The sequence below is a fragment of the Pelophylax lessonae genome (assembly GCF_965119305.1).
Source record: "Pelophylax lessonae genome assembly, chromosome: 3".
Lineage (NCBI taxonomy): Eukaryota > Metazoa > Chordata > Amphibia > Anura > Ranidae > Pelophylax > Pelophylax lessonae.
The window spans coordinates 675,481,997-676,034,643 of record NC_138770.1 but is presented as its reverse complement, the minus strand read 5'-3'; the positions used below and the strand labels follow the sequence as shown (position 1 = coordinate 676,034,643).

General features: G+C 45.2%; 3 protein-coding genes and 1 long non-coding RNA gene across 5 annotated transcripts in view; 2 read left to right on the top strand and 2 right to left on the bottom strand.

Moving 5' to 3' along the window:
* The first annotated feature begins 65,735 nt into the window (after nt 1-65,735).
* On the top strand, nt 65,736-407,787 carry DAAM2 (dishevelled associated activator of morphogenesis 2). 2 transcript variants are annotated; one of them, XM_082249298.1, is made up of 26 exons: nt 65,738-66,264; nt 103,314-103,516; nt 142,881-142,970; nt 175,137-175,211; nt 205,109-205,203; nt 227,812-228,145; nt 253,110-253,220; nt 259,394-259,497; nt 263,048-263,114; nt 274,608-274,722; nt 276,984-277,122; nt 277,900-277,958; nt 280,301-280,485; nt 285,227-285,538; nt 300,378-300,485; nt 307,940-307,969; nt 314,508-314,614; nt 345,506-345,590; nt 356,964-357,070; nt 362,412-362,500; nt 370,378-370,546; nt 375,515-375,622; nt 379,163-379,223; nt 394,009-394,140; nt 401,709-401,879; nt 407,214-407,787. In XM_082249298.1, the coding sequence occupies exons 2-26, from the start codon at nt 103,343-103,345 to the stop codon at nt 407,427-407,429; spliced, it is 3,243 nt and encodes a 1,080-aa protein (XP_082105424.1). In that variant the 5' UTR covers nt 65,738-66,264; nt 103,314-103,342; the 3' UTR covers nt 407,430-407,787. The 2 variants fall into 2 exon arrangements, with proteins under 2 accessions (XP_082105425.1, XP_082105424.1); XM_082249299.1 differs by lacking the exon at nt 307,940-307,969 and having other exon boundaries at nt 65,736-66,264.
* A 6,228-nt stretch (nt 407,788-414,015) lies between these two features.
* Nucleotides 414,016-415,491, bottom strand: LOC309551286. The gene is made up of 3 exons (XR_014225071.1): nt 415,090-415,491; nt 414,334-414,692; nt 414,016-414,151 (listed from the first exon to the last, which is right to left on the bottom strand). It is a non-coding gene; the product is annotated as an uncharacterized lncRNA (long non-coding RNA).
* A 97,007-nt stretch (nt 415,492-512,498) lies between these two features.
* The window catches only part of BTBD9 (BTB domain containing 9), a gene marked incomplete at its 3' end in the record, with an annotated part of 275,828 nt that continues 235,679 nt past the window's right edge, over nt 512,499-552,647 (top strand). The window contains exons 1-6 of the mRNA XM_082249306.1: nt 512,499-512,594; nt 512,978-513,172; nt 527,053-527,416; nt 538,464-538,728; nt 539,784-540,003; nt 543,436-543,555. Coding sequence (XP_082105432.1) covers nt 512,988-513,172; nt 527,053-527,416; nt 538,464-538,728; nt 539,784-540,003; nt 543,436-543,555 — 1,154 coding nt within the window. The 5' untranslated portion in view covers nt 512,499-512,594; nt 512,978-512,987. The remainder of the gene's footprint in view (nt 512,595-512,977; nt 513,173-527,052; nt 527,417-538,463; nt 538,729-539,783; nt 540,004-543,435; nt 543,556-552,647) is intronic.
* LOC309550204 (uncharacterized protein) lies at nt 536,042-537,378 on the bottom strand (the record flags this gene model as incomplete). The annotated part of the gene is made up of 3 exons (XM_082250620.1): nt 536,042-536,316; nt 536,395-536,529; nt 537,132-537,378. The coding sequence occupies 3 exons, from the start codon at nt 537,376-537,378 to the stop codon at nt 536,042-536,044; spliced, it is 657 nt and encodes a 218-aa protein (XP_082106746.1).

The following is a 552,647-nucleotide window of genomic DNA, read 5'->3' as shown; positions in this document are numbered from 1 at the left end:
ACAGAAACTTCTGTTCCTGTCTGACTTGAACTGGACTTTCCCTGAACCAGAGCACATGTCAGGGGGGACTAGAGGAGGGTGCCCTGGGACTGGTAAGAGATTAATACCATACAAGTTAATCTATTCTCTGCCAGGAACTGTGTGCTTTCTTCAAGGGCCCCAACTTTGCCAGCCAACTTTATCTTTTTCCATCACTAACTGTCCAGCGGGATACAACTGGAGCTGTTATGAAAAGTTTGAATGGTGGTTAGTTAAATGCAGTTGAGTTCTATTAATTTCTATTATTCAGAATACTGCAGGTATTTAACCAGTTGTGGACCGCAAGGATTTACCCCCTTAATGACCAGGCCATTTTTTGCTATTCTGCACTGCATTTTTTAATGGACAATTGCACGGTTGTGCGACGCTGTACCTAAATACATTTGATGTCCTTTTTTCCCCACAAACAGAGCTTTCTTTTGGTGGTATTTGTTCACCTGTGCGATTTTTATTTTTTTGCGCTATAATCAAAAAAAAGCGACAATTCTGAAAAAAAAAAAAAAAAAAAATATTTTTCACTTTCTGCTATATAACAATCCCTATAAAAAAAAAATAAAAATTCATTTTTTTTAACATTTTAGGCCAATTTGTATTCTGCTACATATTTTTGGTAAAAAAAATCGCAATAAGCGTATTTTGATTGGTTTGCGCAAAAATTATCGCGTCTACAAACTAGGGGAAAGATTTATGTCATTTTTATTTATTTTATTTTTTTACTAGTAATGGCGACGATCTGTGGATTCTATTCGGGATTGCGGCGGACAGATCGGACCCCTAACTGACATTATTGACACTTTTGGGGGGCCCAGTGACATTACTACAATAATCAGTACTATAAATATGCACTGTCACTGTAATAATGATGCTGGCAGGGAAGGGGTTAGTGGGTGATCAAGGAGTTAAGTGTGAGCCTAGGGGAGTGATTCTAACTGTATGGGGGGAGGGCCTTGTGAAATGATCACAGAGACATGTGATCCTATATAGAAGGGGGAGGATCTCACGCTTATAGTGCCTTAGAAGGCCAAACCAGCTGCTTGTAATTAGACACGTGCAATTCGTTTCATTACCAATAGAAATTTGGACAAAATTTTCCTTATTCGGATGTATCAGAATATCCGAATCACAACACTAACGGCTTTCAACCGATCCAAAATAAATTATAGCAAAACTAAATAACTAATTCAAAAAAATTCAAAAATAAATTCAAATAAAAAAAATGTGAAAATAAATAATAAAAAAAAAAAATAATAAAAAAATTTGAAATAAATACAGTAAGGTATAAAAGTGAAGTAAGATGATAAGAAAAGAAAATAATAGAATAGGAAAAAAAAGAAAATAGAATAGAAAAAATAAAGCCGTCTTCCGGAATTCAAATCGATTAAAAAAATAATGGATATACTTAACAAATCTGAATACACAAAACAAATTCTTCTTTATGCTCTATTCTTTTCTATTTTATTCAAATTTATTCTATTGAAAATTTGAATTTATTCTAATCGAAATTTTAATTTTGGAAACCAGTTATGTTGTTATATTAATTATACTTTTTTTGTATTACTTTATATCGTTTATTCTATTCTACTATTTTATTTTCTATTCTTTTCTATTCAAATTTAAATTTATTCTATTCGAAATTCGAATTTTAGAAGATGGTTATATTCTTCCTATTTCATTCTGTTCTATTCCAGTTTTTATTCTATTCTATTCTATTGCTTTATTTTCTATTCTATTTTATTTTGTTCTGTTTCTTTATTTTCTATTCCATTTTGTTCTATTTTACTCTATTCTGTTATTTTCTATTCTGTCCCTTTTTTTTTTCTATTCTTTTTTATTTCTATTCTATCATATTGTATTCTGTTCTGTTTTGCTCTATTATATTCAGTTCTTTTGTTTTCTATTGCTTTATTTTCAACTCTATTTTATTACTCTTGGGAAATTCAAATTTGATTTGAAAACTATTCGAATTTAAAATTTCGTCTGAAATTTTGATTCGTTATTTCTGATTCGTTTAAATTAGTTACTATTATAATTCGGAAACTCCAGTACATCCGAATTTCTGAATAATGAAAAATTTGTCTGAACTTAAATTCGGAAGGAAATGAACCGCACATGCCTAGAGGTCATTCCCCAGCTGTTACAGCCAAGGAAGCAGCTAATCAAGTTCAATCTGTGCTTGGATATCTGCTTCCCTGGCTGCAACAGCTGGGGAATGACGGATCTGAAACTGTAAGTGGCAAAATCATTGTTGCTTCCGGGTTCATTTGCTGCAGAGGAGATCGAGGAAACGATGGACCCCGAAATGCGTTAGTTACTCTTTGGATTGTCCCCCTGACTTTTATTGGTCCTTTTAGCAGTTCTTTCATTTTGCATTCTGTTCTGTTTTACTCAATTATATTCTATTCTTTTATCTTCTATTCCTTTATTTTTAACTCTATTTTATTCTCTTGGGAAATTCAAAATTGATTGCAAAACCATTCGAATTTGATTGGAAAACTATTCGAATTTTGAATTTCGGCAGAAATTTTGATTAAGTATTGAAATTTTGACTTTTATTGGTCCTTTTAGCAGTTCTTTCATTTTGCATTCTGTTCTGTTTTCTATTCTGTTCTTTTATTTTCTATTCCTTTATTTTTAACTCTATTTTATTCTCTTGGGAAATTCAAATTTGATTCCAAAGCTATTCGAATTTGATTGGAAAACTATTCGAATTTGAATTTCGGCAGAAATTTTGATTAAGTATTGAAATTTTGACCTTTATTGGTCCTTTTAGCAGTTCTTTCATTTTGCATTCTGTTCCGTTTTACTCTATTATATTCTATTCTTTTATTTTCTATTCCTTTTTTTTAACTCTATTTTATTCTCTTGGGAAATTCAAATTTGATTCCAAAACCATTCGAATTTGATTGGAAAACTATTCAAATTTGAATTTCGGCAGAAATTTTGACTTTTATTGGTCCTTTTAGCAGTTCTTTCATTTTGCATTCTGTTCCGTTTTACTCTATTATATTCTATTCTTTTATTTTCTATTCCTTTTTTTTAACTCTATTTTATTCTCTTGGGAAATTCAAATTTGATTCCAAAGCTATTCGAATTTGATTGGAAAACTATTCGAATTTGAATTTTGACTTTTATTGGTCCTTTTAGCAGTGGCATGGCTCTGCTGTTTCCATTTTTTTTGTTCCTGGTCTCGGCAGTCCAGTCAGAGCGCCCCCCGGAGGACAAGGCTTTCCCTCTATCATTTTTAATTATACAATTTTTTTTTTCCCATCATCAGTACAAATAATCATCTGATATGATGTTATGTTCACATTATCACAATATTCTAATAACGAGTAACGTCCCTTTCACACTTGTGCGACTTAAAATTCGCACGATTTAACCTTAACCTGTTTTTTTTACGCGATTTTGATGCGATTTTGACTGGGCTTGAAACAATGCCTATGTCTTTGGACCTCAAAACACATCAAAATCCTGCCAAAGTAGTGCAGGGACTACTTTAAAGTCGGTGGGACTTCAAGTTGCACAGAAATGAACGATACTCATTGGAAATAATGGAGAAGGACTTGCCATGCGATTTTGCAGTCCCAAATCGCAGGACAAGTCGCACAAGTGTGAAAGGGGCCTAAATGTGAAAAACCTGCCGCTGGCAAAAGACAGCTAGTTAGGGTGCCAATAATTGTGAGCGCCACGACATGCTCCAGACCCGAGGGCCATGTGGCTTCAGTCGCCCATCTCAGTAATCTGAGGCTGCTGAATGAGTGTCAGCTCTGTGGGCGGCGGTGACACCATGGTGGGGGTTGGGATCTGTGTGTTTTGGCTGGCAAGCGTTAGGAAGCGGCTGGGTGAGGTGTGTGCAGGTGAGTCACTGTTATTCTATCAAACAAACCCCAACACGGAGCGCAGCGAGAGAAAAGAGGCAGCAGGAGAGCGGCGCAGGCTGAATAGGGGAGAGGGACATGGGGGGCTCCATTCAATAAGCTATAAAATATATGTTTTCAGATGTGGCCATGTGCTATTTTTAGCCACGTGACTTATTCAATTCTAAATTGAAATTCGGAAGAATTCTTCGTTATTTGGAAATTTGGATGAGTCCCAAATTACAATAGTAAGAAATTTAAAGGAATCTGAAAAAACAAAAACAAAATTTTGGTCGAAATCCAAATTCGAATTGTTTTCGAATGAAATTCGAAAAGTTTTCAAGTTCGAATAGTTTTCGAATGGATTTCAAACTTCTGAAGAGAATAAAATAGAAAAAAAAAATAAAGGAATAGAAAAGAATAGAATAAAACTGCACAAAATAGAATGGAAAAAAAAAGAACAGAATAAAATAGAATAGAAAATAAAGTAATAGAACCCAATATAATAGAATAGAATAGAATGGAATAAAAAAATAGAATAGAATAAAATAAAACAGAAATAATATAACCATCTTCTGAAATTCGGATTTCAAATAGAATAAATTTGAATTCAAATAGAATAGAATAGAATAGAAAAAATAACATAGAAAAATTAGAATAGAATAGAAATGAAAAGAATAGAATAAAAAAAATAACAAAATAGAATAGAAAAAAAAGAACAGAATAAAATATAAAATAAAATAAATTAATAGAATAGAAAAAAAATGGAATAGAATAAAATAGAATGTAACCATCTTCTGAAATTTGGATTTCAAATAGAAAAGAAAATCGAATTTAAATAGAATAGAATAGAAAAAAAATATAATAGAATAGAAATGAAAAGAATACAGTAAAAAAGAACAAAATAGAATAGAAAATAAAAGAACAGAATAAAATAGAAAATAAAATAAATGGAGTAGACTAGAATAGAATAAAAAATAGAATAGAATACAATAGAATATAACCATCCTCTGAAATTCAGATTTCAAATAGAATAAATGCAAATTCAAATAGAAAAAAATAGAATAGAAAAAAATAGAATAGAAATGAAAAGAATATAGTAAAAAAAGAACAAAATAGAATAGAAAATAAAAGAACAAAATAAAATAGAAAATAAAATAAATGGAGTAGAATAGAATAGAATAGAATAGAAAATAGAATAAAATAGAATATAATATAACCATCCTCTGAAATTCAGATTTCAAATAGAATAAATTAAAATTCAAATAGAATAGAATAGAAAAGAATAGAAAAAAAATAGAATAGAAAAAAAATAAAATAGAATAGAAATGAAAAGAATATAGTAAAAAAAAGAACAACTTAGAATAGAAAATAAAAGAACAGAATAAAATAGAAAATAAAATAAACAAATAAAGTAGAATAGAATAGATTATAAATAGAATAGAGAAAAATAGAATAGAATAGAATAGAAATAAAAAATAGAGTAAAAAAAGAACAGAATAAAATAGAAAAGAAAATAAATTAATAAAATAGAATAAAATATAGAATAGAATAAAATAGAAAGAATGTATCCATACTCTGAAATTTGGATTTCAAATAGAATAAATTATAATTCAAATAGAATAGAACTGAATAAAATAGAATAGAATAGAATAGAAAAAAACCCTGAAAATAATAGAATAGACTAGAATAGAAAAACAAGAATACAATAGAACAGAAAGAAAATAGAAAGAATATAACCTTCCAAAATTCGAACTTTCAAATAGAATACATTTGAATAAAATAGAAAAGAAAGCAATAGAAAATAAAAGTATACAATAGAATAAAAAAAAATAGAATAGAACAGAATAGAAATTCGAATTTCAAATAATTTTGATTCAAATGGGATTTAAATGAAATTTGATTCGAATTTGAATGAAATTTGAAAAACATTTTGTTCAATCGAGTTTTAATTTGACCGAGTTCGGAAAATTTGAATTGTTTTGAATTAGAATAAACTAAACGAAAACAAATTCTAAAAACGGATTAAACGAATTTAACTAAATTAATTTATGTAAATAACTAAATTAAAACGAAAATTAAAAACCCCAAAAAATTTGTTCTGCACATGTCTATTGTTTTTTAGCTGGCAAAAATAGTTATCGCTATAGCTGAACTCCGGGAACGAAAATGTTCATCTGAATATATTCCTCAGCAGACATAAAGGATAAAAAATCCGCTTTGTGTACACCAAATGCCTTTGCAAACCCAGATATTATCTTATAAAAAGCAGTGACTTCATCACTGGGCTGTACATAGACTGTGCAAAGAGAAGAGCTGTGGGAGGGACCAAGCAGGCCCCACCCACTACAGAAACTACAGGAAGAGGGCGGAGACGACCAGTCACCCTGCACAAGTAGTGAGAGCAGAGCTGTGCGAGGGGACCAGCAAGCTCCACCCACTACAGAAAACTATAAGAGGGGGCGGAGACAAGACCAGGCACCCTGCACAAGTAGAGAGAGCAGAGCTGTGGGAGGGGCCCAGTGGGCTACACCCACTACAGAAAACTACAGGAGGGGCGGAGACAAGACCAGTCACCCTGCACAAGGAGAGAGAGCAGCAGTGACCAGTTCTTTTTTCCTTTATGAACCATATTAATAAAAGGTGAATGTTGCAAGCACCCCCAGTAGTGTTATATGGTATGTCCCACTTTAAGTGCCTCTTCCCCTGCTTTGTAAACCCCCCTTCCTTTGCTCCCCAACTGTTCTGTTTGGCTGCATGGAGGAATGAGAATTACCCAGTACTGCTGGGTATGGGGGACCATGTGACTCACCATCCTCCCTCCTACTTATCAGAGCTGGTGGTTGGTTATTGGTCACTGGGGCACCATGCACTGTCACATGGGGGTCAGGGAGAGAATCCTAAGGCCTGTTTAAGCTCTAAGTCACAACTTTGAGATTATACATATAAATTGATCATCGTTCCCATTGGCTGAGCTGGTGGGTGGGGATTGGTCACTGGGGTACCATGCACACATGGGGACAGGGAGAGAATCCTCAGCCTAGTGTAAGCTCCAAGTCACAATTTAGAGATTATACATAGAAATGGATCTTCTTTCTATTGGCAGAACTGGTGGTTGATGATTGGTCACTGGGGTACCACATACATGGGGGTCAGGGAGAGAAACCTAAGCCTTGAGTAAGCTCTAAGTCACAACTTTAGAATATTACATAGAAATCACTCTTTGCTGTCATTGGCTGAGCTGGTGGTTGGTGATTGGTCACTGGGGTACCAAGCATTGTCACATGGGGTCAGGGAAAGAATCCTCAGGCCTGTGTAAGCTCCAAGTCACAATTTAGAAGTCGCTCTTCGCTCTCATTGGCTGAGCTGGTGGTTGTTGATTGGTCACTGAGGTACCATCACATGCGGTCAGGGAAATAATCCTCAGGCCTGTGTAAGCTCTAAGTCACAACTTTAAGAATATATATAGAAATGCCTCTTCGCTCTCATTGGCAGAGCTGGTGGTTGGTGAATGGTCACTGGGGTACCACATACATGGGGTCAGGGAGAGAATCCTCAGCCTAGTGTAAGCTCTAAGTCCTAATTTAGAGATTACACATAGAAATCGCTCTTCGCTCTCATTGGCTGAGCTGGTGGTTGGTGATTGGTCACTGGGGTACCAAGCATTGTTACATGTGGTCAGGGAGAGAATCCTCAGCCTAGTGTAAGCTCTAAGTCACAACTTTAAGAATATATATAGAAATGCCTCTTCGCTCTCATTGGCTGAGCTGGTGGTTGGTGATTGGTCACTGGGGTACCATCACATGGGGTCAGAAAGAGAATCCCAAGCCTGTAAGCTCTAAGTTACAATTTTGATATTATACATAGCGATCACTCTTCGCTCCTATTGGCTGAATGGATAGGCGGGGGAGGGAAGGGTACTACATGCCGCAGAGAAGGGTGGCAGTTAAAGTGAGCCGATCATCAGATATATTTTTTCATGGTAAGTGCAGCATGCTCAGACAATGCCTTCATCTGCTTTCCTCTCCAGAAGGACAGCACCATCTTTGTTCAGGCCTCATCCAGGGGTCTACTACTTTCCACCAATACACCCGGTGTAAGCTCCGTGATTGTATTGCTGTCTGCAGTGGGAGTGGCTTCTATTAAGGGTTCTCATAGACGGGAAGAAGTCCCTTTAATCAGCGCAGTCAGTTTGTAACACGTTTGCTGGAAAGCTGCAACTTTGTATCATTGGTAAACGTCTTATAAAAGTATTGTTTGATTTGACTCATGATTCCATTTATTATTTAATTTGTGAAACCGGCTTTCCTTGTTGTGACCTTAGAGGAGATAAAACGTTACACCCAGACTCCTGTGACTGGTCTAAGGATTGCTCTGTCCCAGGAGAATGGCTACAGACTGCATTCATATTCTGTATCAGGGGCGTAACTACAGGGGTTGCAATTGCAACCGGGCCCCATGCTCCAGGGGGGCTGGCTGTGCGGGGGGGGGGGGGGGGTAGCATGTAGAGAAATCACTGTCCTCCTTTTTGCCCACTGCAGAACTTGTGAAAGGGTCCTGCAGCAGGACCGTAATAAAGGGCCCCACAACGCGAGTAAAGGGCCCCAGCACCAGTGGGAAGAGCCCCAGGCTTGAATAGAAGGGTCCCGACCAGGGGTCCGGGGGGCCCTTCATGGTTTCTTGCACCGGGGCCCTGAAGGTTCTAGTTACGCCTCTGTTCTGTATGTAGTTCACCTATCACCGCCCACCCTGGGTCATATTGTACCACCTTGATAGGTTGCTAGGAAACCTCATTCCTTTTGGCTCCACACTAATCAGTAGAGCAGCTTATGATTGCTTTGGGCTGTTCTGGGCCCCACTGGCAGGGCCATCTTTAACGCAGGACAAAAGGGGCAGCTGCCCTGGGCCCAGTCATTGCTGTAGGGCCCAAAGCAGCTGCTTCTTGAGTCCGCGCTGCCTGAAAGCAGTTGATAAGTAGATTCGGGGGGGGGGGCCCAAGAAAATATTTTCAGTGTTTTTGAGCGTTTTTTTTGGCGTTAGCGATTTTTGCAGTTTTGTAGCTAAAAATCTCCTCTCTGCAATTTTAGTAAATCCCACTTTCCCACAGTGCAATGCTTGCCAGAGTTGCATCACATGGGTGTTCACACCCATACGATAAGATTTAGGTGCGGGGGAAAAAAGGGTCCTACAACATTTTGGTGCAAATGTGGACCCTTTTTTCCCCTGCATCAAAATCTCATTGCAACTGTGAACATGCTTCAGGAGATGGCTGGAGACTGGGGACATGCTTCAGGAGATGTTTGGAGACTGGGAACATACTTCAGCTGATGGTTGGAGACTGGGGACATGCTTCAGGAGATGGTTGGAGACTGGGGACATGCTTCAGCTGATAGTTGGAGACTGGGGACATGCTTCAGGAGATGGTTGGAGACTGGGAACATACTTCAGCTGATGGTTGGAGACTGGGGACATGCTTCAGGAGATGGTTGGAGACTGGGGACATGCTTCAGGAGATGGTTGGAGACTGGGAACATACTTCAGCTGATGGTTGGAGACTGGGGACATGCTTCAGGAGATGGTTGGAGACTGGGGACATGCTTCAGCAGAGGGTTGGAGACTGGGGACATGCTTCAGAAGATGGTTGGATACTGGGGACATGCTTCAGGGAATGGTTGGAGACTGGGGACATGCTTCAGGAGATGGTTGGAGACTGGGGACATGCTTCAGGAGATGGTTGGAGACTGGGGACATGCTTCAGGAGATGGTTGGAGACTGGGGACATGCTTCAGGAGATGGTTGGATACTGGGGACATGCTTCAGGAGATGATTGGAGACTGGGGACATGCTTCAGGAGATGGTTGGAGACTGGGGACATGCTTCAGGAGATGGTTGGAGACTGGGGACATGCTTCAGCAGAGGGTTGGAGACTGGGGACATGCTTCAGAAGATGGTTGGATACTGGGGACATGCTTCAGGAGATGGTTGGAGACTGGGGACATGCTTCAGGAGATGGTTGGAGACTGGGGACATGCTTCAGGAGATGGTTGGAGACTGGGGACATGCTTCAGGAGATGGTTGGAGACTGGGGACATGCTTCAGGAGATGGTTGGATACTGGGGACATGCTTCAGGAGATGATTGGCTACTGGGAACATGCTTCAGGAGATGGCTAGAGACTGGGAACATACTTCAGCTGATGGTTGGAGACTGGGGACATGCTTCAGGAGATGGTTGGAGACTGGGGACATGCTTCAGGAGATGGTTGTAGACTGAGGACATGCTTCAGGAGATGGTTGGAGACTGGGGACATGCTTCAGGAGATGGTTGGAGACTGGGGACATGCTTCAGGAGATGGTTGGACACTGGGGACAAACTTCAGGGGATGGATGGAGACTGGCGACATGCTTCAGGAGATGGTTGTAGACTGAGGACATGCTTCAGGGGATGGTTGGAGACTTGGGACATGCATCAGGAGATGGTTGGAGACTGGGGACATGCTTCAGGAGATGGTTGGAGACTTGGGACATGCTTCAGGAGATGGTTGGAGACTGGGGACATGCTTCAGGAGATGGTTGGAGACTGGGGACATGCTTCAGGAGATGGTTGGAGACTGGGGACATGCTTTAGGAAATGGTTGGAGACTGGGAACAATGAGAGACAGGAGTTGAATTCCAGATCATGTGACCACTGTGATTGGCTGTTACAGAGGAGCCCCTCCCACTGGCTCTCGATTGTAAATGGTCACCGGGACCTTGGCCAGTGTGCTGAGAGCTTGCAGTGAGCATGCATTCTTAGCAGAGAACAGCGCCACACCCTAGACACATATGTGTTGAACATGGGCATTAGGGCCCCCCTGCCATACTGCCGTTTATATGTGTTAAGTGGTTGGTGGGGCATTAATTGCACCCCAATTGTTTTTTGTTTTGGATGGAGTTGGGAAAGATTAAAGCCCCAGTCACATTTTCATTCCTGCACAATAGACATCGCGATACAAACAACTCTCCAACTTTATATTTCTGTAAATCGTGAACTGTACTGGAACCCCCTACGAAACAGACTGTACGAGAGATAGGATTAAATCATTTATAAAAGCAAATTATCTTTATTGCTATCTAGAGGTCATTTTGCATATAGACATTCAGAATATACTGTATAAATAATAGTAAAATGTAGACTCCTGGTACCCGGCCAAATGAGATAAAGTTCATACTAATATAACCAAATAGCTATTATATGGGACCCTTCTGTACTTCAAAGTACAGAGAGTTCTACCAGTGCCGGTTGCAAAGAGTGGGGTTAACCCATTCATGTACAGGTTCTTCGATTCATTCGTGTACAGCAGTGGTTGGCAACTTTCTTGACATTGGAGGCTTCAAGTGTGGCCCCTGACATCACCGAATGGCACACATAATATTTAGTAAGCACAACAGAAATCTGTTGAAGACTACAGACATACAGCAAGAGATGGTTGGAGTCTATGAACTAAAGGCCCGTACACACGTAGCGATTGTCGGCCGTAAATATTCGGCCACCGTCCGATCGGCCGATTGTCGGCTTGTTAGTATGATGCTTCTGACAACCGACTGCGACTTTTCGGCCGAACAGAATCTGATGTGCAGGCTTTAAAATTTTTGTTGGCCAACACCAGAACGGCCGATTGTTCCGCAGTCAGTACAGAATTCGGCCGACAAACAGCAGATGAGCAAGACTGGGCATGCTCAGAGAAGAAAAAACACACGGAAAGTTAACCATCACATGACATCACTTCTGCAGTCGGTTGTTGTTGGCCGACAAATTTCGTTTTTTAGTCTTTAGCACTTTTCAACCGACACAAAAGCACCGGACAAAAGACGGCCGATCGTTCGGCCGACAATCGGTGCGTGTGTATGGGCCTATACACCATGAGAGATGGTCAAAGACTGCCAACACTCTATAGAAGACGGTTGGAGATTGAGGACCTGCTTCAGGAGATCGAAGGAGACTAGGGACAGTCATAGACTGGAAACACATTGCATGAGACTGCTAGAGATCACTGCTATTACATCCTCTTTATAAATCAGTGATCCCGCCTTTATATTCTATGTAGTCTCTCTTAACCACTTAAGCCCTGGAAGATTTTGCCCCCTTCCTGACCAGGGCCTATTTTGCGATTCGGCACTGCGTGAATTTAACGGACAATTGCGCAGTCGTGCAACGCTGTACCCAAATGAATTTGGAGTCCTTTTTTTCCCCACAAACAGAGCTTTCTTTTGGTGGTATTTGATCACCTGTGCGATTTTTTGATCATGCACTATAAACAAAAAAAGAGCGACAATTTTGCAAAAAGAACAATATTTTTCACATTTTTTTATATGAAATCATCCCAAAAAAAATGTAAAAATCAAAATTTTTTAACATTTTAGGCCAATTTGTTTTCTGCTACCTATGTTTGGTAAAAATAAAATCGCAAAAAGCGTATTTTGATTGGTTTGCGCAAAAGTTATTGCTTTTACTAACTAAGGGAAAGATTTTTGTCATTTTTATTGTTTTTTTTTTTAACGAGTAATGGCGGCGATCTGCGATTTTTTTTGCGGGACTGCGACATTGCGGCGGACAGATCGGACCCTTGACTGACATTTTTGACACTTTTGGAGTTACCAGTGACATTACTACAGTAATCAGTGCTATACATATGCACTGTTACTGTAAAAATGACACTGGCAGGGAAGGGGTTAACTGTATTGGAGAGGGAGGGGTTAAGTGTGTCCCTAGGGGCGTGATCCTTACTGTGATTGGATGTGGCTGTGTGTAACAGCACAGATCAACGGTCCTACATAGCAGGACCGAGTGATCAGTGCTTTTTGCTTCAGGAGATGGTTGGAGACTGGGGACATGCTTCAGGAGATGGTTGGAGACTGGGGACATGCTTCAGAAGATGGTTGGAGACTGGGGACATGATTCAGGAGATGGTTGGAGACTGGGGACATGCTTCAGGAGATGGTTGGAGACTGGGGACATGCTTCAGGGTATGGTTGGAGACTGGGAACATGCTTCAGGGTATGGTTGGAGACTGGGAACATGCTTTAGGAGATGGTTGGAGACTGGGGACATGCTTCAGGAGATGGTTGGAGACTGGGGACATGCTTCAGGAGATGGTTGGAGACTGGGGACATGCTTCAGGAGATGGTTGGAGACTGAGGACATGCTTCAGGAGATGGTTGGAGACTGGGGACATGCTTCAGGGTATGGTTGGAGACTGGGAACATGCTTTAGGAGATGGTTGGAGACTGGGGACATGCTTCAGGAGATGGTTGGAGACTGGGGACATGCTTTAGGAGATGGTTGGAGACTGGGGACATGCTTCAGGAGATGGTTGGAGACTGGGGACATGATTCAGGAGATGGTTGGAGACTGGGGACATGCTTCAGAAGATGGTTGGAGACTGGGGACATGCTTCAGGAGATGGTTGGAGACTGGGGACATGCTTCAGGGTATGGTTGGAGACTGGGGACATGCTTTAGGAGATGGTTGGAGACTGGGGACGTGATTCAGGAGATGGTTGGAGGCTGGGGCCATACGTCAGGAAATGGTCAGAGACTGGGGACATGTTTCAGGAGATGGCTGGAGACTGGGAACATTGGAAATGTTGGAGATCAGGAACATTCTTCCGTAGATGGTTGGAGACTGGGGACATGCTTCAGTTGATGGTTGCCTACTGGAAACATGCTTCAGGATATAGTTGGAGACGACTAGGGACATGCTTTAAGAGATGGTTGGATCTTGGGAAAATGTTTCAAAAGATGTTTGGGGATTGGGGACATGTTTTAGAAGATAGCTGGAGACTAACATACTTCAGAAGATGGTTGGAGACTGGGAACATACTTCAAGAGATAAATGGAGATTAGGTGCACATTTCAGAAGATTGTTGTAGACCGCAGACATGCTTCAGCAGATGGTTGGAGACTGGGCGCATTCTTCAGGAATGGATGAAGACTGGGGACATACTTCAGGAGATGGTTGGCAACTGGAATAATGCTTCTGGAGATGGTTGGAGACTGGGGACATACTTCAGGATAAAGCTGGAGACTGGGAAAATACTTCAGGAGATAGTGGGACACCGAGTATGTTTCAGGAAATTGTTGGAGACTACAGATATTCTTCAGGAGATGGTTGGCTACTGGAAAAATGCTTCGGGGATTGTTGAAGACTGAGAACATACTTCAAAAGATATTTAGAGACTGGGGACATGCCTCAGGAGATAGTTAGAGACTGGGGACATGCTGCAGGAGATAATTGAGACTTGAGGCATACTTCAGGACATGGTTGTAGATTGGGGACATGCTTCAGGAGATGGATGGAGACTAGGAACATGATTCAGGAGATGGTTAGAGATTTGCCGATAAGAACGACTTCATTTTATCTCAGTTTGATATATAGCAAGTTTACTTTAGCCTGAATCTCCCTGCTATTTATACCACCATGCCAATAAATTCTATATGATTGCAGCACAAACTGGTGATACTAACCATGAAAATACTATAACAAAGTCATGTGATTACCGTCCTTGAATTAAATTATCGCAATTATGTCTCAGCGGATGTTGATCAGGCCGGCTGAGTGATTGCAGTGACCTGCAGATGGCCACTAGAGGGAGACTCTGCTAATCTGTGCATGTAAAAAGAGAAAACAGCAACCGCGTGACATTGTAAAGGGGTCACTTTAAAAGATGGTTATAGGGGAAAATTTTAGATGTATGTATGTTACTGAAAATGTATTTTTTTTAATACTGTATATAAAATATATCAGCTTAAATAAATCATGTTATTAGTGTGTGCTAATGATTAAAAAACCTTGCTCCATGTTTATGGGGGAAAACAGAATATCTACCCTACAACCTGTTTTGCGGTGCTTCACAACAGTTGTGCTTTACCGCTGCTTCTCGCAATGGAAGTCTATGAGTTGACCAATTCATCAAAACAATGCTCCCCCTGTGTGGCGGATATCGTATTGCAGTAGCTAGTAAAAATGAATAGATGGTTGGAGGCTAGGGACATGCTTCAGGCAGAGGCGTAACTAGAGCCTTCAGGGCCCCGATGCAAGAAACCATGAAGGGCCCCCCCAGATCCCTGGCCGGGGCCCTTCCCTTCAAGCCCGGGGCTCTTCCCACTAATCCTGGGGCTCTTTATTCTCGTTGCATGGCCTTTTATTATGGTTATTATGGTCCCGCAGCAGGATCCTTTCACAAGTTCTGCAGTGGGCTCCCTTCCTGCAATCTTGGGGCCTCCCCACAGTGGTGCAATGGCAGGGCCAAGTGTGACTTTTGCAATCCTGGAAGTTCACCCACTGGTTTGCTACTGGGCCCCCTGGAGCATGGGGCCCGGTAGCAATCGCAACCCCTGCAACCCCTGTAGTTACGCCCCTGGCTTCAGGAGATGGTTGGCAACTGGATTAATGCTTCAGGAGATAGTTGGAGACTAATAATAGCTCATTGGGAGAATAAACAAAAACAGAGTGCAGTACTTTTTTCCACCACTAGAAGTCCTTAGTCTGATGGCTAGCATCCTTCAACCCATTTCCTCTGAGCCCAGGGTGTCCTTAAGCCACTGCCCAAGCCTGTGATTGGATAGTGGAAGGAGAAGCAGCACAGTGATGAGCCCACCTTTCTGTCACTCCGCTCTCTCATCCTATCAACATGCTGCTTGTCTAGCGCATAAACTGATTGGCTGATTGTGCTGCTTCTCCTTCTGATGCTCTGAGCTCTGCTGTACAAGAGGCAGATGCAGATACCAGGTCACATTTAGGTACTTTTGTTAACCACTTATATATATATATATTTTTTTTTTTTATATGTAATTATAATATATATATATATATATATATATATATATATATATATATATATATATGTATATATATTTTATTTTTTAGCAGAGACCCTAGAGAATTAAATGGAGGTGATTGCAATACTTTATGTCACACTATATTTGCGTTGCGGTCTTACAAACGCAATTTGTTTGTAAAAAATACACTTTTTTTAAATTAAAAAACAAAAAAAAACAGTAAAGTTAGCCCAATTTTATTCTATAATGTGAAAGATAATGTTACGCCGAGTAAATAGATAACCAACATGTCATGCTTCAAAATTGCGCACGCTCGTGGAATGGCGACAAACATTGATACTTAAAAATCCCCATAGGCGACATTTTAAAAATGACTACAAGTTACCAGCTTAGAGTTACAGAGGAGGACTAGGGATGGAATTATTGCTCTCGCTATAACGATCGCGGCGATACCTCACATGTGTGGTTTGAACACCGTTTACATATGTGGGCGGACTTGCGTATGCGTTCGCTTCTGTGCGCGAGCTCAGAGGGACGGGGCGCTTTACTTTTTTTTTTTTTTATTAATTTTCCGCTTTATTTTTTATTTTTACACTGTCCCTTTAAAAAAAAAAAAAAATTAACACATTTAACCACTTTACTACCAGTCACGTAACCTCTACGTCAGCAGACTTTGCGGGGTTATACCGGGATGATGCCTCTAGCTAGAGGCATCATCCCGGTACCGTTGTTTGAAGCCGACGGTCGGCTTTCCGTCGGTAACGATCGATGCGGCTCGGGAGCCGCTCGATCGTTACCCGGGGGGGCGGGAGGGGACGTCCCCCCCCTCCCGCCGCCTTCCGCGGCTTTGCTCGGGGCTACCGTCCCACCGGGAGCCCCGAGCACCCAGCCGGCACGTCCGCCGGCTGGATGGAGTCCCGATGAATGCCGGAAACGGCATCGATCGGGTCTCCGATGACGTAACCCGGAGGCGGCGTCCATGACGTCACTTCCGGGTTACTGTGCTGCAAAAGGCGGCAGATTTGAAAAACGGCTGTATGCAAAAATGCCGTTTTCGGCGTTTTGCATACAGGGAAGTGTAGTGGAGGGGTCTGGGGTCTTTTAGACCCTCGATCCCTCCATAAAGTGTACCTGTCACTACATATTGGTGTCACAAGGGATGTTTACATTGCTTGTGACAGCAATAAAAGTGATCAGATTTTTTTTTTTTTTTAAAAACCTGTAATAAAGTTTAAAAAAAAAGAAAAAATAAATAGGAAAAAAAAAAAAAAAAATTTAGCCGTCACCGTTAGCTCGCGCACAAAAAAAAACGTATACGCAAGTCGAGCCGCAAATGAAATCGCTGTTCAAACCACACATGTGAGGTATCGCCGCGATCCCCAGAGCGTGGGCAATAATTAAAAAAAAAGAGCTACACACTAACTCTAAACTGGTAACCGTTAAATAAATTTAAAGCGTCGCAGATTGAGATCTCTATTGACCGTAGTTTGTCGCCATCCCACGGGGGGGCGCAATTTTAAACCGTAACATGTTTGGTATCTATTTACTCGGCGTGACATCATCTTTCACAATATACAAAAAAAATGGGCTAACTTTACTGTTTAGTATTTTTTAAATGCAGTGAAATGTGATTTTTCAAATTTTTTCCAAAAAAATGGCGTTTTAAAGACCGCTGCGCAAATACCGCGTGACAAAAAATTTTGCAATGACCGAAATTTTATTCTCCAGAGTCTTTGCTAAAAAAATATATATAATGTTTGGGGGTTCTAAGTAGTTTTCTAGGAAAAAATACTAGTTTTAACTTGTGAACAAAAAGTGTCCGAAATAGGGCTGGGGGTAAAGTGGTTAATCCTATTACAAGGAATTTAAACATCCCTTGTAATAGAAATAAGCAGGACAGGACCTCTTTAATGTGAGATCTGGGGGTCAGAAAGACCTCACACCTCACACCTCACACCTCACATCTACTCTTTAAAACAAAAAACAAAAAAAAAAAGTCATTCTTTTTCTGCAAGAGAAAAAAATGGGCCCTTTAGGTCCGTTGGGAGGAAGTGACGTATGACGTCGCTCTGGTCCTCCAAGGCCATAGAGTGGAGTGGGAGCCAGCTAGAAACAAAAGTGAGTACACCCCAAAGCCTAAGTCCCTTCCCCCATTCCCCATTAGATTCCACTATCATACCTGGATAACATTTTCTTCCTGACTACTATTTAGGGGTCAGTGCCATTTATTTGTGGTACGGCCCATCCCTCTCCATACAATTTCTATGTCTCTTTGCTGAAAATATGAGGCCATCTCTTTGTTGGATTGGGATGTCTCTTTGCTGAATATATGAGTCCATCTCTTTGTTGGATTGGGATGTCTCTTTGCTGAATATATGAGGCCGTCTCTTTGTTGGATTGGGATGTCTCTTTGCTGAATATATGAGGCCATCTCTTTGTTGGATTGGGATGTCTCTTTGCTGAAAATATGAGGCCATCTCTTTGTTGGATTGGGATGTCTCTTTGCTGAATATATGAGGCCGTCTCTTTACTGGATTGGGATGTCTCTTTGCTGAATATATGAGGCCGTCTCTTTGTTGGATTGGGATGTCTCTTTGCTGAATATATGAGGCTGTCTCTTTATTGGATTGGGATATCTCTTTGCTGAATATATGAGGCCGTCTCTTTGTTGGATTGGGATGTCTCTTTGCTGAATATATGAGTCCATCTCTTTGTTGGATTGGGATGTCTCTTTGCTGAATATATGAGGCCATCTCTTTACTGGATTGGGATGTCTCTTTGCTGAATATATGAAGCCGTCTCTTTGTTGGATTAGGATGTCTCTTTGCTGACTATATGAGCCATCTCTTTGTTGGATTGGGATGACTCTTTGCTGATGTAGCACCACCCCCGCAGGAGCTGCTGATTATATTATTGGGTCTACACCCTGCCTAACAACCCAATCAAATTGGCTCGATCCCTCCTCAGGCACAACTGACCCAGAATAGGACTGGACTATCAAATAGATACACAGGTTGGAATACAATACTTCACTATGCAACAATACCTTGTTACCTTCTTGAATAGTAGTCCTTCTGGGTGACACAATGGAACAACGCACAAGATTGTAATTAACCAAACTTAGTTTACTATATATCAAATTGGATAGGGGAGATACAATACAATACAATACAAGTCCATAAAAGGTTATTTAAAACAGCTTTAAAAAGGTAAAAGAATACCCCCACACTCCTCCTGCATTAAGGCTAGACACAGTACCAGGTAGGTGGGCCTATCTGAGTCCCTCCCCCAGAGTTCTCTTCTTTCTTGTTGATCTTCGCTAGCAAGGTTATTGAATAGAGCTCATTTGTAATCCAGATTAGGAATAAAGATCAAGAGAGAGAAAACAACGAGCTGTTAGTTGTCACCGCAGGGTGTCTGCGTAACTGAGCAATAACTTCTGCGAGAGAGATAAGCCTCTGGCGACTCCTTTACAGACCTTATTGTTTGTCTATGAGTCTCCTGAGAGAGTATGGTGATAAACCCCGGGGTTTTATCACCTCCTGCTGCGCTACCGCTATCTGTAGATAAAACTGTCTCTTCAGCAGATAAAGTCAGTTATTGGGCATGTGCCCTCTCACCAACAGAAGTTTCTCCTTCGCGCGCTTCCACTGCGGTCTCAGTCCTTTGGCTATATGCCAGCCGCGCGGGGTCCTTCTGGCGGATGACTTCCGGTCTCGGCAAACAGCAGTATGACCTCCAGGAATGTGCCTCGTGCCTGGGATGAGACGGTTCCACGTCGTCCCTCCAGGCTAAAAGGCTCTGGCCCAATATCCAGTGTCAGTCCTTCACTCTCGCTCGCTGGTTCCTCAGAGTCCAGCGCAGAAAGGCCCCCCCCCTTTCGCGCGCTTCTCTCTTCCTTTAAATAACCTCCCCCATAGTGCCGTGCGGTGCAGCCGTGCACCCTGGATCTTGCAAAGCAGCCTGGGAAATGTAGTTTCTTCATCTTGTGAAAAGGAAGTCACAGCCTGGGAGATGTAGTTTCTTCATCTTGTGAAAAGGAAGTCACAGCCCAGGAAATTCCATGCAGCTACCACTAGAGGGAGCCTAGTTCCTTCCCACATATCAAACAGTGTCTTTAGGCATGTTTAACCCCGCTACACACTCCCCCCACTTGAGAAACTTTGGTCCCCAAAGAGGTCAACAGTATGTACCCTAGTGCATAGGTTGGCATTATACAACAAAAACATTAACATTTTGCTGAAATAAGTCAATCTGAATACATCCAATTTTGTATTCTAATAGCAGTGCAACAGTAAAACGATAAAGTGCAATTAATAAACAAATAAGTGATTTCTACAGTGTTAATATAGTGCTGATTTCTAGTGCTTTTATATAGTGCTCCTTTAAAAAGCACATGTGCCTTTGCAATTTCTTAAACACTTACATCTTAAAGTTTGTGTTGAAAAAAAAACATCAAAAGGTGAGAAAGAGAAAAAAACATATAGTGAGGTCAGAGCAACAAAATGTGCGCAGACATTAACTCACAAAGTAAACCAAATTGTGAACATCAAAAACTGTGCTTATTATAATGGCCAAACCCAATATCCTTATGTACAAACTTAAATGCAAACGTTTTCTACTTCAATACTTTGTTCTCATGATCTCTCACAGACCCCCCAAAACTTGGGTGGCTTGTACAGTTGTGCCTGGGGGTGAGCTAGGGTTGTCCCCCACCAAATCTACAGTGGAGGAACTAGGCTGGTCAGGAGATCTTTTGGAGGTAAAAACAGCTTCTTCCGAACATTCACCCAATTGATCATAGGTCAGTCTCTTAGGTGGGTGAATGACTCTCCTTTCCCTCTGTTCCCGTGGAGGCATGCTCTCAGAGGTGCTAGGATCAGGCACTTCTGAGGATTCTTCAATGTCCCCCTCCTCATGTTCCAACACAGAGGAACCTGATGGTTCAAGAGAGGTCAGTTCTTCTTCAGAGAAGGGTGCAACCTCCTCCTCAGGATCTTCATCCTCAGCTGCTTCTTCTGGAAGCATATGAAAGGGTATGAATTCAGGGGCTTCTGCCCGAAGGGCTCCTCTATCAGCCAAGTCAGATGAAGACAGGGAGGCAGGTGTGGGTTCTGGCAACTGAGATGACCACAACCAGTCGGATACCTCCTCTTCATCTTCCAAATCTTCAGATGGAGAACTTCCCTCTCCCTCATCTGGGAGCGTCGTCTGAGATCTGGTAACTGGTCTGGACCGGCGAGAAGTCGAAGGGGCCTCTGACAAGTCTTCCACAGGGGGCATACGAACCGCTTCAGAGAGAGGCAGCAAATGGTTCCGATGCCAAGCCTTCAATGGACCCACACTTCCTTCAGGCCGAATTTGGTACACAGGAAGGTTTGGCAGTTGCTTGCAGATAACATAAGGTTGGGACTTCCAGCGGTCTGCCAACTTGTGTTTTCCCGGGACACCCAAGTTTCTCAACAAAACCCTGTCCCCTGGTTGCAGGTCATGGATCCGAACTTTTAGGTCGAAATTTTTTTTATTCCGCAGTCCACGTTGATCAGATGTGGCCTGAGCCTTGTCATAGGCCGCTTTCAGACTCTTCCGCAGTCGGTCCACATATCCTCTATGCGATGCTGAAGAGGTATGATCAGGCGAAATGCCAAAGGCCAAATCCACTGGCAACCGAGCCTCCCTTCCAAACATCAGCCGATAAGGGGAATAACCAGTAGCATCACTGACAGTGCTGTTGTAGGCATGCACAATGGCAGCTACGTGCTTGCCCCAATGCTGTTTCTTCTCTGAGCTCAAAGTCCCCAACATATCCAAAAGAGTCCTGTTAAATCGTTCAGGCTGGGCATCCCCCTGTGGATGGTAGGGAGTGGTTCTAGTCTTTTGAATGCCTAACATATCTAACAGTCTCTTGATCAGTCTGCTTTCAAAGTCCCTTCCCTGATCAGAATGGAGGCGTTGTGGTAACCCATAATGTACAAAGAACTTCTCTACAAGAACTTTGGCTACCGTTGAGGCCTTCTGATCCCTTGTTGGGAATGCTTGAGCATATCTGGTAAAATGGTCTGTTACCACAAGGACATTCCCCTGGCCACTCAGATCAGGCTCTAAGCAAAGGAAATCAATGCACACCAGCTCCATGGGTCCCTGACTTTGTAGATAGCCCATTGGGGCTGCTTGACGTGGCAGAGTCTTCCTCTGTATACACCGGACACAAGAATGACAGTATCCTTCAACTTCGGCCCTCATACAAGGCCAGTAGAACCTGTCCCTGACAAGCTGAAAGGTTCTTTCGGGCCCCAGATGGCCATGATTATCATGAAGAGCGGCCAGAACTCCCTCTCTGTATTTAGCTGGTAAGAACAGTTGCCACTTCTCCTCCAGATCTTCAGATGGACCTCTCCGGTAGACCACTCCTTCTCTGATCTGTAACCGGGTCCACTCTCTATGTAACAGACGGGCCCCCTGAGGGGAGTCAGTTAGAAGCAACTCAGGGCTCTGGATCTCCAGGGCTTCCAAGAGAAGTTTTCCCAAAGGGTCTTCCAACTGCTCCTTCCGCAAGTCCCCTTTGGACAGCCGGGGCAAACCCTCCCCTTCAACCTGGGTCACCTGGCAGTAGCATTTGGGTACTCCGATAGCCGAAACCCCAATCTCTTCTGCTCTTGACCCTCCTCGGGATCGAAATTCAGTTCCCTGATATAGGGCACGCACCCCTTCTGGAGCCAAATGAGTCCATTCTTCCGCAGGTTCCTGTGGAACATGCAACCTTCTGGATAGGGCATCTGCATCCCTATTTCCGATTCCTGGCCGATACTTCAGGCTAAAATTGAAGCTAGAGAGGGCAGCCAACCATCGATGTCCTGTTGCATCCAGCTTGGCCGTAGTCAACAGATAGGTGAGGGGATTATTATCTGTCTTGACAATGAATTCAGCCCCGTACAGGTAGTCTTTCAATTTGTCAACCACTGCCCACTTCAAGGCCAAGAATTCAAGTTTGTGAGTAGGATAATTCCGTTCAGCAGGCAGTAGGCTTCTGCTCACATAGGCAACAGGTCGCAGATGACCCTCATGCTCCTGATAAAGTACCCCCCCCAGCCCATCTCGGCTGGCATCAACATGCAGTTCATATGGTTTTGTGGGGTCCGCATAGGCCAACACAGGGGCAGTGGTTAGGGTTTCCTTCAGCTGGACAAAGGCCCCTTCGCATTCCGGGGTCCACTGATCCTGGATGGATTCCTTAGCCTTCCGGGGGCCCATGGTGGACTTCGCCGGCTTTACCAACTCAGGGACATCATCTTCTTCATTCTTCAGGAGCTCATTTAGGGGTCGGGCAATCTGGGCGAACCCCTCCACAAACCTCCTGTAATAGGAGCAAAAGCCCAAGAATGACCGGAGTTCGGTCACATTTGTGGGTCTCGGCCAGGAAGCAACAGCATCCAGCTTGTCCGGGTCAGTGGCCACCCCTTCTTCAGACACGATATGGCCCAGGTAATGGACCGAGGACTGATAGAATTGGCACTTCTCAGGAGAAAGTTTCAGACCTTCTTCATGTAGCCTCTTCAAGACCTTTTCCAACCTCTCCTCATGTTCTTCTAAAGTTCTGCCAAACACGATAACATCATCCAAGTATACCAGTACCTCTATCAAATTCATATCTCCAACGGTCCTCTCCATCAGCCTTTGGAAGGTAGCAGGGGCCCCGGACAACCCCTGAGGCATGCGATTGAACTCAAAGAACCCCACAGGGGTGATGAAGGCTGTTTTCTCCCGATCTTCAGGGTGCATGGGGATCTGATAATACCCACTCTTTAAGTCCATCACACTGAACCACTTCGCCCCTGACAGATTCTGTAGGGCATCTTCGATTCGAGGAGTGGTATACTGGTCTGGGATGGTTCTTCTGTTCAGCGTTCGGTAGTCGATACAAAGCCTCAAAGATCCATTTTTCTTTCGGACTACCACTATCGGGGAAGCATACGGGCTCCTGGATTCTCGGATAATCCCGATCTTTTTGAGCTCTGCCAGCTGTTGACGTAGATCTTCCAAGTCACCTAAGGGGACTCGCCGGACTCTCTCCCTGAAAGGCTTGTCCTCACTCAGGCGGATCTTATGAGTGGCGCTCCTGGCACATCCCACGTCAAACTCGTCCTTAGAGAATATTTCCCTCCATCGAGCAAGTTGTGCCTTGGCCCTCTTCACCCATTCCGGCGGGAGGGCAGCGTTTCCAGAGCAAAGCTCCTCTATAACCGCTTCACCCTGTTCCTTTTCTTTGAAATCAATGGGGGCAACTGGGGTAGCCGGGTTGACTTGGCCCAGGAGCACTCTGGCCGGTACCTTCACTGGTGTAATAGAGGTGTTTCTGACACTCACTAAAACCCTTCCACGGTTTTCCTGTAACACCTTCAAAGGGATCACCTCAGGGATCACTTCTATCCCTCTCTGTCTCTCCTTTTGACCTGATTCAAAGATAATGAAGGGACCCCGGCTGTTGCCATGTGAGTTTAACAGAAGCCTTAAAACAGGCCACCTCTCCTGGCTGTAAGACCTTTTCTGCTCTATCCAGCTTCCAGAGTCGTCCAACTCCTTCTGCGGGGGTCTCTTGCTCCAACACTAATCGTTGGTAGGCCTGCCGTAGCATGGGATGGATCCTTGGCGCCTGAGCATCTTGTCCCTGGACCAGTTGTATCAGAAGGCGCCTTACCAGGTCAGTGTTTGTTCCTACGATGAGAGAGCTTTTGTTGGCCCCTGGTGGACGAGGACAGACCACCGCTAAGGTGTCGAAGGTTTCCGCTTCACCAGCCACTGATGGATCAAAGGTCAACTTGATTGGCAGATACCCGTCATAGGGAAAACTTTGGGTCCCAATACCCCATATCTCCAGATCTTCCAACTTCTGCAAAGGTAGATGGGTAAGATATTTATCATAGAAGTCTCTATACAAAAGAGTCACCTGGGCCCCTGTGTCAAGGAGGGCTCTTGTGTAAATTCCTTCCACCTGAACCGAGACCACTGGGGAGGGCCCGACCAAGTTAGTTGGGAATTCTCTTGATGTAGCCTTGTTATCTGATTCAGTTCTCTGTACCCTGGCCCTCTTCTCCTTTTTCTTCCTTGATCTAGGCCCCCGCCGAATCCGGTGTGCATTGACTTTCCTTCCCTCAGTAACCCGGAGTCTAGAACTGGGGGTGTTATATTTGGGTCTGACCCCCTGACTCAGTTTCCCTGATCCTGCACCACTTCTGGAGTCCCTTAAGACTGGCGGACACCCGGTTGACTCCTTCACCGGTGTCCTCTGAAGTTTCCCGCTGGCTCGCGAGGTTTCGCGGCAGCATTTCCTGAGCTGGGACATACCCTTCTAACATGCCCAACTCCCCCGCAGTTGAAACAAGTTAACAATCTTGCAGGCCGTGGCTCTGGATCTGTGCTGAGACTAACAGGTTCATCTGGCCTCTCCGATATACTCCCCTTGGGTAGAGTGGATACCTGACCAGTCAGGATGGACACCATTTCTATCAACTGAGACACTTGGGTCTTTAGGAGTTCAACTTGAGAGTCACCCTCTTCCACACTTATCACTCCAACCCGGGCAGTTGAGTCAAACTGCCGACTTTTCTTCTTGTTGTCCAACATGACCTCTTCCTCTCTGACCATTCGAATCAGATCGGGGTATTCTAGAATGCCGCCATCTCGACGAGTTCGTAACAGTATGGCAATGGGATCTAAAGGTTGAGCCCCTTTCAGAACCTGTCGTGCACGAGTCTCATCTATTTTCCGGGGGTCTATTCCTTTCTTTAACAGAATCTGGTGGATAATCCTATCCAGACGTTTAATGAATTCGGACAACTTCTCCCCCTCTTCTTGATAACAGTGGTCCAACTGGTAGAGAAGTTCAGCCGCGTTCTCCGTCCGACCAAACACATCTTGCAGAATGTCCAAATAATCCTGTGCAGTGCAGTTCTTCTTGCTAAACTTTAGATTACGTACAGCCTCTAATGCAGGTCCCCTTAAACTCTCTGTGATCCTCTGCTTCTTGTGCTGTTCTGGTACCTCCCATTCCTCCAAAGCCTGAGTGGCGGTATCTAGCCACTCTTCGAACCCATCTTCTGCTGAAGGCACAGGCTGTTTCCCAGAGAATGTCCGGAGCTTCCTACATCCAGTCATCAGATAGCTCGAGGAGTCCCTGCTACATTTTGCCACAATCTCCCCAAGAACAGCACACAGTTCTGAGCTAAAAGTCGACAAAGGTGATGACTCAGGATGCCCTTCTTGGACACCTTTTTCTTGGCTGGATACCCCATGGGTGGTGGATGAGGGACCCGCAGTAGGAACTCCTGGATGTATCAGGAAAAGTTCTGTTTGGTCAATAGTTTTTACACTGTTTCCATTGAAATAATCAGGGACCCCTTTCCTCCACTCACACAGTGCATACGTGTGTGTGGCAGTGGTGTCAGTTTTTATGTCAATCACCCAGAATTTCCTGTCTGTGGATAGTGCCCTTAAAACAGGGAGGAGCTTTTCTTCAGTCCAGGCTTCTCCCTTGATTTCAACCACCAGGCCATTTTCCACTATGACATTCTCTTCCTTGCACCACTCAGCAGCAGCGACAGGATCCATTTCTGCGTGGGAGGGGATTCTGGGACTGAGAGGGTTGTGTTGCAGGACTGTAGAAATCCCGGACGAGCCCCCACGTGTAGCACCACCCCCGTAGGAGCTGCTGATTATATTATTGGGTCTACACCCTGCCTAACAACCCAATCAAATTGGCTCGATCCCTCCTCAGGCACAACTGACCCAGAATAGGACTGGACTATCAAATAGATACACAGGTTGGAATACAATACTTCACTATGCAACAATACCTTGTTACCTTCTTGAATAGTAGTCCTTCTGGGTGACACAATGGAACAACGCACAAGATTGTAATTAACCAAACTTAGTTTACTATATATCAAATTGGATAGGGGAGATACAATACAATACAATACAAGTCCATAAAAGGTTATTTAAAACAGCTTTAAAAAGGTAAAAGAATACCCCCACACTCCTCCTGCATTAAGGCTAGACACAGTACCAGGTAGGTGGGCCTATCTGAGTCCCTCCCCCAGAGTTCTCTTCTTTCTTGTTGATCTTCGCTAGCAAGGTTATTGAATAGAGCTCATTTGTAATCCAGATTAGGAATAAAGATCAAGAGAGAGAAAACAACGAGCTGTTAGTTGTCACCGCAGGGTGTCTGCGTAACTGAGCAATAACTTCTGCGAGAGAGATAAGCCTCTGGCGACTCCTTTACAGACCTTATTGTTTGTCTATGAGTCTCCTGAGAGAGTATGGTGATAAACCCCGGGGTTTTATCACCTCCTGCTGCGCTACCGCTATCTGTAGATAAAACTGTCTCTTCAGCAGATAAAGTCAGTTATTGGGCATGTGCCCTCTCACCAACAGAAGTTTCTCCTTCGCGCGCTTCCACTGCGGTCTCAGTCCTTTGGCTATATGCCAGCCGCGCGGGGTCCTTCTGGCGGATGACTTCCGGTCTCGGCAAACAGCAGTATGACCTCCAGGAATGTGCCTCGTGCCTGGGATGAGACGGTTCCACGTCGTCCCTCCAGGCTAAAAGGCTCTGGCCCAATATCCAGTGTCAGTCCTTCACTCTCGCTCGCTGGTTCCTCAGAGTCCAGCGCAGAAAGGCCCCCCCCCTTTCGCGCGCTTCTCTCTTCCTTTAAATAACCTCCCCCATAGTGCCGTGCGGTGCAGCCGTGCACCCTGGATCTTGCAAAGCAGCCTGGGAAATGTAGTTTCTTCATCTTGTGAAAAGGAAGTCACAGCCTGGGAGATGTAGTTTCTTCATCTTGTGAAAAGGAAGTCACAGCCCAGGAAATTCCATGCAGCTACCACTAGAGGGAGCCTAGTTCCTTCCCACATATCAAACAGTGTCTTTAGGCATGTTTAACCCCGCTACACTGAATATATGAGCCTGTCTCTTTGTTGGATTAGGATATCTCTTTGCTGAATATACGAGGTTGTCTCTTTACTGGATTGGAATATCTCTTTGCTGAATATATGAGGCCGTCTCTTTACTGCATTGAGATGTCTCATTCTGAATATATGAGGCCATCTCTTTGTTGGATTGGGATGTCTCTTTGCTGAATATACAAGGTTGTCTCTTTACTGGGTTGAGAAGTCTCTTTGCTGAATATATGCTGCAGCACATTTGGGGGGGAGCACACAGGGGCCCAGAAACAGCAGAACACAAGTGAACTGAATACAAGGAATGGTGGGGGCAGCATACAGAGGAACCAATCTCCTCCATTTTCCTCCTGTAGCTACAGGAGGAGGACAGTGATTTCTCTACATGCTGCCCCCGCCGCCCCTCCTATCCAGGTGTACAGGGGAGCCACACAGGACCCCTTGAGCATGGGGCCCGGTTGCAATTGCAACCCCTGCGACCCCTGTAGTTACGCCCCTGCCCCCTGTACACGCCCATGCTGACAACGCTGCTGCTAATTGCAATGCAGAGGCTCACCGTTGTCAGCCTAGAACAGCAAGTGCTGAAACTTTGTAACAGATTCACGAAATAAAAGATTTGCTTCGGAAAACTGTATACAGTGAGGCAGGAGGCCAAACATAATGAAATATAGATTTTTTTTTTTGGTTTCCAAGTGTAGGAATGTTAACGCTCGACTTATCCTGTACGCTCGCTTTTCTTTTTCTGTGCCTTTAAGGTTGTGCAGCACAGTAGCTGGAGAGAGAGTCCTGCCTCCTCTGTGAGCTCTGGAATGGCAAGCAGTTCCTGATGTGTTCAGAGCAGAAAGACTCACACACCCTGTATGCTGCTGTGCGTCTACCACCAGCCTCAGCAACACTCCAACCTGAGACCATGGGACCCTGAGACCAAACTGCACCCCCTCCCAGCAACCCTGCACCACTGGTAAGGCACCACCAACCGCCCTTCTCTTATCTCTGTCCTCCTTTTTTTTCCTGTCTCCTTGCTGCATTCTCTGACAACACAACAGCTGCATAAGCAGGACAGATTTCTACTACAGCTCCAGAAAATGCAAGGGAGATGGCTGCTTCCATTTCCCACGCCGTTAACCCTTTAGACGCCGTGATGTCACGCAAGCGTCAGTAACATCACTACCATCTTGCGAAAGAACCATCTTTGCCAAGGAACCACAAATCCCAGTAGAACACGCTTGGAGTTGTAGTTCCCGCGCTTGCAATAGCCAATAGCTGGCTCAGACGGCTACAAGATCCACGCGTTGCGCCGATACCCTATGGCGATCGCTGATGGGGCTCATACGTTTCATCTCCTATGGAGTTAAAATTGGGGGCACGTGCCACAATGTTGAGCGACCGGTAGCTGGGGCACGCTAATAGATCTGTGCCACGGGCCCTGTTCGCCAATTCCGATACCCTATGGCGATCGCTGACAGGGCTCATACGTTCCGTTTCCTATGGGGTTAAAATTGGGGGCACGTGCCACCATGTTGAGCAAATGGTAGCTGGGGCACGCTAATAGATCTGCGCCGCGGGCCCTGTTCGCCAATTCCGATACCCTATGGCGATCGCTGATGGGGCTCAACCGTCCATCTCCTATGGGGTTAAAATTGGGGGCACGTGCCACAATGTTGAGCGAACGGCAGCTGTGGCATGCTGATAGATCTGCGCCGTGGGCCCTGTTCACCAATTCCGATACCCTATGGCGATCGCTGACAGGGCTCATACGTTCCATTTCCTATGGGGTTAAAATTGGGGGCACGTGCCACCATGTTGAGCAAATGGTAGCTGGGGCACGCTAATAGATCTGTGCCGCGGGCCCTGTTCGCCAATTCCGATACCCTATGGCGATCGCTGACAGGGCTCATACGTTCCATTTCCTATGGGGTTAAAATTGGGGGCACATGCCACCATGTTGAGCAAATGGTAGCTGGGGCACGCTAATAGATCTGCGCCGCGGGCCCTGTTCGCCAATTCCGATACCCTATGGCGATCGCTGATGGGGCTCAACCGTCCATCTCCTATGGGGTTAAAATTGGGGGCACGTGCCACAATGTTGAGCGAACGGTAGCTGGGGCACGCTAATAGATCTGTGCCACGGGGCCCTGTTTACCAATTATGATACCCCTACGGCGACAAACGACGAGAAAATTGAATCGCGTAAGCCCAACCTTGGCAAGAAATGCTTTTTTTTTTTGGCTTTCAATGGTATTTGCAATGCTGCGAAGTCCCATCATGTCATTAGCTGTGCAAGGTGGATCGCCAAAAAAAAAGAAAAAAACGACTGTGTGTAACGATCGCCCAAAATCTGCATGATCCAGGCTGTAATGTAAGCCCCGTGTTTTCGCAAAAGCGCTGTAAGGTCAGCAGGCGGATGAAGTAGCTGGGTTTATAGAGAGCCTGGCGTTCACAATGTTACTGCGCTCATGTTGTGTTTTGGAACTCTGCGAATCAGGGAATTGATACTTTGTTACCTGTGCTGCACGCCGGTAACCCCTCCGCCATTGGGGAACCGGTACGTAGGCATCAGATGTTGTCATCTTACTGGATAGAGCGGTGACATGATGGAGGTTGTCATCAATCCAAAAATCACCCAAGATTTGGTAAAAAATATATTATTGTTGATATTGTGTTATTATACAGTATTGTATTCTGTTGAGATTATGTAACATTTATTATATACATTGTTTCTTCTACTTATTATTATTATAAATATTATTATTATTATTAATAATAATAATATGTATTGTTTGTTAATATGTTGTTTCTTCTTCTTCTTCTTCTTCTTCTTCTTAGTATTATTATTATTATTATTATTATTATTAATAATAATAATAATAATAATACTTATAATAATAATAATATTAATAATACTCATAATAATAATAATAATAATAATAATAAAAATATTAATTACTATTATTATTATGAGTATTATTATTATGTAATATTTGTTAATATGTTGTTTATATTATTATGATTTATTGATTATATTTGTTCTTTATGTTATATTATTATGATTTATTGATTATATTTGCTCTTTATGTTATAGTATTATGTTATTAGGTATCACGGATTATATTTGTTCTTTATGTTATATTATTATATTGATTTAATGTTATTATTAGGTGGGGAGTAGCTCTGGACTGGGCTGAGTATTGTATCTATATTTAAATGGAAGGTGGATATAAGGTCACATCAGTCTTAAAGTGACGGAAGGAATCCCCACTGCATTTTATCAATTTGGGGTGATGAAAGATGAACTCAAACAACACCCCAGCCAGCATGTCTTCAGCTGGTACCCCCCCCCCCCCTCTGTCTTGGTGGGCTTTAGGAAAATAGCCTTATATCAATAATTACGTCTTTTTGTATGTGGGCGGAGGGTTTTGCTCATTTTGAATCCTTCATCGGTTTAAGTTCTAATTAAACAAAGTTCTGATTTGTTGCCTGGCCAGACTTCTCAGCGGCTCTCAGACACACTGACTTACTGTTCTACAGCTTGTTTGCTTGTAACACTGGGATTCTGGGTTCAGAAATCTACCAGAGCCTTGTCTGCATGGAGTTTGTACGCTCTCCCCCATGTTTGCATGCTTGTTTCCTCTTGCAATCAGAAAATGACATTGTTCATTGGTTCTGCCTTATATTGTTTGTAATGAGGGTGTAGGCTGTAGGTGGGGGGCATTAGAGTGTAAGCTCCTCTGGTACAGAGACTGATGTGACTGGCTCAGTGTTCTCTGTACAGCACTGCGGTATATGTCAGAGCTATATAACTATGTAATAATAGTGTGTGACTGTGGGGGACATTAGAGTGTAAGCTCCTCTGGTACAGAGACTGATATGACTGGTCCAGTGTTCTCTGTACAGCACTGCAGTATATGTCAGGGGTATATAAATGTATAATAATAATAGTGTGTGACTGTGTGGGGATATTAGAGTGTAAGCTCCTCTGGTTCTGTGATGACTGTGGGGGGACATTAGAGTGTAAGCTCCTCTGGTACAGAGACTGATATGACTGGCCCAGTGTTCTCTGTACAGCACTGCAGTATATGTCAGGGGTATATAAATGTATAATAATAGTGTGTGACTATGGGGGGGGGGGGCATTAGAGTGTAAGCTCCTCTGGTACAGAGACTGATGTGACTGGCCCAGTGTTCTCTGTACAGCACTGCTGTATATGTCAGAGCTATATAAATGTATAATAATAATAGTGTGTGTCTGTGTGGGGATATTAGAGTGTAAGCTCCTCTGGTTCTGTGATGACTGTGGGGGGACATTAGAGTGTAAGCTCCTCTGGTACAGAGACTGATGTGACTGGCTCAGTGTTTTCTGCACAGCACTGCGGTATATGTCAGAGCTATATAACTATATAATAATAAAGTGTGACCGTGGTGGGGAAATTAGAGTGTAAGCTCTCTGCTTCAAGGACTGATGGGACTGGCTCCGTGTTCTCTTTACAGCACTGCAGTATATGTCAGAGCTATATAAATGTTTAATGTAGTGTGTGACTGTGTACCAGAGTGTAAGCTCCTCTGGTACAGAGACCGATGTGACTCAGTATACTCTGTACAGCACTGGGGTATATGTCAGAGCTATATAAATGTATAATAAAAATAGCATGTGACTGTGGGGGGGGGGGTATTAGAGTGTAAGCTCTTCTGGTACAGAGACTGATGTGACTGGCTCAGTGTTCTCTGTACAGCACTGCGGTATATGTCAGAGCTATATATATGTATAAAAATAATTGTGTGACTAGGTTGGGACATTGAAGTGTAAGCTCCTCTGGTACAGAGACTGATGTGACTGGCTCAGTGTTCTCTGTACAGCACTGCGGTATATGTCAGAGCTATATATATGTATAAAAATAATTGTGTGACTAGGTTGGGACATTGAAGTGTAAGCTCCTCTGGTACAGAGACTGATGTGAACTTGTATCGTTATGATATCAGTATAGGAAGTTATTTCTTTCTCAGTGTCCAGCAGTAAAACAATGTCAGTGATATTGCAGATCTCTCCATATAAGAGTTACTATTATTAAAGCTGAAATATGAAATCGCATTGTCGATCGTTGCGGTTTTGGTGTGTGTAGTGGGAAGGCAATCATACTTTTCTTTCATTGGTGATGTTGGCATAAACTGTGTCAATACTGCCTAAATCTCAGTATCACCCAGGCAGGGCTATTCAGCATGCTGGAACATGTAGTTCTCCAGCTGGTTGATGGATCTGCAGAAATGTCACCTTTTATTTTGGAAGACTTTCAGCTCTGTGAACAGAGAAGGGGGGTGAATTTTTACAGGGCAGTACTGAGTTGGGCAGGCAGGGGGCGCTGCGGTCACATCTTTGCTGGGGTGCAGATCACTGACTCAATACTTCAACAGGCACAAGAAAGAAAACTTCTGTATGTTGGGGCTGGGAGGCCAGCAGGACACAGAGTGGGATTTGTGACAGTGGAGGAATCTTTCAGTAGACAGAGAACAATGACAGGGGTTTTCCGATGGGCCAGATTGGAAACTTGTGGAGCTCCTGCAGTATTTCTTGATGCTCCTTCTGTGCTCCAGATGCAATTAGAACCAAATATGTTCTTCTGAAACATCTGTAGACCAGGAATGGGAGGACGCGGCTTCTGGGGAAAAACATTCTATATTGGGCAATATTCAGTGTATACCAAGAGATCTCTCTAGGAGAGGGGTGTGCAGTGAATGTAGATGTAGAGAAGAGTGTACAGTGAATGTAGATGTAGAGAGGAGAGTGCAGTGAATGTAGATGTAGAGAGTGGTGTACAGTGAATATAGATGTAGAGGGGTGTACAGTGAATGTAGATGTAGAGAGGAGAGTACTGTGAATGTAGATGTAGAGAGGAGAGTACAGTGAATGTAGATGTAGAGGGGCGTACAGTGAATGTAGATGTAGAGAGGAGAGTACAGTGAATGTAGATGTAGAGGGGTGTACTGTGAATGTAGATGTAGAGAGGAGAGTACAGTGAATGTAGATGTAGAGGGGTGTATGGTGAATGCAGATGTAATGAGATGTACATCTACAGTGAATGTAGATGTAGAAAGAGGACTGTGCAGTGAATGAAGATATAGAGAGAGGACTGTACACTGAATGTAGATGTAGAGAGCAGTGTACAGTGAATGTAGATGTAGAGAGAGGACTGTACAGTGAATGTAGATGTAGAGGGGAGTGTACAGTGAATGTAGATGTAGAGGGGAGTGTACAGTGAATGTAGATGTAGAGGGGAGTGTACAGTGAATGTAGATGTAGAGAGAAGTGTACAATGAATGTAGATGTAGAGGGGAGTGTACAGTGAATGTAGATGTAGAGAGAAGTGTACAATGAATGTAGATGTAGAGAGGAGTGTACAGTGAATGTAGATGTAGAGGGGTGTACTGTGAATGCAGATTTAGTGAGATGTACATCTACAGTGAATGTAGATGTAGAAAGAGGACTGCACAGTGAATGTGGATGTAGAGGGGTGTACAGTGAATGTAGATGTAGAGGGGTGTATGCTGAATGCAGATGTAGTGAGATGTACATCTACAGTGAATGTAGATGTAGAAAGAGGACTATGCAGTGAATGTAGATGTAAAGGGGTGTGCAGTGAATGTAGATATATAGAGAGGACTGTACACTGAATGTAGATGTAGAGAGGAGTGTACAGTGAATGTAGATGTAGAGAGAGGACTGTACAGTGAATGTAGATGTAGAGGTGAGTGTACAGTGAATGTAGATGTAAAGAGGTGTGCAGTGAATGTAGATGTAGAGAGAGGACTGTACAGTGAATGTAGATGTAGAGAGGAGTGTACAGTGAATGTATATGTAGAGAGAGGACTGTACAGTGAATTTAGATGTAGAGAGGGGTGTACAGTGAATGTATATGTAGAGGGGAGTGTACAGTGAATGTAGATGTAGAGAGGGGATTGTACAGTGAATGTAGAGGGGTGTACAGTGAATGTAGACATAAAGAGATGTGTACAGTGAAGGTATGTGTAGAGGGGAGTGTACAGTGAATGTAGCTTTAGAGGGGTGTACTGTGAATGTAGACATAAGGAGATGTGTACAGTGAATGTATATGTAGAGAGGAGTGTACAGTGAATTTAGATGTAGAGGGGAGTGTACAGGGAATGTAGATGTAGAGAGGGACTGTACAGTGAATGTAGAAGTAGAAATTAATGTACAGTGAATGTAGATGTAGAGGGGTGTACAATGAATGTAGACATAGAGAAATGTGTGCAGTGAATGTAGATGTAGAGTGAGGACTTTACAGTGAATGTAGATGTAGAGGGGAGTGTACAGTGAATGTAGATGTAGAGAGGGGATTGTACAGTGAATGTAGATTTAGTGGGGAGTGTACAGTGAATGTAGAAGTAGAAATGAATGTACAGTGAATGTAGATGTAGAGGGATGTACAGTGAATGTAGACATAGAGAGATGTGTACAGTGAATGTAGAAGTAGAAATGAATGTACAGTGAATGTATATGTAGAGAGGAGTGTACAGTGAATGTAGAGAGGAGTGTACAGTGAAATGTCGGTGACACCATGAATAGTGGGGTTGCAGAGCGGTGTCACTCCATGCAGTGCTGGTCACACTCTTGTAGCTGTTTATTATATACAATGTGTCTCTTCCGGTGTTTTCCTGATTTTACACCTAATTTGTGTGTTTGTCTCCTGAGCGGGGCGTGCGGCGGCGTTTCTCCTGCGTTTCTCCTGCGTTTCTCCTGCGTGTTGTGTGTGGTTCCGGGATCTGATCTTCTCTCTGGGAGAATCATTTGCACCGTCTGGCCCTCTGCCCTCCTCTCCTCACCAGTGCCAGGTTTATTGAGGACCCTTGGCTCTGGCTGCGCGGTGTGGTAGGGGTCACGGTGAATCCTGGGGTGACACCATGTTGCCTTTTATTGTCAGATTCCTGGATGGCTGAAAGAAATCGGAATGGACGACCTTAAAGCGGTATTCCGGGTCACCTAGACGCCTTGCATGGATTTTAGGAATTGTATCGGAGATCTTTCCACTCACTCCAGCTGTTTGGAGGACATTTCTGGGCACTTGCTGAAATGTTGGACAATGCGGGCAAAGTGGGCGGGTCACTCTGTTATTTGGAATCTGTAATCCCGCCCATCCCTCTGCATTCATTTTTTTTTTTTTAGGGTGTGTGAAAATTTGGGAGATATCTGGGAGCCAGGAGTTGGCTTTGCTTCCTCCAGCATCACACATAGTGAGGAGGGGGAGGGGTAGGGGACAGGGTGTCCGATATTATCTACCAAATCATCTGTAAATTAATTTAGCCAATGCTATGATTCCGGTACCTCTGCCACATAGCACAGCCAGGCTCGTCATCTCAATTTTTTTGTTTCTGCTGAAGTAACCAATCTTGGTGACCAATCTGCCCCCAGCCTGTGATTGGATAATGAAGGGGAAGCAGCAAACACAGATCATCACTCTCCTTCTATAATCATATACAGACTGCAGCAGATATTCTTCTGTTCTTCACTCTGTGACCTAACTCCCTCTACTGGTGCGACCTAACCCCCTCTACTGGTGTGACCTAGTTACCTCTACTGGTGTGACCTAACTCCCTCTACTGGTGTGACCTAACTCCCTCTACTGGTGTGACCTAACTCCCTCTACTGGTGTGACCTAACTCCCTCTACTGGTGTGACCTAACCCCCTCTACTGGTGTGACCTAACTCCCTCTACTGGTGTGACCTAACTCCCTCTACTGGTGTGACCTAACTCCCTCTACTGGTGTGACCTAGTTACCTCTACTGGTGTGACCTAACTCCCTCTACTGGTGTGACCTAACTCCCTCTACTGGTGTGACCTAGTTACCTCTACTGGTGTGACCTAACTCCCTCTACTGGTGTGACCTAACTCCCTCTACTGGTGTGACCTAACTCCCTCTACTGGTGTGACCTAACTCCCTCTACTGGTGCGACCTAACTCCCTCTACTGATGTGACCTAACTCTCTCTACTGGTGTGACCTAACTCCCAATACTGGTGTGACCTAACTCCCTCTACTGGTGTGACCTAACTCCCTCTACTGGTGTGACCTAACTCCCTCTACTGGTGTGACCTAACTCCCTCTACTGGTGTGACCTAACTCCCTCTACTGGTGTGACCTAACTCCCTCTACTGGTGTGATCTAGTTACCTCTACTGGTGTGACCTAACTCCCAATACTGGTGTGACCTAACTCCCTCTACTGGTGTGACCTAACTCCCTCTACCGGTGTGACCTAACTCCCTCTGCTGGTGTGACCTAACTCCCTCTACTGGTGTGACCTAACTCCCTCTACTAGTGTGACCTAACTCCCTCTACTGGTGTGACCTAACTCCCTCTACTGGTGTGACCTAACTCCCTCTACTGGTGTGATCTAGTTACCTCTACTGGTGTGACCTAACTCCCAATACTGGTGTGACCTAACTCTCTCTACTGGTGTGACCTAACTCTCTCTACTGGTGCGACCTAACTCCCTCTACTGGTGTGACCTAACTCCCTCTACTGGTGTGACCTAACTCCCTCTACTGGTGTGATCTAGTTACCTCTACTGGTGTGACCTAACTCCCAATACTGGTGTGACCTAACTCCCTCTACTGGTGTGACCTAACTCCCTCTACTGGTGTGACCTAACTCCCAATACTGGTGTGACCTAACTCCCTCTACTGGTGTGACCTAGTTACCTCTACTGGTGTGACCTAACTCCCAATACTGGTGTGACCTAGTTACCTCTACTGGTGTTGCTAATCTCCCCTCAAAACTTAATCTGCACCAATTTGCTCAGCAAGTTTCAAACTCCTTGGTAAATGTTCATTTAATATTTCTTACCCCCCCCCCCCCCCCATTCCTTATGTTTTGCTAAATAAATAAAAAAAAGACCGAACATTTTGAAAAAAATAAAATTTTTCATGGTTTGTTATAAAATTTTGCAAACAGGTAATTTTTCTCCTTCATTGATGGGCACTGATGAAGCTGCACTGATGGGCATTGATAGGTGGCACTGATAAGGAGGCACTGATGAGGCTGCACTGATAGGCGGCACTGATAGGTGGCACTGATGGGCAATGATAGACAGCACTGATGAGACAGTGATGAGGCTGCACTTAGAGGTGGCACTGATGGGCACTAATAGGCGGCACTGAAGGGCACTGATATGCACTGATGGACACTGATAGGCGACACTGAAGGGCACTGATAGGCAGCACTGATAATCAACACTGATGAGGCGGCACTGATGGGACCTGATAGGTGGCACTGATGAGGCACTAATAAGGGTGCATTGATAGGCAGCACTGATAGGTGGCACTGATGGGCAATGATAGGCAGTACTGGTGGGCACTGATGAGGAGGCACTGATGAGGCTTCACTAGGAGGTTGCACTGTTAGGCAGCACTGATAGGCACTGATAAGTGGCACTGATGGGCACTGATAGGTGGCACTGAAAGGCAGAACTGATGGGCACTGATAGGCATCACTGAAAGTCACTGATAGGCGGCACTGAAAGGCAGCACTGATGGGCACTGATAGGCACTGATAATCTGATAAGGCACTGGTAGGTGGCACTGATGGGCACTGATAGGCAGCACTGAAGGGCACTGATAAGCACTGATAGGCACTGATAGGCAGCACTGATAGGCGACACTGATGAGGAGGCACTGATGGGCACTGATTGGCAGCACTGGTGGGCACTGTTGGGACTACACTGATAATCAGAACACTGATAATCAATGCCCCTGATTATCAGTGAAGATGTCCCTTTACACAAGCCGGTAATCGGCTCTCCGCTTCTCATGCTGTCAGCGTGAGGAAAGGAAAGGTGATAGCCGGCTTGTGGTATTGGACACTGCTGAGTAGGTGGTAAAGGAGCACTGTGATTGGTAATCACAGATTGCGCCGCAGGGCGCTGGGGGGGGCAGCACAATCTCGGAAGGACGTCATATGATGGCCTCCCAGCAAGGTAAGCCCGTACTGCAGCCATCTTTGAGCTATAGCGTGGGCAGGACGTGGTTAAACTAGCGATCGCTGACATCAAGGTTTTACATTTTCTACTTCGATCCAAGATGTGATATTCCAAAAATCCTCCTCTGTACAGCGTGATCCGTTTGCTCCTTCCCTACGTGTTTCGTCACCAATGTCATCAGCAGCACTTCCATAAAAGCTTGCTTGTAGATCCCCAGATCCGCCCCTTCCCTGATCTTCCTCCTCAGCATCCTCTGCTCGCTCAGGTGCGGAATGAGATGCAATGGAAACATCCGGTGTGACCTCTCGGTGACCTCTGGGGAGATCGGAGGCTGCTGCTGCTGCGACCTCTGCAAACCGCTGACCAGCAGATCAGCAAATTCTCTCTCCTTCCTTCATCACATCTAAGAAAACAAAGGGCAACATATTTATTTATTTTCACTAAGACTCCAAATCGACCAAAAAAAAAGAACCAAAATGATTTCTCAAAAGGGGAAGCAAAGAATGTTTCGTGGTTTCCTGTTTCCCTGCGTTGAACTATGCACTGAAAGTGAACCTGTCACCCGTCATGCATGCTCAGCAATGTGTCACTGTGACCCTTCCAGGTATATATAACCTCCCACAGAGATCACAGAACTCTCCCTACCGATACCTTCATCTGCTTTTCTCTCCAGAAGGACGGCACCATCTTTGTTTAGGCATCATCCAGGGTCACCATCTACTTCCTGGACTCGGATGCCGGCTCTGAGATGACACAATCATTTAGATCCTGGTGCCTGTTCAGTTCTTGGCTGTGTTCATGTCTGACACAGATCGGAAAAAAATAATATGTAGAGGAGAAAAAATGAAATGGCATCCTACGCCCAAAAAGGCCACCAATCGGGTCCCTCAAACCTGCCCCAGTTACCTCCTGTAAGGGCATGGATACCCCTCCTGTGTTCTCTTCAAAGTATAGCTGATGCCATTTTTGAAATGCCAGTCGTTTTGGTGGTTATGACTAAATGCTTGACACAGATCAGCCCCTGCTGCAGCCTCTCATCTTGTGACTTGATACAAAGTTACAGTGTTGCAGTCAGATCTCTGTGGGAGGGGGAGACTAAAGAAATGCTTCCTCCTGCCTGCAGCAGACAGATGACCTCATCTCAGCCTAGGCAAAGTTACAATTTTGCAGTCTGATCTCTGGGGGAGGGGAGACTGAGGAAATGCTTTCTCCTGCCTGTAGCAGACTGGTGACATTATCTCAGCCTAGGCAAAGTTACAATGTTGCAGTCTGATCTCTGGGGGAGGGGAGACTGAGGAAATGCTTTCTCCTGCCTGTAGCAGACTGGTGACATCATCTCAGCCTAGGCAAAGTTACAATTTTGCAGTCTGATCTCTGGGGAAGATGGGACTGAGGAAACGTTTCCTCTTGCCTGCAGCAGACTGATGACATCATCTCAGCCTAGGCAAAGTCACTGACTGAAGTTGTGTTACTCGTCTATCTATATTAATCACCTAAATCCTAATAGAAGACTTAGTGATGACCAGGATGTAGCGGCCAGGGTTCCCTCTTCCTGCAGGACCGTCCGCAGTCCCTATTCCCCCCGGACAGTCCTGCTAGGCAGGCGGCAGCAGCACAAGGCGGTAAGCATGGCAGAGCGCCATTGTTTCCCGTGGCGGGACCGTCCCTCCATCTTTTCCCGCAGACGGCGTTGGCCAGGTGCAGCTCGCTCTTTGGATTTCCAGCAGCCGGGGTCAGAGGTCAGCACACGCCGGCCTTTCATGTCCCTCCATAATCCCATTAAACCCCCTTCTAAGGTGACACTTTATTGGGCTGCAGCACCTTGTACGCCGTTATCGGCGGTCGTAAATCCCCCATCGAGCTTTCTTCTCACTGTAAAGTGTCCACACCTGGGCTTCCAGCTTTTTACTGGCGTGATGAAAGAAGATCCGCATACGACACGCTGACAGAAGGATTGCAGGAGCGAATTCCTGGCGCTCGGATTACGAGGACCGTCACCGGCAATGCAGCCAAACACGGGCAGATCAGCAGCTGGATTATAGCAGGGAAGGGGGCACCGATCCTGGGACCCAGGGTTGAGACAAGAGGTGGGCAAGAGGGTCGGTTGCCCTGGGCGCAATGGTTTATTGCAGGGAAAGGGGGCGCCTTGACTCTAACCCTAAGGGGAGGGGGGGGGGTTTGGCATCCTTACCCTGGGAGCTGGATGATTTTGTCCCGGGACCCCTAAATCATTTCATCTTGGCAGAGCCAGAGGGCAGATGTGCCAAGGAGTCCCCCTTCCTTCTGGACCCTCTCATTGGCTCTTCTCCTCCTTATCTATGCACCGTGGCACAGCACTATACAATAGTAGTAAATGGAAATATTTAACCAGTTCTGGGCTGGAAGGATTTTCCCTCTTAATGACCAGGCCATTTTTTGCAATACAGCACTGCATTATTTTAACGGGCAATTGCGCGGTAATGCGACGCTGTACACAAATAAAATTGATGACCTCCCTCCCCACAAATAGAGCTTTCTTTTGGTGGTATTTGATCACCTGTGCGATTTTTATTTTTTGCGCTATAAACAAAAAAAGAGCGACAATTCTGAAAAGAAAAAACAATATTTTTCACATTCTGCTATAAAACATTCCCAATAAAACGGATGTAAAAATTAAATTTTTTCATCATTTTAGGCCAATTTGTTTTCTGCTACATATTTTTGGTAAAAAAAAAAAAATCGCAATAAGCGTATTTTAATTGGTTTGCGCAAAAGTTATCGCGTCTACAAACTACGGGAAAGATTTATGTAATTGTATTTATTTTTTTTTCCTAGTAATGGCGGTGATCAGCAGTTTTAAGCGGGACTGCAACATTGTGGCGGACAGATCGGACCCCTGACTGACATTTTTGACACTTTTGGGGGGACCAGTGACGTTACTACAGTAATCAGTGCTAAAAAAATGCATCGTTACTGTAATAATGACACTGGCAGGGAAGGGGTTAACCCAGGGGCAATCAAAGGATTAAGTGTGAGCCTAGGGGGTGTTTTCTAATGGGCTTGTGGAATCAACACAGAGACCTGTGATCCCAAATAGGAGGATCACAGGAGCTCTGTGATCATTCCAGAGAGAAGAACGGTCAGATGTGTTTACAACAGCAGACCGTTCTTCTCTCTCAGCGGGGAGCGATCGTGGCTACCGGCCCCATGGTTTGGCTTCCCCGCTGCCTAATGGGGGCGGGTGTGTGCCTCCAGGAATGCAATTAAGTGCACAAAGCAAGGTCCATAAAGACATGGATGAGCGAGTTTGGGGTGGAGGAACTTGACTGGCCTGCACAGAGTCCTGACCTCAACCCTATAGAACACCTTTGGGATGAATTAGAGCGGAGACTGCAAGCCAGGCCTTCTCATCCAACATCAGTGCCTGACCTCACAAATGCACTTCTGGAAGAATGGTCAAACATTCCCATAGACACTCTCCTAAACCTTGTGGACAGCCTTCCCAGAAGAGTTGAAGCTGTTATAGCTTCAAAGGGTGGGCCAACCCAATATTGAACCCTACGGACTAAGACTGGGATGCCATTAATGTTCATGTGCGTGTAAAGGCAGGCGTCCCAATACTTTTGACAATATAGTGTATCTATCTATCTATCTATCTATCTATCTATCTATCTATCTATCTATCTATCTATCTATCTATCTATCTATCTATCGTGCATTGCGAAAGTATTTGGCCCCCTTGAACTTTTCGACCTTTTGCCACATTTCAGGCTTCAAACATAAAGATATAAAACTGTAATTTTTTGTGAAAAATCAACAACAAGTGGGACACAATCATGAAGTGGAACGAAATTTATTGGATATTTCAAACTTTGTTAACAAATAAAAAACTGAAAAATTGGGCGTGCAAAATTATTCAGCCCCCTTAAGTTAATACTTTGTAGCGCCACCTTTTGCTGCGATTACAGCTGTAAGTCGCTTGGGGTATGTCTCTATCAGTTTTGCACATCGAGAGACTGAAATTTTTGCCCATTCCTCCTTGCAAAACAACTCGAGCTCAGTGAGGTTGGATGGAGAGCGTTTGTGAACAGCAGTTTTCAGTTCTTTCCACAGATTCTCGGTTGGATTCAGGTCTGGACTTTGACTTGGCCATTCTAACACCTGGATATGTTTATTTGTGAACCATTCCATTGTAGATTTTGCTTTATGTTTTGGATCATTGTCTTGTTGGAAGACAAATCTCCGTCCCAGTCTCAGGTCTTTTGCAGACTCCATCAGGTTTTCTTCCAGAATGGTCCTGTATTTGGCTCCATCCATCTTCCCATCAATTTTAACCATCTTCCCTGTCCCTGCTGAAGAAAAGCCGGCCCAAACCATGATGCTGCCACCACCATGTTTGACAGTGGGGATGGTGTGTTCAGGGTGATGAGCTGTGTTGCTTTTACGCCAAACATAACGTTTTGCATTGTTGCCAAAAAGTTTGATTTTGGTTTCATCTGACCAGAGCACCTTCTTCCACATGTTTGGTGTCTCCCAGGTGGCTTGTGGCAAACTTTAAACAACACTTTTTATGGATATCTTTAAGAAATGGCTTTCTTCTTGCCACTCTTCCATAAAGGGCAGATTTGTGCAGTATACGACTGATTGTTGTCCTATGGACAGAGTCTCCCACCTCAGCTGTAGATCTCTGCAGTTCATCCAGAGTGATCATGGGCCTCTTGGCTGCATCTCTGATCAGTCTTCTCCTTGTATGAGCTGAAAGTTTAAAGGGACGGCCAGGTCTTCGTAGATTTGCAGTGGTCTGATACTCCTTCCATTTCAATATTATCGCTTGCACAGTGCTCCTTGGGATGTTTAAAGCTTGGGAAATCTTTTTGTATCCAAATCCGGCTTTAAACTTCTCCACAACAGTATCTCGGACCTGCCTGGTGTGTTCCTTGTTCTTCATGATGCTCTCTGCGCTTTAAACGGACCTCTGAGACTATCACAGTGCAGGTGCATTTATACAGAGACTTGATTACACACAGGTGGATTCTATTTATCATCATTAGTCATTTAGGTCAACATTGGATCATTCAGAGATCCTCACTGAACTTCTGGAGAGAGTTTGCTGCACTGAAAGTAAAGGGGTGAATAATTTTGCACGCCCAATGTTTCAGTTTTTTATTTGTTAACAAAGTTTGAAATATCCAATAAATTTCGTTCCACTTCATGATTGTGTCCCACTTGTTGTTGATTCTTCACAAAAAATTACAGTTTTATATCTTTATGTTTGAAGCCTGAAATGTGGCAAAAGGTCGCAAAGTTCAAGGGGGCCGAATACTTCCGCAAGGCACTGTATCTATCTACAGTATATATCCAGAAATTGCATACAATGGTGACAATTCCTAATGTTCTGCTTTCCTGTGAAATCAGAATTCTTCCTGCACCCCCCAGTAATGGGCCCCTGAGAGGTCAGCAGTGGCCCCTCCAGCAGTAGAGCTGTGTCATGGGTTTGGACCGGGTCTGTGGCCTGGACGCAGTGCAGAGTAAGCTGCTGCGTCATGTCCTCTGCGTCCCGCGTCTCTCCCCGGATCTGAGGGCGCCGCAAACCACGAGTCGCTCAGAAGGCAGCTGAATAAAAATAGCCAAGGTATTTGTGTCGGATCCGGGTCTGCTCAGGACACATTCACCCGAGTTCACCGAAACTTCCACACATCGGAAACAGCTGATAAAGCGTCTGCAATGACCCCACATCTAGGGGCCCATTCACACCCTATGCAGCGGGAGGCGATTCTGAATGCATTCCGGCAGCATAAACAGTCCAAATCCAGGTTATCCTTTGGGCATAGCGCACACCATTACAGTGCAATGTGGAGAGAAAAGTACAGCAAGTCGCATTGTTGTGCACCACAAATGCCCGAAAGCATCCACAAACGCCTATAACTGCGGGGAAACGCAGCGCAACACAACGCAGAACACAATAGAAGCCCTTGGAGGAAAGAAGGAAGTGACATAGAATGAAATGCAAGAAAACACTTAGGAAAAACGCATTGCAAATGCATATAAAAGAGTGTAAAACGCACGCCAATGCTCATACAAAAGCACATGGTTTCTAAGGGCCCATCTACTTCTTTGTAGTATGGTAATGCACATGTGTTCAGGGCTCATTCACACCACAACGCATCTGTTCATAGAAGCCATGCATTGCAGTGTGCTGCATTTTTGTAATGTGTTGCTCTGCATTTTATATCCTCTCTCTTCTCTTCTCTTCTCTTCTCTTCTCTTCTCTTCTCTTCTCTTCTCTTCTCTTCTCTTCTCTTCTCTTCTCTTCTCTTCTCTTCTCTTCTCTTCTCTTCTCTCTCTCTCTGTCTCCTCTCACTCCTCTCTCTTTTCTCTCTCTGTCTCCTCTCTCTCTCTTCTCTCTCCTCTCTTCTCTTCTCTTCTCTTCTCTTCTCTTCTCTTCTCTTCTCTTCTCTTCTCTTCTCTTCTCTTCTCTTCTCTTCTCTTCTCTTCTCTTCTCTTCTCTTCTCTTCTCTCTCTCTGTCTCCTTTTGCCTCTCTCTCTCCTCTCTCTGTCTCCTCTCCTTGTCTTCTCTCTCCTCTCTCTGTCTCCTCTCTCTGTCTTCTCTCTACTCTCTCTGTCTCCTCTCTCTCCTCTCCTTGTCTTCTCTCTCCTCTCTCTGTCTTCTCTATTCTCTCTCCTCTCTCTGTCTCCTCTGTCTCCTCTCTCTCTTCTCTCTCTGTCTCCTTGCACCCCCTCTCTCTCTTCTCTCTGTCTCTTCTCTGTCTCCCCTTTCTTCTCTCTCCCCTCTCTCTCTCCTCTCTCTGTCCTCTCTCTCCTCTCTCTCTCTTCTCTCTCTGTCTCCTTGCTTCCCCCCCTCTCTCTCTCCTCTCTCTCTCTCTCTCCTCTCTCTACCCTCTCTGTCTGCTCTCTCTCTATCTCCTTGCTCGCCTCTCTCTCTCCTCTCTCTGTCTCCCCTTTCTTCTCTCTCTCTCTGCTTTCTCTCTCCTCTCTCTGTCTCCCCTTTCTTCTCTCTCTCTCTCTCTCTGCTTTCTCTCTCCTCTCTCTGTCTCCCCTTTCTTCTCTCTCTCTCTCTCTGCTTTCTCTCTCCTCTCTCTTTGTCTCCTCTCTCCTTTCTCTCCCCCCCCCACCCAAACCGTAAAAGTAGCAGGGACATCATCATCACTTTACTGTACAGAGTCTGTAAAGAGAGCAGAGCTGTAGGAGGGGCCCAGGAGGCTCCACCCACTATAGGTTGCCTGCAGAAATCTACAGGAGGGGGCGGAGACAAGACCAGTCCCCCTGCACAAGGAGAGAGAGCAGCAGTGAGCGGTCTTTATTACAGGAAGTCTCACACTGGATTTCTGCATAGACAACATCTGCTTATCCCGGAGATCATCTTAGAAGAACAGAATTGCGTTCATGACAGTGAGCGCCGGGGAATGCTGTCTGGCGTCGGTTACTGGTGAGAATAAATTGTTGGGGTGCATTAGGACTCCTTTATGACTTTGTGACGGATTCAGATGGGTTGCAGTAAGCTTGGTGGGGTGACGCTTTAAGGTGCCCAGCATAAAGCTCTGATTGGATGCAGTATATTGGCCGCACGCTGTACATGAAGATTAGTGATATTCCTCACCGCGTCCTGGATAGGCACCACCGCGCCGCACAGGACCGGCGGCAGAACTCTTCCCCATGGTGCTCCTGACCCCGGGTCCTGGGAGCTTCTCCACTCCAGAGACAAATGTCATCCAGATGGCTGCACTGAGCGTCCTCCAGTGTCCCTCCAGTGGCGGCCCAGAGCATGCTGGGATCCTGACATCATGGAAACTGTTCAGCCGGCACTGCTGTCCATGCTGGAATTCCACTAATGCAGCTCCATGTCCTCCTCTTCCATGTATGGCAGTGCTGTGTCAGCGGGATCCTGACTTAACCCTTTATTGCTGTCTGCAGAAACATACAGTATTTCACAAAAGTGAGTACACCCCTCACATTCTTGTAAATATTTTATTCTATCTTTTCATGTGACAACACTGAAGAAATGACACTTTGCTACAATGTAAAGTAGTGAGTGTACAGCTTGTATAACAGTGTAAATTTGCTGTCCCCTCAAAATAACTCAACACAGCCATTAATGTCTAAACCGCTGGCAACAAAAGTGAGTACACCCCTAAGTGAAAATGTCAAAATTGGGCCCAATTAGCCATTTTCCCTCCCGGGTGTCATGTGACTCGTTAGTGTTACAAGGTCTCAGGTGTGAATGGGGATCAGGTGTGTTAAATTTGGTGTTATCGCTCTCACTCTCTCATACTGGTCACTGGAAGTTCAACATGGCACCTCATGGCAAAGAACTCTCTGAGGATCTGTTGCTCTACATAAAGATGGCTTAGGCTATAAGTAGATTGTCAAGAGCCTGAAACTGAGCTGCAGCACGGTGGCCAAGACCATATAGCAGTTTAACAGGACAGGTTCCACTCAGAACAGGCCTCGCCATGGTCGACCAAAGAAGTTGAGTGCACGTGCTCAGCGTCATATCCAGAGGTTGTCTTTGGGAAATAGACGTATGAGTGCTGCCAGCATTGCTGCAGAGGTTGAAGGGGTGGGAGGGGTCAGCCTGTCAGTGCTCAGACCATACGCCGCACACTGCATCAAATTGGTCTGCATAGCTGTTGTCCCAGAAGGAAGCCTCTTCTAAAAATGATGCACAAGAAAGGCCAGAAAACAGTTTGCTGAAGACAAGCAGACTAAAGACATGGATTACTGGAACCATGTCCTGTGGTCTGATGAGACCAGGATAAAATTATTTGGTTCAGATGGTGTCAGGCGTGTGTGGCGGCAACCCGGTGAGGAGTACAAAGACAAGTGTGTCTTGCCTACAGTCAAGCATGGTGGTGGGAGTGTCATGGTCTGGGGCTGTATGAGTGCTGCCGGCACTGGGGAGCTACAGTTCATTGAGGGAACCATGAATGCCAACATGTACTGTGACATACTGCAGCAGAGCATGATCCCCTCCCTTCAGAGACTGGGCCACAGGGCAGTATTCCAACATAACGACCCCAAACACAACTCCAAGACGACAACTGGGTGCTAAAGAAGCTGAGGGTAAAGGTGATAGACTGGCCAAGCATGTCTCCAGACCTAGGTTAGATTGAGAATAAGAGTGCAGGGGTTAAGGTTGATGATAAGGTAGGGTTGGCAGGCAGGGTGCGTTTATTATTAGGAGTACAGTTTGAATTGACATTTTGGAGTAAACTTTGGGGGCAGGGGTAATGGATCCGCAGATAGGGTTTTTTGGTTTAGGTTCATTATGAGGGGTGGTTAAGTAAGAGAGTAGGCTGCAGGGGCTGGAGGGAGGGTTAATTATTGGGAGTAAAGTTTGGGTTGACATTTAGGATTTGGGGTTCAGTTGAAGATTGGAAGCAAATTGATGTGTTGGGTGTGATGGGTGATTAGGTTGAGGGTTAGGGTGCAGGGATTAGGTTAATGGTTGGGGGGGCAGGGGTAATGGATTGGCAGGTTGGGTTTTTGGGTTTAGGTTGAGTGTAAGTGGTAGTTAGGTTGAGGATTAGGGTTCAGGGATAAGGTTACTGATTGGGGGGGAGGCAGTGGTAATGGGTTGGCAGGTACGGGTTTCGGGTTTAGGTTGAGGATTAAGGTGCAGGAGTTAGAGGGAGAGGAGTAAAGTTTGGATTGACATTTAAGATTTGGGGGTTCAGTTGAAGATTGGAAGCAGATTGATGTGTTGGGTGTGAGGGGTGGTTAGGTTGAGGGTTAGGGTGCAGGGCTTAGGTTAATCATTTGGGGGCAGGGGTAATGGATTGGCAGGTTGGGTTTTTGGGTTTAGGTTGAGTGTAAATGGTAGTTAGGTTGCGGGTTAGGGGGCAGGGGTTAGGTTAATGATTGGGGGTCAGGGGTAATGGATTGTCAGGTTGGGTTTTTGGGTTTAAGTTGAATGTAAGTGGTAGTTAGGTTGAGGGTTAGGGGGCAGGGGTTAGGTTAATGATTGGGGGGCAGGGGTAATGGATTGGCAGGTTGGGTTTTTGGGTTTAGGTTGAGTGTAAATGGTAGTTAGGTTGCGGGTTAGGGGGCAGGGGTTAGGTTAATGATTGGGGGGCAGGGGTAATGGATTGGCAGGTTGGGTTTTTGGGTTTAGGTTGAGTGTAAGTGGTAGTTAGGTTGAGGGTTAGGGTGCAGGGGTAAAGTTAATGATTGGGGGGCATGGATAATGGATTGGCAGGTTGGGTTTTTGGGTTTAGGTTGAGTGTAAGTGGTAGTTAGGTTGAAGATTAGGGTTCAGGGGTAAGTTTAATGATTGGGGGGCAGAGGTAATGAATTGGCAGGTTGGGTTTTTGGGTTTAGGTTGAGTGTAAGTGGTAGTTAGGTTGAGGATTAGGGTGCAGGGATAAAGTTAATGATTGGGGGGCAGGGGTAATGGATTGGCAGGTTGGGTTTTTGGGTTTAGGTTGAGTGTAAGTGGTAGTTAGGTTGAGGATTAGGGTGCAGGGATAAAGTTAATGATTGGAGGGAAGGGGTAAAGGATTGGCAGGTACGGGTTTCGGGTTTAGGTTGAGGATTAAGGTGCAGGAGTTGGAAGGAGAGGAGTAAAGTTTGGATTGCCATTTAGGATTTGGGGTTCAGTTGAAGATTGGGACGTGGATTGAAGGTTCTGGTTAGGAGTTAATGTAAGTTTTGGTTTCTCGGTTTTAGGGTCTCAGGTATAACTCTTTCCATAATGAACTATCATTTGCCAATTTGGCAAGACAACTACACCAGTACCTAGATTCCTAAAATGAACACACCAGATTTACGCGACCCAAAGATCTAGAGAAATGTGGGAAGATATTGCAGAGAACCTCTTTCGCCACTTTTTGAACAAGCAGGCATTGACCTCAGAATGTGCAGCTCAGGTTCTCTAATGTCTTTGTTTACCCTACAGCTAACTGAGCATGTGCAGCTGCTTGTGCATATGGGGAGTCTATTGGTTTTTCAATGACCACTTCAAGTTCACAAAGAGATTATTCCATATGGAATATCATACAACACGGAACCATCACCCTCTAGGTGAAATATTGTAGACAGGTCACGCATGCCATGTTGTGTCTGGTCACCAGCTGGTCCAGTAACATCTCCTGTCCATCCAGACTCTCCCATAGGACAACGCAGACCTGTCACTCATATGTTCTCCTTTCTAACCCTAAGTGAGGTAAGACACCTGGAAGCCATTGACTCCCTTCCAAACAGCCGTGACCGGTGATTCATTTTCCATCTTGGTGGAGCCGGACTTTCTTACAAAATTTGCATGTAATATATCATTTCAGGAATCAGAAAAGAACTCCAACAGGCACCTCCGTTCTTGATGGTGGGAGGGCGCCAATCTCAGGAATGCCATATGCTTGGCAATTAAAACTGGAGTTTTAGTCTAGCTAATCTGCTCAAAATTCAGTTTGTGGTTCTCCTTGAAAGAAACTCAGATTAGGTTTAGCAGGGTTCCCCTGTAAAGGCACAGTCCACTTTTTAGACTTTTTCAATTCACCTTGAGTGTGAGGAGTAGGGGGGCAGAGGGAGGCAGAGATAATGGAATCGGCAGGTAGGGTTTTGAGCTTGGGTTGAGTGTGAGAGGTGCTAAGGTTGAGGATTAGGATGCAGGTGTTCGGTTAATGATGGGGGAAGAGATAATGGATCTGCAGGTAGGGTTTTGAGTTTGGGTTGAGTGCGAGGGGTACTTAGGTTGAGGATTAGGATGCAGGTGTTCGGTTAATGATTAGGGGGCAGAGATAATGGATCTGCAGGTAGGGTTTTGAGTTTGGGTTGAGTGCGAGGGGTACTTAGGTTGAGGATTAGGATGCAGGTGTTCCGTTAATGATGGGGGCAGAGATAATGGATCGGCAGGTAGAGTTTTGAGTTTAGGTTGAGTGTAAGGGGTGCTTAGGTTGAGGATTAGGATGCAGGTGTTCCGTTAATGATGGGGGCAGAGATAACGGATCAGCAGGTAGGGTTTTGGGTTTTGGTTGAGTGTGAGGTGCTAAGGTTGAGGATTAGGGTGCAGGGGTTAGGTTAATAATTGGGGGCAGAGATAATGGATCAACAGGTAGGGTTTTGAGTTTCGGGTTGAGTGTGAGGGGTGCTTAGGTTGAGGATTAGGATGCAGGTGTTGGGGTAATGATGGGGGCAGAGATAATGGATCGGCAGGTAGGGTTTTGAGTTTCGGGTTGAGTGTGAGGGGTGCTTAGGTTGAGGATTAGGATGCAGGTGTTTGGTTAATGATGGGGGCAGAGATAATAACTCGGCAAGTAGGGTTTTGAGTTTGGGTTGAGTGTGAGGGGTGCTTAGGTTGAGGATTAGGATGCAGGTGTTCGGTTAATGATGGGGGCAGAGATAATAACTCGGCAAGTAGGGTTTTGAGTTTGGGTTGAGTGTGAGAGGTGCTTAGGTTGAGGATTAGGATGCAGGTGTTCGGTTAATGATGGGGGCAGAGATAATAACTCGGAAAGTAGGGTTTTGAGTTTGGGTTGAGTGTGAGGGGTGCTTAGGTTGAGGATTAGGATGCAGGTGTTAGGCTAATGATGGGGGCAGAGATAATGGATCGGCAGGTAGGGTTTTGGGTTTAGGTTGAGTGTGAGGGGTGCTTAGGTTGAGGATTAGGACGCAGGTGTTAGGCTAATGATGGGGGCAGAGATAATGGTACGGCAGGTAGGGTTTTGAGGTTATTTGATCACCGATTTTTACTTTTTGCGCTATAAACAAAAAAAGAGCGCCATTTCTGATAAAAAAAAAATAAATTACTTTCTGCTATATAACATTCCCAAAAAAAAAAAAAAAAATTAAAAATTAAATTTTTTCATTATTTTAGGCCAATTTGTATTCTGTTACATATTTTTGTTTAAAAAAATCCCAATAAGCGTATTTTGATTGGTCTGCGCGAAAATGATTGTGTCTACAAACTAGGGGGAAAGATTTATGTCATTCTTATTTATTTTTTTACTAGTAATGGCGGCGATCTGTGATTTTTAGCGGGACTGCGACATTGCGGCGGACAGATCGGACCCCTAACTGACATTTTTGACACTGATGGAAAAAGTAATCATCCAGTTGTTGGGTGGAGGTGGAATTACTGCCGGGAGGGGGGATTTGGAGGGGGGAAAGCATGCGTGCTTGGAGTGGAAATTTGAGGGGTGGAGGATTTGTGATTTTTTTGTGGGGTCAATTTGTGTGTGGGGGGATTTGCGGAGAAAGATGACTGGAGCTGGGGGGGGGGGGGCAAATATTTGTGCTTGGAGGGGGAATGTAAATTGGGATTTGGGGGGATTTGTTTTGGGAGGGGGGGGGGTGAGGGAGGAAGATTTGTGTTAGAAGGGGGGATTTGGAAGGTTTGTGCTGGAAGAGGCGATACGGTGAAAGGGATTTGTGCTAGGAGGGTGGATAGGGGGTATTTGTGCTAGAAGGGGAAATGTAGGAGGGGGGGGGTGTGTGCTAGGGGGGTGGATGGGGGGAATTAATGCTGGGAGGGGGGATTTGGAGTGGGGGGCGAGGATGTCTGCTTGGAGTGGAAATTTGAGGGGTGGAGGATTTGTGCTAAGAGGACTGATTTTTTTGTGGGGTCGATTTGTGCTGAGAGGGGGTATTTCAGCAGGGGGGTGGATTTGTCCTGGAGGAGGGGGAATTAAAGCTTAGGGTGGTAAGCATGACAATTAGTGCTATTTTTTTTTTGGGGGGGGTGGGTTTGCTGTCATAAAATGCTCATACATCTGGGGGGGGGGGATTGCAGTTTGGCATGTCCACCCTGGGCTCTAGATGACATTGTCCTGACACTGCAGTTTAATTTTAGTTCTCCTTTAATAAATTAGAATTTTCTGAATAGTGAGGCAGAGTCGGCCATGTCTGGTGCTGGCGCCTCCTCCTGACCTCTCGTTGCTCCGGGGCCAATAGAACAAGCATGCTCTGTGTATCCCCAGGGAGAAGGCTGCTGGGAGGGGCAAGGGGGGGGGGGGGTCATCAGGATGACCTTCTCTTCTTTCACCCCCGGGGGGTCCCTATCACTGCCCCTCTAAGTTTATTGAAGGGTGACTACAGATGGGGCAGAGGGAATAAGGCCGGGGATCAGACGGAGGATGAGGATTGCTCAGGAAGGACTATCTGCGGTTCCAGCAGTCACAGGACACAAGACTTGATGGATAAAGTTGCCCCCTGGGGGGGTTTAGAGCACACGCTCCCCCAATAATGGCAGACGGGTCAGAGGAGAAGGTGACACAGAGGTGTCAGGACAAGGTCACGTATGGGAAAGGTCAGAGTATGCAGCTGGGACTGATTTCCAGGGACAGTCAGACGCTTTTCCAGTTTCTGCTTCAAGTTTAGTCCTGGAAGAGTCCCTGTTGTAGAATTACCAGTACAGTATTGGCAGCCCTGGAGTTTCATGCCTTAGACCGGCCCACTTTAGTTCACGACTGACTATATTAAAATAATGTAATTAAAACCTCAGAATATAAATTTGCAATGGCTGCGGACATGGTACAGGAGAATGCAGGGCTGCGGACATGGTACAGGAGAATGCGGGGCTGTGGGGGCATGGTAGAGAAGAATGCGGGGCTGTGCGGGCATGGTACAGGAGAATGCGGGGCTGTGCGGACATAGTACAGGAGAATGCAGTGCTGCAGGCATGGTACAGGAGAATGCAGGGCTGCCGACATGGTACAGGAGAATGCAGGGCTGCTGACATGGTACAGGAGAATACAGTGCTGCGGGCATGGTACAGGAGAATGCAGGGCTGCGGACATGGTACAGGAGAATGCAGGGCTGCTGACATGGTACAGGAGAATACAGTGCTGCGGGCATGGTACAGGAGAATGCAGGGCTGCGGACATGGTACAGGAGAATGCAGGGCTGCGGGCATGGTACAGGAGAATGCGGGGCTGTGCGGGCATGGTAGAGAAGAATGCGGGGCTGTGCGGGCATGGTACAGGAGAATGCGGGGCTGTGCGGGCATGGTACAGGAGAATGCAGGGCTGCGGGCATGGTACAGGAGAATGCAGGGCTGCGGGCATGGTACAGGAGAATGCGGTGCTGTGGGCATGGTACAGGAGAATGCGGGGCTGTGCGGACATGGTACAGGAGAATGCAGGGCTGCGGACATGGTACAGGAGAACGCGGGGCTGTGCGGACATGGTACAGGAGAATGCGGTGCTGCGGGCATGGTACAGGAGAATGCGGGGCTGTGCGGACATGGTACAGGAGAATGCAGGGCTGCTGACATGGTACAGGAGAATACAGTGCTGCGGGCATGGTACAGGAGAATGCAGGGCTGCGGACATGGTACAGGAGAATGCAGGGCTGCGGGCATGGTACAGGAGAATGCGGGGCTGTGCGGGCATGGTAGAGAAGAATGCGGGGCTGTGCGGGCATGGTACAGGAGAATGCGGGGCTGTGCGGGCATGGTACAGGAGAATGCAGGGCTGCGGGCATGGTACAGGAGAATGCAGGGCTGCGGGCATGGTACAGGAGAATGCAGGGCTGTGCGGACATGGTACAGGAGAATGCGGTGCTGCGGGCATGGTACAGGAGAATGCGGGGCTGTGCGGACATGGTACAGGAGAATGCAGGGCTGCGGAAATGGTACAGGTGAACGCGGGGCTGTGCGGACATGGTACAGGAGAATGCGGGGCTGTGCGGACATGGTACAGGAGAATGCAGGGCTGTGCGGACATGGTACAGGAGAATGCAGGGCTGTGCGGACATGGTACAGGAGAATGCGGTGCTGCGGGCATGGTACAGGAGAATGCGGGGCTGTGCGGACATGGTACAGGAGAATGCAGGGCTGCGGACATGGTACAGGAGAACGCGGGGCTGTGCGGACATGGTACAGGAGAATGCGGTGCTGCGGGCATGGTACAGGAGAATGCGGGGCTGTGCGGACATGGTACAGGAGAATGCGGGGCTGTGCGGACATGGTACAGGAGAATGCGGGGCTGTGCGGACATGGTACAGGAGAATGCGGGGCTGTGTGGACATGGTACAGGAGAATGCGGGGCTGTGCGGACATGGTACAGGAGAATGCGGGGCTGTGCGGACATGGTACAGGAGAATGCGGGGCTGTGCGGACATGGTACAAGAGAATGCGGGATTGTGCGGACATGGTACAGGAGAATGCAGGGCTGTGCGGACATGGTACAGGAGAATGCGGGGCTGTGCGGACATGGTACAGGAGAATGCGGGGCTGTGCGGACATGGTACAGGAGAATGCCTGGCTGTGCGGACATGGTACAGGAGAATGCGGGGCTGTGCGGACATGGTACAGGAGAATGTGGGGCTGTGCGCACATGGTACAGGAGAATGCGAGGCTGTGCGGACATGGTACAGGAGATGCAGTTCTGCAGGCATGGTACAGGTGTACCATGCCCGCAGCATTATATCTCTTGTAGTATGCCTGCAGCCCTGCATAATGGCAGGCAGTGGAGGAGTCTCAGCTGTTCCTGAGGCCACATCAATTTAAAATTGGCGCCGCCCGGCGCCAACACGTCATTGCGCGTGCGCCACCACCGCCGCCACTCGGAATAGCTTGCATACGTTCAGCTATTCTCGGGAATAGCTGAACGTGTATGGCCTTTTCTGAGCGGCGGCGGCACATGCGCCGTGACATGTTGGCGCCGTGCAGCGCCAATTTTAAATCAGGCAACCCAGTGGAACGGCACCCGGGAGAAGTGCCGGTGCTCCCGATTGGCCAATCCGGGCCTGAGTATTAAGAAAAGATCGCTGTTTTTCTGGGCAACGCATGCTGGGAGCGCGCAGATCCTTTATGTGTCCTTTTATATCTTCATCACCCAGTGTTGGGGTGATAGTGGAGTGCAGAGGACAATGCACAACACAGGACTTCCATTCTACCAATGTGCTGTGATAGGGATGGGGGAGCGTCACCCCCCAATATATATATCCAGATAGAAGTTTATTCCAATATTGGATAAAGCCAAAACGTTTCGGCTGAACTTCTCCCTTTATCAGGGCAGGGAAATTATTTCGTGTATGGGGACTCTGTCTGTGAACTGGGTTTGGGTATCTATCTATCTATCTATCTATCTATCTATCTATCTATCTATCTATCTATCTATCTATCTATCTATCTATCTATCTATCTATCTATCTATCTATCTATCTATCTATCTATCTATCTATCTATCTATCTATCTATCTATCTATCTATCTATCTATCTATCTATCTTTTTTACACAGACTGCTATGCAATCCCAGCTCTATAACATCTGATCCTGAACTGATTCCTGTGTCCACAATACTCTGTGTTGTTTCTATGGCCTCTGAGCCCCAATAATCATTCCGAAATGTCAGAAAAAGGAAAAATCTTTTATCGCCGAGCCCCCTCCATTCTAATGAAAATGTAGATTCTGTCATAAACTCATCCTTGTAATTTGGCAGAATCCTGCAATCTCTGATGTATGGTCAGAGGAGGACTGCAGCCTCGTGTCACATGATTCCAGCTGCACTTTAATAATGCGACTTTTAAGTAGGATCTGGAAGGAAATAAAAAATGTATCCTGCTGCAGATTTCACATGAAAAAATGTTACAATGATACAATTTTCATTTCCTGTGGTTGATTTTATTGATGCTATGTTTATTCCTTCGTTTCTCCACATCATGGATAACGCTTTCCAAGGAAATTCAAAGTCTTTCTGACTACAATTTTCTGAACTATTTACAACGTATAACTGGGCGCTCTATGACTCATCTTGTACAGCACCACAGACTATGTTCCCGCTATGATCATTATTAGGCCTCATGCACACGGGACGTGTCTCCCATGTCTCCCCGGCATGTTCTCCTATGTCTCCCCAGCATGTTCTCCTATGTCTCCCCAGCATGTTCTCCTATGTCTCCCCAGCATGTTCTTCTATGTCTCCCCGGCATGTTCTCCTATGTCTCCCCAGCATGTTCTCCTATGTCTCCCCAGCATGTTCTCCTATGTCTCCCCAGCATGTTCTTCTATGTCTCCCCGGCATGTTCTCCTATGTCTCCCCAGTATGTTCTCCTATGTCTCCCCAGCATGTTCTCCTATGTCTCCCCAGCATCTTCTCCTATGTCTCCCCCAGCATGTTCTCCTATGTCTCCCCAGTATGTTCTCCTATGTCTCCCCAGCATCTTCTCCTATGTCTCCCCAGCATGTTCTCCTATGTCTCCCCAGTATGTTCTCCTATGTCTCCCCAGCATCTTCTCCTATGTCTCCCCAGCATGTTCTCCTATGTCCCCCCAGCATGTTCTCCTATGTCTCCCCGGCATGTTCTCCTATGTCTCCCCAGCATGTTCTCCTATGTCTCCCCGGCATGTTCTCCTATGTCTCCCCAGCATGTTCTTCTATGTCTCCCCGGCATGTTCTCCTATGTCTCCCCAGCATGTTCTCCTATGTCTCCCCAGCATGTTCTCCTATGTCTCCCCAGCATGTTCTCCTATGTCTCCCCGGCATGTTCTCCTATGTCTCCCCAGCATGTTCTCCTATGTCTCCCCAGCATGTTCTCCTATGTCTCCCCAGCATGTTCTCCTATGTCTCCCCGGCATGTTCTCCTATGTCTCCCCAGCATGTTCTCCTATGTCTCCCCAGCATGTTCTCCTATGTCTCCCCAGCATGTTCTCCTATGTCTCCCCAGCATGTTCTCCTATGTCTCCCCGGCATGTTCTCCTATGTCTCCCCAGAATGTTCTCCTATGTCTCCATGCACACAGGCTGCTACCAGCAGTTTTTGTCAGGGGCATTTTCTGGTTGGAAAACCCCAGAAATTGTGGTTTTTAGGAGGAGTTTTTCATCTGTAAAAACACTGTAACTCTGATAAAAGCTGAAAAACGCTGCAAAATGTTGTTATTCGGCATTTATCAGCATTTTTAAGCTATAAAGCTTCTATAGGAGTATAGTTTTGCTAAAAATCGCTGAAAAACGCTACAACTAAAACATTGAAAAACTCACTCTACATCCTTCTACCGATAACACTCCTGGCTTTTACTGTTTATAACGTCCCGTGTGTATGGGACCTCGATGTATTGATGTGATTGGCTGCTCGGAGGCTTCCATCCAGCAATACGGACGGAGAGAAGTGGAAGGACAAGTGTCGGGTGTATGGGGCGCACATATGTTCATGTTTATTAATAGAAGCGTCCTCCATGGAGCTCACAGTGCAGGGGGGGGGGGGGAGATGGAGGAATGTGCAGCATGCTGGGGGGCTGAGAGCAGAGGGGGGGGGGGGGGGCGGTGACATCGCCCGACAATTGTCTCTCCGCTCACACTCATCGCTGCCACCGATGGGGACAAAACGCTTCTATAGAAAGATCCGGGGAGGGTGAGGGGTCACTGGGGGATCGGAGGATGGACTGACCGCCTGAGCCCCACGAGATCATCCATGGAGGTGAGAATCTTCCCTGCGATCCATCTGTATCTATATCTATATCAGTATTTATATCTATATCTGTATCTATATCTATATCTGTATCTATATCTATATCTGTATCTATATCTATATCTGTATCTAAATTTATCTCTATATCTGTATCTATATGATGTATTTATTGCTGCTTGCTCTATCGGTCATTCTATCTATCTATCTATCTATCTATCTATCTATCTATCTATCTATCTATCTATCTATCTATCTATCTATCTATCTATCTATCTATCTATCTATCTATCTATCTATCTATCTATCTATCTATCTATCTATCTATCTATCTATCACTTTAATATATATTGACCATTCTATCTATCTGGCTATCTGCTGTATCTATATATCTCATATCTATCTATCTATCTATCTATCTATCTATCTATCTATCTATCTATCTATCTATCTATCTATCTATCTATCTATCTATCTATCTATCTATCTATCTATCTATCTATCTATCTATCTATCTATCTATCTATCTATCTATCTATCTATCTATCTATCTATCTCTGTCACTATTGGGAGTAGGAAAATAGAATGGAAAGTGGATCCTTCGCTCGATGTCCTGCTGTGATCGTTGTTACTTTGTGTCGGATCCATCTTTTGGTCTCTATGGTTTTCTCCGCACGATGACAGATCCTCTTAGTGACATTTACCTGCACAGCCGCCGTCCAATCAGATCTCTCGGTTGCATAGTTTGGTGTGAATGGTGTCATACATGTTTCTGGAAATGATTTGTATTTGAGGTTCAGTAACGCGGTTCCTGAAGATCCGGGGTCAGATATTCCCTCTGTGTATCTTCTTCCATTGGGGGCTGAAGAAGTGTCTGCACTGAAGGATACAAATCGGGGCCCAGCAATCACAGTATGTGTGAACGGCGGAGGGCCCATGGTCGGGTTATGGTGCATTGTGTGCAATGGCCGGTTTGTGTCTACAATAGACTGGCCAGAGGGAGTCACAGGAAAACTTTACAGAACTTTCTTTTTTTTTGCAAAACACAAACAAAGCATGCGCTGGGGTATTCATGTTTCACCTGAGTTGTATTTATCAAGCAGTGAGCTTGGCATTCACCAAACTTTCACTGCAGGTGACTCATTCTCTATCATTTAAAACTCATGCACAGGGAGGATTCACCTGCAGTGAATGTTTGGGGAATGTTGCCTACATTAGGACCATACTTCCTGTAATACAGACCGCTCACTGCTGCTCTCTCTCCCTGTGCGGGGTGGCTGGTCTGGTCTCCGCCCCCTCCTGTAGCCTTCTGGACCCCTCCCATAGCTCTGCTCACTACAGAGGCTATGTACACCACAGCGAGGGTGTCACTGCTCCTCCCACAGCTCTGCTGTCTCCACAGGCTATGTACACCACAGTGAGGGTGTCACTGCTCCTCCCACAGCTCTGCTCACTACAGAGGCTATGTACACCACAGTGAGGGTGTCACTGCTCCTCCCACAGCTCTGCTGTCTCCACAGGCTATGTACACCACAGTGAGGGTGTCACTGCTCCTCCCACAGCTCTGCTGTCGCCACAGGCTATGTACACCACAGCTAGGGTGTCACTGTTCCTCCCATTGCTCTTCTCTCTCAACAGACTATGTACAGCACAGTGATGGTGTCACTGCTCCTCCCACAGCTCTGCTCTCTCAACAGGCAATGTACAGCACAGTGGGGGTGTCACTGCTCCTCCCACAGCTCTGCTCTCTGCACAGTAATGGTCATTTGGTGCACACAATGTAGATTTATACATTTTGTGTGTATTGAGGAATATATTTAAATACATTTTTTTGTGACTGTAGCTCACCTTTAATCTGTGCTGGGGGGGTTGGGGGGAGTATAAATACACATCATGTATTATTCCATATATTAGCAGCTCCTGTATGGAAAAGTTAGAAGAGTCATTTGTATTTTTTTTTTATTTCAGTTTGTTAAAAACTCCCTGTGCCTTTTTCATTATTGGCGGAGTGGCCCTTTAATTTCAGGCTCTCCGTAGGCCGCCAGGGCCGGCTCTGCCCACGCTGTCTCAGTAATCTGGCCGGGGACAATTTGCTGCGGCTGCAGAAAGCTGATGGCGGACTGAGCTGGCCTCAGACCAGAGAAGAAGGGCCTTTTGTTATCTGTGAATCTGTATCTAACGGCCGCTCGGGGTCCTAGTACTGACAGAACTCGCCCCGGAGCCCCAGCCGATAAATAGGAACAGCGGCTTGTGTGAGCGATGGCCCGCTCATAGGTGGTGGCTGAGTCCAGGGGAACGAGGATGTGGACCTGTCGGTAACTAGAATCAGTTCCCACCATGTCACAATATACAGCAACTGTATCATTTTCTAGAAAAGCTCCACCTTTTATTATTAAGAAGCCATCCACAGATCACCTTGTGATCCACAATACCCAGGGGCCCAAACAGTGGCCCTGTCTTCTGGGGGCACAATGAAGCTCTTCTATGAAGGTTGATAAGCCAATTCCCATGATGCATTGACAACTTACAGCCAGGGGGATTTGAAACCTTCCATGAGCTTTGGCTCATGCTCTCTGGCCAAAAAAGCCTTCAGAACCCAAACCTTGGGACCCTTAGGTGGTGTCTGAGTCCAGGGGAACGAGGATGTGGACCTGTTGGTAACTGGAATCAGTTCCCGCCAAGTCACAATATACAGCAACTCTATCATTTTCTAGAAAAGCTCCACCTTTTATTATTAAGAAGCCGTCCACAGATCACCTTGTGATCCAAAATACCCAGGGACCCAAACAGTGGCCCTGTCTTCTGGGGGCAAAATGAAGATCATCTATGAAGGTTGATCAGCCAATTCCCATGATGCATTGACAACTTACAGCCAGGGGGATTTGAAACCTTCCATGAGCTTTGGCTCATGCTCTCTGGCCAAAAAAGTCTTCAGAACCCAAACCTTGGGACCCAAATAATGGCCCTGTTTTCCAGGGGCACAAAGAAGTTCATCTAAGGAAGTTTGCCTGTAGCACCCCCTGGTGTCCATTGATAAGTTCCCGTGATGCATGGAGAAACCTACCATGAGCTCTGGCTCACGCTTTCTGGCCAAAAGGTCATTGGAATGGGGACTACATGACTCTTCTGCAACAAAGTTGCCTGGGGACTCCTTCACAGTGGATCAGTGATGGGTCCATCAGAGTCTGTCTACCAAACCGACTCAAAGACAGCGGGGTCATAGGTTTTCCGGGTACCTGGTCCTGATAGGAGAAAAATCACCACTCCTTCACTCAACCACAACTCCTGGCCAATCTTACATCCACAGACCACCTTGTGATCCACAAAACCCCTGGGGCACAATAAAGGTTATCTAAGGAAGTGAGGCTGTAGCACTCTGTTACAGTCAGCGTGATTGGAAACCTTTCATAAGCTTTGAATAACGCTCTCTGGCCAAAAAGCCCGTGGAATGGGGACTACATGACTCCTATGCAACAGAGTTGTCTGGGGCTCCCAAAACAGTGGTTCCAGGGCGAGTCCATCAGAGGCTAGCTACCAACATGACCCAAAGACAACAGGGTCATGGGCTTTCCCATGTGGCGTGGTCCTGATAGAAGACCAATCACCACTCCTTCTCCCAACCACCATCAGTCTTCTGCCCAAGCTAGCATCCACAGATCGTCTTGTGATCCACAATACTTCCGGGGGCACAATGAAGGTCATCTAAAGTTGTAGGCCTGTAGTACCCGTTGATAAGTCAGTTCTCACGATGAGTAGGCAACCTACAGCCAGGGGGATTGGAAACCTTACATGAACTTTGTCTAACGCTCTCTGGCCAAAAAGCCTTTGCATGAGAACTACATGACTACTATGAAACAGAGTTGTCTGGGGCCCACAATACAGTGGTTTCATCAGAGACTGGCTACGAACCTGACCCAAAGACAATGGGGTCATGGGTTTTCTTTGCACGTGGTCCTGACAAGAGACCGGTCACTAGTCCTTCTTCCAACCAGCACCAGTCTCCTGCCCAAGCTAGCATCCACAGAACACCTTGTGATCGACAAACCCAGGCCTGAATATTGGCCCTATCCCCTGGGGGCACAATAAAGTTCATCTAAGAAAGTGATCCTGTAGCACTTCCTGGTGGCGGCTGATAAGCCAGTTCCCATGATGCATGAATGACTTACATCCAGGGGGATTGGAGACCTTTCCTGAGCTGTGACTCACACGCTATGGCCAAAAGGCGTGTGGAAAGGGGACTACATGACTACCACGCAACAGAGTTGTCTGGGGCCCCCAATCCAGTGATATATGATGTATAATGATGTATGAGTACCACTCAGTTCTGGAGTACTGTCAGCCTGATGCGCCCCCTAGGGGTATGTGTGGGCTGGGCCTAAAGGAAATGGGCAGGAGGAAGACATCAGGAAGACCAGTGGTGATGGACTGAGGAGGAAGCCGGGGGTTGGCATTGGAGCACGGAGAGGAAAACTAGAACTTTGAACTTTTTTTTTAACACAAAGGGGTTGATTTACTAAAACTGGAGAGTGCAAAATCTGGTGCTGCTGTGCTTGATAGCTTCAGCTTGTTCAAATAAGCTTTGCCAAAAAAAAAAAACTGGAAGCTGATTGGTTTCTATACAGAGCTGCACCAGATTTTGCACTCTCCAGTTTTAGTGAAATCAACTCCCAATGGGTGGAACTACAAATGAAACAAACTGAAACTGGAGTTCCACTTTAAGGTTACCAATAGGTCCACTGTAAAGGCGGTTTTAGGAGAATTGGAGTTCCTCCAGCCGGTTTGGTGACGAGATGTATTTACAGATAGCAGATAGGTCAGCGGCAGAGAATTTCATAGCTCAGGAAATGTTCGCTCTTACATTCGTCATCCTTAATGTAAACACGAGGTCAGAGTCACAGGAGGAAGTCAGAGCGGGGACAGTGCGGCACAGCCCGGGGGGGGGGGGGGGTAGTTTATGTTTCCAAATCCCTTTAAGTAAAACAGTATATAAGTCCGGTGGCCGATATGTAAACTCCGGGTTCCATACAAGGAATTTCCAAACTATGCGGATTTGCATATTCACCGCTTCTACATCCATGACACCAGAATAGTCAGAGTCTGTGCTGAATGCACTTCTGTAAATTCTGGAGTCACCTTTTTCCTCCACTAGGTGAGACAAAGTAATCCCAGCACAGCAATACAATGTCCTCTATTCTCCAGGTGTGTCACTATGACTAAAGAACAACTAAACTTCCAATTATAAGCGGAATAAAACCAAACATTTCTTATTTCTTTTTCTCTCTCTCTCCATTTTTCTTTCTTCCTCTCTCTCTCTCTTCCTTCCTTTCTTTCTTTCTTTCTTTCTTTCTTTCTTTCTTTCTTTCTTTCTTTCTTTCTTTCTTTCTTTCTTTCTTTCTTTCTTTCTTCTTTCTCTCTCTCTCTTTCTTTTTCTCTCTCTCTCTCCATCTTTCTTTCTTCCTCTCTCTCTCTTCCTTTCATTCGTTCTTTCTTTATTTCTCTCTCTTTCTCTCTCTCTCCTTCTTTCTTTCTTTCTTTCTTTCTTTCTTTCTTTCTTTCTTTCTTTCTTTCTTTCTTTCTTTCTTTCTTTCTTTCTTTCTTTCTTTCTTTCTTTCTTTCTTTCTTTCTTTCTTTCTTCCTCTCTCTTTTTCTCTCTCTCTCCATCTTTCTTTCTTCCTCTCTCTCTCTTCTCTTTCTCTCTCTTCCTTTCTTCCCCCCCCCCTCTCTCTCTCTCTCTCTCTCTCTCTTTCTTTCTTTCTCTCTCTCTCTCTCTCTTCCTTTCGTTCTTTCTTTCATTCTCTCTCTCTTTCTTTCTTTCTTTCTTCCTCTCTCTCTCTCTCTCTTTCTTTTTCTCTCTCTCTCCATCTTTCTTTCTTCCTCTCTCTCTCTCTCTCTCTTTCTTTCTTTCTTTCTTTCTTTCTTTCTTTCTTTCTTTCTTTCTTTCTTTCTCTCTTTCTTTCTTTCTTTCTTTCTTTCTTTCTTTCTTTCTTTCTTTCTTTCTCTCTCTCTCTCTCCTTCTTTCTTTCTTTCTTTCTTTCTTTCTTTCTTTCTTTCTTTCTTTCTTTCTTTCTTTCTTTCTTTCTTTCTTTCTTTCTTTCTTTCTTTCTTTCTTTCTTTCTCTCTCTCTCTCTCTCCTTCTTCCTTTCTTTCTTTCTTTCTTTCTTTCTTTCTTTCTTTCTTTCTTTCTTTCTTTCTTTCTTTCTTTCTTTCTTTCTTTCTTTCTTTCTTTCTCTCTCTCTCCTTCTTTCTTTCTTTCTTTCTTTCTTTCTTTCTTTCTTTCTTTCTTTCTTTCTTTCTTTCTTTCTTTCTTTCTTTCTTTCTTTCTTTCTTTCTTTCTTTCTTTCTTTCTTTCTTCCTTTCTCTCATTGGTGTCAGTGGGAGGAATAGTGCCCCATCATTGGTATCAGTGGGAGGAATAGTGCCCCATCATTGGTGTCAGTGGGAGGAATAGTGCCCCATCATTGGTGTCAGTGGGAGGAATAGTGCCCCATCATTGGTGTCAGTGGGAGGAATAGTGCCCCATCATTGGTATCAGTGGGAGGAATAGTGCCCCATCATTGGTGTCAGTGGGAGGAATAGTGCCCCATCATTGGTGTCAGTGGGAGGAATAGCGCCCCATCATTGGTATCAGTGGGAGGAATAGCGCCCCATCATTGGTATCAGTGGGAGGAATAGCGCCCCATCATTGGTGTCAGTGGGAGGAATAGTGCCCCATCATTGGTGTCAGTGGGAAGAATAGTGTCCCATTATTGGTGTCAGTGGGAAGAATAGTGCCCCGTCATTGGTGTCAGTGGGAGGAATAGTACCCCATCATTGGTGTCAGTGGGAGGACTAGTGCCCCGTCATTGGTGTCAGTGGGAGGAATAGTGCCCCGTCATTGGTGTCAGTGGGAGTGTAAGCTCCTCTGGTGCAGAGACTGATGTGACTGGCTCAGTGTTCTCTGAACAGCACTGCGGTATATGTCAGAGTTATATAAATGTATATTAATAATAGTGTCTTTGACTGTGGGGGTGGGGAGACTTTCGAGTGTAAGCTCCTCTGGTGCAGAGACTGATGTGACTGGCTCTGTACAGCGCTATGGTATATGTCAGAGCTATATAATTGTATAATAATAGAAGTGTGTGACTGTGGGGGGGACATTAGAGTGTAAGCTCCTCTGGTGCAGATATTGATGTGACTGGCTCAGTGGTCTTTGTACAGCGCTATGGTATATGTCATAGCTATATAAATCTGTGACTGTGGGGGAATATTAGAGTGTAAGCTCCTCCAGTACAGAGACTGATGTAACTGCTTCAATGTTCTCTGTACAGCACTGCGGTATATGTCAGAGATATATAAATGTATAATAATAGTGTGTGACTGTCAGGGGGCATTAGAGTGTAAACTCCTCTGGTACAGAGACTGATGTGATTGGCTCAGTGATCTCTGTATAACACTGCGGTATATGTCAGAGATATATAAATGTATAATAATAGTGTGTGACTGTGGGGGGATATTAGAGTGTAAGCTCCTCTGGTGCAGACTTGGGGCCTTCTGATTATATTTGTCTTTTTTGGAGACAAGGTTTCGCTCTCACATATTCATTCCCATCCAGCGGCCCAGAGAACAGCTGCGGCAGCCGCCCCTGGAAAGCGCCAGCCGGGCCGTAGCTGCCCCTGAATGGCAGCCTAATTCTCCACGTCCATAGCAAACAGTAACACCCAGTGTCCCCGGCGCTCGGGCTTGGATCTGTTTTCGGCTGACGCACGGCCTCATTGATGCTTGCCAGCGTATTTTTTTCCAGCCAGGCTCTTTGTTGACATAGGCGGGTAGAGTTGCACAGCTCGCTTTTCATAATGAAGAGGCTTTGGCTGGAAAGCTGGCACGCCGGTGGCAGAGCTGTGCCTGGCCAGGTTTCTGCGGAGATTCTCCGCCGTAGACAAAACCCCCCCTTCCGACGTCTCAGGATCTTCAGGCCTCAGGAAATCATTTGCGTTCCTTATCTTCCAGCTAACCGGCGCTGTTGGAAGCGCTGCCAGCAACGCAACCCGGCCCCCGGGGGCCGCTGTCCTGGCTTATGACGGGCCCCGCCACCTGGGGCCCGGCCCTTCCCGAGGATTTCCCACATCACGCTCAAATTCCATTCTAAATTCTCATGGATTTTCAGAGTACGGATGTTATGCGGCCTTCCTCTTATCTTCGGGCAGACGGATCAAGGAAAGCCGCACGGATCCTTTTATATTAAATATATAGAGTGCAGATGTGTCCGGCCAAATGTCAGACGCTTTATTACAGATAGCCAGGTAGGAGAATGAATTAGAAGATCTTACGGCATCTCACCCAGCTCTGAGCATTTCACATAATATTATTATTTATTCATTATTTTATTTATTTATTTTTTATTTATATTACTTAGTACTATTTCATTTATTTATACATTTTTTTTTTTATTACAGGTAACCAGGTAGTAGAATTGATTATACGTAGTTACATCTCACCCAGCTCTGAGCATTTCACATAGTAAATTATTTATTTATCTATTAATTAATTGATTTAATAATTATTTATTTATATTATTTAGTAATATTTTATTTATTAATGAATTGTTTTATTACAGGTAATCAGGTAGAAGAACTGAATATACATAGTTACATCTCACCCAACTCTGAACATTTCACATAATAATTAATTAATTAATTGATTATGGCTTCTTTCACACGGTCCGCCTCCGCAGGCGGATCCGTATTGCTCAGCGGGGATCGATCCGCGATCCCCGCTGAGCCGGGCGGATGATAGCTCCGTCTTGCAGAGCAGAGAGGGAGGTGTCTCAGCACCCGCTGCCCTCTATGGGGGGATCGGAGGAGAGCGGACCGCTTGTCCGCTCTCTTCAGATCCGCTCCGCTCCGATTACTGAACGTATGGAAAAATAGGGTTTCCATCCGTCCAGATTTCAGCACTGGATCGGATGCGGATGGCAGCGGGTGTCAGCGGAGGTGACCTCCGCTGACACCCGCTGCCCCATAGAGCTGCATGGAGGATCCGATCAGATCCGCCTAAAAAACTGACAGGCGGATCTGATCGGACCGCCCGTGTGAAAGAGCCCTATCTTTTATTTATTTATTTTATTTTATTTATTTCACATAATAATCAAGTAATTAATTTTTTCATTCATTTTACTTTTATTTTATTTATTACTTGATTTGTTGTTTTTTTTTTTTTTTATTCCTTATTTATTTATTTTTAATATATTGTTTTGTTTTTTTTTTGTTTTTTAACGGATAATTAGGTAAGAAAATTGACAATACCTAGTTACATCTCACCCAACTCTGAGCATTTCACATAATAATGAATTAATTAATTGATTTTCATTTATTTATGTATTTTTTATTTATTTCACATAATAAGCAAGTAATTAATTTATTCATTTATTTTACTTTTATTTTATTTATTTCTTGTTTATTTTTTTATTATTCCTTATTTATGAATTTATTGCTTTTTTTTAGATAACAGATAACTAGGTAAGAGAATGGACAATACCTAGTTACAACTCACCCAACTCTGAGCATTTCACAAAATAATTAATTTATTAATTAACTAATTGTATTTATTTATTAATACTTTATTTATATTTTAGTTTGTGTTTTTTTTTTCCATTTATTTCTTATTTAATTTATTTGTTAATTTATTTCTTTATCACCCCCCCCCCCCCTTTTTTTTGTTAACAGATAACTAGGTAGGAGAATGGACTATACGTAGATACATCTCCCCGAAATTTGAGCATTTCACATAATAATTCATTAATTCATTTTAATTTTATTTTCATTATTTTTAAATGTAATTCAATTTAGATTTATTTAATTTATATCTTAGTTGGGGGGGGGGGTTATTTTTTTTTTTTTAACAAATAACCATGTAGGAGAATGGACTATACCTAGTTACATTTCATCCAGCTGTGAGCAAAAAAAAGCTGCGCTGCTTTTTCAAAAGTCCTGCATGCTGCATCTTTGGTGCACTTTTTTTAAAAAAACCTTCAATTTTAAGTTAGTGGAAATGCACCAAAAAATGCACCAAAAATGCACCCCCCTAAGAAAAAAAACAATGAAAAAAATTAATTGAAAAACAATAACGAAATAACAATAATAAATAAATTAAAATTATAATGATATAAATATATAAATAAATAATAATAAAAATAAAAAAATAGTGAAAAATAAAAACAAAACAAATAAATTAACCATAGCCCCAAACCCTTAACCAAAGCCATAACTCTTAAACCCTAACCCTAATATTAACTTCTAATCCTAATCCCTAACCCTAGTATTAACCACAAACCCTTAACCAAACCCCTAACCCTAATAATAACTTTTAACCCTAATCCTAACCTCTAATTATAACTCCTAACCGAACAAAAAAAATAATCAAATAGGTAAATAAATTAATAAACAATAATAATAATAAATACATAAAATAGAAAAAATGAACCCCTAACTCTAACCCCCTAACAAAAAAAATGTAAAACGTTAATTGAAAAACAATAAAAAAATAATAAATAAATAAATAAATACAATAAAAAAATAATAGTTAAAAAAAATAAAAAAAATAACCATAACCCTAAAATTAACCCCAACCCTTAACCTTACCGCTAACCCTAATATTAACTTCTAACCCTAATCCTAACTCTAATCCTAACCTCTAATTATAACTCCTAACCAAATAATAAAATAAATAAATAAATAAATGAATAAATAATAATAATAATAAATACATAAAATAGAAAAAATGTGATTGCATATTGTACCTTGTATGGTTTTTCTTCTGTTTGTTTTTGCCTTTTTCTTTTGAAAATCTCAATAAAAACGATTGCAAGTAAAAACAGAAAAAATGAACTTCTAGCTCTAAGCCCCTAACTAAAAAAAAAAAAAAAATATTAAAAAATAAATAAATAATAATAATAAATAAAAGCGGATGAAAAAGCTGAAAAACATATGATGAAACAGATGATATTTCTCTCTATCGGCTAATGAAAAAACCCACCAAAGCTCAAAAAGGCCTTAAAAGTGCTTTACAGAAACGCTAAAAAATCTGCGCCCAAAACGCCAGAAAAAATTCTCAAAAACGCAACGCTCAGGTGTGAATGCAGCCTTTTGTTAAATTTTATTACATTGCATTTAAAATTGTGATATGCGTTTTCGAAAACACATATCTCGTTTTTAATGCACTCCGGTGTGAAAGTGGCCTTAGTATTTGATGAGTGGATCGTGCACACATGGAATGGGGGGGGGGTTGGCGCACGGTTGGTTGGTGGGTGACTTATCCCGGGACAACACTTTAAAGCATTTGAGGAACGGTTGGCATTTCCACAACCGGGATCCTGAGCCGCCAGCATAGTTGTCTTCCAACGCGGCTCAAAGCTTTTCTTTTAAATATAAATCAGCGTCTTATTGATCCCCCCGACACCTCCCAGAAAGAGCGTGAATATGGAAATGTATGGGTAGATTGATTCTCCTCTTCCTCTATGGATAGGGCCCCATTCATAGACAGGGACATGCTGGGATGGCTCCAGGCTGCAGGCCTCCCGCCATTGTGCGGCCCATTGGCTCTGTGCACTACGTAGACCGCAAATCATTTTTATTTCCTTTATACTCCGTGTGAGAGCCCTGCGCATTAAATCATTCGCCTCATTGTGACATGAAGAGTGTCGCTGGGGTGACACAAATGGCTATCGTTCCACCGCCGACTTTCCCAGGATGCCCCGGGGGTGAACCTTTTGTTCACATGGGATGGAAGATACCTGAGCGATGATTTGTTGCTGAGCTGGGGGAGGGTTCAGGAACTGCCTTTATTCTTTGTGGCATAGATTCTACAAGGTGTTGGAAACATTCCTCAGAGGTTTTGCTCCATAGTGACATGAAAGGTGACCCAAAGGTGCTCTATTGGATGAGATGTGGTGAGTGTGGAGGCCATTGGAGGACAGTGGCCTCATTGTCATGGTGAAGAAACCAGTGGTGAGATGTTTGGAACTTTGTGACATGGTGCATTATCCTGGTGGAAAGAGGCATCAGAAGATGGGGACACTGTAGTCATAAAGGGATGGACATCCATGATGCCAATCTCCCATTCCACCACATTCCAAAGGTGCTCTATTGGATGAGATGTGGTGAGTGTGGAGGCCATTGGAGGACAGTGACCTCATTGTCATGGTGAAGAAACCAATGGTGAGATGATTGGAGCTTTGTGACATGGTGCATTATCCTGCTGGAAGGAGCCATCAGAAGATGGGGACACTGGAGTCATAAAGGGATGGACATGGTCAGCAACAATACTCAGGTAGGCCGTGGTGATTAAACGATGCTCAATTGGTACTAAGGGGTCCAAAGTGTGCCAAGAAAATATCCCCCACACCATTACACCACCACCACCAACCCGAATTGCTACCCCCCCTCCTCCCCCACACCATTACACCACCACCAGCCTGACCGGTGATACAAGGCAGGGTGGATCCATGCCTCCAAATTCTGACCCCACCATCTGAATGTCCCAGCTGAAATCGAGACTCATCAGACCAGGCAACGTTTTTCCAATCGTCTTTTGTCCAGTTTTGGTGATCCTGTGACAATTGTAGCCTCAGTTTCCTGTTCTTAGCTGACAGGAGTGGTACCCAATGTGGTCTTCTGCTGCTGTAGCCGTTCTGCTTCAAGGTTTGATGTGTTGTGTGTTCAGAGATGGTATTCTGCATACCTTGGGTGTAACGAGTGGTTATTTGAGTTACTGTTGCCTTTCTATCATCTGAAACCAGTCAACCCATTCTCCTCTGACATCAACAAGGCATTTTCCTCCACACAACTGCCGCTCACTGGATATTTTCTCTTTTTTTCCCACCATTCTCTGTAAACCCGAGAGATGGCTGTGTGTGAAAATCCCAGAAACACCACCGTCATATCCAGAGGTTGTTCTTCTAGAAGGTTCTCCTCTCTATACAGAGAAATGCTGGAGCTTTGTCAGAGGGACCATTGGGTTATTGGTCACCTCCCTGACTACGGCCCTTCTCCTCCAATCGCTCAGTTTGGCCGGGCAGCTCACTCTAGGAAGAGTCCTGGTGGTTCCAAACTTCTCCCATTTACAGATGATGGAGGCCACTGTGCTCATTGAGACCTTCAATGCTGCAGAAATGTTTCTGTACTCTTCACCAGATCAGACCAGCCCGTCTGCCACCAGCAACCATGCCAAGTTCAGTCACTTAAATCCCAGTTCTTCCCCATTCTGATGCTTGGTTTGAACTTAAGCAAGTCGTCTTCACCAGGTCTAGATGCCTAAATGCATTGAGTTGCTGCCATGTGATTGGCTGATTAGCAATTTGCGTTACCAAGCAATTGAACAGGTGTACCTAATAAAGTGACTGGTGAGTGTAAATTGCAATGCATTCTTTGACCGCCCCGTGCAATCATTTTGGATGAGAAGCTGCAGGTCATGTGACCTGAAGCTGCAGCATGCTGGATATTTTCTGCAGTGGGAATGGACCCCAGTGACATTAATTGATTCATAAAGCACCATGTGGGGGGTCAGAGGCAAAAAAACAGCAACATGTAGGAAACAGCATCTGGTGTGATTGAGCCAAAGGCAGTGCATGGTAGCTGATGTCATGGCATTATTTCCCATAGTGCTTTGCAGCCAGAAAGATGGTGCTGATGTTATATAATCACATGTCCATCATTCAGGGAGATTACACTGCAGAACTATAATTGGTGCCACTTCTACCTTCCCTCCCATGATACAGGAGCCTCTACCATTAAAAAAGCTGTAATTCAATAAATAAAAAGTGTAGACCAGCCACAGTCAGGCTGGGAAAGGAAAGAGCTAGATGATGCTGGTAGTCCACCCTCCCCCGCTGCTAATGCATGCCGAAGAATAGGTGTACCCCCCTTCTTTCATTTTCTGCCTCATTGTTCTGGCTGCTCATGGTTGGCATGGAGTGTGCACTGCACATGCATGGCCAATTGTTTCCTTCTAACAGTTAGAAAGTAGTTGTGCATGCATGGTGTGTTTTTCATGTCAGATGTGGGGTGGAGAGTGCGCATGTTGGAGCACCATGTGACAGCAGAGCTGGCAAATAGACGCAAACCCCTCATTGCCAGCCACTAATCTGGAGCATGTATGTGGTGATGGGGTCTCCCCCCCACTGCTGAATCTGGAGCAGATGCCCCTCCTGCCCATCCCTTGTCGCATCCCTGGCCAATACTTATTACTTTTTCCATTTAGAATTCATATTAGGGTTGGTGGTCAGGTTGAAGGTTAGGGGTCAAGTTGAGGTCAAGTTGGGGGTTGGGGGTCAGGTTGAGGGTTGGGGTCATGTGGAAGGTTTGGGGTCAAGTTGAGGGTCTGGCGGTCAGGTTGGGGATCAGGTTGAGGGTCAGATTGAGGGTCAGGTTGGGGGTCAGGTTGAGGGTCAGGTTGGGGTTAGGGACAAGGTTGAAGGTTTGGAGTCAGGTTGAAGGTTGGGGTCAGGTTGAGGGTCAGGTTGGGAGTTGGGGTCACATGGAAGGTTGGGGATCAGGTTGGGGATGAGGTTGGGGGTCAGGTTGAGGGGTCAGATTGAGGGTCAGGGGCAGGTTGAAGGTTAGGGGTCAAGTTGAGGGTCTGGCGGTCAGGTTGGGGATCAGGTTGAGGGTCAGATTGAGGGTCAGGTTGGGGGTCAGGTTGAGGGTCAGGTTGAGGGTCAGGTTTGGGTTGGGGACAAGGTTGAAGTTTTGGAGTCAGGTTGAATATTGGGGTCAGGTTGAGGGTCAGGTTGGGGAGTTGGGGTCACATGGAAGGTTGGGGATCAGGTTGGGGATGAGGTTGGGGGTCAGTTTGAGGGGTCAGATTGAGGGTCAGGGGCAGGTTGAAGGTTAGGGGGTCAAGTTGAGGGTCTGGCGGTCAGGATGGGGATCAGGTTGAGGGTCAGAATGAGGGTCAGGTTGGGGGTCAGGTTGAGGGTCAGGTTGGGGTTGGGGACAAGGTTGAACGTTTGGAGTCAGGTTGAAGGTTGGGGTCAGGTTGAGGGTCAGGTTGGGAGTTGGAGGTCACATGGATCAGGGTGGGATGAGGTTGGGGATGAGGTTGGGGGTCAGGTTGAGGGGTCAGATTGAGGGTCAGGGGCAGTTTGAAGGTTAGGAGTCAATTTGAGGGTCTGGCGGTCAGGTTGGGGATCAGGTTGAGGGTCAGATTGAGGGTCAGGTTTGGGGTCAGGTTGAGGGTCAGGTTGGGGTTGGGGACAAGGTTGAAGGTTTGGAGTCAGGTTGAAGGTTGGGGTCAGGTTGAAGGTCAGGTTGGGAGTTGGGGTCACATGGAAGGTTGGGGATCAGGTTGGGGATGAGGTTGGGGGTCAGGTTGAGGGGTCAGATTAAGGGTCAGGGGCAGGTTGAAGGTTAGGGGTCAAGTTGAGGGTCTGGCGGTCAGGTTGGGAATCAGGTTGAAGGTCATATTGAGGGTCAGGTTGGGGGTCAGGTTGAGGGTCAGGTTGGGGTTGGGGACAAGGTTGAAGGTTTGGAGTCAGGTTGAAGGTTGGGGTCAGGTTGAGGATCAGGTTGGGAGTTGGGTTCACATGGAAGGTTGGGGATCAGGTTTGGGATGAGGTTGGGGGTCAGGTTGAGGGGTCAGATTGAGGGTCAGGGGCAGGTTGAAGGTTAGGGGTCAAGTTGAGGGTCTGGTGGTCAGGTTGGGGATCAGGTTGAAGGTCAGATTGAGGGTCAGGTTGGGGTTGGGGACAAGGTTGAAGGTTTGGAGTCAGGTTGAAGGTTGGGGTCAGGTTGAGGGTCAGGTTGGGAGTTGGGTTCACATGGAAGGTTGGGGATCAGGTTGGGGATGAGGTTGGGGGTCAGGTTGAGGGGTCAGATTGAGGGTCAGGGGCAGGTTGAAGGTTAGGGGTCAAGTTGAGGGTCTGGCGGTCAGGTTGGGGATCAGGTTGAGGGTCAGATTGAGGGTCAGGTTGGGGGTCAGGTTGAGGGTCAGGTTTGGGTTGGGGACAAGGTTGAAGTTTTGGAGTCAGGTTGAATATTGGGGTCAGGTTGAGGGTCAGGTTGGGGAGTTGGGGTCACATGGAAGGTTGGGGATCAGGTTGGGGATGAGGTTGGGGGTCAGTTTGAGGGGTCAGATTGAGGGTCAGGGGCAGGTTGAAGGTTAGGGGGTCAAGTTGAGGGTCTGGCGGTCAGGATGGGGATCAGGTTGAGGGTCAGGTTGGGGGTCAGGTTGAGGGTCAGGTTGGGGTTGGGGACAAGGTTGAACGTTTGGAGTCAGGTTGAAGGTTGGGGTCAGGTTGAGGGTCAGGTTGGGAGTTGGAGGTCACATGGATCAGGGTGGGATGAGGTTGGGGATGAGGTTGGGGGTCAGGTTGAGGGGTCAGATTGAGGGTCAGGGGCAGTTTGAAGGTTAGGAGTCAATTTGAGGGTCTGGCGGTCAGGTTGGGGATCAGGTTGAGGGTCAGATTGAGGGTCAGGTTTGGGGTCAGGTTGAGGGTCAGGTTGGGGTTGGGGACAAGGTTGAAGGTTTGGAGTCAGGTTGAAGGTTGGGGTCAGGTTGAAGGTCAGGTTGGGAGTTGGGGTCACATGGAAGGTTGGGGATGAGGTTGGGGATGAGGTTGGGGGTCAGGTTGAGGGGTCAGATTGAGGGTCAGGGGCAGGTTGAAGGTTAGGGGTCAAGTTGAGGGTCTGGCGGTCAGGTTGGGAATCAGGTTGAAGGTCAGATTGAGGGTCATGTTGGGGGTCAGGTTGAGGGTCAGGTTGGGGTTGGGGACAAGGTTGAAGGTTTGGAGTCAGGTTGAAGGTTGGGGTCAGGTTGAGGATCAGGTTGGGAGTTGGGTTCACATGGAAGGTTGGGGATCAGGTTTGGGATTAGGTTGGGGGTCAGGTTGAGGGGTCAGATTGAGGGTCAGGGGCAGGTTGAAGGTTAGGGGTCAAGTTATGGGTCTGGCGGTCAGGTTGGGGATCAGGTTGAAGGTCAGATTGAGGGTCAGGTTGGGGTTGGGGACAAGGTTGAAGGTTTGGAGTCAGGTTGAAGGTTGGGGTCAGGTTGAGGGTCAGGTTGGGAGTTGGGGTCACATGGAAGGTTGGACATCAGGTTGGGGATGAGGTTGGGGGTCAGGTTGAGGGGTCAGTTTGAGGGTCAGGTTGAAGGTTAGGGGTCAGTTTAAGGCTTGGGTTTAGGTTGAGGTTTGGGGGTCAGGTTGAGGGATGGGGTCAGGTTGCAGGTTGGGGTCAAGTTGAAAGTTTAGGGTCAGGTTGAGGGTTGGGGTCAGGTTAAAAGTCAGGGGTCCTCACCATAGAGTGTTCTGTAATGTGCTTTGCCATGCAAGTTCACATGCAATGCACTATGGCTTTGAAAAATCCTGAACAAATTTATAGACCGTGGAGGACAATTCATCAAGAAATGCAGCTTGCACAGATTTTGTATTGCAATAGTGGGAACAGGTCATATGGGAAACAATTTATTCTTGTTTGTCAGCTCATTTCTTAGAATCCCTTAGAATTTTAGGAGAAATTTAGGATTCGTGATTAGGTTGATGGTTACTGTTTAGGTTAAGGTGGACCCACCCCCTCCCCCCAAGAAGAAAATCACAGGTGCATGCAAACAATATGCTGCTAGCATTAGCAAATAGGTAGGAAGGTATAATATATTACTTGTTAGACGTTGTTACTAGAAATGCTCGGGGGTGTTTTTCTAAATGATTTCTCAACTAAATAAAGCATAGAGACATGGATGGATGGATGGATGGATGGATGGATGGATGGATGGATGGGGGAGTTTGCGTTCAACACAAAAAATGAATTAAATGGCGTTTTCAGTTTGAGGTGCTCTGATACAGTTTTAATTATGAGGCAACAACCTGTCCAATACATATAGTTCCCTCTGCAGATCTTATAGTAGCAGGCAACCTTCTCTATGGTTTATGCTAAATTATGAGGCTCTTCTGGGTGGAGAGTTGGGTTTAGGAATTGGTCAACTGGGGTATGAACTAGGTTGAGGGTTAGAGATAGGCTGATGGTTAAGCTGGGTACACACTATGAGAAAATCTGAAGAAAAATTCCTGTAAGAGGCACGATGGTTTGATTTTCCTAAAGTGAGTACACAACTTTCGACATCTGATTCAGACTTTCCAAATAAAAATCTCCAAGTGGTCAAACTCCAAACAGAATGCACTATTTTAGTTTAATGTGTACTGTATTTGTTTCATACGAGAAAAATAAGAAAAACTACTCATGATCAGAAACAAGAAACAACAACAAAAAAAAGCCTTTGTCGTACGAGAATTTCTGTACATTATTTCAATCCTCCGTTTCGACTTGCTGTGAAAAATTTGGAAAATCGGGTGAAAGAGTTAGAGATTAGGTTGTGATTTGGGGTTAGGAAATAGGTTGAGAGTTCAGGTTAGGTTAAAGGTTAGAGTTGAGGATTAGGTTAAGGGTTAGAGTTGAGGATTAGGTTGAGGGTCAGAGTTAGGGGTAAGGTTAAGGGTTAGAGTTAGGGTTGGGTTGAGTGTTAGAGTCAGGGATAAAGATTGAGGTTTAGAGTTTTAGGGGTTAGGTTTGATGGTTAGAGGATTAGTTAAGGATTAAGCTGAGAGCTGGGGATTATTTTAAAGTTTAGGTTAGAAAATAGGCTCAGGTTAGGTTAAGGGTTAGAGTTAAGGATTAGGTTGATGGTCAAAGTTCAGGAATAGGTTGGAGTTGGAATTAAGAATTTGGATGAGGGTTAGAATTTTAGGAACTAGGTTTCATGGTTAGAGTTACTGATTAGGTAGAGGGTTGGAGTTAGAAATTAGGTTGAGGGTTGGGGTTAGGAATTAGTTTGAAGTTGAGGGATAGGAAATAGATTGAGAGTTCAGGTTAAGTTATGGATTAGATTTCAGGATTAGGTTGAGGTTTGGAATTAGGGATTTAGTTAAGGGTCCAAGGTTTAGGAATTAGGTATGATGGTTAAAATTAGTGACTAGGTTGGAGGATTATTTTAAAGTTTCTGGTTATGAAATAGTTTGAAAGTTTGGGTGAGGTTAGGGGTTAGATTTAAGGATAAGGTTGAGGATCAAAGTTAGGGGTAAGGTTGCGGATCAAAGTTCAGGATTAGGTTGAGGGTTGGAGTTTGGGATTATTTTGGATGTCTCACCACTTCCTCAAACTCAATCCATCCAAAACCGAATTTATAATTTTTCCTCCACCGCGTGCCCCTTCCCCTGATTTCTCCATCAATATCGATGGCATTACTATCAGCCCATCCCCGCATGCCAAGGTCTTAGGTGTTGTCCTGGACTCTGAACTCTCCTTCAAATCCCACATCCAATCACTGTCCAAATCTTGCCACAGCTTAGCCCCCAGCTACATCACCAGCCTCGTCTCAAAATACCAACCTAATCGCTCTCTTCGTTCCTCTCAAAACCTCCTGCTCTCTAGCCCCCTCGTCACCTCCTCCCATGCTCGCCTCCAGGACTTTTCCAGAGCCTCTCCAATCCTATGGAACTCCTTACCCTTATCTGTCCGATTATCTCCCACTCTATTAGCTTTTAGGCAATCTCTGAAAACCCTCCTTTTCAGAGAAGCCTATCCTACCCACACCTAACAACTCTACCTCCATTTCCTCCATCAACCCATCCCCCATGAGTATTGCCATTTGTTTCACTTGACCCTCCCTTCTAGATTGTAAGCTCTAATGAGCAGGGCCCTCTAGTTCCTCCTGTTTTGAACTGTATTGTAACTGTATTGTCTTCCCTCACATTGTAAAGCGATGCGCAAACTGTTGGCGCTATATAAATCCTGTATAATAATAATAGTAATAATTTTGAAGTTTAGGGATATGAAATAGATTGAGAGCTTCTAGATAGGTTATGGGCTAGGGATTTGGTAAGCGGCCGAGTTTTAGGAATTGGGTATCATGGTTACAGTAAGGTTGAGGATCAAAATTAGGGGTAAGGTTGAGGGTCAGAGTTTGGGATTAGGTTGAGGGTTAGCAATTAGTTTGAGGGTTGGAGTTTGGGATTATTTACAAGTTTAGAGATATGAAATAGGTTGAGAGCTTGGGTTAGGTTATGGGTTAGAGTTAAGGATGAGGGTCAAAATTAGGGGCAAAGTTGGGGGTCAGAGTTAGAGATTAGGTTGAGGGTTAGCATTAGCAATTTGGTTGAGGGTTGGAGTAAGGAAATATTTTGAAGTTTAGAGTTATGAAATAAGTTGAGCGTTTGGGTTAGGTTAAGGGTTAGAGTTGAGGATAAGGTTGAGGATCAAAATATGGGTAGGGTTGAGGGTCAGAGTTAGGGATTAGGTTGAGGGTTAGGATTAGCAAACAGGTTGAAGGTTGGAGTTAGGGATTATTTTGAAGTTTAGGGTTTTTAAATAGGTTGAGAACTTGGGTTAGGCTATGGTTTAGAGTTAAGGATATAAAGTTGAGGGTCAAAATTAGGGGTAAGATTGGGGGTCAGAGATTAGGTTGATGGTTACATTTAGGAACTAGGTTGAAGATTAGTTTTAGGGATTAGGTTTGATGGTTAGAGGTAGCGATTAGGTTGAGGGTTAGAGTTAAGGATTAGGTTGAGGGTTGGGGTTATAAATTATTTTACCATTTTAGGGATTAGATTGGAGGATAGTTTTAGAGTTTAGTTTGAGATTTTGTGATGGGGATTAGGTTTAACTTAGTTAAGGTTGGGGGTTAGGTTGAAGGTTGAATGCTATGCAGAGGGTTAGGTCCTTCAGGGTACGATTAGTGATGAGTCAAAATGTTATACATATGTGCTAAAAACATTAGTGTCTTATAAATATAGGATGCATGGATCTGATGCTACAGGAGGACAAAGCTGGGGAACTGGTTGTTTATTTAGCATAGTTCCCGACTATGGAAACATAGAGTTTGTGCTGTGTGGGTAGACCATTCTTTTTCAGTAGAAGTTCTAAACAGATCATATTGAGCACTAAATTTTAAGCTTTGGATGGACTTAGCCTTTAATCACCTGAGCTGACAGCGAGTGTAGCGATGTGAGGATGATTGCTTCCAAGTAGCGGCATGAAAGTTGAAACCATGGTGTATCATGCTTCACGCAGGTGTCTGCACACATGTACCAGTAAATCACCATGTCCTACAAGCCGTTAGCAATCACTGTACCGTACAGGAACCTGTCTGACTGTATGAATTCATTTCCTGATGTCAGGTTGACCACAGTGACCCCAGGTCTCTTTGCCATTGTCCAAGGGGGGGTTTCTGAGAGGCTGAGGCCAATGTAGTGCATCTTGCAGGAGAAAGTTGATCTCCCCCCTGAGGCCTCTGCTTCTGGGCCCGGGCTGATAAATGGTTTTCCTTGTTCAAATATTTGGAAACCTGATCAAGGAGAAAATGTCTCAGGCACTTGTTCTCCTTCTTAAGACGCAGATAAAAAGGTTCACTGAAAAATAAACATTGCGTGACATAGGCGTGTGCCCCAGCTCCCTCCGTGAACACCATGTTTGTTTCCATGCTCTGGAGCGTATAGACCTCCTCTCCTCTCAGACATGTGTAGAACTCATGTGAAGCAAATTAATTTCCCAAATGTACAGATTCCAAGGCCAGACAACAATCCGTGTCTTCAACCGAATTCCTTCCAGGCCTGGAGACACAGAAGACTCGGGACAGGCCCGGGCTTTAGTGATATTCCCAAATCAGCTTTAGTACATTCCTGCATGAAAAATAACATATGCAACTGAACGTTGGTGGGTCCCTGGATAATGACTTAAAGAACACCTGTCACAAAGCTTCATGTAACTGCATAAGAATTGTAAAATAATACTATATACCATTATTCATTTATATGTGGGGACATGACCAAACAGGGCATGTGAGAAGACATGCTTCTGATCCTACATAGATGCTCAACCCACTATTAGGGATGATCGAACTTTTCAAAAGTTCGGTTCGACCAGAACACCAGAACTTCCAGAAAGTTCGGCCCGGATTTCAGAACCCCATTGAAATCAATGGGACCCGAACTTCGGTAATCAAAAAACCCAATTTTGAAGCCCTAAAACCCAATAAATGCCCCTAAAAAGTGCCTAGGGTTCTGGGTCATGCCCCAGAGACTATTAATCACACAAAGAAAAGTTCTTAAAAATTGTCATCTTTGATAGAGAGACAATTATTGAAAAAATTATTGAAAAAAAAAAAAGAGATTTTTTGATTTTGACTTTGGATTTAGTGTCTGGGGGGGGGGGGGGTCTAAAAAGTGTACCTGTGAAGTTTCAGCTCTGTAGCATGTCCAGAACCAGAAAAAAAAAAGATTGTTTCTATTAGGTCACTTATAGAACAGGGATATGGCTCCGCTATTTTCACACCTTGCCGGTTTTGTAGCAAGCGTTTTTTGGGGGGGTTATTGGAGGCAGGCATAACATCAGAACTTCTGTGTAGGGGTATATATACACACACACTTATATGTATATATACACATACACATATATAGGTGTAAAAGTAACAGAACACTATACTTGCGCTAATGAAATAATTAACACCCATATGGCTTCTCTCCTTTCACACCTATATGTGTGTATGTGTATATATACATATAAGTGTGTGTGTATATATACCCCTATACAGAAGTTCAGATGTTTTGCCTGCCTCCAAAGACCCCAAAAAAATGCCCAAAAAAAACGCCTGCAATAACACACCTGGGCGTTTTTTTTTGGCGCAGGCGTTTTTTTGGGCATTTTTTTGGGGTCTTTGGAGTCAGGCATGACATCTGAACTTGTGTATAGGGGTATATATACACACACACTTATATGTATTATACACATACACATATATAGGTGTGATAGGAGCGGAGCCATATGCCTGTTAATTATTTCATTAGCGCAAGCATAGTGTTCTGCTCTTTTCACACCTATATATGTGTATGTGTATATATACATACATGTGTGTGTATATATACCCCTATACACAAGTTCAGATGTCATGCCTGACTCCAAAGACCCCAAAAAAATGCCCAAAAAAATGCCTGCGCCAAAAATAACGCCCAGGTGTGTTATTGCAGGCGTTTTTTTTTTTTGGCCATTTTTTTGGGGTCTTTGGAGCCCAATAAACGCCTGCAGCAAAAAGCAGGCTGACCGGCGAGAAGCCATATCGCTGTTCTGTAAGTAACCTAAGAGAAACGATCTTTTCTCTATAGCGGTCACCCTGAAATGGAAGGGTTTGGTCACCCTGCCCTAGCAGTCAGTGTCAGTTCACCCTACACTACACTACGGTCACCCTGGCACTTAACACTTTCCCTACAGAAACTAGATTTTTGAAGCTAACTATAGTGGAAAATAGCACCCTAACTACACTAGATATCCCTTTCCTCACACTAATAATTGCTAAATGACACTTTTGAAGCAGAAGTAACAGAACTGCTTCCACTCTCTTCCACGTCCCTGTATTAAAATGCTAGGAATTTGGCAGGGCTATCTTATATACTGGGGGGCGTATTCACTAATGATTGGACTCTGGACCCCCTAGTCACTCCAATCACATTCCTAGCATTCTCCTGCCCCCTCAATTGGCTTTTACTAATGGTTCTGGTCCAATCATGGGCTTTTAAAGCCCATTTCCTGTCCCATTGCATTTTGGTCGGTTCTGGTTGCCGAATTCCGAACTTTTTCAGCAAAAAGTTCTAAATTCGGCCGAACCTCGAACAGTCAATGTTCGGGTCGAACCGATGGTCGACCCGAACCGTTCGATCATCCCTACCCACTATATATCCTTCCTATGAATCCAATCTGACTCTTTGTCTACCCTGCTGCCAGCACATATATTTTCTTGGCTCTCCATGACCCCCTGCAGCCAGGAGGAGGCCGTGGCCGCAATGCACAACATTACAGGTTCCAGTGGTGCCCCACCAATCAACAAGTCCACCAACAAGACCAGAGATGTGAAAGTCTGGCTGAAACGATTTACTAGGACTCTAGGCAAGGCTAGGGGACATTCTGAGATGCCTTCCTCCCAGTGTGGACAAGACCCTCTCAGCCAGTCAAGTTTGAAAAGATGGCGGAGAACTCCCAGGTGACACCATCTTGGATTATTAGTGTATATAGCACATTTCTCCATGGGGAGTCAGATCTGCTGTTGGGTCAGATGGTGAGGCAGGCATCTTGGGTGCACTCAGGAGAATATTGTACTAGGGCCGATGAACCAACTAGTATGTATTTGGTGTGTTGGGAGAAATCCCACAAAAGCACAGGAAGGACATGCAGACTCCTTGCAGGCAGTGTCCAGACCAGGACTCAAACCAGGGATCCCATTGTTCCATTGTTCCAAAACAGAAGTCCAAGTGTGGGTGGGTGCAGTGTGGTGCAGCGACAATAACACACACTCAGTCCAGATGCAATTGAAAGAACTTGTATTGGCGTCAAAGTAAAATAGTTCACAACAAGGAAAGAAGCCCAAAAGTGAACACTTACAAATGACAGCAGCGCATAGTGAAGCAGGTCTTAGCCGAGTTGATAGCACCCATCTTGAGTAGTGGAATGCAGCCTGGCTGGTCTGAGCCAAGTGGGGAGGTTTCCAAGAACAGTGGTGGATCTCTAGCTTTCCCTACTCATCTGGAACCTTTCCCTGATGCTAATACTGTCCCTGACAGACGGCTGACCTGTCCCTAAACTACCCACGTGCTAAATGCGTGCCAAACACAGTACCCAGAGTCCTAAAAAAGACTCTGCCTGACCCAAGATGGCACCTAAAGTCACATGGGCTGTCAACATCCAACTGGATCGCTGCCCCAGTGACCCAGGAAACCATAAAGGAACCAGGTTCCTCCTGACTTTCTCTCCCTCTGCACTGACACTGAGGTTGAGCGCCAACTGCAGTGGAGAAAATAGACTACACATGCCTGCACAAGGAGTCGAAAAGTCCAAGTGCTCCAAAGTTATAAGTGTAAATGCAACAGTCACCAGCCAGAATCCATCTTGTCTTTGTTGGATTCCACCAAACACAGGAAAAGAAGGGGCAGCTGCTGCAGGCTGATCAGACCTTGGGCCCTTTCTAGCCTTCAGCAAGACTCTATTAGCCTGAGGCACCCCATATTCAGAAGGTGAGGAAATATTTGATATATCGGTGGTCCAGTGTAAAGGTGTAACAACCTTCCCATTTAATAGACCTCGGGAACATGCAACCATTCTGGTGACTCCTTTTTTTTTTTTTTTTAATGAGGGGGTGATGTAATTTCCTCCCCCAGAAAGAAGGTACCATAACTCTTTCATTAAAGTTATTATACTGGGTTGCAGAGATCTGAGGTCTCCTAAAGCAAGGCATTGTTACACATAAATCACTGGATCAGCGATGTATGAAATACATTCAAGCTAGACGCTGAGAAGAAAATGGACAGAAGGGGCTGCATGACTAATGGGAGGAATTGGCCAGGAAAGAGTTCAATCACAGAAAAATTAAGAAGAAAAAAAAAAAACATTCAGTACATCTCTGCCGTACTTTCATTTTCCCCATGTTTTGGCTCTTTAACATGCTACAAACATATTTGTTGGTCTGACATCAATCCAGAGAGATCCTGAATTCCTGTTTGGCCTGACAATACAAAGACTCTGCTGCATTTAAATCCCAAGTAGTGTTGTCAATCCTGCTTGCTGGACTACAGAACTCTGCCTATCCCCGCCCCCTCCATATGCACACATTGATTTTTTTTTTCTCCCAGCAAACCAATGCTGCTGCAAAGTGTGTACAGAAAGAGCTCTTGGGAGGTGTAGTTTTTGGGGCATGCCAGGGTCAGTTGGAACTGAGCTCCCAGCAGCTGCCCTTGAAAAATGTTTTGATTTTGGAATATTGGTGATGTCACATGGAGTTATTAATAAAAGCTTGGGATCAAAGGAAAAGAAATTGGCTGCCCACCATCGCCGATCCAACAGATTTATTGAACATGTAATGAACTGCCACCAGGACAAGGACACAGATAAGGATGGGGGTGATATGTTTCACACTGACATTGTGCTTCTTTAGGTTTTAAAAAAGATCTCGGTGTGAAAGGTGTCACCTCCATCCTCATCTGTGTCCTTGTCCTGGTTGCAGTTCATTACATGTTCAATAAATCTGTTGGATCAGCGATGGTGTGCGGCCAATTTATTTTCCTTTGATCCCATGCTTACAGAGAGGAGCCCGGGTTAACAACCAGTCCATCAAGCCTTTTGGATTACAATACTCACCCAGAGCAGCAGCTTGTTTTTTGTTTCTGTGACGAACGCCCATTTGCTGGGACGTTAGCCAGGGGCTACTGGAGGTGTGTGGAGGCCAGACTCCTGCCCACGTACTATGGGCCCTGGCTTGTAGGGGAGTGCACCTCTGTGTGGGGGTATATGCTGGGGGACAATGGAAGTAGTGTTGCCTTGGACTCAAATCCATGTCACCCCAAGATACAGACTCAGACTGGGATCAATGTTAAAGGCCTAAAGCTGCCTGTTGCAGCAGAGGACTTCTCCACACATTGAGAGACTAAAGTGATGCCAATGACGTCTACTGTGGGGATGTGTATTGACACTTAAGTTATAATAAGGTGTGTTGAAAATGGAGACGGGCAGTCTGAGAGCCGATGTCTTCTGCTTTCATCTGTTTAGAGGTGAAGTGTGTTCACACTTCTAGGAGTGCGTATTCAGCTATGTTTTGGACTTGTTGTTTTTTAAGTTAATTATGATAATGTTGCCATCTCATTCACCTATTGTCTCTTTCCAGATGGCCAAGGTATGTTAACTATGTTCTGTATACAAATACATTTGCATATGATAATTAAATCAAACACATGAGACTGTATATATTGGAAGTGAGTTGGTGAATAAAGTGTCTTTTATTTTACCCTTCATCAAACTTAGGCTGATGTTTGGGGGGGGGGGGGGGATTGAGGGGCCAGGTCACTTCATCACGTGAGATTCTGGAGACCTAAGACAGAAATACTTGGTCCAAGTATTGGGGATCTGTTACACTTTCCAATTAATAAAAGCTGTTTCTCCCTACAGGTAAAGGAACAATTAAATGCAGGGTTATACTCTGGAGGGCGAGGTTAATTTGCTTTATGCCATTACAAATGTAACATGGTAGTGGTGTATTATGAGGCCATACCTAAATAGTGGTCATCAGTCAGATAGGTGGTATCACGTACCTGGTAGCAGAGCCTGATATGATGAGGAAGGCCCCTCTTACACCTCTGACTCGGGGGCCCCTGATAGTGTAGACAGGAGAGCAGAGTGGCAGGAGTGCCTGTAAGTCCTGCTAGCATCAAAGCAGGTGTCCTCGCTGGGCCAGAGAAGTCGTCAGATGGCTTCAGCAAGCAGGCAGGCAGGGGGTGTTGGCGACAGCAGGCAGAGTAGCAAGGTCAGGCAGGCTGGGTCACACACAGACGGGATGGATCGGGTACAGGGCACAGACAGGAATGTGGTCAGGAGACAAGCCGGGTCTGGAACCAATCAGTGGAACAGGAGCCAAAGGAGCATACAGAAGCGGAGGTCAGGGGACAAGCTGAGGTTGATGCAGGTGGCATAGGCGTGCGCACAGGGTGTGCCGGGTGTGCCTGGGCACACCCTAATCACCTAGGGCACATTAGCATTATCGCTCTGTTTGCCAGTGAGGAGATGGGAAAGATCTCCCTCGGACCTGCTCTGCCATAAGAGAAGTGCCACACACTTCTATTTCACTTTGCCAGCAGGGAGAGTAATGTACCGGGGCCATATACATGTAGGCAAACACATGCATGTGTATTTAAACTTTGGAGTGCACACCGTAATGCAATAGGCTGCGTACACCTATGGCAGGTGGAGATCAGAGAATGGTCAAGACAAGCCGGGTCAGCAACTGGAAGGCAGGATACTGGTTCACAGGTTACACAGGAGGCTAAAGACACAGCAGCACTGATCTTGAGCACTGCCTGAGTCTAAATAGTCTGTTTGGCGACAGCATCTGTCACAGGTTCACTCAAGCGCCAACGCGCACGACGGCTCATGTGCATTCGCATATGTATTAGCCATTGTCCAATTCTTGTGAGCACGAAAGGGAATATGTATTAGCCTATGCACAGAAGTTTGTCCAGAGGAGCTGTCTTGTTTGCTGGCATGTGCATCCTGACAGGTGGGTGGCAGCTGCAGGAGTAGGAACTGGGGTGTTGGTTGGCAAGGTCATTCCAAGCTTCACTGAAGATTGGAGTGAGTTATAGTATAATTGTCACAGGAGCTCGATGAGTTAGAGCAGAAGTCTCCAAACTTTCTTAGCAAAGGGCCAGTTTACTGTCATTGAGGCTTTACAGGGGCCAGACTGTGTCCAGAGGGAGTAAACAATGCCCCATCACTGATGTTAGTAGGAGCAATAGCGCCCCATCATTGGTGTCTGTAGGAAGAATAGTGCCCCATCATTGGTATCAATGGGGGAATAGTCCCCCATCATTGGTGGTTTTGGGAGAAATGGTTCTGCATCATTGGTGTCAATGGAAGAAATGGTGCCCTATCACTTGTGTCTCTGAGAAGAATAGTACCCTTTATTGGTGTCAGTGGATTGAAAAGTGCCCAAGGACTGGATAAAGGCAAGCAAAGGGCCACATTCGGCCTACGAGCTGTAATTTGGAGACCACTGATTTAGAGCATCTATGGAATAGTTGGGATTGCTACAAAATTCAGGCTCGTCTGGTGGTAAGGTGCTGCCCCTTGACTGGTGGCTAATGGTTTTATTTGGTCTAGGCTTGGTTCCTTGTAGGAAATCAAAAGCACACAATTTGGAACTGTCTTCGAATCAGTGGGGTTCATCTGGGGACAGGGGGTTAACCTTTTATGTAGTGGACAACAAAGGACCCTCTCCTGGCCACATTTGAAGATAATTACGTTTTTTCACATTGGTGTGGTGGTTATTTATGAAATTGATACATGTTGGTAAACTGAAGGATTGCTGTGGCTGAATAAGGCCCCTTTCACACTTGTGCAACTTGTCCTGCGACATGGGACTGCAAAGTCGCATGACAAGTCGTACTCCATGATTTCCTATGAGTACCATTCATATCTGTGCGACTTCAAGTTGCAACGACTTCAAAGAAGTCCTTGCACTACTGTGGTCCGACTTTGATGTGTTTTGAGGTCCGAGGACATAGGCATTGCTTCAAGTCCAGTTAAAATCGTGGCAACAAAATTGAGGAAAATCCAGGCAAAAATCACACACCTTTTAGGTCGCACAAGTGTGAAAGGCGCCTATAACCCCATCCTTCAGTCGTGTTTTTGCTAACCTCTTTCCTACTCTATGGCACTGTGCAGACAGAAAGTGAGAAGTAGACAACCTAATGTGTAGCTAGCAATCAAACTACTGTAGGACCTGTAGTTTCAGTCGATAAGTGTTGGACCCCTATAGCTTTACTGTTGGTGCAATAACTTAATGTTGCCCAACAGCATTTACTAACCCATCATCAGTGACCAGATGAGTGAAGTTCACTATGAAGACCTTTGTTTGCAGGTGTATTTGCCTAAAGTCCAAGGTAGAGAGGGGTAGGGTTAAGGATACCCAAAAAGTGACAAAAATCCCTCCACTTATATAGAGAATCAACGTTATCCCCTTTCACATGTGGGGAGGTGCAGCGTGGTGCGGCTGCAGTTTTGTTACAGTAACAGAACTGTATTGAAGGTAAGTTTAATAAAGCACAACTACCCAGCGGGAAGGCAACCCAACTGGGCGCACTCACAGAATGTTGCAGGGAAGAGTAGAACAGTAGTTCTCGGGTGCACCGGCAGAATCTGTCTCGACAGGCGGAATGCGGCCTGGCTGGCCCATACTCAAAACGAAAAGGCTTCCAAGAAGGATACGGCCTCCCTGCACTTTCCCTACTTTTCTGGAACCTCTCCCTGCCACTAATTATTGTCCCTGACAAATGAGTGACCTGTCTCAGCACTACCTACACATGAAAAGCCCGGGTCTTAAATTGACTCTGCCTGACCCAAGATGGCCACCAGGGTCACATGGGGCACCAGCATCCGATCAGATAGCTCCCCCAGTGACCCAGGAAACCATAGAGGAACCATGTTGCTCTTGACTTCCTCTCCCTCTGCTATGCTGCTGCAGTTATGCGGCACCTGCAGTGGAGAAAGTAGACTGCACCTGCCTACACACAGGCCAAGGGTGTGCCTTTAGGCTCATACCAGCAATGGACTGAGCAAGCTTTATGAAGGTTCTCCCCCTTTCAACCCATATTCCTATTTTCTAAGCTATAGCATTGGCCCATGGCCCATTTCCGTGGACTGGATTCTGAATCTAATGAGGTCTCCCTAGTTAAAGGCTTCTCACAGCGAACCTCTGGGTGTCAATAACCAGATCCTTGGACTCACATTTTCTCCAGGCAAAGCCAGGGAAGTGAAAGAATCTTCTAGAAGGGTTCTCTGAATGTTTATGTCCTTCCAAAACATTCATAGCCCACATCCATAAACATTCATAACCCACATCATTACTTATTCTTGCTCTGTCTACTGGAGAACCATCCCCAACAAAGGCAGAAGCAAATCAATCCCTAGGCTTAGGAAAAACCCATCAAAGGTACAAAACACCATCAGAGCCCAGGCTGACTACTGCCCTCCTGCCCACTGAGCCAGTCCTATCCTCCTCCTCCACCCCTAGTGTTGCTTCAACCTTGGCAGGGCGGCTACATTAGTAGTTATGTTCCTATTTGTGTTGGGGGCCCTCTAATGTCTTTAAGGTGCACCTAAATAATTCAGAATGGCATTATGGGTTATGGTACAGACAGAAAAGAGGACCCGCATAACACACTCGTCATTTCCCTACCACTCCAAGCATGACCCAATAGTACATGAGGGTGAATATAGTCCTGTAGTTGGCATATTTCACCTATTGCCACCACCCTTGCGCCTTTAAAATTTTTCAAATCTACTTTATTGCCAATTCTTCCACATGTACAATACATACATACAGAGAATCAAAATTTTGTTACTCTTGCGCCCTGTGTGTCCTCTTACATCTGCCCATTCTTCTCTGTCACCACATGTAGAGCTCGTTACCGGAAATAAAGACTTTGCTCTAAGTTTGGAGATTCTCAGCTTGTTATGTCGCCTCCGGCTGTTGGTCCCTGAAGCAAACATGTAAGAGGGTATTGAGTTCTTGCTTGTTGAAATGTTGTTGGCCCCCGATGGAGGGTGCAGACCGCGATATTTACAAGTTAACGGTACGCATAAAGGAAACATTGAAGGGAATCGGTTGAGGTGCATTGGCAGATCATTCAAAATCAAAAAGCTTAATTTGATTTCCACATTATCTCATGGGGTTTGAAACCTGGACTGTACCAGGTCTGCCATCTCTGACTATCTCTTGTTCCATGTCTATAGTCTCTGACCATCTCCTGTAGTATATCTGCAGTCTCTGACCATCTCTTCTATCATGTCTGCAGTCTCTGACCATCTCCTGTATTATGTCTGCAAGCTCTGACCATCTCCTGTAGTACATCTGTAGTCTCTGACCATCTCCTGTACCATGTCTACATTCTCTGACCATCTCCTGTAGTACGTCTGCAGTCTCTGACCATCTCTTCTATCATGTCTGCAGTCTCTGACCATCTCCTGTAGTACATCTGTAGTCTCTGACCATCTCCTGTATTATGTTTGCAAGCTCTGACCGTCTCCTGTAGTACATCTGTAGTCTCTGACCATCCCCTGTAGTACGTCTGCAGTCTTTGACCATCTCTTCTATCATCTCTGCAGTCTCTGACCATCTCCTGTAGTACATCTGTAGTCTTTGACCATCTCCTGTATTATGTCTGCAAACTCTGACCATCTCCTGTAGTACATCTGTACTCTCTGACCATCTCCTGTACCATGTCTACATTCTCTGACCATCTCCTGTACTATTTCTAGTTTCTCTGACCATCTCCTGTACCATGCCTGCTGTCTCTGACCATCTCCTGTACCATGCCTGCTGTCTCTGACCATCTCCTGTACCATGTCTAGATTCTCTGACCATCTCCTGTAGTACACCTGTAGTCTCTTGACAGACACAGAAGGCCCCCTATGTCTGTAAAGTTGACATATTACTGGCTAATCATCTGTAATCCATTTTGAATATTCCCTCTTTACACATTGCACACAATCTGCAATTTCAAATCAGGCTGACAGAAGCCAGCACTGACTGTAGAGAAATGTTTGACGGAAGATCCTTGCCTGCAATCTGAAACAGCGCCATGTTTTCTTGCACTGGAAGAAAATAAACAGGCAGCACACAGAGTTCAGGCATGTGTCAGAAATAATTATGCCTCAGAAAAATGTGGTCTTGGTTATAGAGCACAGGGGGCACTGATAGGAGCAAGAACCGACAACACAGACATGTAATATTCTGCAGCCGGCCAAGCCGTGATTATATCTCGAAAAAAGATTTTTCTTCCCCGTTTTTGTCTTCAGATTTCTGGTCAGGCTCCCAGTGAAGTCAGTTACACTCCATGACGGTATTCGGTGGGTGAGATTTCTCCACATCACATAAAAATATATGCATAAAATGCAACATAAATCCTTCAAGGTCCCACCGAAGGCGTAAAAATACAGCGAGCGCCGCAGTTGGCGTATCCAATGACCGCAAACGCAGATGGGCACCCCGCCGTGCGGTGATAAAACGCTACATAAACTCCTTTATGATAAATTCCTTTTGGCCCTGTAAATGCCATCCTCCCAGCATATGTCTCTCTGCGGAGCTGCACAGAACGCCATTATATCCCAATTATGGGGAATTCTGCGGCGCGCACGCGAGGGACGTCCCCCTGCGCAATCCCGGAGATCTCTTCAAATTCCACTTTTTTTTCTTGGAGTCCGGGGACCACACAGGAACTCAATAACCTCCGGCGGGCCGCTGTCAGTAAATCTTTTATACGGCGGGATAGAGGGGCGGCGGATCCCGAGTCTTGATATGTTATATTTACTGCAAGGATTCCGAGGACAATTTCCTTTTCCTCCGATATAACCTCCTTCGTGTCGCTTGATGCCAAAAAGCAAACGGCGCCAAAAGCCGAGACTGACATTTACTGAGCCTGAAGTTTGCAGTGTAACTCCGGGCAAAATTAAAAACAAGTCATATATCGTCTTCTTGAATCTCGGTGAGCTTTGTGTATTTCTGCCAGATCTGTGCAGTAATCCAGTGTGAGACTTTCTGTAATAAAGACCGCTCACTGCTGCGCTCTCTTCTTGTGCAGGGGGACTGGTCTTGTCTCCGCCCCTTATGTTGTTTTCTGCAGGCAATCTGTAGTGGGTGTGGTCTGCTGGGCCCCTCCCACAGCCCTGCTCTCTCTCTCCTTGTTCAGGGTGACTGGCCTTGTCTTCACCCCCTCCTGTAGTTTTCTGTAGTAGGTGGAGCTAGCTGGGCCCCTCCCACAGCTCTGTTCTCTCTCTCTCTATGTGCAGGGGGACTGGTCTTGTCTCCACCCCCTCCTGTAGTTTCCTGCAGACAGCCTGTAGTGGGTGGAGCTTGCTGTGTCCCTCCTACAGCTCTGCTCTCTCTCCTAGTGCAGGGTGACTGGCCTTGTCTCCACCCCCTCCTGTAGTGGGTGGAGCTAGCTGGATCCCTCCCACAGCTCTGTTCTCTCTCTCTATGTGCAGGGGGACTGGTCTTGTCTCCACCCCCTCCTGTAGTTTCCTGCAGACAGCCTGTAGTGGGTGGAGCTTGCTGTGTCCCTCCTGCAGCTCTGCTCTCTCCCCTTGTGCAGGGAGACTGGTCTTGTCTCCGCCCAGTCTAATTTTTTGCAGGTAGCCTGTAGTGGGGTGGGGCTTGCAGGGCCCGTTCCACAACTCTGCTGTCTCCTTGTGCAGGGTGATTGGTCTTGCCTCCGCCCGTTATGTTGTTTTCTGCAGGCAGTCTGTAGTGGGTGTGGTCTGCTGGGCCCCTCCCACAGCTCTGCTCTCTCCCCTTGTGCAGGGAGACTGGTCTTGTCTCCGCCCAGTCTAATTTTTTGCAGGTAGCCTGTAGTGGGGTGGAGCCTGCTGTGTCCCTCCTGCAGCTTTGCTCTCTTTCCTTGTGCAGGGTGATTGGTTTTGTCTCCACCCCGTCCTGTGGGTTTCTGTAGTGGGTGAAGCTAGCTGGGCCCCTCCCACAGCTCTGCTCTCTCTCTCTCTATGTGCAGGGGGACTGGTCTTGTCTCCGCCCTCCTGTAGTTTCCTGCAGGCAGCCTGTAGTGGATGTGGCTTGCAGGGCCCCTCCCACAGCTCTTCTCTCTCTCCTTGTGTAGGGAGACTGGTCTTGTCTCTGCCCCCTCTAATTTTCTGCAGGCAGCCTGTACTGGGTGGGGCTTGCAGGACCCCTCCCACAGCTCTGCTCTTTCCTTGTGCAGGGTGATTGGTCTTGTCTCCGCCCCTCCTGTTGATTTCTGCAAGCAGCCTGTAGTGGGAGGAGCCTGATGTGCCCCTCCCACAGCTCTGCTCTCTCTCCTTGTGCAGGATGACTGGACTTGTCTCCATCCCCTCCTGTAGATTTTTGTGATGGGTGGAGCTAGCTGGGCCCCTCCCACAGCTCTGCTCTCGCTCTCTATGTGTAGGGGGACCATTACCCCCCCTCCTCCCCAACACCATTACACCACCACCACCACCACCCTTAACCATTACCCCCTCCCCTCCTCCCGCACACCATTACACCACCACCAGCCTGAACCGTTGATAGAAGGCAGGATGGATCAATGCGCCAAATTCTGACCCCACCATCTGAATGTCGCAGTTGAAATACAGATTCTGTGCGACTTGTAGCCTCAGTTTCCTGTTCTTAGCTGACAGGAGTGGCACCCGGTGTGGTCTTCTGCTGCTGTAGCCCATCTGCTTCAAGGTGGGATGTGTTGTGCTTTCATAGATGGTATTCTGCATACCTTGGGTGTAATGAGTGGTTATTTGAGTTACTGTTGCCTTTCTATCATCTGGAACCAGTCTGCCCATTCTCCTCTGACCTCTGACATCAACAAGGCATTTTCTTCCACACAACTGCCGCTCACTGGATATTTTCTCTTTTTCCCACCGTTCTCTGTTAACCCGAGAGGTGGTTGTGTGTGAAAATCCCAGAAATACTCAGACCAGCCCGTCTGCCACCAACAACCATGCCACGTTCAGAGTCACTTAAATCCCCTTTCTTCCCCATTCTGATGCTCGTTTTGAACTTCAGCAAGTTGTCCTCACCACATCTAGATGCCTAAATGCATTGAGCTGCTGCCATGTGATTGGCTTATTAGCAATTTGTGTTACCAAGCAATTGAACCGGTGTACCTAATAAAGTGGCCGGTGAGTGTTTATATATTTACACACTGATCAGCCATATCTTTATGACCACTGACAGGTAACATGAATAACATAGGTTATGTCATTACAATGGCAGTGGGTGGGGTATATTAAGCAGCAAGTGAACATGTTGTCTCTGAAGTTTATGTGTTGAAAGCAGAAAAAAATGTTCATTGCAGTTTGTTGTGTATGGGGCTGTGCAGTCGCAGAGCGGTCATGCTGACCTGTGTCCATGGCCCAATACTTATAGTGTATGTATATATATATAGTAAGCCACAACTTGACTTGTCTAAAAGAGGGTGGTTAGCATTTCTGCCTTACAGAACTGGGGTCCTCGGTGTAAGAAATCCCAATGAGGACGCTACCTGTATGGTCCCTTTAATTTTCACAAGAGTACCTGTCAAGAAAAAAAAAAGAAAACATTTTTTTTTTTTTAATGTACGAAAATATCAGCGCATATCGGCCAATACCGATATTCAATGGCCAAAATATCGGTAGCAATGAAAAAAGGATATCGGTTCGATCACTAATAGTGACCCATCATTGGTGTCAGTGGGAGGAATAGTGTCCCATCATTGGTGTCAGTGGGAGGAATAGTGTCCCATCGTTGGTGTCAGTGGGAGGAATAATGACCCATCATTGGTGTCAGTGGGAGGAATAATGACCCATCATTGGTGTCAGTGGGAGGAATAGTGTCCCATCGTTGGTGTCAGTGGGAGGAATAATGACCCATCATTGGTGTCAGTGGGAGGAATAATGACCCATCATTGGTATCAGTGGGAGGAATAGTGCCCCATCATTGGTGTCAGTGGGAGGAATAGTGCCCCATCGTTGGTGTCAGTGGGAGGAATAGTGTCCCATCGTTGGTGTCAGTGGGAGGAATAATGACCCATCATTGGTATCAGTGGGAGGAATAGTGCTCCATCATTGGTATCAGTGGGAGGAATAGTGCTCCATCATTGGTGTCAGTGGGAGGAATAATGACCCATCATTGGTGTCAGTGGGAGGAATAGTGTCCCATCGTTGGTGTCAGTGGGAGGAATAATGACCCATCATTGGTGTCAGTGGGAGGAATAATGACCCATCATTGGTGTCAGTGGGAGGAATCCCAGATCCCTCCACAAGAGTACCTGTCAAGTGCTAAAAAAAAAAAAATTTTTAAATGTACGAAAATATCAGCCGATATCGATATGCAATGGCCAAAATATCGGTATTAGCAACAAAAAAAACGATATCAGTCGATTACTAGTAAATACGTCATTTACCTGCCCCTTCTTTTCTAAATGAACACACTCACTGTGTTCATTCATAACTGAAGCATAGTAAACTGTGTTTACTATGCTTCAGTTTGTGAATGAACAGGAAGCCGCTCAGCACAGAGTACTCCCCATTCATTCACAGTCCAGTGCAGCTGAGGCTGCAGAGGAAGGCGTGTGTGTTTGAGCTTCGGGGTGCACTCCCTAATGCAGCGATGGTGAATCTTGGCACCCCAGATGTTTTGGAACTACGTTTCCCATGATGCTCAACTACACTGCAGAGTGCATGAGCATCATGGGAAATGTAGTTCCAAAACATCTGGGGTGCCAAGGTTCACCATCGCTGCCCTAATGTAATAGGCTGCGCACACCCATGTGTCTGGCGTACATCCGATCACCATAACCCCTAATTGTAACAATGGTCGGAAGTCAGGCAGGCCAGGAGGTAAGGATCAGAGAGACTCATACAAAAAAAAAAAAAAGTGTCATAGTCAGAAAATGGGAGTCTCGGTTTGCTGAGTGGAGCAGAGGAGGACTTAGAGCAGGCAGAGATTTTCCCGTCATTTGATTGCCATCTTGGAAGGAGATGTTGCCTTTGGGTTGGAATTGAATTTGGCCCCCCCTTGGCCCGGTTAGCGTCTGACCGTCTCCCCTCTGGACGTTATTTCCCATGAACGGTATTGGCGGAGGGCTGCACATTATTGAAATAGATTCTGTGGGACGTTATGAGAAGCGGGATGGATGACTGTTCTTGGAGGAGATACGCGGCCTTACCTCATGTAAACGCGGCCGCCGTTTCCCCGGGGAGTGTGACGTAGTGTGGGAGAGCGCGGCTTCTCCTATTCTGCGCACTCAGGACTTCATTCTCATTCTTCTCTCTTACAGTTCTGGACGGCTGATTCCAATTATATCCCAACGCTGACTTCCCTCCATTCTCTTCTTTTTATAGATTTTACATTTTTCACCTTTTTTTTTATTGAGGAGAGATATTGGTGCTTTGTGGGGTGATTACAAAGGTCAGAGCCAGGGGTCACCAAACTACGGCCCGGGGGCCACGTGTGGCCCGCTGCAAGATTTTATTCGGCCCCCAGCTGTTGTGCATTGTCTTGTTCTGATGTTGACCCCAATGTAAGGGAGATAGAATGGGGTCCCCGATGTAAGGGGGGACTCTGATGGGGAACCTGATGTAAGAGGGGACTCTGATGGAGAACCTGATGTAAGGGGGGACTCTGATGGAGAACCTGATGTAAGGGGGGACTCTGATGGAGAGCCTTATGTAAGGGGGGACTCTGATGGGGAGCCTTATGTAAGAGGAGACTCTGATGGGGAACCTGATGTAAGGGGGGACTCTGATGGGGAACCTGATGTAAGGGGGGACTCTGATGGGGAACCTGATGTAAGGGGGGACTCTGATGGGGAGCCTTATGTAAGAGGGGACTCTGATGGAGAACCTGATGTAAGGGGGGACTCTGATGGAGAACCTGATGTAAGGGGGGACTCTGATGGAGAGCCTTATGTAAGGGGGACTCTGATGGGGAACCTGATGTAAGGGGTGACTCTGATGGGGAACCTGATGTAAGGGGTGACTCTGATGGGGAACCTGATGTAAGGGGGGACTCTAATGGAGAACCTGATGTAAGGGGGGACTCTGATGGAGAGCCTTATGTAAGGGGGGACTCTGATGGGGAACCTGATGTAAGGGGGGACTCTGATGGGGAACCTGATGTAAGGGGGGACTCTGATGGAGAACCTGATGTAAGGGGGGACTCTGATGGAGAGCCTTATGTAAGGGGGGACTCTGATGGGGAACCTGATGTAAGGGGGGACTCTGATGGGGAACCTGATGTAAGGGGGGACTCTGATGGGGAACCTGATGTAAGGGGGGACTCTGAGGAATAGTGTCCCATCATTGGTGTCAGTGAGAGGAATAGTACTCCATCATTGGTGTCAGTGGGAGGAATAGTGCCCCATCATTGGTGTGAGTGGGAGGAATAGTGCCCCATCATTGGTGTCAGTGGGAGGAATAGTGCCCCATCATTGGTGTCAGTGGGAGGAATAGTGCCCCATCATTGGTGTCAGTCGGAGGAATAGTGCCCCATCATTGGTGTCAGTGGGAGGAATAGTGCCCCATCATTGGTGTCAGTGGGAGGAATAGTGCCCCATGATTGGTATCAGTGGGAGGAATAGTGCCCCATGATTGGTATCAGTGGGAGGAATAGTGCCCCATGATTGGTATCAGTGGGAGGAATAGTGCCCCATGATTGGTATCAGTGGGAGGAACAGCGCCTCATCATTGGTGTCAGAGGGAGGAATAGTGCCCCATCATTGGTGTCAGAGGGAGGAATAGTGCCCCATCATTGGTGTCAGAGGGAGGAATAGTGCCCCAAAGGGCTAAATAAAGGCAGTCAGAGGGCCTGTTTGGAGACCGCTGCACAAGTATAAATGTTGCTCTCTGTACGGTAGTGATGTCACGCCATTTATTGGGTCCAGAATGTTAACTTTTTTTTGTGTGAAGTTTCTTCTGGTCTTACCAAAAAATGAACGAGTGTACGCGGGGCCCCTGAGAAAAGATCGCTGACTGAGAAGACGCTTCTTGGGGTTGGTGTTTGGCCGGCTGCATAATAAAATTGGTTTTATTTAAATCCTATTTGTTCAGTAAACAGTGCGAGGAGTAATGAGCGTCAGCCCCTAGCAACCTGTCTGTGTCCTCCGAGGACGATCGTTTTCTACTCAGCGCTCGGCTGTTTGCACAGTCTCCTCATTATATATTATACACTTGGTGACATTTTTGTTCTTTTTTTATTTAAACCATTAAATACACATTAACCACTTCAATACTGGCCACTCCCCCCCCCCCCCTTCTGCCCAGGCCAATTTTCAGCTTTCAGCGCTGTCACACTTTGAATGACAAATGCGCGGTCATGCTACACTGTACCCATATGACATTTTTTTCACACAAATAGAGTTTTCTTTTGGTGGTATTTAATCACCGCTGGGTTTTTTATTTTTTACTAAAAAAAAAAGAAAAAAGAACATTTTGAAAAAAAAAAGTTTTTCCTATTAAATTAACCACTTGCCGACTGCCTAACGCCGATCTACAGTCAGCCCCTCACAGGCAAAGTGACGTAGGGCTACGTCACTAGCTTGTGAGGGTCTAGGGAGCGAGCGTGCGCCCCCGGAGGCGCGCTCCCGCGTGGTCACGGACCCCCCCGCGCGTGTGACCAGCGGACCCGATGTCCGCCGGTCACTCGGCGATCGGCAGGGGAGAGGGAGAATGTCAGGCAGCTTGTGTAAACAAGCCACCTGTCATTCTCCTTGCTGTAAAGACACTGATCACACGGATCTAGTATGTAGATCCGTTGATCAGTGTCCTTACAGCTCAAGCCACAGCCAATCACAGTAGAAAGCACGCCCCTAGGGATACACACAGCCCCTCCCTCCCAAATAAAGTTAACCCCTTCACAACCAGTGTATTTTTACAGTAACAGTGCATATATATAGCACTGATTACTGTAGTAATGTCACTGGTAACCCCAAAAGTATCAAAAATGTCAGTCAAGGGTCCGATCTGTCCGCCGCAATGTCGCAGTACCGCAAAAAAAATCGCAGATCGCCGCCATTACACGTTAAAAAAAAAAACAACAAAAATGACAAAAATCTTTCCCTTTGTTAGTAAACGCGATAACTTTTGCGCAAACCAATCAAAATACGCTTTTTGCAATTTTTTTTACCAAACATATGTAGCATAAAACAAATTGGCCGAAAATTTAAAAAAATTTTGATTTTTACATTTTTTTGGGGAATTTCATATAAAAAATGTGAAAAATATTGTTATTTTTGCAAAATTGACGCTCTTTTTTTGTTTATAGCGCGTGATCAAAAAATCGCACAGGTGATCAAATACCACCAAAAGAAAGCTCTGTTTGTGGGAAAGAAAGGACGTCAAATTCATTTAGGTACAGCGTCGCACGACCGCGCAATTGTCCGTTAAAGTCACGCAGTGCCGAATCGCAAAAAACCCCTGGTCAGGAAGGGGGTAAAATCTTCCGGGGCTTAAGTGGTTAAGTAAATTTTATAAATAGGTAATTTTTCTCCTTCACTGATGTGCGCTGATAAGGCGGCACTGATGGGCACTTTTGAGGTGGCAATTATGGCCACTGATGAGGTGGCACTAATATGCCGCACTGATGGGCACTGATAGGTTGCACTGATGCGCACTGATAGGCGGCACTGATGGGCACTGAGAGGTGGCACTGATGAGCACTGATAGGCTGCACTGATTGGCACTGAGAGGTGGCACTGATGTGCACTGATAGGCTGCACTGATGGGCACTGGTAGGTGGCACTGATGAGCACTGAAAGGCGGCACTGATGGGCACTGAGAGGTGGCACTGATGTGCACTGATAGGCGGCACTGATGGGCACTGAGAGGTGGCACTGATGCGCACTAATTGGTGGCACTGATGGACACTGATAGGTGGCACTGATGAGCACTGATAGGCAGCACTGATGGACACTGATAGGTGGCACTGATGAGCACTGATAGGTGGCACTGATGGACACTGATAGGTGGCACTGATAGGCGGCACTGATGGACACTGATAGGTGGCACTGATGAGCACTGATAGGCGGCACTGATGGACACTGATAGGTGGCACTGATGAGCACTGATAGGCGGCACTGATGGACACTGATAGGTGGCACTGATGAGCACTGATAGGCGGCACTGATGGACACTGATAGGTGGCACTCATGAGCACTGATAGGCAGCACTAATGGACACTGATAGGTGGCACTGATGAGCACTGATAGGCGGCACTGAGAGGTGGCACTGATGGGCACTGATAGGCGGCACTGATGGATGCCACTGATGGGTATCGCCATTCCACAAGTGTGTGCAATTTTGAAGCATGACATGTTGGGTATCTATTTACTCGGCATAACATTATCTTTAACTATTTGTGCTTAAAAGACCGCTGCACAAATACCACGTGAAAAAAAATATTTCAACAACCACCATTTTATTCTCTAGAGTCTCTGCAAAAAAATAATATATTACTCATATATGTATATATAATGTTTGGGATTTCTAAGTCATTTTCTATCAAAAAATACTGATTTTAACTTGTAAACAACAAGTGTCAGAAATAGGCCCGGTCCTTATGTGTTTAAGATCGGTGAACGATTGATAAGTCAGTTCCTTGGTGTGAGTCGCATAGCTTGATGATCAGTTATTGAATTGAATAATCGCATCCAGCCACAGCCCTGCATAATTGCATGGTTTGAATTCTACTCTCATCAGGGGCGTAACTACAGGGGTTGCAGGGGTTGCGGTCGCAACCGGGCCCCATGCTCCAGGGGGTCTGTGCGGCTCCCCTGTACACCTGGATAGGAGGGGTGGCAGGGGCCACATGTAGAGAAATCACTGCCCTCCTTTTTCCTCCTGTAGTTGCAGGGGGAAAATGGAGGAAATTGGTTCCTCGGTATGCTGCCCCCGCCACTCCTCCTATCCAGTTCACTTGTGTTCTGCTGTCTCTGGGCCCCTGTGTGCTCCCCTGGTCCCCCCCTACTGTGCTGCCCCCCCCCCTACTGAGCTCCCCCCCCCCACTGTGCTGCCCCCCCCCTACTGTGCTCCCTACCCTCTCCTGCCGGCTGCTGCAGGGGATGTGTCACAATAGAGAACCAGGAAGGGGTCGGTAAATAGGTAATTTACCAGCTCCTTCCTTTTCTCAATGGACAGAGTCATAGTCAGTGACATTGTAAAAAAATAAAATAAAATGATAAAAAAATAATACAATTAAAATACCAAAAAAATAAAAACAACTGACACCAGTGGGTGAACTTCCAGGATCGTAAAGGTCACACTTGCAACCGGGCCCTGGCATTCCGCCACTGTGGGGAGGCCCCAACATGGCAGGAAGGTGGCCCACTGCAGAACTTGTGAAAGGGTCCCGCAACGAGAGTAAAGGGCCCCGGGATAAGTGGGAAGAGTCCCAGGCTTGAAGGGAAGGGCCCCGGCCAGGGGTCCAGGGGGCCCTTCATGGTTTCCTGCACCAGGGCCCTGAAGGTTCTAGTTACGCCTCTGACTCTCATATTCCTGTGTCTATGATTCTATCACAGAGGGATGAATCGTGGCTCTGCGATGATTATTGATAATTATTGATAAGTATTGATAGATTATTTTTTTTGCATTAGGATCAAAATATTGGAAATTGTACTCTCTCTGTACATTTTGTTAATAGAAAGTATAGCTGGGCTCTGATTGGTAAAGAGATTTGTCTGGATACAAAATAACAGAATTGGATACAAAGTAGCAGTCGCTGAGCTGTGCAGTCATTGGATACAAAGTAGCAGTCGCTGAGCTGTGCAGTCATCGCTCTGATGTAGATCACATGAAGACTGATCATCTGATCAGACAGTGAAGCGGAGTGAAGGCAATTCTGAGCGTTCGCTGAGCCATCATCGCCTGTCATCGTCTTCCACAGCGACTCCCCGCTGAGCGCAGTGTCACGCAATGCAACGCTTCACCTCCCTTCTACTATGGCTGACGCGTCCCAGATCCCTGACGGCCCTTAGTTGATGCTGATCAAAGCCCTAAACAAATACATATAAAAAAATGTATAAAATACATACCGAATACTATGAATTGAGGAATAAATATATAAATCTCTATAAAGAGTACCTGTCACCTGTGCATGTTATCACATAGAAGGATTTTAAGCCTCCTTGTAATAGCAATACAATAAAAAAAAGTATAAAGTGTAAAACAAAGATTATAAAAAAATACAAATAATTAAAAAACAATTTTTAAAGCCCCCCTCCCCCCCCCCCGTAAAAAAAAAGTATAAAGTGTAAAACAGAGATTATAAAAAAAACAAGTAATTAAAAGCATTTTTTTCAAGCCCCCCTCCCCCCGTAAAAACAATATAAGGTGTAAAACAAAGATGATAAAAATTACAAATAATTAAAAAACGTTTTTTTTCAAGCTCCCCCCCCCCCCCCCCCATATACACCCAATATGTAATATAGGACGCAGTGCCGGGACAAGGTCATCTAGAGCCCAGGGCGAACATGTAAAACTGCACCCCCCCCCCCACCAAAGATGTATGAGCATTATGTGTCAGCAAATATCCCCCCACAAAAAGACTGCATGCTCACCCCTAAGCATAAATCCCCCCTCCTCCCTGTAAAAATCCACCCCCTAACTGCAATCCCCCCTCCCAGCACAAATCTTTGCCCCACCATCCCCCAAATCCCCCCAGCTCAAATGCCCCCCCTTAAAAAAAAAACATTTGCCCCTCCTAGCACAAATCCTGTAACCCTAAAATGTCCCCTCTTAGTACACAGCTTCTCCCCACACACACTTTAAATACCATCTCCCAGCACAAATTCCCCCCAAATCATCCCCTCCTAGTACAAATCTTCTTTCCCCTTCTCAGCACAAATCTCCCTGAATCGCCACTCTTAGCAACCCCCCTCCCAAATTTCCTCTCCTACTACACATCTTCCCCCCCCCCCTCCCCACACACACTTTAAATCCCATATCACAGCACCAATTCCTCCCAAATCATCCCCTCGTAGCACAAATCTTCTTCCCCCCTCCAAACACAAATCTCCCTGAATCACCACTCTTAGCAAGGAGTGATGGGACTGGCTTCCATAATCTTAGTTTGCTTAGAATCACCACTCTAAGCAAATCCCCCCCCCCCCCTTCCCAAATCATTCCCTCCTAGCACAAATCTTCTTCCCCCTCCCCAACACAAATCTCCCTGAATCACCACTCTTAGCAAAACCCCCTCCCAAATTTCCCCTCCTAGTACACATCTCCCCCCCCCCCCCCACACACACACTTTAAATTCCATCTCACAGCACAAATTCCACCCAAATCATCCCCTCCTAGCACTTCTTCCCCCCTCAAAATAAATCTCCCTGAATTACCAGTCTTAGCAACCCCCCCCCCTTCCCAAATTTCCCCTCCTAGAACAATACTTGCCCCAGCCACCCTCAAAATTCCCTCTTCCAACACAAATGCCCTCCCCCCAATCTCCTTGTGGTGCCCCCCCCCCCACTTCCCATGTTACCACAGTGCCCAGGGGAGCTGCCTCTCCTGCCCACTCCTTGTCCTGGACCTGATAGGGTGAGCACGTGTGCCACAAATGTGAGGTATGGTTGTGAACGTCAAAGTGAGAGCAATAATTCTTCGGCCATAATTCTCAGTTATCTCCTCTGACCTGATAACCTGTAAAGGCTATTAAAGTGTCACCTATGGAGCTACTAAAGTGTCACCTATGGAGCTACTAAAGTGTCACCTATGGAGCTATAAAAGTGTCGCCTATGGAGAATTCTGGGTACCAACGTTTTCTGCAATTTCACAGACGTGCTCAGTTTTAAGGCTTAACATGTTTGCTATTATTTACATGTTTTATATTTCACCAAAAAGTTGGGTATAATATTGTTTTTGTTTGCATTAAAATCCATTTATTGATTTTTTTGCTGAAAATGTGAATTTGTTAAAAACTGTGCAATGTGACATAAAAAAGTTGCAACTATCACCATTTTATTCTCCAGGGTCTCTGCATTCAGAAAATATTTGCTTTTTTTTCTGTAAAGAAATGCAAATTTTAAAGTGTGCAAAAAATTAAGAAATTGCCCCAGTAGACAAAAGGGTTACACTCACATTACAGACTGTCTGTTGTGTGGGAAATGGAGTCCCTGGCTTTCTCTTTATGTTTATTGCACTGGAAGCTCCATCTCTGATGACGGCATGTCACTTCTAATGGAATGCCGGGTTATACTGTTTCCTATGACAATGTTGTGACTCATAAAGCTCTGATTTTTACTCTTGGATGAACTAACGTTGTGTCACTTTTCATCTTCCTGTAGATGATGATCAGCAGATAGCAGTGTACAGGATGACCATGGCTCCCCGGAAAAGGAATCGTCATGCTCTGGGATTCCTCTGCTGTTTCGGGGGCAGCGAACACCCTGAAATCAACCTCAAGGACAACAACCCGCTTCAGTTTGTGGAGTTTGCGGGGCCCATGCCATCTGCCGATGAGCTCAACGCCCGCTTCTCCGAGCTGGTGGTAAGTGAACTGCATTCATCTTACTTGGATCATGTAGAGTCTATAGAACTGTCCAGGTTATAAGTGACGGCTGCCTGCCCTCCATCGGTGACAGTGACTCCTTATATTGTTCTTTATAAGCGACTGCTGCCTGCCCTCCATCGGTGACAGTGACTCCTCCTTATAATGTTCTTTATAAGGGACTGCCGCCTGCCTTCCATCGGTGACAGTGACTCCTCCTTATAATCTTTATAAGTGACCACCGCCTGCCCTCCATCAGTGACTCCTCCTTATAATGTTCTTTATAAATGACTGCTGCCTGCCCTCCATCGGTGACAGAGACTCCTCCTTATAATGTTCTTTATAAGCGACTGCTGCCTGCCCTCTATAGGTGACAGTGACTCCTCCTTATAATGCTCTTTATAAGTGACTGCTGCCTGCCCTCCATCAGTGACAGTGACTCCTCCTTAAAATGTTCTCTATAAGGGACTGCTGCCTACCCTCTATAGGTGACAGTGGCGCCTCCTTATAATGTTCTCTATAGGTGACTGCTGCCTGCCCTGTATCGGTGACAGTGACTCCTACTCATAATGTTCTCTATAAGTGACTGCTGCCTGTCCTCTATTGGTGACAGTGACTCCTACTCATAATGTTCTCTATAAGTGACTGCTGCCTGTCCTCTATTGGTGACAGTGACTTCTCCTTATAATGTTCTTTATAGGTGACTGCTGCCTGCCCCATATAGGTGACAGTGACTCCTCCTTATAATGTTCTTTATAAGTGACTGCTGCCTGCCCCATATAGGTGACAGTGACTCCTCATTATAATGTTCTTTATAAGTGACTGCTGCCTGCCCCATATAGGTGACAGTGACTCCTCATTATAATGTTCTTTATAAGTAACTGCTGCCTGCCCCCTAAAGGGGATGGTGACTCATTATTAAAATTTTCTCTATAAGTGACTGCTGTCTGCCCTCTATAGGTGACAGTGACTCCTCCTTATAATGCTCTTTATAAGTTACTGCTGCCTGTCCTCCATCGGTGACAGTGACTCCTCATTATAATGTTCTCTATAGGTGACTGCTGCCTGACCTCCATCTGTCAATGTGACTTCTCATTATAATGGCCACAGAGAGTATTCTTTGACCAGCAGGAACAGTAGGAGGGCTACCATTTTCATACAAGGGGCATTTGCAAGGAGCCAACTAGTGGTGGGCCATTTCCAGCCCTGGGTGAGCCACCATTACCCCGAGGGCCCCAGTTTCAGAAGGTCAGGGAATGCACTTATTTGCTTATATATGGTAACATCAGTGGACCTTGATGCATAATGTATGTCGAAATAGTCAGTGGTAGTCTCCTTTGGAAGCCTGTGTGACAATGCAGGGAAACAACTGAGAAATGCCATACAGCCATTGCAGGGGTACATGCTTACATGAAGTGGCTGCAAACAGGATGCAGGGGGAGCAGTAGTGAGAGCTCTATGTGAGCTGATTTGTGGTGCCTTTCATTGTGAATGGCACCCCATTGCATTGTACAGTGTAGCACACATGCAATGCACTAAAGCGCACCACAATACAAAGCACCATGTGTTGTGGTGTGCTGCATTTTGAAGAAAGGGTCATGCACAATTGTTTCATCTGCTGTGCTGCATTGGCAGCCCAATAATAAGGAATAGACTGCCCTTAGGCAGGTCACATTAACGCATGTGCATTAACTACTTCTGGACCGGAACGATTTGCCCCCTTAATGACCAGGCTAATTTTGCAATATGGCACTGCGTTACTTTAACGGACAATTGCACCGTCGTGCGACGCTGTACCCAAATAAAACCAATGTCCTTTTTTCCCCACAAATAGAGTTTTCTTTTGGTCACCTGTGCGAATTTTTTATTTTTTACGCTATAAACAAAAAAAAGAGCGACAATTCTGGAAAAAAAAAAAAAACATATTTTTCACATTCTGCTATATAACATTCCCAATAAAAAATAAAAAAATCTAAATATTTTTTAAAATCAAAAAATTTTAAAATAAAAAAAAATAAAAACATTTAAAATCAAAATGGAGTGAAGGCAATTCTGAGCGTTTTAGGCAACATTTTAGGCCAATTTGTTTTCTTCTACATATTTTTGGTAAACAAAAAATCGAAATAAGCGTATTTTGATTGGTTTGCGCAAAAGTTATCGCGTCTACTAACTACGGGAAAGATTTATGTCATTTTTATTTATTTTTACTAGTATTGGCGGCGATCTGCAATTTTTTTTTGCGGGACTGTGAAATTGCGGCGGACAGATCGGACCCCTAACTGACATTTTTTACACTTTTGCGGGGGGACCAGTGACATTACTACAGTAATCAGTGCTAAAAATATGCACTGTTACTGTAATAATGACACTGGCAGGGAAGGGGCTAATACAGTAAGTGATCAAGGGGTTAAATATGTACCTAGAGGCGTGCTTCTAACTGTATGGGGGAGGGACTTGTGAAATGATCATAGAGACCTGTGTTCCTATATAGAAGGATCACAGGAGCTCTGTGATCATTCCAGGGAGAAGAACGGTCAGCTGTGTTTACAACAGCTGACCGTTCTTCTCTATCAGTTGGGAGCGATTGCGGGTTTCAGGTGGTAATCTGAGCCGACGGCCCCATGCATCCAATTCCCCCGCTGCCGAGTGGGGGCGGGAGCGCGCTGCAGACAGAGCACGCTCGCCCCCTAGCTGCAGGCGCGCGACCGACGCATACCTACGTCGGATCGCGCAGGAGGGCGGCCCTGCCGCAGTATAACTTCGGCGGGCGGTCTGGCACCATGCACCACAATGGAACGCTTTAGTGTGAATGGGCCTTAAATGGTTGCTATACTGAGAGAAACGTAGGCTGAAATAATTGGGCTCCTTCTAAAAATGTTGTTCGCCTGGCTGTCTCTCTCTGAAGTTTCTATGCTAGGACATCTTCAAATAGGAATAAACCCTACATACCCTCAAGCGATGGCTGTACGCCATTGCTCAGGGCAGGATGATGGTGGTCACAGTGGACGATGTCTGTGTAATCCGTAAAGAAACAATCTTCGGGAAGCCCCTGTGACAGGGTGACAACGCAGGAGCACAATTGGGAGACAGAGACAAAACAATGTCACCAGGATCAGGACAAGAGGTGGGCAGGAGGGGTGGCTGCCTTCTAGGTGGGGGGGGGGGGGCACCACGAGGAGATAGGGGGGTGATTTGTGTTGGCTGGGGGAATATAGGGGGCTGCAGGGGGTAAGAATTGTTCCAAGTGTGGAAATTTGGGGAGGGGGTGCTAAGAAATGTTATATGGGGGGATTTGTGTTGGGAGGGGGAAAGAGGATTTGTACTAGAAGAAGTGATATGGTAGATGGTAGAGGGGATTTGTGCTAGAAGGGGAAATTTTATGAGGGGGGTTATTGCTACAAGGCAAGGGGGCATATGTGCTGGGAGGGGGATATGTGCTGAGAGGGAATTTGTGCTAGGAGGGAACACTTTCATGGGCGGGGGGGGGGGGGGATTTGGGCTGGAAGGGGGGATTCGTATTCATATTTGGATGTGTATTCAGAAGGGAAATTTGAGGATTAGAGGATTTGAGTGACTTTTTTTTTCGGAGGGGTGATTTGTGCTGGTGGGATTAGAAGAGAGGGAGGATTTGAGCTGGAAGGAGTGATGGAGTGGGGGGGCAGAGATTTGTGCTCAGAGAGGCAATTTCAGCAGAGGGTGGATTTCTCCTGGGAGGATGTTTTTTTTGCTTAGAAGGTAAGCATTTAGATTTCTTTTGGGGGGGGAGGGGATATTTTGGCTAGGAGGGGGAGGATTCAGAGTAGGGGCCAGAGGATGTGTACTTGGAGTGGAAATTTGAGGGGTAGAGAATTTGTGCTAGGAGGAGTGATGCTTTTTTTTTTGGGGAGGGGTGATGGGGGGAGGGGAGAGCAAAGATTTGTGTAGGGAAGGGCAATTTCAGCAGGGGGGCCGATTTGCCCTGGGAGGAGAGGGGATTTATTCTTAAGGGGTAAGCGTGCAGAATAGTGTTCATTTTTTTATTTTTGGGGGTGGGGGGAGTGATTTTTGCTAACACGTAAAGCTCATACATCCTGGGGGGGGGGGGGGGGACATGTTCGCCCTAGGCTCTAGGTGGCCTTGTCCCGCCACTAGTTACCCTATGGCAGGATCACCAAGGAATCATTTTAATAAAGCTGCAGATTTAAAAATATAAAAATGATGTTTGATATTAACCACTTGCCGACCAGCCGCTGCAGTTATACGTTGGCAGGTTCCTGCGAATTGCCGTACCTGTACTTTTTTTTTTTTATTAAAAATATGTAGCAGAATACATATTGGCCTAAAAGGATGAAAAATTTAGATTTTTACATTTTTTTTTTTTTGGGAATGTTCTATAGCAGAAAGTGAAATCTATTGTTTTTAATTTAAATTTTATTTGATTTAATTTTTAATTTAAATTTAATTTTATTTAATTTTTTATTAAATTAAAAAAATATATATTTTTTTTCAGAATTGTCGCTATTTTATTGTTTATAGTTTAAAAAATAAAAATCGCAGAGGTGATCAAATACCACCAAAAGAAAGCTCTATTTATGGGGAAAATAAGAATGTCAATTTTATTTGGGTACAGCATTGTACGACCATGCAATTGTCCATTAAAGTAACGCAGTGCCGAATTGCAAAAAATGGCCTGGTCATTAGGGGGGAAAATCTTCTGGGCCAGAAGTGGTTAAATTAAGTGAAAAAATAAATGAAGAATAAATAAGATTTTAGCCACTGAGTTTATGTTTTATTATATATATATATATATATATATATTTATTTATTTATATCTATATTTATTTTTATTTATTTATTTATTTATATATATATATATATATATATATATATATATATATATTTATTTATATCTATATCTATATTTATTTTTATTTATTTATATATATATATATATATATATATATATATATATATATATATATATATATATATATTAATTTTATATATATATATATATATATTTATTTATTATATATATATATATATATATATATATATATATATATATATATATATATATATATATATTTACTTATATTATATTTTTATATTTATATTTTTTGGTATGTCCTCTGCTGTGTGTTGGGGAACGGTTGTACATCGGGAACTGTAAACAACACGCTGTGGTTGGTGCGGAGGATCGGTGCCTGCCACCAGCATATAATGCCATCCTTGTGTGTCTGCCCGGACGGCGGTGCCAGTATAGAGACGAGCTTTCATACTCATCAGTCAGGGGGAGGCGCTGTTCCCGGCCGCAGACTTCATACTGCAGCAGCGGATAATTAACCCGGCCGTGACCTGAACTAAAACATTGCAACATGATGGTCCCCTTATGGGACTCCCCATTAAAATGAACCTGTCAAACTAGGGGGGAGCTTACATAAGTACACAGCAGCAGAATTCTATTGGCCTTCTAGAATAAAGGTGACCTAGGGGGGTCAGCATACAGTATCTCACAAAAGTGAGTACACCCCTCACACTTTTGTAAATATTTGATTCTATCTTTTCATGTGACAACACTGAAGAAATGACACTTTGCTACAATGTAAAGTAGTGATTATACAGCTTGTATAACAGTGTAAATTTGCTGTCCCCTCAAAATAACTCAACACACAGCCATTAATGTCTAAACCGCTGGCAACAAAAGTGAGTACACCCCTAAGTGACAATGTCCAAATTGGGCCCAATTAGCCATTTTCCCTCCCCGGTGTCATGTGACTCGTTAGTGTTACAAGGTCTCAGGTGTAAATGGGGAACAGGTGTGTTAAATTTGGTGTTATCGCTCTCACTCTCTCCTGCTGGTCACTGGAAGCTCAACATGGCACCTCATAGCAAAGAACTCTCTGAGGATCTGAAAAAAAGAATTGTTGCTCTACATAAAGATGGCCTAGGCTATAAGAAGTTTGCCAAGACCCTGAAACTGAGCTGCAGCACGGTGGCCAAGACCACGATTCAGCTGGGGGGAGGGCTCTGTGACAGGCACACAGAGATCGGTGATTCAGCTGGGGGGGCTCTGTGACAGGCACACAGAGATCGGTGATTCAGCTGGGGGGGGGGGGCTCTGTGACAGGCACACAGAGATCGGTGATTCAGCTGGGGGGGGGGCTCTGTGACAGGCACATAGAGATCGGTGATTCAGCTGGGGGGGGGGGGGCTCTGTGACAGGCACACAGAGATCGGCGATTCAGCTGGGGGGGGGGGGGCTCTGTGACAGGCACACAGAGATCGGTGATTCAGCTGGGGGGGGGCTCTGTGACAGGCACACAGAGATCGGTGATTCAGCTGGGGGGGGGGCTCTGTGACAGGCACACAGAGATCGGCGATTCAGCTGGGGGGGGGCTCTGTGACAGGCACACAGAGATCGGTGATTCAGCTGGGGGGGGGCTCTGTGACAGGCACACAGAGATCGGTGATTCAGCTGGGGGGGGCTCTGTGACAGGCACACAGAGGTCGGTGATTCAGCTGGGGGGGGCTCTGTGACAGGCACACAGAGATCGGTGATTCAGCTGGAGGGGGCTCTGTGACAGGCACACAGAGATCGGCGATTCAGCTGGGGGGGGGCTCTGTGACAGGCACACAGAGATCGGTGATTCAGCTGGGGGGGGGGGGCTCTGTGACAGGCACACAGAGATCGGTGATTCAGCTGGGGGGGGCTCTGTGACAGGCACACAGAGATCGGCGATTCAGCTGGGGGGGGCTCTGTGACAGGCACACAGAGATCGGTGATTCAGCTGGGGGGGGGGGGGCTCTGTGACAGGCACACAGAGATCGGTGATTCAGCTGGGGGGGGGCTCTGTGACAGGCACACAGAGATCGGCGATTCAGCTGGGGGGGCTCTGTGACAGGCACACAGAGATCGGTGATTCAGCGGGGGGGGGGGACTCTGTGACAGGCACACAGAGATTGGTGATTTAGCGGGAGCGGCTCTGTGACAGGCACACAGAGATCGATTATTCAGTGGGGGGAGGGCTCTGTGACAGGCACACAGAGATCGGGGTTTCAGCTTAGCTCAGACACAGGATCTCACTGTGCCTGTCTGACAGGAGAGACCCCTGCTTTGTTAACATAGGCAGGCGGCTCTCCTATCAGTTTCTCTGAAGATCGCGGGAGGGCGGTAGCGATCGAGCCCGCTCCTCCCGCAGTCTGGCTCCCCCTGTGCCCAATCACAGCGGGTGCGCGGCCCCGGCGGCGCGTGCGCGCTGCCGAGACCGCATGCACATAATCACGTAGATCTACGTGTGAATATGCGCATCCGAGCCGCCCTGCCGTGGTAAATCTGCGTGGGGCGGTTGGCAAGTGGTTAAAGTTCATGTGCGTGTAAAGGCTGTTGTCCCAATACTTTTGACAATATAGTGTGTATCTATATGTATACATTTTGACTTCCTCTCTGGGGCAGGGTGCTGACGCTTCACCTCCAGCCTCTCATATGCATGCACCTGAGAAAAAAAATTATAGAAAAAATTATAGTAAAAAAAAAAAATCCAATGGCAAAACCTTGACTGGTTTCTCTAGACTGGGAGAGCTGGCAGACCGGCCAATCACATCCGACATGCGGTAGATTCACGTTGCTCTTTGGCCAATGACCAGCGTTAATTCTTCCCGGAGAATGTCAGCGTGGGATTTATTTCTCGCTTTCCCTCCCCGCGGTTAGGAGAATGGAAGAAATTTGGAGGCGCAGAGCCCAGGCGTGCGCCAAACCCGAAAGAATCCTTCCGCGGAATACTTGTCGAAGCTCCCTGACATCAGAACAATCGATGTTGTGTCTGCTCAGCCCACCCGGTCCGCCGAAGAAGACTCCGGCTGGGAAGACCGAGCCAAAATGCTGCGTGCGGCGTGCCGGCGTAACGCTGTTCTTCGTTAATATAATCCGCGATTGTGGCCAGGAATAAATTGACAGCAGAAGAAGGCGGAGGGGAAATCAGGAAACTTCCAACTATTTCACCTTCGTCTACAGCCGGGATTTTTTTGAAGCCGGTTTTTTTACTTTGTTTATATGGGAATATTAGGCATTAATTAACCACTTGCCGACCAGCCGCCACCTATATACGGCGGCAGGTCGGCAGGTTCCCGTGAACCACCATACCTGTACGGCGGTTTGCGGGAGCGATCCTGGGGGGCGCACTCGCCAGCGGGGAAGCTGAGGCATGGGGACGGAGGCCACAATTGCCGCCAGGCGCCCGCGATCACTCCCCGTGGAGACAAAAACGGCGGTCTGCTGGGGACGCTGTACCCAAATAAACATGATGTCCTTTTTTCCCCATAAATAGAGCTTTCTTTTGGTGATATTTGATCACCCGTGCGATTTTTATTTTTTTTATTTTTTGCGCTATAAAAAAAAAACAATTCGGAAAAAAAAAAACAATATTTTCTATTTTCTGCTATACAACATTCCCAATTAAAAAAAAATGTAAAAATCAGATTTTTTTCATTTCATTTCTTTCATCGTTTCATTTTAGGCTAATTTGTATTCTGCTACATATTTTTGGTAAAAAAATCCCAAAAAATGTATTTTGATTGGATTGCACAAAAGTTATCGCATCTAAAAACGAGGGGAAAGATTTATGTCATTTTTTTTTTCTACTAGTAATGGCGGCGATCTGTAATTTTTAGCGGGACTGCGACATTGCGGCGGACAGATCGGACCCTTAAATGACATTTTTGACACTTTTATTTTAACACGTTAATTTTGACATGTTATTTTAACGGACAATTGCGCGGTCGTGCGACACTGTACCCAAACAAAATTTACGTCCTTTTTTTCCCACAAATAGAGCTTTTTTTTAGTGGTATTTGTTTACCTGTGCGATTTTTTTTTTTTTTTTTTTTGCGCTATAAACAAAAAAAGAGCGACAATTTTGAAAAACAAACAATATTTTTTACATTCTGCTATAACATTCTCAAAAAATAAAAATTTAAAATCACATTTTTTTAACATTTTAGGCCAATTTGTTTTCTGCTACATATTTTTGTTAAAAAAAAAATCGCAATAAGCGTATTTTGATTGGTTTGCACAAAAGTTATCGCGTCTACAAACTATGGGAAAGATTTATGTCATTTTTTTTTTTTTTTTACTAGTAATGGCGGCAATCTGCGACATTTTGCCGGATTGTGACATTGTGGCGGACAGATCGGACCCCTAACTGACATTTTTGACGCTTTTGGGGGGACCAGTGACATTACTGCAGTAATCAGTGCTAAAAAATATGCACTGTTACTGTCCTAATGACACTGGCAGGAAAGGGGTTAACCCAGGGGTGATCAAAGGGTTAAATGTGAGCCTAGGGGGTGTTTTCTAACTGTATGGGGGAGGGGATTGTGAAATGATCACAGAGACCTGTGTTCCTATATAGAAGGATCACAGGCGCTCTGTGATCATTCCAGCCGACCGTCCTTCACTCTCAGCGGGGAGCGGTTGTGGTTACCCGGTGGCAATAGCGGCTGCCAGTCCTGTGAATTGGCTTCCCCGCTGACTAATGGGGGTGGACGCGCACCCCCAGGATCGCTCCTACAAGTACCAGTACGGCGGTTTCACAAGCCAACAATGAGGCCAGGTGAAACCTGTGCAGGTGAGCAGTGGTTTGAAATCTGTCCGTCCCCCTTATTTCCTGTGCCAGCCAAAGGGGCTCAGCAGGATAGGAAGTGATGGGAAATCTCTCTAATGTTCACAGGGTGTCACCGGGACCCACAGTGAGAGGAATTCCCCTTAGAGGAGTAACAGCAAAACAAACCTGCCAGACGTTCTAACCCTCGCAAACAAAGATTGAAATGGTTGGAGTTAGATTCCATTCGCACCTGAGCCTATCGTTTTCAGGTGTTTTTTGGGCTTTTTTTGTGCTTTTTTTTAGGTGTTTTTTTGCAGGTGTTTGGAGCAGAGGCGTAACTAGAACCTTCAGGGCCCCAGTGCAAGAAACCATGAAGGGCCCCCCCAGACCCCTGACCGGGGCCCTTCCCTTCAAGCCTGGGGCTCTTCCCACTGACCCTGGGGCCCTTTACTCTCGTTGTGGGGCCCTTTATTACGGTCCCGCAGCCGGACCCTTTCACAAGTTCTGCAGTGGGCCCCCTTCCTGCCATCTTGGGGCCTCCCCACGGTGGTGGAATGCCAGGGCCCGGTCCCAAGTGTGACCTTTGTTACATAGTAGGTGAGGTTGAATAAAGACAATAGTCCATCCAGTTCAACCTGTGTAGGTGTGTGTGGCTGTAATCATCTCCCATACCCCTGAATGTTCTGATCCTTGAGATGTAAGTCTTTGTGATCCTGGAAGTTTACCCACTGGTGTCAGTAGTTTTTATTTTTTGGTATTTTAGTTGTATTATTTTTTATGATTTTATTTTATTTTTTTACAATGTGACTGACTATGACTCTGTCCATTCAGAAAAGGAAGGAGCTGGTAAATTACAGATTTACCGACCCCTTCCTGGTTCTCTATTGTGACACATCCCCTGCAGCAGCCGGCAGGAGAGGGGAGGGAGCGTAGTGGGGGGGGGGGTGACCAGGGGAGCACAGTGGGGGGGGGGACCAGGGAAGCACAGTGGGGGGGGAACCAGGGGAGCACAGTGGGGGGGGGCAGGGGAGCACAGTGGGGGGGGGCAGGGGGAGCACAGTGGGGGGGGGACCAGGGAAGCACAGTGGGGGGGGGGACCAGAGGAGCACAGTGGGGGGGGACCAGGGGAGAAAAGTGGGGGGGACCAGGGGAGAACAGTGGGGGGGGGCAGGGGGAGCACAGTGGGGGGGGGACCAGGGGAGCACAGTGGGGGCGGGAACCAGGGGAGCACAGTGGGGGGGGCAGGGGAGCACAGTGGGGGGGGGGGACCAGGGGAGCACAGGGGGGGGACCAGGGAAGCACAGTGGGGGGGGGACCAGAGGAGCACAGTGGGGGGGGACCAGGGGAGAACAGTGGGGGGGGGGGACCAGGGGAGCACAGTGGGTGGGGGGGGACCAGGGGAGCACACAGGGGCCCAGAGACAGCAGAACACAAGTGAACTGGATAGGAGGAGAGGCGGGGGCAGCATACAGAGGAACCAATCTCCTCCATTTTCCTCCTGCAGCTACAGAAGGAAAAAGGAGGACAGTGATTTCTCTACATGCTGCCCCCACCTCCCCTCCTATCCAGGTGTACAGGGGAGCCGCACAGACCCGGAGCATGGGGCCCAGTTGCAATTGCAACCCCTGTAGGTACGCCCCTGGTTTGGAGGCAGGCATTACAGTACCAAAATGCTTGTAATCTGCCAAAAGAAATGAAGCTCATGTAATTTTTTTGAGCTTCAGGCGTTTTGCTTCAGGCGACAAAACGCTCAGATGTGAACAGGCGCCATTGAAATGAATGGGATTTTGCTTGTTGGGTGTTTTGAGACTTCAGAGATGAGCGTTTTACGAGCTGAAAAACACTCAGGTGTGAACAGGGCCTTAGACTTTGATTGCAATCTTGTTTTTTTTTATACTGTTATGTATACTCAAGAGCTGGAAGACAGCTTATTTTTTTTTTCTCAGTATGACCGATTTTCTTTACATTTTACCTGACCGCAAATGGAGAATGCAGCCTGAGGAATGAGACTCCTGGTCAGTACAGCTAGACGAAGTACAATGCTTCTATCTGCCATTAGAATTCTGTGATTTCTCACTCCGTACAATAGCGCATTCACACAGCCGTACGCCGCGTTTTGTGTCTCCTTCCTACAGCAGCTGGGAATTATTAGCAGAGAAGAGCTTCCATCCAGCAGCTGGGCCAACCCGGCTTTATATACCGGGAATGACATTTATTAATATTTGACACCCCCTTCAGCCCCCACTCTGTGTCTAGACATAAGCGCCATTTGTATATTATAGCGCCTTTAAATCTTTTTACGTGCCCGGCGCGAGAGCGCGGATTGTTAATTGGGGTAAAGACGGCCACATTGTTCCAGGGCATCGAATAGTTTAATTAAGCAGAGCTTATTCTGAAGCCAAATGTAACATTTTTCTTTATTAGCGCTCTTTACAAGAGGCGAGCGACGGCTTCAGTGCGGAAAACTGCCAACCGTAATGCGCTCATACCTATAGCAGCTCTAAAGTGGACCTGTCATTACCTCTGACTACATTCCTGACATGTCCCTATGAACAGCAACACAATCGCTTTTCAGAAAAGATCCACCTTTTATCATTAACCGAAAATCCTTCAGCTCCAGTCAATTAAATCAGTCTGCTTCAATCTCATTCCCTACCATCTCATTCCCCACCATCCCATTCCCCACCATCTCATTCCCCACCATCCCATTCCCCACCATCTCATTCCCTACCATCTCCTTCTCCACCATCTCATTCTGCACCATCTCATTCTGCACCATCTCATTCCCCACCATCTCATTCCCCACCATCTCATTCTCCACCATCTCATTCTCCACCATCTCAGCATCCCCCACCATCTCATTCCCCACCATCTCATTCCGCACCATCTCATTCCCCACCATCTCATTCCCCACCATCTCATTCTCCACCATCTCATTCTCCACCATCTCATTCCCCACCATCTCATTCTCCACCATCTCAGCATCCCCCACCATCTCATTCCCCACCATCTCATTCCCCACCATCTCATTCTCCACCATCTCATTCCCCACCATCTCATTCTCCACCATCTCAGCATCCCCCACCATCTCATTCCCCGCCATCTCATTCCCCACCGTCTCATTCCCCACCATCTCAGCAGTCCCCACCATCTCATTCTGCACCATCTCATTCCTCACCGTCTCATTCCTCACCGTCTCATTCCCCACCGTCTCATTCCCCACCGTCTCATTCCTCACCGTCTCATTCCCCACCGTCTCATTCCCCACCGTCTCATTCCCCACCGTCTCATTCCCCACCGTCTCATTCTCCTCCATCTCATTCCCCACCATCTCATTCTCCTCCATCTCATTCCCCACCATCTCATTCTCCACCATCTCAGCATCCCCCACCATCTCATTCCCCGCCATCTCATTACCCACCATCTCATTCCCCACCATCTCAGCATTCCCCACCATCTCATTCTGCACCATCTCATTCCCCACCCTCTCATTCCTCACCGTCTCATTCCCCACCGTCTCATTCCCCACCGTCTCATTCCCCACCGTCTCATTCCTCACCGTCTCATTCCCCACCGTCTCATTCCCCACTGTCTCATTCCCCACCGTCTCATTCCCCACCATCTCATTCTCCTCCATCTCATTCCCCACCATCTCATTCTCCTCCATCTCATTCCCCGCCGTCTCATTCCCCGCCGTCTCATTCCCCGCCGTCTCATTCCCCACCATCTCATTCCTCACCATCTCATTCCCCGCCATCTCATTCCCCACCGTCTCATTCCCCACCGTCTCATTCCTCACCATCTCATTCCCCGCCATCTCATTCCCCACCGTCTCATTCCTCACCGTCTCATTCCCCACCGTCTCATTCCCCACCATCTCATTCCTCACCATCTCTTTCTCCACCATCTCATTCCCCACCGGTACACAGGCATTACATTTTGTATCACTTGACCCCCCCTTTAGATTGTAAGCTCTAACGAGCAGGGTCCTCTGATTGCTCCTGTAGTGAATTGTATTGTGATTGTGTAACCTGCCCTTATATTGTAAAGTGCTGCCCAAATTTTTGGTGCTATATAACTGCTGAATAATAATAATAATTAATATTATTTCCACAGTCTCCTCCCCACTACTGATTATTCAGACTGTACATTGATAGAGAGATACGGAAGTAACATTGTTTATAAACGTTGATCAGCCAGGGGAACATCGCCTGTATCATGTCTGCAGTCTCTGACCATCTCTTGCATCATGTCTGCAGTCTCCGACCATCTCTTGTATCATGTCTGTAGTCTCTGAACATCTCTTCTATCATGTCTGCAGTCTCTGATCATCTCTTGTATCATGTCTGCAGTCTCTGACCATCTCTTGCATCATGTCTGCAGTCTCTGACCATCTCTTGCATCATGTCTGTAGTCTCTGAACATCTCTTCTATCATGTCTGCAGTCTCTGACCATCTCTTGTATCATGTCTGCAGTCTCTGACCATCTCTTGTATCATGTCTGCAGTCTCTGACCATCTCTTGTATCATGTCTGCAGTCTCCGACCATCTCTTGTATCGTGTCTGCAGTCTCTGAACATCTCTTGCATCATATCTGCAGTCTCTGACCATCTCTTCTATCATATCTGCAGTCTCTGACCATCTCTTCTATCATGTCTGCCGTCTCTGACCATCTCTTCTATCATGTCTGCCGTCTCTGACCATCTCTTCTATCATGTCTGCCGTCTCTGACCATCTCTTCTATCATGTCTGCCGTCTCTGACCATCTCTTCTATCATGTCTGTAGTCTCTGACCATCTCTTGTATCATATCTTTAGTCTCTGACCATCTCTTGTATCATGTCTGCAGTCTCTGACCAGCTATTGTATCATATCTGCAGTCTCTGGCCATCTCTTTTATCATGTCTGCAGTCTCTGACCATCTCTTGTATTGTGTCTCCAGTCTCTGACCATCTCTTGTATGATGTCTGCAGTCTCTGACCATCTCTTGTATCATGCCCATAGTCATTCACTATATCCTGTTGTGTTTCTGCTGTCTCTGACACTGAATCTTCACTGAATTTTATGTGCGGCCCTCTGGTGATATTGAGGACCACACTTGAGGACCCCTAAATCCAGAAAGTTGACCACCATTGCCTTAAAGGAGAAGTCCAGACAAAACCTAACTAATGCTAAACCTGCTCTGCGCCACATTCTAACCCTAATCTATATAACCCTGTAAAGCAAAAATCACTGTACTTACCTTTTTTGCACCCGATCCAGTCCGGTCCCATCATCAGCTGGCAGCGGCGGCTTCAGCCTGAAGGCGGGTGCAGGAGAGGCATCCGACAACAGAAGCCCCATAGTAAGTCTATGAGTGACGTCACTTCCCTGTAATTTTTACAGCCGTTGTCGGTCCTCTCCTGCACACAGTTTCTGCCGCTGGAGACCGGACAAGATCGGGTGCAGAAAAGGTAAGTACAGTGATTTTCCCTTTACCAGGTTTGATAGATTAGGTTTAGAATGTGGCACAGAGCAGGTTTAGCGTTAGTTAGGTTTTGCCTGGACTTACCCTTTAAGACAGTGGTGTTCAACTTTCTGGATTTAGGGGTCCTCAAGTGTGGCCCTCCACGTCACCAGAGGTTTAGTGTTAGGTTTTGCCTGGACTTAGGTGTCCTCAAGTGTGGCCCTCCACATCACCAGAGGTTTAGTGTTAGGTTTTGCCTGGACTTACCCTTTTAGACAGCGGTGGTAGACTTTCCTGGATTCAGGGGATCCTCAACGTCACCAGAGGTTTAGCGTTAGTTAGGTTTTGCCTGGACTTACCCTTTAAGGCAGTGGTGGTCAACTTTCTGGATTTAGGGGTCCTCAAGTGTGGCCCTCCACATCACCAGAGGTTTAGTGTTAGGTTTTGCCTGGACTTACCCTTTAAGACAGTGGTGGTCAACTTTCCTGGATTCAGGGCTCCTCAAGTGTGGCCCTCAACGTCACCAGAGGTTTAGCGTTAGTTAGGTTTTGCCTGGACTTACCCTTTAAGACAGTGGTGGTCAACTTTCCGGATGTAGGGGTCCTCAAGTGTGGCCCTCAACGTCACCAGAGGTTTAGCGTTAGTTAGGTTTTGCCTGGACTTACTCTTTAAGGCAGTGGTGGTCAACTTTCTGGATTTATGGGTCTTCAAGTGTGGCCCTCACTCAACATCACCAGAGGTTTAGTGTTAGGTTTTGCCTGGACTTACCCTTTAAGTAATGGAAATGTTTTTGCTGAATAGACAAGCACATGGTGGAAATGAAGAACCGTTCAGCCCCATAGGGGGCGTACAGGTATGAGAGCTCCAGCAATGGCTCAGGGCGTGCACCTCCTGAAATAGACCCGGCATTGCCGTTAGCTGAGTCGTACAGGAAGGGTTGATTACCGTTAGCGGGAGTTCAGGCCACACGGCTCCTCTATTTTCTTTTAATGTTCTTCTTCGCTTACTTGGCCCGCCGTCCGAGTCTGACACCCAGAAACACGCGGGACTAATCGCTAAAATAACACGAGGCTGAGCTCAGCGCCGAGCGCTCTCGGTATTAAAAATTCATCAATCTGGAGTTCAGAGGCCTCAGAGCGTATCGGGCCCAGGCGCTGGCAAATATTTTCCTTGGGTGCCGGTCAAGACAGGGCCTTTGTAGTGATCTCTCTCCGGTGGGAAGGAGGCCTCTCGGCCTGCTTGAAAAAAGACGTGAAAGATGCGTGGTAATATCCTTCGCTGTTTTCTTACCCTCCTCGCCGGTCGGGCACAGCCAAAGCTGGGGCTCCACGAAGAATTAAAACAGAACTGTAAATAAGGAAAATGCAGGTGTCTTTCTTGGGGACATTGGCAACAGGGTCAACCAACAGGTGGCACTGCCGAAAATGATGTGACAGTTGACTCCTAGAGGCACTATGGTAATCATGCTCAATTTGCCCACAATGAGCTACATACAACATAGTTGAGAGTCAATAAAATGAAATGTTAAAGTATTCTGTGCCCATGATCAGGGGTTTCCACCATCCCTGTGCTGAGTTCCTGGGTCTGTACACCTGCTGTGCCCATTATGAGGGGTTTCCACCATCCCTGTGCTGAGTTCCTGGGTCTGTACACCTGCTGTGCCCATTATGAGGGGTTTCCACCATCCCTGTGCTGAGTTCCTGGGTCTGTACACCTGCTGTGCCCATTATGAGGAGTTCCCACCATCCATGTGCTGAGTTCCCGGGTCTGTACACCTGCTGTGCCCATTATGAGGGGTTTCCACCATCCCTGTGCTGAGTTCCTGGGTCTGTACACCTGCTGTGCCCATTATGAGGGGTTTCCACCATCCCTGTGCTGAGTTCCTGGGTCTGTACACCTGCTGTGCCCATTATGAGGGGTTACCACCATCCCCGTGCTGAGTTACAGGGTCTTTACACCTTCTGTGCCCATTATGAGGGGTTCCCACCATCCCTTGGCTGAGTTCCCAGGTCTGTACACCTGCTGGGCCCATTATGAGGGGCCCCACCTGTGCTGAGTTCCTGGGTCTGTACACCTGCTATGCCCATAATGAGGGGTTCCCACCATCCCTGTGCTGGGTTTCTGGGTCTGTACACCTGCTATGCCCATAATGAGGGGTTCCCACCATCCCTGTGCTGAGTTCCTGGGTCTGTACACCTGCTATGCCCATAATGAGGGGTTCCCACCATCCCTGTGCTGAGTTCCCGGGTCTGTACACCTGCTGTGCCCTTTATGAGGGTTTCCACCATCCCTGTGCTGAGTTCCCAGGTCTGTACACCTGCTGTGCCCATTATGAGGGTTTCCACCATCCCTGTGCTGAGTTCCCGGGTCTGTACACCTGCTGTGCCCATTATGAGAGGTGCCCACCATCCCTGTGCTGAGTTCCTGGGTCCGTACACCCGCTGTGCCCATTATGAGAGGTGCCCACCATCCCTGTGCTGAGTTCCCAGGTCTGTACACCTGCTGTGCCCATTATGAGGGTTTCCACCATCCCTGTGCTGAGTTCCCGGTCTGTACACCTGCTGTGCCCTTTATGAGGGTTTCCACCATCCCTGTGCTGAGTTCCTGGGTCTGTACACCTGCTGTGCCCTTTATGAGGGTTTCCACCATCCCTGTGCTGAGTTCCCGGGTCTGTACACCTGCTGTGCCCATTATGAGAGGATCCCACCATCCCTGTGCTGAGTTCCTGGGTCCGTACACCTGCTGTGCCCATTATGAGAGGATCCCACCATCCCTGTGCTGAGTTCCTGGGTCCGTACACCCGCTGTGCCCATTATGAGGGGTTTCCACCATTCCTTTGCTGAGTTCGGGTGTCAGGCGATCGCTCCCTGCTGAGAGAGAAGAACGGCCAGCTGTTGTAAACGCAGCCGACCGTTCTTCTCCCTGGAATGATCACAGAGCGCCTGTTAACCTTCTATATAGGAACACATGACTCTATGATCATTTCACAAGCCACGCCACGCCACGCCCCCCCCCCCCCCACAGTTAGAATCACTCCCCTAGGCTCACATTTAACCCCTTGATCACCCACACTGTTAACCCCTTACCTGCCAATGTCATTCTTACAGTAACAGTGCATATATATAGCACTGATTACTGTAGTAATGTCACTGGTACCCCCAAAAGTGTAAAAAATGTCAGTTAGGGGTCCGATCTGTCCTCCGCAATGTCGCAGTCCCGCAAAAAAAATCGCAGATCGCCGCCAGATCGACCGCGCAATTGTCCCTTAAAGTAACGCAGTGCCTAATCGCAAAATAGGGCCTGGTCATTAAGGGGGCAAATCCTTCCGGTCTTAAAGTGGTTAAGTCTCATTTGTGGAGTCTGCAGCTTGAGAAGTGAGACTCCATGTCCAGGCAGACCCTCACAGTTATGTTTTATGATGGCTGGGTGAAGGTGTGTGTGCCAGGCGGTGGGGTGCGGCGTGGAGGTGTTTAGGATTTGCGCGGTGTTTGCACGGGAAGTCATCGGAGGGTGGGAGTGGCACACGATTGTCTACTTTGGTAGCTCCCGCTCTGAAAATTGCTTTACAGGAGGAAAAAAAAAAGAAAAGAAAATCTCTCCCCCCCTTGGCGTGCGAGAATCCGGGCCGGGAATGGAGCGTGCAAGCTTAGCAGTTTCCTCTCCGCCTTTCCCGCGTCTTCCTTCCCGTTCAGCTCCATAGACGGTCATACCGGATCTTTCCCAGGGACGCTGCGGGGGAAGGGAGGGGCCGAGGCAGCGACCACCGATATAAACACAGCTGTGATGTACGGGGCCAACGTCCGGGGGAGGGGGGGGGGGTCCAAACTTTATATAATAAATTGTAATCAGAATGATATTATGGCTCCGATCAATGAAGAAAGAACTTCAGTAAAACAAAGCAAAGAAATTCCAAATAAACCATTATAAAGATCGGACAAAAATAAATCCTTTCTCATCAAAGTTCCCCTTTACTTCAGTGTCCCCATCAGAGTCCCCCTTTACATCAGAGTCCCCACTTATTTTAGGGTCCCCATCAGAGTATCCCCTTATATCAGGGTCTCCATCAGTCTTCCCTTACATCTGGGTTCCCATCTTTATATCAGTGGATCTCTTGGTCATGTCGCCAAAGGTCACCCCTGTGGTTGGTGTTGTTGCAATTTATGACGGGTTCCCTTTAATAAATGAAATCTCTCAGAAGATGGAAGTGACACATGTACAGGTGTGGGGAGATTTCCGATGAATTCGGGGAGCGTGCGCTGGGATTAGTTCACACGTAGCACAGTGAATTCCTTCCTGGATGGGCCGCGGCCGTGCCTGGAATTTTGGGACAGGATGTAGCACTCTCCACCCGGCTTTGTTGCCGGGTAACGCTGTATCCCAAATAAACAAACCAGGAGATTCATTTGGAGCGCTGAGCCTGGAAAATATGTGCCGATTCCAGTCTTCGGATTGCTGATGTGAACTCTTGTGGTTTGAGTTTTGGCCGGAGGACATCGCTCTCCTGCATATTTTCTTCCTGATTCTGGAGGTTTTCAGTCCTCCGCTCCGAGGCTTGCTCAGTTCCAGCAAAGACCATGAATACACGGCTGGGATACAGAGAGTTAAATGTTTGTCCTTCTGTGCAGGTGATCCTGTGATTTTCACACTGCATGCATCACCACCTAGCCAGAGGGTGACCCCGTTACTGGGAGTCTGCAGCTCTACAGCTTCCTGTGTCACCTCCCCACCTCCAGTTTGATAACCGGACAGCATATGAGTATCAGAACAAAATTTCCTTTCCTTCCCATTCCCTTTCCTGTCTTATTCTTTCCTTTGCTGTCCTCTCATTTCCATTTCCTTTCCTTCCCTTTTCCTTCCCTGTCTTATTCTTTCCTTTCCATTTCCTGTCTTTTCCTTTCCTTTCCTTTCCTTTCCGGTCTTGTCCTTTCCTTTCCTTTTCTTCCTTTTTCCTTTCCTGTCTTATTCTTTCCTTTCCTTTCCATTTCCTGTCCTTTCCTTTCCTTTCCTTTCCTTTCCTTTCCGGTCGTGTCCTTTCCTTTCCTTTTCTTCCTTTTTCCTTTCCTGCCTTATTCTTTCCTTTCCCTTTCCATTTCCTGTCTTTTCCTTTCCTTTCCTTTCCATTTCCTTTCCTTTCCGGTCTTGTCCTTTCCTTTTCTTCCTTTTTCCTTTCCTGTCTTATTCTTTCCTTTCCATTTCCTGACTTTTCTTTTCCTTTCCTTTACCTGTATTTTCCTTTCCTTTCTATTTCCTTTCCTGTCTTGACCTTTCCTATCTGTTCCATTCCTTCCCCTTTCCTTTCCTCTCCATTCTCTTATTTTACTTTCTCTTCCTTTCTTATTCTTCACCTTTCCTTTCTATCTGTTCTTCCTTTACTTTCCTTACCTTTCCTTTCCTCATTCATTTCCTTTCCTTCCTCTATTTCTGTGCTGTACCTTTTCCTTTCCCTGTCATTTCCTTTCCTTTACTTCCTTTTTCATTTCCTTTCCTTTATTTCCCCTTTCTTTTCCCTTCCTCTCCATCCCCTTTGACTTTCTCTTCCTTTCTGATTCTTCACATTTCCTTCCTATATGTTCTTCCTTTCCTTTCCATCTGTTCTTCCTTTCCTTACCTTTCCTTTCCTCATTGGTTTCCTTTCCTTCCTCTATTCATGTCCTGTACCTTTTCATTTCACTATAATTTCCTTTACTTCCTTTTTAATTTCCATTCTTTTCCTTCTATTTCATTTCTTTCCCTTCTCCTCTTCTCTATCCCCTTATTTTACTTTATCTTCCTTTCTGGTTCTTCCTTTCCTTTGCTTTCCTTCCCTCATTCGTTTCCTTTCCTTCCTCTATTCCTGTCCTGTACCATTTTCTTTCCTTTCCTTTCCTTTTCCTGTTCTGTCATCGCCTTTCCTTGACTTCCTTTTTCATTGCTGTAACGGAACCGGCAACCCACACTGTGTTTGTGGGCTTCTGTCAGTATACAGCTTCCTCCAGTCTTGAACATAGATATCAGATATTACAGCCATCCCCAAACAAAACTAGCCTGAACTTAGCTTGTATAGATCTGGAATAACAACCTTTATTGAACAAGAAACAGACTTTTTATACATTTGAGAAGTATGTCAGTCACTACATGAACAATGACCTAAATATTTACCCAAAACAATACACAATGGTTAGATAACGAGGTACAGCTGACTCATGGCTAATCCAATCTAGACAAGGTGATCATTAACATACTAATTAACTCAGCGCACTTAAACCTGCCTGGAAGACCAGACTGCCGGAAACAAGGCTAAAACAAAATACAATACACAATATTATAAGTGTAAACACAGAACCCACAATAACAATAGGTGAATAAATCAGCATCATTAACAATGTGTGGAAGATAGGTGGTTGAGCTGATGATGGTAGCATCTGCTATGAGTCTGACCGTGTGAAGCAGTTTCTTATTGCCAATAGGCAGCTAGGCCTAGAGTCCCGGAGTCTTCATATATTCCTTGAGATATATTGTTGACAAAAATTACTGTCCCATTTGAGTAATCCAAACCATATTCTGTGTCCATTAGGTCCATCATTTTCTTGGTCCCCCTGTTCCCCTAATAGACACAGGGAGACTTACACAGAATAGGAGCCTAGGGAGCATAGAGAGGGATTTCTCAACCTCTCAAAGTTAAGCTGTGTTCCTTGGGCCCCCTAATCAAAGCGACTCCCGTCACAACTTCCCATCCTATCTTTCCTCTTTCCTTTCCTTTTTTTTTCCTTTCCTTTCCTTTCTTTCCTTTTTCCTTTCCTTTCTTTCCTCTTTCCTTTCCTCTTTTTTTCCCCTTTACTTTACTTCCTTTACTCTTTCCTTTCTTTCCTTTCCTTTCTTTTCTTTTCCTTTCCTTTCCTTTCTTTTCCTTTCCTTCCTCTTTCCTTTCCTTTCCTTTCCTTTCCTTCCTCTTTCCTTTCCTTTTCTTTCTTTCCTCTTTCCTTTCCTTTTCTTTCTTTCCTCTTTCCTTTCCTTTTTCTTTTCCTTTATTTCCTCTCCTTTTCTTTCTTTCCTCTTTCCTTCCCTTTCTTTCCTCTCTATTCCCTTCTTTTACTTTCCCTTCCTTTCTCTTGCTTTCTATTTCTTCACCTTTTTTTCCTGTCTGTTCCCTTCCCTTTTCTTCCTTTCCCGGTTATTCCATTTTCTTCCCAAGCTTAATTTCTTTCTTTCCTTTATTTATTTTTTTCTTTTCTTCATCCTTTCCTTTATTTTGCTTCCCTTTTCTTCATTCTCCCCCTCTTCTTCCTGCAAGTTGCTTAAACTCCTCCCCTCCAGCACCCGGGGTCTGAATCATGTGAGGGAAAAGAGCAGTGTACAATAAATATAGGAGAGCTCAGCCTAATGTCTGCTTTGCAGGCAATGATTGATGGAGGTGATTGGAGGTGACAATCAGAAGTTACATTGAGAATCATCAATACTTCCAATGTAACTGTTTCTGTAAAAATAACTTTTTGTTTCATGTTCAGTCCTTTAACCAGTTCTGGACCGGAAGGATTTTGTTACAGCTTTTTGTGTGTCTTCAATAGCAGAGGTGTAACTAGAACATTCAGGGCCCCGGTGCAAGAAACCATGAAAAGCCCCCCCGGACACCTGGCCGGGGGCCCTTCCCTTCAAGCCTGGGGCTCTTCCCACTGATCCTGGGGCCCTTTACTCTCGTTTCGGGGCCCTCTATTATGGTCCTGCAGCGGAATCCTTTCACAAGTTCTGCAGTGGGCCCCATTCCTGCCATCTTGGGGACTCCCCACAGCGGTGGAATGCCAGGGCCCGGTCACAAGTGTGACCTTTGCGATCCTGGAAGTTCACCCACTGTTGTCAGTAGTTTTTATTTTTTGGTATTTAATTGTATTATTTTTTATCATTTTATTTTTATTTTTTTACAGTGTGACTGACTATGACTCTGTCCATTCAGAAAAGGAAGGAGCTGGTAAATTACATATTTACCGACCCCTTCCTGGTTCCCTATTGTGACACATCCCCTGCAGCAGCCGGCAGGAGAGGGGAGGGAGCACAGTGAAGGGGGGGGGCAGCACAGTGGGGGGGGGAGCACACAGGAGCCCAGAGGCAGCAGAACACAAGTGAACTGGATAGGAGGAGTGGCAGGGGCAGTATACAGAGGAACCAATCTCCTCCATTTTCCTCCTGCAGCTACAGGAGGAGGACAGTGATTTCTCTACATTCTGCCCCCCCTCCTATCCAGGTGTACAGGGGAGCCGCACAGGCCCTCTGGAGCAATTGCAACCCCTGCAACCCTTGTAGTTACGCCCCTGTTCAGTAGCCCATAATCACGATGCAAGGCATGTTCGCTTCCATCCGAGGCTTCTCACATGGGAATTTCACTTTCTAACAGGTTCCCTTTTATTGCTGGGCCTTGAATGTTCTGTATGACGTGGACATTATATAACACAGCAGGAGGTGCCGCCTGGTGTTTGGCATGTTACCATGGACTGCCCACGCCGTATGGCCTTACAACCGCAGCGGCGTCTTCTTATGTCATTACCTGTCTGCTGCGCCCAGCTGCAGACGTCCAACTTATCCCACCCAGTTACCCAGCCAATGGAAGAGTTAAGTGGTGCTGCGGTTGGTGTAAATCCGGGGGATGGAGAGGACGGGAGGTGTCGCTGGCGGAGTAACATTGCATCCGGCTGCTGCCAAGTCTGCACTCTGTTTGATTAGCACAGCTGCTGATGTGTGCGGTCAGGGAAGTGCACGATTCAGTTCAGCCCAATCAGCAAGCAGCAAAGGGCACTTTCCATTATCAATGTCATCCCTGTAAGATTGTAACATTGTATAAAGCTTAAAGTGTTCCTGTCATCAGATAGAAAATTTTCATGTTCAGTCCATAAATGAGTAATGTGCTAGTGTAGCACTTCCTGGTATTTATTACCTCCCCCAGAGATGACAGGACTCCCCCCTGACAACCTAAATCCGCTTTTCTCTCCAGAATGACGGCACCATCTTTGTTCAGGCATCACCCAGGGACACCGTCTACTTCCTAGACTGAGATTAAAGTGTTCCATTTACATATTGCTAACCATGCACCCAATATAAACAAAGTATATCAGATGCTAGAGTCAGGAGCTAGGAGCATTCTTCCCACTGACCACCAATGTAAGGAGCATTCTTCCCACTGACCACCAATGTAAGGAACATTCTTCCCACTGACCACCAATGTAAGGAACATTCTTCCCACTGACCACCAATGTAAGGAACATTCTTCCCACTGACCACCAATGTAAGGGACATTCTTCCCACTGACCACCAATGTAAGGGACATTCTTCTCACTGATCACCAATGTAAGGAACATTCTTCTCACTGACCACCAATGTAAGGAGCATTCTTCCCACTGACCTCCAATGTAAGGGACATTCTTCCCACTGACCACCAATGTAAGGGACATTCTTTCCACTGACCACCAATGTAAGGAGCATTCTTCCCACTGACCACCAATGTAAGGAGCATTCTTCTCACTGACCACCAATGTAAGGAGCATTCTTCCCACTGATTACCAATGTAAGGGGCATTCTTCTCACTGACCACCAATGTAAGGGACATTCTTCCCAATTTTGTTTATTAAAAGTCTTGCAATCAATAAGCATAAAATCAATATACATAAATAAATATATACATATTTACATGAAAAGGGGGAAAAAAAATACATAGCAAATTCTGCTCTCAAATAAAGACTGCCTTTACAGCAAAAACAAAACTCACATCATGAAACACATCATTACCGGGAAAAATAATCTTAATAAGACTCACACCACCACACCAGACATCAAACCTGCGAGGTCAAGAAACAAAAACCACTCCCATTATGCATGCAGCCCTTCTTCAAAAATGAAGATATTAACTAACAAAAGCTAAGGGCGTGAAAGAAATAGCATAGGAAAAAAGCTTTTCACCCAGAGATGGACAGTTCACCAAAAGCAGGTCTGATATTCCTCCACGCCCTTATCCAGACCGCTCGAGGCTCCCTGCCCTTCTCAAGACCCCGAATCTTCCCAACCTCACCCAGAATATCGTACACCACCACCTCGACAGGGAGGACTTTCTTCCGCAGGGTAATCTGGCACCGTGCATTCCACGTGAAGTAACGGACAACTATACTAACTAGAAAAAGTGTATCCAAATCAAAATCCCAGCGAGTCGGGAATGCCCCGTACACCCACTCCGCATAACTCATGCGATAGAGAAAGGGGATGCCTAGAGCCCTCCCCACCCTTTTATACAACTCTATGTTAAAGGGACACTGGAGCAAAAAGTGGTCCATAGACTCCACTTTACCAACACACTCCGCTCTAGGACAATCCCGATCATCCACAGGGCGATGCTTCAGGTTCCCTCTCACATAGAGCCTTCCATGGAAAGCGAGCCAGGCTTGATCCCTAAACTTCAAAGGGATTCTTCCTAAGTTAATTAAACGCAACCCCTCCCTCATTACGGGGCCTGGGCAATCCCTTAAGGTCAGCGACACACTGAAAGCAGAGCCCAAAATCCTCTTCTCCAGAAGCTTTCTGGGGAGGGACTTGATATCCCCCACTGTCACCTGCCACTGCCTAAGTATTTTCAGACACGGGGCAACATAAGCCGGAAGCTTGCCATGTCGGACTCTCAGACTTTTCACTGGCCCGCCATCTTCCCAGCATCGCAGAAAAGGCCTAAACCAAGATTGAAAAATACCCACCCATCCCGGCGGGGTCTCTGCTAACATATTACCAAGATTATACTTTAAAAAAAGCAGAGAAAAGAAAACTATAGGGTTGACCATTCCTAGACCACCCTCCCGCCTGGACAGGTAAGTTACATTGCGTTTGATCAGGTTCAGCATTCTTCCCACTGACCACCAATGTAAGGAGCATTCTTCCCACTGACCACCAATGTAAAGGGCATTCTTCTTACTGACCACCAATGTAAGGAACATTCTTCCCACTGACTACCAATGTAAGGAACATTCTTCCCACTGACCACCAATGTAAGGAGCATTCTTCCCACTGACCACCAATGTAAGGAGCATTCTTCCCACTGATCACCTATGAATTGGTTTAAGTAAGGGTTCCCTAAGACCTGAACATTAGGGGTTCCTCAGGGGTAAAAACTGCTATAGAGCATCACTTGAGTGACACCTCTTAGTTAGCTGGTGCTGCTTATAATAAATCCAAGATGTTGGAACCCAGCAACAGTCTCAGGTCTTTGTCTGTCTATACAAGGTAGATAACATGGATAAAATAACTTAGATGCACATACAGTATCTCACAAAAGTAAGTACACCCCTCACATTATTTTATTCTATCTTTTCATGTGACAACACTGAAGAAATGACACTTTGCTACAATGTAAAGTAGTGAGTGTAAGGCTTGTATAACTGTAAATTTGCTGTCCACTCAAAATAACTCAACACAGCCATTAATGTCTAAACCGCTGGCAACAAAAGTGAGTACACCCCTAAGTGAAAATGTCCAAATTGGGCACAAAGTATCAATATTTTGTGTGGCCACCATTATTTTCCAGCACTGCCTTTACCCTCTTGGGCATGGAGTTCACCAGAGCTTCACAGGTTACCACTGGAGTCCTCTTCCCCTCCTCCATGATGACATCACAGAGCTGGTGGATGTTAGAGACCTTGCGCTCCTCCACCTTCTGTTTGAGGATGCCCCACAGATGCTCAATAGGGTTTAGGTCTGGAGACATGCTTGGCCAGTCCATCACCTTTACCCTCAGCTTCTTTAACAAGGCAGTGGTCATCTTGGAGGTGTGTTTGGGGTCGTTATGTTGGAATACTGCCCTGCGGCCCAGTCTCTGAAGGGAGGGGATCATGCTCTGCTTCAGTATGTCACAGTACATGTTGGCATTCATGGTTCCCTCAATGAACTCTAACTCCCCAGTGTCGGCAGCACTCATGCAGCCCCAGACCATGACACTCCCACCACCATGCCTGACTGTAGGAAAGACACACTTGTCTTTGTACTCCTCATCTGGTTGCCGCCACACACGCCTGACACCATTCTTACCCAAATAAGTTTATCCTGGTCTCATCAGACCACAGGAGATGGTTCCAGTAATCCATGTCCTTAGTCTGCTTGTCTTCAGCAAACTGTTTTCTGGCCTTTCTTGTCCATCATCTTTAGAAGAGGCTTCCTTCTGGGATGACAGCCATGCAGACCAATTTGATGCAGTGTGCGGCGTATGGTCTGAGCACTGACAGGCTGACCCCCCACCCCTTCAACCTCTGCAGCAACGCTGGCAGCACTCATACGTCTATTTCCCAAAGACAACCTCTGGATATGACGCTGAGCACGTGCACTCAACTTCTTTGGTCGACCATGGTGAGGCCTGTTCTGAGTGGAACCTGTCCTGTTAAACCGCTGTATGGTCTTGGCCACTGTGCTGCAGCTCAGTTTCAGGGTCTTGGTAATGTTCTTATAGCCTAGGCCTTCTTTATGTAGAGCAACAATTCTTTTTTTCAGATCCTCACAGAGTTCTTTGCCATGAGGTGCCGTGTTGAACTTCCAGTGACCAGTATGAGAGAGTGAGAGCGATAACACCAAATTTAACACACCTGCTCCCCATTCACACCTGAGACCTTGTAACACTAACGAGTCACATGACACCGGGGAGGGAAAATGGCTAATTTTCACTTAGGGATGTACTCACTTTTGTTGCCAGCAGTTTATTCATTAATGGCTGTGGATATTTTAAAGGGGACAGCAAATTTACACTGTTATACAAGCTGTACACTCACTACTTTACATTGTAGCAAAGTGTCATTTCTTCAGTGTTGTCACATGAAAAGATATAATAAAATATTTACAAAAATGCGAGGGGTGCACTTACTTTTGTGAGATACTGTATAACCTTATGGGAAGATTGTTGCTGAAGTGAATTGTCTGGTGCCGGGGTCTCTTTAGACTGTTCTTGTTTATATAGAACTGTAGTTCACTGTAATGTTTGGACAGGAGTTATCTCAGTGTTCTCAGACAATAATAAAATCCCTGAAGGACTCATTTCAGCAACATGTAATAAACAAAGACACAAAGACAAGTCATTGGCTGGCAGTGCAGCCGTTTATTACTGGTTAACCGACTATAAATAAAGGTAACTTTATTAACTGAAGTCCTCCGAAATTAAATCCTAACAAATCGTCCAACATTTAATGTGTGCAACAAGGCCAAGCCAGGGAAATGTGAGTGAGCGGAACTACACCAATCTGATATATCAGTGAAATCACATGCCGGCCTCCTATTGCTTTGAGGGAGGGGCAGAGACACAAACTACTGCAGGGAAATCTCACCATTGTGGGAGGGGCAGAGACCCAAACTACCACGGGGAACGCTCACCATTGTGGGAGGGGCAGAGACACAAACTACTGCAGGGAAATCTCAGTATTGTGGGAGGGGCAGAGACACAAACTACTGTGAAAAATCATTTTATTGTGGGAGGGGCAGAGACACAAATTATTGCAGGGAAATCTCACTATTGTGGGAGGGGCAGAGACACAAACTATTGCAGCGAAATCTCACTATTGTGGGAGGGGCAGAGACACAAACTACTGTGAGAAATAATTTTATTGTGGGAGGGGCAGAGACACAAACTATTGCAGGGAAATCTCACTATTGTGGGAGGGGCAGAGACACAAGCTACTGCAGGGAAAGCTCACCATTGTGGGAGGGGCAGAGACACAAACTACCACGGGGAACGCTCACCATTGTGGGAGGGGCAGAGACACAATTATTGCAGGGAAATCTCACTATTGTGGGAGGGGCAGAGACACAAACTACTGTGAGAAATAATTTTATTGTGGGAGGGGCAGAGACACAAACTGCTGTGAGAAATCCTTTTATTGTGGGAGGGGCAGAGACACAAACTACTGTGAGAAATCCTTTTATTGTGGGAGGAGCAGAGACACAAACTACTGTGAGAAATCCTTTTATTGTGGGAGGGGCAGAGACACAAACTACTATGAGAAATCCTTTTATTGTGGGAGGGGCAGAGACACAAACTGCTGCAGGGAAATCTCACCATTGTGGGAGGGGCAGAGACACAAACTGCTGTGAGAAATCCTTTTATTGTGGGAGGGGCAGAGACACAAACTACTGTGAGAAATCCTTTTATTGTGGGAGGGGCAGAGACACAAACTACTGTGAGAAATCCTTTTATTGTGGGAGGGGCAGAGACACAAACTACTGTGAGAAATCCTTTTATTGTGGGAGGGGCAGAGACACAAACTACTGTGAGAAATCCTTTTATTGTGGGAGGGGCAGATACAGAAACTGCTGCAGGGAAATCTCACCATTGTGGGAGGGGCAGAGACACAAACTGCTGTGAGAAATCCTTTTATTGTGGGAGGGGCAGAGACACAAACTACTGTGAGAAATCATTTTATTGTGGGAGGAGCAGAGACACAAACTACTGTGAGAAATCCTTTTATTGTGGGAGGGGCAGAGACACAAACTACTGTGAGAAATCCTTTTATTGTGGGAGGGGCAGAGACACAAACTACTGTGAGAAATCCTTTTATTGTGGGAGGGGCAGAGACACAAACTACTGTGAGAAATCATTTTATTGTGGGAGGAGCAGAGACACAAACTACTGTGAGAAATCCTTTTATTGTGGGAGGGGCAGAGACACAAACTACTGTGAGAAATCCTTTTATTGTGGGAGGGGCAGAGACACAAACTACTGTGAGAAATCCTTTTATTGTGGGAGGGGCAGAGACACAAACTACTGTGAGAAATCCTTTTATTGTGGGAGGGGCAGAGACACAAACTACTGTGAGAAATCATTTTATTGTGGGAGGGGCAGAGACACAAACTGCTGTGAGAAATCCTTTTATTGTGGGAGGGGCAGAGACACAAATCACTGCAGAGAAATCTCACGGATCTACAAATGCTCTTGCTCCTAAACTCTTCATTCCTCACTTCTCTACATCTGCCAACTGCTGCAGATTGGCAGTTGATAATGAGGTCACACAGGAGAAGAATGCAGTCTGTGGGTGATAAAGTGTGCTTTTCCCTTTCCGTAAAACACAAGTAAAACCTGCTGACACATCAGTCCGTCTATTTTCTCTTCTCCCCTCGCCCCGTTGTCATTTCTCTCTCTCTTTTTTTGGCCGGGAGTTCTCTGGAACGGCCCAGGTTTGTCTAGCCAGTGCCAGAGTCGCGGGACCTTGGAATAAAAGCCGCGCTAATGTTGTTGTAAGATTGTGCCACACAGTAAGTTGAAGGTTTTCCAAGGCCGCGTTCCTCCGCTGTCCCCAATCTGCGAAGCGGATTACCGCTTTATGAACTTCTTTTTTTTCTTTTTAATAAAGCGATGACAAATTTATGCTTTAACAATGTTGGAATGGTGTCCCGGCAATCTCCGATCCATTGCCAGCTCGCTGCGCGCCCCCCCGAGGGCTCCGTCACCGGCCCGGGGGGCTTCCCATGCCCCTTTCATGGTGACATTTTGGGAACAAAGGCAATAAGAAGCTTTGATATCACACAAAGCGCTTCCTCTGGAAACAGTGCGAGTTTTATAACTCCCAGCGATGGGGAAGAGAAGAGACTGCGGCAGGATCTGGAGAACATTTGTAGCAAATTTCTCACAGGAAATCGAATTAAAGGAGAACCCCATTTTTATTTTTTTGTATAGCCCTCCCCTAATCATGTATTGTTACCCATTTCTGCTCTCACACCTGTACAACCCTACGGAAATTGCCATTACTTAAAGGGAGGGGCAGAGACACAAACTGCTGCAGGGAGATCTCACCATTGTGGGAGGGCACCATAGGGAATGCTCACCATTGTGGGAGGGGCAGAGACACAAACTACTGAAGGGAGATCTTACAATTGTGGGAGGGGCAGAGACACAAACTGCTGGAGGGAGATCTTACCATTGTGGGAGTACACCATGGGGAATGCTCACCATTGTGGGAGGGGCAGAGACACAAACTACTGCAGGGAAAGCTCACCATTGTGGGAGGGGCAGAGACACAAACTACTGCAGGGAGATCTTACCATTGTGGGAGGGGCAGAGACACAAACTACTGCAGGGAGATCTTACCATTGTGGGAGGGGCAGAGACACAAACTACTGCAGGGAGATCTCACCATTGTGGGAGGGGCAGAGACACAAACTACTGCAGGGAGATCTTACCATTGTGGGAGGGCACCATAGGGAATGCTCACCATTGTGGGAGGGGCAGAGACACAAACTACTGCAGGGAGATCTTACCATTGTGGGAGGGGCAGAGACACAAACTACTGCAGGGAGATCTCACCATTGTGGGAGGGGCAGAGACACAAACTACTGCAGGGAGATCTCACCATTGTGGGAGGGGCAGAGACACAAACTACTGCAGGGAGATCTTACCATTGTGGGAGGGGCAGAGACACAAACTACTGCAGGGAGATCTCACCATTGTGGGAGGGGCAGAGACACAAACTACTGCAGGGAGATCTTACCATTGTGGGAGGGCACCATAGGGAATGCTCACCATTGTGGGAGGGGCAGAGACACAAACTACTGCAGGGAGATCTTACCATTGTGGGAGGGGCAGAGACACAAACTACTGCAGGGAGATCTCACCATTGTGGGAGGGGCAGAGACACAAACTACTGCAGGGAGATCTTACCATTGTGGGAGGGCACCATAGGGAATGCTCACCATTGTGGGAGGGGCAGAGACACAAACTACTGCAGGGAGATCTTACCATTGTGGGAGGGGCAGAGACACAAACTACTGCAGGGAGATCTTACCATTGTGGGAGGGGCAGAGACACAAACTACTGCAGGGAGATCTCACCATTGTGGGAGGGGCAGAGACACAAACTACTGCAGGGAGATCTTACCATTGTGGGAGGGCACCATAGGGAATGCTCACCATTGTGGGAGGGGCAGAGACACAAACTACTGTGAGAAATCCTTTTATTGCGGGAGGATCAGAGGCACAAACTACCACGGGGAATGCTCACCATTGTGGGAGGGGCATAGACACAAACTACTGCAGGGAGATCTCACCATTGTGGGAGGGGCAGAGACACAAACTACTGTGAGAAATCCACACCTGTACAACCCTATGCAAATTGCCATTACCTAAAACTGAAAAAAAAAAAAAAAAAAAAAAAAACAATATATTCTTAACCATATATAACCATAGAGGAGATAAATATATTTACATGCCATTGCAAATCCAGATATTACCTTGTAAAAGTTGAACTGCCATCATCAGTGTTTTAAACATAGCCTGTGCACAGAGCAAAGCTCTTGGAGGGTCCCAGCAGGCTCCACCCACTACAAAAAAATTGACATGATGGGCGGAGACAAGACCTGTCACCCTGCACAAGGAGAGAGAGCAGAGCTATGGGAGGGGAATAGCAGGCTCCACCCACTACAGAAAAGTACAGGAGGGGGTGTAGACAAGCTCAGTCACCCTGCACAAGGAGAGAAAGCACAGCTATGGGAGGGGCCCAGCAGGATCCACCCACTACAGAAAACTGAAGGAGGGGTGGAGATATGACCAGTCTCCCTGCATATGGAGAGAGAGCAGAGCTGTGGGAGGGGCCAGCAGGCTCCACCCACTACATGCTGTCTGCAGAAAACTACAGGAGGGGGTGGAGACAAGACCGGTCACCCTGCACAAGGAGAGAGAGCAGAGCTGGGAGAGCGGCCAGCAGGCTCCACCCACTACAGGCTGTCTGCAGAAAACTACAGGAGGGGGCGGAGACAAGACCAGTCCCCCTGCACAAGGAGAGAGAGCAGCAGTGAGCGGTCTTTATTAAAGGAAGTCTCACACTGGATTACTGCACAGATCTGGAAGAAATACACAAAGTTTACAGAGATTCAAGAAGAAGCCACATGACCAATAGATTTAGCCAATGATTGCTTATCCTGGAATTCAGCTTGAGCATAACTTTTTATTTTTTTAACTTTATTCTTTATTTGGTGATATTGCCCTACAAATTATTTTTTTTTTTTTTAATGCAAACTATAGTCAAAGTCGAAACAAAAGTAAAAATAAAAAAACACTTTATGACATGGTCATTGATATGTGTGTATATATATATATTAATGTATTGTTACTCTAGATAAAAGTATAAATGATATTCCATTATTTGTCCAGTTTTAAATTGAAACTAAAATTGAAAGATAATCACTTTAAATAAAAGTTTTAAAATAGAAAGTCCCATTACAATAAAAAAAAAACAATGCATAGTAATTTAAAAATGAAATAAAAGGATTTTTGTTTTTCAATTAATGTGACATGAAAAAAAATTAACAAAAAAAGTTTAAATATTAATGGAAAAAAAAGATTAGGAAATTAATAGTTAAGGGGAGAAGCAAGTTGGTAAAGGCTGATAAGAGGAAACTTGTTATTGAAGAGAAAGTTCAGTAGCCTCAATTCTGACCCCACCCCCTTCTCCAGCACCGCTGTCTTGGAAAATCCAGTGCATGATGTGCTGAAGGTCTCTGCCCAACCTTCAGGACCCAGCAGAGACATCTGCTCATGAAGGATTTGCTGCGCATACACAGATAACCTGAGATCCAGATAACTTTGTATCTCTCTATCCCCTGGCTGAACAATGTTTATAAACAATGTTACTTTGTATCTCTCTATTTCCCATCTGTACAATGTTTATAAACAATGTTACTTTGTATCTCTCTATCTCCCATCTGATCAATGTTTATAAACAACGTTACTTTGTATCTCTCTATCTCCCGTCTGTACAATGTTTATAAACAATTTTGCTTTGTATCTATCTGAAATATTTATATACACTGTTTCAGTTTGAACAGCTTTTGTATTTACACAGCAACTCCCAGCTGTCATTTTGGCAGCCAGGAATTGCAAGAGGGGAGCAGCAGCAGTGGGGCAGAAGAAGAGGGCAAACTACACACACCTCTTGTACTTCCATGGAGTTATGGTGGGTGTGTGTGGAGCGTCCACATCTGGTTAGGCAAAAAAATATGTCCATGCACTATTCCCTCCCTCCATGGTCCAGCGCTGGTCCCTGCTTCTTTCTTTAGCCAGAGCCATCCACTTCTTCCAGGATTGGATGAGATTGGCCTTCCTGTGAGCCCACGCTGTCATGGACACACCCCCTGGGAGAGATAATCATGCAGCCTAAATTTTACCTAGGAGTGTTCACATATCTTTACATGATGGCTGCTTAATTCATGAATAAGGACCGCCCACCGCGATTCACCAAGGAAGTGCGCTGTGCAATATGGGGGGCATTAGAGTGTAAGCTCCTCTGGTACAGAGACTGCGGTATATGTCAGAGATATATAAAAGTATAATAATATAGTGTATAATTGTGGGGGGGGGGGGCCTGTCTAGAGTGTAAGCTCCTCTGGTGCAGAGACTGATGTGACTGGCTCAGTGTTCTCTGTACAACACTGCAGTATATGTCAGAGATATATAACTGTATAATAGTTTGTGAATGCGGGTGGTGGGGGGGGGGTACATTAGAGTGTAAGCTCCTCTGGTGCAGAGACTGATATGACTGGCTCAGTGTTCTCTGTACAGCACTATGGCATATGTCAGCACTATACACTGTGTTCCTTGTACAGCACTGCAGTACATGCCAGAGCTATATAAATGTATGATAATGTGTGATTGTGGCGAAGGCATTAGAGTGTAAGCTCCTCTGGTACAGAGACTGATGTGACTGGCTCAGTGTTCTCTGTACAGCACTATGGAGTATGTCAGAGCTATATAAATGTATACTAATAATAGTGTATGATTGTGGGGGGGGGGGGAGGTTGGGGGCATTACAGTGTAAGCTTCTCTGGTACAGGGACCGATCTGACTAGCTCAGTGTTCTCTGCATGGAGTATGTCAGAGCTATATAAATGTATAGTAATAATAGTGTTTGATCATGGGGGATTGATTGTGGTGGTAACATTAGAGTGTAAGCTCCTCTGGTACAGAGACTGATGTGATTGGCTCAGTGTTCTCTGTACAGCACTGCGGTATATGTCAGAGCTATATAAATGTATAATAATATAGTGTATAATTGTTGGGGGGGGGGGCTGTCTAGAGTGCAAACTCCTCTGGTGCAGAGACTGATGGGACTGGCTCGGTGTTCTCTGTACAGCACTGCTGTATATGTCAGAGCTATATAACTGTATACTAATAACAGTGTGTGATGGTGGGGGGACATTAGAGTGTAAGCTCCTCTGGTACAGAGACGGATGTGACTGGCTCAGTGATCTCTGTACAGGACTATGGCATATTTCGGAGCTATATAACTGTATAATAAGGGTGTGTTTGACTGTGGGGGTGTGGGGACATTAGAGTGTAAGCTCCTCTGGTACAAAGACGGATGTGACTGGCTCAGTGATCTCTGTACATCACTATGGAGTATGTCAGAGCTATATAAATTTATAATAAGTGTGTGTTTGACTGTGGGGGTGGGGGGGGGCATTAGAGTGTAAGCTCCTCTGGTACAGAGACTAATGTGACTGGCTCAGCATTCTCTGTACAGCACTATGGCGTATGTCAGAGCTATACCCTGTAATGAAGGCCCCACAACTTTGTCAGAACCCCTTTTCCAGACTTGATATCTCTCTTTTGCCTTCCATGTCTCCCTGCCTGGAAGTTGGGGGTCAGCCCGGCCGTCTCTGCAGCCTCCTGACCTCAGACAGCATAGCTGGCTTATTTTTAGCGGTGGAATGTCGCTCTGGGCCCAGTAATCCTATGTAACATGGGTAAAGCTCTTGTTTCACTTGTCTGCCCCTTAAGTTTGGGAATCCATCTTTTAAACATTTCCATATGTCGGCTCTCTGAGCCGCAGCAACTCCCACAAAAAAACATTTTTCCAAAAAAAAAACTCCTCGGCTGGCTGGGCTGGCAGAGAGCTGCCCGCGGGTTTCTGGAGCGCTCTGGCCATGGGGGTCCTCGGGGGGCTCTTAGTTTGTCAGCGGCTGCGACCCGGCCAAGGAGATTACGACTGATTTTCACCGCTTTTACACGGCCGTGTTTAAAGAGCCGAACCACGCTGCGATGAACTGAGGGCTTGTTCCGCCGCGATGATGTAACCGGCAGACTTACAAAAGGGTTTTCAAGTGTTCTTATTGAACTGCATCCTGTATATTTTACGTTACATTTTATTTCCGTTACAGTGTACCTAAAATAGAACTGCAATGAAAACTTTTTTTTTTTTTTTTTTCTGCCTCATTGGGGGAGCCTTTCTTTCAGTCTTGCACAGTTGTACCCAGTGCCGAAACAAGGTCACCTAGAGCCCAGGGCCAACATGACAAATTGCACCCCCCCCCCCAGGTCTATGAACACTATCGCTGACCTAATTGCACCCAGCACCCCTCCCCAGCTCAAATCCTCTCATTCCGCATATGCTCCCAGCACATCCCCCCCCCTCCCCCCCAAAAAGGCCAATAGACATTTGCAGGCATCCCAACCTGCAAAAACGAATTTCAGGGAGGTGGCACTCTGCTGGTGGGTATTGCTGGCAGGTAGTGTTGGTGGGTAATGCTGGTGGTTACTGCTGGCGGGTATTGCTGGCAGGTAATGCTGGTGGGTAGTGTTGGTGGGTAATGCTGGCGGTTACTGCTGGTGGGTACTGCTGGCGGGTAATGCTGCGGGTACTGCTGGCAGGTAGTGTTGGTGGGTAATGCTGGCAGTTACTGCTGGTGGGTATTGCTGGCAGGTATTGCTGGCGGGTAGTGCTGGTGGGTAATGCTGGAGGTTACTGCTGGCGGGTATTGCTGGCAGGTAATGCTGGTGGGTAGTGTTGGTGGGTAATGCTGGCGATTACTGCTGGTGGGTACTGCTGGTGGGTATTGCTGGCAGGTAGTGTTGGTGGGTAATGCTGGTGGTTACTGCTGGCGGGTATTGCTGGCAGGTAATGCTGGTGGGTAGTGTTGGTGGGTAATGCTGGCGGTTACTGCTGGTGGTTACTGCTGGTGGGTACTGCTGGCGGGTAATGCTGCGGGTACTGCTGGCAGGTAGTGTTGGTGGGTAATGCTGGCAGTTACTGCTGGTGGGTATTGCTGGCAGGTATTGCTGGCGGGTAGTGCTGGTGGGTAATGCTGGAGGTTACTGCTGGCGGGTATTGCTGGCAGGTAATGCTGGTGGGTAGTGTTGGTGGGTAATGCTGGCGATTACTGCTGGTGGTTACTGCTGGTGGGTACTGCTGGCGGGTAATGCTGGTGGGTACTGCTGCCTGGTAATGCTGGCGGGTACTGCTGGCAGGTAGTGTTGGTGGGTAATGCTGGCAGTTACTGCTGGCGGGTACTTGTATAAAATGTAGTATTTAACTTGTGTTATACCTGTCACTCACTACTTTAAAGTAGTACAAAAAAAATCTCCATTAAATATTTTGTTCCTCTTCAGGAGAGCCCCTCGACCTAACACCGCTCAGAACAAAGGTTTTAAGACTAGGTTCACATCTATGCGGTTGCGGTTGATATGGTTTTCAGGTGCGTTTTGCATTTTAAACCCGTGTTTTTAAAGCGTTTTTGCATGCAGTTTTTATGCATTTTGCGTTTTGCATTTTTAAACACACTCTTTAAACACACTGTGTATAGTTGGTTGCTAAGGAGTGGGCCTGGAAGTCGGCCGCGTCCTTAACAACTATCGAGTCATCAGCTGTCAGCTTCCAGATTCCGATAAGCCTCCTGCCCGCAGATCACCACAACCACCACCCAGGGTTGTGGGGTTGTGGGGAGGAGCCCCTTGTCCCCATCAACATGGGGGCAAGGTGCTCTGGGGTGGCACCCACAGCACCCCCCCCCCATGTTGAGGTCGTGTGGCCTGGTATGGTTCAGGAGGGGGGGGGGTGCTTGCTCATCCCCTCCTTTTCCTGACCTGCCGGGTTGCATGCTAGGATAAGGGTCTGGTATAGATTTTGGGGGGAACCCCACGCCATTTTTTACAAACATTTTGACGTGGGGTTCCCCTCCAGATCCATACCGGCCCGAAGCTGATGATTCATCGGTTGTTAAGGTTCCCCTCCAAATCCATAGCAGCCCAAAGCTGATGATTCATTGGTTGTTAATGATGCGGCATCCAGCTTCCCGGGTGCTCCTTAGCAATCAGCTATACACAGTGTGTCAAAGAGGAAAAAAAACACAAAACGCATAAAAAACGCAACACTTGCATTTTTGGTGTGGCTCCCATGTTGAGGTCATGTGTCTTGGTATGGTTCAGGGGAGAGGGGGTGCTCACTCGTCACCTCCCTCTCCTGACCTGCCAGGCTGCATGCTAGGATAAGGGTCTGGTATAGATTTTGGGGTGAACCATTTTTTACAAACATTTCAGCGTGGGGTTCCCCTCCAGATCCATACCGGCCCGAAGCTGATGATTCATCGGTTGTTAAGGTTCCCCTCCAAATCCATAGCAGCCCGAAGCTGATGATTCATTGGTTGTTAATGACGCGGCAGCCGGCTTCCTGGGTGCTCCTTAGCAACCAGCTAAACACAGTGTGTCAAAGAGGAAAAAAAACGCAAAATGCATCAAAAATGCATAAAAAACGCAACACTTGCATTTTGGGTGTGGCTCCCATGTTGAGGTCATGTGGCCTGGTACCGTTCAGGGGAGAGGGGGTGCTTGCTCGTCCCCTCCCTTTCCTGACCTGCCAGGCTGCATGCTAGGATAAGGGTCTGGTATAGATTTTTTGGGGGGGAATCATTTTTTACAAAACTTTTGGCATTGGGTTCCCCTCCAGATCCATACCAGCCCCAAGCTGATGATTCATCGGTTGTTAAGGTTCCCCTCCAAATCCATACCAGCCCGAAGCTGATGATTCATTGGTTGTTAAGGACGCCGCAGCCGGCTCCCCGGGCGCTCCTTAGCAACCAGCTATACACAGTGTGTCAAAGAGGAAAAAAAACGCAAAACTCATAAAAAAAAGCATAAAAAAACGCAACACTTGCGTTTTTGGTGTGGCTCCAATGAAGTCTATTAAAAGCAAAACACAATCTGCTGTGGGGGAAAAAAGTCCCCGACCCTTTACAAAAAACGCAGTGCCGCAAAACACACAGATGTGAACTACATCCATAGGAATCCATGTTACATGGACTGTAGTGCGTTTCTGCAAAAACGCATAGGTGTGAGCGTGGGATAAAGAGAAGCTTTGCTGGCATTGTTACAGGTTATGGAAATTTTTAATTTCTGGCAGCTTTAAAGAATAGCAGTGAATTGAATTTTTTTGGACATTAAATTGCAGAATGGTTTATGTACCAATTCTTTATGTTATATCACTTAAAAAAAAATGAAAGTGAAGTTTTCTTTTCTGTGAAAGGGGCATCCGGTATGTATTTTCCAGCCCCCACCTGCAGAGGGCAGCACTTCCTGACAGGCTTTGTCCTTTGTTTTTACAGGATGAGTTGGATCTTACAGACAAGAACAGGGAAGCCATGTTTGCTCTCCCCGCAGAGAAGAAATGGCAGATTTACTGCAGCAAAAAAAAGGTAAGATGTCTCATCCATTTCTGATGTACTAACATCGCAAAATGCCAGAAAAAAGAGGAGTTCTTTAACCACTTCCATACCGCGCGATTTCTGGCACTCTGCTCCTACATGTAAAAATCATCTTTTTTTTTGCTAGAAAATTACTCGGAACCCCCAAACATTATATATATATATATTTTAGCAGAGACCCTAGGGAATAAAATGACGGTCATTGCAACTTTTTATGTCACGCGGTATTTGCGCAGAAATTTTTCAAAACGCATTTAAAAAAAAAAAAAGTTTTACGAATTAAAAAAAAAAGACAAAATTGTAAAGTAAGCCCAATTTTTTTTTTTTGTATAATGTGAAACATGATGTTACGCTGAGTAGATACCTAAGATGTCATGCTTTAAAATTGCGCACCAAACTTCGGTACTTAAAAATCTCTATAGTCGTGACTTAAACATTTTTTACAGGTTACCAGTTTAGAGTTACAGTGGAGGTCTTGGGCTAGAATTGTTGCTCTCGCTCTAACGTTCACGGCGATACCTCACATGTATGGATTGAACGCTGTTTACATATGTGGCCGTGACGAATGCATGCGTTCACTTCCACGTGCGAGCACGCGGGGACGGGGGCACTTTCAATTTTTTTATTTATTTATTTATTTTTTTACACTTTCCATTTAATTTTTTTTTGATCAATTTTATTCCTATAACAAGGAATGTAAACATCCCTTGTAATAGGAATAGTGCATGACCGGTCCTCTTTATGGGGAGATCTGGGGTCAATAAGACCTCAGATCTCTCCTACAGGCTAGAAAGCCTGAAATTATAAAAAAAAAAAAAAAAAAAAAAAAAACGATCTCGGCTATTTAGCCGAGATAAGTGCAGTATTAAAAACTGACGTCATCACGTCGCGCCCGGGCCTCCGAGAGTGATAGAGACTGCCGGGGACCAATCTTCAACCTAAACTCTCACACAAGCCTTCCAAATAAACCCATTGCCTTCAACATAACCCTCAAATCCTAACACAAGTCATCAACCCAATACCAAAATCCTAACCCTAGCTCTCGACCCAGCCTCCAAACCCTCATTCTAGCCCTCAACCCAGCCTATATACTCTGACTCTAGTTCTCTAAACCCTAACATTCACTCTCAGCCTAAACTCTGACACAATTTCTCAAACTAACCCTACCCCCCACCCCCCCCCCCCCGGCTCTCAACCTCACCCCTAACACAAGCCTTGAACTAAATACCTAAACCTTCAACCTAGCCCCCAACCTCACCCCTAACACAAGCCTTGAACTAAATACCTAAACCTTCAAGCTAGCCCTCAACCTCACCCCTAACACAAGCCTTCGACCAAATACCTAAGCCTTCAACCTAGCCCTCAACCTTACCCCTAATACAAGACTTTAACCAAATACCTAAATCTTCAGACTAGCCCTTAACCTCACAATAAAACAAGCCTTTGACCAAATACCTAAACCTTCACCCTAGCCCTCACCCCTACTCAGGGCCGGTGCTACCACTAGGCAAACTAGGCAGCCGCCTAGGGCGCACTGCCACCTAGGGCGCAGCTATGGCCTGTGCCACATTCTTCTCCTGTCACCTCCTCCTTCCATGTGGATGTCACCTCTAGAGAGGGAGGCAGTGTGTACAGGAAGGGGGTGTAGGGTTAAAGGGGGGCAGTGTGTATAGGAAGGGGGGTGTAGGGTGAAAGGGGGGGGGCAGTGTGTATAGGAAGGGGGGTGTAGGGTGAAAGGGAGACAGTGTGTATAGGAAGGGAGTGTAGGGTTAAAGGGGGTGTAGCATTAAAGGGGGGCAGTGTGTGCAGGAAGGGAAGTGTAGGGTTCAAGGGGGGAATTATGTGCAGGAAAGAGGGGGAATATGTACATTTTTTTTTTGGGGGGGGGGTGCAACAAGTAGCTGGTCTTGCCTAGGGTGCAAAATAGTCTAGCCCCGGCCCTGACCTAACCCCTAATAATATCCCTTAGTTCAGTCCTTAACCACTTTGCCGCTGCTCACTAGAGCTCTACTGCGGCAAAGTGGTTCGTTATCGTCTGACGACGTAGACCTAAGTCGCCAGACACCCCCCCTTCTCGGCGGCGCGTGTGCCGCCGGAGGCTCTCTCCCGCTGTATTCAGTCTTAGCGGGAGTTGGGCCAGGGGAGGAGCGGCGGTGATCACTGCTGCTCTTCCCCGATCGTCGGGGAATCGAGTTTAGAGATCCGTCCGCTTGTGTAAACAAAGCGGGCGGATCTCCTAAGTGACAAACAGTGACAGATTGCAGGGTTCAGCATAGATGAACCTGCGATCTGTGCCTGTGTCACTCAGTCACCTCCCCCCACACACGTCAGTAAGCACCAGGCATACATTAACCCCTCCCTCTCCAATAAAATTAACCCCTTCCCTGCCAGTGTCATTTTTACAGTAACAGTGCATATTTATGGCACTGATTACTGTAGTAATGTCACTGGCACCCCCAAAAGTGTCAAAAATGTCAGTCAAGGGTCCGATCTGTCCGCCGCAATGTCGCGGTCCCGCAAAAAAAAAATCGCAGATCGCCGCCATTACTCGTTAAAAAAGAAAAACACCAAAAACAACAGAAATCTTTCCCGTAGTTAGTAAACACAATAACTTTTACGCAAACCAATCAAAATACGCTTATTGCGATTTTTTTTTTTTTTACCAAAAATATGTAGCAGAAAACAAATTGGCCTAAAATGATAAAACATTTTGATTTTTACATTTTTTTGGGGGGAATTTCATATAAAAAAAATTTTTCAATTTCAAAATTGTCGCTTTTTTTTGTTTATAGCACAAAAAGTAAAAATCGCACAGGTGATCAAATACCACCAAAAGAAAGCTCTATTTGTGGGAAAAAAAGGACGTAAATTTCGTTTATGTACGGCGTTGCATGTCCGCGCAATTGTCAGTTAAAGTCACACAGCGCCGAATCACAAAAAGTGGCCCAGACGTAAGACAGCAAAATCCTCCGGTGGTAAAGTGGTTAAAAACACCATCCCTCAACGTATTTGCAGTCCTTAAAACTACCCTCTGTCAGCCCACCCTCCAATCCTTCTTCTGATCCTTGACCCCACAGTCAACATCTAACCCTCAACCCAACCCATAAACTGTCAGTACTGCAATATATGTATAACTATGGGATTGGAGTTCATCATCAAATGACTAAAAACCGGGAAACTTGGATCAGGTTGGTGAACCATTGTTGGACAATGAATCCAGTCTGGTATAGACGCTGCAGTCGATGGGTAAGGAAGAGTCCCCTGGGCATGCGGGCAATTCAGGCAAAGAATTACATCCTGTCATTGTGAAATGTCACTGATTGTCCGGGAAGAATACTTCCTCTGTTTCCCAGCAATCGCTTTCCAGGGCCGCCATGACAATACCCACAGGCTGGCGGCCAAGCAAGCAGAGCTGGTGAGCCCATGGCGGCAGCGTTGACAGATTATACCCTGTGAACATCACTCTAATGTCTCTCCATCATTCATATTGCTTCCTGCTATCGGCACCTGGATGGCGTCCATGGAGCCCCACATCATATTATTCCAGGTGCCCAAAGACATGAAACGGGCGTCCGTCCATCAGAGAGTGAGCAGAGCCAACACATGCAGCCCATACACGGCTCTTCCTAGTTGGCATCACTGCAAATTCTGAATGGCTGGCAGGCAGCTTGAGATAATTATAGATTATTGTAGCAGGGCATGAGTTTTACAGAAAAAAGATCTGTCTGTGCACAGTATGGTGTTTGTTTATCATCAGACGCTTAGCAGCCATATAGGAAAAAAACAGGCGGTATCAGAAATCGATCCAAGATAAATCTTGGTGCTCTATACAAAGCAACGATGTTGCAACATGTATTGTAGGCACTCAGGAGCTTCACAGATGAACAAGAAGGATGGCATAATCATTTTATTGCACCAACATTTTGGCAAGTCACAGCCCGTCTCTCCCAAGTAGAGTAGAAAATCTGTACTGTGCTGCAAAGAAGGACTCTTACTCTCTGTGGGAAAGCAGCGGTCCCACTGCAAAGGTCTGCATGCCCTCTGCTGAGTCATAGCTAGATTGGCCAATCAGCAAAGCTCTTGCTGTCTGCTCAATGGGGGCTTGTTGAACCAATGCAGAGAGGCAGCTGATTCCTTACAATGAACCTTTGATGCTGTACCGATGTTTCAGTGAGTCACAACTAGGGATACGTTTTTTTCAGGGCCGATACCGATATTTTGGTCACAATGTATTGGTATTGGCCGATATGGGCCGATATTTTGTACATTTAAAGTTTTGAAAAATAAAGACAATTTTTGACACAAATCTGGTACTGAACAGGTTAATTTTTGTTTAATGCTTAATGGCTGGCTTGCTGGCACCCTGTGGTGGGTGGCTGGCTGTCTGGCACCCTGTGGTGGGTGGCTGGCTGTCTGGCACCCTGTGGTGGGTGGCTGGCTTGCTGGCACCCTGTGGTGGGTGGCTGGCTTGCTGGCACCCTTTGGTGGATGCCTGGCTTGCTGGCACCCTGTGGTGGATGGCTGGCTGGCTGGCACCCTGTGGTGGGTGGCTGGCTTGCTGGCACCCTGTGGTGGATGGTGTACAGGGCCTGTGGCTGGCTGGTACAGGGCCTGTGGCTGTCTGTCTGACACCTTGTCTGTGGGTAGCTGTCTGTCTGGCACCCTGTGGTGGGTGACTGGCTGTCTGGCACGCTGTGTTGGGTGGCTGGCTGTCTGGCACCCTGTGGTGGGTGGCTGTCTGGCACAGGGGCTGTGGGTGGCTGGCTGGTACAGGGCCTGTGAGTGGCTGGCTGGCTGGTACAGTGCCTGTGGCTGGCAGGTACAGGGCCTGTGGTGGGTGGCTGTCTGGCACAGGGGCTGTGGGTGGCTGGCTGGTACAGGGCCTGTGGGTGGCTGGCTGGCTGGTACAGGGCCTGTGGCTGGCAGGTACAGGGCCTGTGGGTGGCTGGCTGGTACAGTGCTTGTGCCTGACTGGTTCAGGGCCTTGTCTGGCAGGTACAGGGCCTGTGGGTGGCTGGCTGGCTGGTACAGAGCCTGTGGATGGCTGGCAGGTACAGAGCCTGTGGATGGCTGGCTCACTGGTACAGGGCCTGTGGATGTGGGTGGCTGGCTGGCACCGGGGTGCTGTGGGTGGGTGTATGACTGTGATACACTCCCGTGAGACTAGTCCCGACTCCAGACGAGGCTGTCCAAGGCGAGGGAGGCGGCCTAAGAAAGCAGAATGATGTCACAAAAATATTTGCAATATCGGCCAGTTCCAGGGAAAGTGCATATCGGCCCACCATATATCGACCTTGCCAATACTCGGTCTATCCCCAGTCACAACCCACCTTTCTCGAGTAGAAAATCTTGTTCTGCACTATGCTACAGAGACAGGCTCTTACTCTCTGTGGGAAAGCAGTGGTCTCTCTCTGAGTCATAGCTAGAGCTGGGCAATCAGCAAAGCTCCTGCTCTCTGCACAAAGAGGGCTCGTTGGACCAATGCAGAGAGACAGCTGCTTCCTTACAGAGCGCAATGGACCTTTGCAGCACTAATGTGTCGGTGAGTCACAGCCCACCTTTCTCAAGTAGAGTAGAAAATCTATTATTCTGCACTATGCTGCAGAGAAGGATTCCTGCTCTCTATGGGAAAGCAGTGGTCTCTCTGCAGAGGGCATGCCCTGTTTTAGCTAGAGCTGGGCAATCAGGAAAGCTCCTGCTCTCTGCTCAATGGGGGCTTGTTGGACCAATGCAAAGAGACAGCTGCTTTCACGTGGAGAGCAATGGACCTTTGATGCAGACGTTTTGGTGAGTCACAGCCCATCTTTCTCATGAAGAGTAAAAAAATCTATTATTCTGCACTATGCTGCAGAGAAGGACTGTTCTGACTTCTGAGTCACAGATAGAGCTGATCAATCAGCTAAACTTGTGTTCCCTACTCAGCAGCGGGCTTGTTGGACCAATGCAGAGAGACATCTGTTTCCATGTGAAGAGCAGTGGACCTTTGCTGCAGTCCAGTGCAGGTGAACGGCTTTTCTACTTTACCTCTATCTACATCAGAAACAAAAATAAGAATAAGACACAGAGAATGTGCATTTTCCCAGCACATAAAATGCGTGTCAATTCATTAGGTTATGGTTAGGGGGTATGGTTGGGTGGAAGCAGGGGCAGCGCTATCACTAGGTGAGCTAGGCAGCCGCCTAGGGCACACTGCCTCCTGGGGCACAGCCATGGCCACTGGTTGTAATAGAGAGTCCCAATTCGGTGGTGGCAGGAGCAGGGCAGCAAATAGACTTCCTCAGGGTGACATTTATCTCCACACGGCACAGGGAAGGCAAACAGAGACGGAGGCCGCAGGGAAGGCAAACAGCGAGAGCAACTTGCCCTGAGAGCCCAGGAGGGAGAAGATCACCACTGCCTCCCTGACCCCCAAAGGGTCAGGGAGTAGCAGCAGGCTCAGCATTCCCGGAACAGTGGCGCCTCCCAGAGCCTGGATTCCTTTTCCCACCTCCACTCCAACATTAACAGTGACAGCTCTCACTCTCTCTCTCACACCCCCCTCTCTACCACCCCCCTCTCTACCACCCCCCTTTCTCTCTCTCACCCCTATCTCTCTCTCACAACCCCCCCTCTCACCACCCTCTCTCCCCCTCTCTCCCTCTCTCTCACTCCTCTCTCTCTCTTTCTCTCACAACCACCCCCCCCTCTCTCCCTCTCTCTTACTCCCCCCCTCTCTCTCTCTTACCCCCTCTCTCTCCCTCTCTCTCACTCTTCTCTCTATCTCTCACAATTCCCCTCTCTCTCACTCCCCTCTCTCTCCCCTCTCTCTCTCACTCCCCCTCTCTTTCTCTCATACTCTCCTCTCTCTCTCCCTCTCTCTCACTCCCCTCTCTCTCCCGCTCTCACTCCTCTCTCTCTCTCACAACCCCCCACCCCCTCTCTCTCACCCCCCTCTCTCTCTCTCTCACTCCCCTCTCTCTCCCCCCTCTCACTCCCCCTCTCACCCCTCTCTCTTTCTCTCTCTCACAACCTCCCACCCCCTCTCTCTCACTCCCCCCTCTCTCTCCCTCTCTCTCACTCCCCCCTCTCTCTCCCCTCTCTCTCTCACTCCCCCCTCTCTCTCACTCTCCTCTCTCTCACTCTCCTCTCTCTCTCTCTCTCTCTCTCTCCCTCCCCCCTTTTTCTCTCTCCCCCTCTCTCTCCCCTCTCTCTCACTCCCCTCTCCCTCCCTCTCTCTCTCACAACCCCCCTCTCACCCCTCTCTCTCACCCCCCCCTTTTCCTTTCTCTCCCCTCTCTCCCCCCTCTCTCTCACCCCCCTCTCTCTCTCTCATCCCTCTTTCTCTCTCTCTCTCACACCCCTTTCTCTCTCTCACCCACATATCTCTCTCACAACCCCCCTCTCTCTCACAACCCCCCTCTTTGTCTCACAACCTCCTTCTCTCTCTCACAACCTCCTTCTCTCTCCTTCACCCCCTCTCTCTCTTTCTCAACCCCCTGTCTCTCTCACCCCCCCCCCTCTCTCACTCCCCTCTCCCTCACCCACCTCTCTCTCTCACCCCTCTCTCTCTCACCCCCTTTCTCTCTCTCTCTCACCCCCTCTCTCTCACCCCTGTCTTTCTCTCACAGCCCCCCCCCCTCTCTCTCACTCCCTTCTCTCACCCCCTCCCCCATCTCTCTCCCTCTCTCTCACCCCCCTCTCTTTCTCTCACCCCCCTCTCTCTGATGTTGTTATGTCAATATATTTATTATAATGCCACAAAGTGAACTAATAAAAAAAAAAGTGCCATAATAAAAAAAACCACACTGTGACAGACTAACAGGTTGCCCTCCCCCATTTATGCTTACATTAGATAATTCAGTTTTATTTTTTCTTATGTGGGGGGTGGAGTCTAGCACCGGCCCTGAATGGGAGAACTAATAGCATGCTAATCCAATGCATCAATATTGATCCACAGACGGAGCTTGATCACCTACAAGGCAACCCCGGCAGGAGCCTAGGGCCCATTGGATGCTGGGGGCCCCAGCTTCATGCCTCTGAGCATACAGCAGTTAGCCAAAGCTTTGCATTCTACAAGGGAGATTGGACTTGAAGACTCTTCTTGTCTAATGGGACAATAAAATAAAGACAATGCAAATGGGACGGACCCTCCGATCCAATCATTATCAATGTCAATCAGAGGAATGGGGGTGCAATGCTGCTACCTTATCCTGGGGGCCCCATTCTGCGGCTGTTTTCTTTGTGAACAGCAGTACATTGGATTGAGCTACATTTTGGAATGCTGCAGAGTAACATGACCCTATATTGAATTCTGGTACCTGGGCTGTGCTGGGGCCAGCTTGGGGAATGGTGCTCCAGGGCAGTGTGGTTTATAGCCGGATCAAAGTGGTTAATCAGGGGTGCAATAAAAGGTCTCTGGCTATTGGCAATGCCTCTTGCTGTTAATAACCTTGGCAAGCCATCCAAGCAACGCATGTAGCTGTATGCTCTACAGTGCATTCCGCTCCAAGCTGTCCCCCAGCCAAGCCATGGCTATGGGCCCTCCTGCTTTATTGCAGATGGTGAGCATCTTTCAGAATTCCAGGGACGAGTTCATTAGCCTGCGTTCGACCCCTGTCACTGAGGGAAAGCACGCCCTGGGGGAGCGAATTAGAGACTGTGCAGAGCTTTCCATTATCTCCACTCTGCAAAATATGTCCAACCGGATGCTTGGGGACTAAAGGGAAACTCCAGATAAATGCAGAAAGGTACTCTTCTTCCTGCCCAATGGTTTGTAAAGAACTTCACTGACCACCAGTACAAGGGGGCACTTTACTGACTACTAATGTAAGGGGGCCCTTCACTGACCACCAATACAAGGGGGCCCTTTGCTGACTACTAATGTATGGGGGCCCTTCACTGACCACCAGTACAAGGGGCACTTTACTGACTACTAATGTAAGGGGGCCCTTCACTGACCACCAGTACAAGGGGGCACTTTACTGACTACTAATGTAAGAGGGCCCTTCACTGATTACCAATGTAAGGGGGCACCTCACTGACCATCAATGTAGACAGGCTCTTCACTGACCATCAATGTAGGCGGCCCCTTCACTGACCACCATTGTAAGAGGGCCCTTCACTGACCACTAATACAAGGGAGCCCTTTACTGATCACCAATGTAAAGGGGGCACTTCACTGACCACCAATGTAGGCAGACCCTTCACTGACCACCAATGTAGGCAGACCCTTCACTGACCACCAATGTAGGCAGACCCTTCACTGACCACCGATGTAGACTGGCCCTTCACTGACCACCAATGTAGGTGGGCCCTTCACTGACCAACAATGTAGGTGGGCCCTTCACTGACCACCAATACAAGTGGGCCCTTCACGGATCACCAATGTAGGCGGGCCTTTCTTTAGTCACCAACGTAGGCGGGCCCTTCACTGACCACCAATGTAGACGGGCACTTCACTGACCACAAATGTAGGGGGCGCTTCACTGACCACCAATGTAGGTGAGCCCTTTACTGACCACCAATGTAGGCGGGCCCTTTACTGAACACAAATGTAGTGGGCACTTCACTGACCACCGATGTAGACTGGCCCTTCACTGACCATCAATGTAGGCGGGCCCTTCACTGACCACCAATGTAAGAGGGCCCTTCACTGACCACTAATACAAGGGGGCCCTTCACTGATCACCAATGTAAGGGGGCCCTTCACTGACCACTAATACAAGGGGGCCCTTCACTGATCACCAATGTAAGGGGGCCCTTCACTGACCACCAATGTAAGAGGGCCCTTCACTGACCACTAATACAAGGGGGCCCTTCACTGACCACCAATGTAGGTGGGCCCTTTACTGACCACCAATGTAAGGGGGCCCTTCACTGACCACCAATGTAGGTATGCCCTTCGCTGACCACCAATGAAGGTGGGCCCTTAACTGACCACCAATACAAGGAGGCCCTTTACTGACTACTAATGTAAGGGGGCCCTTCACTTCCACCAAAACAGGAAGACCCTTTACTGACTACTAATGTAAGGGGGGGGCCCTTCATTGACCACCAATACAAGGGGGCCCTTTGCTGACTACTAATGTAAGGGGGCCCTTTGCTGACTACTAATGTAAGGGGGCCCTTCTTTGACCACCAATTTAGGCGGGGCCTTCACTAACCACCAGTGTAAGAGGGCCCTTCACTGACCGCTGATGCAAGGGGGCCCTTCACTGATCACCATTGTAAGGGGGCACTTCACTGACCACCAATGTAGGCGGGCCCTTCACTGACTACAAATGTAAGGGGGCTGCACACTGACCACCAATACAAGGGGGCCCTTCACGGATCATCAATGTAGGCGGGCCCTTCATTGACCACCAATGTAGGCGGGCCCTTCACTGACCACCAATGTAGGAGGGCCCTTTACTGAGTGACCACCAATGTTAGTGTGCTCTTCACTGACCACTAATGTAGGCGGGCCCTTCACTGACCACTAATGTAGGCGGGCCCTTCACTGACCACTAATGTAGGCAGGATCACCACTTCGCTGACCAACAATATGAGAAAGCACTTTTCCACTGACCTTAATTTTTTTTTTTTTCTATTAATTATTTATTTTTTTAAATTTCCTTATTACTGGAAATAATTGTGTTTTATAGTGCAGCCCAGGGTGTCAAACACAGGCAGTATGCAATATATAGCATTTTATGCTTTTATTTATTGTTATATCTCAGCTTACTCTTCCCGCTAACGTACCATGAGCTGTAGATACAGTAGTTATCAGCAGGGGTTTCCTGAGACCAGAACGATATTTTGAGGGTTGCTCCGCATTTGAGGAAGGCTCATATAGACCATTGCTATGAGCTGTTGTTGGTGTCTAGCGCCCTCTTCCTGCCGGCCTGCATTCCGCAGCATCCTCCCAGTAGCCGGACAGACGAGTCTTCTCCTCGCTGTGTTGTCACACCTGGGCAGATGATGAAGGTTGGATCTCAGGATGAGATCACTGTCCATCTGAGCTGTCATGACATCATCTGACATTAATGGAAGACAGGCCATGGGGCCATTACAAACATTTGCGGATGCTGTGATGTCAGACGCCAAACGCACTCAAATACTTTCGGAGATTTTTTTCAGGGTCCGGGGTCGTGAACGCTGCGCCGTTAAATCTTCCCGCTTGTCATATTGTACTTTTGGCTCTTCGAAGAATGAAAAATTGAGATTTTGATGAAAGGCAGAATAACATGGAAGAGCAGCGTGTTCTAATATTCGCAGAAGTCGCCGGGGTCAGATGGGAAGTACAAATTATTCCCGAGAGGAAAGAGCGTGCCGAGAATTCCTGACCGGGATCCATTTCGGGAGTTTGATTTGTGATGTCTCTGCTCATTGTAATTGTCACAACAGACAAGAGATGGACAAGCTGGGATGAAATTCTTTTTTTTTTTCCGAAGCATTTCCTACTCTTTTTAGGAATCGCAGCAGCTGATAGGATGGTGGGGTGAGGGGGGAGAATTAGGGCCCATTTACTTAGCGGTGCAGTAATGCATGTGCATTAAGTAGGGCGGGGAAAAGGGGTGGGCAGGAGGGTCAATCATCTAGGGTCCAACAGTGGGGATGGGGGGGGGGGGGGTAAATCAATCCAGTGCTTAGGTGCAGGGTTTACCCCCCTCACAGGTTCCCCCCACACCCTACGGGAGAATAGCGATGTGGCGCATTGTGTGCGCCACCTCAAAGGGTGGGTGTTGGCAAATTGAAAAGTGGGTGGGTCTTAAACAGTCATTGCTAACCTCTGTACCCCTCTGCCCCCCATCCTAAGCTCACCTGTATACTTCTGTCCAAAACTAATTTCTGCAGCTCACCATCCAAAACGAATCTCATCAACCCCTAATCCACAACTCACCTCTCCACCCCACCATCCACAACTAATCACTACCCCCTCTATCCACAACTCCCCTCTGCACCACCCCCATCCACAACTCACCTCTGCACACCCTGTCCACAACTCACCTCTGTGCCCCCCATCCACAACCCACCTCTGCACCCCCCATCCACCACTTGCGTCTTCACCCCCCCTCCACAGCTCACCTTTCCAGCCCCCCATCCACAACTCACCTCTGCACCCCCAGTCCTCTACTCACCTCTGAACCCCCTATCCACAACCCGTCTCTGCACCCCCCATACAAAACTCACCTCTGCACCCCACCATCCACAACTCACCTCTGCACCCCCCATCCAAAACTCATCTCTGCACCCCACCATCCACAACTAATCTCTGCACCCCCCCCCATCCACAACTCACCTCTGCACCCCACCATCCACAACTAATTACTGCCCCCTCTATCTACAACTCACCTCTGCACCACCTCCATCCACAACTCACCTCTGCACACCTCGTCCACAACTCACCTCTGCGCCCCCCATCCACAACCCACCTCTGCACCCCCCATCCACCACTTGCTTCTCCACCCCCCATGGTCAACTCATCTCAGAACCCCCATACAAAACTCACCTTTGCACCCCCCACTTTCACAACTCACCACTGCACAACCCATCCACATCTCACCTCTATACCCCCCATCCACAACTTACCTCTGCACCCCTCATCCACAACTCACTTCTGAACCCCCCCTCCACAACTCACCTCTTCACCCTCTGTCCACAACTCACTTCTGCACCCCCCCTCCACAACTCACCTCTGCACACCCTGTCCACAACTCACCTCTGTGCCCCTGATCCACAAATCACCTCTGCACCCTTCCCTCCACAACTCATCTCTGCACCCCCCATCCACAACTCATCTCAGCACCCCCATACAAAACTCACCACTCCACCCCCTATTCACAACTCACCTCTGAACCCCCCCTCCTCCACAACTCACCTCTGCAACCCCCATCCACAACTCCCCTCTGTACCCCCCATCCACAACTCACCTCTGCACCCTCCCCTCCACAGCTCACCTCTCCACCCCCCATTCACAACTCACTTCTGCACCCCCCTCCACAACTCACCTCTGCACCCCCCATCCACAACTCACCTCTGCACACCCCTATCCACAACACACCTCTATGCCCCCCATTCACAACACACCTCTGTGCCCCCCAACCCTTAACTCACCTCTGCACCCCGTTCCACAACTCACCTCTGCACCCCCCCATCCACAACTCACCACTGCACACCCCATCCACATCTCACCTTAGCACCCCCCATCCACAACTCACTTCTGCACCCCCCATCCACAACTCACCTCTGCCTCCCCCCATCCACAACTCACATCTGCACCGCCATTATCCACAACTCACCTCTCAAAACTCATTCTCATACAGCTTGTCACAGCCACAAGGATTTGCGTCACAAAGTGCCAAAGAATAGTATGGCATGTCCCATCAGTAGGCAATGCCGCCTGCAAAAGGGCTCCATAGACATGAATGGGACTACTCAACAACTTCATCTACTAGACGTGGTTGCAAACTTGCAATACAGTAAAGAGTGCCCCATAGACTTAAATGGGAATGCTCCACAACCTTATCTACTGGACGTATTTGTGACATGGTGAAGAGCACCCCACAGATGTGAATTAGGCCACTTCACAACCTCATTTACTGGACATTGTTGTGACACGGTGAAGAACCTCCCACAGACATGAATGAGGATACTCCAAAACTTTACCTAATGGAAGTGATTGTGACGTAGTGAAGAGCACCCTGAAGACGGGAACTGGACCACTTCACAACCTCATCTACTGGATGCAGTTGCAATACGGTGACAAGCCCCCCATGTACATGAATTAAACCACTCCACAAACTCACCTAATGGATGTGGTTGTGATGCGGTGAAGAGCGCCCCATAGGCTTGAAATGGGCTGCTCCACAACCTCATCTAATAGATGTAGTTGTGAAACAGTGAAGAGCAGCCCATAGACGTGAATTTGACCGCCTCACAACCTCATCTACTGGATGTAGTTGCAATAGAGTGACAAGCGCCCCTTGAATGCAAATGAGACCACTCCACACTCACCCAATGAACGTAATTGTGATGTCGCGAAGAGCACCCCATAGATGTGAATCAGGCTGCTTCACAACCTCATCTACTCGACGTAGTTGAGAAACAGTAAAGAGCAGCCCATAGATGTGAAATGGACCACCTCACAACCTCATCTAATAGATGTAGTTGCAATACAGTGAAAAGCACCCCATGAACGCAAATGAGACAACTCCACAATCTCACCTAATAGACGTGGTTGTGATGCAGAGAAGAGCACCCCATAAACGTGAATCGGCCCTCTCCACAACCTCATCTACAAGACGTAATTGCCAAACAGTGAAGAGCAACTTATAGACGTGAATTGAACCACCTCACAACCGCATATACTGTACGTAGTTGCAATACGGTAATGAGCACCCCATAAACATAAAGGAGACCATTCCACAAACTCACCCAATGGACGTGATTGTGATGCGGCGAAGATGCCCCATAGACATGAATTGGGCCACTCCACAACCACATCTAGTTGTGACACAGTGAAAAGCGGTCCATAGATGTAAATTGGAATTGGATGTAGTTGAGAAACTGTGAAGAGTGTCACATGGATGTAAATGGGGTCACTCCATGACCTCATCTAATGGACAGGATAGCGACATGGTGAAGAGCGATTTCTTCATAAAATCCCTCTTCAAACAAGTGTGTGGGAGGTGATCACCTCCTGGTCACCTGTTAACCGTAGGCCAGCCACTGCTGATGAAATAGTCCACCATGGATCATGAGTCAACAGCATTGCAAACGTGAAAGGGGCCCTAGATCTAAATGGGCCTTCAATATTTTCTTCTATATAAAAAACTAGAAAAAGAAAAAAATAAAAATCACTTGACCAAACTTGGTAGCCAGGAAAAAAAAATGAAGATTGGAAATCAGTGACATCTGGCAGCTTTGGAAGGGTAACTCCGTCTTCTACAATATCCTGCTTCTTAATTAGACCGACGTTCCTTGGTAATGAGTTTCCTTTTTGACAAAGCTGAGGCGTAGTTGCAATGCTGAGGATAGAGTGTTTGTGTAACATTTCCTCGGTTCCCGTATTGTTGGACGTGATTGTCCTTCGGTGACCCCAGGGGGGGTCTTGGTCACTGGGGCCGAGCACACACCCCCCTCTGATGGGAAGACTAAAGAGCGGGGTACACCCAAGGTTTAGGGTCACATGGGGCTGACACTGAGCGGAGCAGTGGGAATGCAGTCAGGACGGAGGTCAGTCCGAGGACCGCAGACTGGAATCTGGGACTCGCAATGTCCAGCTCATGCCAACACAACCATCATTAACCACATACTAAGGGCTTATTAAAATGCAATCTCCAGGGAGTATCCAGGCAGCCAGATCACAGAAAAGCAATAATGTTGCAAAATTCCTCATTGATTAACCCAATCCAGCCAAGTCAGTGCGCTTCACTGGCATATTAGCGAGGACCGCTACGTAAAAAAAAAAAAAGCATAATCATAATAAATTTCAGTCTGCATGATGTCTTGATTCAGGCCCCATTCACACCTCAGCGTTTTGTAGCTTGAAGCACTAAGCTCCAAAATGCTGGAGGAGAAAAATAATCAATTATTCTCTATGGAGACGATTCATATCTTCGCTCGAAATCGCCTGAAGCCAAAGGCCTGAAGTTTAAAAATGTTCTGGAGTTTTTTTTGTAGCTCCATTTGCAGCGTGTTTTTATTTCCATAGAAATTAAAAGAAACATGCGATTTGCACGTTTTTTTGCATTTTTGCGCAATTTTCTTCTCAAATGCAAAAATAAAAAAAAAATGTAATAATACATGAATAAATAAATGTTAAATAAATACACAAATACCTAAAAGTCATCATAAATAAATAATAAAGTAAATTAATAATATGTAATAATAAATAAATAATAATTAACCCTTAACCTTACAAAATATAATGAATAAATCATTATTGTTTTTATTATTATTATTATTTTTATTATTAATAATAATAATTAAAAACAGCAATAAATAAACACCAAACCCGAACAAAAAAAAACCTTAATGATGATAATAATATTATAATAATAATGAAATGTTAATATTATTATTATTTATATGATGTTAGAGTTAGGGTGTTTAATATTTATTTTATTAATATTTTTATTTATTTTTTTAAGGGCTAGAGGTTATTAATTATTACATAGTATTTATTTATTAACTTATTATTTATTTATGATTATTTTTATTTGTGTATTTTTTTACATTTATTTATTCTACATAATATTCTACATTTTCATCAATCTTATAGAGGTGGCCAGCCCCGCCAGGAGGGTCCTTTAAGGCACCTATGTCACATCCTATGGATGGGTATGGGTGGGGAAAGACCAGGGTGATCTACAGACTACAGGACATCAGGGTACGTAAGAGCATCAGTGCTACCTTGGGTAAAATCTCCAAGTGGAGGTTAACAGGACCAGTGGCCCTACTCAAGGAGATGTAGTATCAAGTACTGATCAGCATTACTGGAAACCAGTGCCTTGAAAGTGGACACTAGATTGTGTTAATGAAATATAGCTTGCCATTTGTATATTTGTACCAACTGAACTTCAGTTTTCAACAATTAACTTAAATAACAAGTTAATTTATGTGTTTCTATTGGCATAACTAATTCAAACCAAAATGATAGAGGGCACCCCAAGATTAACCATCAATGTACTTATCTGTGCCTCCATCTGATCCATACCCCCTACAAGGCACTTTTTTGGGTATTATAACACCACCCCAAGAAGCACCACAAAACAAACAGCACAGGTATTCCCCATAACTCCAAATGGGAATTCCAAGATCGCCTTTCTACGGAGCGGCCTAGACAATTTTATTTCTTTATTCTGCTCCCACCATATTATGAACTAGATCTAAAAATTATAACTTTTTTTCCTTTGGTTTCTTTCCTGCAAAATGTCATCTCATTCTGCCCAAAGACCTCCTTGCTTCATGTCCTAGGCATCTGACTTCACCACTCAGTAAGTAAGCCGATTCTAAAATCATCCTGCCCAAAGACCTTCCCACTGCATGTCTTACCCATCTGACTTCTTTAACCGTTAGGCAAGCCTCTTCTCAGCTCATCCTGCCCAAATACCTCTTTACTACATGTCCTACCCATCTGACTTCACCACCCAGTAAGTAAGCCCTTTCCAAACTCATCATGCACAAAGACCTCCTCGCTACATGACCTAACCATCTGACTTCACAAGCCAGTAGGTAAACCCCTTCTCAACTCATCCTGTTCTATAGACCTCCTCACTAGATGTCCTATCCATCTGACTTCACCACCCAGTAGGTAAGCCCATTGTCAGCTCATACTGCCTAAAGCCCTCCTTTCTGTTTGTCCTACAAATCTGATGTCATCACCCAGTAGGTAAGCCCTTCCACAGCTCATGCTGCCCAAATACCTCCTTGGTGTATGTCCTACCCATCTGACTTCACCACCCAGTAGGTAAGCCCATTCTCAGCTCATCTTGCCCAAAGACCTCCTTGCTGTATGTCCTACCCATCTGACTTCACCACCCAGTAGGTAAGCCCATTGTCAGCTCATACTGCCTAAAGCCCTCCTTTCTGTTTGTCCTACAAATCTGATGTCATCACCCAGTAGGTAAGCCCTTCCACAGCTCATGCTGCCCAAATACCTCCTTGGTGTATGTCCTACCCATCTGACTTCACCACCCAGTAGGTAAGCCCATTCTCAGCTCATCTTGCCCAAAGACCTCCTTGCTGTATGTCCTACCCATCTGACTTCACCACCCAGTAGGTAAGCCATTTCTCAGCTCACCCTTCCCAAAGACCTTCTCATTACATGTCCTACCCATCTGACATAACCATCCCATAATTAAGCCTATTTTAAACTCATCTTGCCCAATGACCTTCTCACTGCATGTCTTCGGTAGTTCTTCTCAAGACTTCTGTAGTTCTTTATCATGGGGCCTACCAGGATTCTAATAATTACTGGTCAGAAACCTACATACATCAACCCCTCAAGGCACCCTGTGAGCAACCCAGACTGGCCTGAATAGAAGAGGGTTTTATGGAAAGTCATAACTATTATAAGAAAGTACTATATTTCCTTATATGGTCAGCACATGATAGGAAGCACAGTACATCTTTATTATACATCTCAAAGGCTGGAAGATCTTCCCCAATTTTCCACCATGCCAATCTGTCACCACCCAGTAGGTAAGCCCCTTCTCAGCTCATCCTGCCCAAACACCTCCTTACTGTATGTCCTACCCATCTGAATTCACCACCCAGTAGGTAAGCCCCTTCTCAGCTCATCCTGCCCAAAGACCTTCTCATTACATGTCCTACCCATCTGACTTAACCATCCCATAATTAGGCCTATTTAAACTCCTCTTGCCCAATGACCTTCTCACCACATGTCTTCTGTAGTTCTACTCAACGCTTCTGTAATTCTTTATCATGGGGCCTACCAGGATTCTCATAATTACTGGTCAGAAACCTACAGACATCAACCCCTCAAGGCACCCAGTGAGCAACCCAGACTGGCCTGAATAGAAGAGGGTTTATGGAAAGTCATAACTATTATAAGAAAGTACTATATTTCCTTATAAAGTCAGCACAGTACATCTTTATTATACATCTCAAAGGTTGGAAAATCTTCCCCAATTTTCCACCATGCCAATCTGTCCAACAATAAAAAAAAAAGGAGACCAAAGGAACTTTTATGCTTGATTAGAACAAGCCAGGTAGGTTGCAGACATCATTAGTAGTGTGAATCTCATCATCAGCAGAGTGGATTTACAAATATAGGTTTAACGTTGACCATGTATGATCTCTTTCCAGGATTCGCTCTTTTCAGAGATAAATTATCTCTGTGGTCATCTTGACTATGAAGCAGAGGCGTAACTAGAACCTTCAGGACCCCCAGGCAAGAAACCACGAAGGGCCCCCCCCAGGCCCCTGGCCGGAGCCCTTCCCTTCAAGCCTGGGGCTCTTCCCACTGATCCTGGGGCCCTTTACTCTTGTTGCAGGGCCTTTTATTATGGTCCCGCAGCGGGACCCTTTCACAAGTTCTGCAGTGGGCCCCCTTCCTGCCATCTTGGGGCCTCCCCACGGTGGTGGAATGCCAGGGCCCGGTCGCAAGTGTGACCTTTGCGATCCTGGAAGTTCACCAACTGGTGTCAGTAGTTTTTATTTTTTTGGTATTTTAATTGTATTGTTTTTTATCATTTTATTTTATATATTTACAATGTGACTGACTATGACTCTGCCCATTCAGAAAAGGAAGGAGCTGGTAAATTACATATTTACCGACCCCTTCCTGGTTCTCTACTGTGACACATACCCTGCAGCAGCCCGCAGGAGAGGGGAGGGAGCACAATAGGGGGGGGGGGGACCAGGGGAGCACACAAGGGCCCAGAGACAGCAGAACACAAGTGAACTGGATAGGAGGGGGGGGGAGGCAGCATACAGAGGAACCAATCTCCTCCATTTTCCTCCTGCAGCTACAGGAGGAGGACAGTGATTTCTCTACATGCTGCTCCCTCCCCCCTCCTATCCAGGTGTACAGGGGAGCCGCACAGGCCCCCTGGAGCATGGGGCCCGGTTGCAATTGCAACCCCTGCAACCCCTGTAGTTACGCCCCTGCTATGAAGGCCTGACATGCATAGTGCGGCTTGCAGCATACGCATGAGAGAAAATCTAAAAACGTTTTTTCTCACATTAAGCCCTTCCAAGGTGACAGCTGAAAAGTTGAAGTACCCAAGAATTTAAAATAAGGAAGAATAAGATATATCAGATATATAAAATATGTCTAAATAAAATCTATAAGGGCGCCAATGATGTTTCAACTTGATGATCTTTTATATTATTGTGCGAAGCTCCCGTTTTCCCATTTCTTAACCAAACATTTAGGAACGGCAATATTTTCACAGTTGCTTTCGCTGTGTTACGGAATAAGTTGTAAGCGGGAAGGTGGAGACGGAGCTTTTCTTCCTTCCAGAATTTTATGATGATTTTTAAAAGCGATATTTTTTTTTTTTTCCACTTTCTGTTTGGACGGTTTATGGGAATAGTCGACATGTGTTTTCGTACTCTGACATTAACAGCTGAACGCGGTTTTTCTGTTCTCCTATTTTAACCTAGGAACAGCTTGTTCACAAGAAAATGTAACCGGGGCAAAGACCGCGAGCGCTCAGTCCAAGAACAGGTTGACGTATCCAGAATAAATGAGGGGTGTCAGATGTCGCTGGGATTCCTCTTGGAAGGACAGAGTGAAACATTTTTGGTGTTTTTGTTTATAAAATCTAATTTTCCTAAGTGTCTCTTCTAAGGAGCTGTGTAAGTATAGGAGTACAGCTGCGTGTTTTCTTCAGCAGTGTCTCTAAAATCAGTGTATGTATGCTGTAGCTCTCCATGGTTATCAAGCACTTCTAAAAGGGTGTTACTGGGGATGGGGGAGGTGCTGACCATTTGGCAGCACCCACCTAAGGGTGGCACTGTGAGATTTTCTTAGCAATGAGAGTGGGGCATAGCTCTTGCCCCCGCAATGGGGTACTATTCTTTCCACTGACACCAAGAATGGGAAACTATTCCTCCTACTGACACCAATGATGGGGCACTATTCCTCCCACTGACACCAACAATGAGGCACTATTCCTCCCATTGATAGCAATGATGGGGCACTATTCCTCCCACTGACACCAGTAAGGGGGCACTGTTCCTCCTAATGACACCAACAATGAGGCACTATTCCTCCCACTGACACCAATAATAAGGCACTATTCCTCGCACTAACACCAATGATGAGGCACTATTCCTCCCACTGACACCAATGATGAGGCACTATTTCTCCCACTGACACCAATAATAAGGCACTATTCCTCCCATTGATACCAATGATGGGGCTCTATTCCTCCCACTAACACCAATGATGGGGCACTATTCCTCCCACTGATACCAATGATGGGGCACTATTCCTCCCACTAACACCAATGATGGGGCACTATTCCTCCCACTGATACCAATGATGGGGCACTATTCCTCCCACTAACACCAATGATGGGGCACTATTCCTCCCAGTGATACCAATGATGGGGCACTATTCCTCCCACTAACACCAATGATGGGGCACTATTCCTCCCAGTGATACCAATGATGGGGCACTATTCCTCCCACTGATACCAATGATGGGGCACTATTCCTCCCACTGATACGAATTATGGGGCACTATTCCTCCCAATGGCACCAATGATGGGGCACTATTCCTCCCAATGGCACCAATGATTGGGGCACTATTCCTCCCACTGATACCAATTATGGGGCACTATTCCTCCCAATGGCACCAATGATGGGGCACTATTCCTCCGAATGGCACCAATGATTGGGGCACTATTCCTCCCACTGACACCAATGATGGGGCACTATTCCTCCCACTAACACCAATGATGGGGCACTATTCCTCCCAGTGATACCAATGATGGGGCACTATTTCTTCCACTGAGATCAACATTGAGACATTATTTCTTCCACAGACACCAATGATGGGGCACTATTCCTCCCACTGACACCAATGATGGGGCACTATTCCTCCCACTGACACCAATGATGGGGCACTATTCCTCCCACTGACACCAATGATGGGGCACTATTCCTCCCATTGATACCAATGATGGGGCACTATTCCTCCCACTGACACCAATGACGGGGCACTATTCCTCCCATTGATACCAATGATGGGGCACTATTCCTACCAATGGCACCAATGATGGGGCACTATTCCTCCCACTGACACCAATAATGGGGCACTATTCACTCCATTGATACCAATGATGGGGCACTACTCCTCCCACTGACACCAATAATGGGGCACTATTCCTTCCATTGATACCAATGATGGGGCACTATTCCTCCCACTGACACCAATGATGGGGCACTATTCCTCCCACTGACACCAATGATGGGGTACTATTTCTTCCACTGACATCAATGATAGAGTACAATTACTGACATCAATGATAGAGTACAATTACTGACATCAATGATAGAGTACAATTACTGACATCAATGATGGGGCACTATTCCTCCCACTGACACTAACTATAGAGCGCAATTCCTTAATCAGGAAAACAATGCATTATGGCCACCAGATGGCGCTAGAGATGCAAATAAACATGTTAGACACCATATGGTGAATAGTCATGATGCCTGTTTTTTTTTAAAAAGACCACCTTGTGCATTTAAATCACACATAAAATTATAACAAAAAAATATATATATTTTCATGTCTTCTTTTACTGGATGCAGAGGAGATGCTATAACAAGCGTGGTTGAATCATACAAAGTCTGTACCACATAGAGCCAAAATAATAATAACGTTACTGACCAGGGCTGCAATCCGGGGGGGGGACAGCTCATACACACTTAAGGGGCCCCGGCATCACTAGGGGCCCAGCCTCCCTGGTGTCCCAAGCTGCCAGAGGGTATTCTCTTTGCTGGATTTGGATGTGTTTTTTCCTGGATTGGGCGGTCTCTTTGATAGAGGGGCTGTCTCTTTGATGGAGGGGTTGCCTCTTTGATAAAGGGGCTGTCTCTTTGCTGGACTGGGCTGTCTCTTTGATGGAGGGGCTGTCTCTTTAATGGAGGGGCTGCCTCTTTGCTGAACTGGGCTGTCTTTTTGCTGGAGGGGCTGTCTCTTTGCTGGAGGGGCTGTCTCTTTGCTGGAGGGGCTGTCTCTTTGGTGAAGGTGCTGTCTTTTTGCTAGAGGGGATGTCTCTTTGCTGAAGGGGCTGTCTCTTTGCTGAAGGGGCTGTCTTTTTGCTAGAGGGGATGTCTCTTTGCTGAATTGAGATGTCTCTTTGCGGGATATGGATGTCTCTTTGCTGAATATATGGGTCTGTCTCTTTGCTGTATTGAAATTAAATGGCTATGTGAAGGAAGGTATAGTGAAAATTTTACCCCCCTGTGAAATGGGCATATAAATGAAGGAGAGGTGAAATGTTGTAGTGGCAGGCTTCATATTTTTTGGCCAAAATATTCATTGCTTACTGTTAAGTCTTGAAAGCACTGATGAATTGGAATACACTCTTCATTTTTATATATTAGGTTGCAGGAGTGTTAAATAAAAGTGGGGCACTGAAAGGCTTGGTGAGATGGCCATTGGGCCCTGGGAAATGTTGGTGGTCAAGCCTGGGGGGGCGACCTAAAGCTCTATTTGGGACCCCAAAATTTCTGATGGCTATCCATTGGGAGCCCCTATTAGAGGAAGTCAATTTAAAAAAATGAATGGGACCCAAAAAAATCAATGGCTTTCATTTATAAAGTAAAGGTGTGTGTGTGTGGGGGGGGGGGGGGGGGGGTTTCATGAGAGAAGAATTTGGCATTTCTTGGAATAGGGGAAACTGGAGGTCTGCCGTTTGCATGGATTTACTGGCTATGGGTGGGTAATAAAAAATAAAAAAAAAAAACGAACAAAAAAACGGATGAAATGATAATAGTGGTCGGGAAAGCAGAGGTTTCCTGACTCATGCTGATGTTTTACTCCGCATGTCCTAATTGCTAGTTTAAGTGGTTTTTGTGTTGCTGAAGGTAATTACGGGTGGAGGAAGTGGTAAAATGTTTATAGGCTGTAATTTGGATGTGTTATGTGTTTGTTCGCTAATTAGCCAGATAATTAATGCGGCATGTGATTGTAATTCAACGCTTTTAGCATCAACACGGGCATTACTATTAATATACATTATATTGTCAAAAGTATTGGGACGCCTGCCTTTACACGCACATGAATTGTAATGGCATCCCAGTCTTAGTCCGTAGGGTTCAATATTGAGTTGGCCCCCCCTTTGCAGCTATAACAGCTTCAACTCTTCTGGGAAGGTTGTCCACAAGGTTTAGGAGTGTGTCTATGGGAATGTTTGACCATTCTTCCAGAAGTGCATTTGTGAGGTCAGGCACTGATGTTGGACTCACCACTGACCCCAGGACTCTGCGTCACTTACTACTGATTCCTAAACTCTGTGTTAGATACCACTGACCCCCTGACGCTGCCTTAGTTAGTACTGCACTCTCCAACAGAGCCCCAGATAATAGTAAAAACCTGAGTCCTGGTGATCACACAGGAAGAGCTTAATTGGGAAGAATGCAGCTCTGTAGCCAATGCTCGCTTTGTATATTTAACCACTTCCCGCGAATCGTCGTACCTGTACGTCGGCTCATAGAAGTGGTTGTAGCGGGATGATATGCAGCTGCAGGCATCAACTCGGTATTGTTCTTTAGAGCCGGCGGTCGGCTTTCAGAAGATAACACCCAATGCGGCTCGGGAACCGCTGAGCCATTATCCCAGCGAGCGGGAAGGGACATCCCACTGCCTTCTGCAGCTCTGCCCATGTCTCCCGTCCCACCCGGAGACCTGAGCAACCAGCCAGCATGTCCGCCAGCTGGTTGGAAGCCCGAACAAAGCCAGATTCGGCTTTGATCGGGTCTCCGATGTTGTAACCCGGAATCGTCATGTCACTTTACTAATATATAAAACTGTCAAGTATTCAAAAATGCCCATTTCGGCAACCCCAAACACACCTCAGAGATGGCCACTGCCTTGCTAAAGAAGCGGAGGGTAAAGGTGATGGACTGGCCAAGCATGTCTCCAGACCTAAACCCTATTGAGCATCTGTGGGGCATCCACAAACGGAAGGTGGAGGAGCGCAAGGTCTCTAACATCCGCCAGCTCTGTGATGTCACCATGGAGGAGTGGAAGAGGACTCCAGTGGCAACCTGTGAAGCTCTGATGAACTCCATGCCCAAGAGGGTAAAGGCAGTGCTGGAAAATAATGGTGGCCACACAAAATATTGACACTTTGGGCCCAGTTTGGACATTGTCACTTAGGGGTGTCCTCACTTTTGTTGCCAGTGGTTTACACATTAATGGCTGCGTGTTGAGTTATTTTGTGGGGACAGCAAATTTACACTGTTATACAAGCTGTACACTCACTGTGACGGTACTCACCGTCACTGGGAGTAAAAGACAGATACTTAATGGTTTGGATTGCTTCAAGTGGGACAGTAAAATTTGTCAGCCATGTATCTCTCAGGAAATATGAAGATTTGATCCCACTTTGCACTGTGAGACCTATAGCCTGTTGCCAAGAAGTCTGACTCCTAAATAATCATAGCAATATGTAGATGTGTATTCCATGTACTTCAATGTAGGAGACGGACAGACTGTCATTGCCAGTCTTGTCCTACTGTCTGTTCTGAGGTGGGATGTGTATTGTGTTAAGTCTGCCTGTCCCATTGTTAAATGTTAAAGTGGAGTTCCGGCCTATTTTGCAACTTTAGTGATTCCTGGAGTGCCCGCTATGCTGATCAACAATTGGGCATTTTAAATTTTTTTTCGGGGGTCCCTTACCTTATTTTCAGGGCATTTTTGATTGTACTTCCTCCTTCTCCCACCTCTGTGGCCACGGCCTTTGCATTGCATCCTGGAAGCTGTTTGTCATCACTCCCAGGAGGCTGGAATCAGGAAGAACTCCCAGAACACTCCCTGGAATCAGGAAGAACTCCCAGAACACTCCCTGGAATCAGGAAGGACACAGCAATTTACACTGCGGCTTCAGATGCCCACAACCAAGATGGCCTCACCCAGACAGTGTTTTTAAAAGTAAGATTTTGACTAAAATCCAATACTGTACACCTTGTAAGTATGAGAATAGCAGTTCTGTAAAGGGCGATGGATTAGTGTTATAGGGGTATTTTTAGTTAAAAAAGGTATTTGAGGCTGGAACTCCGCTTTAATGAGCCCACGTTGTTCTGTTCAGATGTCTAGATAATTAGTTCAGGTTAATTCTATTTCTGTATACAATTTCATCTGCATATGATAATGTAATCAGGCAACCCCTGACCTGTGTGTGGTAATCTGATCAGGAGGGGGAGGTCCATGCTGTATATAAATTCCGTGTGACTGTTCAATAAAGAGTGATTCCTGTACAAGCTAAGTTATTGGCTAGCTTTGTATGAGGGCGGCTGGGAAAATCTAGTATATATGTTTAAGACTGTAGGAAGCCGTATACTGACGGAAGCCCACAAACACAGTGTGGTTCAAGATTCCGTTACACTCACTACTTTACATTGTAGCATTTGTGTCATTTCTTCAGTGTTGTCACATGAAAAGATATAATAAAATATTTACAAAAATGTGAGGGGTGTACTAATTTTTGTGAGATACTGTATATGGTTTAGCTCTGCACATTTTTGCTTTATAATAGTAAAAACCTGCCAGGGGTTCTAACCTTTCCCCCACTCCATCCGAGACTAAATAGAAAATGTTGGCTGGACAAACACTTTAATGCTAACCATTCTCCTAAGGATTTGTTATACTTCCTCTACAACCACTTGGCGTCTCCTGTCTAGCTGAGCGCGCCGCCGCCGCCAAGTCAGGGCCCGCCTCCCCCATCAATGAAGCATCAATGTGTCCATCTACTATGGCAGCAACATGTACATTTCAAACCGCTAAATGACTTCATTACTCTGCAATACATTTCCATTATCTGTAACTGGACGAGGGCTGGCTCCATCGCACGCGGATTCTTGCGGTTTCACGTAAAAACGCGTGCTGCCTTAGAAAAAAAAAAAATCCTTTTTCCGCTTTTAGGGCAGCGTAGGATCTGGGGATAATGCCTAATGACAAAACCACCGGCTGGAAGGGCGATACGGAGGATAAACGCAGAATAGGTGACGAGCGAGAGCAGCTGAAATCTTAGACGTTGCGATCCCGCGGTGTACTTAACAAATACAGTGTGCTAATAGGTAATGATGTAACCAAACTGCTCCGGGCGAGCAAATGTCTTCTCCAGAATCTCTGCAGCTCGATCGTTCTAATCCCCGGCCTCTCCGGTTAACAAGACGCATGAAAGGAGCCTTGACGGTTATACGGCACTGGCGTCTCGTAGCTTTACTCGCAGACAAAGTTCTATTTCCGAGATTTCCTAATATCTCCTGACCAATAAAATGTCCATTTTTTTTCGGGAGTGGGGGGGGGGGGGGGTTGTAACCCTAAAAATCTGATCTCTGTGCTTCCTTTTTAACCACTTCTGGACCGGAAAGATTTTCCCCCTTAATGACCAGGCTATATTTTGCGATTTGGCACTGCGTTACTTTAACAGACAATTGCGCGGTCGTGCGACGCTGTACCCAAATAAAATTGATGTCCTTTTTTTCCCACAAATAGCTTTCTTTTGGCGGTATTTGATCAACTCTGCGATTTTTTTTATTTTTTGCGCCATAAACAAAAAAAGAGCGACAATTCTGAAAAAAAAAAAACATTGTTCACATTCTGCTATATAACATTCCCCCCCAAAAAATTAAAAAATCTAAATTTTTTAACATTTTGTTTTCTGCTACATATTTTCGTAATTTGATTGGTTTGCGCAAAAGTTATCACATCAACTAACTACGGGAAAGATTTATGTCATTTTTATTGTTTTTTTTTTACTAGTAATGGCGGCGATCTGCGATTTTTAGCGGGACTGTGACATTGCGGTGGACAGATTGGACCCCTAACTGACATTTTTGACACATTTGGGGGGACCAGTGACATTACTACAGTAATCAGGGCTAAAAATATGCATTGTTACTGTAATAATGACACTGGCAGGGAAGGGGTTAACGGTATAGGTTATCAAGGGGTTAAATGTGAGCCTAGGGGAGTGTTTCTAACTGTATGGGGCGGGGTTTGTGAAATTATCATAGAGACATGTGATCCTATATAGAAGGATCACAGGTGCTCTGTGATCATTCCAGGGAGGACAGTCGGCTGTGTTTACAACAGCTGACCGTTCTTCTCTCTCAGCAGGGAGCGATCGCGGGTGTCAGGCGGCAATTGGAGCCCCCTGACCCGTGCATCGGAGGGCCGCACTGCCGCAGTAAATAGGCGGCGGGCGGTCGGAAAGAGGTTAATATATTTGCAGGTTAAAACATTTTCGCATGCTAGAGGTAACACTTGCAGGTTTTTATTACCTCCCACATATTGCAGCACCCCCTTCCCCCAGAAGGACAACGCCATCTTTGTTCAGGCATCATCCAGGGTCACCATCTTCTTCCTGAGAGGAGATGTTGGCTTAGGGATGACACAGTCATGTCATTTTTGGTTCCTGTGCTGTTCTTGGCTGTGTTCATAAATGTTTGACACAGATCAGCCCCTACTGCAGCCTTTTTCTAGTAGTTGCAGGGGAGAGGAGGGAGCGATCGACAACGGCTGGGAATTCCGGAAGCAGTGATGTCACCCATAAGCTCCTTTGTCCCAGCTGTTGTCAGGGCTCTCTCCTCTCCCCTGCAGCCACCTCTCAGGGCTGCTTATAGGGGGGGTTCCTCTGGGCTTTCTGTAGGGGGCCCAGGCACACAGCGGTCCCAGGCAGCGGGGGGATCGGTGCGGTGGGATGGGAGGACAATTACAGAACAATGCACTGTGTCAGTGTCTCTCCCTGCAGCAGCTGAAATCCTCTTTCTCTCCTCTCCCTCTCAGCTGCTGGAGGGAGAGACACAGACAGAGTGCTTTGTGTCTGTGTCTCTCCCACAGACCTTATTGGTCGGGGTCGGTAAGGAGAGCTTGGAATCTTTTTGTGTCTTGTTATATGCATTGCCCTTCTAATGCTCCTTGCTGCAGAGACCAGTTACAGGTGTGAACAGTAACCATTTGTTTGTGCTATGGTGGCTGCAGATGCCTGTTTCTGCTGGGTGGCGAGTCTGGTGGGCTCCTCTCCCTCTCTGCTGAGGATCGCTTGGTGCTTTGTGCCTGGCGACCGGGTGGTGCTGCCAGCGCGGTGGGGGTTGTCCCTTTGCAGTATTTTACACATTTTTTGGGGTCCCCCTGGTGACTCATGGAGTCTTTGGAGCACATCTCCCCACCTGATCCCCTCTCTAAGACTCAGGGGCCTTCCGGGTCCCAACCATCCATCTATGCACCGACGGCAGTTCTGGAGTCCTTTGTGTCCCTGGTGGAGGTGGTTTTCGGGTAACGGCTAGCTAAAAGCACCCCCCGATTTCCCCTGCCTCATCTATCTCATCAGATCTTGAATCTGATTCGGCCGCCGCGGATTTGGGTCGCCCTGTTGGGTCTGCGACCACGCGCCCGGAATCCTCAGATAATGAGGACAATTCCTCCACATCTGCAACCGCGCACGAAAAGGCGCTGGTGGAAGCATTGATTGTATCTTTTCGTGAGACCTTAAAGATGGAGGACGCAGCTGCGACGGAGGCGCAGGTCCCCTTTGGCACTCACAAGCCATCCAGAGCGGCAGAATTGTCGCTAAAGAGTGACTCTAATCGTAATCCTCTAACCTTAACCCCCCTAACTCTAACCCAAAGGATCTTAGTTAACCTTTCACAAACCAGAGCAAGTCATGCTAATCCCCTAACCCCAACCCTCTATTTAAACCCTAACTCTGACCCTAATGCCTAGCCATAACCCTCTACCTATAATGCTATCTCTCGTTTATAACTCTTAAGTTAACCTAACCCTCTAACTCCAACCCCCTAAATCCAACCCCAATCCTTCTCCCTCTAATCCTCTGACTGTAACCCTAACCCCAACTTGTGAACCCTAACCCCCAAAGTTCACGTTTCACAAGCTAGAGAAAATCATTCTAATTCCAAACCTTTAACCACTTGCCGACCGCCTCACGACTTTTTACTGCAGCAGTCAGCCGCTTACAGGCAAAGTGACGTAGACCTACGTCGCTCCCGCCCCCGCTCGTTCCCTGCCTAGCCAGCGCATGTGACCAGCGGCTCCAATGTCCGCCGGCCACTCGCGATCTCCCGCAGTAGAGGGAGAATGACAGGCGGCTGATGTAAACACAGCCGTCTGTCATTCTCACTGAAGTAGGCACAGAGGCTATGTGATCCTGCTATATAGGATCGCATTCTCTGTGGTTACTTCACTAGCCACGCCCCCTATCAGCTAGAACCACGCCCCTAGGGACACACTTAACCCCTTGATCACCAATAAAGGTAACCCCCTTCCCTGCCATTTTTACAGTAACCGTGCATATGTATAGCACTGATTACTGTAGTAATGTCACTGGTACCCCCAAAAGTGTCAAAAATGTAAGTCAGGGGTCCGATCTGTCCTCCGCAATGTTGCAGTCCCGCAAAAAAAATCGCAGATCGCCGCCATTACTAGTTAAAAAAAAAAAAACAATAAAAATGACAAAAATCTTTCCCGTAGTTAGTAAACGCGATAACTTTTGCGCAAACCAATCAAAATACGCTTATTGCGATTTTTTTTTTACCAAACATATGTAGCAGAAAACAAATTGGCCTAAAATGTTAAAAAATTTTGATTTTTACAAAGTTTGTAGCGCAAAAAAAAAAAAAAAAAAATCGCACAGGTGATCAAATACTGTTTGTGGGAAAAAAAGGATGTCAATTTCATTTGGGTACAGCGTTGCAGGACTGCGCAATCGTCCATTAAAGTCACGCAGTGCAGAATCGCAAAATAGGGCCTGGTCATTGAGCAGCCAAATCCTCCAGGGCTTAAGTGGTTAACTCTAACCCTAACCATCTAACTCTAACCCTTTCCCTCTAACCCTAACTCTCTAACCCTAACCCTCTTACCCTAAACCTCTAACTCTAACCCAAACACTCTAACTCCAACCTTCTAACTCTAACCTTAACCCTCTAACCCTCTAACTCTAATCCTAACCTTTTAACCATAACCCTAACCCTATCCCTCTAGCCCTAACCCTCTAACTCTAAACTTAACCCTCTATCCCTAACCCTCTAACTATAAGCCTAACTATCTATCTCTAACCTCTATCCCTACCCTCTATCCTTAAACCTCTAACTCTAACCCTATACCCATAACCCTGTATCCCTAGCCTCTATCTCTAACCCTCTAACTCTAAGCTTAACCATCTATCCTTAACTATATCCCTAACCTTCTAACCATCTCACTCTAACTCTAACCCTCTAGCTCTATCCCTAACCCTCTAATTCTAACCCTACCCTTCTAACTCTCTAACCCTAACCCTCTAACTCTAATCCTCCATCCCTAACCCTCTAACTCTAACACTAACCCTCACACTCTAACCCTCTATCCCTAACCATCTAACTCTAAACCTAACCCTCTATCCCTACTCCTCTAACTTTAAACCTAATCGTCTATCCCTAACCCTAACCCTCTATCAGTATCCCTACCCTCTATCCCTAACCCTCTAACTCTAAGCTTAACCCTCTATCCCTAATCCTAGATCCTAAACCCTCTAACTCTATCCCTAATCTTCTAACTCTGCACTAACCCTCTCACTCTAACCCTAACCCTCTAACTCTAACCCTAACCCTCTAACCGTAACCCCCTAACCCTACCCCTCTAACTCTAACCCTCTAGCTCTATCCCTAACACTCTAATGCTAACCCTACCCCTCAAACTCTCTTACTCTATTGCTAAGCCTCTAATTCTAACCCTACCCCTCTAACACTAACTCTAACTCTCTAACCCTAACCCTCTATTTATAACCCTCTAACTCTATCCCTCTAACTCCAACCCTCTAACTCCAACCTTCGAACCCTAATCCTCTATCTGTAACCCTCTAACTCCAACCCTCTAACTCCAACCTTCTAACCCTAACCCTCTAACCCTAACCCTCTAACCCTAACCCTCTAACCCTAATCCTCTATCTGTAACCCTCTAACTCTATCCCTCTAACTCCAACCCTCTAACTCCAACCTTCTAACCCTAATCCTCTATCTGTAACCCTCTAACTCTAAGCTTAACCCTCTATCCCCAACCCTCTAACTCTATCCCGAACCCTCTCACTCTAACCCTTACCCCCTAACCCTAATTCTCTAACCCTAACCCTCAAATTCTAACCCTCTAACTCTAACCTTCTAACCCTCTAAACCTAGCCCTAACCCAAGGATCCCAGTTAACCCTTCACAAAGCAAAGCAAGTCAGGCTTAGCATATCATGAAAGGATACATTAGTACAGGTTACTATTAATGAAAAATGTTTTAAAGACGTAACCAACTACAGCACTCTGATATTTAATACGGTTATGCAGACTCAGAAGCTGGGAGTAACTGTTACACTTTTAGGTAAACCACCACACTGAATAAAACTGCACCAGTACACCATATTTGACATAACCTATGTTGGGTCACCTGCGGCCTTCTTTGGACTTTATCTTTTCACCTCTCACCTTGCCTATTTTTTGTTTGTAGGAACAAGAAGATCCAAACAAACTGGCGACCAGCTGGCCGGACTATTACATCGACCGAATCAACTCCATGGCAGCTGTAAGTGACTTCCATCTCATTTACTTATATATTTATTTATTTATATTTTTTAAATTGTAGACATGTTCAGGATGAAAGAAATAGTTTTGGATCGATTCGTTAAGTTACTAATTTCCTTTTGATTATTAATTTTCGTCCGGATTCAGATTTTTTTCAATGGATTCGAAGTTTTCGAATCACATTTGAATCAAATTTTAATTGAAAATATCAAATTGATCCAAATTCTTTGTGAAGAATAGCTGGTTCTATTCGAAATTTGAATTTTGGAAGACGGTTATATTCTTTCTTTTTTTTCTATTCTATTCTAACTTGTTCTATTTCTATTCTATTCTAATCTTTTCTATCCCATTCTTTTGAATTCTTGTCCTTTTTTTTTTTTGCATTCTATTTTATTCTATACTTTTATTTTCTATTCTATTCTATTTTTTTGTTCTATTCTTTTCTAATTTCGAATTTCGGAAGATGGATATATTCTATTCTATTCTATTTTGTTATTCTATTTTATATTTTTGTTTTGTTTTCTATTCTAATATTTTACATTCTATTCTATTCTGTTTTATTCTTTTCTGTTCTTTTGGGAATTTTTCGACGATGGCTACATTTTAACACAAATACACACAGTTTTTGAAGGAAACCAGCAATAGACAGCAATATGTTTATATTTAGAATTTGTTTTAGAATTTGATTCAAATTGATTCGTATTTCAGACTAAATTTCGGTTTGTAACTTCTGATTTATTTAAATTTGTTACTGTTGTAATTCGGAAATTTCTTTATCTTTAAAACCAAAAGATAAATAAAAAATTTTCTTTTGCTTTAAAAAAAAATAAAAATGTTGACTTCTAGCCTGAACCGGAAGTGACGTTGTGACTGGTCCTCCAAGGCCATAGAGGTGATCAAAGAGAATCTACTCTTGGATCCCCTCTGTGACTCGCTGGCCGCACCGTTGGATTAATTCTCAGGCAAACCGGTGAAAACGGTAAGCCGGAGAAACACCTGGGAGGGGGCGGGGGTTTCGTTCCCTCCTGCCACTTCTGAAAGCGTTCCAGCGACTCATGAAAAAAGCTGTGGTCCTCCAAGGCCATTGAGGCGATCAAAGATAATCCAGATCTATTCTCTTCTTTACCTTTAAAATCAAAAGATTAAAAAAAAATTATCTTTGCTTTAAAAAAAAAAAAAAATGTTTACTTCCAGCCTGAACCGTAAATGACGTTGTGACGTCACTCTGGTACTCCAAGGCTAAAGAGGTGATCAAAGACAATGCAGATCTAAAGACCTCAAGTCTCTTCTTTACCTTTGAAATCAAAAGATAAAAAAAAAATGTATTTGCTTTAAAAAAAATAAAAATGTTTACTTCCAACTTGGACCGTAAGTGACGTTGTGACGTCACTCTGGTCCTCCAAGGCCATAGAAGCAATCAAAGACAATCCAGATCTAATGACCTCAAATCTCTTCTTTACCTTTAAAATCAAAATATAACAAAAAAAATTATCTTTGTTTTAAAAATAAATTAAAATGTTTGCTTCCAGCCTGAACCGTAAGCGACGTTGTGACGTCGCTCTGGTCCTCCAAGGTCATAGAGGCGATCAAAGACAATCCAGATCTAAATACTCCAAATCTCTTCTTTAACTTTTTAAAATAAAAAGATAAAAAAGAAAAATATCTTTTGCTTTAAAAAAATAAAAATGTTTACTTCCAGCTTGGACCGGAATTGACGTTGTGACGTCGCTCTGGTCCTCCAAGGCCATAGAGACGATCAAAGACAATCCAGATCTAAAGACCTCAAATCTCTTCTTTACCTTTAAAATCAAAAGATAAAAAAAATTATCTTTTTACTTTAAAAAAAAAAATGAAAATGTTTGCTTCCAGCCTTGACCGGAAGTGACGTGTGACGTCACTCTGGTCCTCCAAGGTCATAGAGGCGATCAAAGAGAATCTACTCTTGGATCTCCTCTGTGACTACCTGGCCACACCATTGGATTGTTTCTCAGGCAAACTGGTAAAAACGGTAACCCGGAGAAACACCTGCGAGCAGGGGGTGGTCGTCTTCGGAAAGCTTTCCAGCGGCTCATGAAAAAAGCCAACCGCCAAGTGTAAAAAAACGATACTGGGGTTATGGCGGATATCTTCCGCCATAATCCCGGTAAATCACTTCAATGCAGAGCCAGTCAGAGCCTGTGGCTGTGCACATGTGCTTACAGGGAACATGCTTACAGGAGGAAAGAGCAAAATGGGCGGGTCATTGACCAAGCTGTACTGCCTACCTGCACTTCCTGGGTCAGGCTCTTGGCTGTGCTGTTTGGCAGGGGTGTCTGGATCACAGAACTGGCTGAACAAAACTGGAAATGCTTTGGCAGGTAAAAACAGTTCCCATAAATGCATATAAGTGTATTCATCGCCTTGCCAGGTTTTTGGCTTTGAGGAGGATGTTGTAGGAGGGTTCGTATTGACCGAATATTACGGGAAGGGCCAAGCTGATGTTTTCTTAGTCTGTTGATTTATGATTGTATTGTGTTGTTGGACGTTACTTTCCTCCACATATAATGAATGAGCATTGAACTGGAACAAATGCTTACTCTTTCATCTGACCGCTAATAAAAATAAATTCCTCATCCATCACCGAGTGCTCGGTTCCCGGTGAGCCGCCATTTACCCTTCCAAAGCACCATTAGAGGAGATGTGGTATGAGAAGACCACCCCGATAACAGGAGATTGGGGGGGGGGGGCAGGGTATAAGGGAAGATTGGGGGGGGGGCAGGGTGTAAGAGAAGATTGGGGGCAGGGTATAAGGGAAGATTGGGGGGAGGGCGGGGTATAAGAGAAGATTGGGGGGCAGGGTAAAAGGAAAGATTGGGGGGGCAGGGTATAAGGGAAGATTGGGGGGGGGCAGGGTGTAAGAGAAGATTGGGGGGCAGGGTATAAGGGAAGATTGGGGGGAGGGCAGGGTATAAGAGAAGATTGGGGGGCAGGGTATAAGGGAAGATTGGGGGGGCAGGGTATAAGGGAAGATTGGGGGGGCAGGGTATAATGGAAGAGTAGGGGAGGGCAGGGTATAAGGGAAGATTGGGGGCAGGGTAAAAGGAAAGATTGGGGGGGGGCAGGGTATAAGGGAAGATTGGGGGGGGGGCAGGGTATAAGGGAAAAGTGGGGGAGGGCAGGGTATAAGGGAAGATTGGGCGGGCAGGGTATAAGGGAAGAGTGGGGGAGGGCAGGGTATAAGGGAAGATTGGGGGGCAGGGTATAAGGAAAGATTGGGGGGGGGCAGGGTATATGGGAAGTCATGTACTCAACCGCTCAAACTTTGTTTCATTCTTTGAGGGTCACCCCGCCCATATATGGTCTTTCAGGTTGTAGTGGATTCCGGGGATTTGATGGATAACTCCAGTTATGTGCAATAGAAAAAATAACAAAGAATAATATAATGTACACAATTGAGACACAAATCCTATTGTAATTAAATGTTAAAAAAAAATTACATTTCCTTTTTTAATCTGCAGCCGCTGTACTTTTCTGTAAAATGCAATATGACCACCTGGAGGCGCTCTATAAACAGATGGTATACAGAGCACAACCCCTCCCCCCAGAAACATAATTTCCTGCTTTTGTGATTGGCTCACTGATTTTCCCAGAAGTCTGCACTAAGACACAAGTCAGATTTCTGGCATCCCCTGCAACAAAAAATTCATTTTTGGTGAAATATTCCCAAAAGGAAATCACATCTAAAGAGATACAGACCCAGCAGCTTTCCTCATTAGAGCCCTGCAGGTGCAGCAGCTGGTTGATAGGTATGAAACCACTCCCATTAGACTCACTTTCCCACATGGACACAGACAAACACACAGGGAATTCTTCAGAACAACAAAAGATCAGAATCTGCTACAAAGTTTTTTATAATCCTTGCAATGTACAGAGATCACCCAGAGGGGTATGTTTTTTTTTTCAATAAAAGTGGAGTTATGCTTTAATCACTTGCCTATTGGGCACTTTCATCCCCTTCCTGCCCAGGCCAACTTTCAGCTTTCATCACTGTTGCATTTTGAATGACAATTACGCGGTCATGCAACGCTGTACCCATATTAAATTGTTAGCATTTTTTTTTTTTAGACAGATAGAGCTTTCTTTTGGATGTATTTAATCACCACTGTTTTATTTTTTTTATTTTTTGCTAAACAAATAATAAAAGACTGAACATTTTGAAAAAAGAAAAAACTTTTTAGTTTATGTTATAAAATTTTGCCTGACCGGACGGGGGCTGGCCTGCAAGGTAATCGCCTCGCATCATGGTTGCATATAACCGAGTCTCAGCCCGAGTCGCAGCATTCCTCCTGGCCGACAGACCCCCCCCCCCCCATTTCGATGAAGAGGAGGTTCTGTCTGGAGCGTTGCCCGCCTGGTTCCTGGTATGGTAAGTAACTGTCCCCCCTCTCCCCCTGGAGCATTATGGGGTGGACGTGGGCCCCTCCATGGGACAGTCAGACCCATGAGTTCCCCTCTATCCTGTTAGGCACCCCCCTCATCAGTCTGGTGGTCCCTGTAGGTCATATCGCTCCCAGTCAGCCCCCCCCCTCCTTCACTGACGCTGGGGCTGTGGGATGGCCTGGTCGACCGCCTTGGGTGGGGGCAGGTGCTGTGCTGGCGATGGGGGCGGGGGATGCACCAACAGGTGATTAGCTTTGGGGGGGGCTGTACCTGGGGGGGCTCCTGCCGAGGGCCCCCCTTCCGGCCTGTCCTGCTTTCTGAGGCATAGGGATTGCTCCTGGGTCCCTGGGAGCCTCGAGGTGCAATGCCGGGCCACCATTTTGCTGTAGCCTGTGTGCTCAATGCACGGCGGCCATGTTTGTGTAGTCCGGTGGCCATTTTGCGGTGGTTTGCCATTGAAAGTAGTGACGGCCATGTCAGTAGAGCCCTATGGGGTTCAGGGCCTCCTCTGGTGGATCCAAGCGAACTTAGTCTGGCAAGTTGGGAGCGGGCTTATCCAGATCCATGGACAAGGCTCCTTTAACATGAAGATGCCCCCTCACCCCTATCGGGGGTGGGGGGAAATCTTCGCTGGTTTCCGAGCCGTTGGTTTCCCTGGTACAAGACAAGTGGGTCCATGAAGTCATACGGTCTGACTACAAGATCGAGTTTCGCTCTTACCCCCTGGCAAGAATCTTTCCTTCCAACCTGCACCTGTCCCCGGACTGCTTACAGGGTCTGTTTGGGGTGGTACAAGACCTGTTACTTCAAGGGGTGATTTTCCGGTTCCTACATCGGAACGTTTTCAGGGTTTTTACTCAAACCTGTTCACAGTTCCCAGGAAGAAAGGCAAGGTGCGTCCAATCCTGGACCCCAGGCGCTGAACTGCTTTGTGCGGGTGCAGAAGTTCAGAAGGGAGTCCATTCGCACGGTGGTGGCATCCCTACATCAGGGGGATTTTCCTGCCTCTATCGACATCAAGGATGCTTACTTTCACATTGCAAAATGTGCTGGTCACCAGCGTTTCCTCCGCTTTGCCGTGTGGGACGAGCATTATCAGTTTGTGGCATTACCCTTTGTTCTCGCCTCTGCTCCTCGGGTGTTCACCCCGGTGCTAGCATTGTCATGCCAATGGGGGATTGTGGTACTGGGCTACTTGGATGACCTCCTTCTGTGAGCGGAGTCTCCTACTGCTTTGGTGGAAAACCTGGAAATCATCATACGAACCCTGAGGGAGTTCGGCTGGATTCTGAATTTTCAGAAGTCTGCTCTGGTTCCGTCCACAAAGCTGGACTATCTGGGTCTGACTCTGGACTCGGCCTTAGCCAGAGTGCTCCTTCCTCTGGACAAACTCCAGAAATTGCAGGCTGAATTTCCTCTCCTGCCGTCCAGCAGCATACTGTGTATATATATACAGTATGTATATATATAAATATTTAGCTGAGACCCTGGAGAATAAAGTGGTGGCCGTTGCAGTTTTTTATGTCACATGGGATATGCGCAGCAGTTTTTTTTTTAATTTTACCCCTCCTGCTGCTTCCAAAAGCGATCCAGCAGCTTATCAACCACTTGGATTGCTTTTAGCAGAAACAGAATCACCAGCTAAGAAAAAAAAAAACCAGGGTTATGGCTGACAGTTGTCATAGCCCCAGTAAACCGCTTCAAACCCACAAGGTATATAAACGTATTGTGGTCTTGAAGTGAATACATTGAATCATGTATAATAATAATAATAATATATCCAAAGTGTTTCCGGTATTAAAATAAAAAGCTGCAGTCATCCTGTGACCTGCAGTCCCACGGGAGGAGGAGATGCTTTCCTATCCCTGTTCAGATTTGGCGAGTTGTTCCCTGGCAGCGCTGCAGCTGGGAGGCGGTGTCATTGCGCTTCGCCAACTGCTGCCGCTGTTTATTTTTTCCTGTAAACAGACAGTATATTTCTATGAATCATACGCCGTCTTTAGGAAATGCAAGATGTTTAATTTAGTGCACTGTTTTCTGCCGGTCCGTCTTGCATGACGTCAATCCTTCCATCTGGAGATCTCAGGAAGTCATCATTATTTTAGCGCATCTTCCCGTCCAACTTCATCACAAAGACAAAAAACACAAGGACACAATTCCATCTTCTGTTACCAGGACTCTGCTCAACAATAGTGTCGCCAGCGATATATATATGAAATGTGATCTCTCATGCAGGCCACACCCCTTCTCCTACCCTAACCATTTAATGCGTTTGGTGGTTGGTTTGCCCCATTGCATTCGAGGGCAGGGGGTCACCTCCAAAGTACAGATCAGCCTTTCTCAACCAGGATTCTGTGGAACTCTAGGCCATGGTGTCACCCCTCTGGCGGGTGTCACCCGGTGCGGACCGCACCCACCGCACCCCCCTAGTGACGCCACTGCTCTAGGGCTCCTCCGGAGGTTGCTAGGAGTTCCTTGAGCAATAATGAGTTTCTACTTCTCAGATGAGTAACAACTGTCTCCAACGATCCATTTGTTAGCTATCTGTAAGGTGGAGATTCCACCAGTCCAATGTTCCTCTGTTATCTCACTCCAAGTAACAGAATAGGGCAATTATTCTCTCCTTCCTATACCTCTAGACCAGGCCATAGATCTCAGTAACGCGGGTTCAGTCCCGGTTGCTATTGGATACCGAGCACTATAGGAGGGGGCCTAATCATTGACCCCCTCGGTAGCGGAGGACCTGTCACTCTTACCAGGTACTATACCTTACGACTGGTTACTTAGTGGCTTGAACTTGTGCTTGGTTACCCTTATAAACTGCATTCCTCTTGCCAAGTTAACCCTTTTGTCGTGGGGTTCCTTCATACCTGTTTGTACTTTTACAGACCCAGGTTCCTTAGATACGCCAGAACCAACATGCACCCCTTGTGTTGGAGCTGGAGAAGGTCCAGAGAAGGGCAACTAAACTAATTAGGGGATTGGAGGACCTTAATTATGAAGAGCGTCTGCAATCGCTTGATTTATTCTCCCTGGAGAAGAGACGCCTGAGAGGGGACATGATAGCAATTTATAAGTATCTCAATGGTGATCTCAGCATAGAAAAAAAGCTATTCAGTCAGAAAGATTGCATAAGGACTAGAGGGCATACAATGCATCTGGAGGAGAAGCGTTTTAACCTCAGGCAACGAGGGGGGTTCTTTACTGTTAGGGCTACAAGATTGTGGAATTCTCTACCACAAGAGGTGGTTTCCGCGGGAAGTATGGTGGCTTTCAAAAGGACTCTTAGACGTACATCTCAAGAATCAGAACATTCAGGGTTATGCAAGATGATTACGGCCACACACACCTACACAGGTTGAACTGGATGGACTATTGTCTTTATTCAACCTCACCTACTATGTAACTATGTAATAACTTCAGACCAGACTCAGAATGTTTAATGTAACTTTAGTGAACGAGTTGCAGCATAACAGTTCAATATGAACAACATCCTCAACCCTAATCTAACTATAGTTGTCTGGCTGCCCAGGCATACCTCCATGGGGTGAGAGTCCAACTTTGTATTCTCCATGGCTTTGATGTCTCCGAAAATCCAGGAGCCTTCAGTGAGACGCAGCAGCCCGATACCACAAGCCTTTGAGCCTAAACCTCAGCCTCCCCCCTTTTTATAGAACAGATGGGCTGGATGGGACCTAAAAGCCCAGAAACTGAGCTCACGTAACTTAACCCTGGCCTGGGCTAGTCACTAACATACTAAGGCCAACATGTCACAACCTGCCTACATGTTCACCAATGATGTTACTGGATACAACAATTCAGCCACAACTAGCTTCTTTAGGGGTAGTCCTACCCCCCTATTGGTAAGGTCCACCCCTCACATTTTTGTAAATATTTTATTCTATCTTTTCATGTGACAACACTGAAGAAATGACACTTTGCTACAATGTAAAGTAGTGAGTATACAGCTTGTATAACAGTGTAAATTTGCTGTCCCCTCAAAATAACTCAACGCACAGCCATTAATGTCTAAACCGCTGGCAACAAAAGTGAGTACACCCCTAAGTGACAATGTCCAAATTGGGCCCAATTAGCCATTTTCCCTCCCCAGTGTCATGTGACTCGTTAGTGTTACAAGATCTCAGGTGTGAATGGGGAGCAGGTGTGTTAAATTTGGTGTTATCGCTCTCACTCTCTCATACTGGTCACTGGAAGTTCAGCATGGCACCTCATGGGAAAGAACTCTGAGGATCTGAAAAAAGAATTGTTGCTCTACATAAAGATGGCCTAGGCTATAAGGCTATAATAAGATTGCCAAGAGCCTGAAACTGAGCTGCAGCACGGTGGCCAAGACCATACAGCGGTTTAACAGGACAGGTTCCACTCAGAACAGGCCTCGCCATGGTCGACCAAAGAAGTTGAGTGCACGTGCTCAGTGTCATATCCAGAGATTGTCTTTGGGAAATAGACGTATGAGTGCTGCCAGCATTGCTGCAGAGGTTGAAGGAGTGGGATATCAGCCTGTCAGTGCTCAGACCATACGCCGCACACTGCATCAAATTGGTCTGCATGGCTGTCATCCCAGAAGGAAGCCTCTTCTAAAGATGATGCACAAGAAAGCCCGCAAACAGTTTGCTGAAGACAAGCAGACTAAGGACATGGATTACTGGAACCATCTCCTGTGGTCTGATGAAACCAAGATAAACTTATTTGGTTCAGATGGTGTCAAGCGTGTGTGGCGGCAACCAGGTGAGGAGTACAAAGACAAGTGTGTCTTCCTACAGTGAAGCATGGTGGTGGGAGTGTCATGGTCTGGGGCTGCATGAGTGCTGCCGGCACTGGGGAGCTACAGTTCATTGAGGGAACCATGAATGCCAACATGTACTGTGACATACTGAAGCAGAGCATGATCCCCTCCCTTCAGAGACTGGGCCGCAGGGCAGTATTCCAACATGATAACGACCCCAAACACCTCCAAGATGACCACTGCCTTACTAAAGGAGCTGAGGGTAAAGGTGATGGACTGGCCAAGCATGTCTCCAGACCTAAACCCTACTGAGCATCTGTGGGGCATCCTCAAATGGATGGTGGAGGAGCGCAAGGTCTCTACCATCCACCAGCTCTGTGATGTCATCATGGAGGAGTGGAAGAGAACTCCAGTGGCAACCTGTGAAGCTCTGGTGAACTCCATGCCCAAGAGGGTTAAGGCAGTGCTGGAAAATAATGGTGGCCACACAAACTATTGACACTTTGGGCCCAATTTGGACATTTTCATTTAGGGGTGTACTCACTTTTGTTGCCAGTGGTTTAGAAATTAGTGGCTGTGTTGAGTTATTTTGAGGGGACAGCAAATTTTCTCTGTTATACAAGCTGTACACTCACTACTTTACATTGTAGCAAAGTGTCATTTCTTCAGTGTTGTCACATAAAAAGATAGAATAAAATATTTACAAAAATGTAAGAGGTGTACTCACTTTTGTGAGATACTATATATGCAACTCAAATATATTTGTATAAATACATATCCAATACTGAAGATTGCCCCATTCCACTATCAGTCTGAAAGAAAGAGCTTGTTTGCCTATATCCGCCTTTCTCAACTTGGGTTCCTCCAGACGTTGGTAGGGGTTCCTTGAGCAATGAACAATTTCTGCCTCTCAGGTAAGTAACGACGGACACCAATGACCTTTTTAGCTATCCGTGAGAGGATATTTCCTATTGACTATCATACTAATGTACCTTGAGTTTTAGATTATTTATTAGAAGGGGTTCCTTGAGACCAGGAAGGTGTTTCAAAGGTTCCTCTATGTTGAAAAGGCTGAGAAAGGTTGGCCTACATGATAGAGCAGCCATTATCATCTATGGCTCTGTGGAACCCTGGTTGAGGTTGGTGGGGGCGCCATGAGCTGTGGTTGATTGACCTTCTGTTTAATGGTACAGGCAAAGTCCTGGAGCCAACACTGCTTGGCAGAGCCAGTGACAGGATGATGATAGTTTTTGCTCTATGTAAGGACGGCACTTTTTCCATTGACACACAATGGTTTTTTGCCAGAGTTTGCCGAGACTAGAAAATATTTTTTATGGGTTCCTCTGGGTTAAAAAGCATAATGTTGGATGGTGAAGGTCTTTATCCAGCTATGGACAGATTTGATATATTTTAAATTTTTTTTTTAAATAATACAGCTTAATCACTTTACCACCGGAGGATTTTGCTGTCTTATGTCTGGGCCACTTTTTGCGATTCGGCACTGTGCAAATTTAACTGACAATTGCGCGGTCATGCCACACCATACCCAAACGAAATGTACGTCCTTTTTTTCCCACAAACAGAGCTCTCTTTTGGTGGTATTTGATCACCTGTGCGATTTTTACTTTTTGCGCTATAAACAAAAAAAGAGCGACAATTTTGAAAAAATAACAATATTTTTCACATTTTTTATATGAAATTCCCCCCCAAAAAATGTAAAAATCAAAATTTTTTATCATTTTAAGCCAATTTGTTTTCTGCTACATATTTTTGGTAAAAAAAATTGCAATAAGGGTATTGTGATTGATTTGCGCAAAAGTTATTGTGTTTACTAACTAAGGGAAAGATTTCTGTCATTTTTGGTGTTAATTTTTTTAACGAGTAATGGCGGCGATCTGCAATTTTTTTTGCGGGGCTGTGACATTGCGGCGGACAGATCGGACCCTTGACTGACATTTTTTACACTTTTGGGGTTACCAGTGACATTACTGCAGTAATCAGTGCTATACATATGCACTGTTACTGTAAAAATGACACTGGCAGGGAAGGGGTTAATTTTATTGGAGAGGGAGGGGTTAATGTATGCCTGGTGCTTACTGACATGTGTGGGGGGAGGGGACTGTGTGACACAAGGACAGATCGCAGGTTCAGCTATGCTGAACCCTGCAATCTGACCCTGCCTGTCACTTAGGAGATCCGCCCGCTTTGTTTACACAAGCGGGCGGATCTCCAGACTCGATTCCCCGACGATCGGGGAAGAGCAGCGGCGATTGCCGCTGCTCCTCCGCTGGCCCGACTCCCGCTGTGACTGAATGCAGCGGGAGCGAGCCTCCGGCGGCGCGCGCGCCGCCGAGATGGGGGAGTGTCTGGCGACGTACGTCTACGTCGCCAGACGATAACGAACCACTTTGCCGCAGTAGAGCTCTAGTGAGCAGCGGTAAAGTGGTTAATACACACAGCCTCAACATCACACACTTTTGGCCATATTATGAAGCAGCAGTATGACCTTGCTACAGCCCAGAGTGGAGCCTGGTTAAATCACATATCAGAGCCACGTGACCAGCATATCCTCCAATCAAGGAGTTCTCTCTGTTGTATTAAGCAGAGAGAACTCTATAGGACAGTGCAGGCTCCACATTGTGGCCTGCATTTTATGAATGGCCTGTAAAATGGAGAGTGGATAGCTATACTATATTCACTCTTCACAATAAAAAGGACTGTTAGTAGCCCTTTCCTATAAAACTACTCCTTAATGGGAATAAGCTCAGTGCTAATTATTGACTACACCACAGTGTCTTGTGAGAGAATATGGGAAATTTGTTGCTAAGATTTGCTAAATTATACACAGCATGCAGCGTTCCTGGAGGGTCAGCCACTCATATCATGGTGTTCCTAAATGCCTGACACAGATCAATGAAATGTTGCAGTCTGATCATCTGGGGAGAAGAGACTGAGGAAATACTTCCTCCTGCCTGCAGCAGACTGATGACATCATCTCAGCCTAGGCAAAGTCACTGATTGAAGTTCAAGGAGGGAGCTTTTCTAAAAAAATTATACAGTTCAGAGGCATAACTAGAACCTTCAGGGCCCTGGTGCAAGAAACCATGAATGGCCCCCGGACACCCCTTCCCTTCAAGCCTGGGGCTCTTCCCACTGATCATGGGGCCCTTTACTCTCGTTGCGGGGCCCTTTATTACGATCCCGCAGCGGGATCCTTTCACAAGTTCTGCAGTGGGCCCCCTTCCTGCCATCTTGGGGCCTCCCCAGGGCGGTGGAATGCCAGGGCCCAGTTGCAAGTGGGACCTTTGCGATCTTGGAAGTTCACCCACTGGTGTCAGTATTTTTTATTTTTTGGTATTTTAATTGTATTATTTTTTATCATTTTATTTTATTTTTTTGTGACTGACTATGACTCTGTCCATTCAGAAAAGGAAGGAGCTGGTAAATTACATATTTACTGACCCCTTCCTGGTTCTCTATTGTGACACATCCCCTGCAGCAGCCGGCAGGAGAGGGAAGGGAGCACAGTGGGGGGGGCAGCACGGTGGGGGGGGGGGGGGACCAGGGGAGCACACAGGGGCCCAGAGACAGCAGAACACAAGTGAACTAGATAGGAGGAGTGGCGGGGGCAGCATACAGAGGAACCAATCTCCTCCATTTTCCTCCTGCAGCTACAGGAGAAAAAGGAGGACAGTGATTTCTCTACATGCTGCCCCCGCCGCTCCTCCTATCCAGGTGTACAGGGGAGCCGCACAGACCCCCTGGTGTATGGGGCCCGGTTGCAATTGCAACCCCTGCAACCCCTGTAGTTGCACCCCTGATACAGTTGCTGTACATTGTGACATAACAGGAATTTATTCACGCAGGCTTGAAAAGTTGTTGACGGTCTACTTCATTGGTTTGTAAAGACAGGTTCCCTTTATATCAGGCCCTATAAAAAAAATAAAGAGCCAGAATAGAATAAGGCCATGACTTCAGATGAGATTTGGAGACTGTTCACACACATGGTAGACGACCCATTCCTAGCACAGGAAGATGTTGGTTTCATTGTTCACAGCAGGGTAGAAAAGGGTCAGCATATGCAAATACAGCTGCTACCGGCCTTCCCTCCCGTTATAAACCTCTCCCGCCATCGCAGTAGTTTAGCCCTGAGCATGGAACGTGCTGCAGATAGAAGTGGGAACTCCCGTCCATTCCCAGTCCACTCTTGGCGCATTATGCAATGATGAAATATGAATAATTTAGCAGCTTCACGGCTATCGAGAGATGGGGAGCAACTTTGGGGGTACAGCTGCACCGACTGACTTCCAGGAGTCAGAGCCGGCATGTGATGGGTCCCAGGTTTCACCATTTCCCAGGACATCTGGAAAACATTGCCAGGGATTCAGCTATACAGCTGTTCCCAGAACTACCAGCATTTAACCCGTCAGGGACGTGCTTGGTGGAGAGACAACAATAATTATGTTTGATCATGGCTATGAGAGAAGGAGGCTGATAATAAGACCATTATAAGGCCCCAGCCTATGGGTCCCTAAGTTAACTAAATGTTTAACTTAGCTTAATTAACCTAATAAAAGATTCAGTATACCCAGTTTCTGGTACACTATATGGCCAAAATTTGACCACTGACCATATGGGCTTGTTAGACATCCCATTCCAAAGTCAGTATAATGGAGTTGCCCTCCTTTATGGCTATAACATGCTCCACTTCTGGAATAGCATCCCACCAGATTTTGGAAGGTGTCTGTGGTAACTTATGCCAATTTGTGAGGTCAGGTACTGATGTTGAATGAGAAGACCTGGCTCACCATCTGCGTTCCTATTAAGGATAGACCGATATGGTTTTTCCAGTGCCGATACCGATACCGATATGGGCCGATATTCTGCACATTCAATCACACATCCAATGCAGAGTGACCAGTGCCCCCATCCAATGCAGAGTGACCAGTGCCCCCATCCAATGCAGACTGACCAGTGCCCCCATCCAATGCAGAGTGACCAGTGCCCCCATCCAATGCAGAGTGACCAGTGCCCCCATCCAATGCAGACTGACCAGTGCCCCCATCCAATGCAGAGTGACCAGTGCCCCCATCCAATGCAGACTGACCAGTGCCCCCATCCAATGCAGACTGACCAGTGCCCCCCTCCAATGCAGAGTGACCAGTGCCCCCCTCCAATGCAGAGTGACCAGTGCCCCCATCCAATGCAGACTGACCAGTGCCCCCATCCAATGCAGAGTGACCAGTGCCCCCATCCAATGCAGACTGACCAGTGCCCCCATCCAATGCAGACTGACCAGTGCCCCCCTCCAATGCAGACTGACCAGTGCCCCCATCCAATACAGAGTGACCAGTGCTCCCATCAATGCAGAGTGACCAGTGCCCCCATCCAATGCAGAGTGACCAGTGCCCCCATCCAATGCAGAGTGACCAGTGCCCCCATCCAATGCAGAGTGACCAGTGCCCCCATCCAATGCAGAGTGACCAGTGCCCCCATCCAATGCAGAGTGACCAGTTCCCCCATCCAATGCAGAGTGACCAGTTCCCCCATCCAATGCAGAGTGACCAGTGCCCCCATCCAATGCAGAGTGACCAGTGCCCCCATCCAATGCAGAGTGACCAGTTCCCCCATCCAATGCAGAGTGACCAGTGCCCCCACCAATGCAGAGTGACCAGTGCCCCCATCCAATGCAGAGTGACCAGTGCCCCCATCCAATGCAGAGTGACCAGTGCATGGGGATTAGAGCGCTGTCTGATTACACAGAACAGGGTTCTTCTGCTTACCCGGCGCTGGCGCTGTCATACGAAGTCCTGCCTCCTGGACCGGCTCCTATGATAGACATCACCAGTGTGCTGTCTATCATAGGTAGGAGCCGGTCTAGGAGGCGGGACTTCGTATGACAGCGCCAGCGCCGGGTAAGCAGAAGAACCCTGCTCTGTTTAATCAGGTGGCGCTCTAATCCCCCCCCCCCCCCATCCCCTCAGGAGGCAGGAGGACGTGAATATCAGCCTCCGATTATCGGTCAAACCGATAATCAGTAGATTCCTAAATCCTATTCATCCCAAATGTGTTCAGTAGGGTTGAGGTCGGGGCTATATGCAAGAGACTCAAGTTCCTGCATACCCGGTCAAGCCATGTCTTTATGGAGTTGGCTCCACTTTTCTGGGACTTTTGAGTGTGTCGGTGGGAATTTTTTCCTATTGTGTCCAATCAGCCAAAAGAACATTTGTGAGGTCAGGTAATGATGTTGGATGAGAAGTCCTGACTCACCACCAGCATTCCAGTTCACCCCAAAGGTGATCAGTAGGATTGAGATTGTGAAAACCACCTGAGATCCTCCACACAAAAGTGGTCCAACCATGTTTTTATGGAGCTGGCTTTGTACACAGGGGGGGGGGGAGGCAGGGTGGAACAAAAAAAGGTCTTCACCAAACTGTTACCACAAGGTTGAAAGAGCACAATCGTCTAAAATGTCTTTGATGTAGTTTTGAAAGTCCCCCTCATTAGAAATCATGGTCGATAATATGGAATTGGTATCTAACCTTTCCCTTCTTTGTAGCTATGACATCCTCCACTCTTCTGGGAAGACTTTCCACAAGATTTTGGAGGGGGTCTGGGAATTTGTGCCCATTTGTGAGATCGGGTACTAATGTTGGATGAGAAGACCTGGCTCGCTATGATTCCAGTTCATCCCGAAGGTGATCACTAGGGTTGAGGTCAGGACTCTGTGCAGGACACTCAAGGTTCTCCACACCAATGGTCACACCATGTCTTTATGGAGTTGGCTTTGTATACAGGGGCATAGTCATACTGGAACAGAAAAAGGTCTTCACCAAACTGTCACCACAAGGTTGAAAGAGCACAATTGTCTACAATGTCTTTGTATGATGGAGTATTACCAGGATCCTTTAGTTATCTGTATATGCTCAAGGTCAGTCTATACATAACCAGCCCAGGAGAACTTAGGGGCAGATCTAGGCTTCTACCCAACTTCGACAACATCCAAATGAAGGAAAAGGAAAGATCCCACATTGTGTCAACTAAAAAAGCTTTTACTTTATTTCAAATTAGTACAGGATACAAGATCAAGCTCTAAAATGCTTCCAGCTGTACATTGTCAACACTGTAAGCATCTAGACTTTTTCCATGTGTTCCTCACCCAAAAAAACCTGACATTTTTATTAAAGTAGACCATCCATACAGTGCCGGTTTTAACTCTGTGGTGGCCCCTAGGCCGTCGAAACCTTGGGGCTCCCCTCGCAGGTTTCTGGAAGTTTCTCATGCTTGTGCTTTAGTGGGATAACATTGAACTAAGTTAGTGATGGAGAACCTTGGCACCCCCAGATGTTTTGGAACTACATTTCCCATGATGCTCAACTACACTGCAGAGTGCATGAGCATCATGGGAAATGTAGTTCCAAAACATCTGGGGTGCCAAGGTTCGCCATGATTGAACTAAGTAATGTGCACATTGGCCACTAGGTGGAGATGACCATCACTACTGTACATTACACGTACGCAGGTTGCGCCGAACTGTTTTACAAACTGATAGAAGATAAGCTTATAAGAGACAAACTGTAATGGGAACCCTGATGTCTCTAGTTTTTTGGACTTTAAAGCGGCGTTCCACCCAAAAGTGGAACTTCCGTTTATACAGTATGCTTCCCCAGCCCCCCCCCCCCACACACACCTGGTGCCACATTTGGCACCTTTCATGGGGGAAGAAGGGGGGAAATGGGTACCTGTTTCAGACAGGTACCCTTCCCCACTTCTGGCAGACAGCTCCGTGGTGCTGTACCCTGGAAGTTCGACCCCCCCCCCCCTTCTTTCTCCGCTGCCAGGTCAATTAGAAAGCTTTGCGCATGCGCAGTAGGGAACTAGCTGTGAAGCGGAAAGGCTTCACCACCAGGTTCCCTTACCCTGAATGGCAATGGAAGCACCTGAGAGCTGATACAAAAATCGGCTTCGGGTGCAGACATCGCGGGAACCCTGGACAGGTAATTTCTAATATTTAAAAGCCAGCAGCTACAGTATTTGTAGCTGTTGGCTCTTAATCTTTTTCCTGGGCGGGGGTGGAACTCCTCTTGTTATTGGATAGAGCCTTTTCTCTATAGAGTCTTTAGCCCTGGTTCACACCAGTGCAATTTGCCCTGTGATTTGACAGTTCATAATCGCATGACAAGTCGCACCGCATTGCCAGCAATGGAATTGTTCAAATCGTTGCGACTCAAGTTGCAGCGACTTCGAAAAATATGCCTGCACTACTTTTTTGTGATTTCATTGCGACTTGCATTGACTTATGTTAAATGAAGTCACAAGCCGCAATGAAATTGGAGGTCCAAATGGCACTGATCTGCCGCTTTGAAATCACGCTGAAGTAGCACGATTTCAAAGCTTCAGTAGTGTGAACCAGGGCTTCATGTATGGCATGGGTGTCCAACCTTTTGGCTTCTCTGGGCTACATTGAGTGTAGAGAAATTTTCTCGGGCCGCATATAAAATATATACTATAGTTAAGGTATATAAGTAATAAAATGCCGCCCCGCGCTGACGCCCCCCCAGCACTAATTTAACACACTTAGAGGATGATCCCTTCCGAGGCAGCCTCTGCCTACAGTTAGTTGGAAGCCGCTGTGGCCGTGCCCCCGACCCGACTTCTTTCCTCCCCAGCAAAAAATAAAAATAAATTGTCAGGGGGCAGTGGGCCGCATTGCCTGCAGTTCTGGGCCGCATGCGGCCCCCGGGCCGCAGGTTGGACTTGCCTGATGTAAGGCTTTGCTTTTTTTTTTTTGAGTTGATTCATTGTTTCTATCATTTGTAAACAATTTAAGAAAGCTTCATTGTAATTTTCTTTCACTATCAAACCAATCATTTTTTGATCCGTTGTTGCAGGGCCCTTAAATGGCATGGGGGTCGTAGGCTGGTGACTACTCTGCTTATTTGGTAACCCACCACTGTGTCCATGGCCAACAGAAAGTCTGCTTTTTTTTGTCAGCCCTCTTACCCCACAAAAAACGTACTACGGCCCTGGGGACTGATGCACTGAGAGGTATAGGTGATGTTACGGTGTCTCCTGGCAGAGATAAGAGGTAGAAATTCGGCAAGAATGCATTTCAGCCCTTTGCAAGAGCGCATCCTTGTAGGATTTTAGGATAAGGCAGGAGACTGGGGTCTAGCTGCATGGGCGTCCGCATGGGGGGGCAAGTGCCCCCCCCCCCCGGAATCTCAACTACCCCTTTAAAGTGGCTGTTAAGCCACTTTATACTATCCTGTGTGGTCTGTTTAATAATCCTGTGTGCCCGTGCCCCTGTGTCTCTGTATGCGTTTTTAAAAAATAAGCCGTTCTTTACCAGTTTTCAGAGTGCCGATCGCCGCTCACGTGACCCGCCAGCTCTCTCCTCTCCCTGTCTGACAGCTGCCTGCAGCGGGCGGGGCTGAGGATTTCCCGCTGACGTCATTTAGGAGGGGAGGAGGAAGGGCCAAGAGGAGGAGAGAGGTGGCGGGTCACGTGAGCGGAAATCAGCGTTTTGAAAACTGGTAAAGAGCGGCTTATTTTTCCCCTTTAAAAATAAATATTCCCAAGTCACGGCTCGCACGGTGACCAACATCAGTCCACATCCCCAGGCCCCGGTGCTATCATTCCAGAAGAGGGGAAGCCCAGGGCATGAAAATTGAGGAGATTTGTGGCCCCGTGCACAGAGGCACGGCATGGCATGTGACGTCACAGTACGTCACGTGCATGTATGCACCGCCTGCACAGACCCAAAACAGAGAGGGTCAGCTTTGATTTTGCATCAGGTTTCTCAAACCTTTGAATGCCTGCGCTTTATGAGATAATGACTAGCCCCCCCTCTCATGACATTGTTGAAAAGGGACGGAGCATGACTGACCTTAAAATGATGCCCCCCCCCCCTGGAAAAAGTTCTGCGGATGCCCATGTCTAGCTGGTTGTTATTCTTTCTGAGCAAACCTGACACAGACCCTGACCCCTGTATTCATCTCAAACCATTCCGCAGAGTGACTAAGATATATGTTAGCGCCATTTTAAAAGTACTGTATTTTCTGGCGTATAAGACTACTTTTGAACCTCAAAAAAATCCCCCAAGAATGGGGGGTCGTCTTATACGCCGAGTATAATATCTACAAGGTAACCTAAGTATGAGTATTATCGGTAGATGAAAATTAGGGGGGTCGTCTTATACGCCGGAAAATACGGTAATTTTTAATAATTTAACCGCTTCCATACCGCACGAATTCCGGCATTCCTCTCCTACATGTAAAAATCATCATTTGTTTGCTAGAAAATTACTCCGAACCCCCAAACATTATATATATATATATATATATATATATATATATATATATATATATATATACACAGTATATATATATATATATATATATATATATATATATATATATTTTTTTTTTTTTTTTAATTTATTTTTTTTTAAGCAGAAGCCCCAGGGCAGTGATGGGGAACCTTGGCACCCCAGATGGTTTGGAACTACATTTCCCATGATGCTCAACTACACTGCAGAGTGCATGAGCATCATGGGAAATGTAGTTCCAAAACATCTGGGATGCCAAGGTTCGCCATCACTGCCCTAGGGAATAAAATGTCAGTCATTGCAATTTTTTATGTCACACGGTACTTGCGCAGCAATTTTTCAAACGCAATCTATTTTTGAGAAAAAAAAAAACACTTTAAGTCCCGGTTCACATATATGCGATGCAGGAACCCTGCGAATCCACTGCGGGTTCCCGCATCGCATTCAACTCGCAGGCAGTTCACACTGTCATACGCGAATTGCTGGGGGTGTCAATACAAAGTTTATGACACCCCCCCAGATCAGTTCGCATATCGCAGTGTGAACTGTCAGTTCGGACATGAATCGGATCGCATAGGTGTGAACACCCATGTGATCCGATTCTGGTGTGGACCCAAAAAAGGGTCCTGTGCAAGTTGTGTCTCAATGCAATGCGAATTCAGCCATACAATCTGTACAATCTGTATGGCTGAATTTTCATCGCACAGACATCGCATGTGTTTTGCAGAGCAGTGCGCTCCGATTCACATGCGATGTCTGTGAATATATGTGAACCCACTCTCATGATTAAAAAGAAAACAAACAAAACAATACAGTTAGAACAATTTTTTTTTAATATAATGTTTTTAAAAAAAAGAAACCGTTCTTTACCAGTTTTCAGAGCGCTGATCGCCGCTCACGTGACCCGTCGGCTCTCTCCTCTTCCCGTCTGACAGCTGCATGCAGCGAGCGGGCCGAGGATTCCCCTATGACATCAGTCAGGAGAGGAGGAGGAGGAGAGGCCGAGAGGAGGAGAGAGGCAGATGGTCACGTGAGCGGCGATCAGCGCTCTGGTTCATTTTTTAAAACACAGACACAGGGACACACAGGATTATTAAACAGACTGTAGACAGGATAAGAAACTTTAAATTAAACTACAGCAGTAGGGGGGGAGGGGGGCACTGACACAGGAGCAGACAGGCAGGGAGGGAGGGATGGGGGAGAGCGAGGACAGAGGAGGGCTGCGGATGATGGAGGCACATAGACTGACCACGGTGTCAGGGCTCAGCAGCCATGATATACCGTGGTCAGTTTACAGAGGGGAGCAGATAGCCAGGCAGGATCAGCCAGGTATTTTAGGTAATAGAAGGGGCCAAAATACACAGCAAAGCACTGCGCTGTATAACATGATTTAATGTTTTTTTTATTTATTTATTTTAGGTTAACAAACACTTTAAAAATAAATTCTGCCCTTTCCCCTTAAAAAGTAAATGCTCACAAGTAGCGACTCGCGCGGTGAATGTCACCTTAATGACATTGTCAAAAAGGGGCGGTGCATGGGTGACCTTAAAATGATGCCCCCACCAGAAAAAAGTTCTGCAGACGCCCACGATGGCCCCACTGGCCTAGGCCTTTTGCTGTGGGGCCGCATATATGCATATCTGTCTCAGCAAAGAGACCGGAATCTCACTGAGAGCCCCGGGTCCTGTACTAACGGTCGGTACCCGGAACTCCCAATTCTGGGTCACTGTGAAAGCCTCTGATTGGCTACCACAGTGATCAGTCACTGTGAGGCTACCCCTGTGTTTCTCTCTCTGTGAATGGAGAGGAAATATACATTGTATCTTTCTCTCTTCGCAGAGAGAAAAGAAAGTGCTTGTAAATAAATAAATAATAATTAAAAAAAAACAAAAAATAAAGATAATGGGTCAAGTAAGGGTCAAAGGTCAGAGTCACTATATTTTGGGCAGGATATTTTTATATTTTTTTTTTTCTTAATTAGTATCAGTGTCTGTCAGTAAATGTCAGTGTCAGTGTGTTTTAGGTAAAACAAAAAACAAAAAAAGCAAAATGCGCACCATTGTCTCTGGGCTGTACTACTACATAAACAACTAACATACACATATGTGGTATCACTGCGATCGCCAGGAGCAGGATAATTTATTTTGGGTTGCTCTTTGGTGGTAGGGTATGGTAGTAGCAAAAAATATACAGATACATTTAAAAAAATATTTTTTTTACTATTGTGGGCCAGTTTTCCTTTGATAATAAACAAAAAAAAAAATCAGGAGATATCCATTGCCATTTACCACCAAATGAAAGCCCAATTTGTCCTAAAAAAAAATGTGGTATAATCCACCTGGACGCACAAAGTAGTTGTGACGATATGTATGGTTTTACTAACATGTCAAAGTTGCAAAATTGTGCTTAGGCATTAAAGTGGAGTTCCACCCATTCATTAAGTTCAGATGTACGTAATCCCCTTTAACCGCTTGCCGACCGCCGCAAGTACATATACTGCGGCGGTCAGCCCCTCACAGGCAGAGTGACGTATCGGTACGTCACTAGCCTGTGAGGCTCTGGGGAGCGAGCGCGCACCACCGGCGGCGCGCACCCGCGCGGTCACGGACCCCCCCGCGCGTGTGACCGGCGGACCCGATGTCCGCCGGTCACTCAGCGATCGTCGGGGGAGAGGGAGAAAGGCAGGCGGCTGATGTAAACAAGCCGCCTGTCATTCTCCCCTGTGTAGGAACACTGATCATACGGTTCTACTATGTAGGACCGTTGATCATTGTTCCTACAGCTCAAGCCACAGCCAATCACAGTTAGAATCACGCCCCTAGGGACACACATAACCCCTCCCTCTCAAATAAAGTTAACCCCTTCACTGCCAGTGTAATTTTACAGTAACAGTGCATATGTATAGCACTGATTACTGTAGAAATGTCACTGGTAACCCCAAAAGTGTCAAAAATGTCAGTCAAGGGTCCGATCTGTCCGCCCCAATGTCGCAGTACCGCAAAAAAAATCGCAGATCGCCGCCATTACGCGTTAAAAAAAAAAAAACAACAAAAATGACAAAAATCTTTCCCTTTGTTAGTAAACACGATAACTTTTGCGCAAACCAATCAAAATACGCTTTTTGAGATTTTTTTTACCAAACATATGTAGCATAAAACAAATTGGCTGAAAATGTTAAAAAATTTTGATTTTTACATTTTTTTGGGGGGGAATTTCATATAAAAAATTGTGAAAAATATTGTTATTTTTGCAAAATTGTCGCTATTTTTTTGTTTATAGCGCATGATCAAAAAATCGCACAGGTGATAAAATACCACCAAAAGAAAGCTATGTTTGTGGGGAAAAAAAAGGACATCAAATTCGTTTAGGTACAGCATTGCACGACCGCGCAATTGTCCGTTAAAGTCACGTAGTGCCGAATTGCAAAATACCCCCTGGTCTTTAACCACTTACCTACAGTGCACTTTCACCCCCTTCCTGCCCAGACCGATTTTCAGCTTTCAGCGCTCTCACACTTTGACTGAGAATTACTCAGTCATGCAACACTGTACCCATTCAAAAATTTTGTCCTTTTTTTCACACAAATAGAGCTTTCTTTTGATGGTATTTAATCACTACTGGGTTTTTTATTTTTTGTGCTATAAATAAAAAAAGACTGAAAATATTGTGAAAAAACGCATTTTTCTTTGTTTCTGTCATAAAATTTTGCAAATTAGTAATTTTTCTTCACAAATTTTGGCCAAATTTTATACTGCTACTTATCTTTGGTAAAAATAACCCAAGTAAGTGTATATTATTTGGTCTTTGTGAAAGTTATAGAGTCCACAAGCTATGGTGCGAATCATTGAAAATTGATCACACTTGATCACACCTGATGTACTGAAGGCCTATCTCATTTCTTGAGACACTAAAAAGTCAGGAAAGTACAAATACCCCCCAAATGACCCCTTTTTGGAAAGTAGACATTCCAAGGTATTTAATAAGGGGCATGGTGAGTTTTTTGAAGTTGTAATTTTTTCCCACAATGCTTTGCAAAATGAAGATTTTTTTTTTTATTTTATTTTTTTTTACAAATTGCCGTATTAACAGGTTATTTCTCTCACACAGCACATGTATACTTGCAACTACACCCCAAAACACATTCTACTACTCCTTCTGAGTATGGCGATACCACATGTGTGAGACTTTTTCACAGCCTAGCCACATACAGAGGCCTAACATCCAACCAGCACCGTCCGGCATTCTAGGAGCACAAATTTCACATATAATTTCCTGACAACCTATCGTACTTTTGAAGGCCCTGGAGCACCAGGACAATGGAAACCCCTATAAAATGACCCCATTTTGGAAAGCAAACACCCCAACGTATAATTTTTGAGGCATAATGAGTCTTTTGAATATGTCATTTTTTTCCACAAGTTTTTGGAAAATGTGGAAAGAAAATGAAAACACATTTTTTTTTACACAAAGCTGTCCATTTATGCAATATTTCTAACACATAGCATGTACATAGCAAAAATTGCAACCCAAAATACATTCTGCTATTCCTCCTGAGTATGGCGATACCACATGTGTAACACTTTTTCACAGCCTGGCCACATACATAGGCCTAACATCCAAGTAGCGCTTTACACAAAGTTGTCCATTTATCCACTTTAAGACTGGGCCTATTTTTGACACTTGGTGTTTACAAGCTAAAATCATTTTTTTGCTAGAAAACTACTTGGAACCCCCAAACATTATATATTTTTTTTTAGCAGAGACCCTAGAGAATAAAATGGAGATCGTTGCAATATTTTTTATCACACCATATTTGCGCAGCAGTCTTCCAAATGCGATTTTTTTGAAAAAAAATCACTTTTTTGATCTAAAAAATAAGAAAACAGTAAATTTAGCAAATTGTTTTTCCATAATGTGAACGATAATGTTACGCCGAGTAATTAGATACCCAACATGTCATGCTTCAAAATTGCGCATGCTCACAGAATGGCGCCAAACATTGGTACTTAAAAATCCCCATAGGCAACATTTTAAAAATTTCTGCAGGTTACTAGCTTAGAGTTACAGAAGAGGTCTAGGGCTTAAATTATTGCTCTCGCTCTAACGATCGCGGCGATACCTCACATGTATGGTTTGAACACCGTTTACATATGTGGGCGGGACTTGCGTATGCGTTTGCTTCTGCGCGCGAGCTAACGGGGACAGGGCGCTTTAATTTTTTTTTTTTTTTTTTTTTTCCTATTTATTTTATTTATTATTTTTTTATTTTTACACAGTTTAAAAAAAAAAAATGTTTTGATAATTTTTATTCCTATTACAAGGAATGTAAACATCCCTTGTAATAGAAATAGGCATGACAGGTCCTCTTTATTGTGAGATCTGGGGTCAAAAAGACCTCACACCTCACAACTACACTAAAAAAGAAAAAAAAAAAAAAAAAAATTGTTGAAAGAGGAAAAAAAAAACAGCAAAAAAAAAAGCGGCCCTTTAAACCGGTTGCTAGGCAACGTCTTTTGACGTAGCTCCGGTCCTCCAAGACCATAGAGTTGAGTGAGGGCCATCTTGCCCTCACTCGACTTCCTGTCTCTGAGGATCCGGGACCGGATAGTTTTCCCCGCTGCCGGCGGGTCCGGTAAGCTGGGAAAACGTCTGGGACGCGGCAGGAGGGGGGGGGGCACCTCTTCCCCTGCACCGTAAGGGTAATTCCGCGGCGAATCCGCCACTGGGACCACCCTTATCTGAAAGCCGACCGCCCGCCGTTTCAAAAAATACCGGGGTTATGGGGGCTATCTTCTGCCATAACCCCAGTATTTAGCTTTTAATGGCCGACGCATATAGTCGTTAGGCGGTCAGTAAGTGATTGCATGTATATGGCAAACAGGTGACGATGACTGATGGGTTGACAGGTGACGATGACGGATGGGGTGACAGGTGATGATGACTGATGGGGTGACAGGGGATGATGATTGATGAGGTGACAGGTGACAATGATTGATGAGGTGACAGATGACAATCACTGACCGGGTGACATGTGACGATGATTGATGGGGTGACAAGTGACGATCACTGATGGGGTGTCAAGTGACGATGATTGATAGGGTGACAGATGACGGTGACTGATGGGGTGACAGGTGACGATGACTGATGGGGTGACAGGTGACGGTGACTGATGGGGTGACAGGTTGCGATGACTGATGGGGTGACAGATGACGATGACTGATGGGGTGACAGGTGACGGTGATTGATGGGGTGACAGGTGACGGGCGATGGTCACTGATGGGTGACAGGTGACGGGCGATGGTGCACGGCGGTACTGATGGCAGTCTCTGGTGACCGGTGAACTTTAGGCTACATTCACATGTGAGCGTAGCGATCACGGGCAGAATCACTGCGATTCTGCCCGCGATCCAGAAATCATTGAAAATGGCGACGCCTGTGCGTTGCCCGCTGTGCGATGTTGCTGCGATTTCCGCCTGCCGAATCGCGGTAACATCACGCAAACAACGCATGACGCCCCAAAGAAACTCTTGTACTTTTTTGGGCGTCATGCGATGTTTGCGCGATGTTACTGCGATTCGGCAGGCGGAAATGGCGGCAACATCGCACAGCGTTTGGGGTGCTATTGCAAATCACGGGCAACGCACAGGCGTCCCGCAATTTGCAATGATTTCCGGATCGCGGGCAGAATCGCGGTGATTTTGCCCGCGATCGCTGCGCTCACATGTGAACGTTATGGGTGTCAATTTCTGGGCACTGATGAGGTGACTGTTGGGTGACAGGTGACATTGGGGGGGGGCTGGGGACTGTGTGGGGACCTTTATTACTGTGATTTTAGTGTGATTTTACTTTTTACATGTGTACAGAGCAGTAACTCACTATTTCTAGCTCTTCTCCCCTCATACTGGAAACTGTATGAGGAGAGAAGAGCTAGTAACAGTCAGTTACTGCTCTGTGTTTACATTTTGTGATCGGCTGTGAATGGATTCACAGCCGATCACTTAGTAAACAGTCACTGTCAGTGACTGTTTACTACCGCCGGTGACAGCTGTGTTCCTACGGAACACAGTGCCACCGGCATGACCGCGCTGCGCGCTCCCGATCGCGCATGCGCGGTCATCTCCCGGCCGCCTCCATTGTGATCGGCTGTGTCATTGGAACACAGCCGATCACGTGGGAAACAGCCATGCCTATTGGCTGTTTCCCCCCTGCCGGTGACCGGCTGTGTCCCGGGGACACGCCGACACCGGCAGTGCACGGCGGCGCGCCCGCGATCGCGCGCCTGCCGTGCTTGAATGGGCGGACGTCATATGACGTCCGCCCAGGATAATAGCCGCACCGTCCCGCCGTCATATGACGGCGGGCGGGCGGTAAGTGGTTAAGCAGCCAAATCCTCCGGGGCTTAAGTGGTTAAATATGTGTTTACCAATGCAAACTATTTTTTTTTCTTTTTTGTAAGGAAATACCGTTTTTCTCCTTTATTCATCTGCACTTCCGGGTCCGGCCGCCTTTAGGCGATTACGTCACTCGGCGATTCGCAAGGGCTCCTGGGATAGCGGCGTCATGTATCGCAGCAGCCCTTGCGAATCGCCTAGTGACGAAATCTCGCATTATTTCCAGACCGGCACCAGCTGTTCTCAGGGAAGTATTGCATTTAGTCCACGCTCCGCCCCGCCTCCTCTCAGTGAGCTCTACGGGATGTAATGCTTTCAGTCAGCGCTCACTTAGAGGAGGCGGGGCGGAGCGTGGACTGAAAGCATTACATCCCGTAGAGCTCACTGAGAGGAGGCGGAGCGCGGACTGAATGCAATACATCCCTGAGAACAGCTGGTGCCGGTGCCGGTCTGGAAATAACACGAGATTTCGTCACTAGGCGATTCGCAAGGGCTGCTGGGATACATGATGCCGCCCTTGCGAATCGCCGAGTGACGTAATCGCCTGTAGGCAGCAGGACCCGGAAGTGCGGATGAATAAAGAAAAAAAACTGTATTTCCTTAGAAAAAAAAATAAAATAATAGTTTACATTGGTAAAAGCATATTTAAAGGGGATTACGTACATCTCAACCTATTAAAATGGGTGGAACTCCGCTTTAAGATTTGTTTTACCCTTAAGCCCCGTACACACGTACTGATCGTCGGCCGAACGATCGGCCGTCTTTTGTCCAGGGCTGTAGTGTCTGTTGAAGACTGCAAAAGACTGCACACGAATTTTGTCGGCCAACAACAGACGACTGCAGAAGTGATGTCATGTGATGGTTAACTTTCCTTGTCTTTTTTCTTTTCTGAGCATGCCCAGTCTTGCAAATCTGTTGTCTGTCGGCCGAAATCTGCACTGACTGGCGAACAATTGGCCGTTCTGGTGTTGGCCAACAAAAATTTTAATGCCTGCACACCCGATTCTGTTCGGCCGAAAATGCGCTGTCGGTTGTCGGAAGCATCATACTAGCAAGCCGACAATCGGCCGATCGTTCGGCGGCCGAATATTTACGGCCGACAATCGGTACGTGTGTACGGGGCTTTAGGCGTGAAGGGGTTAAATTACAGGGTTTTTTTTAGCCTGAAGTTCAGCTTGAAGCCCCACAATGTATTTTTTCTGTAAGTAAAGTAGATCCAGTGCATCCGGAAAGTATTCACAGCGCTTCACTTTTTCCACATTTTGTTATGTTACAGCCTTATTCCAAAATAGATTAAATTCATTATTTTCCCCAAAATACTACAAACAATCCCCCGATAATGACAACGTGAAAGAAGTTTGCTTGAAATCTTTGCAAATGTATTAAAAATAAAAAAAAGGGAAAAAAAACACATGTACATAAGTATTCACACCCTTTGCCATGACACTCAGAATTGATCTCGAGTGCATCCTGTTTCCACTGATCATCCTTGAGATGTTTCTCCAACTTGATTGGAGTCCACCTGTGGTAAATTCAGTTGATTGGACATGATTTGGAAAGGCACACACCTGTCTGTAGAAGGTCCCACAGTTACCAGTGCATGTCAGAGCACAAACCAAGCCATGATGTCCAAGGAATTGTCTGTAGGCCTCTGAGACAGGATTGTATGGAGGCACAGATCTGGGGAAGGGTACAGAAAAATGTCTGCAGCATTGAAGGTCCCAATGAGCACAGTGGCTTCCATCATCTGTAAATGGAAGAAGTTTGGAACCACCAGGACTCTTCCAAGAGCAGACCACCTGGACAAACTGAGGGATAGGGGAGAAGGACCTTGTCAGGAAGGTGACCAAAAATCAGATGGTCACTCTGATAGAGCTCCAGCATTTCTCTTCTTCCAGAAGAACAACCATCTCTGCAGCACTCCACCAATCCGGCCTGTATAGTAGAGTGGTCAGACGGAAGCCACTCCTCAGTAAAAGGCACATGACAGCCCACCTGGAGTTTTCCAAAAAGCACCTGAAGGACTCTCAGACCATGAAAAACAAAATTCTCCGGTCTGATGAAACAAAGATTGAACTCTTTGACCTGAATAGCAAGCGTCATGTCTGGAGGAAACCAGGCACCGCTCATCACCTGGTCAATACCATCCCTACAGTGAAGCATGGTGGTGGCAGCATCATGCTGTGGGGATGTTTTTCAGCGTCAGGACCTAGGAGACTAGTCAGGATTGAGGGAAAGATCAATGCAGCAATGTGCAGAGACATCCTTGTCGAAAACCTGCTCCAGAGAACTCTGGACCTCAGACTCAGGTGAAGGTTCATCTTCCAACAGGACAACAACCCTAAGCACACAGCCAAGATAACAAAGGAGTGGCTACGGGACAACTCTGTGAATGTCCTTGAATGGCCCAGCCAGAGCCCAGACCTGAACCCAATTGAACATCTCTGGAGAGATCTGATAATGGCTGTGCACCGACGCTCCCCATCCAACCTGATGAAGCTTGAGAGGTCCTGCAATGAAGAAAAGGAGAAAGTGCCCAAAAACAGGTGTGCCAAGCTTGTAGCATCATACTCAAAAAGACTTGAGGCTGCAATTGGTGCCAAAGGTGCTTCACCAAAGTATTGAGCAAAGGCTGTGATACTTATGTACATGGGATTTTTTCATTTTTTAAATTTTAATAAATTTGCAAAGATTTCAAACAAACTTTTTTCTGGTTGTCATTATGGGTGTTTGTAGATTCTTGAGGGAAAATAATGAATTGAATCCATTTTGGAATAAGGCTGTAACATAACAAAATGTGGAAAAAAGGGAAGCGCTGTGAATACTTTCCAGATGCACTGGGGTTAAAAAATAGTGTAGAATGTATCTTCCATGATTTTAGCAGATTGTGTGTTCTGGATCTGCCACAAAATGTCATTGGTGTTGGGATGTTCATCTTAAAACATTGTAGCCATGGATTGATGGGAGTCATTATGACATCATAGAGCCATGTTCTGTCTTTGCTCTCACAGATGCAGACTCTGTACGCCTTCGATGAGGAGGACACGGAGATGAGGAATAAAATCGTGGAAGATCTGAAGACGGCACTGCGCACCCAGCCCATGAGGTAAGGTGACCCCTACTGTTCAGAGGTCAGAATACATGTCATGCCATGTCATTCCCAATAGGAAAATGTGTGGAAGGTTCAACATTAAAGAGGAACTCTGGGATCAGTAAATATTGTCTAAATAAGTGGTGGTCAACTTTCTTGATATTAAGGGCCTGAAGTGTGGCGCCCGACATCACCAAAAATAAAGTTCAGGAAATATTCAGTGTCAGAGACAGCAGACATACAACAGGATATTGTTAAAGACTATAAGCACGATACATTAGATGGTCAGAGACAGGACACATGGTACAGGAGATGGTCAGAGACTGCGGACATGATAAAGGAGATGGGCAAAGACTGGGGACATGATAAAGGAGATGGTTAGAGACTTTGGACTTAATACTGGAGATGGTCAAAGATTGAGAACATGATACAAGAGATGGTCAGAGACTGGAGACATAATACAAGAGATGGTCAGAGACTAGATACATGCTATAAAAGATGGTCAGAGAATAGAGACATAAATAATACAAGAGATGATCAGAGACCGGAGACATGATTCAGGAGATGGTCAGAGATTAGAGACATAATACAGGAGATGGTCAGAGATTGGAGATATGATACAAGAGATGGTCAGAGACTGGAGACATAATACAAGAGATGGTCAGAGTTAGGAGATATGATACAAGAGATGATCAGAGACTAGAGACATGATACAGGAGATTGTCAGAGACTGGAGATATGATACAAGAGATGGTCAGAGTTAGGAGATATGATACAAGAGATGATCAGAGACTAGAGACATGATACAAGAGATGGTCAGAGACTGGAAACATAATACAAGAGATGATCAGAGATTAGAGACATGATACAGGAGATGGTCAGAGACTGGAGACATAATACAAGAGATGGTCAGAGTTAGGAGATATGATACAAGAGATGATCAGAGACTAGAGACATGATACAAGAGATGATCAGAGACTAGAGACAAAATACAAGAGATGGTCAGAGACTATAGACAACATACAAGAGATGGTCAGAGATTTGAGACATGATACAAGAGATGGTCAGAGACTGGAGACATGATACAGGAGATTGTCAGAGACTGGAGATATGATACAGGAGATGGTCAGAGACTTGAGACATAATACAAGAGATGGTCAGAGACTATAGACAACATACAAGAGATGGTCAGAGATTTGAGACATGATACAAGAGATGGTCAGAGACTGGAGACATGATACAGGAGATGGTCAGAGACTTGAGACATAATACAAGAGATGGTCTGAGACTTCAGACATGATAGAACAGATAGTCAGAGAGTGGAGACATAATACGAGAGATGGTCAGAGACTGTGGACTTAATAGAGGAGATGGAGACATGATCTGTTTGTATTGCATAGAACAACACAGAGACCCAGTGTTGACAAGGTATGGAAAGAAAACAAGAAAACACAAATATTTTATTTAATAATTAAATTAGCCTGTTGGCGGGGAAGGGGAAGGGGGGGGGGAGGGGACAGGTAAGGCAAAATATAAGTAAATTATACTTCAGCTGTGATACAATGTAATAAGCCATCTTATAGGAGCCAATGTGTGATCAGTAGGGAGCATTAGATTCATCACCAGGCTCGATCTCAGGCCTCCTCCGCTCGGCACAATAAATGGCTCCTTTTGTAAACGCTGATTATCATCCGTTTGTCGCGGGGAGAGACGCTTTCTGGGTCATTAACCTTAATAACGAGATAATTGGCGAGGAAATCTTCCCACACTAATTATTTAATTTTAACAAAGCTGGCCGAGGTTTTCCATCCAGTCTCTATGAACTGCGACGGAAATGTAATATTAACTCTCCCGCTCTCGTCTGGGCGGCGGTGAAAACCCGGCCAAGCAAAACCATCTTAAAGGGGAACTCGAGGATCATGTTTAAAGTATAACTAAAGGCAAAAACTTTTTTTTTTTTTTGTTTTAGAGCAGGGGATTAGAACATCTGTCAGTTTTTATTGCTGTCTGTGTCCCCGTTAAGGAGATTTATTGAAAGTGAAAGAAAATCCCAAATTTTGGGTTGTCCTCAGAAAAGTAATAAAGGGGAAATCTTCCAATGGGGACACTACTTCTGGTGAGCTGGGGGGTCCCCAAGGGATTCCCTTAATTTGTAGGGATTTCCTCTCACTTCCTGTTTGGCTATTGGACAGGAAGTGGAGGGTACTCTCCCCAGTGGGACACAGATGTTATTACTCTTCATTGCTCTATCCAAAATAAAGTTTCCTTGCCTATAGTTCTACTTTAACCACTTGCCCACCAAGGTATTTTTTAAAATAATTTTTTGCACACATCTAAAAATCTGCATTGTTTGCTAGAAACTACTGTAACCTCCTTTCCTCATTATATATTTCCTGAAAGAATAGACCCAGGAGAATAAAATGGCATTGGAGGTTCATTAGACCAATGTCTCCTCTGCCCAACAACGTACTGTAGATATTCAAGCACAGATTGTGCTTGAATAGCTACATCATTGGCTGCAATAGCTGAGGAGTGACAGCTGTGACCCTTGAAGTGACGTGATGCATGTCACTTCCGGGGTCATTAGTCACTGTGCGGATCGGAGAATGGATGTTCCTTGAGTTCCTCCTGTTCTCGCTGTACAAGCAGTTTCCCAGTCCCGGGATCCCAAAAGGCCACTGTTCTTCAGACTCTTTGGGGGCTGAACTGTGCCCAGTGTGAGTAGAAAAATTACATAACACCGGAGGTCAGTAGAAGGAGGAAAAGGGAGGCATTGTTGGTGTCAGAGGAAGGAATAGTTCCCTGTCGTTGATGTCAGTAGGAGGAATAGTGTCCCATCATTGGTGTCAGTAGGAGGAATAGTGTCCCATCATTGGTGTCAGAGGAAGGAATAGTTCCCTGTCGTTGATGTCAGTGGGAGGAATAGTGCCCCATCATTGGTGTCAGTAGGAGGAATAGTGTCCCATCATTGGTGTCAGTGGGAGGAATAGTGCCCCATCATTGGTGTCGGTGGGAAGAATAGTGCCCCATCATTGGTGTCGGTGGGAAGAATAGTGCTCCATCATTGGTGTCAGTGGGAGGAATAGTACCCCATCATTGGTGTCAGTGTGAGGAATAGCGCCCCATCATTGGTGTCAGTGGGAGGAATAGTGCCTCATCATTGGTGTCAGTGGGAGGAATAGTACCCCATCATTGGTGTCAGTGTGAGGAATAGCGCCCCATCATTGGTGTCAGTGGGAGGAATAGTGCCTCATCATTGGTGTCAGTGGGAGGAATAGTGCCTCATCATTGGTATCAGTGGGAGGAATAGTGCCTCATCATTGGTGTCAGTGGGAGGAATAATGCCCCATCATTGATGTCAGTGGGAGGAATAGTACCCTATCACTGGTATCAGTGGGAGGAATAGTGCCCCATCATTAAAGTCAGTGGGAGGAATAGTGCCCCATCGTTAGTCAGTGGGAGGAATAGTGCCCCATTATTGGTGTCAGTGGGAGGAATAGTGCCCCATCATTGGTGTCAGTGGGAGGAATAGTGCCCCATCATTGGTGTCAGTGGGAGGAATGGTACCCTATCACTGGTGTCAGTGGGAGGAATAGTGCCCCATCATTGGCGTCAGTGGAAGGAATAGTGACCCAACATTGGTGTCAGTGGGAGGAATAGTGCCCCATCATTGGTGTCAGTGGGAGGTATAGTGCCCCATCATTGGTGTCAGTGGGAGGTATAGTGCCCCATCATTGGTGTCAGTGGGAGGTATAGTGCCCCATAATTGGTGTCAGCAATGGGTGGAGCCTTACTTTATGTTCAGAGGGATTGTGTCTCCCTTGTCCTTTAAGGGCTCATTTACATGTGCAACTTTACTGCTGCTCTTCTGAAAAGCAAAGTAGAGGGCATTTATTAAGTGTTGAGAAGGCAACTTTTCGTCTCCTCACCACCTGATTTAATCCTTAAAATGCCCGCCTGTTGCAGGGTGGATGTGATGCGCCCCCCACCCCCTGTGTGAATGAGCCCTAAGTGTCTTGTTGAATGCAATGATGCAGCACAAGGTTCATATTTATTGGACAGAACACATGGTTGCGATCCCACTGCAATAATGAACTGACTCGCTCCGGGGAGAAGGCCACGTCTTATCCAAATTGCCCGATGCCTAATGCAACTTAATCAGTTTAAAATCACAAATAAAACGTGTTTATGAGTTGGCGCGGAAAGCGGATCCGAGTGCTCCCCCGGCTTGGAAAACCGCCACCTAAGCGCCAGCGTCTGAGTCATCTTCAGATCCTCCCACATATCGGCAGAACCCGCTCCTCTGGGGGGGAACCGGCCTGGCGGACAACCTCACTACCTGGAGAAAGGGATCCGTGGACACCCTCCCCGCAGCTGCGTTCATCTGATGAACCGCGATCGTCTCATCTGTTAATAATCAGAAGGCGTATCAGCGGCGCTTCGAAGGGGTCGCCGCTGTGCGCTCGGCTAAGCTCTTCTTCTAAGCCTTTGGCACCGACTTAAAACCTTTTAATAGCTGGAAGCAGCCAAGTTTCTCGTTAAGGGCCCGCGTCCCGGCTAATTTCCAGAGACTCAACTCGTTGGCTGCCAAGTGGGCGCGCCGCCAGCGGCCCGGAGCTCTGGCCAATCCCTAAATGCTAATGGTAATAATACCGGGGGGGGGGGGGGAGCTGCAAGCCATTAACGAGCAGCAGCCCCGCGATGTATATAAATAATACAGGAAGAGCGATGACATCATCACTTTAATACAGGTGTGTTATAAAGATTGAATCTGGACTTAATCAGGACGGGAGCGCCAAACTCAGTGACGCCGCGTAATTTCGCTTCTTCCACGTCGAGCGGGATGTCAAAAGGTTATGACTTCATCAGCGGATTACATAGAGGGCCTTGTTCTGAACGTGCGCTCAGCATTATAAACCATCGACATTTCTTTTTTAAATAAAATGCTTTTTGATACTTTGTTGCGGCTCAGCGCTGCTGATCGCCTCCAGCCTCAACATGCCCTCCAGTGATGGTCGCAGGGCAGCCATCAGAGATTTTTGGGGCCCCTTACACAGCCTTAGGCTTGGGCCCCTCCGGGCCTAACAACCCACATTCCCAGAGCCCGCCCTCTGGCCCGTCCCACCGAATCCACCCACTGGCTGCCCCACTGAGTCCTTCAGTGCACCCACTTCTATTTTAACACTCTTACAGCTTAATATATGAAAATGAATCCAATCCATTAAAGAGACATCCCCATATATTCAGCAAAGAGACATCCTAATCCAGCAAAGAAATATCCTAATCCAGCAAAGAGACATCCTAATCCAGCAAAGAGATATCCTAATCCAGCAAAGAGACATCCCCATATATTCAGCAAAGGGACATCCCAATCCAACAAGGAGACAGCCCCATATATTTAGCAAAGAGACATCCAAATCCAGCACAGAGACAGCCCATCGCAGCAAAAAGACATCCCAATCCAGCAAAAAGAGTTCCCAATCAAGCAAAGAGACAGCCCAATCCAGCAAATATAAATCCTAATCCAGCTAAGAGACACTCCATCCAGCAAAGAGACATCCCAATCCAGCAAAGAGACCGCTCAGTCCAGCAGAGAGACATCCTAATTCAGCAAAGAGAATTCCCAATCCAGCAAAGAGACAGCCTAATTCAGCAAAGAGACTTCCCAATCCAGCAAAGAGACAGCCCAATCCAGCAAAAAGACATCCCCCTATATCCAGCAAAGAGACATCCTAATCCAGCAAAGAGACATCCCCATATATTCAGCAAAGAGACATCCTAATCCAGCAAAGATACATCCTAATCCAGCAAGGAGACATCCTAATCCAGCAAAGAGATGGCCTCTTATATTCTGCAAAGAGACAGCCCAATCCAGCAAAGAGACATCCCCATATATTCAGCAAAAGACATCCCATTTGAGCAAAGAGACAGCTCAGTCCAGCAAAGAGACATTATAATTCACCAAAGAGACTTCCCAATCCAGCAAAGAGACATCCTAATTCAGCAAAGAGACTTCCCAATTCAGCAAAGAGATGGCCTCCTATATTCTGCAAAGAGACAGCCCAATCAAGCAGAGAGACATACCTTTGGCTGCATGGGCTTACTTTGCGGCCGCCCTGTTTTAGCATCCGCTGCCTTTGCAACCTAGGGTGGAATAAATGTCGGGGGGAAGGGGGGGGTGTTGTAAAAATGTGGCTCAACCATGTGTTTTTTCTGCCCCCCTCCCCAAAACCACAAATGTAAATGAGGTCACATAATATCAATTGAAATACGATCAAATTTATGAAAAAAGTATCTCATTGCTGAGGAACAATGCAAAGTGATCGATCATTTTCCTCTGTGACCGATCTGAAGTGAGTGTAAATCAACCGGATGGAAAGTTTTGGCTATTCGACTGTTTGCGGATTTGATCACTTTGTTCGAATCGCACATTGATTGAATAAAAAACAACAATTGAAGCATGTGTGGCAACCATAACAAGGTGGGGAAAACTTTAAGATTTGGGGTTGCGGTGAACGCGGTCAGAAGCAGCATTATCAGTTCTGGGCGGAGCAGCCAGTAAAGCGGCATTTTATGCAGATGGAGATTCTCCGCGTTGCTCTCCTGGCATAAGGTGACCTGTTACTATTTTGAGAACTTCCCGCTCCCTGCGAGCATCGCTTGCTGTTTTTGGCGGCGGCGAGTTCTATGCGCGCTGGCGATTTATCCTTCCAGCCTCACACGCCCGCCTTGTTGCCGTGGAAATAAAATGGTTTACAGCAACAGTGGCGTCGGTTCGCTTCTGCTTTTTGCTCTTGTTCCCGAACCAAAAAAAAAAAAAAGAAGGGAGAATTCCAGATGTTGAGATTCCATGGACCGGGACCCGGCCAACCAGGCCAATGCTGGAGAGGCTGCACATCCAGTACTGGGGGGAGGGGGGAGGGGGGGGGGGGTGAGGTCCATCAAGGAACACATTTGTTCTTTCTTTGCTGAATAACAACGAAAATATTCCGGGATCCTCCGACACCAGAATCCCCATTGTTTCTGCATGGGAACCACTCATAATGGGCACAGCAGGTGTACAGACCCGGGAACTCAGCACAGGGATGGTGGGAACCCCTCATAATGGGCACAGCAGGTGTACAGACCTGGGGACTCAGCACAGGGATGGTGAGAACCCCTCATAATGCACACAGCAGGTGTACAGACCCGGGAACTCAGCACAGGGATGGTGGGAACCCCTCATAATGGGCACAGCAGGTGTACAGACCCGAGAACTCAGCACAGGGATGGTGGGAACCCCTCATAATGGGCACAGCAGGTGTACAGACCCAGGAACTGAGCACAGGGATGGTGGTAACCCCTCATAATGGGCACAGCAGGTGTACAGACCTGGGGACTCAGCACAGGGATGGTGGGAACCCCTCATAATGGGCATAGCCGGTGTACAGACCTGGGGACTCAGCACAGGGATGGTGGGAACCTCTCATAATGGGCACAGCAGGTGTACAGACCTGGGGACTCAGCACAGGGATGGTGGGAACCCCTAATAATGGGCACAGCAGGTGTACAGACCCAGGAACTCCGCACAGGGATGGTGGGAACCCCTCATAATGGACACAGCAGGTGTACAGACCCGGGAACTCAGCAGAGGGATGGTGGGAACCCCTCATAATGTGCACAGCAGGGGTACGGAATGTCCCCTCCAACTCCTTGTAATGACAGCCGATCGGCTTCTCAGCCGCATCGATTGCCATTATAAGACAGCCGACCGTCGGCTATGGACGCCGGTTCCGGGGTGATGCCTCTAGCTGAAGGCATCACTCTGGTACAAGCACTTTCCTGAAATATCGGCAATATTGGTGACCTCAGCGATTCCGATATATCGGGGAAAGTGCATATCGGCCCCCGATATATCAGCTTTGCCGATAATCGGTCGATCCCTAGTTTCTACTAGGTCACACCATTCTATTATAATATATGTGTTTTAATGACTCATATGGGTAGAGGTGAGGACGTTGAGGAGGTAATGCCATGAGTTTGATGTCCTTCCCCCCAGCTCTGCCCACTCCCTGCCCCTTTTATTGGCTTTAAATTCACCTTGTTGCCGCTATTCCCGTGACTTGATAAAGTGCATGCGCGCGAAACACGTAGTCACGGCAACAGGCTTGCTTGCATTCCACGCTGGTTCCTGCACTTGGCTCCTTTCCATCGAGTGACGTCATTTCCGGATACCCTGCTGCTCTCTGCGCTTCAGTGCCACGGCTTGCACACGCCCCCAGCGGCGTCCGGCTAGGATCCTCTTCCTGCTCCACGGTGGGTTGCGTCCCTTGGCCATCCACACATCCATACATCTCCGAGAGGTACAGTGTCGGATTATCCTGATTTGACTATTGCCATTTGTCTATCATCAATGACCTCACCGTCATCCGGACTTATGTAGTAACGTGCTTGTGTTCCCTGGTTTTATTCGTTCAATAAACTGACATTTACTGTGGATTGCTGCCTGCTGATTCTCCTTGCAGGGCCGGTGCTACCACTAGGCGAACTAGGCAGCCGCCTAGGGTGCACTGCCACCTAGGGCGCAGCTATGGCCTGTGCCAAATTCTTCTCCTGTCACCTCCTCCTTCCATGTGGATGTCACCTCTAGAGAGGGAGGCAGTGTGTACAGGAAGGGGGGGGGGGGGTGTAGGGTTAAAGGGGAGCAGTGTGTATAGGAAGGGGGGTGTAGGGTGAAAGTGGGGGGCAGTGTGTATAGGAAGGGAGTGTAGGGTTAAAGGGGAGCAGTGTGTATAGGAAGGGGGGTGTAGGGTGAAAGGAGGGGGGCAGTGTGTATAGGAAGGGGAGTGTAGACTTAAAGGGAGACAGTGTGTATAGGAAGGGAGTGTAGGGTTAAAGGGGGTGTAGCATTAAAGGGGGGCAGTGTGTATAGGAAGGGGGGTGTAGGGTGAAAGGGGGGGCAGTGTGTATAGGAAGGGGAGTGTAGACTTAAAGGGAGACAGTGTGTATAGGAAGGGAGTGTAGGGTTAAAGGGGAGCAGTGTGTATAGGAAGGGGGGTGTAGGGTGAAAGGGGGGGGGCAGTGTGTATAGGAATGGGAGTGTAGACTTAAATGGAGACATTGTGTATAGGAAGGGAGTGTAGGGTTAAAGGGGGTGTAGCATTAAAGGGGGGCAGTGTGTATAGGAAGGGGGGTGTAGGGTGAAAGGGGGGGGCAGTGTGTATAGGAATGGGAGTGTAGACTTAAAGGGAGACAGTGTGTATAGGAAGGGAGTGTAGGGTTAAAGGGGGTGTAGCATTAAAGGGGGGCAGTGTGTATAGGAAGGGGGGTGTAGGGTGAAAGGGGGGGGGGCAGTGTGTATAGGAAGGGGAGTGTAGGGTTAAAGGGGGTGTAGCATTAAAGGGGGGCAGTGTGTATAGGAAGGGGAGTGTAGACTTAAAGGGAGACAGTGTGTATAGGAAGGGAGTGTAGGGTTAAAGGGGGTGTAGCATTAAAGGGGGGCAGTGTGTATAGAAAGGGGGGTGTAGGGTGAAAGGGGGGGGGGCAGTGTGTATAGGAATGGGAGTGTAGACTTAAAGGGTGACAGTGTGTATAGGAAGGGAGTGTAGGGTTAAAGGGGGTGTAGCATTAAAGGGGGGCAGTGTGTATAGGAAGGGGGGTGTAGGGTGAAAGGGGGGGGCAGTGTGTATAGGAATGGGAGTGTAGACTTAAAGGGAGACAATGTGTATAGGAAGGGAGTGTAGGTTTAAAGGGGGTGTAGCATTAAAGGGGGCAGTGTGTGCAGGAAGGGGGGACAGTGTATACAGGAAGGGAAGTGTAGGGTTCAAGGGGGGAATTATGTGCAGCAAAGAGGGGGAATGTGTACAGTTTTTTTTTTTTTTTTTTGGGGGGGGGGGGGTTGCAACAAGTAGTTGGTCTTGCCTAGGGTGCAAAATAGTCTAGCCCCGGCCCTGTCTCCTTGACACCACATTGTTCTTCCTGTGCGCTGTCCATTTTTGGTGCTAAATTCCTTTGCACTCACATCCTATGCTTGGGACTGGCAGCACAGAGATTGGTTCTTTTGGACATTCAGTGTCTTCCTGGTTATTTCCTCCTGGGGGGGGGGGGGGGGGTCTTAAATATTAGCGCCTGGACTTTTTGTATATACTTTTGCTAGCATGTTCATGCAAATAAAAAAAAAGTATTTTATGGAAAGGAAGAACGCTCCATGGTTTTTCCTGCCATTTTTGAAAATGGTGACAGCGTCTCTTTAAATCTCTATTTCTATTATGATGCAAGATCAGAATTCGGCATGCGGAGCAGATATTCCCGAATCCGTCCCGTCTTCTTGTTAGGGGTGGTCTAGAGATGACCCAGCGAAGTCGTCATTGACCGAAAATTTCAAAGGAAGGTCTCCTCCTGCTGAGCCCATCCTTCTGAGAATTCGGCTCTTCTGGGGGGGGGTCCATGATTAGGCCCCCCTCATATATGTCTATCCGGGGATCCGTTTCCTGATTGCACTTTGCTGTTCCTCTCTCGGAGTCTTATCAGTCAGCTCAGACTGGAGAACAATTCTGATTTCTAGGGAGCTAATTGGTCTTCTCTCACCGTCCCATCAGCAGGACCGCCGACCGCCCTTCCTCGTCTTCATTTTAGTCATTTCTACGCTGAGGACGCCATTTTCTGGATTGCTTTCCAGGAAGATGAAAGGATTTACGTCAACCCAGTCCTGCGCAAGAGCTTCCACTCTAAAGTGGGGGGGGGGGGGGGGTCTCCAAACGTTCTAATACCAAAGCCGCATTGTTTATTATACAAATAATTGCAGCCCCCTCAAAATTGCTTTTATAAATGAATAAATCAACGCAATGCAAGAAATACATTCACATCAGAAGCCCCCCCCCCCCATGACATTAAATCACCCCCCCCCCACCCCCTCACATCAGTGTCTTACTTTTGCCACAGTGTCCTGCCTTCATATTAGAAGCCCCCCCCCCCATGACATTAGAGCCCCCCCATTCACATCAGTCTCCCTTTTGCCCCAGAGTTCAGCCTTCATATCAGAAGCACACTATGACATCAGAGCCCCCTCCCCCCTCTTACATCAGAAGCCTCCCTTACACATCAGAGTCCACCTTTCATCAATCTTTTCTTAAATCGGTGTCTACATCAGAGATCCTCCTTACATCAGTGTCCCCATCAGAGTCCCCCCTTACATCAGAGTCCCCCGTTATATCAGTGTCCTCATCAGAGTCCCCCCTTACATCAGTGTCCTCATCAGAGTCCCCCCTTACATCAGTGTCCCCATCAGAGTCCCCCCTTACATCAGTGTCCTCATCAGAGTCCCCCCTTACATCAGTGTCCTCATCAGAGTCCCCCCTTACATCAGTGTCCTCATCAGAGTCCCCCCTTACATCAGTGTCCCCATCAGAGTCCCCCCTTACATCAGTGTCCCCATCAGAGTCCCCCCCTTACATCAGTGTCCTTATCAGAGTCCCCCTTACATCAGTGTACTCATCAGAGTCCCTCCTTACATTTATGTCCCTATCAGAGTCCCCCTTTCCACTTTATCCTCATCAGAGACCCCTATACATCAGTGTCCTCATCAGAATTCCTCCTTACATCGGTGTCCCCATCAGAGTCCCCCCTTACATCAGTGTCCTCATCAGAGTCCCCCTTACATCAGTGTCCTCATCAGAGTCCCCCCTTACATCAGTGTCCTCATCAGAGTCCCCCCTTACATCAGTGTCCCCATCAGAGTCCCCCCTTACATCAGTGTCCCCATCAGAGTCCCCCCTTACATCAGTGTCCCCATCAGAGTCCCCCCCTTACATCAGTGTCCCAATCAGAGTCCCCCTTACATCAGTGTACTCATCAGAGTCCCTCCTTACATTTATGTCCCTATCAGAGTCCCCCTTTCCACTTTATCCTCATCAGAGACCCCTATACATCAGTGTCCTCATCAGAATTCCTCCTTACATCAGTGTCCCCATCAGAGTCCCCCCTTACATCAGTGTCCTCATCAGAATTCCTCCTTACATCGGTGTCCCCATCAGAGTCCCCCCTTACATCAGTGTCCTCATCAGAGTCCCCCTTACATCAGTGTCCTCATCAGAGTCCCCCCTTACATCAGTGTCCTCATCAGAGTCCCCCCTTACATCAGTGTCCCCATCAGAGTCCCCCCTTACATCAGTGTCCCCATCAGAGTCCCCCCTTACATCAGTGTCCCCATCAGAGTCCCCCCTTACATCAGTGTCCCCATCAGAGTCCCCCCCTTACATCAGTGTCCCAATCAGAGTCCCCCTTACATCAGTGTACTCATCAGAGTCCCTCCTTACATTTATGTCCCTATCAGAGTCCCCCTTTCCACTTTATCCTCATCAGAGACCCCTATACATCAGTGTCCTCATCAGAATTCCTCCTTACATCAGTGTCCCCATCAGAGTCCCCCCTTACATCAGTGTCCTCATCAGAATTCCTCCTTACATCGGTGTCCCCATCAGAGTCCCCCCTTACATCAGTGTCCTCATCAGAGTCCCCCTTACATCAGTGTCCTCATCAGAGTCCCCCCTTACATCAGTGTCCTCATCAGAGTCCCCCCTTACATCAGTGTCCCCATCAGAGTCCCCCCTTACATCAGTGTCCCCATCAGAGTCCCCCCTTACATCAGTGTCCCCATCAGAGTCCCCCCTTACATCAGTGTCCCCATCAGAGTCCCCCCCTTACATCAGTGTCCCAATCAGAGTCCCCCTTACATCAGTGTACTCATCAGAGTCCCTCCTTACATTTATGTCCCTATCAGAGTCCCCCTTTCCACTTTATCCTCATCAGAGACCCCTATACATCAGTGTCCTCATCAGAATTCCTCCTTACATCAGTGTCCCCATCAGAGTCCCCCCTTACATCAGTGTCCTCATCAGAGTCCCCCCTTACATCAGTGTCCTCATCAGAGTCCCCCCTTACATCAGTGTCCCCATCAGAGTCCCCCCTTACATCAGTGTCCTCATCAGAGTCCCCCCTTACATCAGTGTCCTCATCAGAGTCCCCCCTTACATCAGTGTCCTCATCAGAGTCCCCCCTTACATCAGTGTCCTCATCAGAGTCCCCCCTTACATCAGTGTCCCCATCAGAGTCCCCCCTTACATCAGTGTCCTCATCAGAGTCCCCCCTTACATCAGTGTCCTCATCAGAGTCCCCCCTTACATCAGTGTCCTCATCAGAGTCCCCCCTTACATCAGTGTCCTCATCAGAGTCCCCCCTTACATCAGTGTCCTCATCAGAGTCCCCCCTTACATCAGTGTCCCCATCAGAGTCCCCCCTTACATCAGTGTCCCCATCAGAGTCCCCCGCTTACATCAGTGTCCCCATCAGATTCCCCCGCTTACATCAGTGTCCCCATCAGAGTCCCCCCTTACATCTGTGTCCCCATCAGAGTCCCCCCTTACATCAGTGTCCCCATCAGAGTCCCCCCTTACATCAGTGTACTCATCAGAGTCCCCCTTACCGCTTTAATTAGGCTTTTAATGTGGCTGTAGATGTGTAGCAGTGGCTGGATAAAATCTCATAGTGGGCCGGCTGTGGCCCCCGGGCCATAGTTTGGAGAGGTTCACACTGCAGCAGTCTCCTAAAAAGCGATCTGTGGTTCAGCCTCTGGAATGTCGTTTGTTTCGCCTTTTAATCTTGTCCCCTCATAAAAATGCTGGAATCTCAGGCTCAGGAGCCGAACCCCTCATATACATGAGCTGTTACTGCAAAGATCCCATGGAAGGCTTCTCTACCCCAGCTGACCTGAAGGTCCAGTTCTGTTTTATCTGAAACATAGGAAACATTGTTGCAGTTGTGAAGTATCTCAGGACTGATATTAACCATTTCCTTTCTGCATTCACTGGGATCCTACAAACGTTTTCTGTGCCCCGCTTCTTCCAACGCAATAAATAAATTCCTCCGGAGAGTTTGATTGGCGGGTTACAGAGCGGAATTTATAAAAAGGCTTTTTAGGTGACTGCGGATATTTTCAGGGAAAGCACAAATATCACCAATGAGCTTTTCTTGGAAAGCGTCCAAAATCAACCCGAGAAGTGCGTGTGGTGTTCTCTAGTATAGTCCTTAAAGCAAGGCAGTGCCTGGTTCTATAGTATAGTCCTTAAAGCAAGGCAGTGCCTGGTTCTATAGTATAGTCCTCGGGACAGGACAGGGCCTGGTTCTATAGTATAGTCCTCGGGGCAGGACAGGGCCTGATTCTATAGTATAGTCCCTAGGGCAGGACAAGGCCTGGTTCTACAGTATAGTCCCTGGGCAGGACAGGGCTCGGTTCTACAGTATAGTCCCTGGGGCAGGACAGGGCCTGGTTCTATAGTATAGTCCTCGGGGCAGAACAGGGCCTATTTGTACAGTATAGTCCTCCGGGCAGGACTGGGAATGGTTCTATAGTATAGTCCTCGAGGCAGGACAGGGCCTGGTTCTATAGTATAGTCTTCGAGGCAGGACAGGGCCTGGTTCTATAGTATAGTCCTCAAGGCAGGACAGGGCCTGGTTCTATAGTATAGTCCCTAGGGCAGGACAGGGCCTAGTTCTATAGTAAAGTCTTCAAGGCAGGACAGGGCCTGGTTCTATAGTATAGTCCTCGGGACAGGACAGGGCCTGGTTCTATAGTATAGTTCCTAGGGCAGGGCAGGGCCTGGTTCTATAGTATAGTCCTAGGGCAGGACAGGGCCTAGTTCTATAGTATAGTCCTTGAGGCAGGACAGGGCCTGGTTCTATAGTATAGTCCCTAGGGCAGGACAGGGCCTGGTTCTATAGTATAGTCCTCGAGGCAGGACAGGGCCTGGTTCTATAGTATAGTCCTTGAGGCAGGACAGGGCCTGGTTCTATAGTATAGTCCCTAGGGCAGGACAGGGCCTAGTTCTATAGTAAAGTCTTCAAGGCAGGACAGGGCCTGGTTCTATAGTATAGTCCTCGGGACAGGACAGGACAGGGCCTGGTTCTATAGTATAGTCCTCGGGACAGGACAGGGCCTGGTTCTTCAGTATAGTCCCTAAGGCCATTGGTAGAGGGGGGAGCTCTATATTAAAAGCAATGGGGAGAGGGGATGCAACTCTAGATTAATGGACATGGGGAGAAGGGGGCAAATCCATATTAAGGGCCATGGGGAGAGGGGGGCAACTTCATATTAATTGTGATGTGGGTGTGGAGGTAAACTCCATGTTAATGGCCGTGGGAAGAGGGGGGCACCTCCAAATGAATAGCCATGGTGGGAGGGGCAACTCTATATTAATGACCATGGGGGAATGGGGGCAACTTAATATCATTGGTCATGGGGGAAGGGGGGCAACTCTATTATTGGCCATGAGGGAGGGAGGCAACTCCATAATAATGTCAATGGGGAAAAGGGGGGAAACTCCATATTATTGGCCATGGCGGAAGGGGGGGCAACTCTATTAATGGCCATGGGGGAGGAAGGCAATTACATAATAATGGACATAGGCAGAGGTGGAGGGACTTCATATTAATGCCCATGGAGGGGGACTCCATATCAACAGCTACAGGGGAGGGGGCAAATCTATATTAATAGCCATGGGGGGAATGGGGGCAACTAAATAATAATGGCTATGGGGGGGAGGGAGCAACTTTACATTAATGGCCATGGGGGGAGGGAGGCTACTACAAATTTATAGCCATGGGGGAGGGGGGAAACTTCAAATAAATGACATGGGGGTGCAGGTCCAACAAGCTCCTAAAGATGATCAAATGTCCACCTGGCCATGTAGTGTACTGTACACTGTATATATATATATATATATATATATGATCCCTTCTCATACACATATAATGTAGACAGTGCAAAGCTTAAAATCCCATAAATGATAATAAGACCGAAGGAGATCTCATTGGAAATACATTCTATCTTCCTTGTGGTGGAAACTTCGATGACAGCATTGATCGGTGTGATCGATGGCTCTGCGTAGATCTATCACAGTCCATGTCACCTTCTCTAAGTGTCCTGACAAGTGACGGGAGGCCTCTGATTGGTGTCTAGACAGACAATAAAAATCCCGGAGCTGCTGACAAGGACTAGGGGGACTTTTCTTCTCCTTCTTTACATTGTTGTAACTCAGGAATCTCTTCCATGCAGCGGGTCACTCGGTGCATTTCGTTCTTCATGGAAATCTTCTTCTAATTCATGTTGGGTGAACAGTCATGGCCGTTCCCATATGTGGTCAGGTTTCCTATAAGATAAATGGGCCGGTGGAGGTGAATGAGTAAAGTCTTCGTAATATAAACTTTATGTCAGGTTGTTATGGAATGGTCTGCGCTCCGTGCATTCCATCTGTTCCGTAACTTGGTCTGTGTCCCAAACTATCTGCTGAACCTCGAGGGTTGGAAGGAACCCATTGATGATCTGTTGTTCTGAAGACGTGTCTTGGCTGTCATACTGATCCGTTGGCTTTAATACCGCCGGAACCAGTGGCCGGCAACAAGCATAAAGAGCCGAAATTCCAACTTTCCAATCTGCATGCTTGTTCTGGGTTAGAAATGCTGAAGCCTCAGACAACCAGGCATAGCAGAGGCGAAGCTATAACCTTCAGGGCCCTGGTGCAAGAAACCATGAAGGGCCCCCCTGACTGCTGGGACCCTTTCCATCAGTCTCAAGGCCATTTTTGTTGGTCCCACTGATCTAAGGGCCCTTCCCTCTAGGCCCAGGACCCTTCCCCCTGATCCTGGTGCCCTTTACTCCCATAACAGTGCCCCAGTCCCGCAACGGGACACTTACACATGTTCTGCAGTGGACCTCTTTCCTTCTATTTGGGACCCCCACGGTGGCGGAATGCCAGGGCCCGGTCACAAGGGACCCTGGTAATTCCAACACTGATGCATAGTTGCACAGTTACAGTTTGGTTAAACTTGAGCTTCAATCTGCTTAAATTTTGCCTTTCCAGGTCACTACCCCCATCAACTTGTTAACCACTTAAGCCCCGGAAGATTTTACCCCCTTCCTGACCAGGGCCTATTTTGCGATTCGGCACTGCGTGAATTTAACGGATAATTGCGCGGTCGTGCGACGCTGTACCTAAACTAATTTGGCGTCCTTTTTTTCCCACAAACAGAGCTTTCTTTTGGTGGTATTTGATCACCTGTGCGATTTTTTGATCATGCGCTATAAACAAAAAAAGAGCGTCAATTTTGCAAAAATAACAATATTTTTCACATTTTTTATATGAAATTCCCCCCCCAAAAAATGTAAAAAGCTAAATTTTTTAACATTTTAGGCCAATTTTTTTTTTTTTTTACCATATGTTTGGTAAAAAAAAATCGCAAAAAGCGTATTTTGTTTGGTTTGCGCAAAAGTTATTGCGTTTACTAACAAAGGGAAAGATTTTTGTAATTTTTGTTGTTTTTCTTTTAACACATAATGGCGGCGATCTGCGATTTTTTTTTTTGCGTGACTGCGACATTGCGGCGGACAGATCGGACCCTTGACTGACATTTTTGACACTTTTGGGGTTACCAGTGACATTACTACAGTAATCAGTGCTATACATGTGCACTGTTACTGTAAAATTACACTGGCAGTGAAGGAGTTAACTTTTTTTTTGAGAGGGAGGGATTAAGTGTGTCCCTAGGGGCGTGTTTCTAACTGTGATTGGCTGTGGCTGTGTGTGTAAGAACAGTGATCAACGGTTCTACATAGTAGAACCGTGTGATCTCCATTCTTACACAGGGGAGAATGACAGGCGGCTTTGTTTACACTAGCCGCCTGCCTTTCTCCCGCAGTCACAAACGATCGCGAGTGCCCGGCGGACATTGGGTCCGCCGGGCACACGCGCGGGGTGGTCCGTGACCAAGTGGGAGCGGGAGCGCGCATTCTGCGGTGGGCACTCACTCCTAAAACCCTTGCAGGCTAGCGACGTAGCCCTACGTCGCTCTGCCTGTGAGGAGCTGACTGCCAACGTAAATATTCGTTGGGCAGTCGGCAAGTGGTTAAATACATTTTTCAATAAAACCTTTCTCATTTCATTACATTATTTATTACCTTTTTTTTTTTTTTTTAAACTCTTTTTATTAACGGAGAAAAAGCATAAAGTACATACAACAAGGCACTCAACAGGAATGCCAACATATCAAACATAGAGTAAACAGAAACGGTACATAAACTTATGCAAGCATACAAAGATAGTTTCCATGATAAACATTGTATCTCAATCATGTTATCTTAGAAATCAAGTAGCAAACTGCAGTCCAACACGGCATAAAGTAAAACCATCAGACATAATATGAGAGCAATGTAGAGAACGGCATATGCAAAAAGGGACCAGCTTCATACAGCCAAAGCTAGACAGCAGAATTGGTAAGATCAGAGGCGCACCATGCCCCCCCCCCCCCCCCCCCCAGACCTTATCATACTTAGCCGGGCAGCCTCTATGTTCAAACACGAGTTTTTCATATGGCAACACTTGATTAACCAACTGCAGCCACATACGTACCGAAGGAGGAGCAGGTTGAATCCACTTGAGGGCAACGGCCTTGCGTGCCATACTGTTATTACCTTGTTTTACACCCAGTAATCTCCTCACCGGGCATCTGTGCTTCTCTACCCAATGCAGGCAGATTGTCATGACTAGTGGGACGGGCAGTACATAGCCTCCTGTAAACATCACAGCACCCTGCCTAAGTTCTCCTCTCAAGAACCCTTGGCCTTGATGCAAGACATGGGTTGCCTCTTGCAGAGGAGTTATGCAAATATCAATATTCCTTGCTGGGTAGATAGTCTGCAGGAGTGGGCAGTCCTAGGAATGCTGAATTTGCATTCAGACCACATGCTGAGCCTCCATGGGTGAAAGAACTGAAATCCCAAAAATGAAAGGGGTGGGCCAGGGACAGCACTGCAGTCTCCACCAGACTCTTCAGTCTGACACTTCCTGGAATGTCGGATCCTTGTGTCCCCTGTCATGCACTGTGGGTTCATTCTCTGCATTGATGTAAGGGTCAGAGGATGGAAGCAGGTATGGCCGAGGACACAGGGATCTTAATGTCCTGGAGGTGTCAGAGGTTGAAGAGTCAGATGAAGGCTGCAGTTTTGCAACACATCTGAGGGGGTTGGATCCCTGTATCCCCACCCCCCAATGCAATGTGGTTTCATCCTCTGGACCCCTGCATCACTGCTGAGTAATATGAAATGAAATGTTGGTCAGAGGATGGAACAAACATGCGGCAGGGGACACAGGGATCTGACACTCCAGAAATTGTGAAAGGCTGAAGAGTCTGGTGGACACTTCCTGAATTTTCAGATCCCTGTGCAGTGCTGTATCTTGGCCTAGGCCGACAAGGCCCAGGCCTAGGGCGGCACTTTGCAGGGGGGCAGCAAAAAAAGCTGCTCACCGCAATTAAAAAAACAGCCTCCTCCCGGCTCCCACACAAAAACGGTTCCTGCCGGCTCGTGCTACACTTAGTTTAGTGCCAGTATTATGGGGCGAATTGAGCCAGAGGGCAGGGTCCAGGAAGCAAATCAGTCTGGCACCCCCATAAAGCAGTCACACTGCTACCTGCCAGTATGATAGGCAGCATTAATGGGCACTGATAGGCTACACTGGTTGCCACTGATGGGGCTGTACTGATGGCCACTGATGAGGCCACACTGATATGCTGCACTGATGGGCAGTAATGAGGCGGCACTGATGAGGCTGAACTTATGGGAACTGATAAGGCTATGCTGATGGGCACAGATAGACTGTGGTTGTGGTCTGCGGTGTACAGATGACAGGGCGGATCATAAACAGGAAGAGGTGTGGCCTTTACAGGAAGGGGTTAAATTATGGGGTGCACAAACTTAGTCAGGCCTAGGGCAGCACAAAACCTAAATACACCACTGTCCCTGTGTACCCTATCGTGCACTGTGGTTCATTCTCTGGTCCCTACAGCACTGCTGGGTTCTGCAATGATGCAAGAGTCAGAGGATGGAGGCAGTCATGGCCGAGGACACAGGGATCTGAAAATCCTGGAGGTGTCAGAGGCTGAAGGGAACACTTCTGAGGGAGTTGGATCCTTGTATCCCCCCGCCAATGCAACGTGGCTTCATCCTCTGGACCCCTGCATCACTGCTGAGTAATATGAAGTGAAATGTTGGTCAGAGGATGGAAGCAGGCATGGTTGAGGACACATGGATCTGAAAGTCCTGGAGGTGTCAGAGGTTGAAGAGAACCAGAGGCGTAGCTAGAACCTTCAGGGCCCCAGTACAAGAAACCATGAAGGGGCCCCCCGGACCCCTGGCCGGGGCCGTTTCCTTCAAGCCTGGGGCTCTTCCCACTGATCCTGGGGCCCTTTACTCTTGCTGCGGGGGCCCATTATTACGGTCCCATAACGGGACCCTTTCACAAGTTCTGCAGTGGGCCCCCTTCCTGCCATCTTGGGGCCTCCCCACGGTGGTGGAAGGCCAGGGCCCGGTCGCAAGTGTGACCATTGCGATCCTGGAAGTTCACCCACTGGTGTCAGTAGTTTTTATTTTTTGGTATTTTAATTGTATTATTTTTTATCATTTTATTTTATTTTTTTACAATGTGACTGACTATGACTCTGTCCATTCAGAAAAGGAAGGAGCTGGTAAATTACATATTTACCGACCCCTTCCTAGTTCTCTATTGACACATCCCCAGCACCAGCCAGCAGGAGAGGGAAGGGAGCACAGTGGGGTGGGGGGGGGGGGACCAGGGGAGCACACAGGGGCCCAGAGACAGCAGACCACAAGTGAACTGGATAGGAGGAGTGGCGGGGGCAGCATACAGAGGAACCAATCTCCTCCATTTTCCTCCTGCAGCTACAGGAGGAAAAATGAGGACAGTGATTTCTCTACATGCTGCCCCCACCGCCCCTCCCATAAAGGTGTACAGGGGAGCTGCACAGGCCCCCCCTGGAGCATGGGGCCTGGTTGCAATTGCAACCCCTGCAACCCCTGTAGTTACACCCCTGAAGAGAACACTTCTGAGGGAGTTGGATCCTTGTATCCCCCCGCCAATGCAACGTGGCTTCATCCTCTGGACCCCTGCATCACTGCTGAGTAATATGAAGTGAAATGTTGGTCAGAGGATGAAACAAACATGCGGCAGGGGACACAGGGATCTGACACTCCAGGAAGTGTGAAAGGCTGAAGAGTCTGGTGGACACTTCTTGAAGTGTCAGATCCCTGTGTACCCTATCATGCAGTGTGGTTCATTCTCTGGTCCCTACAGCACTCCTGGGTTCTGTAATGATGCAAGAGTCAGAGGATGGAGGCAGTCATGGTGGAGGACGCAGGGATCCAAAAGTCCTGAAGAGTCTGATGGAAGCTGCAGTGTTGGATTGGAGGGAAGCAGGGTTGGTGCAAGGATTTTTGCCGCCCTAGGCAAAATAAAAAATTGCCGCCGCCCCCCCCCCCATATGCTCTCCCACCCCCCATCCCAAGTTGCTGAAGGGTTTAAAACCAGTGGCGGCTGGTGCTCCATCGGTCGGGGGGGGCGGCAGATGGACCTGGCCTCGGACACCCCCATCACTCCAGAGTCCAGTCCACACCATATTTCTCCCCCCCCCCCCCCTCCGGGCGCCAGTTCACTTACCTTTTTCCTCCAGACGGCGACGGCTTCCCCCTCAGTCTCCTCCATGTCCCCTCTCAGCGGCCGTCTCCTCCCTCCTCCTCCACCAATAGGAATGGATGCCATCTCCTTTGGCCAATTGGGAAACAGGTCCCAGGGCTTCCTGATTGGCCGGGAGGAGAATCAGTATGGCAATAGCAAATATTAATTCGCTATTGTCACACAACTGGGTGGGCTCTGCGCCCCGAGCCCCCACTTTTTTTGAAGCCTATTTAGAGCCTCTGGCTCTAATCAGGTGCTTCATAGAAAAAAAAACCCTCATTGGAATCCATGTATCCGGTGCCCTGCATGTAGGTTAGGGGTCGGACGCATGGATGGGGGGGGGGCCTGCGCCCCTAATGGATGGGGCGGCCGCTACTGGTTAAAAACTCTTCAGTGACTTATGGTAGGTCACTTACCTCGGGTCAGGCTCCGCCGGTGCCCCCTGCTAAGTTGCACCCTAGGCGGCTGCCTAGGTTGCCTTACTGGTAGCACCGGCCCTGTGTGGCGGGGGGACACAGGTATCTGACACTCTATGAAGTGTCAAAGGCTGAAGAATTAGATGAAGACTGCAGTGCTGGGACGTCAGGAAGGTAGGAGACAGGGACCAGAGAGGACAATGTGATACCTCTTCTTTTACAAGAACCTATGATGTTGATATTATTTGTAACATGACAGGGTCATTTCTTAGGGGGGTCAGATCCCTGTATCCCCCCCCCCCCCACATTGCAATGTGATTTCATCCTCTGGCCCCCCTACATCATTGTTGAGTCCTGTAGTCAAGTGAGAGTCAGAGGAAGGAACCAGCACAGGGTGGGAGACATAGGGATCCGACACTCCAGGAAGTGTCAAAGGCTGTAGAGCCTGATGGAGGCTGCAGTGTTGGACGTCAGGAAGTTAGGAGACTGAGGCCACCAGAGAGGACAATGTGATACCTCTTCTTTTACAAGGACCTGTGATCTTGATATTTGTAACCTGACAAGGACTCTTCATTTCATAAAATTGCTTTTATTAATACAGTTTTGCCTAAATTGAATTTCTTCATCCAATGTTTCATCTTTGTCCTCAGGTTTGTGACCCGGTTCATCGAACTTGACGGTTTAACGTGTCTGCTGAACTTCCTGAAGAGCATGGACTACGAGACGTCGGAGAGCCGAATACACACATCCGTTATAGGATGCATTAAGGCGCTAATGAACAACTCGCAGGGCCGGTCCCATGTCCTGGCTCACCCGGAGAGCATCAACATCATCTCCCAGAGCCTACGGACTGAGAACATGAAGACTAAGATCGCTGTGCTGGAGATCTTGGGGGCCGTATGCCTGGTCCCCGATGGACACAAGAAAGTCCTACAAGCCATGCTCCATTACCAGGTCTACGCCGCAGAGAGGACGCGGTTTCAGGTGAGGGCCAAAAGATGCCATTATTTTTCATTTAACCACCTAAATACCGGGCACTTTTACCTCCTTCCTTCCCAGGCCAATTTTCAGCTTTCAGCACTGTCACTCTTTGAATGACAATTGCACGGTCATGAAACATTGTACCCATATGACATTTCTATCATTATTTTGAGACGGATAGAGCTTTCATTTGGCGGTATTTAATCACCACTGTTTTTTTTTTGTTTTGTTTTGTTTTGTTTTTTGCTAAATAAACAAAAAAAGCCTGAAAATTTTGAAAATAATTTTTTAAATTTCTGTTTTTTGCAAATAAATAATCTTTCTTTATAAATTTAGGTCAAAAAGTATTCTGCTACATTTCCTTGGTGATAATAACCCAAATTGAAATATATTATTTAGTCCACAAATTTAAATTAAATAAAATTTAATTAAATTTAATTCATTAATTTATTTAATTAATTAAATTGAATGTAAATTTAGTATCTGAAAACCGCTCAATCCTGATGTACTGACGGCCGCTCTTGAGGCCCAAAAATGCCAGGATAGTACAAATATCCCCAAAATGGCCTCATTTTGTAAAGTAGGCAGTCCAATGTATGTAGTAACAGGCAAAATGTTTTTGTTTCAATTTTTTGGAAAATAAAGAAATAAAAGATAATTGTTTTTAAACGTTTTTTTTTTTTTTGTTTTTTTTTTACATATTGTCACCAGTGCAGTACAGGTCCATCTTATAGCTGGTGTGGCGGTGATCAGAGACACTGACTGGTGGCAGTATGTAAAAAAATAAAAGATGTGGGGACATTTTTTTTTAAGAATTTAAAAAAATATATATTTTTTTATTTTTTTTATCTATCTTTTTACATACTGTGCAAGTGCAGTACAGCACCATCCTATAACTGGTGTGGTGCTGTATTTTTTTACATACTGTCACCAGTTATAGGATGGTGTATGCACCATCCTATAACTGGTGACAGTCTGTAAAAAAATAGAAATAAAAATTGTGAAAAAAAAATTGTAAGATTTAAAAAAGAAAAAAAGAATACATTTTGTTTTCCTTTCTTTTCTTTTCTTTTTTTTTTTTTCTTTTTTTTTTACAATTTTTTTTTTTTTTTTTTTACATACCGTGACCACAGCAATACAGTGTTACCATAGCATCACTTTACTACTCTGAGGAGGTGATCAGAATTTTTTTTTTTTTTTACGATTACTTTTTTTTTTTTTTTTTTAATTACGATTTCTTTTTTTTTTTTTTTTTTTACATACCGTGACCACAGCAATACAGTGTTACCATAGCATCACTTTACTACTCTGAGGAGGTGATCAGAATTTTTTTTTTTTTTTACGATTTCTTTTTTTTTTTTTTTTTTAATTACGATTTCTTTTTTTTTTTTCTTTTTTTTTTTTTTACATACCGTGACCACAGCAATACAGTGTTACCATAGCATCACTTTACTACTCTGAGGAGGTGATCAGAATTTTTTTTTTTTTAACGATTTCTTTTTTTTTTTTTTTTTTTTAATTACGATTTCTTTTTTTTTTTTTTACATACCGTGACCACAGCAATACAGTGTTACCATAGCATCACTTTACTACTCTGAGGAGGTGATCAGAATTTTTTTTTTTTTACAATTTCTTTTTTTTTTTTAATTACGATTTCTTTTTTTTTTTTTTTTTACATACCGTGACCACAGCAATACAGTGTTACCATAGCATCACTTTACTACTCTGAGGAGGTGATCAGAATTTTTTTTTTTTTTTTACGATTTCTTTTTTTTTTTTTTTTAATTACGATTTCTTTTTTTTTTCTTTTTTTTTTTTTTTACATACCGTGACCACAGCAATACAGTGTTACCATAGCATCACTTTACTACTCTGAGGAGGTGATCAGAATTTTTTTTTTTTTTTAACGATTTCTTTTTTTTTTTTTTTTTTTTAATTACGATTTCTTTTTTTTTTTCTTTTTTTTTTTTACATACCGTGACCACAGCAATACAGTGTTACCATAGCATCACTTTACTACTCTGAGGAGGTGATCAGAATTTTTTTTTTTTTTTAATTACGATTTCTTTTTTTTTTTTTTTTTACATACCGTGACCACAGCAATACAGTGTTACCATAGCATCACTTTACTATTCTGGGGAGGTGATCAGAATTTTTTTTTTACAGTTTTTTTTTTTTCATACCGTGACCACAGCAATACAGTGTTACCATAAGCATCACTTTACTACTCTGAGGAGGCGATCAGAATTTTTTTTTTTTTTTTTTTATGATTTCTTTTTTTTTTTTTTAATTACGATTTCTTTTTTTTTTCTTTTTTTTTTTTACATACCGTGACCACAGCAATACAGTGTTACCATAACATCACTTTACTACTCTGAGGAGGTGATCAGAATTTTTTTTTTTTTTTTTTTTTTTTTTTTTTTTTTTTTTTTTTTTTTTACGATTTCTTTTTTTTTTTTTAATTACGATTTCTTTTTTTTTTTTTTTTAACATACCGTGACCACAGCAATACAGTGTTACCATAGCATCACTGTACTATTATGGGGAGGTGATCAGTATTTTTTTTTTTTTTTTTTTTTTTTTTACACGTTATGATCACCTATAACAGTGAAATTATAAGCAACCATTTTTTCTGAATTAAAATCGATTCATTCAGTGTGAATTGTTGTGATTAGCTGTAATTGGCCCTGATACAGATGGGCTGTGATTGGCCCTGTTTGTACCATGTGATCACTGTGACCAATCACAGTGAGCAACACAATAGTACACAATGAATGGCATGAATGGAAGCCATCCATTGTATGCAAATATCATGTGATCTGCTGTGTTTGGTGCCGGCAGTGGCCCGATACACTGATCTGTCAATGGCTGTTTCCGCTGGACACAGAGGGTAACAAATCACCCGTGGTGAATTCTAAGGGGACGTCATATGACGTCCACCCGGATCTAGAACTGTCCCACCCAGCCGTCATTTGTCTATAGGCTGGGCAGGAACTGGTTAAATTCCGGGCAGATATAAAAGACACAAATGAATACACCATTCAATGTATTTTGAAGGCAAGCAATGTAAGTATCTGAATCTGACTTGGTATCAGCCTGTTTAAATCCCCATGCAGCAGAGCTCAGACTGGGGGAGGGAGAAGCAGCACGAGAGAGCCAATTAGTTGTGTTGCACTGCTTATGAGCTAACAAGGGACGTGCTGATAGGAGGAGAGAGCAGAGTGACAGAGAAAAGAGATGCTTTTCGTTTCATTGTCCAATCACAGGGTCATTCAGAGCCCCTTAAAGGCATCAGCAAGGCGGAAATCTTCTCAAAGAATGTAAATAAAGAAATAAACAAACAAATACAGGTTATTTAAGGCCCCGTTCACATACAAGCGACGCTACTTCGCACCGCGACCTCCGAGGTCGCGGTGCGAGCAGCGCGCCGCGACCTCGGAGCAGCCGCCACGGACTTCATAACATTGAAGTCTATGGCGGTCGCCTCCAGGTCGCCCCAAAGAAGCTCCGGACCCTTTTTCTAAGTTGGAGCGACTTGTGTCGCTCCTATTAGAACGGGTCCACAGCTTCCCTATGGGAGGCGACCTACGGCGACCTGTGAGGCGACCAGGTCGCCTCACAGGTCGCCTTAGTGTGAACGGGGACTCAAGTACAATTTCTTCGTTGTTGTGTGTTAGGCTGTTTTATTTTTTTAAAGATAGGTCCTCCGTTCACATACTGGCATATCGGATCGCGGGCAGAATCACCGCGATTCTGCCCACGATCCCAATATCATTGCAAATTGCGGGACGCCCGTGCGATTCCCGTGACTTGCAATGGCACCCCTAACGCGGCGCAATTTCGCCATGATTGTCGCCCGATGAATTGTGGTAAAATCGCACAAACAGAATCGCGGGATGCCTTTAAAAATAAGTTCTTGTACTTTCCTGTTTGCGTGATTTTACCGCAATTGGTCGGGCGACAGTCGCGGTAAAGTCGCGGCGCGCTTGGGGTGCCATTGAAAGTCACAGGAATTGAACGGGTTTCCCCCCAATTTGCAATGATTCGGGATCGCGGGCAGAATTGCAGCGATTCTGCCCACCATCCGATCCGCCAGTATGTGGAGCCTTAAAGAGACCCTGTCACTAGACCATTCATTTCAACAACAATCTTCCCATAAGATTATTCGTGCATTTATAGTATTTTATGCATGTTATTTTTATTTAAACGCCATCTTGGATGTGATGCCAGCAGCCCCAGTGAGCTGCTGAGTGAGTGAGCTGTCACTCTGTATTATTCCTTTTCAATCCTTCCCCCGGAAGCTACATAAAAGGCTATGTAGAGAGATGAGGAAGTGGCGGAGGAGCTGGGCCAGCACAGACAGTAATTAGAAAATCTAAAAGAGGAGAGGGCTATGGCAGGTAAGGAGGGGAGGGGCTGTGCTAGGGAACGGACTCCTCTGGAGTTGTCAAATTTTCTAGGAAGCGCATTGCAAGAGAATTAAAAATAATTTACGGAACGGAAAAAAAAAAAAGTAATCTCAAATACTTCATTTTTTGTGGTTTATTTTATGCTTTTTTTTTTTTTTTTTTAATTTGGTGACAGGGTCTCTTTAACCACTTCTGGACCGGAAGGATTTGCCCCTGTAATGACCAGGCCATTTTCTGCGATTCTGCACTGCGTTACTTTAACTGACAATTGCGCTGTCGTGCGACGCTGTACCCAAATAAAATTGATGTTCTTTTTTTCCCACAAATAGATCTTTCTTTTTTGCGCTATAAACAAAAGAAGAGCGACAATTCTGGAAAAAAAAAAACAATATTTTTCAAATTTCTGCTATATAACATTCCACATAAAATAAAATATAAAAATCAAAATTTTTATTCATTTTAGGCTAATTTGTATTCTGCTACATATTTTTGGTATAAAAAAAATCGCAAAAAGCTTATAATAATTGGTTTGCGCAAAAGTTATAGTGTTTTGCAATCTACGGGATAGATTTATGGACTTTTTATGTTTTTTTATTAGGTTTTCTTTTTATTAGTAATGGCGGCGATCAGCGATTTTTGTCGGGATTGCGGCGGACAGATCGGACCCCGAACTGACATTTTTGACACTTTTTGGGGACCAGTGACATTACTACAGTGATCAGTGCTAAATAATAGGCACTGTTACTGTATAAATGACACTGGCAGGGAAGGGGTTAACACTGCAGGTGATCAAGGGGTTAAATGTGAGCCTAGGGAGTATTTTGATTGGTTTGCGCAAACGTTATCGCGTCTACAAACTAGGGGAAAGATTTATGTCATTTTTATTTTATTTTTTTACTAGTAATGGCGGCGATCTGCGATTTTTAGCGGGACTGCGACATTGCGGCGGACAGATCGGACCCCTAACTGACATTTTTGACACTATTGGGGGGACCAGTGACATTACTACAGTAATCAGTGCTAAAAATATGCACTGTTACTGTAATAATGACACTGGCAGGGAAGGGGTTAACCTAGTGGGTGATCAAAGGGTTAAATGTGAGCCTAGGACAGTGATGGCGAACCTTGGCACCGAAGATGTTTTGGAACTACATTTCCCTTGATGCCTATGCACTCTGCAGTGTAGTTGAGCATCATGGGAAATGTAGTTCCAAAACATCTGGGGTGTCAAGGTTTGCCATCACTGGCCTAGGGGGTGTTTACTAACTGTAGGGGTAGGGACTTGTGAAATGATCATAGAGACCTGTGTTCCTATATAGAAGGATCACAGGCGCTCTGTGATTATTCCAGGGAGAAGAACGGTCAGATGTGTTTACAACATCCGACCGCCCTTCTCTCTCAGCAGGGAACGATCGCGGGTTGCGTGGCCGCCGGCCCCGTGCATCGACATCCCTGCTGCCTAATGGGGGCGGGAGCATGCCGGCGGCGGCGCACGCTCACCCCCCCCACCCCCAGTTTCGAGCGTGCGACTGACTTAGGACTACGTCGGTTCGCGCAGGAGGGCCAGGAAATGTGCGGCGGGCAGTCCAGCACGTGTTAAGTGAAATTAGGAGTCACATGATCCATTTCGCTCTTTGCTTCTCTACATCTATGAGCTGCTGTACAATGGCAGTTACATTGAAGTACACATAGGCTGGCCATGCGTTTACACTTACAAGTTTCTTGTACAATTTTCCTTTAGTTTTCCCAAAACCATAAAATATGAGGCCAAATCTTAACCCTTTCAATGTGTAAGCAATCAGACAGGCCCGTGCACTACATAGTTGAAGTTAAATCTAAAGGAAATAGAATAAGAAAATTGTATAAAGTATGATTGTAAAATTGTATAATGTATGGTCCAGCCTAAGTCAAGAGATTGCATCACTGCTGTCTGTTCACGTTTGTTTGATGGTATAAACTGATGGAAATGGAAGTCTTTAAAACTCCGTAAATCTGTTTGGGTGGGGGGGCACAGCTATTTCTCACACTAATACCCAAACATAAATGAATTGCAGCCTTCCTGACACACACAATACAGGAATCCATTTATTTAGTTTGCACAAGCGAATATTAATGTGTTTCAGACCCCGGTCGGGACTGCGGTTTTCACAGGACGGGGGGAGATTTATGAAGTCGGGAAAATTACTTATTGCAAGTTTGCTGAATTCTGAAATCTGCACTGGAAGAACTGCGTGTGGAATCATTTATATACATTGTATCCCTATGGCAGATACATTGCAGACCAGAGCAGCTTCTGTACGGGTTTTATTTCCCGCATATATGTTGGACTTCTCTTTATTGTATCGTCACATCAGTCTCTGTACCAGAAGAGCTTACACTCTAATGTCCCACCACAGTCATCACAGAACCAGAGGAGCTCACACTCCAATGCCCCACCACAGTCATCACAGAACCAGAGGAGCTCACACTCCAATGCCCCACCACAGTCATCACAGAACCAGAGGAGCTCACACTCCAATGCCCCACCACAGTCATCACAGAACCAGAGGAGCTCACACTCCAATGCCCCACCACAATCATCACAGAACCAGAGGAGCTTACACTCTAAGGTCCCCCCCCCCCCCACAGTCACACATTATTATACATTTATATAGCTCACATATACCACAGTGCTGTACAGAGAACACTGAGCCAGTCACATCAGTCTCTGTACCAGAAGAGCTTACACTCTAATGTCCCACCACAGTCATATCACAGAACCAGGGGAGCTTACACTCTAATGTCCCACCACAGTCATCACAGAACCAGAGGAGCTCACACTCCAATGCCCCACCACAATCATCACAGAACCAGAGGAGCTCACACTCCAATGCCCCACCACAATCATCACAGAACCAGAGGAGCTTACACTCTAAGGTTCCCCCCCCCCCCCACAGTCACACATTATTATACATTTATATAGCTCACATATACCACAGTGCTGTACAGAGAACACTGAGCCAGTCACATCAGTCTCTGTACCAGAAGAGCTTACACTCTAATGTCCCACCACAGTCATCACAGAACCAGGGGAGCTTACACTCTAATGTCCCACCACAGTCATCACAGAACCAGAGGAGCTCACACTCCAATGCCCCACCACAATCATCACAGAACCAGAGGAGCTTACACTCTAAGGTCCCCCCCCCCCCACAGTCACACATTATTATACATTTATATAGCTCACATATACCACAGTGCTGTACAGAGAACACTGAGCCAGTCACATCAGTCTCTGTACCAGAAGAGCTTACACTCTAATGTCCCCCCACAGTCATACCAGAACCAAAGGAGCTTACACTCTAATGTCCCACCACAGTCCTCCCAGAACCAGAGGAGCTTACACTCTAATGTCCCCACCATAGTCCTCACAGTCATCACAGAACCAGAGGAACTTACACTCTAATGTCCCCACCTCAGTCATCACAGTCATCACAGAACCAGAGGAACTTACACTCTAATGTCCCCACCTCAGTCATCACAGAACCAGAGGAGCTTACACTCCAATGCCCCACCACAATCATCACAGAATCAGAGGAGCTTACACTCTATGCCCCCCCCCCCCCCACAGTCACACACTATTATTATTATACATTTATATAGCTCACATATACCGCAGTGCTGTACAGAGAACACTGAGCCAGTCACTAGAGGAGCTTACACTCTAATGTCCCCCCACAGTAACACACTATTATATAACCCTGACATATACCGCAGTGCTATGCAGAGAACACTGAGCCAGTCACATCAGTCTCTGTACCAGAGGAGCTTGCACTCTAATGTCCCACCATGTCTTTAATGGTTGCTCACAGGTAGTATATAAACCTCTCTAGGAGAATGCTCTGGTTAGAGGAACATCTAAGGACACAGAGTTTTATCTGGAGTTTCACTTTAAAAAAAAAAAAGTTGCATGGGAAGCTGCATTAAATGAAGACATTTGCTGGGCTCCAGATAACGGATCCTAAATCATTCCTTTGTCTGCTCTGAACAATGCTTGGAGCTCGGAGCTTTCCAGGGACATCATAGATGAAGTTCATCCTCCGGTAATGAGATGCACAAGTTATCGCCAGAACCAGAGGGTGAAAACCTAATGCGATTATCATTTCTCTGCGATTATCAGGCTGAAAAGCGCATTATAGACAATGGATGAGGTCACACCATTCAAGGCCGCAGCGTTCTCAAGGTTAGGCTCTGTAGACGGGTGAAGAAGCCTCTACATGGTCCTCTGGAGCCCATGTGTTATGTGCAGAGGTCTATTGCCCCAAGATTGGCATTTTTTAAGGCTCCATGGGTGGCAGAATTGCCAGTTTGTGGAGTTTATTAGGAGCTATTGAATATATGATTAATGATTTTTTAATTCAAAACTTTTAAAGCAGGGGTAGGCCAAAATGGAAAGTTGGAGATTTGCCTGTGTATGTAGGCTTACCCTAACCCTAACATTTAACCCTGGCCCTTAGCTCTAACCCTAACATTTAACCCTGGCCCTTAACCCTAACATTTAACCCTGGCCCTTAACCCTAGCCCTAATATTTAACCATGGCCCTTAACCCTAACATTTAACCCTGGCCCTTAACCCTAACCCTAATATTTAACCCTGGCCCTTAACCCTAACATTTAACCCTGGCCCTTAACCCTAACCCTAATATTTAACCCTGGCCCTTAACCCTAACCCTAATATTTAACCCTGGCCCTTAACCCTAATCCTAACATTTAATCCTGGCCCTTAACCCTAACCCTAACATTTAACCCTGGCCCTTAACCCTAACCCTAACATTTAACCCTGGCCCTTAACTGTAACCCTAATATTTAACCCTGGCCCTTAACCCTAACATTTAACCCTGGCCCTTAACCCTAACCCTAACATGTGACTTTAGTTGCAAAGAGGTTCTTGAACTACTTTGATGCAAATTAACACCCTATGACACTCAGGTAGCATCAAAGTAGTGTAGGAACCTTTATGTGTCCAAAGTTGCATGTTAGGGTTAAGGGTTAGGGTTACTGGCTAGGGTTAGGGTTAAGGGCTGGGGTTTGATGTTAGGATTAGGGCTAACCCTAACATTTACCCCTAATCCTAATATTTAACCCTGACCCATAAACTTAACCCTAGCTCTTAAACCTAACCCTAGCCCTTAACCCTAACCCTAACATGCGACTTTGGACGCATGAAGGTTCCTAAACTACTTTGATGCAAGTTTACAACCTCTAACACTCAGGTTGTATAAAAGTAACATAAACGTAGTGCAGGAACCTTTTTGTGTCCAAAGGTGCATGTTAGGGTTAGGAGATACAGTTAGGATTACTGGCTATAATTAGGGTTAAGAGATAGGGTTAGGGTTACGGGGTTAGGGTTAAGGGCTAGGGTTAGGGTAAAAGCTAGGGTTAGAGTTAAGGGCTATGGTTAAATGTTAGGATTAGGGCTAGCCACAACCGTAACGTTTAACTCTAATCCTAACATTTAGCCCTGACCCTTAAACCCAACACTAGCTCTTACCCGTCCCTAACCCTAACATGTGGCTTTGGATGCATGAAGGTTACTGAACTACTTTGATGTGACTTTGATGCAAATTTACACTCTCTGACACTCAAGTAGTGCAGAAACCTTTGATGTTGGTTGCGCTAAATGGACTTGTGTTTTTTTTTTCAACCTGATTAACTATGTAACTATGTAACCTTTATGTGTCCAAAGTTGCATGTTAGTGTTAAGGGCTAGTATTAGGGTTAAGAGATAGAGTTAGGGTTAGGATTAGGGTTCAGTGCTAGGGTTAAGAGCTAGGGTTAGTGTAAGGGCTAGGGTTTAGGACTAGGGTTAGGGTAAGGGTTAAGGACTAGGGTTAGGGTTAATGACTAGGGTTAAATGTTAGGGTAAGGGTTAAGGACTAGGGTTAGGGTAAGGGTTAAGGACTAGGGTTAGGGTAAGGGTTAAGGACTAGGGTTAGGGTTAATGACTAGGGTTAAATGTTAGGGTTAATGGCTAGAGTAAGGGGCTAGGTTTAAGGGCTAAAGTTAAGGACTAGGGTTAAATGTTAGGGTTAGGGGTAGGGTTAAAGTTAGAATAAGGGCTAGGGTTAAATGTTAGGGTTAAGGCCAGGGCTAGAGTTAAGGACTAGGGTTAAATGTCAGGGTTAGGGTTAAGGGCTAGGGTTAAATGTTAGGGTTAAGGCCAGGGCTAGAGTTAAGGACTAGGGTTAAATGTCAGGGTTAGGGTTAAGGGCTAGGGTTAATATAAGGGCTAGGGTTAGGGTTAAGGACTAGGGTTGTGGTAAGGGGTAAGGACTAGGGTTAGGGTAAATGTTAGGGTTAAGGGCTGGAGTTAAGGACTAAGGTTAAATGTTAGGGTTAGGGGTAGGGCTAAGGTTAGGATAAGAGCTAGGGCTAGAATTAAGGAATAGGGTTAAATGTTAGGGTTAAGGGCTAGAATTCAGGACTAGGGTTAAATGTTAGGGCTAAGGGCTAGAATTAAGGACTAGGGTTAAATGTTATGGTTAAGGGCTAGAATTAAGGACTAGGGTTAAATGTTAGGGTTAAGGGCTAGAATTAAGGACTAGGGTTAAATGTTAGGGTTAAGGGCTAGAATTAAGGACTAGGGTTACATTTTAGGGTTAAGGTTAGGATTAAGGACTAGGGTTAAATGTTAGAGTTAAGGGCTAGAATTAAGGACTAGAGTTAGTGTAAGGGTTAAGGACTAGAGTTAGTGTAAGGGTTAAGGACTAGAGTTAGGGTAAGGGTTAAGGACTAGGGTTAGGGTAAGGGTTAAGGACTAGGGTTAAATGTTAGGGTTAATGGCTAGAGTAAGGGGCTAGGTTTAAGGGCTAAAGTTAAGGACTAGGGTTAAATGTTAGGGTTAGGGGTAGGGTTAAAGTTAGAATAAGGACTAGAGTTAAGCACTAGGGTTAAATGTTAGGGTTAAGGCCAGGGCTAGAGTTAAGGACTAGGGTTAAATGTTAGGGTTAAGGGCTAGGGTTAATATAAGGGCTAGGGTTAGGGTTAAGGTTTAGGAGTTAAGGACTAGGGTTGTGGTAAGGGGTAAGGATAGGGTTAGGGTAAATGTTAGGGTTAAGGGCTGGAGTTAAGGACTAAGGTTAAAGGTTAGGGGTAGGGCTAAGGTTAGGATAAGAGCTAGGGCTAGAATTAAGGACTAGGGTTAAATGTTAGGGTTAAGGGCTAGAATTCAGGACTAGGGTTAAATGTTAGGGTTAAGGGCAAGAATTAAGGACTAGGGTTAAATGTTAGGGCTAAGGGCTAGAATTAAGGACTAGGGTTAAATGTTAGGGTTAAGGGCTAGAATTAAGGACTAGGGTTAAATTTTAGGGTTAAGGTTAGGATTAAGGACTAGGGTTAAATGTTATATTTAAGGGCTAGAATTAAGGACTAGAGTTAGTGTAAGGGTTAAGGACTAGAGTTAGGGTAAGGGTTAAGGACTAGGGTTAGGGTTAATGACTAGGGTTAAATGTTAGGGTTAATGGCTAGAGTAAGTGACTAGGTTTCAGGGCTAAAGTTAAAGACTAGGGTTAAATGTTAGGGTTAGGGGTAGGGTTAAAGTTAGAATAAGGGCTAGGGTTAAGGACTAGGGTTACATGTTAGGGTTAAGGGCTAGAATTAAGGACTAGGGTTAAATGTTAGGGTTAAGGGCTAGAATTATGGACTAGGGTTAAATGTTAGGGTTAAGGACTAGGGTTAAACGTTAGGGTTAAGGGCTAGAATTAAGGACTAGGGTTAAATGTTAGGGTTAAGGGCTAGAATTATGGACTAGGGTTAAATGTTAGGGTTAAGGGCTAGAATTATGGACTAGGGTTAAATGTTAGGGTTAAGGACTAGGGTTAAACGTTAGGGTTAAGGGCTAGAATTAAGGACTAGGGTTAAATGTTAGGGTTAAGGGCTAGAATTATGGACTAGGGTTAAATGTTAGGGTTAAGGACTAGGGTTAAATGTTAGGGTTAAGGGCTAGAATTATGGACTAGGGTTAAATGTTAGGGTTAAGGGCTAGAATTATGGACTAGGGTTAAATGTTAGGGTTAAGGACTAGGGTTAAATGTTAGGGTTAAGGGCTAGAATTATGGACTAGGGTTAAATGTTAGGGTTAAGGGCTAGAATTATGGACTAGGGTTAAATGTTAGGGTTAAGGGCTAGAATTAAGGACTAGGGTTAAATGTTAGGGTTAAGGACTAGGGTTAAATGTTAGGGTTAGGGCTACAGTTAGTTACTAGGATTCAATATTAGGGTTAGGGTTAAGGTTAGGGTAAGGGCTAGGGTGAAAGGCTAGGTTTAAATGTTAGGGTTAAGACTTAAGACATTTAACCCTAATCCTAACATTTAACTCTGAACCTTAACCCTTACTCTAACATTTAACCTTAACCCTAACATTTAACCCTAGCCCTTACCCTAACTCTAGCCCTTAACCCTTACTCTAAAATGCGACTTTGGACACATTAAAGGTTCCTGCACTACATTGTGGCTGAGTGCCAGAGAGTGTAAAGTCGCATGAAAGTTGCACTAAATGAACAGAACAGCCAAAAAAAAAAATGCATCAACTACATGTCATAAACTCATCAAAAATGCAAAACGCGCCACTGAACGTTCCAGAAATGCGTTACCGCAACCTGCATGTTTCTGCTAAAGGCTTTCATTTCAGAGGTAAACATGGAGGCTGCCAATGTCAACTCCTCATTGTAAGACAGCTGACTGCAGTGACTGTAGAAGTAATAAAAGCAGAAGATGAGTCAGTCTAACAGGCAGCTAACCAGCAGGTCGGCAGTGACAGCTCCTGTATTTCTATTAGGACAACATTTTACAGACATCCTAATTCCCCCGCCCCCCCCCCTCCAATATACAAAGTTAATGTCAGAGAAGACGGGCCGAGGTCTGTTACAAATTGAAGTTGTCAGAGAGTTTGCGTAGTGCGGCATTCCTCCGGCGTTGCCTCATGCTATACAGGAATTTACATATATACTCCCTGCGACTGCCAAGGATCCTAAATCATATTTTTTTTTAAACTTGGCATTAATATTGACCCCTGATGTAGATGCGGGTCTCCAATAAACTATGTGGCAGCAAAGTATGCGGAATGTCGGTAAACACGCCATACATTATGCAGAGATGTTTTTCTTTGTGGAAAAAAAAATTCATAAAATTTATCGCAAAAGGGATCCCGTTTGACACAAGAGCTTACATTCCATCAACAGAAGGCTGGAGACGGTTTGTAAAGATATAGGGTGATGGGTTTGACCCTTGGACAACATGAGGCCCTTCACATGAACTACAGGTCCCAGAAGATTGTGGGAATGTTAATGAACTGTGTGGTTGGTATGAACGGTAATTAGTGGTGCAGGGATCGGAGCCACGGCGGGTTTTACAAGTGCCGCAATGTCTCTGCCGTTACTGACAGCCAGTGCCGGGACAAGGCCATCCAGCGCCCAGGGCAAAGATGCCAAACTGCACCCCCTCCTTCCCTTATGGTTAGGATCAGGGCGCCCAAATCCCTGCAAAAAAACTTTGCGCCCAGGGCAGCCGTCCCTCCTGCCCACCCCTTGTCCCGGCCCTGCTGACAGCTGAGCGGGTCCTAAAGTGCTCCTTTCATTACCTGCATGCACACATTCCTGGCTTGTCACAATGTACAGCAACAGGATAATTTTTCAGCTCCACCTTTGATCAGTAGGAAGCCGTCCTTCACCTCCAGTCAGTAACTTTGTCTAGGATGAGATGATGACTTCAGTTTGCTGCAGGCAGAAGGAAGCATTTCCTAAGTCACCACTCATATGCCTTTGATCTGTAGATACAAAAACAACAATGCTTCTTTGTATCTCTCTATCTCCTGTCTGATCAATGTTTATAAACAATGTTACTTTGTATCTCTCTATCTCCTGTCTGATCAATGTTACTTTGTATCTCTATCTCCCGTCTGATCAATTTTTATAAACAATGTCACGTTGTATCTCTCTATCTCCAGTCTCATCAGTGTTTACAAACAATGTTACTTTGTATCTCTCTATCTCCCGTCTGATCAATGTTTATAAACAATGTTACTTTGTATCTCTCTATCTCCTATCTGAACATTGTTTATAAACAATGTTACTTTGTAGCTCTCTATCTCCGTCTGAACAATGTTTATAAACAATGTTACTTTGTATCTATCTCCTGTCTGATCAATGTTTATAAACAATGTCACGTTGTATCTCTCTATCTCCCGTCTGATCAATGTTTATAAACAATGTTACTTTGTATCTCTCTATCTCCCGTCTGTACAATGTTTATAAACAATGTTACTTTGTATCTCTCTATCTCCTGTCTGATCAATGTTTATAAAAAATGTTACTTTGTATCTCTCTATCTCCCGTCTGAACAATGTTTATAAACAATGTTACTTTGTATCTCTCTATCTCCCGTCTGTACAATGTTTATAAACAATGTTATTTTGTATCTCTCTATCTCCTGTCTGATCAATGTTTATAAACAATGTTACTTTGTATCTCTCTATCTCCCGTCTGAACAATGTTTATAAACAATGTTACTTTGTATCTCTCTATCTCCCGTCTGAACAATGTTTATAAACAATGATACTTTGCATCTCTCTCTATCTCCAGCCTGATCAATGTTTATAAACAATGCTACTTTGTATCGCTCCTTTAATAATGTTTATAAACAGACGGTCCTTTTTGTTACATCAACTGACTGGAATAGCTGCTATATTTATATCTGGGAATATCTGGCTGTCGTTTTGCCAGTTGGGAATTGCTGGGGAAGGCAATAGAGCAGAAGGACTGGACATAGCACACATGCCTCATGTAGTTTAATTACATTTTTTTGGGTGTGTGTAGCAAGGCTCCGGTGCACGACTAGTTAAAAACACATCCGACGCCTCGCACTGCACTTGAAAAACATGACTGGTGCTGCTTGTATTTTGTCCCGTCATCACACATTAAAAGCTTATTGAAATCAAATCGTCACCCTCAGCCAGAGTTAGGACAAGGGGTGGGCAGAAGGGGGCGGCTGCCCTGGGCACTGTGGTATCATGTGAGGTGGGGGGGGGGGGGTGCTGCTAAGAGATTAGTGGGGAGGGATTTGTGTTGGAAGGGGGAATTTAAGGGACAGCAGGGGGTAAGAATTGTCCTAGGAGGGGAAATTTGGGTATGTGGTGATTTAGGGGGATTTGTGTTGGGAGGGAGGGGGTGGGGGAGGAGCATTTGTGCTAGGATGGGGGATTGGGGGTTTTTTGTGCTAGAAGAGGTGATATGGTAGAGGCGGGAGTGGAATTCGTTTTTTCTTTTTTTTTTGGGGGGGGGGGGTTGTATTTAGGGAGGGATGAAGGGATGATTGACAGTATTTGTGCTAGGAGTGGGGGGGATTAGGGGGGGGCTTTGTGCTGTTAGCGAGGATTGGGGGGGATTTGTGCTGGGAAGGGGGTATTGGGGTGTTTGTGCTGGAAGAGGTGATATGGTAAAGGCGGGAGGAGAATTTTTTTTGGGAGGGTAGAATTTGTTTTTTTTTTGGGGGGGGGGGGGGTAGATATTTATGGAGGGCTATAGCGATGATTGGTAGTATTTGTGCTAGGAGAATAAAGGGTTTGTGCTAAGAGTGGAGGGATTGGAGGGGATTTGTGCTGGAAGGGGAGTTTGGGGTGTTTGTGCTATTAGATGTGATATGGTAGAGACAGGAGGGGAGTTTTTTTTTTTTTTTTCGTTGCTTTTTTGGGGGGGAGGGGGGTAGGTATGTAGGGAGGGATATAGGGATGATTGATGGTATTTGTGCTAGGAGGGGAAAGGATTTGTGCTAGGAGTGGGGGGATTGGGGGAGATTTGTGCTGGTAGGGAAGGGAGGAATGGAAGGTACATTGTGCTAGGAAGGGGGATTTGGGGTGTTTGCGCTAGAAGAGGTGATATGGTAAAGGCGGGAGGAGAAATTTTTTTGGGGGGGGGGTAGAATTTGTTTTTTTTTGGGGGGGGGGGGTAGATATTTATGGAGGGCTATAGCGATGATTGGTAGTATTTGTGCTAGGAGAATAAAGGGTTTGTGCTAGGAGTGGAGGGATTGGAGGGGATTTGTGCTGGTAGGGAGGATTGGGAGGAACACTGTGCTGGGAAGGGGAGTTTGGGGTGTTTGTGCTAGAAGAGGGGATATGGCAGAGACGGGAGGGGAATGTGTTTTTTTTTTGGGGGGGGGGGGGCAAAGGTATTTGTGTTAGGAGGGGAAAGGATTTGTGCTAGGAGTGGGGGGATTGGGGGTTATTTGTGCTGGTAGGGAGGATTGGGAGGAACATTGTGCTGGGAAGGGGGATTTGGGGTGTTTGTTCTAGAAGATGTGATATGGTAGAGGCAGAAGGGGAGTTTGTTTGTTTTTTTTTTGTTGCTTTTTTTGGGGGGGAGGGGGGTAGGTATGTAGGGAGGGATATAGGGATGATTGATGGTATTTGTGCTAGGAGGGGAAAGGATTTGTGCTAGGAGTGGGGGGATTGGGGGAGATTTGTGCTGGTAGGGAAGGGAGGAATGGAAGGAACATTGTGCTAGGAAGGGGGATTTGGGGTGTTTGTGCTAGAAGAGGTGATATGGTAGAGGCGGGGGGGGGGGGTAGGGTGATTGGCGGTATTTGTGTCAGGAGGGGAAAGGATTTGTGCTAGGAGTGGGGGGGATTTGTGCTGGTAGGGAGGATTGGGAGGAAATTTGTGCTGGGAAGGGGGATTTGGGGTGTTTGTGCTAGAAGAGTTGATATGGGGGAAAGAGAGGATTTTTTTTTTTTTTTTTGGGGTTGGGGGCATGTAGGCAGGAATATAGGGATGATTGGCTGTATTTGTGCTAGGAGGGGAATGGATTTGTGCTGGGAGTGGGGGGATTGGGGGGGATTTGTATTGGTTGGGGGGGATTGGGGGGGAAATTTGTTCTGGGAAGGGAGATTTGGAGGGGGGGTTGAGGATGTGTACTCCGAGGGGAAATTTGGGGGGGGGGGGGTAGAGGATTTGTGCTAGGAGGGGTGATTTTCTTTTTTTGGAGGAGGGGGCCTTTGTGCTGGGGGATAGGTTGCAAAAATATGTGCTGGGAGGGAGGATTTCAGCAGGGGGTGCAGATTTGTACTGAGAGGAGGTGGAATCTATGCTTAGGAGGTAAGCATGCAGTTTTTTTTGTGGGTGGGGGGTGGGGGGGGGGGGTTTGCTGATACATAATGCTCATACATCTTGGGAGGGGGGGAGCAGTTTAGCATGTTCGCCCTGGGCTCTAGATGGCCTTGTCCCGGCACTGCCCTCGGCACACGTCGACATGCATAATTACATGCACATAGGTGTAAAAGGGACCCTCTCCAGCCGGCATGTGTCAGATTGGAAGAAGCCTGTGATCTATCATCTCACCTTACTTCTCACCCCGGATTCAGTGGCATAACTAGAACCTTCAGGGCCCCGATGCAAGAAACGATAAAGGGCCCCCCGGACGGGGCCCTTCCCTCCCAGCCTGGTGGCGGAACGCCAGGGCCGGTCGCAAGTGCAATGTTTGTGCCCCCTTTCAATGCAGAGTGACCACAGGTTCGTCTTTAACACAGCGTCCCGAAAATACACAAATTGTAGCATGGGAATGGGGGGGTTCATGAGAATTATTTCCCATGAAATACACATCCATCTCAATAATGAGTCTCTACATATCTCTACATGTATCACAGCTGATAGGAACATATGTGTCCAATTATGAGTCTGGAATTCCAGCATTTCTGGAATGGCCGGGCTCAGACACGCTCACTGACATCCATTGTTCCAGTTCGGCATACGCCTAATGGGTCAGTAAAGGCATTGGTATATATATATATATATATATACATATACACCCATCCAAAGGGGTAGTTGGATTCTTTACACCACTTTCCACTCCGCTGACAATGATCCTGATTCTGAATATTCCACTTGATGTGAATAGCTCCAAGCAGAGGGCCACCTAATCACTGTAAGGCGTGGATAAGGTCTTCTCCAGAACGGCTCAATCAAAAGACAAGAGAACTCCACATAGTGTAAAACCATACAAAAAACACATTTATTTAAGATTTGGAACACTTACACTTAAATAGTAATAAGGAGTTCTTCATTAGATATCCTGTAGATCACATAGAACGCAATGACATTAATGGCAATAGACCCAATGCGTTTCGTCTGATAAGACATCATCTGTGGGTGAAAAGCGTTTTATATCTATTCAAGTGTAAGTGTTCCTAATCTTAACTGCTTGCCGACCGCCGCAAGTAGATTTACTGCGGCGGTCAGCCCCTGCCAGGCAGAGTGACGTTAATTAACGTCACTAGCCTGGGAGGGTCTGGGGAGCGAGCGCGCGCCCGCGGAGGCGCGCTACCGCTCCCGCGCGGTCACGCACCCCCCCGCGCGTGTGACCAGCGGACCCGATGTCCGCCGGCCACTCGGCGATCGTCGGGGGAAGAGGGAGAAAGTCAGGCGGCTTGTGTAAACAAGCTGCCTGTCATTCTCCTCGCTGTAAAGACACTGATTACACGGATCTAGTATGTAGATCCGTTGATCAGTGTCCTTACAGCTAGAGCCACAGCCAATCACAGTTAGAATCACGCCCCTAGGGACACACACAGCCCCTCCCTCCCAAATAAAGTTAACCCCTTCACTGCCAGTGTATTTTTACAGTAACAGTGCATATGTATAGCACTGATTACTGTAGAAATGTCACTGGTAACCCCAAAAGTGTCAAAATTGTCAGTCAAGGGTCCGATCTGTCCGCCGCAATGTCGCAGTACCGCAAAAAAAATCGCAGATCGCCGCCATTACGCGTTAAAAAAAAAAAACAACAAAAATGACAAAAATCTTTCCCTTTGTTAGTAAACGCGATAACTTTTGCGCAAACCAATCAAAATACGCTTTTTGCGTTTTTTTTTTTACCAAACATAGGTAGGATAAAACAAATTGGCCAAAAATGTTAAAAAATTTTGATTTTTACATTTTTTTTTGGGGGAATTTCATATAAAAAAAACGTGAAAAATATTGCTATTTTTGCAAAATTGTCACTCTTTTTTTGTTTATAGCGCGTGATCAAAAAATCGCACAGGTGATCAAATACCACCAAAAGAAAGCTCTGTTTGTGGGAAAAAAAGGACATCAAATTCGTTTAGGTACAGCATCGCACGACCGCGCAATTGTCCGTTAAAGTCACGCAGTGCCGAATCGCAAAATACCCCCTGGTCTTATAGCAGGAAAATCCTCCGGGGCTTAAGTGGTTAAAGGGTAACTCCACTTTCGTGGGGGGAAAAAAAAAATCAGCAAATAAAGACAAAACAATATAGCGTATACAATTGCGACACAAATCATATTGTAATTGAATGTTAATAAAAAATTTACCTTTCCTTTTCATTCTGCAGCTGTAGTAATTTTCTAAAAATGCAATGCACTATGGCCGCCTGGAGGTGTTCTGTACACAGAATGTATACTGACCACCAGGGCTGCTGTTAGAAATCGCGGGGCCCCGTACAGACTACCTGGCAGGCCCCCCCCCCAAGAAAATATTAATATATTTAGCTGAAATTACAACAAAATCACTATTATCAGACACAAATATAACATAACTCGCAAAATTCCTGCTAAATCTAAAAAAAAAAAAACATGTTAAATAAAAAAGATGAGATGAGTAAAATATACAGGCTGGGCAGTTGGAGCTCAGTGATCAGAGAGACAGAGAGAGAGAAACAAAGTTACAATTTACAAATAAACTCCTGAGCAGAGATAAGTGCAGGGAGGGGGGGGCACACAAGGGAGGGCGGTTAGTGAGGGACGACTGTCTCTTTCTCAGCAGATAAAAGCTGATAGCAGGGAGAGAGACAGATCAGATTCAGGTGCTGGAGGAAGATTTCTGTATTTGTTGTCCATCATTAATCCCCCTCTCTGTGTGGGCCCCCCTGTGTGCTCGGGCCCCCTACAAGAGGGCTGGTGGTCCCCACCTATCAGCGGCCCTGCTGACCACACCCCCAGAAACATAATTTCCTGCTTGTGTGATTGGCTCACCAATTTTCCCAGAAGTCTGCACTAAGATACGAGTCAGATTTCTGGCATCCCCTGCAACAAAAATGTAATTTTTGGTGAGAAACTCACAATAGGAACACGTCTAAAGGGATGCAGGCCACAGCAGATTTCCTCATTAGAGCCCTGCAGCTTCACAGCTGACAGATAATTATGAAACCAATTTTTTGTGCCACAAAAGTGGAGTTATCCTTTAAGATTAGGAACACTTACACTTAAATAGATATAAAGCGCTTTTCACCCCAGATGATGTCTTATCAGACGAAACGCGTCGGGTCTATTGCCATTAATGTCATTGCGTTTCATGTGATCTACAGGATATCTAATGAAAAGCGCTTTATATCTATTTAACTCCACTTTTGTTTAGAAAAAAACATTCCCCTCTGGGTGATCTCTGTACATTGCAGGGATTATAACAAACTTTGTTGCAGATTTCTTCCTTTTGTTATTCTGAAGAAATCCCTGTTTGTTCCTCTGTGCTGAGTGGGTCAAATGGGAGTGGTTTCATAATTATCTATCAGCTGTGACAGCTGCAGGGCTCTAATGAGGAAATCTGCTGGGCCTGCATCCCTATAGATGGGTTTCTATTGGCAGTATCTCACCAAAAATGACATTTTTGTTGCAGGGGATGCCAGAAATCTGACTTGTATCTTAGGGCAGACTTCTGGGAAAATTGGTGAGCCAATCACACAAGCAGGAAATTATGTTTCTGGGGGTGTGGTCAGCAGGGCCGCTGATAGGGGGGGACCACCAGCCCTCTTGTAGGGGGCCCGAGCACACAGGGGGGCCATAGAATCCAACTACCCCTTTGGATGGGTATATATATATCCGCTTGCCGACTGGCAATTTTTCTTTGGCAGGCTGGCTCGGCTGCGTGAACAGGGGTACGTCCGCTCGCGGGAGCGGTTCTGGGGGCATGCGCACACCCGCCCCAACTAGGCAGCGGGGATACTGATGCACAGTCGGTGCCGCCGGGCACCCGCAATCGCTCCCCGCTGAGAGAGAAGGACGGTCTTCAGTTGTAAACACAGCCGACCGTTCTTCTCTCTGGAATGATCACAGAGCATCTGTGATCCTTCTATATAGGATCACAGGTCTCTGTGATCATTTCACAAGTCCTTCCCCCCACAGTTAGAAAACACCCCCTAGGCTTACTCTTAACCCTTTGATTGCCCCTGGGTTAACCCCTTCCCTGCCAGTGTCATTATTACAGTAACAGTGCATATTTATAGCACTGATTACTGTAGTAATGTCACTGGTCTTCCCAAAAGTGTCAAAAATGTCAGTTAGGGGTCCGATCTGTCCGCCGCAATGTCGCAGTCCCGCTAAAAATCGCAGATCGCCGCTATTACTAGTAAAAACAAAATAAAATAAAAATGACATAAATCTTTACCGTAGTTTGTAGACGCGATAACTTTTGCGCAAACCAATCAAAATACGCTTATTGCGATTTTTTTTTTTTACCAAAACTATGTAGCAGAATACAAATTGGCCTAAAATGATGAAAAATGTTGATTTTTTAATTTTTTTATTGGGAATGTTATATAGCAGAATGTAAAAAATATTGTTTTTTTCTTTTTTTTTTTTTTTTCAAAATTGTCGCTCTTTTTTTGTTTATAGCGCAAAAAATTAAAATAAGTTGATCAAATACCACCAAAAGAAAAAAGCTCTGTTTGTGGGGAAAAAAAGGACATCAATTGTATTTGGGTACAGCATTGCAGGACTGCGCAATTGTCAGTTAAATCAACACAGTGCAGAATCACAAAAAATGGCCTGGTCATTGAGGGGGCAAATCTTTCCGGGGCTGAAGTGGTTAAAGAGAACCCATGCAGGCACGTACATTCTTCTCCGGTGCGATCTGTTCAGTTGTCGGTTAAGCACTGCGGTGCGTATAAATAGTTTGGAAATATAATAAATATTGATTTAGAATTTCTGGAATAGATTACATACGGTGGATAATGGTCGGGCCGGTCTGAGCGCGGCGTGCCGCGGTTTACTTCCCGTTCGCGGAAGTTCTAAAGATAGCGCGGTAATTGTATAATGATGATCTGGGCCTTTTATCCTTATTAACAATCATCATCTTGGTAAGTGGACGCAGTTCCTGCATCACGTCATCATAACACAGACACCGGGCTTTGCCCGCCATGTCCTGCGAATGACCTCCGCTTTATTGCTCCTCTACGCTATTTGATGGCGTCTTATTTAACCCCTTGCTGCCCAGCAGGTCGGCTCTGTCCCATGAAAAGCTGTACCTGTACGTCGCTTCGCAGGGGCTGATAGTGGGGGCACACGCGCGCAGCCGGAGGTGCGTGCACGCGCCAATTGGCTACAAGACAGAGGTTTGTTTACGCCAGGAGCAACAATGCACATAAAATCACGCTTTTAACCGCAGGAAAATGCGCTGCCTTCTGCAGATGCCCACGGTTACCAATAGATGTTAATGGCACGCCAACGCAATTGGCATGCACTACTTTTGTAAACTCACTGCAACTGCATCGCATGCTTCTTCTGTACCATGCGCTCTGGTGCGCAGGTGCATGTGAATTGCGCAGGAATGTACAGTGCGTTCCTCTGCAATTCCCAACGTGAACCATCCCCTAGATCAGTGATGGCGAACCTTGGCATTCCAGATGTTTTGGAACTACATTTCCCATGATGCTCAACTACACTGCAGAGTGCATGAGAATTATGGGAAATGTAGTTGCAAAACATCTGGGGTACCAAGGTTCACCATCACTGCCCTAGATCATCAATATAGCGTTGGATACATCCATATGTATAATGGGAACCAATGTTTTTCTTTGAAATCATTCTTAATTGCTTAGAAATGTCTGAATAGTACAGAGATTGGGATGTCAGTGAATATTAATGATCCTTGAAGTGTTATGTTTACTTAAGTAGAACAGATGATGGCGAATTCCTGATTGATTCTGTCTTCAGGAGGTTCTCTGCCTGGGAAGAGAAGGCCAGCACTGCAATAACAGAGGAAGGAACGTTACAAATAGCTAAATACTATATAATATATATTTATATATGTAACGTAGTATCCAAACACCATATAAATAGTAGAAGGACTAGAAATAGTAAAATGATACAACCATTCTACATCTATATATAATAAATGGTAAATGGATTTATCCATGTTACAGCTTTTGTTCCTTCTATTTATATGATGTCTTGATACTATTTACGGGTTTGTTATTTGACCTGACAAACGGAGTGATACCTTAAAGCAGTATTAAACATTTATTATATTGCAGCTTTTCAATTCTTAGCTGTGATGGCTGCATTTGTTTTCTTTTTTAAGCTTTGGTGGGATGGCCTTGGAACGGGAAGGTTGGATGGCCTTGGAATAAGATGGCGGGATGGCCTTGGAATGGGAAGGTGGGATAAACTTGGAATAGGATGGTGGGGTGACCTTAGAATGGGAAGGCTGGATTACCATTGAAATTGGATGACCTTGGAATGAGAAGATGTGATGGTCTTGGAATGGGAAGGTGGGATGACCTTGGAATAAGATGGTGGGATGGCCTTGGAATGGGAAGGTGGGATAGCCTTAGAATAAAATGGTGAGATAGGCTTGGAATGGGAAGGTGGGATAGGCCTTGGAATAAGATGGTGGGATGGCCTTGGAATAAGATGGTGAGATGGTCTTGCAATTGGAAGGTGGGGTAGCCTTGGAATGGGATGGTGGGACGGCCATGCAATATGAAGTTGGGATGGCCTTAAAATAGGATGGTGGGATTACCTTGAAATAAGATGGTTGGATGGCTTTGCAATAAGATGGTGAGATAGCCTTGGAATGGAAAGGTGGAATGGCCTTGGAATGGAAAGGTGGGATCATGACCTTGGAATAAGATGGTTGGATGGCCTTGCGATAAGACGGTGGGATGGCTTTAAATTAGGAAAGTGGCATGGCCTTGGAATAAGATGATGGGATGGCCTTGGAATGGGAAGGTGGGATAACTTTGGAATGGGATGGTGGGATGGCCTTGGAATGGGATGGTGAGATGGCCTTGAAATTAGATGGTGGGATAGCCTTAGAATGGGAAGGTGGGATAGCCTTGGAATAAAATGGTGGGGTGGGCTTGGAATGGGAAGGCAGGATAACCTTGGAATAAAATGGTGGGGTGGGATTGGAATGGGAAGGCGGGATAGCCTTGAAATAAGATGGTGGGATGGGCTTGAAATGGGAAGGTAGGATAGCCTTGGAATAAGGTGGTGGGATGGCTTTGGAATGGGAAGGTGGGATGTCCTTGGAATAGGAAGGAGGAATGTCCTTGGAATGGGATGGTGGGATGGTTTTGGAATAAGAAGGTGGGATGGCCTTGAAATAAAATGGTGCGATGGCCTTGAAATAAAATGGTGGGATGGCCTTCAAATAGGATGGTGGGCTGGCCTTGGAATTGGATGGTGGGATAGCCTTGGAATGGGATGGTGGGACAGCCAACAAGCTATCTATATGTCTATCTGGATGTAGTTTTCTTAAATACTGATACAGATTACTTTTTATTTTCTCCCGCAGTCGCTCTTGAATGAACTGGACAGAAGTATGGGAAGATACAGAGATGAGGTCAATCTAAAGACCGCCATCATGTCTTTTATCAACGCCGTCCTTAACGCTGGAGCAGGAGAGGTGAGCTTATTGCGATTTAAAAAAGCAAGTTTCCTTCATCTACATGGTGTGAACCTAGGAGGTACAGAGGGTCCAAATGTCTGGGGGCCCCTGAGGTCAGAGGGCACAGGTACAATGGCTCTTCCTCTTCATTCACAGCAGTGTGCTTTTATTACATTCTGTACAAATATTTCTCCTTATTTCACTTTTCTGAAGCACTCAGAGGAGTTGGGGATTTGGAAGTCTTCATGAACCTTGTCCTTGCTCCCGGTATCCCTTTTGTTTGTCCTACCTGTGTATCTTCCCTTCTCCATGGCGCCCCTACTCATTAGCTCCCTTCACCCGACCTACCCTAGAGTATCAGAGCCACATGTCACCCTTTGAACTTTGACCGAAACTTAAAAATAGAAGTCTGCATGTTGTATTTAACCTTCCTGTAATAATAAAACCGGTCCGAAAAGTTTTAGTCTTTTTGTAAATAGGTGACTGTGGCGGAATGGACACTGAGAGTGTGGTTTGTGTTGAGAGAGTGAGAACTCTTTCACTTGGGACCATCATATTTCTGAGCAGTGTCCCTCAGGAGATGTGTGGGGATGTATTGCAGATGGCTAGAAAATGGTTGAAGTGTTTCAAAGACCCATGCCAGTGGGGTGGGATTTGTTATTGTGAATACCTGCATTCCATTGTCCTATTGTTCCTGTCTGCCTTGTAAGCTTATTATGGGATTTGTGTTTGTGTGGGGGATAGCGCAAAGAGGGAGGGATTTTCGCAGAGTGTAGATCTCTTGTGTTTTCAATAAACAATTCATTCTAGTTTGACTCCCAGAACTGTGGGTCGTCCAGTTACTGGGGGGGGGGGGGATTTTGCCTTGGATATTTTAGTACTTCCTCAGCTTCAAGGATTATACAGCGGAGATACCTAGGCTGGGTATTGGAGATCCGTTACAGTGACCTCTACACCCCTTGTTACATATTCGTTCTTGCACCTTCAAGATATTTCTGTCAAACTTTAGGAAGTACAGCACATTTTTTTAGACTTCACTGGCTACATACCTGTTCCAGGTCATTGACCCATTTAAAGGTGGTCCTCCTGACTTCATCACAGTTGCAGCACCTTCTAAAGCAATGCATGGAAGTTATATGTAACAGTTGTTTAAAAGGGCCCTCTTCTTCCTGCGTCTGCAGCCTGGGGGAGGGGGGGGGGTCTGTTTTCTATCACTGCCCCATCCTACACACACTTCATAACAATATCCTTGCCCGCTCTGCACTTGAAAACAAAGAGTCAGCTGTGAATGAATGCTTCCAGAGCTGTTCCTTTAAAAGGCCATTTCTCCGGGCCGTTTGCTGTTAGGGGCGGAGGCGCGCACACGCTGCCGGTAGCACAAAATATTTTAATGGTTTATGACACGATCTCATTTCCAAAACCTGGATCACACGGGTGATAGATGACAGACGCTGCAAATGGTTTCCATCTCCTCCAATCTGCGGGAGATTGAAAGATGCAGCCCAGAGCTGTCCAGCACTTAGAGGATAGCCGGATAATGGGGATTTAGAGTGGAACTCCACTAGCCAAAATGCTTGTGTGAAGTGAGTCATTTTGGTTGGGGGGCCCGTGGAACCCAACTTACCTTAGAGCGGTTGGGAAATCCCTGTCTAAGCTCCCTAGGTCCCTCTTATGTGTAAGTCCCCCTGTGTCTATTAGGGGCACAGGGTGACCGAGAAAATGATGGACAACTACTTAATGGACACTGAGAATATGGTTTTGATTACTTCAAATAGGACAGTAATATTTATCCACAATATCCCTCAAGAATTCTATGATACATTCATTTCACTGCATCAGAATGATAGAAACATTGTATGAGCTTTGCCTCATAGACTATTGTAGACCGTTGCCATGAAGTCTGTGACTTCTGAATAATCAAAACATTGCTTTTGTGTGGATTGCAAGTACTTCAATGTAGAAGACGGACAATCTGCTACTGGGGTCTCCTGCTATTGTCTGTTTAATAAGGTGTTCTGTGTTTATACTTAGGATGATGTGTATTGTACTTTGTTTTAGCCTTGTTGCAGTGCTGAGTTAATTAGCATGTTAATTATAACATTGTCTAGGTCTGGATTCCCATTCACCTATTGTTTCTGTCCAGATGGCTAGGTAATTAGCTCTGGTTAATTCTGTTTCTGTATATAATTTCATCTGCATATGATAATGTACAGGGGCAGACTGGCAACTTTCAGCCCAGGGGGCAAGTACAAACCATAGGCCCATGGTGCAGCAACTCGGCCCCCCTCCCACTCTCTCTCTTCCCAACCTCCTCCTGACCCCCATTGCAGGCTGAAGCTCTGCTCCTAGTACTCTCTACTCACCGGCCGAATCTGGTTTCCTGACTTGGCCAGCAGGGGCGGTTGGGGGAAGCTGGGACAGCTCGGTTGAGGCTGGCCAGGGGAGGAGAGTCTCCAGTGGGGCATGGAACTGGCCTCTGCTCAAACACAGCTTACACCATCCATGCTGAGGGGAGGGCTGCGCTCTGTCCTTGTCTTTATCCTGCACTCAGTAGGTCAGCGGTGGGGGCTTTTTACTTCTATTCACCAGGAATCCTTTAAGCATGTCTGTGGCAGAAGCAGTGCAGCCTTTTTATGGGGCATCAGAATGGCCCAGGGGGCAATTGCCCCCCTGCCCCAGTCCTCCCCTGATAATGTAATCAGGCTCACCTGACCTGGTATATATTCGGTGTGAGTTTGTTCAATAAATGTTCCAAATCTTATCACGGTTATGAGTAAGCGGCTGTGTGCGCCGTGAAACGCGTTAACCTGGATTATCTGTTCCCTGCACTGTCTGTTCACATTTTGATTTGAAGAATAAAGTATTCCAATTGTTTTCATCTACCTGGGTGCGGTTCCACTACTTCTTTTCCAAATCTTATACAAGCTATTCTTGGCAGTTTTGTATGGGGGCGGCTAGAATATCTGATATCTATGTTCAAGACTGAAGGAAGCGGTATTCTGACGGGAGCCCACAAGTGCATTGTGGGTCGTGGTTCCGTTACTACTTGCTTTGGTTTTGTTTAGAGTGTTTAAGGGTTAGGACCCCTGTCATCTTTTTATTGCAGTCTGTGTCCCCTCTGAGGAGATTCACTCTCGTTATTTGTCCTGGTGGCCATTGTCAGAAATTGAGGGGAAAGCCAACATTTCCTGCATTTTGGAGAGATTTCCTCTCACTTTCTAATGTGTTTACATGACCAGGAAGTAAAGGAAAATCTCCCCAATGGGTCACAGATATATAAAAAAAAAAAAAAACGGACAAGGGTTCTAACCAGGGATTCACCTTCCCGAAGAAATAGGGTTGCTTTTGGAGTTTGAAAGTAAGTTTATACAGAGGTAAGCTATTATTGATTAAGTTGAGCCAGGTTATATTTGCTTTGTTTCAGAAGTGACTGCACTATTGTAAGTCTTAGGGTTTAGATTTTCTCCCAACCCTTAATGTTCTGCTCATGCATTTATTTTGTTTGGATTCCATGTTTTTCTTTCTTCTTTAACCTTTGTTATTTACTAAAATAAAGATTATTTAAAAAAAAAAAAAAAAAAAAAGTTAAGCCAGGTGGTTAAAGTGGGTTGGGAGGCTCCCTTCCAAGACAGAAGTATGTTTTCTTTTGACAAAAAAATACAGGATACGTAACAGCCGCTGGATATGCATTATATTCCCAAAAGTATTGGGACGCCTGCCTTTACACACACATGAACTTTAATGGGATTCCAGTTTTAGTCCGTAGGGTTCAATATTGAGTTGGCCCACCCTTTCCAGCTATAAAAGCTTCAACTCCTCTGGGAAGGCTGTCCACAAGGTTTAGGAGTGTGTCTATGGGAATGTTTGACCATTCTTCCAGAAGCGCATTTGTGAGGTCAGGCACTGATGTTGGACAAGAAGGCCTGGCTCGCAGTCTGCACTCTAATTGACCCCAAAGGTGTTCTGTCGGGTTGAGGTCAGGATTCTGTGCAGGCCAGTCAAGTTTCTCCACCCCAAACTCGCTCATCCATGTCTTTATGGACCTTGCTTTGTGCACTGGTGCGCAGTCATGTTGGAATAGGAAGGGGCCATCCCCAAACTGTTCTCTGAAAATTTGAGAGTATGAAATTGTCCAAAATGTCTTGGTATGCTGACGCCTTAGGAGTTCCCTTCACTGGAACTAAGGGGCTAAGCCGAACTCCTGAAAAATAACCCCACACCATAATCCCCCCCTCCACCAAATGATTTGGACCAGTGTACAAAGCAAGGTCCAATAATTCGGCGAATGGAGGATCTAAGCTATGAGGAAAGACTACAAGCACTGAACTTATTCTCTCTGAAGAAGAGACGATTGAGGGGGGGATATGATATCAATGTACAAATACTGTACTGGTGAGGACCCGAGCATAAGGAACAAACTTTTCAGAGAAAGGGAATACAATAAGACATGTGGCCACTCACTAAAACTAAAGGAAAAACGGTTTAACCTTAAAATACGTAGGGGGTTCTTTACTGTCAGAGCAGTAAGGATGTGGAACCCTCTATATCAGGCAAAACGTGTCAGTGGGTGCCGCTGTTGGGAGGAGTTGGGGCTGAGGCCACTCTTTACCTTCTATACCAGGGGTCTCCAAACTTTCTAAGCAAAGGGCCCATTTACTGTCCTTCAGACTTTTGGTGAAGGGGCCAGACTGTGGCCAGTGGGAGTAGAAAATGCACCAAAAGTGACCCATCATTGGTTTTAACTACTTGCCGACCGCCTGCCGCAGATATACTGACTACGGCAGGCTGGCTCGGCTGCGTGAACCACCATACCTGTACGAGCGGTCTGCGGGAGCACTCCTGGGAGCGCGTGCGTGCCGCCGGAGGCTCACTCGCGCCCCCATTAGGCAGCAGGGAAACCGATCCACAGGGCCTGCAGCCGTGATTGCCGCCGGCCACGCGCAATTGATCCCCCTGGAAAGAGAACGACAATCTGCTGTTGTAAAATCCAAGTTTGGCTGTTTTGAATGCTGTAAGTTTTTTGAATTCGGCGCCGCCAGTACCCGAAAGTGATGTCATGTCATGTCATGACATCACTTCCGGGTACTCCGGGGGCACTGAATTCAAAGAAATGGAGACCCGGTCAGACGGCGGCGGTGCAGATGGAGACCTGGTCAGACGGCGGTGGTGAAGGTAGGATGCCCAGGTCTCCCAGTGGGACGAGCCGCAGAAGGCGCGGAGGGGGGGGACGTCCCCTCCCGCTCCTTGTAATGACAGCTGAGCGGCTTCTCAGCTGCATCGTTTGTCATTACAAGACAGCCGACCGTCGGCTATGGACGCCGGTACCGGGGTGATGCCTCTAGCTGCAGACATCACTCCGGTACAAGCACTTTCCCTAAATATTGGCAATGTCGCTAAATCAAAAGGCCGATTCCGATATATCGGGCAAAGTGCATATCGGCCTTCGATATATCGGCTTTGCCGATAATCGATCACTATATAGATTAGTGAATAGTGCCTCGTTTATGGTGTTAGTAGGGAGCATGGTGCCAGTGTCATTGGCATTGTTTGGTAAAATAGTGCCCCAAGGGCCAGATAAAGGAAAGCAAGAAGCCACATTTGCCCCCCAGGCCGCAGTTTGGAGACTGCTGTTCTATACACTCAGAGCTGATTGGTGTGCGGCGTTGGATTACTATTTGATTACAGAGCTGGATGAGCATATTTATGCCTGCGCCCCTTCTTAACAGTAGAATATTTGAGCAACGCCACCTGTCCCTTGGCGCAGTGCCCCATCAAGTCTATGTGCGCTCCCAAAAGAACGTTGACTCATTTTATTCAGTTAGTTTTTTTTTTTTTATCTCGGAGGATTTATAATGAAGATCAGTCCATAATCCTCAGGTCTCCGCTGTGTAATGCGCAGCGAGGTCACGGTATGACAGGGAGGGATGAAATACAGCTGACCCGGGACTGATCGATGGACTGTTAGCTCCGCTCCGGTGCCAGAATTGGTGGAACTCCATTGAGCTGCTCTAAAGGAATGATACCGTCTGCCAAAACCAAAGAAATAAATCAAATAACAAATAAATTATATTCGAAAAAAATATCGTTAAGCACTTGCTGGGATTTTGTACTTCCATACACCGATTTAGAAGTCTGTGACTGATCCTGAGATGTAAAATGACTGACATTTTTTTATGCTTTTCCCCTTATAGGACAATTTGGAATTTCGGTTACACCTCCGATATGAATTTCTCATGCTGGGAATCCAACCCGTTATCGAGAAACTGAGAAGACATGAAAACGCCACCCTGGACAGGTAGAACAATGGCCCCCTCCGCGTCCAATCAAATTAAAGGTTTATCATAAAGAGGACCTGTCATTTGTAATAGAGGGAAATGATGGGGGAGGGTAGACACTTTGATTGCATTTTTGTTAAGAAGGCTTTTTTTTTTTTTAATTATATCTATAAAGTAGAGCTGCCAGTAGCTTTATAAATGTATTTATTTATTTATTTATTACAGGTATTATACAGTGCCATCAATTTACGCAGCGCTTTACATATATTTTGTACATTCACATCAGTCCCTGCCCTCAAGGAGCTTATAATCTAAGGTCCCTAACTCACATTCAGTGGTGGCTGGTGCTCCATGGGTCGGGGGGGGGGGGGGGGGGAGGCGGCAGATGGACCACACCATACCCCCCCCCCCCCCGGTCGCTGGCTCACTCACCCTGGACATGTGAAGGGCAGGCAGCGGTGGCTTCCCCTCAGTCTCCTGCGTCTCCTCCCTTCTCCTCCTCCTTGGCCAATGGCATGCAATGGCATGGCTTCTCCTTTCGGCCGGGTCTCACTCAGGACCCGCTTCCTGATTGGCCAGGAGGAGGATCCTTGTGACAATAGTGAATATTCATTCGCTATTGTCACACAACTAGGTGGGCTCAGGGTGCAGTGCTCTGCGTCCCGAGCCCACCCTTTTTTGAAGCCTATTAGAGCCTCTGGTTCTAATCACGTGCTTAAAAAAAAAAAAAATACCTCATTGGAATCCATGCGTCCGGTGCCCTGCATGTAGATTAGGGAGCCGGACGCATGGATTGGGGGGGCGGCAGCTCTACGCCCCCAATGGATGGGCTGCCGCTGCTCACATTCATACATACACATACCAGGGCCAATTACCCTACCACAAATATGCAGCAACTGTATAATTTTTCAGAAAAGCTCCACCTTTTATCACTAAAATACTGAACTGATCTCCAGTAAGTGATTTTGCCTGGGCTGATCATAGAGACCTGTGATCCTATATAGAAGGATCACGGGCGCTCTGTGATCATTCCAGGGAGAAGATCGGTCGGCTGTGTTTACAACAGCTGACCATTCTTCTCTCTCAGTGGGGAGCGATCTCGGGTGTCAGGCGGCAATCGGAACCGCCTGCCCCGTACATCGGCTTCCCTGCTGACGAGCAGGGGCGGGAGCGCGCCGCCGGTGGCACGTGCTCGCCCCCAACTGCCTGTGCGCGGACGAAGTTTAGCTTCGGCAGTTTGCGCAGGAGCGGCTGCCTGCCGCAGTATAACTGCGGCGGGCAGTCGTAAAGTGGTTAAAAGTGGTTGTTAACATCTGAAATGAAAAATGAACTAAGCATATCCTTCTATAGTGTGTATTCGTCTCAACCCAAAACACAGAGTGTGATTTCTGTTTCTTCTCTTTTTCCTCTATCTGCATTAGTCACTTCTGGTTTCCCCTGACACCAGAGATTCCTGGGAGATGGCCCCGTCCCCCTCAGGGTGACTGACAGCCTAAGCCGTGCACGTTTCCCTATGAGACTCTGTAGAGCTAGGTGTGTCCTTTTTCTTTATCAGGTCCCAGATTACACTCAGCTCCCTGCTCTATGCTGTGCATTGTGTGACATCAGATCCTTCCCCCCTACCTGCTGGAGCTGAGAGCATAGCTCCCAACTTTTTGAGATGGGAATGAGCAACACCTATTAGCAAAAGTATGTAAGCATAGGGCACACCGCCGGTTACTTTATTTTACCACTACTATTTCTTTATATTGGCTTTTTATATTTACAAATGCAACAATTTAGAAATTGGATGAAATATTTACCACTGGGAAACACTTTTTGAAAGTTAAAAAGTACATTTTATATACAACTATATAGATGAGACCAAAATGAGGGACAAATGAGGAGTAAAGAGGGACTTTGTTCCAAATCAGGGACAGCCCCTTAAAATCAGGGACAGTTGGGAGCTATGGAAATGGCCTTTGATCTGTGTGCTTTAGGAGGCTCTAGAGGATAATGGGCTGCAGACAAACAGGTACAACTTATGTAGGAGGATTTGCTTCACCTCTGTGTATCACCTGAGGCAGGGGCAGACTGGCAACTTTCCTCCCAGAGGGAAAGTACAAACCAAAGGCCCATGGTGCAGTGACTCGGCCCCCCTCCCACTCTACCTCTTTCCCTAGACCCCCATTCCAGGCTGAAGCCCTGCTCCAGATACTCTCTACTCATCGGCTGTATCCGGGTTCCTGACCTGGCCAGCAGGGGGTGGTTTTTGGGAGCTGAGACAGCTCGGTTGGGCCTGACCGGGGAGGAAAGTCTCCAGTGGGGCATGGAACTGGCCTCTGCTCAGACACAGTTTACACCATCCATGCTGGGGAGGGAGGCCTGCGCTCTGTCCCTGTCTTCAACCCGCAGTCAGTAGATCAGTGGTGGAGTCTTTTTTCTTCTCTTCACCAGGAATCCTTTAGGCATGTCTGGGGCAGAAGTGGTGCAGCCTTTGTACAGGGCATCAGAGAGGCCCAGGGGGCAATTGCCCCCCTGGCCCCTGGCCAAGTCCTCCCCTGACCTGAGGCCAGTTACTTTACTGGTATATGTAAGGGTTTACAACCACTGTAAGGACACGTTAATGGCCCTAACTGTGGGTGAGTTCAAATCTTGTAGCGGACTGGATGTGGCCATTGTTTGGAGACCTCTGAACTGGTTGAACCAATCTAAAAAAAATAATAATAAATAAATAAATAGAAAACCTTCATATACAGAACACGATACCCACAGTTGATCCAGAGGAAGGTAAAAAAAAAAAAAAAAAAAAAAGGCATTGCATAACATGGTCCAAATTTCACCAAGGCAAGAAATTCCTTCCTGATCCCCTAAGCCCTGGATCAACCATCTCTGGTGTTATTACTTAGAAATGTTAATATTCAGTTATATTCTGTGAATTTAGGAATGCATCCAGCTCTTTTTTTAACAATCAGCTAACCTGGCCCCGAGTTAGTTCTCAAAGGAGCCTATTCCACATTATTCCACATTATTACAGCTCTTACTGAGATGAAGCCTTTCCGTAAGGTTTGAGAACAACACGACTCCAAAGCTTTTATAAACCCCATTGTAACTTTATAATGTAGAATATATTTTATTTTCACGGTATAATGCTGTATTAGGAAGACGAATGTTTGTTCACACTCTTGTTCAATGTGTTAAACTCACATCTAAAAAAATATAAAACTACTGTAATAACAAAAACAAATTGTATCTACATAAACATAGCTATTAAAGGGTCAGTCCACCCGAACGTGATATTTTTGTTACTGGTGCAGCCCCTGGCTTCTTACAATATATGCTTTGGCTACCCCAATAGTGATATCTTCTGGCCTTAATTGCCGACTCTGTTTCTGTCCCCCTGGAAGTGTTGGGTGTTCCAACCCACCAAATTTTGTCCTCAAGGAAAAGGAGAGACGGTAAAGTGGTCTTACTCTACAGCATCTACCAAACACCGAAATATCTTTGTTTTTTTTTAGGTGGAGTGACCCTTTAAGAGCTAATGGGCATTGTGTGATGTTCCTGTGTTTATTTTTCTTATGTGCGTTTCAGACATCTGGACTTCTTTGAGATGGTGAGAAATGAGGATGAACTGGAGCTGGCCAAAAGGTTTGACCTGGTGAGTCAACAACGAAAGAGAGTGGGTGTAAGAAAATAAGAAGTAGTGTTAATGCGACAGTATAACCATACAGGGATGGTGGGAAGGGATTAGAGCAGATGTTCTCAACTAGGGTTCTATCTGAGGTTGCTAGGGGCTCCTTGACTAACTTTTAATGAAACCGCTAATTTAAAATACATTGTCCATCAATGTGACGTCCCTTGTCCTGCTGACTACCAATGTAAGGGAAGCCCTTCTTCTCTGACCATCAATTTATAGGAGGGCCTTCCATACCGACCAATAATGTAAATTAAGTTTTTCAACTGTCCACCAACTTGCCTCTAACCATAAATGTAAAAGGCCCTTCTTTGTGAACTACCAATGTAAGGGGAGGCCTTCGCCACTGACCATCAATGTAGGAAGCCTTCTCCACTGACCATCAATGTAGGAAGCTTTCCCCATGGACCATCAATGTAGGAAGACCTGTCCAATAACCATCGATGTAGGATGCAGGAAGTCTTCTCCACTGACCTTAAATGTAAGAAGCATTCTCACTGACTATCAAAGTAAGGGGGCCCTGTTCCAATGGCAATCAATGTAGGAATATGTCTCCACTGAACATCAATGTAAGAAGCCTTCTCCACTGACCATCAAAGTAGGAAGCCTTCTCCACTGACCATTGATGTAAGAAGCCTTCTCCACTGACCATCAAAGTAAGGGGCCCTTCTCCAATGATCATCACTGTTGGCAGACTTCTCTACTGACCATCAAAGTAGGAAGACTTCTCCACCGACTATCAAAGTAGGAAGCCTTCTCCATTGACCAGTAAGGTAGGAAGCCTAATCCACTGACCATCATTGTAGGAAGACCTCTCCACTGACCATCAATGTAGGAAGCCCTTCTACACTGATCAAAGTAGGGAGTCTTATCCACTGATCATCAAAGTAGGAGGACCTCTCCACTGACTATCAATGTAGAAAGCCTTCTCCACTGACCACAAAAGTAGGAAGCCTTCTCTACTGACCATCAACGTAGGAAGCCTTCTCCACTGACCATCAACGTAGGAAGCCTTCTCCACTGACCATCAATGTAGGAAGCCTTCTCCGCTGACCATCAAAGTGGGACACCTTCTCCACTGACCATTAATGTAGGAAGACTTCTCCACTGACCATCAAAGTAGGAAGCCTTCTTCACTGACCATCAAAGTAAGGGGGCCCTTCTCTAATAACCATCACTGTTGGAGTAAACATAGAAAACATAGAATGTGTCGGCAGATAAGAACCATTTGGCCCATCTAGTCTGCCCAATATATCTGAATCCTATGAATAGTCCCTGGCCCTATCTTATATGAAGGATAGCCTTATGTCTATCCCATGCATGCTTAAACTCCTTCACTGTATTTGCAGCTACCACTTCTGCAGGAAGGTTATTCCATGCATCCACTACTCTCTCAGTAAAGTAATACTTCCTCATATTACTTTTAAACCTTTGCCCCTCTAATTTAAAACTGTGTCCTCTTGTGGTAGTTTTTCTTCTTTTAAATATGCTCTCCTCCTTTACCCAGTTGATTCCCTTTATGTATTTAAAAGTTTCTATCATATCCCCTCTGTCTCTTCTTTCTTCCAAGCTATACATGTTAAGGTCCTTTAACCTTTCCTGGTAAGTTTTTTCCTGCAATCCATGGACTAGTTTAGTAGCTCTTCTCTGAACTCTCTCTAGAGTATCTATATCCTTCTGGAGATATGGCCTGCAGTACTGCGCACAATACTCCAAGTGAGGTCTCACCAGTGTTCTGTACAGCGGCATAAGCACTTCTCTCTTTCTACTGCTTATACCTCTATAAGCCAATTTTCCAGTCAATTTTCCACTGACCTTCAAAGTAGGAAGCCTTCTGCACTGACCATCAAAGTAGAAAGCCTTCTGCACTGACCATCAAAGTAGAAAGCCTTCTGCACTGACCATCAAAGTAGAAAGCCTTCTGCACTGACCATCAAAGTAGGAAGACTTCTCCACTGACTATAATTATAGGAAGACTTCTCCACTGGCCATTGATGTAGGAATCCTCCTCTACTGACCATCATTGTAGGAAGCCTTCTCCTTTGACTTTTAAAGAAGGGAGGCTGAGATCAATGTATGCAGAAATTTCTCCACTGAACACTAGTGTAAAAAAAGGTCTTTCTCCTCTGACCACCAATGTATGGGGGCCCTTCTCCATTGACCACAAGAGTAAGAGGGCCTTTCCCCAGTGACCTTTATTAATTTATTATAAAGCATGTTTTTATGATTATATATACAACTTACTGATCATGCTCATTTACCTTGAGCTGAGAGATAATAAGTTTAGCAGAGTTTCCACAGACTTGAAATATGTTTCATTGTTCCTCAAAGGCAAAAAGGTTGGGAAAGACACTTTATTCATTTTTCCAACTGTCCATCCAGAACCTCGGGTTTATAGCCCAGATATGACCTAAATATAAAGCCATTTATCCAACTGTCAGTCTAGAGCCTCTGGTTTATAGACCAGATACATTCTAAATGTAGAGCCAGTTATCCAACTGTCCACCAAGAGCCTCTGGTTTATAGACCTGATACAGCCTAAATATGGAGATATTTATCCAACTGTCCATCCAGAGCCTCTGATTTATATACTAGATACATCCTAAATATAGAGCTATTTATCCAACTGTCCATCCAGAGCCTCTGGTTTATAGACCTGATACATCCTAATTATAGAGACATTTATCCAACTGTCCATCCAGAGCCTCTGGTTTATAGACCTGATACATCCTAATTATAGAGACATTTATCCAACTGTCCATCCAGAGCCTCTGGTTTATAGACCTGATACATCCTAATTATAGAGACATTTATCCAACTGTCCATCCAGAGCCTCTGGTTTATAGACCTGATACATTCTAAATATACAGCCATTTATTCAACTGTCCATCTAAAGCCTCTGGTTTATAGACCAGATACATCCTGAATATAGAGCTATTTATGCAACCGTCCACCCAGAGCCTCTGGTTTGTAGCCCAGATATATCCTGAATATAAAGCCATTGATCCAGCTGTCCATCCAGAGCTTCTGGTTTGTAGCCCAAATACATCCTAAATATAGAGCCATTTATCCAACTGTCCAGCCAGAGCCTCTGGTTTATAGACCAGATATATACTAAATATAGAGCCATTTATCCAATTGTACATCCTGAACCTCTGGTTTATAGAGCCATTTATCCAACTGTACATCCAGAGCCTCTGGTTTATAGACCGGATACATCTCAAATATAGAGCCATTTATCCAACTGTCTATCCAGAACCTCTGGTTTGTAGCCCAGATACATCCTAAATATAGAACAACTTAAGTTAATTGCACTCTTAAATTCTCATTAGTATTTTTATCTGTCTAAATATCTAATCAACTCAATAATTTTCCAGCTGCACCTAAACACATGTTACAGTTGGCTGAATCATCACCTCTCTGGTATACCACTATGCTGGCAGGTCCGCTCCTTGATAAATAGGTCTATTAGGGTCCATGCAGAGCTCATTAGTTGTGCCTGTTGTCCATTAACAAAGAATGTCCTGAATTAACAAAGTCTGCTGAAAATAATTAGGATTAATACCGCGCATGTTTCCAATTATTACTCGACAGGCCTGCACTGATCCAGGAGTAATTGGTTTATTTGCCTACTCAACTGCCGAGCGGGCGCAAGTTGCGTTGAGTATTTGTATGATCTGGAAGGGGGGGGCAGACTCTGGTCAACACGTGCGCTGCACTAATTTTTTTTAGGAGGGTTTGTAAGCCCTCCAGGGCTCATAAGTCCAAAAATAACTTCAGAGCACCAACATTGCATGATGATAAGCCATTGCTTGGATCATGAATAATCCTGGCACAAGATCTCCAGTGTTTTTACAGCCAAAGCGTTGGACATAATTGATGACGTCATTAACCTACTATGGCCACGTGGCCATATTTGGTTAAGACATTTTCTATATGGCCATGTGGTCATTGTAGGTCAACAATGTCACCAGTAAACCCACCCCTTTATTATATGTGGCTATGAGGTGGGTGGCAGCTGATTGGGCTGAGGGCTTGCTATCATGTGACTGTTTCCCAGAGGTTTTGACCCAACTCATTTGGGCCTGAATGTTAGCTCATCTCTACTAGGTTTGTAGCTGGGAGGAGTCAGCCCTTCTTTTTAAGTTTTGGATAGTTTGGAAGGTTTAGAACCCATTGTAGGGGGGTTGAGGGAAGAAAGTACCCCTCCATTGGTAAATGTCAAGAATACGTCTTATTTGTACAGCCAATGCGTTTGACATAATTGATGACATCATTGACCTAATATAGCCACATAGCCATATTTGGTTAGGAAATTGTCCATAAGGCCATGTGGTCATTGTAGGTCAAAGATGTCACCTGTAAACCCGCCCTTTTATTATATGTGGCTATGGGGTGGGCTGAGGTTTTGCTATCATGTGACCTTTTCCTGCTGGTTTTGACCCAACTCATTTGGACCTGAATGTTCGCTCATCTCTACTAGGTTTGAAGCTGGTAGGAGTCAGCCCTTCTTTTTAAGTTTTGGATAGTTTGGAAGCTTAAGAACCCATTGTAGGGGGTTGAGGGAAGAAAGTACCCCTCCATTGGTAAATGTCAAGAATAAGTTTTATTTGTACAGCCAATGCGTTTGACATAAATGATGTCATCATTGACCTAATATAGCCACATAGCCATATTTGGTTAGGACATTGTCCATAAGGCCATGTGGTCATTGTAGGTCAAAGATGTCACCTGTAAACCCGCCCTTTTATTATATGTGGCTATGGGGTGGGCTGCAGCTGATTGGGCTGAGGGCTTTCTATCATGTGACCGTTTCCTGGAGGTTTTGACCCAACTCATTTGGACCTAAATGTTAGCTCATCTCTACTAGGTTTGTAGCTGGGAGGAGTCAGCCCTTCTTTTTACGTTTTGGATAGTTTGGAAGGTTTAGAACCCATTGTAGGGGGGTTGAGGGAAGAAAGTACCCCTCCATTGGTAAATGTCCAGAATAATTTTTGTTTGCACAGCCAATGCGTTTTACATTATTGATGACATCATTGACCTAATATGGCCACATAGCCATATTTGGTTAGGACATTGTCCATAAGGCCATGTGGTCATTGTAGGTCAAAGATGTCACCTGTAAACCCGCCCTTTTATTATATGTGGCTATAGGGTGGGCTGCAGCTGATTGGGCTGAGGGCTTGCTATCATGTGTCCTTTTCCTGCTGGTTTTGACCCAACTCATTTGGGCCTGAATGTTAGCTCATCTCTACTAGGTTTGTAGCTCTGAGGAGTCAGCCCTTCTTTTTACGTTTTGGATAGTTTGGAAGGTTTAGAACCCATTGTAGGGGGGTTGAGGGAAGAAAGTACCCCTCCATTGGTAAATGTCCAGAATAATTTTTGTTTGCACAGCCAATGCGTTTTACATCATTGATGACATCATTAACCTAATATGGCCATGTGACAGTATTCACCGTCACTGGAATTTAAAGACATAAGATTGCTTCACATTTGTCAGCAATATCTCCATAAAGATTTATTCCCATTTGCCATGAAATCTGTAATTCCTAAATGCTGTGTATATTGCATATCTTTCAATGTCAGAAAGGTTTTCCTTTTGTTTGTGTATTGGGAGGGAATGTGGATTGCCCTGTCTCATTGTTAAGTGCTAATAACCTCCCATTGTTCTGTCTGTCTGCCTTAAGAGAAATGTATTATGGGATGTATAAAGATATGGTTAAGACATAGTCCATATGGCCATGTGGTCATTGTAAGTCAACGATGTCACCCGCCGTTTTATTATATGTGGCTATTGGGTGGGCTGTAGCTGATTGGGCTGAGGGCTTGCTATCATGTGACCAGTCATGTGACCATTTCCTGTGGGTTTGAGCTGAACCCAGTTGGGCCTAAAGGTTAGCTCATCCCTATAAGGTTTGTAGCTGGAAGGAGTCAGCCATTTTTCATGTTTTGGATAGTTTGGAAGGTTTAGAACCCCTTGTAGGGGGTTGGCGGAATTAAGCACCCCTTCATTGGTGAATGTCCAGAATAAGTTTTATTTGCATGTCCAACACGTTTCGGGGGCTACAGGTAACCCCCTTCATCAGGGCTGGAAAAAAAAATCAGTTTTAATTAGGCTTCATGGGAAATGTAGAATGCAACTACAGAGTGCTCTGTTATCGCTTGTTTCAGCTCTAGTTCGGCTGCCACCCCACTGAGAAGATTAAACTTATTTGTATTGGTGACCAATGTTGCTGAAACCCTTCCTTACTTTCCCTTTCCAAAATTGTAAAAATACATTCAGTTTCAGTTCTTCCAATCATGGAGGCTCAACATCACACGTGGGCTTTACCGAGGGTGGTCTGCATGCAAATGCAGCCTGCCTAGGAACGCCTACTCTTCCAGACTGGCACCTAGCAATCAGGGCACTTTGATATTTGCATAAATTCTTCTAAGAACCAGCCCACTGCTTGCATCAGCGCTGAGGGCCTTTTTAGCAGGGTGCCGTGGCATTTCCAGGAAGCTATGTACGGCACCCTGCTGGCCCCTCCCACCAGCCATGATCTGCCTGCACTGCACAGAGAAGCAGAGAGACCCAGTGATGATGTCACTGGATCGATAATAAGGTACGTAATTAAAACAGAAGGGTTTTATATGAAAATGTTAGTAGCATGTAGGTGAAGGTAGCAACCAGTGGAAAGAATCACATAAGTAGCTTTAAACTTTTGCAACTGCAGCTATTAGTATAAACCATGAAATAAAACTGCAGCCTGAAAACTTGGATGCGATGAAGTAATTGTAGGAGAAATATTATCAAAACTATAACTGCGACATATTAAATATAATTGAAGTTTGCTTTTATTGAACAAAAACACATAGTTGAGGTTACGGGGGAATAGATCAACCCCAAACGGGCAATTTTGTGGCTTAAATATTTTCGCAGAGTGTACAAAATAGAAATCTCTCATTGTTTTCTGCGGAACATTGTTTAACTAAACGCTGGAACTGAATTGTGTCTCTGGAATTGGCAGCGGGATTTGGCTGCAGCTGGAACAATTTTTTTTTTTTTTTGCTTTTATTTTTGGGCAATGGCTGTCTTTCCGCCGGATTATTGAATATTAGGAACGTCAGGCATGCAGAAAAGTTTCTTTTTTAATTCAAATATAATAATTGTAGAAAATGCTGGAAATTGTCTCCAGTATCATATTTTCAGGTATGTTTTATGGATTTGCTGTTCCTGGCAATAGAACATTTTTATGTTAAAAAAGCTTTTAGATTTCATACAAATATTTCATAAATGTCGCTTAAAGTAGCAGATAGAACAGCCTCAGTTCTCTAAAGCTGGACATTGATGGATCGAATCAGTCGGTTCAGCAGGGTTCGGCAGAGATTTGATCCATCTATGGGCAGGCTGGTTGTACCCAAGTCAATCCATCCAGCCTGTCGGATTTTTAACATGGGTTTACTGCTGGTGGCCAGGGCCATCTTACCGAATGGGCACACTGGGAAGTTGCCAAGGGGCCCCACATGCCTAGGGGGCCCCATCTGCCCAGCGACCCAGCCAATCATTAGTCCCGATTTTCCTTGTGCATCCCACCACCAAACTTAGCAGGTGGCAAGCGCCTGTTGGCCCTGCGCTGCTGTCAGGCCACTTGGGCCGTGGAGGGGGAGCCCAAAACAGCAGGAATTCCTGTCCACCTCCACGGGAACAGGCGCACACAGGACAGTCGAGTCTGACTCCTGTCTGTGTGTGTGTTCACCGGACCCAGCCGCCCAACTTGGAAGCTGTCATTAGCCTGGCACTGCTGTACCAATAAATATCGCCTTATCAATAATTTGCATTTTTATTCTTTTGGGTTATTGTGTAGGCGGGGCCCCAGTGCACTGCATTGCCCGGAGCCCTTTAATGCTCTTAAGATGGCACTGCTGGTGGCTATAGCTTCTAGCAGTAATCATTGCATTCTGCCACCGGGCAAGGCTCCCCATGTCCCCACCCGCTGGCAGAACACATTCCCCCATCAACACAGTCAGTGTTCACTCATGGTAAAAGGAAAGAATATTGAATCATCTATGGCCTGCTTAAGCCGGTTTTTCTAAACCAGGGTGCCATTGGGGTTCTGCCTGGGTGCAACGAGCACAGGACACAGTTTGCCTTGGATCAGGGCCCGTGGGAAAGCCTATGATGGGGGGGGGGGTGTAATTGGGGGCTGTTTGTTGGGGAGACACTGTGATTGGGGGGCCCTGTGATAGGGGGACCCTGTAATGAGACAACTGTTGATGGAGGAACTCTAATGGGATGGAGGGATTCTGATGTGATAGAGGACCCTGAAATGAAGGGGGGACTCCGACACGATGGGGGGATTCTTACATGATGGTAGGACCTCTGATGTGAAGGAGGGCTTCTGATTTGAAGTGGGCCTCTTATGTGATGGGAGGACCTCTAAAGTGATGGGGGGGCTTCTGGTGTGAAGATCATTTCATCAAAGCAGTTTTGGGCATGGTCCCAGGCAGGGCCGCTGATAAGGCAGTACAGCTGGCCCTCCCGTACTAGCCCAGGCCCCATCAGTTTAGAAGGGGGGCCCTGGACACCTGCCAAGCAGGAGAGCCAGCTGTACTGCCTTGTGACTCCTGTGGATCCCCCTGCCGCTCTGCCGGCTTTCTCCCTCCGGCTGCTCTACAGGAGGATCGGTTCTACACACTTGCAAACTGCCCCGACTTTGGAACAGCTGCAGAGTCTCTGCCTTCGCCTCTGCCGGGTCCTGAGAACCCCCTTTGGCCCTTTGGCTGCACACCCAAATCCTAACAATACAATGCAAGGCTTTACTTCACTGCTGCGGCATTTTCAGCACAAGCGGCAGAACGAGAGGCAGCAGTAGCGAGGGTATACTTTCTGCCAAGACTTCATAGCATAGAATTGCGACCGTGGAATTTTAGCAAAAATATAATTTGATATTTTCTGAGGGGGTGGGGGGGGGGGCTGTCAAGTAGGCTTTATGGGGCCCCATGATTCCTAACAGCAGCCCTAGTCCCAGGATCAGGTTTTCTACTGATTAAAATCATTTTGACTATTTTTTGATTTTAGACGGGGGGGGGGGGGGGGGGGGCTTAAGATTGTGCATCATTTTAAAGGGTGGCACAACCTAAAAAGAAAAAAAAAAAAAGGTTGAGAAATTCTGCTCTTAGCCATGACAGCTGTTATTCACTACAATGGTTGTGTTTTCCAGCAATAGAGTCACCAAAACCTTGATCCAATCACCATTGAGTGTGTCAAGGCAGATACTACTGATTATCTAAGAACAGGATGGGAGGTACGAAAGTTGGGGAACCACCCTGTTCTGGTTACATCATCCCAACCTTGGTGTCTGAGCGGGTGTCAGTTTTTCTATTCACGTGGAGTAAATTCTCAAGTCACTGAGTCAGGGATGTCAAATTTATATGTGGAAGACAAATTGTCTTGAAGACTCCCACCACTGTTCAGGGACAGTTGTTTCAATGTAGATAGCCTCTTTCACACCTCTTGCAAACAAGTTGTCCTCTCTGTTCAAAATTTGCACCTCACTGTCCTCAAAAGAATGTCCATTTTCCTTAGGTTGAGGACTTAACCTGTAGAATTTGCCCTCCCATGTTGGGCCATATACAGTATTTGTTGGGAGGTTGACAACCTACGGGTCTTGGTATTCCTCACAACGTTGCATTGCATATACCAAGTAACCTGGCTTGTGTTTGGGTGTTGGGTCTCTTTTGGATGTACAAGCTTCTGTTTCAGTAAATTGCTGGGCTAGGAATATACAGGTACTGCACCTTCCTAGTTAGGCTGCTAGGCAAATTTAGTTTTTGGCTCCTGATGTAGTGATTGTTTATTCTAGTCTCATCAGGGCTGCATAGGCTGGGAGTTTGATTGCTTCCCCCTGCCTCTGGAAGAAGTTTCTGGAGTCTAGTGAGAAAGAATTAAAATGATCAGCTTTAATATTAAGCGGGCGGGGCCCAGCCCAATCCCTGGGGGGGGGGGGTGCCCGGGGGGGGGGGGTGCCCAGCCCAGATGTTGGCTGGGAGAGCTGTTAAATAGTTTGGAGCCCCAAGGAGATTCTCCCTCCTGGGGGAATTAATCAGTTATCTGCCCCTGGCGCCCCAAGGACTACTAGATGCTAAGCTGCCTACAAGAGATTTATTAATCCTGTTCCTGGATTCTATGAGTAGAGCCTCATATCTGTTTTGCAAACTAATTCACGGTCTCCAGATGTGAACATATAGGCTGTTCCAGTCTAACCTATCTGTTCTACAAGCTAATGAATGGTTCCCAGCTGTGAACCTATAGGCTGTTCCAGTCTAACCTATCTGTTCTACAAGCTAACTCATAGTCCCCAGCTGTGAACCTATAGGCTGTTTCAGTCTAACCTATTTGTTCTACAAGCTAACTCATAGTCCCCAGCTGTGAACCTTTAGGCTGTTCCAGTCTAACCTATCTGTTCTACAAGCTAACTCATAGTCCCCAGCTGTGAACCTATAGGCTGTTCCAGTCTAACCTATCTGTTCTACAAGCTAACTCATAGTCCCCAGCTGTGAACCTTTAGGCTGTTCCAGTCTAACCTATCTGTTCTACAAGCTAACTCATAGTCCCCAGCTGTGAACATATAGGCTGTTCAAGTCTAACCTATCTGTTCTACAAGCTAACTCATAGTCCCCAGCTGTGAACATATAGGCTGTTCCAGTCTAACCTATCTGTTCTACAAGCTAACTCATAGTCCCCAGCTGTGAACCTTTAGGCTGTTCCAGTCTAACCTATCTGTTCTACAAGCTAACTCATAGTCCCCAGCTGTGAACCTTTAGGCTGTTCCAGTCTAACCTATCTGTTCTACAAGCTAATGAATGGTTCCCAGCTGTGAACCTATAGGCTGTTCCAGTCTAACCTATCTGTTCTACAAGCTAACTCATAGTCCCCAGCTGTGAACCTATAGGTTGTTCCAGTCTAACCTATCTGTTCTACAAGCTAATGAATGGTTCCCAGCTGTGAACCTATAGGCTTTTCCAATCTAACCTATCTGTTCTACAAGCTAACTCATAGTCCCCAGCTGTGAACCTTTAGGCTGTTCCAGTCTAACCTATCTGTTCTACAAGCTAATGAAGGGTTCCTAGCTGTGAACCTTTATGCTGTTCCAGTCTAACCTATCTATTTTAATAAGCTACTTCATGGTCCCCAGCCTTTAACCCATACACTGTTCCAGTCTAGCTTATCTGTAATAGGAGGTTTCTTAAAGATGGTATTGGTAATAAGTGCTCCTGGGTCTTAATTTAATGACCCTACGTAAGAGACAGTGCCATATCTTTGAGCAAGAAGATATATTACATTGGTACTTTTAGGACAGAATAAACAATGACAGAATGTAACAATGTCTATGTATAAGTTTTGGTTTTTGATACAAATTCTTTACAATATTCAGACATCGAGTACAAATCACTGTAATTATGTTCTCTTTTTAGGTTCACATAGACACCAAAAGTGCCACCCAGATGTTTGAGCTTATAAAGAAGAAGATGAAGCACACGGATGGGTACCCCTACCTACTGTCCATCCTCCAGCACTGCCTGCAGATGAGTGAGTGTCTCAGTAGGGGCCCTTCCATTGAGTTGTGGCAGAAGTCTGAGAATGGAGACGAGAAGCTCACCTAACTTTCAACCTTTCCAATGCTCTGATCGGCTATTAGTTAGTGTGATGGGCACACACATTATTTTAAGGAAGGGGAACTTCAAAGTAGTCAAAGCCACTCAACCTTGGCTGCCAATTCAGAAGCCGCTGGGCTAAGTGGTGCAAATGTTCTTCTCCAGTGTTAGGACACAGCAACAAATTTGGCGCTCACTTGCAATGTACAGAATGGGTCTGCTTTATTACATCAAGCAGGACAATAACAGTGCAACCCAGGGGCCACATTAGTCTTATACAGATGGCTCACATATGTAGTAATCCAGACTATGATGAATGTCATCACACATCCAAATTACAATTCTTTACTCAGCTACAAATATTACCTAGAAAAGCAAATCCAAACTGCCCTGGATCGTTTAGGGAATCATTTATTAACAAACAATAAAATGTGGTTTTGCATTTACAAATATCATAGTTCAAGCCCATCATGATTTCGTAACACTATCACGAGACCACCGCTGTTTTTATGTAACTCTAGCCACTGATGCATTTTCAGGAATCAGCCACTTCTTCAGAGTACCTGATGAAGGGATTGATACCCCCGAAACGTGTCAGTAGTGGCAGGAAAGCCGCCTAAGTCTCTTCACTTGGGGATTGCCATTGCTCAGTGTTCCTCTATAGCAGTTCCACTTCAAGATCTTCTTCACTCTTCTTAGGTTGGCCAGTAACTGGTAGAGATGTAAACTCCACTGACTGGTATGCTACAGAAAATGAACCACTTCTTCAGAGTCTTTGATGAAGAGGTTGATACTCCGAAACTTGTCAGTAACAGCAGGAGAGCCCCCAAAGTCACTCTACTTGGTGATTACGTTCCTCAGTATGCCTTTACAGTAGTTCCAGTTCAAGATCTCCTTAGCTCTTCTCAGGTTGGCCAGTGGAGGATAGAGATATAACTGTACCAATGGATGCATTTCTGGGTATCAACCACTTCTTTTGAGCCTCTGATAAAGGGGTTGATACCCCAAAATGTGTTTTCCAAAAAACTCCATTTGGTGATTGCCATTCCTCTACAGCAGTTCTACTTAAATATCCCCTTATCACTTTTCAGGTTGGCCAATAGGGGTTAGAGATGTAACTGAACCCAGCGATGCGTTTCCAGGAATCAACTCCTACATAAGAGTCTCTGTTGAAGATGTTGATGCCCAAAAATGCATTAGTATTGACAAGAAAGCTCCCTAAGTTACTCCATTTGCAGATTGACATTCCTCTACAGTAGGTCCACTTCAAGGTCTCCTTAGCCTTTCTCAGGTTGGCCAGTCGAGGGTAGAGATGCATCTGTACCTACTGATGCATTTTCAGGTACAGTATCTACCCCCCTGTCGGAGTTTCTGATGAAGGGGTTGATACCCCAAAGTAGGAGAAAGGATATTGGGTGTCAGTCAGTTTTGTCTTTGTAAAGTTTTATTGCAGAACGGTTAAGGGTTTGAGGGTTAGGAGTCCCAGATACCATTGGAGATCACTTACAGACTTTTACAGACTCTCCAGATCAATGTCCAGCTTCACTGTACCAGAACCTTTAAGCCGACCAAGCATGTTCCCAAATTTTAGTGCGTCCTCGGAGCAAGTCACCAGGCCCTTCTGAGAGACCAGCCTTCTTCTTGGCTCTCTCCAGCAAGGGGCCTCCCCTGGGTCTCCTCCTTGGCACAGCTTCCTCCAGACCAGGCAGAACAGGTTCAGGACCACTGCAGCACATGTTAGGCCCCAAAACAGGCTATTGGACCTATCCAGCAGCACTTCTCTAGGTCTCAGCCCAGGGAGGAGAGAGCGAGCACATGGCCTGTCCCAAGTATTTATGTCTGCCCCCAGCATGCACCAGTGGCATAAACCTCCTACTGAATTGGCTGAAGAAAATATAAATATTTATAACTTAGTTTTGCTTGTGAAATCTCATACTATGACTAGTGATACCAGTGACATCTACTGGCGACAATGAGAAATTGCAAACCAACTTAAGCTTAGGGGAAAAACCAGGTGAACAACTATACAACCAATCTGAGCTACCTGCAACCGAACCAAAAATTAAATTGACATAGTAGCCTGTTTAGGACAAGGGGGCTACAGCCATCACCTAGACAGGAACAGAGGGTAAACATCCCTCATGTGAACATGTATTTGTTAAGTGTATAACCAGCAATGTCTCTACTTGGACACAGACAAGCGTAGCGGGAGTAATCTGCAACACTGGCAGCTCCTGGACCGGATATTACAGCAAATCGTCCTTCAGGATGAGAGCGGAGAAGATCCCGATGTGTCCGCACTGGAGAACTTTAATGTCAAGAATATTATAAAGATGTACGTTATCTGTACCCCCAAGCCCCCCACCTGTCTTCAAACTATGGTGCTGTACAAGGGGTCTTTCATATCACTATCTGTAACAGAGGAGCTTACAGTCTAAAGTCTCCCCACAGTCACACTCTATTATTATTATACATTTATATAGCTCTGACATATACCACAGTGCTGTACAGAGAACACTGAGCTCACATCAGTCTCTGTACCAGAGGAGCTTACACTCTAAATTCCCCCCACAGTCATCACAGAACCAGAGGAGCTTACACTCTAATGTCCCCCCACAGTCACACACTATTATTATACATTTATATAGCTCTGACATATACCACAGTGCTGTACAGAGATCACTGAGCCAGTCACATCAGTCTCTGTACCAGAGGAGCTTACACTCTAAAGTCCCCCCACAGTCATCACAGAACCAGAGGAGCTTACACTCTAATGTCCCCCCACAGTCACACACTATTATTATACATTTATATAGCTTTGACATATACCGCAGTGCTGTATAGGGAACACTGAACCAGTCACATCAGTCTCTGTACCAGAGGAGCTTACACTCTAATGTCCCCCCACAGTCACACATAATTATTATACATTTATATACAGTAGCTCTGACATATACCGCAGTACAGTACAGAGAACATTGCACCTGAAGTGTCTAATAACTTCTGAACAGACACGGTCAGAGTCCGGTCCTTCTGGGGGGGGGGGGGGGGTGTAATAAATGCCGTCCGGCTGTATATTATTCCTAAAGCAGATCTGCTTTCTTCTTTTCAGGTTAGTCAATGAGAACGAGGTGAAGCAATGGCGGGAACAAGCAGAGAAGTTCAGGAAAGGTAAGTCGCTCCATGATGTTCGGGGTGTTCATATCGCAGAACTCTAGGATGGTAAAACGCCTGGATTGGGGTGAGCGGAGTATAATGTTGGGCTGTGCACCTGACCCCCGTCACCTATGTGTGCGCTGATCTACATTATGTAGGAGCGGAGCAATGCGTTGTTACATTGCGTCACATTGTTTCATTCATTGTTTTCCACAATTTTTAACTTTATTGAAATATCACAAAATGTATATTTTATGACAAGAATATCATCATTACAGCTCATCCTCATCCTCATCCTTATCCTCATCATTACAGCTCATCCTCATCCTTATCATTACAGCTCATCCTTATCCTCATTACAGCTCATCCTCATCCTTATCCTCATCATTACAGCTCATCCTCATCCTCGTCCTTATCCTCATCATTATAGCTCATCCTCGTCCTTATCCTCATCATTACAGCTCATCCTCATCCTCGTCCTTATCCTCATCATTATAGCTCATCCTCGTCCTTATCCTCATCATTATAGCTCATCCTCATCCTTATCCTCATCATTACAGCTCATCCTCATCCTTATCCTCATCATTACAGCTCATCCTTATCCTCATCCTCATCATTACATTACATCAGGAGTCCTCCTCTAAATCCCCCCTATACATCAGGGGTCCTCATCACAGTCCCCCCCCTCATACATCAGGAGTCACCACCATAGTCCCTCCTTACATTAGGATTCCTTCTCAAAGTCCAACCGTAGATTAGTGGTCCTCACCACAGAATCCCCCCCCCCCCATACATCAGGAGTCACCATCATAGTCCCCCCTTACATTAGGAGTCCTCATCAAAGTTCAACCTTAGATTTGGGGTCCTCACCACAGTCCACCCCCCTGACATCAGGGGTCCACATCACAGCCCCCCCATACATCAGGGGTCCACATCACAGTCCTCCCCCCATACATCAGGGGTCCTCATCACAGTCCCTCATTACATCAGGGTCCTCATCACAGTCCCCCTTCCACCATACAGCAGGAGTCCTCATCACAACGGCCCCCCCCCCCCAATACATCAGGAGTCCACACCACATCCCTCCCATACATCAGAAGTCCCCCCTTAAATCAGGTACCCCCCCCATTATAGCCCCCCCCCCTTACATCGGCAGTCCTCATCAAAGTCCAACCTTACATCAGGGTCCCACATAACAGTCCCCTAATATATCAGTGGCTCCATGACAGTGCTTGTTTACATCTGAATCCCCATCAGAGTTCCCCTTTGGATCAATTACACCCATCAGAGTACTCCCTTGCATCAGGGGTCCTCATCACAGTCCCCCCCCCCCCCCCATGCATCAGTTGTCCTCCTCAAAGTCTATTCCATACATCAGGAGTCCACACCAAATCCCCCCCCCCCATACATCAGAAGTCCCCTCTTAAATTAGGTACCCCCATTATAGTCCCCCCTTACATCGGCGGTCCTCATCAAAGTCCAACCTTACATCAGGGTCCCACATCACAGTCCCCTCCTACATCAGTGTCCCCATCACAGTGCTCCACAGTGCCCATTTACATCAGGGTTCCCCTTTGCATCAAATACACCCACCGGGGGTCCTCATCAAAGTCCCCCCCCCCCACCTCCCATACATCAGTTGTCCTCCTCAAAGTCTATTCCATACATCAGGAGTCCTCATTAGATCCCCCCCCCCATACATCAGAAGTCCTCATCACTGTCCTCCCCCCATACATTGGAAGTTCTCATCAGAACCCCCCCCCCAGTACATTCCCTCTTTTAAATCTGGTACTCCCATCATAGTCCTGCCTTACAGGAGTCCTCATCATAATCCGACCTTACATCAGGGGTCCACATCACAGTCCCCCCCCCCCCTCATCAGGAGCCCTCACCAGAGTCCCCCCCAATACATCAGTTGTCGACATCACATCCCCCCTTATACATCAGGAATCCTCATTAAAGTCAAATCCTACATCCAGGTCTCCATCTGAGTGTCCCCCCTCACATCATGGCTCAGTGAATGCGCCAGTTTCAGAGACCTAGTAGAAGGGTGTAACTGAAAACAGGGGGGGGGCAGTCCAGCCACCCCACCCCACCCCAGTACTCCCCTAGATCTGGGCCTGCTTTGCAGTATTTGGAAACCATTAACAAGGAGTATGAATAATTTCCTTGCAGGTAAGGACATCCAGCGCCCCCCAACAATTACTAACAGATGTCTGTCACCGACTTGGCTTTCTTTACCAACAAAGCCATTGACGGTCACATTAGCGTTTATAATATGAAGAGCCCATTGGGATACATTTTAGGCCGCTGGGTCATCGAGTGCTGAAATGTTCCTCCTCTGTCCCCTCCTCCAGAGCACACGGAGCTGACCAGCCGGCTGGAGAGGAAGGAGAGGGAGTGCGAGACGAAGACTCAGGAGAAGGAGGAGATGATGAAGACCCTCAACAAGATGAAGGACAAGCTGCAGAAAGAGTCAGTGGAGCTGCGGCACGCCCGGGACCAGATGGGGGAGCTGATGGCCCAGCTGAACGAACTCTCGGTAAGAGGGGGAGGGGGATCTGCACCAAGCTCTCGGTAAGAGGGGGAGGGGGATCCGAACCGAACTCTCGGTAAGAGGGGGAGGGGGATCCACGGGTTTGGTGCAAAAAAATTTCTCACCTGATTTATACTAAAAGTTAGACATGTGCAGAACAAAATAATTTGTTTCCTTTCAATTCGTTATTTACATACATTCATTTAATTCAATTCATCAAATTCAATTAATTAATTGTTTCGTTTATTCGGGTTCGAATCGATTTTTTGTTCATATAAATTAATTTAGTTCAATTAGTTTAATTAATTTAATTTGTTTTTGGAATTAATTCCATTCTTTTGAACTCAAAATTCGGAAAAATCAAATCAATTTGAATTCTATTTGAAATCAAATATATTCTATTCGAATTTCGGAAGATGGTTAGATTCTTTTTTATTTCATTCTATTCTATTGTTTTTTCTATTCTATTTCTATTCTAATCTTTTATCCTTTATTCTATTCACATTCGTATTTATTCTATTCAAAATTTGAGTTTCGGAAGATTGTTATATTGTTATATTCTATTTTTTTATTTTTTTTTTCAATTCTGTTCTATTCTTTTCTATTCTATTCTATTCTTTTTTTATTCTATTCAAAATCTGAATTCTGGTAGATGGTTATATTCTTTCTATTTTATTATAATCTATTGTTTTTTTTTTTCTATTTTGGAAGATGGTTATATTCTTTCTATTTTATTCTATTCCATTATATTGTTTTTTTTTTCTATTCTATTCTCTTCTTTTATTTTCTATTTTATTCAAATCTATTATTTTATATTCTATTCCAATTGGAATTTATTCTATTTGAAATTCGAACTGCGGAAACATTTTATATTTTTTCTATTTTATTCTATTCTATTGATTTTTTCTATTCTATTCTTCTCTATTCTATTCTTTTATTTTCTATTCTTTTATCTTTTATTCTATTCAGATTCATATTTATTCTATTCGAAATTTGAATTTCGGAAGATTGTTATATAGTTATATGCTATTGTTTTTTTTTCTTTTTTATTATTTTATTTTAAATTCTGTTCTATTCTTTTCTATTCTATTCTTTTTTATTCTATTCAAAATTTGAATTCTGGTAGATGGTTATATTCTTTCTATTTTATTTTATTCTATTGTTTTTTTTTCTATTTTATTCTATTCCATTCTATTGTTTTTTTTTTCTATTCTATTGTCTTTTATTTTCTATTTTATTCAAATCTATTATTTTATATTCTATTCCAATTGGAATGTATTCTATTTGAAATTTGAACTGCGGAAACATTTTCTATTTTTTCTATTTTATTCTCTTCTATTGATTTTTTTCTATTCTATTCTATTCTTTTCGAATCTATTCTTTTTTTTTCTGTTTGAATTTAAATGTATTTAAATTTAATTCGAATTTCAGAAGATAATTATATTCTATTTTTTTCTATTCTTTTCCTTTATTTTTGATTTTATCCCTTTATTCACTGTTTTATTTTTTTTTTTTCCATTCTTTTTTTTTTGCATTTTTTTCTGTTTTTACTCTATTATATTCTATTCTTTTATTTTCTATTCTATTATTTTCTATTATATTTTATTCTCTTCTAAAATCCGAATTTGATTCAAAAACTATCTGAAATTGGAATTAAAAAACTATCTGAATTTGATTCAAAAACTCTCAGAATTTAGTCCAAAATTTTTGTTTCCTTATGTCAGATTCATTAAGATTGGTTACTATTATATTAATATAATAATAATATTATTATATTTAATAACGGAAAATTTGCAAGAATTTCGTTTCGGAACGAAAGGGACCGCACATGTCTACTAAAATTCAAAGAACCAAAAAAGTGACTTAAAGAGTGGCCCAGGCAGGGGATATCGGCACCGTCTAGTCTGAACGTACAGGCATCATCCGGGGTCACCATCTACTTCCTGACATGAGATGCCGTCTCAGAGATTACACGGTCATTTTGTGACTTGCTACAAAGTTACAATGTTGCAGTCTGATCTCTGGGGGAGAGGAGACTGAGGAAATGCTTCCTCCTGCCTGCAGCAGACTGATGACATCATCGCAACCTATGCAAAGTCACTGATTGGAGTTCAAGGCTGCTCAAGGAGCTTTTTTGAAAAAAAAAAAAAATGACCCTGTTGCTGTATATTATCTTTATAATATATCATAATTATTATTATTATTGCTTATTATTACTATTATTAGACTTGTGTGGATCGTTTCATTCTGAATAAATATTCTGACAAATTTTTCGTTATTCAGATATTTCCGTATACCCGAACTGCAGTATAAACAAAGTTTACCGAATGCTCCGAATAACGAAACCAAATTCGTCTGAAATTCAAATCAAATTTTACATCGAATTGGAACTGTAAACATATTTCTGAAATCAAAGACTGTGTGTGTTATTAGAGCACTATTTCAAAATATTTTTTTTAAGCCAAAGATGATTTAAAGAGTCATTGTAATCGTTTGATAATTTTTTTTTTTCTTTCGTTTATTCACTTTGCCCTATTTGAATCGAAAAAAAAAAAAATCAAAAGTTTCCGATTAAACCAATCAGAAATGTATGGAAGAGAATTAGAAAAAGACATAAAACGAATTCCGAATAGGAATCCCGAATGCGAATTGAACAAATCAACCGAATTTAATGGAACTTAATAAGTACCGTATATACTCGAGTATAAGCCGACTTTTTCAGCATGTTTTTTTTATGCTGAAAAGCCCCCAACACGTTCGACTATTACCGGGCATTCGGCGCATGCGCAATGACATGTTGGCGCAGGGCCGCACCATTTTTAATTGTTAGGCTCCTCTTTGAAAGGTAAGTGAGACTCCTCCGCAGCCCCTGCATCTCCTCAGGAGATGCAGTGCTGCAGGCATGCTACAGGAGATTCTCTGTGCCATGCCTGAACCATCTCCTGTGCCATGCCTCTACCATCTCCTGTACCATATCTGTACCATCGCCTGTACTATCTCCTGTACCGTCTCCTGTACCATGCCTGTACCATCTCCTGTGCCATGCCTGTACCATCTCCTGTACCATCTCCTGTACCATGCCTGTACCATCTCCTGTACCATCTCCTGTACCATGCCTGTACCATCTCCAGTGCCATGCCTGTACCATCTCCTTTACCATCTCCTGTACAATCTCCTGTGCCATGCCTGTACCATCTCCTGTACCATCTCCGGTGCCATGCCTGTACCATCTCCTGTACTATCTCCTGTGCCATGCCTGTACCATCTCCTGTACCATCTCCTGTACCATGCCTGTACCATCTCCTGTGCCATGCCTGTACCATCTCCTGTACCATCTGCTGTTCCATCTCCTTTACCATCTCCTGTACCATGCCTGTACCATCTCCTGTACCATGCCTGTACCCTCTCCAGTGCCATGCCTGTACCATCTCCTGTACAATCTCCTGTGCCATGCCTGTACCATCTCCGGTGCCATCTCCTGTACCATCTCCTGTACCATGCTTGTACCATCTCCTATGCCATGCTTGTACCATCTCCTGTACCATGCCTAAACCATCTCCAGTACCATCTCCTTTACCATCTCCTGTACCATGCCTGTACCATCTCCTGTGCCATGCCTGTACCATCTCCTGTACCATCTCCGGTGCCATGCCTGTACCATCTCCTGTACTATCTCCTGTGCCATGCCTGTACCATCTCCTGTACCATCTCCTGTACCATCTCCTGTACCATGCCTGTACCATCTCCTGTGCCATGCCTGTACCATCTCCTGTACCATCTCCTTTACCATCTCCTGTACCATGCCTGTACCATCTCCTGTACCATGCCTGTACCCTCTCCAGTGCCATGCCTGTACCATCTCCTGTACAATCTCCTGTGCCATGCCTGTACCATCTCCGGTGCCATCTCCTGTACCATCTCCTGTACCATGCTTGTACCATCTCCTATGCCATGCTTGTACCATCTCCTGTACCATGCCTAAACCATCTCCAGTACCATCTCCTTTACCATCTCCTGTACCATGCCTGTACCATCTCCTGTACCATCTCCTGTGCCATGCCTGTACCATCTCCTGTACCATACCTGTACCATCTCCTGTACTATCTCCTTTACCATCTCCTGTACCATGCCTGTACCATCTCCTGTACCATCTCCTGTGCCATGCCTGTACCATCTCCTATGCCATCCCCTGTACCATCTCCTGTGCCATGCCTGTACCATCTCCTTTACCATCTCCTTTACCATCTCCTGTACCATGCCTGTACCATCTCCTGTACCATCTCCTGTGCCATGCCTGTACCATCTCCTGTGCCCTGCCTGTACCATCTCCTGTACCATGGGTCTCGTGGTGGTCCAGTTGGGTCCAGCAGCTGCTGCATTTCCCACCCTAGGCTTATACTCGAGTCAATACGTTTTCCCAGTTTTTTGTGGTAAAATTAGGGGCCTCTGCTTATATTCGGGTTGGCTTATACTTAATGTAGATTAATGAATCTGAACGAAACAAAACTCATTTTTATGTGATATGTCATGCCTATGTCTACTGTATATTGTAACGTGCCAGGGATTTAATTATGCAGATTTGTAATTTTATAGACTTTATATTTATTATAAAAATAAATTGATATTTAAGAATGTGAATTGAATGTTTTGATGACAGAATTATCACAGATACGGTAAAATTAGAGAATAAAGTAAATTTTTTTTTCGTCTGTGTCATTTATAATTTCGCAACTTCTGTTTTTTTCAGAATGGGGGTGCCCTTTCCTTCCCTCCTCCCCCTCCCCCTCCTCCAGGGGGCCCCATTCCCATCCCTCCACCCTTATCCGAAAACTTACCACCCCCTCCTCCACCCCAATCATTTTCCTGTTTCCCTCCACCCCCTCCTCCACCACCGCCACCAGGGGGCCCCCCACCACCGCCCGGAGCTCCGCCATTCTTTGGAATGGGTATGATGGCGCCACCCTTGAACTTATTTAACCCTGGAACTAACTTGAGGAAGAAGTCGATTCCGCAGCCGTCACATCCGCTGAAGTCTTTCAACTGGGCCAAACTGAATGAGGTACGATAGGGGGGGGGGCGCTCCTCTTTAATAGGCTCCTCCCCCAAAACAATTGTTATTTGTGATTATGTTTTTATATTATTTATTCCCATCACATATTGATGATTTGCTCATTGCCTGGATTATTTTTTATTTATTTATTTCTTTATGTCTTTTTCACATTTATTTTTAAATGTTCGAAATCTTTAACCACTTTACCCCCGGAGGATTTTCCTGCTTAACGTCCAGGCCACTTTTTTCAACTTGGCACTGCGCGACTTTAACTGACAATTGCGTGGTCATGCATCGCTGTCAGGGCCGGGGCTAGACTATTTTGCACCCTAGGCAAGACCAGCTACTTGTTGCAACCCCCCCCCCCCCAAAAAAAAAAAAAAAAAAACAGTACACATTCCCCCTCTTTCCTGCACATAATTCCCCCCTTGAACCCTACACTTTCCTTCCTGTATATACTGCCCCTTTTAATTCTACACCCCCTTCCTGTACACACTGTCCCCCCTTCCTGCACACACTGCCCCGCTTTAATGCTACACCCCCTTTAACCCTACACTCCCTTCCTATACACACTGTCTCCCTTTAAGTCTACACTCCCATTCCTATACACACTGCCCCCCTTTAACCCTACACCCCCTTCCTGCACACACTGCCTCCCTCTCTAGAGGTGACATCCACATGGAAGGAGGAGGTGACAAGAGAAGAATGTGGCACAGGCCATAGCTGCGCCCTAGGTGGCAGTGCGCCCTAGGCGGCTGCCTAGTTTGCCTAGTGGTAGCACCGGCCCTGATTGCTGTACCCAAATGAAATTGACGTCCTTTTTTTCCCCACAAACAGAGCTTTCTTTTGGTGGTATTTGATCACCTCTGCGCTTTTCATTTTCATATTAATAAAAAAAGTAGCGAAAATTTTGCAAAAAATTGACATTTTCTACTTTGACAGTTAAAAAATATCCAATATATTCAATTTTTGGCATATATTTTGGCCAAAATGTATTTAGCTACATGTCTTTGACAAAAAAAATTCTCAATGAGCGTATTTTTAACCACTTTAAGACTGGAAGATTTTACCCCATTCCTGACCAGGCTATATTTTGCGATTCTCTTTGATTAGGAAATTCACTCTCTTTGATTAGGAGATTCACTCTCTTTGATTAGAAGATTCGCTCTCTTTGATTAGGGGATTCGCTCTCTTTGATTAGGAGATTCTCTCTCTTTGATTAGGAGATTCGCTCTCTTTGATTAGGGGATTCGCTCTCTTTGATTAGGAGATTCACTCTCTTTGATTAGAAGATTCGCTCTCTTTGATTAGGGGATTCACTCTCTTTGATTAGGAGATTCACTCTCTTTGATTAGGAGATTCGCTCTCTTTGATTAGGGGATTCGCTCTCTTTGATTAGAAGATTCACTCTCTTTGATTAGGAGATTCACTCTCTTTGATTAGGAGATTCACTCTCTTTGATTAGGAGATTCACTCTCTTTGATTAGGAGATTCACTCTCTTTGATTATGAGATTCGTTCTCTTTGATTAGGAGATTTGATCTCTTTGATTAGGAGATTCACTTTCTTTGATTAGGAGATTCGCTCGATCTCTCAGTCCTGTGGCCATAGTCACAGGGACAGAAAACGGATGAAAAATCCAAAATGTTACATTTGTCACCAAAAGGAGAATGTTACAATGAGGATACTTGCTCCAGTGACAGCTGTCTAAAGGTGAAGCGATTTCTTTCCACTTCCTGTTGTGTCACCTGGACAGGAAGTGAGCAAAAACCTTTATAGGGGGACAGTGGGACACAGACAGCTCAGTGGGGGGGTGGGTGAAGATCAGTAAGGGTGTGCGTTGAATATTTTGATGAGGCGGGCATGATTGGATACATTGTAGTAAGAGACAGATTGTTCCCGGTTGTACTTTTCTAGGAATCCGCTCTCACATTCCTGATAACATTTGACGGTCTCAGAATTTGGACAGCTGCCGCACAAAAAGCCAGCAAGTTCAGCTGATCGCTCACGCTGGGCCTCATGTGAAGCCTTGGAAATGGGCGCCTTGGGACGCATGGAATGCGACTTCGGATGTTCTCTCGTTTTATTACAAGTATTTGTTATTTAAAATAGCTTCTGGAAACACTTGTGAAAGTAAATAAAATGCAGAGCTGGATCGAGCAATGCTATCCTGGCCGCCCAATCAGCAATCACTGAATGCTGTGGGTGCGCCCTCTATTGGCGGCTGTCAGGAATATCTGAAGATGCTAAATGCCTGGCTTTTCTTTGGCTGTAGCACTTTATGGGGGTTGATTTACTTAAGACAAATAGACAAGTGCATTTGCCAAGTTCAGTTGTACCCTGCAAATACAGTTGCTCCAGAGCTTAGTAAATTAGGTAAAACTTCAATCTGCAAAGAGTACCCAATAACGTGCAAGGAAAATTAAAAAAAAAAAAAAATGCATTTTAGCATGCACATTATTGGATGATGGAAGTCAGCAGAGCTTCTTCTCATTTACTAAGCTCCGGAGCAACTGCTCTTGCAGAGGGCAATTTCACTTTGCAAAGTGCACAGTCTATTTTCTTTTAGTAAATCAATCCCAGTTACTCATTGAGGAGGATTTACTAAAGGCAAATTGGCTGTGCACTCTGCAAGTGTAGTTGCTGCAGAGTTTAGTAAATGAGGTAAAGCTTCACTTTACAAAGAATACCCAATCACATGCAAGGAAAATTAAAAAAAAGAAAATGCATTTTTGCTTGCACATGATTGGATGATGGAAGTCAGAAGATCTCTACCTCATTTACTAATCTTTGGAGCAACTGCACTTGCAAAAGCTCTGCTCATATGCTGCACATAATGGAGGGAGGGGGTGCAATTTGCCATCTTTGCCCTGGGCACTGGATGATCTTGTCCTGGCACTGGTCCAGACAGAAGATCGGGGATCCTACAGCCTCATAGGACACTCAGAGTAGAATGAAAACTCTTTCTACAAGCTTTAACCAGACACTGATGGAAGTCACAAGACTGCTATGTACTGCTGATGAGAAAAAGTTAGATGCATGGTTAAATATGCAGTTTATATTCACTGAAATAATTGCACTTGCATGTTCTGTGTAATGTGAGAGAGATTTAGTGAATGCAGGCTCCTGGGGAGACCAGATATAGTGAATGCAGGCTCCTGGGGAGACCAGATATAGTGACTGCATGCTCCTGGGGAGACCAGATATAGTGACTGCATGCTCCTGGGGAGACCAGATATAGTGACTGCAGGCTCTTGGGGAGACCAGATATAGTGAATGCAGGCTCCTGGGGAGATCAGATATAGTGAATGCAGAGTCCTGGGGAGATCAGATATAGTGACTGCAGGCTCTTGGGAGACCAGATATAGGTAATGCAGGCTCCTGGGGAGACCAGATAGAGTGCATGCAGGCTCCTGGGGAGACCAGATATAGGGAATGTAGGCTCTTGGGGAGACCAGATATAGGGAATGCAGGCTCCTGGGGAGACCAGATATAGTGACTGCATGCTCCTGGGGAGACCAGATATAGTGACTGCATGCTCCTGGGGAGACCAGATATAGTGACTGCAGGCTCCTGGGGAAACCAGATATAGTGACTGCAGGCTCCTGGGGAGACCAGATATAGTGAATGCAAGCTCCTGGGGAGACCAGATATAGTGACTGCATGCTCCTGGGGAGACCAGATATAGTGACTGCAGGCTCATGGGTTTAGTAACACTTTAAAGATTAAAGTTTTATCATTGACTCTCCCCCAAACCTGCTGATGGAAAAGTGATGGAACATCACCACACTGATGAGGTCATGTGACCTTTCCCTCTAGCTGGTGTGTGCACAGTGTTAGACTGACAGCACTGAGCTATGCAGTGGATGCTGGTTGGTTCATAGCTCTGACTTAGAGATGCTGTGCAGGGGGTTACAGGAAGCTGATAGAACAAACAATTCATTGACTTATTTTGGTTACATTTAAAATGACATTTAAGGATATTTTAAATAAATACATTATTGTATTAAATGAACTGTTGTAATCTCCGTCTGGAGCGGCAGGAAAGGTGCACATGTGAGAGCCAATTCCTGACAATTTCTCCAGCTGTGCAGTTTGGCCAGCGAGTACAATGGACTTGTGTGAGTAAAACTGTAACCAAAGCAGAGGTCTCTATAGGAAGGATACATGGAAGAGATTCAGAATCAATCGTGCTAAATACCGAGCCAAGATTATAAAGAGGATCTCCACTCCAACAGCACTAGAAATCACCATCACTGACCTCCTCTAAATATACTTTACTACTTGTCTTCAATGAATTTCACATTTATATAGCTCTGACATATACCACAGTGCTGCACAGAGAACACTGAGCCAGTCACATCAGTCTCTGTACCAGAGGAGCTTACACTCTAATGTCCCCCCACAGTCATCACAGAACCAGATGAGCTTACACTCTAATGTCCCCCCACAGTCATCACAGAACCAGATGAGCTTACACTCTAATGTCCCCCCACAGTCATCACAGAACCAGATGAGCTTACACTCTAATATCCCCCCACAGTCATCACAGAACCAGATGAGCTTACACTCTAATGTCCCCCCACAGTCATCACAGAACCAGATGAGCTTACACTCTAATGTCCCCCCACAGTCATCACAGAACCAGATGAGCTTACACTCTAAGGTCCCACCACAGCCACACACTATTATTATTATTATATACATTTATATACAGTAGCTCTAACATATTCCCACAGTCAAACACTATTATTATTATACGTTTATTTATCTCTGACATATACCACAGGGCTGTAAAGAGAACACTGAGCCAGTCACATCAGTCTCTGTACCAGAGGAGCTTACACTCTAATGTCCCCCCACAGTCAAACAGTATTATTATTATTCATTTATACAGCTCTGACATATACCGCAGTGCTGTACAGAGAACACTGAGCCAGTCATGGCATCTCTGTACCAGAAGAGCTTACACTCTAATGTCCCCCCACAGTCATCAGAGAACCAGAGGAGCTTACACTCTAAGGTCCCACCACAGCCACACACTTTTATTATTATTATACATTTCTATAGCTCTCACATATACCGCAGTGCAATACAGAGAACACTGAGTCAATCTCTGTACCAGAGGAGCTTGCACTCTAATGCCCCCCCCCCCCACAGTCACACGCTATTCTTATTATACATTTATACAGCTCTAATATACACCACAGCGCTGTACAGAGAACACTGGGCCAGTCACGTCTGTCTCTGTACCAGAGGAGCTTACACTCTAATGCCCCCCCCCGTCACACACTATTATTATACATTTATATAGCTCTGACATATACCGCAGTGCTTTACAGAGAACACTGAGCCAGTCACTAGAGGAGCTTACACTCTAATGTCCCCTCACAGTCACACACTATTATATAACTCTGACAGTTACTGCAGTGTTGTACAGAGAACACTGAGCCAGTCACATCAGTCTCTGTACCAGAGGAGCTTACACTCTAATGTCCCACCATAATCACACACTATTAGCCTTATATATTTATACATACTAATTTTCCCCACAGTGATATACTTTTATTACACATTTATATAGCTCTGACATATACCGCAGGGCTGTACAGAGAACACTGAGCCAGTCACATCAGTCTCTGTACCAGAGGAGCTTACACTCTAATGTTCCAACACAGTCATCACAGAACCAGAAGAGCTTACATTCTAATGTCTCTCCACAGTCACACACTATTTTTGTTATACATTTATATAGCTCTAACATATTCCATAGTGCTGTACAGAGAACGCTGAGCCAGGCATATTACTGTCTGCACCAGAGGAGCTTACACTCTAATGTCCCTCCAGAGTCATCACTGCACCAGAGGAGCTTACACTCTAATGTCCCCCACAGCCACACAATATGGCCATTATGGGTATAAGCTGCTTGACCTCCAGTATATTTGTTGGGTCGTTGGAGGAAAGCAGAGTGCCTGAGGAGTCATATGGAATCTTTCATGGTGACATTCTATAGAACACACTCCTTCTGTCTGGTTAAGCTCAGTATACAAATTGGAGGCTTCTATAGGAAAAACAGAAAAGCAGGATCTCCATCAGGTTATCCTACACGATTTTCTTAGGCATTGTACCCAGAAAAGCACATTTTAGCTTTACATCTCCAAAGTCAACACAAGTGTATAGTGGAAATGTTTATCCAAGAGCTTTATAAACTTTTTCCTGAGCTTTTATGAAATGTTTTGGAGAGAATTTGAGCTCCTGGAAAGTATTGGCCCCTTCGCATGTTCTCACACCTTCTTTTCCCTGGGTGTGAAAACCATTCTTCTCCTTACGCTTCCTATAGGACCACAAAGAGGCCATTATTCTGGAAGTGGAAGGAGTAGAGCAGCCTTCTGGAAGGTTGAGGACGTCAATGGCACATGACCTGTCTTAGGTCCTTCAGTATGACATCATATACACCCCGTGATATGAAAGGGTGATGACAGTCCAATATGACGTCATGTAACAAGGTGGTCATTTGTGAGATGTCTAAGTGGGAAACACTTTTTGGTACCTCGTTCAGAAAAATAGCCAGCACATCAGCAGAGATCAACTTCAAAACTCCAGCTTTCCTTAGTCTACAAAGTACATTAATGTAATATGCAAGGAAAAGTGCAAAATAAACACGTCCACCAACATTTCGCACCTCCCGCACCCTTTTATCACTGTGACAGACTGAGGCTCTGAGTTGTTAGTGGATGTGTATTTTTTTGTTACTTTCTTTGTACTTTACATTTCTGCACTTTTTAATGGACCCTCAACAAATCTGGAATGTTGGGGTTCAGCTCTGTTGATCTTCTGGCTTTTTTTCTGAATGAGCTATAAAACGGTATTACCATTGGCTAAGCACCCCATTTTTTGGACTATATCAGCCTTTTTTTTAACACAGAGGAACCCTTGAAATAACTTTGCAGTCTCATGGAACCCCTACTAAAATTTATTCTATCTCCGCAACATCTCCAAGATATGTCCCTTCCTAACCAATGATGCCACAAAGCTTCTAATCCACTCCCTGGTCATCTCTCATCTTGATTACTGCAACTCCATTCTCATTGGCTTACCTTTAAAAAGACCATCCCCTCCCTCCCTTCAGTCCATCATGAACGCTGCTGCCAGGCTCATCCACCTTGAAAACCGCTCTGTGTCTGCTACCCCTCTTTGCCAATCCCTCCATTGGCTGCCACTCAACCAACGAATTAAATTCAAGTTACAAACCATAACCTACAAAGCCATTCATAACTTGGTGCCCAGCTAAATCACTAATCTGGTCTCAAAATACCAACCAACTCGATCTCTTCGGTCCTCCCAGGACCTCCTGCTCTCTGGCTCCCTTGTCACCTCTTCCCATGCTCGCCTCCAGGACTTCTCCCATCCTCTGGATTTCTCTACCCCCATCTGTCCGACTATCTCCAACTTTGTCTTCTTTCAGATGATTCCTGAAAACACATCTCTTCAGGGAAACCTATCTGGCATCCACCTAACAACTGTACTCTTATTTTCTCCATCAGCCCATCCCCCACATTTATTACCTCTTGTATCTCTTGACCGTCCCTCTTAGATTGTAAGCTCTAACGAGCAGGGTTCTCTGATTCCTACTGTATTAAAGTGTATTGTATTTGTACTGTCTACCCTCAAGTTGTAAAGCACTGCGTAAACTGTCAGCGCTATATAAATACTATATAATAATAATAATATAATATCTACCCCTCATGATACATTCGTGTGATGGTCAGGGGGAAGAAAGGTCCTTACACTTGTGGTCATTGGGAAGAATTCCCCCCTTACAGATAGCTAAAATGATTAATGGTGCCAGAGGGAACTTATCCAAGAGGCAAAGGTTTCTCATTGTTCAATGAACCCCTAGCAACCTCTGAAGGAAAACTAAGCTTCAATGGAACCTTGGTTGAGAAATCATGGGCTAGAAGGATATGGTTTTGGGTGCATTGGCCCTAGTGGCGGCTGGTGCTCCATGGGCCGGGGTGGCAGCAGACGGACCACACCACCCCCCACCCCCCGACCACACCAGCCCACACACCATACTTTTTAAGAAGCAATGGGCTTGAGTATCAAGGACATTGTAAGGAAATTTAGAATAGTTGCTTTCCTTTCCTACAGAGGAACATCTGGACTCAGGACCCGCTTCCTGATTGGCCAGGAGGAGAATCCGTGTGACAATAGCGAATATTAATTCGCTATTGTCACACAACTGGGTGGGCTCAGGGCACAGTGATCTGCACCCCGAGCCCACCCTTTTGTGAAGCCTATTAGAGCCTCTGGCTCTAATCACGTACTTCACGTACTTAAAAAAAAAAAACCCATTGAAATCCATGCGTCCGGCGCCCTGCATGTAGATTAGGGGGCCGGACGCATGTATGGTGGGGCGGCGCCTCTGCTCCCCCAATGGATGGGCCGCCCCTGATTGGGCCGTAAATAAACCTGACAGAGGATCTAACCCTTCAACATTCTATCCAAAAGTGAAAGAAAAGTTTTGCCTTTAAATAACCTAAGCTAAATTTCTCTTATTCCCATGTACATTGGAATTTAAAGTAGAACAATAGGCAAACCTTTTTTTCATTTTGGATAGAGTAAGGAAGGATTAAAATAAATGTCAGAATTTTTTTTTTGCCATCTGTGTCCCATTGTTGAGATCTTCCTTCACTTCCTGTCTCATAACCCAAACAGGAAGTGAGCAGAAATCCCTGCAAATTAAAGGAAATCCCTTGGGGACCCCCAGGACATCAGAATTAGTGTCTCCATTGGAAGATTTCCCCTCAATTACTTTTATGGGGACAACCCAAAATTTGAGGTTTTCTTTTACTTTCACTTTCAATGATAATGGTAAACGGGACAAATAGAGAGGGGGAATCTCCTTAATGGGACCAGAGACCACAATAAAAAAATTAAAAAGTGTTCTAATACCTCTCCGCTCTATCCAACACAAACAACTTGACGACGTCAGCCTATGACGAAACGCGTCGGGAGGAGCCTACGGCGATGCTCGCTACCACGAGGAGGAGACGCAGCGGCCATCTTTTTTGGTGGTGTACCCAAGTGCAGACCGAACGCAAAAGGAAAATCCCCAATGCTGCTGAGAATCCGCTCCAATGTAAGCCTTTTGATTTAGTGTGTCCAATAAAACTGCTTATACTTAATACGCTATGAGGATGCTTTCTTTCTGCTCTGAGCCATATACCTGTGGTGGAGATTTCACTTGCCAGCTTAGTGGAGGAGTCGTTTGACTACAACCTGAATGCTGTACAAGACCTTTGTAATGAGGGTCCCTGTTTTTTGGTAAGAGGCAGTGTGTCTTCTGGGCTCGGAGGCGGTTCTTTTGGCTTTCTCACATCTGTTTGTGGAGTGGACACTCTTGCGCTGTGGATCTTCCTGAATATATGGACTTGCATATCTGCCATATACATCTAAGATTAGCGCTACACCTTTATTTTCACAAAATACATTTTGCCATTAGTTGTACTTTTAAGAGAAAATGCTGACTTTGGCTGTTTATGGTCAAGCCTGTCAAATTGGATTTTTCGAATCCTATTGATGTATTGGGCCTGAGGTTTGAGAGTGATCCTCCCTGCTCTCTATAGGCAAGCAAAGACACTCACCCCATATAGTCTTACATGTTAGTACCACAATAGTTTGTGATCATGACTGTTAAGGCCAAATTTTGAATGATCTTGTGGTGGATTTTTAAGGTCTGTAGAACTTTTCGGACTCGGAGAGGAAAGTACACCTGATGCCAGCCTAAAGTAACCTACAGATTTTAGATGGCAGGACTATTCCTTCCAAGACAAGTGCACATTTCTGAGCAACTCATGTTTCTGTATTAAGCCATATCCAGAGGTGATATTGTTAGTTTATTCTAAGGCAGCCTTTCTCAACGAATGTTCCTCCAGAGGTTGCTGAGGGTTCCTTGAGCAATGAGCAACTTCTGTCCCTCAGATGAGTAACCACTGACAGCGATGATCCTTTTCGCTATCTGCAAGAGGGGAAATGTTCCCAGTGTTCCAAATGGAATTAACAAAGTAGTTTGGAGAATCTACACAAGTTCAGGTGAATGTGACTAACTACAACTAGATATATCATGAGTGACCTGAATGAATGAGAACCTTCCAATGACCTTTTCATTTTGGTCACCCAGTCTGATAGCCCCCTTTACATACATTATACAGCCAAATGAGTGACTGACTATCATACTTACCTTTGTGTCCAAAGTTACATTGACCCCCATTTAAATGAGGTCAGGTGTTTCCAGTGGAGGGTACTGTTATTAACTACAATATACAAAGATATTGTAGACAATTGTGTTTTTCCAACCTTGTGGTAACAGTTTGGTGAAGACCCTTTTCTGTTCCACCATGACTATGCCCTTGTGTACAAAGCCAGCTCCATAAAGACATGGTTTGAGCAGTTTTTTAATGTGGAGGAACTTGAATGGCTAGACAGAGTCCTGACCACAACCCTACCCATCACTTTTGAGATGAACTGTAACTAGTCAGGTCTTCTCAACCAACATCTCTAAAAACATGGTTTGACCAGTTTGGTGTGGAAGAACTCGAGTGTCCTGTACAAAGCCCTGACCTCAACCCTACTGAACACCTTTGGGATGAATTGGAACGATGATGGTGAGACAGGTCTACTCATCCAACACTAGTACCTGACCTAACAAATGGGTACAAAGTCCTACAGATACCATCCGAAATCTTGTAGAAAGCCTTCCCTGATGAGTGGTGCCATCTCCATAAAGGCAAGGTTTGACCAGTTTGGTGTGGAGGAACTCGAGTATCCTGCACAAAGCCCTGACCTCCACCCTACTGAACACCTTTGGGATGAATTGTAACAAGTCAGGTCTTCTTAACCAACATCTCTAAAAACAGGGTTTGACCAGTTTGGTGTGGAGGAACTCGAGTGTCCTGCACAACACCCTGATCCCAACCTTACTGAACATCTTTGGAATGAATTGGAATGTTGATGGTAAGTCAGGTCTTCTCATCAAACATCAGTACCTGACCTCACAAAGGGTACAAATTCCTACAGACACCATCCAAAATCTTGTAGAAAACCTTCGCAGAAGAGTGGTGCCAGCTCCATAAAGACATGGTTTGACCAGTTTGGTGTGGAGGAACTCAAATGTCCTGCACAGAAGACATAAACAAAAAGAAGAGCGCACCCGCCTAGCGCATTATCCTCAGTAGGCTTTTATTAATGAAATATTAAAAATAGCTACTCACAAACATGTGATGTAAACCAGCATATCAATTCCATTGAGCAACGTCCATGTTGAAAAAGTCCAATGTCTCGTGAAGACGGAAGGCTGACGCGTTTCGAGGCTGTGCCTCTTCCTCAGAGCATAAGGGCCATGACTGAACCCTTGGTTTATATATAGTGGAAAAACCTCCACATGACCTTTGAGATTAGGGGAGGAGATTCCACCGTTGTAGGCGTGGCTGCAAAACCAATTACAACCAAACCATAATATAGACATATGTTAAAACAAGACAATAGATCTCTATATGCATTGGTGCTGTGCTCCCACCTTAATAACTGTTTGCCCATATTTTATATGTAAAATTGCAACAATAGTGATGCTAACAGGTGCATGCCAGACTATATGACCATCCACACATATGCAATCCACAATCCCAAGGGACAGAAGTAACATCATGACCCGTAGCAATTGATTCGTACCCTCCATAAAGTAACCCAAAGCCAAATATGTATTACACAACATCTATGTGAAGGGGCAATGATTCAATGTAACCAAAGGGGTGGAGACAGATGGGGAAACCCTAAACTCAACCCTACTGAACACCTTTGGAATGAATTTGAATGCCAATTGTGAGCCAGGTCTTCTCATCCAATATCAGTATCTGACCTCACAAATGGCCACAAATTACCACAGAAGGACACTTTTAGGTACAGAAGAGTCATCCCTGACTGCTTAAGTCTTAAGTTGGCCAAAGGCAATTTTTTGTTTGAAAACTATAGTTCAATTTTCTGAAAGTGGGATGAAATCGAAATTCGTTTTTGAGTGCAGTGACTAGAAGGTTGAAAGGAGCGGGATCCAAATTTTTTCTCAAACAACTGAATTTTCAACTTTGAAAATAGTTTTTGTTTGGGAAAAATCGTACGTAACGTAATGAAACCTGTTTAATGCATCTGGGGTTCCATTCAAATAACCAGTCCCTACAACATTTTAATGGGGATTTCAACTAAATTAGTTGACTGGCAAGAAATAATTGTCTGAGGAATGATTTTGCAGAATTTCCATATGAACGTCCGAATAAAAATGTAACCGTGCATCTCCAGCTTTATGTACAGTGCCTTGCGAAAGTATTCGGCCCCCTTGAACTTTGCGACCTTTTGTCACATTTCAGGCTTCAAACATAAATATATAAAACTGTAATTTTTTGTGAAGAATCAACAAGTGGGACACAATCATGAAGTGGAACAAAATTTATTGGATATTTCAAACTCTTTTAACAAATAAAAAACTGAAAAATTGGGCGTGCAAAATTATTCAGCCCCTTTACTTTCAGTGCAGCAAACTCTCTCCAGAAGTTCAGTGAGGATCTCTGAATGAACCAATGTTGACCTAAATGACTAATGATGATAAATAGAATCCACCTGTGTGTAATCAAGTCTCCGTATAAATGCACCTGCACTGTGATAGTCTCAGAGGTCCGTTTAATGGCAGAGAGCATCATGAAGAACAAGGAACACACCAGGCAGGCTCGAGATACTGTTGTGGAGAAGTTTAAAGCCGGATTTGGATACAAAAAGATTTCCCAAGCTTTAAACATCCCAAGGAGCACTGTGCAAGCGATAATATTGCTAAGTTCAAGGGGGCCGAATACTTTTGCAAGGCACTGTAGATGCTCCATAAGTGAGATCACCCTGCCGTTATTCTCAACTGTGTTCCTGTCCACCTGGGAGTTTGGGTCGTCCCACCCATTTTTGTGGGTTCTAGCTCCTCCTATTACATTCGCCATAATATAAAATAAGAACAATCGAGCAGGGATGGTGAGAGTCCCTCATAATGGACCAAGAAACTAAGGGCAGCAGATATCCATCCATTAGGGTCCCTGTGAGACAAAAGAGACTGCCTAGGGGGTTTAGTTCCAAAATATCATTTTTGGATGGTCTAACCCTTTAAAAATTCTTGAATTTAATGAGGAACTTGCTATAAGAAGAAAAAAACCATAAGCACCCCCTGAGGTCCTCATGCCTTGAGTTTAGGACCTATTTGAGGGTCTGTGGTTTCATGGGAAATTGCCATGAAAGTAGCCAAAGGGCACACAAATTGCAATCCTTCCCCGCTCCTTCTGTAAATTCTAGCGGTGCCTGTGGTTTTCCACCTAGAGCCGGGACAGATTCCTAGCAGCGTTGTTAGTGGTCGCTGTCTGTGCCGATATCTCAGGGAGGTCCATAAAACATCATTCTTCATAAACCGTGTTTTCCTAAGGCTTACCACTGAGAGATTAGCTCCGGGGAAGGAGGTGACTTTATGGGTATTATTGGAACATTCCAGGCTGGAAATCACACACCACCTCCATGAATGATTTCACAATACTGCTGGGGTCAGCTTATGGATTCCGTCTTTAGGTCGCTATTGCAGAAACGTCACATTTATGAGGCAGGCTGCGGACGGGGGTGATTTGTTATCCACTAGATCTTTGCTTCATTTTATATAAAAAAAATGATAATAAATAAATGAAAAAATATATTTTATTATTAATATTATTTTATTTTAATTTTTTTTTACTTCATTATTTAAATATTTTTTTTTATATACTACTGATGTTTGCAGTGAGTGCTTTTCATAGGGGTTTTTTTTTTTTTTGCATTGTAATACTTAAATCTCTTAAATAAAAGAATGCAAATAAAAAAAAGGAAAACAATAAATACATTATTAAAAAAATAATGTCAAACAATTGTCCAACATCATGGAAAACCGTTCTCAGCTATCCATTACTGATGGCACATTTACATCTTTACGTTGCATTTATGTGCATTGCATTATGGCAGTTCATTAGAAATTAATTGGCTGCTGATGCACCCTAAGGGCCCGCTCACATCAACAAGTCCCCGATGGCACAGCCGCTGTTGTGTGATGCACATTGCAGTGTTTTTTTTTTTCACAGAATTTTATTGAAGTGTCACTAATGCCATTTCAGTAGAGCTCTATCCACTGCAGCAGAGTCATGATGCAATGGTTTTCATCTTTGCCGTATAATTGTTTATTTATTTTTTTTACAAATTATTATTTAGTTATTATTTATGTATTTATTTCTATAAATTGTATTTATTATTTATTTTTATTATTAATGATTAATGTATGCAGGTACAGTATTATTTTTGTATAAATTATTTATTTATGTATTCATTTTTTTCTTATTTATGTATTTATTTTTTTATTTTTCATGTATTCCATTCATAATATTTACCTACACTTTATTTTTTCATTCATTTTTTTTAATTATTTATGTGTTTCTTATTTATGCATTTATTTAATGCATTTTTTAAAATATTTAATATTTATTTTTATAAATTCATACATTTTCTTCTTTTTTTTTATTAATTCATTTGTTATGTATTTATTTGTATAATTAATTTATGCAGGTACAGTATAATTTTTGTAGGAATTATTTATTTAGCTATTTGTTTTTAATATTTATGTATTTTTTTTTTTAATTATGTATGTATTTAATTCATAATATTTACCTAAAAAAAAATGTATTATTGAATTTTGTTTTCCAATTATTTATGCCTTTCTCATTTATGCATTTATTTATTTTGCATTGTAGGATAAAATCAGTGACACAATCTGGAATGAGATCGATGACATCAGAGCCTTTAAAATGCTGGACCTGGAAGAGTTCGAAGGAATGTTTTCTGCCTACCAGCGACATCAGGTATGTCATGTGACCTGCAGAGGCTTTGCAATCCAATATACCGGGGGCCATTGTAATTACCATTTTCTTGAACCTGAAGTGACAGGTCTTCATTGCCTTGAACCAGCGTAAGGTTCTATTTGCTGATTGGCCATTGGTACTCCTTAAAAAGAGCAATAAGAAGGCTATCATACAGGCGTTATACCATACAGGCGTTATATCATACAGGCGTTATATCATACAGGCGTTATATCATACAGGCGTTATACCATACAGGTGTTATACCATACAGGCGTTATATCATACAGGCTTTATGTCATACAGGCGTTATATCATACAGGCGTTATACCATACAGGCGTTATATCATACAGGCGTTATATCATACAGGTGTTATACCATACAGGCGTTATATCATACAGGCTTTATGTCATACAGGCGTTATATCATACAGGCGTTATACCATACAGGCGTTATATCATACGGGTGTTATATCATATGGGCGTTATATCATGCAGGCGTTATATCATATAGGCGTTACATCACACAGGCGTTACATCACACAGGCATTATATCATACAGGCGTACATTATATGAATGTTCTATGAATTACATGTTACTTACCAGCAGTAATAAGCCTCACTGGCCTCTGTAGCTGCATGTACTGTGGAACAATTAATCCTCCAAGTGGCAGGACTGGAAGTAACAGGCCTACTAAGAGTGATAAAAACCTGACAGGGCTTCTAACCTCTAAGTTCTAATTTTCTACATTTCCTGTTGTTTAAGGATAGGAACTGAAGGGAAATTTCCCCAACAGGACACAAAAATGAATTCCCTACTCATACACCCTTCCCTACTCGTAACCCCTCCCTATTCGTACCACTTCCCTACTCGAACCCCTTCTCTTCTCATACCCCTTCCCTTCTGAAAACCCTTCCCTTCTCGTACCCCTTCCCTTCTCGTACCCCTTCCCTACTCGTACCCCTTCCCTACTTGTACCCCTTCCCTACTCGTACCCCTTTCCTACTCGTACCCCTTCCCTACTCATACCCCTTTCCTACTCAAACCCCCTTCTCTTCTCATACCCCTTCCCTACTCGTACCTTTTCCCTACTCGTACCCCTTTCCTACTCGTACCCCTTCTCTACTCGTACCCCTTCTTTACTCGTACCCCTTCTCTACTCGTACTCCTTCCCTACTCGTACCCCTTCCCTACTCGTAACCCCTCCCTACTCGTACCACTTCCCTACTTGAACCCCTTCTCTTCTCATACCCCTTCCCTTCTCGTACCCCTTCCCTTCTCGTACCCCTTCCCTTCTCGTACCCCTTCCCTTCTCGTACCCCTTTCCTACTCGTACCCCTTCCCTACTCGTACCCCTTCCCTACTCGTACCCCTTTCCTACTCAAACCCTCTTCTCTTCTCATACCCCTTCCCTACTCGTACCTTTTCCCTACTCGTACCCCTTCTCTACTCGTACCCCTTCTCTACTCGTACTCCTTCCCTACTCGTACCCCTTCCCTACTCATAACCCCTCCCTACTCTACTCGTACCACTTCCCTACTCGAACCCCTTCTCTTCTCATCTCATACCCCTTCCCTTCTGAAAACCCTTCCCTTCTCGTACCCCTTCCCTTCTCGTACCCCTTCCCTACTCGTACCCCTTTCCTACACAAACCCCCTTCTCTTCTCATACCCCTTCCCTACTCGTACCTTTTCCCCACTCGTACCCCTTCCCTGCTTGTACCCCTTTCCTACTTGTACCCCTTTCCTACTCGTACCCCTTCTTTACTCGTACCCCTTCTTTACTCGTACCCCTTCTCTACACGTACCCCTTCCCTACTCGTACCCCTTCCCTACTCGTAACCCCTCCCTACTCGTACCACTTCCCTACTCGAACACCTTCTCTTCTCATACCCCTTTCCTTCTGAAACCCCTTCCCTTCTCGTACCCCTTCCCTTCTCGTACCCCTTCCCTTCTCGTACCCCTTCCCTACTCGTACCCCCTCCCTACTCGTACCCCTTCCCTACTCAATCCCCCTTCTCTACTCGTACCTTTTCCCTACTCGTACCTTTTCCCTACTCATACCCCTTTCCTACTCGTACCCCTTCTCTACTCGTACCCCTTCTCTACTCGTACTCCTTCCCTACTCGTACCCCTTCCCTTCTCGTACCCCTTCCCTACTCGTACCCCTTCCCTACTCTAACCCCTTCTCTTCTCGTACCTTTTCCCTACTCATACCCCTTTCCTACTCGTACCCCTTTCCTACTCGTACCCCTTTCCTACTTGTACCCCTTTCCTACTCGTACCCCTTCACTACTTGTACCCCTTCCCTACTCGTACCCCTTCCCTTCTCATACCCCTTCCCGTCTCGTACCCCTTCCCTTCTCGTACCTCTTCCCTTCTCGTACCCCTTCCCTACTCGAACCCCCTTCTCTTCTCATACCCCTTCCCTACTCTTACCCCTTTCCTACTCGTACCCCTTCCCAGTATGGATGGATTTGGTATGGATGGATGGATATTGTATGGATGGATGGATGGATATCACGGTGCCTCTATGCACCTGGGGCCCCTGAGCAGTGCCCATGGTTGCCCATGCATTAAGACAGCCCTGTGTATGAAAAGAAACAGATAAAAGAGCAGCTCTGATCTAAGTGTAGATTAGAAGGATAAATGGTACACTTTATTGTATTGCACTTACAGGTGAAAGTTCAGGCGCATGTGTAACATCCTGCGGTCCGTATGGGAATCAGCACGGCGTCCTCCGAGTGACACGTTGCCAACAGCACCGGTGGATTCCAGTGCTTCGGGTCCGTCAGCGGGGAGAGAAGCCAGATTTTTGCCTAGGAGACGAAACGTCAGTGCAGGGCGGGTTACTCTCTACAGCAGGGATCCTCAAACTACGGCCCTCCAGCTGTTGTGGAACTACACATCCCATGAGGCATTAGAAAACTCTGACATTCACAGATATGACTGGGCATGATGGGAATTGTAGTTCCTGAACAACTGGAGGGCCATAGTTTGGAGACCCCTACTCAGTGCCGGGGCAAGGTCACCCAGTCCCCAGGGCGAAGATGCCAAACTGCGCCCCCCCCCTTTTCCTATAGGGTTAGGGTCAGGGCGCCCCCTATCTCTGCAATACACCTTTGTGCCCTTCTGCCCACCCCTTGTCCCGGCCCTGCCCCTGCTCTACATGCTCCTGAAATGTCACCTGTTTGTAAGTGCAATACAATAAAGTGTACCATTTATCCTTCTAATCTACACTTAGTTCAGGGCTGCTCTTTTTATCTGTTGGTGTGGAAGATGTGCTGGGTCAAAGCCAAGGACACATTGTGTTCCCGGAAGCGCTGATCGCACACTTAGAAGATATTTACAATAAAGTGAAAATAATATTTGCAAACGTTTCAGATTCCCCAAATATACAATTCAGTCTTGTTTAATAAAAGTACGCAGACGGCACATCCAAACACTCGGAGTGACGGCACTGCGGTGTACGGCGGCTTCCCTGCTATTTATGGTTGGCAGGCTTACCTGCGTCATAGAGAGCTCTGGGATCTGTACACTGCATCATAGAGAACTCTGGGATCTGTACACTGCGGCACTGCGTCATAGAGAACTCTGGGATCTGTACACTGCGTCATAGAGAACTCTGGGATCTGTACACTGCATCATAGAGAATGCCGGGATCTGTACACTGCGTCACTGCGTCATAGAGAACTCCGGGATCTGTACACTGTGGCACTGCGTCATAGAGAACTCCGGGATCTGTACACTGCGACACTGTGTCATAGTGAACTCCGGGATCTGTACACTGCGGCACTGCGTCATAGAGAACTCCGGGATCTGTACACTGTGGCACTGCGTCATAGAGAACTCCGGGATCTGTACACTGCGACACTGTGTCATAGTGAACTCCGGGATCTGTACACTGCGGCACTGCGTCATAGAGAACTCCGAGATCTGTACACTGTGGCACTGCGTCATAGCGAACTCCGGGATCTGTACACTGCGGCACTGCGTCATAGAGAACTCCAGGATCTGTACACTGGGGCACTGCATCATAGAGAACTCCGGGATCTGTACACTGCGGCACTGCGTCATAGAGAACTCCGGGATCTGTACACTGCGGCACTGCGTCATAGAGAACTCCGGGATCTGTACACTGGGGCACTGCGTCATAGAGAACTCCGGGATCTGTACACTGTGTCATAGAGAACTCCGGGATCTGTACACTGGGGCACTGCGTCATAGCGAACTCCGGGATCTGTACACTGGGGCACTGCGTCATAGCGAACTCCGGGATCTGTACACTGCGGCACTGCGTCATAGAGAACTCCAGGATCTGTACACTGCGGCACTGCGTCATAGAGAACTCCGGGATCTGTACACTGTGGCACTGCGGCTGATGACGCACTCATCTGTCAGAATGTATCTAATCCTCTAACTGATACTTGGAGCTCACTTTTGGGGACTTTGATAATAAAAGCGGAGCTAGCTGTAGGTATTTATTGCATGCGTGCTGAGAAATGTCAGTGTAACCCTTCCAGGCATTTATCACTTCTCACAGAGATCACAGGACTCCCCCTGGTAATGCCTTCACCTGCTTTTTTTTTTCCCCCAGAAGGACGGCACCATTTTTGTTCTGGCATCATCCAGGGTAGGCACAATCACTTCAATGGAGCCTCATTGGTAGGGAGTACCTTAAAGCGGTGCTCCAGCCCCCCCACTGAAAAATTAAAAGATAGCAGCTGCACCTACTGAAGTTTTAAAGTCAGAAGGTGCATTCTATGCATTAAGATAAAAAACCTTCTGTGTGCAGCAGCCCCCCTAATACTTACCCGAGCTCCATCTCTATCCAGTGATGTCCACAAGTCCCTCAGGTGTCCGGGACTCTCCCTACTGATTGACTGAGACACAGCAGCGGTGCCATTGGTTCCTGCTGCTGTTAATCAAAGTCAGTTAGACAATCAGGAGAGAGAGAGAGGGGGGTGGGCCGAAATTCAACTCTGTGTCTGAATGGACACAGAGCTGCAGATTGGCTTGGGTGCCCCCATAGCATGCTGCTTGCTGGGGGAACTTGACAGGGGGGAGGAGCCAGGAGCAGCAAAGAGGGACCCGAGAAGAGGAGGATCCGGACTGCTCTGTGGAACACCAACTGCACAGAGGTGGTAAGTATAACATGATTGTTATATATATATATTTTTTTTTTTAAATATTATTTTTATGGCTTTATAATTATTAATCTAAATGATTTATTTTATTTATTTAAATTATGTATTTATTATTATTATTATTCATTATTATTTTTTTATGTAACATGTTTGTTATTTAAAAAAAAAACATGAGACTTTACAATCACTTCAATATTAGGACACCTACCTAATATTTGCTGCCGCCACCATAGCCGTGTGGCATCACAGCCGATTCCCTACTGCGCATGAGCAAAGCGCACTGCGCTTTCTGAATGGCCCGGCGGCGGGGAAGGAGGAGGGGGCGGAACCTCTGACGGATATCTCCACAGCGATGTCATGACATCACTTCCGGTTACTGGAGCCTTAAAGGCTCCATATTTTTAAAAATTATAGTATTCAAAACAGCCAAACTTGGCGTTTTGAATGCTTTTAGGTGCAGAGGAGGGGTTTGGGTCCTTACAGACCCCCGATCTCTCCTGTCCCTGCCTATTACTGTCACAAGGGATGTTTACATTCCATGTGACAGCAATAGAAAGTGATTAAAAAAAAAAAAAATTAAAAGGACAGTGTAAAAATAAAAACTTTAAATGTGCAGAACATCGGCACCCAATGGAAAGGGTGGCTGGAAAATCGGTATCTGCTCTGAAAAAACAATATCAGTTGATCCCTAATGCTTTGTTCATATTTCATGTCTGAGGTTTACAACCATTTTAATAAAAGACCTTGCAAACTGGGTTTGAAAAAGGCAAGATTTATCTCTCCAGACTTCAGTGGGGATCAGGCGCTTTGTTTGGAGTTTGTTGATTTCCCGCTGGGTTCAGCAATTGTCCAAAGAGCCTACATTTGCTCAGTTCATTTATCCCTAATGGTGACCCTGGATGATATAGACAAAAACTCACTACTGCTCTACTGCTGGCTGGTATTTCTGGCTGGTATTTCTGGCTGGTATTTCTGGCTGGTATTGCTGGTGGGTACTGCTGGTTGGTACTGCTGGTGGGTATTGCTGGCTGGTACTGCTGGTGGGTACTGCTGGTGGGTATTGCTGGCTGTTATTGCTGGCTGGTATTGCTGGCTGGTACTGCTGGCTGGTACTGCTTACTGCTGGCTGGTACTGCTGGTGAGTACTGCTGGCTGGTACTGCTGCTGAGTACTGCTGGCTGGTACTGCTGGTGGGTACTGCTGGCTGGTATTGCTGGCTGGTTCTGCTGGCTGGTACTGCTGGCTGGTATTGCTGGTGGGTACTGCTGGCTGGTACTGCTGCCGGGTACTGGGTACTGCTGGCTGGTATTGCTGGTGAGTACTGCTGAGACACCAATGAAGTGTGGCACTGGAGGAAGCATGTGGCTGCAGTAGAGAGCAGAGCCACTGCTTCCTGTATCTCTCCTGCGCCCTTTCATAGGTGGAGTGCATTTGGTATCACTCCGCCTTTGACAGGAGACAGCACTATACAGGAAGCAGCGGGTTTGCTTCCTCTAGTGCCGGCTCCGTTATTTACACTGATGCTCGGTGATGGCAGGTCGGGAGCCCATCCCAGAGCAGGATGTAGCCCGGATGCTGTTGGGGGGGGGCACCGCATAATGTTGGGGGGCCATGGCCCCCTCTGCCCCCCTAGTGATGCCACTGGCTCTACCCCAGGCATCTGTTAGACTTCATGTGGCTTTGTGGTGCACCTTATGGCTCCTGCCAGCCGATTAACTTGAAAATATTGATATAAGTGGCACCCAGCTTGCAGATCGTGGTTTTGCTTTATTTGGTCACCGGTGAAAGATTACCAACAGGATTCCAACAGCCCAGTGCTGACTCACTAATGATGCCTGAACAAAGATGGTGCCATCCTTCTAGAGAGAAGGAGGCGGGGGGAGTACTGTGATCTCTGTGAGACGTAATGTAATACCTGGAAGTGTTACACTGATACTGAGTACACCCCGGAAACATGAAAGAACCTGATGACAGGTCCACTTTAACGATCCTTTTCTTTTCATTTCCTTGAAGAATTGTTATCATCAGATATGATCGGCACTCCCCATGTGGGTACAGCACTGCTCTAATTATGTGCTTTCAGGTCTTTTTCATGGCACCCACCAATGCAGTACTCCAGTGGTTGGGAGTCCGTGCTCCATTGTATCCAGTGTTTGGGAGTCCGTGCTCCATTGTATCAACGTTCAGAATCTCCGCTGATTGTTCATGTTGTAGAATTGCTGCCAGCTGCTTCTTGTATAAACTTTGTAACTTTGTTTCTTTGACTAATTTTTGGCATGTCTCTTTTCTTACCTGCGGCTGGCTGCATAGGACCTGCTCACTAACAACTCTCTAAAGCAGGTGAGTAAACTCCTCTGTATGTTCTATAATGCTAAACTCTCTGCCTTCCTTACAGCCAATCAGAACAGAGCTCCAGCTGCGCTCTCCGCCTGAGCCAGAAGCCAGTAAAGTATGTCTAAAGCCAAAACTTTTTTTCTTCATTTTGGACAGAGGAGGATTGTTGCGGTTTACATTTTTTTTTAACAAAAAAACTGGTTTGACGCTGCTCTGTGCGTTATATAATAATATTAAACCCAACCAATTGTGACAAAAAAAGCCGTCATTCACAGGACCTCAAAATATCAGAACAAAACTCAATGGTAAAGATAAAACAATGTCTCAAAACACTACCTAGGTAGCAAGTTTAAGTGGGGGCAGCAGCTCCTTTTACACATTTTTTAGTATCTATTATCCATAACGCAGATCACACACACTTTCCCTAGGATTTTTGTTGCTCTGGCCCCTGTAAGGTGTTTTTTATGCTGTTTGTGTCTCACTGGGGAGATTTACCTTTACTTCCTGTCCCGTAGACACAACAGGAAGTGAGAAGTGAAGGAGATCCTCTCCTAGACAGTTGTCACTGGAACAGGCAGAAGCAGGAGGGGCAGCGGCTCCAGGTGCAGCACCTTTACATGAGGTGGAGGTCAATGGCAATCATTGCTGGTGCAGCACCTTACATGGGGTGGGGATCAATGGTAGTCATCCCAGGTGCAGCACCTTTACATGGGGTGGAGGTCAATGTCAGTCCTCCCAGGTGCAGCACCTTTACATGGGGTGGGGGTCAATGGCAGTCATCCCAGGTGCAGCATTCTTATGTGGGATGGGGGTTAATGGCAGTCATACCAGGTGCAGCACCTTACATGGGGTGGGGGGTCAATGGCAGTCATCCCAGGTACAGCATTCTTATGTGGGGTGGGGGTTAAAGGCAGTCATACCAGGTGCAGCACCTTACATGGGGTGGGGGTCAATGGAAGTCATACCAGGTGCAGCACCTTACATGGGGTGGGGGTCAATGGAAGTCATACCAGGTGCAGCACCTTACGTGGGGTGGGGATCAATTGCAGTCATCCCAGGTGCAGCATTCTTATGTGGGGTGGGGGTCAATGGCAGTCATACCAGGTGCAGCACCTTACATGGGGTGGGGGTCAATGGCAGTCCTACCACATGCAGCAACTTACGTGCGGTGGAGGTCAATGGCAGTCCTACCAGGTGCAGCATTCTTATGTGGGGTGGGGGTTAATGGCAGTCATACCAGGTGCAGCACCTTACATGGGGTGGGGGTCAATGGCAGTCATCCCAGGTGCAGCATTCTTATGTGGGGTGGGGGTCAATGGCAGTCATACCAGGTGCAGCATTCTTATGTAGGATGGGGGTTAATGGCAGTCATACCAGGTGCAGCATTCTTATGTGGGATGGGGGTTAATGGCAGTCATACCAGGTGCAGCACCTTACATGGGGTGGGGGGTCAATGGCAGTCATCCCAGGTACAGCATTCTTATGTGGGGTGGGGGTTAAAGGCAGTCATACCAGGTACAGCACCTTACATGGGGTGGGGGTCAATGGAAGTCATACCAGGTGCAGCACCTTACATGGGGTGGGGGTCAATGGAAGTCATACCATGTGCAGCACCTTACGTGGGGTGGGGATCAATTGCAGTCACCCCAGGTGCAGCACCTTACGTGGGGTGGGGATCAATTGCAGTCACCCCAGGTGCAGCGTTCTTATGTAGGGTGGGGTCAATGGCAGTCGTCCCAGACAGAGCACCCATACATGGGATGGGGGGGTCAATGGCAGTTTTCTCAGGCACGGCACCCTAATGTTGGGCAGGTGGTCAATGGCAGTTATCCCAGGTGCAGCACCCTTATGTGGGGTGGGGGGATCAATGACAATTGTCCCAGACACAGCCCCCTTAAGAGGGCTGGGGATCAATGGTAATCAGCCTAGGTGCAGCACCCTTATGTGGGGTTGGGGGTCAAAGGCACTTGTCCCAGGCACAGCACTCTTATGTGGGGTGAGGGTCAATGGCAGTTGTCCAAGACATAGAACCCATACATGCGGTGGGGAGTCCATGGCAGTTGTTCAAGGTGTAGCACGCCTACATGGAGTGGGGGGTCAATAGCAGTTGTCCCAGGCACAGCATCCTTATGTTGAGCAGGTGGTCAATGGCAGTTATCCCAGGTGCAGCACCCTTACGTGGGGTTGGGGTCAAAGGCAGTTGTCCCAGGCACAGCAACCTTATGTGGGAAGGGGGGTCAATGGCATTTGTCCAAGGTGCAGCCCCCTTACATAAGAGCAAAAATCCCCCCCCCCAAAAAAAAAAAAAAGGTGAGCACTAATCTGCATGCTTACCTCTAAGAATAAATTGCTTCTCCTCTCAGGACAAATCTGCCCCCCTGCTGAAATTGTGTCTCGTAGCACAAATCTTTGCCCCCCCCCGCCCCAATTACCCCACCCAGCTCAAATCTTCCCCCCCTAAACCCCCCCCCCCCAACACATTTCCCTAAGAAAAAAAAATGACTCCTCCTAGCATGAATCCTCTACCCCTCCGAGTACAAATCCTCCCTCCCAGCACAAACTTACCCCCACAAATTTCCCCTCCTAGTACAAACACCCTCTACTCATCCATACTAGCACAACCCCCCCCCCATAAAAATGTACCATCCTAGCACAAATCCCCTTTACCATATCACTTCTAGCACAAATCAATCTTCCTCCACCCCTCGCCCCCACCCCCCAAGCAATTCCCCACTCCCAACGCAATCCCCCTCAAATCACCGAACAATTCCGAAACCCCCTGCTGCCCCCCAGGGGGCGCAGGCTGAGGAGCGGTAATTCACTGCCACAGTGCCAATGTTTTTGCGCTCCCCCCTCGGCCTGCGCCCCTGGCGGGCGCCGTTCTGGCCAACCCCAAGGTACGCCCCTGCCAAATTCCCCCATCCAACACAAATCCCCATCTCCATGTGTGCCCCCCAACTCACATAATGCTACAGTGCCCAGGGCAGCTTCCCCTCCTGCCCCCCCCTGTCCTGGCCCTGTTTCCAAAAATCTTAATATTAAAAGCCTGACAGAGGCTACAACCTCACACTGCTCTGTCCATAGCTAAAGAGAAGCATTTTGCCTTTAGATACACTTTACTATAAATATATATATATAATGTGTATATTGTGTATATATGCTCCCAGCTGATGAGGGATTTTCAGGATTTGGAAGTTCAGCTCCAACCAAAACCTAAATCTGACTGAGGGTTTAACCCTTTCCTGCTCTCCGCAGAGTTTTGGTTGGAGATTCGGATGCAATGTGCTGATTCAGGGATGTGAAGAGAAGGAGAATGTTAATCTCTGATAGCACAACAATTACTGTATACTTCTCTGTATGTGTTCCATTATTACAAGCTGGATGTTTCTTTAATGTTTGAAATACACGCTACTGAGTAATCTGCAGTGATAAATCAATGGGTGGGTTATGTTACATTGTATCATAGACTTACAGTCAGTTCAGTGTTACATTGTATCATTGGCTTAATGTCAGTTCAGTGTTACATTGTATCATTGGCTTACTGTCAGTTCAGTGTTACATTGTATCATGGACTTACAGTGAGTTCAGTGTTACATTGTATCATGGACTTACAGTGAGTTCAATGTTACATTGTATCATGGGCTTACAGTCAGTTCAATGTTACATTGTATCATGGACTTACAGTCAGTTCAGTGTTACATTGTATCATGGACTTACAGTCAGTTCAGTGTTACATTGTATCATGGCCTTACAGTCAGTTCAGTGTTACATTGTATAATGGTTGGACCCTTTAAAAGAGCTGCACTCATGGCCGTAGATAAGGTTCTTTTTAATAGCTGCACCTCTTTAGTTTGGAGGTGTTTGCTGACGCGATCCGCCCACTGCTGAACATAATGGGCGGCGAGAGATGTTGGAGTTCTCCCGTCTGGCGAGGCGAATTCCTGCGCTGACCTCTTCTAATTTCTCAGGAAAGTGTTACAAAACAAAAAGAAAACAGAAATAACGGCGAGCGAGCCAGAGGCGGCCTGGAACGCGCTCCTCAGACTGCACCACTAATATTAAACAGGTGGGCCTGTCAGCGAACATTAACCGCGGCCATAACGGGTGTTGCTGTTCCAGCACCCAGCAGAAGGGGGCTCCACTTCCCCTAAAGGAGAACTCCAGCCTGCCGCTTCTCAAGGGTCTCGTGACATTCCTGTTAGAAGTGCTCCTTATGTGAAAGTAATGTTCTATCTGTTGGATACATTGTATCATTTATATAATATGCAGACTGCTATTGTACACATTATGGTCCCAGATCCTTGGAGACTTAAACCCCACCCATGTCTCCCACTTTTCGGGTGGGTGCACCTAAATTATGCCCACTTTATGGATCGGGACCACCAATCGTACCCACATTACGGGTTTGTCCCACCCAGACTGCACCTCAAAATATGTGGGGACTACCCATTTGGACTACTATACAGGTTGGTCCTACCCAGACTACATCTAAGAATATAGGTAGCACCCATTTGGACCACTTTACAGGTTGGTACCACCCAGGCTCCACCTCTAAAAATGTAGGGACCACCCATTTGGACTACTATACAGGTTGGTCCCACGCACACTACATCTAAATATATAAGGACCACATTATGGGTTTGTCCCACCCATACTGCACCTCTAAATATGTAGGCAACACCCATTTGGACCATTTTACAGGTTGGTCCCACCCAGGTCACACCTCGAAATATGTGGGAACAACCCATTCGGACCACTTTACGGGTTGGTCCCTCCCAGACTGCACCTCAAAATATGTGGGGACTATCCATTTGGACTACTATACAGGTTGGTCCCACCCAGACTACATCTAAATATGTAGGGACCACCCATTTGGATCACATTACGGGTTTGTCCCACCCAGACTGCACTCTAAATATGTGGGGACCAACCATTCGGACTACTATACAGGTTGGTCCTACCCTGACTACATCTAAATATATAGGGACCACATTACAGGTTGGTCCCATCTAGGCCCCACCTCTAAATATGGGGGGACCACCCCTTTGGGCCACTTTACAGGTTGGTACCACCCAGACTGCACCTCTAAATATGTGGGGACTACCCATTTGGACCACTTTACAGGTTGGTCCCACCCAGACTGCACCTCAAAATATGTAGGGACTAACCATTCGGACTACTATACAGGTTGGTCCCACTCAGACTTTATCTAAATATATAGGGACCACCCATTTGGATCACATTATGGGTTTGTCCCACCCAGGCTGCACCTCTAAATATGTGGGGACTACCCATTTGGACCACTTTACAGGTTGGTCCCACCCAGGCTGCACCTCAAAATATGTGGGGACCAACCATTCAAACTACTATACAGGTTGGCCCCACCCATAATACATATAAATATATAGGGACCACATTACAGGTTGGTCCCACCTAGGCTCCACCTCTATTCACACTATTCTATCCACCATCCATTTTGACCACATTACAGGTTGGTCCCACCCAGACTTTACTTCTAAAATTTTGGGGACCACCCATTCAGACTATTTTATAGGTTGTTCCCTGTAAAATAGTCAGAGTTTTAACCCTGACTCTAACCCTAAATGAGAATTGGTACAACGTCCAGCCGCTGCATATTTCAGCCTACCATGCTGGCAGCGGAGCTGAACGATGCACCTGTGCCTTCAGGAAGCCCAAGACGTGGAGTAAGATGCACAGGGGCCAAATGGCTGTGCGCATGAGGACGGTTGCTAACAATTGTGAAATCTAATATTTGGAGTGGGAAAAAAAAGGTCCTATAAGCCGCACATCACAACAAAACCCTGTGTGTGGAGAGTGAAAACAGCCACAGCTTGGGATCCATCCAGGCCACACACCCCAACTCATTTCATCCCAGCCATGGCGCTTAATCATTGGGATCCTCATGATTAAGCTCCATGGATGTGGTGAAACGCATTGGGTGGAGCCTGGACTGAGGCTGTTTTCACTTTCCATACACAGGGTTGTGCTATGATGTGCAGCTTATGGGACCTTTCTCTGTTTCCATTGATATTTACGGAGCTGGGATGAGCTCTGTTCCTGCCTGCACTCCCAGCAGCTGATAATAGAAGAGGACCTGTTGGAGTCTTGAGCAGAACCCGTAGTTTTGGAATAGGTTTACTAATAATAGGAGATCTCGTGTCTCTTGTGCTTTCATATCTTCAGGGCCTATTGTGCTCCGATTGACGTCCTTTTTGTGGGGTGCTGACAAGCGTTGTTGGGCACCCCATTTGTTTGCCACGCATGCAAATGTACCTGCCTTTTTTTTCCAGTACAATGCAAGGCGACACATGTTCTCTATTAGGTGTTGCAGTGTACTGTATGCGTGTTTGTTTGTGCCATGTATGTGCATTGGGGTGCCACCTAAAATTAGCAGCATTGTGCCAATATGCGCATACACTGTGCGTTGTACCACCCATGCAAAAGTGTGAATGCGGTCCCAATGTTGGTCGTGTCCCATCTATAGTAAATATGTGATGACAATCTTGTGCCTCTCTCCCGACAGAAGGAAATGGACTCCATGGAGGATATTTACCTGTCCACACGGAAGGTTAAAGAACTGTCTGTGATTGACGGCCGGCGGGCGCAGAACTGCGTCATTCTGCTCTCAAAGTAAGTTGCCTGCTAACAATCACTAATCACATTCTGCGATGTCTCCTAAAGATTTACTGCTGTTATGGTTGTTGTGACGGGAGTCTCTTTGGTTGGGGGGCTTGTGGAACCCAGATTACTTTAGAGAGGTCTGGAAACTCCTTGACCAGCTTCCCGGTCTTTCTTATGTGTAAGTCACCCTGTGTCTATTAGGGGCACAGGGTGACCAAGAACCCCAGTTGGGTCTGCACTAATCAGACTCACTGTACAACTACACTGGACTCAGCATTTCCTGTTACCCCGGTTTTCCTGGGTTCTATATGTGTGGTTTGTGTTGAAAGAGCGAAGGGCCTCTTTCACTTGGGACAATAATATTTCTGGACAATATCCCTCAGGAAATATATAAAGATAAACAATTTGACTTTTCAGATTGCTAGAATATTGCAGGAGTGTCTCATAGACCCTTGTTTAGATAGTGAGGTGGGGTGCGGTTTGTTATTGTTGAGTACCTGTATCCCATTGTTCTATTGTTTCTGTCTGCCTTAAGATCAACCTATTATGGGATGTATATGTGTATGTGGATTGGCTGCTAAGGGGGAGGAGGGTTGTCCCAAAGTGTATATCTCTTTGTGCCTATGTTTGAATAAACAGTTTTGATTCTGGTTATCCCATTGTTCTATTGTTTCTCTCTGCCTTAAGATCAACCTATAATGGGATGTATATGTGTATGTGGATTGGCTGCTAAGGGGGAGGGGGTTGTCCCAAAAGGTATATCTCTTTGTGCCTGTGTTTGAATAAACAGTTTTGATTCTGGTTATCCCATTGTTCTATTGTTTCTGTCTGCCTTAAGATCAACCTATTATGGGATGTGTATGTGGATTGGCTGCTAAGGGGGAGGGGGGTTGTCCCAAAGTGTATATCTCTTTGTGCCTGTGTTTGAATAAGCAGTTTTGATTCTGGTTCACTTCAAAGCTTGTACTGTCGAGTTCTTGGGGTAACTATAGCCAGATTCACGGATCTCGTGTTCCAGAGCTTAGGAAGCAGCTTCTTGGCAGAGATACCCAGTCGGGGTGTCCGGAGTCCGTCACAGCTTTAGCCCAGGGAATATAGTAAGCCAGCTCAGAAGTAGGGACGAGCAAATCTTCCCCTTGGCTTGGTGAACCCAATGTGAAGACTGTGAACTCTAAACTTATCCAAAAAAATGTAAATGAAAAAAATAAACCCACATAATAAGCATTAAAAAAATGTAATTAAAGTGGTTGATTGTCCAAAGAGCTAGCAATCAGAAATAAAGTACTAATCATTCCTTATGCAGGTTGCCGGATTTCCCTACAGTACTGCCGCTTCCAATACATTGACACTATGGTTGCCCTGCCTATAAAAGAGGGGTTTGGCACATAACAAAGCCCCCATCATTGGGCAGTTCTAAGCCAGCTGACCTACCTTCAAATGTCCTTGCAGTGCGTTATCATTACGATGAATTAGGGCTGGCGGGTATGTAAACTGCAAAGGGGCTGGGTTCACCTTTAACCCCATGGTAGACCCAATCCAAAATCTCATCCCTGTTAAGAAGTTACAAAGTGTGTCTACACACATCACTTCTATTCCTTCATACCAGGGGTCTCCAAGCTTTCTGAATAAAGGGACAGTTTACTGTCCTTTAGACTTTGAGGGGGCTGGACTGTGGCCAGGGGGAGTAGAAAATGCCCTGGCCTCAATGGGAGTAAAGAATGCCCTATCATTGGTATTAGTGGGAGGAATAGTGCCCCATTGTTAGTAATAGGGAAAGAAATAGTGCCCCATCATTGGTGTCAGTGGGAAGAATTGTGCCCCATTGTTGGGGTCAGTGGGAAGAATTGTGTCAGCGGGAATAATTGTGCCCCATTGTTGGGGTCAGTGGGAGGAATTGTGCCCCATCATTGGTGTCAGTGTGAAGAATAGTACTCCATTGTTGGGGTCAGCCGTAGGAATAGTGCCCCATTGTTGGGGTCAGCCATAGGAATAGTGCCCCATTGTTGGGGTCAGTGGTAGGAATAATGCCCCATTGTTGGGGTCAGTGGTAGGAATAGTGCCCCATTGTTGTGGTCTTTGGTAGGAATAGTGCCCCATCATTGGTGTCAGTGGGAAGAATAGTACCACATTGTTGGGGTGAGTGGTAGGAATAGTACCCCATTATTGGTGTCAGTGGTAGGAATAGTGCCCCATTGTTGGGGTCAGTGGTAGGAATAGTGCCACATTGTTTGGGGGTCAGTGGTAGGAATAGTGCCCCATCATTGGTGTCAGTGGGAAGAATAGTACCACATTGTTGGGGTCAGTGGGAGGAATAGTGCCAAATTGTCGGGGGTCAGTGGGAGGAATAGTACCCCATTGTTGGGGTCAGTGAAAGGAATAGTACCCCATTGTTGGGGTCAGTGGGAGGAATAGTACCCCATTGTTTGGATGTGTGGAGACCACTGCTTTATACTATTGGAATCATGAGGCTCCTCTTTGGTGCAGCCGTCCCTGGTATATTTATGAATTAAAGAGACCCTGTCACCAAGCCATCAATTTCAGCAACGATCTTCCTATAAGATTATTTGTGCATTTAAGGTATTTTCTGCATGTTATTTTCACGTAAAAGCCTCCCTTGTGTAGACATCTAAAAGCCTTGAGAATGCTTCTGGGTGCCACCATCTTGAATGTGATATCAGCAGCCCCAACAGATAGAAAATATAGTATTCCCCCTTCACTTCTCCCCGTGGTAGCTACATTTGAGGTTATGCGGGAGAGGGAAGAGGAAGGATGGAGGAGCTGGGCCAGCACAGACAGTAATTACACACTCCCAGATGAGGAGAGGGCTATCACGTGCAATGAGAAAAGGGGCTGTGCTAGGGAATTGACTCATTCTGGAATAGGATGTGAGGAGGAGCTGGGCCAGCACGGGGCGGTTCTATTTTAGAATTGGTGGAGTTAAGGAGAGCAAGTCACGCTCCTGCTCCTGTGTGGCTTGGTGCAGTTGAGGATTGCCCTAGGTACTGGCACCCATGATACATAAGAGAGGGAGGGGGGGAGGGGAGAGCAACATAACTTCTTCCCATCTCACCCACAGCAGCCAATCAGAAGTCGCCTCTCATAGCTCTGGAGGTTCTAGACTGATATAAGCTGAGATCTGGTTTGCTGACAGTTGGTGCTCTCCGCTCTGCGCTATTGCTTCTCAAATCGCTCTTTAATAGGTCTGCACGTCTCTTTAATGACATCGTATATTCGCAGGAACATGGCGGCTACTAAGGCAGCAGCACATCTGGTTCATCTTGAAGGAGCCGTAAACGCTGCAGATTGTGTTTCTAATTGCAGGCGACCAGCTGGATCTAATTGCCGTGAACGGCACATAAATCTCTGCGGTTAATTGGCCCTCTATTTAGCCGAAACTGACACATTTTTCATTTGAAATTGCAGTTTCCATTCATTAAGATTTTTCCTCTTAAATATACAGTGAACGGGAGCTGGAGGTCTCAGGAATAATGAAGAGAAGGCTCTGCGTTCCGTGCAGCCAGCACCGTATTCCGTCTCTATTCACCTGACATTAAAGTGTCAGTAAAATCCTCAAAATACCCTGAGAAATGTAACATTGTGTTGTGTTCTTTTACTTTTTTATTGCAATCTACTGCATATTCTACTACATATATTTATATCCTGCCAGTGACTTCTTTCTGGTTGTTGGTGGTAACGATCTGCGGGCTCATGTACCCTCTAAAGTAGTGCCACCGTTTATGCACATGATCTAGATTAGTGGTCTCCAGACTGCGGCCAGGGGCCAGATGGAGCCCTTTGCTTGCCTATATCTGCCTCTTGACGCACTATTCCTCCTACTGATACCAACAATGCGGGCATAATTCTTCCTACTGACACCGACGATTGAGCACTATTCCTCCCACTAATGCCAATTATGGGCATGCTTCCATCCACTGACACCCATGATTGGGCACTAATTGTCCCATTTGCACCAATGACGGGGCACTATTCCTCCAACTGACACCAATGATGGGGCACCTTTCTACCCATTGACACCAATGATGAGGCTCTATTCCTCCCACTGACACCAATGATGAGGCTCTATTCCTCCCACTGAGACCAATGATGGGGCACTATTCTTCCAACTGACACCAATGATGGGGCACCTTTCTACCCACTGACACCAATGATGAGGCTATTCCTCCCATTGGCACCAATGATAGGGCACTATTCCTCCAACTGACACCAATGATAGGGCTCTATTGATCTTTTATTGAAAAGAATCAAGCAACATATTTTATACAAAAGTAAAAAACAGAACTATAGTACAATATTCCAACAGAAAAAAACAAAGGAATACACATCCATGTGCAGAATATATACAATATATACATAATCCACTTCCAACATTCTTAGAAAACTATTTACATAAAGCAGCAGAGAGGGCCTAAGAGGCACAACCCATCACCTATGTATGCAGCCATTTATCAAAAACTGAACATTAAGAAAAAATCTAGGGTGATAAGAGACAGAAAGCCACACCCGGGAAAGAGACTCCTGGCAGTCAGGGAGGCTTGAAACCCCTCCACGCCTTCAGCCAAGCCCTCTGACCCCACTTGTCTCTCTCAAGCGCCCGAATCTTCCCCACCTCATGCAGAATGTCACACACCACCACCTGAATAGGAAGGATTTTACGCCGAAGGGTGACCTGACACCGTGCGTTCCATGTGTAATAACGGACTACTAAACTAACTAAAAAAAAGTGTATCTAAACAAAAGCCCCCACCAGTATTGAATGCTCCGTACACCCACTCAGCATAACCCAGCCTGGAGAGGAAAGGAACACAGAGGGCCCGCCCCACCTGTTTGTATACCTCTATGTTAAAAGGGCAACGAAGCAGAAAATGGTCCATAGTCTCCTCCTCACCTGCACATTCCTCCCGAGGACAACCACGATCCATCCCACTGCGGAATTTCAAATTGCCCTGAACATAGAGCCTCCCGTGGAAGCACAACCAGGCCAGATCCCTGAATTTAAGGGGGACTCTAGCCAAATTAATCAATCTTAACCCTTCCCTCAAAATTGGGCCTGGGCAATCCCTTAAGGCCAGTGGGTCATGAAAGACTTCACTCAAGACTCGGCTCATAAGGACTTTCCTCGGAGCGGATCTGAGATCTTCAGCCGACAGTCGCCACTGCCGCAGCAACTTCAGACACGGAGCGACATAGGCTGGGAGCTGACCACGATGACCCCTGAGATTCTTCACTTGCCCACCTTCTTCCCAAAGTCGCAGAAAAGGCCTAAACCAAGATCTAAACATGCCTGCCCATCCAGGAGGTTCCACTGCAAGCATACTACCAATGTTAAACTTGAGAAATAGCAGTGAAAAGAAAAGAACGGGGTTGACCATACCTAAGCCACCCTCCCTCCTGGATAGATAGGTGACATTCCTCTTGATGGGGTTCAGTCTGTTCCCCCACAGCATCTGGAAGAACACACTATAGATCCTAGCATAGAGAGACACTGGCAAGATGCAGACAGGGCTGACATACAAGAAGATCGGTATCAGGTAAGTCTTAATCAGATCAACCCTTTCCCTCAGAGATAACTTCCATCTCTTCCAGCTGACCACCTTAGTATTGGCAACTTCCAGCCTGCCTTCCCAGTTTTTGAGGCCATAATCGCCAGGTCCAAATTCAATGCCTAATATCTTAATTTTTTCCTGGGGCACTGGAAAGGTGTCCGGGAGATCAAACCCCTCACCTTCCTTTCCCATCCAAAAAACTTCACTCTTTTCCTGATTGATCTTGGAGCCTGATGCTTCAGAGTACCGTGATGTCAGAGAGACCACCTCCTCCGCTTCATCTGTCCCAGTGACAATCACTGACACATCATCCGCATAGGCAACAACCCTCAAAGGCGGCTCACCCGGGATTCCCACTGGTACCCCACACAACATGCTGCTCTCTAGCCTCCTGATGAAGGGGTCGATTGCAAACACATAGAGCAGGGGACTCAGCGGACAACCCTGGCGCACCCCAGAACCAACCTCAAAGGACTGTCCAACCCAACCATTAACAAGAGGGAAGCTTTCTGCCCCCTTATACAAAACTTTTAACCAACCGACAAAACCACCCGGCAGACCGTACTTACTAAAGAGCAACCACAGGTACTCATGGTTGACATGATCAAAAGCCTTTGCCTGATCCAATGCCAGTAGATACTTTCCCCAGCCTGCAGCCCTGCACTGCTCCAAGGCCTCCCGGACAGCTAAAACCGCTGTGAAGGTGCTCCTACCCTGGATCGAACAGTGCTGATGGCGAGAAAGCAAAGACTCTGCTACTGCCGATAGGCGCCAGAAAAGTATCTTCGCCAGCACCTTTCTATCGACATTGAGAAGGCTGATGGGGCGCCAATTCTCAATCATCGAAGGATCTTTACCTTTTGAAAGAAGAATCACAGCTGAGTGTCTCATGGAAGGGGGAAGCACCCCCTCCGCAAGACAACTGTTAAAAACCTCTACCAAATGTGGGGCCAGAATAGACTTAAAGGCTTTGTAAAACTCAGCCGTCAGACCATCCGGTCCAAGTGACTTTATGATGGCAAGCTGTTCAATTGCCCTCGTCACCTCTTCAACTGTGATCTCTTCTGTCAAATTCATCAAAGGGACATCTCCACCATTTAGACCTGGAGTAGAGTCCAAAAAGCTTTCCATCTTGTCTCGGTCAAGCTCTTTCCTCCCAAGAAGTTCAGCATAAAAAGACCTCACGACCTCCAGGATCCCTGACCTGGACTTTGTCAAGGAACCTGTACTATCCTTAAGGCCAACGACCATCTTAACAGCTACACCCTGTTTGCAGTTCTGGTAAGGGTCAGGCGAGTGGTATTTCCCATAGTCCCGCTCCAGAACCAAAGAGGTATGCCGGTCATATTGACACTTCCTGAGGAGGATTTTCACTTCAGAGATTGCCCCAGGATCTCCTCCTCTCGAGACAAGAATATCCAGCTTCCTCCGCAAACGTTGGTAGGTCATGTATCTATTAAACTGTTTTTTATTGGCTAGGCCCCTGAAGAATCCAGCAATCCTCTTTTTGGTCAGCTCCCACCACTCAGCCTTGCTGCTACAAAAGTCCAGGATGGTCACCTGTGCCTGAAAGAATTCCTCAAAGGATTGTCTAACATGTTCTTCCTCAAGGAGAGTCGAATTTAATCTCCAGATGCCTTTGCCCCTCTGAGGGAAGTCTGAAGCATTCAAGACCACAGATAGCATACAGTGATCAGAGAACTCCACTGCACCACTGGGGGTGAGAAAGCAGAGGCCTCCTTCAAAAAAAAACCTATCTATTCTACTCTGACTATTACCTCGATGAAATGTGAACCCTGTGTCATCCGGAAGGTGCTTAATGTGCACATCCACAAGACCAGCATCCCTAACCATACTATTTAAAAAAACGCTATCATATCCCAGCCGGTCATTGAAGTCCTTCCTGTCCTTGGGCCTAGTCACAGTATTAAAGTCACCTCCAAAAACCACTTGCCGGGATGTAAAAAGAAATGGCTTGATCCTTGTAAAAAGGCATTTCCTGTCCCACTTTGTGTGCGGCCCATAAATATTAATTAGGCGCAGGTCCTGCCCTCCCACAAGAACGTCTAAGACCATACATCTCCCAATCTCCACCTCAATAACCAGCCGGACAGTTACCATGCCGGTTTTAAACAACACCGCCACCCCGCCGTAAGGCTCGGCCGCAAGAGACCAGTAAGATGGACCATACCTCCACTCTCTCTTGGCCATATGAATATCTGCCAAGGAGGTGAGCCTAGTCTTCTGCAAAAATAAAATTTCAGCATCTAATTGGCTGAACAAAAAGAAGGCCATAGAACGAGCTCTTACTGACTTAATACTGGCGACATTTATTGTCACCACTTTTAACGGAGGGGGAACCGCCATTTGGGTTATTGAGTGGATTGCTTCTTAGCTCCCCTCTGCTGCTCATCACCAGAAGCCTCTCTCTTTCTTGAAGCCTCCTCCAACTCCATTTCAATTTCTGAATTCTGCTCAGAAGAATCCCCAGATGAGGAGATATCCCAAGCAGAAGCCCTAGAACGGTTGGGGACAGACACTGGGGCATCCTGTCCCTGTTCCGTCCTCACCGTCTGTCTCTTCCGCCTCACAACCTTCCTTCTCTCCTCCAGGTACTGCAGGTCAGATTCAGAGATGCTTTCATCTCTTGTTTTCTTCTTCTTCTTTGAAGTATTCACAGAAGACTTCTTTACAGAGGAAGCCGCAGCAGCACCCTTTTTGGTACCCTCTACCACTCCTGGTGGGTGGGGGGCTTCTTTAAGGTCACACTTAGGAAGGGAAGATTTATCGGGAATAACTGACTTGGGGGGCACAGACTTGGAAGGTTCTGACACATGAGGAGCAGGGACAGTAGGCTGGGGGGACACAGGGACAGACACAGAAGGAATACTTACAGATACAGGAGGGGTGGGCACAGGGACTGGGGAGGGATCCTGAACAAGACCAGGGGGGTCAGTCACCGCAGAGGAGGGTGGTACACCAGGGGCCTCATCCTCCATCCTGTCCAGCCTTAAGAGGTCATCTATCACCTCTCTATCCATATTATGCAAGGCTTCAGGACATCGGCTGTAGGGGTGGCCAAGGCGCAGGCACAGGTTGCACCTTATCGCCTGGGTGCAGTCCCTGGCCTCATGACCCTGCCCCCGACACACTGAACAGATCAGAGCTGAACAAGAGGAGCTAAAATGCCCCTTTTCTCCACAGCGGTGACACAGTTTTGGCTGACCGGGATAAACAATGGTCATCCTATCCCTCCCTATAAAGGCAGAGGAGGGCAGGTGACGGACAACATTCCCATCCCTAGCCAACCTGACCGTTACCGACCAACCCCCGGTCCAGATGCCACGCTCATCATAAATTTTATCTGGCCTGGTCAAAACATCCCCATAATTTCTCAACCAGACCTCTAAGTCCCGAGCAGGAACACTCTCATTTGTGAGGATAATAGTGATTTTCTTTACTGTTGACCTTTGGGAAACTGCCACTGGCACCAGACCTTCCCATTCGGGTCTTGACCTGCACCGAGCCATATATCGTTCCCAGAACAGGTCAAGACCCTCTGGTCTGGTGAAACTAACCGTGTACTCCCGACTTCCAGCCACATGTATCAAGGCATATAGGTCATTAGCCCCAAAACCCATATCCAAGATCAGGTCCACAACCATACGCCGTGCTACAGGGACTGCACCACCTTCCCATTTAAGGAGGACTACGTTCCGCCTTGGACCCCCAGCAGGAGCCATAGACCCAAGACCAGATCCAATGGTGTTCATAGTGGCAGCCTGCAAGGGAAAACCCCGATTGGAAGCGGAGCTCCTCCTTGATTGTATTCCTGGCTTGATGATATTGCCAGGAGCACAGCTTACCACCTGTGCAAATGTAGGCTTATTAGGGCCAAGACCCCACACTGATGTCACATTATCAGGTACATTTCTATTATTATTTCCAGCTTGGCCTAAATCAGCAGCATTATCAGTTGCACATACAATGGTGGGTCCCACCACACCTGCAATGTTATTAGGTGTAGTTACTGTTTCTAATGCAGTACCAAATGCTTCCTGCTGCTGCGCTGTAGAGTCCTGGTTAGTTATTACTGAGACAGTTTTGGGCTCAGCAGAAGCAGGGTTAATCGGCTCCTCTGGGTTTTGTAGTTCCTGAGCAGAAATGTCATTTTTTAAACGTAACATTTTCTCAGCAGGCAAAGCATTGCTGAGCACAGTGGTATCATCCTGGGTGTCACTGGGAAAAACCTCATTATTAGGCAAGGTGCTAAAAGGCACAAAAACAGTTTTGTCTATTACCTGAGACTTGATAACCTTTATCTTATCAGGTACATGATCCGGCAAGTCCTCCACATCACCAAACACCAGCTTATCTCCCTGTACTGGAGACTCCATTACCTGGATTACCTTTAGCATGCCTCCTGAGCCCTGAGATGGCAATGGGCTGCTTACCTCACCTTGAGGGGGAAGGGGGTCAGAACATGGGGTCTCCTCCTCCACCTCCATCTTTGCAAACCTTCGGTCGTTGCTAAACTTCTCCCTGAAGGGACCATCCCTGCCTTCCATCATGGCCACGATGGTTTCCTGATGTTCCACACGGACCTTAGCTAATTGGACCTCTGAATCCATGGATCCGCGGTTCTTGCTGAACAAGCCTTCACGCTGCTTTCTCAGGCGCTTTAAATCCGCTCTAAGCTTGTAGAGCTTGTCTCTTTCCTTATTGAGGACTTTGATCCCGGCCACCACTCGCTCCCGAATGGATCCAGCATCTTCATCCTCACCAGGTGCAGAGAGATCACCAACCACGGCTTGTCCAGGAGCAGGGGTGCCATCCATCCGACCAGGGGATGGCTGAGAGCCTCCAGCAGGAGAGGCCCCGCTGGCCTGCATGGCCTCCCCAGGAAGGAGCCAGCAGGGCTGGGAGGGATTTCACCTCACTCCCCTCTCAAACAGATCACCTGGAGCAGCTCCAGACACACAGCCAGAGAACCTTGCAGCAGCCACACCCGAAGCTGAATGATGGGAAACGACTCCTCCCACTGACAGCAATGATGGGACACTATTCCTCCCACTTATTCCAATGATGGGGCACTATTCCTCCAACTGACACCAATGATGAGGCACTATTTTTCCCATTGGCACCAATGATGGGGCACTATTCCTCCCACTAATACAAATGATGGGGCACCTTTCTACCCACTGACACCAATGATGGGGCTCTATTCCTCCCATTAGCACAAATGATGGAGCACTATTGCTCCAACTGACACCAATGATGGGGAACTATTCCTCCAACTGATACCAATGATGGGGCAATATTCCTTCCACTGACACCAATGATGGGGCACTATTCCTCCCACTGACACCAATGATGGGACACTATTCCTCACACTGACACCAATGATGGGGCACTATTCTTCCCACTGACAGCAATGATGGGGCACTATTCCTCCCACTGACACCAATGATGGGGCACTATTCTTCCCACTGACAGCAATGATGGGGGACTATTCCTCCAACTGATACCAATGATGGGGCACTATTCGCGCTTACACCAACATTGGGGCATTATTCCTCCCACTATATATGTGGCATTATTTCCCCCTAATGACATTAGGACATTTTCTACTCAGTCTAAAGTCTTGAAGGACAGTAAACTGGCCCTTTGTTTAGAAAGTTTGGAGCCCTCTGCTCTAACTCACAAAGGCATGTCTATGGCTTGTGCTGTCCATACACTGGCAGATTTCTGAAAGAATGTTTGCACTAAACATCTCCTCAGTACATTTGATAATGTCAATTTAGGATTAACTCAGGCGAACTCCTTTGATTTTTCTGATCACTGTGGTCGAAAATAAATTTTGATTAGACCCCACTAGCCATTAGAAATTCAAACAAAGGTTCCAAAAAATGAAAATATTTGAACAAAGTGTGTGTGGCACTTCCGGGCAGGGGGCGCGCGGCGGCGGTGCCATGGCTGTGCTGTAATAAGACACAACACAAGCCGATCAGCGGATGCCGGCCAATAGATGTCCCCTGGCACCTGCTGATCGGCCAAGAGAGAAACCGTACAGAGCTCTGTTCTGTCAGCAGACTTGTGATGGATTTTCTTTCCCTGCAAAACTATAAAATCCATCACTTCCCTTAGTAAAAGCAGCACATATAATAAACAAAAACACATTTAACTGCTTGCCGACCGCCCACCACAAATATACTGTGACAGGCTGGCTCGGCTGCGAGAATTGATATAAAAATCGATATATCGTATGGGTACGTCGGTTCGCGGGAGCGGTCCTGGGGGCGAGCGCACGCTGGCGGCGGTGCGTGCCCCCCCCCACTAGGCAGCGGGGATGCCGATCCATGGGACCGGTGGCACCGATTGCCACCGGGCACCCGCGAGCGCTCCGCACTGAGAAAGAACGACGGTCTGCTGTTGTAAACACAGCAGACCGTTGTTCTCTCTGGAATCAATACAGAGCTTCTGTGTTCCTCCTATTTAGGATCACAGGTCTCTGTATTGATTTCACAAGCCCACCCCCCTCACAGTTAGAAAACACCCCCTAGGCTCACACTTAACCCTTTGGCCACCACTGGATTGACCCTTTCTCTGCCAGTGTCATTATTACAGTGACAGTGCATATTTTTAGCTCTGATTACTGTAGTAATGTCACTGGTCCCCTCCAAAAGTGTCAAAAATGTCAGTTAGGGGTTCTTGATTTCACAAGCCCATCCCCCTCACAGTTAGAAAACTCCCCCTAGCCTCACACTTAACCCTTTGGCCACCACTGGATTGACCCTTTCCCTGCCAGTGTCATTATTACAGTAACAGTGCATATTTTTAGCACTGATTACTGTAGTAATGTCACTGGTCCCCCCCCAAAAGTGTCAAAAATGTCAGTTAGGGGTTCGATCTGTCCGCCGCAATGTCGAAGTCCCGCTAAAAATCACAGATCGCTGCCATTGCTAGTAAAAGAATAAAAAATTAAATAAAAATGACATAAATCTTTCCCCTAGTTTGTAGACGCGATAACTTTTGCGCAAACCAATCAAAATTATTGCGATTTATTTATTTTTTTACCAAAATTTGTAGCAGAATACAAATTGGCATAAAAGGATAAAAAATTTTGATTTAATTTTTTTTTTTTTTGGGAATGTTATATAGCAGAATGTGAAAAATATTTTTATTTTTTTTCCAGAATTGTCGCTCTTTTTTTGTTTATAAAAAATAAAAATCGCACAGGTGATCAAACACCGCCAAAAGAAAGCTCTATTTGTGGGGAAAAAATGACATCAATTTTATTTGGGTACAACGTTGCATGACCGCGCAATTGTATGTTAAATTAACGCAGTGCTGAATCGCAAAAAAATGGCCTGGTCATTAAGGGGGAAAATCCTTCTGGTCCAGAAGTGGTTAAACTTTTGTTCGCCCTAGATGTGTAACCCCTTCCCTGCCAGTGTCATTAGTACAGTGACAGTGCTTTTTTTTAGCACTGATCACTGTATTAGGGTCACCACAAATTGTCAAAAGTGTCAGTTAGTGTCCAGACTGTCCGCTGCCGTATCGCAGTCCCGCTATAAGTCGCTGATCACTGCCATTACCAGTAAAAAATTAATAAATAAAAATTCCTATATATATATATATACTGTATGTATATATACCATAGTTTGTAGACTCTATGGGGGAGATTTACTAAAACTGGAGCACTCAGAATCTGGTGCAGTTGTGCATGGTAGCCAATCAGCTTCTAACTTCAGCTTGTTCAATGAAGCTTTGACAGTAAAACGTGGAAGCTGATTGGTTTCTATGCAGAACTGCACCAGATTTTATATGCTCCAGTTTTAGTATAGGGAAGAAGGGAAGGGAAAAGTAGTTGTGGGGGTTTGCTATAGGCCACCTAACCAAGGGGAGGAGGTAGAGCTGGAATTTTTAGCACTAATAGGTAAAGCGGCAAAACTAGGATCAGTCATCATATTGGGGGACTTCAATTATCCCGACATTGACTGGGAAGAGGGGACTGCACACTCGCATAAGGCCCGGCTATTCACGGAAACCTTACAGGATAACTACATGTCGCAGTTGGTGGATTCCCCTACTAGAGAGAATGCTATCCTGGATCTATTGATCACTAATGACCCAGACATAATCTCGGAGGTAGGAGTCCAGGACAACCTGGGCTCTAGCGATCACAGGATGATCACATTTAGTATAAATAACAATATAAAAAGGCAAGTGGGGAACATAAGAACCCTAAACTTCAGAAGGGCAGACTTTCCAAAATTGTGCTCATTGATGGAAAGGGTAAACTGGGACCAAACCCTGGGATCCCTGACCACAGAGGAAAAATGGGAATGCTTTAGAACAATATTAAGCAAAGGCATCTTGCAGTGCATTCCTATGGGGAATAAATTTAGAAGAGACAAAGCCAAACCTGGCTGGCTAAACCGTAGCGTTAAAAAACTTATTAGGGGAAAAAAATTGGCCTTCAAGAAATATAAATCAGAGGGCACCGTATCGGCCTTCCAGCAATACAAGGAGGAAAATAAGAAGTGTAAACACGAAATCAAGATGGCTAAAATCAACTTTGAGAGACAAATAGCGGAGGATAGTAAAAAAAACCCAAAGAAATTCTTTAAATATATCAACAGCAAAAAAACTAGGGCAGAGCATATTGCACACATAATTAGCGATGATGGGGGGATGGTTACAGAGGACACTGAAAAAGCAACCGTGCTGAATTCTTTTTTCTCGTCAGTCTTTACGCAGGAAAAGGAAGGGTACACTGACCATGACTGTATGGTTAGTAGTAATACACAGGACTTGCCACTATGGCTAACAGAGGGGGAAATCAGGGAAAGACTGGATAAACTTAACACAAACAAATCACCAGGCCCGGATGGCGTACATCCGAGAGTGCTCAAGGAACTCAGTATGGTTATATCTAGACCACTGTTCCTGATCTTTGCTGAAAGTATTAGGACAGGAGATGTACCAGGGGATTGGAGGAAGGCTAACGTGATTCCGATATTCAAAAAGGGCCAGAGACATATCCCGGGAAATTATAGGCCTGTCAGTCTGACATCAATAATATGTAAACTTTTGGAGGGGATGATAAGGGACTATATCGTAGAGTATGCTAAGGACAACAACATCATCAGTAGTAACCAGCACGGGTTTACAAATGGGCGATCTTGTCAAACCAATCTCTTAGCATTCTACGAGGAAGTGAGCTGTGAGCTAGATAGGGGGAGACCAGTGGATGTGGTGTACTTGGATTTCGCTAAGGCGTTTGATACAGTTCCTCATAAGCGCTTAATTTATAAAATAAGGTCTGCAGGTATCGACAGCAGGGTTTGCTCTTGGATACGGAATTGGCTAAAAGGCCTTGTCCAAAGGGTAGTAATAAACAGCGCATACTCGGACTGGTCTGAGGTAGTAAGTGGGGTGCCCCAGGGCTCAGTCCTGGGACCAACCTTGTTCAATTTATTCATAAACAGCATTGAGGACGGGATCAGTAGTTCGTTATCAGTTTTTGCAGATGACACAAAATTGGCCAGGGCAATAACTGCACAGCATGAAGCAGATATCCTACAGAATGACCTGGACAAAATTACGGAGTGGGCAACGACATGGCAAATGAGGTTTAACGTGGAGAAGTGTAAGGTTTTGCACTTGGGGACCAAAAACATAAAAACACAATACATGTTAGGAGGGGAACCCTTGGGGTAATCAAAAATGGAGAAGGATCTGGGAGTCTTAGTTGATGATAGATTAGGCAACAGCATGCAATGCCAAGCGGCAGCTTCCAAAGCCAACAGAATATTAGCATGCATAAAGAAAGGGATGTATTCCAGAGATAAGACTATAATCCTTCCACTTTATAAAACTCTGGTCCGACCGCATCTGGAGTATTCTGTCCAGTTCTGGTCGCCAGTCCTCAGGAGGGATGTGTTGGAGCTGGAGAAAGTCCAGAGAAGGGCAACTAAACTGATTAGGGGGTTGGAGGACCTTACCTATGAAGAGCGGCTGCAATCGCTCGATTTATTTTCCCTGGAGAAAAGACGTCTGAGAGGGGACATGATAGCAATTTATAAATATCTTAATGGGGATCTCAGCTTAGAAGAAAAGCTGTTCATTCGAAGGAATTGCATGAGGACTCGAGGGCATACAATGCGATTAGAGGAGAAGCGTTTTAACCTCAGGCAACGTGGGGGGTTCTTTACTGTTAGGGCTACAAGATTGTGGAATTGTCTACCACAAGAGGTGGTTTCTGCGGGTAGTATGGTGACTTTCAAAAGACTCTTAGACTTACATCTCAAGGATCAGGAGATAAAGGGCTATGTTAGATGATTACAGTCACACACACCTACACAGGTTGAACTGGATGGACTATTGTCTTTATTCAACCTCACCTACTATGTAACTATGTAACTATGTAGTAAATCTCCCCCATAGAGTCTACAAACTATGATATATATATATATATATATATATATATATATATATAGGAATTTTTATTTATTTATTAACTTTTTACTGGTAAAATCAACCCCTATAACGTTTGCACTAACCAATTAATATACGCTTATTGGGATTTTTTTTTGCTCACAAAAAATATGTAGCAGAATACAAATTGGCCTAAATTTATGAAGAAATTAGATTTTTTTTTTTGTTTTTTTTTTAATGGGAATGTTTTATAGCAGAAATTAAAAAAATAATGTTTTTTTTTTTCCGAATAAATTTTTATTGGCTTATTATGGAAGAGCCCTGGGGCCATCATAAAAAAAATGTAAAAGATTTCTGAGTTTGAATTTTTTTTTTTTTTTTTTTTACAGAATTCTGAGTTTGAAAGTCAGAATTCTGAGATTAAAAGTCAGAATTCTGACTTTTAAACTCAGAACTCTGACTTTTTAATCTCAGAATTCTGACTTTTAAGCTCAGAATTCTGACTTTTAAGCTCAGAATTCTGACTTTTAAACTCAGAATTCTGACTTTTAAGCTCAGAATTCTGACTTTTAAACTCAGAATTCTGACTTTTAATCTCAGAATTGTGTTTAATAAATTATAGCATGGTCCAAACTTGTAATCTCACTATTCTGACTTGCAATTCTGACTTTTAATCTCAGAATTCTGACTTTCAAACTCAGAATTCTGTAAAAAAAAAAAAAAAAAAAATATATATATATATATATATATATATATATATATATATATATATATATATATATATATATATATATATATATATATATATATATATATATATATTATATATATATATATATATATATTTTTTTTTTTTTTTCAAACTCAGAAATCTTTGACTTTTTTTTATGATGGCCCCAGGGCTCTTCCATAGGTTTTCACATTACAAAACACAAGTCAAAACAGTACCTTCAATACGATGTGCATTTAAGAGGTATACAACATCTAGATAAGGGAATATAACTTACCAACTTTTTTTTTATTTTTTTAACTTTTTTTTAAATTGTTGCTCCTTTTTTTGTCTAAAGTGCAAAAAATAAAAAAAACACAGAGGTGATCAATTACCACCAAAAGAAAGCTCTATTTGTGGGGGGAAAAAAATGGAAAAATGTTATTTGGGTACAGCGTCGCATGACTGCGCAGTTGTCAGTTATAATAACGCAGTGCTGTATCGCACAAAATGGCCTGGTCATGAAGGGGGGTAAATCTTCCGGATGGGAAAGTGGTTGAACTTCAGCTATAACATTTGGTTCTTGCAGATAAGTAGAGCAGTGCCCAATCACTGCATTACATTACCTGTCTGTCAGTGGGACCTCTGTTGGGTTTCAGCACTGATACACAAAACATGTGATAAGCCTGCTGAGAATAGGGTGTAAAGCCTGCGGGATTGCCATCGCTCTCCATCCTCCGTGGGAAGCTTATAGATAGCGAAGGGCGCCTAATCCCTCCATGAAATATAAACGCGCGTTTAAGGGACAAATGTCTTACAGATGCTGCAATCATCTGCTCAGAGCTCATCTGTTGTCTTCAATTCTGAGACCAGAAATGAAAGATCAGTTGTAGCAATCTAGAGGGGTGGCGGAATCCGGGAACCTTCATATCACCCCGCGTGTTCCCAGCATTCCTCACTACAGAGCCATTCTGGGAAAAGTATCAGATCAATGAGCGGCTAGGAAAACATTGTAACTCTTCTACAATCACAAAGAACTCTCAGCTTTCATGTAGCTTGTTGTCAAATCCAGTGGAGCCAAATTCAGCAGGTTTTTCACAGTGCCTCTGTGTGGAAGCTATCTTATGAGAGGACTGCAGAAGGCGGTGTTTGGAAGTCAGAGCACTCTGCTTCCAATTCCTCTGATTTATATGTAGGGTACTTTAGCTGTTTATTACCAATGTTACTTTGTATCTTTCTATCTCCTATCAGAGAGAGTAAAAGTAATATTGTTTATAAACAATTTTCAGTCTCCCAGTCAGAACAATGTTTATAAACAATGTTACTTTGTATCTCTCTATCTCCTGTGTGATTAATGTTTATAAACAATGTTACTTTGTTCTATCGCTGGCTGAACAATGTTTATAAACAATGTTACTATGTATCTCTCTATCTCCTAGTCTGATCAATGTTTATAAACAATGTTACTTTGTATCTCTCTATCTCCCATCTGATCAATGTTTATAAACAATGTTATTTTGTATCTCTCTATCTCCCGTCTGATTAATGTTTATAAACAATGTTACTTTGTATCTCTCTATCTCCCATCTGATCAATGTTTATAAACAATGTTATTTTGTATCTCTCTATCTCCCGTCTGATTAATGTTTATAAACAATGTTACTATGTATCTCTCTATCTCCCGTCTGATGAATGTTTATAAACAATGTTACTTTGTATCTCTCTATCTCCCGTCTGATTAATGTTTATAAACAATGTTACTTTGTATCTCTCTATCTCCCGTCTGATTAATGTTTATAAACAATGTTACTTTGTATCTCTCTATCTCCCGTCTGATCAGTGTTTATAAACAATGTTATTTTGTATCTCACTTCTGATCAATGTTTATAAACAATGTTACTTTGTATCTCTCTATCTCCCATCTGAACAATGTTACTATGTATCTCTCTATCTCCCGTCTGATCAATGTTTATAAACAATGTTACTGTGTATCTCTATCTCCTAATCTGATCAAATGTTTATAAACAATTTTACTTTGTATCTCTCTATTTCCCATATGATCACTGTTTTTAAACAATGTTACTTTGTATCTCTCTGTTTCCTGTCTGATCAATATTCATAAACAATGTTACATTGTATCTCTCAATCTCATGTCTGAACAATTTTTTTATAAACAATGTTATACTGTACCGCTCTATCTCCAGTGTGAACAATGTTCATAAACAATGTTACTTTGGTCTATCGCTGGCTGAACAATGTTTATAAACAATGCTACTTTGTATCTCTCTATCTCGAGTCTGATCAATGTTTATAAACCATGTTATTTTGTATCTCCTCATCTCCCAGTCTGAATAATGTTTATAAACATTGTTATTCTGTTTATCTCTATTTCTGGTCTGAACAATGTTTATAAACAATATTACTTTGTATCTCTCTATCTCCAGTTTGAACAATGTTTATAAACAATATTACTTTGTATCTCTCTATTTCCAGTCTGAACAATGTTTATAAACTTTATGGGAGATGACAACAGCAGCTTCTACCTCAGTGGCCTCCAAACTGCGGCCCGGGGGCCGGATGGGGCCTTTTGCTTGCCTTTACTTGGCCCTTGGGGCACTATTCCTTTCACTGACATTAACAATGGGGCAAATTCCTGCCAATGACACCAATGATGGGACAATACTCCTGCTACTGATACTAATAATGGGGTATTATTCTTCTCATGGACCCCAATGAATGGCCATGGTTATCGACACCAGGACATTTTCTAATCCCACCAGTGGCGGCTGGTGCATTGTGGGCGCAGGGGCGCCCTCCCCCCCCCCATCCATGCTTCCGGCCCAAAAATCTACATGCGGGGCGCTGGACGCATGGATTCCAATGGGCCTTTTTTTTTTTTCTTTAGCATGTGATTAGAGCCAGTGACAATAGCGAAGGAAAATTTGCTACTGTCACACAACTGGGGGGGCTCTGGGCACAGGGCTCTGCGCCCTGAGCCCACTCTTTTTTTTAGCCTATTATAGCGAATGAATATTCACTTTTGTCACACGGATCTTCCTCCTGGCCAATCAGGAAGTGGGTCTGAGACCCGTTTCCCGATTGGCTGAAAGGAGAAGCCATGCCATTGGCCATGGAGGAGGGGGAAGAAGCCCAACCTGATGCCATTGCCGCCGTGTGCTGATGCTGCCTGCCCTCCCTCCACATATCCAGGCAAGGTGAGTAAGGCGGCGGGAGGGGGGTGGTATGGTGGGCGGCTGTGCGGCTGTGGCCTGGTGTGGTCCGGGGGGTGGTATGGTGTGTGGCTGCGGCCTGGTGTGGTCCGGGGGGGGTGGTATGGTGTGCGGCTGTGGCCTGGTGTGGTCCGGGGGGGGGGGGGGTGGTATGGTGTGGGGCTGCGGCCTGGTGTGGTCCGGGGGGGGGGATGTGGTATGGTGTGCGGCTGCGGCCTGGTGTGGTCCGGGGGGTAGTAGAGTGCGGCCCGTCCGGCCCGTGGAGCACCAGCTGCCATTGATTCCCACTGGCCCTAGTCTGGCCCTTCTATAGTCTAAAGGACAGTAAACTGGCCCTTTGTTTAGAAAGATTGGACACCCCCCTGAACTACATGTACAATATTTACACAGCGATTCCTGGCTGCCATTTTGACAGTCGGGAATTGCCAGCAAGTGCGAGGGAAGAGTGGCAGCAGGCCGAAGGAAAGGGTGTCTTATGTACTACCATAACATACGTTTTGGGCATGTATAGCACACCACAACTGGTTAAATGAGAGTTTGTATGGCCGGAGTTCAGCTTTTAACCACTTAAGCCCCGGAAGATTTTACCCCCATTCCGACCAGGGGGTATTTTGCGATTCGGCACTGCGTGACTTTAACGGACAATTGCACGGTCGTGCGACGCTGTACCTAAACAAATTTGGCGTCCTTTTTTTCCCACAAACTGAGCTTTCTTTTGGTGGTATTTGATCACCTGTGCGATTTTTTGATCATGCGCTATAAACAAAAAAATAGCGTCAATTTTGCAAAAATAGCAATATTTTTCACATTTTTTTATATGAAATTCCCCCCCCCAAAAAATTTAAAAATCAAAATTTTTTAACATTTTCGGCCAATTTGTTTTATGCTACCTATGTTTGGTAAAAAAAATCGCAAAAAGCGTATTTTGATTGGTTTGCGCAAAAGTTATCGCGTTTACTAACAAAGGGAAAGATTTTTGTCATTTTTGTTGTTTTTTTTTTAACGCGTAATAGCGGCGATCTGTGATTTTTTTTTTGCGGTACTGCGACATTGCGGCGGACAGATCGGACCCTTGACTGACATTTGTGACACTTTTGGGGTTACCAGTGACATTTCTACAGTAATCAGTGCTATACATATGCACTGTTACTGTAAAAATACACTGGTAGTGAAGGGGTTAACTTTATTTGGGAGGGAGGGGCTGTGTGTATCCCTAGGGGCGTGCTTTCTACTGTGATTGGCTGTGGCTTGAGCTGTAAGGACACTGATCAACGGATCTACATACTAGATCCGTGTGATCAGTGTCTTTACAGCGAGGAGAATGACAGGTGGCTTGTTTACACAAGCTGCCTGACATTCTCCCTCTCCCCACGCCGATCGCCGAGTGACCGGCGGACATCGGGTCCGCTGGTCACACGCGCGGGGGGGTCCGTGACCACGCGGGAGTGGGAGCGCGCCCCCGGGGGCGCGCGCTCGCTCCCTAGACCCTCGCAAGCAAGCAACGTAGCCCTACGTCACTTTGCCTGTGAGGGGCTGACCGCCGACGTAGATCGGCGTTAGGCAGTCGGCAAGTGGTTAATCGCCCCGTTCTGCCGCGCGCGTTTATCAGATTACGGTAAAATATTACAAGCCCCTCCTGGTTATTCCTCACCCCACCAGGTGAAATATTTTGGAGCGGTGGCCGCGTCCAGTGATGGGCGTTTTATTTACAGGCCCTCTCCCGTGTACCGGTCACCGCTGGTATTCCAGCTGCTGCTCATTGGAGGACATTGAGGCCTGACATATTTCAGCGTCAGGAATATCTTTTGCAATGTCCAAACGGCCGGCGAGAGTTTACATTGGCCCCGGCGCGGGAACACGATTCCGGCGTGATACCGAATATTCTCTTTTCTTTCCTTTGAACGCTGTTATGGAATCTGAAATCAGCCCAGAACTTGTTTAATCAGCGAGGTATTCCTGTATATTTTTATACTTAATCACTTATCAGCGCGTATGTTTTATATAATCCCCCGAAACGCTCCACATTCCAGATTAACTCTGCGGGGGGCGCTGCCAGGGACGCGATGCAGGAGGCACTCTGCTTGAACTTAAATGGGAACTCTAGTTTATGGTAATATTTACATTACAGAGTATCGTAATCCAAGAACAAAAATGTAATACAGTGTTTCACACAACACAATCCTTGAAGAGAGAAATCCCATCTCCGATTCTGTCCTCAGGAATTGATGAAGAAAAATTACAAATCTATATAATATATATATATATATATACAGTGTTTCACAAAAGTAAGTACACCCCTCACATTTTTGTAAATATTTTATTCTATCTTTTCATGTGACAACACTGAAGAAATGACACTTTGCTACAATGTAAAGTAGTGACTGTACAGCTTGTATAACAGTGTAAATTTGCTGTCCTCTCAAAATAACTCAACACACAGCCATTAATGTCTAAACCGCTGGCAACAAAAGTAAATACACCCCTGAGTGAAAATGTCCAAATTGGGCCCAATTAGCCATTTTCCCTCCCCGGTGTCATGTGACTCGTTAGTGTTACAAGGTCTCAGGTGTGAAAGGGGAGCAGGTGTGTTAACTTTGGTGTTATCGCTCTCACTCTCTCATACTGGTCACTGGAAGTTCAACATGGCACCTCATGGCAAAGAACTCCTTAGGATCTGAAAAAAAGAATTGTTGCTCTACATAAAGATGGCCTAGGCTATAAGATGATTGCCAAGACCCTGAAACTGAGCTGCAGCACGGTGGCCAAGACCATACAGCGGTTTAACAGGACAGGTTCCACTCAGAACAGGCCTCGCCATGGTTGACCAAAAAAGTTGAGTGCACATGCTCAGCGTCATATCCAGAGTTTTTCTTTATGAAATCGACGTATGAGTGCTGCCAGCATTGCTGCAGAGGTTGAAGGGGTGGGGGGTCCGTCTGTCAGTGCTCAGACCATACGCCGCACACTGCATCAAATTGGTCTGCATGGCTGTCATCCCAGAAGGAATCCTCTTCTAAAGATGATGCACAAGAAAGCCCCCAAACAGTTTGCTGAAGACAAGCAGACTAAGGACATGGATTAATGGAACCATGTCCTGTGGTCTGATGAGACCAAGATAAACTTATTTGGTTCAGATTGTTTCAAGTGTGTCTGGCGGCAACCAGGTGAGCAGTACAAAGACAAGTGTGTCTTCCTACAGTCAAGCATGGTGGTGGGAGTGTCATGGTCTGGGACTGCATAAGTGCTGCTGGCACTGGGGAGCTACAGTTCATTGAAGGAACCATGAATGCCAACATGTACTGTGACATACTGAAGCAGATCATGATCCCCTCCCTTCAGAGACTGGACCGCAGGGCAGTATTCCAACATGATAACGACCCCAAACACACCTCCAAGACTACCACTGCCTTGCTAAAGAAGCTGAGGGTAAAGGTGATGGACTGGCCAAGCATGTCTCCAGACCTAAACCCTATTGAGCATCTGTGGGGCATCCTCAAACGGAAGGTGGAGGAGCGCAAGGTCTCTAACATCCACCAGCTCTGTGATGTCATCATGGAGGAGTGGAAGAGGACTCCAGTGGCAACCTGTGAAGCTCTGGTGAACTCCATGCCCAAGAGGGTTAAGGCAGTGCTGGAAAATAATGGTGGCCACAGAAAATATTGACACTTTGGGCCCAATTTGGACATTTTCACTTAGGGGTGTACTCACTTTTGTTGCCAGCGGTTTAGACATTAATGGCTGTGTGTTGAGTTATTTTGAGGGGACAGCAAATTTACACTGTTATACAAGCTGTACACTCACTACTTTACATTGTAGCAAATTGTCATTTCTTCAGTGTTGTCACATGAAAAGATAGAATAAAATATTTACACAAATGTGAGGGGTGTACTTACTTTTGTGAGATACTGTATATTGCAGCTTACGTTAGATGTGGTGGCTGCATTCGTTTTCTTTTTTTTTTTTTTTTTTTTTTTTTAGGCTTTTGTTTCCTTTATTTTTTACCTGTGATCTGTCCAGTAAAACACTTCCTGTCCTGGGGTGACAACGCTCACTCACTGTACTGTATGGAGGAGCAATGTTGTCACCATAGGACAGGACTACACAATACCCCCCTCCGTTTCTCATCTCCTCTCAGTGATAGCTGAGAATAATGTATCTGGAAGCAGAGAGCCCAGAAAGCAATCAGCTGGCTGGATTTCTGGAAGGATCAATAGGTATTTTTTTGTGCTTACTAAACAGATACAGCATAACATTTTCAATGGTATATTTGTAGCAGATAAATGGGAAATAAGGTAATTGTTAGGGTCTACACACACACACTCAGGTTCTGTTCACACCTCGGCGTAGCTCCAAAACGCTGGAGGAGAAAAATTCAATTATTCTCTATGGAGACGGTTCACATCTCCACTACAAGTCATCTGACGCCAAACGCATGAAGCTCAAAAATGTTCTGGAGCTTTTCTGCAGCTCAAATTGGGCAGATGTGCACAATTTTTGTTTCTATTCCCATACAAATGAATAGAAGAGTGCAATTTGCGCATTGTTGTGCACATTTGCATGTTTTGTCGTGCATTTTTGTGCGATTTTTCGCTCAAATTAAAAAATGTAAAAAAAAAAAAAATATTTGTAATAATATATGAATAAATAAATGTAAAATAAAAACACAAATAACTAAAAATCATCATAAAAAAATAAAATGAATAATATGTAATAATAAAAATTATATAATTAACCCCTAACTTTAAAAAAATTAAATTAATGATTATTATTATTATTATTATTATTAGTAGTAGTAGTAGTAGTAATAATAAGCTAATAAATAAATGCTTACACAAACAAAATACTTTATAAATAATAATTATTTTTTTTTTTTTTTGTATTTTCTGTTAGAGTGTTTAGTTATTTATTATTATTATTTTAGCAACATTTTATTTTATTATCTATTTTTAAGGGTTAGGGGTTAAGGTGAGGGGTTAATTATTTATTTATTATTACATAGTATTCCTTTATTGTATTTATTATTTGTTTAAGATTATTTTTATTTGTGTATTTGACATTTATTTATTCATTTTTTTCTTATTTATTTAATTTTTATTATTATTAGTAGTGGTATTAGTAGTACTAGTATTAACACCCTAACACTAACAAAAATAAATAAATAATAACTAACACTAATCCTATATTATAATAGTTATTATTATTAGTGGTAGTATTATAGCACCCTAACAAAAATAAATAATAATCCTAACCTTAACCCCAACCCCTAATCTTAACCCAAACATAACCTTAACTCTAACCCCTTACCCTAACAAAAAAAAAAGAATAGAAAAAAAAAAGAAATAAAAGCTGACAGAAAAGCTAAAAAAGCTTAAAAACTTAGCAACAAATGATGCAACAGATGATAGTTTTCTCTATTGGCTAATTTAAAAAAACGCCAAAGTTCAAAAACGCTGCATAAAAACACACCCAAATCTGGCATGAAAAAGCCCAAAAAAAATGCAGGAAACACGCTCAAAGACGCTAGGATCATGTGTGAATGCAGCCTTAAGGGTATATTTAATGTGACTTTCACCAAACAGTCACTAGTGGTCAATTTCTGACATTTAAAAGATGCACCAGGAAGATTCACCAGCAATGAATGTGTGGTGAATGTCAGATTTACCCCTTTATAAAGAGACCCCTCAAAGGGAAACTTCACTCAAAAATTTAAGTTCCACTGATTTGCTTCCTCCCCCCAGTCTGTATCTGAGTTATAGCTTTTTTGGGGGGCAAGTTTTTATAGCCACCCACTCCCACTACGGAAATCTTAGCCTAAGCGAGGGTGACACCCTTTGTCCCTCCACTTCCACTGTATCAGGAGGCTGCAAGAACCAGTCACAGAGCGTCACCAGAGCTTGCACATGTGCATTGGGGAGCCAGCTGTGGTTCCTCAGGAAGCCACAGCCAGTTCCCGGGTCCAAGATGGCGACACCGGTGACCCCTAGCAGTAGGAAGAACCAGATGCAGGAAGTCCACTCTGAAGCCCCATGCAATGGTAAATTGTGCGTTCCTGTGGCACTCTGCCTTTTCGCCCAGTGAGAGAAAGTGAGTTTCTGTCTCCTCCATGTCTCCAGTGTCTTCCTGTACCCTGATATTCTTCTTCCTCCATGCCTCCAGAGAGTTTGTCTCCTCCTTGCCACCAGTGTTTTCTAGAATCTTGAGTTTCTGTCTCCTCCGTGTCTCCAATGTCTTCCAGTACCCCGATTTTTCTTCTTCCTCCATGCCTCCAGAGATTTTGTCTCCTCTTTGCCACCAGTGTTTTCTAGAGCCTTGAGGTTCTGCCTTCTCCATGTCTCCAGTGTCTTCCTGTACCCAGATATTCTTCTTCCTCCATGCCTCCAAAGATTTTGTCTCCTCCTTGCCACCAGTGTTTTCTTGAACCTTGAGTTTCTGTCTCCTCCATGTCTCCTTCGTGTCTCCAGTGTCTTCCAGTACCCCGATTTTCTTCTTCCTCAATACCTCCATAGATTTTGTCTCCTCCTTGCCACCAGTGTTTTCTAGAACCTTGAGTTTCTGTTTCCTCCATGTCTCCAGTGTCTTCCAGTACCCCGATTTTCTTCTTCCTCCATGCCTCCAGAGATTTTGTCTCCTCCTTGCCACCAGTGTTTTCTAGAGCCTTGAGGTTCTGCCTTCTCCATGTCTCCAGTGTCTTCCAGTACCCAGATATTCTTCTTCCTCAATACCTCCAGAGATTTTGTCTCCTCCTTGCCACTAGTGTTTTCTAGAACCTTGAGTTTCTGTCTCCTTCGTGTCTCCAGTGTCTTCCAGTACCTTGAGTTTCTGTCTCCTTCATGGCTTGCATGTAACATAGTTCCTCCATAGTTCCTTCATAGTTCCTCCAATCATTGTGTCCCCTCAGTGTAGCACATCTATGTAAACATCTGTGTCCTGTCAAGCACCTCGATGCCTCCAAGTGTGCCTCCAGCGTGCCTCAGTATCTCCCAAGTCCAACCCTATGACTCCATACCTAAACATGCTTCGTTGTCCCCAAGTGCTACTTTCTGACTCCAGCATAGCCATATTAGATCAATGGTGTAACAAGCATCCCGACCCTTTGTATACCTGTAGCTACAAAGGGTTGGGGATGCTTGTTACACCATTGATCTAATATGGCTATGCTTGAGTCAGAAAGTAGCACTTGGGGACACAGAAGCATGTTTAAGTATGGAGTCATATGGTGGGACTTAGATACTGAGGCACGCTGGAAGCACACTTGGAGGCATCGTAGGGTTCAATATTGAGCTACAGGGCAGGGAATGTCCTGGCCTCAGTTGAGTGGTGGGGGACAGTTTATAATGGGTTCAGTTCAAACCTGAGCTTAATTCTCAGCTGAACAAAGATAGAACTGGTGTTACCAGGTCCCAGCCCCTCCCCCCCTTCTCTCTGGACTCCCTGCATCCTTGCGTATTCACACTGAATCGGAGGTTAAGCCCACACAACAGAATACTAAGACATGAGACCATCATTCAGCTCAAACATCGGCCTGCAAAGCATGATGGCTTCTAAATGAAATGATCCAAAATTCAGGTTAATGTAAATGGAGTAAACTTTCTAAATTTAGCTCAGCTGCAACGTCTCGTAGTCGGCGTTGGCAGATTATGGATTCCTTTGCCCTGTAACACCTTTGTGTATTTTGCTTGCCAAGAAAAAGCAGCTAATATGGGCCTGGCTCCGCCACTTGAATTTATTAATAGAAATCCAGTATTGGAAAACCGAGAAAGAAGGACTTGATTTTGGGAAATGTTTGAATGCGCGTTCTTAATTCTTTATAACTGTGCAAGGCTCTAGTGAAGGTTCTTCAGATTTGCAGTTTGGAATGCTGATTCTTTTGAAGAACATTATATATTATGTAGGACTTTTTAGGCGCCAAGGATGCAAGTAGATCTAGCAGATCAGCCATTCTCAGCCAGCGCTCTTCCAGAGGTTATTAGGAATTCCTTGAGTTGTGACTGATTGACCTTCCAACTAATGGCGCCTGCATGGTTCTGGGTCCAACCCCATATGACAGAGCCAGTGGCATGTCACCTGTAATAATTTAAGCCATCTGTAAGGGTGGAATTCTGACCAGCAATATAAGAGGACGTTCTTCCCAAAGACCACAATGTATGACACATTCTTCGCAGTGACCACCAATGTAAGGAACATTCTTTCTACTGACCACCAATGCAGTGGCGGCCCATCCATTAGGGGCACCGCCCCCCCCTATCCATGCATCCGGCCCCCTAATCTACATGCAGGATGTTTTTTTTTCTGAAGCACGTGATTAGAGCCAGAGGCTCTAATAGGCTTCAAAAAAGGGTGGTCTCTGGGGGGGGGCGCAGAGCACTGCGCCCTGAGACCACCCAGTTGTGTGACAATAGTGAATTAATATTTGCTATTGCCACACTGATTCTCCTCCCGGCCAATCAGGAAGTGGGTCCTGAGACCTGTTTCCTAATTGGCCAAAGGAGAAGGCATCCTATTGGCGGAGGAGGAGGGAGGAGAAGGCCGCTGAGAGGGGATATGGAGGAGACTGGGGGGGAAGCCGCCGCCGCCACCTGTCAGTCTGGAGGAACAAGGTAAGTGAACTGGGGCCTGGGGGGGGGGGGGGGGATATGGTGTGGACTGGACTCTGGAGTGACGGAGGGGGGGGGGGGAACTCTGCGGTCAGGTTCGTCTAGTTTTTTTTTATTAGAATTGTCGTCTTTTTTTGTTTATAGCGCAAAAAAATAAAAATCGCACAGGTGATCAAATACCACCAAAAGAAAGCTCTATTTGTGGGGAAAAAAGGACATCAATTGTATTTGGGTACAGTGTCGCACAACCGCGCAATTGTCCGTTAAAGTAACGCAGTGCCGAATCGCAAAAAATGGCCTGGTCATTAAGGGGGGAAATCCTTCCGGTCCAGAACTGGTTAAGCGAACCATCCAATCAGTCTTTCATTGTAGGACAATCTTTACAACATTAGGAGACTATAGAGGACATAAAGGGATCCTGGAATGCTAAAACTCATGTCTGGTTACAAAGCATCTGCCAAGATATAGCAAGATACTATAGAACAAAGAAAAGACTAAAGCCTAGCGATATGTTTCAAATTTGGATTCCAATACTGTATGTATACACTATATTACCAAAAGTATTGGGACGCCTGCCTTTACACACACATGAACTTTAATGGCATCCCAGTCTTAGTCCGTAGGGTTCAATATTAATTTCCCCACCCTTTGCAGCTATAACAGCTTCAACTCTTCTGGGAAGGCTGTCCACAAGGTTTAGGAGTGTGTCTATGGGAATGTTTGACCATTCTTCCAGAAACGCATTTGTGAGGTCAGGCACTGATGTTGGGCTGGCTACAGTTTCCCTCTAACTCATCCCAAAGGAGTTCTATCAGGTTGAGGTCAGGACTCTGTGCAGGCCAGTCAAGTTCCTCCACCCCAAACTCCCTCATCCATGTCTTTATGGACCTTGCTTTGTGCACTGGTGCGCAGTCATGTTGGAACAGGAAGGGGCCATCCCCAAACTCCTCCCAAAAAGTTAGGAGCATGAAATTTTCCAAAATGTCTTGGTATGCTGACGTGTTAAGTAAGAGTTCAATTTACTGGAACTAAGGGGCCAAGCCCAACCCCTGAAAAACAATCCCACACCGTAATCCCCCCTCCATGAAATGATTTGCACCAGTGCACAAAGCAAGGTCCATAAAGACATGGATGATCGAGTTTGGGGTGAAGGAACTTGGCTGGCCTGCACAGAGTCCTGACCTCAGCCTGATAGAACACCCTTGGGATGAAGTTAAAGAGGAGACTGCGAGCCAGTGCCTGACCTCACAATTGTGCTTCTGGAAGAATGGTGAAACATTCCCATAGACACTCCTAAACCTTGTGGACAACCTTCCCAGAAGAGTTGAAGCTGTTATAGCTGCAAAGGGTGGGCCAACTCAATATTGAATCCTATGGACTAAGACTGGGAAGCCATTAAAGTTCATGTGTGTATAAAGGCAGGCGTCCCAATACTTTTGGTATAATAGTGTAAATCAGGTGGCAACACCTAATTGAGGAGTAATTTATTGGCTATTGTAGACCTCCAGAAGTCCCCCTCCAGACCAGATTATGGTGTGGGGTTGTTTTTCAAGGGTTGGGCTCGGCCCCTTAGTTCCAGTGAAGGGAACTCTTAAGGCATCAGCAAACTAACGCCTTGCTTTGTGTACTGGTGCGCAGTCAGGTTAGAACAGGAAGGGGCCATCCCCAAAGCAAGGTGTTATGCTGAGTTCCTTTCACCGGAACTAAGGGGCCAACCCCAACACCGGAAAAACAACCCCACACCATAATTCCCCCCCCCCCTCCCCCACACCTTAATCCCCCCTACCCCACACCATACCCCCCCTCTACCAAATGATTTGCACCAGTGCACAAAGCAAGGTCCATAAAGACATGGATGATCGAGTTTGAGGTGAAGGAACTTGGCTGGCCTGCACAGAGTCCTGACCTCAGCCTGATAGAACACCCTTGGGATGAAGTTAAAGAGGAGACTAAGAGCCAGTGCCTGACCTCACAAATGCGCTTCTGGAAGAAATTTGGTCAAACATCCCCATAGACACACTCCTAAACCTTGTGGACAGCCTTCCCAGAAGAGTTGAAGCTGTTATAGCTGCAAAGGGTGGGCCAACTCAATATTGAACCCTACGGACTAAGACTGGGGTGCCATTAAAGTTCATGTGTGTGTAAAGGCAGGCGTCCCAATACTTTTGGTATAATAGTGTAAATCAGGTGGCAACACCTAATTGAGGAGTAATTTATTGGCTATTATAGACCTCCAGAAGTCCCCCTCCAGACCAGTGGACAATTTCTGATAACTTGCAACTGTTAACACTCAACAACCCTCACATACTTGGTGTCTGTAGTTAGTAACAGTTGTGTGTTTTTTTTTTGTCTGTTTGTAGGCTCAAACTTTCCAATGAGGAGATCAGGAAGGCCATTATGGAGATGGATGAGCGGGAGGACCTCCCGAAGGACATGTTGGAGCAGGTACGTTCGTAGTGTTGGAACTGGATCAGCAGAGCGGAGGAAAGGGTCACAGCGCTTCACTTTCTCCACATTTTGTTATGTTACAGCCTTATTCCAAAATGGATTAAAATTCATTATTTTCCTCAAAATTCTACAAACAATCCCCCATAATGATAACGTGAAAGAAGTTTGTTTGAAATCTTTACAAATTTATTTAAAAAAAAAATAAAAATAAAAATCTCATATACATAAGTATTTACAGCTTTTGCCATGACACCCGAAATTGAGCTCAGGTGCATCCTGTTTCCACTGATCATCCTTCAGATGTTTCTACAACTTGATTGGAGTCCACCTGTGGTAAATTCAGTTGATTGGACATGATTTGGAAAGGCACACACCTGTCTATATAAAGGTCCCACAGTTAACAGTGCATGTTAGAGCACAAACCAAGCCGTGAAGTCCAAGGAATTGTCTGTAGACCTCAGAGACAGGATTGTATGGAGGCACAGATCTGGGGAAGGGTACAGAAAAATATCTGCAGCATTAACCACTTGCCGACCGCCGCACGACTATCTACGTCGGCGGTCAGCCCCTCACAGGCAAAGTGACGTAGGGCTACGTCACTAGCTTGTGAGGGTCTAGGGAGCGAGCGCGCGCCCCCGGAGGCGCGCTCCCGCTCCCGCGTGGTCACGGACCCCCCCGCGCGTGTGACCGGCGGACCCGATGTCCGCCGGCCACTCTGCGATCGGCGGGGGAGAGGGAGAATGTCAGGCAGCTTGTGTAAACAAGCCACCTGTCATTCTCCTCGCTGTATGAGAGCTGATCATCTGGATCTACTATGTAGATCCGTTGATCAGTCTGCATACAGCTGAAGCCCCAGCCAATCACAGTAGAAAGCACGCCCCTAGGGACACACACAGCCCCTCCCTCTCAAATAAAGTTAACCCCTTCACTACCAGTGTATTTTTACAGTAACAGTGCATATATATAGCACTGATTACTGTAGAAATGTCACTGGTAACCCCAAAAGTGTCAAAAATGTCAGTCAAGGGTCCGATCTGTCCGCCGCAATGTCGCAGTACCGCAAAAAAAATCGCAGATCGCCGCCATTACACGTTAAAAAAAAAAAACAACAAAAATTACAAAAATCTTTCCCTTAGTTAGTAAACACAATAACTTTTGCGCAAACCAATCAAAATACGCTTTTTGCGATTTTTTTTACCAAACATAGGTAGCATAAAACAAATTGGCCAAAAATTTTAAAAAATTTTGATTTTTACATTTTTTTGGGGGGAATTTCATATAAAAAAAAGGGAAAAATATTGCTATTTTTGCAAAATGGACGCTCTTTTTTTGTTTATAGCGCGTGATCAAAAAATCGCACAGGTGATCAAATACCGCCAAAAGAAAGCTCTGTTTGTGGGAAAAAAAGGACGCCAAATTCGTTTAGGTACAGCGTCGCACGACCGCGCAATTCTCCGTTAAAGTCACGCAGTGCCGAATCGCAAAATACCCCCTGGTCGGAATGGGGGTAAAATCTTCCGGGGCTTAAGTGGTTAAAGGTCCCAATTAGCACAGTGACCTCCATCATCTGTAAATGGAAGAAGTTTGGAACCACCAGGACTCTTCCTAGGGCGGGCCGCCCGGCCAGACTGAGCAATTGGGGGAGAAGGGCCTTAGTCAGAGAGGTGAACAAGAACCCGATGGTCACTCTGACAGAGCTCCAGCATTTCTCTGTGGAGAGAGGAGAACCTTCTAGAACAGTGATGGCGAACCTTGGCACCCCAGATGTTTTGGAACTACATTTCCCATGATGCTCATTCACTCTGCAGTGTAGCTGAGCATCATGGGAAATGTAGTTCCAAAACATCTGGGGTGCCAAGGTTCACCATCACTGTTCTAGAAGAATAACCATCTCTGCAGCACTCCACCATTTAGGCCTGTATGGTAGAGTGGCCAGACAGAAGCCACTCCTCAGTAAAAGGCACATGACAGCCAACCTTGAGTTTGCCAAAAGGCACCTGAAGGACTCTCAGAGCATGAGAAACAAAATTCTCTGCTCTGATGAAACAAAGATTGGATTATCTGGTCTGAATGGCAAGCGTCATGTCTGGAGGAAACCAGGCACCACCCATCACCTGGCCAATTCCATCCCTACAGTGAAGCATGGTGGTGGCAGCATCATGGTGTGGGGATGTTTTTCAAAAGCAGGAACTGGGAGACTAGTCAGGATGGAGGGAAAGATGAATGCAGCAATGTACAGGGACATCCTTGATGAAAACCTGCTCCAGAGAGCTTTGGACCTCAGACTGGAGTGAAGGTTCATCTTCCAACAGGATAACGATCCTTAGCACACAGCCAAGATACAACTCTGTGAATGTCCTTGAAAGAAATACCCAATTATGGCCACTAGATGGAACTTATAAAGAGGGAGATAAGACTAGTCACCCACACAGCTGGATATGGCCCTATGGGGTAGCTCCATCTAGTGGCCATAATATGGAATTTCCTGAAATACCTCAACCAGAGAAATACCCCATTATGCCCACTAGATGGAGCTGATAAAGAGGGAGATAAGACTGTTCACCCACACAGCTGGATATGGCTCTATGGGGTAGCTCCATCTAGTGGCCATAATGTGGAATTTTCCTGAAATATCTTAGACAAATACCGCATTTTGGCCACTAGATGGAGCGTATTAAGAGGGAGATAAGACTGGTCAACCACACAGCTGGATATGGCCCTACGGGGCAGCTCCATCTAGTGGCCATAATATGGAATTTCCTGAAATACCTCAACCAGAGAAATGCCACATTATGCCCACTAGATGGAGCTGATAAAGAGGAAGATAAGACTGGTCACCCACACAGCAGGATATGGCCCTATGGGGCAGCGCCATCTAGTGGCCAGAATGTGGAATTTTACTGAAATACCTCAATCAGAGAACTACCCCATTATGGCCACTAGATGGAGCTAATAAAGAGGAAGATAAGACTGGTCACCAACACAGCTGGATATGGCCCTATGGGATAGCTCCATCTAGTGGCCATAATATGATATTTTATTACCTCAACCAGAGAAATACCCCATTATGGCCACTAGAGGGAGCTGATAAAGAGGGAGATAAGACTGGTCACCCACACAACTCGATATGGCCCTATGGGGCAGCTCCATCTAGTGGACATAATGTGGAATTTTCCTGAAATATCTCAATCAGATAAATACCGCATTATGGCCACTAGATGGAGCTTATAAAGAGGAAAATAAGACTGGTCACCCGCACAACTGGATATGGCCCTATGGGGTAGCTCCACCTAGTGACCACAATATAGAATTTCCTAAAATACCTCAATCAGAGAACTACCCCATTATGGCCACTAGATGGAGCTGATAAAGAGGAAGATAAGACTGGTCACCCACACAGCTGGATATGGCACTACGGGGCAGCGCCATCTAATGGCCATAATGTGGAATTTACCTGAAATACTTCAATCAGAGAAATATTGCATTATGGCCACTAGATGGAGCTGAAAATTTAAGTTAATTAACATATTAGATTGATTATGGCGATTTATTCCTGACGGCTGTGGAAATGCCTCAATATTTTTTTTTTTTTTATATAAACAGACCTTTATGAGCTCACCTAAAGCCAAAGTACAGAAGCACAGCAACAGAAAGCATTCCTTTCTGGTAGCTTGCACCTCGCTCCTTCCCATTCGCAATCTTAGTTTCGCGCCAAAGGTTAAGCTTTCAAAACAAGTCAACAATGTCGGCTCCTATATTTCCACCCTCGCGGGGTCACTTAAACTGCCAAGCTTGAAGAAGTCGATTTCTTCATGTGGACAGTAAAAGGTTTTCTTACTTTATAAAGCGCAGTCAGCTATGGAAAAAACGCGAAGCGCGCAATGTGTTATCCGCAGGATTCAGTAGCTCCTCTACTAAAATTAGAGTTTTTATTGACTAAGTCGGTGTTGTTTTACACACAATACTTTCTTTGTGGTCTGCAGCCCCTCAGACGGGTCCCGGGCCCAGAGCCTGTCCTACACTAATGAGCTCTAAGTGAGACTCGCAGACTGTCTGCTGTCTCGCAGCTTCTGGTTTGGCAGCGGCAGAAATAACGCTTTTTTATCATTTCTATAGAAAATATTGGCCGTGGAGATCGCTATGAAATTATACATCCTGGCTTGCAGAGGCAGAGCTGTAAAAAAAAAAAAAGCAGGAAAAGCCCGGCACATCTCTACGCCAGCATTCGCCGGCCATTCGCTCTTAAAATTTGTTCGTTGGAGACTTTCAGGAATTTAGGCTGAGGGACGCATTTGAGTTGCGGTCAGTTTGCCACAGAGATTTGGGTGGGATCACATGCAGAGAATTTCCTTTGGAGAGTCATCGATAAAATCTGTAACTCGCCATGTGATAACAGCGAACGTAACATTGGCCGTCCTACAAATAGGGGGAATGTCACCATGACCATTGGCTGTCCCAATCAATCATTCAAAGAGAAGAGTTTCACCAAAAACATACATTCTTATATCCCCCCACAGTCACACACTATTATTATACATTTATATAGCTCTGACATATACAGCAGTGCTGTACAGAGAACACTGAGCCAGTCCCATCAGTCTCAGCACCAGAGGAGCTTACACTCTAATGTCCCCCCCACCCCCACAATCACACACTATTATTATATATTTCTATATGTCTGACATATACCGCAGTGCTGTAGAGAGATCCCAGAGCCAACACTCTAAATACCTGATAAACCAGCCAGCATGTGGTACTTAGGAATCCTCTTTACAGGCAAGAATGTGAAGAGTGCAGGATATATACAGTACACATACAGTGTATATATATATATATACATATATTACAGTGGTGTATTTTGGTTTTGTGCTGTCCAAGGCCTGACTAAACTTAGGCACCCCCTAATTTAAATACGGCCCACCCCTTCCTGTTTATGACCACAACCAGACTATCAGTGCCCATCAGTGCAGCCTTATCAGTGCCCATCAGTGCAGCCTCATTATTGCCCATCAGTACAGCCCCATCAGTGGCCACCGGTGCAGCCTATCAGTGCATCATATCAGTGGCCTTCAGTGCAGCCTCATCAGTGGCCATTTGTGCAGCCTATTAGTGCCCATCAGTGCAACATATTAGTGCAGGCCCATGAGTGAAGCTCATCAGTGCCACCTCATGCCAATCAGTGCAGCCTCATTAGTGCCCATCAGTGCTGCCTTATAAGTGCAGCCTCATTAGTGCCCATCAGTGCAGTTTATCAATATCCACCATTGCGGCCTCATCAGTGGCCATCAGAGCATCATATTAGTGCCCATCAGTGCAGCATATCAGTGCTGCCTTATCAGTGCAGCCCCATCAGTGCAGTTTATTAGTGCCACCTCATCAGTGGCAATCAGTGCAGCCTTCTCAGTGCCCATCAGTGCAGCCTCATTACTGCCCATCAGTACAGCCCCAGCAGTGGCCACCGGTGTAGCCTATCAGTGCATCATATCAGTACCCATGAGTGCAGCCCCATCAGTGGCCTTTAGCACAGCGTCATCAGTGGCCTCTAGCACAGCGTCATCAGTGGCCATCAGTGCAGCCTCATCAGTGGCCATCAGTGCAGCCTATTAGTGCCCATCAGTGCAACATATCAGTGCAGGCCCATGAGTGAAGCTCATCAGTGCCGCCTCATGCCCATCAGTGCAGCCTCATTAGTGCCCATCAGTGCTGCCTTATCAGTGCACCCTTATCAGTGCCCATCTGTGCAGTTTATCAATATCCACCATTGCGGCCTCATCAGTGGCCATCAGAGCATTAGTGTATTAGTGCCCATTAGTGCAGTATATCAGTGCTGCCTTATCAGTGCAGCCCCATCAGTGCAGTTTATTAGTGCCAACTCATCAGTGGCCATCAGTGCAGCCTTATGTCACTGGATTAGTAAGATTACTCCTTTCTTTTAAGATATTTGGACTTGTGTTTGCTGCCACTGATTGTAATTATAGGATTATTTCACTAATTGTATAATGAATAGGAAGTCCGGAGTCATTCTATAAATAAGTGAAATAATCAGTGTCAGCAAACACAGGTCCAAATATCTTATAAGATTGGAATAATCTCACTAATCCAGTGACATATTGCGATAGCACATATGAGGTAAGGGGGTCCAAAATATTATTGCCATCATATACAATTAAAAGTCTTAATTGTATATGATGCAGGTCAATCTGCTCGCTCAAGGACAAGGATGTCTAAAGAAATGAAATTATAATATTGACATGATGGCTGCCATAGCTGGGGGCGGAGGATGGTAGGGGCGGAGCATTAGGCTGCAGTGCCACACTTATTAGCATTTGGGGACGTCGGGCCAGTTGTGCGGTCTGTCTGAATGTCCTCACAGGCCGGTATTATCATACCCACAGGTAACAGTGTGAGTGCTTTATGGGGCTGCCAGACTGATTTGCCTCCTGGACCCTGCCCTCTGGCCCAATCCCCCCCCCCCCCCCATTAGACTGGCACTATACTAAAAGTGTAGCGCAAGTCGGTGGGGACTCTTTTCGTGTAGGAGCCGGGAGAAGGCTGTTTTTTTTTTTCTTGCAGGTCGCAGCTTTTTCGCTGCCCCCCTGCAAAGTGCCGCCCTAGGCCTTTGTCAGTGATCTGCAGTCATTGAGCATGGACTCCCATATTGTTGAGTGGATTAGGCAGTGGCTGAGTGACAGACAACAGAGGGTTGTAGTCAATGGAGAACATTCAGAACAAGGTCATGTTACCAGTGGGGTACCTCAGGGATCTGTACTGGGACCAATTTTGTTTAATATCTTCATAAGTGATATTACAAAAGGCCTCGATGGTAAGGTTTGTCTTTTTGCTGATGACACAAAGATATGTAACAGGGTTGATGTTCCTGGAGGGAAACGCCAAATTGAAAAGGATTTAGGAAAACTAGAAGAATGGTCAGAACTCTGGCAACTGAAATTTAATGTGGATAAGTGCAAGATAATGCACCTGGGGCGTAAAAACCCAAGGGCAGAATATAGAATATTTGACACAGTCCTGACCTCAGTATCTGAGGAAAGGGATTTAGGAGTAATTATTTCAGAAGACTTAAAGGTGGGAAGACAATGTAATAGAGCAGCACGAAATGCCAGCAGAATGCTTGGATGTATAGGGAGAGGTATAAGCAGTAGAAAGAGAGAAGTGCTTATGCCGCTGTACAGAACACTGGTGAGACCTCACTTGGAGTATTGTGCGCAGTACTGGAGGCCATATCTCCAGAAGGATATAGATACTCTAGAGAGAGTTCAGAGAAGAGCTACTAAACTAGTACATGGATTGCAGGAAAAAACTTACCAGGAAAGGTTAAAGGACCTTAACATGTATAGCTTGGAAGAAAGAAGAGACAGAGGGGATATGATAGAAACTTTTAAATACATAAAGGGAATCAACTTGTTAAAGGAGGAGAGCATATTTAAAAGAAGAAAAACTACCACAAGAGGACACAGTTTTAAATTAGAGGGGCAAAGGTTTAAAAGTAATATGAGGAAGTATTACTTTACTGAGAGAGTAGTGGATGCACGGAATAACCTTCCTGCAGAAGTGGTAGCTGCAAATACAGTGAAGGAGTTTAACCACTTAAGCCCCGGAAGATTTTACCCCCATTCCGACCAGGGGGTATTTTGCGATTCGGCACTGCGTGAATTTAACGCACAATTGCGCGGTCGTGCGACGCTGTACCTAAACGAATTTGACGTCCTTTTTTTCCCACAAACAGAGCTTTCTTTTGGTGGTATTTGATCACCTGTGCGATTTTTTGATCACGCGCTATAAACAAAAAAAGAGCGTCAATTTTGCAAAAATAGCAATATTTTTCACATTTTTTTATATGAAATTCCCCCAAAAAAAAATGTAAAAATCAAAATTTTTAAAAATTTTCGGCCAATTTGTTTTATGCTACCTATGTTTGGTAAAAAAAATCGCAAAAAGCGTATTTTGATTGGTTTGCGCAAAAGTTATCGCGTTTACTAACAAAGGGAAAGATTTTTGTCATTTTTGTTGTTTTTTTTTTTTAACGCGTAATGGCGGCGATCTGCGATTTTTTTTGCGGTACTGCGACATTGCGGCGGACAGATCGGACCCTTGACTGACATTTTTGACACTTTTGGGGTTACCAGTGACATTTCTACAGTAATCAGTGCTATACATATGCACTGTTACTGTAAAAATACACTGGTAGTGAAGGGGTTAACTTTATTTGGAAGGGAGGGGCTGTGTGTGTCCCTAGGGGCGTGGTTTCTACTGTGATTGGCTGTGGCTCTAGCTGTAAAGACACTGATCAACGGATCTACATACCAGATCCGTTTTATCAGTGTCTTTGCAGCGAGGAGAATGACAGGCAGTTTGTTTACACAAGCTGCCTGACATTCTCCCTCTCCCCCGCCGATCGCCGAGTGACCGGCGGACATCGGGTCCGCTGGTCACACGCGCGGGGGGGTCCGTGACCACGCGGGAGCGGGAGCGTGCCCCCGGGGGCGCGCGCTCGCTCCCTAGACCCTCACAAGCAAGCAACGTAGCCCTACGTTAGTTTGCCTGTGAGGGGCTGACCGCCGACGTAGATAGTCGTGCGGCGGTCGGCAAGTGGTTAAGCATGCATGGGATAGGCATAAGGCTATCCTTCATATAAGATAGGGCCAGGGACTATTCATAGGATTCAGATATATTGGGCAGACTAGATGGGCCAAATGGTTCTTATCTGCCGACACATTCTATGTTTCTAAGATACAGCACTAATATATTATATAGATTTGTATTTGTTCTTCATCTATTCCTGAGGACAGACTCTGTGGTGGAATTTCTCTATTCAGGGATTGTGTTGGACGCTCAGAGGGGGAACGATGAGCGTTTTGTCTTCTAATACAAATGCCGGCACTGATAAGTCAGACTCTGTATGTGAGAATGATGATAACACAGAAATATCGCTGACTACATCTAATGTACCCAGTACTGGCCATAGAGGAAGTCATTCATTTCTATACATACGTCTCCAACCGCCGCCGGTGTCACCCATGTCCTCATCTCAGTCCAGACTGCCTGTAAGATGACCGCTATCCGGACAGCTTGCGGCAACAGACATCAGTAAGGGGGGGGGGGGGAGGAGGTCGGGGGGGGTCAGACTTCTGGTACGAGGATTCCTCTTAATAAATTATCTTTTACATTAATGTCTCCCTGGGCCCCGGGGCCCGTCTGATACATGGGATGTGTGCATGAATATCCTTCTTCTTCTCATAGACAAAGCTTATTGAATGCCCCTCATGAATCCGACACAAGAATGTCACATCGCTGCATGGAGGTTGTCAATTTTTATTTTTGATGTTGACTCCAAGCAAAAAGTTTTTCTTCATCGGTCAATCCACCCAAAAGTCATATTCTACATTTTGGCAGAATAAACCCCATGATAGTCTCTTCTATCTCTCTGTTGTTCCCGGGTCTGTACACCTGCTGTGCCCATTATGAGAGGTTCCCACTATCCCTGCTGGATTTTTATTTATTTCAGGAAGAACTGGAACACACAAAGCTGGGATTGAACTGGGTCTAAAATGATTGCAGGGAGATACAGTATCTCACAAAAGTTAGTACACCCCTCACATTTTTGGTAAATTTCTGATTCTACCTTTTCATGTGACAACACTGAAGAAATGACACTTTGCTACAATGTAAAGTAGTGAGTGTACAGCTTGTATAACAGTGTAAATTTGCTGTCCCCTCAAAATAACTCAACACACAGCCATTAATGTCAAAACCGCTGGCGACAAAAGTAAGTACACCCCTAAGTGAAAATGTCCAAACTGGGCCCAAAGTTTCAATATTTTGTGTGGCCACCATTATTTTCCAGCACAGCCTTAAGCCTCTTGGGCATGGAGTTCGCCAGAGCTTCACAGGTTGTCACTGGAGTCCTCTTCCACTCCTCCATGATGACATCACAGAGCTGGTGGATGTTAGAGACCTTGCGCTCCTCCACCTTCTGTTTGAGGATGTCCCACAGATGCTCAATAGGGTTTAGGTCTGGAGACATGCTTGGCCAGTCCATCACCTTTACCCTCAGCTTCTTTAGCAAGGCAGTGGTCGTCTTGGAGGTGTGTTTGGAGTCGTTATCATGTTGGAATACTGCCCTGCGGCCCAGTCTCCGAAGGGAGGGGATCATACTCTGCTTCAGTATGTCACAGTACATGTTGGCATTCATGGTTCCCTCAATGAACTGTAGCTCCCCAGTGCCGGCAGCACTCATGCAGCCCCAGACCATGACACTCCCACCATCATGCTTGACTGTAGGCAAGACACACTTGTCTTTGTACTCCTCACCTGGTTGCCACCACACATGCTTGACACCATCTGAACCAAATAAGTTAATCTTGGTCTCATCAGACCACAGGACATGGTTCCAGTAATCCATGTCCTTAGTCTTCTTATCTTCAGCAAGCTGTTTGTGAGCTTTCTTGTGCATCATCTTTAGAAGAGGCTTCCTTCTGGGACGACAGCCATGCAGACCAATTTGATGCAGTGTGCGGCGTATGGTCTGAGCACTGACAGGCTGACCCCCCCCCCACACCCCTTCAACCTCTGCAGCAATGCTGGCAGCACTCATATGTCTATTTCCCAAAGACCACCTCTGGATATGACGCTGAGCACGTGCACTCAACTTCTTTGGTCGACCATGGCGAGGCCTGTTCTGAATGGAACCTGTCCTGTTAAACCGCTGTATGGTCTTGGCCACCATGCTGCATCTCAGTTTCAGGGTCTTGGCAATCTTCTTCTAGCCTAGGCCATCTTTATGTAGAGCAACAATTCTTTTTTTCAGATCCTCAGAGAGTTCTTTGCCATGAGGTGCCATGCTGAACTTCCAGTGTCCAGTATGAGAGAGTGAGAGCGATAACACCAAATTTACCACACCTGCTCCCCATTCACACCCGAGACCTTATAACTCTAACGAGTCACATGACACCGGGAAGGGCAAATGGCTAATTGGGCCCAATTTGGACATTTTCACTTAGGGTGTACTCACTTTTGTTGCCAGCGGTTTAGACATTAATGGCTGTGTGTTGAGTTATTTTGAGGGGACAGCAAATTTACACTGTTATACAAGCTGTACACTCACTACTTTACATTGTAGCAAAGTGTCATTTCTTCAGTGTTGTCACATGAAAAGATAGAATAAAATATTTACAGAAATGTGAGGGGTGTACTTACTTTTGTTAGACCTCTATGAGAGTATCTCCGGTATAGGAATCCAGGGGCCAACTATAAGTAAAATATACCTTTTGTGGAGATGTTCCTTTCATGTTAGACTATAAATACCATTACTGCTAATCTAATAGGCGGGTCTGTCTGTCTTTGTCCCACCAGCTCCTGAAATTCGTCCCCGAAAAGAGCGACATCGACCTGCTAGAAGAACACAAGCATGAGATTGACCGCATGGCAAGAGCAGACCGATTCCTGTATGAGATGAGCAGGTGAGGCGGCAGATGGCGCTTGTAGCGGGGTTTTCTGCCCTGTCTGTGTATATATATATATGTATAATATGTATGTATATATATATATGTATGTGTGTGTGTATATATATATATATATATATATATATATATGTATATATATGTGTATATATATAAATATATATACTGTATATGTGTGTATATATATATATATACCACCACGTGCTCATGTATAGTGATTCCCTTACTGGAACGTGAGACCCCCTTTTAAGGAAGGTCAGACAGGCATGAAACATGGAGATAGCCAATAGGATAGGGTCCACTCTGACATCCGGCACCAGGTCCACCACTGTATTCCATCAACAGTAACGTATCCTCATATGCTCTTATTTCACAGGTAATAGATAATGATGTCCATTCCCCCTTAAGGGGGGAATGGACATCATTATCTTAAGAGCATATGAGGATACGTTACTGTTGATGGAATACAGTGGTGGACCTGGTTCCGGATGTCAGAGTGGACCCTATCCTATTGGCTATCTCCATGTTTCATGCCTGTCTGACCTTCCGTAAAAGGGGGTCTCACGTTCCGGTAAGGGAATCACTATACATGAGCACGTGGTGGTCTTCAGGATTGTGGTCTAATCTTATGGTGTTGGAATCTTTCTACATTCATTCCTGAATTTAGCACCTGGCCTCACGGACTTTTATGGACTTTGTTTAGTCTTTCTTCTGATGCATTCATTTGTTTAGAAGTGTTTGGCGCTGTACTATTAATTTTTACTATAAATATTAGTACCCAGTTATATTATGTACACCTAGGAAAGAATCCAGGACTTTTTAAAAGCAATCTAGTGAGCTGGCCAGAACCACCTCTGGAGGGAGTCTATTCCACATTTTCACAGCTCTTACTGTGAAGAAACTTTTCTGTATTTGGAGACTAAATCTGTTTTTCTCTTAGCAAAGAAACATCACAAATAGCAAAGACACATCCCAATCTAGCAAAGAGATGGCCCAATCCAGCAAAGAGACAGCCCAATCCGTCAAAGAGACATCTATATATGGAAAAGAGATGGCCCAATCCAGCAAAGAGACATCCCCATTTAGCAAAGAAAACACATACAAATGAACTTCTCTAGCCTGCAGATGGCGCTGTTCCCTCGCTCGGTTCACTCTCACAGAGAAAGAAATACGTTGTATACAATCATAGTCTAAATAAAAAAAATAATACATTAAATCCCACCTCCGGCCTTCTCTTCAGTGTTGCACAGGTATACAGGCTCCTCTCCTGTAGGGGGCGCTGGGCGGGTCAGTGCCCGAGCTTTAATCCTTAACTGCAGTGGAGGAAAGTGAGGTCACATCCTAAAACGGATACTCAGGGCTTCCCTTCAGTCTTGCACAGTTGTATCAGCTCCTCTCCTGGACTGAAATAGCTTTATTTGATTTCCCTGCACACTGTGAGCTTCTCACAATGTGCATTAGATTCTGGAAGAAATCGGTTGGAGCTCGCCTCATTTCCTGGCTGGAGGACGTCCAGCATCATCTAGCATTTTTATCCTCAGCCTTACTATCCCTGGCACACCCCAGGGTCTAAAACAAGATACAGTGCCTTGCGAAAGTATTCGGCCCCCTTGAACTTTGCGACCTTTTGCCACATTTCAGGCTTCAAACATAAAGATATAAAACTGTAATTTTTTGTGAAGAATCAACAACAAGTGGGACACAATCAGGAAGTGGAACGAAATTTATTGGATATTTCAAACTTTTTTAACAAATAAAAAACTGAAAAATTGGGTGTGCAAAATTATTCAGCCCCCTTAAGTTAATATTTTGTAGTGCCACCTTTTGCTGCGATTACAGCTGTAAGTCGCTTGGGGTATGTCTCTATCAGTTTTGCACATCGAGAGACTGAAATTTCTGCCCATTCCTCCTTGCAAAACAGCTCAAGCTCAGTGAGGTTGAATGGAGAGCGTTTATGAACAGCAGTTTTCAGTTCTTTCCACAGATTCTCGATTGGATTCAGGTCTGGACTTTGACTCGGCCATTCTAACACCTGGATATGTTTATTTGTGAACCATTCCATTGTAGATTTTGCTTTATGTTTTGGATCATTGTCTTGTTGGAAGACAAATCTCCGTCCCAGTCTCAGGTCTTTTGCAGACTCCATCAGGTTTTCTTCCAGAATGGTCCTGTATTTGGCTCCATCCATCTTCCCATCAATTTTAACCATCTTCCCCGTCCCTGCTGAAGAAAAGCAGGCCCAAACCATGATGCTGCCACCACCATGTTTGACAGTGGGGATGGTGTGTTCAGGGTGATGAGCTGTGTTGCTTTTATGCCAAACATAACGTTTTGCATTGTTGCCAAAAAGTTTGATTTTGGTTTCATCTGACCGGAGCTCCTTCTTCCACATGTTTGGTGTCTCCCAGGTGGCTTGTGGCAAACTTTAAATGACACTTTTTATGGATATCTTTAAGAAATGGCTTTCTTCTTGCCACTCTTCCATAAAGGCCAGATTTGCGCAGTATATGACTGATTGTTGTCCTATGGACAGAGTCTCCCACCTCAGCTGTAGATCTCTGCAGTTCATCCAGAGTGATCATGGGCCTCTTGGCTGCATCTCTGATCAGTCTTCTCCTTGTATGAGCTGAAAGTTTAGAGGGACGGCCAGGTCTTCGTAGATTTGCAGTGGTCTGATACTCCTTCCATTTCAATATTATCGCTTGCACAGTGCTCCTTGGGATGTTTAAAGCTTGGGAAATATTTTTGTATCCAAATCCGGCTTTAAACTTCTCCACAACAATATCTCGGACCTGCCTGGTGTGTTCCTTGTTCTTCATGATGCTCTCTGTGCTTTAAGTCTCGGTTTCCACTAGTGCGGCTACGAAGTCGTGCTACTTCTAGCACGACTTCGTAGCGAAAGTAAACTGCGGCTTCAGTGAGACTTGTCCCTCATATATAGAGGGAAGTCGCGCTCAAAAGTAGTACACGATTTACTTTTGAAGTCGCGGCAACTGAAGCCGCGGCAGTGGAAACGGACCTCATTGAAAACAATGGGTTTTTACTTGCTGTGCGACTTGACATGTGTCAAGTCGCACCGCAAGTCGCACTAGTGGAAACCGGGCCTAAACGGACCTCTGAGACTATCACAGTGCAGGTGCATTTATATGGAGACTTGATTACACACAGGTGGATTCTATTTATCATTATTAGTCATTTAGGTCAACATTGGATCATTCAGAGATCCTCACTGAACTTCTGGAGAGAGTTTGCTGCACTGAAAGTAAAGGGGGCTGAATAATTTTGCACGCCCAATTTTTCAGTTTTTTATTTGTTAACAAAGTTTGAAATATCCAATAAATTTCATTCCACTTCATGATTGTGTCCCACTTGTTGATTCTTCACAAAAAATTACAGTTTTATATCTTTATGTTTGAAGCCTGAAATGTGGCAAAAGGTCGCAAAGTTCAAGGGGGCTGAATACTTTCGCAAGGCACTGTATGTAATGAAAATGATAATAATAACAATATAAAGAAAATAAATAACAACATATTTGAAAATAATCTTTTATTTAAAAATGAATTAGCATGTTGATGAGGGGGAAGTGAATTTATAAACAAATTAAACTTAAACTTTAATTTAAAATGTAAAAGGTTTTCTCAGAAACTGATACAGCTTTTAACATTAACCAGTTCCCGACCTGCCGCCGCCTATTTACTATGGCAATGTGGCTCTCAACGTAAATCTACGTCGGTCGCGAGCAGGGAGCTAGGGGTCGAGCGCGCGCCGGCAGCGGGGAAGCCGATTCAGCGGCAGGCGGCTCTGATTGCTGCCTGACACCCGCGATCGCTCCCCGCTGAGAGAGAAGAACGGTCGGCTATTGTAAACACAGCTGACCGTTCTTCTCCCTGGAATGATCACAGAGCGCCTGTGATCCTTCTATATAGGATCACAGGTCTCTATGGTCATTTCACAAGCCCCGCCCCATACAGTTAGAAACACGCCCCTAGGTACAAATTTAACCCCTTGATCACCAATAGTATTAACCCCTTCCCTGCCAGTGTCATTATTACAGTAACAGTGCATATTTTTAGCACTGATTACTGTAGTAATGTCACTGGTCCCCCCAAAAGTGTAAAAAATTTCAGGGGTCTGATCTGTCCGCAGCAATGTCGCAGTCCCGCTAAAAATCGCAGATCGCCGCCATTACTAGTAAAAAAAAAAAAAAAAAAAACAATAAAAATGACATAAATCGTTCCCGTAGTTAGTAGACATGATAACTTTTGAGCAAAGCAATCAAAATACGCTTATTGCTTTTTTTTTTTTTTTTTTTTTTTTTTTTTTTTTTTACGAAAAATATGTAGCCGAAAACAAATTGGCCTAAAATGGTAAAAAATTAGATTTTTTTTTTTTTTTTTGAGAATTGTCGCTCTTTTTTTGTTTATAGCGCAAAAAATAAAAATCGCACAGGTGATCAAATACCACCAAAAGAAATCTCTGTTTGTGGGAAAAAAAGGACATCAATTTTATTTGGGTACAGCGTCGCACGACTGCGCAGTTGTCCGTTAAAATAACGCAGTGCCGAATCACAAAAAATGGCCTTAAGGGGGAAAATCTTCCGGTCCAGAACTGGTTAATTGGTTTGCGAGTGACAGACTTTTTTTAATGCATTTATCAAACAAACTACAGTGCCTTGCGAAAGTATTCACACCCCTTGATTTTCCACATTTTGTCATGTTACAACCAAAAATGTAAATGTATTTTATTGGGATTTTATGTGATAGACCGACACAAAGTGGCCATAATTGTGAAGTGGAAGGAAAATGATAAATTGTTTTTAAATATTTTTACAAATAAATCTGTGAAAAGTGTGGCTGCATTTGTATTCACCCCCCGGAGTCAATACTTTGTAGAACCGCCTTTCCCTGCAATTACAGCTGCAAGTCTTTTTGGGAATGTCTCTACCAGCTTTGCACATCTAGAGAGGACATTTTTGCCCATTCTTCTTTGCAAAATATCTCAAGCTCTGTCAGATTGGATGGAGAGCGTCTGTGAACAGCAATTTTCAAGTCTTGCCACAGATTCTCAATGAGATTTAGGTCTGGACTGTGGCTGGGCCATTCTAATACATGAATATGCTTTCATGTAAACCATTCCATTGTAGCTCTGGCTGTATCTTTAGGGTCGTTATCCCAATGAAATACATTTATGATTTTGGTTGTAACATGACAAAATGTGGAAAATTTCAAGTGGTATGAATACTTTTTCAAGGCGCTGTACATTATCAGTGAAAATTTTCAGTTTGTTTTAGCAGCTTAATAGCAGTATTCTGATATTGTAATACTTCCGTTCCCTTCTCCAGGATCGATCATTACCAGCAGCGGCTGCAGGCTTTGTTCTTCAAGAAGAAACTTCCAGAGAGGCTGGCGGAGGCCAAACCAAAGGTTGAAGGTGAGTGGAAAGAATTAGTAAGGAGAACCTGTCATTACAACACGCAGAACAAAACTATCCCTGTGCTGAGATCCCAGGTCTACACAGGTGCTTTGCTTATGAGGGGATCCCGCCATCTCTACCCTGTGTAATGAGATGTTCCCACCATTTGTGTCCTGAGTTCCTGGGTCTGTACACTTGCTGTGCCCATTATGAGGGGTTCCCACCATCCCTGTGGTGAGTTCCCAGGTCTGTACACCTGCTGTGCCCATTATGAGGGGTTCCCACCATCCCTGTGTTGAGTTCCTGGGTCTGTACACTTGCTGTGCCCATTATGAGGGGTTCCCACCATCCCTGTGCTGAGTTCCCGGGTCTGTACACCTGCTGTGCCCATTATGAGGGGTTCCCACCATCCCTGTGTTGAGTTCCTGGGTCTGTACACTTGCTGTGCCCATTATGAGGACTTCCCACCATCCCTGTGCTGAGTTCCTGGGTCTGTACACCTGCTGTGGCCATTATGAGGGGTTTCCACCATCCCTGTGCTGAGTTCCTGGGTCTGTACACCTACTGTACCCATTATGAGAGGTTAATTTTGTTTATTGAAAAATCTTACAAACAACAACTTATATACAATAAAACCATAATAAATAAATTAATAAATAACATATTTACAAAATAATTAAATATAACTATACAAAACCAAAAACCAAACAAGAACATAATAAATAAACCAAATTGCGCACAGCATAAACCCTACGAGAGAGCCAGACTAAGGAACATCACCGTCACCATGCATGGAGCCTTTTATCAAAAATATATTTTATCTGAAAATCTAGGGGAGTGAAGCAAGGACAGAAAGAAAAGCCGCACACCCCGAGATCAACAGGCAGCAGCTACAGAGTCCTGATATTCCTCCACGCCTTTATCCAGGCCTCCTGCTGCCACCTGTCTTTCTCAAGACCCCGAATCTTCCCAACCTCACCCAGAATGTTCTGCACCACCACCTCAACAGGGAGGATTTTACTCCGTAAGGATACCTGGCACCGTGCACTCCACGTGAAATAACGGACTACTACACTAACTAAAAAAAGTGTTTCCAAATCATAATCCCGGCGAGTCTGGAATGCCCCATACACCCACTCTGCATAACTCATATGGGGGAGGAAGGGTACACTCAGAGCCCTCCCTACCCTCTTGTACACCTCTATATTAAAAGGGCACTGAAGCAAAAAATGATCCATGGACTCCACCGCACCTCCACACTCTACTCTCGGGCAGCCACGATCACTCACAGAGAGAAACTTCAGGTTGCCCTTCACATATAGTTTTCCATGGAAAGCGAGCCAAGCCTGATCCCTAAACTTCATTGGGATTCTCTCCAAATTAATCAAACGCAAACCCTCCCCCAAAACTAGGCTTGGGCAATCCCTTAAGGCCAGTGGTTCGCAAAAAACAGAGCTCATGATCCGCTTCTCAAGAAGTTTCCTTGGAAGAGATCTGATCTCCCCTGCCGTTACTTGCCACTGCCGAAGTATTTTCAAACACGGGGCAACATAAGTCGGGAGCTTATCATGCTTGACCCTCAGGCTTTTCACTGGCCCACCATTTTCCCAGTTTCGCAGAAAGGGCCTAAACCAGGACTGGAAAATACCAACCCACCCAGGCGGTCTCTCTGCCAACATGTTACCAAGGTTGTACTTTACAAACATCAGAGAGAAAAAGACTACAGGGTTGATCATTCCTAGACCACCCTCCCGCCTAGGAAGATAAGTCACACTCCTTTTGACAAGGTTTATTCTGTTTCCCCATAACAGCTGGAAGAAACAACTATAGATCCTGGTATAGAGAGACACTGGCAAAATGCAGACAAAACTGACATACAGAAAAATTGGAATCAGGTAACCTTTGATCAGATCAACCTTTTCCCTTAAGGAAAACCGCCAACTTTTCCAGCTCGCCACCTTGGCATTGGCATTCTCCAGCCTGCTCACCCAATTTGCATGACCATAGTCACCTGGGCCAAATTCAATGCCTAGAACTCTAATTTTTTGTTGGGGCTCCGGGAAGTCATCCGGGAGAACAAAGCTCTCACCTTCCACGCCCATCCAGAAAGCTTCACACTTGTCCTGGTTGACCTTTGAACCTGATGCTTCCGCATACTGCCTTGTCACTGAGACCACCTCCTGCGCTTCCCCAGTCCCAGAGACAAAAACAGAAACGTCATCAGCATAAGCCACAACCTTCAAAGGAGGCTCACCAGCGATGCCCAAAGGTACCCCACACAATGGTCCACTCTCTAGCCTTCTAATGAAGGGGTCGATTGCAAACGCATATAGCAGAGGACTCAAAGGACACCCCTGACGCACACCTGAGCCAACCACAAAGGGCTGCCCAACCCAACCATTAACCAGAGGAAAGCTTTCAGCCCCTTTGTACAAAATCTTGAGCCAATCAATGAAACCCCCCTCCAGGCCATACTTGCCAAGAAGGAGCCATAGGTACTCATGATTAACCCTATCAAAGGCCTTAGCCTGATCCAATGTCAGCAGATATTTACCCCAACCAGCAGCCCTACAACGCTCCAAGGCCTCCCGGACAGCTAACACAGCTGAGAAAGTGCTTCTACCCTGGATTGCGCAGTGCTGGTGATGGGATAACAAATCGCCTGCCACTGATGATAATCGCCAGAAAAAAATCTTTGCCAGTATCTTTCTATCGACATTAAGAAGGCTAATGGGGCGCCAATTCTCAATCATCGAAGGATCTTTGCCCTTTGACAGAAGAACCACTGCAGATTGCCTCATGGAAGGAGGGAGAGAACCCTCATGCAAACAGCCATTAAAAACCTCCGCAAGGTGTGAAGCCAGGATCTTCTTAAAACATTTATAAAATTCGGCTGTCAAACCATCTGGCCCTGGCGTTTTCCTGATGGCTAGTTTATCAATAGCCTGGATCACCTCATCTGCAGTGATTTCATCTGTCAAATTCATCAAAGGAACAATATTTTCCAGACCTGGCGTAGAGTCCAAAAAACTCAACATCCCTGTCCGATCAAGGTTCTTTCCTCCCAGGAGATCAGCATAGTATGACCTGACGACCTCCAGGATCCCTGACCTAGACTTCGTCAGAGAGCCCGTACTGTCCTTCAGGCCATTGACCGTCTTAACTGCTACGCTCTGTTTACAATTCTGGTAAGGGTCAGGCGAATGGTATTTCCCATAGTCCCTTTCCTGAACCAAAGAGGCGTGCCGGTCATATTGATGGGTCCTCAGGAGGAGCTTCACCTCAGAGATCGCCCCAGAATCTCCTCCATTCGATACAAGGCGGTCAAGTTTCCTCCGCAAACGCTGGTAGGTGATATACTTATCTTGCTGTCTCTTTCTCCCTATGGCCTTGAAAAGCCTAACAGTCCGCTGTTTTATAAGCTCCCACCATTCTGACTTACTGTTGCAAAAGTCTAGGATAGTTACCTGTGCCTGAAAAAATTCCTCAAAGGATTGTCTTACTTCCTCGTCATCCAGGAGGGCCGAATTCAATCTCCAGATACCCCTCCCCCTAGGTGGCACGCCTGAGGCATTCAGAGTCAAATATAGAATACAGTGATCAGAAAACTCCACTGCCCGACAAACAGGTGCCGAAAAAGCAGAGTCCTCCTTTAAAAAAAACCTATCTATCCTACTCTGACTATTACCTCGCTGAAAAGTGAACCCCGTGCTGTCTGGGCAGCGCTTAATGTGCACATCTACCAGACCTGCTTCCCTAACCATGGCATTCAGGAAAAGGCTGTCATAGCCCAGCTTATCTCTGAAACCTCTCCTGTCTTTAGGCCTAGTAATGGTGTTGAAGTCACCTCCAAAGATAACCTGCTGAGCCGTAAAAAGAAAAGGCTTAATCTTTGTAAAGAGGCATTTCCTGTCCCATTTTGTCTGGGGACCATAGATGTTAATCAGGCGCAGGTCCTGCCCCCTCACAGAGACATCCAAAATCATGCATCTCCCAATCTCTACCTCAATTACCCGTCGGCATGTTACCATACCAGAAAAAAGGACCGCAACCCCGCTGTAAGGCTCGGCCGCAAGAGACCAAAAGGAGGGACCACGCTTCCACTCCTTCTTTGCCAGATGTATATCAGCCAGATTACTGAGATGGGTCTCTTGCAAAAACAAAATGTCAGCATCAAACTCGCTGAGCAAAAATAAGGCCATATGACGAGCACTCACTGATTTTAAGCTGGCAACATTAATGGTTGCCACTTTTAACGGAGTGGGAACTGCCATTAGGATAATTGAGGCAGCCGTTTCTTAGCCTGACTACTCTCTCTTCCTGGAGAACCAGTGCGCTTCAATGCACCCTGGGACTCATCATCCATAGAAGACGCCGTACTCAACGAGTCCCATTCATCGTCATCATCTGACAGGACCCCAAACTTATTTTTCAAGGGCAAAACCTTAGGACTTTGGGCAACTGAACACCTTTTTTTTTTTCTTTTGCCCTTCTTCCTTTTCTCCTCCAACCATTCCACATCATCCTTGGACAAACTGCAAATTACAGTCTCCCCACTCTTAGCCTCCCCTTCACCCCCACTCTCCCTTACCTTATCTGCCACCAGGCCAGCCTCTTCACCATTTTCCCCACTCCTCTGCATCCCCTGGTCCCCAATAGAAGCCCTGAAATGTCGAGGGGGTGGGACTGGCACTGCACTTGATGCCCCTGCATCAGCACCTCTTGCGGCCTCTGCAATTTTGGAGGACATAGACACAGAAGGATTGGACACATTCTCGGTAACTGATACATGCAAACGCACAGACTGGGGCACCACAGATTTGGAAGACACTGACACACTGGGAATTGGCACAGACTGGGAAATCACAGACTGGGAAGACACAGGCACACTAGGCAAACGCACAGACTGGGAAGACACAGGCACACTAGGCAAACGCACAGACTGGGAAGACACATGCACACTGGGCATTGGCACAGACTCAGAGGGAATCGCAGGCACCCTAGCTGCTGAGCTCTGAGCATCCTCCATGTCCAGGCGGAAGAACTCTCTCATGAGCTCAGGCTGGTTATGCATTGCCTCGGGACACTGGCTATAAGGATGCCCAACCGAATTGCACAAGTTGCACCTTATAATGTTGCAATCCTTTGCCAAATGCCCTAAATCCTGACACAGAGAGCATTTCATCACTGGACAGGAGGATGCAAAGTGCCCTTTATCCCCACATTTATTACACAGTTTTGGCTGGCCTGGATAAAAGATGGTCAGCCTGTCCCTTCCCAGGAAAGCTGAGGATGGCAGATGCTGGATGACATTATCAATAACCCTCAGTTTTAGCTGCACAGACCATCCCCCCGTCCATATTCCTCGGTCATCCATAATTTTGTGTAAGGGGCTCAGGATGTCTCCATATCTCCTCAGCCATACAAATAAATCCCCTTGTGGTATGGACTCATTGCGCACAAGAATCGTCACCATTTTAATAAGTGGCTGACGTGACACAACTTTGGGGATGAGCCCTCTCCAGTCCGGCAGGCTCCTACACACATGCTCATATTTCTCCCAAAATATGTCCAAAGACTCCGGACGGATAAAGGACAAATCATACTCATAGGAGCCGGTCGGACTGATCAGGGCGAAGATATCTTCGGGTCTAAACCCCATCTGCAGAATCTTATCAACCACAGCTCTCCTATATGGGGGAATACCTTCGCCTTCCCATCTGAGCTGAACCACATTCCTCCTTTTAAATAGTGAGGAAGATAAACCATTTCCATGCTCCCCCCTACCAGATCCTGTAGCAGCACCAGCATAGGTTTTCCTCCCAGACATACCAGTAATTACAGCATTGTCCTTAGACACAACCACACCTGCTGACAAGGAGCCTGAATCAACCCTTGCAGTCTTTGGAGCAGCAGAGACAAGACCCACCCCCTCCCCCTTCTCTAAGCACTCAGCTGCTTTCCTGGGTTCAATCACAGTTTTTTTTACTGCAGAATCCCCAACAGTTGTAGCACTACTGCTCCCAGCATCTCCTGCACCATTTTCAGGAACAACAGCTTTATCTGGGTCAGGAAAAGCCTTTGCAATGTCCGTGGTGCTCCTCTCTGCAGACACTTCAACCAAAAGCTCAAAGTTATTTTCAGTTTTCCCACCAATCGCATTTAAAGTTTTTTTAGCAGGTGCATCAGGTTGCACTGCATGCTGCACATTGTCTATGGGTGTGGGCTGACAGCCCATAGCACTACAACCCTCAGCAAGCACATTGTCATTAAAGTTCACATCACCACCTTGCACACACACTGTACCTGCTTGCTGTGTTACCTCTGCAGTGTCATGGCTGATGGTGGGATCAAACTTCCTCCTGGATGTTGCAGGCTTAATGGTGAATGTTCCTCTCTCCACAGGTCTCTCTTTCATAGGGCGAGGAACGGTATCCATCTCCTCATCTGAGGAATCCACAGAAAAATGTAACTTTCTTCCATCCAGAGGGGTTTCCAGCTCAGCGATGAACTCCAACATGCCAGTACCCCCCTCAACCTCCTGCTCAGATGTTCCACATTGCTGCTGCAGAGGGAGGGAGACAGAGGCCTCCGCCATTGGGGGCTCAGCAGATGTCTGAGGTGTTGAAGAGCTGGGCTCATCCTCCGGGCCCACTTTCTCACTCTCTGCTGACTCTGTCGGTACCTGCATCTCTTCACTGGCTGGGTCACTCTCCATGCTGGAAACGGTTCCTCTCCTCATACGGCTGAAACGTTCCTCATTCCTGTATTTTTCCTTAAAAGCTCCGCTACTTTCCTTCAGAGAGCTCACCAACTCTTTCTGCTTCCTCAAAGCTTGCTCCAAGTCCTTTAATTCAGGCCTCAGAGCCGGTCTCTTCTTACTGTACAGTTTGGCACAATACAACTTTTTCTTTTTAAATTCAGTTTTTAAAGCTGCCAATTTCTCCTCCTCTTTCTCAATCCTTGTCAGCTTGTCCACAATCCTCCGTCTAAAGGTAGATAGGGATTCACCCCTCCTTGGGCCGCGCTCCATGTCTTCCATAGGCTGAGGCCTAGTCTCAGGCCTATCCAGGGGGCCCCCGCCGGGGTCCTCCCCAGGATCCAGCATCCCTCCTGGGGCAGAGAAACAACTCTAGCCCCTGGCTTCTGGAAGCACACGAGCTAAGGAATCAGCAACCTCACACCTCGCTGTCAGGGAGTGGAATGGCAGTTTCCCACCATCCCTGTGTTGAGTTCCTGGGTCTGTACACTTGCTGTGCCCATTATGAGGACTTCCTGCCATCCCTGTGCTGAGTTCCTTGGTCTGTACACTTGCTGTGCCCATTATGAGGGGTTCCCACCATCCCTGTGCTGAGTTCCTTGGTCTGTACACCTGCTGTGCCCATTATGAGGGGTTCCCACCATCCCTGTGCTGAGTTCCCGGGTCTGTACACCTGCTGTGCCCATTATGAGGACTTCCTGCCATCCCTCTGCTGAGTTCCCGGGTCTGTACACCTGCTGTGCCCATTATGAGGGGTTCCCACCATCCCTGTGCTGAGTTCCTGGGTCTGTACACCTGCTGTGGCCATTATGAGGGGTTTCCACCATCCCTGTGCTGAGTTTCTGGGTCTGTACACCTACTGTACCCATTATGAGAGGTTCTCACCATTCCTGCTGGATTTTGATTTATTTTATATTATGTAGAATTTAAAAGAAGGAGCTGGGAACACCCAAAAATTGGCAAAACTCCCAAGTGTTGAAGGACATTGTTGTTGGAGTCGGGCATGGCTGGGAGACCCCACTCTGAGTTCCCAGGATATATATCTTGGGTTTCACAGCCTGTCTATAATTGGAACCTCAATTTTGCTATACTGGCCTTCTGACCCTAATTAATAAACTTTGTTTTTGCTTCCAAGCTCTTCTCTTGGCGTGTAAGGAACTGACCCGGAGTAAGCGGTTAAAGCAGCTTCTGGAGGTGGTCCTGGCGTTCGGGAACTACATGAACAAAGGACAGCGAGGAAACGCCTTTGGATTTAAAGTCGCAAGCTTGAATAAAATCATTGACACCAAGTCCAGTATAGACAGGTGAGCAAAATGAATTTCCTTCAATTGAATGTTGAGTAGAGATGAGCGCCATTCGTCATTTCATGGCGCTGCTTATTTTATTCCTTTATATCACAATGTCATAACAATATAGTGGGATTTATTGTACATCAAGCAGTACAGACATTAACGTTGCTAAATGCCGAAATAAGAGAAGTTAACCACACATACAGGCTACTTCCGGTCCGGTCCGAGAGAAGTAGCAAAGCACATTGGCTGTGATTTTTAGATTGAGCTTTTTCAGAATTATAAACCCCATTTTGGCCAATAGAGGGAGCTGCCGATCTGGGGAAATAATAGTATTAGAGAAAATATAGGGAAAATTTGAGCTTAAGCCCCCGTTCACACTAAGGCGACCTGTGAGGCGACCTGGTCGCCTCACAGGTCGCCGCAGGTCGCCTTCCATAGGGAAGCTGTGGACCCGTTCTAATAGGAGCGACACAAGTCGCTTCGACTTAGAAAAAGGGTCCGGAGCTTCTTTGGGGCGACCAGGAGGCGACCGCCATAGACTTCAATTTTATGAAGTCCGTGGCGGCCGCTCCGAGGTCGCGGCGCGCTGCTCGCACCGTGACCTCGGAGGTCGCCCCTCGAAGTAGCATCACCTGCATGTGAACGGGGACTCAACAATGTTTGTTTAAAAAAACATGTAACTTTGTATCTCTCTATCTCCCATCTGAACAATGTTTATAAACAACCTCACTATGTTCTCTATGTGCCGGCTCACACTGAAGCGGCACGACTTCGGGGGCGACCTGTGAAGTCGCGTGCACCGCGACTTCGGCGCGACTTGCACGGACTTCATAAAATTAATATCTATGCAGGTCAACCCGAAGTAGTACAGGACCCTTTTTCTAAGTCGGAGCGACTTGTGTCGCTCCTATTAGAACCGTTCCCGTACCACACAATGGACCGCGACGGTGCACGACTTGTCAGGCTGACCAAGTCGCCTGACAAGTCGTACTAGTGTGAACCGATGTTCTAAAATTTCATCGGACCCATGAAAATTCCGGACCCTCGTCACTACCGGTGACGCTACGTCACCACCAGCTGGTGCGAGCCCTGGTGCGCATGCGCACAAGACGTTTTCCTGGTCTGATTAAATTTTAAGACTTTGCGAACAGCTGACTGAGAGGAGGAGGGGCTGAGGTGGGACAAACACACCGCCTCGGGAAAATTTTACAACACCGCCACATCACATTTCCACCATTCATTTCCAACGGACAGTCCCCTCTAAGTCAGCTCTGCAACATGTTCCTTGCTCGATGACGCGGCGGTGTTGTAAAATTTTCCCACGGCAGTGTGTGCCTCTGCCTCAGCCCCTCCTCTTCTCAGTCAGCTGTTCGCAAAGTCTTAAAATTTCATCGGACCTGGAAAATGTCCGGGCACATGCGCACCAGGGCTCGCAACAGCTGTCGCACCAGCTGGTGGTGACATAGCGTCACCGGAAGTGACGAGGGTCCGGAATTTTCACGGGTCCGATTAAATTTTAGAACACCGGCACTATATCTCTCATCTGAACAATGTTTATAAACAGTGTTACTTTGTATCTCTCTATCTCCTCTCTCTTCAGTTTTTATAAACAATGTTACTTTGTATTTCTCTATCTCCTGCCTGAACAATGTTTATAAACACATTTACTATGTATCTCTCTATCTCCTGTCTAATTAATGTTCATAAACAATGTTATATTCTTTCTTTCTCTCCCATCTGAACAATGTTTATAAACATTGTATTTTGCATCTCTCAATCTCCTCTCTGAACAATGTTCAACCACTTGCTGAACGGCTCACAACAATTCTACTGTGAGCTGGAAGCAGCTGAAGGCTCAGTGACATACTGGTATGTCGCTTGGCACATGTGCACTGGCGCGCCCCCTGGGGTGAACCTATGACCACTGTGTCCAGTTAATGGTGACTGGATAGTAGCGATTGGTACCCAGCAGCTGGGAGCAGCAGGGGTATCATTTGATTGCTATGATTGGTTATATTAGATTGTAAGCTCTTTTGAGCAGGGCCCCCATAACCCTCTTTTATTTTGTTGCTTTGTATTTTAACTGTAATGTCTCCCCTTTTATATTGTAAAGCACTGAATAAACTGTTGGTGCTAGATAAATCCTGTATTATAATAATAATAATAATAATAAAAATAAAAATAATAGCAATCACATGATTACAATGTCAACAAATCTTCCATTCCATTCATTACTGTTTTCCTTACTGTTGTGATTGGGCCACAGCTATCACTTGGTACCTGGGCCAATCACAGCACCCTGTACCATGTGATTAGCTGTAGCCATTCACAGATCACAATAGTAATCAAGCTGTCATGAATGGCTTCCATTCCAACAAATTTACGTAAAAATTATTTCATTTTTGTTTTCTTTTAACATACTGTCACCAGTCGGTATCCCTGATCACCACCACACCAGTCAGATGATGAGGCTGTACTGCACTGGCGACAGTATGTAGAAATTGTGTAAAAAAAAATGTTTTCTTTATTTGTTAATTTTCTAAAAAATTGTGACAAAAAAATTACAACTTCAAAAAACACGCCATGCCTTTTACCAAATACCTTGGACTGTCTACTTTCCAAAAAGGCCTCAAGAAATGAGAAAGGCAATCAGTACATCAGGAGTGATCTATTTTCATATACAGTATCTCACAAAAGTGAGTACACCCCTCACATTTTTGTAAATATTTTATTCTATCTTTTCATGTGACAACACTGAAGAAATGACACTTTGCTACAATGTAAAGTAGTGAGTGTACAGCTTGTATAACAGTGTAAATTTACTGTCCCCTCAAAATAACTCAACACACAGCCAATAATGTCTAAACCGCTGGCAACAAAAGTGAGTACACCCCTATGTGAAAGTGTCCAGACTGGGCCCAAAGTGTCAATATTTTGTGTGGCCACCATTATTTTCCAGCACTGCCTTAACCCTCTTGGGCATGGAGTTCACCAGAGCTTCACAGGTTGCCACTGGAGTCCTCTTCCCCTCCTCCATGATGACATCACAGAGCTGGTGGATGTTAGAGGCCTTGCGCTCCTCCACCTTCTGTTTGAGGATGCCCCACAGATGTTCAATAGGGTTTAGGTCTGGAGACATGCTTGGCCAGTCCATCACCTTTACCCTCAGCTTCTTCTTTTTTTTTTTAAATCAGAAAAGGTTTATTGAGAAACAAAACACAGTACAGAAAATAGAAAACATTGGCATAGAAACGTGGCTATATAGGCAGGATATCAATGAGCAATTCTGTACCAAGGGTAATGACAAGTAACAGAAAACCAAGAAAACCGAGTAAAACAGACCAACAATCTCTAGATCATAACCATCTCTTCCCAATTTGGCAGTCTCTGCCCCCGGCTGCGCCCTCCCCCAGCTCCATGACTGGTAGAAGAACAGTCAGCTGTGATCACACATAGTAAATAGAGGAGTCCACTGCCCACCAAGAAAGAGTATGGAACCATACACCCGCTGCCGGGAATATCCAGACACACCATTCACCTGGCAATCTACCCTCAGCTTCTTTAGCAAGGCAGTGGTTGTCTTGGAGGTGTTTGGGGTCGTTGTCATGTTAGAATATTTCCCTGTGGCCCAGTCTCTGAAGGGAGGGGATCATGCTCTGCTTCAGTATGTCACAGTACATGTTGGCATTCATGGTTCCCTCAATGAACTGTAGATCCCCAGTGCTGGCAGCACTCATGCAGCCCCAGACCATGACACTCCCACCAACATGCTTGACTGTAGGCAAGACACAATTATCTTTGTACTCCTCACCTGGTTGCCGCCACCCACGCTTGACACCATCTGAACCAAATAAGTTTATCTTGGTCTCATCAGACCACAGGACATGGTTCCAGTAATCCATGTCCTTAGTCTGCTTGTCTTCAGCAAACTGTTTTCAGGCTTTCTTGTCCATCATCTTTAGAAGAGGCTTCCTTATGGGACGACAGCCATGCAGACCAATTTGATGCAGTGTGCGGCGTATGGTCTGAGCACTGACAGGCTGACCCCCCACCCCTTCAACCTCTGCAGCAATGCTGGCAGCACTCATTCGTCTATTTCCCAAGGACAACCTCTGGATATGACGCTGAGCACATGCACTCAGCTTCTTTGGACAACCATGGCGAGGCCTGTTCTGAGTGGAACCTGTTCTGTTAAACCGCTGTATTGGCCACCGTGCTGCAGCTCAGTTTCATGATCTTGGCAATCTTCTTATAGCCTAGGCCATCTTTATGTAGAGCAACAATTCTTTTTTTTCAGATCCTCAGAGTCATGAGGTGCCATGTTGAACTTCCAGTGACCAGTATGGGAGAGTGAGAGCGATAACACCAAATTTAGCACAACTGCTCCCCATTCACATCTGTGACCTTGGAACACTAGCGAGTCACATGACACCGGGGAGGGAAAATGGCTAATTGGGCCCAATTTGGACATTTTCACTTAGGGGTGTATTCACTTTTGTTGCCAGCGGTTTAGACATTAATGGCTGTGTGTTGAGTTATTTTGAGGGGACAGCAAATTTACACTGTTATACAAGCTGTACACTCACTACTTTACATTGTAGGAAAGTGTCATTTCTTCAGTGTTGTCACATGAAAAGATAGAATAAAATATTTACAAAAATGTGAAGGGTGTACTTACTTTTGTGAGATACTGTTTATACCATTGTTTGTGGACTCTATAACTTTCCTACAGACTAAACAAAATACACTGATTTGGTTTATTTTTACCAAAAAAAAAAAAAAAAAAATGTAGCAGAAAACATTTTTGCCTATATTTATGAAGAAAGATTGTTTGCAAAATTTTATAACAGAAACTCTATCTCTTGTGTGAACAATGTTTATAAACAGTGTTACGTTTATCTCTTTATCTCCTGTCTGAACAGAAGACATTTTCAGGTTTTGTTTGTAATCTCCAGTGAGGAACCATTGTTTGTGTTTCAGGAACATCACCCTCCTACATTACCTAATTATGATTTTTGAAAGGACCTATCCGGATATCCTCAACATCCAGAATGAGTTGCAGCACCTTCCAGAGGCCGCCAAAGTCAAGTGCGTAATTTCGCTGTTGTTTTTCCCGCTTAGCCCTTCTGTCTGTGTCTGATATAAAATAAGTCAATAGGTTTAAATGACTCAACTATAGCACAAGGGTCGTATTTTTAGCCATGTGACTGTCATTTTCAAATCTCATTGGGTTTTGCGTATTCACTATGCACCGGTATCTAAGCTATCCAGGTGCAAGACATTTGTGAAACAGTCATTAGTAAATAGCAATACGTGCTGAGCATATGAGAGAGAGTACCTAAGCTTTTGTAGCAGAATGATGGATAGATCCAAATAAGTCTTTTTATGAAATATTACTCTTGACTTTTCTTATAAAAGTCAGTCTTAGCCCCACCCCCTACTGAGGCTGCTGGTCCAAGTGATGACATGTACAAAGAGAAATGGGCGTCCGCAGAACTTTTTCCAGGGGGGCCATAATTTTAAGGTCAACCATGCTCGGCCCCTTTTCAACAATGTCATGAAGGAGAGGGGCTTAGTCCTTATACTTATTTTGAGTGTTTATTTTTAAAGGGCAAATGGCAGCATTTATTTTTAAAGTGTTTGTTAAGCTAAAAAAAAATAAAATAAATTGATCCTGTTCCCTTAAATCATGTTATACAGCGCAGTGCTTTGCTGTGTAATTTGGCCCCTTCTATCACCTAAAATACCTGGCTGATCCTGCCTGGCTATGTCCTCCCCTCTGTAAACTGACCACGGTATACCATGGCTGCTGAGCCCTGACACTGTGGTCAGTTTACGTGTCTCCATCATCCGCAGCTCTCCTGTCCTTTCTTCCCCCTCCCTCCATGCCTGTCTGCTCCTGTTTCAGTGCCCGCCCCCTCCCCTCCTGCTTCTGTAGTTTCATTTAAAGTATGGGTGTACAACCTTTTGGCTTCTCTGGGCCACATTGATTGTAGAGAAATTTTCTCGGGCCGCATATAAAGTAATAAAATTCTGGCGCGCCCTTCCCGCGCCGCCGCGCTGCCACACCCCTGCACTAATTTAACACAACTAGAGGATGATCAAATGAAATGAAATCAGTATACAGAGGTTTACTTCTTCTGAGAGACAATAAAGGAACACTCTAACCACCATGATCACTTCAGTGGTCATGGTGGTAGGAGTCATAAACACTGCACATGCTCCCCTCCCCTCTGAGGCAGCCTCTGCCTACCGTTAGTTGGAAGCTGCTGTGGCCGTGCCCCCGACCCGACTTCCTTCCTCCCCAGCAAAAAAAAAAAAATTGTCAGGGGGCAGTGGGCCATATTGCCTGCGGTTCTGGGCCACATGCAGCCCTCGGGCTGCAGGTTGGATATGCCTGATTTAAAGTTTCATATCCTGGCTACAGTCTGTTTAATAATCCTGTGTGCCCCCGTGTCTGTGTTTTACAAAAAGTTTTCAGAGCGCCAATCACCGCTCACGTGACCCGCCGCCTTTCTCCTCCTCTCCCCCTCCCCTCCTCCTCCCCTCCCCCTGACGTCAGCAAGGAATACTCGGCCCCGCCCAGACGGGGAAAGGAGAGAGCTAACGGGACACATGAGCGGCGCTCTGCGCTATAAAAATTGGTAAAGAACGGCTTATAATTTTACAGCCACTTTAAAGGGGAGGTTGGGATTCTGGGGGGGGGGGCATTTGCCCCCCCCCCCGTCCCCATCCCCTTGCCCCTACCTGCGGACGCCCATGCAAAGAGAGGTACTAGAGCATGGCCAGCCTCGAAACTGCAATGGGGAATAGCGATGTCACCTTCCTGGCTATTCAGTGTGGTGGGAGCGTGTAATCCTGTTGCTGGCTGAAGAGAAAATAAAAAAGGGTCAGTAGCTAAAACAGCAACATTGAAACAATTCCTATCCTGAATAAAATTCTCATATTTAATAATACCTGTAAAGATAGAACATTTCTAATTTGCTGCTGATTCCCTGTCTGCCGTGTCACCAAGCCCCTACCAGAGCCTGGCACACAGCTGTTGCGTCCTTGATAAGTCTAGCAATTATATGTGACATTATATATTAATATTAATTATATATTGTGCTGTGTAAAGTATAACCAGATATGATGTATATAGATCGGTGTATATATATTCGTGATGTCCTATCTGTGGTGTAAAAAGATAACGCTCTTCTAAAAAACATGAATCATTACATAAATATATCCCATAAGGCTACATTCACACCTGAGCGTAGCGTTTTCGCGCGTTTTTTACCGCGATTTTACCGCAATTTTTACCGCGATTTACAGGCGTTTTTTGTGCAGGCGTTTTTTGATTGAATAGATATCAATGGAAAACGCCTGTAATCTGCCCAAAAAGAAGCTCATGTACTTTTTTGAGCGTTGGGCGTTTTGTATACAGCGTCAAAACGCTCAGATGTGAACAGGGGCCATTGAAATGAATAGGATTTGTCTTGTTGGGCGTTTTGAGAGCTGATCCTAGAGCAGAAAAACTCCCCAAAAACGCCCCAAAACGCCTAGATGTGAACGGAGCCTAAATAAAACTGAGGTTTCCCATTAAATTGATGAATTAAATATAAGTATACATTGAGGTGTAGCATATAAAATTTGGCAAATAAAATAAATAAAAAAAATAGTGCATGACATATATCAATGAACCTATATGGAAAAAAAAAAAAATATATATATATATATACTGTGTGTATGTGTATATATATATATATATATATATATATATATATATATATATATATATATATATATATATATATATATATATATATATATATATATTTTTTTTTTTTTTTTTTTTTTTTTTTTTTTTTTTCACTTATGAGCTATATATAGGTTCATTGATATAAGTCATGCACTATTTATTTTATTAGCCAAATTGTATATGCTACACCTCAATGTATACTTATATTTAATTCATCAATTTAATGGGAAACCTTAGTTTTATTTATGGGATATATTTATGTAATGATTCATGTTTTTTAGAAGAGTGTTATCTTTTTACACCACAGTTAGGACATCACGAATATAGATACATTGATCCATATACATCATATTTGGTTATACTTTGCGTAGCACAATATATAATTAATATTAATATATAATGTCACATATCATTGCTAGACTTATCAAGGACGCAACAGCTGTGTGCCAGGCTCTGGTTTTTAGGGGCTTGGTGACACGGCAGACAGGAAATCAGCAGCAAATTAGAAAGGTTCTATCTTTACAGGTATTATTAAATATGAGAATTTTATTCAGGATAGGAATTGTTTCAATGTTGCTGTTTTAGCTACTGACCGTTTTTTATTTTCTCTTCAGACAGTCAGTGTAATGATTCATGTTTTTTAGAAGAGCGTTATCTTTTTACACCACAGTTAGGACATCATGAATATAGATACACTGATCCATATACATCATATCTGGTTATACTTTGCGCAGCACAATATATAATGATATTTTTTTCATTTACACTTACCGTAAGGGGGAGTGATTAGTGCAAGCGGCATCACCTTCTTTGTTATACATAGTAGCTCGCAGATTATTTATTACATTATATATTAATACTAATTGGTGATCATCTTCTGTCTTCAGCTTAGTGGAGTTGGAGAAAGAAGTTCACAACATTAAGAATGGACTGAGGGCTGTAGAGTCCGTGAGTATTCAATTTTCCTATCCGTAAGGGAATGGGCATCTTGCATAGAGGACTGTTGGTATGAGTATGCTATTGTATGGTTTTGTTGTATGGGCCTCTGATTGTATGGGTATGTTATTGTATGGGCATCTAATTGTATGGGATTTCTTTCATTTCCATCCTTAATCCTGTTTTATCTACTTTAACCCTTGAACTTGTACACCCCCTATGGACCAGAGCAATACAGTGTTCGATACACAGTGGTAATATCAAATTGTTGACCAGGATGACCATGAGCTCTCAAGACAATGGATCTACCCACAGATGAGGGAGTGCAGTGGAGATCTGTAACTAGCAACAGTATGATCTTCTGTATCTGACCTCCATAGTGTGGCCCCTTCCCACCCTTGGACACCATAACATCCTTGTGGGCTACTATGGCCATAGTTCCACCATTGTTCGAAAGGACAGAAAGGAAAACCCTTTTAGAACAAGCACTAAATTGGTAAACCTAGAGTTCCCTCCAAAGTCTTTCTTGTACAAAAGTTTTTATTTTATGAAAAGGCATAAACATACATCAAAACAAGGTATATGTGTACAGTATGAGAAAGAAATGGAACGCAGAAAACAGGTAGCATCAAAATGTGATACAAACATAGGGCGTAAGCCAAACTTAAAACATTGCGGACCAAATAAAGTGTCTTTAGCAAGAAAAAATCCGTAGACCGGGACCAAAAGTCCCCCTAGTGGTTTATAGTGCAATAAAAACAACAGAAGAAGAGGTTCTAGGACGTTCCAATGAGTAAACAGAGGCAGGGCCTGAAAGTACCAAGCCAGAGGAGACAGCAACACTAAAAGACAAAAAAAAGAGAAAGAGGGGGAAGAAGGGGTGAGAAAAGAAGACAAACAAAGAAAGAAACGACAATAGAAGAAGACTAAAGAGAGGATGGGGAGAAGGAAGGGAGAACGGGTCCTGTGGGGCGAGCAACCAGGGGGCATTTAAAGGGAAAGAAGAGTAGTCTGAAATCTAGAAGGGGCAATGTTCGAGATCCAGGGGTCCCACACCTTAAGAAATTTAGCATGGGAATCAGAGACTATGGCAGTCAATTTTTCATTAATTAGAATATCATTCATACGATTTTTGACCGCCTAAAAACTAAGCAACGGGGTCTTCCAGGATCGGGCAATTGTCAATTTCGTAGCTGTAAACAAATGCTGAGCCAACTGGCGTTGTGTACGGGTCAAGTCAGGTACAGGCTTACACAGGAGCGCCTCATATGGGTCCCTCTTCAGGGTAACCTGGAAAATATTACAGAGCAAGGCATAGATCCTGATCCATAGTCTACTCACCTTGGGACATTGTCACCAAATATGTGCCATGGTCCCCTCCTGAGTGCATCCACGAAAACACAAGGGAGATTACGCAGGTATCCCTCCAAAGTCTTTCTTTCTAGACCAGCCTCCTCTAGAGCAACCTTGACTCGAGCCACTGTATTTTTCTTGCATAGTTAATTCTAGTACACGTTCTTGTTCCATTAATGGTCTTTATTTTTCCAAAAGATGAGGTTTCGTTTTTGATCTTTTTTTTTCCCTTATGAACACTTCCAACAAAACTTATGGATGCACTCCAGTTGTGGCTAGAGAAATTCGGATTGGGATAGGCAGAATAGCATAGTACATGAGCCAAAATGTGATTTAGAAGTCCTCCAGCTGGTTAACGAGCGTTGGGAGATGACTATAGAAAATAAACAATTGGGGGGGTATTGTCCTCGTTGGACCAGAACTTTGCAGACTCTGCAGTCATAAGCAGGAAACGTGGAAGTTCTTGTGGTGGGACTCTATTTTTTGTTCAGAGATTTGACAGCGATAATATTAACCAACCACAGTGAGGACAAAGACCTGAAACAATAACCCGTGTTTAGGAAAAGGCTTTCTGAGAAAATGTAAGTGATACAAAAGATGAGTAAAAAAAAAAAAAATGCCTTCTGTCCTGTTGGTAAATTAGAATACCCAAATGTTGCCAAATAAGTAAGGAAATTCAACCATTGCAGGAAGAGTATATTCCCAGCCACAGTTCACCCTCCCTCCTTACACGTTATAGTTCTCCTCTTCTGGGAGTGTCTAATTGTCAGTGCTTGCCCAGCTCCTCCACCTCTCCTCTCACCTCCCCACATAACTCTTTATGAAGGAGCCAGGGGAGCAAAGGGTACTACAATAGAGTGTGACTTGAATGACATTTCACCCATTTCACCTCTACTTTGACACATTTTAACCAAAACTGAGCTTAATCTTAGAGACTCTCTGTAATTAGGCCCAGATATGAGTAAAAATGAAGACGACCACAACCACCTCTCTAATGCATTTCACCCAAAACTGGGCTTAATCATAGAGTGTCTTTTCACATCAGCCCACAGGGGGAAGTTCCAGGCGTGGCCCCATTTTAGCCCATATCTGGACCTAATCTTAGGGACTCTCCACATTTAAGCCCAGGTTTGGATGAAATGCGTCAGTGGAGGAGGTCCAAGGTGGGACTTAATTTTCTCCCAAAGCTGGGCTCAATTGTAGAGACTGTCTAAAACCAAGCCCAGTTTTTGCTGAAATGCATCAGAGAAGGAGGAAGTCATTTTCTTAGGCAAAAGCTTCTATTTTAACCAAATCTAGGCTTAAACATGAAGACTTACTATGATCAAGTCCAGTTTTGAGTGAAATTCATTATCAGAGGAGGTCCTAGGCAAGTCTGGTCTGAACCGTAGTAGAGACTATAGAGTTTACCCCAGAAAGGCGTCAGAGAGGTCCCAGCGAGGCTTGATGGTTGCCTGTCTTGAACAAAGTCAGTTGGGCTTTAATGGCTTTCTTTTGGATCTACTGGGATTTTGGGATATACTGTAGGACAAGTCTCTGCTTGGCTGGTCAGCTAAGTGGATGACCCAGTGAGATGGTCTTGGAAAATCACATTCACCAGAGACTGACTTAGCCCATCCTGCATCTATAACTGGAATTTCACTTTTGAGTGGACTGACCCCATGCTAAACTCCCTCCTCTCAGCACAAATCTTTGCACCCCCATCCCCAAATCCTCCCAGCTGAAATCCCCCCCTCCTAAAACAAAAAAAAATTCACCCTTTCTAGCACAAATTCTCTACCCTTAAAATTTCCCCTCCTAGTACACATCCCCCCACTTCAAATCCCCCCCTCCCAGCAAAAAGTCCCCACAAATCCCACCCCCCTTCTAGCACAAATCTTCTTCCCTTATCACAACACAAATGCTAAATCACCATTCTTAGCACCCAATCCCCAAATTTCCCCTCCTAGATCAATACTTACCCCCAGTGGCGGATGGTGCTCCATCAGTCAGGGGTGGGGCGGCAGATGGACCCCCCCCCCCCAAATCACTCCAGCCCGCACCACAATACCCCCCGTGGCAGTTTACTTACCTTGCTCTGTGGGACTGACAGGTGGTGGCGGCCTTTCCCCTCAGTCTCCATGTTCCCTTTCAGCGGCCGTCTCCTCCCTCCTTCTTGGCCAATAGGATGACTTCTCCTTTTGACCAATCGGGAAACAGGTCTCAGGACCCGCTTGCTGATTGGTCAGGAGGAGAATCAGTGTGGCAATAGTGAATATTCATTCGCTATTGTCACACAACTGGGTGGGCTCAGGGCGCAGTTCTCTGCGCCCCAAGCCCACCCTTTTTTGAAGCCTATTAGAGCCTCTGGCTCTAATCGTGTGCTTCAAAAAAAAAAAAATCTCTCATTGGAATCCATGCATCCGCGCCCTGCATGTAGATTAGGGGGCCGGACGCATTGATAGAGGGGGCGGCCTGCGCCCCTAATGGACGGGCCACCACTGCATTGGTGGTCAGTGGAAAGAATGTCCCACTGGAATCCATGCATCTGGCGCCCTGCATGTAGATTAGGGGGCCAGACGCATTAATAGGGGGGGCGGCCTGCGCCCCTAATGGAAGGGCTGCCACTGCTTACCCCCTGCCACCCCCCAAATTCCCCCTTCCAACCCAAATCCCCTCCCCCCAATCTCTTTGTGGCACTCCCCCCACCTCACATGATGCCACAGTGCCCAAGGCAACCGTCCCTCCTGACCACCCCTTGTCCTGGGCCTGGTTGTAATGCTGGAAAGACGTGTGCGCAGTCCAGAGAACTTTTCCTTTCTCATATTTTGATTCTCCTGTAGAAATGATCTTTTCAGGCCCCAAGGAATTGGAAGGAGGTGGAAGAGAAGTCCCACTGCCTCAGTTCCCAGTGAATGACCAGTATTGTAAACCCTAAATTAGGAGAATTAATTTACTGTACTCGGCGTCCAGGGAAAAGCGTATTAGACTTAGCCGCAATTATCACAGTAAAGCAGTGAAACGGAAGCGCTGACCTCCCCTGTTAATTGAATTATAATGGCTCACGATCATCAGACAGAGAGAAGAATGCCTTTATTCTGAGGCGCGAATGCGCGCTGAGCGAGAACCAGATCAATTAATGAGCCACTGGGGGGGGGGGGGGGCTTGCAGCACAAAAGAACCACAAACATCCATAACAAATTTAGGCGGTATTAGGCCCACCTAGTCTGCCGGCGGTGTGTGTACGTCTTTCATTCACAGCGACCCTGCACCACCCTCCCAATGACTTTCACTTTCCTGTAATACAAGGAGACCATTGTCCTCTGTACAGGCAACCCGTCCATTCTATTACCGGGAAACCGCAATTTATTTTATTCCATTGAAGAAAAAATACTAAATATCTTCTATCGTATTATTCCTGAGTCCTTCCCAAACCAAAGCCGGGACCCATTTCTAGAGCAACCAAACTTTTTCTCATGTATTTTTAGATATACGGGTGGAAGTGAAAGGCCTAATGTGTATTTCCACTTTTGGGGCAAGATTGGGATAACAAATAACCACTTCTGGACCGGGCCTTTTTCTGACACTTGTTGTTTACAAGTTAAAATCAGTTTTTTTTTTTTTGCTAGAAAATTACTTAGAACCCCCAAACCATTATATATTTTATTTTAGCAGAGACCCTAGAGAATAAAATGGAGATCATTGCAATATTTTTTTATCACACCGTATTTGCGCAGCGGTCTTACAAACGGAATTTTTTAAGAATAAAATTAACCACATGTGTGGTTTAAACACCGTTTACATATGTGAGCGCGACCTGCTTATGCGTTCGCTTCTGCGCGCAAGCTAATGGGAACAGGGCGCTTTAATTTTTTTTCCCTATTTATTTTATCTTTTATTTTTTTATTTTTACACTGTTTTTTTTTTTTGGGAATAATATATAGCAGAATGTGAAAAATATTGTTTTTTTTTTTCAAAAATGTCGCTCTTTTTTTGTTTATAGTGCAAAAAATAAAAATAGCACAGGTGATCAAATACCACCAAAAGAAAGCTCTACTTGTGGGGAAAAAAAGGACATCAGTTTCGTTTGGGTACAGCGTCGCACGACCGCGCAATTGTCCATTAAATTACCGCAGTGCTGAATCGCAAAATAGGGCCTGGTCATTAAGCAGCAAAATTTTCCGGTCTTAAAGTGATTAAATGCGTTGCTAGGAGACGACGTTTGACGTCACTCAGGTCCTCCAAGGCCATAGAGTGGAGTGGGGGCCATCTTGCCCTCACTCGACTTCCTGCCTGTGAGGAGCACGGACCGGATCGTTTTCCCCGCTGCCGGCGGGTCCGGTAAGCGGGGGAAAACAACCGGGAAGCGACGGGGGGGGGGGGGGGGTTTCCGTAATCCGCCGCTGGGACCACCCTTATGTGAAAGAGGACCCCCCTGTTTCAAAAGATGGTATCTGCTGCCATTACCCCGGTATTTAACGTCAAAGTACCGACGTATCACTGCGGCGGGCGATCCATAAGTGGATAATAATTATTTTATAGTGGATAAAAACCCATTATAGCGCAAAGAAACAAGCCATAGACTCAGAAGTGGTGAAGTCCTAGCTTATAAGTTCATAATGCCAAATAAGAAACTGCTCTGTGCAGTTGGTTTTTCACAGAGCAGCTCCAATCCTCCTCCTCCTTGTGTGCCCCGCCGGCGCTCCTGGCTCTTCCCCCTTGACCAGTGCCCCCAATAGAAAGCCACTTGCTTTGGGGGCACTGGTGCCTGCTCACTCCCAAGCCCTGCTCTATGTGTCCATAAGACACATAGAGCTGTGTCCCCGCCCCCTGCTCTCTCTCCTCATTGACTCACTGGCTGTGATTGACAGTAGTGGGAGTCAATGGCTCCTGCTGCTGTCTCAGCCATTGAGGAGAGGGAGAACCAGAACAGCGGAGGCTCTCATGCACATCACTGGATCGAGAGGAAGCTCCAGTGAGTATTAAGAGAGGCTGTAGGGGGACCAGCACACAGAAGGGTTTTTACCTTCATGCATAGAATGCACCTTCTGCCTTTATAACAACTTTAAATCAATTATTAGTAAAAAAAAAAAAAAAAAAGCAAATTAGCTGCTCACGTGAAGTAGGAATAAAAGTGCATATCAAGCTTAAAAGTCATCATCCATAAGGGTCTGGGTCATCTGAAGCAGATGCTAGCAACACCGCCAGTGTTAGGTGATGCACAAGCTCAAAACCAGAGCTCAGGAGCCAGTCTGACAGCATATAACATCAGACGCTGGAGGGCAAATAGGGGGCGTGGCTACGCTTTTCAAGGCTTGAGAAAGAGGCGTTGCCGCCTTGAAACGTGTAGCCACGCTCCCGCCCGCCCTCTCGATATGCGCTTTTATTCAATACGGCAACGCCTCTTTCTCAAGCATGTCTCAAGCCTTAAGACAGGCTTGAGAAAGAGGCGTGCCCGCCTTGAAACATGTAGCCACGCCCCCTCTGTGCCCTCTTGATATGCGCTTTTATTGCTACGTTATATGAGTGGCTAATTTGCATTTTTTACTAATGTACTATATACCTGGTGACGATTGGAATGTTGTGGAGGCCTCTCGTGCACCTCCTGCCCGACACTCCTGAAGGTGGAAAAAGAGAGTGTGAGGAAAACGGGATGGTACAAGTGCCAGAGTAGCTGGCTGGAGAAGTCCGCTATCTAGGTGAGTGAAGCTGAGGACCGCAGTCCTCAGGACAGGATGCTGAAGCAGCTTGGCACCAGAGTAGGAGATGGCAGCAGAACTGGAATGTAGGCAGTGACCAATGACAGCCGGGCAACGAGGGGCCGAGTCAGCAGGCAGAGCAAGTCCAGGGAGCTGGCCACGGTCAGAAACAGCCAGGCAACGCGGTACAGAATCCGCAAGAAAAGACAAGTCCAGCAGTGGCGGCTGGTGCTCCACCAGTCACCGGTGGTGGGTGGCAGACAGAAATCCCCCACACCCCCCCCCCCATTCACTCCAGTGGCAGAAGGACCCGGACCACGGACCCAGACCCCCCACGCCAGTTTACTTACCTTGCCGGGAGTGACAGGCGGCGGCTTCCCCCTCAGTCCCCATGTTCGCTCTCGGCGGCTGTTTCCTCCCTCCTTGGACAATAGGATGCCTTCTCCTTTCGGCCAATCGGGATACAGGTCTCAGGACCCGCTTCCTGATTGGCCGAGAAGAGAATCAGTGTGGCAATAGTGAATATTCATTCGCTATTGTCACACAACTGGGTGGGCTCAGGGCGCAGTGCTCTGCGCCCCCTGAGCCCACCCTTTTTTGAAGCCTATTAGAGCCCCTGGCTCTAATCACGTGCTTCAAAAAAAATATCCCCCATTGGAATCCATGCGTCCGGCGCCCTGCATGTAGATTAGGGGGCCGGACGCATGAATAGGGGGGGTGGCACCCCTGCGCCCCTAATGGACGGGCCGCCACTGAAGTCCAGTAAACAAGCCAAGGTCAGAGGGATCAGATGAAGGTTTAGGCAGGAGCAAAGGTGAAGTCCAGGGAAAAGCTGGGTTATACAAACGTTAGCAGGTTCAATGGATCAGGAAAACGGGTACAAGCTGAAGACCATTCAGCAACTGCTCGTGGTGACAGACCAGTTTTAATAAGCCACTAGGCGCCAAGGGTGCACGCTAATTGGTGTGTCTGCGTGTGAACATGAGCACTGTAGGCAGGACAAACTGGAATAGTACGTCTAACATTGCCTCTTCGCTCAGAAGTATGAGCATGTGTGCAACGCACATGCGCATGAATATGAGCATAAGCCTGCACTGGTTTTCTGGTGCAGGGAATCTGGTTTACCTTACAAAATGTTTTAATCTGTCACACTTAAAAGCTCCCTTTTGTGCCTCTTTAGCACTTATTTTATATTGGTGACATGCAGGGCCGCCATCAGGTGGGTACGGGTGGGCAGTACGCCTGTAAGGGGCCTGAGCTTCCAAGGGGGCCCGGCCCGCACCCCCTACAGAATCAACGGCACCTCCTTAAATCCCCCCCATTGCGACAGCAAAAGACATGACCCTGCAGGTGAAACCTTATGCAGATGCAGAGCTCAGAAAAACTCCCATTGTATGAGCGTATTTCATCTCAGAAATTGCATCAAGCATCCTTCTCCACTCGCGGATTCTCCTTCTAGGTTGAGTCATTCACAGCCAAACGTTCATTAAGGTAAACCACAAGCTGTTATTCCATCCATTCCCCGCAGCGGCTGCATGAAGTCATTATAATCGCGGGCTGGAGTTTAATTTGATTTTAATTAAATCAGCGCGGCCCACGTGTGAGGGGGATGGGTACAGTTAACAAGTGACCGTGTGTACTTTTATGTGAGAGAGAAGTGCTGGAAGGCAGCGTCTGGGGTCACATTGTCATCGCCGCTTCTGGTGTTGGGTGAAAGTATGATGAATGATATACAGTACAGCCTAAAAGGAAAATACAGTGTATTTTCCATATTTTGAGGGATTATTGCTCTTTATGCAGCAAAATACCCTTTATCATGGAGTTGGTCCTCCTCTTTTCCACTCTTGTTAAGAAGACTTTCCCCCAAGATTTTGGGGGTGTCTGTGGGAATATGTCCCCATTTGTGAGGTCAGGTACTGATGTTGTAGACCTGGCTCACCATCACTGTTCCAATTCATCCCAATGGTGTTCAGTAGGGTTGAGGTCAGGGCTCTGTGAAGGACACTCAAGTTCCTCCACACCAAAATGGTCAAACCGTATCTTTATGGAGTTTATCCTCATCTTTTCAACTCTTCTGGGAATGCTTTGTACAAGATTTTTGGAGTGTCTATGCGGATTTGTCCCCATTTGTGAGCTGAGGTACTGATGTTGTAGATGAAGAGACAAGAACTCACTGCTCAAGGTGGTGTAATTGCCTGATGACTCACACCGGTGCATGCCCCGGCTCGCCTCTGTGAAAACTTGATAAAGGAAAAGGAATTGGCAGCACTCCAGGTTGAGTCAAAATCCAGATTTATTGACTGGACATCCAAATATGACAATTGTGACAAGGTAGACGCGTTTCACACACTGACTGTGTGCTTAATCATTTGTTGTAGACCTGGCTCACCATCATTGTTTCCGATTTATCCCAATGGTGTTTAGTAGGGATGAGGTCAGGGCTCTGTGAAGGACACTCCAGTTCCTCCACACCAAACTGGTCAAACCGTGTCTTTATGGAGTTGGTCCTTCTTTTTTCTACTCTTCTGGGAATGCTTTCTACAAGATTTTTGGAGTGTCTGTGGGGATTTGTCCCCATTTGTGAGGTCACGTACTGGTGTTGTAGACCTGGCTCACCATCACTGTTCCAATTCATCCCAAAGGTGTTCAGTAGGGTTGAGGTCAGGGCTCTGTGAAGGACACTCCAGTTCCTCCACACCAAACTGGTCAAACCGTGTCTTTATGGAGTTGGCCCTTCTCTTTTCTACTCTTCTGGGAATGCTTTCTACAAGATTTTTGGAGTGTCTGTGGGTATTTTTCCCCATTTGTGAGGTCAGGTACTGATGTTGTAGATGAAGAGACAAGAACTCACTGCTCAAGGTGGTGTAATTGCCTGATGACTCACACCGGTGCATCCCCCAGCTCGCCTCCGTGAAAACTTGATAAAGGAAAAGGAATTGGCAGCACTCCAGGTTGAGTCAAAATACAGATTTATTGACTGGACATCCAAATATGACAATCGTGACAAGGTAGACGCGTTTCACACACTGACTGTGTGCTTAATCATTTGTTGTAGACCTGGCTCACCATCATTGTTCCGATTTATCCCAATGGTGTTTAGTAGGGATGAGGCCAGGGCTCTGTGAAGGACACTCCAGTTCCTCCACACCAAACTGGTCAAACCGTGTCTTTATGGAGTTTATCCTCATCTTGTCTACTCTTCTGGGAATGCTTTCTACAAGATTTTTGAAGTGTCTATGGGGATTTGTCCCCATTTGTGAGGTCAGGTACTGATGTTGTGGACCTGGCTCACCATCATTGTTCTGATTTATCCCAATGGTGTTTAGTAGGGATGAGGTCAGGGCTCTGTGAAGGACACTCCAGTTCCTCCACACCAAACGGGTCAAACCGTGTCTTTATGGAGTTGGTCCTTTTCTTTTCTACTCTTCTGGGAATGCTTTCTACAAGATTTTTGGAGTGTCTGTGGGGATTTGTCCCCATTTGTGAGGTCACGTACTGGTGTTGTAGACCTGGCTCACCATCACTGTTCCAATTCATCCCAAAGGTGTTCAGTAGGGATGAGGTCAGGGCTCTGTGAAGGACACTCAAGTTCCTCCACACCAAAATGGTCAAACCTTGTCTTTATGGAGTTTATCCTCATCTTTTCAACTCTTCTGGGAATGCTTTCTACAAGATTTTTGTAGTGTCTATGCGGATTTGTCCCCATTTGTGAGGTCAGGTACTGATGTTGTAGATGAAGAGACAAGAACTCACTGCTCAAGGTGGTGTAATTGCCTGATGATTCACACCGGTGCATGCCCCGGCTCGCCTCCGTGAAAACTTGATAAAGGAAAAGGAATTGGCAGCACTCCAGGTTGTGTCAAAATCCAGATTTATTGACTGGACATCCAAATATGACAATCGTGACAAGGTAGACGCGTTTCACACACTGACTGTGCGCTTAATCATTTGTTGTAGACCTGGCTCACCATCATTGTACCGATTTATCCCAATGGTTTTAGTAGGGATGAGGTCAGGGCTCTGTGAAGGACACTCCAGTTCCTCCACACCAAACTGGTCAAATCGTGTGTCTATGGAGTTGGTCCTTATCTTTTCTACTCTTCTGAGAATACTTTCTACAAGATTTTGGGAGTGTCTGTGGGGATTTGTGCCCATTTGTGAGGTAGGGTACTGATGTTGGAGACCTGGCTCACCATCAGTGATCCAATTCATCCCAATGGTGTTCAGTAGGGATGAGGTCAGGGCTCTGTGAAGGACACTCCAGTTCCTCCACACCAAACTGGTCAAACCGTGTCTTTAGTTGTCAAAGATTTTTATTAGTTTCAGATAGAAATGAACAGCAAAGCATCAAAATGCACAGCAGGTTGAGAATAACAATAAGGTATAACATTGTATAAACATGGCGTGTACAGCATAACAAAAGGAATTTGGACTGTGAAGTCCCGCAAACCTAAGAGATTGAGGAAGACATACAACGTAAGTAACAAACCGTCTAACAATCCAGGCACCCCTATTGGGGACTAACTGTGCCAGGAGACTAATAAAGTAGTCCTCTCAATGTCCATGAAGGTTGGAATATTCCGTGCCTGGAAGCTGTACGCCATAACAGTAAAGAAAGCAGCCGCGAGAGGCAATTGAAAAAGCCCCCGGCAGCCCCTTAGGGGGCCAGCGGAGCCGTGTAGATTGCAGTCATCAGCGGCTGAGTGAGTTGAAATATCAAAAATCCAGAAGTGTTATAAAGTCAGAACAGGGGTATTGTAGAGAAAGAGGAGGAAAGAATGTTGAGGAGGGAGGAAATAGGGTGAATAAAGAGAAGGAAATAGAGAGAGGAAAGAGGCGAGCAGGAGAAGAAGGTAGGGCAAATCTCCTCAGGGGTCTCCGCGGGTGGATGTAAATTGTCCTGGGAAGAGTGGGGTCTTAGTGTAGACAGCCCAAGGCTCCCAAACTGCTTCAAATAGATGTTCCTTGTCGAGAAGGATACTGGCTAGTTTTTCTTGCGTCATAATCCATGAGACTTTACGTTTTACTGCATGAATCGAAATACCCTCCCGCTTCCAAGACTCAAACCGTGTCTTTATGGAGTTGGTCCTCATCTTTTCTACTCTTCTGAGAATTCTTTCTACAAGATTTTGGGAGTGTCTGTGGGGATTTGTGCCCATTTGTGAGGTCAGGTATTGATGTTGGATGAGAAGGCCTGGCTTTCAGTATTCATATATTCATCCTAAAGGTGGAGAGAAGATGTCCCCATCTCATGGTTCATACCTTTAACCACTTGCCGACTGAAGGCAGTACATATACTGCGGCAGGTCGGCTTTATTGTGCAAAACGACGTACCTGTAGGTCGTTTCATTCAATAGCCAGTGGGGGCACGCATGCTGATTTACCAGAGGGGTAACCAATCAGCGATGTCCGCCGGCCACCCGCGATTGTTTCCCATAGGGACAGAGCAGTCTGCCTATGTAAACAAGACAGACCGCCATTCTGTCAGAGATGAACTCCGGGATCCTGTGTTCTTGCTTTTTAGGAACACAGATCTCTGTGTTCATCTAGTGAGTCCATCCCCCAAACAGTTAGAAAGCACTTCCTAGGGACACACCTAACCTTTTGATCGCCCCTGGTGTTAACCCCTTCCTTGCCAGTGTCAGTACAGTAACAGTGCATATTTTTAGCACTGATTACTGTAGTAATGTCACTGGCCCCACCCAAAAGTGTCAAAAATGTCAGTAAGGGGTCCAATCTGTCTGCCACAATGTCGCAGTCCCGCTAAAAATCGCAGTGCGCCGCCTTTACTAGTAAAAAATAAATTTAAAAATATATAAATGCATTAAATCTATCACCTAGTTTGTAGACTTGATAACTTTTGCCTGTGTCTGTGGGAATTTGTACCCATTTGTGATGTATTGATGTTGTTCCAGAAGACCTGGCTCATCATCAACATTCCAATTCATCCCAAAGGTGTTTAGTAGGGATGAGGTCAGGGCTCTGTGCAGGACACTCAATGTTCTCCACACCAAACTGGTCAAATCATGTCTTGATGGAGCTGGACATCCCATTCCAGAAACCATGGCCATTATTATGGTGCTCCCCCGTGGCCCATAAAATGGAGTTGTCCTCCTTTGTGGCTACAATATCTTCCTCTGTTCTGGGAAGACTTTCCACGAGATTTTGGAGGGTGCTTCTGGGAATTTGTGCCCATTTGTGAGGTCAGGTACTGACGTTGGAGGAAAAGACCTGGCTCACATGTTGGGCCTCTCATTGCGCCCCCAAAAAAAAAACCTGGCTTCCAATTTTTTAAGTTCATCCCAAAGGTGTTCAGGAGCGCTAAGGTCAAGGCTCAGTACAGGACACTCAAGTTCCTCCACACCAAACTGGTCAAATCATGTCTTGATGGAGCTGGACATCCCAATCAAGAAACCATGGTCATCATTATGGTGCTCCCCCATGGCCCGTAAAATGGAGTTGTCCTCCTTTGTGGCTACAACATCCTTCTCTGTTCTGGGAAGACTTTCCATGAGATTTTGGAGGGTGCTGTGGGAATTTGTGCCCATTTGTGAGGCCAGGTACTGACGTTGGATGAGAAGACCTCGCTCACATGTTGGGCCTCTCATTGGGCACCGAAAAAAAAACCTGGCTCACAATTGTTTAAATTCATCCCAAAGGTGTTCAGGAGCGCTAAGTTAGGGCTCTGTACAGGACACTCAAGTTCCTCCACGCCAAACTGGTCAAATCATGTCTTGATGGAGCTGGACATCCCATTCCAGAAACCATGGCCATTATTATGGTGCTCCCCCGTGGCTCGTAAAATGGAGTTGTCCTCCTTTGTGGCTACAACATCCTCCTCTGTGCTGGGAAGACTTCTCACAAGATTGTGGAGGGTGTCTGTGGGAATTTGTGCCCATTTGTGAGGTCAGGTACTGACGTTGGATGAAAAGACCTGGCTCACATGTTGGGCCTTTCATTGGGCCCCCAAAAAAAAACCTGGCTTCCAATTGTTTTAGTTCATCCCAAAGGTGTTCAGGAGCGCTAAGGTCAGGGCTCTGTACAGGACTTTCAAGTTCCTTCACACCAAACTGGTCACACCATGTCTACATGGAGTTGGCTTTGTACACTCGGGTGGGGGGGGGGGGGGACGACAGTTATAGTGGGACAGAAAATGGTCTGCACTAAACTGTTACCACAAGGTTGGAAAAGCACAATAGTCTATGTTGACTTTATATAATGTAGTATTACCAGGACTCTTCCCTGGACACACCTGAACACCATTGTTTGGAGGAAAGGTCTTCATATGTTTGACCATATAGTGCAGGGGTCTTCAAACTATGGATCTCCAGTTGTTCAGGAACTACAATTCCCATCATGCCTGGTCATGTCTGTGAATGTCAGAGTTTTACAATGCCTCATGGGATGTGTAGTTCTGCAACAGCTGGAGGGCCGCACTGTGAGGATCCCTGATATAGTGTAATATATTAGCCACACAGGGTGTGCATTGATTTCATGAAGTGGGAAGACTCACAAACTCCCATGGGGAGGAGAACCTGAAACCATGACCATTGTGTAGCACTGGAAAGGTGCAGGCAGAACCTCAGTATGTAATGAGCAACTGTGACTACCACCCTATACTGTACATATATATTTACCAATTTTACATAAAAAGACGTTTTTTTTAAAAACATTACCACCCATTGATAAGACTGTCCATCTTCAGTGCTATAATTAGTAGTTTATAATTAGTTTGCGCTGGAATTAACTCTTTCTTCTTTTGGCAGGAGTTGGATTATCAGAAGCGTCACTACCGGGAGGCAGGAGACCGCTTTGTGCCCGTCATGGGGGACTTCATCACTGTGGCCAGTTTCAGCTTCTCTGAACTAGAGGACCTTCTGAGCGAGGCCCGGGATAAGGTACAGCGCTTCCCTTCTACTCTCCATCCTGGTGTGACTGAGCAGATAAACCTCGAATGATATGAAGTCTCTGAAAGGGAGCCCATTGACTTCAGCAGACTCTGCACCAGAGGAGCTTGCACTCTAATTTCCCCCACAGTCACTCAATATTATTAATTGTAATACATTTATATAGCTCTGAAAGTTACTGCAGTGCTGTATGAAGAACACTGAGCCAGTCACATCAGCGTCTGTACCAGAGGAGCTTACACTCTAATTCCCCCCCCCCCCCCACAGTCACACACTATTATTATACATTTATATAGCTTTCACATATACAGCAGTGCTGTACATAGAACACTGAGCCAGTCATATCATTCTCTTGACCAGAGGAGCTTACACTCTAATATCCCCCCACAGTTACACCTCTATTATACATTGATATAGCTCAGACATATACTGCAGTGCTGTACAGAGAACACTGAGTCAGTCACATCAGTCTCTGCACCAGAGGAGCTTACAATCTAATGTCTCCCCACAGTCACACTATTTATTATTATACATTTATATAGCTCTGACATATACCGCAGTGCTGTACAGAGAACACTGAGCCAGTCATGTCAGTCTCTGTACCAGTGGAGCTTACACTCTAATGTCCCCCCACAGTCATCACAGAACCAGAAGAGCTTACACTCTAATGTCCCCCCACAGTCACACACTATTATTATTATACATTTATATAACCCTGACATATACCGCAGTGCTGTAGAGAGAACACTGAGCCAGTCACATCATTCTCTGTACCAGAGGAGCTTACACTCTAATATCCCCCCACATTTACACACTATTTTACATTTGTATAGCTCTGAAACATACCGCAGTGCTGTGCAGAGAACACTGAGCCAGTCACATCAGTCTCTGCACCAGATGAGCTTACAGTCTAATGTTCCCCCCACAGTCACACACTATTATTATATATTTATATAGCTCTGACATATACCGCAGTGCTGTACAGAGAACACTGAGCCAGTCACATCAGTCTCTGTACCAGAGGAGCTTACACTCTAATACCCCCCCACAGTCATCACAGAACCAGAAGAGCTTACATTCTAATGTCCCCCCACAGTCAACACACTATTATTATATATTTATATAGCCCTGACTTATACCGCAGTGCTGTACAGAGAACACTGAGCCAGTCATATCATTCTCTTGACCAGAGGAGCTTACACTCTAATATCCCCCCACATTTACACACTATTTTACATTTATATAGCTCTGAAACATACTACAGTGCTGTGCAGAGAACACTGAGCCAGTCACATCAGTCTCTGTACCAGAGGAGCTTACACTCTAATATCCCCTCACATTCATCACAGAACCAGAAGAGCTTACACTCTAATGTCCCACCACAGTCACACACTATTATTATTATACATTTATATAGCTCTGACATATACCGCAGTGCTGTACAGAGAACACTGAGCCAGTCACATCGGTCTCTGTACCAAAGGAGCTTACACTCTAATATCCCCCCACAGTCACACACTATTGTTATACATTTATATAGCTCTGACATATACCTATCTATCTATCTATCTATCTATCTATCTATCTATCTATCTATCTATCTATCTATCTATCTATCTATCTATCTATCTATCGTTATTTGTTTTGTACTTTGCAGTCATATCTGGATACAATGTATCATGCTGTAATCCTAGCAGATAATCGCAGATATTTCTCGCAGTTTTGGGTAAGCGAAGCTCAGAATTGTCTCTCCCGGGCGTCCCATCAATACGCCGTCTGTCTGTTAAATAGGGCGATTGTTTAGCAATGAAATCTATTCTGGCCATTGAATGAGTCCTGTGTACAGAGCGTGGTGGTGCGGCTCTTTGATTCCATAAATAACGCGCCCAGAGGAGGACATTGAGGTCACCATTCCTGGATTGATGGGTAATGTTCTAGTCGGGGGGGGGGGGGGGGGAACAAGTGACAGTAGAGAAGGAATTGTCCAAACCAGCCGAAGTCTTCTGAACTTTCTCAAATCTTTATAGAGTTTATCAGAATCAGTCGCCACCAGGATTGTCCTGCCGGAGGATGAGCTTCTCTATAAATAGGAGGCTAAGGGGGGTTCCTGGGGCGCCCAGTTCATGTCTCTTTGTATTTCCAGTCATACTAATGCAATGAGCCAATGTGTGCCAAGAGAAAATACAACACCCACATCGAACGTTCCATTCAGGTCAACTGAATTGGGTGATTAACCCATTCCCTGCCACTAATGTATGCCATATGACCCCAGCAATGGTGCGTTTTCCCCATACTCCCAGCAGATGGAAATGTGTGTAAATCTGCCAAGACAACTGTTGGCTGTAGAGTGGCCCAATTTCTCCCATGGCCCCCCCTTCAGGCAGGGCTGGGACAAGGGGTGGGCAGGAGGGGTGGCTGCTCTGGGCACTGCTGTATCATGTGAGGATGGGGGCGGGGGGGGGGGCAAGAGGAGATTATTGGGAAGTAATTTGTGTTTGGAGGGGTAATTTGGGGAGGGGGGGTGGCAGGGTGTAAGGATTGTTCTAGGAGGGTACATTTCGGTAGGTGTGCTAGGAGTAGTAATTTATGTTGGCAGGGGGGAGGGGTGAAGAGGATTTGTGCTATGAGGGGGATTTGGGGGGGGTTATACTAGAAAAGGTAATGTGGGGGGGGGGATTTTTGCTAAGATCTTCTAAGATTTTCTTGCAGTGGGGATTGATGGTAGAAGGGATGATTGGGGGGGGGGGGTATTTGTGCTAGGAGGGGGATTTGGAGTGGAGTGGGGGGGGGGGAGGGCAGCTTTGTGCTTGTATGGGGAAATTTGAGGCGTAAAAGATTTGTTCTAGAGGGGGGAAGTTTTTTTTTTTTTTGGGGGGGGGGGGGATTTGTGCTAGGGGCATATGGGGAGAGAGAGGATTTGAGCTGGGGGGGGGGCAAAGATTTGTTCCAGGAGGGGGGATTTCAGCAGGGGGGTGGATTTGTACTGGGAAGAAGGGGGATTTATGCTTAAGGGGAAGCATGCAGATTAGTGCTCAATTTTCTTTTTTTTTTGGGGGGAGGGGGGGATTTTTGCTGACACACAATCATACATCCTGGGGAGGGGGGCGCAATTTGGCATGTTCGTCCTGGGCTCTAGATTGCCTTGTCCCGCCACTGCCCCCCCCCCCCCCCCGTTACTTTGTCACCCCACCCTACATGGCTCCCTCTATGTTTCCCAGGCTCTGTGTGGACCCGGGACCGGCATGGTGGAAGCCACGAGGTAAAGGGGAAGGGAGAACAGTGATAACAGGAAAACTAAAGCAGCCACCAATATCTAGAGACTGGTAAGCTGCATTATGTTACATTCATTTTTTTGGGTCTACATAAACTTAAAGGCCACATTCGCACTTCACGTAGCACATGGAGTGTCAAACTCAATGCTGCATCAGCATTATTATTGCCCCCAAAGGGCCGGTTGTATCTGTAAGACTAGATGCCCGGAGTCCCCCACCCTCCCTATGTATCACAGTTCACCCCCTTTACCTTGTGCTGCTGCAGGGAAGATGCTGGGGGTGCAGCTGGGAAGCAAAAAGTGTTGTGCTGCTGCAGGGAAGATGCTGGGGGTGGAGCTGGGAAGCAAAAAGTGCAGGGTCTGGAGGAGGACCAGAGGAGGGTTGGTGTCAGATGACAGAATCTGCTGAATGCCAAGACCAGGGGAGGTGGGGACCAGGAGGTGCTTTGGCTGCAAAGAGAGGCACAGGGTCTGTAGGAGGAGATCTGTCCTCCTCTCTGCTGCTGACTGATGAGACGAGGGATGGGCAGAGATGAACCTCTCTGCAGCTGCACAGACAGGCAGAGGATCTGGCGGAGGAGTTCTGTCCTCTCTGCAGCCAACTGCTGAGATGAGGTGGGGGAGAAGACAATGCAAGAGAGGTGTGAGGGCCACATGAAATGCCTTGGGGGGCCAGATTCGGCCCTTGGGCCTTGTGTTTGACACATGTGGCGTAGCAGGAACTTACATTCTGCTCACAATTTTGTGTGGGCAATTTTCACATGATTCTGCGTTGGGGCCATCTTAAATATTGACTGGACCCTGGGCATACATTTTCTTGGGCCCACCCGAATCTACTTATCAACTGTATGCAGGCAGTGGGGGCTAAAGAGGCAGCTGCTTTGGGCCCCACAACGACTGGGCCTGGGGCAGCTTCCCCTTTTGCCCTGTGTTAAAGACGGCCCTATTCTGCGTGTCACATATGGGGCAGCCCTATATATGTCTGTCACCCAAAAGAAGCTTCTGCAATTATAAATGCGCTTTTGGCCACAATTACAGTATAATTCAATCGCGCTGCAAAATCGCACCACGTTTGGAGTGCCATTTCAAGTGAACGGTACCCAAACACACGTTGCGTGTTTTGCACCAATTGTCACCCGATTTGGAATCATGGGCAGAATCGTGGTGATTCCGTCTGCGATTCCAAATCGCCAAGTGTGAACGGGGGCCGAAATTGCTCATTTTTACACAGCGTGGCAGCTCAATTGTTAAAAGTAAGCGCAACTTTTCTGTGGCTCTAATGCTCTGCAGCTCTATAGTAAATGCTTCTCGTGTGACATAATCCTTTTGCAATGAAAGTTTACTTGACATTGCGACTTGTCTGGGGGGTCAGAGGTCACGTCTGGTCTTGTCACAGGTCAGCCTCCGGTAATTAATGACAGCAAGGTTAATGGGGGAAAGCAGACTCAAAGGTAATCCAATGAGGATTTAACAGTCTGACAGCTCAGATAAGATAAGAAGCTTTACCCAGGGGGTTGTCTGGGGGGCGGCGGAGAGGCAGATTTACAGCAGCAGAGGAGAAAACCCCACAAGCATATTCCTCATTGTTCCTCCTGTGTTGCACAGCGGATTCCTGACCGTTCACAATGTATAGAATATTGACAACTACTTCCGATCGATTGCAGCCAAGACCAGCACAGGAGAATGACCGCCATGGCTGCATGTGGCCGAACGCAGAGCGTGACGTGATCAGAAAACGTTCAGCATTGGTACCTGGATAGTGTCAGGAAGATCCCAACTCTCTCCTGTGGCAGCAAATCCCCCTTTTCCACCATTGTTCCCCATTATGATACATTGTATTCATTTCTAAAACATTTTTTTAAACATTGTAACATAATTCCTTCATGAAGAAGGGAAAACAATCCTTAATAGCAAATAAAGAAAAAATAATATAGCGTATACAATTGGGACACAAGTTCAGTGGCGGCCCGTCCATTGGGGGCGCAGGGGCGCCGCCTCCCCCCCCCGATCCATGCGTCTGGCCCCCTAATCTACATGCAGGGCGCCAGACGCATGGATTCCAATGGGGTTTTTTTTTGTTGAAGCATGTGATTAGAGCCAGAGGCTCTAACAGGTTTCAAAAAAAGGGTGGGCTCGGGGGCGCCCTGAGCCCACCCAGTTGTGTGACAATAGCGAGTGAATATTCGTTATTGTCACACAGATCCTCCTCCTGGCCAATCAGGAAGTGGGTCCTGAGACCCGTTTCCCGTTTGGCCGAAAGGAGAAGCCATCCTATTGGCGAAGGATGAGGGAGGAGACGCAGGGGAAGCCCAACCCACGGAGGTGACTGATGGGGAAACTGCTGCTGCCTGCCCTCCACATGTCAGTCCAGGGTGAGTGAGCCGGGGGGATGGGGGGGGGGGGTGTATGGTGTGCAGGCTAGAGCTGGTGTGATCCGTCTGCCGCCCCGACACCCCCCTGCCCGGCCCATGGAGCACCAGCCGCCACTGCACAAGTCATATTGTAATTGGATGTTATTAAAAATTACCTTTCCTTTCCAATCTGCAGCTCTGTAATTTTCTGAAAATACAATATGGCCACCTGGAGGCGCTCTGTACACAGAATACCCCCCCCCCCCCCCCCAGAAACATCATTTCCTGCTTGTGTGATTGGCTCTCTGATTTTCCCAGAAGTCTGCACTAAGATACAAGTCAGGTTTTGGGCATCCCCTGCAACAAAAATGTCATTTTTGGTGAGATACTCCCAATAGGAACACATCTAAAGGGATGCAGGCCCTTCCACTTTCCTCATTAGAGCCCTGCAGCTGCACAGCTGATTGATAATTATGAAAACATTCCCATTTGACTTATTCAGCACAGAGGAACAAACAATGATTTCTTCAGAATAACAAAAGGTAGGAATCTGCAACAACGTTTGTTATAATCCCTGCAATGTACAGAGATCACCCGGAGGGGAATGGGTGTGAACAGCCATACGATCTGATTCCGGTGTGGACAGAAAAAGGGTCCTGCATGAGTTTGGCCTGAATGCGAATGCAAATTCAGCCATACAGTTTGTATGGCTGAATTGCATCGCACAGAGTGCGCATGTGATCTGCACAGCAGTGTGGTGTGAATCACATGCGATCTCTGGCATCGCACTAGTTTGAACCGGCCTTTACTAGGGAAAGGCATGGATCCATGTCCCTGCTTTGCAGGAACACAGAATCTATGCCTTCCCTACTGACAGAACAGCAATCTGCCTTGTTTACATAGAGAGATCGCCGTGTCTGTGTACCGAATGATCGGCGGGTGCCAGCGGACATCGGGTCCCGATGTGTAGAATCACAGTGGGAGAGAGCCACCACCGGCGCTCACTCGCGCCTGCTACCCAGAAATGCAGGATCACATATATATATATATATATATATATATATATACGTGATCCTGCGCAGCGCGGCCGTCCTGTAGGGCGATCAGCAAGTGCTTAATTGAAGAAGCTGATTGGCTACCATGCACAGCTGCACTAGATTTTGCACTCTCCAGTTTTAGTAAATCAAACCCTAATTGACACTTACACTGACATTGCTGCATCAGGGGGACCCTGATGTAAGGGGGGACTCTGATAAGAACCTTATGTAAGGGGGGATGCTGATGGGGACCCTGATGTAAGGGGGGGATGCTGATGGGGACCCTGATGTAAGGGGGGACTCTGATGGGGACCCTGATGTAAGGGGGGACTCTGATGGGGACCCTGATGTAAGGGGGGACTCTGATGGGGACCCTTATGTAAGGGGGGATGCTGATGGGGACCCTGATGTAAGGAGGGGACGCTGATGGGGACCCTGATGTAAGGGGGGACTCTCATAGGGACCCTGATGTAAGGGGGGACTCTGATGGGGACCCTGATGTAAGGGGGGACTCTGATGGGGACCCTGATGTAAGGGGGGATGCTGATGGGGACCCTGATGTAAGGGGGGGACGCTGATGGGGACCCTGATGTAAGGGTGGGGATGCTGATGGGGACCCTGATGTAAGGGGGGACTCTGATGGGGACCCTGATGTAAGGGGGGGACGCTGATGGGGACCCTGATGTAAGGGGGGACTCTCATAGGGACCCTGATGTAAGGGGGGACTCTGATGGGGACCCTGATGTAAGGGGGGACTCTGATGGGGACCCTGATGTAAGGGGGGACCCTGATGGGGACACTGATGTAAGGGGGGGGACGCTGATGGGGACCCTGATGTAAGGGGGGACTGTTAGGTAAAGGGGACTCTCTTGACCAGAACCATTCTTTTCTTCCTCTTAGTTTTCCAAAGCCATGAAGCATTTCGGGGAGCTGGATGGCAAAATGCAGCCGGATGAGTTCTTCGGCATATTTGACACTTTCCTGCAGTCGTTTTCCGAGGCCAAACAAGATCTGGAGAACATGAGGAAGAAAAAGGAGGAAGAGGAGCGCAGGGCGCGGATGGAGGCCATGGTAGGATCAAACCCTAAAACTGTCCTCTTAGAACTTCCCCTCACTGTATTGATACATTTGTCTTCTATACTTTGAGTCCATGACCCAGAGCAGGGTGAAGCATTTATCTGCATTGGGTGTTCCTGCTCAATGTAAGCCAGGCAGCTAGCATTATCAAAGAGAGAGATTAGCAATGATAGTATTTATTGTTTCGGTGCGGTTTGAACTTTTAAATAGTTTGTTACATGCCTTAGCGCTCGTTTACACTTGCTTTGACTTTAACACTCATTAAACATGCTTTTTTTTTTTTTAATGTGTTTTTGATGCTTCGGTGATGTTTTTTTTTTTTGAAGTTTTAATGAAGCTCGGCAATTGGCCTGTGTGTGTTGATTTTCTATTTGTTTTAAGGGAGCCCATTAGAACCCCAGCTCAGTAGTACCCCCACTCAGCAGATCCCCAGCTTATTAGTACCCTCGTTCAGCAGATTCTCAGTTTGTTAGTATCCTCGCTCATCAGATCCCCTTGCTCAATAGTACCCCCAGCTCTGCTGATCCTCCTCTCTCTCCAATTCGTGCTCACCTCCGGCTTTATTGCTCCCATGCTGTGTGTCAGCTTTGACATTACTAGTTTCTCCCCACTCAGTAGTACCCCCCAGCTTTGCTGATCCCCCACTTAGTAATAGCCCCCAGCTCTGCTGATCCTTCTCTCAGTAGTACCCCACCAGCTCTGTTGATCCTCCTCTCTCTCTAATTCGTGCTCACCTTCTGTTTTATTGCTCCCACGCTGTGTGTCAGGTTTGACATTGCTAGTTTCTCCCCTCTCGGTAGTACCCCCCAGCTTTGCTGATCCCCCACTTAGTAGTAGCCCCCAGCTCTGCTGATCCTCCTCTCAGTAGTACCCCACCAGCTCTGCTGATCCTTCTCTCTCTCCAATTCATGCTCACCTCCTGCTTTATTGCTCCCATGCTGTGTGTCAGCTTTGACATTACTTGTTTCTCCCCACTCAGTAGTACTCCCAGCTTTGCTGATCCCCCACTTAGTAGTAGCCCCCAGCTCTGCTGATCCTCCTCTCAGTAGTACCCCACCAGCTCTGCTGATCCTCCTCTCTCTCCAATTTGTGCTCATCTCCTGCTTTATTGCTCCCATGCTGTGTGTCAGCTTTGACATTGCTAATTTCTCCCCACCCAGTAGTACCCCCCAAGCTTTGCTGATCCTCTGCTTAGTAGTAGCCCCCAGCTCTGCTGATCCTCCTCTCAGTGGTACCCCCCAGCTCTGCTGATCCACCTCTCTCTCCAATTTGTTCTCACCTCCTGCTTAAAGCGGAGTTCCGGGCACAAAAACGATTTTTTTTTTTTGTGCCCCTCCGCTAGGTAGAGCTCACCTGAAAAGGAATTGGATAGTTATTTTTATTTTTTTTGTTTACTCACCTTTTTATTGAAGATCGTAAATACTCACCTCTGACTGCTTCCTCCCTCGGAGCCGCGGCTCACCCCGTCACTTCCTGCCTCGCGATGATTCCTGGGAGCTAAACGTCATAGCTCCCAGGAATCAATGCGACGGCACCGGCCCCGCTCGTCATTTCCGGGCGAAGCCGCATTCCCCTGCTAAACAGCTTCTGGGCATGCCCAGAAGCTGTTTAGGAATGCGGCGCCGCACCGGAAGTGATGAGAGGGGCCGGTGCAGTGCATTCTGGGACAGGAAGACGCGGAAGAAGACAGAGAAGAGGACCGCGCCGGCTTCAGCTGCCCACAACAGAGATGGAAACGCTGTGGAAGAAATTTTCTAAGTAAGTATTTCTTCTAAAAGGTAAGTGCGAACCGGGACAGATCAGAGGCTAGCCATTGTGGAATGTACTAGCCCTGACTGTCCCGGGGGTATGTTCAGCAAAAAATCATTTCTGTGCCCGGAACTCTTTATTTGCTCCCGTGCTGTGTGTCAGATTTGACATTGCTATTTTCTCCCCACTCGGTAGTACCCCCCAGCTTTGCTGATCCCCCACTTAGTAGTAGGCCCCAGCTCTGCTGAATCGCCTCTCAGTAGTACCCCCCAGCTCTGCTGATCCTCCTCTCTCTCCAATTTGTTCTCCGCTCCTGCTTTATTGCTCCCACGCTGTGTGTCAGGTTTGGCATTGCTAGTTTCTCCTGCTCTGGTTCCCAAGCTCTGCTGATCAGATGCTGCTCAGTCCTCCCTCTCTCCAGTCCCCCCCCCCCCACCTTCTGCTATAGTCTTCCCAAGTTGCATACCACGTGTGCCAACTGCTAGTTGCTCCAGTCTGGACCTTTCACACCTTTCTGCTGCTCCACGCTGCACACCAGATGTAACATCTGCATCAGGCACTCCCAGAATATATACAGTGGGGTAAATAATGATTGACCCCCTGCAAATTTTGTAAGTTTGCCCACTTACAAAGAAATGAAGGGTCTGTAATTATTATCACGGGTGTATTTTAAATGATAGAGACAGAATATTAACCATAAATCCAGAAAAAAACACACAATACAAATGTTATAAATTGAGTTGCAGTTCAGTGAGTAAAATAATAATAACAATAAGTCGGTTCACACTGATCCGACTCCAAGTCGCCCCGACTTTGGGCAACTAATGAAGTCGCCCGTGCACCGCGACTTCGGCGTGGCTTGCAACGACTTCACATAATGGAAGTCAATGCAAGTCGCTCCGACTTTGCAAAAAAAAGGTGCAGGAACCTTTATCTAAGTCGGAGCGACTTGAGTCGCTCTGATTAGAACGGTTCCATTGCACAGCATGGAGCACTACTTGTCAGGCGACAAGTCGGAACAGTGTGAACCGGCACTTATTCTGGCTACCACAGACTGGCTACAGTAGGTGCTCATGTGGTCCACAGATTAGTCCTGTCAATTTAAGAAGGAGCTCCTAACGACAACTTGTTATGTGAATAAAAGACACCTGTCCATAGAATCTCTTTCTTCCATTTAAAACTCACCATCATGGGCAAGACCAAAGAGCTGCCAAAGGACGTCAGGGACAAGAGTGTAGACCTGCTGGAATGGGCTACAAGACCATCAGCAAGAAGCTTGGTGAGAAGAAGACAACTGTTGGAGCGATAATTTGCAAATGGAAGAGATACAAGAAAAACATCAATCCCCCTTGGTCTGGAGCTTCATGCAAGATTTTGCCTCATGGGGTAAGGATGATAATGATAAAATTGAGGGATCAGCCAAGAAACTACACATAAGGAGCTTGAGAATGATCTCAAGGCAGTAGGGACCACAGTCACCAATCAAACCACTGGTAACACAATACGCCGCCATGGATTGAAATCCTGCAGCACCTGTAAAGTCCTCCTCCTCAACAAGGCACATGTACAGGCCTGTCTGAAGTTTGCCAATGGCCAATGAACAGCTAAATGATTAAGGGAAGGATTGGGAGAAAGTGCTGTGGTCAGATGAGACCAAAATTGAGCTCTTTGGCATTAACTCCCCGTTTTGGGAAAAAGGAAAAACGAAACCCCTAAGAACACCATCCCTACAGTCAAGTACGGAGGTGGAAACATGATGCTTTGGGGCTGTTTCTCTGCTAAAGGTGCAGGCCAACTTTGCTGCATTGAGAGGGCCAAAGGACGGGGCCATGTATTGTAATATCTTGAATGAGAACCTTCTTCCCTCAGCCAGAACACTGAAGATGGGTCTTGGATGGGTCCTTCATGACAATGACCCAAAACATTCTTTCAAGGCAAGAAAGGATTGTCTCAAAAAGAAGCACATTAAGGGCATGGAGTGGCCTTGCCAGTCTCCAGACCTTAATCCTATAGAAAATTTATGGAGAGAGCTGAAATTTTGAGTTGCCAAGCGACAGCCAAAAAACCTTAAGGATTTAGAGAAGATCTGTAAAGAAGTGTGGACCAAAATCTCGCCTGAGATGTGTGCAAACCTGTTAACCAACTAAAAGAAATGTCTTACCTTTGTGCCTAACAACAAGAGTTTCTCCACCAAGTACTAAGTCATGTTTTTCTTGAGGATCAAATACTTATTTTACTCACTGAACTGCAACTTAATTTTTGTATCAAGTGTTTTTTCCTGAATTTTTGGTTGATATTCTGTCTCTATCATTTAAAATACACCTATGATAACAGTTATAGATTTTTTACGTACCCGTTTCCTTGTAAGTGGACAAATGTACAAAATCTGCAGGGGATCAAATAATTATTTTTCCCACTGTACATATGAACTGGAAGTGACTGCTGATGACATCTTCCCTGTTGGTTTCCCAGTGCATCCTGGGATATCTCATAACTGCAATACCTCCAAAACAAAGCAAAACTAAAGCTTCAGTTGCTGTAAGCTAGTGTTATCATAGACTTCTATGGAGGCTTTGAAGCACCAAGAAAGCGACATGAGGGATAATTTTTGAAGCAAACAGGACTGTAAGGTAACATTTTTATTTCGTGACAGGAGCTTCAATTGGCATTCAGAGTGCTTTAAAAAAGGGTGTCCAGATTAAGTAATATAACCTTCTTCGATAGCTTGACTCTTGGGCCTACTTGCCAGGACTCTTACATGGTTTGGTCAGTGTGTTCACCTTACTTGCAGCCTTAAGCTCATTAAAAGGTTAGCCTTCACATTATGTTGTTTTCTTTTTTTGTACCTATGTACGCTTGAACATTGCACATTTTTACATTTGTGGCAATGTTCATTATGGAATGGTATTTTTTTTGTCATAAAGATTATATTTAAAAAAAAGCATGCCCAATGCCACATTTTGAAGCAAGTGTAAATAAGCGCTTTATGTATATTTTGTAAAATACTTTATATTCTCTTTAGCCTTTTATGCTTTTTCTAAAGTTTATTTATTTATTTATTTTTTTCAGTTTCGGTATTTCTGTTCCCCCGAATTTAGAAACTCTATAGATTTATGCCCTATTCCCGAATAATGGAAATAAACACATCTGTCGTAGGCTAGAAAACCTGGCTGAGAAACACAGACCTAGACCCAAACTTGAAGTAGTCAACCATTTTTTTTCTAACCTCTGAGGGACCTTATATCTATGTTTGTGAAATAAATCCAGTTGGTCTGTTTTCCCTGTAAAGCTTTCCAAACTGATTTGATTCATGGCTGCAACATTTGTAATCCAGAACCAGCAACCAGGTGATAAATCATTTTTAATATCTGCCCTCAACAGGCTTGGAAACTTCACTTTCTGCCCACTAAGTCCTTCATGATTTATGGTCATTAAAAGCTTAAACCGTTCCTGCTAGCCTAAAGACAAGGCAGGAAGATTGAGGAGTTTACAAGGGAGTGATTACTCAGATAACACAATTTTTTCTGTTCGAGATGATACATTGTGACAGCTCTAAACTCCCTTTTTATTTTTTTGCAGCTTAAAGAACAGCGCGAGAAAGAGAGGCGGTTGAAGAAGTCCCAAGCCGGTAGCATATCCGAAGAAGGAGGCGAGTTCGACGACTTGGTGTCGGCGTTACGATCCGGAGAAGTGTTCGATAAAGACTTATCCAAGCTCAAGAGGAACCGCAAACGCTCTGGAAACCAAATTCTGGACACGAGCAGAGAAAGAGCGGTTACCAAACTAAATTATTAGGGTGGCCACGTTAAAAGGAGAAGAGAGAAAGACGTTAAAAATGGAACAGAACGGTTTTGGATGATGATTCGAGGTCACAGGAAAGAGTTGGAGTTTCCTTGTGGAAGAAAAACACTTTTACCTCTTTTTGTGACTGAGATCATTCCCACCATGGCTTGGAACGTCAAGCTTTCTTGAAGTGCCTCCGTGGATTCATTTCATGCCTGGTTAAGGGCTCGGGTCCACGTCTGCAAGTATTTGGAAAAGGCCCACAGTGGTAAACGCGGATGGAGACGGGTCAAACCTCGTTATCACACTTTAGAAGTGCCAATATTTTTGCACTGTCCAATATTTCAAAAATAATGGTGTTTTTTTGGAACTTTTTTTTTGGCCAGAGACACAAATGTTTTAAAGATGTAATGGAAGCTCCCAAAGTTCAGAGATGGCAGGCCCATTTTGCAGTCTAACAAGGATGTTTGGAAAAGCTTCGTGCCACGTGACGCCGGGCTCATGGATTAAAATAAAAAGTTGCACATTTTTTTAAAACTGGCTTCTTTTTTGTAGATGGAATTTCAGCATCCTTTTCTGGGAGCCGCAGCTGCAAATAATACAAGTGGGTACTTTCTACGTAAAAACTTAAGCCTTGTATGGGACACGCTTTGTGATTCCAGGATTCCGTTTTCTGAAAAACCACTGTGTGTTTGCCACAAGTCATGCACTTTTTTTGCCTCTCATCTGTTGCCATGGTTAGTATTGGCTTCAGATATGTTATTACACAGAGTCCAACTTGCTAACGTTTCGAGCTGGCTCAAAAAAAAAGCACTATGTTTTGTAATAATTGAAAAAAAATCAATGCGTCATGAGGTTCCTGACCTTGCCTCACAGCCAGCACTTTTGAGATGTGTGGAAAGTACGTGGGAGTGCCAAAAAAATATTTTATCTCTATTAAAAGCACATCAGGATACTTTTTTTTATCTTCTCAGAGAAGGAAGGAAATTGGATAATCATAGAGTCTAAGAAATAAGGGTTTGATTTGCTTGGATGGAACAGTTTCGTACTCAGCAGTGGATGGTGACAACTCATTGGATGGAATGTAGAGATCTTGAAGGACATGTGCACCATCCAGAAGGTCTACAATGAAATCTCCTCAAAAAAGCACATCAGGATACTTTTTTTTATCTTCTCAGAGAAAGAAAGAAATTGGATAATCATAGAGTCTAAGAAATAAGGGTTTGATTTGCTTGGATGGAACAGTTTCGTACTCAGCAGTGGATGGTGACAACTCATTGGATGGAATGCAGAGATCTTGAAGGACATGTGCACCATCCAGAAGGTCTACAATGAAATCTCCTCATATATGGGAAGTTCAGTAGTCTTGGTTACCTGGCTTGGAAAATAGTTCTATGGTAGTCGCCAAAGTCACCTCCAGTTCCAAGGCTGACAGTGGCCTTGTGGACTACAGTAGTTATGGCCCATTGGGAAACCAGATCTAGTGGAACAGCTAGGTCTTGGCTTATCAAATACTTTTTTTTTATCTTCTCAGAGAAGGGATGAAATTGGATAATCATAGAGTCTAAGAAATAAGGGTTTGATTTGCTTGGATGGAACAGTTTCGTACTCAGCAGTGGATGGTGACAACTCATTGGATGGAATGCAGAGATCTTGAAGGACATGTGCACCATCCAGAAGGTCCACAATGAAATCTCCTCATGTATGGGAAGTTCAGTAGTATCGTTTACCTGGCTTGGAAAATAGTTCTATGGTCGTCACCAAAGTCACCTCCAGTTCCAAGGCTGACAGTGGCCTTGTGGACTACAGTAGTTATGGCCCATTTGGAAACCAGATCTAGTGGGACAGCTAGGTCTTGGCTTATCAAATACAAGTCATATAACTCTTCCAAATCAACTGTTCCTTGTCTAGTGTTATCCAAAGTTTAGCTCCTGCAAACTTTTGATTAAACAAACTCTGTCTCTGTCCCCCCGAGAATCCAAATTCCAAATAATGATGAACTAGCTTGAAGCGGGTCTCTTCTGGGGAATAAGGAAAATGGTACTTTCTGTGGCAATAATATATAAATAGGAGAAAATGATTCCGTTGTTGATGTATGTTTCTTTCTAAGAATTGTTTAATAGTAAGAGGAACATATAAAGATATAGATGGAGGTAAAGGAGGGAATGGTGTAATAATAACATTGTGTAATCTATTCTAAATGTTAAAGAGACATGCGATGTATTAAGCCATACTAAAGACAAATTGTTTGTATATTTTGGGTTCACATAGAACTGTGATGGCGAACCTTGGCACCCTAGATGTTTTGGAACTACATTTCCCATGATGCTCATGAACTCTTCAGTGTAGGTGAGCATCATGGGAAATGTAGTTCCAAAACATCTGGGGTGCCAAGGTTTGCCATCATTGACCTAGAAGGTTATAATACTTGCTGACTGTGATCGCCCGGTCGTATTTAAAAAGTGATGCCAAAAACACACCCATGGTGAAAAAGCTGACAGAAAAGCGCCTGGGTCAAACTACAAAAATTGATATCTAACATCTGGGTTAGGGGTCTTCAAACTACGGCCCGTAGGCCAAAAATGGCTGACTGCAAGATTTTATCTTGCCCATAGATAGGGTCAGTGGCCGTTCAAACAGGTCTTTAGATCAGCCTATGGTCTTTGTTTCTACCCAAGTCCCCCACTCCCCTCTGTTCATGCCAAAAGCAGAGCCATGGTAAAAAAAGCTGACAGAAAAGCTCCTGGGTCAAACTACAGAAACTGATATGTAACATCTGGGTTAGGGGTCTTCAAACTACGGCCCGTGGGCCAAATATGGCTGACTGCAAGATTTTATCTTGCCCATAGATAGGGTCAGTGGCCATTAAAGCGGTCAACCAGGTCAAGCTACCCAAACTGATATCTTAAGTCAGTTATGGGTCTCTAAACTCTGACTCACAGCTAGGGTCAGTGGCCGCTCTTGCAGGTCTTTGACTCAGCCTATAGTCTCCGTTTCTTTCCGAACCTCTACCCTCCACTGTCATTGTACCATCGTTGGTCCTATCATGTGCTTGCCCCACAATTCATAGGAGGATGGCACATCCCCTATCCAGACCTGATAGGGACTCTGAAGTAAAGGGGGCACTCTGTCGTGTGGTGGAATCTGATGGTGACCCTGATGTAAGGGGGGGGGGGGGGGCGCTGATAAGGAACCCTGATGTAGGGGGGGCTGCTCTAATGTATGGGAGATTCGGGTTTAAGGGGGACTCTGATAGAGACCTTGATGTAAGGGGGGAGTATAATGTAAGGGATGACTTTGATGGGGGCTATGATGTAAGGAGGACTATAATTGGGTACCCTGATGTACAGGGGCACTCTGGAGATCTGTGGAGATCTTGGAATCCTTGGACATATGGTAAGCCAATGGGGTTTTCAGCCACTCAGCCGAAGTATCAGTATTGGGTAGGCTAATCCTTTAGTGCCGGTTCACACTGTTCCGACTTGGTCGCCTGACAAGTAGCGGACCGTGCTGTGCAATTGGAACCGTTCTAATAGGAGCGACTCAAGTCGCTCCGACTTAGAAAAAGGTTCCTGCACTACTTCGGGGCGACATCGTAGCGACTTGTATTGACTTCCATTATGTGAAGTCGTTGCAAGCCGCGCCGAAGTCGCGGTGCACGGGCGACGGCATAACTCGCCCAAAGTCGTGTCGCCCCAGTGTGAACCGACACTTAATATTTTATTGGCCAATCATGTCTGGAAATGGCCTAAATGTTTACAGACTGTGGTAGCTGATTGTATGGACCCCACCACTCATACACCTTCTCTGTATTGTCAAGTATGAGATGTCTACCATTTTCTGGGTCAAAAAACTGAAGAAGGGTATTCCGCAAGGATCACAATCCCTTGCAACCAAATAAAAACCGAGGCACATATATGAAGAACAAAGGTTTTGAAGAAACATGGGCTGATCCTTTAGGAATAGCTTATGTTTATTTGTGATAGCTTTACATTTGGCTTCTTGAAGATCTCCCGTTTCCACTTAAGTTCTCTCTTGAAACAAAAAAGCTGCAGTACCTTGTTGATTGGCGGAGTCAGTCGATGCCTTTTTTTTTAATCTACTATCATGTTGTCTGCCCAAGTGAAACATTTAGCCCCAAAGTAACCAAGTGGAATTCTCTTTTTTGGGCACATTATTGAGGAACAACATGCTTCTTTTTTTGGGAAACAACTTAGGTGGAAAGAAGGAGAACCTAAAACTGAAAGGAGAGATCCTCGAAGGGCCTTATCAATTAACCTAATCAGCAGCACGATGTTTCCAATACCATGACCCAACAATCAGCATTCTCCTGAATGTTCATGGCAATAATTATAGTCCCACCCCCTTCACCATACATTACTTGTACCAGAAATCCATGAACGATGCAAATGGCAAAAACACCAAACCCTATCAAGCAGGTTCACCAAAACGGAGCAATGGCTCTTCCACTTGGCAACTCTGGGCAGCTTCAGAGGAAAGAACCGTAGAGTTGAAGGAATCTGCCATCTTCAGTTTGAATATTTTACCAGTTTTGAGCAAGTAAACCATTAAAATTGAAGTCCAAACCAACCGAAATGACTGCAATGGCAGCCAGAAGGTGTTTTTGTAGAAAAAAAAAGTAAATGGCAATATTCTATATTAGTTCTTGGATTTACATACACTTTAAGACCAACTGCAGCCAAATGTTTGATTTTATTGATGACGGGGAAGTGATGGAACCGCTATTATTTATTCTTGTATGTGAACCCTTCTTGGGAGATTTCCCTTCACTTCCTGTCCCGTTGACACCTCTTCATACCCATGACAGGCATAGGTTATAATTTTCTAAACGCAAATAGGCTGTTGCACTTTGCAAGTGAATTCACCCCAGAGCTTAATGGATGAGGTGAAGTTCTGCTGACTTCCTTCAGCCAATCGTGAAACTTCACCTCATTCCCTAATTTCTGGGGAAAGTTCCTTTGTAAAGTGCAACTTCCCTTGCAAAGTGCAACAGCCTATTTGACTTTAGAAAATCAATCCTTTTTTTTATTTTGCTTTGGCAGATTTTATTTGTCGCTGTATACAATAATAATTTTTAGAAAGTCTGGTAGGTTTGGGAATTATTGTACGCTTGTCTTCCTGTAAGTAGAGATAGAGTTGAGTACGTGAGATTGTCTTCCTGTGTGTCTGTGGCAGAGAATTCCATATGTGTAATTTATTAGGAGATTAGGTTGTCAGTATCCAATGTCAGTACATGGTGGAAGTATATTTTATTACTCATTAGGAGATTAGGTTGCTGGTTCCCAGTGTGTGTATGTGGCAGAGAATTCCATATGTATAATTCTTTAGCAGATTAGGTTGTTGGTTTCCGGATTGGCATATGTATGGTAGAATTATAGGGTTACTTATTAGAAGATTAGGTTGTTCGTTCCTAATGTGTTTATGTGGCAGGGAATGAAATATTTGTAATTCATTAGGAGATTAGGTTGCTGATTCCCAGTGTGTGTATGTGGCAGAGAATTCCATATGTATAATTCTTTAGCAGATTAGGTTGTTGGTTTCCTGTCTGGCATATGTATGGTAGAATTATAGTGTTACTTATTAGGAGATTAGGTTGTTTGTTCACAGTGTGTTTATGTGGCAGAGAATTAAATATGTGTAATTCATTAGGAGATTAGGTTGTTTGTTTTTCCGTCTGCATTATTGGTAGAAATACTGTATATTGTGTTAAGTTGGTCTTTCAATTGGTCATACTCATTAGGAGATTGGAATTTTGGTTTCCAGTGGGCGTATATGTCGGAGAGTTCCATATCAGTAATTATTTAAGAAACTAGGTTGTTGGTTCCCCGTGTGTGTATGTGGCAGAAAATTCCACATGTGCAACCCTGTAGGAGATTAGGTTGGTGGTTTCCCGTCTGCATATATGGTAGAATTATATTGCGTTTCTCTTTAGGAGATTAGGTTGTTCGTTCCCTGTGTATGTATGTGGCAGAGAATGAAATGTGTAATTTGTTAGGAGATTAGGTTGTTGGTTTCCCATCTGTGTATATGGTGTTACTCATTAGGAGATTGGGATGTTGGTTTTCAATGTTTGTATGTGGCACAGAATTCCATATGTGTATTTTTTTTTTTAGGAGATTAGGATGTTGGTTCCCAGTGTGTACATATGGCAGAGAATTCCATGTGTGTCATTTATAGGAATAGGTTGTTGGTTCCCTATGTATGTATGTGGCAGAGAATGAAATATGTGTAATTCTTTAGGAGATTAGGTTGTTCGTTTGCTGTCTGTGTATATGGTAGATTTACTGAATGTGGTGTTACTCATTGGGAAATTGGGTTGTTGGTTTCTAGTGTGTGAATGTGGCAGAGAATTCCATATGTGTCGTTCTTTGGGAGATTAGGTTGTTGGTTCTCACTGTGCGAATGTGGCAGAGAATTCTATGTGTGTACTTTTTTGGGAGATTAGGTTGTTGGTTGCATATATGTAAGAATTATGTTGTAATAATAATTAGGAGATTAGGTTGTTCATTCTTCATGTGTGTATGAGGCAGAGAATTAAATATGTGTAATTCAGTGGGAGATTAGGTTGAACAAATGAAGACACCCAATAAGTAGAATGGTCAACTTTAGATGTAAAAAAAATGATAAAGGGTAGGGTCAACTTCAGATGAGGATTCATGATAAAGAGAAGGATCAGCTTTAAATGAGGAGACATGATAAAGGGTAGGGGTCAACTTTAGATGAAGACACATGATAATGGAAGGGTAAATTTTGGAAGACGACACATGATAAATGGAAGGGTCAACTATAGATGAAAACACATTATAAAGGGTAGGGGGGAAACTTTACTTGAGGAGACATGAAAACGGGAACAGTAACTTTTAGATGAAGATACATGATTAAGGTAAGAATCAACTTTAGAAGAAGACACATGATAAATGGAAGGGTCAACTTTGGCTGAAGATACATGATAAATGGAAGGGTCAACTTTAGCTGAAGATACATGATAAATGGAAGGGTCAGCTTTAGATGAATACACATGATAAATGGAAGGGTCAACTTTAGCTGAAGATACATGATAAATGGAAGGGTCAACTTTAGAAGAAGACACGTGATAAAGGGTAGGGTCAACTTTAAATGAAGAGACACAATAAAGGGTAGGGTCTACTTTAGAAGAAGACACATGATAAATGGAAGGGTCAACTTTAGATGAAAACACAGTATAAAGGGTAGGGTGAACTTTAGATGAGGAGACATGAAAAAGGGAATGTTAACCTTTAGATGAAGATACATGATTAAGGTAAGAATAAACTTTAGAAGAAGACACATGATAAATGGAAGGGCCAGTTTTCATTGAAGACACATGATAAATGGAAGAGTCAACTTTAGAAGAAGACACGTGATAAAGGGTAGGGTGAACTTTAAATGAAGAGACACAATAAAGGGTAGGGTCAACTTTAGATGAAGACACATGATAACGGGTAGGGTCAACTTCAGAGGAAGACACATGATAAAGGGAAGGGTCAACTTTATATGAAAACACATGGTAACAGGTAGGGTCAACTTTAGAAGAAGACACATGATAAATGGAAGTGTCAGTTTTCGTTGATGACACATGATAAATGGAAGGGTCAGTTTTCGTTGATGACACATGATAAATGGAAGGGTCAACTTTAGCTGAAGATACATGATAAATGGAAGGGTCAACTTCAGAAGAAGACACATGATAAAGGGAAGGGTCAACTTTAGATGAAGACACATGATAACGGGTAGGGTCAACTTCAGAGGAAGACACATGATAAATGGAAGGGTCAACCTTAGATGAAGACACATGATAAATGGAAGGGTCAACTTTAGAAGAAGACATATGATAAATGGAAGATTCAGCTTTAGATGAAGATACATGATAAATGGAAGGGTCAACCTTAGATGAAGACACATGATAAAGGGTAGGGTGAACTTTAAATGAAGAGACACGATAAAGGGTAGGGTCAACTTTAGATGAAGACACATGATAACGGGTGGGTCAACTTAAGATGAAAACACATGATAACGGGTAGGGTCACTTTCAGAACAAGACACATGATAAAGGGAAGGGTCAACTTTAGATGAAGACACATGATAACAGGTAGGGTCAACTTCAAAAGAAGACACATGATAACAGGTAGGGTCAACTTTAGAAGAAGACACATGATAAAGGGACAAGTCAACTTTAGAAGAAGACACATGATAAAGGGACAAGTCAACTTTAGATGAAGACACACGATAAAGGGAAGGGTAAACTTTAAATGAGGAGATATGATAAAGGGTACATTTTAGGTAGTAGGACATTTTGCACTACTACTGACCAAATAAAATGTGTCAGAAGAACCTCAAGTGGGCAATAAACCAAAAAAACAACGCCTGTGCCCAGTGAAATGTTTGGACCGTCTGGTCCTCCAGGTTTATGGCACAGTGTGATTGGTGCGAAGTTTTGCCCGAACAGCCACAACATTGGATTTTTTTGGTAATGGATCTGGTGTGATGGAATTCTAAATGGAGATAAGAGGAGTACGAGGGTTGATAGAGAGAATGTTTTTATTGATATGATCGAGAACTGTCCAGGTTTGGTTACTCCTCAGTCTTGTTGGAAAGATTGTAGAATGTGATAATAAATTCCTGCATCAGATCTTATACAATACGCATTTCAGGATTCATGTAAAAGAAGTTCAAAAAACAATTTTGCCATTTTTTTTCAACAAATTATATAGAATTGTAGCAAATGGAAAGATTGTGAAGGGTTCTCCATCTAGTGTCTGTACCCATAGGAAAGAGTTATGCTTATTTCCCATTTCAAAGCTGTTCCCAGAGTGCCTGCACAGGAAGTGATGGAGAAATTCCAACAGGGACATGTTATTAAAGTGTATGTAAACCCTAACAATGAATTTCTCTTAGTTGCTGCCTTTTGGTCTGTTGAGTATGGGGGGGGGGGGGGGGGGGGCGATTAAAGGCTGAGTCCATGTTTTCTCCCATGTTTAGATTGTAACTTGAAATATGGTCACAGTCTGCTTGTTCTTCCTGCCAGAAATCTAATGAATACTTCCTGTGCTGATTCTTGTCAGTGCCCAGCTATCTCTGAGGACCAGGGCTGGGACAAGGGGTGGGCAGGAGGGGGCGGCTGCCCTGGGTGCAATGGTTTATTGCAGAGATGGGGGCACCCTGACCCTAACCCTAAGGGAAGGGGGGGGAACGCAATGCCCTTGGAAGCTCAATGGCCCTGGGAGCTCAATGACCTTGTCCCGGCACTGCTGAGGACTACACAACCATGCCTCTCTATGTTGCAGGAAGTGTTCTGTAGTCCTAACACACTTCTTGTCCTAGGGTGCTCCTCCATAGATACAATACAGTAAATATTGAGTAAGCGTTGTCACCCTAGATCAGGAAGTGTGTTCCTGGCAGAATCACAAGGGGGGGGGGATTAGAAAAAAAAGGATGAAGAGAAGAAAAACTAATGCAGCCACCATATCCAAGGACTGGAAAGCTGCAATATATTTCATCATTAGGCCTTTCTAATTCGGTTTACTGGATTTGTGGAAAAGCAACTTACATTTACAAATGGCGTGACTACAGAAACATCCAGTTTTAACGATCGATCCATATGAATAGGTGACCGTGCGGCCAATCACAGATCATAGCTTTAATCTACGCTGACAGAATAATAAATATCGTGCACTTTTTTTTTTTTGGCTTTAATGAAAATAATAGAATCCATGGCAGTATTATTCAAGAAGGGAAGAAAATAATTTTGTTAATAACCTGTATATTTTTGTACCATGTATTTCTTAATATACAATTAAAATGTAGAGGATGGTATTGTACTAAAAAAATAAAAAATAAATACTAAATAAATAAATAAATAAAATCTGTAATTAATCCGGGGATGAGATTGGGGTTCCTCTTGCAGACCTGTACATAGAAGTCACAGCCGACATGAGAGCGATGCTTTGGTGTGTCCTCATTGGTCGAAAAAAAAAAAAAAGATAAATGACTTAAATTAAATTTGTAGTGTACTTTTTATTTGCACCTTTTTTTATTAGAATATACTTGTCTTACTAGAGAAAATTAAACTTATCATTATATATTTCCCGCACTCTTCATGTATGTATTTATTTCTTATGTTACAATTTACATTCACCGGAAGCTGATCGATGGAACGCAAGGCTAGGTTCACACCTTGTGCGTGTCTGGAACGCACGCACGCAAATGCACTGCCCTTTAGCAGATGTGTGGTGCTGCCATTAAGTCTACATTCACACCTGAGCATTACGTCAATGCGCGCATCATGAAATGCGCAAAAATTGTGCGGCGCTATTCATTGTTATTGGCACCCCAAACACGGCAAGCAGGTGCGCGTTTCTAAACACGCAGCAAACGTGTCATAACATGCAGTTATGAAAACGCGCAAAACTCAATGTACGAAAGGGTACATACAGTATCTCACAAAAGTCAGTACACCCCTCACATTTTAGTAAATATTTTATTATATCTTTTCATGTGACAACACTGAAGAAATGACACTTTGCTACAATGTAAAGTAGTGAGTGTACAGCTTGTATAACAGTGTAAATTTACTGTCCCCTCAAAATAGCTCAACACACAGCCATTAATGTCTAAACCGCTGGCAACAAAAGTGAGTACACCCCTAAGTGACAATGTTCAAATTGGGCCAAATTAGCCATTTTCCCTCCCCGGTGTCATGTGACTCGCTAGTGTTACAAGGTCTCAGGTGTGAATGGGGAGCAGGTGTGTTAAATTTGGTGTTATCGCTCTCACTCTCTCATACTGGTTACTGGAAGTTCAACATGGCCCCTCATGGCAAAGAACTCTCTGAGGATGTGAAAAAAAAAGAATTGTTGCTCTACATAAAGATGGCCTAGGCTATAAGAATATTGCCAAGACCCTGAAACTGAGCTGCAGCATGGTGGCCAAGACCATACAGCGGTTTAACAGGACAGGTTCCAATCAGAGCAGGCCTCGCCAAAGTTGAGTGCATGTGCTCAGCGTCATATCCAGAGGTTGTCTTTGGGAAATAGAGGTATGAGTGCTGCCAGCATTGCTGTAGAGGTTAAAGGGGTGGGGGGGTCAGCCTGTCAGTGCTCAGACCATACGCCGCACACTGCATCAAATTGGTCTGCATGGCTGTTGTCCCAGAAGGAAGCCTCTTCTAAACATGACGCAGAAGAAAACCCGCAAACAGTTTGCTGAAGACAAGCAGACTAAGGACATGGATTAAACAAATAAATATATCAAAAAATCAGTGCTGATGATTCTCCCTGTCCCATTCTCCTTTACACTCACTGCTTCCTGCTCTGCTCTCCTACTAATAAGATTTATACACCTCTGGATTCTAATAAGGAGACTCTTTGCACTTAGAGGGAGCATTATCATTGATGAATCGGGCATGTTGCTTTGACTATTTGTGGATACTACCATTCCAGTTTGATGTGGCTTTAGGGTAGGAAACAGTGTGTTCAGTGTTGGTGGTGGCTTCATCTAAATTCCTGCCTGACCGACTGGATTATGTGTGCACCTCTGTTTGCAATTGATCTTAATAGCGCTGCACTTCTTCTTATATTTAAGGACATGGATTACTGGAACCATGTACTGTGGTCTGATGAGACCAAGATGAACTTATTTGGTTCAGATGGTGTCAAGCGTGTGTGGCGGCAACCAGGTGAGGAGTACAAAGACAAGTGTGTCTTGCCTACAGTCCAGCATGGTGGTGGGAGTGTCATGGTCTGGGGCTGCATGAGTGCTGCCGGCACTGGGGAGCTACAGTTCATTGAGGGAACCATGAATGCCAACATGTACTGTGACATACTGAGGAAGAGCATGATCCCCTCCCTTCAGAGACTGGGCCGCAGGGCAGAATTGCAACATCATAACGACCCCAAACACACCTCCAAGACGACCACTGCCTTGCTAAAGAAGCTGAGGGTAAAGGTGATGGACTGGCCAAGCATGTCTCCAGACCTAAACCCTATTGAGCATCTGTGGGGCATCCTCAGACAGAAGGTTGGGGAGCGCAAGGTCTCTAACATCCACCAGCTCTGTGATGTCTTCATGGAGGAGTGGAAGAGGACTCCAGTGGCAACCTGTGAAGCTCTGGTGAACTCCATGCCCAAGAGGGTTAAGGTAGTGCTGGAAAATAATGGTGGCCACACAAAATATTGGCACTTTGGTCCCAATTTGGAAATTTTAAATTAGGGGTTTACTCACTTTTGTTGCCAACGGTTTAGACAATTTTATTTGGGTACAGTGTTGCACAACTGTCCGTTAAAGTAACGTAGTGCCCTATCGCAAAAAAATGGCCTGGTGATTAACCACTTAAGCCCCGGAGGATTTGGCTGCTGAAAGACCAGGGGGTATTTTGCAATTCGGCACTGCGTGACTTTAACGGACAATTGCGCGGTCGTGCGACGCTGTACCTAAACGAATTTGACGTTCTTTTTTTCCCACAAACAGAGCTTTCTTTTGGTGGTATTTGATCACCTGTGCGATTTTTTGATCATGCGCTATAAACAAAAAAAGAGCGTCAATTTTGCAAAAATAACAATATTTTTCAAATTTTTTTATATGAAATTCCCCCCCAAAAAAATGTAAAAATCAAAATCTTTTTAAATTTTCGGCCAATTTGTTTTATGCTACATATGTTTGGTAAAAAAAAAAATCGCAAAAAGCGTAGTTTGATTGGTTTGCGCAAAAGTTATCGCGTTTACTAACAAAGGGAACGATTTTTGTCATTTTTGCTGTTTTTTTTTTTTTAACGCGTAATGGCGGCGATCTGCGATTTTTTTTGGCGGTACTGCGACATTGCGGCAGACAGATCGGACACTTGCGGCGGACACATCGGGTCTGCCGGTCACACGCGCGGGGGGGTCCGTGACCGCGCGGGAGAGCACCACCGGCGGCGCATGCTCGCTCCCCAGAGCCTCACAGGCTAGCGACGTACCCATACGTCACTCTGCCTATGAGGGGCTGACCGCCGCAGTATATGTACTTGCGGCGGTCGGCAAGTGGTCAAAGGGGGGTAAAACCTTCCAGAGTTGAAGTGGTTAAAGGATATGTGCACTCTCCACCGTTATAACTGAAAATTACATTTACTTGAAATAAAAACTCTTCTGAGATGTTTCGTGTGTGTCTGGCCCCACAACTATACAGCATGGCTCCAAACCCATCCACTCTCTGGGGCCCAACTCCAATGACTTCTAAGGCAGCACTGTGGCTTAGCGTTTGGCGTGCCTGCCTTGCAGCACTGGGGTCCATGGTTTGAATGCTGGTCAGCACACTATCTGTAGAAGGTTTGCATGTTCTCCCTGTGCTTGTATGGGTCCAAATCAAAGACATGCTGGTAGGTCCGCCATTGGTTTTCAGAAAACCACCATTTATTACCTTCTTAACGACCGCCCACCGCAGTTTCACAGCAGCAGGTCGGCTCTGTCCCGCAAAATGACGTAACTGTACATCGCTTTGCAGGACTGCTGGCGGTGGCGCTCACCCCTTCACCACAAGAGAAGCCGATCAGCTGGTCCAGCAGCAATTGATTGCCATCGGGCACCCGCGATCGCTCCTCGTGGAGACAGAATGGTGGTCTGCCGTTGTAGACACGGCAGGCCACTGTTCTGCCAGTAATGAACGCAGGGATCCTCTTATTTGGAAACAGAGGTCTCTGTGTTCATGCAGAAAGCTCATCCCCCCACAGTTAGAAAACACCCCATAGGGACACATTTAACTCATTGATTGCCCCTGGTGTTAACCCCTTCCCTGCCAGTGTCATTATTACAGTAACAGTGCATATTTTTAGCACTGACTACTGTAGTAATGTCACTGGTCTCCCCAAAAGTGTCAAAATGTCAGTTAGGGGTCCGATCTGTCCACCGCAATTTCGCAGTCCTGCAATTTCGCCGCCATTACTAGTAAAATAAATAAATAAATAAAAATGACATAAATATTTCCCCTAGTTTGTAGATGTGATAACTTTTGCGCAAACCAATCAAAATACGTTTATTGGGATTTTTTTTAACCAAAAATATGTAGCAGAAAACAAATTGGCCTAAAATGATGAAAATATTTGATTTTTAAATTTTTTCTTTTGGGAATGTTATATAGCAGAAATGTAAAAATATTGTTAGTTTGTTTTTTTCAGAATTGTCGCTATTTTTTTTTGTTTATAGTGCAAAAAATGAAAACTACACAGGTGATCAAATACCACCAAAAAAAAAAAGCTCCATTTGTGGGAAAAAAAGGACATCAATTTTATTTGGGTACAGCGTCGCACGACCGCGCAATTGTCAGTTAAAGTAACGCAGTGCCATATCACAAAAAATGGCCTGGTCATTAACCACTTACCGCATACTAACGTACCCGTACGTCGGGTAACTTTGCAGGGTTATACCGGGATAATGCCTCTAGCTAGAGGCATCATCCCGGTACCGTGGTTTGAAGCCGACGGTCGGCTTTCCGCCGGTAACGGCCGATGCAGCTCGGGAGCCGCTCGATCGTTACCCGGGTGAGCGGGAGGGGACGTCCCCCCCCTCCCGCCGCCTTCCGTGGCTTTGCTTGGGGCTCCCGTCCCACCGGGAGCCCCGAGCACCCAGCCGGCACGTCCGCCGGCTTTATGGAGTCCTGATGAATGCCGGAAACGGCATCGATCGGGTCTCCGATGACGTAACCCAGAGGCGTCGTCCATGACGTCACTTCCGGGTTACTGTGCTGCAAAAGGCGGCAGATTTGAAAAACCTCTGTATGCAAAAATGCAGTTTTGCATACAGGGAAGTGTAGTGGAGGGGTTTGGGGTCTTTTAGACCCTCGATCCCTCCATAAAGTGTACCTGTCACTGCATATTGCTGTCACAAGGGATGTTTACATTGCTTGTGACAGCAATAAAAGTGATCAGATTTTTATTTTTTTTAAAAACTGTAATAAAGTTAAAAAAAAAAAAATAAATTAATAGGAAAAAAAAAAAAATAGTTTTAGCCGCCCCCGTCACCGTTAGCTCGCGCATAAAAAAAAAACGTATACGGAAGTCGAGCCGCGAATGAAATCGCTGTTCAAACCACACATGTGAGGTATCGCCGCGATCGCCAGAGCGTGGGCAATAATTAAAAAAAAAGAGCTACACTCTAACTCTAAACTGGTAACCGTTAAATAAATTTAAAACGTCACAGATTGAGATCTCTATTGACCGTAGTTTGTCGCCATCCCACGGGGGGGGGGGGGCGCAATTTTAAACCGTAACATATTGGGTATCTATTTACTCGGCGTGACATCATATTTCACAATATACAAAAAAAATGGACTAACTTTACTGTTTAGTATTTTTTAAATGCAGTGAAATGTGATTTTTCAATTTTTTTCCAAAAAAATGGCGTTTTAAAGACCGCTGCGTAAATACCGCTTGACAAAAAATTTTGCAATGACCGACATTTTATTCTCCAGAGTCTTTGCTAAAAAAATATATATAATGTTTGGGGGTTCTAAGTAGTTTTCTAGGAAAAAATACTGGTTTTAACTTGTGAACAAAAAGTGTCTGAAATAGGGCTGGGGCTTAAGTGGTTAAGGGGGCAAATCCTTCCGGTCCAGAAGTGGTTAATAAAAATCCATCCTTGGTCTCCAGTCCAGTGGCTTTGCCTAGGCTGTGATGATGTCATCAGTCTGCTGCAGGCAGGAAGAAGAATTTCCTCACTCTCTCCTCCCCCAGTGATCAGACTGCAACATTGTAACTTTGTAGCAAGTCACAAATCACAAGTCACATTTCTGTGTCACGGAGTTTCATGATTGTGTTATCTATGAGCCGGCATCTCAGCCCAGGAAGTAGATGGTGGCATGGATGATGCCTGAACAAAGATGGTGCTGTCCTAGAGAAAAAAGCAGATGGAGGCATTGTCAGGGGGAGTACTGTGATCTCTGTGAGAGGTAATCATTACATTGACACTGACACATAAGTGACACATGTTGCACTAGCAATACATGAAAAAATAAATGTAATATTAGGGCCCGCTTGGACCTTATCCCCAACTCATTGCCTATACTTTTTATTTTTGTTTTTGTTTTAATCATGAATATAATAAAGGAAATAAATAGAACAGTGGAGCTCCCCATCAGCATTTTTCCACGCTGTCCTACTGCACGGACCGAACATTCTGTCCCAGAACACGTTCTCTTTCCTGGGCTCCGAGGGCTGCGGGCCCTTTTTGTGAGCTTCCATTGTGGAAGTGTGGCCCCCATATGAGGACATCTTCATCCTGAGGAATGTGACTCCGCAAGACAAATAAACAGCAATGATGCTGAGCCGGTGCAGGAAAAACCACACGGCAAAACAAACCGACCCGACTGGAAAGACATTTTAAAGCCGTACAGAAAAAGGAACATTTCCTAATACCTGGTGCAAGATTTATATGTCAGCTCCACCCACCTGGTGCAACATTCTGTGGAATTTTAGTAATAAATTTACTAGTATTTATAGGTTGTGTTCTCCTACGCGTGTACAAGAAAAGAAATATATATAGTATTTTTTATTATTATTATTTTAGTTATTATTTTTTATTATTTTTAATCTTTTTTTATTGATAATTTTATGTATTATTTTGTATTTTATTTTTATTATTATTATTTTTATGTTATTGTACCTTTAAAGTTGACATTTAATCTGCTTATATGCTTTCTCTGGTTCGTGCCCCCTTCCTTAAAGCGGAGTTCCGGGCACAAAAACGATTTTTTTTTTGTGCCCCTCCGCTAGGTATGCCGCACCTGAAAAGGAATTGGATAGTTATTTTTATTTTTTTTGTTTACTCACCTTTTTATTGAAGATCGTAAATACTCACCTCTGACTGCTTCCTCCCTCGGAGCCGCGGCTCACCCCGTCACTTCCTGCCTCGCTATGATTCCTGGGAGCTGAACGTCACAGCTCCCAGGAATCAATGCGCCGCACCGGCCCCTCTCGTCATTTCCGGGCGACGAGAGGGGCCGGTGCGGCGCATTCTGGGACAAGAAGACGCGGAAGAAGACAGAGAAGAGGACTGCGCCGGCTTCAGCTGCCCACAACAGAGATGGAAACGCTGTGGAAGAAATTTTATAAGTAAGTATTTCTTCTAAAAGGTAAGTGCGAACCGGGACAGATCAGAGGCTAGCCATTGTGGAATGTGCTAGCCCTGACTGTCTTGGGGGTATGTTCAGTAAAAAATAATTTCTGTGCCCGGAACTCCGCTTTAACCTTTTCTGGACCGGGTCTTTTTCTGACAAGGTAAAATCATTTTTTTTTTTTGCTATAAAATTACATAGACCCCTCAAACATTATATTTTTTTTTTTTTTAGCAGAGACCCTAGAGAATAAAATGGAGATTGTTGCAATATTTTTTTATGACACCGTATTTGCGCAGCGGTGTTACAAACACAATTTTTTGGGAAAAAGTTCACTTTTTTTAATTAAAAAATAAGAAAGCAGTAAAGTTAGCCCCATTTTTTTCTATAATGTGAAAGATAATGTTACACAAGTAAATAGATACCCAATATTACTAAAATCAATCAAAAGGCAGCGCTAACAGGTATATCAAAGATAAAAAAATGTATATAATGTGAATATTATTAAATGAATCCGTGCATAGTATGGTCAAAAAATATAAAATTCATACAAAATAAAGTGCATAATGTGATCAATAAATACAGAATTCATATATATTAAAGTGCATAAATAAGGTGCAATCATAAATTGTCCATAATGCAATCATATGCAGTAGTGCAAAAAATATTTGAATTAAAGTGCAGTCCAAAATGGTTCCCTTGGATGGAACTAAGGTGCTGGAAAAGTGCTCAAAGTGATCCACATAGGTGCCCAAGTGCTCTCGGGAAAGAAACCCCCTATGGGGATGCACTCACCAGATCAAGGATAAAGACAAGCCTTAAACTGAGACAATATCCCCTGGACGGACGGATGGATGGATCCAGCACAGCTTCTAAGGCTGCATTCACATGTCAGCGTATGATCACGGGCAGAACCGCCGCGGTTCCGCCCGCGATTCGGAGATTTATTGCAAATCGCGGGACGCCTAGCGTTGCCCGTTGATTTGCAATAGCCCCCCAAACGCCGAGCGATGTTGCCGCGATTTACGCCCGCCGAATCGCGGCAACATCGCGCAAACAAAATCGCGGGACGCAATACGCTCCAAAAAAGTACAAGAGCTTCTTTGGGGCGTATTGCGTCCCGCGATTTTGTTTGCGCGATGTTGCCGCGATTCGGCGGGCGTAAATCACGGCAACATCGCTCGGCGTTTGGGGGGCTATTGCAAATCAACGGGCAACGCTAGGCGTCCCGCGATTTGCAATAAATACGCTGACATGTGAATGCAGCCTAAGATATCTCTATAATGGCTCCTCTCCACTTTCTCCACTTTCTCCACGACCATATATTTAAAAGAAGGGGAAGGAGCCAGACATAGTGAAGCCCATAGGTGTTTTTATTTCATAAATATAAGAATATTACTCACAAAAGTGTAGTTGTACGTACGTACGCTGCCGGAACGCACGCCGGCAGCGTACCCGGAAGTGGAATGACTTGTAGTGACTGCTTAATCCAATGCTGATTACAACTACACTTTTGTGAGTAAAATTCTTATATTTATGAAATAAAAACACCTACGGGCTTCACTATGTCCTACAAAACTACTACTACTAGTCCTGCAAAAAATCGCAGATCGCCACCATTAATAGTAAAAAAAAAAAAAAAAATAAATAAAAATGTTAGTAGACTCGAAAACTTTTGCGCAAACCAATCAAAATACTCTTATTGCGATTTTTTTTTACCAAAAATATGTAGCAGAAAACAAATTGGCCTAATATGTTAAAAAATTTAGATTTTTAAATTTTTTTTGAGAATGTTATATGGCAGAACGTGAAATATATATATATATATATATATATATATTTTTTTTTTTCAAAATTGTCGCTCTTTTTTTGTTTATAGCGCAAAAAATAAAAATCGCACAGGTGATCAAATACCACCAAAAGAAATCTCTATTTGTAAGAAAAAGAGGACATCAATTTTATTTGGGTACAGCGTCACATGACTGCGCAATTGTCCTTTAAAGTAACACGGTGCAGTCAGGAAGGGGGCAAATCCTTCCGGTCTTAAAGTGGTTAAGGGGTTGTACCGGGGTAATATGTAGCTAGAGGTGTCACCCCAGTACAACCCCTTGAAGCCAAGGCTGCATATTTGCTTTGCGTCGGCGCAACGGGGAGAAATTTGCAGCATCACAGTACAGGTTCACTTTAAAAACTCTTAAACACGTGAAATGATAATTGGGGGAGGGGTCTGACCTCAGATTCACTCCTACGTACCCTGAATGAGAGTTTTGTAGAGTTACCTGCCAAACCCAACCGGCTGACGGCATGCATGTTCACTTCACAAGTCCAAAATAACCAACCCGTACAAAGCGCGACTTGTGTTCTGTCAAAAATAAGAGAGGAAAAAAATATACACAGGAAAAAGCCCAAGTGTACATCAGTCACAGGGAGCGGGCTTCATCTTCGTCCAGGAATGGAAATGAGACCCCGGAGAGAAGACCGCTCTGTGCTTTAAAGAAGTACTAAAAAATAAGGCCAAAACTTTGCTTAAAGCGGAAGTTTAGCAAAAGAAACTTTTTTTTCTCTACAGCTTCTATTCCAATACTTACCTCTAATGAAGGATGTGCTGGATTCTGCAGAAATCTTCACTGTAGGGATGCCCTGTCCTCTTCCTGCTGCTGAACTTCTAGCTTTGTGGGGGCAACAGCTTTGGGTCACCTAGCTCAGCTGTACTAAAGATGATGCAATGAGGACACGCCCCCCTCCTGTCCTCTCCCCCCCAAAAGAAAGCTGGTAACCCCCCACAGTGCAAGACGTTCAGCATCAGGAAGAGGACAGGGCAGTAAGAGAATGTCACATGGAGGTTTCATCTTTAGCTCTATCTAGAAATTGAAAGCTGAAGTTTGGCTAACATTTTTTTCTCTATAGCTTCGGTTCCATTACTTACCTCTAATGAAGGATGTGCTGGATTCTGCAAAAATCTTTACTGTAGGGGTGCCCTGTCCTCTTCCTGCTGCTGAACTTCTAGCTTTGTGGGGGCAACAGCCTTGGGTCACCAAGCTCAGCTGTACTAAAGATGATCCAATGAGGACACGCCTCCCCCTGTCCTCTCCTCCAATAAGAAAGCTGTTAACCCTCACAGTGCCAGAAGTTTGGCAGCAAGAAGAGGACAGGGCAGTAAGAGAATGTCACATGGAGGTTTCATCTCTAACTCTATCCAAGAATTAAAATGATTAAAGCTAAAGTTTTAGTTTAATTTCAGTTCCAGCTTCAGTTCCATTACATACCTATAAAGAAGGATGTCCCAGGATGTACAGACTGCTGGATTCTGCAGAAATCTTCACTGCAGGGATGCCCTGTCCTCTTCCTGCTGCTGAACTTCTGGCTCTGTTCTAAGTTATTTTAATAATTACAATTTAACATGATCTGTGAATGAGGAAGAGTCTGATCAGTCACAGGATAGTCCCCTCCATTCACAAATTGTGGTACAGTGTATTCAGTGAAATAACTTTTCTTTAGAGGAGAGATCTGTAATAAAGATGATCCGATGAGGACACGCCCTCTCCTGTCCTCTCCTCCCAAAAGATAGCTGGTAACCCCCCACAGTGTAAGATCATCAGGAATAGGACAGGGCCAGGGGAGGACTGGGCCAGGGGGCAGGGGGGCAATTGCCCCCTGGGCCTCTCCGATGCCCCATAAAAAGGCTGCACCACTTCTGCCACAGACATGACTAAAGGATTCCTGGTGAAGTGAAGTAAAATGTCCCTGCTGCTGACCCAATGAGTGCAGGTTGAAGACAAGAACAAAGCATAGACCTCGTCCCTCTTGTCCCGACTCTTCTGCTTTAGCCAGCCCCAACCGAACTGTCCCAGCTTCCCCCAACCTCCCCCTGCTGGCCAGGTCGGGAACTCCGGTTCAGCCGGTAAGTAGAGAATATCTGGAGCAGGGTGTTTCAGCCTATAATGGGAGTCAGGAGGAGGATTGGGATAGTGGGAGGGGTGGTAAGGGAAAGTGGGGGGGCGATATGCTACACCATGGGCCTCTGGTTTGTACTTTCCCCCTGGGCCGAAAGTTGCCAGTCTGCCCCTGGACAGGGCAGTAAGAGAATGTCACATGGAGGTTTCATCTTTTTAGCGCTATCTAAAAATTTAAAGCTGAAGCTTGGCTAAAACATTTTTTTCTCTATAGCTTTAGCTCCATCACTTACCTCTAATGAAGGATATGCTGGATTATGCAGAAATCTTCACTGCAGAAATGCCCTGTCCTCTTCCTGCTGCTGAACTTCTGGCTCTGTGGGGGTAACCGCTTTCGGTCTCCAAGCTCAGCTGTACTAAAGATGATCCAATGAGGGCATGCCCTCTCCTGTCCTCTCATCCAATAAGAAAGCTGTTAACCCCCCACAGTGCCCGAACTTCAGCAGCAGGAAGAGGACAGGGCAGGAAGAGACTGTCACATGGAGGTTTCATCTTTAGCTCTATCTATAAAATTGAAAGCTAAAGTTTGGCTAAAAACATTTTTTTCTCTATAGCTTCTATTCCAATACTTACCTCTAATGAAGGATATGCTGGATTCTGCAGAAATCTTCACTGCAGGAATGTCCTGTCCTCTTCCTGCTGCTGAACTTCTGGCTCTGTGAAGGTAAAAGCTTTGGGTCTCCAAGCTCAGCTGTACTAAAGATGATCCAACGAGGACATGCCCCCTCCTGTCCTCTCCTCCAATAAGAAAGCTGTTAACCCCCACAGTGCCCGAACTTCAGCAGCAGGAAGAGAACATGGCAGTAAGAGAATGTCACATGGAGGTTTCATCTTTAGCTCTATCTGAAAATTGAAAGCTGTAGTTTGGTTAAAAACATTTTTTTCTCTACAGCTTCAGTTCCATTACTTACCTCTAATGAAGGATGTGTTGGATTCTGAAAAAATCTTCCCTGTAGGGATGCCCTGTCCTCTTCCTGCTGCTGAACTTCTAGCTTTGTGGGGGTAACAGCTTTGGGTCTCCAAGCTTGCCTGTACTAATGATGATCTGACGAGGACACACTCCCTCCTGTCCTCTCCTCCCATAGGAAAGCTGTTAACCCCCACAGTGCCAGAAGTTTGGCAGCAGGAAGAGGACAGGGCAGTAAGAGAATGCCACATGGAGGTTTCATCTCCAACTCTATCCAAAAATTAAAACGATTAAAGCTAAAGTTTTAGTTCCATTTCAGTTCCATTACGTACCTGTAATGATGTCCCAGGATGTGCAGACTGCTGGATTCTGCAAAAATCTTCACTGCAGGGATGCCCTGTCCTCTTCCTGATGCTGAACTTCTGTCTCTGTTCTAAGTTCTTTTATTAATTACAATGTAACCTGATCTGTGAATGAGGAAGTATCTGATCAGTCACATGATTCTCCCCTCCATTCACAAATCGTGTTAAAGTGTTTTCAGTAAAATAACTTTTCTCTTTAGAGGAGAGGACAGAAGGGGGTGTGTCCTATCAGATCATCTTTAGTGCAGCAGAGCTTGGAAAACCAAAGCTGATAACCCCCACAGTGCCAGACGTTCGGCGACAGGAAGAGGACAGGGCAGTAAGAGAATGTCACATGGGATTCTATTTTTAACTCTATCCAAAAATGTATATCATTAAAGCTGAAATGTAGCTAAAAATATTTTTTGCTCTACAACTTTGTTTACATTACTTACCTGTAATGAAGGATGTCCCAGATTGCTGGATAGGCTAAAAATCTTCACTGCAAGGATGCCCTGTCCTCTTCCTGCTGCTGAACTTCTGATGCTGTGTGTAGGTTAAATGCTTTGGGTCCCCAGGCGAAGCTAAATTATTGATGATCCGACGAGGACACGCCCCCTCCTGTCCTCTTCCCCAATAAGAAAAGTTCTTTCACTGACTAAAATATCACATGATCCGTGAATGAGGAAGAGTCTGATCAGTCACAGGATTCTCCCCTCCATTCCAGTGTTAATTTTGGCAGCAAATTTCAATTTAGTTTTAATCTTAGTCTTAGGACTAAAATGGCATTTTAGTTTTAGTCCCATTTTAGTCTTCTGCAAGTGTTTTAGTTTTAGTCGTATTTAGTCGACTAAAACTCCAGTACATTTTAGTAGACTAAAACTCATTTTGGTCATCTACATGGTCATGGTCAGGTCAGAGAGAAGGCCTGTAATGTTGCTGCCTGCAGTCAGTGCAGTGAGTGCACACAGTGCTGCTCAGAGTGCTGGATGGGGGTCTTAGGTTTAAGGGTGGTCTCTGGTCTGACTCTGAACTGAAGTTGTTGAACAGGATGGGCCAGACGGCCTCAGTGGCCTATATGCACGCACACAGTCCTGGATGGATGGCGGAATCGGATGCCAGTGGTGACTGGCGAGTGGTCTGAGGGGACTCAGGGGGGCAGTAATAGATGGCCTGGCTGTTAACTCACAGTGGGTGCTCTGCTCTGGATGTGGTGGTGGCCGGGTGCCAGTGCCGTGTGATGAGTCGGGCCTGGAGCGTCTGGCTGTAGTGCTGCAGCTGCAGTGCTCTGGTGAGGTCAGGTGACTGGTCTCGAGTCGACTCTCTTGTAGTAGTCCACTCCTTACGTCGGACGTCACGGGGCACGCCACGCCAGACGCCACACAGGTGGAGCTCCGTGAAAACCGGAAGTTGGGTAAACGTCCCTGCCTCACATCCTTGTTCAGTTTTCATTCGTTAACAAAAACGGATTTGATTTTCGTCATATTTGTCGTCATTTGACGAAAATGTGCTATACTTTGTGTCTCGTTTTCGTCAGTTGAAAAATGCCGGTGACGAAAGCGGTGACGAAAACATTTTAGTTGACGGAAATAACACTGCTGTAACCTCCATTGGCTTTAATGTCATTGCACATATTACCTGAATATATTACCAACATTAAATATTAGGGAAAAATATAAGAAAAGCCTTTTTCTTAATTGTTTAGTTTTCAGCAGCTTAGTAGATGTTCCTTACTTATGCGTATGCAGTGGTACAATACATGTTTAAACTTTAATGTGCTATTATTACATGCTCTGGATGGAATTGTGTTGCCGATATAGAAATGGCCAGCAGAGGAGTGTTAATATTAATTTTGATGAGGTCAATTTTTTATTTAGTTTTAGTTATAGTCTTATGACTAAAATGCCTTTTTAGTTTTAGTTGTATTTTAGTCGACTAAAATCGTGTTAATTTAGTCGACGAAAACATTTTAGTTGGTTTTAGTCTACGAAATTAACACTGCTCCATTCACAAATTGTGTTATAGTATAATCAGTGAAAGCACTTTTCTCACTGGAGGAGAGGACAGGAGGGGGTGTGTCCCCATTGGATCATCTTTATTGCAGCTAAACTTGAAGACCCAAAGCTGTTAACCCTAACAGCACCATAAGTTCAGCAGCAGGAAGAGGACAGGGCAGTGAGAGAATGTCAAAGTGGGGTTCTAAGTCTTACCCTATTAAAAAAAAATGAAAAAATAAAGCTGAGATTTAACAATAAATATTTTTCTCTACATCTTCAGTTTCATTATTTACCAGTAATGAAGGTTGTCCCAGATTGCCGGACTCTGTAGAAATCCTTACTGTAGGGATGCCCTGTCCTCTTCCTGTTGCTGAACTTCTGAAGCTGTGGGGGGGGGGGGGGGGATAAAAGCTTCAGGTCCCCAGGCTCAGCTGAACTAAAGATGATCGGATGAGGGCACACCCCCTCCTGTGCTCTCCTCCAATAGGAAAAGTTATTTCACTAATTACATTGCAACATGAGTGAGAATGAGGAAGAGTCTAATCAGTCACAGGATTCTCCCCTCCATTCCCAAATTGTGTTAAAGCGTAATCAGAGAAAGGACTCTTGGAGGAAAGGCGGGAGGGGGCGTGTCCCCACTGGATCATCTTTAATGCAGCTGAGCTTGGAAACCCAAAGCTGGTTATCCCCACAGCCCCAGTTTGACAGCAGGAAGAGGACGGGGCAGTAAGAAAATGTCACATGGGAATTCTATTTTAAATATAGGGTAACAGAGGGAGTATGTGGGACTTTAACCACTTTACCACTAGAGCATTTTGCTGTCTTACGTCCAGGCCACTTTTTGCGATTCGGCGCTGTGCGACTTTAACTGACAATTGCGCGGTCGTGCGATGCCGTACCCAAACGAAATTTATGTCCTTTTTTTCCCACAAACAGAGCTTTCTTTTTGTGGTATTTGATCACCTGTGCGATTTTTACTTTTTGCGCTATAAACAAAAAAAAGCATAAATTTTGAAAAAACAACAATATTTTTCACATTTTTTTATATGAAATTGCCCCCAAAAAAATGTAAAAATCAAAATTTTTTTAAATTTTTGGCCAATTTGTTTTCTGCTACATATGTTTAGTAAAAAAATTCACAATAAGCGTATTTTGATTGGTTTGCGCAAAAGTTATTGCGTTTACTAACTAAGGGAAAGATTTCTGTCATTTTTGGTGGTTTTTTTTTAACGCATAATGGCGGCGATCTGCCATTTTTTTTGCGGGACTGCGACATTGCGGCGGACAGATCGGACCCTTGACTGACATTTTTGACACTTTTGGGGGTACCAGTGACATTACTGCAGTAATCAGTGCTATATATATATGCACTGTTACTGTAAAAATGACACTGGCAGGGAAGGGGTTAATTTTATTGGAGAGGGAGGGGTTAATGTATGCCTGGTGCTTACTGACGTGTGGGAGGGGAGGTAACTGTGTGAGACAGGGACAGATCGGATGTTCAGCTATGCTGAACACTCCGATCTGTCACTCCCTGTCACTTAGGAGATCCGCCCGCTCTGTTTACACAAGCGGGCGGATCTCCAAACTGGATTCCCCGACGATCGGGGCAGAGCAGCGGCGATTGCCGCCGCTCCTCCCCTGGCCCGACTCCCGCTGTGAATGAAAACAGCGGGAGCGCGCCTCCGGCGGCGCGCGAGTGCCGCCTACAGGGGGAGGAGTCTGGCGACGTAGGTCTACGTCGTCAGACGATAACGAGCCACTTTGCCGCAGTACTACGGTACTCAGCGGTAAAGTGGTTAAAGGTGCACAAAAAAAAATATTAATGAATATAATGATGGAGAAAAATAATTTTCTTTTTATAAAAAAATATATAATTTTATTTGATTCAAGTACAAGCCATGGAGTAATGGCTTCCTCAGGAAACTTATATACATCTTTACAAGTGAAATTCTGAATATAATAGAAAAAGTACATAAAAGAATTTTTGAAAAATTACATACATAAATTTTAGCAATATTCAATCATTAATTACAAAAGTAATGAGGTGTACCTCAAAATAGTTGGACTGTACCTTCTATGAGCAAAGGACTGTGGAAACGTTATCCAAAAGTCAATCTGAAGTTTAGCTAGAAACATTTGTTATCTACAGCTTTAGCTACATTACTCACCTGTGATGAAAGATGTCCCAGATTGCCACACATTCGCCACGTCTTTTTTTTTTTGATCATTTGTTTTTCTTCAAAAACCTTTTATTGCAATTTAGATACAAAGTCATATCTCTCCGCCAGACCCTGCTCCTTCTGCCCCAAGCATTTCCCACAAATAAGTGCTTAGTCATAGAAGATGTCTTCCATCCTGGAATTTTGGCCATAAACTAGTAGAATTTAACCTCCCTGTCGGTCTGATTATGTCAGGATTTCTGTGCTAAAAGCGGTACATTGTTTTGCATGGAAATCTGTTGTTTTATATTTTAAAACCCATCTTCCCCTGCGATCCGTCGCCGTCCTCCCCCACTGTCCTCCCCCGTCGTCCTCCCCCGCCGTCCTCTCCCGCTGTCCTCCCGCTCTGTGCTCGGCCGATGATGCCGGCACCTGTCTTCCAGTTCCCTTCCCTGCGACCGTTGCGACGCAGGGGGGTGGAACCGGCGGCAAATTCAAAACTGTAAATACACCAAATGAGATGATAGAAAGCCGTGATCCTAACGGATTACACTGTATCATCCCATTTCACCACAGGATTTCACCTGGTGACTTTTCCAGTGCCCTGCCTGTGCTTTTCCAGTTCTTTGCGCCTGGAAAATAGAGAACGACCATGGCGTCCAAAAAGCAATCTTTTTGCACAAAAGCGCTTTTAGACGAACTGGAAAACAGCGACAGCGAAATGGAGTTACTTGAAGAACTAAGCGATAGTGATTCGTGGGAAAATTTGTCATCAGGTACGGAAAGTGAGGACAGCGAGGATTCTGAAGTCTCTTTCTGGCACATCGCTTGTGGAATTTGGGAAGAATATCAAATGATTCTTCAGAATTTCCAACGGAGCGATGTGCCAGAAAGAGACATCAGAATCGTCACTGTCGTCACTTTCCGTACCCGATGACGTATTTTCTCACGAATCGCTATCGCTCAGTTCTTCAAGTAACTCCGTTTCACTGTTGCTGTTTTCCAGTTCGTCTAAAAGCGATTTTGCGCAAAAAGAACACTTTTTGGACGCCATGGTCGTTCTCTATTTTCCAGGCACAAAGAAGTGGGAAAGCACAGGCAGGGCACTGGAAAAGTCACCAGGTGAAATCCTGTGCTGAAATGGGATGATACAGTGTAATCCGTTAGGATCACAGCTTTCTATCATCTCATTTGGTGTATTTACACGTTTGAATTTGCCGCCGGTCCCACCCCCCTGCATCGCAACGCTCACAGGGAAGGGAACCGGAAGACAGGTGCTGGTATCAGCTGAGCACAGAGCAGAGAGAGAGTGTGAGGACGCCGGGGAGGACGGCGGGGGATCGCAGGGAAGGTGAGTAACGTTTTGAAGGACCTTCATCAAGTCCTGAATTTTCATACAAATTTTCGTACAAATGTTCATACAAACCTGCATTTGAAAATCTACAAGTGTATGGCCAGTTATAGTCATAGAGGACGTGTTTTATTCCTTCAGAATGCTTTATTAAAACTTGGATACATTTACAAAATCATGCCAAAGCATGTGGTTCTCCACCAGACCCTGCTCCTTCTCCTCCTTCGATGGAGGACTATGAATAAAGCTGGCCATAGAGAAGCAGAAAATTCATATGAAAATTCCTAGTACGTTCAATGACTAGATGAAGGGCCTTCAAAAGTAAGTACTGTTTACACCGCAGTGCCCAAATGTCCTTGCAGATATCTGGCTGCCAGTAGGAGAGTCTTCCAAAAAGCTGACAGAGGAGACACCCCATAGGGGTACCCTACTCTTTCCCTCCTTGAGAAGTACCTCTCCCTAATGCTGCTCCGACTCTCTTCCTAATCAGCGGGGTCTTTGTCCCATCTTTCTCCCACACTGCGGGAAAACCAAATGACACACAATTTTCCTATTTATCATGCAGGATTTTGGTATACAATAGGAGCCCATAGCAGGGGACAATTAGACCTCAATAGGTTCCTACCAGCAAGAAGAAATAGTATAGTGCCATTGTGAAGTTGGGGGATATAATACAGCCTTCATTTGCCTACAAGCGGCAGTATTTGGGTACCCAATAGGATTGCCATCCTCCTCAAGATGGCTGTCTGGAGCCCACAGCAGAGGATAATTAGTACTCAATGAGCTCCTGCCAGCCTGAAGAAACAGCACAGTGCCACCTTCAAAGTTGGAGGATATAATGCAGCCTTCTCCTATAGAATATGGGCAGTTTTGGGACTTTAACCACCTCAATACTGGGCACTTAAACCCCCTTCCTTCCCAGACCAATTTTCAGCTTTTAGCGCTGTTGCATTTTGAATGACAATTGCGCGGTCATGCAACACTGTACCTAAACCAAATTTATGTCATTTTTTCCCCACAAATAGAGCTTTCTTTTGGTGGTATTTGATCACCGCCAGGTTTTTTCTTTTTTGGTGCACAAATAAAAAAAGAACCGAAAAGTTTGAAAAAAAAAAAAGTTTTTTTGTTTAGATTATAAAATTTTGTAAATAGATATGTTTTTTCCTGCACTGATGAACACTGATGACGCCGCACTGACAGGCACTGATGAGGAGACACTGATGGGGTGGCACTTATGGGGTGGCACTGATGGGGTGGCACTGATATGCAGCACTGATGGGCACTGATAGGTAGCACTGATATGCAGCACTGATGGGCACTGATATGTGGTACTGATAGATAGCACTGATATGCAGCATTGGTGGGCACTGATAGGCAGCGCTGATGGGCACTGATAGGCAGCACTGATGGGCACTGATCGGCGGCACTGAGGGGCACTGATGGGCACTGATAGGCGGCACTGATAGGCACTGATGGGTGGCACTGATGGGCAGCACTGATCGGCACTGATGGGGGGCACTGATGGGCACTGATAGGCAGCACTGGTGGGCAATAATGGGCACTGGTGGGCGGCACTGATAGATGGCAATAACGGGCACTGGTGGGCAGCACTGACAGATGGCATTGGTGGGCAGCACTGATAGGGGGGCACCACTGGCATCTCTGAGCCCTGTTTGCCATCCCTGCTGGTCATGGGTGGGCATCCCTGGTGGCTCTAGTGGCATCCCCTCCCCCCAGGGCTGCACTGGTAATCAATCATCTGATTACCAGCACAGACCCCCCCCTGTGATCAGTGAGTAATTAGAAATACTCACTGATCACCCCGGCTGCAGAATCGATCCTCTCCTTCTCCTCACACTGACAGGATCTGTCAGGAGGAGAAGAGATCGAAGCCGTTACAACGGCTGTATTGACATTACATGACGGCTGTGATTGGTCACAGCCGTCATGTGATCAGGAGGGCCAATCACAGGGCCCTCCTGCCGAGTCTTGTTGCTCTGTGTCCTAGGGACACAGGCACATCGAGATCGCGCCGCTGCGCGTGCCCGCGGCGGCGCAATCTCTCTCCTTCTGAAGGACGTTCCGGAACGTCCATTCAGAAGGACGAGACTCCCACCCGGCCGTATATGTACTATGGCCCGGGTGGGAGGTGGTTAAATGAGACACCAGCAGGTATTGCTCTGCGTCTCCATCCCTGTATATGACAAAACTGAAGGAAAAAAGGGGGACTAAAAAAGTTGTGGGGAAAACACCATGCCCCTAGCTTGATATACTCACCCACCAGTCTGCTAACAAACCAAATAAACCTGTCTAACAATCTAGGTTAAAAACAAGGGTTTGGTTAACACACATTTGCAAACACATGTGTAAGCTGCGAGGCCTCTCCACGGCACCCTGTGTATCTTGCAGTCCTAACACTACTCAACCTGAGTGTCTCCACAATGGAAGCACATGAATGCTGATGAATGGATGGGAAACAGGTGGGCTTGGAGATGGCCCGATCCTCCCCCAACCTGCTCCCATCCATGACTGGTATTGAAAAACTAATGGCTGTGTAATAGCCATAGGGTGCAAACTAAAATTTGACCAGCTGGGAAGCACACACCTCCATCCCTTTAGTATAGGTAGTAAAGACAAATTGGGACTTTTAATGAGACACCTTTTTTAGTTCTCTTTTTCTTCAGTTTTGTAATACTGCAGCCTTCTCCTGCCTACAAGCAGCAGCATTTCCTTACCCAATAGGATTGCAATCCTCCCCAAGTTGGCTGCCTAGAGCCTATAGCAGGGAACAATTAGACCTCAATGGGCTCCTGCCAGCATGAAGAAACAACACAGGGCCATCATGAGGTTGGAGGATATACTGCACCTTTCACCTGCCTACAAGCGGCAGTACTTTGGTACCCAATAGGATTGCCATCCTCCCTAAGATGACTGCCTGGAGCCCATAGCAGGGAGCAATTAGTCCTCAATGGGTTCCTGCCAGCCTGAAGAAACAGCACAGTGCAACCTTCAGGTTGGAGGATATACTACAGCCTTTATCTGCCTACAAGCAGCAGTATTTCAGTTCACAATAGGATTGCTATCCTTCCCAAGATGGTTGCCTGGAGCCCATAGCAGGGGACAATTAGACTCCTGCCAGCCTGAAGAAACAGCTATACTGCAGCCTTCCCTTGCCTACAAGTGAGCTGCAGAGTTTAGCTGTTGATGAGGTAGGGGAGGGGGGGATTGCAAAGATAAGCTGTGGAAGAGGGTTGCAGAGGTGAGCTGTGGGCGGGGGTTGGCTATGGCTATCTCACCGACACTGACTTGGGGGGGAGATACGTTGGCTATGGCTATCTCACTGACACTAACTTGGGGGGGAGATGCACGTTTGGCACTGGATGGCCTAGCCCCGGCACTGGCTTCTGGCAGCGGTACAGTTTTTAATGCCGCAGGAACCTCTTGGGAGGTGTCTCCCCAGACATCATGTGACATCACACACCATATTTGGGCTCAGTCCAAACATAGGTGACTACATGTGTTGTTGGTGAACACCATGCTGGTCGCAGGCAATGGAAACACCAATTGCTTCAGGCATCTGGATAGATTTGATTTATAGCTGAAGATGTTGCAAGGGGGTCACAAGCCATGATGTTCCGTAAAAAACAGCCCTATCCTTTAAATGTGAGCGGACTCTGGACAGGAGATGGGGGGGTCATCTGGTGTCACTTTGCTGTGTTCACACTTGATCAAGTGTCTGTGGGATTTGGCTTGGACAAGGTATTAATCACCAACGACGCCAGCATCCCTTTTCTGACTGGCTGTGAGAAGAGGGCGAAAAATTTCCCGTTGAACGCAGACGCGACAACCTCAGGTGATGAATTCCTGTGCTAACCACAGACCTCCGCCACCGCTAATGCATTCTACAGGAAGGGCCGGAGGAGCTCCGAATTCTAACACTGGGAACTGCAATGTGAAACTGGAGGGAGAAAAAAATAGGTGTTCCCAGCATTTACCGTACATGTGCATGTAAAAGCAAAAATGTTCCCCCGCTCCATGCAATGAAAATGGTCCCTGGGTTGGTATGACACCACCGAGATCTGGTCTGCGTATAGTGGAAGCACGCAAAGCATAAAGTACAGTCAGCTTGGAAATGTAACTTGTTTGCACTTTGCACATAATTCACAGAAATCTCAAGCTTAAAGCGGAGTTCCGGCCTCGAAAAACCTTTTTAGTTAAAAATTCCCCCGGGACAGTCAGGGCTAGTGCATTTAAGCAACGATAGCCTCTGAACTGTCCCCGGTTTCACTTACCTTTTAGAAGAAATACTTACCTTGAAAATGTCTTGTCCAGAGCTGCAAACTCAGGTGTGGGCAGCTGAAGCCAGAGCATCCTCTTCGGTGTCCTCTTCCGTGATGTCGGAGTCCCAGAATGCCCTGCACCGGCCCCGCTCGTCACTTCCAGTGCAGGCACGTCATACCTGCACAGCTTCTGGGCATGCCCAGAAGCTGTTCAGCAGGGAATGAAACATAATTTGTTTAATCTATATTCACACCATTGACACATTTCAATTCATCTATATACATGGATATCATTGTAATAATTTACAATATATGATATTGTGAGCCAATAATGCTCCGTGTTTTGGGATCATTAACCAGTTCTGCAGCGGAAGGATTTGCCCCCTTAATGACCAGGCCATTTTTTTTGATTCGGCTTTGCGTTATTTTAACAGACAATTGCGCGGTCATGCGACGCTACACCTAAATAAAATTGAAGTCCTTTTTTTCCCGCAAATAGAGCTTTCTTTTGGTGGTATTTGATCTCCTGTGCAATTTTTATTTATTGCGGTATAAACAAAAAAAGAGCAACAATTCTGAAAAAAAAAGCAACATTTTTCACTTTCTGCTATTTAACATTCCCCCAAAATAAATGTAAAAATCTAAATTTTTTTCATCATTTTAGGTCAATTTGTATTCTGCTACATATTTTTGGTAAAAAAAAAAAAAAAAAAAATCCCAATAAGTGTATTTTGATTGGTTTGTGCAAAAGTTATCGTGTCTACAAACTAGGGAAAAGATCGATGTCATTTTTATTTATTTTTTTTTTTTTAACCAGTAATGGGAGCAATCAGTGATTTTTAGCGGGACTGCGACATTGCGGCGGACAGATCGGACCCCTAACTGACATTTTTGACACTTTTGGGGGGACCAGTGACTTTACTACAGTACAAAAATGAACAATGTCATGGCGCTCTCTAGTATAGGTTGGTGGTATGGAGGGGGGGGGAATAATGGGGGGTTCCAATCTGTGATGGAGGGGGCCATGTTCAGCGGCTGCCAGCTGCAGCATGGAGGGGCTCTGAGGAACAGACGTACCCATACATCGGTTCGCGCAGCCGAGCCAGCTTGAAGGAATTTCCTGCTAGAGGGCTGCGCTGACTTTGGACTTGATAAAACACAGTGGACCAACACCAGCAGATGACACGACTCCCCAAATCATCACTGACTGTGGGAACTTCACACTGGACCTCATACAACTTGGATTCTGTGCCTCTCCACTCCTCCTCCAGACTCTGGGACCTTGATTTCCAAATTAAACACAAACTTTTCCACAGTCAGTGACGATTTGGGGAGCCGTGTCATCTGCTGGTGTTGGCCCACTCTGTTTTATCAAGTCCAAAGTCAGAGCAGCCCTCTAGCAGGAAATTCTAGAGCTTTTTATGCTTCCCTCTGCTGTCCAGCTTTATGGAGATGCTGATTTCATTTTCCAGCAGGACTTGACACCGCCCACACTGCCAAAACTACCAATACCTGGTTTAATTATCATGGTATCGCTGTGCTTGATTGGCCAGCAAACTCGCCTGACCTAAACCCCATAGAAAATCTGTGGAGTATTGTCAGGAGGAAGATGAGAGACACCAAACCCAACAATGCAGACGAGCTGAAGGCCACTATCAAAGCAACCTGGGCTTCCATGACACCTCAGTAGTGCCACAGACTTATCGCCTCCATGCCACGCTGCATTGCAATAATTCATGCAAAAGGAGCCCCGACCAAGTATTACATAGTTACATAGTTACATAGTTAGTGAGGTTGAAAAAAGACATCAGTCCATCCAGTTCAACCTATGATGTGTGTGTGTGTTTGCTTTTAACCGTACATTGTATACCCCTGTATGTTGTACATTGTATACCCCTGTGTGTTGTACATTGTATACCCCTGTATGTTGTACATTGTATACCCCTGTATGTTGTACATTGTATACCCCTGTATGTTGTGGTCTCTAAGGTGCCCATCTAATAGTTTTTTGAAACTATCAATGCTCCCTGCTGATACCACTGCTTGTGGAAGAGAATTCCACATCCTTACCGCTCTTACAGTGAAGAACCCCTTACGCATTTTAAGGTTAAACCGCCTTTCCTCTAGTTTTAGTGAGTGGCCACGTGTCTTATTGTATTCCCTTTCTCTGAATAGTTTGTTCCTTATGCTAGGGTCGCCAGTACAGTATTTGTACATTGATATCATATCCCCCCTCAAACGTCTCTTCTCCAGAGAGAATAAGTTCAGTGCTTGGAGTCTTTCCTCATAGCTGATGTCCTCCATTCCCCTAATCATTTTTGTTGCCCTTCTCTGGACTCTTTCCAATTCCAGCACATCCTTCCTGAGGACCGGTGCCCAGAACTGGACAGCATACTCCAGATGTGGCCGGACAAGAGTCTTGTAGAGCGGGAGAATAATCTCTTTATTTCTGGAGTGAATCCCCTTTTTTATACATCCCAGTATTCTGTTGGCTTTGCTTGCAGCGGCTTGGCATTGCATGCCACTGCCAAGCCTGTTGTCTACCAGTACCCCCAAATCTTTTTCCATCCTAAACTCACCCAGAGGTTGCCCCCCTAGTGAGTAGCTTGCTTTCTGGTTTCTGGCCCCCAAGTGCATTACTTTACATTTTTCAACATTAAACCTCATCTGCCATGTAGTTGCCCACCCCGTTATTTTGTTCAGGTCTGCTTGTAAGGTTTCCACGTCCTGCATAGAAGATATTGGCATGCCTAGTTTAGTATCATCCGCAAATACTGAGATTGTACTAGATATCCCCTCCTCTAGATCATTTATGAATAAATTAAACAGGATTGGTCCCAGGACAGAACCCTGGGGGACCCCACTTTCCACACCCGCCCAATCCGAGTACTCCCCATTAATCACCACCCTCTGGACTCTCCCCTGGAGCCAGTTCTCTATCCAGGTACTCACCTTATGATCCATACCTACCTTCCTTAGTTTGTACAGTAAGCGTTTGTGGGGAACGGTGTCAAAGGCCTTTGCAAAATCCAGATACACCACATCCACAGGCTATCCCTTATCTAGGTGGCAGCTCACTTCATCGTAGAAGGTTAATAGATTGCTTTGGCAAGAACGATTTTTCATGAATCCATGCTGATTATTACTAATAATACCATTTTCATTACTAAAGTCTTGTATGTGGTCCCTTAACATCCCCTCCAAAATCTTGCAGACTACAGATGTTAGGCTGACCGGCCTATAGTTACCCGGGATACATGTCGGCCCCTTTTTAAATATTGGTACTACGTTGGCTTTTTTCCAATCAGCTGGCACCATACCCGTCTGTAAACTATCCTTAAAGATCAAGAATAATGGTCTGGCAATCACCTGGCTGAGCTCTTTAAGAACCCTCGGGTGCAAGCCATCCGGTCCCGGTGATTTATTTATGTTAAGTTTCTCTAGTTTAGTTTTAAGTCTATCTTCTGTTAGCCATGGCGGTATTTCCTGAGGTGTGTTGTTTGTTTGGCCTTACAAGCTGGGTTAGTGTAGCCCCCCAATTCTTTTGTGAAGACTGAAGAGAAGAAATTATTTAACACTTCCGCCTTTTCTCTGTCCTCAGTGGCCATATTTCCTTTATCATCTTTTATGGGGCCAATGTGTTCTGGCCTCGCTTTCTTACTGTTTATATACTTAAAGAATTATAGAAAGTATTGAGTGCATACTATACTGTACAGGGACAGACTTTTCACTAAGCCAACATTTCTGAATCTGTAATACAAATCTTTTTTTTAATGGTATTATGTAATATTCAAATTTTTGTAGATACTGAATTTTGGGGTGTCATTAGCTAAGTCATAATCATCAAAATTAAAAGAAAGAAATGCTTGAAATCTATCACTCTGTGTGTAGCGCATCTATATAAAATATATGAGTTTCACTTTTTTTTTTCACAATCCCACTTTTTTAATTGAATTACTGAAACAAATTAATTTTTTGATGATATTCTAATTTCTGAGATGCGCCTGTATAAAATGAGCCATAACCCAAGTGTAGAGAAAGAAATAGAGATAGTGATTAAAGTGTTGCATGGAACCCACCATGCAATTTCCCAAACAGAGGAGGAACAGAGGATAAACAACATGAAGAAAAAAAACGTATTACTGAAAAGACCCTGTGAAGTAATGAACTCCCAGAATGGTTATCTTGTGTTCCCACATGAAATCACGATCCAAGTGTAGTATGGAATGAGCCCAGGATAAGCAACTAACAGGACTGTCTAATCCAAATGGGGGGATTATGCATTCGGCATGGCCCAGGGACCCTCTCCCCCCCAGTGTCACGCTGGCATGATTAGTAAGGAGGTGCATTCCCGCCGGAGCAGCGCCAACAGACCTCCCCCGTGAATCAGCCAAAGGAGTGGAATAAGACAATTAGACATAGACAGACAAAGCCTCAAGCAAGCTTCATCTGCTCTGATATATCTTCAGCTAACTCATAGGGCTCTGAGAATCCTTTGTCATGTATGTTATGTTGATTTGTAAAACCAAAGGTTGTGTATAGATGGTTAAAAAACAGATATAAAACATCTGTTAAAATCCTGTTTGTCACCAGGACAGGAGGTCAAAGGAAATCTTCCCAAAGAAGACAAGGACAGCCCCTTACAAAGGTTCTATACCCTTACCTCTGCCATCCAAAGCTTCACAAAAAGATCTTTGGCTGGAGCTGGGCTTATACATTGGATGTTATATAAGGCACATAATTCATGAAGGTTGGGAAAGGATTGTCTAGGGTTACACATTACTCTTCAGCTCGGTATAATTTATGGAGCTATGCCTCCCTGGCTTCAAAGCTTCTGAAGCTTGAGGAAAGTTACAGATGCAGAGGCCACAGAATAATCTGACACTTCCCGGGGACTCATTAATGCAAAGCGCAGGAAAATGTACAGAAGAAACTAACACTGCCTATCACACCTAATGAAAGTTTTAACCGTGCGCCAGAGCCGAGCCGACCACACAGCGGCAAGATTACAGCGTATCTGCCAATACTAGATCGAGTATCACGCCATACACAGAATTCTATTCACACATATATATATATATATATATATACAGTATATATATACACACAGTATCTCACAAAAATGAGTACATCCCTCACATTTTTGTAGATATTTTATTCTATCTTTTCATGTGACAACACTGAAAAAATGACACTTTGCTACAATGTAAAGTAGTGAGTGTACAGCTTGTATAACAGTGTAAATTTGCTGTCCCCTCAAAATAACTCAACACACAGCCATTAATGTCTAAACCGCTGGCAACCAAAGTAAGTACATCCCTAAGTGAAAATGTCCAAATTGGGCCCAATAAGCCATTTTCCTTCCCTGGTGTCATGTGACTCGTTAGTTACAAAGTCTCAGGTGTGAATGGGGAGCAGGTTTGTTAAATTTGCTGTTATCGCTTTCACTCTCTCATACTGGTCACTGGAAGTTCAACATGGCTCCTCATGGCAAAGAACTCTCTGAAGATCTGAAAAAAAGAATTGTTGGTCCACACAACAATGGCCTATGCTATAAGAAGATTGGCAAGACCCTGAAACTGAGCTGCAGCATGGTGGCCAAGACCATACATCGGTTTAACAGGACAAGTTACACTCGGAACAGGCCTTGTCATGGTCAACCAAAGAAGTTGAGTGCACGTGCTCAGCATCATATCCAGAGGTTGTCTTTGGGAAATAGATGTTTAAGTGCTGCCAGCATTGCTGCAGAGGTTGAAGGGGTGGGGGGTCAGCCTGTCAGTGCTCAGACCATACGCCGCACACTGCATCAAATTGGTCTGCATGGCTGTCATCCCAGAAGGAAGCCTCTTCAAAAAATGATGCACAAAAAAGCCCACAAACAATTTGCTGAAGACAAGCAGACTAAGGACATGGATTACTGGAACCGTCTCCTGTGGTCCGATGAGACCAAGATAAACTTATTTGGTTCAGATGGTGTCAAGCGTGTGTGGCGGCAACCAGGTGAGGAGTACAAAGACAAGTGTGTCCTGCCTACAGTCAAGCATGGTGGTGGGAGTGTCATGGTCTGGGGCTGCATGAGTGCTGCCGGCACTGGGGATCTACAGATCATTAAGGGGAACCATGAATGCCAACATGTCCTGTGACATACTGAAGCAGAGCATGATCCCCTCCCTTCAGAGACTGGGCCGCTGGGCAGTATTCCAACATGATAATGACCACAAACACACCTCCAAGACGACCACTGCCTTGCTAAAGAAGCTGAGGGTAAAAATGATGGACTGGCCAACTACGTCTCCACTCCTAAACCCAATTGAGCATCTGTGGGACATCCTCAAACGAAAGGTGGAGGAGTGCAAGGTCTCTAACATCCATCAGCTCTGTGATGTTGTTCATTGAGGAGTGGAAGAGGACTCCAGTGGCAACCTGTGAAGCTCTGGTGAACTCCATGCCCAAGAGGGTTAAGGCAGTGCTGGAAATTAATGGTGGCCACACAAAATATTGAATGGGCCCAATTTGGACATTTTCAATTAGGGGTGTACTCACTTTTGTTGCCAGCGGTTTAGACATTAATGGCTTTGTGTTGAGGTATTTTGAGCGGACAGCAAATTTACACTGTTATACAAGCTGTACACTCACTACTTTACATTGTAGCAAAGTGTCATTTCTTCAGTGTTGTCACATGAAAAGATAGAATAAAATATCTACAAAAATGTGAGGGGTGTACTCACTTTTGTGAGATACTGTATGTACATCCTCCTTATAAATATAATTTATATTGCAAAGAAGCACCATAATTATTATATGCACTTTCAAAATTCCTGTTTGGTCCATGAAACGCGTTGTTTTTTTGTTTTTTTTTTGCTATGAATTAAATTTATCATAAAAAATAACCTTGGACTCGTGGACATTTGTTTGGTGCTCTCATTGGATTTTACGTTGGTGATTCCCATATGACACTGATCAAGCTCAGCTATTGGTTGTTCAGGAGGTGTGCCCATTGTCCCCATACCTCGTAAGTGACGATGCTTTGGGGCAGTGGTCTCCACTCTCCAGATGTGGCCCTCTCCTTGTCTTTATCTGGCCCTTGGGGCTCTTTTCCATCAACTGACCCCAATGATGGGACACCATTCCTACCACTGACACCATTATTTGCACCATTCTTCCCACCTTCTACCAACAATGGAGTCTTCTACCAAGAATGGTGTCTTGTTCCCCCCCCCCCCATTAAAGCCAACTATGGGGCATTTTCTACTGCCACTGTGCAGCCCCCCCCCCCCCCTAAAGCCTAAACTGTCCCTTTGCTTAAGGTCTTCTATACCGGGCACTTTTACCCTCTTCCTACCCAGACCGATTTTCAGCTTTCAGCTCTGTCACACTTTTAATGACAATTGCGCGGTCATGCAGCACTGAACCCACATCAAACTTTTATAATTTCGTTCACACAAATAGAGCTTTCTTTTGGTGGTAATTAATCAGAACTAGGTTTTTTATTTTTTTGCTAAATAAACAAAAAACTGAACATTTTGAAAAAAAAAAAAAAAAAACCTAATTTTTCTTCGCTTCTGTTATTAAATTTTGCAAATAAATAACCTTTCTTCATAAATTTAGGCCAAAATGTATTCTACTACATTTCTTTGGTGAAAAAACCCAAATCAGTGAATATTATTTAGCCTGTAGGAAAGTTATAGAGTCCACAAACTATGGGATATATCTGAAAATGGATCAATCCTGGTATACTGACGGACTCTCATTTTTTGAGGCCAGGACAGTGCAACAATCCCCCAAATGACCCTTTTTGGATAGTAGACAGTTCAAGTTATTTAGTGGGAGGCATGGCGGGTTTTTTGAAGTTGCAATTTTTTTTTTCATTATTTGTCTTTTTTTGGAATATGAAGAAGTTTTTTAAAAAAAATGTTCACAATATTTTTTTCATACTGTCACCAGTGCAGTACAGCATCATCATATAACTGGTGTGGTGGTGATCAGGGATACTGACTGGTGACAGTACACAAAAAAAAATGTAACAATAGTTTTTTTTTTATTTTTGGTATTTTTTTTTTTTTTTTACAATATGTTTTCTAACACACTGTGACCAGAGCAATATAATGTTACCATAGAAACATTGTACTACTCTGGGGAAGTGATCAGGAATTTTTTATTTTTATTTATTTTTTTACACATTATGATTGCTTATAGCAGTGAATTACATTGCTACAAGCAAGCATTTTACTGAATTAAACTGATTCATTCAATTTGTTTTGTTGTAATTAGCTGTGATTGGTCAAAGCTAATCACATGGTACAGATGGGTGTGATTGGCCCTGTCTGTACCATGTGATCACATTGACCAATCACAACTAGCACCACTATTGTACACAATGGATGGCATAAAAGGAAGCCATCCATTGCATTTAACTGTCATGTGCCCTGCTGTGATTGGTCACAGTGGTCACATGGCACTGGCAGATATATTTTGGTATCTACTTGAGGCAAAATTCCTGTTTGGCCCATGAAATGTTTTGGCTTTTTTTTTTTCATCATAAAAAAACCTTGGACTCGAGGACATTTGATTGGTACTCACATTGGAATGCATGTAGGTGATTCCCATATGACATGGCTCAAGCTCAGCTATTGGTTGCTCAGGAGGTATACTTATAGTCCTCAATACCTTGGAAGTGATTATACTCTGGAACAGGGGTCTCCAAACTTTCTAAACAGAGGACCAGTTTACTGTCCTTCAAATTCAAGAGGGGCCGCACTGTAACTAGTTGGAGAAGAAAATGTCCTGGCAACAGTGGGAGGAATAGTGTCCCATCATTGGTGTCAGTGGGAGGAATATTGGCCAATCATTGGTGTCACAAGAAGGAATAGTGCCCCATCATTGATGTCAGTGGGAGGAATAGTGCCCCATCATTGGTGTCAGTGGGAGGAATATTGGCCAATCATTGGTGTCAGTAGGAGGAATAGTGCCCCATCATTGATGTCAGTGGGAGGAATAGTGCCCCATCATTGGTGTCAGTGGGAGGAATAGTGCCCCATCATTGGTGTCAGTGGGAGGAATAGTGCCCCATCATTGATGTCAGTGGGAGGAATAGTGCCCCATCATTGGTGTCAGTGGGAGGAATAGTGCCCCATCATTGGTGTCAGTGGGAGGAATAGTGTCCCATCATTGCTCAGGTGTGTCAGGAGGGAGGAGTTTCTCCTGCTGAGAGTCTGAAGCTGCTCCAGGTGATCAGTGTGAGAGGGGAGTGTGGTGAAATCTCTCCCGGCCCTCCTGGCTCCTTCCTACTGGAAGCTCTCAGCCATCCCCTGGGCTGATGGGTGACATGCCTGCCCCCGTACAAGCCATGGCTGGTGATCTCTCTGCCCCTGGTGAGGATGAAAATGCAGAGTGCATTTGGGAGCGAGTGGTGGTCGGGATTATGGTCCTGAATAGGGAGAGAGACATGCTCTACAAACTTAGAGCAGAGTTGAAGCGTCTGCGAAAGCAATGTGAGGGCTTGTATAGCAGGAACCGTGGATCCATGGATTCGGAAATCCAATTGGCTAAAGTCCGGGTGGAACACCAGGAAACCATTGTGGCCATGATAGAAGGCAGAGATGGGCCTTTCAAAGGGAAGTTTTGTAATGACCGGAGATTTGCAAGGATGGCAAATATGGAGGTGGAGGAGGAGACCCCCAGTTCTGACCCCCTGCCGCCTCAGGGTGAGGTAAGCAGCCCATTGCCTTCTCAGGGCTCAGGAGGCATGCTGAGAGTGATCCAGGCAATGGAATCTCCAATACGGGGGGATCAGCTGGTGTTTGGTGTGGTGAGGAGAACTTACGTGACAATGTGCCTGATAAGGTAAAGCCTATCAAGCCCCAAATGATGGATAAAACTATATTTGTGCCATTTAGTGCCTTAACTAATACTGAGGGTTTGCCCAATGACACCCAGGCTGGTAAGTCTATATCCAGGAAAACTTTGTCTGCTGATGTTTCCTCAGGAAAAACTGCATTTGAAAAATGACATTTCAGCTGAGGAACTACAAGTGCCAGCAGAACCCATTAACCCACCTTTTGCTGAGCCCAAGGATGTTTGTCCAGTCACAGCTGCTGTGCAGGACACTACAGCACAGCATTAGGAGACATGTGGTACTGCAGCGGAAACTGTGACTATACCTGATGCTTGTGGGTCTGATAACAATTGTTCCAGTACAGGTGTGAAGGACCATCCCACCAATATGTGTGTAATGGACAATCCTGCTGGCTCAGTACAAGCAGTTAATAATAGTAATATACTGGCTAAAGTTACATCAGTGTGGGGCCTTGGCCCTGATAAGCCTACATTTGCTCAGGTGGTACGCTGTGCTCCTGGCAATATTATTAAGCCAGGGCTACAGCCAAAGAGGAACTCGGCTTCCAAGCAGGGTTTTTATACCAAAAGCTGCCATTTTGAGCACCCCTGGTTCTGGTCTTGGGTCTCTGGCTTCTGCTGGGGGTCCAAGGCATAATGTAATTATTCTTAAATGGGAAGGTGGTGCAATCCCTCCAGCATGACGTGTGGTGGTAGATATGATTTTAGAGATAAGTTTTGGGGCAAAAGACCTTTATGCCCTAATACATGTAGCAAGGAGCAGGGAGTACACAATCGGCTTCACCAGGCCAGAGGGTCTTGACTTGTTCTGGGAACGATATGAGGCTCTGTGCAGGTTAAGACCCGAATGGGAAGATCTGGCACCAGTTGCTGTTTCGCAAAGGTCAACTGTTAAAAAAAATAACTATCATCTTCACGATTGAGAGTGTTCCTGCTCGGGACTTGGAGGTCTGGTAAAAAATGATGGTGAGGTTTTGACAAGGCCGGATAAAATCCTTGATGAACGTTGCATTTGGACTGGGGGTTGGTTAGTAATGGTCAGGTTGGCCAGGGATGGGATTGTTGTCTGTCACCTGCCCTCCTCGGCTTTCATAGGGAGGGATAGGATGACTATTTTCTATCCTGGTCAGCCAAAGCTGTGTCACCGCTGTGGAGAAAAGGGGCATTTTAGCTCTTCCTGTTCAGCATTAATATGTTCAGTATGTCGGGGACAGGGTCATGTGGCCAGGGACTGCACCCAGGCGATAAGGTGCAACCTGTGCCTGCGCCTTGGCCACCCCTACAGCCGATGTCCTGAGGCCTGGCACATTATGCAGAAAGAAGTAATAAATGAACTGTTGAAGTTGGACAGGTTTTAGGATGAGGCCCCTGGTGTACCATCCTCCTCTGTGGTGACTGACTCCCCTGGTCCTGTTCACGATCCCTCCCCAGTTTCTGTGGCCAACCCTCCTGTGTCTATAATTAATCATTCCATGTCTGTCTCTGTGTCTGCCCCCCCCCCCCCGGCCAACTGTACCGGCTCCTCTTGTGTCAGAACCTTCCAAGTCTGTGCCCCCCGAATCAGTTATCCCCGTGAGTCTTCCACTCCTAAGTCTGACTTAGAGGAAGGTCCCCCCACCAGGAGTGGTAGAGGGTAGAGGGTCTTCTTTGAAGACTTCAAAGAAAAAAGCAAGAGATGAAAACATCTCTGAATCTGACCTGCAGTACCTGGAGGAAAGAAGGAAGGTTGTGAGGTGGAAGAGACAGACGGTGAGAACAGAACAGGGACAGGAAGCCCCAGTGCCTGTCTCCAACTGTTATAGGGCTTCCACTTGGGATATTTCCTCATCTGGAGCTTCTTCTGAGCAAAACTCAGATTCTTAAATGGAGTTGGAGGAGGCTTCAAGAAAGAGAGAGGCTTCTGGTGATGAGCAGCAGAGGGGAGCTAAGAAGCAATCCACCCAATAACCCAAATGGCGGTTCCCCCCCTGTTAAAAGTGGTGACAATAAATGTCGCCAGTATTAAGTCAGTAAGAAGTCGTTGGCCTTCTTTTTGTTCAGCCAATTAGATGCTGAAATTTTATTTTTGCAGGAGACTAGGCTCACCTCCTTGGCAGATATTCATATGGCCAAGAGAGAGTGGAGGTACGGTCCATCTTACTGGTCTCTTGCGGCCGAGCCTTACGGCGGGGTGGCGGTGTTGTTTAAAACCGGCATGGAAACTGTCCGGCGGGTTATTGAGGTGGAGATTGGGAGATGTATGGTCTTAGACGTTCTTGTAGGAGGGCAGGACCTGCGCCTAATTAATATTTATGGGCCGCACACAAAGTGGGACAGGAAATGCCTTTTTACAAGGATCAAGCCATTTCTTTTTACATCCCGGAAAGTGGTTTTTGGAGGTGACTTTAATACTGTGACTAGGCCCAAGGACAGGAAGGACTTCAATGACAGACTGGGATATGATAGCGTTTTTTTAAATAGTATGGTTAGGGATGCTGGTCTTGTGGATGTGCACATTAAGCACCTTCCGGATGACACAGGGTTCACCTTTCATCGAGGTAATAGTCAGAGTAGGATAGACAGGTTTTTTTTGAAGGAGGCCTCTGCTTTCTCACCCCCAGTGGTGCAGGCAGTGGAGTTCTCTGATCACTGTATTCTATCTGTGGTCTTGAATGCTTCAGACTTCCCTCAAAGGGGCAAAGGCATCTGGAGATTAAATTCGACTCTCCTTGAGGAAGAACATGTTAGACAATCCTTTGAGGAATTCTTTCAGGCACAGGTGACCATCCTGGACTTTTGTAGCAGCAAGGCTGAGTGGTGGGAGCTGACCAAAAAGAGGATTGCTGGATTCTTCAGGGGCCTAGCCAATAAAAAACAGTTTAATAGATACATGACCTACCAACGTTTGCGGAGGAAGCTGGATATTCTTGTCTAAAGAGGAGGAGATCCTGGGGCAATCTCTGAAGTGAAAATCCTCCTCAGGAAGTGTCAATATGACCGGCATACCTCTTTGTTTCTGGAGCGGTACTATGGGAAATACCACTCGCCTGACCCATACCAGAACTGCAAACAGGGTGTAGCTGTTAAGGCGGTCGTTGGCCTTAAGGATAGTACAGGTTCCTTGACAAAGTCCAGGTCTTGGAAAGGAAAGAGCTTGACTGAGATAAGATGGAAAGCTTTTTGGACTCTACTCCAGGTCTAAATGGTGGAGATGTCCCTTTGATGAATTTGACAGAAGAGATCACAGTTGAAGAGGTGACAAGGGCAATTGAACAGCTTGCCATCAAAAAGTCACCTTGAACCGGATGGTCTGACGGCTGAGTTTTACAAAGCCTTTAAGTCTATTCTGGCCCCACATTTGGTAGAGGTTTTTATCAGTTGTCTTGATGAGGGGGTGCTTCCCCCTTCCATGAGACACTCAGCTGTGATTCTTCTTTCAAAAGGTAAAGATCCTTCGATGATTGAGAATTGGCGCCCCATCAGCCTTCTCAATGTCGATAGAAAGGTGCTGGCGAAGATACTTTTCTGGCGCCTATCAGCAGTGCCATCTTAAGAGCACTAAAGGGCCCCGGGCAATGCAGTGCATTGGGGCCCTGCCTACACAATCACCCATGAGCATAAAAATTTAAATTATTGATAAGTCTACATTTATTGGTACAGCAATGCAAGGCTAATGACAGCTTCCAAGTTCAGCGGCTGGGTCCATTAAACACACACATGGATGGGAGTCAGACTCGACTGTCCTGTGTGTGCCTGTTCCCGTGGAGGCGGACAGGCATTCCTGCAGTTGTGAAGTGATATAAACCCGCGCTCACAATAAATTTAATGAAAGAAAAGAAAAATTGTAGCTGCTGCTGCACTAAGTAAAAAAACTTTATATAGAATAAAATTAAACACAGCGCTAGCATAAACAATGTACCATGTTTCTTCAAGAATATCAATAATAAATATATAGTGTGCACAATATAAATGATTCAATATAACACATATTGTGATGTGAAAAAGTCCAACATTTTGTCAATAAAGTGCATAGTGCTCCAGTGTAAGATAGGAAATCATAAGTGCTCCAGGTGATCGTGACCCCTCCAGGTACCCCACTCACCAGAACAGCTCGACCCTGGGAAGGGTCAGGAAAGCCTATAATCAATGGAATGTAATGATGCACCAGGACTTCTCCTATAGTATGACAGGTAATAAAAAATGGTTCTTGCCAAGGATGGTCCGAGATTCCTTTTATTCCAGCAGTGTAAATGACTGAAGACAGGAGCTCAGAGAGATGTCTATTCTTGAAGACACATGGTACATTGTTTATGCTAGCGCTGTGTTTAATTTTATTCCTGCAGTTGTGGTCTCCCCCTCTACGGCCCAAGTGGCCTGACAGCAGCGCAGGGCCGACAGGCACTTGCCACCTGCTAAGTTCGACAGTAGGATGCACACGGAAATCGGGACTAATGCTTGGCTGGGGCTGGGTCACTAGGCAGGTGGGGCCCCCCGGGCAAGTGGGGCCCACGGGCAACTGCCCAGCATGCCCATTTGGTAAGATGGCCCTGCCTATCGGCAGTAGCAGAGTCTTTGCTTTCTCACCATGAGCACTGTTTGATCCAGGGTAGGAGCACCTTCACAGCGGTTTTAGCTGTCCGGGAGGCCTTGGAGCAGTGCAGGGCTGCAGGCTGGGGAAAGTATTTACTGGCATTGGATCAGGCAAATGTATTCAATCGTGTCAATCATGAGTACCTGTGGTTGCTCTTTAGTAAGTACGGTCTGCTAGGTGGTTTTGTCGATTGGTTAAAAGTCTTGTATAAGTTGGCAGAAAACTTCCCTCTTGTTAATGGTTAGTTTGGACAGTACTTTGAGGTTGGCTCTGGGATGTGCCAGGGTTGTCCCTTGAGTCCCCTGCTCTATGTGTTTGCAATTGACCCCTTCATCAGGAGGCTAGAGAGCAGCATGTTGTGTGGGGTACCAGTGGGAATCCCGGGTGAGCCGCCTTTGATGGTTGTTGCCTATGCGGATGATGTGTCAGTGATTGTCACTGGGACAGATGAAGCGGAGGAGGTGGTCTCTTTGACATCACGGTACTCTGAAGCATCAGGCTCCAAGATCAATCAGGAAAAGAGTGAAGTTTTTTGGATGGGAAAGGAAGGTGAGGGGTTTGATCTCCCGGACACCTTTCCAGTGCCCCAGGAAAAAATTTAGATATTAGGCATTGAATTTGGACCTGGCGATTATGGCCTCAAAAACTGGGAAGGCAGGCTGGAAGTTGCCAATACTAAGGTGGTCAGCTGGAAGAGATGGAAGTTATCTCTGAGGGAAAGGGTTGATCTGATTAAGACTTACCTGATACCGATCTTCTTGTATGTCAGCTTTGTCTGCATCTTGCCAGTGTCTCTCTATATAGGATCTACAGTGTGTTCTTCCAGATGCTATGGGGGAACAGACTGAACCTCTTCAAGAGGAATGTCACCTATCTATCCAGGAGGGAGGGTGGCTTAGGTATGGTCAAACCTGTTCTTTTTCACTGCTATTTCTCAAGTTTAACATTGGTAGTATACTTGTAGTGGAACCTCCTGGATGGGCAGACATGTTTAGATCTTGGTTTAGGCCCTTTCTACGACTTTGGGAAGAAGGTGGCAAAGTGAAGAATCTCAGGGGTCATCGTGGTCAGCTTCCAGCCTATGTCGCTCCATGCCTGAAGTTGCTGTGGCAGTGGTGATTGTCGGCTGAAGATCTCAGATCCGCTCAAAGGAAAGTCCTTATGAGCCGAGTTTTGAGAGAAGTCTTTCATGACCCAATGGCCTTAAGGGATTGCCCAGGCCGAATTTTGAGGAAAGGGTTAGGACTGATTAATTTGGTTAGAGTCACTCTTAAATTTAGGGATCTGGCCTGGTTGTGCTTCCACGGGAGGCTCTATGTTGGGGACAGTTTAAAATTCCGCAGTGGGATGGACCGTAGTTGTCCTCGGGAGGAATGTACAGGTGAGGAGGAGACTATGGACCATTTTCTGCTTCGTTGCCCTTTTAACATAGAGGTGTACAAACAGGTTGGGCGGGCCCTCTGTGTTCCTTTCCTCTCCAGGCTGGGTTATGCTGAGTGGGTGTACGGAGCATTCAATACTGGTGGGGGCTTTTGTTTGGATACACTTTTTTTAGTTAGCTTAGTAGTCCGTTATTACACCTGGAACGCACGGTGTCAGGTCACCCTTCGGCGTAAAATCCTTCCTGTTCAGGTGGTGGTGTGTGACATTCTGAATGAGGTGGGGAAGATTCGGGTGCTTGAGAGAGACAAGTGGGTCAGAGGGCTTGGTTGAAGGCGTGGAGGGGTTTCACTGACTGCCAGGAGTCTCTGTCCCGCGTGTGGCTTTCTGTCTCTTATCACCCTAGATTTTTTCTTTTTGCTTAATTTTTGATAAATGGCTGCATACATAGGTGATGGGTTGTGCCTCTTAGGCCCTCTCTGCTGCTTTATTTAAATAGTTTTTAAAAACTTTTGGTATCAGACTATGTACTGTATATATTGTATATATTCTAAACATGGATGTGTATTCCTTTGTTTTCTGTTGGAGTATTGTACTATGGTTTTGTTTTTTTACTTTTGTTGCTTAATTCTTTTCAATAAAAGATCAATAGTGACCCATTATTGATGTCAGTGGGAGGAATAGTGCCCCATAATTGGTGTCAGTGGGAGGAATAGTGGGATACTCCGAATTAACTATGCACAAGGTTTGAGGACTTCTATCTCTTGGTACAGCCAGGCTGTTGATCCACCTTGCCACTGAGGTGAATTTAGCTTTAAGTCTCCTTTCCAAATGACTTGATGAACTAAGTTTATCTTCAGACAAGAGAACGGTCGCCCAGGCGGGACTTTATATGAGGTTGCCACAATAGTCATGAAGAGTCAAAAAGTAAAATTTATTAGTAGAGTATAAGCATACAATCGATATAGATGTATAGTCATAAGCATAGTTACAAAACATGTACAGCATGTAGAAAACAATTGACAAAATAACAACATAGCAGCAAATTGCGCATGATGACAGCATTGCAGCATCTGTGTAGCATAGTATTGGGTATATCTGTATTGAAAACTCTACGCGTTTCGTGGGTCTAATATGCCCACTCATCAGGAGTATATAAGTAGATCTGTCTAAAAGTAAATGATAAAAAATAAAATATCAATATTTGCTGTGCGTTTATATTGGCCAACAACTGTGAAGTTTCAACAAATGTATGACCCAAGTGGGGAAACAACACTTACATTGGGCCAAATCAGATTGAAAATGCTGCCATGAGGTGGGGTGCCAACGTCTGATCCGGGAGCTGAAGAGACAGGAGTACCCGCAAGAAAATGGGGAGCCGGGCAAGGAAACATAAGTGATGGAAAATGTGATATGACACTGGCTGAAAATGCAAGAAATAATATATCAAGGTATTAGAATATGGGCTGTATCACATAGTGAAACATGAAAGTATTCAATGTACAAGGTATGTTCCAGCAGAGACAGTGTCAACATTAGAGAAGAGAAAAAAAAAAAAAAAACGAAAGAAAGCACCGAAGAAAAACGCAGATCCCCAGAAAGAGTGCTGATCACAGTGTAACCAATGGCCAGGAATAATAGAGTGAGGAAGATTAGCTCATATGGTTTCATAACACTGGTTGTTTATAAGTTTATCTTCAGGACACTCTCCTCGTATCCTCTTTCTTGGCTGCTGACACCCGTCCACTGACTACCCTACTCTGGGGTGGCCCCCCTCAGGTCAGGCCCCTTGACATGATCCCTTGTACTCACGATACTGTTTTTCTCCAGTCTCCAGTGTCTCCCCCCTCAGTCAGCTCTCCCAGACCTCTGGGTTCAGCTCCGTTCCTCTGGCCCTCAGGACGACCTCCTGATCCCACGTGCCACTGCTACAGAGGAGGAGGCAGCCGCCACCCTCCCTCCGGGACTCTGCTCACCAGCCAAAGACCCCGCAGCACATGTGCTCCTGGCTTTTATACAGTATGCCAGAATGCACCAAGACAGCTTGTCTTTGCCAATCACCAGGACTGTATCAAAGCCTATGCATCCATTGGTCAGGTTTCCTCCCACTGTCCAACATGCCTCCCTATTGGACCAGCGTGAAACACTCTCTAGACAGAATGAATCGCATACTGAGCACAATGAGCAGACCTCACTAACAGATCCTGCTCTCTGGTAGGCAGAGGACAATATAGATTTACCTGAAGCTCCTCTGATAGGCAGAGAGAGCCAATAACTATACTCTCTTACTAGCACCTACCTAGGAGGATGCTACACGTACATAGATGTCCTTGTGTTCTTGCGCCACCCACGCACCCCAGGGGGCACTTTCGCGATGCGCTCTGTGATCGCTGAGTCCCTGGGACTCGGATGATCACGGAGCAAGGTGTAGGACCAATCACAATGGGCCCTTTACCATGTGATCAGCTGTCAGCGTGATGAAAAGAAGAAATCCGTTAACCAGCTTCTGTTAGACAGAGATCGCTTAGTGATCACCAATGCTGCAAATCAGTGCCCTCCAGTGCTGCTAATTAGTGCCACCTATCAGTGCCTATCAGTATTGCAAATCAGTGCCCATCAGTACTGCTAATCAATGCCCACCAGTGCCCATCAGTACTACTAATCAGTGCCCACCAGTGCCACCTATCAGTGCCCATCAGTGCTGCCTATCAGTGCCATATCATCAGTGCCTCATCATCAGTACCTCTTGATCAGTTCCCATCAGTGCAGCCTCATCAGTGCCTCCTGCTCAGTGCCCACCAGTACCGCCTATCAGTGCCCATCAGTACTGCCAATCAGTGACCACACAGTGCCACTTATCAGTGCCACCTTTTAGTGCCCAATAGTACTGCTAATAAGTGCCCACCAGTGCAACCTATCAGTGCCTATCAGTACTGCTAATAGGTGCCCACCAGTGCCACCTATCAGTGCCCATCAGTGCTGCCAATCAGTGCCTGATCATCAGTGCCTCTTGATCAGTGCCCATTAGTGCCACCTATCAGTGCAGCCTCATCAGTGCCTCCTGCTCAGTGCCCACCAGTGCCGCCTCATCAGTGCCCATGAAAAACTTTTTTTTTGGGGGGGGGGGGGATGGTCTTTTTCTGTTTGTTTAGCAAAAAATGAAAAACCCCAGTGGTGATTACCACCATAAGAAAGCTCTTTTTGTGTGGGAAAAAAAATGATAAAAATGTCATATGAGTACAGTGTTGCATGACCGCGCAACTGTCATTCAAAGTGTGAGAGCGCTGAAAGCTGAAAATTGTCCTGGGCAGGAAGGGGGTGAAAGTGCCTGGTAAGCAAGTGGTTAATTATGCACCATAAAAACTTTTCAGATGTTTTTGGGTAGATTCCCCCTCAACAGATTTGCTCTTAGTTTGGGAAGAATATTAACACACAAGGAGAGGAAACAAACATTGCGCAATATCTGCAGCGTACAAATACACCGACCGCGAGCCTCCCGCCAATCTAATCTCAGACTGAGGAAGGACGCAGCCATATTTCTAGGAATCGGATTCCTGAAGGTGACCCGCACTGCAGTCAGATTCATGAGTGTCCTCAGGAGCCTCCGAGAAGACCGCACCGTGCGGTCAACAGACAGAGACCAGAATACACAGACAGCCCAGCGAGTGCCAACAGCAAAGTCTACTCCGGTCACAAAAAAAAGTGGGCTCAAACGTCCCCCCCAAAAATTAAGACATTTAATAGAGTTATATTATTATTACTTGTTGTTATTATTATTATTATTATGACTATTACTAATATTAGAAATAATATTTTAAAAAGCGTAATTTAACCACTTGCCGACCGGTCACGTTGACCGTACTGCTGTTTTCAGTTACAGCGGGAGTCGGGCCAGGGGAGGAGCGGCGGCGATCGCCGCCGCTCTTCCCCGATCGTCGGGGAATCTAGTTTGGAGATCCGCCCGCCTGTGTAAACAGAGCGGGCGGATCTCCTAAGTGACAGGGAGTGACAGATTGCAGTGTTCAGCATAGCTGAACCTGCGATCTGTCCCTGTGTCACATAGTCACCTCCCCCCACACACGTCAGTAAGCACCAGGCATACACTAACTCCTCCCTCTCCAATAAAATTAAACCTTCCCTGGCAGTGTCATTTTTACAGTAACAGTGCATATATATAGCACTGATTACTGTAGTAATGTCACTGGTACTCCCAAAAGTGTCAAAAATGTCAGTCAAGGGTCCGGTCTGTCCGCCGCAATGTCGCAGTCCCGCAAAAAAAATCGCAGATCGCCGCCATTACTCGTTAAAAAAAACACCAAAAATGACAAAAATCTTTCCCTTAGTTAGTAAACGCAATAACTTTTGTGCAAACCAATCAAAATACGCTTATTGTGATTTTTTTTACCAAACATAGGTAGCAGAAAACAAATTGGCCACAAATTTAAAAAAATTTAGATTTTTACATTTTTTTGGGGGGGAATTTCATATAAAAAAATGTTAAAAATATTGTTATTTTTTCAAAATAAACGCTCTTTTTTTGTTTATAGCGCAAAAAGTAAAAATCGCACAGGTGATCAAATACCACCAAAAGAAAGTTATGTTTGTGGGAAAAAAAGGACGTAGATTTCGTTTGGGTACGGCATCGCACGACCGCGCAATTGTCAGTTAAAGTCACACCGTGCCGAATCACAAAAGGTGGCCTGGACGTAAGACAGCAAAATCCTCCGGTGGTAAAGTGGTTAAAAAAAAATATAAATTAAATAATGATAAATTACTTAAATATATATATATATATATATATATATATATATATATATATATATATATATATATATATAGGTTAAAGGTAACATCCAGTTTCGTAACTTCCGGTTATTGGTGGAACACTGGTGACCCGCAGGCCGGTCCATAGCGCTGACGGCGCTTTTTACTGCACACTTGAAAGCAAAATAGTGAGTGCCGCTTTTAGGCACAACAAAATGTGAGTGTTCTATGGATTATTTTATGATGAAAATTGAATTTTAATAAACGTATTGCACGATTATATGCTTTTTGCTTTCTTCTGGGAATGTTGATGATTTGGAGCCTGATTTAGCATTGAAAGAAGCTTTTACAATAAGGTGACCAGATTTTTAAAATGAAACCTGGGGACATTTATTATTTTTGGTAAATGGCACAGGACTGCATAATACACAGAGCGCTGGGTACAGGGCTGCATAATACACAGAGCGCTGGGTACAGGACTGCATAATACACAGAGCTCTGGGTACAGGACTACATAATATACAGCGCGCTGGGTACAGGACTACATAATACACAGAGCGCTGGGTACAGGACTACATAATACACAGAGCGCTGGGTACAGGGCTGCATAATACACAGAGCGCTGGGTACAGGACTGCATAATACACAGAGCTCTGGGTACAGGACTACATAATATACAGCGCGCTGGGTACAGGACTACATAATACACAGAGCGCTGGGTACAGGACTGCATAATACACAGAGCGCTGGGTACAGGACTACATAATACACAGAGCACTGGGCACAGGACTGCATATTACACATAGCGCTGGGCACAGGAGTATATAATACACAGAGCGCTGGGCACAGGACTGTATAATACACAGAGTGTTGAGCACAGGACTGCATAATACACAGAACGCTGGGCACAGGACTGCATAATACACAGAGCACTGGGCACAAGACTGCATAATGCACAGAGCGCTGGGCACAGGACTGCATAATATACAGAGTGCTGGGCACAGGACTACATAATACACAGAGTGCTGGGCACAGTACTACATATTACACAGAGCGCTGGGTACAGGACTACATTATACACATAGCGCTGGGCACAGGACTATATAATACACAGAGCGCTGGGCACAGGACTGCATAATACACAGAATGCTGGGCATAGGACTGCATAATACACAGAGCGCTGGGCACAGGACTGCATAATACACAGAGCACTGGGCACAGAACTGCATAATACACAGAGCGCTGGGCACAGGACTATATAATAAACAGAGTGCTGGGCACAGGACTACATAATACACATAGCGCTGGGCACAAGACTATATAATACACAGAGCGCTGGGCACAGGACTGCATAATACACATAGCACTGGGCACAGGTCTATATAATACACAGAGCACTTGGCACAGGACTGCATAATACACAGAGCGGCTGGTGCTCAAAATTTTTTGGGGGGCGCAAACAGAAAAATGTAATAGGCATTGCTTTGCGGCAAAAAATGCTGTTAAAAAGTGCGTGACTTTAAGGTCACAAAAGTGTGAAAGGGGCCTTCAATAATCAAGGTATAGTGTGCCCCCTTTCAATGCAGAGAGACCAGCGTGCCCCCATTCAATGCAGAGTTACTACAGCATGCCCCCTTTCAATGCAGAATGACCAGCGTGCCCCCTTTCAATGCAGAATGACCAGCGTGCCCCCTTTCAATGCAGAGAGATCAGTGTGCCCCCAAACAATGCAGAGAGATCAGTGTGCCCCCATTCAATGCAGAGAGATCAGTGTGCCCCCATTCAATGCAGAGAGATCAGTGAGCCCCCTTCATTGCAGAGGGATCAGTGTGCCCCTTTTTAATGCAGAGAGATCAGTGTGCCCCCATTCAATGCAGAGAGATCAATGTGCCCCCTTTCAATGCAGAGAGATCAGTGTGCCCCCATTCAATGCAGAGAGATCAGTGTGCCCTCATTCAATGCAGAGAGATCAGTGTGCCCCCTTTCAATGCAGAGAGATCAGTGTGCCCCCATTCAATGCAGAGAGATCAGTGTGCCCCAATTCAATGCAGAGAGATCAGTGTGCCCCCTTTCAATGCAGAGAGATCAGTGTGCCCCCATTCAATGCAGAGTGACCAGCGTAGTGTAGTGTAGCGTAGCATGCCGTGCCCCCCCCCAGTGCACTTACCTGCAGCAGCGGCTTCTCCTCAGTCCCCCAGCGTCTCCTCAAGTCCTCCAGCCTCCTCCTCGGCCAATGGCATGGTTTTGCCCTTCAGCCAATCAGGAAGCGGGTCTCGGACCCGCTTCCTGATTGGCCAGGAGGAGGATCTGTGTGACAGTAGCGAATTTTCATTCGCTATTGTCACACAATGGGTGGGCTTGGGGTACACTGCTCTGCGCCCCGGGTCCACCCTTCTCTGAAGCCTATTAGAGCCTCTGGCTCTAATCAGGTGACTCCAAAAAAAACCCATTGAACTCCATACATCCGGCGTCCCGCATGTAGATTAGGGGGCCGGACGCATGGATAGGGGGGGCGGCGCCCCTGTGGCCCCAACGCACCGGCCGCCACTGCTGGGCACAGGACTATATAATACACAGAGTGCTGAGCACAGGGCTGCATAATACACAGAGTGCAGGGCACAGGACTGCGAAATACACAGAGAGCTGGGCACAGGACTGCATAATACACAGAGCACTGGGCACAGGACTGCATAATACACAGAGCACTGGGCACAGGACTGCATAATATACAGAGCGCTGGGCACAGGACTGCATAATACACAGAGCACTGGGCACAGGACTGCATAATACACAGAGCACTGGGCACAGGACTGCATAATATACAGAGCGCTGGGCACAGGACTACATAATATACAGAGCGCTGGGCACAGGACTACATAATACACAGAGTACTGGGCACAGGACTACATATTACACAGAGTGCTGGGTACAGGACTACATAATACACAGAGCACTGGGTATAGGACTGCATAATACACAGAGCGCTGGGCACAGGACTGCATAATACACAGAGTGTTGGGAACAGGACTGCATAATACACAGAGCGCTGGGCACAGGACTGCATAATACACAGAGCACTGGGCACAGGACTGCATAATACACAGAGTGCTGGGCACAGGACTATATAATACACAGAGTGCTGGGCACAGTACTACATAATACACAGAGCGCTGGGTATAGGACTGCATGATACACAGAGCGCTGGGCACAGGACTGCATAATACACAGAGCGCTGGGCACAGGACTACATAATATACAGGAGGGTGTTAGGCATACAGTACAGAGTTCAGAGGTTTGCTATGCACAGAGGACTCTTCTGCCCCACATCCATAGCTCACCTCTGCACCCTTCTCTCACAGATTATCTCTGCAGTCACCTCTTAGCCCTTCCCCCACAACAGCTAAACTCTCCATCTCTCCATGCAGCTGCATCAGCTCTGACCCCTCCTCCCCCACTGCCTCCCCTGTGTACAAACAGACCAACCCCCCCCCCCCATCTACTCACCTCCCGGTCTCAGCCCTTCACACAGTCAATTTTTGGCTCTTCCTCTCCGCCACTGAACAGCAGCAGGAGCGGCAGTGAGATCGTCCAGCAGGGGGCGTCTGCATCTGAGCAACCCGGTGGTTATCAGCCAGCATGGGATGCCCTGTCTGCATTAATCTGGCTCTGAATCCGGGGACAAAACCGGGGACAGACTTGGACCGGGGACAGTGTCCTCAATCCGGGGACTGTCTGGTCACACTATTTTACAAATATACCAAAGTCGGGACCATTCTAACTGAGGTGATTGGTTTTGAAGATGGGAGTCTTAAGCTAAAACTATTTTATATACCAAGCTGTGTGGGTCCTGGTGGCCCGGATCCGTCTGGTGAGTGGCCCGGATCCGTCTGGTGAGTGGCCCGGATCCATCTGGTGAGTGGCCCCCTTACATCAAGGTGGGGGAGTATGACTAAGGAGAATGTGTGAGATGGATTATAGAGCACATTGGAGCACAGGGTGTGGAAGACAGCTGCTCATCTTGAAAAAATTGTTCACCATTATATTTTTTATTTCAAGTTTTTTATATATTTTAGATTTTTTTTGGTCCTCCTGTGCGAACCAACGTAGCCCTACGTCGGTCGCGTGCTTAGTGCTGGGTGGGTGAGCGAGCACGCGCCACTGGTCACACACTCCCACCCCCACTAGGCAGCGGGGATACTGATGCACGGGGCCGGCGGCCGCGATCGCTCCCAGCTGAGAGAGAAGGACGGGCAGCTTTTGTAAACACAGCAGACCATTCTTCTCTCTGGAATGATCACAGAGCGCCTGTGATCCTTCTATATGATCACAGGTCTCTATGATCATTTCACAAGTCCCTCCCCCATACAGTTAGAGAACACCCCCTAGGCTCACATTTAACCCTTTGATCACCCCTGGGTTAGCCCCTTCCTGGCCAGTGTCATTATTACAGTAACAGGGCATATTTTTAGCACTGATTACTGTAGTATTGTCACTGATCCCCCCAATAGTGTCAAAAATGTCAGTCAGGGGTCCGATCTGTCCGCCGCAATGTCAAAGTCCCGCTAAAAATCACTGATGGCCGCCATTACTAGTAAAATAAATAAATAAATAAAAATGACCTAAATCTTTCCCCTAGTTTGTAGACGTGATAACTTTTGCGCAAACCAATCAAAATACGCTTATTGGGATTTTTTTTTACCAAAAATATGTCGCAGAAAACAAATTGGCCTAAAAGGATGAAAAATTTTGATTTTTAATTTTTTTTTTATTGGGAATGTTATATAGCAGAAAGTGAAAAATATTGTTGTTTTTTTTTTTTTTTTTTTAGAATTGTCGCTTTTATTTGTTTACAGCGCAAAAAATAAAAATCGCAGAGGTGATCAAATACCACCAAAAGAAAGCTCTATTTGTGGGGAAAAAAGGAGATAATTTTATTTGGGTACAGCATCGCACGACTGTGCAATTGTCAGTTAAAGTATTGCAGTGCCGTATCGCAAAAAATGGCCTGGTCATTAAGGGGGTAAAACCTTTCGGTCCAGAAGTGGTTAATGTTGCTGACGATGACGCCCATACATGTCTGATCCTAGGGGGCACCATATCAGGGGGGTGTCGGTCTGTCCCGCCAGCTGAGACCATTCCCCCCCCCCCCCCCTTATCCCTTATCTATCGGGTCTCTTTGTAACCAGTATGACCCGCCAGTGCCCTCCATCGATCTCCAGTGCAGATTTCCCCGGGAGATAAGGAGATTCCGGGACGTGTTTTTACTTCTACAGACCACCGGTTATTTTTAGTGTCAGGCCTGAGACGTCGTTAGGATAATTCGCGGTCGGCGGTTCGCTGTCCTTTCCAAAAACTTCTCCATCATATAAAAGAAGAGAAAAAAAAAAAAAAGGTTTCTGGGTCAGGAAAGAATTCCAACTGGCTGGGAGACAAAGTGCGAGAAGAAAATGAAAGGATTTATATGGAGTGCAAAGTTCTATCGGGAGTCTTTATTAAAACCATCAGAGATGTGTAAGAAGTGACTGTAGACATCAGAGGGGCGTACAGAGCGCTGCTATTTATAGCCTCGCCGCCATCTGACTGAAGACGCTTCGCAGACCCTAAAACATGTACAGGCACCGAGGAACCCTACAGACAGATGGGGGGGGGGGGGGGGGGAGCCTGGGCAAAATTGGGTGAAAGTTCTCCAAAATCTGAGAGCCTCCAGGGCCGCCATCAGGGGGGGTACAGCCCATACACATGTAGGGGGCCCAGGCATCCTGAGGGGCCCCAAACTGGGTAGGGTTGCTACCTGTCCTCTCAATACCATTCAATTGTAAGCTCCGCTGTTCCCTTGCAGACTGGCACTATGTGCGGAGTCCTGCCCCCACTAGCCCCTACACACAGCTGTAGGCCCCACCCTCCACTTATGCTGTTCACGCCTGACGGGGGGGGGGTGGCATTTACTAGAACCGTTCACCTTTATTTTCTTTGGATGGGGGAGTGGGACTGGAGGAGAAGGAGGACATGGGATGAAGGAAGACATGGGACTGGAGGAGGAGGACATGGGACTGGAGGAGAAGGAGGACACAGGACTGGAGGAGGAGAAGGACATGGGAATGGAGGAGGAGGACATGGGACTGGAGGAGAAGGAGGACACAGGACTGGAGGAGAAGGAGGACACAGGACTGGAGGAGAAGGGGGACACGGGACTGGAGGAGAAGGAGGACACGGGACTGGAGGAGAAGGAGGACACAGGACTGGAGGAGAAGGAGGACACAGGACTGGAGGAGAAGGAGGACATAGGACTGGAGGAGAAGGAGGACACAGGACTGGAGGAGAAGGAGGACACAGGACTGGAGGAGGAGGAGGACATGGGAATGGAGGAGGAGGACATGGGACTGGAGGAGAAGGAGGACACAGGACTGGAGGAGAAGGAGGACACAGGACTGGAGGAGAAGGAGGACACGGGACTGGAGGAGAAGGAGAACATGGGACTGGAGGAGAAGGAGGACATGGGACTGGAGGAGAAGGAGAACATGGGACTAGAGGAGAAGGAGGACACGGGACTGGAGGAGAAGGAGGACACAGGACTGGAGGAGAAGGAGGACATGGGACTGGAGGAGAAGGAGAACATGGGACTTGAGGAGAAGGAGGACATGGAGCTGGAGGAGAAGGAGAACATGGGACTAGAGGAGAAGGAGGACACGGAACTGGAGGAGAAGGAGGACACGGGACTGGAGGAGAAGGAGGACACGGGACTGGAGGAGAAGGAGGACACAGGACTGGAGGAGAAGGAGGACACGGGACTGGAGGAGAAGGAGGACACGGGACTGGAGGAGAAGGAGGACATGGGACTGGAGGAGATGGAGGACATGTGATGAAGGAGGACACGGGACTTGGGGAGAAGGAGGACATGGGACTGAAGGAGAAGGAGGACACAGGACTGGAGGAGAAGGAGGACACGGGACTGGAGGAGAAGGAGGACACGGGACTGGAGGAGATGGAGGACACAGGACTGGAGGAGAAGGAGGACACAGGACTGGAGGAGAAGGAGGACACAGGACTGGAGGAGAAGGAGGACACGGGACTGGAGGAGAAGGAGGACACAGGACTGGAGGAGAAGGAGGACACAGGACTGGAGGAGAAGGAGGACACAGGACTGGAGGAGAAGGAGGACACAGGACTGGAGGAGAAGGAGGACACAGGACTGGAGGAGGAGGACATGGGACTGGAGGAGAAGGAGGACACAGGACTGGAGGAGAAGGAGGACACAGGACTGGAGGAGAAGGAGGACACGGGACTGGAGGAGAAGGAGGACACGGGACTGGAGGAGAAGGAGGACACGGGACTGGAGGAGAAGGAGGACACGGGACTGGAGGAGAAGGAGGACACAGGACTGGAGGAGAAGGAGGACACAGGACTGGAGGAGGAGGAGGACATGGGAATGGAGGAGGAGGACATGGGACTGGAGGAGAAGGAGGACACAGGACTGGAGGAGAAGGAGGACACGGGACTGGAGGAGAAGGAGGACACGGGACTGGAGGAGAAGGAGGACACGGGACTGGAGGAGAAGGAGAACATGGGACTGGAGGAGAAGGAGGACATGGGACTGGAGGAGAAGGAGAACATGGGACTGGAGGAGAAGGAGGACACGGGACTGGAGGAGAAGGAGGACACAGGACTGGAGGAGAAGGAGAACATGGGACTGGAGGAGAAGGAGGACATGGAACTGGAGGAGAAGGAGAACATGGGACTAGAGGAGAAGGAGGACACGAAACTGGAGGAGAAGGAGGACACGGGACTGGAGGAGAAGGAGGACACGGGACTGGAGGAGAAGGAGGACACAGGACTGGAGGAGAAGGAGGACACGGGACTGGAGGAGAAGGAGGACACGGGACTGGAGGAGAAGGAGCACATGGGACTGGAGGAGATGGAGGACATGTGATGAAGGAGGACACGGGACTTGGGGAGAAGGAGGACACGGGACTGAAGGAGAAGGAGGACACAGGACTGGAGGAGAAGGAGGACACGGGACTGGAGGAGAAGGAGGACACGGGACTGGAGGAGATGGAGGACATGTGATGAAGGAGGACACGGGACTTGGGGAGAAGGAGGACACGGGACTGAAGGAGAAGGAGGACACAGGACTGGAGGAGAAGGAGGACACAGGACTGGAGGAGAAGGAGGACACGGGACTGGAGGAGATGGAGGACATATGATGAAGGAGGACATGTGGCTGGAGGAGAAGGAGGACATAGGACTGGAGGAGGAGGAGGACATGGGAATGGAGGAGGAGGACATGGGACTGGAGGAGAAGGAGGACACAGGACTGGAGGAGAAGGAGGACACGGGACTGGAGGAGAAGGAGGACACGGGACTGGAGGAGAAGGAGAACATGGGACTGGAGGAGAAGGAGGACATGGGACTGGAGGAGAAGGAGAACATGGGACTGGAGGAGAAGGAGGACACGGGACTGGAGGAGAAGGAGGACACAGGACTGGAGGAGAAGGAGAACATGGGACTGGAGGAGAAGGAGGACATGGAACTGGAGGAGAAGGAGAACATGGGACTAGAGGAGAAGGAGGACACGAAACTGGAGGAGAAGGAGGACACGGGACTGGAGGAGAAGGAGGACACGGGACTGGAGGAGAAGGAGGACACAGGACTGGAGGAGAAGGAGGACACGGGACTGGAGGAGAAGGAGGACACGGGACTGGAGGAGAAGGAGCACATGGGACTGGAGGAGATGGAGGACATGTGATGAAGGAGGACACGGGACTTGGGGAGAAGGAGGACACGGGACTGAAGGAGAAGGAGGACACAGGACTGGAGGAGAAGGAGGACACGGGACTGGAGGAGAAGGAGGACACGGGACTGGAGGAGATGGAGGACATGTGATGAAGGAGGACACGGGACTTGGGGAGAAGGAGGACACGGGACTGAAGGAGAAGGAGGACACAGGACTGGAGGAGAAGGAGGACACAGGACTGGAGGAGAAGGAGGACACGGGACTGGAGGAGATGGAGGACATGTGATGAAGGAGGACATGTGGCTGGAGGAGAAGGAGGACATGGGACTGGAGGAGGATGAAGACATGGTAGGCGGGCCCTGGGGAATGTTTGTGGTCAGGGCCGGGGTGGGGGGGGGGCCAGGCTTAAAACTGTGTAAGGGGCCCCAAAATTTAGATAAGGCCCCACCGCTTACATTCATTGGATTGGTCCTCACCAGACTTTTTTTTTTTAATCTTTACCCCAGACTTATTTTCCTTGCCTTCCTTTTCATCCATTGGGTTGCAGCAGGGCCTTGACAAGGGGTGGGCAGGAGGGGTGGCTGCCCTGGACACTGTGGTGTCCTGTGAGTTTAGGGGGCACCTCAAGGAGATTGACGGGGGGATTTGTGTTGGGAGGAGGACATTGGGGGCGGCTGATGGTAAGATAGGTTCCAGGAGGGGAAATTTGGGGAGGTGATTTGGGGGGATTTGTGTTGGAAGGAGGGAACAGGACTTGTGCTAGGAGGGGGGATTTGGGAGGTTTGTACTAGAAAAGGTAGGGGGAGGGGTTTGTGCTAGGAGGGGAATTTTTTTTTTGGGGGAGGGTTATTTGTGCTAGGAGGGGAACTTTAGGGGGGGGGGGGATTTGTGCTATGATGGAAAAGATTGGGGGAAGGGGAATTTGTTTTTGGGGGGGGGGGATTTGGAGTGGGAGGGGGAGAGGAATTTTGCTCGGAGAGGACATTTGAGGGGTAGAAGATGTGTGCTAGGAGGGGGACTTTTTTTTGGGGGGGGGATTTGTGCTGGGTGCATATGAGGAGAGAAGATTTTAGCTGTAGGGGGGCAAAGATGTGTACATGCAGATTAGTGCCCGATTTCTATGGGGGGGGGGGGGTATTTGACACATAATGCTCATACATCTTGTGGGGTGGTGCAATTTGGCATGCTCGCCCTGGGCTCTAGATGACCTTGTCCCGGCACTGGGTTGCAGTTTGTTCAATCATTAAGGCTCAGCATTCCATGTGGAAGGTATCTAGGATACCTACACTATATTACCAAAAGTATTGGGACGCCTGCCTTTCCACCCACATGAACTTTAATGGCATCCCAGTCTTAGTCCGTAGGGTTCAATGTTGAGTTGGCCCACCCTTTGCAGCTATAACAGCTTCAGCTCTTCTCGGAAGGCTGTTCACAAGGTTTAGGAGTGTGTCTATGGGAATGTTTGACCATTCTTCCAGAAGCGCATTTGTGAGGTCAGGCACTCATGTTGGATGAGAAGGCCTGGCTCACAGTCCGTGCTCTAATTTATCCCAAAGGTGTTCTATCAGGTTGAGGTCAGGACTCTGTGCAGGCCAGTCAAGTTCCTCCACCCCAAACTCACTCATCCATGTCTTTAAAGCAGTTGAATCTGTGAAACGCGTAGACCCTTTTCAAGGATACACAATAATGTTTGTGATGAATTCCTCTGTAACAGTTTTTTTTTTTTTAAATGCTATATTTGGATCTTTAATGTATATTTAAATAAATTCGTTTTTTTTAAATATGTGCTGGAGTTTATTGGGTAAAACGGTTACCAGTGGTACAATTGGGAAAATAATGATTTGATCCCCTGCAGATTTTGTACGTTTGCCCACTTACAATGAAATGAAGGGTCTATAATTTTTTTTATCAGAGGTGTATTTTAAATGACAGAGCCAGAATATTAACCAAAAATCCAGAAAAAAACACATGATACAAATGTTATAAATTGAGTTGCAGGTCAGTGAGTAAAATCAGTATTTGATCCTCTACCAACCAACAATAATTCTGGCTTCCACAGACTGGCTACAGTATGGACTCGTGTGCTACACAGATTAGTCCTGTCAGTGTTATGCCTCGTACACACGCAATGATTATCGGCCGACCGATCGACCGTCTTTTGTCCAGTGTTGTTGTGTTGGTTGAAATGTGCTCTAGACTGCACACAAATTTTCTCGGCCAACAAAAATCTACTTCAGAAGTGATGTCATGTGATGGTTTACTTTCCGTGTGTTTTTTCTTCTCTGAGCATGCCCAGTCTTGCTCATCAGATTTTTGTCTGCCGAAATCTGTACTGACTGACGGAAAATCGGCCGTTCTGTTGACGGCCAACAAAAATTTTATAGCCTGCACACCAGATTTTTTTCGGCCGAAAAGTCGGAGTCGGTTGTCGAAAGCATCATACTAAGAAGCCTAAAATCGGCCGATCGGACGTTGGCCGAAAATTCACGGCCAACTATCGATGCGTGTGTACAAGGCATAAGAAGGTGCTCTTAACGACAACTCGTTATGCGTATAAAAGACACCTGTCCACACAATCTCCCTCTTCCATTCAAACCTCACCATCATGGGAAAGGCCAAAGAGCTGTCAAAGGACGTCATGGACAAGATTGTAGATATGCCCAAGGCTGGAATGGGCTACAAGACAAACAGCAAGAAGCTTGGTGAGAAGGAGACGACTGTTGGAGCGATTGTTTAGCAAATGGAAGAAATACAAAATAACCATAAATTTCCCTCGGTCTGGAGCTCCATGCAAGATTTTGGCTCATGGTGTAAAACCTCGTACACACGCGTCGAAAATCGGCAGGGAATTTTCGTCCAACGTCCGATCTGCCGATTTTCGGTTTGTTAGTATGATGCCTCCAACAACCGACTCCGACTTTTCGGCCGAAAAAAAATCTGGTGTGCAGACTATAAAATGTTTGTCCGCCGTCAAAGCACGGCCGATTTTCGTGCAGTCAGTACAGATTTCGACAGGGAAAAATCTTATGAGCAAGTCTGGGCATGCTCAGAGAAGAAAGAACACAAGGAAAACTAACCAACACATGACATCACTTCTGAAGCAGATTTTTGTTGGGCGAGAAAATTCGTGTGCATTCTAGGCACATTCCAACCAACAAAAACACCACTCTGGACAAAAGATGGATGATCAGTCGGCCGATAATCATTGCGTGTGTACGGGGCTTAAAGCGGAGTTCCAGCCATTTACTCACCTGTCCAACGGTCCAGCGATGCGGCCGCCGGAAGCCTCGATCCTCTCCCTCGGCGCCGGCATCACTGCTGTGGGCACCCGGCTGTTACAGTTTGCGGCTTCACAGCCGGGTACCCACTGCGCATGCGCGAGTCGCGCTGCGCGCCGTGATTGGCCGGCAATCTTCTGGGACCTCTGACGTGTCCCAGAAGATTGCAGGGAGGGAGGGGGAGAGGAGAACTTCCGCTCAGGGCGCCGCGGCGCTCCGAGCGGAAGTGGGAGCGGGTACCTGTCAAAACTAGGTACCCGCTCCCCCCCCCAAAAAATGACATGCCAAATGTGGCATGTCGGGGGGTCAGGACTCCCTAAAGCGGAAGTTCCACTTTTGGGTGGAACTCCGCTTTAAGGGTGATCATGAGAAAAGTGAGGGATCAGCCCAGAACCACATGGGAGGATCTTGTGAATGACCTCATGGCAGTTGGGATCAGAGTCACCAAACAAACCATTAAACCAACAAACCAATACGCCGCCATGGATTGAAATCCTGCAGTGCTCGTAAGGTCCCCCTCCTCAGGAAGGCAACATGTACAGGCCTGTCTGACGTTTGCCAATAAACATCTAAAAGATTCAGAGAAGGATTGGGAGAAAGTTCTGTGGTCAGATGAGACCAAAATTGAGCTCTTTGGCATTAATTTGACTTGCCGTGTTTGGAGGATGAAAAATGCTGACTATGACCCTAAGAAGACCATCCCTAGAGTCAAGCACGGAGGGGGAAACATTATGCTTTGGGGCTGTTTCTCTGCTAAAGTTAAAGGCCGACTTTGCTTCCATGAGCGGCCAATGGACGGTGCCATGTATTGTAAAATCTTGAATGAGAATCTTCTTCCCTCATCCAGAACACTCAAGATGGGTCGTGGATGGGTCTTCCAGCATGACAATGACCCAAAACATACCGCCAAGGCAACAAAAAAGTGGCTCAAGAAGAAGCACATTAAGGTCATGGAGTGGCCTAGCCAGTCTCCAGACCTTAATCCTATAGAAAATGTATGGAGGGAGCTGAAATTTTGGGTTGCCAAGAGACAGCCAAGAAACCTTAAGGATTTAGAGAAGATCTGTGAAGAAGAGTGGACCAAAATCCCTCCTGAGATGTGTGCAAACCTGGTCACCAACTACAAGAAACGTCTGACCTCTGTGCTTGCCAACGAGGGTTTCTCCACCAACTACTAAGTCATGTTTTGCTTGGGGATCAAATACTTATTTTGCTCACTGAACTGCAGCTCATTTTATAACATTTGTATCATGTGTTTTTTTTTTCTGGGTTTTTGGTTGATATTCTGTCTTTATCATTTAACCACTTGCCGACCGCCGCAAGTACATATACCCCTATGGGGTATGGGTACATCACTAGCCTGTGAGGCTCTGGGGAGCGAGCGCGCGCCGCCGGAGGCACGCTCCTGCTCGGTCACGGACCCCCCCGCGCGTGTGCCCGGCAGACCCGATGTCCGCCGGGCACTCGCGATCGTCCGTTAGAGCGGGAGAAAGGCAGGCGGCTAATGTAAACACAGCCGCCTGTCATTCTTCCCTGTGTAAGAATGGAGATCAGACGGTTCTACTATGTAGGACCGTTGATCACTGTTCCTACACCTCAAGCCACAGCCAATCACAGTTAGAATCACGCCCCTAGGGACACACACAGCCCCTCCCTCTCAAAAAAAGTTAACCCCTTCACTGCCAGTGTCATTTTACAGTAACAGTGCATATGTATAGCACTGATTACTGTAGTAATGTCACTGGTAACCCCAAAAGTGTCAAAAATGTCAGTCAAGGGTCCGATCTGTCCGCCGCAATGTCGCAGTCCCGCAAAAAAAAATCGCAGATCGCCGCCATTACGCGTTAAAAAAAAAAAACAATAAGAATGACAAAAATCTTTCCCTTAGTTAGTAAACGCAATAACTTTTGTGCAAATCAATCAAAATACGCTTTTTGCGATTTTTTTTCACCAAAAATATTTAGCAGAAAACAAATTGGCCTAAAATGTTAAAAAATTTAGATTTTTACATTTTTTTGGGGGGAATTTCATATAAAAAAATGTGAAAAATATTGTTATTTTTGCAAAATTGTCGCTCTTTTTTTGTTTATAGCGCATGGTCAAAAAATCGCACAGGTGATCAAATACCACCAAAAGAAAGCTCTGTTTGTGGGAAAAAAAGGACATCAAATTTGTTTAGATACAGCATCGCACGACCGCGCAATTGTCCGTTAAAGTCACGCAGTGCCGACTCACAAAATAGGCCCTGGTCAGGAAGGGGGTAAAATCTTCCGGGGCTTAAGTGGTTAACATACACCTATGATAAAAATGATAGACCCTTCATTTCTTTGTAAGTGGGCAAATTTACAAAATCTGCAGGGGATCAAATCATTATTTCCCCCCACTGTATATTTAAAGTCCCATTTAGCTTGGTTGGTTGTTTCCCCGGGTTGCGTTGTGAGTATTTTTATTCCTCATAAGGAAACGTGGAGGATATTCAGCTAGGAATGCCGCGTACACATGTACTTGTTAAATAAATTAAGGTAAAAAAACAGCTTCTCTAAACAAAAGAAATCCGCAAAAAAAGCGAAACCATCTGCCCGTAACGAGCCAGGTTTACAAGCAATGTACTTGGATTATTTTTCTTAGCACATAGTAAAAAAATCATTAATGCAAAAAAGGTAGAAAGTGCTTGTCGAGAGGCCCGCGTCCGCTCCCAGCGACGGACCCGAGCCAAATGGTGAGATTACGAGAGTGCATTCTGCACAGGGGCTTGGAGTTGGGGGCTGACGGGTGGCGGGGGGTGGGGGGTGGGGGTTCTTGGCGGGGAGCACTTTCACATTTTATCACATAATATCGGAGCAAAGACCAAAAAAATAATGTACTTTCCAGAGAAGACCTTTGTTTTCTGCAGAGGCAAGCAATAAAAGGAGCGAAGTTTACCCAAAAAAGTCATCCGCTCGCCAACAATCGAATTTTATTAATAAAAAGAGGAAAAGGATGGCCGCCCCTGGCACCAGCCGGAGGTGACAGAACTCGCTCTGGGTCTCCCTGTCTATAAACCGAATCACGCATGCATGATGGTTTTTACTTCTGTAATAAGGAACATCTGCAACCAAATCATTTGTGAATGCGAGTGTTTAGTTCATCTCTACAGCGCCATGTAAAAGGACAATTTCGTCTTTTATAGTTATTTCTTTTTAGACTAAACTATAATAGTGTCAATGGAATGAGTAGATCCTCCATGCCACCAGGGAGAGATGTTCATCTAACCTGAAGACAGGACTCCCACCTCTCCTTTCTGGCACACATCCAATCACTGTCCAACTCTTGCCCCCTTCACCTACATAACATTTCCAAAATGTGCCCCTTCTTATCCAATGAAACCATCAAGATACTCATTCACTCTTTTGTTATCTCCAACCTTGACTAGCTCCTTGGAGTCAACTCCTTCCACATTGGCCCACATCTACCTCTACTACCGTGTTTACCTCCTTCCTTGCTGGCCTACCTTTACCCCCTTGCTGACCTCCCTTCTCATTGGCTTACCTCTACTACCTTGTTGACCTCCTTCCTTGTTGGCCAACCTCTACCACCTGGCTGACCTCCCTCCTCATTGGCTTACCTCTACCTCTGCTACCTTGTTGACCTCCCTCCTTGTTAGCCTAGCTCTGCCTCTACTACCTGGTTGACCTCCCTCTTTGTTGGCCTAACTCTACTACCTTGTTGACCTCCCTCCTTGCTAGCTTAGCTCTTCCTCTACTACCTTGTTGAACTCCCTCTTTGTTGGCCTGCCCCTACTATCTTGTTGACCTCCCTCCTTGTTATCCTAGCTCTGCCTCTACTACCTTGTTGACCTCCCTCTTTGTTGGCCTGCCTCTACTACCTTGTTGACCTCCCTCCTTGCTAGCTTAGCTCTTCCTCTACTACCTTGTTGAACTCCCTCTTTGTTGGCCTGCCCCTACTATCTTGTTGACCTCCCTCCTTGTTATCCTAGCTCTGCCTCTACTACCTTGTTGACTTCCCTCTTTGTTGGCCTACCTCTACTACCTTTTTGATTTCCCTCCTTGTTGGCTTACCTCTACTACCTTGTTGATCGACCTTCTTGTTGGCTTACCTCTACCTCTACTATCTTGTTGACCTCCCTCTTTGTTAGCCTACCATTACTACCTTGTGGATCTTGCTCCTTGTTGGCCTACCTCTACTACCTTGTTAACCTTCCTCCTTGTTGGCCTACCTCTACTACCTTGTTAACCTCCCTCCTTGTTGGCCTACCTCTACCTCTACTATTTTGTTGACCTCCTTCCTTGTTGGCCTACCTCTACCTCTACTATTTCATCAACCTCCTTCCTTGTTGACCTACCTCTACTATTTTGTTGACCTTCCTCCTTGTTGGCCTACCTTTACCTCCACTATCTTTAACTTCCCTCTTTAAAAGCTATCCCCCCTGCAGTCTATCATGAATGCTTCTGCCAGACTTCTACCTTGCTAACCACTCAGCATCTGCCACCACACTATTAATTCTGCCACTGGCTTCTGATCGCCCAATGAATAACATTCAACATTTTAATACCAGTATACAAAGCCATCCAAAACCCTGCCCCCAGTTACATCATCAACCCTGCCTCAAAATATAGGCCAAACTACTCTCTTTGCTTCTCCCACGACCTCAGGCTCTCTAGCTCCCCCATCACTTCCTTCCATGTTCACCTTAAGAACTTGTACAGAGCCTCTCTCATTCTCTGGAACTCCCTACCCCAATCTGTGCAGAGTGTCTCTCATCCTCCAGAACTCCCTACCCCAATCTGTGCAGAGTGTCTCTCATCCTCCAGAACTCCCTACCCCAATCTGTCCAGAGCCAGGGGTTTAATATTTGCTATGCAGTGACTGCACATCCTTCTTTGGGTGGGTGATTGGGGACGGCTGTAAAACTTTGGCTCAACTGCTTGTTTTTACAGCCCCCTAAATGTCCACCATGTGAACACGTCCTTAGAGATGCTTCTAAGATCATTCAGAATATGATGACAGGTGCATTTGACCAGCTGCTGACTTGCTTCTGATCTACATTTGATTTGCTTTTGTTTTTTCTTGAACTTGTATGGAGAGTGACACAGTTGTGGTGCAAACCAAAGCCACCCATGCCCATCAGCACAGGCCCCTATAGTGTTTATTGCTCTCACAATTTCACCGTCAATTACCTAAATGTTTTTCTGTAAAATTAGATTGGACATTAAAGGTTGTACAAGACTTTGGGAGAGCAGAAATATCGCAGAATGTCTTTCCAAGCTGAGACATAAAGCCAATCTGTGTTTTTCCTCTGGAAAATAATCCTCTATAACTCTATCTCCGTTCTGACAATCTGCACTGCGCTGCGGTCACAAAGCTCCTACGAGAGAAGGAGCGCTGAATGAAGGAATCCAGAACAAACCCAGCAAGAGGTCAGTCAAAAGAAACCCCAAGATAAGCATCTTCTGTAATGTTAGTTTTGGAGGAACTTATCACAAAATGTTCCCAAAGCCTTGAAGAGTGAAGAATGTAATGGTTTTCACAATTCATATACTGCAAGCCACGCTAAATGCCGGGACATGGGGTCTGTTATAAGTCTGCGGCCTTAGTTTGACTCTTAAAATATAATACATTGATTGGTAACGTCTGGAACACCCAAAACACCAGAAGGAAGTATATAGTAAAATAATCTGTTTATAAAGACTGGTGACATCACTGAGAGTGCAGCCTATCCATTCACTGGAGACCGGTGACATCACTGAGAATGCAGCCTATCGATTCACTGGAGACCGGTGACATCACTGAGAATGCAGCCTATCCATTCACTGGAGACCGGTGACATCACTGAGAATGGAGCCTATCCATTCACTGGAGACCGGTGACATCACTGAGAATGCAGCCTATCCATTCACTGGAGACCGGTGACATCACTGAGAATGGAGCCTATCCATTCACTGGAGACCGGTGACATCACTGAGAATGCAGCCTATCCATTCACTAGAGAGCGGGACATCACTGAGAACGCAGCCTATCCATTCACTGGAGACCGGTGACATCACTGAGAATGCAGCCTATCCATTCACTAGAGACCAGTGACATCACTGAGAATGCAGCCTATCCATTCACTAGAGACCGGTGACATCACTGAGAATGCAGCCTATCGATTCACTAGAGAGCGGGACATCACTGAGAACGCAGCCTATCCATTCACTGGAGACCGGTGACATCACTGAGAATGCAGCCTATCCATTCACTAGAGACTGGTGACATCACTGAGAATGCAGCCTATCCATTCACTAGAAACCGATGACATCACTGAGAATGCAGCCTATCCATTCACTAGAGACTGGTGACATCACTGAGAATGCAGCCTATCCATTCACTAGAGATCGGTGACATCATTGAGAATGCGTCCTATCCATTCACTAGAGACCAGTGACATCACTGAGAATGCAGCCTATCCATTATCTAGAGACCGATGACATCACTGAGAATGAAGCCTATCCATTCACTAGAGAGCGGTTACATCACTGAGAATGAAGCCTATCCATTCACTAGAGAGCGGTGACATCACTGAGAATGCAGCCTATCCATTCAATAGAGACCGATGACATCACTGAGAATGCAGCCTATCCATTCACTAGAGATCGGTGACATCATTGAGAATGCGTCCTATCCATTCACTAGAGACCAGTGACATCACTGAGAATGCAGCCTATCCATTCACTAGAGATCGGTGACATCATTGAGAATGCATCCTATCCATTCACTAGAGACCAGTGACATCACTGAGAATGAAGCCTATCCATTCACTAGAGAGCGGTTACATCACTGAGAATGAAGCCTATCCATTCACTAGAGAGCGGTGACATCACTGAGAATGCAGTCTATCTATTCACTAGAGACTGATGACATCACTGAGAATGCAGCCTATCCATTCATTAGAGACCGGTGACATCACTGAGAAAGCAGCCTATCCATTCACTAGAAACCGATGACATCACTGAGAAAGCAGCCTATCCATTCACTAGAGACCGATGACATCACTGAGAATGCAGCCTATCCATTCACTAGAGAGAGGTGACATCACTGAGAATGCAGCCTATCCATTCACTAGAGACCGGTGACATCAGTGATTTTTGTTTTACAAAAAAGGTAAAGGACTCCCAGAGCAGTACAGGTTAGCTTATGAGACAGCACAGCTGTAATCATCTGCTTCCAAGCATCCTACCTCTCACTGATGTCCTGACAACTATAAGTAGGGAAAGAAATTATGTATAAAACCGTTAAATATTCCTTTTCAAGAAACTGACCATTTTTAGTAACAGAAAACTGTGGGGTCGCATACTTTGGGATAAATATAGATTTACTTTCCACACACAAACAACGAATGCCTGGAATCGTTGTGTGAGATCCGTCTCTGCTATTGTTTCATGTTATTGTTATTTGTTGCTAAACAACTCCTATGTTCCAATCATTGGAACGTCACTTTTTTTATCTGTTATTTTGTACTGTGCTGTGGAATGTGATGGAGCAATGCAAGAAAATTAATAAAAATAGTTACAATAAAATATTACATGAAAAGTAATAAAAAAAAATTGGGCTAATACTCATTTATTTCTTCAAGTTGGGCAAGCAAAAGTTTTCTTCTAGTGGTGCTATACTGCCATCTAGGGGACATAAGTGGTAATGCATTTGACAATATCAGCCAAAAGGGAAATAATGTTCTGCTGTAGGATATCAAATCTATCACCTAGTGGCATACCTAGAGCATTTGGCACCTGGGGCGGATCCTTTATATGACACCCCCAAACTTTAAAATGTAAAAACACCCACAAAAAGAATGTTTATTGCACACATTTTACAGCCCCCATCACAGGACCCCTTGTAGTCCCCCCCCCCCATCTCTTATCACAGTGCCCCTTGCAGTCTGCCCCCCATCTCTAATCACAGTGCCCCTTGCATTCTGCCCCCCCCCCCCCCGTCTCTCTAATCACAGTGCCCCTTGCAGTCTGCCCCCCCCATCTCTTATCACAGTGCCCCTTGCAGTCTGCCCCCCCCCGTCTCTCTAATCACAGTGCCCCTTGCAGTCTGTCCCCGAATCTCTAATCACAGTGCCCCCTAAATTCTGCCCCCGTCTCTCTAATCACAGTGCCCATTGCAGTCTGCCCCCCCCAATCTCTAATCACAGTGCCCCTTGCATTCTGCCCCCCCCCCCGTCTCTCTAATCACAGTGCCCCTTGCAGTCTGCCCCCCATCTCTAATCACAGTGCCCTTGCAGTTTGCCCCCCGTATCTCTAATCACAGTGCCCCTTGCAATGTGCCCCCCCCCGTTTCTAATTACAGTGCCCCTTGCAGTCTGCCCCCCCCCCCCCGTCTCTCTAATCACAGTGCCCACTTTTGCATTCTCTGCCTCCCTTGCACAGTCCTATTTTAGGCATAAACAGATAGCTAATACTATTAGCAATGTGTTTAAGTTTTATTAAGAGATTGGAGATACAGGAGATGGTCAGAGACTGCAGACATGACACAGGAGATGGTCAGAGACTGCGGACATGATACAGGAGATGGTCAGAGACTACAGACATGATACAGGAGATGGTCAGAGACTACAGACATGATACAGGAGATGGTCAGAGACTGCAGACATGATACAGGAGATGGTCAGAGACTACAGACATGAAACAAGAGATAGTCAGAGACTACGGACATGAAACAAGAGATAGTCAGAGACTACGGACGTGATACAAGAGATGGTCAGAGACTGAAGACATGATACAAGTGATGGTCAGAGACTGCAGACATGATTCAAGAGATGGTCAGAGACTACAGACATGATACAGGAGATGGTCAGAGACTGCAGACATGATACAGGAGATGGTCAGAGACTGAGGACATGATACAAGAGATATAAAGGGTTGGTGAAATTCTCGCGCTGTCTCTCTAATTGTTGTCTACAATATAATATAACACCTTTAATGCCGCAGGTACTAAAATTGGTAACCTACACAATTCAGATAAATATAGTTGGGGGGAGTACCGCGCTTTAAAGTGCTTAATACAACATAGATAAAATTATATACATATGTGAAAAAGTGCCAAAGTGCTTCTTAAATATAATATTCAAAAATTATGTGTCTCAATGTGCAAAATAAATACAATCCGATATAAATCCTTCAATTAATATAATAGGTGATAAAATGGACTAAACTAAAATTCATCTTAGTAGAACCAACTATATCAATACAATATATAATGAAAAAAAGTTATAAATCCGTGACCTTTTCAAAATTAAATAATGTGCTCTAAATAGGTGATATCCAATAAAGTGCTGAAGTGTCCTTAAAATAATTATATAAATATATAGTGATCAACAAAATCTTCTTTATCCAAATTTGGCATGCAGGTGCTCTTTCGTGCGGTGCCCACTAGGTGTCCTAAGCGCTCACCTCACTGCTCCTTAAAAAGAGCCTTAAGTTGTATGCCTCAGTATGCTGTTCCTTCCTCCTTATTGGCATATATGTACCATTATGAATAGTTATGAAACTATATGATACAAGAGATGGTCAGAGACTGCAGACATGATTCAAGAGATGGTCAGAGACTACAGACATGATACAGGAGATGGTCAGAGATTGCGGACATGATACAAGAGATGGTCAGAGACTGCAGACATGATACAGGAGATGGTCAGAGACTGCGGACATGATACAAGAGATGGTCAGAGACTGAGGACATGATACAAGAGATGGTCAGAGACTGCAGACATGATACAAGAGATGGTCAGAGATTGAGGACGTGATACAAGAAATGGTCAGGGACTGCAGATATGATAGAAGATAGAAAAGCACTAGGGGGGCCGGAGAACACAGGGGAAGCAGACAGCACTGGAGGAGCTATGGAGAGAATTAAGGGGGGAGGTTTGGAAAGCATTGCAAGGGGGGTTGGAAGGCGCAAGGGGTGGAGAGCACTGGGGGGGGACAGGGAAAACCAGAGGAACAGAGAGCTTGGGGGGGGGGGGTACTGGAGAGCACTAGGGGTGGGCGACTGGGAGCACAGGGAGTGGAAAGCACTGGGGGAGCCAGAGAGCATGGGGGGGAGCTGAAAAGCACTGTGGGGAGCTGAAGAGCACTGGGGGGGTAAAGAGCACTGGGGGGGCTAAAGAGCTCTGAGGGAGCTGGAGAGGGGGGGGGGGGCTGGAGAGAACTGGGGGGTGCTGGAAAGAAGGGGGGCTGGACAGCACTGGGGGGCCAGCAAAAGAAGTTGGATAGGAGGAGCGGTGGAGGCAGCTGCATATAGAGGAATTGATCTTTCCATATTCCTCCTGCAGCCGCTGAATGCCTGCAGGAGGGAGAGGAGGAGAATCAGGCATTCGGCGGCTGCAGGAGGAATATGGAAAGATCAATTCCTCTATATGCAGCTGCCTCCACCGCTCCTCCTATCCAGGCACACAGGGAGGCTGCTCGGGCATTCGCCTTCTTCCCGCCCCCTGTGAGCAGCGTGGACTGCATAGTTGCCAACATTCGAAAAAAATCTCCAGGGACACTTGGCAGCACAGCTATCAATTACTTACCACACCCACGTCCCTGAAGCTCCGCCCACTACACATAATTAATCTCCGCCTACTTATCATCAGATTATAGGGTCTACTCAATAAAGAGAGAATTACAGGAATTGAAAGGGGAATTTTAAATTTAAGGCCAAAGTAGCAGAGTTGGAATAATTCTCCCATTCAGCTGCACTACTTCTGCCTAAAGTTTAAAATTCTCATCACAACTCCCTGCAATTCTAAAGTGTCAAATGTGCTCAGGTGTGACCATACAAAAGATGTAATATGGAAATATAAATAAAGTGTAAATAAATACATTGCCCGGACAATGTAAATTACCCAGGACAGGCTCCTATTTGTCAGGACTGTCCCGGCACAAACGGGACAGTTGGCAAGTGTGGGAGTGAAGGAGCTGTTACTGCAGCTGCCTTCACAGGGAGATGCATACTGACGGGCCCCCCTGAGCGGCGTTGGCCTGACACCCCCACCCCCCCCCCCCCCCAGTGCGTAGCACCCGGGGAAGGCCCCCCACACCCCCGTTTGTACGCCACTGCTATCACCCTTAATTCCAGTAAAAAAGGATTTTTTTAAGGTGCTTAAGTGAATTACATGTGTCTTTATATACTGCTAGGCTGGCTTATATCCAGAGGCGTAACTAGAACCTTCAGGGCCCTGATGCAAGAAATCATGAAGGGCCCCCCAGACCCCTGGCCGGGGCCCTTACCTTCAAGCCCAGGGCTCTTCCCACTAATCCTGGGGCTCTTTACACTTGTTGCATGGCCTTTTATTACGGTCCCGCAGCAGGATTCTTTCACAGGTTCTGCAGTGGGCCCCCTTCCTGCAATCTTGTGGGCCCCCTTCCTGCAATCTTGGGGCCTCCCCACAGTGGTGCAATGCCAGGGTCCGGTCGCAAGTGTGACCTTTGCGATCCTGGAAGTTCACCCACTGGTTTGCTACCGGGCCCCCTGGAGCATGGGGCCCGGTAGCGATTGCAACCCCTGCATCCCCTGTAGTTACGCCCCTGCTTATATCATCTGCAACATACTTTTAAGTGGCGCTCCACCCAAAAGAGGAAGCTCTGCTTATTCGCACCCCCCCCCCCCCCCCACTGCCTGATTTGGCATTTTTTTGGGGGGAGGTCGGGTACCTGGTTTTGATCCGGGTAAGATCGGCTATCTACGACATTTCTGGCCCTTCCTTCTTCCCCCTGCTGGGAGACACACGGGTCCCAGAAGATGGTGGAACCATTCAGAAAGCGCAGCGTAACTCTCGCATGCGCAGCAGGAAACCAGTTGTTAAGCCTAAAGGTTCACTGCCGGTTTCCCTTAGCTTACAATGCCGGCGCCTGCACCATTGCAGGATCCCTGGACAGGTAAGTGTCCTTATATTTAATGATTTTTCGAACGGACGTCCTGTTGCTAGGAAGATTAGACTTTTTTTTTTTCTAATCTACCTAGTAATCTACCTAGCAAATAGCAACAGCAGCGCACAGCTAGAGAGAAACTCCAAAGAAAAAAGTAATTATAGTTTATTATAAAAAAATGTATATATTATTAACCACTTCAGCTCCAGAAAGTTTTTCCCCCTTAATGACCAGACCAGTAAATCTGCGTGGGGCGGTCAGCAAGTGGTTAATATTAAAATAATAATTGTAAAAAAATAATTATTTTTTATTTGTATTTAATTATTTTGTTTCTACTTTTTTTTTTTATCTGCAACAAACCTTGTGATGGGGCGTTGCCCCAGGAGCCACTATAGATGAGCCTCCACTGATAGACACTCCTAAACCTTGTGGACAGCCTTCCCAGAAGAGTTGAAGCTGTTATAGCTACAAAGGGCGGAGCCAACCCAATATTGAACCCTACGGACTAAGACTGGGATGCCATTAAAGTTCATGTGCATTTAAAGGCAGGAGTCCCAATACTTTGGGTAATATAGTGTATTTTTCTGTAATTGCATTGAAACGTGCTTTGAAATTTCTATTATTACTTTTGTCTTGATGTATGCTGACATCTAGTGGTGATATAGAGCCACTACAGCTTGTTTAAGACAGAACTAAACTCTCTCAATCAGCATTGAATCCGGATTCACACTGGTGCGAATTGGATGTGGATTTCCCCTCATCCAATTAGCATGTCAGGAGACTGTGACCGGCTCTAAATGGAGCTGGGTTCACACAGCTTCAGGACGGCTGCGGAGCAGTTTGCAGAAGGGTGCTGTGTGTCTTCTGTTCTGTTTGATCACCCAATGACAGCTGATCACGTGATGTAAACAGAATTCGGGAGAAAAAAAAAGCCAATTACCGGCATGTGTAAATGGGACATCAGCCCCGCACCCGGAGAGTCACTGGTGCCTCATCAGTGCCACCTGCCAGTGCCCATAAGTACTACTAAGTAGCACCCACCAGTGCCACCTACCAGTGCCCACCAGTGCTGCCAATCAGAGCCCACCAGTGCTTCATCATCTGTGACAACTATCGGTGCTGCCTATCTGTGCCACCTACCAGTGCCCATAAGTACTATTAAGTAGCACCCACCAGTGCCACCTACCAGTGCTGGCAATCAGTGCCCATCAGTGCCTCATCATCTTTGCCAACTATCGGTGCTGCCTATCAGTGTCACCTACCAGTGTCTATCAGTGCCTCCTATTAGTGCCTTTTAGTGTTGCCTACCACTGTCCATCAGTGCCACCTATCAGTGCCCATCAGTGCCACCTATCAGCGCAGCCTCATCAGTGCCCCCTGATCAGTGCCCACCAGTGCCTCCTCATTAGTGCTCATCAGTGCCACCTATCAGTGCCCATCATTGCCACCTATCAGAGCCCATCAGTGCCGCCTTATCAGTGCCTATCCATGCCCCTCCTTACAGCCTATCAGTGCCTATCAGTGCAGTTTCATCAGTGCACATCATTGAAGGAGAGAAATTACCTGTTTGCAAAATTTTATAACAAACTATGAAAACTGTTTTCAAATTTTTTGTTTAGTAAAAAATAAAACCCCAGTGCTGATTAAATACCATAAAATGAAAGCTCTAATTGTGTGAAAAAAATTAATAAAATGTCATATTGGTACAGTGTAGCATGAACGCGCAATTGTCATGCAAAGAGGGACAGCGCTGAAAGCTGAAAATTGGCCTGGGCAGGAAGGGGGTTTAAGTGCCCGGCGAGCAAGTGGTAATCTAATCATTTTTTTGTATAATTCTCCTTTAAGGGGGCGTGGCAGGGAGGTGTGTCCTATGCCTACATACTTTTGCTAATAGGTGTCCCTCATTCCCATTTCAAAAGTTGGGAGGTGTGTACTGTATAATGTGCTGGTATAATACCTCCAAACCGTCCCGGAATCTGCGGGACTGTCCCGCAATTTGAAGGGGGTCCCGCGGAGCTGGGCTGAAGTCCCGGAAAATCTGGCCGCCGGTGTCATGTCTCCCGTCCCTCTCTGCTGCCCGCCCCTCCTCCTCCCAGCTCCGCACTCGTCTTCCGTCCATCTCTGCTGCCCGCCCCCTCCTCCTCCCAGCTCCGTCCTCGTCTTCGGCTCCCGATCAGAAGGGTGGAAGCGGGGTGCAGAGCAGTGCGCCCCGAGTCCACCCATTGTGTGACAATAGCGAATGAAAATTTGCTATTGTCACACAGATCCTCCTCCTGGCCAATCAGGAAGCGGGTCTTCCTGATTGGCCGAAAGGCAAAACCATGCCATTGGCTGAGGAGGAGGCAGAAGGACTCGAGGAGACGCCTGGGGACAGAGGAGAAGCCGCTGCAGGTAAGTGCACCAGTCTCGGGTGGGGGGGGGGGCACGGCACGCTGGTCATTCTGCATTAAGAGGTCACGCTGGTCATTCTGCATTAAGGGGTCACGCTGGTCATTCTGCATTAGGGGTCACGCTGGTCCTTCTGCATTAAGGGGTCACACTGGTCATTCTGCATTAAGGGGTCACGCTGGTCATTCTGCATTAAAGGGGTCACACTGGTGATTCTGCATTAGGTGGTCACGCTGGTCATTCTGCATTAAGGGGTCACGCTGGTCATTCTGCATTAAAGGGGTCACGCTGGTTATTCTGCATTGAAAGAGGTCACGCTGGTTATTTTGCATTAAAGGGGTCACGCTGGTTATTCTCCATTAAAGGGGTCATGCTGGTTATTCTCCATTAAAGGGGTCACGCTGGCCATTCTGCATTAAAGGGGTCACGCTGGTTAATCTGCATTGAAAGGGGTCACGCTGGTTATTCTGCATCGAAAGGGGTCACGCTGGTTATTCTGCATTGAAAGGGGTCAGGCTGGTTATTCTGCATTTTTAAGGGGTTACACTGGTTATTCTGCATTGAAAGGGGTCACGCTGGTTATTCTGCATTAAAGGGGTCACGCTGGTTATTCTGCATTAAAGGGGTCACGCTAGCCATTTTGCATTGAAAGGGGTCACGCTGGTTATTCTGCATTGAAAGGGGTCACGCTGGTTATTCTGCATTGAAAGGGGTCACACTGGTCATTCTGCATTGAAAGGGGTCAGACTGGTTATTCTGCATTGAAAGGGGTCACGCTGGTTATTCTGCATTAAAGGGGTCACGCTGGTCATTCTGCATTTAAAGGGGTCAGGCTGGTTATTCTGCATTGAAAGGGGTCACGCTGGTTATTCTGCATTGAAAGGGGTCACGCTGGTCTCTCTGCATTTAAAGGGGCACACTGGTCTCTCTGCATTGAAAGGGAGCATGCTGGTTATTCTGTATTGAAAGGGGGCACGCTGGTCATTCTGCATTGAAAGGGGGCATGCTGGTCTCTCTGCATTGAAAGGGGGCACAATGATCTCTCTGCATTGAAGGGGGCACGGCATGCTGGTCATTCTGCATTGAAAGGGGGCACACTGGTCATTCTGCATTGAAGGGGGGCACGGCACGCTGGTCACTCTGCATTGAAGGGGGCACACTCTACCTTGATTACTGAAGGCCCCTTTCACACTTTTGTGACCTCAAAGTCACGCACTTTTTAACAGCATTTTTTGCTGCAAAGCAATGCCTATTACATTTTTCTGTTTGCGCCCCCCAAAAGGGGGCATTTGGGTTGGATGGAGCTAGGGGCATTTTGGGTGGATGGAGCTGGATGGGGGGGGGGGGGGTGGATGGAGCTGGGGTGGGCATTTGGAGTGTTTGGAGGTTGGATGGGTGTTTGAGATAGATAGTGCTAGGGTGGGCATTTGGGGTGGATGGAGCTAGGGTGGGCATTTGAGGTGGATAGAGCTGCTGGGGGCATTTGGGGTGGATGGGGGGTGTATGGAGCTGGGTGGGCATTTGGGGTGTATAGAGCTGGGGGGGTAGATGGTGCAGAGTCCGACCTCTGCATTCTGTACATTACATACTCCTGTCTCCTGCATTCTGTACATTACATAATCCTGTCTCCTGCATTCTGTACATTACACTCTCCTGCACTATATACACAATACTGTACATTATATACTTGTCACCAAAGTCTTCATTGTCTCAACAGTTGCTGGTTGCTATGCAGTCTCTGACTATTTTAATGAAGTTCTTCTTTAAGGTAGGCTGAGCAATCAAAGCATATTTTATTTTATGATTACTATATATACATAGTACATAGTAGGTGAGGTTGAATAAAGACAATAGTCCATCCAGTTCAACCTGTGTAGGTGTGTGTGGCTGTAATCATCTCACATACCCCTGAATGTTCTGATCCTTGAGATGTAAGTCTAAGAGTCTTTTGAAAGCCACCATACTTCCCGCAGAAACCACCTCTTGTGGTAGAGAATTCCACAATCTTGTAGCCCTAACAGTAAAGAACCCCCCACGTTGCCTGAGGTTAAAACGCTTCTCCTCTAATCGCATTGTATGCCCTCGAGTCCTCATGCAATCCCTTCGAATGAACAGCTTTTTTTCTAAGCTGGGATCCCCATTAAGATATTTATAAATTGCTATCATGTCCCCCCTCAGACGTCTCTTCTCCAGGGAGAATAAATCGAGCGATTGTAGACGCTCTTCATAGTCAAGGTCCTCCAATCCCCTAATTAGTTTAGTTGCCCTTCTCTGGACTCTCTCCAGCTCCAACACATCCCTCCTGAGGACTGGCGACCAGAACTGGACAGAATACTCCAGATGCGGTCGGACCAGAGTTTTATAAAGTGGAAGGATTATAGTCTTATCTCTGGAATACATCCCTTTCTTTATGCATGCTAATATTCTGCTGGCTTTGGCAGCTGCTGCTTGACATTGCATGCTATTGCCTAGTCTATCATCAACCAAGACTCCCAGATCCTTCTCCATTTTTGATTCCCCCAAGGGTTCCCCTCCTAATGTGTATTGTGTTTTTATGTTTTTAGTCCCCAATTGCAAAACCTTACACTTCTCCACGTTAAACCTCATTTGCCATGTCGTTGCCCACTCTGTAATTTTGTCCAGGTCATTCTGTAGGATATCTGCTTCATGCTGTGCAGTTATTGCCCTGGCCAATTTTGTGTCATCTGCAAAAACTGATATCGAACTACTGATCCCGACCTCAATGTTGTTTATGAATAAATTGAACAAGGTTGGTCCCAGGACTGAGCCCTGGGGCACCCCTCTTACTACCTCAGACCAGTCTGAGTATGCGCTGTTTATTACCACTCTTTGGACACGCCCTTTAAGCCAATTCCGTATCCAAGAGCAAACCCTGCTGTCGATACCTGCAGATCTTATTTTATAAATTAAGCGCTTGTGGGGAACTGTATCAAACGCCTTAGCGAAATCCAAGTACACCACATCCACTGGTTCCTCCCTATCTAGCTCACAGCTCACCTCCTCGTAGAATGTTAATAGATTGGTTTGACAAGAACGCCCATTTGTAAACCCGTGCTGATTACTACTGATGATGTTGTTGTCTTTAGCAAACTCTACAATATAGTCCCTTATCATCCCCTCCAGAAGTTTACATACTATTGATGTCAAACTGACAGGCCTATAATTTCCCGGGATATGTCTCTGGCCCTTTTTGAATATCGGAATCACGTTAGCCTTCCTCCAATCCCCTGGTACATCTCCTGTCCTAATACTGTCAGCAAAGATCAGGAACAGTGGTCTAGATATAACCTTACTGAGTTCCTTGAGTACTCTCGGATGTACGCCATCCGGGCCTGGTGATTTGTTTGTGTTAAGTTTATCCAGCCTTTCCCTGATTTCCCCCTCTGTTAGCCATAGTGGCAAGTCCTGTGTATTACTACTAACCATACAGTCATGGTCAGTGTACCCCTCCGTTTCCTGTGTAAAGACTGACGAGAAAAAAGCATTCAGCACGGTTGCTTTTTCAGTGTCCTCTGTAACCATCCCCCCATCATCGCTAATTATGTGTGCAATATGCTCTGCCCTAGTTTTTTTGCTGTTGATATATTTAAAGAATTTCTTTGGGTTTTTTTTACTATCCTCCGCTATTTGTCTCTCAAAGTTTATTTTAGCCATCTTGATTTCTTGTTTACTTTTCTTATTTGCGTCCTTGTATTGCTCGAAAGTTGATACTGTGCCCTCTGATTTATACTTCTTGAAGGACAATTTTTTTCCCCTAATAAGTTTTTTGACGCTACGGTTTAACCAGCCAGGTTTGGCTTTGTCTCTTCTAAATTTATTTCCCATAGGAATGCACTGCAAGATGCCTTTGCTTAATATGTTCCTAAAGCATTCCCATTTTTCCTCTGTGGTCAGGGATCCCAGGGTTTGGTCCCAGTTTACCCTTTCCATCAATGAGTACAATTTTGGAAAGTTTGCCCTTCTGAAGTTTAGGGTTCTTATGTTCCCCACTTGCCTTGTTATATTGTTATTTATACTAAATGTGATCATCCTGTGATCGCTAGAGCCCAGGTTGTCCTGAACTACTACCTCCGAGATTATGTCTGGGTCATTAGTGATCAATAGATCCAGGACTGCATTTTCTCTAGTGGGAGAATCCACCAACTGAGACATGTAGTTATCCTGTAAGGTTTCCATGAATAGGCGGGCCTTCTGTGAGTGTGCAGTCCCCTCTTCCCAGTCAATGTCGGGATAATTGAAGTCCCCCAATATGATGACTGATCCCAGTTTTGCCACTTTACTCATTAGTGCTAAGAATTCCAGCTCTACCTCCTCCCCTTGGTTAGGTGGCCTATAGCAAACCCCCACAATTACTTTCCCCTTTTCTCCTTCCCTATGGAGTTCAACCCACACAGATTCTAAATCCATGCTCATCCCATCCGTAATAATACTAGGAAGTCTGGGTTTTGTTTACCCTATCCCTTAAGCCCCTCCCACTGCCAAGCAATTGGCCACACCCACGATTTGCCACGCCGCGCTACGCGCGCCGCAGGTTTTGTTTCTCTTTAAGTGTCCCTCATTGCAAAGTTCAAAAGTTGGGAGGTATGCTGATTCCCATCTCAAATGTTGGGAGGTGTGTACTGTATAATGTGCTGATATGCACATTTGCAAAGTGACTGACAGTCACTGCTCTGCACTCCGAGCAGTCCGAGAACTCAGCGAGTAATCAGCGCTCATGTGATTGCTCAGTTCTTGGTCTTAGAGCACACATGGGACAGCTGCAGTATAGAGGTGAGTATGTATGTTTATTTATATCTAGTAATTAGAATGGAAGGTATATTATATTTACCTGTTTTAAACTTTTGTTTTTTTACATTTCTTCAGTTACTTTCCGGTTTCTGGCCTAAGGGGTGGAGAGGAGGAGGGGTTTTCTTAGCTAAGCACACCCTTCTGCCTACATGCCTCAGTTAAGGGAGGATGGATTCCAGAAAGTGGATGCTCCATGTATCATCTGCTCTTACTCAAGATGGCCACTGCTAGTACTGCTGGGGGGGGGGGGGGGGTTCAAAGTGATTTCTCAACAAAACAAAGCATAGAGACATGGATACATTATGAGATAATGAACACTGATGTGGGGGTGCAGTAAAAAATGTCAGGGGGGCAGAGGATGCAAGGTTAGCAGGGCAATGAATGAGTCAGTAGGGCAGGGTAAAGGGGTCAACAGGGTAATGTATGAATCAGTAGGGCAGTGTACAGGGGTCAGCAGGGCAGATAGGGTCGGCAGCTTGGATGGAGGACAGAGGGTCAGTAGGGCAGTGTACAGGGGTCAGCAGGATGGAAGACAGGGTCAGTATGGCAGTGTACAGGGGTCAGTAGGATGTAGGACAGGGATTGAGTAAGACAGGGTACAGGGGTCAGCAGGACAGGGAAAAGAGGGTCAGTAGAACAGGGTACAGGGGTCAACAGGATGAAAGACGGGGTCAGTAGGACAGGGTACAGGGGTCAGCAGGATGGAAGACGGGGTCAGTAGGGAAGTATACAGGGGTCAGCAAGATGGAAGACAGGGGGTCGGTAGGGCAGGGTACAGGGGTCAGCAGAATGGAAGACGGGGTCAGTAGGGCAGGGTACAGGGGTCAGCAGAATGGAAGACGGGGTCAGTAGGGCAGGGTAAAGGGGTCTGCAGGAGAGAGGACAGGGGATCAGTAGGACAGGGTACAGAGGTCAGAAGGTCATGTTGTGCAGCGTGGTATAAAATTTGACTATTTTTAATTTATTACTAAAAGGCGATGTCTGAACTATCAATAGAATTATGACGCAGTGCCTCCAGCCGATTTCGGCAAATAATTTAATAACTAAGAAAAACCCAATCAATTTTGTTCAGACCTCCAATAATATACCACAACAATTTTCCTGAGTCCTTGGCGCTTACGGTGAATTCTTACCAATATATAAATATCTCCCAATTAAATCAATAAATATAATTTATTAAGATACGAGTATAATTATATATTTACATACAAAACTAAATTTACTGGTGATTAATATTCCACACACAATATCAAAATACGTTGCACAGATACAATATGATTAGAATTAATTTTTTTTTTTTTAAACCAGACACAGAATTAAATATAACCCGATAAAAGTAAAATTAACTGTGAATTAAAATATTAAAAACAAAATGCCTGACCACTCTTAAGGCAGTTTCTGACTTTCCGCGGCCGTAGGAAAGAAAGGAACTTATCTTAAAGAGTCACACCCTATTATACCCAACACACTTAAATTCAGCCTTAACTCTAGACAAACACTAGAAATTCAGAAAATCAATTGATTCAGTGAAAAGAAAAATTAACATGTAGAGTTGCTCTACCCGATGTAAATGACCATATATGTATAATTTCAGACAATGTCATACAATTCCTATTATCTTGGGAGTAAATGGGTTAAATTATTAAGTCTATCTCTCACCACTCCTTCCAAGGAAAATGTTCAAAGTAAAGTAGTTCGTCTCTCAGCAGGAGATCAGCCAATGGGCAGTGGTCAAAATGGCAGCAGTCTTTTCCTGTGTCCGTCCTTAGGCGTGTTTTTTAGGATTTTTTTTTTTTTTTTTCAGAGTCCCTTGTTTTTCCAGGGGTCCTTATTTATATGATCAGAAACTATTGATTGAAATGACCACTCCCCAACCAATATTGACTGTTTCTTCAGTGGTGGTTTTCAGAAGTGGGCAGTGACTGGTCGATTGTCACCTGCCCATTGGTTAACAGTTAGTTGCACCATTGCAAATGGGATTGTCCTATAATGTGATGTGGGAGTTGCTATAAACCATATATGAATTATATTTTTGGGGATTTGGTGATTTCTGCTTTTTATAACATTTCAATATTTTGATTCAAGATTATGTTTTCTGCTGGTAGTGTCATTATTAATAGCTGTATTCATTTCCTGTAGGAATAATTCCATAATCCTTGTGTAATATTCTTTAAGTACAAGAGATTTATAGGGATATCTCATGCTAGTGTAGTTTATATCATCATTGAACATTATTTGTGATTTGGTGGGTGAGCCATCTCTATTGATGAGTTATTCTTGTGAAACACTATCCCCTACATATAACAACAAAGTTCAAGATATGGTGATAACTGGATACACACACGCATGCACATACACACACAGATATATTAATACACGTGCGTGTACACACATACCCATACATGTACACACACATATCCACACACGCACATGTACATATGTACCATACACATATACATGCATATACCTACACACCTACACGCACATATATACATACATGTGTATACACATATATATATATATATATATATATATATATACATATATATACATATACATACATATACATATACATATATATATATATATATATATATATATATATACACATACATATACATATATATATATATATATATATAAACATATCTACATACACAGATGCACACATCCTAGTCACCATTTTGTTGAAGAGGCTTATGTATTCAGCTGAGTCAATACTATTGCGTCTTAAGAAGAGTTAGTTTTCACCCTAGAACAATGGGGACCGTCTATTGCTTTGTTTCTTCTGTTGAATAAGTTTCTTCTTCAAACTTTGATTTTCAGGTTTTTATCACCTTTCTTTGTACAAAACCTTGAGAATTGGGGACGTTTTTGTATGGCCAATTGTCTCTGACTAATTACACAAACCTGTCTTAATTTGCACTGTTGAGGGTTTGGTCAATACTATTGTGTGTGTGTGGCCAGTTTTTTTTTTTTTTTTTTTTTTTACAGAGGTTGATGTGTCAGGCTGAGGTCAGTGTAAGTGTCGCAAGTATATTTCATCATTTAATATTTTCATATATCGATAACCTGACATATCCCCCTTTTTGATTTGCATGTATGTCAGCATCATACAGGGAAATCAACTAATAGGCAGGTTATGGATCATTATGGTACATTCCACTGACGAGTCTGTATTGCTTTCGAGTGTAGGGCGTACTATTCCTTGATTTCAGGGGATATGCTGAGGTTTAAAACATTTTTCGGTGTAGGTCCTTGGATCCACACTTGTGCAAACTTTTTGGGTGATGATTCGTTTGTCAGTCAAGATGAATCCGGGTGCTTCTTGGACAAGTATTCCCGATGAAGGTCCTGGTCGGGCGATGAGGCCGGCCTGGCCTGGTAGACATATCCACAGCAGGATACCCAGGGTGCTCCACATAGCAGGACTCCAGGACATTCTCGTGGGAAGGTCTCTCCTTCGGGATATCTGGTCCTCCTTCCTTGAGTGATCGCTGGCAGACAGGTTTCTGGTTTGATACATCAGATCATTATCAGGGCTTCCTGCTAGGGTCTGGTCGCTAGCACTTCCGATCACCAGTTTGGCTGTCATCTGGGGCATCATTATATACATACTATAGTAGGTAAATAAACAGTTTTAGTATCAGATACATATATATATATATAAAAATAGCCCTGTAAAGCAAAATGTGGATTCACCCTAATTCTTTTTCTGCCCTTATGATTTTTCCATAATCCAAGAGGAGTGCGTGGTTCAGTCTCCCAACAGCTGTAATTGTGATTTGGGATGGCAAGCACGCAATTGATTTATATGCACCCATCTCTCACTGATTTCACCATTCCGAGGGATGTGTAATTTATATGCCACGGGGGAAATCTTATCAGCTATGTTAAACGGACCTTTCCAAGATGGAAGGAATTTCCGTTCCTTGACCTGGTCTCTCGCAAAATTGTATAGGTAGACTTTGTCCCCAATCTCGTACTCCTTCTTGGTGGTTTTAAGGTCATAGTAGGTCTTAGCGCCAACTGCGGCTCTTTCAATGTTTCGCTGGGCAAAGGCAAAAGCATACTGTAAATGTTTTCGCAAATCCTCTATGTATTGGTGTGTTGTGGTGGCATTGACCAAATTGTGATCTGTAGTGCGGTACAATAAGTGCTGGGGCAATACCATCTGCCTTCCGGTCATGAGTTCGAAAGGGGACATTTTTGTGACCGTACTCGGAGTTGCCCTTAAGGCCATCAAGACAAGGGGAAGTTTGACATCCCAGTCTTTGCCTGTCTCCTTAACAAATTTCTTTAGGATGTTGACAATTGTCTGATTGTACCGTTCTACTCCACCACTAGAGGAGGGCCGATATGCGATATGCAATTTCCTTTTCACGCCCAATATTTTCCACAGTTTGGTCATCACTTCACTAGTGAAATGTGAACCCCTATCAGATTCTATCCTCTGGGGTAGACCAAACCGTGAAAAAATGTGATTAATTAATAAGGCAGCGCATGTATCAGAGCTATTGTTTGGCGCTGGAATACATTCAACATACTTGGTAAATAAACATGTAACGGTTAACATATACCGATTCCCTCGTGAAGATTTAGTGACAGGTCCAATGAAGTCCATTTGAAGGTCTGACCAAGGCATACATATCCCCCTTTTCTGAAGGGGGGCCCGATGGGTTGGTGAAGCCGGTTGAAATTGGGGACATATTAAACAGCCTTGGCAGTATGCCTTCACATCACGCAGCATATGAGGCCAGTAGGCATAATCCCGAAGGATCTCATAGGTGATCTTCTCCCCACGATGCCCGGAAGTGGGAGCGTCATGGGCGTGTTGCAACATTAACCCTCTAAATTTAAGTGGAACTACCCATTGCTGGATACCCCCTTTTGATGTGCGTATCAACAATCCCTGATGCAATGCAAACTGGGATTTGGACTTCATTAAAATGCGTAAATCCTCTTTACCGGTACCATCCCCTTGGCTAATGGGATTTTGGTCAGAATTTTCTAGGTGTCTATAAAATAAGCCAATTATTGGGTCTTCTTTTTGAGCTGTAATTAAATCTTCACTGGGGGCATCATGACTCCATTGTAACACATTTGCATCTTTGCTCACCCCGGCTTGTTGTCTAGTTACAGCTTCTAACTGTACTGCCCCCAAAAATTTATCAATATCTAGTGATTCACCTGTTATGGCCCCTTCTTTGGCCAGGGAATCAGCCAGATCATTACCTTCCTTCTCGGCACCTAGGACTTTAGAGTGGCCCTTGGTCTTCTTAAAATACAAGGTGATGTCATTTTCCCTTACCAGCTGGTCTATTTGGCAAAATAACCTACCATGTTTAACGGGTTTCTGGTTGCTTTTTAGCATGTGGTTCCTTTTCCACCTAGGAAGATATTCAACAAAACTGTTCCTAACATAATTGGAATCGGTGATGATGGAAAATTCTTTTAGGTTATATTCTATGGCCATCTCGACAGCTTTTAGAATGGCAGCGAGTTCAGCAACTTGGCTGCTTTTGGATCCAAGCTTGTATCCCACAGAGGTTGGGGCTACACCTTGGGTCCATACAATCCCGATACCTGCCACTAGTTGGAGCTGTTCTCCATCCTTATGATGATAGGCGCAACCATCTACATATACACACGGCAACCGTTTACAGTACTCTTCATCATAAACTTTATAGGGAGACAACAGTTGTTCTTCCAAAAAGTCAGCGTCCGGGTCTCCCTTACTGGGATTGGTGGCTGAACAGTCATGGAGCTCAGCAAGGCCCTGGGCTACTGGACTTTTCTTGTTCTGTTTATAACGAACTTCCAGAGGCCATCCTTGCAAGGACAAAGTCCAAGCAGTGATGCGGCTATTAGACACATTTCCATCCCTGATACGTTCACTTTGTAAATACTGTAAAGGTTGGTGTGCGGTCTCAACAATAATTCTTTCACCTTGAATATAACTGCGGAAATTCTGTAATGCCCACACCGTGGATAATAAAGCCTTTTCGCAGTCTGTAAACTTCATCTCTACTGGGGACAATGTTTTGCTAGCGTAAGCAATAACCTTACTGACATTCTCTTGTTTCTGGTAAAGAACAGAACTCATACTTACCTGCGTGTACCCTGTCTCAAGATAAAAGGGTTTACCTCCTTCTGGATATGCAAGGCAAGGAGCCTGGGTCAGTCGAACCTTCATTTCCTTTACAGCGTCTTCCTGTTCCTTACCCCACGACCATCCAATGTCTTTCTTTAGCAGATGAAGAAGCGGTTTGCTTATTTCGGCGTAGTTGTCAATGAACTTACGGGAATAGTTTACCATCCCTAGAAACGATCTCAACTCTTTCAGATTAGTAGGGACCTTACAGTTTAGCACAGCCTCAACCTTTTTCTTTTGGGGATTTAGACCTTCCGAAGTAACTTCATGGCCTAAGAAATTTACACGTGTGCGACACCACTGGGCTTTTTGTAGAGACAATTTCGCCCCGGCTGATCTTAACTGGCCTAGGACATGTCGCAGTTCTGTAAGGTGTTTGGTCATGTCAGTACTCTTGATTAGGATGTCATCAACATACGCCAGTGTTCCTCGCTCTAGGGCATCTGGCATAGCCTTATGCATAAACACAGCGAATTCATGGCCAGAATTGATAAACCCAAAAGGCATACGAACCCAACAGAACTGCTGGTTCCCAAAACTGAAAGCTAGTTTATACTGGTCTTCTTCACTGACTTTAATGGTCCAGTAACCTTGGGCACAATCAAGGGCTGTGAATACCTGGGACCCTTGGAGTTGGGCAAGACACTGGTCTATGTATGGTACAGGCCATCCTGACATGTAAACACGCTTGTTTAGTTGTCGGAGGTCAGCGCACAAGCGCCACTGTCCATTGGGTTTCAAAACACCCAGGATGGGGTGATTATAGGAGCTGTGGATGGGCCTAATTATACCCCGTTCATTTAACTTCCTAATAATCTCGGCTAGAGACTCATAGGAGGCCAAAGGAAGTCTATATTGTTTGACGAACACTGGTGGGGCCTTTGGGTCAGTCTGGATTCTGGCGAAGTGGAGTTCGGTACTCCCACAATCGTAAGAATCCTTGGCAAAGATCTCCTGGAATTCAAAGAGGAGTTCGCGGAGCAATTGTCGCTCGAGATCATTGGAGCATGCATCTGCTAGTGCTATTATCTCTTCAACTATCTCTTTGAATCCAGGAAAGCTTTCAGGCTGCCCTATCTCATATGCCTCTTCAAGTCTGGTGGTTAAATCACTAGGTGTATATCGGGCACTTTCCTCCCATTCATGTCCTTTGGGGCACTCTTGTTCTTTAATCGGTTGATCAAAGACAAGGGATGTCTCTTCAATTCTACAGGTACCATCCTTAGAATCAAAGGGATAAATGGACTCAATGGTGAACATACCTTCGGGTAAAGAATTGAATGATTGTTCAACTAATTGCTCCTCAGATAAATATTCCTCAGGTATGAGTCCAATCACTTGGTTAGTGACTCCAAATGTGTAATACCCCGTTTCTACCGCAAGACCGATAATGGTGTCCTTGGGTAGGCTAAGGTCCTGATTTGAGAGGTTGTGTATGTAGATGTATATAGGGGATTGATGCGTGTTGATCAGAGGCGTGTGGGTAATTTTTAGTCCTTCCCCCTGCATTCTCTGGGATATGCATACTAGCGCATCTGACCCTTTTAATCTTTGTCCCCTTTTTATTTTTACGGGGAGTACAAAATTATTTCTGCCTTTGGGCACGATAATTTCTTGGGCTACCTGAACCTCAACAGCATAAGGCATCTGCTGTTGGAATTTCAGGGCTAAATTTACATCCTGGTATCCCTCAGGGTCCCCCTTTAGTCGACTCCATAAACAGTCATTGATTAAGTCGACTTGAGTGGCAAACCGATGCAGTAAGTCGTTGCCGATATATATTTGGTTTTGGGGATTGTCCAAGACTATGAACACGTGAGTGGTTGTCTTATTACCTATGGTAATGTTTAACAGGCATCTAGCAATGGTATTATAATCCTCCGAATCATCAATGGCGTCTGAAATCCAATGACGTTGAGAAGTGGATAAATGGATCATTTCTATCTCAGTCATATGTTTTAAGAGCCCATGGCTCACAAAGCTATGCTCTTGCTTTAAATCAAGTTTGGCATATTTTGACCTACTAAGACCATTTATCTGGATAGGGATAAATAGATCACTGCTAACCCTTTCCACTCCTGTTAGGAACTGAGCGTGGTTTCCCCCTTTCCTAATTTTATTCTCCTGATGGAAAGACATGGTCAGTACATTATCTAGGAGGGAGATCTCTTTTATTTTATCACAGGGGATTTTAAACACATGGTCATCTCCTCCCACTTCAAGGCTTTTGTGGTCAGGTTGGATGACTGTTACATCAGGTAATTGACTATTTCTGAAATGAACTTCCAGGGAACCAGGCCTTTCTTCCACCAGGTGGCAGTGTTGCCGGGAATGGGGAGTCTGAAGTCTCTCATATTTAATTGGTGTATTGACTTGGGACCACAATACCTTGTTCACACAATCAACAATAGTGTTGAGCCTTTTAAGAAGGTCTATTCCAATGATCATGTGATGGTGTGGGAGAGTGGCAATAATAACAGGGTGCCTAAGTTCCTTATTACCTAATTTAAGTTTAAGCCAGGCAGTACCCCTAACTTCTAGTGGTTCTCCACCTACCCCTACCAGGGAACAATCAAAGCTCCTAAGTTTTGGTTTCTTGGGCATTGAGTTTGTTACTCGATTAAAATGTTCCTCTGACAGGATTGTGGCTTGGGACCCAGTGTCAATTAGGCCTAAAATTGGGTGATCACTGGCATCCTGTATTTTCACCGTAGTGAAATATCTCCCATCAGATTCGTTCAACTTACACATGAAATTGGCATGGTTGAAGATCTGGGAACCTGTCAATAATTTACAATCAGCATTGATCTCATCACACGTCACAGATTCTGTGCGCTTATTATTCCTTCTGGTTTGCCTGTTGCGCTTCCTCAAGACGGAAGCGCAATGAGTGGGGTGCGCTCCGTCAGACTGGTCATTTATGACTATCCCCAATGGCTCGGCTAGGTTAGAGGGGTTAAGTGAACACTGCAAGGCAGGAGGGGAATTAACAACCAACATTTGATCCTCCCTGGCCCTATGACTATGTTTCTCAATTGTGGGCACATCAGGGGTAGAGCATGCGCCCCCTTTTGCTGCATACAGTGTTATCCCCTCTGGGCCTATCGGGGGGAGGTCTATGCATTCTGTGACCCTTGGTTGGTCACAGGAGTTGCCCCTAAAAAAGATGGGTTGTTAGATTGGGTGTTCATGAATTGTGTCATTTGTCCGACCATTTGATTCACCTGCTCCTCAATTTGTCCTATACGTTGGTTGAGGGTATTTTGGTACGTTGCCCTATTTTGTCTGACCCTATTACGTTCCGGATGGGACTGGGTAGATGTCTCAGACTCATAACCACTCCTCAGGTCCCGATGCTGGGAACTCTCTCTCGGAGGTCCCCGTATTTCTCCTTGACCTTGGGGAACTTGGGGAACTGCACCAATCCGGGGTGCTCCCTCTCGTTCCTGGTCAGGAGGCGACCTATGGTCATTGTGGTTCTCAATAATATTAGGGTTTCTCATGAAGTTTGGGTCCTGGTTAAAGTTGGGGTTTCTGCCAAATCTGTTGTATCTACGGAAGTTGGGGTTTCTTTGGAATCTGGGATACCCATGGAAATTGGGGTCTCTGTGAAAGTTGGAGTATCTATTAAAATTGGAGTTTCTGTCAAAGGGGGGGTACCTATTAAAATCGGGATCCCTATTGAAATTGGAGTCTCGATTGAAATCAGGTTGGAACCCCTGGGAATATTCCCTCTTGCCCTTTCTGTGTTGTGGACCCCTTTCACTTTCACTACTGTACCCACGTGGCCTCTGTCTGTCCCCCACCGCTGGCTGGGGTCGTGGTGCGACTCCGGGAGGTCTAATGGGCCTTCCATCTCGGACTGCCTCTGCATAAGATTTTCTCTCTGTCTGTGCACCCGAAGGTTGAGGGGGCATGGTAGTGGCCGCTACTATTTTAGGGTTCTGCTGGGCCTCTCTTTTTACCCCACTTTCACTGGACTGTTGGATTGAGAAAAGGTAGTCACTCTCCCTTACTAACCAATCCAGGGAGCGTCCTTTCCTAAAGTCTTGTGCAAGACCTAATTTTATATAAGCAGGTAATGCTTCATAAAATAAGGTCTTGAATTCAGACTGATCAGGATTGGGATCCTTTTCAGCCAGAAAATAGGCATTTTTCAGTAATGCCAGAAACTCTGTAGGGCTCTGATTATGACCACATTTTAGATTATAGGCCGCAGCCTTGGCAGACGTTGTAGTTTTATATGGTCCAAACTCCATTTGACACCTATGTTTAACCTCCTTCCACGACTGACCATACAGGGTTTTTAACGAATCAAAGAATTGTCTGTTTTTACTTTCAAATACCCAAGGTAGCAAATCAATTTTTGTACGATCGTCCTCAATGCCTAAGATTTCTAAGGTACGTTCGTATGTTCCTAGATGGTCAGTGATGGCGGGGGATCCTTTCTTAGAAAAGACAGGAACAGTTTCTTTTAAAAATCGGATGATTTTGGGGGTGTCATATCTTTTAAAAAGGACCCTGGGCCTCCTTTCCTGTTTATCTGAAGCCCTATCCATTTCCTCATCTGTATACTCTGGGGAGTACCTTTGAAGCCTAGGGGGTGACCCATATTCAGACTCTGATTGGCTATACCTTACCTGTCTCTCCCGCTGATATGGAGATCCCCCTCTTTTTATTTCCTGTTCACGATTATCACCCAGATGCATTAATTCGTGATTTATCATGGATGTTAAATCCCCTATCCGTTTCTCCAATACTTTCTGCTCTGATCTTAGAATCTCAATTTCTGCGTTGTTTGTTTCATCCTCAGTAATAGAGTTATGTTTCTTAGGGGTTTCTTTTTCTTGTCTATAAGATTCTATTTCTTGTTTAAGTGTTTGATATTTTTCTTTTAGCTTCCTAAATTGGACACGGGTTTCCTCATATAGGGTTTTACTATTTTGAACCTGGATAAGTAATTCCTCCTCAATTCCCTTAGATTGGTTAATTCTAGTCTCAGCCCATTGGAGTTTTTCTAACAGGGATCCTATGTCTTGGTTTTTGTTTATCAAGAGGGAGCGGGTTTCCAATAATTCTTTCTTTAAGGCGGGCATTTGTGTGATAAATTCATTACACAAAAACCACAGAGTAGGCCATGTTTTCATAATGAGACGATCTTGGACCTTCGTGTCCTTCTCATTAGCATAGGCCCTTATAAGTTGGTAAACCCGGCCGCCTTCAATAAACAAATTATCAGTTAAACTCTGAGCTTGCTCTTTTTCATCCTTGACATACTTGTCTAAACTGCATCCTATGTCTAATCTTCTACGAAGGTGTTCAACTATTCCATAATCAACAAATTTATGTAATGTTTCTCGATTTTTATCAGTATCTTTAGCGGGGGTAGTGGCCATTGTTGGGATGGTTTCACCTTCCTGGCTGTGCCTAGATGGACTTGATTCACTGTGATTTCCTGCCATGCTAGGACAATAGATATTTTTGACAATGTATGTGGAGATACAATCACCAGTATGTTTTGTTATATGGTAAGATTTCCTTATAAGCGATCTCAGCACGTGCCTCCAATTAATATGTTGTGCAGCGTGGTATAAAATTTGACTATTTTTAATTTATTACTAAAAGGCGATGTCTGAACTATCAATAGAATTATGACGCAGTGCCTCCAGCCGATTTCGGCAAATAATTTAATAACTAAGAAAAACCCAATCAATTTTGTTCAGACCTCCAATAATATACCACAACAATTTTCCTGAGTCCTTGGCGCTTACGGTGAATTCTTACCAATATATAAATATCTCCCAATTAAATCAATAAATATAATTTATTAAGATACGAGTATAATTATATATTTACATACAAAACTAAATTTACTGGTGATTAATATTCCACACACAATATCAAAATACGTTGCACAGATACAATATGATTAGAATTAATTTTTTTTTTTTTTAAACCAGACACAGAATTAAATATAACCCGATAAAAGTAAAATTAACTGTGAATTAAAATATTAAAAACAAAATGCCTGACCACTCTTAAGGCAGTTTCTGACTTTCCGCGGCCGTAGGAAAGAAAGGAACTTATCTTAAAGAGTCACACCCTATTATACCCAACACACTTAAATTCAGCCTTAACTCTAGACAAACACTAGAAATTCAGAAAATCAATTGATTCAGTGAAAAGAAAATTTAACATGTAGAGTTGCTCTACCCGATGTAAATGACCATATATGTATAATTTCAGACAATGTCATACAATTCCTATTATCTTGGGAGTAAATGGGTTAAATTATTAAGTCTATCTCTCACCACTCCTTCCAAGGAAAATGTTCAAAGTAAAGTAGTTCGTCTCTCAGCAGGAGATCAGCCAATGGGCAGTGGTCAAAATGGCAGCAGTCTTTTCCTGTGTCCGTCCTTAGGCGTGTTTTTTAGGATTTTTTTTTTTTTTTTCAGAGTCCCTTGTTTTTCCAGGGGTCCTTATTTATATGATCAGAAACTATTGATTGAAATGACCACTCCCCAACCAATATTGACTGTTTCTTCAGTGGTGGTTTTCAGAAGTGGGCAGTGACTGGTCGATTGTCACCTGCCCATTGGTTAACAGTTAGTTGCACCATTGCAAATGGGATTGTCCTATAATGTGATGTGGGAGTTGCTATAAACCATATATGAATTATATTTTTGGGGATTTGGTGATTTCTGCTTTTTATAACATTTCAATATTTTGATTCAAGATTATGTTTTCTGCTGGTAGTGTCATTATTAATAGCTGTATTCATTTCCTGTAGGAATAATTCCATAATCCTTGTGTAATATTCTTTAAGTACAAGAGATTTATAGGGATATCTCATGCTAGTGTAGTTTATATCATCATTGAACATTATTTGTGATTTGGTGGGTGAGCCATCTCTATTGATGAGTTATTCTTGTGAAACACTATCCCCTACATATAACAACAAAGTTCAAGATATGGTGATAACTGGATACACACACGCATGCACATACACACACAGATATATTAATACACGTGCGTGTACACACATACCCATACATGTACACACACATATCCACACACGCACATGTACATATGTACCATACACATATACATGCATATACCTACACACCTACACGCACATATATACATACATGTGTATACATATATATATATATATATATATATATATACATATATATACATATACATACATATACATATACATATATATATATATATATATATATATATATACACATACATATACATATATATATATATATATAAACATATCTACATACACAGATGCACACATCCTAGTCACCATTTTGTTGAAGAGGCTTATGTATTCAGCTGAGTCAATACTATTGCGTCTTAAGAAGAGTTAGTTTTCACCCTAGAACAATGGGGACCGTCTATTGCTTTGTTTCTTCTGTTGAATAAGTTTCTTCTTCAAACTTTGATTTTCAGGTTTTTATCACCTTTCTTTGTACAAAACCTTGAGAATTGGGGACGTTTTTGTATGGCCAATTGTCTCTGACTAATTACACAAACCTGTCTTAATTTGCACTGTTGAGGGTTTGGTCAATACTATTGTGTGTGTGTGGCCAGTTTTTTTTTTTTTTTTTTTTTTTTTTACAGAGGTTGATGTGTCAGGCTGAGGTCAGTGTAAGTGTCGCAAGTATATTTCATCATTTAATATTTTCATATATCGATAACCTGACAGTCAGAAGACGGGGTGAGTAGGGCAGTGTACAGGGGGTCAGCAGGGCAGATAGGGTCGGCAGCTTGTAGTGTACAGAGGCCACAGGAGTCCGCAGGACGGAGGACAGAGGGACAGTAGGGCACTGTACAGGTTTCAGCAGGATGGAAGACAGGGAGTCAGTAGGGCAGTGTACAGGGGTCAGCAGGATGAAGGACAGGGAGTGAGTAGGACAGGGTACAGGGGTCAGCAGGACAGGGAAAAGAGGGTCAGTAGAGCAGGGTACAGGGGTCCGCAGGATGGAAGACGGGGTCAGTAGGGCAGGGTACAGAGGTCAGCAGGACAGAGGACAGGGAATCAGTAGGACAGGGTACAGAGGTCAGCAGGACAGAAGACAGGGTCAGTAGGACAGGGTACAAGGTGGAAGACAGGGGGTCGGTAGGGCAGGGTACAGGGGTCAGCAGAATGGAAGACAGGGAGTCAGTAGGGCAGTATACAGGGGGTCAGCAGGGCAGATAGGGTTGGCAGCTTGTAGTGTACAGAGGCCACAGGAGTCTGTAGGACGGAGGACAGAGGGTCAGTAGGGCAGTGTACAGGTGTCAGCAGGATGGAAGACAGGGAGTCAGTATGGCAGTGTACAGGGTCCAGCAGGATGTAGGACAGGGAGTCAGTAGGACAGGGTACAGGGGTCAGCAGGACAGGGAAAATAGGGTCAGTAGAGCAGGGTACAGAGGTACGCAGGATGAAAGATAGGGGGGTCAGTAGGGCAGGGTACAGGGGTCTGCAGGATGGAAGACAGGGTCAGTAGGGCAGTGTACAGAGGTCAGCAGGACACAGGACAGAGAGTCAGTAGGACAGGGTACAGAGGTCAGCAGGACAGAAGACAGGGTCAGTAGAACAAGGTACAAGGTTCAGCAGGATGGAAGATGGGGTCAGTAGGGAAGTGTACAGGGTTCAGCAGGATGAAAGATGGGGTCAGTAGGGAAGTGTACAGGGTTCAGCAGGATGAAAGATAGGGGGGTCAGTAGGGCAGGGTACAGGGGTCAGAAGAATGGAAGGCGGGGTCAGTAGGGCAGGGTACAGAGGTCAGCAGGACAGAAGACAGGGTCAGTAGAACAAGGTGCAGGGGTCAGCAGGATGGAAGACGGGGTCAGTAGGGAAGGACACAGGACAGGGAGTCAGTAGGACAGGGTACAGAGGTCAGCAGGACAGAAGACGGGGTCAGTAGGACAGGGTACAGGGGTCAGCAGGATGGAAGACGGGGTCAGTAGAACAAGGTACAGGGGTCAGCAGGATGGAAGATGGGGTCAGTAGAACAAGGTACAGGGGTCAGCAGGATGGAAGATGGGGTCAGTAGGGCAGGGTATAGGGGTCAGCAGGACAGAGGACAGGGGATCAGTAGGACGGGGTACAGAGGTCAGCAGGTCAGAAGACCGGATCAGTAGGGCAGTGTACAGGGGGTTAGCAGGGCAAATAGGGTCGGCAGGTTGCAGTGCAGTGTACAGAGGCCACAGGAGTCTGCAGGACGGAGGACAGAGGGTCAGTAGGGCAGTGTACAGGGGTCAGCAGGATGTAGGGCAGGGAGTGAGTAGGACAGGGTACAGGGGTCAGCAGGAACAGGAACAAAGTCACAGGTTGGTAGATCCTGTGCTGTGCAAACTGTTGGCACTATATAACCCTGTATATTAAACAATATCATTAACAATAATAATAATAATTAAAATATTCATAATAAATCATTAGCAATAATAATGTGTTTGGTATTATTATTATTAATAATCATAATAATAATTTCCTATCGATCAATAATAATTCATCAATAATAATAGTAATAATAATAATTATTTTAAATATAAAGAAAAGGAAAAAGGTCACAGGTGGGCAGATCTAGGAGATCAATTGTTGTGCAAACTATTGGCACAATAAAATCCTGAAAAATAAACAATAAAATGAACAATAATAATAATAATAATAATACAAATAATAATAGTAAATTATTAACAATATTAATGTAATATTATGATTTATAAAATGTTACTATTGGTAATAATTTATTAACCACTACTTGCCAACCGCCCGCTGCAGTTTTACTGGGGCAGGCTGGCTCGGCTGCGTGAACCGACTTAGCACTACATCGGTCACGCACGTGGTGTCGGGGGGGCGAGCGCACGCCGCCGGCAGCACACTTCCGCCCCCACTAGGCAGCGGGGATGCCGATCCACCGGACCAGCGGCGCTGATTGCCGCCAGGCACCCGCGATCGCTCCCTGCTAAGAGAGAAGGACGGTCTGCTGTTGTAAACACATCTGACCGTTCTTCTCCCTGGAATGATCACAGAGCGCCTGTGATCCTTCTATATAGGATCACAGGTCTCTGTGGTCATTTCACAAGCTTACCCCCCCCCCCACAGTTAGAAAGCACCCGCTTGGCTCACATTTAACCCCTTGATCACCCACTAGGTTAACCCCTTCCCTGCCAGTGTCATTATTACAGTGACAGTGCATATTTTTTAGCACTGATTACTGTAGTAATGTCACTGGTCCCCCCAAAAAGTGTCAAAAATGTCAGTTAGGGGTCCGATCTGTCCGTCGCAGCCCCGCGAAATATCGCAGATCACCGCCATTACTAGTAAAAAAATAAAATAATTAAAGATGACATAAATCTTTCCCCTAGTTTGTAGATGTGATAACTCTTGTGCAAACCAATCAAAATACACTTATTGTGATGTTTTTTTTTTACCAAAAATATGTAGCTGAATACAAATTGGCCTAAAAGGATGAAAAAAATTGATTTTTAAATTAGTTTTTTGGGGAATGTTATATAGCAGAATGTGAAAAATATTTATTTTCCAGAATTTTCGCTCTTTTTTTGTTTATAGCGCAAAAAATAAAAATTGCAAAACAGTAGAGTGTTGCATGACCGCGCAATTTTCCGTTATATTAATGCAGTGCCAAATCGCAAAAAATAGCTCTGTACAATAAAATCAACAATAATAAAAATAATAATAGTAAATTATAAATTGTTATTAATGATAATAATTTATAATTATTAATAATAATAAATATCATTATTTAATGTAAAGAACAGGAAGAAAGTCACAGATTGGCAGATCATGTGCTGTTCTAACTGTTGGCACTATATAACCCTGTATATTAACCAATAAAATGAACTCTAATATTAATTAAAATATTAATTATTAATTATTAGCAATAATAAAGTGTTTTGTATTATTATTTTGAATCATCATAATAATTATTATTATTTATCAATAATACATTATTAATAATAATAGTAATATTAATATTTATTTTAAATATAAAGAAGAGGAAAAAGGTCACAGGTGGGCAGATCTAGGAGATCAATTGCTGTGCAAACTGTTGACACAATAAAATCCTGTATAATAAACAATAAAATGAATAATAATTATAATAAATAGTTAACAATAATAATGTAATATTATTGATAAATAATATTATTATCATTGATACATTTGCATTATTATTATTAATAAAATGTTATTATTGATAATAATGTAATAATAATAATAATCCTTATTTATTGTAAAGAACAGGAGCAAAGTCAAAGTTTGGCAGATCATGTGCTGTGCAAACTGTTGGCACTAAAAAATCCAGTATAATAAACAATAAAATTAATAATAATAATAATAATAATAATAATAATAATAATAATGTATTAACAATATCAATGTCTTTATTATTACTATCATTATGGGTACATTATTATTGATAGTATTATGATTGATAAAGTAATAATAATAATTATAAAAAATAATAATAATAACAACAAGGTCACAGGTTGGCAGATATAGCAGATAAAGCACCGTGCAAACGGTTTGCTCTGTATAATCCTGTGTAATAAACCATAAAATTAACAATAATAATATATTAAAAAAAAAAACAATAATAATGCCATTGTATTTCCTATTATTGATTTATTATTATTATTATTATTATTATAGTAATAATAATAATAATAATAATAATTATAAATCAATAATAAAAATTATTAATCAATAGTAATAATAATCCTTTTTTTTTTTTTTTTTTTTTTTTGAACAGTAAGAAGGTCACAGGTTGGCAGATAAAGCAGATAAAGCACCGTGCAAACTGTTTGCTCTGTATATTCCTGTGTAATAAACCATAAAATTAACAATAATAATATAAAAAAAAAATAATAATAGCAATAATAATGTCATTGTACTTCCTATTATTGATTTATTATTATTATAGTAATAATAATAATAATAATAATAAAAAATCAATAATAATAATTATTAATCAATAGTAATAATAATCTTTTTTTTTTCTTTTTTTTTAGAACAGTAACAAGGTCACAGGTTGGCAGATATAGCAGATAAAGCACCGTGCAAACTGTTTGCTCCGTATAATCCTGTGTAATAAACCATAAAATTAACAATAATAATATAAAAAAAATAATAACAATAATAATGTCATTGTACTTCCTATTATTGATTTATTATTATTATTAATATTGTTATTATTATTATTATTGATAATAATAATAATAATAAAAATAATAATAAATCAATAATAATAATTATTAATCAACAGTAATAATAATCCTTTTATTTCTTTTTTTTTTTTTTTTAGAACAGTAACAAGGTCACAGGTTGGCAGATATAGCAGATAAAGCACCATGCAAACTGTTTGCTCTGTATAATCCTGTGTAATAAACCATAAAATTAACAATAATAATATAAAAAAATAATAGAAATAATAATGTCATTGTACTTCCTATTATTGATTTATTATTATTATTAATAATAATAATAATAATTATTATTAATCAATAGTAATAATAATCCTTTTTTATTTTTATTTTTTAGAACAGTAACAAGGTCACAGGTTGGCAGATATAGCAGATAAAGCACCGTGCTGCAAACTGTTTGCTCTGTATAATCCTGTGTAATAAACCATAAAATTAACAATAATAATATAAAAAAAAAAAAATAATAGCAATAATAATGTCATTGTACTTCCTATTATTGATTTATTATTATTATAGTAATAATAATAATAATAATAATAATAAAAAATCAATAATAATAATTATTAATCAATAGTAATAATAATCTTTTTTTTTTCTTTTTTTTTTAGAACAGTAACAAGGTCACAGGTTGGCAGATATAGCAGATAAAGCACCGTGCAAACTGTTTGCTCCGTATAATCCTGTGTAATAAACCATAAAATTAACAATAATAATATAAAAAAAAATAATAACAATAATAATGTCATTGTACTTCATATTATTGATTTATTATTATTATTAATATTGTTATTATTATTATTGATAATAATAATAATAATAAAAATAATAATAAATCAATAATAATAATTATTAATCAACAGTAATAATAATCCTTTTATTTCTTTTTTTTTTTTTTTTGAGAACAGTAACAAGGTCACAGGTTGGCAGATATAGCAGATAAAGCACCATGCAAACTGTTTGCTCTGTATAATCCTGTGTAATAAACCATAAAATTAACAATAATAATATATAAAAATAATAGCAATAATAATGTCATTGTACTTCCTATCATTGATTTATTATTTTTATTATTATTATTATTATTATTATTATTATTATTAATAATAATAATAATAATAATAATAATAATAATAATAATTATTATTATTATTAATCAATAGTAATAATAATCCTTTTTTATTTTTATTTTTTATTTTTTAGAACAGTAACAAGGTCACAGGTTGGCAGATATAGCAGATAAAGCACCGTGCAAACTGTTTGCTCTGTATAATCCTGTGTAATAAACCATAAAATTAACAATAATAATATAAAAAAATAATAGCAATAATAATGTCATTGTACTTCCTATTATTGATTTATTATTATTATTAATAAAAATAATAATAATTATTAATCAATAGTAATAATAATCCTTTTTTATTTTTATTTTTTAGAACAGTAACAAGGTCACAGGTTGGCAGATATAGCAGATAAAGCACCGTGCTGCAAACTGTTTGCTCTGTATAATCCTGTGTAATAAACCATAAAATTAACAATAATAATATAAAAAAAATAATAACAATAATAATGTCATTGTACTTCCTATTATTGATTTATTATTATTATTATTAATATTGTTATTATTATTATTGATAATAATAATAATAATAATAATAATAATAATAATAAAAATAATAATAAATCAATAATAATAATTATTAATCAACAGTAATAATAATCCTTTTATTTCTTTTTTTTTTTTTTTTTAGAACAGTAACAAGGTCACAGGTTGGCAGATACAGCAGATAAAGCACCATGCAAACTGTTTGCTCTGTATAATCCTGTGTAATAAACCATAAAATTAACAATAATAATATAAAAAAATAATAGCAATAATAATGTCATTGTACTTCCTATTATTGATTTATTATTATTATTATTATTATTGTTAATAATAATAATAATAATAAAAATAATAATAAATCAATAATAATAATTATTAATCAACAGTAATAATAATCCTTTTATTTCTTTTTTTTTTTTTTTTTAGAACAGTAACAAGGTCACAGGTTGGCAGATACAGCAGATAAAGCACCATGCAAACTGTTTGCTCTGTATAATCCTGTGTAATAAACCATAAAATTAACAATAATAATATAAAAAAATAATAGCAATAATAATGTCATTGTACTTCCTATTATTGATTTATTATTATTATTATTATTATTATTAATAATAATAATAATTATTAATCAATAGTAATAATAATCCTTTTTTATTTTTATTTTTTAGAACAGTAACAAGGTCACAGGTTGGCAGATATAGCAGATAAAGCACCGTGCTGCAAACTGTTTGCTCTGTATAATCCTGTGTAATAAACCATAAAATTAACAATAATAATATAAAAAAAAATAACAGCAGTAATAATGTCATTGAACTTCCTATTATTGATTTATTATTATTATTGTAATAATAATAATAATAATAATAATAATAATAATAATAATAAATCAATAATAATTATTATTAATCAATAGTAATAATAATCCTTTTTTTTTCTCTCTTTTTTTTTTTAGAACAGTAACAAGGTCACAGGTTGGCAGATCTAAACATTTTAAAAAAAACATTAAAAAAATAAATGCAAACTTGAATAAAAAAAAAAAACCCTTAAAACTATCTCAGTGTCTGTGTGTGATATTTTATAGTGTTCCCCCAGCAGACTGTGCAGGAGATCTGTACACCAATGACAGCAGCCAGCAGAGATTCCTGAGTGGACATTATCTGGCAGCCATTATTCTGAAAACGCTTGGAGAGGAGACACAAGCTTATTTGGCCTCTAGCGGATGGAAGTCGCCATCTTGGATTCAGGATAGGCCTCTAGTGTTTACTCAACCCCTCCTATGGTTAGGAAGGTGCCCGAACTAAACATGGCCGCGATCGTGATAAGACGCACGGAGCGTGGGCACGTTAAGCGCAGCGTTTGAGTGGGCGGGGCGCAGTGAGGCGCAGGAAGGAGCTGTCAGTTGCAGCTGCTGGTGAGTGGAGCTCCGATGTGATCTGTGTCGGTCTGTCAGTGTGTTTCCCCCCTGATATGTCCTAGAGACAGGTCCTTCCTCCCTGCCCGACCCCTGTGACCCCTGACCCTGGTCCTCCCTCCCCCCTTCACTGCAGATCCTGGCTCAGTGTCCTGTGTACAGCTCTGTGGTATATGCTAGCACTATATATATGTATTATTATACTAATAGTGTGAGAGGACAATGAGAAGATTAGAGTGTGAGCTCCTGTGGTGCTGGCTCGGTGTCCTCTGTACAGCGCTATGGTTTATGTTAGCACTATAATAATAATAACAGTGTGACTGTTGGGGGAGGGGTGATAATTCTTGGCATCGGTACTGATCCACCTTTCTCCGTCCCTCCAGAACCGCCAGGATGAGTAACAGCCACCCCCTGCGCCCATACACCGCCATCGGGGAGATCGATCACGTCCACATCCTGTCCGAGAACGTGGGGGCGCTGATCAACGGCGAGGAGTACAGCGACGTCACCTTCGTGGTGGAGAAGAGGAGGTTCCCCGCCCATCGCGTCATCCTGGCCGCCCGCTGCCACTATTTCAGGTATGGCTATACAGAGGAGAGGGTATCCAGAGGAAGGTGTATCCAGAGGAAGCGGGGGTATCCAGAGGAAGGGGTATCCAGAGGAAGGGGTATCCAGGGGAGGGGTATCCAGAGGAAGCGGGGGTATCCAGAGGAAGCGGGGGTATCCAGAGGAAGCGGGGGTATCCAGAGGAGAGGGTATCCAGAGGAAGCGGGGGTATCCAGAGGAGGGGTATATAGATGAAGCGGGGGTATCCAGAGGAAGCAGGGGTATATAGAGGAAGTGGGGGTATACAGAGGAAGGGTATATAGAGGAAGCGGGGGTATCCAGAGGAAGCGGGGGTATCCAGAGGAAGCGGGGGTATCCAGAGGAAGCGGGGGTATCCAGAGGAAGGGGTATCCAGAGGAGAGGGTATCCAGAGGAGGGGTATATAGATGAAGTGGGGGTATCCAGAGGAAGTGGGGGTATATAGAGGAAGTGGGGGTATATAGAGGAAGTGGGGGTATCCAGAGGAAGGGTATACAGAGGAAGTGGGGGTATCCAGAGGAGGGGTATATAGAGGAAGTGGGGGTATCCAGAGGAAGTGGGGGTATCCAGAGGAGGGGTATACAGAGGAAGCGAGGGTATCCAGAGGAGGGGTATACAGAGGAAGTGGGGGTATCCAGAGGAAGTGGGGGTATATAGAGGAGGGGGTCCTCCAGATAAGGGGGGGGGGGGTTGGTTTACAGGACTGGTTGTTCCAGAAACCTGTGAGATCTTCACGAGAACCCCAATGTAGAAGCAGATAGGGACCAACACTTCCTGGGATGTGTGGGGGACTGCTTCCAGATGTCTTCTTCTCCCGTCATGGATAGGACTTCTCTAAATCTCAGACTTACTACTGGTCCCGTCATGGATAGGACTTCATTAGACCTCAGGCTTACTACCAGTCCCGTCATGGATAGGACTTCTCTAAACCTCAGGCTTATTACCAGTCCCGTCATGGATAGGACTTCATTAGACCTCAGGCTTACTCCTGGTCCCATCATGGATAGGACTTCTCTAAACCTCAGGCTTATTACCAGTCCCGTCATGGATAGGACTTCATTAGACCTCAGGCTTACTACCAGTCCCGTCATGGATAGGACTTCTCTAAACCTCAGGCTTATTACCAGTCCCGTCATGGATAGGACTTCATTAGACCTCAGGCTTACTACCAGTCCCATCATGGATAGGACTTCTCTAAACCTTAGGCTTACTCCTGGTCCCATCATGGATAGGACTTCTCTAAACCTCAGGCTTACTACCAGTCCCATCATGGATAGGACTTCTCTAAACCTCAGGCTTATTACCAGTCCCGTCATGGATAGGACTTCATTAGACCTCAGGCTTACTACCAGTCCCGTCATGGATAGGACTTCTCTAAACCTCAGGCTTATTACCAGTCCCGTCATGGATAGGACTTCATTAGACCTCAGGCTTACTACCAGTCCCATCATGGATAGGACTTCTCTAAACCTTAGGCTTACTCCTGGTCCCATCATGGATAGGACTTCTCTAAACCTCAGGCTTACTACCAGTCCCGTCATGGATAGGACTTCTCTAAACCTCAGGCTTATTACCAGTCCTGTCATGAATAGGACTTCCCTAAACCTCAGGCTTACTACCACACCCATCATGGATTGGACTTCATTAGACCTCAGGCTTACTACCAGTCCCATCATTGGTAGGACTTCTCTAAACCTCAGCTTTACTACCAGTCCTATCATGGATAGGACTTCTCTATACTTTAGTCTTATTACTAGTCCTCTCATGAATAGGATTTCATTAGACCTCAGGCTTACTACTGGTCCCGTCATGGAAAGGACTTCCCTAAACCTTGAGCTTGCTACCAGTCCTGTCATAGATCGGACTTCATTAGACCTCAGGCTTACTACTGGTCCCACCATGGATAGAACTTCCCTAAACCTCAGGCTTACTACCAGTCCCACCATGGATAGAACTTCTCTAAACCTCAGGCTTACTACCAGTCTCATCATGAATAGGACTTCTCTAAATTTTAGGCTTACTTGCCAGTCTTGTCATGGATATGACTTTCCTAAACCTGAGGCTTACTGACAGTCCTGTCATGGAAAGGACTTCCCTAGAATGCAGGTTTATTAGTTTATGGACAGCAGCAACCAACCAGCTATCCTTCTGTCCAGGACCAAGGGGGAGGGATAACCATTCCCACCGAAGGAAGTACTGGTTGACATCATCATCCTCAGGTTCTCCTCACCTTGCTGCTTATTATTCCCAGTCCCCACCTGACTCTACACCTTTTAGTCTCTCTTTCCATTGCCAACAACTCCTCCATCAAGTTGCCCACATTACCTTCAGGTGGGTCAACACAAAGGATGTCCATTAAACAAAATAATCGGTTTGTGTGGACTCTGGCTTTGTGTTTTGCATTCCCATGGAATTCTATGAACATGAAAAAAAATCACTTGAAGCAGGTCAACTGCGGGGTCAGGATGGGGTCAACTGCGGGGTCAGGATGGGGTCAATGCGTCCTGATCAATCTCAGAAGTATCTCCGCATTGAGGCTGTAACGGAACCGTGAACCCACAATGTGCTTGTGTGCTTCCGTCCGTATACCGCTTCCTTCAGTCTTGACCGTAGATATCAGATATTCTAGCTGCCCCCATACAAAACTAGCCGAGAAATAGCTTGTATAAGATCTGGAACATTTTATTGAACAAGAATACAGACTTTTTATACACTTGAACAGTATTTTCAGTGACCACCCAAATATTTACCCAAAACATTACACAATGGTTAGATAACAAGGTACAGCTGACACAGGGCTAATCCCATCATAGAGGATCCTTCAAGAGTTAACCAAATTAGCCACCAGACAGAAACAATAGGTGAATGGGAATCCACATCTAAGCAATGCTTTGATTTAGGAGTCACAGACTTCATGGTCTACACCAGGCCATAGGTCTCACAGTGTAAAGTGGGACTAAATTCCCTCATTTTTCCTGAGGGATATTGTTGATAAATATTACTGTCCCATTTTAAGTAATCCAAACCATATTCTCAGTGTCCATCAAGCAGCTGTCCATTATATTCTTGGTCACCCTGTGCCCCTAATAGACACAGGGGTGACTTACACATAAGAGGGGCCTAGGGAGCTGAGAGAGGGATTTCCCAATCTCTCCAAGGTAAGCTGGGTCCCAGGGGCCCCCCAACCACAGGGGCCATCAACACAAGCTCAGAGCCTTTCCACACAGGCCTTCTTTTACTGTAATGTTCCTCAACCAATTCAGCTCCAGAAGGTTTTACCCCCCCCCCCCTTTTTATGATCAGGCCATTTTTTGCTATTCGGCACTGCGCTACTTTATCTGGTAATTGCACAGTCATGCATCACTGTACCCAAATGATAATATTTTTATATACACAAACCGAGCTTTCTTTTGGTGGTATTTGATCACCTCTTGGTTTTTTTTTTAATTTAATTATTAGTATTATTATTTATTTTTATTTATTTTTTGAAAATTGTTTTTATTAATAGCAAAAAAAAAGTGGAGGTGGAGGTATAAACTGAAGTGGAGGTATAAATATAAATGAGTCCAAAAGGAGAGGAGGGGGGGATAGAAAAATATAAATAAGAAAATGAAGATAAAAATGTGAAGGAAAAAAAAAAAAATGAAGAAAAAAGTTGCCAATTCTAGTAGTGTCACCACGTACTAAAATTAATATGTGAATAGAAATGAATCAGCGCTAAATTCCATAAATATCAAACCTGCGATGTGTCAAACATAGAATGTAGTAGAACTAATCAAATGACATCTAGTGTCACATAAAAATATCATAAAAAAAATAAGTGTTGTTAATGTTCCAATAAAATGGTAATAAACAAAAATGAGCGAGGCATGTGAACCAAAAATGATGCAAAATATAATCGATAATGTATCAAACATCAATACTTGTGAGTATAATAAAGTGGCACATGTGACAACATAGATGAATAAATAACAATAAAGTGAAAGTGACAAATTGTATCAACATATGTGCAAATAAATGCTAATCAGCAATATAAATATAAAGTGCCCCAGTGCAAATAATAACAGTAAGTATAACTGATAAACTGCCTGTACATAACACATAAAAAGTGCACAAAGTGATAGTGCTTAGATGAAAACGTCCAATAAAACAAATGGTGCAAAAGATGCAGAAACCGCAGCTAATAGAAATGGCCGCTCACCTTAAAGCAAATGGTTACAAGCGTGGTATAGAGACCGAGTCTCCTGGCAGACCTCGATCAAACAGCCCAAGGGAACCAATGTATACCCTTGATAAAGTCACGAGGTGTGTGACGTAACGCGTCGGGAGGAGCCGGGTGACGTCACGTCTACGGCCGTGACTGGAAGTTTTTCTTTTCTCTGCGGGTAAGCTAACAATACGTTTTTAAATGTAAGTTACTATTGTTTCTTTTAATAAACATCTCAATATATTGCACAATGAGCCCCCTTCTACACGAGGGAGAGTGACGAGTGGATCTCATCTAGGCCACTTTATATTGTTCCCCTGCTTTCTGATCAAGGCTTGTCAGGAGACCTAAAGAATAATCCACATCATTTGTTCCCTTGAGCTGTTTGATCGTGTTCTGCCAGGAGACTCGGTCTCTATACCACGCTTGTAACCATTTGCTTTAAGGTGAGCGGCCATTTCTATTAGCATTTGGATTCACTGCGGATTTCGGCCACACCGGTGATTATCCTGGAATTGAGTGTCACTCGCATCACCTTCACAAGCTGCGGTTTCTGCATCTTTTGCACCATTTGTTTTATTGGACTTTTCATCTAAGCACTATCACTTTGTGCACTTTTTCTGTCGCGTATATACAGTGCCTTGCGAAAGTATTCGGCCCCCTTGAACTTTTCGACCTTTTGCCACATTTCAGGCTTCAAACCTAAAGATATAAAACTGTAATTTTTTGTGAAGAATCAACAACAAGTGGGACACAATCATGAAGTGGAATGAAATTTATTGGATATTTCAAACTTTTTTAACAAATAAAAAAACTGAAAAATTGGGCGTGCAAAATTATTCAGCCCCTTTACTTTCAGTGCAGCAAACTCTCTCCAGAAGTTCAGTGAGGATCTCTGAATGATGAAAAAGTTCTAGGGGGCCGAATACTTTTGCAAAGCACTGTATGTACAGGCAGTTTATCAGTTATACTTACCGTTTATTATTTGCCCTGGGGCACTTTATATTAATATTGCTGATTAGCATTTATTTGCACATATATTGATACACAATTTGTAAATAAACTTTCACTTTATTGTTTTTGTTAATGTTTTTTTTCAAAGTGTGCGGGCGTATACCCAGGCTCATACACAAAATAGTAACTAAAAAGAAAAAGACAAAATACCACAGCTACCCCCCAAACTATATAGGTCGGTACGCTCGGACCACATGAGCAGCTCGAATCATAAAGATGATGCAAGTAACACTCAGGGCTGAAGCTCCGTAAAATGATGAAATGCACATTCTCCCAAGACTGAGGTACCTAGGGAAGTAACCTTCTACCGGGACATCTGTGAAAAATACCACAATTATGATTGTACTTAAAGAGTAACTCCACTTTTGTTGAGAAAAAAACATTCCCCTCTGGGTGATCTCTGTACATTGCAGGGATTGTAACAAACTTTGTTGCAGATTTCTACCTTTTGTTATTCTGTAGAAATCATTATTTGTTCCTCTGTGCTGAGTGGGTCTAATGGGAGTGGTTTCATAATTATCTATCAGCTGTGGCAGCTGCAGGGCTCTGAGGAAATCTGCTGGGCCTGCATCCCTTTAGATGTGTTCCTATTGGGAGTATCTCACCAAAAATTACATTTTTTGTTGCAGGGGATGCCAGAAATCTGACTTGTATCTTAGTGCAGAATTCTGGGAAAATTGGTGAGCCAATCACACAAGCAGGAAATTATGTTTCTGGGGGTGTGGTCAGTATGCATTCTGTGTACAGAACACCTCCAGGCAGCCATATTGCATTGCATTTTCAGAAAATTACAACAGCTGCAGATTGAAAAGGAAAACTTTTTTTTAATAACCTTCAATTACAATATGATTTGTGTTGCAATTGTATACGCTATATTGTTTTCTTCTTTATTTGCTATTTTTATTTTTATTTTATATATATATATATATATATATATATATATATATATTATATAAGAAGGACGCTATATTTCCCCTCTGTTTGGGCTCTGGGCCCTTCAAGGGAGCAAAAGGGGTTAACTCATTGATCAGAGGAAGTGGGTTTAAGAAGGACAGGAAGTTGTAGATTGGGTGTGGTGGAGCATAGAGGAGACTGTGGATGGTGAATGTGGACTTTTGTACAGCCGAGAAGGTGCATGTCAGTGTGCTGACTGGGAACCTATTGCCAGGGGAAGCTACCCTCTTCAAAAAGTTGGGACTGTTTGACTGCAAAAGCAGCTCTGAACTCTTCAAGTCGGTGAGACTGTCTTTTCCTTGTTGTGTTTCTTTTGCTGCTATGAAGCCTGTTTAAGTTAATAAACATTTCTTTGGTTGCAACGCCTGTGTCCTGCGATCCAGCTGATCCCCCCCCCAAACATTACTATATATATATATATATATATATATATATATATATATATATATATATATATATATATATATATATATATATATATATATATAATATAAAAAATAAATAAATCCCGTAAATCAAAAAACCATAAATCAAAAAATGTGTGTATATATATATGTATATATATATATATATATATATATATATATATATATATATATATATATATATATATATATATATATATATATATATATATATATATATAAATACCTTTTTTTTTTTTTTTTTTTTTTTTTTTTTTTTTTTTTACGGGATTTATTTTTTTTATTATATATTTTATTTTTTATATTTTTACCCCCACAAAAGTGGAGTTATCCTTTTTAATCACAAAACCTTGTACTGGTTAGCTGTCTATAGCATTTGTAGAAGGGGCTTCCACCGATATGTCCCACACTTTGTGACATTTTTTTGGCACAGCCGTGAGATAGATAAGTGGCCTTATACAATGGCAGAGCCAAATGAATCAACTTTTTCCAAAAAATTAATTGATGGTGCAGAGGAGATTTTCACCGGAGAACAACGGCCTTCCGTGAATAGTAAAGTAGGGTTCTGACTGCCTGGCTAGTGGCCAAGGGGGGGTCAACCAGTCCTAACGGACACTCCTCCTCTGTTAGCGGGATTTGAGCGGTGGTGACAGACAGAATGCATGTGCTGACCTCAGAGCAAAAATATTTAATCTGAGGAACGGACCAGAACCGAGGAGTAAAAGTCTGCTGAGGGAGAAGCTCACCTCCAACAGGAGTCTGGTATAGATGGATATATTTTGTGCAGACGCATGGGTGTGGAATAGACCCGGGTGTTTTATTTTTTATTATATAAATGAAAAAAGACTGGAGTTTTTGAAGAAAAAAAAATATTTTTAATTTCTGCTATAAACATCCAAAAAAAAGAGAAAAAATCGAATTTCTTTATATCGTTTGGCTAAAATGTATCTGGTAAACAAAAAAAATAAATAAAATATCCCAATAAGTGTTTGATTGGTTTGCATCAAAGTTATAGGGCCTAAAGACTAGGGGATAAATACTTCTTTTTTTTTTTTTCTAAGATTAAACTTTAGAACCCCTGAACATTAGGTTATCAAACAAGATGGCAATAAAATAAGACCTAATAATCTTTGCTTCAATCAAATAAAAATAATGTGTAAAGAAATGAGAAAATTTTTACAAATGAGAGTATGTGTGTGTGTGTGTGTGTGTGTGTGTGTGTATATATATATATATATTATTATTATTATGTGTAAATTTATGTTGAAGGTGTAAAAAATATTAATGAACAAAGCACACAAAAAAAAAGTTTTAATTATCAATAGATTATAAAATCGAAGTAAATGGGGAAAAAAAAAAAGGGTAATAATTAAAGTGGTAGTATACTCCGCTTTTTAACTTTTACCTACAGGTAATCCTATAATAAGGATTACCTTTAGGTAAATTAATATCTCCTAAACCTGCACTGTTTAGGAGATATTCACCCCGCATGCGGCCGCTGACACCTGCGTCTCATGCGCTCCGAAGGTCCGGTGTATCTTGCCGAACCTTCAGAGCTCCTTGCCGGAAAGTGAACTCCCGCACATGCGCGGGAGTGACGTCATCGCGGCTCCGGCCACTCACATCGTTGGAAGAGACGCCCGAGGGAACATGACGGCTCCCTCAGCAGTGTCCGGGCGACCGTGTGGGGGGGGGCTTCATTCTAAGGTAAGTATTTCTAGGACATTATGCCATTGTCTTGCAGGTGTTTTTTTTTTTTTTTTTTTCTGGACTGCCACATTGCGGCAGACAAATCTGACACTAATGCCCCGTACACACGTACCGATCGTCGGCCGAACGATCGGCCGTCTTTTGTCCAGGGCTGTAGTGTCTGTTGAAAAGTGCAAAAGACTGCACACTAATTTTGTCTGCCGACTGCAGAAGTGATGTCATGTGATGGTTAACTTTCCTTGTCTTTTTTCTTTTCTGAGCATGCCCAGTCTTGCAAATCTGCTGTCTGTCAGCCGAAATCTGTTCTGACTGGCGAACAATCGGCCGTTCTGGTGTTGGCCAACAAAAATTTTAATGCCTGCACGACAGATTCTGTTCGGCCGAAAATGCGCTGTCGGCTGTCGGAAGCATCATACTAACAAGCCTACAATCGGCCGATTGGTCGTCGGCCGAATATTTACGGCCGACAATCGGTACGTGTGTACGGGCTTAACCGCTTGCCGACTGCGCACAGTATATTTACTGCGGCAGTCGGCCCCGGCCAGGCAGAGTGACGTAGGTCTACGTCGCTCGCCTGTCACTCCTTCCAGAGCCAATAGCGGGCGGGCGCGCGCCCGCTGAGGCGCGCGCCCGCCTCGGCTCGTTCACGGAGGAGTGCGGGAGTGTGACTGGCGGACCCGATGTCCGCCGGTCACACTACGATCGCCGGTACAGCGGGAGAAAGACAGAGCGGCTTGTGTAAACAAGCCACCTGTCAGTTCTCCCTGTGTAAAAGTGAAGATCAAACAGTTCTACTATGTAGAACTGTTGATCTTTGTTTTTACACTAGAAGACCTGTCCCTGCACAGTTAGAATCACGCCCCTAGGACACACTTAACCCCTCCCTGTCCAATACTGTTAACCCCTTCCCTGCCAGTGTCATTTTTGCAGTAACAGTGCATATATATAGCACTGATTACTGTAGTAATGTCACTGGTACCCCCAAAAGTGTCAAAAATGTCAGTCAAGGGTCCGATCTGTCCGCCGCAATGTCGCAGTACCGCAAAAAAAATTGCAGATCGCCGCCATTACTCGTTAAAAAAAAAAACACCAAAAATGACAAAAATCTTTCCCTTTGTTAGTAAACGCGATAACTTTTGCGCAAACCAATCAAAATACGCTTTTTGCGATTTTTTTTACCAAACATAGGTAGCGTAAAACAAATTGGCCGAAAATTTTAAAAAATTTTGATTTTTACATTTTTTTTGGGGGGAATTTCATATAAAAAAAAGTGAAAAATATTGTTGTTTTTGCAAAAATTACGCTCTTTTTTTGTTTATAGCGCGTGATCAAAAAATCGCACAGGTGATCAAATACCACCAAAAGAAAGCTCTGTTTGTGGGAAAAAAAGGACGTGAAATTCGTTTAGGTACAGCGTCGCACGACCGCGCGATTGTCCGTTAAAGTCACGCAGTAAAAAATCGCAAAATAACCCCTGGTCTTTTAGCAGGAAAATCCTCCGGTGGTAAAGTGGTTAAGTGACACTTTTTGGGGACCAGTGACACCAATACATTGTTCAGTGCTAAAAAATATGCACTGTTACTGCATAAATGACACTGGCAGGGAAGGGGTTAATACGGGGGGGGGGGGGTTATCAAAGGGTTAAATGTGCTTACTAACGGTGGTGGGGGGGAGTGCTCTGTGACAGGCACACAGAGATCGGTGATTTTGCTTAGCTCAGACTAGGGGCCGATATTGCCAATATTTCGGGAAAGTGCTTGATGGCTGCAGCACATATGGTTCGCCCGTGACAGCTCCCCAAAGGGACCGTGACCTAACCGCGAGGTGACCAGGTTTAACATTGGAGTCTATGGCGGGGGGAGGCCCGATTCTCGGGGTCACTGCTCCGTGCCCTTTCATCCCTGTTCTGTGTGTGTGAGGAGCTCCCATTCCCCCCTCCTCTCTGATTTCCCACCCTCACATCTCCCCTCCCCCACACCAATCTCCAACCCAACATTTATCGTTCAATCCCCTCCCCTCCATACACTACAATCCCCTCCCCCCCCATACACTGTAGAACCCCTCCCTCCCCCATACACCTCAATCCCCTCCCTCCCCCATACACCTCAATCCCCTCCCTCCCCCATACACCTCAATCCCCTCCCTCCCCCATACACCTCAATCCCCTCCCTCCCCCATACACCTCAATCCCCTCCCTCCCCCATACACCTCAATCCCCTCCCTCCCCCATACACTACAATCCCCTCCCCCCCAACACACTACAATCCCCTCCCCCCCATACACTGTAGAACCCCTCCCTCCCCCATACACCTCAATCCCCTCCCTCCCCCATACACCTCAATCCCCTCCGTCCCCCCATACACTACAATCCCCTCCCCCCCAACACACTACAATCCCCTCGCTCCCCCCCATATATATATCTCCTTCTGTTCTAAGTATACTAAATAATCTATACATATAAAGTACAAGTGTCTCTGCGTCCAGTCCCTGTGTCCGTGGGATTGCGCTACTGCGCATGTGCCCCACGGACATCCGTTGGGACTTGGAGCGCAGAGACTTCGGGCGGCCAGGCAAAAATGTTGAAGCGGCTGGTGTGCGCGGGCACCCGCGGTGGGTGCGCACTCGTGTGGACTTACTGCTAAGTCTGTTTTTACAAATGTTTGACCACATATGTTCTAGCGCCTGTTAATTTAACGGGCTTAATGTCTAGTGTTATAATAATACATATACAACTGCTGGTAAGCATAAAGAGGCATATGATTAATCCTCACGTGTTTATTAACAAGTACTATAGCATTTAGACATCGGTATTATAGATCTGCATTGATACAAAGGGGATGTACACAATATACAGAAAGGTACAATGATAAAAACATATACAGAGTAGACCAACAGACATAAATTAGAATTGCAAAAGGTAGTTGGATGCATGTTGAAAATTGGCAAACAGTTCATGGCCTCTTAGGCTCTACGCGTTTCTTGAAATTGTTTTTTCATTGTCGATAACGATATTTTGGTCAGTTTCTCTGAAGATCGCGGGAGGCCGGCGGCGATCGCGCCCGCCTCTTCCGCAGTCTGGCTTCCGCTGTGTCTAATCACAGTGGAAGCGCGCGCCGCTGAGACCGCGTGCACATAGTCACATGATTATGCGCAGCCGATTCGCTCTGCCACAGTAAATCTGTGTGGGGCGGTCGGCAAGGGATTTAGGAGGGCTACAATATAATTTATGTATCTGTTTTCCAGTTTACAGATCACATGTTGTTTGTCATCCACTCTTGAAGACGTGAAATATATTTACGAAACGCGTCAAATTATAGGATGCTCTCTTTTGTAACTGGAACATCCCAACTGTGTCAAATCTGTATAGGGAGATACATATTTTATACTGTATGTAATTCATACTGTAATGAATGTTATTAACCGGCTTGATATTTCAAACAACGTTTTATATGAATGTGACACGTTCTATTTATTTATTTAATATTTTATTATCCATGTATCACGCCTCCATTATTATCCATGTATCGCGCCTCATTTAAAGTCCCATGAACAAATCTTTTTAGTTTTGAGATGTTCGCATACAACGGTCATCCCAGCTGACTCTTGCTGTTGGAATCCATGTTTTCATGTAATTGTCCGTATGAAGGTGTGACCTCCTAGGCACTCCTAGAAATGTCAGCGTTATTATAGAAGTAATTAGCAGTGAGATCTCTGATTATTCACCGTCCATAATGAGGAGAACTGGGCACGGTAAACCTCCAGGATCGCTCCATTATCCTACAATGAATAAATCCGGATGAATGCCATGTTGGTATACTCTGTACTTACCCGCACTGCTATGAATGGGTGTCCTCTGGGATTAAATGTCCCCTTATGGCCGTAGTTAGGTGACATTCCTAATCCTAAAGCCGATTGAGGATGTCATGAGGACATTGGTTTGTGTAATTAGGATTCCATCACTGTGCTGCATTGTGATATCCATGTGTACAGGCTTCTGGAGGTGGGGGCGTTGTATGGAGGTCTGGATGTTATAAATTTGGAGTGCGCTGAAATGAAAATTTTTTTTTTTTTTTTTCCCTGAGACTGAAACCGAAAATTCGGATGCATTTGGCCGAAAACCGAAACCGACAGTTTTTTTAAAATGCAATGAATGTTGCTGGCGTTTTTGGGGGGGGAGGGGGGATTTTGTATTGAAGTCACTGGGGGGAGTGTTGATCTTTCCATTGAGGTCACTGTTGGGGGGGGGGGGGGGAGGTTTTGCATTGAAGTCTTTGGGGGGGAGGGGGGGATTTTTGTATTGAAGACACTGGGGGGGGGGGGGGGTTTATATTGAAGTCACGGGGGGGGGGGGTTTCTTTGAAGTCATGGGGGGGATTTTTCATTGAAGTCACTGGGGAGGGGGGGGGGGGGCATTTTGCATTGGAGTCACGGGGAGGAGGATTTTGCATTGAAGTCACAGAGGGAGGGGGGGGGGGGTTATTTTGCATTGAAGTCACCGGGGGTGCATTTTGAATTGAAGTCACGGGGGGGGGGGCATTTTGCATTGAAGTTACCGGGGGGGAGCATTTTGCATTGAAGTTACCGGGGGGGGGCATTTTGCATTGAAGTTACCGGTGGGGGGGGCATTTTGCATTGAAGTTACCGGTGGGGGGCATTTTGCATTGAAGTCACTGGGGGGGGGGAGAGTTTTTTGCATTGAAGTCACGGAGGGGGGGAGGGTTATTTTGCATTGAATTCGCCGGGGGTGCATTTTGCATTGAAGTCACCGGGGTGGTGCATTTTGCATTGAAGTCAACGGGAGGGGCATTTTGCATTGAAGTCACGGGGGGGGGGCATTTTGCATTGAAGTCACCGGGGGGGGAGTTTTGCATTGAAGTCAGTCAGGCGGGGGGGCATTTTGCATTGAAGTCACGCAGGGAGGGGGAGTTATTTTGCATTGAAGTCACTGGGGGGGGAGTTTTGCATTGAAGTCACGGGGGGGGGGGGGCATTTTGCATTGAAGTCACTGAGGGGGGGGCATTTTTGCATTGAAGCCACTGAGGGGGGGGGGGAGTCATTTTGCATTGAAGTCACGGGGGGGGGGGGGGAATCATTTTGCAGAAGTCACTAGAGGGGAGGGGGGGGCCTCTGTGGCTCTGTGTCTTGTCAGTGTTATTGTGAGATGTATATATCCCCATAACTGCTGATCTGTGTTGTCTTCTACAAGGAAAGTACTCTTGGGGTAATATTGTATGTCTATTACTATGTATATAAAATTTATTACTATGTATATAAAATGTGTGTAGTTGAATTTCATGTCTAGATTATCACCTATGGAGCATTGTTATAGAGCCATACATAGACTTGTGTCCAGACTACGAGCAGTAAGCTAGTTATGTACCCCTAACAAGCAGTAACAGAACATTTAAACAAATTATTTACTCACCAGCTAGATGATGCTTGAGGACCTCCAGCCAAGAAATTAGGTGGCCTCCATCTGTGAAAATATATATTGTGTGCGTTCTGTGCAGAGCGTTGTTATACAGAGGTATATGTCAGTCTGATATACATTGATTTTCTGCAGAGCGTTGTTATATGGAGGTATGCGGGAGTCCCAGCCCCAGGCAGAGATCTTCTTGCAGGACACGACAGCGGAGGCCTTCTCCATGCTAATAAAATACATCTACACGGGCCGGGCCAGCCTGAGAGAGGAGCGGGAGGAAGTTCTGCTCGATTTCCTTAGCCTTGCACATAAATATGGCTTCCCGGAACTGGAAGACTCCACCTCGGAGTACCTGTGCACCATCCTGAAGAATCAGAACGTCTGCATGATCTACGATGTGGCCAGCCTCTACTCCCTGGGGAAACTCTGCTCCACCTGCTGCCTCTTCATGGACCGCAGCGCACAGGACGTCCTATCCAGTGATGGCTTCCTCTCACTGTCCAAGGTATGGTGTGCCACTGGTCATATCCCACAATCCTCACTCACTGTTCAATGTACGGGTTGCCAATGGCCCTATCCCACAACCTCCACTCACTGTCCAAGGTACAGTGCGCCATTGACCATATCCCACAATCCTCCACTCACCATCCAATGTACGGTGTGCCAATGGCCATATTCCACAATCCTCCACTCACCGTCCAATGTATGGTGTGCCAATGGCCATATCCCACAATCCTCCACTCACTGTCCAATGTACGTTGTGCCAATGGCCATATCCCACAATCCTCCACTCACCGTCCAATGTATGGTGTGCCAATGGCCATATCCCACAATCCTCCACTCACTGTCCAAGGTACGGTGTGCCACTGGCTATATCCCACAATCCTCCACTCGCTGTCCAATGTTTGGTGTTCCAATGGCCATATCCCACAATCCTTCACTTACTGTCCAAGGTGCATTGCTCCACTGGCCATATCCCACAATCCTCCACTCACTGTCCAATGTACGGTGCGCCAATGGCCATATTCCACAATCCTCCACTCACCATCCAATGTACGGTGTGCCAATGGACATATTCCACAATCCTCCACTCACCATCCAATGTACGGTGTGCCAATGGCCATATCCCACAATCCTCCACTCACTGTCCAAGGTACGGTGTGCCACTGGCCATATCCCACAATCCTCCACTCACCATCCAATGTACGGTGCGCCAATGGCCATATTCCACAACCCTCCACTCACCATCCAATGTACGGTGTGCCAATGGCCATATCCCACAATCCTCCACTCACTGTCCAATGTATGGTGTGCCAATGGCCATATCCCACAATCCTCCACTCACCGTCCAATGTATGGTGTGCCAATGGCCATATCCCACAATCCTCCACTCACTGTCCAAGGTACGGTGTGCCACTGGCCATATCCCACAATCCTCCACTCACCGTCCAATGTATGGTGTGCCAATGGCCATATCCCACAATCCTCCACTCACCGTCCAATGTATGGTGTGCCAATGGCCATATCCCACAATCCTCCACTCACCGTCCAATGTATGGTGTGCCAATGGCCATATCCCACAATCCTCCACTCACCGTCCAATGTATGGTGTGCCAATGGCCATATCCCACAATCCTCCACTCACTGTCCAATGTACGTTGTGCCAATGGCCATATCCCACAATCCTCCACTCACCGTCCAATGTATGGTGTGCCAATGGCCATATCCCACAATCCTCCACTCACCGTCCAATGTATGGTGTGCCACTGGCTATATCCCACAATCCTCCACTCGCTGTCCAATGTTTGGTGTTCCAATGGCCATATCCCACAATCCTTCACTTACTGTCCAAGGTGCATTGCTCCACTGGCCATATCCCACAATCCTCCACTCACTGTCCAATGTACGGTGCGCCAATGGCCATATTCCACAATCCTCCACTCACCATCCAATGTACGGTGTGCCAATGGCCATATTCCACAATCCTCCACTCACCATCCAATGTACGGTGTGCCAATGGCCATATCCCACAATCCTCCACTCACTGTCCAAGGTACGGTGTGCCACTGGCCATATCCCACAATCCTCCACTCACCATCCAATGTACGGTGTGCCAATGGCCATATCCCACAATCCTCCACTCACTGTCCAATGTATGGTGTGCCAATGGCCATATCCCACAATCCTCCACTCACCGTCCAATGTATGGTGTGCCAATGGCCATATCCCACAATCCTCCACTCACTGTCCAAGGTACGGTGTGCCACTGGCCATATCCCACAATCCTCCACTCACCGTCCAATGTATGGTGTGCCAATGGCCATATCCCACAATCCTCCACTCACCGTCCAATGTATGGTGTGCCAATGGCCATATCCCACAATCCTCCACTCACCGTCCAATGTATGGTGTGCCAATGGCCATATCCCACAATCCTCCACTCACTGTCCAAGGTACGGTGTGCCACTGGCCATATCCCACAATCCTCCACTCACCGTCCAATGTATGGTGTGCCAATGGCCATATCCCACAATCCTCCACTCACTGTCCAAGGTACGGTGTGCCACTGGCCATATCCCACAATCCTCCACTCACCGTCCAATGTATGGTGTGCCAATGGCCATATCCCACAATCCTCCACTCACTGTCCAATGTTTGGTGTTCCACTGGCCATATCCCACAATCCTCCACTCGCTGTCCAATGTTTGGTGTTCCACTGGTCATATCCTACAATCCTCCACTGACTTCCAAGGTACGGTGTGCCACTGGTCATATCCCACTATGCTCTTCTCACTGTCCAAGGTATGGTGTGCTATTGGTTATATCCCACAATCCCCTTCTTAGTGTCCAATGCACAGCACGCCAGTGGTCATATCCTGCCATCCCCATCATCTCCATCCCTCTTACTGTTCAAGGTACGGTGTGCCACTGGTCATATTCCACAATCCTTCACTCGCTTTCCAAGGTACGGTGTGCCACTGGCCATATCCCACAATCCTCCACTCACCGTCCAATGTATGGTGTGCCAATGGCCATATCCCACAATCCTCCACTCACCGTCCAATGTATGGTGTGCCAATGGCCATATCCCACAATCCTCCACTCACCGTCCAATGTATGGTGTGCCAATGGCCATATCCCACAATCCTCCACTCACTGTCCAAGGTACGGTGTGCCACTGGCCATATCCCACACTCCTCCACTCACCGTCCAATGTATGGTGTGCCAATGGCCATATCCCACAATCCTCCACTCACCGTCCAATGTATGGTGTGCCAATGGCCATATCCCACAATCCTCCACTCACTGTCCAAGGTACGGTGTGCCACTGGCCATATCCCACAATCCTCCACTCACCGTCCAATGTATGGTGTGCCAATGGCCATATCCCACAATCCTCCACTCACTGTCCAAGGTACGGTGTGCCACTGGCCATATCCCACACTCCTCCACTCACCGTCCAATGTATGGTGTGCCAATGGCCATATCCCACAATCCTCCACTCACTGTCCAATGTTTGGTGTTCCACTGGCCATATCCCACAATCCTCCACTCGCTGTCCAATGTTTGGTGTTCCACTGGTCATATCCTACAATCCTCCACTGACTTCCAAGGTACGGTGTGCCACTGGTCATATCCCCCTATGCTCTTCTCACTGTCCAAGGTATGGTGTGCTATTGGTTATATCCCACAATCCCCTTCTTAGTGTCCAATGCACAGCACGCCAGTGGTCATATCCTGCCATCCCCATCATCTCCATCCCTCTTACTGTTCAAGGTACGGTGTGCCACTGGTCATATTCCACAATCCTTCACTCGCTTTCCAAGGCACGGTTTGCTATTTGTTATATCCCACAATCCCCCTTGTCATTGTCTAAGGTACATTGTGACCCTGGTCATATCCTACAATACTCTTCTCAGTGTCCAAGATACAACACTCCCCTTGTCATATCCCGCCATCCCCTTCTCCATCCCCATCCACCCTCCCTGCCCAAGGTACATAAATACTGGTCATATCCCAGTCTTGCTGAGGGTATCCCCTGTGCACCGTAATCTGTGCAGAACCGCTGTCCATTGCCATTAGGAAGAGACATAGAAGCTGCTAGAAGTTCCTGCAGGAGATATTACATTGTGATTTAAACTTTCTTTAAACAAATGCTGCAGATTATGGAAAAACACGCCAGGAGGGCAATCTGTGGTATGTGTGACCCAACCAGGATTCCCCCAAATGTATATTTCATATTACAATAATTAATAGAAGATGATCCGCAACTCCATACATGCGCTTATCTTTTTCAAATGTATTCATGCTTCATAAAAAAAAAAAAAAAACGGGTAGAAACAGCCGATGTTAACGCGTTGTGAACAAGGCCGTTGTGGCTGAAACGCGTTAACATCTGCTGTACCTACCTGTGTTTTTTTTTTTTTTTTTTTTAATGGCGCATGAATACATTTGAAAAAGATAAGCGCATGTATGGATTTGCGGATCATCTTCTATTAATTATTGTATTGGCAGCTGAGTGACTGCGTATCCTGCACCCGACAGATCAGAAGGACTTTTGGATGATTTGATGACAATTTGCTACAATGTAAAGTAGTGAGTGTACAGCTTGTATAACAGTGTAAATTTGCTGGCCCCTCAAAATAACTCAACACACAGCCATTAATGTCTAAACCGCTGGAAACAAAAGTGAGTACACCCCTAAGTGAAAATGTCCAAATTGGGCCCAATTAGCCATTTTCCCTCCCTGGTGTCATGTGACTCGTTAGTGTTACAAGGTCTCAGGTGGGAATGGGGAGCAGGTGTGTTAAATTTTGTGTTATCGCTCTCACTCTCTCATACTGGTCACTGGAAGTTCAACACCTCATGGCAAAAAACTCTCTGAGGATCTGAAAAAAAGAATTGTTGCTCCACATAAAGATGGCCTAGGTCAGTGATGGGGAACCTTGGCACCCCAGATGTTATGGAACTATATTTCCCATGATGCTCAACTACACTGCAGAGTGCATGAGTATCATGGGAAATGTAGTTCCAAAACATCTGGGGTGCCAAGGTTCACCATCAGTGGCCTAGGGCTAATAACCAGACAAAGAGGAAGTGGGCTGTATAAAAGTATTTACTGGTAAAAAAAAAAAAAAATTACTATCCAAAATTAAAACAAGGGCAGAGGATTTAATAGATGGAAAGATGAAAAAATAGGCTGAACAGCCACTTTAACCACTTGCCGACCGCCGCACGACTATCTACGTCGGCGGTCAGCCCCTCACAGGCAAACTAACGTAGGGCTACGTTGCTTGCTTGTGAGGGTCTAGGGAGCGAGCGCGCGCCCCCGGAGGCGCGCTCCCGCGTGGTCACGGACCCCCCCGCACGTGTGACCAGCGGACCCGATGTCCGCCGGCCACACGGCGATCGGCGGGGGAGAGGGAGAATGTCAGGCAGCTTGTGTAAACAAGCTGCCTGTTATTCTCCTCGCTGCAAAGACACTGATCACATGGATCTATTATGTAGATCCATTGATCAGTGTCCTTACAGCTGAAGCCACAGCCAATCACAGTAGAAAGCACGCCCCTAGGGACACACACAGCCCCTCCCTCCCAAATAAAGTTAACCCCTTCACTACCAGTGTATTTTTACAGTAACAGTGCATATATATAGCACTGATTACTGTAGAAATGTCACTGGTAACCCCAAAAGTGTCAAAAATGTCAGTCAAGGGTCCGATCTGTCCGCCGCAATGTCGCAGTACCGCAAAAAAAATCGCAGATCGCCGCCATTACGCGTTAAAAAAAAAACAACAAAAATGACAAAAATCTTTCCCTTTGTTAGTTAACGCGATAACTTTTGCGCAAACTAATCAAAATACGCTTTTTGCGATTTTTTTTTTTTTACCAAACATATGTAGCAGAAAACAAATTGGCCGAAAATTTTAAAAAATTTTGATTTTTACATTTTTTTGGGGGGGAATTTCATATAAAAAAATGTGAAAAATATTGCTATTTTTGCAAAATTGATGCTATTTTTTTGTTTATAGCGCGTGATCAAAAAATCGCACAGGTGATCAAATACCACCAAAAGAAAGCTCTGTTTGTGGGAAAAAAGGACGCCAAATTCGTTTAGGTACAGCGTCGCACGACCGCGCAATTGTCCGTTAAAGTCACGCAGTGCCGAATCGCAAAATACCCCCTGGTCGGAATGGGGGTAAAATCTTCCGGGGCTTAAGTGGTTAAGTCAGAATTTCCAATAATGATAAATACATTTTTAAAAGGTATTTATATAGAGCTATTGTTTTTTCCCCAACTCAAACATTTAGAGCCCATTCACACTGCCGCGACTTGTCAGGCAACTTGTCAGCCTGACAAGTCGCGGTCGGTCGCGGTCCATTGAGTAGTACAGGACCCGTTCTAATAGGAGCGACACAAGTCACTCCGACTTAGAAAAAGGGTCCTGTACTACTTTGGGGCGACCTCGGAGCGACTTGCATAGACTTCCATTATGTGAAGTCCCTGCAAGTCGCGACGAAGTCGCGGTGCACGCGACTGCACAGGTTGCCCCCCGAAGTCGTGCCGCTTCAGTGTGAACCAGCACTTAGTTCAATGGTACTACACTGTTTTATCGGTCTTTGGAAACAATATTAATCATTAGAAAAGGAGTAGACAGAATAGGGATCTGTTGCAAAGGAAAGACCAAGAAAGTCCGAAGATCTCACCGATTGTGAAAAAAAACTTCTAGCAAAAAAAAAAAAAAAAAGTTTATCCATTCACTGGATTAGTACGCTATAGTCCAACTCCAGGAGATTATGGAGGGGTATGAAATAGAAAAAGATGGGGAAAGAGATTAATAGAGAGACGAGGCATGGAGGAAGGGAATGCCCATAGGCCACCCAACTGGTGTTAAACCATTATTGGTTGTGTTCTGCTCTTCAGCTGTAAGTAATCCATTGCAACCAGGTAGTTTTATGCCTCGTTTCCACTGAGCGGAACGGTTCGGATCGGGACAGATCGGCAGGCTGATAATGGTCCGGTCTATTCAGTTGAGCGTTTCCACTGGAAGTCGGACCTCTAGGGTCCATGCGGGGCGTACACCAAATGCCTAGCGTTGCGGCGTGGCGTCACACTAGTGCGACAACAGACGTGACGCTACAACAACAACAACAACAACAATGGAGGTCATCCAGCAGCTCGTCTTTGCTCTACTTGGCTTTTGGTTCTTAGTAATCAAAATACATGCCACACAGTGTGAGAGAAGGTTACGAGCGGCAAAGCGAAACACAGCAGAAAAGAGAAGAAAACTTTTGGCTTGGGTCTTGAGTCAGGAGGAGAAGTACACCTTTGTGCGGCAAAGACAAAGACGGCAGCGTTATAGGGTAAGCAACATTATGCCAATTGTCATTTATTTCTACCCGTATTAAAAAGTAAAATAATACAGAATATGACAAAATCTAATATAAGATGGGAAGGATATACAGTACATATGTACTTAACAACATTCATGTTGCACACGTATGTAAACATGCACATTTGAAGTATTAAATCAAATGCATAACAAATCATTAGTAGTATAATGAGTATTTATGTATAAGGTGTAATACTTCAAATGTGCATGTTTACATACGTGTGCAACATGTATGTTGTTGAATACATAATGTACTGTATATCCTTCCCATCTTATATTAGATCTTTGCAGATTCTGTATTTTTTTATTTATGTATAAGGTGTAATACTTGCAATGTGTACTCATTGCTCACTTTTATACATGATGCTATCTGACCTTGTAAAATATAGTATGTTGTATTAATATGTTTTTATTATTTGTGATATGGTAACATCTGCGTTTTCTTCTTTTAAAGATGCTTCTCCTTTTGTCAAAGCAGCGCCGCCGACCAGTCATTTGGGCTCTCCCCCGTGCCAATGAGTGGTGGGATGTGACCGTCCCAGGATTCACACACACACAGTGGGTGCACAATTTCCGAATGTCGGAGGAAACCTTTTCATACCTTTGTGCAAGGCTACGTCCAGTGATGGAGAAGCAAAGCACAAACTTCCGAGCCAGTTTGCCAGTGAGGAAAAGAGTAGCCATTGCACTGTGGAAGCTGGCTACCAACAGTGAATACAGAAGTATAGGTCATCTTTTTGGTGTCAGTAAATCATCAGTGTGCCGTTGTGTGCAGGACTTCTGTAAGGCTGTCTGCACATTGCTAGCTCCTGAAATTGTTCATTTTCCAGACAGGGAAAAGCTTAAAGACATGGCTGACTAGGTGGGGTCTTCCACAGTGTGTTGGTGCTATTGATGGGTCACACATACCAATAATAGCACCACAAGAATACCACACTGACTACTTCAACAGAAAGGGCTGGCATTCCATCATCCTCCAGGGAGTGGTGGATGGAAAAGGACTATTCTGGAGTGTGAATGTTGGAAAACCTGGGAGTTTGCATGATGCTCGGGTTCTACGATTGTCCACATTTTGGGATTGGGTTGGGCAGGGAGGGCTGTACCCTCTTTCCACTAAGAACATTTGGGGGGTGAATGTTGGCTATTATGTGCTCGGGGACTCTGCCTACCCTTTACAAAATTGGCTCCTGAAACCATTTCCTGACAATGGCCGCCTGACACCAGAACAACAAACCTACAACAAGAAAACATCCAGGGCACGGGTCGTAGTTGAAAATGCTTTTGGAAGACTTAAAGGTAGGTGGCGGTGTCTTATGAAGAGGAATGACAGTGACATTCAACTTGTCAAATCCATGGTGCTTACTTGCTGTGCTCTTCACAATCTTTGTGAAAGTCATGGAGAAGACTTCCACCAGGATTGGAATACGTCTGCAGAAGAGCCAGTAAGGGTAATAGCACAGGATATTGAAGATGAGTGCAATGAAATACGTCAGGCTCTGATGCGTCACCTCAACACCTAATTTTTTACCATGATTGTTTTAAAGTTTTAATAAAGTTTTACATTAATGAATCAGACACACCCAAAGTCTCTTATAAAATCTCTTTTATTCAGCAACAAAAATATTCTTTCTATATTTTCTTACAAGTAAGAATTCAAAAAAATAAAACATTTTTACAAAACAAAACTGAAAAATTACCAAAAAACAAAGGGTACAGGTCCTGTGCTGGCTGACAGGCACTATTGCCTTGGCGGTGGCCTGGGATCACGACTGGCTCCCAGCACTTGAACAAGCTGCCCTAGGACACCAAGGAAGGCCTGGTTGAAGGTAGACAACTGCTCCATCTGCTGCCGGGCAATCTCAGCCTCCTGGCGCATAGCTTCCTGGGCATCCTGACGCAGTGCCTGAAACCACCGCTCAGAAAGGGTCTCCATCCTTTCCTGTTGTCTTTCCTCTACTGTCCTCATATCATCAATAACTGTGCGCAGATCCAGCTGCAACCGTCTCCTTTCACCTGGAATATACAAAATACCAGAATATTGATTTAAGAAAATGCACAATTATAACTTTCACTCTGATCATAATGTCTTACCTGTGTGACGTGGTGCATTTGGCGTACTCTGTGGTAGGCTTGGTGTTGACACAATCGTACTGGTGCTGCTGAAAGATGTCGATGGACCATCGTCTGAAAAGTTAGAGGTATCATTGGAGAGTCCATCCACAGTATCTGAAAATGCACATATCAAGGGTTTTATACACAAACGAGAAGAAGACACAGTGTACTATCTTATGGCAGTTATCATCAGGTAGTAAACAATGGGATGCAGAGTGGGTAAAAAAATGAGATGCCTATACTCTTCTGTACAGGTATTTAAATAAAAAATAATGGAACTATATCAGTTTAAAGGCTAAGGTACAATGAGAGCATCAGAAATCTCCATTATCTTTTCTACAGTTGTCTTTTTTCTCAAAAATAGGGGCTGGTTTATACAGACAGTACATTTCCCTATCCATTCTGAGATTAACTTTACTTGGTTAAAGTGCACTGTGGCTGCTTGAAATCATGCATGATAGCCTTTAATAGTATTTTTATGCATATTCAGCCCCCTTGATATTATCAAGCCCATACTAATTAAGCAAAACACCAGTCACGCATTTTTCATTAATTATACAAAACAGTGCAGCGCTACTCCCTACCATTTTCTTTCAGTCCACTGCACAAATACAATTACATTTTTGGTGCAGAGTTAATGGTTTTGTGCAGTTATTTTTTTTAAATGGTTAGCATAGGGAAAGCCAATGCCAAGCAGGAAAAAAAATAAAACTTACCAACAGGATCTATCATGGATTCGAGAAGTGCAGATGCAGATGAAGATGCAGAGTCCAGACCTCCTTCCCTGCCTTGGTTTGCTGGCCTATGCCCGTAAATGGCGTCCATGGCATCGTACCACTTCCAAGTACTTCGACTGTTTCCACTACAGCTGTTGGCATCCTTAATTTTTTTATATTGGCCTTTAAGCTTCTTAAGCTTTGCCCTACACTGACCCGACGTCCGTTCAAATCCCTCGGCTGCCATCCGCTGGGAAATATCTTTATACACCTTTTCATTCCTCACTGATCCATCAAGCTCACTCTGAATAACACTGTCCGCAATTATAGTAAGGAAAGTGGATAGTTCCTGTGTTGACCAGACCCTGCTGTTATTTGCAGGCATCCTTCTCCTATATCTGGACTGAGCTGCGCTTCCGTTTGACGACAGCAGTGACGTTTTCCTGTCCACCAATCAGTGGAATGTATCGTGTGACACCAGTAGCTCCGCCCTAACCGTACCGTACCATTTCCTATGGCCCTACATCTGAAGGAGGACCACGAATGGTGCGGTTTGGTTCGGTTGTATGGGCCACTTTCATAATGGAAACACCAAAAATAGCGTACCGTACCGAACCGATCCGAACCGTTCCGCTCAGTGGAAACGAGGCATTAGAGACCTCCAGTTTCCAGCAAAGGAATAGGACAGGACAGTGGATGCCTTCTCCATGCTGATAAGATACATCTACATGGCAAAGGGGGGGGGGAAGTCTTATAAGAGGAATTTCTTTAACTACCTTAGCCTGCCACATACTGTAAATATGGCTTCCTGGAGTTGGAAGATGGTGGCGTATGAAATGGAAACGGGCGGAGACAGAGAATAATAGAGAAGCGAAAGAGCCAAGGACGAAGGGGGTGTCCACAGGGGGTGTTCCACTCTTGAGTTGTATGTGACACATTGCCATGAGATGGCTTCAGACCACCTCCAGTTTCCAGCAAGGATTATATAGGACCGAGATCTTCAAACTATGGCCCTCCAGTTGTTCAGGAACTACAATTCCCATCATGTCTGTGAATGTCAGAGTTTTACAATGCCTCATGGTATGTGTAGTTCCACAACAGCTGGAGGGCCGTAGTTTGTGGATCCCTGATATAGGAGATCAGTTTCTGTAATATTTGTGGATTTTAGGATTCTTAAAGGGTATCAGGGCATCCATCAGATGTTTGGGCAGACGGACAATCCTTTACTTTATGGTTATGACACTGCTGCCTTTTATTGGTGAGTGGTGACCTCAACAAGATAAGTGTCCCTTACGTTGTCCTTCTTGGTGAATGTCCCCATTGTGTTGGCAGGGCGCCCTCCTGGATATCATTCAGAGAGATTCCTTTGCTGCTCCAGAGAAAGATATATTTCAGGCCCTGATGCGATGGTGCAAGCACAACCCGAATGAAAACCACACCGAGATCATGTCCGCCATTCGACTCCCGCTCATGAGCCTGACCGAACTTCTCAATGTGGTGAGACCGTCCGCACTACTCTCCCCAGACGCCATCCTGGATGCCATTAAAGTGCGCTCCGAGAGCCGGGACATGGACCTCAACTATCGTGGCATGCTAAGTAAGACTTTTACTTTATGGTGTGTCATTGGGGGGGGGGGGGGGTGACTGGGCTGATGCTCTTATGGGGGCTGCTGAGCTTTTCTGTAGAGATGGGAAGCCCAAATGTACATCTTAGCACTGCTCCAGCTTCAAAAAGGTGCAAATTTAGTGGTGTTTCTAAATATTAAACCCTGATTAATGCTACCAGTCTTACTACCACTCCAGCAGTTTTTAGCTTCATCCACTGAACACAACAAGATAAACATCCCCGGTAAACTTTAGATTTAAAACTCGTAGTCTACAACTTTCAATGCTGCTGGCTCCTTCTCTCTGTGCTGCTTTCCTGAACTTCTGGTCTTCACAGAAATGGAGTTAACAGTAGACAGTAGTTACTGCAAACAATCCCTAAATACTCTGCTCTAGATTTCTCACCCCTGCTGCATGTCGAATGGCATGCTCTGCTCACTGTGCCTCCTGGGATATGCATGTCACGTATCCCCGGGGGGCATAGTCCTTCACTGACAGAGGGGGGGGGGGGGGTGGGCCTAGTGGCGCGTCATCCGGAAGCTCATTGAGCTGAACCCGGAAGAGCCTGCAGCCTCCTTGTGACGTCACACAAGAAGATGGCGGCGCAGGACCGAGCAATGGCTGCTGAGAAGAGGATCTCAATAGGACAACGTTGGATCCATTGGGTAGGGGAGTATCTGAACTGTGCAAAACACAACATCCAGTAAGTAGGGATTAAAAAAAAACAAAAAGGTGGGTGGGGAGAGACTGAAGATCCGCTTTAACCTGGGGGGAAAAAAAAAAAAATTCCTAAAGCCACCACAACTTATGGCTGGTGAGCGGCAATTAACATTTTTGTTCCTAAACTTTTTTGAAATCTCTTAAACTCCGGGACGCCCTACAAGTATTTGATATTCTGTAGCGAATGGGTTCAATAGAATGAAACGCGTGAGCTCACAATCCTTTTATGCCCGATCTAGCTGCATGTGTATGAATCTGTGAAGGGTTAATTAACATATCATCTGTATATCCGTACTAATTGTCCCTCTATTAACCCCCCCCCAACAGTCCCTGAAGAGAACATCGCCACAATGAAGTACGGTGCCCAGGTGGTGAAGGGGGAGCTCAAATCTGCCCTCCTAGACGGGGACACTCAGAACTATGACCTGGATCACGGCTTCTCCCGGCACCCAATAGAAGATGACTGCCGATCCGGGCTGGAGGTGAAGCTGGGCCAGCCGTCTATTATTAACCACGTCCGCCTTCTGCTGTGGGATCGAGACAACCGGTGCGTATCCCATCATCTGCCACCCACCACCCACCCTGTGACTCCTCTGTAATACAAAGCATTAGAGAACTGACGGGGTTACATAAAACCAGTCACATCTGTCCTTGCACCAGAGGAGCTTACACTCTAATGTCCCCACACAGTCACATATTCTTATTAATATTCTACATTTATACAGCTCTGACATATACCGCAGTGCTGTACAGAGAACAATGATCCACTTACTTCAGTCTCTTCACCGGAAGAGCTTACATTCTAATGTCCTCCTTCCCCGTAGTCACACACTATTATTATTATTATTATTATTATTACTATTATTATTATTTTATTATAAATTTATATAGCTCTGATATATACTGCAGTGCTGTACAGAAACCCTGAGCCAGTCACATCAGTCTCTGTACCAGAGGAGCTTACACTCTAATGTCCCCTCACAGTCACACACTATTAATATTATACATTTTTATAGCTCTGACATATACCGCAGTGCTGTACAGAGAACACTGAGCCAGTCACATCAGTCTCTGAACCAGAGGAGCTTACACTCTAGAATGTAAGCTCTTCTGGTTCTGTGATGACTGTGGGGGATATTAATGCCCCCCCCCCACAGTCACACACTATTATTATTATATAGCTCTGACATATACCGCAGTGCTGTACAGAGAACACTGAGCCAGTCATATCATTCTCTGTACCAGAGGAGCTTACACTCTTAATGTCCCCCCCCCCCCCCACACAAAGTCACACACTATTATTATTATTATATAGCTCTGACATATACCGTAGTGCTGTATAGAGAACACTGAGCTAGTCCTCTCCGAGGAGTTTACACTCTAATGTCCCATTTCCCCCCCCCCCCCAAACAGTCACACACTATTATTATTATACATTTATATAGCTCTGACATGTACAGAGAACACTGAGCCAGTCGCATCCGTCTCTGTACCAGAAGAGCTTACACTCTAATGTGCCCCCCCCCCACACGGTCACACACTGTTATTATACATTTATATAGCTCTGACATATACCGCAGTGCTGTACAGAGAACACTGAGCCAGTCACATCAGTCTCTGTACCAGAGGAGCTTACACTCCAATGCCCCCCACAGTCACACATTAATATTATTATACATTTATATAGCTCTGACATATACCGCAGTGCTGTACAGAGATCACTGAGCCAATCACATCAGTCTCTGTACCATAGGCGCTTACAATCTCCCCCCCCCCCCCCCCCCCGTACTAGACACTATTATTCTATATTTTATATCCCTTTACAGTGTTGTGGTGGAGTTTACAAGAAATCTCAGACTTCACCCAGGTAAACTTTCACTTGCTGGAGCAAACCTACTAAATGCAAAATGGAGAATTGAACTCTGGGTGCACAATGCCCATCAGTGCCACCTGGACTGTTCACAGTGCCCATCATGGAGACAGGCGGGTAGGCACCTTAACCACTTCTGGACCGGAAATGTTCCCCCCCTTAATGACCAGGCCATTTTTTGCGACTCGGCACTGCGTTACTCTAACAGACAACTGCGCAGTCGTGCGACGCTGTACCCAAATAAAATTGATGTCTTTTTTTCCCCCACAAATAGAGCTTTCTTTTGGTGGTATTTGATCACCTCTGCGATTTTTTTTTTTTTTTTTTTTTTTTTTTTTTTTTTTTTTTTCCATCCTTTTAGGCCAATTTGTTTTCTGCTACATATTTTTGGTTAAAAAAAAAAATCCCAATAAGTGTATTTTGATTGGTTTTGCGCAAAAGTTATCGCATCTACAAACTAGGGGAAAGATTTATGTCCTTTTTTATTATTATAAATAATAAAAGATGGACTATTGTCTTTTATTCAACCTCACCTACTATGTAATATTATATTAATTTTTCCACTAGTAATGGCGGCGATCTGCAATTTTTGCGGTACTGCGGCAGACAGATCGGAGCCCTAACTGACATTTTTGACACTTTTGGGGGTACCAGTGACATTACTAAAGTAATCAGTGCTAAAAATATGCTCTGTTACTGTAATAATGACACTGGCAGGGAAGGGGTTAACACTGTGGGTGATCAAGGGACTAAATGTGTTCCTAGGGGAGTGATTCTAACTGTGGGGGGGGGGGGGGGGGCAGCGCTTGTGAAATGATCATAGAGACCTGTGATCCTATATAGAAGGTATAGAGACCTGTGATCTTATATAGAAGGTATAGAGACCTGTGATCCTATATAGAAGGTATAGAGACCTGTGATCTTATATAGAAGGTATAGAGACCTGTGATCTTATATAGAAGGTATAGAGACCTGTGATCTTATATAGAAGGTATAGAGACCTGTGATCCTATATAGAAGGTATAGAGACCTGTGAATCTATGTAGAAGGTATAGAGACCTGTGATCTTGTATAGAAGCTATAGAGACCTGTGATCCTATATAGAAGGTATAGACATGTGATCCCATATAGAAGGTATAGAGACATGTGATCTTATATAGAAGGTATAGAGACCTGTGATCCTATATAGAAGGTATAGAGACATGTGATCTTATATAGAAGGTATAGAGACCTGTGATCCTATATAGAAGGTATAGAGACCTGTGATCCTATATAGAAGGTATAGAGACATGTGATCTTATATAGAAGGTATAGAGTCCTGTGATCCTATATAGAAGGTATAGGGGCCTGTGATCCTATATAGAAGGTATAGAGTCCTGTGATCCTATATAGAAGGTATAGAGTCCTGTGATCCTATATAGAAGGTATAGAGTCCTGTGATCCTATATAGACCTGTGATCTTCTATAGAAGGTATAGAGACCTGTGATCTTCTATAGAAGGTATAGAGACCTGTGATCTTCTATAGAAGTTATAGACACCTGTGATCCTATGTAGAAGGTATAGAGACCTGTGATCCTATATAGAAGGTATAGGGGCCTGTGATCCTATGTAGAAGGTATAGAGACCTGTGATCCTATATAGAAGTATAGAGACCTGTGATCCTATATAGAAGTATAGAGACCTGTGATCCTATATAGAAGGACCTGTGATCCTATATAGAAGGTATAGAGACATAGAGCTCTGTGATCATTCCTGGGAGAAGGACGGTCAGTTGTGTTTACAACAGCCGACCTTTCTTCTCTCTCAGTGGGGAGCGATCGCGGGTGTCAGGCGCAAATCGGAGCCACCTGCCCCGTGCATTGGAGTCCCCGCTGACGAGCGGGGGCGTGAGCACGCTGCTGGTGGCGCGCGCTTGCCCCCTAGCTGCAGGTGTGCGATCGACGTATACCTATGGTGGTTTGCACTGGAGAGTCGCCCTGCCGCAGTATACCTGCGACGGGTGGTCGGGAAGTGGTTAATGATGGGACGGAGTTAAAGGTATATAGTTCTGCTTTATGTTGGCCTCCTCTGACTGACGCACTGAGTTTGATGTCCTTCCTTGGCGGCAGGTCGTACTCCTACTACATCGAGGTCTCCATGGATGAACTGGACTGGATCCGAGTCATCGATCATTCGCAATTCTTTTGTCGTTCCTGGCAGAAGCTCTACTTCCCCGCGCGGGTCTGCAGGTGAGTGCCCCTCCGGGTGTCCCTTTCTATCTTTTGCATTCCTGGAGAGGACAGAGACTCTTTAACTGTCCAATATGGATAGTTTGCAAGTGCTGTGATACTTTATGGGTCCAATTCTTCTTCTTTTTTTTTTTTTTCTAATTCTTTATTTATTGAAACATGAAGGCATACAGTAGCGATTGTAAATCACTACCATATACCCGGTGAAGTGACCGGCCTCGGGTGACACAGAGATGAAACCAATCCTCCTACATCAGTTGTATCTGCAGTCTTCTCTTCTCTACAGTGAATTGAAAAAGTATTTACACCCCTTGCATTTTTCCACATTTTGTCATGTTACATCCAAAAACGTAAATGTATTTTATTGGGATTTTATGTGATAGACCGACACAAAGTAACACATAATTGTGTCATGGAAGGAAAATGATAAATTGTTTTCAAATATTTTTACAAATAAATCTGTGAAAAGCATGGCTGCATTTGTATTCACCCCCCGGAGTCAATACTTCGTAGAACCCCCCTTTCCCTGTAATTACAGCTGCAAGTCTTTTTGGGGATGTCTCTACCAGCTTTGCACATCTAGAGAGGAAATTTTTGCACATTCTTCTTTGCAGAATATGTCAAGCTCTGTCAGATTGGATGGAGAGCGTCTGTGAACAGCAATTTTCAAGTCTTGCCACAGATTCTCAATGTGATTTAGGTCTGGACTGTGACTGGGCCATTCTAACACATGAATATGCTTTGATGTAAACCATTCCATTGTAGCTCTGGCTGGATGTTTCGGGTCGTTGTCCTGCTGGAAGGTGAACCTCCGCCCCAGTCTCAGGTCTTTTGCAGACGCTAACAGGTTTTCTTCTAAGATTGCCCTGTATTTGGCTCCATCCATCTTCCCATCAACTCTGACCAGCTTCCCTGTCCCAGCTGAAGAAAAGCATCCCCACAACATTATGCTGCCACCACCATGTTTCACAGTGGGGATGGTGTGTTCAGGGTGATGTGCAATGTTATTTTTCCGCCACACATAGCGTTTTGCTTTTAGGCCAAAAAGTTCAATTTTGGTCTCATCTGAGCAGAGCACCTTCTTCCACATGTTTGCTGTGTCCCCCACATGGCTTCTCCCAAACTGCAAACAGGACTTCTTATGGCTTTCTTCCACCAATGATTTTCTTCTTCTCACTCTTCCATAAAGGGCAGATTTGTGGAGCGCACGACTAATAGTTGTCCTGTGGACAGATTCTCCCACCTGAGCTGTGGATCTCTGCAGCTCCTCCAGAGTTCCCATGAGCCTCTTGGCTGCTTCTCTGATGAATGCTCTCCTTGCCCGGTCAGTTTAGGTGGACGACCATGTCTTGGTAGTGGCCCGGCCGGTCAGTTTAGGTGGATGGCCATGTCTTGGTAGTGGCCCGGCCGGTCAGTTTAGGTGGATGGCCATGTCTTGGTAGTGGCCCGGCCGGTCAGTTTAGGTGGACGGCCATGTCTTGGTAGGGTTGCAGTTGTGCCATACTCTTTCCATTTTCCCATGATGGATTGAACAGCGCTCCGTGAGATGTTCAACGCTTGGGATATTTTTTTATAACCTAACTCTGCTTTACACTTCTCCACCTTTATCTCTGACCGGTCTGGTGTCTTCCTTGGCCTTCATGATGCTGTTTGTTCACGAAGGTTCTCTAACAAACCTCTGAGGGCTTCACAGAACAGCTGTATTTATACTGAGATTACATTACACACAGGTGGACTCTATTTACTAATTAGGTGACTTCTGAAGGCAATTCCACTAGATTTTAGTTGGGGGTATCAGAGTAAAGGGGGTGAATACAAATGCAGCCACACTTTTCACAGATTTATTAGTGAAAAATGTTATTGTTATCAGTTGAGAATTTCCCTTTTTTGGGTTTTCTATGTGTGCTGTGGTGACAGGGACTCTTCACGGGGTTATTCCGGAGCTCTCTGCTCTGTTGTGACCCCCCCCCCCCTCCCCTCCCCTCTCCTCTCATTGGTTGCTCTAGGCGATTAGAATCGGATGTGTAATCGGCTCCTGTTATGAACTCTGATTTTCCCCTCACCCTGTCTGCATGATTCATGATGTCCAGTTATCTGTGTCAGAAAACAGTCTGCTCAGATTGTGCCACGAGTGGTTAATGTAAATGCAGCGCGGAGATGATCCAGACGAGGGCGCTATTGTTCTAGCTTGAAATGGACTCCAGGCTGTTTCATAAAGATCCGGTTTGTGTCATTGCTGAGTTTCTGCAGAGGGACTCCGCCTGTCTCCTGTATCCAAGTACTAGTGTCTGTGTTATAGGACCCCCCCCCCCCCCAAATTGTCAGTGGGTCATTGTTCTGGGATTCCACCCCAACCCCCACCCCAGGTATCTGAGGGTCATTGCTTTGGCATACATCGCGCCCCCTTCCTCCCAGCATCATTGGGTCATTGTTCTGGCACCGAACCCCCACCCCTCCAAGTGTCAGTGGGTCATTGCTCTGCCCCCCCCCCCAATGAATGTCAGTGGGTCATTGCTCTGCCCCCCCCCCAAATGAATGTCATTGGGTCATTGTTCTGGCGCTGAACCCCCACCCCTCCAAGTGTAAGTGGGTCATTTCCCACCCCTCCAAGTGTCAGTGGGTCATTGTTCCGCCCCCCCATGTCATTGTTCTGGCACCGAACCCCCACCCCTCCAAGTGTCAGTGGGTCATTGTTCTGCCCCTTCCCCCTCATGTCATTTGGTCATTGTTCTGGCACCGAACCCCCACTCCTCCAAGTGTCAGTAGGTCATTGTTCTGGCACTGCTACCCCCTCTGCCCCCCCCCAAATGTCTGTGGGTCATTGTTCTGCCACTCCTACCCCTCCCCCTAATTATTATTGGATTATTGTTTTTAGGCCCCTCCCCTCCAACATCAGTAGATCATTGTTCTGCCCTCCCCCCTCTCAAGTGTCAATGGGTCATTGTTCCCCCCCCCCCCCCCCCAAAATGTCATTGGGTCATTGTGTTCTGGCACTGCTACCCCCCCCCCCCCAAATGTCTGTGGATCATTGTTCTGCCACTCCTTACCCACCCCCTCCCCAATTTTCGGTGGGTCATTGATTAGGCACCTCCCCTCCAGCATCAGTCATCAGTAAGTCCTTGTTCTGGGGGACCCCCCCCCCTCGTGTCAGTAAGTCATTGTTCTGGGATTCCCCCCATTTGTCATTGTTCTGGGATTCCCCCCATTTGTCATTGTTCTGGGATTCCCCCCATTTGTCATTGTTCTGGGATTCCCCCCATTTGTCATTGTTCTAGAAATAGATCTGTATGGTTGGGAAGGGGAGGACAAAGTACAACACGTCAGGGAATAAAATGTACAAATAAGATATTTTGTATTCAACACAGATAGAAACCGCGCAGCCTAACTTCTAACATGGAAAGTCAATCTATTTCCCTTTTTTATATTAAAAAAAAAAAAAAAAACACAAATATTTACACCCCTAGCCGAGCAGAGGTTGGGGTTCCTCCATCCATACCTGGTGTCATGGAACTGGTATTGTCCCCTCCGGTGTGACGCCATCTGATCCGTGTTCTGGGATGAATCTTCTCCGTCACATGCCTGTGCTGTCACATTTCTGTCAATTCTTTTATTTGAAAAGAAAGCAATGTAAATTGGGCAGCGCCAGCAACTGTAATGTCTGACTGCTGTCTTCTGATGTGTCCGGATCCTTCCCAGGAGTGGCCATTGCTCCCAAAAAAGGGGGGGGGGAAGCTGCTGGAATCTGACCAATTAGATATATTATATTTTTGCACATTCCATTATTATTTAAAATAATATTAACATGAGGAGCTCCTTTTGTCCATCCAGTCCTGAGATTTTCACAGCTCTGCCCCAAAGCACAGCCCTGTCTGGTAGGACAGGAGACCTGATTTTACTCTGCTGCAGTTCACGAACACTGTACAGGTCTTGTCCCTCCCCCAGCCTGAGAAGCAGCAGATTGATCAGCATGTTCCATGTATGGCCATGCAAGGAGTGTCTTCTCTCATCATAGAGCTCAAGTATAGGTTTCAATCAGAGAAAGAAGCTGTAAAGCATAGAGCTTCAGTTTTGCCTGTTTAGCTAACCCATAGTGCCCTGTGGACCCTTTGTCGTGTGTTTGTTTTTTTTTTTTTGGTTTTGGCCAATGGTAACAAAAGGTAGCATGACATAAATTTTTAGTTTTTACTTCCTGGTTTCTCTGTGTTGTGTGGCACGCTTGAAGTGCCATGAAAACGCAAGCATGATGTGCATTTCTGAAGAACATTTCTTCAATGTTTTTTTTTTTTTTTTTTCCCCTTGTCATGCGGTTTGTTTTGGTGCGTTCCATGCAGAAAGAAATGCAGCATCTTCTTCTACTTTTATTGACTGCACTGCGCTGGTGTGAATTATGCCATTGGAATCCATGTTAAGCGCACATTTCTGCGTTTTTGCAAATGTGCGGATGTAAATGCAGCTGAAGTGGCAACTCAATTGCGATGCGCATTTGTTGCTCGTTTTTCTGTGCAGATTGCAAATGCAGAAGCAGCGCTAATTGTTAATGACCCCCCAATTGCGGTTAACAGACGCATGTTTTGATGTGCTCCAAAATGTGGACTGAAAGAAGTGCAATAATTTATGACCGTAAAGATTTTTGAGCTGCTTTGGGGCATTTGTTGCGTATAGGGCTGCTCTATGCGTGCAGCGCATTTAAGCGCAAAAAAGAACGCGTGTTTCTGCTAAGCTCAGGGGGGAATGGAATGTGCTTGGGAGGAGAGTTTTTTTTTTTTTTTTTTTTTTTTTTTTTACGCAAGGATGACCAGGGAGGAGAGGTAAGGCTCCATGTACACGGGACGCTGGAAATGGCCGTTTAGGAGCAGTTGGGCGTTTTTTTCAGAAGCCCCTGAACCCATCTACATTTTATCTTATCTGTCCATGTACACCAGGTCGTTTATAGTCATTTGCAGGCAGTTGCGTTCAGGGACTGTTTTTAGAACGCAATTATTTGCGTTCGAACGTGTGTTTCCCGGCGTTTCAAACGCGTCTGAACGCGATGACCCGCGTTTAGCGTTCGCGTTTTTCCATTTTAAAGGGGAATAATTTTTATGACCTCTAGGAACGCTTCTAAACGCAAACGCTGCTAAACGCCCACTAAACGCGGGTACAAACGCGACTGAACGGACGTTTCAAACGTCCTAAAAATTCCAGCATTCAAAGGGACTTTTAACAACGTCCCGTGTACACGGAGCCTTAGGGTTAAAAAAAAAAAAAAAAAACCCACTGATCAAAGTTGCACTTGTCTAATGCTGATGCACTTCTCTGAGATAAAATAGAAGTTTATGGGGCCTGGAATTGCACCAAAGCAGAAACCTTTTCCAAAATTGCATGTCATGCAGTGCGTTTTTGATGCATTCCAGAACAGTTCTGTACAGAAAACAAAAATTGTTCTTCTTTTAGCGGCTGAACTCACTGATCCTCCTTGCAGAAGGGAGTTTCCCTTTAAATCTAGGATGAATATTCATGAGTTTGCCCCTCCCGTTTACCATTGCGCTTCCTTATACGGCGACAAGGCGCTTCCGATGTGTTAATGTCACCCTCGCATAAATTCCCCTCTTATGAAGCGACATCGGAGGCGGTGTTTTGTAGCGACTGTCAGTATGGGGGGGGGGGGGGGGGGGCGACGACTAGATAAGCATTTGTTGTTTTTTAACGACAGACATGATTTTCCTCCTCCGCAGGGCGGAATTTGTGTTTAGCGCACAGCAGGGGGAAGTTGTTAAATACAGCAAGAAAAAGAATAACCGCACATGGCTTAATAATCGCCATAAATCTCTGAATTGTGCTTTAGAAATCTAATGTGGATCCAATTTGGGTTTAGTTTTTTTAGGCTTTAATGACATGAACCTAGGACTTGCAGCTTTTTAGCTTTTATATATATATATATATATATATATATATATATATATATATATATATATATATATATATATATATATATATATATATATATATATATATATATATATATATATATATATATATATATATATATATATATATATATATATATATATATATATATATATATATATATGTGTGTGTGTGTGTGTGTGTGTGTGTGTGTGTATATATATATATATATATATATATATATATATATATATATATATATATATATATATATGTGTGTGTGTATATATATATATATATATATATATGTGTATATATATATATATATATATATATATATATATATATATATATATATATATATATATATATATATATATAGTACTTCACAAAAGTGAGTACACCCCTCACATTTTTGTAAATATTTTATTCTATCTTTTCATGTGACAACACTGAAGAAATGACACTTTGCTACAATGTAAAGTAGTGAGTGTACAGCTTGTATAACAGTGTAAATTTGCTGTCCCCTCAAAATAACTCAACACACAGCCATTAATGTCTAAACCGCTGGCAACAAAAGTGAGTACATCCCTAAGTGAAAATGTCCAAATTGGGCCCAAAGAGTCAATATTTTGTGTGGCCACCATTATTTTCCAACACTGCTTTAACCCTCTTGGGCATGGAGTTCACCAGAGCTTCACAGGTTGCCACTGGAGTCCTCTTCCACTCCTCCATGACGACATCACAGAGCTGGTGGATGTTAGAGACCTTGCACTCCTCCACCTTCCATTTGAGGATGCCCCACAGATGCTCAATAGGGTTTAGGTCTGGAGACATGCTTGGCCAGTCCATCACCTTTACCTTCAGCTTCTTTAGCAAAGCAGTGGTCGTCTTGGAGGTGTTTGGGGTCGTTATGTTGGAATACTGCCCTGTGGCCCAGTCTCTGAAGGGAGGGGATCATGCTCTGCTTCAGTATGTCACAGTACATGCTGGCATTCATGGTTCCCTCAATGAACTGTAGCTCCCCAGTGCCGGCAGCACTCATGCAGCCCCAGACCATGACACTCCCACCACCTCCTTGACTGTAGGCAAGACTCATTTGTCTTTGTACTTCTCGCCTGGTTGCCACCACAAACGCTTGACACCATCTGAACCAAATAAGTTTATCTTGGTCTCATCAGACCAAAGGACATGGTTCCAGTAATCCATGTCCTTAGTCTGCTTGACTGTTTGTTTGTGGGTTTTCTTGTGCATCATCTTTTAGAAGAGGCTTCCTTCTGAGACGACAACCATGCAGACCAATTTGATGCAGTGTGCGGCGTATGGTCTGAGCACTGACAGGCTGACCCCCCCCCCTTCCCCACCCCTTCAAACTCTGCAGCAATGCTGGCAGCACTCATACGTCTATTTCCCAAAGACAACCTCTGGATATGACGCTGAGCACGTGCACTCAACATCATAGGTTTCACTCAGAACAGGACCCTCAATGGTCGACCACAGTGGAACCTGTCCTGTTAAACCACTGTATGGTCTTGGCCACTGTGCTCAGTTTCAGGGTCTTGGCAATCTTCTTATAGCCTAGGCCATCTTTATGTAGACCAACAATTATTTTTTCAGATCCTCAGAGTTCTTTGCCATGAGGTGCCATGTTGAACTTCCAGTGACCAGTATGAGAGAGTGAGAGCGATAACACCAAATTTAACACACCTGTTCTCCATTCACACCTGAGACCTTGTAACACTAACGAGTCACATGACACCGGGTAGGGAAAATTGATAATTTTGGACTTTTTCACTTAGGGGTGTTCTCACATTTGTTGCCAGCGGTTTAGACATTCATGGCTGTGTTGAGTTATTTTGAGGAGACAGCAAATTTACACTGTTATACAAGCTGTACACTCACTACTTTACATTGTAGAAAAGTGTCATTTCTTCAGTGTTGTCACATGAAAAGATAGAATAAAATATTTACAAAAATGTGGGGGCGTACTCACTTTTGTGAGATACTGTGTGTGTGTGTGTGTGTGTGTGTGTGTGTATATAAAATATGTATGTATGAGCCCCTTGTATTGATGGCGGGGGATAGTGTAGTGGGAGCCCCCTTGTATTGATGGCGGGGGATAGTGTAGTGGGAGCCCCCTTGTATTGATGGTGGCGGGATAGTGTAGTGGGAGCCTCTTGTATTGATGGTGGCGGGATAGTGTAGTGGGAGCCCCCTTGTATTGATGGTGGCGGGATAGTGTAGTGGGAGCCCCTTGTATTGATGGTGGCGGGATAGTGTAGTGGGAGCCCCTTGTATTGATGGTGGCGGGATAGGTTAGTGGGAGCCCCCTTGTATTGATGGTGGCGGGATAGTGTAGTGGGAGCCCCCTTGTATTGATGGTGGGGGATAGTGTAGTGGGAGCCCCCTTGTATTGATGGTGGCGGGATAGTGTAGTGGGAGCCCCCTTGTATTGATGGTGGCGGGATAGTGTAGTGGGAGCCCCTTGTATTGATGGTGGCGGGATAGGTTAGTGGGAGCCCCCTTGTATTGATGGTGGCGGGATAGTGTAGTGGGAGCCCCCTTGTATTGATGGTGGCGGGATAGTGTAGTGGGAGCCCCCTTGTATTGATGGCGGGGGATAGTGTAGTGGGAGCCCCTTGTATTGATGGTGGCGGGATAGTGTAGTGGGAGCCCCTTGTATTGATGGTGGCGGGATAGGTTAGTGGGAGCCCCCTTGTATTGATGGTGGCGGGATAGTGTAGTGGGAGCCCCCTTGTATTGATGGCGGGGGATAGTGTAGTGGGAGCCCCCTTGTATTGATGGTGGCGGGATAGTGTAGTGGGAGCCCCTTGTATTGATGGTGGCGGGATAGTGTAGTGGGAGCCCCCTTGTATTGATGGCGGCGGGATAGTGGGAGCCCCTTGTGTTGATGGCGGCGAGTGGGCGGGCTGGGGAGCGCCCCCCCCCCCCTCGTTTTGATGGCGCTGGGAGGGTGGGCGCCCCACTTGTGTTAAGCGAAAAACTAAGTTGCGCTAATAGTGAGATGATATAAAAATTTACATATATCATAGTGACAGAAGAAAATTGAAAGGTAAAGAAATATAACACAATAAACCCACAAGACCAAAGCTCTTTGTTGAAAGTGAACATCAGTGATAGTCCAAAAAATAGTGACTAGGTGAGTTTCCAACCATAGAATTGACCAATGGACTAAAAATTTTGAA

What these genes read in the sequence shown, in the direction of transcription:
- DAAM2 (XM_082249298.1), top strand. Translation starts at nt 103,343, where the DNA reads ATGACCATGGCTCCCCGGAAAAGGAATCGTCATGCTCTGGGATTCCTC. An exon ending in CTAACAACTCTCTAAAGCAG is followed by an intron (nt 307,970 to 314,507) that starts GTGAGTAAACTC and finishes CTCTCCCGACAG; the next exon opens with AAGGAAATGGACTCCATGGA. An exon ending in GGCCAAACCAAAGGTTGAAG is followed by an intron (nt 362,501 to 370,377) that starts GTGAGTGGAAAG and finishes TTTGCTTCCAAG; the next exon opens with CTCTTCTCTTGGCGTGTAAG.